This window comes from Dama dama, chromosome 21 (assembly GCF_033118175.1).
Source record: "Dama dama isolate Ldn47 chromosome 21, ASM3311817v1, whole genome shotgun sequence".
NCBI lineage: Eukaryota > Metazoa > Chordata > Mammalia > Artiodactyla > Cervidae > Dama > Dama dama.
This window is the reverse complement of record NC_083701.1, coordinates 78,116,458-78,693,173: the sequence shown is the minus strand read 5'-3', so window position 1 is coordinate 78,693,173 and position 576,716 is coordinate 78,116,458. Positions and strand designations below refer to the sequence as shown.

The following is a 576,716-nucleotide window of genomic DNA, read 5'->3' as shown; positions in this document are numbered from 1 at the left end:
TTGGGTTGAATGAGGAATGGCAGCCAAAAAGCTAAGCAAGTGGTAATTAACACCATAAATCACTTATGAGTCATGAAATAACTACTGGATGTCAGGTATTATGAGGAATAGAAGGAAAACAGACATTGAATTTGGTTTGTGGGGAGCATGTAGTCTCATTGGTGAAATAGCAGAAGTAAAACCAATAAGAGACAATTCAAGAAAACATACTCAACTTGGGTGTTACATGATACATTTCACATAGTAATGAGGTAGGGATCAGCCGTTGCTTCATTTGTCAAATATTCGTTCAGGCTCCCTGGGGAAGGTGTATAGAGGAAAGGCATCGTCCCATTCAAGGAATCCAGAGTCCGGTGGGAAGACAGACAAGAAGGTCGACAATCACAGCACAAAGTGAGACAGCTGGGATGCGGGCGTGCCTCTGGGGACCAGAGGCACAACCGACCGGCCCTGGTCCAGTTCAGTGGGAATAACCAGGCGTGGCCAGCACGCTGGGCCGACAGCCAGCCCTGGGGAGGAGGAGCGGTCTGGCAGAGCTGGCGGTCGGGATGAGTTTCGAAGTTTGAGCCTGAATAAACCAGAGGAAGGAAAAGAGTTGTGGGGAGTTGGAAGAACATGTGAAAACCCACAAAAGGTGTAAGGACAGGGCAGCACAGGAGTCAGCAGGAGGAGAGAAAGGAGCAGGCGCGGATGAGACCGCGGCGAGCGGAGGCGGCAGTCTGGCTGCCCCCTGCCCGACAGGAGAACTGCACGTCCGTCTCTCGCAGAGGACTCACACGTTTCCCCGCTCCTGGGATTTGGGCGCGGCCATGTGACTTGCTTTGATCAGTGGAGTATCAGTGACTGTGATGTGAACAAAGACTTGAGATACGATAGGTGGGTGGGTCAGCCTATTTACATCTGTCACTGCCATAAGGAGAACATACTCTGGAGCACTGCCCCTCCAGCCAGGAACCTAGCAGAGCAGAGCTGCCCTGTCCCCCACGGACATGCAGTGGGGACAGTATCTATTGCTTGTGTTCCCGAGATTTCTGTGGGTCGTCATGCAGCGAAAGCTGATAATACTGAGAGTCCTGAGCAGTCCTTCTGCTAGAACGAAGGGGACCGACGTGAAGAGCAGCTGATGGGGAAACACAGGGCTACACAGAAATCTCCTACTGAGAGGGCGTTAACATTGGCTAGTGTTCTAGCAGGATACCCGTCACCCAAGACAAGGACTGAAATCCAGGGCAAGAGTCTGCTACAACTTACTACACAGGCCTTCCAATTAAGGATTCAAAAAAAAACTTAAGCTGCAGAAACAACTATATCAGCTTTTATGGCAAAAAGAGGACAAAACACCAGTTACAGGCTTTTTGTTATTGTAATAGTCATATTACAATAGTACAAAGGTAGGGACACAATTTAACGATAATTGTCACTTGTCGGTGACTTCTTAAGGTAATTCTTTGTGTTTGACTGGCAATTGATTTTATCCTAACTACAATTAATTCTAGAAACAGATGCCCAAAAAAGTGTTAGTCTACGAAAAGAATTTTCCAATAGGTGCTATTCTTTCAAGGTGTTTAAATCTACATCTTGTATTTCCCTTTAAAAAGCTACATCTGGAATTTGAATAATTTAAAAGAGGTGGGAGAGAAAGACACCCATTTAAATGGTGGAAACAGGCAGACACAGTATGAGCCAACCCTTCACAAGAGTCCTAGAAGTCCGACTGCTTGGAAATGACTCTTACAGATGAACGCATCACCCTGGTTAAACTGCAAGGGCAGAAAACCTTGGTTTAATAGATACTTATTCCCAAATTCTGAACTACTTCTCCCTTCAAAAGGCACAGCTTAGTCCCCTTCTATCTGAGCAGGGGTATGTCTTAGTGACTCTCTGCTAACAAGAGGAAATGCGGAAAGCAACGTTGTGACTTCCCTGCTCTCTGGGAGCACCAGTTCTGAGGAAAGCAGCTGAGCGAACACCCAAGCATCCCCGTGGAGACGCATCCCTCTCACGCAGATGTAAGCAGCGTGGGCAGGGAGTGCCTGAGACCGCCATCGTCCTGGGCGGGTGAGCCAGCCACGTCGGCAGCAGGTCAGCCTGCCCCAGTGGAGCCTTCAGAAGACTGCCCTGACTGACATCTTACCTGCAGCCCCATGACAGGCCTGGGCTTCCCAGGCGGTGCCAGAGGTACAGAACCCGCCTGCCAATGCAGGAGACGTAGGAGACGCGGGTTCCATCCTTGGATGGGGAAGATCCCGTGGAGAAGGGCATGCAGCCCGCTCCAGTGTTCTTGCCTGGAGAATCCCACGGACAGAGGAGCCCAGCAGGCTATAGTCCAGAGGGTCACAGAGTCAGACGCGACTGAAGCGACTAAGCACGCACCAGAGACCCGGAGCCAGAAGCACCCAGCTAAGCCAGTTCTGAACCCCAAACCATAAATCCCATGATTATACAGGTTTCCTTGTTTGAAGTTAAGTTGTAATTGTTCATAGCTTGTTTGTTCACAGTAACAGATCAGTACCTATAGCTCTCTGCAGCCATGATGAATGCAAGGGGTTACTTTGTAACAGGAAAAAAAAAAAACTACAAAATAAAAGATGGTACAAAGATAAAAAGAAGCATTCATTGCCAACGCCTTAAGGTCACTAAACATTAGGAAAATACAATCCATCAAACTTTCAGAGAAAGGTCTTGTTCCAAAGGACATTCAAACTGGACTTTACCAGATAATTAATGGATGAGAAAGAGAAAGTTCTATTTCTCTGGAATTCATCTCTCAGGAAATGAGAAGCAGGAGATGGAGACACCAGAGAGGAAGAAGGCAAACACGTATTTCAGCAGATTTTTACCAGCAATGAAAAGATGATGTCTCATGCAACTGAGTGTCAACCATGATACAATATCACAGGGAAGACTCGTAAATATTTAGGCATCAATCAGTAAATTATTATGAGAGCTCTACTGGCCCTCTATCTTTCATCAAGTTGGTCCATCCCATAAAGAAAATTTTTCCAGGAATAAACCAGGATACAAGGGACATTAAGAAGTTTCACAGATGCTTACCATTGAGGCATTCCTGGCTCACAACTACTGTGCTTCATTTCTGAATCTGTGACCAAAGGTTTCTGCCAAATGCATCTTCTGTGCCAACAGCTCTTTTCAACAACAGGAATACTGAATGCTTCTCTCTTCCAGCTTTGAACCCATCGGGGACTTTTTTCCTCTAGACCTTTCAGCACTGTGAATGCATGGGAAACTGTGGCATAGCACAAGGGACTCAGTGTCAGCTTTAGTGTGGGCAAGTCATCTCTCGCCCTGAAAGCCATGTCTGTGTCTCTGAAAGGCAGTGGCCCTGACTCACAGCAGCCATGGATGGCTGGTACCGTCTCTGCCCGTGTCTGCTGGCGGAGCTCAGCTGTGTTTCACCTTCTCCATCTCCCAGCTCCCTCTTCTCATTTTCTGAGACATAGTCCATCTTTTTTCCAAGCTAACCACAGAATCTGACTGATGAAAACTGATCTTTAAATCTTGTCTTTCTTTACATTCAATCATTAGAAATTTGATCTTCTGTGGCAGAGAAAGCTCCAGGAGAGTCATTTCTGGACTTCAAAAGTCACTCAGGGATTTTATCCTCAAAGAACAATAACAAATTAATCCAGGGAGTCAACAGAGGGTAGAAACCACTCTGCATGCATGCATGTTCAGTCCCTTCACTCATGTCCGACTCTTTGCAACACCATGGACTGTGGCCCACCAGGCTCCTCTGTCCATGGATTCTCCAGGCAAGAACACTGGAGTGGGTTTCCATGCCCTCCTCCAGGGGATCTTCCTCACCCAGGAGTCTAACCCACATCTCCTGTGTCTCCTGCACTGGCAGGCAGGTTCTTTACTGCTGAGCCACAGGGGAAGAAACCACCCTAGCATCAAGCTTTTATGGTAGAAACCACCCTCGTATTAGTCTTCAGACAAGCATGTGATATTTTCTCTTGATTAAGGGTAGCATTCCAATATTGATATTTTTAGCCCTCAATAATAATATTGGAATGACTAGAGCACTTACAGCCAAAAGATTTGATCCCACAGAGCAGATGTAAAGTGCCAGTGAAATTTATAGAAACCAATCAGCTTCAGCAGGGCAAGTCTTTGCAATGGATACCTCCTGGTCATTTCCCATGAACTTTTTTTTCAGGTGCTGGCATGGGGAAAGACACTGACCCCAAGTAGTAGGGAAAAAAGACAGGATGAAAAATCAAGAGATGCGTTAACCAAGACGTGCCTGGAAAAGTAGGAGAAGATGATTTACGTTATTTGCATAATGCCAGTGATGCATCTGCGATCCTGGTAGATTTTCACTGTGAACACAACAGAGACATAGTAATGGAAAAAGCTCAACTACATCATCTTGATTTTGGAGCTGTTGCATTTTAATAATTCTTATATACAAGCACATTTTGACTTCTTCGTTATGTTCCCAGTGTAGTTATGCTGGAAATTTGCATGTAGGGATGAATCTCTTGACAATGATTTACTCCCCTTTTACTTCTTTATACTACCCATTAGGGCACTCTGGTTTATTTTTTTTAATTATGTGTGAATGTAAGTTATATTTATTATCTATAAGTTTCAGTTTAGAACAGTAACAGAAATGCTGCAAATTATTTGTTATAAATTAGGAGACATTATGTTTGCTAGGCTTGAGAATCAGTGCTTTACCGGTTTCAAATCCTTTCTCACCTCAGGACCTTTGCACATGCTATTGCTATCTCTGCCTGGAATACTGTCTTCTGACTTTATTCTTATTGTTATAGCAAACCCTAAATTTTCAGGTCTTAGCTAAATCATCACTGATTCAATAGACTAAGTCAAAAAGTCCCCTCTTCCATGCTCATAAAGCAGCCTATATTTTTTCATAACACATAACAAGTGAAATTGAGCTATTCAGGTATTTTTTTGTTTAATGTCTGTCTCCATGCAAGGCACTTGAAAAAGCTGACATGTAGCAGGTGCTCAGTAAGTGCAGATTAGATGAATGACTAATCAGAAAGGCTAAACTGTAAGATTAAGCACCCAAGATTACACAGCTAGTATGTGGCAAAGTTCGGATCCTAACCTATATGTGATTGATACCTCTAACTATTGATGCATGATTTCCATCACCTTATTCTGTTTCTAGCTAAAGAGGCATCACATATAGTGAGGTGAATACAGTTCTATTCTAAAATATTAGAAGCAAAACAAGATCAAATTACTTTATTCCTGGTTTCTCCTTATTTGTCCCCAAGGTGAGATATTGCAATACAGGTATACCTTCTATCCATGCATCTCAAATTGCCAAATCTGTGACTGATTTCCCTATAGGTTACTCCCCTACTGAGCCTACGCTACAATCTAGAAGAAATGTCAAGTGCCAAAATGTATAACTATAAAAAAATGTCCTTATCAAGTTCCTATGTACCTAAAACAGTTCACGTCAAAGCTGGTCATCTGCCAGGTCATGGAGGCCCCAAGGCCACCCAAACACAGCAGAACAAAATGCATAAGAAGCTTGCAAATCGTACGGCCACAACCCACTAAAACACTCCGGTCATCTAGCAGCTGACGTGCTGTGAATTACGGATATCAGGAGCAATTGTGAAACTGGGTTCACCAAACCCTGCACAGCTCTGGCCTCCGCTGGGAAACTCCCACTGCCCAGTGAGCTCACAGGCAGCTGCAGGGCACGGGGCGCACAGACGATCTGCAGCCACACAAGTCTGGGTTTGAATGCTGGTCCCTGCTGTCCAGCGGGTGGCTTTTGTGACAACTGACCGTCTCACTGGGCCTCACTTTCCTCACCTAAAACGGGGCTAGTACTCTCACAAAATTTTTATGAGCATTAATAATGTACTAAGCAACTGACAGTTTATTAAGTAATTGCTTAATAAATGATAGCACTCTTCTTTCTTTTCTTGTTATATACACATGTATCCATTCTCCTCCAAACTCCCCACCCATCCAGGCTGCCACATAGGGATGAGCAGAGTGCCATGCGGGGAGCATTGCTTCCTATCAGAGTTTATCGTCTGTTTTATCCAAGGGAGACTGTGTACATGGGACCCAGCACAACACTGGCAGACGCACTTGATGCCTAACAAGCAAAAGCCATAAATAACCGTATTATCTCACACCCTGCCCCGCCAAGAGTCTTACGCAAACCTTGCATTTCGTAAATATTTGTTGATTTATCATACAAAGTAAACCAGCTATGAATTCCAGCTGTTATGGATACACAGTCTAAAAACGAAAATCTTTAGTTGGAAGGTTCCTCTACTCTAATATTTGGAGAATCATGGAAACTGAAGGAACTGCGTGAAGACAGAAATCAGGAAATTTTCCCAGTCCTCTTCAGGGAAATAAAGAAACTACGTCTTGTGGACTATAGACCAATGAATTTAATTGTTGTCTGGGTTTCTAGATGGTTCAAGATCCCAGTGCAGTTAATGAACATTTGAATACATGGAATAAGAAAGTAAACAGAACAGTCATCTGGGAATGACATGCAGAGATCGGAATTAGACATTGAGTTGTTGTCAGGAGGATCTAGTTAGAATCATACAAGGCTGTGATTGGAGAGTGAGGTAGTCAGAACAGCCTGGACTCAACTGTCACAGTTCAGGAACCAACAGAGGAAACTCAGAGCTGACCTGACCCACTTGCTGAATTTCGAAGCCAAGTTACAGTGCCATTTACCTGGAGATGGTGCAGGGTTTAACGGGGAAAGGCAGCAAAATCTTAGCTCATGGAGGAATCGCTGTTCTTTGACATAAGGTAACAGTATAGTATAAGTGAGAACAGACAGCAAGCAAGCAACTGGGCTGCCTCATATTTTGCATCTGTGATGCAAATGGAACTCCTCCAATTCTGGATGCAGCAATTAGCCAAGTCTCAATTGGAGTTTTGTGGACTTCCCTGGTGGCTCAGCGGCAAAGAATCTGCCTGCTAGTGCAAGAGACTTGGATTCAATCCCTGGGTCAGGAAGATCCCCTGGAGAAGGAAATGGTAACCCACTCCAGTATTCTTACCTGGGAAATCCCATGGACAGAGGAGCCTGGCAGGCTACAGTCCATGGGGTCCTAAAGGGTTGGACACGACTGAGCCACTAAACCACCACCACACCTGGAGGTTAAGCTTTGGGTGGACAATGTGAGCTGCAGGCTTCATTTGAATCCTTAACCTCCGAGGATCCTCTATCTGTTAGAGTCCAAGAGAGAAGACAGCTAGAGACTGTTCCACACAATCTTATGAACAACTCTGGGTTGTCCAAAAAGTTCCTTTGGTGTTCAAGTATCAATAAAAATAAAAGACACATTTTTCTCTTTCACCGGGAACCTTACTGAATGTATTCACCATTCTGTTCCACCACCTTCTGCCATATTCCAGGCAACTTTATAATTCCATCTTCCCAAAACTTTTTTTTAACTTTCTGAGCAAAGAATTGTTCCAGGTGCCTTTTACAGTCTTCCAGGGAATTGAAATTTTTTCCATTAATAGAATCTGGTAAAGACTAAAATAAATGGAAATCCAAAAGTGCAATGTCTGGTGAACACAGCGGATGAATCAGAACTTCCCAGCCAAGCTATAATAGTTTTCGCCTGGTCATCAAAGAGACATGCAGTATTGCGATATCCTGACGGACAATCACACACATTCTTGACTCACTCTGGGGGCTTCTCGTTGAGTGCTGCTTTCAGTGGGTCTAACTGGGAGCAATACTGGTTGAAATTAATCCTCTGGTTTTTTCAGAAGGAGCTCATGGTAGATTCCTTTCCAATCCCACCATATACACAACATCATCTTTTTTGGATGAAAACCGGCCTTTGGTGTGGTTGGTAGTGGTTAGTTTCACTTGCCCCACAATTTCTTCTGTCTCATATTATTGTACAGTATTCATCTTTTACCACCCGTGATGATTTGTTTTAAAAATGGAACATTTTCACTATGTCTCAGTGGATAATCACATGCAGAAATAGGGTCAAGAAGGCTTTTTCCCTACTTATGTTTCCTACTGATGTTTGGAACCCAAACATCCAAGTGATTAACGTACCCAAGCTGATGCAAATAATTTTCAACACTTGATTTGGATATTTTGAGTATGTCGGCTATCTCTCAAGTGATATAACATTTTATCTGTGCTGTGTTGTGTCTGACTCTTTTCAGCCTCGTGGACTGTAGCCCACCAGGCTCCTCTGTCCATGGGATTTCCCAGGCAAGAACACTGGAGTGGGTTGCCGTGTCCTTCTCCAGGGGATCTTCCCAACCCAGGGACTGAACTGCATCTGTTGTGTCCCTGCGTTGGCAGGCGGGTTTTTACCACTGCATCGCCTGGGCAGCCCCAGGATAAAGCTGATTGTTCTCAGTGCATGTCTTGATTTGATCATTGTCAATTCAACTGGCCGACCCTCCGTGAAGCTGACCCAGAGACACATCTTCAGCCCGAAATTCCATCAGCCCCTTCCAGCAGCTCAGCTGGTCACAGCACCTTCTCCATACACTGCATAAACCTTATTTTGCATTTCAGTTGCATTTTTACCTTTCTTGAAATAATAAAGCATAATATGCCAAAAATGTAGCCTTTTACTTCCATCTTCAATATTAAAATGGCTACACAAAAATTCACCAATTTTGAAAACCTTTTTAAAGCACATTGAGATGACACCACCCTTGTGGCAGAAAGTGAAGAGGAACTAAAGAGCCTCCTGATGACAGTGAAAGAGGAGAGTGAAAAGCTCTCCTGGCTTAAAGCCCAACATTCAGAAAACTAAGATGGCATCTGGTCCCATCACCTCATGGGAAATAGATGGAGAGACAACGGAAACAGTGTAAGACTTTATTTTTTTGGGATCCAAAATCACTGCAGATGGTGATTGCAGCCATGAACTTAAAAGACGCTTACTCCTTGGAAGGAAAGGAGTAGATATCATATTAAAAAGCAAAGACATTACTTTGCCAACAAAGGTCCGTCTGGTCAAGGTTACAGTTTTTCCAGTGGTCATGTATGGATGTGAGAGTTGAAATGTGAAGAAAGCTGAGCACCGAAGAATGGATGCTTTTGAACTGTGGTGTTGGAGAAGACTCTTGAGAGTCCCTTGGACTGCAAGGAGATCCAACCAGTCCATCCTGAAGGAGATCAGTCCTGGGTGTTCATTGGAAGGACTGATGCTGAAGCTGAAACTCCAATACTTTGGCCACCTCATGCAAAGAGTTAACTCATTGGAAAAGACCCTGATGCTGGGAGGGATTGGGGGCAGGAGGAGAAGGGGACGACAGAGGATGAGATGGCTGGATGGCATCACCAACTCGATGGGCATGAGTTTGAGTAAACTCCGGGAGTTTGTGATGGACAGGGAGGCCTGGCGTGCTGCGATTCATGGGGTCGCAAAGAGTCGGACACGCCTGAGCGACTGACTGACTGATATGACAGCTGTCACAATACAATCTAATTGTCTCTAATGAAGTTAAAGACAATTAAGCACAACTAGGGGCTTCCCTGGTGGCTCAATGGTAAAAAATCCGCCTGCCAATGCAGGAGACAGGTTAATCCCTGGTTGGGAAGATCCCCTGGAGAAGGAAATGGCAACCCACTTTAGTATCCTTGCCTGGAAAATCCCATGGACAGAGGAGCCTGGCAGGCTGCAGTCCATGGGGTTGCAAAGAGTTGGACACGACTGAGTGACTAAAATAACAATAAAAGCGGTACTAGAGCCAGCTTACAGGAAAAAACACGAACAAACTTTTTGGCCAATCCAATATTTGGCATCTGGTCCCATCACTTCATGGCAAATAGATGGGAAAACAATGGAAACAGTGATAGACTTTATTTTCTTGGGCTCCAAAATCACTGCAGAAGGTGACTGCAGCCATGAAATTAAAAGACGATTGCTCCTTGGAAGAAAAGCTATGACCAACCTAGACAGCATATTAAAAAAGCAGAGGCATTACTTTGCTGACAAAAGTCTGTCTAGTCAAAGCTATGGTTTTTCCAGTAGTCACGTATGGATGTGAGAGTTGGACTATAAAGAAAGCTGAGAGCCAAAGAACTGATGCTTTTGAGCTGTGGTGTTGGAGAAGATTCTTGAGAGTCACTTGGACTGCAAGGAGATCCAACCAGTCCATCCTAAAGGAGATCAGTCCTGGGTGTTCATTGGAAGGACTGATGCTGAAGCTGAAACTCCAGTACTCTGGCCACCTCATGCAAAGAGCTGACTCATTGGAAAAGACCCTGATTCTGGAAGGGATTGGGGGCAGGAGGAGAAGGGGGTGACAGAGGATGAGATGGTTGGATGGCATCACCGACTCGATGGGCATGAGTCTGAGTAAACTCCGGGAGTTTGTGATGGACAGGGAGGCCTGGCGTGCTGCGGTTCATGGGGTTGCAAAGAGTCAGACACGACTGAGCGACTGAATAGCAACAATACTTTGTTTAAGGTAAAGGAGATAAAGGGTTAACAAGGTTGAGGAAGACAATCAGATGGAGTGAAAATACAGTCTTCTGTTAGGTGATAAGGAAAGTCATGAATGGTCAACACTTCATCTAGCTAATGTAGAAGGAATATTTTATAATTTCTGTTCTCTAAAAATGCATATTCTTTGTCTATAATATATCAACTGTAAAAAGAGAGTTAATCAAAGATCTTGAATCAGCACAATATGTTTCAAACTGAGGTCATAAAATCCAAAGGTGCCCTTTAATCTTTTAAAGAATTTACGTTGGCGCATAGCTGGCTTACAGTGTCGTGTTAGTTTCAGGCGTACAGCGAGTGATTTAGTTATACGAATACATATATCTATCTTCCTTGGCGGCTCAGAGGTTAAAGCATCTGCCTCCAGTGTGGGAGACCTGGGTTTGATCCCTGGGTCGGGAAGACCCCCTGGAGAAGGAAATGGCACCCCACTCCAGTATTCTTGCCTGGAGAATCCCATGGACGGAGGAGCCTGGTAGGCTACAGTCCACAGGGTCGCAAAGCGTCGGACACGACTGAGCGACTTCACTATACATTTTTCTATTCTTTTTCAGATTCATTTCCCATATAGGTTATTAGAGTGTTGAAGAGTTCTCCATGATGTCCTTCAGGAAACTAGAGTAAGGGTAAGTTTTATTTCTATTTGCCTCAGTCATGTAAGTTTGAACGCACGCATATGCACATGCATACCGTGTCATGATGTAAAATGCATTTCTTCTTGTGCATTATACTTTAAAAAACTTTTCAAAAACTTAGAATAGAGAAATCGAATGAATCAGTGCTGATGAAAAATTAGCCAAAGTCAATGGAGTCATGATTTTTTTTTTCAAACTTTAAACTTTTTATTTTGTATTAGGGTATAGCCAATTATAGCCAATTAACAGTATCATGGCGGCTTTAGGTGAACAGAGAAGGGACTGAGCCATGGGTACACATGTATCCATTCTCCCCAGCCCTGTTCCCTCCAGACTGCAGCACAACATCAAGTACAGTTCCGTGTGGTCTACAGCAGGTCCCTGTCGGTTACCCACTTTGAAGACAGCAGTGTATACCAGAGTCATGATTTTTTAACAAAGGCTCAGCAGAAAGAGGTTCCATGCAATGCTGTGCCAGTTTCAACATCCACATTTCTTTTACTCTTTCTTTTGTAGCTTGTTACTTGCCTAAGTAAACTGCCTACTAATGATACTTATTTTTACACTTTATAATATAGTGTCCTTTTAAAATTGTACTCTAGAGTATAGAGATCATCATATTTTACACAGAAAAAAAACTCAAACAGGATCCCTGTTTTTCATTTCCAGTCTTAACATTGGCTGACTTCCAGCCTCTTGTGACCTCAATATCTTCGTATGCTTCTTTTTTATATAAAAAATGCAAAGGTCAGGAGAAAAGATGGCTGAAATTTCTTTGGTTTTAAAATTTGACTGTTTTGATTTAGCGGAAAGGCAGACATTTTTCTGCATCAATCTTTCCCAGGTACTTGGACCACAAGGCTAAGATCAAAATATGAATCACTTTGCTGTACACCTCAAACTAACAAAATATGGTAAGTCAACGATACTTCAATAAATTTCCTTTTTAAATTATTGTTCTCCTTGCAACCACGAATCCCAGTTGCAATGGGATTGAAATACTTTGCTGGGCATGAAAAGTTCTCTGGATGTTGGCCTATAAACCCCAACCTTACACCCCAAAGCACACACCCCCAGCTGGTGATCAACCAAAATTAGCTTCCCGGGCTTCCCTGGAGGTCCAGTGGTGAAGAACCTGCCTCTCAGTGCAGGAGACACGGGTTTGGTCCCTGATCCAGGAAGATCCCACGTGCCACGGAGCCACAGAGCCTGTGACCCACATGGCAGAGTCTGTGCTCTGGAGCCGTGAGCCCCAACAACCATGGTGCCCCAAGCCCGCGCTCCACGACAAGAGAGCTGCGAGGAGAAGCCCACGCACCCCAACCAGAGAGAGGGCCATGCGGGAGCAAGACCTAGCGCAGCCAGAAACAAACAGAGAAGTAAATGAACGGACGAGTCCGCCCTCCCTCATACCCAAAGAGCATCTCTCACTGTCTGACTGTCCCCCCCACCCCGTGCTTGTGAAACTCAGGACTCTGCGTGTTTACCACACTCTTTAGGAATGTATGTGTCAGAAAATTACATTGCAGAAACTCACATTTCAAGGTTGTCTGGCCCACTATCCGAGGACCCCTGGCCGAGATTCCTCTGTTCCAAGCACTCAGGTGTTCTTGCAGAGTAGGAAAGACTGAGTCTGGCAAGAACAAGGACGGGACTTCCAAAAAGAACAAAGACAACCTGTGCCTTGCCGAGTGACTCAGTCCTGGCCCTGTGCGCCCTGAGTCACAGCCGATCCATCACCTGCACCCTTGGAGGGCATCCTGCTAACAGAGATGGCCACCTTCCCAGCTGCCAGATCGCTGGTATTCCATGAGGAAATTATGTCCTTCTCTGCATCTGCTGATTTAGTGCCCTGGCACAGGAAACCCTTTCAGAAAGGAAAAGCAGTACTGGGTTGCCATCACAGCAATGATGATCTAGCGAGGACCTGTTATGCAGAGCAGTTCAGACCTGACCCCTGCTTTCTGCAATCACGCTCTTCACTGACATGTGATGACAGCTGAAATGGGCGTGAGAGGCCGAGCATCAGGCACTCAGGGGGCGGCGACATGTGTGGGTCTAGAACCATCAACAGAAACTTCATGCATGTGACAGGGGTTAAGCTGAGTCTCGAACTAAGAGTAAGGAACACGTAAGACAGGAAAAAGGAAGGACATTTCCAAAAGTGGGAAGAACAAAGTGTCCATAAGTGCAGAGGCAGAAATGCACCTGGCCTGTTGGCATGAATCAAGACTCAACATGAAATATTATCTCTGTAATCTGCATTTTGCATCCCATATTTGATCAAAGGAGTATATCCAACCCATCTCATTAAAGCAATATGACTCATAGAGCAGGTTTCATTAGCTAGCTTTTCTCCGATCTGCATCGTATACAACAGTTCTAGAAAGTGTGAAACTCTTCCTATCACCTCTTTGTGGTTAATCGGGAACCCCATTCTCCCACATCTCTTTCATCTGCTTCTGGAGTGAGAGATCTTGGTCAATTACAGAACTGGGTGAAATTCGATCACAAGAGTCCATTACTACATTGCACAACACTGCTGAGACCTGGAAAGGGTAGAAGGCTAAGGAGGATCTCCATTAGAAAGAAACTTTAGTAGAAAAGATTAAACATTGACCCACAGAACTATTAAATAAAATGCTGACTCATGTTATAGGAAGATGAGCCACAAACAGATTAAACGTCTATTTCATTTGAAGTTTAGAATCAGCATGGTCTCTGTAGGCATATCTGAATCATTGAGTTGATATGACTCATGACTTACCTCGAGGCTGCTGTTGACTGTTGCCCAGTATGGGCACTGCACAAAAAAAGCACCAGACCTGGAAAGCGAGCTCTCTACTTGCCACAACACATGAGGACAGAGAATGCCGCCGGCCACATCAACAAACAATGCTGCGCCCATCAGGCCAGCAGACACCACAGCCGCCCCCAACAGTGCACGCTGGGGCGATGCAGGATGGGGAAGAACAGAATACTAGCCTTAGAGAGTCAAGGTTCACATCAAAGGAATGGTTTCAATGAGCCCAGACTCTTGCATCTTCACATTCATAGAAAAGTGCTAAATTCATTCGTTTCAGATGTCTGTTTTTCTTTAATTAACAGTCATCTTTTGATGTTCCCACTATCCAGCTTACATTGCCAAAACAAACCTGGCATGTATAACTGGCTCCTCCCTCACCTGTTTGGAGCCGTCCCTAGAGGAACCTGAGGTGCTGCGCCCGGGGCTTAAGCCCTCAGCAGATCTGCCAGATAAACACAGCTCTCATTTAAGTTGTGCTTCTATTGTTGTTTCAGTTGACACATATGTGTGATGCTACATCTGTCTAGATGTAGCATTTTCTAATTCTACCTGGCTGGGGCATATTTTTTTAATTCATCCATCTTTCTCTCATTAACTCAAAAGCTTCATAGAGGTGAATTGGGAGTTCTGATCCTCCTTCTGCATGCAAGCTTTATTAATAAACACGTTGTAGCTTACTCACTTTCTCAATTTGGGGGATAAACAAACAAGAAGCTGGAGAATAGGTGGGGTAGAATTAATTTGGGTCTGTTCTTTGGAACGCTGTCCCTGCATGAGCGCCCCTGTTGCCCCCATGTCAGCGCACCAAGCGAGAGGCACGGCCCGCTTACCTCGCTCTCCCGGCGAGCCCGGCACACCGGCATTTCCGGGGAAGCCCGGGGCCCCAGGGGGTCCTTGCTCACCAGGGGTTCCCGGGGAGCCCGGCCTCCCAGGCTCTCCAGGAGGCCCCTGGATGGTCCGCACGGACGACGAGTGGCTGGGAATCTGGTTGAGGATGGCTGTGTACCTGGCCATGTGACCTGAGACGGGAAGGACAAAGACAGCATCCGATGAACAGTCAGTCATACGTGGATTGGGAGAACTGGACGTACTATTTGTCAAGGCTCCAAACAATTCTGTTAGACACCCACCAAGGCAAGAGGCACATCCCTCTGAAATAAGTTGATTTCCAAATGAAAAGATTCTGCATTTCCCTTTGGATGATATTAACAGCTGGACTGTATTCAAATCCCATCTCATGTGTTTGGAATTCCACAGCTCACGTCAGCATCTCAGTAAGTATCACGGAGCAGAGGTCATAAATTTTATCTTTACCCCCAACATTTATCTGACCCCTAAATCCTCACCCAGCTGCCCCTTTTCTCCAGCAATTTCCACCCAAATGACTTGTCTTTTCTTCCAACCCACAAAGCCTGCCCCACCCACTTGCTCACAAATCCCCAGACAAGCGCTCTGTTTCAACTCATCTCTTCATTGCCAAGCCTTTTTGCAGAAACCTTTACTTGAGTCCCAGCTGCAGAAACTCTCACTAGCTTTATTTTTTTTTAATTTGACTTTCTCTCATTATCCCTGAACTCAGTTGAGCCTGTAAGAATAGATGTTAATAATTACAAGTAAAAACTGAGAAAATATTTGATATCATAATTCCTCATTTTCCCAGCATCATCGGTAGACAACATTTCCCTACAGAAGTGAATTTTCCAAATAACTATTATATAGTCCTTTTTAAGTATCCAATCCTAAATAAGGAATGGCAACCATTTCTAGAGGGACGATTTCTAAGACACGGTCAATGCCTTCTTAAGCCTAGGAGCAGGGCTGTCAGGACTGGCTGGCTCATCACCAGGCCCACCAGGAGGCATGTTGGTGAAAGTCTGGGTAGGAGCAGATGTTTCCGCCTCTGCTTTTTCAGCTTCCTGCTCTGATAAAGGGGCCGTCCTCCATTACTTCTCCAGCGGCCATCACGGGAGCCTCACACAGTTCAGCCTTTCCTAGCATAATCCTTCTGATGAGCTCTGGACCAAAAAGCAGATAACCAAGCAAGTGAGGAACCATAAGCCACGTGGTGACCACGCTCCGAGGCGGAGCTGAAGGGAGGACAGATGAAGCTCAGACGACAGAGACGCGGCTCTGGGGAGGCTGAGCTGTGCTCACGGGGGTGCATCCAGCATCTGCCGTGTTCTTCTCCGACAAGGACACTGACAGGCAGGCCCTCCCCGTTTTACAGGCCTGTTTCAGCTCTGGTATAACCCCACTGGTTTCGGTTTCTGAGAAACTATTCACAGGAATCTGACAATTCCTGAGGGGAAAAACTGGATTCTGAAATCTCAACTTTTAGGCCACGTTTCAAACAACCACATATCCGTATAACGCTTTTATTCCAAAGTGGAATAACACAGTAACTATTGTGATATAGTCCTTATGTTATGGTCATTGAGTCATATTAGGATTTAACCCTTAGGTTTCCTTAAAATGATTCTTTACCCATTTACATTGTATACTTGAAATGAGAAACCTACAAAATAATCCAAGATACAGGTTGGCTTCAGACATTTTCTACTTAATGTTCAGTTTCCTTTCTATAATTGTGTTTTCAGAGATTCTTATTTTAGTATTAAACTTAAATAGTTTCACTTGTAAATTCTCTATCTCGTACACGCTAGTGTACTATATAACATAAAACAGAATAAAGTTAAAACAGAGGAAGCATTTAAAATAGAGGGAAAGTTCAAGTTTAAAATGAAGAAATGGGACAGGTGTGATGTAAAGTGTGTTCCAGTGCAATTTTTGGCATGGACCCAAAGATCATGTCAAATGTCACATGAAGCTTGTACCCATGTGTGCATGTGAGTTTATGTGTTTGTATTTTATGGCATAAGTCTTAAAGAGAAGGGCCTTGGGCTAACCAAAGAAATGAATAAGAAAGAGATATTGATTTAAATCCAGAGATTGGAAGGTAAGTTCTGATGCCTTAATTTGGCAGCTTTCAAGTGCTTAGCACTTGAGAAAAAAGATTTCTTTACTTGTAGAGATGAAAAACAAATAGAAGATTTGATCTGGGCAGTCAAGTTAAACCTATGCAAGCGAACAGAGAGCTTCCAGACAAACAACAGAGAGGAATCTGGCCTCTGCACCATCGGTGGAGAACGCCAGGATAATCTGTAATGAGATTAGGCGTAAAGAGGCAGTGACCTCAGGTGGGTCAGTGATGGCCAGTTGTAAAGTGCATGTGTCTGCACCAAGACAACGCTGCGTCTATACTTGTGCAAAAGGTGAATTTCCGTTCGGCTGAGTAACAGCGAACATCGGTGAGCACGGCGCACTTACTCTGGATGAGCTGCTCGCACACCTGACGGGCCACCGCTCTCACCATGGCTTGAGACTGAAGGTCGCCCTGGAGGAGACAAAAAGCAGACTCCTGCACACCGGCCACGGCCCCGCCCGCGGCAGGACCCCCAGGACAGAGCTGGGACTTGACCCACTGTCGCCACCGGGCCCTTCGCTGCTGAGCAACAGGCGGGATGGCCCACCGTCACACAGAGACGCTGCGAGCAGCGACACGCGCGTGCAAGGCTCCTGAGAGCTCGCATTAGACTGAGACGCTCAAGTACGCACTTCCGGTCCAGATTCTAAAAAACTCAACAGTGTCTGAAACAAACACATTAACTATATATTATTTAATGCCTTCTTTATCACTCTTAAGAGCTTATAAAATACAGCACTTTCTCAAGCAGTGGCTTATTGAATACTAATAGCAATTCAGATGTTAAATCCATTTATAGAGTTTAAAACTTACTGCCCAAGTTTTCACCAAGGTCATCGGGTGAGCCCAAGGTCACCACTGCGTCTCTCAGAAGTGACTGCACGATTATCTGGGCAGCGGCACAGTGTCTCAAAGGAGAGAGAAGGCCCTGACATGGCCGGCTTTAGTCCTCGCGGGCAGTGCTCTGATCCCACGCTGACACTGTTGTCCTGGGTGCCAATAGCGGGAACACACAAGCCTCCATCTACTGCCTGGCGTTCTGCATAGAGCGTTTACTTCTCTGAAACCTTTTCACATCTGTTATATAATTTCTTCATTAAATCCACTCTGTGAGTTACATGAGTGATCCTCTCCATTTCATCCCTAAACAAATGGCTTCAAGTCATCTAGCTGGACTAGCAGAGCTGCAATGAGAAGCCAGCAGGCCTGACCTCCACCCATAGGATGGATCTGCTTGAAAAGGTGCTCACAGTTGGGTGAGCTGGGGCTGGGGGGCGGGTAGCGAAGCAATGAGTGACCCGGACAGAGAACGGCCCTCCCTCACCAGGCTCCTGGACAAAGGCAGGCAGCCAGCCCGTCAGCGGCCCAGAGATACTCACCCTCTCTCCCCTCTCTCCCTTTGCTCCAGGGACACCCTGCAAAATTGTAAATTGTCGAGTTAGGATGCTGCACTCAGCCAAGCATAATGACAGTGTATCTTTTCTGATTGTGTGAAGAGGTTTTCCTCAGCTCTCATCATTCTGCACCAAAAGTAGACACACAGCCACAGGAACAAACAAACAGCAGCCTGCCATCCCGCCAAGCAGCAACGTCTCTGGGCTGTTGTCCTGGTTTCCTCATTGGTTATCCATTTATTTAAATTTATTTATTTGCAATTGAAGGATAACTGCTTTACAATATTGTGCTGGTCTCTGCCACACATCAAGATGAAGCGGCCATAGGTAGACGTGTGTCCCCTCCCCTCTGAACCTCCCTCCCACCTCCCTCCCCACCGCACCCCTCCAGGATTTACGGAGCCGGGTTTGAGTTCCCTGGGTAACACAGCAACTTCCCACTGCGATCTGTTTAACACCTGCTAGTGTAAGTGTCCGTGTCACTCTTTCCATTTGCCCCGCTCTCTCCTTCCTTCCCGCCCCCTCGTGTCTGGAAGTCTCTTTTCTGCGTCCATGTCTACACTGCAGTCCTACAAACACTTTAAACATCTTCCTCGCCCAGTCTCTGAAGGCAAAGTCACTGTACGTTTGAATACAAAAACTGGGATCCTGCAGCAACACTGCTTTGTAACACAGTGTCATTGAATAAATTATTCACATCTTTTCACACGAAACGCCTCTCTCTCCTGATGCTGAGCAATTGATTTCACAAATTTCTGCTGAAAAGAGACATTGTTTTCATTTCTGAAAGCATATCTCTCACAGAAAGGAAAAAGATCTTCCAACCTAAGAGCTCAAGTAAAAGGTGGAATCTGTGAAATCCCAGCTCTTTACCCTGCTTTCCATGCGGGATTAACAGCACACGAGGCCTTCTCCCTGATTCTCCCTGGTAATGTGAGCCTGTATTAACACGAATTCTCAGCTCAACTATTGTTTTGTTTTGTGGCTTAGCTACTCTTTGACCCATAGGAAACCTTACCATATCTGTAAAAACTTTTGCTGAAAAACAATGGTGTTTTTTTAGTGTTTCTGCAATGAAATTACATGTATAATGCAAAACACGTGTCTTCAGAAGAATTTCTTCTTGTTTCAACTCCAAGGCAGAGTAATAGATTTACTGAACAACACTTTTTTATAACCTCTACCAGAGGATAGTAAGTACCATTTACAGATGGAATCTATCACACTGTCAGGCTATTTCCAGTTGTTACTATAATCTCAACAGGTCCCAAATCAAACTCAGTCTCTTTTCCAAAAATTTCTACTCAGTTAGTCATCCAAAATCAAAATTCTGGGTTCACTCCATTGTGTACAGGTAAACTGGCTTTCTGGGAAAACGACGTGCCCTGACCTGTACTGTTTGTGGCTGGCAGAAGTGTAAACGCTTGCACTGGGGCTGATTCCAAGCGACAAACACGCTGTGACTGAGGATGGAGTTACAGAGGGAAGAGAAGCGTAAAATCCACTCCCCTGAGCAGGTGCAGGCCAGGCCCCGCCCGCCCCTGCTTCCTCTCCTTCCTTCCCTTGCTTCTCGCACATCTGTCTCATGCACACTCGCACTTTTTCTGTTGTTTTGTTCTTGGCCGTGCCCCATGGCATGTGAGAGCTTACTTCCCTGACCAGGAGCTGAATCTGAGCCCCTGCAGTGGGAGCTCAGGGTCTTCATCACTGGACCAGCAAGGAATGCCCACCCCCCCCACTTTGGCATCTCAGCTCCTCTTATACCCACCACCCAGCTGCTACCCCAAGCATCTCATGCCAGGCATTTGCACCTCCCTTCTAGCAGGCTTCCCTAAAGAAAGACCCTCCTCTTCCAGTTCATCCTCTGCACAACCTCGAGGCTCGTCCTCCTGACATGGCCAGGCTGCAGTTTAGAAAGCTGAGTGACTTCTGGCTGATGGCGGCTCTTCCTCTATGCAGAATCACCCGGTGACTCTCAGATACCCATGTGACCAAGTCAGAGTCCTCGCTGTCAAAGACTTGTCACTGATGTGTGGCCCCAACTTCCACTATCATCTGCTCATCAAAAGTACAACTTCTCATTCCCGCAGACCTGGTCTAGTCAGTATATCAGAACACTTGTGAAAAAGGTACTAAGTGTATATCTTATATATTAATATTCTAATGCAATACTCAATTAAAATACCACCTACTTCATACTAGATCTTTATTATTGTATATATTTAACCACGTGTGTGCACAGTTGTTCAGTTGTGTCCGACTCTTTGACCCCACGGACTGCAGCCCGCCAGGCTTCTCTGTCCATGGGATTCTCCAGGCAAGAATACTGGAGTGGGTTGCCATTTTCTCCTCCAGGGACTCTTCCAGACCTAGTGAGGTCTCCTGTTTGGCAGGTGGGTTCTTTACCATTAGTGCTACCTGGGAAGACTTAACACAAAGATTTCTCTTCTCTCCATGTAGATGGTAAGATCTCTAATGCCAGGGACCATAACTTACATTACTTTATATTTCCAAAACCACCTAGCCCCTTTTTTCCCATAAAAGAGTCACTTGAATATTCAGCTGAGTCCAATGTTAAATTAAAATATTTATCATAAATCTAGGACTGCTGCCTACTTCCTTTTCAATCATTTGATGCAATGCAAAACCAAAAATCAGCAAACAAAAATTAGTACCTGTTCATCATCTTTAATATACTGCTACAATATACTAACAAACTGTAAATACTAGTAGTTTAAAACTCAAGCAGCTTTTATCATGTGTCAAGTACACCATGTGCCAAGTACACATCTCGGCACATTAACTCATTTACGCCGTCTAACACCCCTATAAGGTGAGCTCATTCAATCCTTGTCAGACTCCTGTAAGATGAGCTCATTTATTCTTTTTAAGAACCCTGTGAGAGGTTACTTCCATTTTGCTGATGTTCAGCCATTCAGTCCTGTCCGACTCTTTGTGACCCCATGGGTGGCAGTACACCAGGCCTCCCTGTCCATCACCCACTCCCAGAGTCCGTCCAAACCCATGTCCATTGAGTCGATCATGCCATCCAACCATCTCATCCTCTGCCATCCCCTTCTCCTCCTGCCTTCAATCTTTCCCAACATCAGAGTCTTTCTAATGAGTCAGCTCTTCACATCAGGTGGCCAAAGTGTTGGAGTTTCAGCTTCAACATCAGTCCTTCCAATGAACACTCAGGACTGACTTCCTTTAGGATGGACTGGATGGATCTCCTTGCAGTCCAAGGGACTCTCAAGAGTCTTTTCCAACACCACAGTTCAAAAGCATCAATTCTTTGGCGTTCAGCCTTCTTTATAATCCACCTCTCACATACATACATGACTACTGGAAAAACCATAGCTTTGACTATATGGACCTTTGTTGGCAAAGTAATGTCTCTGCTTTTTACACATAAGGAGAGTGATGTATTGAGAGGATAAATAAATTGCCCACGGTCACACAATAAGAAAATGGAAAATCTGGGGCCAGAATCCACTCAGCTGGGCTCCAGAACACTTGCTCTCCACAGTACACTCTATGGCTGCCATGAAAGGGAACACTACTAAACACATTTGCTAGCCTGAATCTCTCTATTTCAGTGAAGGTAATATTTTTCTTAATGCAATAATTTAAAAAGCAAACAAACATCTCCCAAATCTCACTCCAATCATTCAGAATTAGTCTTTGAGTCATTTCTTAAAATCTATTTCATCTTGAATATTTTTTGTTTCTGAACCAATGTATTCTTAATATTTCCATTGCTAGCTAGCATGTGTTAAATTTTCCTATTTGAAACTTGGACAAAGAAACTACAGTGCAAACCTGAGTGATAAGGTAAATGGACAGCATCAGGTGCTGGCACCTTCTGGTATACAAAGACTGATGTGTTTAATTAGGCCTGAAATTCCTCAAACTCAGCCTCCCAATGCTTGTGACTAAGTAGCTGCAAGAGACAGCAAGGTGGTCTCCAGGAAAGATACACTTAGTGAATATATCTGTATGACAAGAAATTATTTTTTATTCCAACTTCTCTGACGTCTTTCCTTTGATTTTTCTTTTTGCAAAATAAAACAAAAACAAACTCAAAATTCCTGAGTGAATGAAGGTCCATAACTCCACCAAAACATGCTTTGATGGAAAACACACAGTCCCTGTAGATGTAGGCACGAAAAAGTGGCATATTTTCCTTTGATTTCAGGAACACTTGAAATGCAAAGAAAAGAAAATACAGTAGCTACATTCATAGACTTACAGAATTTTAGTACTGAAGGAAAGAAGAATGATCTCATGGTCCAAGTCCCAAACACTAGGTGTCTGGTAACTAAAATCAAAACACACCTAGCTCAGCTCTAACAGTCTTCCATGCCTGACCCTTAATCTGTAAAAATAATCTCATACTCACCTAAGTACCAGCCTAACTAGAATGTAACCACACTTTCGCTCTTTGTTTTAACAAACGCTTATTAAGCACAAGTCCCCTACACATGAACCTTCAAGCTGTGAACTTGCAAAGACGCGAACGCGCGCTCCATCAGAGCCAGGTGCGGGTGGGGCACCCGGCCCCCAGCCCCGTGGGGGGACCCTTCAGCTGGCCCGCCCCCCACCCCCACCTCCGGTCAGTACCCCCTTCCTGCTCACGCGACGCTCGCCCCCGTGTGCCAGCTGCTGTCCTGGACGACTGCACTTTGCCAGGAACTGCACTGCAAGATTAAACATGTTTTCCTTATTTGCTGTGTTTTTCATGTACTGTTTGTGTGAGAAGTACCACAAAGCCATCACAGTGCAGCAATCCTGCTGTGCCAGCTGGGTACCTAGGCCGACTTTGCTGGATTTAGGAGCAAACTGGGTTTACAGATGCGCTCTCGGAATGGAACTCGTTTGTACGGAATGGACTTACTGTACCCTCTGAGATGCTGAACTGGGATCTAGGAATAACAAAGAACATGAGCATGATTTAAAAAAAAAATCCTGCCCTCAAAACCCCTGCTCTTTGTGGAGAGATGGACGCTGACAGTTGAAATGGAGTCTCCCAAGTGCGGAGGTGAGGCTGCGAGGGGGACCTCAGACCGGCGGTGCGCAGTTTTAGCGAGAAACAGGAGCTCCCCAGGGGGAGAGGAGAACAGCTTCCCCCAGAGCACACAGGTGTCAAACGGCAGGACGGACACTGGGAGAGCTTTCAGTAAAGCGGCGCTCAGCTCCGAGCAGGGGCACCTGGGAGCCGTGCTGGGGGGCGGCGGGCGGGGTGTGCGTGAAGCCAGGGCTCAGATAAAGGGCCACATGACCCGGCGGAACACAGGGGACCCGCCCACCGGCGCCGGGGCTCCAGTGAGGAGACGCAAGACAGGAAGTGACGCAACAGGAAGGTCTGGGCGAGGAAGGTCTTTCAACAACTGGAGGAAGGACCAGACCAGCGCCGGACAGAGGCAGGGGGCCCGCTAGGGCGTCTGGGGACAACCTTGGAGAGAAACGAAGACGGCTTGAGATTAGAGTTTTCAGAGGTGATGCTGACGGTGAAGTGGAGGCAGCGGTGATGAAGCGAGAGAGCGAGCTGAACAATACGAAAACGGACAGCACGCGGGCTTGCCTGTGTTCGTTTTCGTTTCATTACAATCCCCCTCGGAAGGAGGCCACCCTCCTGTCTTCATGGGGGAGAGCACATCCATCTTTCAAGATCCACTGAAACGCTGCCTTCTCCGGAGCTGTTCTCCCCACCCCTCCACTCAGGGGGCAGGGTAGACTCTGTATCTCTGACTCTGCCTCTCTGTCTCCCTCAGTGGAAATTTCATAGTGACTTTCTCGCCTTTCCTGTAAGGCACTTCCCACTATCTGCCTTTTTTTATATCCTGTTATATACTGAACAAAATCATCATACTCTCTAGACTGTCCGTGAATGTAAAAAGGTATCTTGGTCATCTTTTGTGTCCATCATGGACACCAACCTGTCCTTCACATCTCTTGTCCATATTGTTCAGTTCAGTCACTGAGTTGTGTCTGACTCTTTGTGACCCATGAACCGCAGCACGCCAGGTCTCCCTGTCCATCACCAACTCCCGGAGTTTACTCAAACTCATGTCCATCAAGTTGGTGATGCCATCCAGTCATCTCATCCTCTGTCATCCTCTTCTCCTCCTGCCCCCAATCCCTCCCAGCATCAGGGTCTTTTCCAATGAGTCAACTCTTCGCATGAAGTGACCAAAGTATTTGAGCTTCAGCTTCAGCGTCAGTCCTTCCAATGAACATCCAGGACTGATCTCCTTTAGGATGGACTGCTTGGATCTCCTTGCAGTCCAAGGGACTCTCAAGAGTCTTCCCCAACGGCACAGTTCAAAAGCATCCATTCTTCGGCACTCAGCTTTCTTTATAGTCCAACTCTCACATCCATACATGACCACTGGAAAAACCATAGCCTTGACTAGACGGGCCTTTGTTGGCAAAGTTAATGTCTCTGCTTTTTAATATGCTGTCTAGGTTGGTCATAACTTTCCTTCCAAGGAGTAAGCATCTTTTAATTTCATGGCTGCAGTCACCATCTGCAGTGATTTTGGAGCCCAAAAAAATAAAGTCAGACACTGTTTCCCCATCTATTTGCCATGAAGTGATGGGACTGGATGCCATGATCTTAGTTTTCTGAAGTTGGGCTTCAAACCAATTTTTTCACTCTCCTCTTTCACTTTCATCAAGAGGCTCTTTAGTTCCTCTTCACTTTCTGCCATAAGGGTGGTGTCATCTGCATATCTGAGCTTATTGATGTTTCTCCCTGCAATCTTGATTCCAGCTTGTGCTTCATCCAGCCCAGCATTTCTCATTATGTACTCTGCATATAAGTTAAATAAGCAGGGTGACAATATACAGCCTTGATGTACTCCTTTTCCTATTTGGAACCAGTCTGTTGTTCCATGTCCACTTCTAACTGTTGCTTCCTGACCTGCATACAGGTTTCTCAAGAGGCAGGTCAGGTGGTCTGGTGATTCCCATCTCTTTCAGAATTTTCCACAGGTTATTGTGATCCACACAGTCAAAGGCTTTGGCATAGTCAATAAAGCAGAAATAGATGTTTTTCTGGAACTCTCTTGCTTTTTCAATGATCCAGCGTAGCTACTCAATAAATATTTTTGAATGAATTAATTGGGAAACTGACATTCTGAGAAGGTAGATAAAGAAGCTTAAGTGCCGGGCGGGTGACATTCAGCCGGCCAGTCGGGGCGACGGGCTCTCCGTCCTAGTACCATGGCCCAGTTTGTCCGTAACCTCGCGGAGAAGGCCCCGGCGCTGGTCAACGCTGCTGTGACTTACTCGAAGCCTCGATTGGCCACGTTTTGGTACTATGCCAAGGTTGAGCTGGTTCCTCCAACCCCTGCTGAGATCCCTACAGCAATTCAGAGCTTGAAAAAAATTATCAACAGCGCTAAAACCGGTAGCTTCAAACAGCTCACTGTTAAGGAAGCTCTACTGAATGGTTTGGTGGCCACTGAGGTGTGGATGTGGTTTTATGTTGGCGAGATCATAGGCAAGCGTGGCATCATTGGCTATGATGTTTGAAGACCAATTTTTAACATGTGATTATATTTGCTTTATTATTCAAGTGTTCTTGGACCATGTGTGAACAGACTGCTATTTGAATAAAATAAGACAATGTGTCAGAAAAAAAAAAAAAAAAAGAAGCTTAAGTGATGCGGCTCACACAGCTAGTTAAGGTCACGTGAGGGCAACATCTAGAGCCCAGGTCTCCTGACTTCTGATGCAGAGCTCATTAAGTGGTGTGACACTGGCCCATCCACCGGTATTTGTTTCCAGCTAAGTTCAGGGTCCCTTCTTGCACATGCTTGCTCTCTGTCTGCCCTCCTGCAGGGGAGGCACCGTGCGCTTCAGCCTCAGGTAGGAATCACAGCAGCGCCAGCAGTAATGCACGTTCTGCCCTGGGAAGTCGGGAGCTGAAGGCAGCGTGTGTAAAAGCCAGCCTGTTCCTGGCACTGACTATAGGAAACAAACTATTTTCAGTGGGCAGTGTGTCTCTCTTGGTCTCTCTCCCTCCTGCCTTCCTAGACATCCATCCATGGGAAATCAATCAAGGCCTCACCCCATGAGACGCAGCCAGTCTGGCAGGAGGCAGGCACATGGCTGCCCAACCCAGCGCCCCGAGGAAACTCTGCGCTGGATGCTTCAGGGAGCTCCTGGCTTTGAGAAGACACCAGCGCTGCCTCTGATACAAATGCTACCATCAAGGGCCCTTTTCTGCTGATTTTCAATAACTGAAGGTAATATTAACAAGTGTTCTATTTCCAGGAAAAAATTACTGCTGTTTTTGAATTTATTTAAAGCCTATATTTGAAGTCTGTTCTAGAGCTACAAAAGGTTAGGTGGTTAGCAGGGTGGGGCCCTCCTTACTTTCTGCATTTCAGGGTCACTCTGTCTCCTCACACACACCCACCACCCTCTGCCAAGCACCCTCTAGGGCCTGTTCTTCTTTCCTATCCATCCCTCTAGGATTAGGATGAAGTCAACTTGGATTAAGGGACACTGCACAAATGCATTTGTTTATTGTCCAACCAAATTTAAACCAGTTTTGGGGTTTTTTTGTTTGTTTCTGTTGCACCTCAAGATGCCTCAAAGCGTTTGACACCTTAAATTTCTCATGACTTTCTGAGAAACAGATTTAGTACACTGTCTCTGACCCTTTCTTACCCAGAACCCTTTGCTCTCTGAGCCCTTCGGACGTCTTCTGGAAATCCTGTTCCCCGAGCACATTACGGGAAGTGGACTAAAGCAGAGATAACGAAAAAGGATGTGTAAGGAGAAAGCACTCCAGTATTCTTCTGTGTCCCATCACTAGCCTGACTTGAAAAGAGAAGGTCTAAAAAGGTTTTGAACAATGACAATGTAACTACATTCCAGTTGGAACAAGTATACAGCTTTTTAGAATGACTACTAAAGGGAGCTCTTTGGGGGTGGACAAACGAGGATGTATTTGCTAAAACCTGGAGGCATTTCTTTTATGCCCCTGTCTTGTGTTTCTCTGTGTCCCTGCATACGTGTCACGTGACTTACAGCCTAGAACAGGATCCCGAGGACAAAACAGTTTTATGGAAATGAGTTTTTTAGAATACAGAGTGACTACCTGGGTGGCTAGAGAGAGAGCGTTTCCTTCTGAATGAGAACCAGTGCTTCTGTTAGGTCTTGTTCGCTGTGGAAGGCAGAAGAAGGCCCCCGAAGGGTCTATTTCTAAACTCCAGTACCTGTGAACATGTTGTCAGTTGCTCAGACATGTCCAACTCTCTGTGACCCCCAAGGATTGTGGCCCGCCAGCCTCCCCTGTCCATGGGATTTCCCAGGCGAGAACACTGGGGTGGGCTGCCATTCCATCTCCAGGGGATCTTCCCATATTACTTTATGTGGCAAAAAGATTATGAAGTGTGATGTAGTAACCTTGAAGTAATCTGGGGAGATTACCAAGCATTACCTGGGAGGCCCAAACAGAATCACACAGGTCATTCAAAGCGAAGAAAACTTCCAGGCTGTGTTCATAGGGAGATATGGTCACAGGTAAACAGAAAGATGACATCGCTGACTTCAAAGTGGGTCACAAACCAAGGACAGTGAGAAGTCTTTAGAAGCTACGAAAGGCAAGGAAATAGATTCTCCCCTAGAACCTCCAGACAGGAAATGCTGGCACCTTGATTTTAAAACCCACTGAGACGACGTCAGGCTTCTGACCTACAGACCTGTAAGACAGATTCTGTCATTTTGAGGTTGTGGTAATTGGTATAGCAGGAGGCAGAAATCTAATTCAACAACTTCTACCCTCACCCTCCAGATTTCACTGCTCCATGAATTCTTAGCACATCTGCAGTGTACATACATGGACATGTCTCAGTTGTTTTCAGTTTATGGATACAGGTTTGGTACCTCACAGATCATATAGGAAGGCTAATACCTGCGCCCAGAGGAACAACTTGCAGGTCGCAGAAGATGCCAAGTGTGGCTTTCAAGGCTGTAGTGCAACCACCTTATATTATGGACAAGGAGACAGGCCCGCATAAGCTCATCTGCTTCTCCCCCATCCTACCCCTGGATCTCCCTCCATCCAACCTGAGAGATCAGAAGCACAAAAATGGGAGGTATTGGGTTGCCCAAAGAGCTCATTCAGGTTTTTCCATAAGATGTTATGGCAAAACAATTAGTACCATTAATAAGTATTCAGTTCAGTTCAGTTGCTCAGTTGTGTCTGACTCTTTGCGACCCCATGGACTGCAGCATGCCAGGCCTCCCTGTCCATTACCAACTCCCGGAGTTTACCCAAACTCATGTCCATTGAGTCGATGATGCCATCCAACCATCTCATCTTCTCTTGTCCCCTTCTCCTCCTGCCTTCAATCTTTCCCAGCACCAGGGTCTTTTGATATGAGTGAGCTCTTCACATCAGGCGGCCAAAGTATTGGAGTTTCAGTTTCAACGTCAGTTCTTCCAATAAACACTCAGGACTGATTTCCTTTAGGATGGACTGGTTGGATCTCCTTGCAGTCCAAGACACTCAAGAGTCTTCTCCAACACCACAGTTCAAAAGCATCAATTCTTCAGCGCTCACCTTTCTTTATAATCCAACTCTCACATCCATACATGACCACTGGAAAAACCACAGCCTTGACTAGATGGACCTTTGTTGGCAAAGTAATGTCTCTGCTTTTTAATATGCTATCTAGGTTGGTCATAACTTTCCTTGCAAGGAGTGAGCGTCTTGTAATTTCATGGCTGCAATCACCATCTACAGTGATTTTGGAGCCCCCCAAAAAAAAGTCTGACACTGTTTCCACTGTTTCCCCATCTATTTGCCATGAAGTGACGGGACCGGATGCCATGATCTCAGTTTTCTGAATGTTGAGCTTTAAGCCAACTTTTTCACTCTACTCTTTCCCTTTCATCAAGAGGCTCTTTAATTCTTCACGTAAGGGCGGTATCATCTGCATATCTGAAGTTATTGATATTTCTCCCTGCAATCTTGATTCCAGCTTGTGCTTCCTCCAGCCCAGCGTTTCTCATTATGTACTCTGCATATAAGTTAAATAAGCAAGATGACAATATACAGCCTTGATGTACTCCTTTTCCTATTTGGAACCAGTCTGTTGTTCCATGTCCACTTCTAACTGTTGCTTCCTGACCTGCATACAGGTTTCTCAAGAGGCAGGTCAGGTGGTCTGGTGATTCCCATCTCTTTCAGAATTTTCCACAGGTTATTGTGATCCACACAGTCAAAGGCTTTGGCATAGTCAATAAAGCAGAAATAGATGTTTTTCTGGAACTCTCTTGCTTCTTCAATGATCCAGCGGGTGTTGGCAATTTGATGTCTGGTTCCTCTGCCTTTTCTGAATCCAGCTTGAACATCTGGAAGTTCACAGTTCACGTATTGCTGAAGCCTGGCTTGGAGAATTTTGAGCATTACTTTACTAGTGTGTGAGATGAGTGCAATTGTGTGGTAGTTTGAGCATTCTTTGGCATTGCCTTTCTTTGGGACTGGAATGAAAACTGACCTTTTCCAGTCCTATGGCCACTGCCGAGATTTCCAAATTTGCTGGAATATTGAGTGCAGCACTTTCACAACATCATCTTTCAGGATTTGAAATAGCTCGACTGGAATTCCATCACCTCCACGAGCATTGTTTGTAGTAATACTTCCTAAGGCCCACTTGACTTCACATTCCAGGATGTCTGGCTCTAGGTGAGTGATCACACCATCGTGATTATCTGGGTCATGAAGATCATTTTTGTACAGTTCTTCTGTGTATTCTTGCCACCTCTTCTTAATATCTTCTGCTTCTGTTAGGTCCATACCATTTCTGTCCTTTATTGAGCCCATCTTTGCATGAAATGTTCCCCTGGTATCTTGAATTTTCTTGAAGAGATCTCTAGTCTTTCCTATTCTATTGTTTTCCTCTATTTCTTTGCACTGATCCCTGAGGAAGGCTTTCTTATCTCTTCTTGCTATTCTTTGGAACTCTGCATTCAAATGGGTATATCTTTCCTTTTCTCCTTTGCTTTTCACTTCTCTTCTTTTCACAGCTATTTGTAAGGCCTCCTCAGAAGCCACTTTGCTTTTTTGCATTTCTTTTTCTTGGGGATGGTCTGGATTCCTGTCTCCTGTACAGTGTCACGAACCTCCTTCCATAGTTCATCAGGCACTCTTGTCTCTCAGATCTAGTCCCTTAAATCTATTTCTCACTTCCACTGTATAGTCATAAGGGATTTGATTTAGGTCATACCTGAATGGTCTAGTGGTTTTCCCTACTTTCTTCAATTTGTCTGAATTTGGCAATAAGGAGTTCATGATCTGAACCACAGTCAGCTCCTGGTCTTGTTTTTGCTGACTGTATAGAGCTTCTCCATTTGCCTGCAAGGAGTATAATCAGTCTGATTTCAGTGTTGACCATCTAGTGATGTCCATGTGTAGAGTCTTCTCTTGTGTTGTTGGAAGAGGGTGTTTGCTATAACTAGTGCATTCTTTTAGCAAAACTGTTAGCCTTTGCCCTGCTTCATTCCGTACTCCAAGGCCAAATTTGCCTGTTACTCCAGGTGTTTCTTGACTTCCTACTTCTGCATTCCAGTGCCCTATAATGAAAAGGACATCTATTTTGGGGGTTAGTTCTAAAAGGTCTTGTAGATCTTTATAGAACCGTTCATCTTCAGCTTCTTCAGCATTACTATTTGGGGCACAGACTTGGATTACCATATTATTGAATGGTTTGCCTTTGAAATGAACAGAGATCATTCTGTCATTTTTGAGATTGCATCCAAGTACTGCATTTCGGACTCTTTTGTTGACCATGATGGCTACTCCATTTCTTCTAAGGGATTCTTTCCCACAGTAGTAGATATAATGGTCATCTGAGTTAAATTCACCCATTCCAGTCCATTTTAGTTTGATGATTCCTAAAATGTCGATGTTCACTCTTGCCATCTCCTGTTTGACCATTTCCAATTTGCCTTGATTCATGGACCTAACATTCCAGGTTCCTATGCAGTATTGCTCTTTACAGCATCAGATCTTACTTCTATCACCAGTCACATCCACAACTGGGTGTTGTTTTTGCTTTGTCTCCATCCCTTCATTCTTTCTGGAGTTATTTCTCCACTGATCTCCAGTAGCATATTGGGCACCTACTGACCTGAGGAGTTCCTCTTTCAGTATCCTATCATTTTGCCTTTTCATACTGTTCATGGTGTTCTCAAGGCAAGAATACTATATAATTAACTAATTAGAATTTATGTATAATATAATCATATAATTCATATAATTATATTATAAATACATTGTATATGATTATATAAACAAAATAATTTATATTAATAAAACAATGTATAATAGTTTAAATTAATATCAATCATTTAATTAACATATTGTTTAATGGTATTTTATTATATAATTAATTAGTTGTTTTATAATTTTTTTTATAGCTAATGACTATATAATAATTATTATAACTAGTAATTAAATAATTTGTTTCATTCACTGAGCTTTCATTTATACCACTGTTCACTTATATGTTAGTGTGTGTTTTAAGGCGAAATTCTGTCTTTCTCATACAACTCAGGGAAGAAAAACCTATTCCCATGCTCACTAATCCTTGACTTTGTCCAGACTTGTATTTTTCACTCAGGAGACAGGCCTAATTAATAAGACATCATTGTACCCAACCCCTGAATAGATGCATTGAGTTGACTTAGCCAAATACAGAATAACAAACAATGTAAATATATATAAGCGGAAGCTTAGCTGCAGATCATTTTCTGTTGGGACCATTTATCTTTAGCGCTGATATACGAACAGTCTGATCTTAATCTTTATCCTAGGAGAGTCTCTTTTCCTCACGGATTCCCCAAGAGTTCAATACTGAAAACACATTTTGACCACAGGGAGACGCTGTCAATTTAAACACATAAATAAACCAGAAGGATGCCTGGGCAGCCACCCTGACGGGCCGCGGCCACATACTTACAGGCGGTCCGAGGGCACCTTGGGGTCCCATGCTTCCTGTGACCCCGGGGACTCCAGGGGCTCCGGGAATGCCCTAGTAGACAGGAAGATGGAGCAAAGGTAAAGACGGATGCTCGCAACAACACAGCTCTCCAGAAGGAGCAGCAACAGACACCCCCCTCCCTGAAGCCAACTTCAGGACTCATTGCTTATTCCTGTTTCCAACTACCACAAAATTAAGGAAGACTCTTTTTGGAAAAGTCTCCACTGTGTTGGTTAGATGTCGTTCTTTCAAATTCAAGCCTTATCTGTGTCTAGTAAAAACAAAATCATCGCAGGTGCTCTTATGGCAAAGGGGCTCAGAGGTGGAGTAATCAAGCCCCCTGGACACATTCCTTTTAGAGGATGCTTAGGAAGAGTGCCGCACCAGAGGATGAACCATTGCACTATAGCAAAGATACTGGAAAGGGGAGGGCTTGGCAGCAGAAAAGCTCTCACAAGAAGTGAGTGGCTTTCAAGCAGTACCGCATCCCAGTAGTTCCTGGAAATACTTACAATTGGACCTGGTGGACCCGGGGGGCCAGAGGACCCGTCCTTTCCAGGAAAGCCCTGGGGGAAGAAAAACACGGCGTGTCAACTCTGTAGCTGCTTTATATGGCTTTCAGAAAAGATGCATTTAATCCCATTTCATATTTGGGGCTGCAAGTCCTGTCATTTGCTCCAAACTTCCAAGGATTCACTGCTTTTAAAGCCTTCATGGGAATTGTTCTTGGCAAAGACTTTTGTGTCTGTTGGCTCTGTGAAATCGCCCAATGTAAGAATGTTAGGTGTAAGAAATGCCACTTATAAACTTACACAGGAACTTATTTTCAGAAAGTGTTTTTTTTTTTTTTAATTAAACTCAACCTAACTAGTGAGAAGGGGGATCAATTCTGGTCATTAATGACCAGACACAAAGACGAATTCGTGTCTTTCAGGACCTAAGAGTTTGGGGACAGGGAATCCCTATCACAGGAATCTAATAGTGTATTACAGATTAGGAGTACTACAGTATCGGGCTCCCTTTTACCTCAGATAGTAAAGAATCTGCCTGCAATGCTAGAAACCCAGAGGTTAGGTTTGATGTTATTTTAAAAATATAATCAAAGCCATTTCCCTCCCCCCAAATTTCTTTCTAACTGGAAAAATGTTCATGTTTTCATCACATGGCTCTATTCTTTAACAATCACTTTTTAAATTCATCTCTGAAAGATTTTTTTTCACTTGTAAGCCTCAGGTTTGTCATATTAAACTATAGTTGCAGAATTACTGTGTGCTGGACATTTTGCTAGGTTTTGGGTAGTCAACGCTGAACAAGACAATTTGTTTTCAAGGAGGTGATGGTTTTGAGAAAAGTCAACAATTGAAAGTAAACAGCAATGAGCCTCGATGAGGGGACTAGAGGGTTCCACAGGGACACGCAGAAGGGCGTCCAGTCATGGCGTGGGGGTTCAGGGAAGGGTTCCCAGAAGAGGGGTTCAGGTCAAGGGCCCCAGGAGGCTAGTCCACCCTCCCCGCCCAGGGGCCACTCAGCTGAGGCCGACACTGGGGCCTCTCCTTGCCCTTCATCCAGGGTGAGGGGCAACGGCAGCAGCTTTTCATATCGAAGCAATAAAGCTGGCGAAAAGGAAAACCACGTAAAATGTCTGCACTTTCCAAACATCTCCAGATCTATAAATGTTCCATTTCACATCATGAAGCCAGTCTCAGTACCTGTGTGTTTGTGGGTTAAGCACCCTCATAAAAAGCAGAAACCTTTAATTAAGTAATGAGGAATGAATATTAGGGGATAGAAGATTAAACGATAAGCATAAAGCGAGAATTCACTTAAACTGACACATGTGTTTTTAAGCACATAAATCAGCCACCCACAAACAGGCGTGCTTTATAACATGAGCAGCTCCCATCACGTTTCCTTTCTGAGAGTCCCACCTCAATATGAATATGCAACCACAATGCACATTAAAAATAATTTTTGCTGTAAAAACTTGAAAGGCTTTTTATAGTTTGTTTTTGAAAACATTTGGTTCTGAGTAGCTTTATAAGTTAGGGTTGGCCACGATTTATCAGCAAAAGGAAATCTATTACAAAATACGTTTTCAAAATCACTGATATTTGAATAAATACTAAATTTAACTATGGCTGAAATTAGCAAAGTGCAATATTTTATACACTTAACTAATTTATTAATTTTAATTTTTTCAGTTTTCTTTTCCACACTCTAGAGCAAACACATATCCTTTTTTCAGGTGGCAAGAATTTTTTTGTGGGCTTTTAAAAAGTTTGCACTTTTAAGGTACTCTGTCTACAGCATCTAAAGGATGAAATGGATGTGCCCACAGAGCGTGTTGTAACTAAAGTTAAAGTCAGAGGCTAGAATATTTATGCTTATGTAGTTATCAGAGATGGGCTTCCCTCGTGGTTCAGTAGTAAAGCATTTGCCTGCCAAGCGGGAGACTCGGGTTCGATCTGTGGTCTGGGAAGATTCTCCAGAGAAGGAAGTGGCCACCCCCTCCAGTGTTCTTGCCTGGGAGATCCCACTGACAGGGGAGCCTGGTGGGCTGCAGGTCACGGGTTCGCCGAGGACACGACAGCAACTGGACAAGAGCGGCTGTCGGAATCAGCCCTCGGGACAGAGACTCAGGCACGAGGGCCGGGGTGGCGGACCGCTGACGAACTGCGGCGGGCTGAAACAGGGCCGAGCGGGGCCTTTGACAAACACCCCTCGGTACCGCGGGGCCTGTGAGCCGCCGGCATCTGACGCGCTTGCTGAGCCGGAAAGACTCGAGCCCTGAGGGCCGAAGGAACGCTGAGACTCTCGCTGCACAGCTTCCGCCCTGAGAGCGCGGGCTCGGGGCCAGGAGGCGGTCGGCGCCAGGAACAGGCTGCTGGCAGCAGCGGCGTCCGACCAGCCGCCAGGTCCAGGGGCCACGGAGCACGAAGCCGCGGCGTCCGACCAGCCGCCAGGTCCAGGGGCCACGGAGCACGAAGCCGCGGCGTCCGACCAGCCGCCAGGTCCAGGGGCCACGGAGCACGAAGCCGCGGCGTCCGACCAGCCGCCAGGTCCAGGGGCCACGGAGCACGAAGCCGCGGCGTCCGACCAGCCGCCAGGTCCAGGGGCCACGGAGCACGAAGCCGCGGCGTCCGACCAGCCGCCAGGTCCAGGGGCCACGGAGCACGAAGCCGCGGCTTCCGACCAGCCGCCAGGTCCAGGGGCCACGGAGCACGAAGCCGCGGCGTCCGACCAGCCGCCAGGTCCAGGGGCCACGGAGCACGAAGCCGCGGCGTCCTACCAGCCGCCAGGTCCAGGGGCCACGGAGCACGAAGCCGCGGCTTCCGACCAGCCGCCAGGTCCAGGGGCCACGGAGCACGAAGCCGCGGCGTCCGACCAGCCGCCAGGTCCAGGGGCCACGGAGCACGAAGCCGCGGCGTCCGACCAGCCGCCAGGTCCAGGGGCCACGGAGCACGAAGCCGCGGCGTCCGACCAGCCGCCAGGTCCAGGGGCCACGGAGCACGAAGCCGCGGCGTCCGACCAGCCGCCAGGTCCAGGGGCCACGGAGCACGAAGCCGCGGCGTCCGACCAGCCGCCAGGTCCAGGGGCCACGGAGCACGAAGCCGCGGCGTCCGACCAGCCGCCAGGTCCAGGGGCCACGGAGCACGAAGCCGCGGCGTCCTACCAGCCGCCAGGTCCAGGGGCCACGGAGCACGAAGCCGCGGCGTCCGACCAGCCGCCAGGTCCAGGGGCCACGGAGCACGAAGCCGCGGCGTCCGACCAGCCGCCAGGTCCAGGGGCCACGGAGCACGAAGCCGCGGCGTCCGACCAGCCGCCAGGTCCAGGGGCCACGGAGCACGAAGCCGCGGCGTCCGACCAGCCGCCAGGTCCAGGGGCCACGGAGCACGAAGCCGCGGCGTCCGACCAGCCGCCAGGTCCAGGGGCCACGGAGCACGAAGCCGCGGCGTCCGACCAGCCGCCAGGTCCAGGGGCCACGGAGCACGAAGCCGCGGCGTCCTACCAGCCGCCAGGTCCAGGGGCCACGGAGCACGAAGCAGCGGCGTCCGACCAGCCGCCAGGTCCAGGGGCCACGGAGCACGAAGCCGCGGCTTCCGACCAGCCGCCAGGTCCAGGGGCCACGGAGCACGAAGCCGCGGCTTCCGACCAGCCGCCAGGTCCAGGGGCCACGGAGCACGAAGCCACAGCCCCCGGAACACCGGCCGGCTCAGAGCCCGCGGTCAGCCCTGAGCGCACATCCGTGTGGAGTTACACTGGGGAATTGTCGTCAGTCGCACACACACAGACACAAACATATACATAAATGGTTTATATGTGCACAGTACACTATTTTTTTAACGTACAAGTTTATATATGTATTACATGTATAATTTAAATGCATACATAGACATGTAAACGTGTATAGTTTTAGTAACCTGCAGTGGTGATTCCAGTGAATGAAAACAAAAGCAATATTCAACCCAAGAAATTACTTTGACGTGCAAATGGTTTAACATAATGTATTATCCAGTGATTCTAAAACCTAGCTGTTTATTAGAATCATTCATCATTTTTAAACTATACATTCCTAAGTCACGCCCAAGACCATTGGTATCTGAATCTCTAGGGCTAAAGCTCAGGAATATGCATATTCAGAAAACGAAGAAAACACAAAACAACAGCTTGATCACTTATGTTGTGGGACTGCTAGTTTCCAAATATAAAAATGTCTGCCTTGGCCCCAAAGGATAGCGCTGGAATCAGAGTGCAAGATAGATATCATTTGTATGCTGTCTCCTAGTAGAAACATCTTTAAAGCCAGTAATAACAAGAAACTAATTCACTAAGTAATGGTTCTCTCCTCAAATGGGCCACTAGCCAAGTAAAAGTGAAATGTAATCAAAGAAACACAGTCTTCATGTGTGAACTATCAGTTTCTCCTTCATCAAGAAAGTAACCCAAACTGGGTTCCTTCTGCCCCCAAAACACTGGGTGAGCTGTCTTCAGTGATGGAGTCATGCTTATTAATATCTTTACTGGAAGAGTTGCCCATATTAACAAAATCTACTTTAACCTTTAATACAATTTTGTGGAAAGAATGAAAGCAGTGTTGGAGCCTGAGAGTGGATTAGAATCCTGGCTGCAATGCTTGCTAGCTGTGTGGCATTGTTTGTGTTACTTCAAGTTTCCGAGCTTCAGATTCTTTGTGTCTATAATGGGGTAACAGTGCCCAGCATTTGTGGTTACTCTGAGGACTGGAGAACACAACATTTGTAGAGCACTGCACTTAGTCGATAATCAATAATAGTGGCTGCTGCTCATTTTATTAAAATAATCTGCCAAGTCCCAATTGCATAAATTGTCATCACTGTGGTTGACTGGGAGAATGTTTTTCTGGGATTTATAAAAACCCGTCTCGATCCACGGAAAAGAAAATCAAATCATTTTCTCCACTGGCTTTGTGCTGGTTTTTTGTATTTCCTCTTCTGGAGGAGGAAGATACTCAAGGGGGTAATTATCATGAATCTTAGTATTTAACAAAATATCCCTTAGATGAATCTCTCATCAGAGGTTGACATTTATGATAGGAATTAAATCCAGATCGCTGACTCCAGTTCAGTTCTTCAAGATATTTTAAGCAAGCACAACTCGCTTTGATGAAGGGGGACATTCATCACAAACATGGCCTTTGTGGAGTCGCTGAGTCGGGTCTGACTCTTTGCAAGCCCATGGGGACCGTAGTCTGCCAGGCTCGCCTGTCCATGGAACTCTCCAGGCAAGAACACTGGAGTGGGTTCATTCCCTCCTCCAAGGAGTCTTCCCAATCCAGGGATGGAACCCAGGTCTCCTGTGTTGCAGGCAGATTCTTTACCATCTGAACCGTCAGGGAAGTCCTTGTGTACATCAAAGCCACATAAAAAGGAAACATGGTCCAAGGATCCTTTCAATATGGACTCCAAGAAAATTAAACAATAAGAAGCCGCTTGCTTTTTCTTTAGACTTTCTCTCTTTTTTTTGGAGTTCATTAAAATCTTCTAAGTTACCTTAATAATGTCAAGGACAGGCACTATAAAATACTGTACTGTCCTGACTCATTAGCTCTACACTGAAAATAATGAATACTTATACCAGCTAGAGTTGAATTTTTACATAGAAATTCCTTGTATGAAAGGCTTCCCAGGTGGCACTAGTGGTAAAGAACCTGCCTGCCAATGCAGGAGACCTGAGTTGTGGGTTCAATTCCTGGGACAGGAAGATCCCCTGGAGGAGGGCATGGCAAACCACTCCAGTATTCTTGTCTAGAGAATTCTATGGACAGAGGAGCCTGGCGAGCTACAGTCCATGGGGTCACAAAGAGTCGAACACAACTGAAGCGACTTAGCATGTCCTTATTTGAATCAACTTCCACAGTAGCTCTATGGACTCAAATATTATTTTTCCCACTCAGATGAGGAGAAGGAGCCTTGAACACTTTAAGTGACTGGCTCAGTGTCCCATGGTTAGAGTTCACACTCAGGTCTGGCTAACTCTCCAAGTCTCTGATGTTTACCACTGGGCCATCCTGTGTCTCCTAACCACAAATTCAGCAGAATTCACATGCAGAACTTTAAAAGAGTATTTCCTCTTTACAGATGGAATGGGAAGCCTGTGGTTATGGCATGAAAATGGGAGGTGTAGGGAGTGGTAACTTGGAGTAAGGGAAGCATTCCAAGTTTAGTTTTACTTGGAATTCTACGAACACCCTTGTTACAAGGAAGGAATTACTACTATCTTCCAGGTACCATAAAATATGTACCTCCCAGTCACTTTTATTTCTTGTCTCTCTGCATTTTTACAAAACCATAGTAAGAATTGGAAAATAAAAATAATTTTTAAAGTTTCTATTTGTAGCGGTTGACAGACAGCTGGTGGTCTTGGATATAAGTGAGCCTCAGAACTAGAAAAAAGGCAGTTTTTCCTTTCTTTCTTCCACTTCTTATACTTATCATCCATGTCTTGCCTATTTTTCCTGGTTTCTCTTAGGACCGCCTGGATGTCCAGGGTGGGGGCAGAGACGTCCAGCCTACATCAGAGGAGCCTAAAGACCTCGGGGTGAGCCCTGGGGTCACAGACATCAAGCAGAGAGGAGGAACAAGGCAGAAGGGACGGGGCAAGACCGACAGTGGAAAAGAAGGACGGGATGAGGGTGCTGTGGCTGGAATGACGCAGGATGAAAGCCGACGCCCGCGCCCCCCGCTGTTCAATCTGCTGGTGCGCTGCTGCTCTGCATGGCGGGTCCTGCCCTGAGCCCTCTGGGCTTCCCAGCAAGAGGCTGAGGCTGGTTCAGTGAAGGAGGCCAACTTCTGCTGGCCTTGCTTATGGCCTGAGGCCCAGGGTTGAACATGAGCCGTCTCTACGAGTCCATGATTCCCCTTGGGAAAAGCCAGCATAAGCTAGAAATTTTAGAAAGAAAATATGTTTCCTGTTTAAAGAGGAGATGCTTAATCCTCTCTTTATTCTCTGCTAAACTCCCCTCCTTGCAGACTAAGTGGAAGGTGACATCGGCCCTGGCTCCAGGTGAGGGACACTGACCTTTCCCTAAGCTAATAAGAGGGCATTGATCACAGTTTGGGGCTGTGAATTCTCAACTCTCAATAAGACAAAGATTTTTTAAAAGAAGAATGACCAGTAAGGGATAGCGCATCACTCACTGTCAGAAGAAGTGGGGCAGCGATGCGGAGAGCTGACTCATCAGAAAAGGCCCTGATGCTGGGAAAGACTGAAGGCGGGAGGGGAAGGGGACGACAGAGAAGGAGATGGTTGGATGGCATCACCGACTCAAAAGAACATGAGACCGAGCAAACTCAGGGAGATGCTGAAGGACAGGGAAGACTGGCGTGCTGCAGTTCACGGGGTCGCAGAGTCAGACACGACTGAGCGACTGAACAACAATGAATAAAGGACTGAATTCAGTGTCTGGTGGTGTGTTTAGTCGCTAAGTCACGCCCGACTCTTTGAGACCCCACAGACCATAGCCCACCAAGTCCCTCTGTCCATGGAATTTCCCAGGCAAGAATACTAGAGTGGGTTGTCATTTCTTTCTTCAGGGGGATCGTCCCAACCCAGGGATCGAACCCGTGTTGCCTGCATTGGCACACAGATTTTTTACCACTGAGCCACCAGAGAAGCCCAATGAGTGATTTCAGTGCTTGGCGTAATGACAAAACAACTGCCTTCCTGATTTCCTGAAAAATGTTTTCTAGAAGTGGCTTCTCGGGCATCTTAGCAGTAAGCCTCTTCACCCCGGGTGTCTGCTCTCAGACAGCTCTGTGCCACGGTTGCTACTGCCATCATCACCATAATCATCATTATTATGTTCCTTCTGAAGACAACTGTGCCTAAGGCAGAGCAGGAATGAAGGTGAAGTCGCTCAGTAGCCTCTGACTCTTTGCGACCCCGTGGACTGCAGCTTGCCAGGCTCCTCTATCCATGGGATTCTCCAGGCAGGAACACTGGAGGGTCACCATTTCTCCAGGGGATCTTCCTGACGGAACCCATGTCTTCTGTATCCCCTGCATTGCAGGTAGATTCTTCACCACTGAGCCACCGGGGAAGCCCATAAGACACACAGCATGCACTAAATTAAGATATGAGTTCAACTAATATCTTATTAAACAAGATATTAAGTTAATGAAATATATACATGCGGTCCCTCCCTCAAGCACAGTAGCCACTGCAGGAGATACTACTACGAATCATTCTGTGTTGATGATGCCCTTACAGTTGTCCACTGGAATAGTATTACCTTCAAATATCTGTCCTAAAGCAACAGGGATAGGGTTTGCACAATTTTTTTAACATTAAATTTTTAATGAGTTAAATTTTTCTTTAATTCGTTTAAAGAATGAGTGTCCTCTGGAAACCAGTTTAAAAAAGCAATTCCCTTCCCATCCACAAATTTTTCAAAATAGGCATTAGAGACAGACTGAGGGCAGGAGGAGAAGGGGATGACAGAGGATGAGATGGTTGGATGGCATCACCAACTCGATGGACATGAGTTTGAGTAAACTCCAGGAGTTGGTGATGGACAGGGAGGCCTGGCATGCTGCAGTCCATGGGGTCACAAAGAGTCAGACACGTCAGAGCGACTGAACTGAATTGAAAGTTTTACCTTCAAATTGAGGGAGAGAGGGAAATAAAATCTATGTGCAGATATATGGACACTTTATTAGGCCTTAAGGCTTTTTATCCTATAGAATGAAACATGTTTGGAACATATTTATAAAAAATTTGTATTGGCATAGTGGTTTTAAAAGAATCCCAGACTCAAATGATCTAGACACTAACCCAATATGTTTGCTTTGGGAGAACTTTTCCAAGACTAGACTCTGCATAGATAAATCAAGGAAATTCACTGAACCGAACCTTTAAAATTGCTGTTTTCAGAGCTTCAGGAATCACGAAGGAACCTAGGTGTGTAACCACACAGGATCTTAGTCTAAGCCCTTTGCCAAAACATATAAATACTTTTAGACACTCCTTCCACATGTACAAGAAACCTACACAAATCTCACTCCTAGAGAATGCCTCTTTTTAGATGCATTCACCTGGACGTGCTTTACCGACTAATCCCATTTGATGGATGGAGCCTAAACTGAGATTTTAAGCAAATGAAAGTTGAATGTGAAACAAACAAACAAAAAAACCCAACATGGAAGGAATTTAAATTCCCACACCTGCACCCCTGTAGAAAACATTTATTTCCTTATTCTTGAGCAGTATAGCTAAAGGCAACCTGGTCTGGGTAGAGAGTTGCGTCCTCCAGCTAATCATTTGCTAATCCAGTGGGTTAGCTGTCCCCTACGATATCAGCGAATGTCGCCGCACATGCTGTCCTTTACTGGACTGGATCTAAGTGGTAGCCGCTGTACATAATCCAGTCTTAAGAAAAACTGTGCAGCTGCCAGTGACCTTTTGAGGAAGACCAGTCTCTCTCTCTCTTGCTGAAAATGTAATAACTTTCTATTGCCTTCCTGTAAAAGCTCAAAATCCTTGGTTCGAAAAAAAAGAATAGATGATGTCAGTGAATTTGTGTTTACTCCTTCGGTTCCATCTCTTGGCAATCTCTCCACACCAAGGCATGTGCACACACGTGTACACGTGTGTGCACACATGTACACGTGTGCACACACACAGACACACATACAGACGATGCACTCTAATCTCCAGCCATACTGAACCACGTGCAGTAGTGGAAATGCCCCACCTTCTCTTCAACTCCACCCCTCTATCCACCATGCATGCTGTTCTCTCTACTTGCAATAGCTTTCCCGTCCTTGTGTATCTGGCTAATTTCTCTCTCTCAGTTCAAAACCAGTCTATATGGTGCCCGCTCTGGGACGCCTTCCTTCCCCAACCCTCCAGGTCTGGCTTGGTTATCTATTCTTGTGTCCCTATAGGGCTCTGTAAATTCTCCCATGATAGCATGTGTTTCTTATTTGGTTCTGTTTCCCCCAATAAGCTATAGACTCTTTGAAGACAAAAACCTCAAACCTGGTTCAGTGAAGACATGTTGACTAAACAAACTCTAGATGTCAACTCACCCCTCAGCCACGCTATACTTTCTTTTAATGCCGTCAACTTGAACAGGTTCCAAGAATTGACTGCGGATGTGTACTGAACAAGTGGAGACTATTACAGATAATCATCATCACTAAATTCCAATTCTTATGATTCTTTATTTCCTTTAGGTTTGTTCCTAGAGTATTTGAAACAACTGGAAAATCTGTTAGACCAACGCCCACAATTCAGTGCAAATTCCATTCAGCTTCTGGGAACATTCAGAAAGAGGTGTGGCTGATTTGAGAAGGTCTGCTAGAAGTTTCTAGGTTTTGAGGAAAGTTGTGGATACGGAAGAATACCAGTTAAGGGAAACAGATGCAGGATTAGTAGAATGTAGATATATGGGAGAAAAAATAAAGGAAACAAAACAAAACACATGGTTGACGTCCTTGCACAGAGCCTGCCAGCAGGAACGAGAGACTTGGTGAGAAATGCACTGTGCTAAAGGGCAATCTTGGGCAAATCCTTACCCTCTGGCCTGGGGAGCCATCGCGTCCTGGTGAGCCAACGCTTCCTGGGACACCCTAGATAGAGCAAGGACAGGAAGGTGTCAGAATCGTGGAAACCAACCACCTCTCACCCAGCTTCCCCGGAATAAATCAAGGCCTCCAAACAAACCTGAAACCATAAGGGTGAAGCTTTCCTGACTGAGAACACGGAACCCAGAGCTTATTCACTGGAAGGAAAGCAAACATCCCCCACCGGGGTTCACCCAGGGGAGCATCAGGAGGACCCTCAGATGGGGGCCAAAGGTCAACGAATACAGGCTGCTAGTCCTCAGTATGGAAACCGTTCACAGCCAAGATCAAAGCTGACTTCACAAGCTACAGTCTTTTTTCTTGGTAAAGCTCTGGACTGAGAGCAATGGACTGAAAAATCAAAACAGTACCTGTGGGCCCGGCAGCCCGGTCTCTCCTTTCTCTCCTTTTTCACCTGGCATTCCCTGGGCATCCGAAAGGACACGGGGGTTAAGTTCACAAAAGGAAACAGGTAAATCCTTAGTCTCTTCTTTTCCTCTGCTGACTCTTTTAACATTTTCAACATTAAATTGTTTCTACACTAACATCCAAATATAGCCACACATAAGCCACACAACTTATGTAAGCATGCTCACAGAGCGGAATGTTTATATTTCAGAATAGTTTAAACACAGTGCGTACAATCTGATTTAGTTAAGCTTATACTATAAATATATGAGCAGAGTCTTGAATATATCAGTATTATTTATAGCTTAGATTTTAAAACTTACATCTATATATACTCCTGTTTTGTTTTGGCTAGAAACTTATAAAAAGGCAAAAGCAAACACAGCACCTGACCTGCAGCAAGACCTCAACGAATTCTTAGTACTAATTGTAATTACACAAACTGGCATATTAAATAAAAACAATTCATTCATGTGTAAATGACTCTGGAAATGAAGACATCTGAGCTAGGGAGACACAATCATATGCACAGAAAGATTTGCTAAAAATGTATTTAAATCATTTACATTAAAAATGTACCTTAAAATGTATATAATGGCACAAATACTAATTACACAGACTGGTTTTATTCCTTAAATCTAGACTACTAAGTTAAATGAAAATCAGTGAATGGAATTGAATTTGCTTTCAATGGTACAAACAGCTCACATGGCTGTAAAGAGTATATTGTCTATAATGTTAAACTCAACGCAGCCCACTTTGATGGCCTGTCGAGATAAAGATCTAAATAAATGGCTTTTGTGGTTGTAGTTCCACAGTTACTACAAATACAAAGTGAAAAACTTAAGTTGTATAACATTTGTCACTTTGCAGGTTTCCTCACACCCACTGAGGACCTGGGTGAACAAGGAGGAGTCACACGTGTCAAGCCCGCGTTCTCCCTACAGACAGGCTCTGTGTGGCCACACCCGCTCCCTGGGCACGCTCGGAAACGCAAAGGCCCCTTTACCGAATGAAAAGCCGGCTTATGAAGGAGCTCTTGATCACTATGCTCGTTTCCCAGTTCTTACTTTCAGGGGCTGAAAGAGGCTGTGGATGATTACTAGGGACTGAAGACCAAAGTTCGTTCTCTATAACTCACGGGGACGTGAGAACAACAAGACCTGTCCGAACACTGACGCAACTCACAGGCATCCCTTGAATGGAAAGACCGCTCGGTCCCTGGGGTCCCGGGGGGCCCTGAGGTCCTGGAGGGCCCGTTTCACCCCGAGGGCCGTCTGGTCCCTGGAAGGCAAGAAAGCCATGTCAAAGGTAAGTTAGACCCTCTGGAACCCAGAAATACCTGCTACCCCGATGTTCCTGCTGAGCGCATTTATCTTCTATTTCATTAACTTTCCTAAGACATAAAACACTCATAGGACGAGACACCAAGCCTCACAGATTCGCCTCCCAGGCCTAGAGTCATCGGCGAGCCAGGAGAGTAAACACACAGTAGTTGCTGCAACTTTATTTATGTTTGCTTCCATGAATAAGAACGCTGTGCCAACGACGTGAGTAATTAGACCCCCCACACTGCATCACAAATCCGGAAGATGTGAGCGGTACAAGACCACCCTCTTGGCCTGCGAAGGTTCCCACCATCCAGCCAAACGACATTCCCTCCCTTCATTACTGTGAACTGTCATCTCTGGGACACTGCTCTGCGTTTATCAAAGATATTGTGGCACGTACGAGATGGATCCGAGGAAGATACATCGCCTCTGCCTGAGAAAACATGCCACAATTGCAAAAAGCAAAACAGAACAGCAAAGGCGATCTCGTGTGGTCTGAGTGTTGAGCTGGGTGGTGCCTGGTCAGTTCTCTCCAGCCTCCTTTCACTAACTCCCCCTCGGCCTCGCCCCATTCTCTTACCTTGCTCCACTTGTTTCCAATTTTCTCTAAAAAAAGCTGCAGTGTTCTCTCCTCCATGGATAAATGCTGTGCGGATTTAATAGGTGACCGTGTTGAAGCGAAAGTCAAGCAAGATGGGTGGGGACAGGCAGAGCAGCACGGTGAAGGTGGGACAGGGGACAAGCCATCGGAGGCCTGAAGCCAAGGAGCTGGGGCTGACTCTCAAGGCAGCCGCACACGACTGCGGGTTTAAGGGTGTGCTGTGATCCAGTGTAACTCTAAAGAAACGGATCTGGGGCAGACATGAAGAATCAGTCAGAACCATCAGGCCCCTGGAGCCAGAAATAGAGACGATTGGTAGGGCCTGAACACGCTTAGGCTGGGCGTCTGCCATCCCGCGGGTGCCTTTGAGCAAAGCAGGGAAACGCGGCGTGCTCCTCTGAGTCGGGGCCTCTGTATGGTGAGCAGACTGAGCACCCGCTTGGTGGCCTTGGGCAGTGAGAGTGGAAAATACAGCTGTGTGTCTGACAGAACGTGGTGAGAGGAAGGAGAGGAGTCTAAAACCTGAACAATGACCTGGAGGACGACGGCCCCACTGTAATTCGGCGCGCCCCCTAAGATGCATCTTTGTTGCAGACAGAAGAAAGAGGATATAAGAGCAAGCACCGCGTGAGCAACCAACCGCCCGGAGCACCGACACTCCGTCTCGGACCCAGAAACCTAGTCACTGAGTTACGGTGTTTCTTCTGACGAAAACACACAAGCTTTTGAGAATAAGGGGAAAGGTTTCAACACAACTTCCATAAAAACATAAGAAGCTTTACAATGTTACGTGGCAGCCTGGATGGGAAGGGAGTCTGGGGGAGAGTGGACACCTGTATATGTGTGGCTGAGTCCCTTTGCTGTCCACCGAAACTATCACAGCATTGTTATCAGCTATACTCCAGAATCGGAGAAGGCAATGGCACCCCACTCCAGTCCTCTTGCCTGGAGAATCCCATGGATGGAGGAGCCTGGTGGGCTGCAGTCCATGGGGTCGGGAAGAGTCGGACACGACTGAGAGACTTCACTTTCACTTTTCACTTTCATGCACTGGAGAAGGAAACGGCAACCCACTCCAGTGTTCTTGCCTGGAGAATCCCAGGGACGGGGGAGCCTGGTGGGCTGCCGTCTGTGGGGTCTCACAGTGTCCAACACGACTGAAGCGACTTAGCAGTAGCAGCAGCAGCATACTCCAAAATACGACTTTTAAAAATTTAAAAACTATATAAGGAGCTTTAGATTGCCAAGGGCAACTACTACGTCCTCCAAAACTGTGCCGTGCCTGGGGGTGAGAGGGAGAGAGATAGCCTTACCTTTAGGCCCGGGTCACCCCGCTGGCCCTTCGGTCCTCGGAGTCCTGGGCCCCCCTGGCAGAAAGACGTTAAGTGTTAGCACAAAGACAAATCTGAAAGCAATATAGTGTATTTGTTTCCCTTAACAATATGGATTATGTAATTCTTATTTTGTACAAAGGCCAACACATTGTGTGATGATATGTTCACTGTGTTCCTCAACCGAGGTCTGTCCCCCACACTCACCTCTTCCTGTTAAGGGTTTCAGAGTTTGAGCAAACTTTCTATGCTAACTCCCTTTAAATAAAAAAAAAAAGGCTACAGAATCTTTTGATTGCGTGTGTAAGATTACTGCTATTAATAATGCAAATAATAAAAAATATACTGTTAATCTAAAATTATATGCATGTCTTATACCACAACTTTGAGATTAAATTATTTAATTAGATTGTATTATGTTAAATTGTAAAAAGCACATAAAATAGTAATAATTTATTTCTCTTTATTTATATCATAAAAAGCTATTTAGTGCTTCTGAAATTTCAGGTATTTGCATTTTCCCCTTAAAATTTCTGTCACATTAATGCACTGCCTGTATTATCATTTAGTAGTATTTTGTTTATACATATATGTACATAATACATAATACAATAAATATGTATGTATGTGTATATACATTCTTTGCAAACATATTCTTTGTATATGTGTGCATAACATATATGTAAATATACTCTGAATATTTTTTACTTGACTCTTACTTCACTTAAATCTACTTCAAAAGCAAATATTATGTACTATAGCAGATGGAAAAACATATTACTTACTAAGAATGTGAGGCAAACTTGAAAATATACTACAAGTAACGTTACTAAACTTAGCTAGATTTTGTTCCTAGTGCCAACTGTGAGCAAAGGGCTTGCTCTTTATTAAAATGGGGTGAGTAAGGGTTAGAAGGGTCACATGGGCACTGGTCTAAGAATATTACTTTCACTAGAGTAGAAGGATGAAAAGATCATTGAAAATGGAGTGGCTTCTCACTGGATGCGTCCATTTGACCTCTGGCTGTGTCCGTGACTACTGATGATCCTTCTGTTAGCATCAGCACTCGCCTCCCTTGGGAAAAGACTGGATTGGGTAACAGTCAAGACCTCCTCCAGCTCGTCTTAAGCACTTACACTCACTCCCAGCATCAGTCAGCTGCTTAGCGTCTAGATTTTTAGCATATAGTAATCAAATCATTATTTAACTTCTATGCAGAGTACATCATGAGAAATGCTGGGTTGGATGAAGCACAAGCTGGAATCAAGGTTGCCGGGAGAAATATCAATAACCTCAGGTATGCAGATGACACCACCCTTATGGCAGAAAGTGAAGAGGAACTAAAGAGCCTCTTGATGAAAGTGAAAGAGGAGAGTGAAAAAGTTGGCTTAAAGCTCAACATTCAGAAAACTAAGATCATGGCATCTGGTCCCATCACTTCATGGCAAATAGTTGGGGAAACAGTGGAAACAGTGGCTGACTTTATTTTTTGGGGCTCCAAAATCACTGCAGATGGTGATTGCAGCCATGAAATTAAAAGACGCTTACTCCTTGGAAAGAAAGTTATGACCAACCTAGACAGCATATTGAAAGGCAGAGACATAACTTTGCCAACAAAGGTCCGTCTAGTCAAGGCTAGGGTTTTTCCAGTAGTCATGTATGGATGTGACAGTTGAACTATAAAGAAAGCTGAGCACCGAAGAATTGATGCTTTTGATCTGTGGTGTTGGAGAAGATTCTTGAGAGTTCATTGAACTGCAAAGAGATCCAACCAGTCCATCTCCTAAAGGAGATCAGTCCTGGGTGTTCATTGGAAGGAGTGATGCTAAAGCTGAAACTCTAGTACTTTGGCCACCTGATGTGAAGAACTGACTCATTTGAAAAGACCCTGATGCTGGGAAAGATTGAAGGTGGGAGAAGAAGGGGACGACAGAGGATGAGATGGCTGGATGCATCACCAACTCAATGGAGATGAGTTTGAGTAAACTCCGGGAGTTGGTGATGGACAGGGTTGCTGGGGTGCTGCAGTTCATGTGGTCACCAAGAGTCAGACACGACTGAGCGAATGAACTGAACTGAACTGAATCAAATCATACTCTACGTAAGTGCACACGTCTCTATAGAAAATATTACCTGTAGTGTCTGTGGTATTATTTGACATATTTGACATATTGACATTAATCTATTTGACATAGATTACATATATTATACAACACTTTTCATATATTTCTGAGTTAACTTAATATGTTTTTCCACACATGGCATATAGATCCAACTTACTGTAAATGAGTTGAATAGTTGTCTGAACAATGAGATAATTTGTTTAGCCATTCTTTCATTATTGGAAATGTAGGGCATTTTCCCCACAATTTGTTACTGTCTAAACAATACTACAATCACCATCATTATACATACCCTAAGTACACATTTTAATATTCAATTTTAATATTCAAATTTTAATATTTAAGATATCAACGAGGAGAATTTTAAATGAAATGTAATAGATAGGCAGATATATTGTCAAACTGTGCTCCAAAAACACTGCACCAGCTTATTCATCTGTTAGGAGTTGATGAAGAGGGTCTCTGTTTCTCTAAACTTTGGTCAGCACTTGATATTTTGAAACTTTACATTTTTATGAAGCTGGTAAAAATAATATCTTGCTCCTATTTTAACTTTTATTTCCCTTAAGATTCCTATGATTGAGCATCTTTTCATAACATTTGTCCATTTACATTTTATTTCAATACAACTACCAATTTATATTCTTCACCCAGTTTTCTATTGGGTTACATGTCTTTTTCTCTTTAATATGCAGAAATTCTTCATATATTTGGATACTACATCCTTAACTGTTACAGATGATGCAAATGTTTTTCCCAACTGTGGCAGACACTGTTGGTTGATTATCAAAGCGTCTTTTCTGACTTCCTTCTCCATTTTACTTTCCCTGCTATAAAGACAGAGACTTGTTTGCCCAGCCTCTAAGGAATGGGCATATTAACTGGTTTGAGCCAATATGATCAAGAAGCCATAAGTCTAAAGAAGGGAAATTTGGAAGCTGGAACAAGCTTGGGTCTTGATAAAGTTGTTGAGCGGCCATATTTGCTTGGGACCATCTACCTCTAGGTATTTTGCTGAGCAAATTATGAATGTTCAAGCATCCCAATGATCTACATCATTGCATTAGTCAAATTTTCTGTTCCTTGCAATAAGACTAGTGCATTCCAATTAACATACTCATTCTGGCACCTCTTTAATTGTGTTTGTTCATCTTAAATGATTGATTGTCTTTTAGTTGAACGTTTTGTCCAAATGTGGCAGTGTGGCTCACAGATATTCACACCCGAGGTTCCAGGTCTACAAAATCCAGGGACCTTTTTATACTTCTAACTTATTTTCCACCTTATACCTAACCTTCATCATGGAGTGGGTGACAGGAATTCAACAAATGTTTGTGGATGTGAACTTTCATCCTTTTAATAAGAAAGGGTTAGTCTAGGCAAAAGGAATATGGTTCTTTTACCCATGGCGTCCTATGGCTTTTATGGAGTTTTATTGGCACCTATCACTAGGTAAATTCTTGAATAAGAAAACAGTCGCAACTGTGTTAAATCACCAGGCAGGGTTTATTGCATACACTGGGGGATTTGTTTCTTTTATTGCTTAGTCACTAAGTCATGTCCAGCTCTTTGCGACCCCATGGAAGAAGCCTGCAAGGTTCTTCTGTCCATGGGATTTCCCAGGCAAGAATACTGGAGTGGGTTGCCCTTTCCTTCTCCAGGGGATCTTTCTGACCCAGGGATTAAACCCATGTCTCCTTCATTCAGGCAGATTCTTTATCACCAAGCTACCTTGGAAGCCATACTGTTTGGGACACTGTTTCTTAAATAGTTTATTATACTTGAAAATGCCAATAGCGTTTCCATGTTACCTCTTCTTCTATCTCCAGAAGTCAGAGCTCAACCCTGACTTTCCGCTTCTCTGCTGCTTCTTTCCTCATTACAGAGTTTGATTCTTAGGTCGTACATAAATATTTTATAACTTGTTCCAGCAGCATTGCAGATGAAAAAAACTTGAAAAGCCTCCAGCTAAAAAGGCTTATTAATGCTGTTTAAAATAAAATAAAGGCTATTCTAATTAGGAACTGAATCCTTAAGTACCATAAGGAAAAAGAAACAAAACACCAGAGCAGCAGGCATCACTGAGGCTGCCCCGAGGGAGGAGAGGGGAGGGGCTGAGGTTGGCTGGAAAGCGGGCATCACACAGCCCACACACGGCCGTGCAGAGGGAACCGAGCTCCATGATGAGCAGGGGTGGGCAGAATATGAAGCGTGCTTTAAAGCTGAGGAACTACAAAGACGGCAATTTGAGTGAGCTAGAACAACAAAAAAAATTGTCACTAGCAGGTGGAAAAGCAAGATTTTTTTCCACTTTAGCTATGGGAGGAGTAAATGTCTCCACTAAGAAGTACTACCCAGAAACTGATTCTCATACAATTGAGGGACCAGAATTTACTGGTTTTCAGCTGGTTTGTACAACCAGGATATTAACGGAAGCAGAAACATACACTCTCTCAAAAAATGCAGCTCAAACATGGGCTCAACATATTCCCAGAAAGTTTCAAGTGATGCAAACACAAATATACACCCCCCCAAAACCACAAAAGACATGTGGAAACAATATAGCATGAATAAAAATATCAACAAAACAAATGGCAGAATCAAGACCACATATACTACAGATATTCAAATTATCAGATAAAGAATGTAAATCATATTGAAAATATTTAAAGAAAAAAGTCTTGAAAATGTTACAAAAGAAGAAGAGGCTATACAAATGACCAGAAGGTTTGAAATGGAACCAAATATAACGTCTAGATAAACTAAATATGATAATCACAATCAGAAACACAGTGCATAGGTTAAGCAGCATATGAAACAGAGCTAAACACACAATCATGATGGTGTGATCACTCACCTAGAGCCAGACATCCTGGAATGTGAAGTCAAGTGGGCCTTAGAAAGCATCACTATGAACAAAGCTAGTGGAGGTAATGGAATTCCAGTTGAGCTATTTCAAATCCTGAAAGATGAGGCTGTGAAAGTGCTGCACTCAATATGCCAGCAAATTTGGAAAACTCACCAGTGGCCACAGGACTGGCAAAGGTCAGTTTTCATTCCAATTCCAAAGAAAGGCAAGCCAAATAATGCTCAAACTACCGCACAATTGCACTCATCTCACATGCTAGTAAAGTAATGCTCAAAATTCTCCAAGCCAGGCTTCAGCAATACGTGAACCGTGAACTTCCAGATGTTCAAGCTAGTTTTAGAAAAGGCAGAGGAACCAGAGATCAAACTGCCAACATCTGCTGGATCATCGAAAAAGTAAGGGAGTTCCAGAAAAACATCTATTTCTGCTTTATTGACTATGCCAAAGCCTTTGGCTGTGTGGATCACAATAACCTGTGGAAAATTCTGAAAGAGATGGGAATACCAGACCACCTGACCTGCCTCTTGAGAAACCTATATGCAGGTCAAGAAGCAACAGTTAGAACCGGACATGGAACAACACACTGGTTCCAAATAGGAAAAGGAGTATGTCAAGGCTGTATATTGTCACCCTGCTTATTTAACTGAAATGCAGAGTGCATCATGAGAAACGCTGGGTTGGATGAAGCACAAGCTGGAATCAAGGTTGCCGGGAGAAATATCAATAACCTCAGATATGCAGATGACACACCCTTATGGCTGAAAGTGAAGAAGAACTAAAAAGCCTCTTGATGAAAGTGAAAGCGGAGAGTGAAAAAGTTGGCTTAAAGCTCAACATTCAGAAAACTAAGATCATGGCATCTGGTCCCATCACTTCATGGGAAATAGATGGGGAAACAGTGGAAACAGTGTCAGACTTCATTTTGGGGGGTTCCAAAATCACTGCAGATGGTGATTGCAGTCATGAAATCCCTCCTTGGAAGGAAAGTTATGACCAACCTAGACAGCATATTAAAAAGCAGAGACATTACTTTGCCAACAGAGGTCCATCTAGTCAAGGCTATAGTTTTTCCAGTGGTCATGTATGGATGTGAGAGTTGGACTATAAAGAAAGCTGAGCACTGAAGAATTGATGCTTTTGAACTGTGGTGTTAGAGAAGACTCTTGAGAGTCCCTTGGACTGCAAGGAGATCTAACCAGTCCATCCTAAAGGAAATAAGTCCTGGGTGTTCACTGGAAGGACTGATGTTGAAGCTGAAACTCCAGTACTTTGGCCACCTCATGCAAAGAGTTGACTCATTGGAAAAGAACCCAATGCTGGGAGGGACTGGAGGCAGGAGGAGATGGGGACGACAGAGGATGAGATGGCTGGATGGCATCACCAACTCGATGGATGTGAGTTTGGGTAAACTCCGGGAGTTGGTGATAGACAGGGAGGCCTGGCGTGCTGCGAATCATGGGGTCGCAAAGAGTCGGACATGGCTGAGCGACTGAAGTGAACTGAAACACACAGGATATCAGAACGTAATTTTGAAGATATTACACAGAATAAAGCCTGGCAGCACAAATAGAAAATAAATTAGAGGTTAAAACGGTTAAAAAGAGAGTAAAATTAGAAAGTATAATACACATCTAGTTGGCATTTCAGAAGAATAGAGATGATTAGAGAGAGGGAATATTTAAAAAGAAAATGACTATGAAAACTCCAAAATGTATGAGAAACATTGGTGTTCAAATTCATAAAGCCCTCAACATTCCAAGACTACAAAATAGTAGCATCACAATATACTGTAGTGAGACTTCTGATCATTAATGACAAAAGAATCTTAAAAGAAACTAAGGGAGAAAATATTTCTCACAGAAAAATGACAGTTGATTCAACTGACAGCTGAATTCTCTATAGCAACAATGGAAGCGATAAGACATTGTAATAGCATCTACAAAGTGCTCAGAGGAAATAACTGTTAATCTAGAATTGCACTCCCAGTTCATTAGTTTGGAAAGCTGTCTGACTGTTTTCATGGAGGTCACTATTAACACTTATGCAAGGCAGGCGATTTATCATGCTTAGATTAAAGTCTGAGTTGTGCAGTGTCGTAGAGTCGCTTTATCACGAAAGGCAGTGTGAACCTCCGGTGCCTCCATCATATCGCTGTGCTGTGCCCAGAGCACTGCTTGTCACAGTGAATCCACTACCACACGCTCAAAGGGAGGCATTCGGTTTTCACGCAAGAGCAACGATCCAGGGTGAGTGCACACACCTCTCTCCCTGGCCGGCACTTAGTCACAAGGTCATCTTTACTTGCATAATTGCTAAGAGATCAAGTCTCAAGCTGAATGGCCGTGAACTTGGCCATGTTGTCAGAGGAGTATCCACTATTAAAAAATAAGCCGTAGGATGATTCAGGGGAAATTAGTAACCTTTGTAACAACTATCCTATAACATTTAAGGTCAAATGAGGCAAGACTGACCGGTGGGCCTGCTGGCCCCAGAGCCGCTTTGTTGATTTCCGAACAGGAGCAGCCGTGCGGGAGCTCTGGGCAGGCCTCCTCATCCCTCTGCGGAGAAAAAGACATAGCATGACTATTAACAAGATGGTCTATGAAAACGACTTTATGACTCAAAGGAAACATTTGGAGACACTTCAAAAAAAATTCTTCAGTGAGCATTAGTCTAGAAAGGCAGAGAATATTCCCTTCTGACCACAAAATCTTTTCTTTAAAGAAACAATGAATGGGTGTCTAGTAAGGCATTAATCACCATCATTATCAAAGGATGTTGACAAAACCAGCTTGGGAATCCAGGTGAAGCAAGAAAGGCAGAAGTGGAGGCAAAAAAAAAAAAAACCACCCCAAAATTCTGGTTACTATTTAATTCAGTTGGATAAGTGGTACTCTACGAACTAAAGGTCCTGAAAATTTCCTTAGTGTTACAACACTTTTTTCCATTTCAAAGGATAAAAGAAAACTTGTAGGAAGCTGCATCCACACTAAAACCAAGAACCAAAAGAAAATAAAGTGGTGGTTAATCACATCACACACACACGCCTGCAGCAACTTAACTCCTGGTCACATTCTGTGACTGAAAGTAAGATACCATCACAGCACCTATCTAAAGCTTTGGGATAAGAGGTCACTTCCTCTCGGAGAATTCTGGTGCCAGGTGACACCACAAGATAGATTATTTAAGTCAGACTGAATACGCCTGAATGAGTCACTGGGGTGTAAAGCAAGACAGAGCACCTGCTAAGAGCTACTGAATGATTCATGAATATCCCATTCGGAGGAATAGCCAAGAAAAGTCCGCCCTAGGATGAAAAACTAGAAAGGGTTCATCAGTCCCTTTGGATAGAGAAAGTGAGCTTTGTTTTCTAAGATCTTGGGGAAAGGTTAGAGCTGAATAGAGGACAGATGATAACTGAACTGTCAAGTTGAAAATAATTTCAGGCCCTGAAATAGTCACAACAGAAATCCAAAAGAGTCTGAGCAAAGAGCCTTTATATGCTTTTCTCCAAATGTTGGACAATATTCAAAAGTTTCAGCTCATTGCAGGAAAGGAAAACCCTGCTAACGTATCTATCTGGCTTGATATGTTGGGCAGCTTGAAGGAAATACAGACTTAAGAATCCTGAAAGATCCCCCCAAGCAGGCTGACAGCAGGCCTCCTGTGACCAGAGACTGCGTAATGGTTTTGCCACTGCTGTTGACCGTGTCTCCATCTGAGTCTTTCTACCACAGGACTTGCACACCTTCAGTGACAGAAAGGGAAAGAACAGCTCGGAGACAGCAGGGATCTTCTAGGAGACACGGTGATTACACTCTGCTTGACGCAGGATAGGGTTCTGGGTGCTTCCGTACAGTCTCCACTCCATCTGCCCTTATGCACAGCATCATAGTGTCTCTGCTTTAATTCCTCACCATAGTTTAATGGAAACTTATTTTGATGAAAAAAAAAGGTCGCTCCCTCCTCAGACAAAGTCACCACGCATAGATGGCCTGCAGCAGATGACGTGAGCTGGTGTAAGGTCTTAAAAAAGGAGATTTTTTTAGACTTGATGACGTCTTCCCCATGCTTGACCATGCTCCAGGTTGAATTCTTAAGACATGACTCCCGTCCAAACGTAACAGGGTCAACCTTTCAGCTCACTGATCCTAAAGATCCTTAGATATGAACAATCCATTTTTAAATATACAGTCATCAACCCTGGTGAGTTACTTTTGGTATTTATAATGAGAAAAGGTTTATTTTTCTAGCAGCTTTGCCTAAGTTAAATAGATTATAACTATGGTCCCAGATTGTGTGGAAAGAAGGCCTGGGGCATTACAGGAAATTCACAGGAGCACTCTGAGCTTTAAAAAAAAAATCAAGAGAAACGGCAAAATTCAGTACCCATTGGACTCTGTATACACAACTAGCTCAAGTGCTGCTGCTGCTAAGTCGCTCAGTCGTGTCCGACTCTGTGCGACCCCACAGACTGCAGCCCACCAGGCTCCTCCGTCCATGGGATTTTCCAGGCAAGAGTACTGGAGTGGGTTGCCATTGCCTTCTCCAACCTCAAGGGGAAAATCAGCGTGGAAAGGAAGGGAAGGTGGGCCTTCCCTGCTGGTCCAGAGGCTGAGACTCTGAGCCCCAATGCAGGGCCCAGTCAGACCCCTCACCAGGGAGCTGGGTCCCCCTTGCAACTAAAGGTCCCCCGTGCTGCAGCTAAGACCTGGCACAGACACATAAATAAATATTTTTTTTTAAAAAAGGAAGAAGTGAGGGTGGTAATGTCCAATCAGATTCCGAGATCTGAGAAACTGTGCATTCTCAACAGGCATACACATCCCATTAGTAAGTAGTTGTGGTTATTCAAAAATAAGTATATCACTTAAAAATTTTGATTTATATATTAATATATGGTTGTTTCATACAGCAGAATTTTTAAGATACAAACACTTATGAAGACGTTTGGACCTAATGACCTCATATATGGAATTATTAGATATTTCTTTGCCTCTGGGGCGCCATGAAAACCAATTACTGCGACACCAAAGAATTTGTGAACGTGGAGTTTGGGAACATCTGGACTCCATGTAAGTGGCGCCCCATGTAGCCGGGCAGTTCCCACCCTGCATGCCAGTGTGCCTGCCGATTCCAGATACACCTCCTTCGTAAGTGCTTTTTAATTTTCATCATCATCATCATAACGAATTACCTGTGACATGAGTTTTGTGAGATGGCATTTCATTTTCAGCACTGCAATTAAATGTAACTTTAGAAAATTTCAGCAAAGAACAGAAATAGTGAAAGAAGAATTCTTACCAGGGCAGGAAGCTCACAGCATTTGTCTTTATTGGCCCATGATGTGGAACAAACAATATCAAACATCTGTAACTGGAACTGCAATTTAAAAAGAATATTGTTGGTCAATAAAAGATATATACAATGTTTAATAAAAGATATATTGTGTTTATAATTTATAATGACTTCACAGCATATATTACACAGTGTTGTTAGACGCTCAGTCGTGTCTGAGTCTTTGTGACCCTATGGACTGCAGCCCGCCAGGCTCCTCTGTCCATGGGGTCCTCCAGGCAGGAATCCTGGAGTGGGTTGCCGTTCCCTTCTCCAGGGCATATTCCCGACCCAGGGATTGATCCTGGCTCTCCTACGCTGCAAGCAGACCCTTTACCATCTGAGTCACCTTACACAGTAGAACACCAACACATTTATAACATAGTATCACAATGAATAAGTGTTAAAAGTCACTCCTCAAACACACAGTGATTTAAGCCTTCTGTCAATGGTTACTCCATCCATCATCCAAACTGCCTCACTCATCACAGTTCTTCCTCCCATCACTACATAAAAACGCTTGGAGCCTCTGTGGAAATCCTCCCTTACGGCCCACCACAGTTACGCCAAGTGCCTCCGTGGCTCACCAGGCTCCAGACGTCTTTTACAGCACATCTCCCACCATCCAGTTCACTTATTTATATTTCCCCCCAGAGTGGGTGCTCATTGAAGACAGGGCACCTCTCACTCATCTTCGTGCCCCCATCATACTGAGTGACAAGCAGGGACTTCCCTGGAGGCCCAGGGTTAGGACGTGGAGCTTCCACTGCAGGGGCCACAGGTCTGATCCCTGGTTGGGGAACTAAGATCCCATATGCCTTGCAGCATGGCAAAAAAAAAAAAAAAAAGTGGCATGTAGTAGGTATTCATGAAGGCTTGCTGAATTATTTCTGACTTCCATCATTCATGCATACATTTGACCACTTCTTCTTTAGTGCATAATGCAAGCCAGATACCATATAGACCTTTAGGATATAAAAATGAGCGAAACCAGCTTTTTGCCCACAAAGAATTTACAGGGAGTAAGACACTGACACATAAATACTATTTACAACGTGGTGAGTGTCATGACAGACTCACATATGGCACTGTGAGATCCGTGCTGTGCATTTTCATTCAAGCCATCAATCATGCCATAAATATTTAGACAGCCTTGTTCTACTCATGTTTGTTGGCAACAACTTAAAGTATATTTTGAAATAGTTAGAAACATCATTATAATGTCATTAAGGGCTCACACTAGCTTCATGACCTAACCATTTCTAATACTATATTTCTTCCTACATTGTTTTCAAATATTGCATGTCATCAGGAGTTTGGAGATCCCCTGGAGGAGGAAAATGGCAACCCACTCCAGTGTTCTTGCCTGAAAAATCCTATGGACAGAGGAGCTTGGCAGGCTACAGTCCACAGGGTCGCAAAGAGTTGGACATGACTGAGGGACTAAAAATGTAGCATCACTCAGGAGTCTGGGATTAACAGATACCCACTACTATATATAAAAAAAGATAGGCAGCAAGGACCTACTGTGTAACACAGGGACCTGTGTTCAGATCTTGTAATATCCTCCGGCAGAAACAAGCTGGAAAAGAATGGGAGACACAGGAACCGCAGGCTCGGCCCCTGGAGGGGGCATGGCGTTGCCTGGAGAGCCCCATGGACAGAGGAGCCGGGCGGCTACGCCCCCGGGGCCGCAGAGGCGGGCGTGACTGAAGCGACTCAGCAGACAGCACACAGCTATCAGTCTGCAACTGAATCACTTTGCTGTAGGCCTGAAGCTAACGTGACCCTGCGAACCAGCTGTGCCGCCTTCTGAAAGCAAGTGTCCTCAGTTACAGAGCGGGCGGAGGGTGAAACCCTCTTCGTTTCCTCTTGGGCCTGTGCGCCTGTTTCTGTTGTGTAAGGTCATCTGTATCATGTCTCTTTCAACTCCACATATAAGAGACGTCATACGATGTTTCTGCTTCTCTGACTTAGTATGACAGTCCCTATGTTTACATAATCTGCAGCATGCCTTCAGCAACTGGTATTTTCAGCAAACACTGGAAACTTCTTGGTGCCTTATTTTCTCTCATCCCTGTCAAGGGTCCCCTGGGTGCAGATAAGAATACTCAAGCAGTTGGTATGACTGAAAACAGGCTGCTTACAGTGCCTTCAGCATCATGAAAGAGTCTGTCCCATCTGACAGCAAAGAAAATGAAGTCAGTGTTTCTCTCGTCACACCCATGAAGAACTGCGCCTTGCTGCAAACATCTTTTCCCAAGTGGGTTTTGCAAGATTAATAACACAAATGTTGAAAGCAGATCCATAAATCAAGACATCACGCTTTCTTTTTTCAATATAAAACCACTGCTATATTTGAAGCAATAAGTGCATGGCTAAGTACACTCTTTTTTTTTCCATATTAAAAAAATTTGTTTTCAAAGGGCATGATATTTCAGTCTGTTCAGGGCAACCACACAACTAAATTATGATCATTGAAAAATTAAAGTTTGTAATGGATGGACCTAGGGATGGTCATACTAAGTGAAGTAAGTCAGAGAAGCAGAAACACCATATGACGTCTTTTAGATGCGGAATCTAAAAAGACATGATCCAAACGAACTTACAAAACACAAGTGGACTCGCAGACTCAGAGAAGAAACCTATGGCTGCCTGGGGAAAGGACGGGGGAAGGGACAGTGAGGGAGTGTGGGGTGGGCGGTCCACACTGCTGTGTTTAAAATGCAACCAACACGGCCCCTCAGTAAGCGCAGGGAACCCTGCTCAGCGCCGTGTGGCGGCCGGGATGGAGGCGGCTTTGGGGGAGAAGGGATGCACGTCTATGTTCGGCTGAGGCCCTTTGCTGCCCACCTGAAACTATCACAACATTGTTAACTGGCTACACTCCTATACAAAACAAAAAGTTCAAAAAAAAATGAGGTTTTTAAAAGTAAAGCATTTTTAAAGAATGTGGCTGCTGATTTTCATAAGCAACAGTAGCAGCAAAGGTGTTCCAAGGAGCACAGGGATTAGGAGGCAATGGAAGGAGACCGCCTGGGTGTAACCCACTCACAAACTAAGCCACGTTAAACAAACTGCCCAGTGTGGTAGGGGCTCAGCTTCCCTTATCTGTAAAAATAGCAGAATAATAGTAGCTATTCATTAGAGCAATAATAGCAGCCGTAACAACAAAATGAACCCATAAAGGGAAATATTTAGAACAGCTCCTGAAATACAGTTATACAAAATAAACATTATTTTAAAGCAACTTTTATAGTTGACCTGTAAGCTGCAGGAGTATATAACACAGAGGCCAAAATGGTTAAATCAAAAGGATAAAAGCGATGTGATGTTCAGAGCAGAAATATAACACTAGTTTGTGTCCACAATCGTCGTATCTGTTTAAGGTTTTGGTTGAGAAAAATCTTAGCAAATAACAATACCAGCAAACATTTGCTGAGAACCTGGCTGTGGGCCAGGCACTATCCCAAGGACTTCACCTATATCATTTAATCTTTCAGTCACCACTAGGAGGTCTGATAATAGTAATGTCTACCCCATTCTGTAAATTAGGACTTGGAGTGAAAAAGCCTGAGTAATTTAAACCCATGTTGAAAGCTGAATTCCTGTTGAGAGCTTAACAGCACACCTCATTTTCTTGTGGTTTATTTTGTGAACAGATCATTAGTCTAATGTTTAAAATGCAGATACCCCAGCCTGACTTTACAATGCCATTTGACTTTATAATGACTTTTGTTAAATGAGTCCCATTATGACAGCATTAGATTCAGTTAATTCTGTAAGTCATTCATCCATTAAGAAATTTTCCATTTCTGAATAGAGCCCTCAGTGTGAAAACATTTTAGTGAATGAAAAGATTTATTTAAAGCCAAGGCCTTTCACTAGTCCCGGGATATACCAGGCTTTCTTGAAGTTTTCAAATAAACATTCACCACACGATCACCTATAACAGGACAATGTCTCCATACAAACCTTTGGCTAAACTTCTTTTGCCCTCTTGAGTTATTGGGATTCTTATGAGTTCATTTTACTTATTCAAGAGGTTGAATACCTACTAAGCGCTGAATGAGGCCAATACCATCATCTGAAGAACGCTTGTGGGCTGGCTTTTCTTTTTCAAGTTAGATGAAGTCAGAAGCCTTTTCTGTGTGAGTACAACAAATTTATTCATAATTGTTTTGCATTCGTAATAGTTTAGATTCCTCAGCCTTTATTTGGAGACTTCTTTTCCAAATCACATTTCTGGGGACTGATTTTTTAAAATCTGGCTTTTATTCCAGAAGTAATTAAACAAACACTTATACAAATTATGCAGGAAACATTACAGAGATAATATGTCAAAGATCTTAGATTTGAGTACCTAAAAATTCAAGACAGTGTGGATCAAAATAAACCATACTTTAAGCATCTAAGAGGCAGCCCTTTTTGACTTTCGCAACTTTTTTCCTTTGTAACTAACAGCATTATGAAAAAAAAAATCTGCAAAAGAAAAAGACCCTCCCACTTTCACTTGTTATAATCTCTTTCAAGGGAATACTTAGACAATTACAAATGCTCATTTTTCATTATTGGACATTTTTGTCTGGGCATAGCACAAAAGGCAAGTCATTTGGGGTCAAATGTTAGCATGAAAATAAGATTAAAATATTTTTTGGCAGTTGAGGCACTGTGTTCTGTGAATGGAAATTAAAAGGGACTTCCCACTTAGTACCATATTTCATCTTATGATTTTTTTCTAGTATATCATTTTTAAGCTTATAATTTGAAGTCAAGCTGTACCTGATCTTATACAAATATTTAGAGAGCTTTACATTCCCTGAGAACACAGGAGAAAGAGTCCTGGGGACCCAGGCCATCTTCTGCTTTCAATCTGGTGTGTAACTTTTACTGACTCCACCTTCAAACCAAGATTTATTAAGCACTTACCACTTGTCAGCTACTTAACAGGGTGTTCCTACTCGCTCTCAGTCAACTTACTGAATTTAAGGGAAACCGTAACGGCACTATTCAATTAGGAGATGAAAGAACATCCGTTGCAATTGTTGGTAGTAATTACAATGTTGAGGTGCAGAGATGCTGGGGGGGGGGTGCATTTTGATCACATTTATTTCAAGTCTGTAATTCAAATAATGGTAAGTTTTTGAACTTGCCAGTGGACAGACAGGGCATGTGGTCACTGTCACAGACCAGAGTCCTTCCTCTGCCTTCAGTTTTCTCATAATCAATCTGGCCCAATGGAAGAGAGTTCAGAATGGAAAGCAACTCGAACACAATCTCACATCTCACTCTCCTCACGTTTGAAAGGGGATCTCTCCCTCTTATTCAGGTCTCAGTTTCTGCATCTATAAAATGGGGATGATATATTTTCCTAGGGTTGTTGGAGGATTAAACGAGAACATCTTGAAACCCTCACACTGCCTAGTCCGTGCGTGTGTGTTATCGGCCAGTCATATCCGACTTTTTGTGACCCCATGGACTGCAGCTGTCCTGACAGCTTCCTCTGTCCATGGAATCCTCCAGGCAAGAATACTGGAGTGGATTGCCATTCCCTTCTCCAGGGGCCTAGTCCACATTAGGCAATACATATTAGTCACTATCATCATTTTAAGGATCAAAAGATACAATCGAGTGAAAACACAACCATTTCCTTGAGATTGGAAAACATCTGTTTCTATAGGATCATTGACTTGTCTTCTATTGATTCCTACATTAAAACTTTAACTCAGAAAATAAAATTACTAAAAATTCTATAACATAACTTGTATTTTTTTTATTTACACATCAGAGAACTAAACAAATAATATAATTATCTAGGTGTTAGAGTTGAAAAGTGGGAAAAAGATACTAAGAAACATGATCAATGCCAGAAGCTCAAAATTTTTCTTGACTCACCTCTGACTGCAGCATGATAATTTCATTAGGTATCAGAAAAAGTAGAAGAAACCTCTCAGGACAAAGAAGACCGGAAAGGAGAGGACCAGTTGTTATGTCTCCTCCCCTCTGTGCTTTGCCAGCTAGATTCAGCCTGCTTATTAGCTTACTCTCACTAGAGAATTTTTGCTGCCGGTAAAGTCTTGCATGTAAAAAAGTCAGCAAGTAAAAACTTGCTGAACACAAGTTTTTATTTCAAATATGAGTAATATCAATACAGTAGTTACTATACACCTAAATCCATTAATCTCTTCTCCACTCAACTTTGGTTTAAAAAGACTATAGCCGAGAAACAGACTCACAGACTTACAGAACGAATTTACAGTTGCCAGAGGGGGAAGATGGCGGGAAGGGATGGTTAGGGAGTTTGGGGTGGACAAGTACACGCTGCTGTATTTAAGATGGACGACCAACAAGGACCTACTGTAAGCTCAGGGAACTCTGCTCAATGTCACGCAGCAGCCTGGATGGGAGGGGATTTGAGGGAGAGGGACACGTGTGCAGGCATGGCCGGGTCCCTTTGCTGTCCGCCTGAGACTATCACAGCATTGTTAATTGTCTACACGCGAATAAAAAATAAAAACTTAAAAATAATAAAAAGACTATATTCTTTAAAAACTGGAAATTTAGAATCATTCCATCATCTGGCATTTTTGAACTCATCACTGAATTTGCCAGGGAATACTGACCTATAACTACTAGCCTCTCTGAGATGATAATCACTCCTTCTGGAATGACCCAAAACTTGTGCATTGCACATTCCCTCTTGCAGGGCATTAGAATCCACATGTATTTCAAGATTATGTTAGCAATCTGTGATTTCTAAATTGAGAACTGAAGACTGAAGCTTCTCTCTTGTCTTACACTGAAACAAGTATTGATAATAACCCAAAAAACCAAGTGAGCTTTCAGTCACATTCTTGAGATCTAATCTAATATCATCCATTCCAACACAATCAAATTCCTCAATAAGTGGGTAGACTGAAAATCTAGTAATCCTTTGTAGACTTCTATTCTAGCAAAAGCCACAACTTTTTCCTACTAGCTCTACAAAGAACTCTTTAATGATTGACTTCTATAAATTCCCTTTTGTCTACTACTGGGTGGATGTTAACCACAGAGGGTGCTCTGTTTAATTGCTCTTCTTTCATGAACAAAAGTAAAGATTTATTACTGGTAGACCCTAAACCTATAGTTGTTTTTGCTTTCCGAACTAAATTCCTTAATATTTAATTGGTCATATATTTTGGAGTAAAATTACTACATAGAGTGTAATTTGAAATACAATTAATTTGTAACTGTAATTTTAACACTGTAATTGCAAAGTATGAGCTATAATTAGGAGACAGCATGATATCTATTAGTGGACTGTTGTCCATACCACAGGTGGAATATGATATATGCAAATTATTTTAAGAAAAATTCAGATAGATGGCTTTCTATTTAATTTCTAACAAGTGTTTCTTGAGAAAATACTCTTCATACAACTTTATTAGATACTGTGATATAAGGTCAAAGGTAGTAATTGCAAACGAAGACCGTGACATGGTTTCTATTCAGTAAAGAAACTGCCTGCAATGCAGGACACGTGGGTTAGATCCCTGGGTCAGGAAGATGCCCTGCAGAAAGGAATGGTTACCCACTCCTGTAGTCTTGCCTGGAGAATCCCATGGACAGAGGAGCCTGGCAGGCTACAGTCCATGTGGTCTGAAGCATATTGCAAATAATTTTCATTTATTTGATATACTAGAAGATTTCATTTGTATTAATACTAAATGATTTCAGTTTTAAAAGACTTTGAGAATCATCAGGTCTTTCTAAAATTCCATACAGCTGGCTAGTTCTATAGGTCTCTGAAAGCACAATAAGAGTGAATCTTAATTAACTTGATTATTCTGTTACACAGAAGAGAAGTGTAGATGTGAATACTTGGAATTGCTTACAAGAATAAAATTTCCTCCAGGTTAATTGGTTCTAATTATAGAATGACTCAAATTAGAGAATGTTGCTAATTAGCTGTGAATGTGTGGTCTTAAAACAAAAGTTTGTGCACACTGCTCTTTTATGTAGGCATTAACTGAAAAGAATGTGATTTCTTTGCCAGTTCGAAGTCTCTTGGTCTTAAACTCCATGATTAAAAAAATATGATAAAAATATATCTTAAAATGATTTTTTATTTAAATATTAATGATAAAATATTATTATCCCTTATTATTAATGATAAAAAGGGTTAACTTGATATAAGTAATAGCAAGAACCTAGTTATAAAATGCCCAAATCTAACCCACATGAGAGGTTTACATCAATTTCCCGTGTATAATAATAACATGCTTTATACAGATTTGGATCTGCTCATATAAATGAGGTTCATCCACAGTTTTGATTCTCATTAACCAACCATTTATGCCACGGTATTTTATTTGAATTTTTAAAACATTTTACTATTAAAATTTTCATTTAGAAAACAAACTAGTCTAATTTCTGGAGCATTCTCCCTATAATACAGCAGAGAAGCATATTGCAAGAGCTTTGAATGTTGGTGTTTTAATTCATTTCAATAAATTCATTTCATTCACTTGAACTCCATTCATTAATTATATGTTTTCTTATCATTCATCAACTATCATTCACCATCACTCCCTCCATCTATCCCCTTACCAAGCTCTTCCCCTGGAAAATACATTATTATATTTTAGGAGAATTTTTTTCCTCAACATAACAGAGATTCATTTATTTATCCACTCACCGGTGCAGAGTTTCCATTTGGTCCTCTTGATCGAACCATTCTCCCCAGGACTTCGACACCATCCAACGTGATATTAGATGACGCGTTTATTGCCTTCTCACCCACGTGCTTGCAGTCAATAACCACTTTGGCCAAAGTCTTGCTGACAACAATATGTAGCTGATGAAAGTAAAAATGTTTTAAAAGGTAAGAAGCAGGAGAAAATATCAAACAAATTTGCATAATTGCATGACTCATCACCAAAAAATATGCAAGGGAAGAAAAGGAATTCTGTCTACTTAAGCACTTTGCTTGAGAAGAAAGGTTCTACTTTAAACCACTTCCATGACTATCCCACATTCAGATACCATCTCTATGGGTTTTTTGTAAATACTAATGAAATCTCACATGCTTTTCATTTCCTCTGTAATATTTTTTGACTACTCTGTGACTATCTAACCAAGAAAAAAATCATCTCTAGAGGAAGTTGATAAATACATGACAATAATTCCAAAGAAATGCTAATGGGACTATTTTGAACCATAAACTAATAAATCATGTGCATCTCTCGTGTTTCTAAGATACCTTATTTTAAGACACTTGTGGTTGTACAGTCCTAGTAACAAGAAAAAAATATTTTATGCAACTTTTCCTATGCAAAAATGAGAGAATTTTGTTATGCAATTGTTCTTATACGGTGATGGTATTCAAAAGCCCATAAGGTAGCAAAGTTGTGTAGATCAGACATATCTGACCACATTCTACATCAGGAAACAGAAGCCAAGATGAAGACTGCTGACAGGACGAGAAGGGTGTGGCTAAGACGCAAGGTTTTTGCAACACCGCCGAGTAAAGGCTCTGCTCTCTGGCACTCTGTGTTGCATTCTCTAACAGCCCAGATAGCAGTGGGATTATTCACTACAAGGGAAACAGTAAATTTTGGAAGGAAGCCTGTCTACTCCAGTGATCACCAAGATGAAATGTTTCATAGATGTGAAATATGAAGGAACAGATTTCTATCACATGTGCCAGGTTAAAATAAGAACAACTAACGTCATGTTTTACAAAATTCTTCCTCAGGGCAACTTATTATACAATGGCAGTGATGGGCTGTCTCAGTGCAATCTGTCTACATATTTTAACATGATTTGGCTGCTGGTACTTTAACTATATTGGTGGCCAGGTAGACCAGCAATCCTTTCTACATAACACATAATGTAGGGAATTTACAACTATCTACTTAGTAATACATTACCCTCCACTACCTGGTTCCTCAAAGTATCAACCTGGACCACTTCTACGATAGGAGACCAAAATTTGCCATCCCAAAATGTCTCTTTAGAATGCAGATTATTTCAAGTTGAAAATAACCAAGGTCCAAAAGACTCAGAAAGAAACTTTGAGCTTCATGCCTAAACTGCCTAAAAGAATTTAGACAGAAGGTCCACTCCCAGAACAGGGCTATTACCAGCAATATCTGCAAAGAATATGGCTAGTTGTGTGTGTGGAGGGAAATCTGTGTCCCATTGACTCATTTATTTACTAAATATTTGCTTTTCCATCTCCATGTGAATTTTCTTCCTTCCTTTTGAAGTTCAAACCCAAACCACTACTTGCATAATCCTCTTTTGTCTTTAGCTGAAGATGGTACTTAAGGGAAGGTTTTGGCTATTTTGGTGAGTTACTCGGTTTTACTGGGTTTCACAATGTTTATATGTTTTTAAACGTTTGTGTTTCTCCCATTAATTTGATTCTTAGACCAGCCAGAAGAACCTAGAAGATCAGTGGAAAATGTCTTCCTCCTGATACTATCAAATCTCCTGGGGTACTGGATAAAAACATACATTTTAGGATTCCATCCCAGAACTACCATATCAGAATCTCTGGACAGTTCACAAGCCCCACAGGTAATTCTTACTATAGGAGATCCAAAGCGCTATGTTTTTCTTTTATTTTTACACTTTTCTATTGCTTGGCCCGCAGTAAATAGAATAAAGAATATATATATACACATACAAGGCATTACTCACCTTGTGAAAGCTTCCATAGAAAATTTTCCTAATTTCAGGTCCTTCAAAAGTAACAGTCTGAAAATCCCCACTGTAGTCATAGTTGAAATACGTTAGGGTTTTCCCACCATCTAATCAAACAAAATAAAAGATTAACAATATTCTACAAAGTATTAAAATGGGTAATTTTTTAAAAAGTCAGCTCAAAATAGTATAACCTCTGTTCTGAGGCTGTGTTTTAAAGTGATGAGTGGGTAACGAAATGGCCTTGGAAGGCCCTAGGCTTTCAGCTGGCCAAGCTAACTGAGGGGGCCACGCGGCGACAGTGAGGCGGGCCCCATGTTGTGCTTCCTCTCCACTGCCCGGCCTGCATGCAGCCCCATCACCATTTTGGGAAAGGGCTGTCTGAAGTTGGAAGTAGAGGGCAAAAAGGAAGAAAGAAGCTAATCAAATTGTTACCAGAGATGCTCCTGATCTTTGCTCGAAACTCATCACCTCTAACCCCACCTTTCACAGGAATGTCCTTGCTCAAAACCTGCCAACTCCCCACCCTGAGCAGGAGAGAACATAAATCTTTAAGTGAAAGGGTCTAGAGACAAGAAAGGAAGCCATAGAAAATGGAAAAAGAACCAGCTAGGACCAAGATGGTGATAAATCTGACCTCCAACAGATCTTGAGTCTCATTATACTTTGATTTTACTATTAAAAAAGAAAGTGAAGTTGCTCGGTCCAGTCCCACTCTTTGTGACCCCATGGACTGTAGCCCAGCAGGCTCCTCCGTCCATGGGATTCTCCAGGCAAGAGTCCTGGAGTGGGCTGCCATTGCCCTCTCCAGGGAAATGGAGATTTTACTACATTAGCATAGTAAATGACACTCTTACTAACTGCCAGCCATTGAGGACCACTGCCTTGGAAAAAGCCCTGCCCCTTCCCCAGTAGCTGGAGGAGGGCACGGCAACCCACTCCAGTACTCTTGCCTGGAGAGTCCCATGGACAGAGGAGCCCGGCGGGCTGCAGTCCACGGGGTCGCAGAGAGTGGGACTCGACTGAGCAACTAAGCCCTGCCCCTTCCCCGCCTCCCGAGCATCAGCCTCACTTCTCTTTGTCTTTACTTTCTAGATCTCTCTGCCCAGGGCGGTGAGAAGCTGATCCGAGAACTCAGTTCCTGCTTCTCCATGCAGCTTGGGTTTCCCATTTGCCTACTTAAGCCTGAATGGAAAAAGAACCCTCCCCCGACTGGGGCAGAGAGTCTGGACTTGGGCTAGGCCCGAGCAGGGTTCATCGGACTTAATTTGGTAACAAAATGTTGAGAAATAAAAACCAGACTCTGCCTTATTTAACCACGGAAGCAACCAGTTCTCTCAGGACGTGTAACTTACACCTCTCCAAAAGTCATAATCCAATGTGTCTTTTATTATGAACATTATGAACAAACAAATAAACAAAGACCTTCTACTCTTGAGTACTTCACGTTACAAGGAACATTTTATTACAAAAAAAAAAAAAAGAATATTTTTCTCACTGATTCAGTCCCAGGTTACAATTTAATTTTTCATTTGGTTTCCAAAAGAAGCAAGTATTAATCGTTTCAAGAGACTTCTTTGTTTTCAAGTCCTGGTTGTGTATAGTTAGCAGCTTACACCTTTTAATCTACAGCTTTCCCTTAGTTTCCGTATCAAAGCAAAATGGTTTCAATGTTTAGCTGTTGACTTATTTCCATGTACTAAAAAGTCTTTTAACAAACACTACTTGGAAATAAGCTTAAAATACTTTCCTTATCCAAATGTTTGAGTCAGTACCTAATAACAGCCACCAAATTTTGGATCCCAGCTTGACTGGAATCTTACACTAAAAATATATGTAGAAAACTCAGGGACATTAACCCAAAACTTGAGAATTCTCTTAAGTGATCATCATTTGTGACTTCCAAGAACAAAGACTAAGAAATTTCCTTATTTCTGCCTCAACTTTCCAACTTCCCAACAATGGAATTTCTCATTCTTCACAACTATTCTCTCTCCTTTCTAGACTCCTCTTATGATGCTCTGATCCAGTATTAGGACTTAAATTTCACACACCCATCAATACTATTTTCAAATGTGTATCTCCATCCCAGAATTCTTCCCCAAACATACTGCTTGCCAACCTGACATTTTTTTCTCTGGTAGGAGAGAGGCACTGCAACATTGTGACTTAAAAGAAAGAAATATTTGCTATTCAGATGACCAAAATATATTTCTCACATATACCAGGTCTTTGTCTATGGTCCCGGCTCACAGTTCCTGAAACCCTTGGAATTTCCTGTGGTGAGAGCAATACATGTGCCTTTGTTATGTTAATAAGGCAGCTTTTGGAAAGCCCTCAGGTCACCTAAGGATGTGGGCTGGTTGCCTGGAAAACCAATCCTGTGCTGAGAGGGTTAGAACTCTCAGTCCAAACCCCATGCTCCCAACTCAACTTCTACGGAGGGGAGAGGCATTGGAGACGGAGTTCAATTGCCAATGGCCAGTGACTTAATCTTTCCTGTGTAATGAAGCCTCCACAAAAACCCAGAAGGATGGGGTCCGGAGAGATTCGGGTTGGTGACCACAGGAGGTGCTGGGAGGGTGGGGCAGGGTGGACCTGGAAACCTCCCACCCCTCTCCAGGCCTTACTCCGGCTTCTCTCCCATCGTTCCCGAGTTATAGCTTTTTATTAAGCGCTGGTAACCTTTGGTAACCTAGCGCTGCAGGTAAAACGGAGAAGGAAACGGCAACCCACCCCAGTACTCCTGCCTGGAAAATTCCATGGATGGAGGAACCTTAGAGGCTACAGTCCATGGGTCACAAAGAGTCGGACATGACTGAGTGACTTCGCTTTGACTTTCTTTTCCCCTTCTTTGGTAACCCAGTGCTGTAGGTAAAATGCTTTTCTGAGTTCTGTGAGCCACTTTAGCAAATTATTAAAACCTGAGGAGGAATCTGTGGGACCCTCTGATTTACAGACTGTGGGTCACAAGGAGAGAAAACAACCTGGACGTACAAATGGCATCCTGGGTTGGAGGTGGTTGCCGGCACCTCCAGTGGAGCCAGTGACGGACCAAGCCTCCAGGGACGGACTGAGCCTGCAGTGACAGGCTGAGCCTGCAGTGACGGACTGAGTCTGCAGTGACAGGCTGAGCCTGCAGTGATGGACTGAGTCTGCAGTGACAGGCTGAGCCTGCAGTGACAGACCAAGCCTGCAGTGACAGGCTGAGCCTGCAGTGACAGACCAAGCCTGCAGTGACAGACCGAGCCTCCAGGAATGGACCGAGCCTGCCGCCGACGGCTGAACCAGGGGGAAGAAGGCCATCGTGTAGGAACCATCCTCAGCTTGCGGGTCCACTAACAGCTCTGGGAAAACAGTGTCTGACTGAAGCTGAATTCTCAGATTCGCTGCTGCTGTCCAAGAACTGCCTGGTGTTGTGTGAGAAGCCTCCCGACACTCCCCAGGCCCCAGCTCGTATGTTGGAATTGGGTCGAGGAACCCAAAGGAAGCATCCGACATTTATCATTTCCTCATAGAAGAAGTGACCTCTGACCCCAGCCCTCCACTGATCCTCCTGGCACCAGCCACGCCCTCCCTACAGTCTCCCCATCACAGGACGTGTCTCTCTTCGCCTCGCTTCTGAATCCCAGAACCTGGTGTCGGCACACAGTAGGACCTCAGTGAATATTTGTTGAAAGCCTGAGTAGACAAATGAATGACTCAACTGTCAACATAGTGCATTATTAGTATTTACCAACGGTTTAAAATGAGTGAGTTACTCCATAATACATACTAAACTGGCAAGATGACACACGACATACATTACTCATATATGTGTGCAAACGTTTTACAAATAAATATACTTACTATCTAAAATGACTCCAACCAATGGGTCAGAATTTTTATTTAAAATCTCCCAAAGAGCAAAGGGCTCCTCTGGAGTATCAGGAAGAATCCGGAATAGAATACTGATTGTATAGTCAGAGGGCAATCCATCCGGATGCAAGTATCTGAAAAACGGAAAGAAAACAGCATATTTTATTGTATCACTCTTCAAGAAGCTATTTATATGATTATAAAAGCAAATACGCTTTCACTAGAAGTGAAGAAACAGAAAGGAAGGAAATAAACGTCACCATTAACCCCACTCAGAAGGGATCCTTCTTTTGGGGTCATGCATTTCCCTCCAGTCTTTAAAGAATGTCTGTAAGTATTTGTTCAGTTTATATAATTTTGCCACTTTCTTTTCTTAGCATCATTTACTACACATTCCATATTTCCTTAAATATTTTAAAGAGCATGATAGTTAATATTTGCACAACCTTCGCTGGTTTGGCTATTCCCTAATTTATCTGACCAGTCACTTCTTATTAAACAAGTAATTTCAAGTTGTAGTACTATAAATAATGTTTATCTACAGTGTTTTTTTTTTTTGGGGGGGGGTTGGGGGGCTTTCCCGGTGTCTCAGACAGTAAAGAATCCACCTGCAATTCGGGAGACTGGGTTCAGTCCCCAGGTTGGGAAGATTCCCTGGAGGAGGGCATGGCAACCCCCTCCAGTGTTCCTGCCTGGAGACTCCCATCGACAGAGGAGCCTGGCGGGCTGCAGTCCACGGAGTTGCAAAGAGTCGGACGTGACTCAGCAATCACACACGGTCTTTTTACGAAACTTGAGCCCTTGCCCCTTTCCGCCACACGCTGCAGTTGGGAGCATTCCCATCTGCTGTGCGCTGAGGCACCATCTCGATCCGCCACACCCAGTGGTGTCTACACATCGCTCCTGCTCCTGGGGGTGAGTGCTGTGTCCAGACTGTTCTGACACCGGCTCCCTCAGGAGTCTCTTCATGGATGAGAGATGCCTCTCTCAAGGCCATGCCGACTTTCTCATGGCGCCTCTTTTCAAGGACTGGTCTCTGAGCGGAGAGAGGGGCCAGAGCCTCTGACTCCAAAGGAGACGCGCCCTTCTCAGAGCGCCTGTGTGTGAGTCAGCCAGCCTCACCAAACCTGCCGCAAAGAGTTGGACACAGCGACTAAACAACAAAATTTCACTGAGAAGCTTACATCTGAAGGAAAACTCATAGGAGATGAAGACATCCGGCCAGTGCAAAGATACTAAAGTGGGGTGTGTTTGGTAGTTCTTGAGAATAGAACAAGAGGTGAAGTCAAAGAGGTCATGGCGATCCAGATAATGTAGGGCCCTGTGGCCATTCATGAGCTCTGACTTTTACTCCAAGGGGAGTGGGGAATCGCTGGCAGATTCTGGAGTGACATGATCTGATGTAAACATTTATAAACCATCACTCCGACTGCTGTTTGGAGAAGAGACTCTAGGAAGGCGAGGGAAGCAGGGGAAGACAGGAGGCCGCAGCAATGATGGAGGGAAGAGACGGTGACGGTGGCTTGTATCAGGGCGGTGACGATGCAGGCGCTAAGGACCAACGCACAAGAGGATGGCTTGGTGGACAGATGTGAGGCCTAAGAGAAGGGGAGGAGTCTGGCTTCTTTGCCTAAGAAACTCGTTAGGTGTAGTTGTCATTGAGTCAGAAAAGGTTGTAGGTGAGGCTGGCTCTGGAGAGAGGAGCAGGGATGTTGTCTAGTAAGCAGCTGCAAGCACGCTAACTCACTTTAGTCGTGTCTGACTCTTTGCCACCCCATGGACTAGCCCACCAGGCTCCCCTGTCCATGGGACTCTCCAGGCAAGAACACTGGAGTGGGCTGCCATGTCCACCTCCAGGGGATCTTCTAAACCCAGGGATCGAACCCACATCTCTTAGGTCTCCTGCATTGGCAAGCAGGTTCTTTACCACTAACACCACCTGGGAAGCAATTGAATATATAGATCTAAATTTGGGGAAGTAGGGACTTCCCTGGTGGTCTGGTGGTTAAGATTCCGAGCTTCCACTGCAGCGGGTGTGGGTTCAATACCTGGTCAGGGAACTAAGATCCCACATACTGCACAGTGTCGCCAAAACAAACTGGAGGGCAATTTGTAAAAACAAATTTAGGAGTCCTTGGCATGTACTCAGGGTTCAACACTATGATACTGAAAAGATCGCTAGGAAATAGGGATAGACAGAAAAAACAAGCAGGTCATACACAAGTCCTGGTCCCCCCGGCATCAAGAGGTGGAGAGGGAAGAGGAGCCAGCCCTGGAGACGGACAGTCTGTAAGGTAAACAGAAGCTCAAGGAGGGCAGGAAGTCCAGGAGGAGGCTGAGCTCAGCTCTGTCGAATGCTGGAGACAGACGGAGTGAGGTGGGAGCTGGGAACCCAGGACTGGACTTAGCAAGGCGGAGGACGGGACACTGCCGACTGAATGAACAGTCTAGCAGAGCAGTAGACGAGCTTCCCTCTGGAAATTCTCATTTTGGGCCAGGCCTCCAGGAATGATTTTCAAATACCTATTTAATATTCATCCCTTGACAATGTAAAAAATAAAATCTGCTGAAAGGTAATGTTTAGATGTTAGATTTATCTGAAACCATATATAGTACTGCAATAGGCCCGAATTCAACAAAGAATATTATGGAAGAAGCTAGAAAAGCAACTGGTCTATAAATTGGACCAATGGATTTAATTCTTGAATCTCATCTCCCCCCACTTTTGCATGCCTATATGCACACTATAGGGCTTCCCTAGTGACTCAGAGGTTAAAGCGTCTGCCTGCAATGTGGGAGACCTGGGTTTGATCCCTGGGTTGGGAAGATCCCCTGGAAAAAGAAATGGCAACCCACTCCAGTATTCTTGCCTGGAGAATCCCATGGACAGAGGAGCCTAGTGGGCTACAGTCCATGGGGTCACAAAGAGTCGGACACGACTGAGCGACTTCACTTCACATGCACACTATATCAAAATATCAAAATATGGACATGAAAAATGTTTCATATTAAAACACTGAAGGTATTTTGAGACAAAAACAAATATTGATTTGAAATGTAAAGAAGCAGATGATGTCTTGAGAGATGACCCCTTAAACCAGGAATTCCTACTTTGAATGGGAAAGTCAGACTATAAAAAAAATTGAAAAAAAAAAAAAATTGAGCACCAAAGAATTGATGCTTTTGAAGTGTGGTGTTGGAGAAGACTCTTGAGAGTCCCTTGGACTGCAAGGAGATCCAACCAGTCCATCCTAAAGGAGATCAGTCCTGGGTGTTCATTGGAAGGACCGATGCTGAAGCTGAAACTCCAATAATTTATCCAGCTGATGCGAAGAACTGACTCATTTGAAAAGATCCTGATGCTGAGAAAGATATAAAGCAGGAGGAGAAGGGGACGACAGAGGATGAGGTGGTTGAATGGCATCACCAACTCAATGGACATGAGTTTGAGTAAACTCCGGGAGTTGGTGATGGACAGGGAGGCCTGGCATGCTGCGGTTCACGGGATCGCAAAGAGTCAGACATGACCGAGCGACTGAACTGAACTGAAACTCAAGTACGTCTGGAGTTTGCAGAACTGCTGAAAATGACCGTAGGAATCCCTCTGTTCATCACAGACTGTGCAATGACTAGATAATGTGATTTTTACGTCAACTATACAGAGTGGCTTTTGTGACTTCTCAAGGATAAAACCCCTTGGAACTCATGCCTCTAGAGTAAGTAAAACGGTTCAGGTTGTGTGTTCCAGGGCCTGACTGCCAGGTACAAATCCCGGCATGAGCCTCAACAGACTGCACGATCCCACTCAGGTCATCTAGTGTCTTAGTGCTTTAGTTTCACTACTTGTCAAATCAAGATAACGAATGACTCTACCTCACAGAGGTGTTGGGAGGTGTAAGGGAGCTACGGTGCATAAGCATTTAGACGCCTGGTACATGGCAGTGCTATGCGAGTATTAACTATCTATATTTTTCTCAGGTCAACAGATAGGAAAGTTCAACCAGCCTTATATGTGAGTCTGATTTTTTTTTTTTTGAGTCTGATGTTTTTAACGAAATCTAAACATCATCTATCCATCATGGAAAATCCTGCTGGGAATTATCACTGAAATTATGATTTCAAGGTGATATCATTTACACACTGAGATATAATAAACAATAATTGGCTTTAGTATCTTGCAATGGAAACATACTTGGTTGGCTGGGAAACCAGGGCATCTTTATGAAGTTGATAACAAGGATACACATTGAAGGTACCAGGCTCCATAGAGACCCCTTCCACTGATGAAAACTCCTTTTCAACCAAACCAAACATTTCCATCATCTTAAATCCTTAAAGAAACAGAGAGAGAATAAATAGGCACATTAGGATTTTAAATTTCACAGTTAGTCTATTAAGGATTTAAAAAATCTGGACCCCAAAAGGGAGTTAATCAATATACTTTGTATTGGAAAATTCCTGATACTGCATACCTGCAAGATCAATGCCATCCTTATGCACCAGTGGGCAGGCTGGAAGACAAAACAAAGAAGACAAAACCCTAATTTAGGTATTTTCCAAACATATTCTTCCCTTGTCCTGAAAACAGGAAGCTAACATAATCTTTATGGAAGTCAAGTGTAGAAGGAATCCAAACCAGATGTGGCTATGGCTTTTTGTGGATTCCTAAAGACTGAAACGCTCTCACTTCTCCTGTTAAAACCCAAGTCCCAGCTTCCTTCTCCTCTCCTGGGTCTGTTGAAATCGACGGTGGTCACCTGAGAGCATGTATTGGGAAAAGTGTCCCTCCCAGTGTGTTACCCTGATGAGCAGACTTAACACATTTTTGAAAACTGTCTGCCACAGATGTTTAAGAGAGTTTCTTTCAAATACAGATTCTCATCTTTTCAGAGAAAGTCTTTATCAACCTAAATTCTGAACCTGGGAGAGTGGAGGTCACTTCCAAATGCTCTAAATCACAAAACTATGTCTACATAACAAACAGCTCTCCATTTTCCCTTCAGATCAGGACGGGACTCATCATTTAACCAGGATAAATATCTCAGCCTTTAAGCAATGTAAGGGGCAAATTCCAAAGAACTAACTTGCTGATGCGGTTTCGCAGACAAAAGTAATCAACTCATCTTCAATTTTCTTAAAGGCGTCGAAGTCATCCACAAAGAAGACGTGCCGGGCACTGGGCTTACTGCCAATGCTAACCAACTCCGAGTAATCCGCATCGGCCACGCCGACTGCAAAAATGCTGTAGCCTGTGGGGAAAGGGAAACAGATTCTGATGAGTATAAACTGCACCAAAAACAAATAATGGAATGCAAGACACGTCTGCATGTTTAAAATATGTTTATTTAGGAGGCCCAGTGGGGGTCGATAATTCACGTTCACAGTTCATCGGAAATCTGCATGCACATAATTCACCATACGCTGATTAACCCATCATTCCCCAAAGAGCTTTTCCGTTTTAGAGAGGCCTAAGAGAGCCAGTGCTTGAGACAAAATAGTTACTATTTGAGTAACATCTCTATGTTTGCATATTATTAATAATGATTTTTGTATTTACGGGATAAAGTGCAGTTGAAACAGAAGCTTTATCTCAATTTTTTTTTTTGGAAGTAGAATCTGAGACATTAACAGGCTTAGAAGACTGAGGTAGGTCACAGTTCAATGCTCGACAGATTCGTATCAGGCTAGTCTGTGCCATGTCGGTTTACACAGTGTAATCCTCACATTTTGCGTTCTCCATTTGACAGAAGAGAAAGCTGAGGCCGAACAGTTTCTGTGACTGGGTTCCCTCCCCTGGTTCTTTTCATAGTATGGCACTGAATTTTCTCTCTTTTTTCTTTTTTTGGGCCACGCTCTGCGGCCAGAATGGAACCTGTGTTCCCTGCAGGGGAAGCCTAGAGCCTTAACCACTAGTCTGCCAGTAAAGTCCTGGACTGCACTTAATTGATGGAGTTTCTCATAATACAGCATCCTGTATGTAACAAACGTATTAGAGAAAATACAGCAAGATAACAGATTTGTAACTTGGAAAATATTTTTAAAATCACATTGTCCAGATTCAGAAACACGCAGTCAGGCTGATGTAGCCTACAAACGTGCCTTCAGAAAACAGCAGGGCTAACAGTACTATTGGCGCCCCTGCTGCTGTTGAGTCCTCAGTTGCGTCGACCTTTCGCAACCCCACGGACTGCAGCCCGCCAGGCTCCTCAGTCCAGGAGATGTCCCAGGCAAGGAACACTGACGTAGTTTGCCATTTCCTTCTCCAGGGGAACTTCCCACCCCAGGGGTTGAACCCAGATCTTTGGATGGGCACGCAGATTCTTTACCACTCAGCCACCAAGGAAACCTTGGTAGCTACTACTACTTATCTCTGTAAAACTCACCGTCTGATTGCATCTCTCTGGAGATTTTGTTCACATCATCTTGTGATCGTCCATCAGTTATAACCACGATGACCTTCGGGATGCCTCTTCTGGTCCCTGACTCTGCAGTAAACAAGCTATCTCGGACATGCTTAATTGCTTTTCCTGAAACAAAGGAAGGCAACAGTTCAGTTTCATTCCCTTCCACTTTTGTGTCACTGGAGATAGAACAGAAGAAACAAAGGTCTTTCATCAATGAAAAATCTTTAAAAAACAAACAAACAAACCTATATGAGTATGCTTCAAAAAAAGTCATTTAAATAATTAGCAATAATTAATTACTTTGGGTTTTAGCTGGGCTTTTGGGGATCTTACCTGTTTTTGTATTTCCACCTTTGTATGAGATATGCTTAATTGCATCAAGAAGAGTCTCTTTGGTTTTGTAAGAGTTTAGTTTAAATTCTGTCCTGGGATCATCAGTGAACTGAACCATGGCAACCTGAAGAGAGAAGCTGTGTTTACTTTTATGTATATTGCAGCCTTCCCCTGGGCCAGATAGCATACACTATAACAGGATTATAATTATAGTTTTAATTTCTTCTTTAACCCAGTCCACAATTTCCTTGGTATAAAATTTCACACAAGCTACATACCAAATCTGATGATACATTAACAAGCATTTTTTTTCTCTAAGTGCTTTCAGGAAGTAGATTAAAAATCTCTCCCTAAAGCATGAAGGGCTTTTGCCATCTCATTTGACAGGTGGAAAAATGGCAGCCTAGGTCTTCTACCTTGACAAAGTTCACAGAATAGAAGTTGGATTCTTTAACAAGGATTTTTTTATGAAACAAGCTTATGAAATAATTACTACTATTCCACCTTTTTACAGACCAGGACACTGAGGAAAAGTCAAGTAACTTACCCAAGATTACTAGAGTGGTCCCTGGTAGAACCAACAGTGGAAGTCAGGTAATCCGACTTCAAAATCTGTTCCTAATCACTGTGATATAAATGCTTCCCAGGTGGCGCTAGTGATAATCTCCCTGTCAATGCAGGAGATGTAAGAGACGCGAGTTCGATCCCTGGGTCGGGAAGAACCACTGGAGGTGGGCACGGCAACCCACTCCAGCGTTTTTGGGCTTCCCTGGTAGCTCAGATGATAAAGAATCTGCCTGCAGTAGGGGAGACCCGCGTCCGACCCCTGGGTCGGGAAAAGGGATCAGATGCTCACACCTCAGTTCAAAAGCCACCTCCTCAAAGAAGCCTTTGTCGATCTCTCAATTTAAAATAAACCAGTAAATGGAAACCTCAGTTCACAAGTGCGTGTCCCGACCTTGTGAATGTGTGTGTTTGCCGATTTGTGTCTGGATCTCACCCTCCTCCGCTCCCCGCCGTTAAGGATGTGAGCTCCATGAAATACCCATGACGACAGTACTAACCAAAGAAGCCCTCAACAAGATGTTCGTCGGATGAATAAATTAGTCTTCTGTGTTCTGCTTGTTCTACACTCATTTGTGGCATTGACCTCTGTCCTTCAAGATTTTAAAGTCCTCGAGGGCAAGGAGAATACTGAACAGAGATTTGCGCCTCCTCCCCCCCAGTATGCAGGAGATGCATGTGCTGACCGGCCGTTCTCACGGGTCCCGGTTTGCTGGACTCACTCACTTTAAGGACAGCACCCTGCCCAGCGCTGTCAGGCACCAGTGAGTGGTTTCAAGCTCGGACCTGTCCACGCTCTCATTTAGAGTTGGGTCAAATCATTATAGCTCTTTACCCATATTCCCCGACAAGTAGCCATAACAATAGCCTGGAATAATTATTTAACGCATAGAATGAATTAATGATTGATCCGTCAGCCTTACTTGAGTTCCATCTGCGCCGATCTTGCCCAGGGCTCCGACAGTGCTATACAGGAAGTTAATGATCTTATTGAAGTTTTCATCACCAATACTCCAGGATCCATCCACCATAAACACCAGGTCAGCTTTGGCAGCTTTACACACTGGAGACCAAGCAAGAACGTGAATCAGAGAAAAGGGGAAAACAGTCGTCATCAAACCAACAAAGCAGGTAATGGTTTCCCTCTGGTAACTAGAGCGCCTTCCAGAAGGAATGGTATACATCCTATTCCAAATTCTTCCTCACTAGGTTTTCTGACCGTCATTGTTCTCCTATACTCAAGTATCCTGGTCATGACTAAGAAAGCTTCTATCACACACGCAGAATTAAAGAGAAAAAGAAAAACACCAATTTCAGCCTCAAAGAATAGAAATGAGAGAATGGAAAAATGTGGAACTAAACTGATTTAGTGACAGAGGCATCAGCAAACACCCCAGTGCCTACTGATTCGAGGGAAACCCAAGCTCTCACTCTGCACCCTGCCCTCTGCTTATCGAGTTAATAACCTGAGAAGGATTTAGCTTCCAGGAGGAAGGGATGCCTCGCAATGAAAGCAGACTCATCTAAAACTTGATATGTGTTTGGACTGAGGCCATAAGCAAACTTCAATTTCAGCCTTGCTCAAAAATTCTATGCCCTTTGGACACCCCCTGATGTCAAGAAATGTATACTACCGCTAGCTCGGGAAAACTTTCATCAATAGTAACACTGACATCAATCCTAACAAACAAGCAAAAAACAGATTAGCAAAAACCTATTCCACTGAAAGCATTTTTAAGTCTTGTATCGCATCCTGTTTCCGATTATCTATGCTTCTTTTCCCCTTGATTAATACAGATCATGGTGGTTGACTCTGTTTTATGATGAAACAAACAATTTAATCTTTAATAATCTGAATCTTTTAATCTTGGGCCATTGGCACACAAATGTTCTGCAAGATAATGAACCTTTTGCATTTCTTTAGAGAAAAAATGGCCTGATTTTTATTTTATTAACTACAACTGTAGTCCCATAAAGCTAACTACAACTTCAATGGTAAAATAAACCATCTCCAAGTGAGTCAGTACTCTAGGGACAACAAGGATTTAGTGAGGGTGTTCTCCTGACCGCCACGATTTACAAAATTTTACATACCTATGGTTTGAATTTAAAGCTGAAAGGGATCACAAGATCTGCTCATTATAAGCATGTAAAAGAAAACCTGGTGTTTGCTAGGAAGGATGAAACCCAGATTAGGTTTTACCTTCAAAATGAGAGCAAAATCTATTTGAAAATATACTCAAATTGAAAACTGTGCTTAATAAAACAAAAGAAAAAGAAAATATATCAAAATGCATGAAGGAACTATCTCCAGGATATAAAATTGTGCTTTTAATTTTCTTCTTTGTACTCTTTTCTACTTCTAAAATAGAAAAATTAAAATGGATGTTTTATAAATACTCAGTATCACCTGAATAATAAAGATTTATAGGCTTTTTAATTAAATATACTCAGGGCAAATAGAACCTAAAATGAATAATGTGTTCAAGTTGCAAAAGTCCCAATGTCCAAAACCATCATGATGAAAACTACTAATCCAAGAACAATGTTGCTACATTATCAATCCTCAGTCTCATGACCCTTCCAAATCATGTGTTTCCCATGAGCATTCACAAATATTAACCAAAGGATACTCATATTCTGCTATACATAAAATTATTCTGACCTCAGGGAATCCTGTAATGTCTGTATCAGAACTGTCTAATAAATAAACTCATCAGTTAGGATCTGTTTTCAGCTCCGATAGTGAAAATCATCATAGATAGTTAAACTAGAAAAAGCTAGATATGAAGATGGAAGAAGGAAGAGTCTGGCATCCCAAGTAGTCAGTCAGTAAGTTCAGTCACTCAGTCTTTGCGACCCCATGAATTGCAGCACGCCAGGCCTCCCTGTCCATCACCAACTCCTGGAGTTTACTCAAACTCACGTCCATCGAGTCAGTGATGCCACCCAACCATCTCATCCTCTGTCGTCCCCTTCTCCTCCTGCCCTCAATCTTTCCCAACATCAAGGTCTTTGCCAAGGAGTCAGTTCTTCACATGAGGTGGCCAAACTATTGGAGTTTCAGCTTTAGCATCAGCACTTCCAATGAATATTCAGGACTGATTTCCTTTAGGATGGACTGGTTGGATCTCCTTGCAGTCCAAAGGACTCTCAAGAGTCTTCTCCAACACCACAGTTCAAAAGCATCAATTCTGCGGTGCTCAGCTTTCTTTATGGTCCAGCTCTCACATCCATACATGACTACTGGAAAAACCATAGCTTTGACTATCCCAAGTAGAGCAAATAGCATTAAAAGATGCAGGAGAGCATAAGGCATGTATGGAGAACCTTAAGTTATGCAATTTTGCTGTTAACTAATACAGTCTGGGAAATGATGCCACAGTCTAGGTTGATCATTGAAGATTTTGCATGGTGTGCTGGGAAGGATGCTGAGTTTTATTTTTGTAGAGTTTCTTATTACCCTTTGTTTCCTTGACCCTTACACTCTCCAGCATCAGACCTCTCTTACTATGCTCCTGTCCTTTGCAGGATATTTGGTCTTGTCCAGAACAGCAATAAGACCTTTGGTCTACACCAACAGGTTCTTGAAATTTGGTCCTATCCAAAATGTCCATGGGCATATTTGGTCCATGCCAAATGACTTTGGACAGGACCAAATATCATGGCGCTTTTGACATGAACCAAACGTCTGCTAACCATTGATAAGGTGAGGACAATTATTTTTCATTGTAACTCTGGTACATAATAGCTATTCTAAAATGCATGGCAGGGCGTCGCTGGTGACTCGGTGGTAAAGAAACCATCTGCTAATGCAGGAGGCATGGGTTCAATCCCTGGACCAGGAAGAGCCCACGGCCAGGGAGCAACTAAGCCCACGCACCACAATTGAGCCTGTGTTCTGGACCCCAGGAGCCACAACTGCAGAAGCCCAAGTGCCCAGAGCCTGTGCTCCACAACAAGAGAAGCCCCCACACTGCAACTGGAGAGTAGACCCCACTTCCCTCAACTAGAGACAAGCTGGCGCAGCAGTGAAGTCCCAGCACAGACAAATAAATAAAATTGTTAAAATGCATGTACATGGAAGAAGTCTTCTAAAACAACACTCCAACTACGTGATCCACCTTTATTCTCCCTCCTATCCATTTCACCAAGGTTATCTTTCTCAAACATAGATTTCTGCAGGTCATCCTCCCCTCATAGAACTCATGCAATGCCATGTCCCATAGGATAAAGCCCAGCCTCCCTACTCAGGCACACTAACCATTTCATAACACTACATTCACTCTTTTCTATGGGTCATGCTAAAGTACTTATGGTTCCCCAAACACATTATGTACTTAGATCCCTCCATGACGTTAAGTGCTCATTTCTCCATTATTTACCTGTAAAACTCACTCTTCAAAATGTAAATCAATCCATGTAAATGAAAATCAAAAGGAAGTTGGAGTAGCACTACTCATATCAGACAAAATAGACTTTAAAATAAAGACTGTTACAAGAGATGGGGAAGAGCACTATGTGATGCTCAGAGAATCTATCCAAGAAGAGGACATAACAGTTGCAAATATTTGTGCACCCAACATAGGAGCACCTCAACGTATAAGGCAAACACTAACAGCCATAAAATGGGATATCAACAGTAACACAGTAATCATGGGGATTTTAACACTCCACTGACACATGGGCAGATCATCCAGACAGAAAGTTGATAAGGAAACACAAACTTAAATGATACATTCGACCAGACAGGCTTAACTGATATTTACAGGACATTCCATCCAAAAGCAGCAGAATACACTCCCCTTTCTAGTGCATGTGGAATATCCTTCAGAGTAGATGAGGTCTTGGGTCATAAATCAAGCCTTGGTAAGTTTGAGAAAATTGAAATCATATCAAGCATCTTTTCCGACCACAATACTATGGGTGGTGGTGGTTTAGTTGCTAAGCCATGTCCGGCTCTTGCAACCCCATGGGCTGTAGCCTGCCAGTCTCCTCTGACCATGGGATTTTCCAAGAAAGAATACTGGAGTGGGTTGCTATTTCCTTCTCCAGGGAATCTTCCGACCCAGGGATTAGAATTCAATTACAGGAAAATGTAAATCAAATTCCTCCTCCTCCTTCAGAAGTAATTAAATTGCAGCAGCGTTAACTGTTCTCAGTTCTGGGCTACTATGGTATAACCTACACCAACTCACTTCTGGGCTGGTAATTACCTAGGTAAACACTTATTTCTCTTGCAGTACTGAAAATAAGCAGAGAGCAGCAATCATAGATTGTTATGGTATCCCAAGTACTTGGCATAGGAGCTTTGAGAATGAATAGCAGAGTTAATTAATGTCCATTAATGGGATAAAAAAATAACCACCATTACTACATTTGGAAGTTTTTTAGAAAGTTACCTTAACTGATCAAGTAAGAGGTGAAGACAAACTTTTGTGATGCAGACAGAAAAACACAACAGGGAGCAGCATTTCTGCGGTTAGCGGGAACACTGTGACCCTTGTCCACAGAGTCAGAATGCACACAACTACACAACCATAACCTACACAACTACATCTACACAACTACACAACCATAACCCACACAACTACACAATCATATATAACCTACACAACTACACAATCATAACCTACACTCCCAGACTACACAAATACTCTTCCTTGGCAAACATGTACCATTCTGATATTTTCAATGAAACAACTATGAAAGAATTCTGTTTGAAAATCTACTCTGTGTGTGCAGATTCTACTTTTAGATGGTTTTTTATTGAGTATATTTGACATATGACACTGCAAAAATTTAAAGTGCAAAATATATTAATTTGATTTATATTTCTAATTTACATTTGTATATATAATTTACATTGTATATAATGTATATTAATTTACATTTATATATTGTAATTTGGTTGATGTAGTAATATTTAGCACCTCTATCTCAGCACATAATTATAGTACAATACTGTTGCCTACATTCATTACACTGCACATTAGATCTCTGTCTTACTTACTACTCATTGCAAATCTGTACCCCGTAAGGGTCTGATAAAAGCTCTTGTATTAAGGAGAAACTATCTTTTATTAATACCTTGGTTTTTAAATGAAGAAACAAACAAATCCAACAGAAATCCAAAACCCAAGATCACATCATGATCACATTATATTTTTACCTTCTTTTGCTGGTGGGATTGTTGGAGGGAACGTCGGTGGTTGAGTAGGAAGCGATTCTGAAAAGGAGAGAGCAAGCATCAGTTAACCGTCCCCTCTTGGAAGAGAGGGAGGTCATGGAGTCGTAACTCTTCAGGGGAGTCAATGATTCTGACAGCTGTCTTCTCTGAGAACTTAGTGAATTTAGGGCCCACTCTAAATCAGCCAAAGCCCATGAAAGTTGGTTCCAACCACCTCCTCAATCTCAGACTGAAGGCTTGAAATGCCATTTGCCACAGTTCAATTTACCCAGAGGGAGTCAGTGCAATCAAACTGTCAACTTCAAAGTGGTTTCAATGCTGATTTAAGGCAGGAACCCTGCCAACCTATTTCAGATTAGTCTTTGGCTGCTTTCACACATAAAGTAACTCCATTCTGCCTAAGGATGGACCATCAATCCATGTTCAATAGCACTTCCTCCCTTTTTACCCTGAATTCTCAGGATGTGGTCCCCAAGGGAGCCTGATTCACCCTTGGCCACGATCAGACTGTGCCTGGGAAACTCAGTTCTGAGAACCAAATAGCGGGACATTGGGAGGCTGCAGCGTGTCCTGATCAGCTTAACCTGGGTGAGGAGGGGTGAGAACTGTGTCAAGTATAGAAGTGCGGTTTGGTTAAAGGCCATGGATATAGTCACATAAGAGCTGTGACTTTCCCACCAATTCACATGCAAAGTACCAGCAAGTTACGGCATCATTAAGTGGATTAAACATCCCAATATTATTTTTTTGCATATTCTCTTTTTAAATTCTTATTTTACACTAAAGAAAACTTGGCAATTATTATTTTTCTTATCCCAGTATAATCCAAGGGAAAACTCTCAACTAATCACAGTCCTTCACACAGGGGGATGTTTAGCCTCTGGAGACAGTAAGCGCCAAATAGTTGGAAGGATTTGAGCTCAGGCAGACTGTTTGCTGTGAATGTTGCAAAGGGAGAGCCTTCACTGGCAGGGGGGTTGGAGGAGATGAATTTTAAGGTCTCTTCCAATTCCAGGGACCAATAAACTAACATTATTTGAGTAAAGCAATTCAACATTTAAAGGGATGAGGTAACTGTATTATTGATACAGAAAAATGTTTGAGTTATTATATGAAATGAAGCAGAATACAATAGTATGATCCCATCTGTGAAACAGAATTCTATTTAACTGATTAATACAGGTTTATCTATATATATCTATACAGTAACATATCTGACACACACACACACACACAACTACATACAACAGGCAGAATTTATTGAAAGAGATCAAGCTGGTATAAATGAGTTTTGGGGGGAAGAAAAATGAGAAAAGGGGGGCGTTCCCTGGTGGCCTAGTGGTTAGGATTTGGCACTCTCACTGAAGAGGCCCAGGTTTGATCCCTGGTCAGGAAACCACGTCACGCGGCACACAGCGTGGCCGAAACATGGAAGGAAAACAAAACAAGAACAGGATGGCCAAAAAAAAAAAAAAGGTGACAGCACACTTCGTACCTTCTGTTGCATCATTATAGACAAAATCACTGTGACTTTTTAAAGGCAATTCTTTGGCAACTAAAAATTTTCACAAGTAAAAACATTTGAGACATTTTAGTATAAAACTAGGATTGCAAAATGTTTTTGAAAGCACTATAAAATGTTTCTAAAGCCTAAAATCTGTGGAAGCAGCTGGTCGTCTTTATAATTGTGCATTTTCTTTAATGTGAAAAGCTGAGATATATCACAAGTTCAGTCAATAAATTCAAGAACCAAACCAATGAGTGCCTGTGGCAGCCAGATCAATATGTTTGGTCAGAACATCTGGCCCCAGAACCTCTCGGGTAAGAAGAACCACAATGAACTGGGAGAGTGTTTATATCCTCTACACACAGATGGTCCTTGTCCTCAAGTCTGGGAGAAGCTGTCACAGAAGAGGGAACAGTCTTGATCTGCATTTGCTCTGGGAGGTTGAACTGGAGCCAGTGGGGAGAAGCTCTACGATGACAGATGTCCCCACAGAAGGAAAACATTTACATCAAGCGGAGCTTTCCAAATGAATCCTGGACTGGTCGTTAACAGTGGTGAGGTTAAGGTTAAGGGAAGTTGAACTTGACCAGGGGCCCCAAACTCAAATATTTTTAGAGGTCAGGCACATAATGAATGGGAGCAAAGAACTCTGCCTCACCATTCAGGAATAACAAACTTCAGAGCGTGCACACTGTCCAAAGACGCGGCAGTCACTAGGTTTCTGTACGTTTAGCTGCGTGAGGATGCGCGCGCCCTGTGTTGTCAGAGCTTTCGAATTTTCTAGAATACTTTAAAACTTAAAAAAAAAAAATGGCCCAGAGAAAACATGTCTGATGGTAGCTCTAACCCCATGGCTGCCAGCTTCTTTCTGACTTTCAGGAAGACAGCAAGAGGGCCTTCCCTGATGGCCCAGAGTTAAGACCCCAACTCCCACTGCAGGGGCACAAGTTCACCCCTTGCTGGGGAGCTCCTGTCCTGCATGCCGCTCGGTGCGGCCTAAAAAAGGGAAGATGTAAGAGTGATACCAAAAATATTTGTTCAATAAAATAAAATGCAGTTGCAATGTCCTCAGCGGGATCTTTCCAGTGGATCTTTACTATCACCAAACTAAGCTAAAAGAGACGGTATTTAATTTTATTGATAAGCAAACAGCAGCTCAGAGACGTTAAACTACCCAAGGCAACAATGGAAGAAGGACCCCAACCAAGGTTTTTAGACTTTAAAAAATCTCAAGCCCTAACAGGCCCCTAATAATTTCAAAACTATATAATCCTCTAACCAAAAAACAAATTCTAATGAGCAATAAAATGCAAGAAACGACTGCTACATTCTCCAACATGGATAAACCTCAAAAACATACGCTAAGTGAAAGATATCAGACAAAAAAGACTACCTGTTACATACTTCCATTTATACGAAATGTCTAGAAAAGACAAATGTATAAGAAAAGAAAGTAGACTGCCTGGAGCTGACAGTAGGAAAGAGGACTCACTGCGAATGAGCCTGAATGATCTCCAGGTGGATGGGAGTGTCCTGACACTGAATTGCAGTGATGGCTGCACAACTCTTGAAATGTACCAAAAATCATCGAGTTGTACTCTTAAAATTAAGGGTGAATTTTATGGTATGCAAATTATACCTCAAAAATACACATGTGATGTAAAATGTTGACTATTTCAATGTTCTGAAATAAAGTCCTCGTGTTGGAAAGTAGATGATTCCATTAGCTACACTTTGGCTTTCTGTGTTTGAAGATTATATATTGATAGTGGGTTTTTTTGTACGTTCAGAGAAACTGAAAGACCTATACACCTGAGTAGTATAACTTCCTAAATGTCAGAACAGGATGGAGGGACTATCAAGAAAGCCCTCGTCCGCCACCTATTCAGACACCAGTCCCTGAGGATTTCAACTTTAAGTTCAAGACACGGAGTTGGGGACACACAGGTATCTCCCAGAATTCAGTACCATTCAAACCATTTTGATGCTTATGGCTTCTAGGTCAGGAATCTTTGGTCAAAAGGGTACCGAGCAGTTGGCGCCTTCCTCGCTCTTTAGAACATGTAGAAAGTGCTTTGTCTTCGTTTTGTACTTTGCCTTTCCCTTCAGCGCGTCAGATTTCCTGCCAACTTGGAAAAAGCGCCAGAGCCTCTTCAGGAGGCAAGGCCGGGCCGGCCAGCTGGCACGTCCTGGCTCCATTCCCACCCTGGAGGCTGGAGCACTGAGCATTGTTTCAGTGTCAGGACCCAAGCCTCACACTTCATCGCACACTCCGCCACCACAGATGTTCCCAATGGAAGCATCACAATAGGGACCATTGTTTCAAGCACTTTGCCGTCCTACGGCCTTACAGTCCCCTGTGACGGCGGGCGGAGGATGGGGAAATCCACACAGACGCCATCAGCGGGCCACAGGCAGTGGGTACAGAGGATCGGGATGGGGAACACATGTAAATCCATGGCTGATTCATGTCAATGTATGACAAAAACCACCACAATATTATAAAGTAATTAGCCTCCAACTAATAAAAATAAATGAAAAAAAAAAAAGAGCAGCGTTTGTATTACAGATATTCCAGGGCACAATGACTAATGTTTTTCTAGATGCAATACGGTTTCTGAACCAAAACCATATTCCTAAAACACTGTTTGTTCATGGATACAGAGATCACGAGAGAACAGCTTGACTTACGTGTTTTTCCCGTTACGCTCACGCTGGGTCCCTCCATCTCCTGGAGCTTTGTGTAAACACTGATCTTATATTCCGAATCAGGCTGAAGTCCATAGAAGCAATGCCTGTTTGTCCCACCACCCAAAGTGGATTCTTGCTTTTGTGTATCTATAATCAAAACAAAACATAAATGAACCAAACATACATACATGAATTTAAAAAAATAATAGCCACCAACAGATGATTTGCTTCTAAAATACTTAGTATGTATGGCCTATTCAGATAACTCCAGAATGAATTAAACTTGTTTGAGTAATTGTATCTTTTTTAAAAGAATTAATATATCCACTTTTTTTTTAATAATTGAAAATTGTATTTTATATGTTCAGAAAGGGGACTGACTAGTAAAAGGCTGTTGAGGACTTAACAAACAGAGAATTGTTCCTGCTTATAATTATATGCACACATCTGACTGATCTTTTGGACAGGTGTGGAGGTGAATATATTTATTTTTCAAAAATTAGATTTCCCAATGTGATCCTGAGAGCTTATTTTGGTACCAGGCTCTGCATGTGCGGGCTAAGTGTTTTGGTCACATCTGATGCTTTGCAGCCCCACGGACTGCAGCCCGCCAGGCTCCTCTGTCCACGGGATTCTCTGGGCAAGAATCCTGGAGGGCGCTGCCATGCCCTTCTCCAGGGGACCCTCCCGGGCCAGGGACCAAACCCTTGTCTCTAACGATGTCTCCTGCATTGACAGGCAGATTCTTCACCTCTAGTGCCACGACGGAATACCACCAGGCTCTGTGCTCGGTGTTTAACGATAAAAATAACAACAAAGGTAACAATGGCCAACATTTACTTAGCATTCACCATGCACCAGGCACTATTCTAAGGATTTTACATGTATTAATTCATTTGATCCTTATAATACTTATAATTATCCCTAAAGACAAAAAACTGAAGACCAGAAAAATTAGTTTACCCAAGTCCATATACTAAGTAGCTGAACTAAAATGCAAATTCCAAACTTAGAAGTCCAGTCTCAGAGGATGGTGCTTTAATCTCCATTAATATACCATCTGTGCTAAGTCACTTCAGTCGTGTCTGGCTCTTTGGGACCCCATGGACTGTATCCTGCCAGGCTCCTCTGTCCATGGAATTCTCCAGGCAAGAATATTGAAGTGGGCTGCTATGCCCTCCTTTAATATATCATAAAATAAGTTAAACATGTGATTTTTCAAAATGAAAGAGTTGGAGAACTGCTGAGTGCATCTGAAATTAGTGAGCACCATAATTAGGAGATCAGATGAGCGGCCTCACAGCTCAGCACTCCACCACCTCACTGGCCATGGCTGCCGACCTTGGTGCCTTTAATTACTAAAGAAATTCAAACGGGTTTTCTTCATAAGCACAGAGTATTTAATGTTTTTTTAACCACATGGAGAATTGGTTTTTAAAAAAAAGTATTACTGCTACCACTGAAAAAAACTATCATGCAAATTTCCCTCTAGAATGATTTCCCTCTGATCCATAAATTTCACCCATCTGGTCAAACTTTAAATAGCTTTATTTACAGGAATTAAAAAAACAGTGTTAAAAACTACTCTGATAAAAACATTACACTTATTAAGTGGTTAAATATAAACAAAATATAAAAAATATTAAAAAATACCAGCTGTTTTTTCAAGCATAAAATAGCAAAACTGTTGAACAGTGATTTTGGTCTATTTTGAAAGCGTAATAAACTATTAAATTTCAGTCTCCATTTTACATACATATGTGAGCAAAAATATATTTATTATAATAGACAAGTCAGAACAAACATGATATACATCATTTCAATTCAGTTCAGTCACTCAGTCGTGTCCGACTCTGCAACCCCATGGACTGCAGCATGCCAGGCCTCCCTGTCCATCACCAACTCCTGGAGTTTACTCAAACTCATATCCATCGAGTGGGTGATGTCATCCAACCATCTCATCCTCTGCTGTCCCCTTCTCCTCCCACCTTCAATCTTTCCCAGCATCATGGTCTTTTCCAGTGAGTCAGTTCTTCATATTAGGTGGCCAAATCATTGGAGTTTCGGCATCAGTCCTTCCAATGAATATTCAGGACAGATTTCCTTTAGGATAGATTGGTTGGATCTCCTTGCAGTCCAAGGGACTCTCAAGAGTCTTCTCCAACACCACAGTTTAAAAGCATTAATCCTTCAGCACTCAGCTTTCTTTTTAGTCCAACTCTCACATCCATACATGACCACTGGAAAAATCATAGCCTTGACTAGAAAGACCTTTGTCAGCAAAGTAATGTCTCTGCTTTTTAATATGCTGTCTAAGTTGGTCATAGCTTTTCTTTCAAGGAGCAAGCATCTTTTAATTTCATGGCTGCAGTCACCATCTGCAGTGATTTTGGAGCCCAACAAAATAAAGTCTGACACTGTTTCCACTGTTTCCCCATCTATTTCCCATGAAGTGATGGGACTGGATGCCATGATCTTAGTTTTTTGAAAGTTGAGTTTTAAGCCTACTTTTTCACTCTCCTCTCTCACTTTCATCAAGAGGCTCTTTAGTTCCTCTTCACTTTCTGCCATAAGGTTGGTGTTATCTGCATATCTGAGGATTTTTATATTTCTTCCAGCAATTTTGATTCCAGCTTGTGCTTCATCCATCTCAGCATTTCTCATGATGTACTCTGAATATAAGTTAAATGAGTATGGTGACAATATACAGCCTTGATGTACTCCTTTCCCAATTTGGAACTGGCTCTAACTGTTGCTTCCTGAACTGCAAACAGATTTCTCAGGAGGCAGGTAAGGTGGTCTGGCATGCCCATCTCTTGAAGAATTTTCCACAATTTGTTGTGAGCCACACAGTTAAAGGCTTTGGCATGGTCAATAAAGCAGAATTGATTTTTTCTGGAATTCTCTTGCTTTTCCTATGATCCAACAGACGTTGGCAATTTGATCTCTGGTTCCTCTGTCTTTTCTAAATCCAGTTTGAACATCTGGAAGTTCACGGTTCATGTACTGTTGAAGCCTGGCTTGGAGAATTTTGAGCATTACTTTGCTAGTGTGTGAGATGCGTGCAATTGTGCGGTAGTTTGAGCATTCTTTGGCATTGCCTCTCTTTGGGATTGGAATGAAAACGGACCTTCTCCAGTCCTGAGGCCACTGCTGAGGTTTCCCTATTTGCTGGCAGATTGAGTGCAGCACTTTCACAGCATCATCTTTTAGGATTAGAAATAGCTCAGCTGGAATTCCATCACCTCCACTAGCTTTGTTCATTGTGATGCTTCCTAAGGCCCATTTGACTTTGCATTCCAGGATGTCTGGCTCTAGGTGAGTGATCACGCTATCATGTTTACCTGGGCCATGAAGATCTTTTTTGTACAGTTCTCCTGTGTATTCTTGCCATCTCAATATCTTCTGCTTCTGTTAGGTCCATACCATTTCTGTCCTTTATTGTGCCCATCTTTGCATGAAATGTTCCCATGGTATCTCTAATTTTCTTGAAGAGATCTCTAGTCTTTCCCATTCTATTGTTTTCCTCTATTTCTTTGCATTGATCACTGAAGAAGGCTTTATCTATGGACAAATCCTGATTTTTTAAAAATCTAATTAAAGTAAGGCTATCTGTTGAATGGGATCTGAAATTTACTTTTATAATTGTCAATATTAAAGAGCTTCAAAAGTGATCTTTATAATATAATGTTTAGTAATATATTTCTTTGAAATGATAGGTCTATCTCAATATTTTCTTTATTAGATATTATACAAAATGATGAAATCAAAACTATTTAAAGTGTTTGTGAGGTTTTAAATTGCTGTGAGAGGAACTTAAGAGTAAGAAAATATCAGTAAACCCTGCCTTCTGCTTGGCTGATGTCCAAGCTCAGCCTTGGGTTTCTGGGCTCAGAACCCCATAACAGTGGTTTTATTTTGACCCTTACCACTCTGGAGCCTCCTGCAAGCTTCTGTGAGTCACGTGTAATACAAACATTTCCCAAATCCTATGCATGGATCATCTTTACCTATCTTCACAAAAACTTGTGAGACTCTCCAGGAATTAATTCTAGAAATGTACTTTTCTGTCATTTCCTCTATTTCTCATGAATACCCGTGCACTTTATAGACCCTTGACAACAGTATAAATAGGTTTCACTGCTACATAACAAAACAAAACCTACAAATCATTGGAAAACTGGAACAAGCACTGTGAAATTAACAGGCAACAGTAACAGGTTGCTCCCAAGACTAACAAAGAGGGGTTGCATGAATGGGGGTATATCCATGTTGCTTTTGGCATTTATGATTCATGGCTTTGCCTTAAAGAAAAACACTTAAACTGATCAAACGATGACTAATTTCCTTGACCCCTTGTGCCAAAAGCCAGAATTTAACTTTGTTTTTTTGGAACAAGGGGGAAAATCTGTCATTGAGCATTCATTCTCATCAAGTCATGCTAAATACATTTTTTGGATGACCGCCATGCCACCAACATGACTCTCAAGCGTCCCAGGAGTGGTTACTGAGATCTACAAACAAAGAAGGTCCCAGATCTGGTAAACTCAGTTGGAATTTCATAGAATTCACGAAAGTTCATGGTTCATGCTTTCCACTCTCTGGGTCTTTCAAATCCTGTGACCCCCAAACATGGTATCAGTCCTTCAAAACATTCAATCTTGGGAATAAGCTTCGTTTCGTATGCTCTTTTGTTTCTGGTCCCTAATAAGGTAGGCTCTCCACTATGCTGCAATTCTCTATTCTGGTTAATAGATGACGCAGAAAACTAGACATTTCAGTACCTAAAGATGGAAGACAAGGTGAGCATTTTTGAAACTTAAAAAAGAAAAATCAGGCTAAAAAGAAATTTACCAAGTTAATGGGATTAGGGAGGCAATACAGTGTGAGGTGCATCCAACCTCAGGTGCCACGTCAATTCAAAAAGAGATGGACAGGGAGACAGGAGTCTGCAGTGTCTGTAGAACTAACGGAGGCTCTCATGGGTTTCCGAGGTACTCAAAACCAACCCAAAGCCTCTGAAACTCTGCTCTGTCCTACAGTTAACCAAAAGCCTACAACTGAATTTGGAAAGTCTAATGCCTGACTCAAATGCAGATTGGATTTCACTCTCTCTTGAGAGGACTTGATCCTTCTGGTAATCTTTCTTTTTTCCTTTTCTTCTTGGCTATGAAAAAACTGTCATAATATTTACATGAGTAGAGGACAGCTGTTGTTTTTGCCTGTCTTACATCTGATCTTTCTTTCACTGAACCCATCCCTCCCCACATGGTCTTTTGACTTGGGAAGGCCTGAGTAAGAACGCCCATCTCTCCCCAGACACAGGCTGGGAAAAAGCCAGGTCTCATTTGCCGTTGATTCCATGCCTGTGAACTCAGTGATAGATTCAGGGGGATATGACCCAAACCAGGCTAACTTGACTCAAGGTCCTGGACTTTTGTGGGAATTACTGAGAAAGAAGAGCTTTCTTTTAACCAAGACGATGAAGCTGAAGCTTGGAGGATGTACGTCCGGACTTGACCGGGGCCAGCTCTCAGTCTGCTTGAGAAGGAAGGTGGAGGGCAGAGAGTGGGGGATTGGGTCCGCTGAACCCCTGAGGCTTCCACGCGCCTGAGGCAGACACTGGGGGACGTCTCGGTGTGCTAGGCACAGGGTAGGCGACCTTGCTACTCGATACCTGCTATTTGTGCTTTTTACCATTGACAAACTAAGCAGGCACCCCTGACGGCACAGCCTTGCTGCTTTATTCACAAACGCCTTGGGGATTTATAGGCATGACCACAGGTAAGGTCCTCAAAAGAAGTCATTTGGGGAAACGGAAGCCCGGAGAACAACACTGACCAGCTGTCGGGTTAGAGCAGAAACAAGCCTGCTGACTTCATCTCAGAGTAAAAGTGCACGAGATCGGACACGGGGGATTTAAAACACACACAATGAGAGAAAGAGAGAGCACGCCGCCCGGCAAACGTGGGGCTTTGGCAGTGTGGACACACGTGCCAAGTCGCTTCTGTCCTGTCTGACTCTGTGACCCCGTGGATTGCAGCCCACCGGGCCCCTCTGTCCACGGGACTCCCCAGGCAAGAACGCTGGAGCGGGTTGCCATGCCCTCCTCCAGGGATCTTTCTGCCCAGGGACTGAACCTGCCTCTCTTCCGTCTCCCACATTGCAGGAGGGTTCTTCACTACCACGCCGCCTGGGAAGCCCAGGAGTTTGCCAGAGGCATTCAGAAATAAGCCAGCCTGGGGTAAGGCTCTTCTCTATCACGTGGAGAAACTGGGTCCCAAGTCTCCTCTGGTTGAAGCGGAAGGACTGACATTTCTGCAGAGGCAGCACGTGTAGCCAGCGGGAGGTGTCTCAGAGTTGAAATAGTGGAGCCCAGGGACTCAGGCACCCGTGGAAGAAGGTACATCTGATCACATGTCCTTCAACAGCAGTGATCAGGAATCATGATCACATCACTCTGTGAGATAAAGAAACTCAACCTAATTCTTCCCCAGTGCAAAGTGGAAGACTTCAAGGCATGAATTAGAAGGTGGCGATTAACACATACACAGTAATATACATACAACAGATAATCTACAAGGACCTACTGTATAGCACTCAACACTCTGTAATAACCTATATGGGAAAGGAATCCAAATAATATATATATGCATATGTACAACTGAATCAGGTGGTTGTACACCCAACACAAACATATTATAAGTCACCTGTATTCCAGTATACAATAAAAATTAAATTAAAAAAAAGCAAAGTGGAAAGACTTCCCTGACCTAAACTGTGTAAGTTAAAATATTTAAACATTTTCCCTACATTAACTCCTCACCCCTAGCCGTCAATTAGACTCTGTTGCTGTCTAGTTGGTTAATAATATGCAACTGGACACCTGAGTGAATAAGATGTAGGCTAACTGGGCTCATAAATTGTTCAGCTATAACTGCCGATGAAAAATAAACTGAACAACATTTTTGTTCATTCTTGTTGAATTGAGACTGTTGAGGCTCAGTTGAAGAGGTTTTTGACAGCCTGAAAATAATACTGGCGAAGTACAAATTAATTTAACTGGAAGATAAGAAGGAAGTGGGGACGCGTATTTCAGTAAAAAACTTGGCTTCAGCGAGAGCTTGTGTGTGTGTGTGTGTGCGCGCGCGTGCACGCACATGCGTGTGTGCGTACATGTGTGCGTGTGTGCATATGCATATGTGTACATGTGTGTGCATGTGTGTGCATTTGTGTGAGTGTTCGTGCATACATGTGTGTGTGTGCATGTGCGTGTGTGTGTGTGTGTGTGTGTGTGCACGCTCAGTCACTCAGTTGTGTCTGACTCTTTGCAACTACATGGACTGCAACCTGCCAGGCCCCTCTGTCCATACAATTTTCCAGGCAAGAACACTGGAGTGGGCTGACATTTCCTTCTCCAGGGGATCTTCCCAAGGCAGGGATCGAACCCACATCTTCCACATCTCCAGCATTCGCAGGAGGATTCTTTAAACTGAGTCACCTGGGAAGTCCACCAAGAGCTTATTGAGGTTTTAAATGACCAGATCAATATTATCAGACACATCAATCATATTGTCTGATAAGAATCCCAATGCTAATTGTAAAAGCATTTAATAATAAAAAAAAATACTGATGGGTTTCACTAATTCCTTGATAAGACAGTTTTGATGTCTTTATGTCAATCTGTATAAATATGATTTTCAATGAAAGCTAATGAATATCTAAAGGAGCCTCTGTCCCACTCTGTCAACTTCTTAAACAGTATCATAGTTAAAAATACTCTGGGGTAATTTGAATGTGTGATCCTTATAGTTACTATTTTGTTTAAGTTTAACAAGTACCACCAAATGTGATAAATATCAACCGTTCTATATTAAAGTGAGACTCAGCTAGTCTTAAAAAGATATATGAAACATAACTCGTCGAGATTTTATAGATGTTGTCAAACAGTTGCCATGTCTTTCATCTAATTAAGTTTCAGTTCAGTTCAGTTGCTCAGTCGTGTCTGACTCTTTGCAACCCCATGAATCATAGCATGCCAGGCCTCCTTGTCCATCACCAACTCTCGGAGTTTACTCAAACCCATGTCCATTGAGTCGGTGATGCCATCCAGCCATCTCATCCTCTGTCGTCCCCTTCTCCTCCTGCCTTCAATCTTTCCCAGCATTAGGGTTTTTTCCAGTAAGTCAGTTCTTACCATCAGGTGGACAAAGTACTAGAGTTTCAGCTTTAGCATCAGTCCTTCCAACGAGCACCCAGGACTGATCTGCCTTAGGATGGAATGATTGGATCTCCTTGCAGTCCAAGGGACTCTCAAGAGTCTTCTCCAAAACCACAGTTCAAAAGCATCAATTCTTCGGTGCTCAGCTTTCTTCACAGTCCAACTCTCACATCCATACATGACCACTGGAGAAACCATAGCCTTGACTAGACGGACCTTTGTTGGCAAAGTAATGTCTCTGCTTTTTAATATGCTGTCTAGGTTGGTCATAGCTTTGCTTCCAAGCAGTAAGCGTCTTTTAATTTCATGGCTGCAATCACCATCTGCAGTGATTTTGGAGCCCAAAAAAATAAAGTCAGTCACTGTTTCCACTGTTTCCCCATCTATCTGCCATGAAGTGCTGGGACTGGATGCTATGATCTTAGTTTTCTGAATGTTGAGCTTTAAGCCAACTTTTTCACTCTCCTCCTTCACTTTCATCAAGAGGCTCTTTAGTTCCTCTTCACCTTCTCCCATAAGGGTGGTGTCATCAGCATATCTGAGGTTATTTATATTTCTCCCGGCAATCTTGATTCCAGCTTGTGCTTCTTCCAGCCCAGCATTTCTCATGATGTATTCTGCATTTAAGTTAAATAAGCAGGGTGACAATATACAGCCTTGATGTACTCCTTTTCCTATTTGGAACCAGTGTGTTGTTCCATGTCCAGTTCTAACTGTTGTTTCTTGACTTGCATACATGTTTCTCAGGAGGCAGGTCAGGTGGTCTGGTATTCCCACCTCTTGAAGAATTTTCCACACTTTGTTTTGATCTACACAGTCAAAGGCTTTGGCAAAGTCAATAAAGCAGAAATAGATGTTTTTCTGGAACTCTCTTGCTTTTTTGATGATCCAATGGATGTTGGCAATTTGATCTCTGGTTCCATTGCCTTTTCTAAATCCAGCTTGAACATCTGGAAGTTCACGGTTCACATACTGTTGAACCCTTGCTTGGAGAATTACTTGGCTAGTGTGTGAGATGAGTGCAATTGTGCGGTAGTCTGAACATTCTTTCGCATTACCTTTCTTTGGAACTGGAATGAAAACTGATCTTTTTCAGTCCTGTGACCCCTGCTGAGTTTTCCAAATTTGCTGGCATATTGAGTGTAGCACTTTCACAGCATCATCTTTTTAGGATTTGAAATAGCTCAACTGGAATTCCATCACCTCTACTAGCTTTGTTTGTGGTGATGCTTCCTAAGGCCCACTTGACTTTGCTTCCGGGATGTCTGACTCTAGGTGAGTGATCACACCATTGTGAATATCTGGGTCGTGAAGATTTTTATTGTACAGTTCTTCTGTGTATTCTTGCCACTTCTTAATATCTTCTGCTTCTGTTAGGTCCATACCATTTCTGTCCTTTATTGTGCCCATCTTTGCATGAAATGTTCCCATGGTATCTCTAATTTTCTTGAAGAGATCCCTAGTCTTTCCCATTCTATTGTTTTCCTCTATTTCTTTGCATTGATCACTGAGGAAGGCTTTCTTATCTCTGCTTGCTGTTCTTTGGAACTCTGCATTCAAATGGGTATATCTTTCCTTTTCTCCTTTGCTTTTCGCTTCCCTTCTTTTCACAGCTATTTGTAAGGCCTCCTCAGACACCCATTTTGCCTTTTTGCATTTCTTTTGCTTGGGGATAGTCTTGATCTCTGCCTCCCGTACAATGTCACGAACCTCTGTCCGTAGTTCATCAGGCAGTCTATCAAATCAAACCCTTGAATCTATTTCTCACCTCCACTGTATAGTCATAAGGGATTTGACTTAGGTCATACCTGAATGATCTAGTGGTTTTCCCTACTTTCTTCAGTTTAAGTCTGAATTTGGCAATAAGGAGTTCATGATCTGAGCCATAGTCAGCTCCTGGTCTTGTTTTTGCTGACCGTGTAGAGCTTCTCCATCTTTGGCTGCAAAGAATATAATCAATCTGATTTCAGTATTGACCGTGATGAGCCTTCTCTTGTGTTGTTGGAAGAGGGTGTTTGCTATGACCAGTGTGTTCTCTTGGTAAAACTTAGCCTTTGCCCTGCTTCATTCTGTACTTCAAGCCCAAATTTGCCTTCCTCCAGGTAGCTCTTGATTCCTAGTTTTGCATTCCAGTCCCCTATAATGAAAAGGACATCTTCTTTGGGTGTTAGTTCTAGAAGGTCTTGTAGGTCTTCATAGAACCGTTCAACTTCAGCTTCTTCAGCATTACTGGTCGGGACATAGACTTGGATTACTGTGATATTGAATGGTTTGCCTTGGAAACGAACAGAGATCATTTTGTCATTTTTGAGATTGCATTGAAGTACTGCATTTCATGTAAACTCCAGGAGTTGGTGATGGACAGGGAGGCCTGGTGTACTGCAGTTCATGAGGTTGCAAAGAGTTGGACACGACTAAGCGACTGAACTGAACTGAACTGCATTTCAGACTCTGGTTGACTATGAGGACTACTCCATTTCTTCTAAGGGATTCCAGCCCACAGTAGTAGGTATAATGGTCATCTGAGTTAAATTCACCCATTCCAGTCCATTTTAGGTCACTGACTCCTAAAATGTTGATGTTCACTCTTGCCATTTCCTGTTTGACCACTTCCAGTTTGCCTTGATTCATGGACCTAACATTCCAGGTTAAGCATCATTTAAAACCACCACAAAATCCAAGTGATTTGTCCTGACTTTTCCTTATTCAATGTTTATTGCAGATTAAAGCCACTCCCGTATGCTCAGCCAATGTCTGGTTAAAGGGACCCTTTACAGGATCACAAGCAGGGAATCAAGGAATTAGTGGCTTATTAGCACCCCTGAGGGGACAAAGCCTTGGTTGGCAGAAATCTCTTCTTGTGTTTCTATCTTGTATTTTCAGCTCATTTCCAGAACTCTACTAAACTCTTAGTACTTTACTAAACTATGCTTTCCACTTCCTGGGTTAGATTAAAAGTGAGATTTCTGCATTTCAAATATAGTCATGGCCAGGTATGTGTGCTACTAACTACACACAAGTCCCATCCAGACCTGAAAAATCAGCCCTTTCCACTACTTTTAAGAGAGGAAACTATTATCACTTATCCAGAAATAAAAAAATAATAACAATCATGAGGACTTCCCTGGTGGTCCAGCGGATGAGAATCCACCTACGGTGCAGGGGACTTGGGTTTGGTCTGGGAAGATTCCTCGTGCCACGGGGCTCCTAAGCCCATGAGCCACAACTACTGGGCCCATGCTACAACTCTGAAAGCCGGGGAGCCAAGTCTGGGCTTCACAAGAGAAGCCGCCACAACAGTGGGCCCACACGCCGCAGCTAGAGAGCGGCCTCCACCGGCAGGAGCTAGAGGAAAGCCTGCCAGCAGCGATTAATTAACCAATTACTTTAAAATTAAATGACCTTATAAGCAAATGTGAAAGATTAAAAAATGCCATCTGGAATTCTGTAATGTCGGCTCTGTCCCTGCCCCCCAAACAACAAGACGATCTTCACTACTGACAATACAAATCTGATCAAATAAATTTTCATTATTTGATCCCATCTTCTGAATATTATTCATGCTGATAATGAGAAAAGAAGATTAACAGTTCCTGGAAACTCCTTCTTGGGGAATCAGTGTCTTGTTCTTCTTGATACTTTTACTGAAAATAAGGAACATTTTAAGTGTTTCACCTTTGAAGCCAAATCCCAAACTGTAGATGAACTTGAGAGCTGTGATGCTAAAGTACTGCCCATGGATAGCATAGATACAACACTTCATCTCCTGCATGAGAGTTTGTTGCTCATCAATTATCCCCAAAAGTAAAAAAAAAAAAAATCAATGAGAGAAACATTGAAGTCAAACCTAGATCTCCATAGAGTAAAGACCAAAATAATAGCACCATACAGTTTTAAGATATGTTATCAGTCTTGCCTATGCAACTCCTACCACCAGCTACATTTCCTGGGTGTTTAATATGTACAAAGCACTGTTGCAAATATTTCACACAGATTAGCTTAATCCTCAGAGAATGCCCAAGATCCGCACTATGGTTCTACCTATTGACCATAAATGGGGAAACGGAGATTTGGAGAGACTGAATACCTGGCTTAACCAGCCATCCTGACTCCACATCCTGCACGATCGGAACATAACATTGCCTCCACAAGCAGAATGCTTCTGTCTAAAGTTCCCTGGGTGTTGTCCACAGTAACCTGCACAGAGTACGCGGGTGCGTGGCAGAAGCGTGGGCGGTGGGCCACACTCACCCTGGCGGGATTCCAGGACCACCCCGTGGGCGGTGGGCCACACTCACCTTGGCGGGATTCCAGGACCACCCTGTAGGCGGTGGCATGACGTTGCACCTTCCAATGGGCACACAGGCTGGTCGTCTGCACCGCGTCCGCCTGAAGGTCGGTCACACCCAGAAACACTGCCGAGAAACAGGAACACGGCTCGGTCAACCGCAGAAACGCCAGAGCCATCCCCAAGTCCAAAATCAACTTTGGTAAAATTCGAATTCAAGGTTCCACAGCCAGTGGTAGGAAACCCACCAAGTTACAACAAATCAGTACACAAAGGATAGCTATGTTACGACTTTAACAGAATGTGATATATGATAGGGTTTGCCTGTTTTCTGTAAACAAAAAAGAAAACATGTATCTGGAAAAAGCCAGTTGCGATGGATGGTGAAATTATGGGTGATTTTAAATCTTCCCTCTTCATTTATTTATGCTTTCAAAATATTCCTCAATTAATATATAATACTTTCATAACAAAAGTGTTAAATACAATATGTACTCATCAACCACTGAAAGAAAGTCATGCTTTAAACGAAACGGAAGATCAAACAGGACAAAATATAAATCACTCACACAGGAGCAGTTCACACATGCTGGCCTTCAAAACATGACTGAATGGGAACGAACAAATTTTTGAAAATGTAAAAAGGAAAGATTTAACACAGAAAAGAAAAAATGATTAAAAATACATGAATTCTTATTAATCTTAGAATGAACACAGTTACATATCAAAATTATTCACAGGGAGTTTATTTGAAGAAGCAGTAAAAGTACCGTTTCTCCAATTGAGGACTAAGGATTTAGTGTTTACCACTTAGATCCAAGCAGAAAAAGCAGAAAATTAATAATATTTACTTTTTATTATGACCTCTGCCTTCATCCACATCATTCTCTTGTACTTTCTCTTTCTTTCAGTCACTTCATAAAATTTAAAAATAGCTTAAAATTATTTTTCAAGATGATAAAAATAATCTGGACTAGTAACAATTTGCATCATGACATTGTTCCTTTTTGCTGATCCGCAAAGGAAGACCATTTTTCCTAAGTCAATGAAAAAACCCTCTCCCCCGACAAAAAAAGGAAACCAACAATGACTTATATACCTACACTAAATTTTAAAAATACCATGAATCAATTTATTTTCCATTTTACAGGGTTTTATTATGCTTGGGAGAAAAAGAGAAAGCAAGCCAATCTAATTTTTACCTTAAGGATAGATGATAAAACAATTCAATACTTTTGTTATTTTAAAATACTTTTGGAATACTCACCACATTTACTAAAGAAGAGAAGAGGGATGAAACGGAAGGAGGCGAGCAGAGAAACGAGGACAGAGACGAGAAAGAGGGAGGAGACAGAGCAAGAGAAGATCAGGGACAGAAGGACCTGCACGGACAGCAGGGAGACCTTGAGAGAAAAGGAGGATGAACTGGAGGGGAGGGGATGACGGTGGGAACGCACAGGGGACTCACAGGGTCTCTGAGGAAGGCCGTCGGGCGGCGATAATGGCACAACACACGGGGACACTGGAGGCTACTGCGGGCTTCCCTGGGGGCTCAGAGGGTAAAGAACTCGCCTGCAATGCAGGAGACCCGGGCTCGATCCCTGGGTTGGGAAGATCCCCTGGAGGAGCACATGGCAACCCACTGCAGTGTTCTGGCCTGAAGAATCCCATGGACAGAGGAGCCTGGAGGGCTACAGTCCATGGGGTCGCAAAGAGTCGGACACGACTGAAGTGACTAACACTTCCACCTCATAGTACCTACACTATCATTTCAATTGCCAAGTACAAGTTAAGGACCATAGGCCAAAGGCTTCCTAGCCCTGTTGAAGAGAGACACTATTTCTTTTCAGATTAAATGGATCACACATCTAGCTTTTTAATTTTAAAGATTTCCATAAAAATGAATTCAGGAAGCTTCCTCTAATGAAAGGGCAGAGAAGAGAATGACAGAGAATGAAATGGTTGGATGGCATCACCAACTTGATGGACTTGAGTTTGAGCAAGCTTCGGGAATTGGTGATAGACAGGGAGGCCTGGCGTGCTGCAATCCATGGGGTCACAAAGAGTCGGACATGACTGAGTGGCTGAACTGAACTGAGGCCCTATATAAAACACGAGAGGCCAGACAAAGGCGGCATGGGGTTTGGTCTAATATATGCCTCATCCTTATAAAATCCCTTTTGTTGGAATAATTTTTTGATTAGCAATGACAGTGAGAGATGACCCAAATTCACAAAGCACAATTACTACAATGATAAAAGTGATTATTTGTCGAATGCTTACCATAGAGTAGATCCTTTCTATATGTTATCTCTTTAGTCTTCCCAAACAGTCTATAAATAATTATTACTATTAATATTATATCTTCATTTTAGGGGTGAGAAAATGTGGGCTCAGAGAGGTGAGAGGTTATTTGCTCAAGGCCTTAGCTAATAAGAAGATTTATGGTTTATACTTCTGATTATACCATGACTAACATTCTCAAGTGTGGGCCGTGTGTTGTTGATAACACTTGGGGTAATTTCAGTCATCCGACAGCCAAACCATTTTTATTTTGATCATTTATGTATTACCTTTAATGTGTATTAAAGTGAAAGTGAAAGTTACTCAGTTGTGTCCAACTCTTTACGACCCCATGGAATATACGGTCCATAGAAATCTCCAGGCCAGAATACTGGAGTGGGTAGCCTTTCCCTCCTCCAGGGGATCTTCCCGACCCAGGAATCGAGCCCGGGTCTCCTGCATTGCAGGCAGATTCTTTCCCAGCTAAGCCACAAGGGAAGCCCACTGGAGTGGGTAGCCTTTCCCTCCTCCAGGGGATCTTCCCGACCCAGGAATCGAGCCCGGGTCTCCTGCATTGCAGGCGGATCCTTTACCAGCTGAGCCAGCAGGGAAGCAATGTGTATGAAAAAGACTGGTTTTCTGTTGAGAGTTATTATGTGGTTTTTGAAAGCATTTAAGTAAAAACAAAAAGAAACTGTAAGTTGATTTAAAGAAATATATTAAACAGATGGTGTGGAAGCATAAGAAACAGCAGGAATATGGCACATACGTGCCGGAGTTTGGAAAACACTGTATTATGCCATGGGTGTCTGTGAGTGATGTGTGCCAAGGAGAAGTCCCAGATGGTGTGCAGACAGCATGCAAACCCTTAAAAGACAGAGAAGGAAGTCTTTTGAGTGGTGCAAGTATCTTTAACGGATGGAGTGAGAGGGTGGAGAGGGGCAAAGGCTTTGACAAAAGGCAAATTTCCCCTGGCTCAGCTTGGACTGGCTTTGACTGCATCAGGTTATATGGGCTGGATGGAAAATTTCACCTAATTTGAAAAATACCAACAAAGACTTTCCAGAAGGAAATCCCATCCACCACCATCAAGTATGTTTGAACGCCAGCCTCTGACATTCTGCCTGCTGACTAGGACTCTGAACCACAGCTCTGAGTAGGGAGCACACCTTTCTTTCCATGAGGCACCATTCAGAAAGGGTCACGCTGGAGAAAAGAGACACGGACCGCCGAGCTGCCGCGGGGCTTAAGTTACAGAGAAAACAAAGCACAAAGCCACACATGGCAGTGGTCAGCCTTACGTGTTCTCACCACGCCGGTCAGAGCGTCGCTGAAGCCCGCAGCCTGGGAAGCGAATATCTTCACGTTGTAGTCCATTCCGCTGAGCAGGTTTGTGATGACGATGGTATTAATGTTAGCTCCCACGAACGTCTCCAGTGTCGGGCCAGCAACTGAAGGACAAAGAGTGTATTTCAGTTACGAGAGAATAGGGAAACTTCTGAACTAACTGCACTTATTCCGCTGTGCTTCAGACTGCCTAGGAGACACACATGGAGTGGGGCTTGGAACTCGCCCCGTTACACCCCAAGACCTACCCACCTCCCTGACTCCCAGGCTAGCGCTCTTCCAAGGCATCTAGTCCTTTTCTTAAATACAGCTCTTTCCCTAGAACTACCCAAAGAAACTGGTTCACCCCACCGTCCACCATGCACCATACTGTGAGGCCTTCACGTAGAGCCGCCAGGACGTCACGGGCTTTGGGGCACATGATAAGACAGAGGTCATGCTGAGTTACCCACCTCAGACACCCAGCTTCGTCCCCAGAGGGCATTCAGTTGCCCCAGCAGCCAATTTTATCACGGACACTACGCCACACCTTGCCACATAAGGGACAGCCATATATGCTGTCATTACGGGCTCCAAAGCTCCTCTTCTGCTGTTTAAGGTCAGACAGGACACTCTTCCTCCAAGGCCCTTGACCATCTGCTTCTTTGGGCTTTTACATTTTCACCTCTGTTTCAACCCAGTGGAATCGTTGATTGATCAGTAAAAATATTCTGTGCTATGTCCTATACAAATTGAGACTCGTAGTGCTTTTGAGGGCAGAAAGGTTTTTAATGACCCAAAGGATGATTTTTAAGTTTTCCTCAATCTGATGAGTTTTTCATCTTAACCTAGTTTTCAAAAAGCTATGACATGTGTCCCATGTCTTGTCAATGTATGGCAAAAACCACTATAATATTGTAAAGTAATTAGCCTCCAATTTAAATAAATAAATTAATATTTTTAAAAAAGCTATGACAAACCTACATACCATATTAAAAAGCAGAGACATCACTTTGCTGACAAAGGTCCATGTAGTCAAAGTTATGGTTTTCCCAGTAGTCATGTACTGATGTGAGAGGTGGGCCATAGAGAAGGCTGAGCACCGAAAAACTGATGCTTTCGAACAGAGGACAGGAGGAGAATGGGGTAACAGAGGACGAGATGGCTGGATGGCATCATCAACTCAATGGACATGAGTTTGAGCAAGCTCCAGGAGATAGTGAAGGACAGGGAAGCCTGGCATGCTGCGGTCCATGGGGTCACAAAGAGTCAGACACAACTTAGTGACTGAACAACAAATACCTTAACACAGTTTCCAGAATGAGGAGACTGAGAAGTTGGTAAATGGACTTTTTCTAACTAATCCAAGAAGTAAGAGATAGAAGAAGAATTAGAAATTGAAGAGTCTAAATGTTTAGAGCTTATAGATCCATCAAGCCATAGAAGCCTCTTATTGCTAAGGAGTCAACGTCTGCTTTGGCTGGCTCCTTGGCTGGGGTAGGGATAGGTCAATTGTAGACCAAGTATATATTCTGCTTATTAACATACCAGCTGTTTCTTAGGTGAGGTGGTAACTTCAACACATTTTTTTTTTTTTTTTCAAAAAAGGGAAGAGACTCTTCCCATTTCTTAAAACCAATGATGGAAAGTAAAAACAAAAATAGCCTATCTTTAAAGATTATATTTTTCAAAAGCATGACTTACCACTGACAGGTTTGTAGACAATCCTATAGCCCTTCACGGGGGCAGACGGGGGGTCCCACGTAATGCGCAATCTGTTATACCATTCTTCCGAGACCCGCAAGTTCTGGGGACCAGAGGGAGGCACTGTGCAGGAAGGAAAATGGAAAAAATGGTTTAAAGTGGTTCCCACCTTTACAACCTACCTTTCGGCGGACAGAGTCTAATGTATCTTCCCACAGGTTAAAAATACTTACAAGGGAAAATGCACTAAAGCAAGCAGAAAACTTAGAGAATCCATGGCAATGTTAAATATTACATAATAGAAAATAATTGCTCTTGTGGTAAAACACTTTTATCTGAAGTCAGCAGTTCACTCAATGAAATTCGGGCTGCTTTTTCTTCAGTCACTTTTAAGCAATGCTGAAGTGAGTAGTGTTTATGAAAACATTTCTGTCACACATCTCTCTGTTGCACTATCATATCCAGGATGATTAGATAACAGTAGTGATAGCAATTCTTAGAGGCAAGATTTTTCTTTTTTCTTTTGCCTCCATCTTCATATTAGGGGCTTCTCTGGTGGTTCAGACAGTAGAGAATCTGCCTGCAATACAGAAGACCCAGGTCCAATTCCTGGGTTGGGAAGATTCCCCTGGAGTAGGTAATGGCAACCCACTCCAGTATTCTTGCCTGGAGAATCCCATGGACAGAGGAGCCTGGCAGGCTACAGTCCTTGGGTCAGAAAGAGCCAGACATGACTGAGCGACTAATACTTTCACACTTTCATATTGCCTATATTCTGTGAAATTTTAATCATCATTCATCAATTTTTTATCAAAACAGGAAAGCTATTTGCATGAAGGATCTTTGTAAACTATTATGCATTAATGGATATTATCATTTTTACTCTGTTGTTGACAGAATTTAGTTGTGTTAACCACTGCTTAAAATAAGTGGACCATCCAAAATTATTTCAACCTTTGAAATAACTTTATTGTATAGATGGTATTTCCATAGTAATAGTCTTCAAAAGTTTTTGTTTGAATAAATATGTGTGTTCATCATGGAACTCTTTTATAAATTATGCGAATCAAACATTTAAACAAATTGTATACAGTTTTTAAAGGTTATTTTCCATTTACATTATGACAAAACGGTGGCTGTATTCCTCATGTTGTACAAAACATCCTTAAGCCTATTTTACACCCAAGTCTGTGCTGCAATGGGACCAAAAACAAAACAGGACAAACAAAACCCAGGATAATATGAGAGAGGATGGGAGTGCCCTGCCTGGGTGGTCAGAAAAGCCTGAGCAGGTGGCACTGAGCTGAGACCAAAATGACAAGGAGAAGTCAGAAATGCACACCTCTGGGAAAGGATATTCAGTCTGGCAGGAGTGGCTCGTGTCGATATTCTAAGGCCGAGCCAAGCTTTAGAAAGCCAGGGAAGGGCAGGGAAGGAGGGCTGGCTGGGGCCTAGAGGTCAGCGGGTCCAGGTCACCTTGGCCTGAAGGGCCCCTGCAAGGACCCTAGCGTTTATGCTGAGGACCGTGGGGAGCCACCAGGTGGCTTGAAACAGAGGGGAGACCTGAGACCGTGTGGATTTTCAAAAGCTTCTCCCTGCTGTGAGGAGAGCAGAGCATCTGGGAACAGGGCTGGAAGACGTGGGCATGCGCTCGCGTGAGCGGGTGTGACATGCTGGGCGAGCAGCGAGGTGAGGGACGTGCAGGGCCTGGAGGGCCTCTGAGAGACTCAGCAGCACTTGGGAGGAGTTAGATCTGGAGGAGGGAGATGCGGCTGTTTTTCAGGTCTTAGGTTTTACAGACGAGAAAACGGAACTCCAGAGCAGTGAAGCGATGTGCCCGAAGTCACACAGCTTGAACGTGTGAAGACAGAATCCGAGCAGATTTTCTCTCTCCAAATCCCCTTTGCTCTTCTTTGTCTCTTTTCTTTTTTATTGGAGGAGAGTTGCTTTACACTGCTGTGTCCATCTCTGCTGCATGGCGAAGTGAATCGGCCGTGTGCACACACATCCCCTTTCCCTGGATTTCCTCCCCATTTCGGTCGCCACAGAGCCTGGGCGGAGCTCCCGAGCTCTGGAGCAGGCGCTCATTACCTAAGCGTCTCACACATGGCAGTGTGTGCACATGACTCCCAGTCTCCCTGCTCATCCCACCCCTGCCTCCTCGCCCTGGTATCCGTGCGCTGGTTCTCTCAATGTCTGTGTCTCTATTTCTGCTTTTTAAATAAGATCATCTATACCATTTTCGGGGCTTCCCTGGTAGCTCAGATGGTAACGAATCCACCCACAATGCAGGGGACCCAGGTTAAGTCCCTCGGTCGTGAAGATTCCCCTGGAGAAGGGAATGGCTACCCACTCCAGGATTCTCACCTGGAGAATTCCACGGACAGAGGAGCCTAGCGGGCCACTGTCCATGGGGTGGCAAAGAGTAGGATACATGTGAGCGACTGACACTTTCAGACCATTTCCACCCCCTACCCTGCAGCTACTGGGTTGAATTACAGAGGACAGTGATTTCCACCTAACTAGTTAGCGAGCAAGCCCAGGGGGAAGCTTCACTCACAGGTTTTTCCAGGGGCAGAGACACTGACCCCTTCTCCGTCATCATAGATGGGCGTCACCGTGACCTTGTACTCAGTCTCAGAGAGCAGATTCTTCAGAAGGAGAGTGTTCTGGCTTCCAGGCACCATAATCTGAAGAGAAAAGCAAAGGATCATGGTCTTGGTCAGACTTGTGTTCCAGCTGGTCTACTAAAGAGGAGGACTTAAGGCACTTTGAGATAATCAGAAGCAGGGAGATGTGCTTGAGGGGGATGAGAGGAAGGCATCCATGCGAAAGCATTTCTCTCTGCAGCTCCCCTCAGAGCAGCCCTCAGCATCTAATCACTAAAGCAGAAGGCTTAAGTGTGAAGCTCTTGAATGCTCAGTAACAGCCTTCTCTCAACATCTTTTCAGCATTTGTAAAGCAGCCAGAAGAAAAAACGATCCTCTCTTTGGAAAGCAGGTGTTTATGGCTTAGGAGTGTTCCTTCTATAACACAGCCTCCACAGCACATTTGATTCTACTTAAATATCCTCTTGAAAAGTCAGCCTTCCACTCCTCCCTGTTCAGAGATCATCTAATCCCAGTATTTCAGGGTGGATGCTAGCCAAGAACACCACAACCACACATTAAATCCCAGATTTCCAAGTCGAAAGATATTTACCAGTGACACTAAAAAAGGTTGCAGTTTCTTTTACTTCTGAAAGGAGATGTCTTCCTCAATCTGAAATCACCATTCCTCTGACTCTAAAGGCTGCAAAAACTAAAACACAGCAGTGGGGTGGACACCACCCACACATTAGTGCAACGTTCCATGTGGCGAATCCTGCCATCCCTAAAAGAATATAAGGACCAGAAAAGCCACATGTTCTTAATACTAAGGCCACAAAACTTTCTCCACAGGCTTCAGCAATTAGATGCTGGCACATTTCTGGGCCATTTAAAAGACTTCATCATGGCTGGAAAAAAATGCTAGGATGTAAGAACTGACCCAAACAAGTTTAAGGGAGTCACAAGACTGGGACAGCTGGAGATGGTTTTGGACTCAAGAGCTGGGTAAAATGCCAGCAGGCAAAGGGCGGCTGTCTACTTCTGGATGAGGGAAGGAACCTATAAATCATGAAATAAGCCCTAGAAAGCCTCGAGCTGAACTCAGAAGCAGCTGTTGCTAAGATATTGCAAAGCTCTAAAAGCAGCCGGGGTTGGGGGGTTAATATAAAAAGAGGAAGTCTGCATTAGGTGATTTATACTAAAGCAATATGATTTTGCTCCTCATATGGAATGACACTGATTATCCAGGATGGTACCCATGCAGTCCCAGGAGGGAGATTTTACACAAGGGGCTCAAGGAGCTGGAAAACCCTGCGTTAAGACGTTAAAAAAGAATCGCGGTTGTCCTGTCTAGTCTTACCCATCCATGTAGCTTCCTTTTGGGCATTTCTTTTCAATATAACCCTCTGGAGCCCAGAGCCTGGGCTTTGATTCCAAGCTGCCTGCCTATCTAACCACCCATGCTGATGTTCCTTATATAAGGTCACCTCTCAAACTGAGCACATGGACTCGGGACCAATCAGATTTAGCCTGCAGGGTACCGGAAGCAGTGGGACCGTCCTGCAGGGCTCGTTTACCCTGCCAGGGCCCGGTTTCTGTGGTTTATAACAATAGTGCTCACTTGGCTGGCTGTTGTTATCTGCCAAGCACTGCTCTAAGTATCTGAATGCAGTAACTCACTTGCTCTTCACTACAGAAGTTTGAGGTAAGAAGTATCATTACTCTCATTTTATAGATGAGGAAACTGAGAGTTATATAGCTATTGGGTAAAAAAAAAGCCATGGGTGTCCCAGGTGGCTCAGTGGTAAAGAATCTGCCTGCAATGCAGGAGATGCAAGTTCCATCCCTGGGTCGGGAAGACCCCTGGAGAAGGCAACCCACTCCAGTATTCTTGCTTGGAGAATCCCATGGACAGAGGAGCCTGGTGGGCCACAGTCCATAGTGCTGCAAAGAACTGGACACAACTGAGCAACTGAACACCCACACACAAAAACGCCATATTGAAATCCTGAATATCTGGTCTGAGCCTTTTTTTAACCACTGCCCTCTGTTCCACCTGACTGTACTATGAAAACCTCTTTATCCTCGTGATACCCATTCCCAAGAATAAGACATAAATATTCTCTTGGGTATGCAAAGTTCCTTCTACTTAACCTCTGCTTGTTTGCACAAAGCAAGGTAAAGATGAGCACCCACTCAGAAGATCTAAATAGACATTTCTCCAAAAATGACATATGGATGGCCAAGAAGCACATAAAAAGATGCTCAACATCCCTAATTATTAGAGAAATGCAAATCAAAATGACAATTAGGTAACAACTCACACTACCGGTCAGAATGGACATCATCATAAAATCTATAAACAATAAATGCTGGAGAGGGTGCAGGGCAAAGGGAACGCTTCTGCACTGTCGATGGGAATGTAAATTTGTGCAGTAGCTACGGAGAACAGTCTGGAGTTTCCCTAACAAACTAAAATAGAACTACCATATGACCCAGCAATCCTACTCCTGAGCATACACCCGGAGCAAACCACAACTTGAAAAGACACATGGATCCCAGTGTTCACTGCAGCACTATTTACAACAGCCAGGACGTGGAAGCGACCTAATGTCCACGGACAGAGGAATGGGTAAAGAAGATACGGTACATATATGTGAAGGAATATTACTCAGTCATAAAAATAACACCATTTGCAACATTATGGATGGACCTAGAGATTATCTATCATACTGAGTGAAGCAAGTCAGACAGAGAAAGACAAATATCATATGATATCACTCATATGTGGAATCTAATTTTTAAAAATGATATATATTACCTTATTTACAAACCATAAAGGCTCACAGATTTTGAAAACAAACTTACAGTTACCAAAAGGGAAACATGGAGGGGGGGGATAAATTAGGAACTTGAGATTAATATACACACACTACTCTATATAAAATAGGTAACCAGAGTCCCTACCGCACAGCCCAGGGAGCCTCACTTAATATTCTGTAATAATCTATGTGGGAAAAGAATCTGAAAAGGAATGAATATACGCCCACGTGTAACCAAATCGCTTTGCTGTAACTGAAACTAACGCCGCCCTGTAAATCGACTACACTCCAGGAGAACTTTTTTAGAGAGATGGGCACCCATTAAAAACAGATGCTACATACATAGCAGATGATGGTTTTGTTCATGAAACAATTCTATAAAAGATACTCATGGTTAAATGGGATGCAAATCTAACCAGTAAACGTCACATTTTTAGTTTTTCAAATATGCTACTCCGTATCTAGCTCCATCATTGCTCAAAGCTCGTCAGAACTGCTCATCATCCAGCAAGCGGTTTCCACAGTAGACAGAGGATCCCCATGCCTCATTTTGCCGCTGTCTTAGAAAGTTCTGTCTCTATAAAGTGATTCTCATGCTTTCTATGGTGAAGGATTAGGTGGGGTTGGTGCTGTTGTTTTAATCCCAATCCCTGAAAATCAGTATTCTTATAAAATATAATAAAACAAAATTGCTAGAACATATGATCATATCCTTGAACATTCCAGCAATGTCAAATAGCTATAAATGTTTCTAAAAGCTTAATGTTAATATCAAGCTTATCTTGTAGGAGGCTGACCTACATTCTGACTATCCTGCTATAGAATTAAACTTAAAATTCAACTTAAAATTCAGTACACAGTTTTAGATTTTTCATGTAGGATCCAGAAAAGTCTGGAATCTTGGCCAGCCTTTCACAAATAAAGATGTGAGACCTCCCACCGCTGACAACAAAGGTCAGGGCAAGGTCATTGCCACGGCTCCATTTCTGAGCAGAGCTGAAAGTCAATCTCTATGAAATATTTGACAGGGAGCTTTACTTTCTAAGGGTTTAAAAGCTTTTTATTGGGAATATTTGGTAGATTTGATTATGCTTAGAAAATATAGAAATATTTCACTTAACCTCAATTGTAAATTTAATTCCCCTTGTTTTATATATATTAAAGCTTGAATTTGGTTTATGATATATCTATACTATTCTTCAACTTCAGTACGTTATCTTGTCATTTCCTTGCATAAATTTAATAAGGTTTTATAGTGAAAGAAAGTTTGGAAAGGTGGTAAGAGGCATTTCTCTTACCCGGACACATTTCCTTTCCCACATTTATAATATGTTTAAGCCGTCTGTCTTCCCCGGTCAGCCTCATTATTTTCAGACATTCATTTGGCTGAACTCACCTGATGTGAACAGTCTCACAGACGCAGAGAACAGACCTGTGGTTGTCAGGGGGCGAGGGCTGAGGGAGGGGTCGAGCCGAGGCTGGAGTTAGTGGACATCAGCTGTTAGATAAGGGATGGATAAACCAGGTCCGGCTGCACAGCGCAAGGGTGAGAAACCATATGGAAAACAGCGTGTGTGTGTGCACGTGTGTGTGTGCATATGCGCATGTGTGCTTGTGTGTGCATATGCGCATGTGTGCTTGTGTGTGCGCATGAGTGTGCGTGTGTGCACGCGTGTGTGCTTGTGCGTGTGCACGCGTGCGTGTGTGCGTGCGCGCATGTGAGCGCGTGTATGTGTGCGTGTGTGTGCGCACGCGCGTGTGTGTATGCGCGCACGTGTGTGTGACTGAATCACTCTGCGGCAGAGCAAAAACTAATATAACACTGTAAATCGATTATACTTTAAAAAATAAAAAAAAAAGAAAATATTTAAGATATTCATTTGGTGTGTGGGAACTATTAATAATATAGTTCGAGTGTCTGACTTACCTTTGTTTTATAATCTAAATGCACACACTTTCTGTTTCCAATAATAATATATTACATTTATATAGCAGTAATGTTTTATAAAACACAGATATAAATTCTCAACTACTACCCAGTAGAGTCCCAGAAAATATGTCTGTAAATTAAGAGTGCACAAATTCTATTTCATTGGAATTCACCAAAGGGGCTTGATAGTTAAAAAATTCTAAAATACTTTCTTTTGCATAGCAAACATACTTCTGCATAGTAAATAATTACCATCAAATTTTATCAATATTTTTCATTTTTATTACAGATTTGTTTAACTGGGGCACATATGTGTTGAAGACTTTTGATCTTTTATTCCTTCATCTAGGTGTCCAAGTGTTTCAAAATAAACAGTGTGAAATGAAAGAAACTAGCAAAGGGAAAATTATCTAGAGACAATCCAAAGTAAATATTATTATTATTTTACCTTGTATGGCTTACAAGTGCATGCATGAGATTAAACTGTAACTCATTCCAAATTAGTGGGAATATTTCGCAAGAAGCTTAATGTGTTTCTTGGAAAGAGTAGAAACAAAAAGCAAAAAACAAAAGTCTCACTTTGGGAAGTTTTTATGGGTTTCATTTTAGGAACTAGATTAAAATATGAGGACAATAACAGGAAAAAATGAAACATCCAAATTATATCTTTAGTTACCATGGTTAAGCACAATTTTAACTTTTTGGTATGTTCCAATTGTTGATCATTTGAAATCTATAATCTGAGTGAATTTATAATTCAACCTGTTTTATTCAAGTGTCCATTAACTTTCCAAAATTGCTCCCAGACCAACTCCATGGACCTTCTGGTTATTCACAGTGGACGTGGTTATTGCCCACTGTGTTATCACTGTGTATTATGGCAATTCATCCATCAGCCTGAAATTAAGTACTTTCCTGAGAGAATCTTGAGCTCAAACAATTGTTTATGTATCATAAAAATACAAATAATTTTCCATCAAAGGCTTTATAAGTGAGGAAGAGAAAGAAAGGATAATAATGTTACTCATTGTTGTAAGACAGGCTCAAAGATATAGTGTACAACACAGGGAATGTAGCCAATATTTTGTACTAACTAAATGAAAAGTAACCTATAAAAATTATATGATTTTTTAAATTTTAAAAATGAAAACACTTCATTTCTTAGTTTAAAAAGAGGGTACCCAGGTTTTCAACAGAGAAAAAAAAATTGAAATAAAACAAAGAAAACACACAAAAATCTAAATCCCTCAGGAAGACACTCACGATTAAGAATACATTAGAAACGACTATAAATCTGCTCAAGCAGAGTCAATGTCAGGGAAAAATACAATTCATTGTTAATGGAGGGCATTTTATTAGGAACACTTCAAGTACGTAAAGAAGACCTTTGAGTTATGTTTTGCTGAACCTTTTAATCAGATTCCCAACATCAAAAATTATATATGTGTATATATATGTGTTTATATATTAAAAGTTTATATATCAGAAGTATACACACACTCACACACACACATGCACAGAGACAACTGTATAATGGACTATTTATGACCCAATTTTTGTGCTCTAACAAGCTGTCAAGGCAACAGAAGCAAAGAGGTAAAGAAGGTTCAGATGCTTTATCTATTTAAAACAGGTTACAGAGATGGAGCCAGTTTCAGAGATAGAAAAGTCATCAAGTTTGGGTCAAACAGAAAGATTAGTTTCCAGAGAGATGAAGAAATGAGCGTAAAGCGTGCATTCTCAGCGCGTTGGCCTGGTTAGTCAGGGGACGCAAGCGGCTCATCAGCTGCGTGATACACACCGTTCCCAGCACTTCCTCCGCTGGGTCCCCTTGAGCAGTCAGGTAGGTCACCCTGAACTGCTGCACGCTGCTGTCTGAAATGTCCCATGCTACCCGCAGGCTAGAAGTGGTCTCATCATCTACCACCAGGTTTCTGATTCCGGTGCGGAAAACTGGAACAGACACAACCACGGATTTAAAGAACTTTTCATCCATCCTACTCCAAAATGAGCCACAGAGGTGATCTTTGGACATGGCAACAAGCATCAGTAAATACATCTCCATTATGCAGACCCAGGTGAAGCAAGAACTGCTCAGCTTCAGTGGTTAATGGGGGAGCTGGACACCGACTGATCGCAAATAAAAATGGGTTTAAAAGATGCTTTCAAGGTGAGTCCGTGGACCCCTCAAAACCACCAGCGCTTTGTGTCCACTGGTGTAGGGGACGGGGGAGCAGCTCTTAGGCCAGGAAACGCGAAGGGGAGCCCCGAGTGGGGCACGATGGTGAGAACTCATGTCAGCCTGACCCGGAGAAGCAGGGCCAGGAGCCCACGTGGCCGAGCTCCGTGTTCAAGGCAGCACCGACACACACAGCCCGTTGCCTGCTCATCTCTTTCTATTACTGGATTTCTTAAACGATGTTGGCCGCAGCATGTCCCCAACCAGGACTCAGACCCACAGCCCTGCCCTGGGAGACAGGGTCTTCAGTGCTGGAGCTCCAGGAGCGTTCCCTGGCCGTTCCTCCTATTAACACTCGTCACTCGAAGCACACCTCTCCCACCGCGGCGGCCTCGATCCGCGCAGGTCGCGGGGACGCTACCCTTCCTCAGGGTCTCTCCGCCTCCATCTGCGCTCAGCCCGCGGGGATGCTACCCTTCCTCAGGGTCTCTCCGCCTTCATCTGCACTCAACCCGCGGGGACGCTACCCTTCCTCTGGGGTCTCTCCGCCTCCATCTGCGCTCAGCCCGCGGGGATGCTACCCTTCCTCAGGGTCTCTCCGCCTTCATCTGCACTCAACCCGCGGGGATGCTACCCTTCCTCTGGGGTCTCTCCGCCTCCATCTGCGCTCAGCCCGCGGGGATGCTACCCTTCCTCCGGGATCTCTCCGCCTCCATCTGCGCTCAGCCCGCGGGGATGCTACCCTTCCTCAGGGTCTCTCCGCCTTCATCTGCACTCAACCCGCGGGGACGCTACCCTTCCTCTGGGGTCTCTCCGCCTCCATCTGCGCTCAGCCCGCGGGGATGCTACCCTTCCTCTGGGGTCTATCCGCCTCTATCTGCGCTCAGCCCGCGTGGACGCTACCTTCCTCCCTAATTTCTCTGCCTCCATCTGCGCTCAGCCCGCGTGGACTCTACCCTTCCTCAGGGTCTCTCCGCCTCCATCTGCGCTCAGCCCGCGTGGACTCTACCCTTCCTCAGGGTCTCTCCGCCTCCATCTGCGCTCAGCCCGCGTGGACTCTACCCTTCCTCAGGGTCTCTCCGCCTCCATCTGCGCTCAGCCCGCGTGGACTCTACCCTTCCTCAGGGTCTCTCCGCCTCCATCTGCGCTCAGCCCGCGTGGACTCTACCCTTCCTCTGGGGTCTCTCCGCCTCCATCTGCGCTCAGCCCGCGTGGACTCTACCCTTCCTCTGGGGTCTCTCCGCCTCCATCTGCGCTCAGCCCGCGGGGATGCTACCCTTCCTCAGGGTTTCTCCGCCTCCATCTGCGCTCAGCCCGCGTGGACTCTACCCTTCCTCAGGGTCTCTCCGCCTCCATCTGCGCTCAGCCCGCGTGGACTCTACCCTTCCTCAGGGTCTCTCCGCCTCCATCTGCGCTCAGCCCGCGTGGACTCTACCCTTCCTCCGGGATCTCTCCGCCTCCATCTGCGCTCAGCCCGCGTGGACTCTACCCTTCCTCTGGGGTCTCTCCGCCTCCATCTGCGCTCAGCCCGCGGGGATGCTACCCTTCCTCTGGGGTCTATCCGCCTCTATCTGCGCTCAGCCCGCGTGGACGCTACCTTCCTCCCTAATTTCTCTGCCTCCATCTGCGCTCAGCCCGCGTGGACTCTACCCTTCCTCAGGGTCTCTCCGCCTCCATCTGCGCTCAGCCCGCGTGGACTCTACCCTTCCTCCGGGATCTCTCCGCCTCCATCTGCGCTCAGCCCGCGTGGACTCTACCCTTCCTCAGGGTCTCTCCGCCTCCATCTGCGCTCAGCCCGCGTGGACTCTACCCTTCCTCTGGGGTCTCTCCGCCTCCATCTGCGCTCAGCCCGCGGGGACGCTACCCTTCCTCGGGGTCTCTCCGCCTCCATCTGCGCTCAGCCCGCGGGGACGCTACCCTTCCTCAGGGTCTCTCCGCCTCCATCTGCGCTCAGCCCGCGGGGACGCTACCCTTCCTCTGGGGTCTCTCCGCCTCCATCTGCGCTCAGCCCGCGGGGACGCTACCCTTCCTCAGGGTCTCTCCGCCTCCATCTGCGCTCAGCCCGCGGGGACGCTACCCTTCCTCTGGGGTCTATCCGCCTCTATCTGCGCTCAGCCCGCGTGGACGCTACCTTCCTCCCCAATTTCTCTGCCTCCATCTGCGCTCAGCCCGCGTGGACTCTACCCTTCCTCAGGGTCTCTCCGCCTCCATCTGCGCTCTCTGTTCCGCTTCCTCTCGTCTCCCACAGCGACGGCTCTCATTTGTCCCATCTCCTCTTCTCCCTCTCGTACTAACTCCCTTCCAAACTCTCCACCTCCACTGACTCCTCTCTTCACGCATTTACTGCATTCAGCCATCACTGAACTTCTCCTGTATGTTAGACGGTGTCAGGCCTCTAGACACAAATGCTTAACTCGACAGAAACAGTGACCTGTCACAGCGTGGGCAGAGGAAGGACCTTCCTGGGCAAAACTGGGGGAGGGGAGGGGGTGTGGGTACAGAGCGCAACGTCTCCCCTTCAGGAGGAGGAGCTCTAGACAGCAGGAGGATATGGGGAAGCCTGAAAGGCACTGCTATGGTTGAAGCCAGGAAGAGACACGGGGTCTGACCAGGAAGCATTCGGGATGTTATGGGAGAGATCAGGGCATATGCAGAAGGGCTCAGTAAAAAGATGAACTGAAGAATGAATCAATCAGTGAACGGATGAATTAGTGAATGATAATGGAGGTCCACTGAAAGGTTTTAAGTCAGGAAATAAATGTCATCAGACTTGTATCTAGCTGACTCTGACAGCCAGGCGGGTGCTGTATGGTAACGGAGGGGAAGTTATTGAGAGAGGAAATAACTTATGGAAACCCGTACACCAGCCAGGTCTCAGCCACCCTCGGAAATGCACAGACGCCGTGATGTGAACAATTCCCAACAGACGGCAGCAGGAGAAGCCACTGAGCTCAAAAGCAGAGGAGACTGCTGGGGCTGCTCACGCTAACATCCTCTAAACGATTAGATGGAAAGCCAAGAAGAAGATGGGAAACAGAGAGAGCGCCACAGGGACAAAGATGAGCAGACTCAGGACCGATGGGCACTCAGGGATAAGAGGAGGTGGCGAGTTCTAAGAGGACTGAAATTCGAACCTGCACGCCCCGTCCCTAACAACAATATGCATCAGAGAAAACTGGGACAGCACAGCTTCTGCTGAGAACAGACTCTGCTCACGGGGACACGGGCTTCCATTTGCTCTTACCTGATGTCACAGGCCTGGTAGGTGCTTCTTCAGTCGTAGGGGGTTCTGTCCAAAAACTGTCAACTAAAAAAGTATTCATGACTTTAAAATTCTCTAATGATGATAACTCTGTGCATTTGTGTATAGCATTTTAGAGTTTTCAAAGAAAAGGCAGAGAAGGAAACTAAAACCCAAAGAAGTTAGTTTCTAATCACAGATACCTGCCATCATATTGAATTACATCTATAAGAGTGTGAAGTCCTCTTTGAAATGGGGCATAATCATGGTGATTAAAGGAAATTAAACAGTTCTAAGGGCCTGCCAAGCAGGACCAGCAAGGCAGACAATACGAAGTGCATATGCTATTTCTGTATCCACACTGGGCAACCAGAGGATAGAAGAGCTATTTGCTCAGATTCCCTCTTTGAGGTCAACATGCTCAGCCAGCAGCTTCTAGAAGACTGGCTCAGACCTCTGGGACTTGCCTTCCCTGAGACTGCAGACTCTATCAGGGGATGGCCTACTCCAATGACATGGGGTACAAAGACCTGGCCCTTTGAATCAACCTGGGGCCACTCAGAAGGGCCATGCCAGATCCAGAATGTCAAACAGAATTCACGGAGAGCTCAGTTTTAGCTTTTCCCTATTCTCTATCCTTTCATCCTTATTTCCTTACAGATGTATCTCCCAACTACACTCTTCAACAAACCTTCTGGATGCAATTTTCTATTTCAGAATCTGGTTCCAGGGAACCCAAGCAAAGACAATTTAATGTGTGGTTAATACCTCATATTTAAAAAATGAAGGGATGAATGAATCAGCAAGCGAATTTTGTAATAGATTTTTGGAACCAAGATCAACTTGGGATTTTCCAGAAACTCTTGGACACTTTTGCCCTACATTTATCTGATTTGCTCATTTATTCAGTTATAAATTATTTCATCCATCCATCCATCCATCCATTTATTCTTCCATCCATTCACCCATTCCTCCATTCAACAAATATTAATTGCACAGTTAAAATATGCCAAGAATTGTGTTAGGTGTTGGGGATATAACAGTGAACAATACAGATATGGCCCCTGCCTTCAGATGATGATAGACCAAGAGTCTAAGGTGCTCTGCACATTGATTTCATTAAAGGTGAAGATGTATGAAGAATTCTAGGGACAAAGTTTCTGTAGCCAGGAATAAGGCTGACGGGCAGGGAACCCGGAAGGGTGAAAAGGGCGTCAGAATAAATGGTGGGAGCTTGTGAAATCCACCTTGGCCCGACGGAGACTTACGTGTGGTCCCGACAGCCGTCACCACCTCACTCTCACTTCCATCATCCAATAGAGCCAGCAGGGAGACTTCATACTCAGTGCCAGGCTCCAGGCCGTCAATAACATACGAGTCTTGGTCTTCCTGTAGGACAACCTGAAAAGTATTTGGTCCTTAGTAACTAGGTTTATTTGAATAACAGAAGAGAAAGTTAAGAAAAAAATAATAAAAAGCAAAGATGCTATCCTGAGTGCAAGCAAAAAATAACTAAGCATAAGGAACTCCAGGGTCACTGAGTTCAACTTTAAAGTCAAACCAGAGACTTTTTTCCTTTCAATTCTCTCAGCAAAGGAATGATTAACATTGCAAAAGCAGCAATTTAGAAGTTTTATTAAATGTCATTTATGAAAAATCAAAGCTACTGGAAATATATAACATATATAACTAAAGACCTAACAAAAATGCATTTTGATCTTAGAAAAATCATATGATTTGACATTTATAAAACTCCAGGTCATGCAAAGTATAGAGTCCTTCTGGATTCTCAATGTACTGTAATACAAAAACCAACTCAAATGTCAGCAGTGGGCATTCGCTTCCAAATAAAATTGTTGCTATTTAGTCGCTAAGTCATGTCCGACTCTTTGCGACCCCATGGACTGTAGCCCACCAGGCTCCTCGGTCCATGGGATTTCCCAGAAAAGAGTACTGGAGGGGGTTGCCATTTCCTTCTCTGAGGGATATTCCTGACCCAGGGATCGACCCCGTGTTTCCTGCACTGCAGGCGGATTCTTTATCGCTGAGCCGCCAGGGAATCCAGCTAAAACGCCCTGGAGTACTTTTCGACCTCAGACCACTCACTTCTTCGGTCCTGCCCCCGTAGACTGGGATCCACATCAGCTTGTGCTGCCCTTCATCCGCCGAGAGCGGGTGCCAGCTCACCCTGAAACTGTCTGTTGTCACCTCATCAATTTCCAAGTACTGCTGGGCCGGAACGTCCTCTGTAAGCCAAGGAGGGAGATTCTGTTAGGGAACTGAGAAGGTAAGAGGCCCGTAACTCAAGCAGCTCGCCGGGGGCCCCAGGTAGAGAAGGCTCTGGCAAATCCCGCGTTTCAGGAAAGCACACAGAAGTGGGGAAAGCAGAGCCAATCAGTCAGTGTGGGCTCGGGTTTCTGTCTCCAGTCTTCACCCACAGTGTAAGTTAGGGAGACCAGGGACACAGCAGACTTTTACAGCTCTCCAGTACTTTCCAGAACTCTTGGAGTCTCTATTTGGCTCTTTTCATTAATTATAAAAAAATAAGAGTGCCATATTCATTATTTTACAAAGATACTGTTTTCCAAGTATTTTGAAGAAATTAATAAAATGATGCCTCAGAAGCCTGAGAAATGACACTTCTAGCTTTATTGCTTCTTATGCCTGAATCACTCTTTAGTAATAAGTTAAATCCTAGCGAAGAACAATCATCCTTTTAATTTTGTACATATGGCTGCCATCAAACTGAAATATCATTTATCAGACATCCACTATTACACTGTTTACACGCTTCTGGGATATACAACAAAGACTGTAACATCTAATTACACCCAAAGTGAATTGTAACTCATTGATTTTTACTATTTGAAATCAGAGGTTTTAAAACTCTTTGACAGGATATCAAGAGAATTCCAACTAGAGTTAGCCTTTGGGAGATTTTGCCAAATCACTGAACTTTTTTCTGTGAACATTATTTCTCAATCCCCCTTATTTCTCATCTCTCTCCAAATTACCTTCTCACTAAATTTGTTTCCAAGTGCAATTAATAAGTCCAGAAAGCAAACAACAGAATTTTTCCACCAAGAGGCATAAAAAAATATGTTACATTTATTGAACAACTACAGGGTATATACAGAAAAGAAAAACAGTGCATTCATGCTTTATTTTTTATTTTAGTATTTTAAATATGCCATATTGTTGTATGACTATTGCCAAGCAGCATGAAAATACCTAATTGGCTATAGATTGAGGCATTAGGTTAAATGGAATGTAACTGTCATTTTTGTAGGTAGGCCAAAAACTGTTGAAGAGCTGTAATTTCAGAAGTTCAATTAATATACACATATATCAGTGGAAGAAATGTGAAAACTTTATGTCGCTAGAACAAAAGAAACTGTGAGATTAGGAAGAAAACAGTGCACTTTTATTTAGCAAAGACCTTTTAGAACTTAGGTGGTTCTATCACTCTTTGCTTTGAGAGAAAATAATTAACCAGTAGGCATTCTACTCAGCTAATATCACTCATTGGGTAATAATAGTATAAAATAAACAAAAATTAAAATGCAATCTCTTGGGACTTCCCTCATGGCCCAGTAGCTGAGACTCTGCGCTCTGCACACAGGGGGCCAGGATTCAATCTCCGGTCAGGGACCTAGACCCCACAGGCCGCAACTAAGGCTGCACATGCCGCAACTGAGGATCCCTCATGCCGCAACCAAGATCTGATGCAGCCAATAAATAAATATCTAAAATGCAATCTCTTCAAAATCACCCTTGAAGAAGCTCTCCAGCTTCTGGCTTCCACACAGTTACTCCTGGAGACTTTTCGAACCATAGTAAGACTGACCTGTGGTAAAAATTCCCGTCAGAGGTTCTGACTGCCCCTCGTCATAGATGGAGAAAATGGCAACAGTGTATTCGGTGACGGGTGTCAAGCCCTTCAGAGGGAACGTAGTAACAGGATCGACTTCAACCTGCAAGAGAGAGATGTCATAACAGCTCCATCAGACACATTCCAGTCTGCTGGCCGCTTGGGTGAGAGCAGAGCTATGATTACAGCAAAGGAGACGCCGAATTAGAAGCCACACAGAAAAGAAGATAAGAAAGAGGCATCTGTCGACGTGTGCGACTGAGTCAACACTGCAGGTCAACTATACTTCAATTAAAAACAGAGAGAGAGTGGATTTACATATTCACATTTCTAATCTCATATCCTTAAATAAAATCAGTTCGGTTCGGTTCAGTTCAGTTGCTCAGTCGTGTCCGACTCTTTGCGACCCCATGGACTGCAGCACGCCAGGCCTCCCTGTCCATCGCCAACTCCCTGAGTTTACTCAGACTCATGTCCATTGAGTCGGTGATGCCATCCAACCATCTCATCCTCTGTCATCCCCTTCTTCTCCTGCCCTCAATCTTTCTCAGCATCAGGGTCTTTTCCAATGAGTCAGCTCTTTGCATCAGGTGGCCAAAGTATTGGAGTTTCAGCTTCAGCATCAGTCCTTCCAATGAACACCCAGGACTGATTTTCTTTAGGATGGACTGGTTGGATCTCCTGAAGTCCAAGGGACTCTCAAGAGTCTTCTCCAACACCACAGTTCAAAAGCATCAATTCTTCAGTGCTCAGCTTTCTTTGTGGTCCAACTCTGACATCCATAGATGACCACTGGAAAAACCATAGCTTTGACTGGATGGATCTTTGTTGGCAAAGTAATGTCTCTGCTTTTTAATATGCTTTTTAATTATGTCATAATTTTTTTTTCAAGGAAAGTGAAGTCGCTCAGTTGTGTCCGACTCTTTGTGACCCCATGGACTGTAGCTTACCACGCTCCTCTGTCCATGGGATTTTCCAGGCAAGAGTGCTGGAGTGGGTTGCCATTTCCTTCTCCAGAGGATCTTCCCAACCCAGGGATTGAACCTGGGTCTCCTGCATTGTAGGCAGACACTTTACCGTCCAAGCCACGAGGGAAGTCAAGCACCTTCAAGGAGCAAGCACCTTTTAAGTCATAGCTGAGGTCACCATCTGCAGTGATTTTGGAGCCCAAAAATATAAAGTCTCTCACTGTTTCCACTGTTTCCCCATCTATTTCCCATGAAGGGATGGGACTGGATACCATCATCTTAGTATTCTGAATGTTGAGCTTTAAGCCAACTTTTTCACTCTCCTCTTTCACTTTCATCAAGAGGTTCTTTAGTTCCTCTTCACTCTCTGCCATAAGGGTGGTGTCATATGCATATCTGAGGTTATTGATATTTCTCCCGGCAATCTTGACTCCAGCTTGTGCTTCATCCAGCCCAACATTTCTCATGATGTACTCTGCATATAAGTTAAATAAGCAGGGTGACAATATACAGCCTTGACTTACTCCTTTTCCTATTTGGAACCAGTCTGTTGTTCCATGGCCAGTTCTAACTGCTGCTTCTTGACCTGCATACAGGTTTTTCAGGAGGCAGGTCAGGTGGTCTGGTATTCCCATCTCTTGAAGAATTTCCCACAAATTGTTGTGATCCACACAGTCAAAGGCTTTGGTGTAATCAATAAAGCAGAAGTAGATGTTTTTCTGGAATTCTCTTGCTTTTTCGATGATCCAACAGATGTTGGCAATTTGATCTCTGGTTCCTCTGCCTGTTCTAAATCCAGCTTGAACATCTGGAAGTTCACAGTTCAAGTACTGTTGAAGCCTGGCTTGGTGAATTTTGAGCATTACTTTGCTAGTGTGTGAGATGAGTGCAATTGTGCAGTAGTTTGAACATTCTTTGGCATTGCCTTTCTTTGGAATTGGAATGAAAACTGACCTTTTCCAATTAAATAAAGTGCCTAGCAGTTAATTTTCAAGACATTGTTGCAACCAATATTATTTCCATTCATTACAGCTATAGTAAGTGAAGTACACACGATTTTTGCAATGCTAATATAAATTACTGTAATGATTACAGCCAGCTTTGCTAGGAGGAGCCAGTCATTTACAATAACTTCTACAGGAGTTATGCAGATGAACAACCATGCAGGTGGAGGTGAGCACAGTTGCTGTGTTATTTCAGTTGTTCAATAAGCCAACATTTTTTAATTGGCAAGTTTCACATAAGAAGAGAAATCCCTGATCAGCCACAACAACCTTCTATCCAAGTCTTTCCCACCTCAGGGCCTGCGCACATGCAATTCATTCTGTCTGGGACCCTATTTCCTCGGCTCTTTTTAAAATAAGTCCTTCACCATCTGTTAGGATTGTGCTCATATTTCACCTCCTGGTGGGGAGGTGTTCATCTCTCCACCAGTCTCAGTAGGATGATTCTTTAACACTATCCTTGTTGTATATCTTTTTCTTTCTTGTTTTTGACCACACTTTGTGGCTTCCAGGCTCTTCGCTCCCCGATCAGGGATGGACCCTGCAGCTCCGCATGGAGTCCTAACCGCTGGACTGCTGGGCAGGTCCCTGTAATACTGCCCTTGTTTGTTCCCTCCCGGCACCAATCCCAGCATGGAATCATTTTATCTCCTAAGTACAAGATACTATTTCCTGCATACAGTGTAAGCCTGTTGAGGGCAGGACCTTGTTTAGCTTTTTTACTACTGTATATTGAATTTTATATACATATATATATAATTATATATAAATATATTGAGTGAATAGAATAAGTAAATGGAAATTGAGATGGAGGCACCAAAAATCCATTTTACAAGAGATTACACGAAGGGCTCATCTGAACAAACGGTCAACACAGAAACTGTAGGCATCTCAAAGGAACTGACTGCAGGCCATTAAGAAAGATCGCCAGCCCTGGGAAAGGAGCTTCCCTCTTCATGATTTTGGGACTCTGAGCCAGGCTGCTAAGGAGGAACAGCCAAGCCCAAGCTTCTCAGCCACCCCAGACATGGGAGTGAAGTCATCTTAGAAGTCCCAGCCCAGCCGGGCTCCCAGATGAATGTGGGAGTCACCTTAGCTGACACCGCGTGGAGCAGAGACCTGCGGACCTGCTGGGCCTGCCCAAGTCACACAAGCGTGCGCTGTTGTTTTAAGCCAGGGCACTGGCTACAGAGCCAGAGTCAACTGAAAACATGTGTTATCTTCTTCTGACTCTAAGCCTGATAATGTTATGGGTAATTCTTAGCATTTAATGTTTACTCTGGTCTGGGTATTATCTGCATGCTTTACATGCATCAGTTGTACTTACTCCTTACCACAGCCTTATAAGGTAGCTAATTATTACTCCTAATTGGAAGATGGGGAAAATGAGACTCCAAAAAGTTAAGGAACTTGCCCAAGGGAAAGTCAGCCAGTTCCTAAAACTTAAAATGTTAAGTGTTTCACACTCCAAATTCTCTGGTTGTAAATACTAGTTACAGCAGGGCTCCATTATTTAAACTCACAGAAAAGACAAATCCATATTTAAAATATGAATTCAAGTTGTTCTTCTAAACTGTACTTTCCTATTGCTTCCTGCTGTTCTGCACCATGCTGGCTAAGATGCACTGGGCACTTACACTGTGTCAGGGACCTAACATTCATTGCTTCATTTTGCCGCCTCCTCCCTCTCACTAGGTGTTTAACAACCGTTTTACAAACAAGGAACCTGAGACCCAAAGACCTTAATTAGCCTTCCTGGAGTCATAGAACTATTAACTGGAGCAGACACTTAGGTCTCGATATGCTTCTATATAAGTACATACATATGTAAAAGTATATGCATTTCAGCATTATATATTGAATATATATACACATTTATATATTTTTTCAACAGATATATCTATTAAAAAGATCTAGTTTTATTAAAAGCTTTTTATTTGATGCTGAACAGACTATGTTTCATGCATTAATTATCGATCATTTTATTTCAACGAGTGAAAACTTTTAGGTGTCACTTATTTTTGTTATCATAATATGCTTCAGACTAAGTTCTGGAACTGCTTTTATCTGGAGCACTTTTAAGATGTAGGAGAAGAATTTGGGAAAATAGCAACAAATAACTATGATCTCATTGTTACACAACTATTTCTGAGAATAATTTTTCAAACAGCCTAACTAAGAACGTCGGCCTTTTCCAGGAGGGATGAGGAGAGTCCTTGACGAGGACCGAGGGACCGGGCTCTGCTGTGGACTCTGATGTTGGGTCACTGCTGCCGGAACCTGGGCCCGTCTCTGAGAGCCCAGGGCCTGCGGCCGTTCATTTACAAAGCCAAGACGGCACCATCACGCTTGCACGCTTCCCCAAATCTGTGCGCAGGGCATGCTATCTGAGACGGCTTCTTCTTCAGTTTGACAGGTCAGGCCTTGGCAACACTTTTTCTATAAAAATTGTACAAAGTGTTCTCTGTAAAAATCTCAGAGCCTGACTCAGGGCAAGCACTCAACGTGTGTTAGCTGCCATCACCACCAACATCACCATCACCATCGCCACCATTATCATCACCATCGTCGTCAACACTTGTTTAAATGAATGCTCTGTTCTAGTTTTCTTCTTTGGTCTCCAAAAAGTTAGGGAGAGAGGTAATGCAGAAAAGACAGAAGGAAAAGTAAGTGAAGGAGGGAAGATGGAAGAGGAAGTGAAGCAGAAAAATATGGACTGAGTTGAAAACAAAGCTTTTACAATCAATTATACATTACGTAGTAAGCAGATTTTAGTTGGAACATTTTAAAGCTCATTCCAAAATATTTTGGGAATTTCCTAACAATCCAATTGCAGCATTATCTTTAAATAAAAGTTTAAATGAATAGAAGTAAAGCAAAATATGGTAGGGATATTCACCCTTAAAATCATACATTCCAAAACTAGGTAAAGTAGTATTTGACTCATATAAGACAGTTGTCCAGCAACCTTTAGTCTCAGTTGCATAAATAAAAACTAAGAATTAAGAACACATACACCAAAAAAAAAAAAAAAAAAAAAAAAACCTATCAGTCAAAATGGAAATGTTACAAAAGCCACACATTATTTATTCACTTCACTCAGAAAAGATGTTCTCAGATTTTCATGCATGGTCTAGCTACTCGTATTTTAAATTCAGTTTTATCAAACATAGTTTTCTAATTTCACAGCACAATACAAATTAGAAATAGCAAGTACCAGAGGCAATCTCCAAGGTTGAAAAACACTGCAAAAAAAGCACATGTATTTCTCAATGAACACAACTGCAATTTTTCAATGGAAAAATGTATGTTGACTAGACCTTTCATGGCCATTTCACAATGTAAACAAATATTGAGTCATCATGTCATACACCTGTGACTAATATAATGTCACATGTCAACTACACTCAATGAAAATATATAATTATATTTATATAATTCATATATGCATACATATGACAGTTCATTTTTGGTTCATGAAAAATTATTTCCAAATAAGAATGCTTTGCAGTGAACAAATATTAATGAATATGGTTATGTTATTTTGGTTGTTCAATGAGTCACCATTTTAAAATTTCACATAAAAAGAAATCCCTGGTCACATAGCCAAGGGGAACAAGATCTGGCAGCCCCTGCAGATTTCTGTGCAGCAACAACCTTCAGGAGCTAACACTGGCTGCCTCCTGATGAACATGCACAAACTCCCCAGCAACGCTGTGCCCACCGGGCCCAGCACCCCGTCATTGTCACCCACGGTCTGCCAGCACTGGTCATCAGTCTTTCAGTAGAGAATTTCTTGCCAAACATGAAACACAACCTAAGGGAGCCTCGTGTTTCAGGAAAAACAGGTGAGACTATTTCTTTGCAGATGCAGCAATTTCTGCACTCATGTACATTATCCACGTAAGTTTCCTACACACCTGAATTTGCAACCCTTGGGAAAGCAGTTTACTTATCACTGATAACAAAGACACTGATAGCTCACTGCTTTTCATTTCTTTTTTTTACTACTTCAAGTTCTCATCTTTAAAAGCAAAGCACATGGTCTAGATGACTAGCTTCATCAGAATTATTTGCCCTCAGGATTTATGAAGATTTAATAAAAGATATTGAACAGTATTTCTGTACTGTTAGCAAATGGGCAGTTTTTGTCCATTCATTACCCCATATGCTGTAGGAGGGCACATTCAGCAAAATACTGCTTAGATTTCATTGTAGGAAAAAGCTTGTCTCTGTATATGAAAATACAGGCTTTACTTGGTCAAGAAATAGAAATGATGTAATCCAACATATTTCCCTTGTTGTCTTAGCTTCTTGGACCAAGATAAGGGAAAAACATAAAAATAACTGCTATCTAGCCTGCTAAAATATATTTCCAAGGAAAGAATTTCTCAAGAGTATTAGTCACTGAGTGCAAAATACTGTATCTTCATGGGTTTCAATAAATTCTATTACTTGAAAGTTTCTTCCTACACAAAACTTGACATACTCAGTTTTCAATGTAAGCTCATTGAACTAGGGTCTTTCAAAAACTGCATTTCTAGTTTACTATTTCTGTGAAGATACACACTTCCTCATCCACACTTCCTGGAGCAGACTGTATTTCCTACAGATGGCTGTATCAACATCTGCCTCCCCGTCCACTTGCCACAGGTGGGCTCTGTGCTCCGGCCCACCTTGAACCATGCAGGGACGTGAATTCTCCTTCTAGTAGAGGTGAGGTGATATTTCTATGACTTCCGTTGCTAACTCACAAAGGCGGCACAGCTTGCAACCAGCACTCTCTCTGTGTCTCTGGATACATGTCTGGGGACTCCTGAGCCAGCATTTAAAAAGTCCGGCTCCCCTAAAGCTGCCTTGCTGAAAGGATCATGAAAACAATCAGCTTGGAAATGTACAGCCGTTCCAGCTCCCAGATGGTCCAGTCTTCCCAGACCGGCACAGACAGAAATATGGAAGCTGCTGTGACGTCACCAGTTCCAGCCACTGTTTGGCTACAATCTCAAGTCAAATCCACTTCCTGACCCACCAAAATGGTGAGAGAAAATGAATAATGAGCAATTGTTTCAAGCCACTGTGTTTGGGGATGATCAGTTACATAGCCCTAAGAAACTAAGACCCAACCACCAGAAATACACACTTCACGTTCCACAGCTTACCTCATTGATTTCAGTCCCATCAGCGTTGTTATACACAATTCGATAACCACTGATCCTTCTTGAAGTTGCATCCCAGGCTAATCGAGCACTGTTGGAGCCCACGTTGGAGATTCTCAGGTTTCTGGGGGGGCTTAAGGGTACTTCGCAGTAAATGAAATAAAAAAGAAATGAAATTTTAAATAACAAATACGTAAAAAGGACCCCCAAAACACAGCATCTTTGACTCCTAAACTACTGACATATGAAAATTTTCACTCAGATAATAACTTATAACCGAGAACATCAACAAATTAACAAAGAAAAAGTTTTCCTCATGAAGAATGAAGAGTAGCCACAGATTACACCTGCTTAGAAACAAATGAAGGGTAGGTGACTTTTCTGTGCCTTTCTTCTCCAGTCAAAGCTATTATTTCCTGCTGATATAAATGAACAACCCAATGAATCAAAACCCAGGAAATCTGAAATTAAATTTTAGCTATTGTACTCAACAACCATCTGGTCCTGGCGAAGTCACTCTGTTCCTCTGATCCACAATTTTCCATGTGGCGAGGGTTTCTTATCTGTCCTCTCCACTTGGGTGTCCATTAAGCATTTCCAACTCAGCATGTCCAAATCTGAATCACTGATTCCTGTCACCTCTCCCAATCTTCTCTCTCAACCTGTCCCTCTGAGGAAACGAAAACTCTATTTTTCCCATTGCTCAGGTCAAAAACCCTGGAGTCACCCGAGATTCAGGTTTCTAAATGTATCTCCCCTTCGCAGTGAAGTCTTCCATGATCACCTTACACAAAATAATCCTTCCACCTCAATTCTCCCTACCTCTCTCCCCTGATTCATTCTTTATTGCACATTTATCTCTCTCTTCCAATATACTGTCATCTCAAAGGATTACAGAATCGGATTTAACTCTGTTGCCATTTTTATCTCCAATAGAGTAAGTTTTCAGTAAGTATCTCTTGAATCAGGAGTGGAATCTTGCCCTGGATATAACCCACTAGCTTTGTGAGCCTAGATAAAAGTAAAGACTCCTGTGGCTTTAACAGTATAAAGAGGTATTGCTATTTCTGTACATCCTCACTACCAAGTCCATGGCTTTCTGTACTTCTTCGAGGGCCCCCTTCTGAATTAACAGGTTAAAATTTGTCAATAATCTTTGAGAGTTTTGTGAGCTTTTACAGGTTTACAATAAGCACAGTTGTTGAGATTCACTGCTTGCTTTCCAAGCGTGTGAGATGTAACACATCATCACATTAAATCCTAACATTAGACAGCAAGGATAACGTTATAATTAGCCCCATTACATGGATCATGAATCTGAGGTTACTTGGCCAAGGTCACAGTTAGTAGAAGCAGGAGAGCAGTTGGAATCTATAACACAGGCAATCGATCAATAGATTTGAGAGCCTAACCTAGGCAAGAAAGTGTGACAATAGTCAGCTGTCCCGAAAAGCACAATGCTTCCTCACTCTAAAGGCCAGCTCTGTCATTAATTCAAGGCAGACTGATTATACGGTAATAAAGAGCCTAGAGGCCTAGTGACTCTCACTACTTAAGCAGCCAGAAAGGAAGTGTAGGAGAGATGAAAGCAATGTGCTGTGCACACTTAGCTCTAAATTTTTCCAGGTTCAGTTAAACTCAGCAGTACAGTGGAACAAGGCCTAGCTTCCTCAGTGCACAAACAGGCCAGTCTCAGGCAGCCCGAACAGTATTTTTTTAGGCTTTTTTTTTTTTTTTTTTTTAATCAACTACTAATGGGAAAGAGTCATAGACACTTTTTAAAAGCACAAGGCATCTGCGTCTTGAAAATCTGCTTCAGGCACTTCACCCTTTCAGTAGCAGCCCCCGCCCTTCACAGGGACGGGTCCACAGCAGTCTTCCCGCGGACGGCGGGCCAGAAGTGGCTGTTCAGGGTGACCCTCGTCAGCGAGAACGGAGATCCTGCACCTGCAGTCAGTGGGGTTTGTGCTCCTATAAGACTAACGCCCTTGCTGATCTGCTAGGAGGCGGAGCTCAGGTGGGAATGCAAGTGATGGGCAGTGGCTGAAAATACAGATGAGGTTCACGCACTCACCTACCACTCGCCTCCTGCTGTATGGCCTGGGTGTTGGGGGCCCTTGTCTTACCAAAGACCCACATTAGTACTTAAATGAAAGCTTCATTAACTAAAAGAAACCTAAGGAGGAATTTTGCTTTTACAAAAAAAAAAAAAAACGCAAAAGGCAGAAAGAGCATTCAGTCTTTGCTTTGTAGCAAGTCATTATGGGGCCAGTGTGCACCCCAGGACCCAGGTAGCAGGAGCGGCCCCCCAAAGCTCCTTCCAGGGACTACGCTCAGCTTCTCAGCATCGGGCCACCGGAGCTTTGAACTGTGTCTCTGAGCACTTGTGCTTTATCTTGATTTGCTCTGTGCATCCATTAGCAATATGTATCCTAAAACTAACTGTTTCTTTGCTTTCTGTTATTCCAGCTTACAAAAGGTTACATAGGAGCACTCTACTTTTACATAGTGAGGGAAAACTGTAGAAAGAAATAGGTATTCTGAGTGAAAAAGAGATGGGTGGTTGGGAAAAGTTTACCTTCCAAATCAACAGAGTTCTCAAACTGACTTAAGTCAAGTGATATATTAGAGCATCCCTGATAGCTCAGCTGATAAAGAATCCGCCTGCAGTGCAAGAGATCCCGGTTTGATTCCTGGGTTGGGAAGATCCGCTAGAGAAGGGATAGGCTATCCACTCCTGCATTCTTGGGCATCCCTTGTGGCTCAGCTAGTAAAGAACCGCCCGCAATGCAGGAGACCTGGGTACGATCCCTGGGTTGGGAAGATCCCCTGGAGAAGGGAAAGGCTGCCCACTCCAGTATTCTGGCCTGGAGAATTCCGTGGACCGTATAGTCCATGGGGTCGCAAAGAGTTGGACACAACTGAGCGATTTTCACAAGTGATACATTAGATGCTTTCTGTCTTGACTTAATTTTCCTCTTTCTGTCTTGTGCTTGCCCAGTTTTGTTATTTGTTGTTTTAACTACATTGGTCTTTCTCTGAAGAGCAAGACAACACAGCCTTGGCTAATAAAAACTGGATGGAGGAGAAAACTCCCTTATCACTACATGTCTTTGCATGCTTCTCAAGTAGAATCTTCAAGACCGAAGCACTTGTAGACGCCATGCTATTCGCTTCCTCCCAGGTTCAGAGTGATGTGAGACACCCCATCTCCCTGCACTGTCTTCTTCAAACACCACGAAGAGACCCCTATTTTTAACGGTAGGTGACAAAGCATTGTGAGCTTCTCAGGGCAGCATTTTCTCTATCATATTTTCAAATAGATAAATATTTACAATTCCTAAAAAACATTATTATTACATTACCCAAATTAGGCTTGCCAATACAATTTTTTGGGCTTCCCTGGGGGCTCAGATGGTAAAGAATCCACATATAATGCAGAGACCCAGGTTTGATCGCTGGGCTGGGAAGATCCCCTGGAGAAGGGAATGGCAACCCATTCCAGTATTGTTGCCTGGAGAATCCCATGGACAGAGGAGCCTGGCGGGCTACAGTCCACGGGGTCACAAAGAGTCAGACACGACTGAGCGACTAATACTTTCATACGTTCATATCCAATTTTTACTCAATTAAAAAAGCTAATTATAATGATAATGGTCTGAGATATGAAGGACATCAAACATTTTTAGAAACAAGTATTAATTTTAATATGGGGGAAAGAACTATTGAGTAACTATGTGCTAATTACTTTCATCTGTATTATTGTGTTTAATCTTCTGTCAACCACATGCCATAAGATTACTGTTCCTCCTCTTACAGGTTCAGAAATGCTCCATCACTTGCCCGCTGTCACCCACCCACAATGTGACTTTGGCTGGGATTCGCATGTTGAAGACTCTGATCCCAAAGCCCACATTTCCCCCCACACTCTGCTCCAGCTCTGGGCTCTGACAGGGAGCCGCGGCGTCACTGAGAGCCCACCCCGCCCTGTCCCCATCTCTGCAGCCGCCTGTACCCCGCCTCCGCCAGGCCAGGAGCCCAGTCGACTCTCGGAGGAGCTCAGACCCTCCTGGGGACCGTGCACGCAAAGACTCCAGAACCCAATGCCTGCTGGCCTGACGCAGAGCTGAGGCGGCATCCAGCCCCGGGGAGCAGCTGCAAGGACAGGTGAGCCCGGCGGGGCGGCCGCACGGAGACCTCATCGGTCTGCGGGCCTGCGGGCTCGGACGCTCAGAATCCTGCCCGTGAGTGACGGGAAGCTGTGCAACTATCCCACTGTCATCACAGTGTAGTAATAACAGAAATAAAGCACAGAGTAAGTGAAATACACTTCAGCCGCCCTGAAACCATCCCCTTTCCCTGATCCACGGAAAAACTGTCTTCCATGAAACTGATCCCTGGTGCCAAAAAGTTGGGGACCACTAATCTGGAGGAGGCTAAAGTTCAATTCCAGAATCCATGTGACTCTTAGTAATGGCAAAACGGGAAGAAATGCCCCTTCCTTCCCCTAAATAAACTGTACACTGTCTCACATGACAATTAGCTCTTAAGAGGCTTCAGCCCAGACCAGTGTCTAACTCAGAACCCCACGCTCATCTGGGCTTTCACTACAGCCTTTCGTCCGGGTGGCGGAGCCGCTCACATGTTGTTTCTTGTCCTGTAACAGGGTCACTGGCTTCCTCTCCGAACATAGCGTACACTGTGACTGTGTATTCCGTGTTGGGCAACAACCCACCCAGCTCAATGTCTGTGTGGGTCTCTCCAATCTTCATCTGTAAAGAACACACATTATCAGGTCGCTTGCCAACATGCATTTTTCACACTGATCAGAGTACAACTGAATACAGGTGAGACTTTATGGACTAAGACTTCATCTCCTCACAACCCCTTCATCAAACAGGTTTCAAGTCATCCTTTTTTTTTCATTGTCTCGTGTTATTTTGTATTAGAAACAGATGCTGTGAAGCCAAATAAAACTGAATGTACTGTGCGTGCTCTTCTAGGATAACTCTTTACATCTGGACAAGTGGCAGCTGCAGCCAGAATAACAGTGTCAAATATTTGGTCCCCAGACGAGCGTGGGTGGAGATGAATCAGAAACGTCCTCTAGGAAGACGGTAAGGTCCAGGCCGCTCTGCTGGGAGCTGGACGCCCCGTGGGCATCCTTCACCGCTGCCCTAATTCTCGCCAGTCCTCTGACTGGAGGCCCAATTTTTGCTTCAAGTCCTATTAAACTGGACCAGTACTGAGGTCCCATTCAACAGAGGGGCCTGTCTATCTGGACTGCAAGCCCCTTCCAGGATTCCAAAGAGATCAACCCACTGGATCCCCAAATCGGCAATTCGCTTTTTGATTTCGGGGATATTTCTAACCCTGGGGGTCAGTCAAATAAGCCGACATTCTCAGTTGTGTGACAACTGTGTGACAAGGGTGGTTTTATTTCCGCTTTGGAAAGAAGAAAAATAACTCCATAGACTGTCCCCTCTCACACAATTGCCAGTGGTATGGTCAAATTAAAAACTTTAATTTAAAAATATCTCAGTGTATACAATATAAAGGTAGAGAAAATAACATAATCAACCCTGATGCATCCATCACTCAAATTTAATAGATATCAACATTTTGTCATATTGACTTCAGATCTTATTTGATACTAGATAGTCACATAAAACAACTTTCTCATTCTTTCTGTTCACCACTCTGCCCTAATGTTGAAGTGCATCTCACTGATACGTTTTTCTTTACTTCTACATAGGTGTGTAACATTAAAAAAAAAAAAAAAAAAGATGGTTGTACATGTTTAATGATGTGCATAAATGGACCATTCAACACAACATTTTTGGAATTTTTTTCTCTGGCAATATTAGGTTTCAAGATTTATCCATGTTGAAACACAGGGACAGAGTTGACATTATTTAATTCCCTTATGAGATTCTTTTATAAAAATATGCAGTTATTTTCCCTTCTATCAATGAACATGGCAGTTGCTTGCAATATTCTGTTCTGAGAATTGAGAAGTCCTTGAAGGACGTTTCTCTACAGTATATACCTTAAAAAGTGTGTATATCTTTAGCTTGATGAAATATTTAAGATTACTCTCCAAGGCAGCTGTACCAGTTGACACACCAGTGTATGAGAGTGATTCTGGGTCCCCACACGCTCATGGACAGGTAGCATTATCAGACTTTAAATTAAACCTGGTGAGGGCCTCTCTGGTGCTTCAGAGGTGAAGCGTCCACCTGCCAACACAGGAGACACGGGTTCGAGCCCTGATCCAGGAGGACCCCACGTGCCGCAGAGCGACTAAGCCCGCGCACCGCAACGACTGAACCTGTGCTCTGGGGCCCGCGCGCCACAACTGAACCTGTGCCGGAGAGCCCGCGTGCCACGACTGAACCTGTGCTGGAGAGCCCGCGCGCCACGACTGAACCTGTGCTGGAGAGCCCGCGCGCCACGACTGAACCTGTGCTCCGGAGCCCGCACACCGCAAACGACTGAACCTGTGCTCTGGGGCCCGCGCGCCACGACTGAACCTGTGCTCCGGAGCCCGCGCGCCACGACTGAACCTGTGCCGGAGAGCCCGCGCGCCACGACTGAACCTGTGCTCCGGAGCCCGCGCGCCACGACTGAACCTGTGCCGGAGAGCCCGCGCGCCACGACTGAACCTGTGCTGGAGAGCCCGCGCGCCACGACTGAACCTGTGCTGGAGAGCCCGCGCGCCACGACTGAACCTGTGCTCCGGGGCCCGCACACCGCAAACGACTGAACCTGTGCTCTGGGGCCCGCGCGCCACGACTGAACTGTGCTCCGGAGCCCGCGCGCCACGACTGAACCTGTGCCGGAGAGCCCGCGCGCCACGACTGAACCTGTGCTCCGGAGCCCGCGCGCCACGACTGAACCTGTGCTGGAGAGCCCGCGCGCCACGACTGAACCTGTGCTGGAGAGCCCGCGCGCCACGACTGAACCTGTGCTCCGGAGCCCGCACACCGCAAACGACTGAACCTGTGCTCTGGGGCCCGCGCGCCACGACTGAACTGTGCTCCGGAGCCCGCGCGCCGCAAACGGCCGCAGGCTGAACGCCGAGAGCCCTGCTCCACGACAGGAACCTCCTCAAGAGCAGCGCGCAGCGCCACTGGAGAGCGGCCCCCGCAGCCGTGAAGATCCACCACAACAGCAAAGAAAAGGCTGGGCTAAATCCCCACGGACAGAGAAGCCTGGCGGGCTAGCCATCGGGTTGCAAGTCGGACACGACCGAGCACAGCGCCGCACAGGCTTCCCTGTGGCTCAGACGGTAAAGAATTCGCCTGCAGGGCGGGAGACCTGGGTTCGATTCTTGGGTCAGGAAGAGCCCCTGGAGACGGGACAGGATGCCCACTCCAGTATTCCTGCCTGGAGAAGCCCATGGACAGAGGAGCCTGGCGGGCTCCAGTCCACGGGTCGCAGAGTCAGACACGACTGAGCGACCAAGTACAGCACATAACAACAACGTACTGCATGTGACCTGGTAGTCCTTTTATTTTCTTCTTTCCTGGTAAAGCGGACTGTCATTTTAGCACGATTTTTAAGTTTCCCTTCCACCAGAAAATTCAGATCAACACTAAATCCAAGTGGCCAAAACCTTCTAAGCCTCGGAAATGAAAGAATACACGTCACCCAGATTCTATTCTTGACGCTAGAATCACCATATTCTTGGCCTAAAGAATTCTGTCATGAGGCAGGTTTTAGAGAACATTAAAGCGCCGAGTTCTGCACCCCGTCTCATATACGCTCCACCTGCCTAGTCAACACTCGAGCAGTCACGGCCGTCTCCTCTCTCTTCCGTGCATAGCTACACTGCAGTGGTTGTTCCCTATAAGTTAAAAATGAGGACTAAAAGCTATGATTCAAAGAGTCAGCATTAAAAATGGGAGAAATGCAAAAAAATCTACATCCATCAGATACACTTCTCTGCTGTTTAGTTGCTAAGTCGTGTCCGACTCTGTCACAGCCCCATGGACTGTAGCCCACCAGGCTCCCCCGTCCATGGGATTCTCCAGGCAGGAACACTGGAGGGGGTTGCCATGTCCTTCTCTAAGGGATCGTCCTGACCCAGGGATCAAACACTCATCTCCTGCACTGGCAGGTGGATTCTTTATCACTGAGTCACCTGGGAAACCCATATTTCTCTATATCTCTCAAATTAGTAAAACAAATTTTTTAAAGTCAGTGTACATAAGGCTATCACAATCATTTGTGAACTGCATAGAGCAATACAAATTATATATAAAATTTCTTTAGACTAATGTGGTAATACCTAGTATAAGCCTTAATAATTTGCATAATCTTTGCAAAAAGAAACTTCACTTTTAGGAATTTATCCTAAGGGAATAATCAGATAACCATACAAATTTATATGCTAAAAGTAGTCCCAAAAGTATACTTATATAGCAAATTTTTTTTTTTTTTCCTTTTGGCCTGGATGTGGGATCTCCCAACCAGAGTTTGAACCTGGACCCTGGAAGTAAAAGCACAAGTCTTAACCACTGGACCTCCAGGGAATTCTTTTATATAGCAAATTATCCAAGTGCCCTAATTAACATGAGATTAATTAAACATGTACTGGTACAAACCAACAATGGGATAGTATAAAGTTGTTTAAATTACTTTGTAAAATATGATTTAATGGTATCAAAGATATTCACAACAAGCAAAAGAAAAATTATAAGGAAAACTACAAAACCATTCCCATTGGTTGTGTTAAAAATGCGTTGAAAAAGACTGTTAACTAAATGTTAACAATGGTTACCTCTAGGTGGTGGGCTTACAAGTGATTATTTTCTTTGGCTAATGTGACTTTTCTAAATTTTATACATTACATTTGTATATTAAAAAAAACCAAAGCAAAAAAAACCCAATGCTAAGGAAGCCAAAGATTCTAGGATTCTAGCAGGCAGCAGGCAGTTACCTCTTTTTCATCCCCGGCCAGGCCCTCCGTGAGGGGAGCGTAGAGGATCAGGTACCCGGACGCTCCGGGCACGGGGTTCCATCGCACCCTCAGACTGTCCTCAGTCACGTCGTACAGTTCAAGGTCGGAAGCTACAGGTAAAGAAACTGCAAGGGGAGACGTGTTAATGGTCAGCCATTTATCAACGTGTTTTCTCATCTCAGGGTGTCTACAGCTCAGGCTCTACAAGTGAACGTCGTCTTCAATCACATGATATCCCTTATATACAGGCTCTGCAGTTTGCAGAGCTGGAGGACAAACTGCTGGCTGCCGGTGGGGCAGGCCGGGGAAGGGCAGTCGGGGAGTGTGGGGCCCACATGCACACTCAGCTGTGTTTAAAATGGGTGACCAGTGCCGACCTCCTGGCAGCACAGGGAAGGCTGCTCAGCGTTACAGGAGCCTGGACCGGAGGGGAGTGGAAGCCAGAATGGAGAGGTTGCATGCATGGCCAAGTCCCTCTGCTGTCCTCCTGAAACTATCACAACACTATCCTTGAGTCTGTTCACACAGCCACATAAGCCCTTTGGGGAAAGGTAAATACAACGAATGTTTAAAAGCAGAAGTGACATTTTTTAGTTTCTTATGTCTTATTATAGCAATGGTCACATTCCTCTGGGGCCAGTCAAGAGCAGGGAGACTCTTCTGACCACCGTTCTACGCCCCTTACCAAGCACAGCGTCTGACCCACGGCAGCCACTAAAACTAGCTGCTGGGTCACCTCCTAAGTGACAGAATAGGCGGCTGGCTGAACAGATACATGAATGAACAAACACCCATCAACACAATCAGAGAGAGTGAGGAGAGTGATTGTCGGTAACAACAGGGTTTGAGACAAATAGAATAATCAAGAAATAAGACTGGCCATACTGGAGAAGTAGGGAGAAAGGGATTAAGGATAAACTGCAAGTGCCCAGCTTAAAAGATGACAGCAAAAACTATGAAACATTGTTTTCAAAATCAACTGCAGGTCCTGCTAGATCCCCCGCACACTGTCAGATCCGGACTCTGCCCACAGGTGCCACTGGCGTGCCTGTAGCACTTCATGGCACAAGCTGGTTTGCAAGTTCTTGGTCTGCATTCTCTCCCTGGCTAGACTAGAACTTCCTCAAGGGCTGAAATTGCTGCAAAAACATTTCTGCAAAGCAAGAGTATTACAATGCTATGTGGCAGCCTGGATGGCAGGGAAGTTTGAGGGGGTGATAGATATATGTGTGGGTTGAGAAGATCCCCTGGAGAAGGAAAGGACAACCCACTCCAGGATTCTTGCCTGGGAAATCCCAAGGACAGAGGAGCCTGGCGGGCTACAGTTCATGGGGTTGCAAAGAGTTGGGCATGACTTAGCGACTCAACCCACCACCAACCAGGATACATGTATATGTGTGGCCGAGTCCCTTTACTGTCCACCTGAATCTATCACAACATCGTTAATTGGCTACACTCCAATATAAAATAAAAAGTTAAAAAAAGCAGGACTGTTAACACTTGTCTTACTGTTTTCAGGAATAAATCCAATAATGTGTTGGACGTGGAATGTGGTTGTCACAATGCCTGGTACCTTGTTATTGGAGTTGTTTACATTGCTATGTTCTATCAGAGACAGACCAATTCTGCATACTGACTGGCATGTACTCGGAATTCAATTAATGTTGAAAATAACTAAATGAGTGTGCGATCAAGTTTCTCAAGATAATCTTTTCCCAGGATTCTCTGAATGTGTGTGCATGTGTGTATGTTTGTGATCGTGGTCTTTCCCAGGTAAGGAATGACTGACTAGTATTCATAAATTTTAATTACAGTGATATTCCAATGAAAACAGATGTAACATATTTCCCCAGTCTTCTACTGAGCAGGAGAGCTAGAGCTTCTTCTCTACTTCTGATAAACTCAAGCCCAGTGCTTAGTTTATAATAGGCATTCACTAAATATTTGTTCATTACATGAGTAAATGCATTCTGCACTCTTCATCACTAAGGTTTCTCTCTCCTAAACATACCCGAGTTTTATAATATCCCTCCCGACGTATGGCACCTGCGAACACAGCATGGCCCGGTACTCTGTAAGCACAGCCAGGCCGCCTGAACAACGCTCTGCAGAATCAGAAGAGGGTACAGAATTCAATACACACGTGTGGTTTCGGTTCCCCGCAGGCCTTCGCTAGCTGTGTGAGCATATATTGCAAAGACTGCTATCTGGTATTCAGTTAGAGACATCAGGTTTCTTAGCACCGTGGAAGATACGCGTCCGTCCACCACCACCTGTTTAAAGCACAGTTCGAGGAATGAGAAACTGGAATTTCTCACATGCAAACTGAACGTCAAAAACCAAAAATACCTCCAGCAAGAACTTTTCATTAAACATGTTCTTATCTGCACCACGTCCTTCTCCACCGTGGAGTCAGTTCTCCCTGAATTCTCACATGATGGGACCCACCTTCCATGGAATATGTCCAAGAGTCCCTTACTGGGTCACAGCTAATGAAACCTTGTCATTCCTAAGCTAATTGCTATGCTAATCACATCCACCTAGTAGCGGTCGACATGTGGTATTTTTCCATGGAGTCTTAGGCAGCATTTAAAAGGTTTGTTAGTAATGAAAAAGACAGAGTTATTGGAAGCACTGTGATTTGGGTTTTTTTTCTTTTTTCTTAGTCTGGATGATACAATCTCTAGAATCTAACACATAAATCCTGCCATAATGCAGAAGAAAACTGAAACACTCTGAGGCCAGTCAGAGGTTAGAACAACAAAAGGTTAGAACGTCAAAAAAAAGAGGGCGATTTCATCACATCTTGTAGTTCCTGTGAATTTCTGTATCACAGATTAGGAAATGGGAACCATTCAGTCATCTGGCAATAGAAGTTCTCTCCTGTGATGGCCAACTCATGAGAAGGGTCTGTCACAGATGCTTCATGATGCCTTCTCATTTGCACTGATCTCCACAAACATCCAGGAAATCCAAACCTTGAAGGACGACATGACCACATTATGTGGAACACACAGACTTCCTTAAGGCAGAAAGTTCAGACCACTCCCAAAGTAGAAGGAAAACATCAATAGCAAAGGGGGCTCTAGCCAGATAATTAACGACTGATTCCCTTGGCGTTAGAACTCAGTCATTTCTTAAATTACAAAAAAATAAAAATAAAAATTAAGTCAGTGTAAGTTGTGTTAGAAATGGATTCATGACCAGTTCTGCAGGTTCTTTGATGGAAATAAGAGGAGAAGACGTAAATACCATAAGCTCGAGACAGAAGAACAACCTGGACACATGGAAATGTATTCAGTCCGACAACTGTAAATGCTTGTGACAGAACAATCTCCTTATACATCCATTTCTGTCTTATCTTCACTACTGTACAAAACCTGAGAGCCTGAGAATAAGTGGTTTGAAAACACCGTCTCCTTATTACCTCCTCTGGTTTTCCGCCCCTGGTAGGGTAATACACGACTCTGTATTTTTCCACTTTTCCAGGGGCGTGAGTCCAATTAACCATAAAGCTCCTGGCAGTGACTTCAGAAGTCATCAGTTCTGTAGGCGGTCCAATGGTGGCAAGGGCTGAGGCTAAATCAAAAAACACAGAAAATGAACCTTTTTCCCAAAGTTAAATTTTATGAACCAAGGAAACACCACTAGTCAGAAATGATTATGCTGCTTCCAAGATTTTCATCTCTAGTAAATTAATTCAGTACTGGTGGCTGAGCTGGTAGAGTCTGCCTGCAATGTGGTAGACCTGGGCTCGATCCCTGGGTCAGGAAGATCCCCTGGAGAAGGGAACGCCAACCCACTCCAATATTTTCACCTGAGAAATCCCATGGGTGGCAGAGCCTGGCAGGCTGTAGTCCATAGGGTTGCAAAGAGTTGGACACAACTGAGCAAGTTCACTTTAGGCTTTAATTCACTACAGGCATACCTCAGAGGTACTGTGGGTTCAGTTCCAGGCCACTTCAAGAAAGCAAGTCACACAGTTTTTTTATTTCCCAATACATAAAAACGCTAGGTTTACCCTTCGTGTGTGTGCACGCAGAGTCACTTCAGTCGTGTCCAACTCTTTGCAACCTGATGAACCGTAGCCCATCAGGTTCCTCTGTCCACGGGATTATCCAGGTAAGAATACCAGCGTGGTTGCCATGCCCTCCTCCAGGGGATCTTCTCAACCCAGGGACTGAACCTGCGACTCTTACCTGTCCTGCACTGGCAGGCTGGTTCTTTACCACTAGCGCCACCTGGGAAGCTAGCGTTATGTCTAAAAAACAATACACAATACTGAATTTAAAAATAATGCTTTTGGGAAAATGGTACCAACAGACTTGCTCCACAGAAGGTTGCCACAAACTTTCAATTTTTTGAAATTTTTTGAATGTGTTTTTTAATACATACCTGCAAAGTGCAACAAGGAGAGGCACAGTAAAGCAAGTGTGCCTGGACTACGCCTCTTGACTGAAATATTTAAGCGCCTATTAGGGATCAACCACTACGCTAGGCTCTAACGATACTGACTTCAACAAGACATAGTCCTTGACTCTAAGGAACTTTCTTAAAGACACTGCTGTAGAATAGTAAAAAAAAACAAAAACAACAAAAAAACCCCAACATTGAGTTTGTGTGTATCTAAAGATACGCTTCTGATACCCTCAGAAGTATTCCCTCATTTAGTTCTCAGTAAATGCTATTATTGTTCCCATTTTTCAGGTGAGAAAACCAAGTCAGAATGATGTTACATAACTTGCCCAAGTCTCACAACTGTTAAGTATCAGAGCTGAGATTTATATGTAAGCTTCTTGACACAAGAGGTTGTGTTTTTGAGCAGTAGAGGATATATTCTCTCTACTGGAGACTTCAACTCAACAAATGGCCAACATTTAAAAGTAAAAAGAAAAGAAAGAAAAAAGCAACTAACATACACTGAATGTCCACTATGAGCTAAACATTACGTAAGCACTTTGTGTGTTATACACATGTTATAACAGTGGGTCTGAAAAAGATTTGGGACCTGTAAAGTTCAAAGTCCTTGAAATTTAGGATTTCTTATTTGCTAGGGGTCACTTATTTAAAGGGACTTTAGTAGTCATAATAATGGGGAAAAACATAGTTATTAACAATAAGTATGATCAAGTACTTTATTAAGCATGCCTTACAAGCAACCACATGTAGTTTTTTGTGGGAAAATGGGGGCTCTAAAATAGTCTCAGGCTTCCTTGGTTACTCAGTGGTAAAGAACCCTTCTGCCAATGCAGGAGATGCAGGTTTGATCCCTGGGTCAGGAAGATCCGCTGGAGAAGGAAATAGCAACTCACTCCAGTATTCTTGCCTGGAGAACCCCATGGACAGAGGAGCCTGGTGGGCTACAGTTCGTGGGGTCGCAAAAGAGTTGGACACGACTGAGTGACCAAACAGCAATGACAAAAATGGTGTCATTAAGTGGCTCAGAGAAATCTGTCCAGGAAGCCACTACTTGGCTGCTCAGCTGAGTCTGAAGAGTCCCGGTCCAGGGCGAGAGGGACGATGAAAGAGGAACAGACGTGCAGCCCGACTGAGTCGTCCCCGCCCCGGACACGGCACAGGCAGGAGCCAGGCTCTCAGAGAAGGGCCTGGATGTCTCCTGCCCAGACTGCACCCCTGGCAGTCAGACGCAACCTGCAGCCCAAGGATATCATAGGGAACAGGGGTCAAAACCTGTGATGGCCGAGCTCCCAGAAGACAGAGCACACAGCTCCTTCCTACAGTCCCCGCTACGTGCAGCCCACGTTTCTGGAAACTCTAAGCCAAGCCTAAGTTCCTGAGAAGTAAATGGCAGATGGGCAGGGGACCGTGGGACCCACAGACTGGTACAGGGGTGAGTTTCCCGAGGCTCCTTTCGCCTCATGTATCTCAAACACAGACCTAAGGAATCCAGCCACCTAGAAACACAAACAAATACAGACAAAAACAATCCAACGAAGCCTGCTCTCTCTAGGCAAAGGACCAGGAAAGGAGCAGCCCGCCAAGACAAAAAGCTTTTAGGCAACAACGGCTCTAGTCTAGAAAAACACCATAGGAAAAAAACCACTGTGGTCCCATCCCACCCGTGCCAACCCAGGTCAAGTGGGAGCCAAGACTCCACCCTTCCTGACTGTAACAGGGGCCCGTGTTTACTCTGATCCCATCACACAGCCGGGTGATGGGGGAAGATCAAGGAGGGAGGAGACAACTGTCCTTTACAGATGGTGACAAACCGTCCACCTCACCCCGCGTGTGCTATCCACAGAGACCACAAGAAGAGCCGGACCTTCAACCCCGCACGCTAACATCCAGGCACACCCCCCCTTCCCCTCCAGGCTGGTGCCAGAAAAGACCTAACAAGGTCATCAGATACGAGCACATAAAAGCATAAATAGATCTGCACACACTAGCAATAAAAATGTGAACAACACCAAAATTAAAAATACAACTAAAATTTCTCAAAATAAAATTAAATACTAAAAGTGAGCAGAACAGAATCTGTATAGAACTTATATCCTGAAAACTACAAAATGCTGATGGAACTCAAAGGATATCTAAACAAGTGGAAGATTTGACATGTTTGTAGACTAAAAGAATCAACAGATTAAAGATGTCGCTTCTTCCCAAGTTGGTATTTGATAATTGAGAATTGATTCAATGCAGTTTCCATCAAAGTCCTAACAAGATATTTTGTAGAACAAAAATGATTCTAATATTTGTATTAGATTATTATAGAATTATATACAGTATATTATATAAGTATTACTTTAATATTTATATGGAATATAAGGAAGCGTAATAGCAAAAACAATTTTGTAACAGGATAATCAAATGAGAGAACTCAGTCTATTCAATCTCAAGACTTATTATATAGCTACAGTGAATCATGACTACCTGGTACTGGAACAGGGTTAGACACATAAATAAACAGAACCATAAAGAACCCAGACTTAAACACACACAAATCTGCCAGATTTCTGCCTGACAAAGCCACAGTGTAATTCAACGGCAGAAACGCAGCCTTCTTAGCAAGAAGTGCTAGAACCTTAAACTAAACTTCAAATCCTTTACAAAGAATTAACTTTAAATGTCAAATATAAAACTTTCTAAAAAAATAAAAAAAGGAAACTCTTTGGGATTTAAGGTCAGGTAAAGAGTTTGTGACATTGTACAGGAGACAGGGATCAAGGCCAACCCCATGGAAAAGAAATGCAAAAAAGCAAAATGGCTGTCTGAGGAGGCCTTACACAAAGCTGTGAAAGGAAGAGAAGTGATAAGCAAAGGAGAAAAGGAAAGAATAGCCAGGAGAGATAAGAAAGCCTTCCTTAGCGATCAATGCAAAGAAATAGAGGAAAACAACAGAATGGGAAAGACTAGAGATCTCTTCAAGAAAATTAGAGATACCAAGGGAACATTCCATGAAAAGATGGGTTCGATAAAGGACAGAAATGGTATGGACCTAACAGAAGCAGAAGATATTAAGAAGAGGTGGCAAGAATACACAGAAGAACTGTACAAAAAAGATCTTCACGACCCAGATAATCACAATGGTGTGATCACTCACCTAGAGCCAGACATCCTGGAGTGTGAAGTTAAGTGGGCCTTAGAAAGCATCACTACAAACAAAGCTAGTGGAGATGATGGAATTCCAGTTGAGCTATTCCAAATCCTGAAAGATGATGCTGTGAAGATGCTGCACTCAATATGCCAGCAAATTTGGAAAACTCAGCAGTGGCCACAGGACTGGAAAAGGTCAGTTTTCATTCCAACCCCAAAGAAAGGCAATCCCAAAGAATGCTCAAACTACCGCACAATTGCACTCATCTCACACACTAGTAAAGTAATGCTCAAAATTCTCCAAGCCAGGCTTCAACAATACGTGAACCATGAACTCCCAGATTTTCAAGCTGGTTTTAGAAAAGGCAGAGGAACAGAGATCAAATTGCCAACATCCGCTGGATCATCGAAAAAGCAAGCGAGTTCCAGAAAAACATCTATTTCTGCTTTATTGACTATGCCAAAGCCTTTGACTATGTGGATCACAATAAACTGTAGAAAGTTCTGAAAGAGATGGGAATACCAGACCACCTGACCTGCCTCTTGAGAAACCTGTATGCAGGTCAGGAAGCAACAGTTAGAACTGGACATGGAACAACACACTGGTTCCAAATAGGAAAAGGAGTATGTCAAGGCTGTATATTGTCACCCTGCTTGTTTAACTTATATGCAGAGTACATCACGAGAAACACTGGGCTGGAAGAAGCACAAGCTGGAATCAAGATTGCCGGGAGAAATATCAATAACCTCAGATATGCAGATGACACCACCCTTATGGCAGAAAGTGAAGAGGAACTAAAAAGCCTTTGATGAAAGTGAAAGAGGAGAGTGAAAAAGTTGGCTTAAAGCTCAACATTCAGAAAACTAAGATCATGGCATCTGGTCCCATCACTTCATGGGAAATAGATGGGGAAACAGTGGAAACAGTGGCTGACTTTATTTTTTTGGGCTCCAAAATCACTGTAGATGGTGATTGCAGTCATGAAATTAAAAGACACTTACTCCTTGGAAGGAAAGTTATGACCAACCTAGACAGCATATTAAAAAGCAGAGACATTACTTTGCCAACAGAGGTCCATCTGGTCAAGGCTATGGTTTTTCCAGTGGTCATGTATGGATGTGAGAGTTGGAATATAAAGAAAGCTGAGTGCTGAAGAATTGATGCTTTTGAACTGTGGTATTGGAGAAGACTCTTGATAGGCTCTTGGACTGCAAGGAGATCCAAGCAGTCCATCCTAAAGGAGATCAGTCCTGGGTGTTCATTGGAAGGACTGATGCTGAAGCTGCAACTCCAATACTTTGGCCACCTCATGTGAAGAGCTGATTCACTGGAAAAGACCCTGATGCTGGGAGGGATTGGGGGCAGGAGGAGAAGGGGACGACAGAGGATGAGATGGCTGGATGGCATCACTGACTCGATGGACATGAGTTTGAGTAAACTCCAGGAGTTTGTGATGGACAGGGAGGCCTGGCATGTTGCGATTCACGGGGTCGCAAAGAGTCAGACACGACTGAGCAACTGACTGAACTGAACTGAAAGAGTTCTTAGACTTGACACCAAAAGCACTAATCCTAAAATGAATAATTGATAAACTGAACCTCATCAAAATTAAAAACTTTTGTTCTGCAAATGACCTTGTTAAAAAGATAAAAAAGGCAAGCTACAAATTGGCAGAAAGTATTAACAAACCACCTAAGAATGGACTATCACCTTCCCTGGTGGGTCAGACAGTAAAGAATCTGCCTGCTGGGCAGGAGACCTGGGTTTGATCCATGAGTCAGGAACATCCCCTGGAGAAGGGAATGGCTGCCCCCTCGAGTATTCTTGCCTGGAGAATCCCAGGGACAGGGAGCCTGGTGGTCTACAGGCCATGGGATCGCAAAGAGTTGGACACGACTGAGTGTCTAACACACTTATTATTAACAAACCACATATCTACACATATCTAACAACGGATTATTATCTAGAATATAAAGAATTCTCAAATCTCTAAAGTTAAAAACTAGCACAAAAAAACACACCCCAAAAGTGAGTCCAATTAGAAAGTGGGCAAAAGATATGACCAGACATTGCAGGATATGCAGAGGCAAAACAGCACGTGAAATATGTGTTAACACATGCATACAGAATGCAGAAAAATACTGATGAACCTGTTTGCAGGGAAGACATGGAGACACAGACGTAGAGAACCGACTTGTGGACACAGTGGGCAAGGGAGAGGGTGGGACCGCTGGAGATAGTAGTGGCCCCAGCACCCCTGGGGAGACAGGGCAGGGGAGGAGCTGCTGCATCAGGAGCCCCGTCTGGGCCCCGTGACGACCTGGAGGTCGGGGAGGGCAGAGGTCAGGGCGGAGACATGAGCACAGTCGTGGCTGACTTGCGCTGCTGTATGGCAGAAACCAACACAAAGTGCTACAGAAATTTTAAAAATATTTGAATCTTAAAAAATAGGGGAAAAAAGCATGGGAAAGATGTTCAACTTCATTAGCCATCAGGAAAATGAATGTTAAAAACCACAATGAGGTTGCACTCCACACCTATCAGAGTGGCCAAAATAAAAAACAGTAGCAGCAGACGTTAGTGACAGGCATAGAGACGGGACCACTTAGGCGGTGCTCGTGGGAATGCCGAGCACTACAGCCTCAGTGAGGACAGTCTGGAAGTCTCTTAGGCTAAGCTACACTAAACATGTAATGTGATGAAGCAGTTGCACTCCTGGGCCTCATCCCAGAAAAATGAAAACTTATGTTCATACAAGAACCTACACATGAATGTTCATAGCAGCTTTTTTTTTTTTTTTTTCTTGGTAACAGCCAAAAATGGAATGAACTCAGATGTCTTTCACTGTGTGAATGGTTGAGCAAACTGCGGTACATCCGTAACATGAAACGTGATGCAGCAATAAAAACAAGAGCTCCCGACACTGCCACAGCCCGGATGAACCTCCAGGAAATCACCCTGAGTGAGAAACACCAGTTCCCAAAGTTTACATACTACGTAATTCCATTTATTGAACATTTCCAAAATGACAAGCATATAGAGATGGAGAACAGATTCGTGCTGGCCAGAGGTTAGGAAGAGGTTGGGGCAGGGAGGGAATATAGCTGGAGGAGGACAATAAAAGTGACACTGCGACAGGAACACTCTGGGTCTTGACTTGACCAATGTGAATTTCCTGCCTGTGACATCAAACTGCGGCTTTGTAATGTGTCACCATTGAGAGAAACAGTAAGATATCACAATCTCTGTCTACATTATTTCTTACAACTTCATGGAAAGAAAGAAAGAAAGTGAAGTTGCTCAGTTGTGTCCGACTCTCTGCAACACCATGGACTGTAGCCTACCAGGCTCCCCGGTCCATGGAATTTTTCAGGTAAGAGTACTGGAGTGGGTTGCCATTTCCTTCTTCAGGGGATCTTCCTGACCCAGGGATCAAACCCGGGTCTTCTGCATTGTAGGCAGACGCTTTACCATCTGAGCCACCAGGGAAGTCCCTACAACTTCATGTGGATGTTCAATTATGTCAAACTCTAACATTTAATTAAAAACAACGAAACATGATGGTCATGCCAGGAGAAATATCAATAACCTCAGATATGCAGATGACACCACCCTTATGGCAGAAAGTGAAGAACTAAAGAGCCTCTTGATGAAAGTGAAAAAGGAGAGTGAAAAAGTTGGCTTAAAGCTCAACATTCAGAAAACTAAGATCATGGCATCTGGTCCCATCACTTCATAGCAGATAGATGGGGAAACAGTGGAAACAGTGGCTGACTTTATTTTTCTGGGCTCCAAAATCACTGCAGATGGTGATTGCAGCCATGAAATTAAAAGATACTTACTCCTTGGAAGGAAAGTTATGACCAACCTAGACAGCGTATTGAAAAGCAGAGACATTACTTTGCCAACAAAGGTCCATCTAGTCAAAGCTATGGTTTTTCCAGTGGTCATGTATGGATGTGAGAATTGGACTGTAAAGAAAGCTGAGCACCGAAGAATTGATGCTTTTGAACTGTGGTGTTGGAGAAGACTCTTGAGAGTCCCTTGGACTGCAAGGAGATCCAACCAGTCCATCCTAAAGGAGATCAGTCCTGGGTGTTCATTGGAAGGACTGATGCTGAAGCTGAAACTTCAATGCTTTGGCCACCTCATGCAAAGAGCTGACTTACCGGAAAAGACCCTGATGCTGGGACAGATTGAAGGCAGGAGGAGAAGGGGACAACAGAGGATGAGATGGCTGGATGGCATCACCGACTTGATGGACATGGGTTTGGGTAAACTCCGGGAGTTGGTGATGGACAGGGAGGCCTGGCGTGCCGCGGTTCATGGGGTTGCAGAGTCGGACACGACTGAGCGACTGAACTGAACATGCAACAGCGCGGGAACAACTATCCAGGGATTTAAAGTACTCCCCGCACCCCCCCACCCGCCCCCCCGTAAATCCTCTTGTCTACTCTGACGGTCCCGAGCGTGGAAGCACACAGCGCTGCTCGGAAAGTCAGCGTGAAGAAGGGACAGGCCGTTGACCGCCCGGAGGGCCGCTCTGGGGGCAGAGGCTCACCTACCCTTGATCTCGCGGTCCTGCTCCTCCACCCTGGAGCACACGGTCCTCGTGAGGCTCTCCACAACCGTGTGCATCAGGTCAAACTCGGCCACGTTGTACACGTGCGTGCTGTCCGGTTCGGAGGCGATCTCCTGCAGCTCCTTCTCGTCCGCGTTTTTCACCCCTGCCGTTGGGGACAACAGGGAGGGTCGTGACGGCCAAGACCCGCGGGAGGCGCGGCCAGGATCCTCCTAGTGATCGGTACTCTGCGCTGCGACCCGCCATTCCCACCCAACCAAAGCGCCTTTTCTCGCAAGAGGGACGTCTCCTGGCAGATTGTTTCTTAAAAGTCCCTTTCAAAATCATTTAAAAATAATTAAATCTTTTTTTTTTTTTTCATTTTTTGGACATGGACACATCGCTTTACTTACTTAGTTACTTTTGGCTGTGTTGGGCCTCCGTTGCTGCGGGCGGGCTGTCTCTGGCTGGGGAGAGAGGAGCCCAGGCCCGAGCGGTACACGGGCCCCCGGACAGCGGAGCCCAGGCCCGAGGGATACACGGGCTTCCCCTGGGGGAGAGGGGAGCCCAGGCCCGAGGGGTACACGGGCTTCCCCTGGGGGAGAGGGGAGCCCAGGCCCGAGGGGTACACGGGCTTCCCCTGGGGGAGAGGGGAGCCCAGGCCCGAGGGGTACACGGGCTTCCCCTGGGGGAGAGGGGAGCCCAGGCCCGAGGGGTACACGGGCTTCCCCTGGGGGAGAGGGGAGCCCAGGCCCGAGGGGTACACGGGCTTCCCCTGGGGGAGAGGGGGGCCCAGGCCCGAGGGGTACACGGGCTTCCCCTGGGGGAGAGGGGGGCCCAGGCCCGAGGGGTACACGGGCTTCCCCTGGGGGAGAGGGGAGCCCAGGCCCGAGGGGTACACGGGCTTCCCCTGGGGGAGAGCGGAGCCCAGGCCCGAGGGGTACACGGGCTTCCCCTGGGGGAGAGGGGGGCCCAGGCCCGAGGGGTACACGGGCTTCCCCTGGGGGGGGGGAGGGCTGCACCTGGTGCCCAGGCTCTAGGCCGAGGGCTCCAGGGTTTGCAGCGCTGGCTCAGTGCTCTGGGGCGTGCGGAATCTTCCGTGACCGGGGATCAAACCCGTGTACCCCGCAGGGCAGGTGGATTCTTATCCACTGCGCCCCCAGGGAAATCCCCAGATGACTAAATCTGAACTTTCTTCAGTCCATCTTGAGCTTCCCTGGTGGCTCAGACGGTAAAGAATCTGCCTGCAATGCAGGAGGCCCGGGTTTTGGAGGATGTATTGATGAAACTGACTTCTGTCTTTCATAAATGTTGCAGAAGCAATAGGAATTAAACCAGTACTCTACACTATCAGAACCTCAGGCTTAAATTTCTATAAACATTCGCTTACTTAAACTGAGACAGAAAATCCTTGTCCTTCATGGAACTTTCGGTCTATCACAGCTGTGGATGCTAACATTAAAGTGTGCTTCCCACGCCCCAGGCAAGGCAGTGTTTTCCCTAGAGTAACACATTTAATCCTCACGGTCAGTCCTGTGAGTTGGACGTCACTGTTTCTCCCATTTTACAGATAAGTAAGCTGACAAAAGGTTAATTCACTTGCTTAAGGAAACACAGCCAGTAAATATACAGCAAGGGTTCCACTCAGGCAATCTAGATCCTAAGTCATATGCCCTTAATGATCATCTCAAGCTGCACCTCAGAAGATGACATATATCACTGTTGAAATTAGAAAAGGGGGAGACTTCCCCTGCAGTCCTCTAGCCTTGCAGTGCCAGGGATGTCAGTTCGATCCCTGGACGGGGAAATAAGAGCCCATATTCCACGGAGTTTGCCCAAAATTTAAAATAAGTAAATAAAATAGTCAATTGATAAAAAATTTTAAATGTAAAAAAAATTTTTTTAAAAATGAAAAAGACACAAGTTTGGGTTTCATAAGTGTAAATGTAGATTTCTCTTCTCCAGGAGAAGGAACATTTCTTTAAAAATCCTTGTCACTGCAGTTATCTACGGATGTTAAAAAGAGGTAAGAGGGAAGCAAGGAAGAGAGATTACCTGAGGCAACAGTAATTACTTCTTAGATGCCTGGCTGTGTGCCACTTAATTTATCTGACAGCTTCAACAGACTGAGCAACAAAGCGTCAATTGTTTCTGAACTATTTGCTTTGGGAGGTTATAAGAAAATGAACACTACTGATTTCCAGGTAATTCCCAGAGAAAAAGAGAGAAAAAGTCCAAATCACAACTGAATGCGTTCACTTTAACTCATCCATTCATTATTCATGAGACCACAGAATGGATAAACACATAAATTAATCCCCTATTAGTGTAAGTCTTCCATAGGGATTGTTGTTGTTGAACAAAAGTACAGCAAAATTAAAAATAAACATTAAATCAAATCTCCCTGACATTCCTGGACTGAAGGACTTCTACAATAGCTTCTAAAAGGCACTGTTGGATCTGTGTCTACAATAACAAAATAACGCATGCTGAAGCAATGAGCTTAATGTAAATAACACTTTTCATGGCATTCAGTTAAAACCAAGTCTGGATTCATTTAAGAATATTCTAGAGATGATAAGCCCCAAATCCCTCTCTCTCTCACCTTTCCAAACAAAACAGTTTCACTGTTGTAAAGAGCATGGAAAAGTGAGGAAATGGTCATCATGACTTGGAAGGCATTTGTTTTGGAAGGATTTATCTTGTTCATCTGTATGCTCCATCACCCACCACAATGCCTGCCATCCAGCAAATAAGCAAATACTCCTCCAATGAAACATTCTATGGACCACACTTTGAGTGACAAATCTAGAAACGAGTCAGAGGAATTGTTTCTATTTTTTTTTCCAGTCTCTACTAAATAGAAGGCCTTCTTATCACCAAAGACAACGTAAACAATTTAATCAAGAGCAAAGCTGCAGCAACTAAATATCACGCAGTTACTCTGCGTGTATGCCATCTGTATTCTCCCCACACACCTATACTTACAAAGGGTTATTTTCAAAGAAATAATACTGCACATCTTCAACTCTGTGCTTTCTTAGCTATAAGATTCAATGCCTTGATTGCTTTCTCTCTACACTATCAGAGAAGAGATAGCTATTAAGTGATTTGAAAGAGAACAGTCTTAACTAGTTAAAGGGTAACAATTATGGACCTAACCTTTGCACTTTATGCTTTTCACAACAATTCATGTGTGGTGTCTCAACCCAGAGATTCTCACACGGTAAGATCCTTCAGTTCCAGCACTTCCATTTTCAATGTGAGGACGTCAGACTCAGATCACATGACTGGATGTGAGTAGAGCCAACGGGGTGGAGAGAGAGACGGGATGAAGTGGGAGAGTCATAGACACATATGTGCACAACAGACAGCTAACAAGGCCCTCCTGGGCACAGGGGACTCCGCTCAATACTCCGTGATAGCCTACATGGGGAAGAATCTAAACAACAGTGGACAGAGATACGTGTATAACTGGTTCACTTCACTGCACATAAGAAGCTACCACAGCCTGTAAATCAACTAAACACCATTACAGTTTTTATAAAAAGACTCGAAGGCGCTCAGGTCTCGTGGCTCTCACTGAAGTGCATCTGCATTATATATAGTTTTAAGTGGTTGTGTGTCCATGTCCGTTTTTGAAATAGGACCACAGTTAACACGTACCTATGGCAAAGAGCTCTACACCAGATTCACGCAGGTTTCTGGATGGTGGAATAATATCATCTTGGGACTTTCCGTCTGTGATTAAAATGCCAATTTTGGACACTCCAGTCCTTGCTCCTGCTTCCGGTTTAAAACTGTTTTCAAAAATGTAATTCAAAGCAAGACCTAGGAGAAAAGAAGAAAAAATAAAGACAAGCCAACCATTTCAAATAAAAAGCCTTTCAATTCTCCAAAACGTAGCCACTAGATGAGGAAGAAGAGTTTTTATTAGATGTGAACTTTCATCTTCATTTTCACAATGAACTATTCTTTGACGAATCTGATGAAACACTAAAATCACCAAAACAGAGGTAATAAAAATTCTGAATACTGCATCATTTCAGAAACTAGCATTTATAAAGAACATCAGATTCCTATACAATGAATGTTGACAGATTTGCATACAAGAAATCTACACCTTGGGACTTCCTTGGTGGTCTTCTGGTTAAGACTTCCAATGCAGGGGTTATGAGTTTGATCCCTGGTTGGGGAACTAAGACCCTACATGCCACATGACAGCCAAAAAACCAAATCAATAAAAATTAAATTAAAAAAAAAATCTAAACCTCTATAATTTACAATGAAGCAAGAATACCCTCACAGAAGCAACTGTCCCAAATATTATGGCTACACTTTCCATTTTGATCATGGTGATCTAAAGAAACCACAGATTCTCTGCCCCTATAGGGGAAGAAGGGGAGATCTAAAATGGTAATTGAACTCCTGACTTTTGAGTGTGACATTCTACACCCCTCAAAAATAAGAAATGCTGAATAATGTTATGCAATTTGTGCTTAATACATTTTTGTTGTATTAACAAAAAACTTGTTAGACTAAGCCTCAAACTGGCAAAGTAATGATCAGGATTTCAGTGGTTTATTTAAAATTCAATGACAGCATCTCTACTGTTTAAACTGAGCATCCACATTGTGGGTCTATAGAAGGAAATAGCATGTAAGGGTTAAAACCTGTGATGACGCCTTGGAGTTGAAAGTGAAAGTCGCTCAGTTGAGTCTGACTCTTTGTGACCCCATAGACTGTACAGGCCATGGAATTCTCCAGGCCAGAATATTGGAGTGGGTAGCCAGGGGAAGTGGGAAGATCCAGGGGATCTTCCCAACCCAGGGATCGAACCCAGGTCTCTGGCACTGCAGGTGGATTCTTTACCAGCTGAGCCACGAGGCAAGCCCTTGGGGTTGGGCCATGGATAATTGCAATATAAAGGCTCTTACATTATAGTCGTTCCTTGGTATCCACAGAGGGGTTGGTTCTAGGACCCCCATGACACCCAAACCCACAGATGCCCAGGTCCCTTATGTAAAATGATGTAGTATCTGCATATAACCTACGTGCATCCTCTCATTCATTCTGAGCCATCTCTAGATTACTTATAGTAACTGTTACAATATAAATGCTATGTAAATAGTTACCAGCATGTGACAAATTCAAGGTTTGCTTTTAGGAACTTTCTGGAATTTTTTACCCACACATTTCTGATCCCTGGTTGGTCAAAGCTACAGATACTAAGGGCTGACTATACTCATTTATCAAAAAAGCTGGTGAGCCAAAGCTCCATAAATATTTTCATGAAAACTATTGATTGCAGAGTAAGGGCAAAGAAATTATCTTCCTTGAAAATTTAGGTAGAAATTTGTTCTTATTTAATTGACAGGGTGACTGGAGGAGAAAACGGGTGAAAAAAGAAAGGAAAATTAATTGAAAAAGGTTAAGACAGCTGCTAAGGCTGTCAGCATCAAGGACTGCTGGGTACTCTTCCAGCTCAACCAAGCCCTTCCTGGGACATTACATTTGTAGAGCAAAAGGGATGAGGTGTCTGCATGTAACTTCTAATGTCAGTTTGAGAAAACAGCCATCTAAAACCTTTAAATGCTAGCTTGCTTTAAAAATACTATGCTAAGACACACACAGTGACGAAGTAATAAAACTGTTCTTTGGCAAGACATGCTGCCAAAAATGTGGACTGGACAAAAACATACCTGTCAGTGTATTTCCTCCCTTGTACGGTAGGTTTCGGACAGCCTCGATCACCTCCTCTTTTGTGTTAAAGGCATTCAAGTGCCATTCTATTCTGGGGTCACCGCTATACTGAGCCAGACCTGGAAAGAGAGATGAGAAAGCCCACCCAGGAATGATGGGTTACTCGAAGGTCCAGTGGACCATTCAAGAGACTAAAATGATGCAGGGCCTAATTTTTTTTGGGGGGTGGGGGGCAGGAGTGGCTAAGTTTTGCAACATTTTTTTCTCTGCCTCCCTGAGAAATTTCGAAGTGAGTTCCTGACGTCAATTTAAAGAATTTTCAATGTATCTGGAGGCTGGTGGAATGTATATATTTTCCAGACATCGAGAAGTAGGCACCCAATCAGGTACTTAGCATTTTTTAAAAGTCTGATCATGTTTGCACATAAAAGGTCTAGATTTATTTAATTTTTTTTATTGAGGTAATAGTGATACCAGCTTATACAACCTCATACAAGCTTCATGTGTGACATTATATTTTGACTTCTGTATACACTATAGTGTTTGTATTTTGTTTTTATTCCCAAAGAAAAGAGTTTCTTTAAGGGCTATTTAGAGAAGTGAAACTAGAAAACTTTACATAATAAAATGGATATATTTCTCAAAGATTTACAACTTTTTTGTTGTTTTTTATCACAGCAAGAATTTGGCAAAAATTATCTCACACAATAAAACTTTTTCCAATTGTTGATTAAACATTTCACTGGATTCAATTGCTTTTTAAATAAAAAGAAAACTTTTACCTGATAAATTCTTAAACCAATAGTAACTTTTAAATTATTATTTAAAATTATTATTACTAATAATAAAATAATAATTATTATTAGAGAAGATTTTGGCTTTCCAGAAAAATTGAAATATGGTCTAATTAATTGAGTGACATTGTGACAGCAAAAATTAGTAGAAATAAATACTTATTGATGCAAACTTGCCCTTTTGGGAACATTCCTATAGTTAAACCTAAAATTCTGAAAAACATTTGGTAGAGAATCTTTGAAATTTCTTAAGAAGCTTCCCAGTGGTTTCCCACTAGGAGCCGATGCTGTTAATTTTAAAAAAAGATGCACCAATTCGTGTTTTCTCGGAGCCCACGTCGAATGCTGTAACCAGGTTTTCCAAAAAAGATCGAACCAGTCTGAAGTTGAATCTTCCAATACTCCATGAGCCATCAACCAGGATTACAATATCCGCAATAGCCGGTGTTTGACAGAAAAATTTCACTTCTGCAAAGCATAGACCAAAAAAGCACCTATGTTACTGTTGGAACTTTTAAAAGAATGAATCTATTTTAATGTCTTTCAGGTAACTTGGTGCTAACAATACAATAAAGTTCCTATTAAAGCAACCACATTTTTATGACCCTTCTTTTAAATGCATTTTCACCAGGGGAGGAAAAAAAACATGGTAATACCTGGCAACCGAGCCAGTGTTCTGGAAATAGTTAGCAAACACTGGCAGGTTCACAACACGCTGGCAACTCGAGCCTTCTGCATATTTGAAAAAGCAGTGTCTGTGCAAAAGCATCCAGCTTTGGGTTTTAGTGTGCAGATTCTTTCCAGGAAAGATCTCAGCAACACCCATGCAGGAGGGTCAGCGGGGATGGGAAGGCGGCCAGGAAGCAGAGCGCGACTCTCCTGCTCTGATAAGTCTGAGCGAGAGGAAGCGATAAGAGAAGAAAACACTGGCTTCCTGGATTCAAGAAAAAGTCAGGGCCATTTAATCTCAGAAAGACACGCAGACTTGTGCTAAAATAGGAAGGGTTTGGGGAAGAAGAAAGTTGGAAAAGAGCCCAAGAATTTCCCCCAATTCAAATCCTTTCACATATTGTGTCCGTGTGACTGTAAGATTTTATCCCTAGAAGTCATTTCAGTAATTCATTTACTTAAATCAAGCTTCTGAATAAGGATGCAGAAAAGGATGCCCAGTGGCTGGACTGGCAGCACCCTGAGCTTTGCCCTCAGGGTGAGTCTAAGCCCACAGAGATTGTGGGCAAGATGCAAAGGGCAAACAGAAGTCTTTGCAACAAAGAAGGCGGTTGTCTGATACAAGGTAAGTCCGTGCTGGATGAGGTGAAAAACCACCTCTTACAGAGTGAAAATACCAGAATATTCTTAATGTGTTTAAGAATCCTTAAAAATGTCACAATGCTGTCAGTATCTTTAGAAGCTTTGCTTTGTACTGTAGTTTGTGTTTCCCAAGGAATGGCTTCAGTTCAGTTCAGTCGCTCAGTCGTGTCTGACTCTTTGTGACCCCATGAACCGCAGCACGCCAGGCCTCCCTGTCCATCACCAGCTCCCGGCGTTTACCCAAACTCGTGTCCATTGAGTCGGTGATGCCATCCAACCATCTCATCCTCTGTCGTCCCCTTCTCTTCCCACCCTCAATCTTTCCCAGCATCAGGGTCTTTTTCAATGAGTCAGCTCTTCGCATGAGGTAGCCAAAGTATTGGAGTTTCAGATTCAGCATCAGCCCTTCCAATGAATATTTGGGACTGATTTCCTTTAGGATGGACTGGTTGGATCGCCTTGCTGTCCAAGGGACTCTCAAGAGTCTTCTCCAACACCACAGTTCAAAAGCATCAATTCTTCGGCGCTCAGCTTTCTTTACAGTACAACTCTCACATCCATACCTGACTACTGGAAAAACCATAGCTTTGACTAGACACACCTTTGTTGGCAAAGTAATGTCTCTTATTTTGCTGAATTTTCACATTAGGACTGGAGATCACGAATATTTTGTGTAAATGTGTATGTGTGTGTATGTCCATGTCACCATTTTGAAACATTAAAATGACAATAAGACAAAAATTGAAATATATGTAATTAAAAAAATAAAGAAGTCTTCATAAATAAATTGAATATGTTTTTTTCCTGGAGGGCAAACAGTTGACCTATTATGGTTAGGGTAGGCAATTTCATATATAGCTCTGTATCTACAGGCCACATGTAGTAAAAGGATCTTGTGGGTTTTTTTTTTTTTTTTTTTCCATTTTCGTGGAGTACCTAGATCCTTTTACCAGATGGGGAAAAATTGTATTTGCCAAGGAAATACTCAGATGCTGATTAGGTAAGCTAAACAATATAGCTCAACCCAAAGTTTATATATTACAGTTTGGGGCACGAAATCTCCCTTCTTTAATAGTCAAATTCAAAATCACTACTAACTTAAGAGTCAGTCTTCTGTACCACACAGAAATATTCTAAAACAGAACAATGTAAGAAGTCATGAGATAGAAATTAGTTTGTGTTTTGGAAATAAACAGAGAAAATTAAAGTCTTGAGAAGCTTGAAGAATCTATGTCCCTCACTTTTTATGGGGAAACTTTCCTGAAATGAAAAGTAGTTTTCTTTTTATTCCAAAATTATTGGAGATATTATTTTCCTTTTTAAATAAAAAAAATGTAATTGTTTGGGTACATTATAGATAGCGTCTTAGGGAACAGTTTCTCTGCTTATTTGGAAGAGGACTATTAATACTGGTATTTTCCACTTTAAAATTGTTTCCAATAAAAATGCTCTGTTAATTTAGCTCATTCAAGTTATTTTGACTTGGAGACAAAAATTCTAGATATCTCCAAAATAAGATATAAAATTAATTGAATAGAAATTAGAAGATTGACATATCTAATGATATTAAAATGTTTAAGCTGTTCATCAAAAAAAATCTTAAATAAAATAAAAAGATAAGCTACAACTGGGAAAAGACATGTGCAATATAAAAAACTGGAAAGAATCCACATGAAGAATACATAAAAAATGAACAGATACTCAAGAGAATGGGAGATATATATGTAAGGTTAATAAATGAAAAAAGAGAATGTTTAACTACATTGGTGATCATGGTAATAAAAAAAAATCAAGATCACAATGAGGTACAATTTGTGTTCACTCAAATGCAAAAATAATAAATTTAATATTATTTATAATTACTCCAAAGATAATGAAATATTTAGGTATATACTTACAACATGTGCAAGACCTGTGTGTGAAAATTACACTATTAATAAAAGAAGTCAAAGAAGATGCAAATCAACGGAGAGGTCTACCATATTCATGGACAGGAAGGCTGAGCATAGCAGAGATGTCAACTACCCTAAACTGATCGATAGGTTTAATGCAATTCCTATCAAAATTCCAGGAAAGTTTCTTTAAGACATAGACAAGCTTATTCTAAAATTTACATAAGAAGGCACAGACCCTAGAATAGCTAAAACAATCTTGATGAAGAATTATGTGGAAAGAATCATTTTACCAGACATTAAGACTGCTTACTATATTTAAGTAGTGAGTATTTCAGATAGATAGACACATACATAAGTGAAAAAAAGAAAAGCCAAAAACAGACCCATACAAATATGCTGAACAATATGATTTTAAATCTAAATGTGATTTAAAAATCATATAGTGATTTTATACCAACGTTCAAAAGTACTTCAACAGATGGTGTTGGAACAATTAACATGCATGCAAAAGAAAGAAAAAGAAAACTTGACCTAAACTCTATACTTTATACCAAAATTAATTCAAAGCAGATCATCAATTTACAGGTAAAAAAGTGAAATCATAAAGTTTTTAGTAAAAAATTAGGACAAAGTCGTTGGGATGTATGGCTCAAGGAAGAGTTCTTAGCATTAATACCAAAAGTACAAACACATAAAAAGAAAATTTGATCAACTGAACTCCATCAATATAAAATACTTTTGCTGTGTGAAAGCTCATGTGAAGATGAACAGACAAGCTATAGGCTAGGAGAAATATTTGTAAACCACACACTCAGCAAAAGATTAGTATCTAGACTATATAAAGAAACCTCAAAACTCACTAGTAAATAAAACCAAACAATCGACTAGCAAATGGGTAAAACCTGAACAAATATTTCATCAAAGATATGCCGTTTGTATACCTTGTTCAGATGGCAAATAAGCACATGAAAAGATGTTCGACATCATTAACTATCAGGTAAATACAAATTAAAATAACAATGAAATTTCACTATACACACCTATCCAAATGGCTAAAATAAAACACAGTGATAACAACAAATGCTGGCAAGTAGGTAGAGAAACGGTACCACTCACACATTGCTCATGGGACTATAAAATGGTATAACCACTCTGAAAACAGTTTGGCAGTTTTTTTAAAATGTATACATAGAAATTTCCTGGTGGTCCCGTGGGTAAGAGGATGCCTGCCGTTACAGGAGACGTGGGTTCGACTCCTGGTCAGGGAAGATTCCACACACTGTAGGGCAACTAAGGTCGTGCGCCAGGGCTACCGCAGCCAGCTGCCCGAGGTCTGTGCTTGGCAACCAGCGGAGCCCCTACAGGGGGAGGCCTGCGAACCACGAGAGGAGCCCCCGCTCCCTGCAGCGAGAGAAAGCCACGCGGAGCAACAGCGACCCAGAGCAGCCATGAGTAAAGAAACACGTACGTAAAATTACCATGCAACCCAGCAATTACACTCAAGGATACTTATTCCAGAGCAGTGAAAACTACCGTACACACAAAAAATTGTACACGAATGTTCACGGCAATTTGATTCATGACAGCCCCAAACTGAAATTAGTTCAATTTATTATTTTAAATAAAAATAAATTCTTCTTACCTTCAATATTGTATTTAAAATTAAAGGAAAGGAGAAGAAATGAACTTGAACCGTATTTTAATTCAATTCTTGGCCTAATGTGAATTTTATCTAAAATGCAATTCTGAAAATACAGACAGTACAAAAAAAAGGTAGACTGCTGATCACAATCGAAGGAAAGCACCCAATATATGGGCTGGTAGCAGCGCTTGGTGGTTTAGTCACTAAGTCGTGTCTGACTCCTGTGACCCCAAGGACTGTAGCCCATCAGGTCCTCTGTCCATGGGATCCTCCAGGCAAGAACACTGGAGTGGTAGCCTATCCCTTCTCCAGGGGATCTTCCCAACCCAGGGATGGACCTCGGTCTCCTGCATTGCAGGTAGATTCTTTACCGACTGAGCTACAAGAGCTAACTCACAAATAAAAACAATACCTTGTTTTTAGTATTGTTATATGGGATACCTCACAAATAAAAACAATACCTTGAATGTCACCATTTGACTCGGAAGAAATAATTCCCATTATGTTCAACCCCTGCTGGAGGTGCCTGATGAGGCCAGAAGAAACTAACAATTCTGTATCTAGAAGTCATGTCCATCGTGGGCCCTCGATGCTCACCTGCTCAGTGCCCACAAGAGCTCTATAAGACATGCGTCGTTATTATCAGTCCCATTTGCAGCTGGAAAGCATGAGATACATGGGCTGTGTGACTTGCCCAGAGTGCCACCCAGGGCAGAGGCTAAGCTGTGATCTGAACCCAGGTAATACATGAATCCCAGTGGCTCAGATGGTAAAGAATCTGCCTGCAATACAGGAGACCCAGGTTCAACCCCTGGATTGGGAAGGTCCAGGGACTGAGGAGGAAACGGCAACCCCCTCCAACATCCTTGCCTGGAGAATCCCAGGGACAGAGGAGCCTGGCGGGCTATGGTCTGTGGAGTCACAAGAGTTGAAGACAACTTGGCTACCAAACCACCACCAGCACACCGGCTTCAGTGATGTACCTGTTGCATCAGCTTAGAAAGCCGGGGACAGTCTCTAAGGCGCGTCTGCGTCCCCGTACCACTCGCCCCTGCTGTGTCCACGGCTAGCACGTGCCACCGGCAAGCGTCACTCTCCAGAACTTTCTTCTCTCCCAAACGAATGTACTTAGCACTTAAGCAGTCCACATAAAAAGTGTCCCTTTTACAATAATTTTACACCAATTTTACTGTGTTACTGACATTGTGAGAAAATTTCATGTTGAGAATACAAGTTAATTCAGGGAGTTTGAATGAGTATTAAATCAGTCTACATAAAACCTATGTATATTAGTTTCATAGTAACCAATTTCCTGTATGAAATACATTTATTTATTTAAAATGTATTTATTTAATATTTACTATATCCCAAACCCTATTCTGAGCAACCAGGAATACAATTAAACTCCTACCTTCCAGCAGCTTAAATTTTTGGTGAGAGGAAACAGATTAACAGAACAAAATAATTTCATATTTTTAAAAGAGCTTTATAGAAATAAGCAGAATGATATAGAGTAGTGGAATTTGGGGGTGGAAGTGTTACTTTAGTTAGAATGGTATGAAATTACCAAATTCAAACATTTCTTTTTAGAGTGTTCCTTTTGCTCTAATGACATAAAATTAGAGATCCAGTTACGGCTAATATAGAAATATTTACAATGTTTTTACAGAGAAGGGTATTCACCAACTCTTTAATTAAAATAGAAAGGGGAGACTTAACAGAAGCAGCTTTTTTCTGCCAGGTAAACTCTTATTCATCCTTCAAACACCAGGTTACACTACATCTGCTACAAGAAGCTCTTCCAGCAGTCCTCAGATGGGATTCGTTACCTGCTCCTCTTGACTGCATCTGCATTAGCACACATGGTTTACTGTACTTAGAACACCAGGCTGCTATAATTTGTTTCCATTTCTATCTCTCTGACTACACTGAACTCTTTGAGAAGTGAGGGATTTGTGCCTTATATTTTTATGCCCTTTGTCTGGCTGACATCTTGGCACATAGTACATTAATAAATGTAAACCACACTGAATTGTCTCGTTAAAAAGAATTTCTCTTTTCACATAATTCATGCATACAGTAGAGCACTAGAAAAATAGACCATGATGGCTGAATTACATGTGGTCTTTCCTCTTGCTCTGCTCAACTGCCACACTGGAAAACGAGACTATGGTTATTTAGGGGTCAGGGCGATTGCAGCATGTTTGCTTGTCTTCCTTGATATTACTATTTTCCGATGCCAGAGGTAAAGCTAAATGAAAGGAGAGCAGGAGCTATTTTTATTCACATTATTGTAGTATGCACTCAGAAAATCTCATGATCGTTTTCACCACGACTGGTCTGATTCATTTAGTGCCTCTGAATCACTTTTCTTGATGCCACTAGTAAAATATCCTGCTAAGCCATTCATTAACCAAGACATCTGAAGAAAAACTGTGGTCACAGAGTAATTTTTCACATAAATCTCCGGTAAGGTTGAACTCAAGTTTCCAAATCAAGAGTCTGCTTTCAAGACTGACTTGAAGTTAGTTTTGTTTTTTGTTTTTTAAGAGTTAACAGCATTTTAACAAGAGTTTTGCCAAGAGAAAGCACTGGTCATAGCAAACTCCCTCTTCCAACAACATAAGAGAAGACTCTGCACACGGACATCACCAGATGGTCAGCACCGAAATCAGACTGATTATATTCTTTGCAGCCAGAGATGGAGAAGCTCTACACAGTCAGCAAAAACAAGACCAGGAGTTGACTGTGGCTCAGATCATGAACTCCTTATTGCCAAATTCAAACTTAACTTGAAGAAAGTGAGGAAAACCACTAGACCATTCAGGTATGACCTAAATCAATTCCCTTATGATTATACAGTGGAAATAAGAAATAGATTTAAGGGACTAGATCTGATAGACAGAGTGCCTGATGAACTACGGATGGAGGTTCGTGACATTGTACAGGAGACAGGGAGCAAGACCATCCCCAAGAAAAAGAAATGCAAAAAGGCAAGATGGTTGTCTGAGGAAGCCTTACAAAGAGCTGTGATAAGAAGAGAAGCAAAAAGCAAAGGAGAAAAGGAAAGATATAAACATCTGAATGCAGAGTTCCAAAGAATAGCAAAGAGAGATAAGAAAGCCTTCCTCAGTGATCAAGGCAAAGAAATAGAGGAAAACAATAGAATGGGAAAGACTAGAGATCTCTTCAAGAAAATTAGAGATACCAAGGGAACATTTCATGCAAAGATGGGTTCGATAAAGGAGAGAAATGGTATGGACCTAACAGAAGCAGGAGATATTAAGAAGAGGTGGCAAGAATACACAGAAGAACTACACAAAAAAGATCTTCATAACCCAGATAATCATGATGGTGTGATCACTCACCTAGAGCCAGACATCCTGGAATGTGAAGTCAAGTGGGCCTTAGATGTCAGGAATCCTCTGGCCCTTAATATTCAGGAATTAAGAGGAGAGGCACGCCTGCCTTTCCTGAGGCTGAGGAATCCAGGCATTTCTTTTGTTAGTTTTTCATTATAGTATAAGTACCCTCTTCTCTCTTTAATAGGGATCACCTTGTGTTTTGTAAGTCTGGAATTTTAATCTTTATCTTTGCTGAGAATAACTACCTTGTAAAACAGTATATATGCCCACGCCATGTTGATTAAAACACCTTTGCTCCATCAGAGCTTTGGTCCCCGTGTCTTTCTTTCTTTCTCTTCCTCTCTTTATCTCTCTATTTCTGGCTGATTCCCTGGAACACGAAAGCCGGCTGCATAGGCTAACCTCTTTCCTTCTTTCACTTCCTCATTGTCGACTCCAGACCACCAGGTTCCGGTCCATTAAAGGACCTACATTAGGAAGCATCACTATGAACAAAGCTAGTAGAGGTGATGGAATTCCAGTTGAGCTATTTCAAATCCTCAAAGATGATGCTGTGAAAGTGCTGCACTCAATATGCCAGTGAATTTGGGAAACTCATGGCAGAAAGCAAAGAACTAAAAAGCCTCCTGATGAAGGTGAAAAAGGAGAGTGAAAAAGTTGGCTTAAAACTCAACATTCAGAAAACTAAGATCATGGCATCTGGTCCCATCACTTCATGGCAAATAGATGGGGAAACAGTGGCAGATTTTATTTTGGGGGGCTCCAAAATCATTGCAGATGGTGACCGCAGCCATGAAATTAAAAGACGCTTTCCTTGGAAGGAAAGTTATGACCAACCTAGACAGCATATTAAAAAGCAGAGACATTACTTTGCCAACAAAGGTCCGTCTGGTCAAGGCTATGGTTTTTCCAGTGGCCATGTATGCATGTGACAGTTGAACTATAAAGAAAGCTGAGCACAGAAGAATTGATGCTTTTGAACTGTGGTATTGGAGAAGACTCTTGAGAGTCCCTTGGACTGCAAGGAGATCCAGCCAGTCCATCCTAAAGGAGATCAGTCCTGGGTGTTCATTGGAAGGACTGATGTTGACGCTGAAACTCCAATGCTCTGGCCACCTGATGTGAAGAACTGACCCACTGGAAAAGACCCTGATGCTGGGAGGGATTGGGGGCAGGAGGAGAAAGGGATGACAGAGGATGAGATGGCTGGATGGCATCATCGACTCAATGGGAACTCCGTGAGTTGGTGATGGACAGGGAGGCCTGGCGTGCTGCGGTCCATGGGGTCGCAAAGAGTTGGACACGACTGAGCAACTGAAGTGAGCAGCATTTTACATTTGCTAAGAGCTCAGTGGTTCAAAAAGAGGTTTTCAGTACATCGGCATATTCTGATTCTCACAACATTCTAGTGGGGAGCCATGAGTGTGTTCATTTTCAGAAAATGAAACTGAAGTTCAGAGAGACAAGTGGATAGCTCAGGGGTTACAGCGGCAAAGCCAGGACTAGACCCCGGGTCTAGGAAATGTTCAGTTGCCTCTTCCATCATACCAGGCTACTAGCACCACAGCAGATGTTCTCATACAATGCGACCTGAGTGGTCACTAGTTACCTGTTGTATTAACATTATACATTGTCCATCTACTGGAAGGGGAACCAGGGTTCATTTCAATCGCGTTCAGAGTCAACATTAATCAGAGTGAGCTAAGTGCTCATTTAGCCCAGTCTTACTGGAGACATTCCTTTCAAAGCATCTGTGACAGATGACTCCCCTATCTAAAATAGCACTCCCCATCACCCTCTTCCCTTATTCTGTTTTATTTCTCTTTGCAGAACTTCTTATTTCCTATAAATACACAAGTGTGATGGTTAATTTTATGTGTCAACTTGACTGGTCCATGGGGTGCCCAGACATTGGATCAAATATCATCCTGAGATTGTTAGGGAGGGTGCTTCTGGATGAGATGAACATTTCAATTCACAGACTGAGTAAAGCAGATTGCCTTCCCAAAGGTAGCTGGTCCTTGTGCAATTGACTAAAGAGCTGAATAGAACAGAAAGGAGCCTCTTCTGACTGCTTTGATTGGAACATGAGGCTCAAAACTGGCACTAGGTTTTCCTGGGTCTCGAGTCTGCAACGTCTCAGATGGGAACTGACACCATCAGTTTTCCTGGGTCTCCAGCTTGCTGACTGCAGATCTCAGGACTCCTTCCAGTTCAGTTCAGTTCAGTTCAGTCACTCAGTCATGTCCCACTCTTTGTGACCCCATGAATCGCAGCACGCAGGCCTCCCTGTCCATCACCAACTCCTGGAGTTTACTCAAACTCATGTCCATTGAGTCGGTGATGCCATCCAGCCATCTCATCCTCTGTCGTCCCCTTCTCCTCCTGCCCCAATCCCTCCCAGCATCAGGGTCTTTTCCAATGAGTCAGCTATTCGCATGAGGTGGCCAAAGTACTGGAGTTTCAACTTCAGCATCAGTCCTTCCAGTGAACACCCAGGACTGATCTCCTCTAGGATGGACTGGTTGGATCTCCTTGCAGTCCAAGGGACTCTCCAGAGTCTTCTCCAACACCACAGTTCAAAAGCATCAATTTTTCAGCGCTCAGCTTTCTTCACAGTCCAACTCTCATATCCATACATGATCACTGGAGAAACCATAGCCTTGACTCCTTAGACTCCACAATCACGTGAATCAATTCCTCATGATAAATCTTTTTCTGTGTTTATATGCATCCTATTGGCCCTGATTCTCTGGAGAGCCCTAACACATACAGTTATTGATTGACTGGCTGATTGCAGCAGATACTTTTCACTGCTCCCTTTTTTTTCCAATAATGAAAAGACCTCCCATTTAGTGACTGCTTTCCCCAGGTGATTTGCATATGTCTTTTCCATTAAAGCCTGACATTAATCCTATAAGACAGGTGTTTCTTTTCACCCCATTGAAAAGAAAGGTTAAGTAACTAGAAAGGTTAAATAACTTGCCTTTCATCACATGCGGAGCAGATAGAAAAGCTGGAATTCAAATCTAGGACTGACTCCAAAGCCTGAGAGATTTAGCTATCGTGCTACTCAACTTCTATGACAGAAGAGAAGTATTTGAAAGAAAGGAAGAACGAAATAACAGGGAGGAGGGATGGGGAAAGAGGGAGGGAGGGAGGGAGGGAGAGAAGGAAGGGAAGGAAGAGAGAAAGGAGGGAAGAAAGGATGGGAGGAGGGAGAGGCAGATGGCTAGGCTGGGCCTTTAGAGACAGCTTGAGGTCACAGTCATGCACACCTGTCCTGTGTCCAGCCCAGGGAGAATGGCACCATGACATGTTCAGGCGTGTGAAGCCCCATCCCTGACCCACAGCAAACAAACATTTCAGCTGTCACTCAACCCTCTGCATCCTAACAGTTACTGACAATCCTGTAAACACCACATTATCACATTTCTCTGCTCACAAACTGGAAGGGGCTGGGAGAAGATGTGACGGCTGTCTTAAAATATCCAAAGGGCTGTCATACAGAGGGGGTCAGGAGTGCCCTAAATGCCCACAAGACGACAGATCTCAACTCATGAAAGGACTTTCCTTTTTTGAAAATTTTATTTATCTTTGGCCGGTCGGGTCTTCCTGCTGTGCGGGCCCTTCTCCAGCCGCGGTGAGCAGGCTTCTCATCGCGGGGGCTTCTCATTGCCGAGTAAGGGCTCGAGGGGCCCGGCTTCAGGAGCTGAGGCTCGGGTCTCCGGGACAGACTCAGGAGCTGCCGTGCACCGGCCTAGTTCCTCAGGGCACGTGGGGTCTTCCTGGCCCAAGGATCGAACCCCTGTCTCCTGCACTGACAGGCAGATTCTTTACCACTGAGCCACCAGCAAAGCCCACGAAGGAACTTGCTAATAGTCGAGACTTTCGCAGATCGCTGCTTCAGAAACAGGGAGAGCTCTGTCGGCGAGGTGGGTGCTGGTCAACCCTCAACGCCCGGCTGGAGAGCCCTCCCTGTCCCCTCAACTGGAGAGCTCCAGGGAGCTCAAGGCCGCCCTCCAACTCCAAATTTTAAGATAATTTCCTTCCTTCCCTATCTACCAAATTAGGCCTGAACTGTTCACCGGGCTCTTCAAAGCTCTCCATACTGATTTCTCACCTCATCCCAATACAAATAGTCTTCTTTCCCCAACAGCATTCTCGGCTCTGAGACCTTTGACTTACTATTATCCTCTCCACTCTCTGCCGTTTCTTCCTATCTAACCTCTCCAAATGCTCCCTACCGCAAGATACCTAAAACAGGTTTTATTTTCTTCAAAAATATATATGGTCCTTTTAGATAAAATCAGTTCTCAAATTTAATTTGCACGATGACTGACCTGGTCATTTCCTGACTTTCAAATGTTAATGCTGACCCAAGAGAGGCTATTTTGTCTGATCACCTCTATTCAAACACAGAACCTATTCAGGAACTGGTGTATTACATTCACATGCATTTTCAGCTCTGTATATAATATCACGTGATTTGGCTTTATGTTTATTTTAGTTGTTCAAGGCAATTTTCTGAGAACATGCAATAACTCATTCACCCCTGTCATTCCAACTCACCAATAACAAACAGACCCTGACATTTTGCAATGTCTAAGGCTGAGACACCTGCTTTATTTGACACCATCAGCCCTGCAGGTATAGAAACAAGATATTTAATAGAAAATTCTCAGACAAGAAGGAAGGTATCAGTCAGACAAGCCCAAGCACTGCTACAGGATAAGCCTCTGCCAAAGTCTATAACGGTGCTTATAGCTGTCAAATATCTGATCTAACACAAGATGTACTACAAGCTCTTTTATAAATGAGGATATTTGAAAGCTTGGTATATTTAAGGAAGAGCTACAAAATATATTGCTGTTGTTCGGTTGCTAAGTCGTGTCCGACTCTTTGTCGGTGATGCCATCCAACCATCTCATCCTCTGTTGTCCCCTTCTCCTCCCACCTTCAATCTTTCCCAGCATCAGGGTCTTTTCCAAAGAGTCAGTTGTTCGCATCAGGTGGCCAAAGTATTGGAGCTTCAGCTTCAGTCCTTCCAATGAATATTCAGGATTGATTCATTTTAGGATGGACTGCTTGGATCTCCTTGCAGTCCAAGGGACTCTCAAGAGTCTTCCCAGCATATATATATATATATACACACTCATATAGATATATAATATATATTTTATCACTGGACAATTCACAAGTTAAGAACAATAAAATTCGCTGGAAGACAACAGAAAAAGTATCAAAAATCCTTTAAAAATGTCAAGAGTGGTTGAATTAAAAATAAATCTGAAAAAAAGGAGTGGTTGGGCGTAAGGGAACTCGGGGAAAACAAGAGCGCTATTGCTAGGAGATTCTCAGCCCCTTGCCTTCAGGGAAACCTTACAATTTTATGCACAGGTATAATGTACTTTGCAGGTATTCAATGAATATATTCTGAATGACTGATTCTATTTCATGCTTTTTTGAGTTCCTAAAAACATTAATTATAATGCTTCACAGCAAAGCAAAAAAAAATAAAAGAAATCTGCTTTCTGCTTTTTTTATGATAAAAACATTCTTTTCATGAAAACAGTCTTCCTTAATCTTCTCCAAGGGACTGTGAACCTCTCTCCTTGACTGTGAAACAAGCCAAATACAAACATTCAACAAATAGTTATTGACAATGTCAGACACTGTTATGCATTCTGTGTGCTAATATTTTCTCTTTGAAAAGAAGACATTAGAAAAAAATAAATGGACAAGGTAGTTCAAAAGCCGACCTTTGTCCAGCATCTGCTATGTTCCAGGCACATTATAAAGCTGATAGCATTTAGTCTTCCCAAGTCTGCATGCTCATTATAGCTAGCATGATCATTTTTCTAATGAGGACACTGGAGCTGAGAGGGGTTTCTCTGCCAAAGGTTGTCTGAAGTAAAAGTGTCAGCCGCTCAGTCGACTCTGCAGCCCCACAGACTGCAGCCCCCCAGGCTCCTCTGTCCATGGGATTCTCCAGCCAAGAACGCAGGAGTGGGTAGCCATTTCCTCCTCCAAGCGATCTTCCTTACCCAAGGGTAGAACTTGGGTCTCCTGCCTTGAAAGCGGATTCTTTACTGCGGAGCCACCAGGGAAGTCCAATTATTTAAAACAGTGGCTTTATTTAATATGCCAAAGAATCAAAGGACAGACAACTACCCACAACCAGATCTCCATCAGTTAGAAATGGCTTCAACAATCTATTTCAGCTTCTTCCTATTTTTGTCTGTTAAACCTTATCTTATAAATATTTATTTATTTACGTAGCTGTACTGGGTTTTAGTTGTGGCCTGAAGGATCTTTCTTTGCTGTGTGCACAAAAAATTCAGATCGTCCACTCCAGTTCAGCTGTTGCAGCACTCGGGCTTAGCTGCTCTGGGGCATGTGGAACCTTCCCAGAGCAGGGCTCAAACCTGTGCTCCCTGCATTACACGGCAGATTCTTAACCCCTGGACCACTGAGGAAGCCCCTTTTAAACCTATCTTTGACGCTGGTGTTTTAGTTTCACCAGCCTGATTCTGGGAGTGGCCAGTTTTTCATCTGTGCTCCTCAGAATGCTTCACGTTCTGTTCGTCCCTTTATGAATCTCACTTATTCTTGTCTTCACGGTCTCTCATCTTTCTCTTGACCATTTCTATGACTTCAATAACACTGTTGATTGTAGTGTTTCTGTAATCATTTCATAACTGAAAACCGTGGGATTCTGGGTCCACCACATCTGTGTCCTCTGACCCATAGTCGTGGTTTAACTCCAGTGCTTCAGACTTTCGGAATATAAACTCTTTCGGGCATGGCTTTATCTGCGGGAATCTCTCGAACTGGAACTGAGCGTGTGCGCCTCACACATGACGTTGTGCTTCCTTCTGTAGGCACTCTACTCATACCAGCTTTTCCAAAACTTCTCCTTGTGCTTATGAGCAGAGACGTTCTAGTTCACCCTAGAGTTTCCAATACACTAGTCAACTGTCTAGGCAACAATTATAAATATATGAGAACGATGAGGAAGAGAAGGAGGAGAATGAAGAAGGAGAGCATGATGACGACAGAGGAGGAGGAACATAACGGAGCGTGTTCTATGGGCCAGGCGTCCTTCTAGACCCTTCCTGCATGAATTCCAACCCATGACCAAGCCCCAAAGTCCAGCTTATGAGTGAACTCACCCCCTCCCCCTTCTCTTTAAAAGCCAAGCTCTAGCCAGCATTAACCTACGAAACACACCCACCCCCCTCTGCATTAGCTAATCTTTTGACTCCTGCATCACCAACATTAAATGTCCACCAGTTCCACCTGGTCAAACTAAAGTCAAAGTGCTGGGTTTAGAGGATTTAAGGCCCACGAAAGTTACTGGAAAAACCGGTAAACTTTCAAATTGATCTCTTAGCCACAAGCCAAGAACCATAAATGTATTATAGAAAGTAAGCAATTCCAGTAAGTAAAAATACATGTTGAGAGTAATCACGTGTTCTGGCTACAGTCAGCTGTAATTACATGTATGCTGCTCCCCGAGAGAAGGAACGGGGTACACATGCACACACAGAGTCCAGGCCAGACTCCATGCTTCATGAGGGTAGGATCCTGCCTACCATGATCACCAGTTAATGCCCATTGCTTATCTCAACGTTCAGCACTGGAGGGTAGCCAGCAAATCTCTTCCATGCATTTACTGTTAAATCACTAACACAAAAGAGGGGGTCTTTGATGCTATTAATTTATGGAAATTATGCATTCTAATATTAATAGAACATAACTATTAGCACTATGCTCGAAATACTATACTATTAACTCATTTAGTGTTAATTAGGAGCACTCACGGTTCAGTTAGGGAAAGAGACCAAACGTGAGGTTATGAGAAGTAGGAACCACACACACGAGAGTCGTATATATATGTCATAGCAGAGACATTACTTTGCTGACAAAAGTCCCTATAGTTGAAGCTATGGTTTTCCCAGTAGTCATGTGTGGATGTAAGAGTTGGACCATAAAGAAAGCTGAGCGCTGAAGAATCAACACTTTCAAACCGTGGTGTTGGAGAAGACTCTTGACAGTCCCTTGGACTGCAAGGAGATGCAACCAGTCCATCCTAAAGGAGATCAGTCCTGGGTGTTCATTGGAAGGACTGATGCTGAAGCTGAAACTCCAATACTTTGGCCACCTGATGTGAAGAGTCAACTCATTGGAAAAGACCCTGATGCTGGGAAAGATTGAAGGTGGGAGGAGAAGGGGGCATTACCGATTCAGTGGACATGACAAACTTCGGGAGATCGTGTTCGACAGAGGAGCCTGGTGCAGTGCGGTCCATGGGGTCGCAAAGAGTCGGACAGGACCTAACAACTGAACAACAAAGGAGAGCACATTCTGTGTAATTCAGGCCCGGGAGAGGAGGGCCTTTCTAAAATCTGCAGCGGGCTCCGTGAGCACTCACCCTCACAACCTCCTGGCAGCCCTGACTCTGGCCTGGATTCTCACCACTACTTACAGCTTACTTAAGACAGCTTTCTCAATTACCAGTGCCCTCCGAATCCTCACTGCCCAGGCACACACCTCCTGAGAACTAAAAGAGGAAGTCTGCTTTTGTCTACAAAACCCCTAGAGGTTGTTGCCCTAGCCCAGGTAGTCATCACTGCAACGGATACACTGAAAGAGCTCCTACTGACAGGGGCTCAGGAAAGGCCTCTCCATAGGTGTGCTTAGGGAATAAAGGAAACGAATTGCAGATGTTCACGAGGATTTACCAGAACGTCTGTTAAACATTACTCTCACTTTACACTGTTTGTTTCCCTGTGTTCAATTCATTTCACTCAATCCTAGACTTTAGAAAGGCAAGAGGAAGGCGCATCGGGGAAAAGAATGGAGAACTTAGGACATTTTAGGAATATCTGCTAAGTCACTTCAGTCGTGTCCGACTCTGTGAGACCCCGTAGACGGCAGCCCACCAGGCTCCCCCGTCCCTGGGATTCTCCAGGCAAGAATACTGGAGTGGGTTGCCATTTCCTTCTCCAATGCATGAAAGTAAAAAATGAAAGTGAAGTCGTTCAGTCATGTCCGACTCTTAGCTACGCCATAGATGGCAGCCCACCAGGCTCCTCCGTCCATGGGATTTTCCAGGCAAGAGCACTGGAATGGGGTGCCATTGCCTTCTCCGTTACGAATATCTAGCTAGAGCTAAATGCTGGGATCAAACTCTAATCCATGGATGGAAAACAGATTTAACTTTGATTGCCATTCTTTAAATACTGCCTTACAAAGAATGCTAAGCCAAAACTCAGCTGAGAACTTACACATAAAATCCCTCATAAAAATATTTAGAATTTTTTTTCAAAAAAATGCAAGGAAGATAATTCAGAAATTAATGAGTTTGGTTATTTAAAGGGGCTGAGTAAAGCTGGGTGAAAGAAACAGGGGAAGTCATCTTTAGAGTGTTACACTTTTGTACATTTTTAAACTTTTGGAACCACATTCATGTTTTATGTACTCACAAATTAACCTAACTGTATTAAAAATAAATAGCAAAACCACAGTGAAGAGGGACAAAAAGAACACAAGATCCTTTTGAACACAGGCATTTTATTATATACTCCACACTAAAGGCAAATATTGAATTCCAGTTAATAGAATTTTTTGCTGTATGTATAGATTAGCAATTCTGAAACTGTTTTTATGATTGAGTATATAAGTAGATGCATTTAAGATTTGGGGAGTCATTTATCCAACACTTTTGAAAGGGGAGTTATAAATAAGGAACGAGAAATGCTAGAATAAACCCTGTTGTATGGACATAAGATAGATACAAGATGCAAGAAGAGATGATAGATAGACAGGTAGACAATGGGGTGTGTGTGTGTGTGTGTGTGCACTCAGTAAACAGGGCCTAGAAGCAACGACAACCCAGAGGCATAAACACATCTAGCACCCACATTTTGGTGTCTAAATACCATTCTCCATAAAAGGAAACCAGAACTCCTTAAAGAAGTTGTTGATTTCAGAGCAGGGCAGAAAAACTACAAGAAGAGCCTGGAATGCAAGGTTTGTGCCAGGAAGTAGGAAAAGCTTAGAGAATAAGGGGTGATATTAAAAGGGCGGAGGAAGGACTTCCCGGGAGGTCCAGAGGCTAAGACTCCAAGCTTCTAGTACGGGGTACGGGTTCAATCCCTGCTCAGGGAATGAAGATCCCCCATCCTGTGCAGTGTGGCCGAAAGAGAAAAAGGGCATAGGAGATTGAAATAGTTCCCACCGAGTCATTCTGGAATATTCTAAGCATCAAAACTCATGATAGTAATGGACTACTATTCATCACATGTAATAAAAATTCATAAAAATTATATAAATAAATAAATATGGAAGAAGGGAAAGATCTCCCCTACAGTAGAATGCCACCTAATAAATGCAGACTAAACAACGAAACCACAAAAATTATCATTTCAGAAATATTATAGTAGTCACTGACTCAGTCAAGAATCATCAATGGATGTTAAAACAAGTGGGTAAAATGGTAATAAGAAAAAACACTGTTTACACAGTGCCATATGAATTTGTAACCACTGACAAGCTCAGAGCATCCCCCAGAGAAATTAACATAAAAGGGTTCCAATTTGGTAGCAACCAAGAGCAGCTCTCTGGAGGTGCACGCTCCTAAACCATGCTGCGAAGAACTCCCACAAATAAGCACACAAACTAAAGTGACACATCAAACAAGAAAAAAAGCACCATGAATGGAAACCGGTAAAGAAAGGAAAAGTAAAACTTACCCCTAAAATACTCTAAACATAATTATTTGGTTCAGAATATAAAATAAACATGATTAAAACATCAGAATAATTTTTTAAAAAAAACACTAAAATGGAACAAACTACCATATAAATTTCTAGCAAAATTTTTAAAGAATCGAATATAATTTCTAGAAAAAAAATTTTGCTCATTAAAAAGGACAGACTAAAAAGCAGATTTTAAAGAGACAAAAAGAGAATTAGTATTCTAATAGAAAGATAAAGGAAATCACCCAAAATGACATTGATAAAATCAGAGCGGTAGAATATATGAAAGTTAAGAGACATAGATCATCAAAACAGGCTATCTATGATAAGTATAATTTGAATACAGAGAGACAAAGAAAGAAAAGAGAAAGAAATAGATAATTAAGAAAAAGAATATTTGAAGAACTAAATGTTGAGAAATTTCCAGAATTAGTGAAAGTTATAAATCCAGATTACAGAAGCACAAATAAATCTACAACTGGACTTACTGCACTAAAACAGCCAAACACCAAAGACAAAGAACAGAAAGTCTGAAAAGCGTCTGTAGAGAAAAGAGATCACCTGAACATTAGACTGTCAACAGACTTGCCACGAACAAGCACCGAAAGAGAGTGAGATACCTTCTAAATGACCAGAAGCCACTCTCAAACTGGCACCCAGATAGACCTGCAAAATTGGGTGCGGGCTGAAGACATTTATGTGTGAATAAAATTAAGTTTACCACCACAGATCTTCCCTAAAGGAAACTGAACACATAGAGAAAACCTGAGATACAAGATGGAATAACAAGCAGAGAAATTTATAAACACGGGAGCTGGACAAATAAAGACTATTAAAATGATAACTGTTATAATACCTTTTTAAGGCAAAAAATGCTAAAATTAACGTATTTGTTAAATTATGTAAAATATAGGAGGTAGATAATTAAAGTGCTATAAAAACTTGGACTGGTTAGGGAATGGTAAATATATTTATTAGTTTTAGATTTTGGCTGTATGAATGCTAAAAATTTAATTATAATCATACAAAAATATAAAAGGATTAAATATCAGTTCAGTAAAGGGGAAACGCATTTTTCTTTAAAAGTTGATCAATTCTAATTAAGTAAGGCATACAAGGGAAAATGTAGCAAAATAGCATAAAATAAATGGCAAAATATAAGTGGACTATGGATACCAATTAAAATACAAAGATTGTAAGAGATGATTTTTAAAATCCAACTAAATTCTCTTTAAAAGATTTACTCACCTTGAACCTTAGGACACAAATAGGGTGAAAGTTAAAGTATACAGAATTAATAAATCATGGCATTACTAAACAAAATAAGTTGGTATCACTATAATAAAATATTGAATTACTAAGAATAAAGAAAATTGTTTTTTAAAAAAAGAATTATTCACCAGGAAAATAAAACAACTCGTCATGAATCTAGCCTCTAATATAAAGAAATTGCCAGAATTCACAAAAAGAAATGGACAAATCTCTCTCTGACACAGAGATTAAAATTTTTCTCAAGGATATGGGGAAAGGTAAAAAAAAAAAAAACTCAAGAATACATTGAGAATGTATTCTCAAGAATACAGGGAAAGAATAAAAACAAATTTTTTAAAACAATTCCTACCACAACGCAATTGTTAGATACCAATAGCAAATACATTATCTTTTTAAAATAACTCCATATGTTTCGAAATTAAATATTTATAAACAACCTGTGGATAAAAATAGAAAGTCTAGTAGAAATCAGAAATTATGTAGCATAATACATAAAAACAATACTAAATATCAAAACATACATGATACAGCTGAAGCAGTACTTGGGTATCTGTAGTCTTAAAATACACACAGTAAAAAGGAGAAATATCAAAAATTAGTGAGATGAGCATCCAATTCAGGAAGTAGTAAAAGAAAAATATAATAAGGAAAGAAGAAAATATTAGCTGTAAAAACATAAAATAAAAAGACACTACAGACAAGATGAACAAGATGAAGATACGCACACATAATTGAATAATTCAAAACCTAGGTGTATATTCTAGAGAAATTCTACCACGTGTGAAAAACATGACATAAGTAAGAATTTTTACATCAGTTTTGTAATAGCAAAATATTGGGAACATCAAGAGTATAAGAGTCAAATATATTGGGTTATATTTATACAATGGAGTTCTATATAACAAAGATGAATAAATTGCCTCTATATAAGTCAACATAGATAACTCAAAAAAAATTTAACATTCTGTGGAGAAAAAAAGCAAGTTGCAAAAGTATATTTTGATTAAGTGTATACAAAATTTAAACTATAAATGCATAATTAAAATATGGTTTCAGAATTCATATATTTATATAGTGAAATGAAAAAGACACATATTGAAATAATAAACGGTGAATTCAAACACTGGTAGCCTCTTAGAATGGAGGAAAAGGAATATACAGGGATATACAAGGAGCTCCAACTCTACTGTTTATACTTACTTCCTTAACTTGACAAAGTTGTTTATTACTTGTTTTTATACTTTTTATATATCTGATATGAAAAAGTGAAAGTGTTGGTCCCTCGGTCGTGTCCGACTCTGTGCGACCCCACGGACTGTAGCCCGCCAGGCTCCTCTGTCCACGGGATTCTCCAGCCAAGAACACTGGAGTGGGTAGCCATTCCCTTCTCCAGGGGATCTTCCAACCCAGGGTTTGAACCCGGGTCTCCTGCACTGCAGGCAGATTCCTTACCATCTGAGTCACCAAGGAAGCCCCATATTTACTTCTAAAATGAAGTTGCAGGGTTAAAGGATAGGCAAATTGTACATTTTTGATGGAGTTCACCAAAGAGACACAAATTTTTCAATAACTTATTCTTAAAATACACATAAATATAAAATTATTAGGAGAAAAATTTGAAACAATTTCAAATGTTGGAAAGAATGTATGTTTTAAGACTAATCATTGAAAAAACTTTGTCTGTTTGGTAGACTCTATCCAAGATGTAAAATTTACCTATCCTTTAATCCTGAAACAAGGCTATGGTTTTTCCAGTGGTCATGTACGGATGTGAGAGTTGGACTATAAAGAAAGCTGAGCGCCGAAGAATTGATGCTTTTGAACTGTGGTGTTGGAGAAGACTCTTGAGAGTCCCTTGGACTGCAAGGCGATCCAACCAATCCATCCTAAAGGAGATCAGTCCTGGGTGTTCATCGGAAGGACTGATGCTGAAGCTCAAACTCCAATACTTTGGCCACCTGATGCAAAGAACTGACTCATTTGAAAAGACCTTGATGCTGGGAAAGATTGGGGGCAGGAGGAGAAGGGGACGACAGAGGATGAGATGGTTGGATGGCATCACCGACTCAATAGACATGAGTTTGGGTGAACTCCGGGAGTTGGTGATGGACAGGGAAGCCTGGCGTGCTGCGATTCGTGGGGTCGCAAAGAGTCGGACACGACTGAGCGGCTGAACTGAACTGAATCCTGAAACTTCTTTCAATACTGAAACTAATTTTAGGAGTATTTATTTTTTGCAGTGTTTGGAAATGTTTAAAAATTAAAGAGTGAGCTGTCAGATGAAGACGGAGGCAAGGCAGGAGGTCACAGGACTGAGGCGTCCTGAAGGTCCTGTTAGGGTCTGGCCTGCATCTAGGGTCACTGAAGCTGGGAAGGGTTTCAAGGTATGTGGGCAGGGGAGGCGGTGCAGAGGCGGGCACGGCGGGGCTGGGGGTGAAATACGGAGTTGGATTTGCTTTGCAAGGATTGCTCTAACCTCTGGGCAGAGGACAAACTGAGATCTTGCTAAATACTATGCACACCGGGAAAGCAAGGGGAGCTTGGCGGCGTGTTGGCAATAGACGTGGGAAGAAATGAACAGATGCTGTCAGTATCGCAACAGAAAATGCATTCACTAGGACTGAGTGGTGTATCCAACACGGGACAGCTCGGGGGAGGCGAGTGTGACGGTTACTCCGTGCGGCGGGGAAGGAGACGGTGAGAGGGGCTGAGGGACGGCTCGCAGCAGGATCCGTGCTCCTCCGGCCTGAACCCACGGCCTGCGCCCTGACGACAGCCCGCCCTCCCCAACAGGCAAACAGACACAGATCTGACCTTCCTCGGGGACGGATGGTTTATTCTCGCTTCCTTTGTCCACAACTTTCACTCTGGCTTTTGGCTCCTTTCTTTTTTCTAAATCTTTAACTGGAAGAAAAGTAAAAATACAGCAACATCTCAGGTTAGAATCTAAAAGAAAATATCAGTGAGCTTTCACTCAACTCCTTGCAAGTATTAAGAGCTTTAAGTAGAAATTAGCTACGTGGTAGAATCTCATTCCAGAAGACTGGAGCTGCTATTCTTGTCAGTCTTGACATGGGAAAGAGTAGAAGTCACTTACAGATTTACTTTAGTCAAATATTCACTGTGGGCAGATGTATCCAGTTTAATCCTTTATAACATAAAATCGCAAGATAGCCCCATTTCAGACATGATGGAATGAAGGACCCGCAGGCTAAGGAGCTAAAACATATCTCATAAAATCAGAGTGTTGGCATAGGATTTAAGCCATGTCTTCAGATTTCTGGAAGGCCTGTGAGTGGGCCCTGTTCTAGAAAGGTCTTAGCCACATATATCCTCATTTGAAGTTGGTCTGTCTGCAATAAAAGATGGAGAAGTCCATAAAGACTTTCTTTCAAACTTAAATTAAAAAATTCCCTGCTAATAAAAAGCAGGACTTGTTCATTACATCCATTATGAAAAATTCAGGGCCCAGAATGACCCTTGGTCCTTGAACACATTCAGTCCAATCTACTCCACGACTTCACTTGTCTCTCCACCACAGCTTTCCTGCTACGGCTTGGCACCTTAAGTTGTTTCTTAGTATTAGTTGCTTGGCCATGTCTGACTTTTTACAACCCGACCGACTACAGCCCAGGCTCCTCTGTACATGGAATTCTGCAGACAAGAATACTGGAGTGGGTAGTCATTCCCTTCTCCAGGGATCTTCCCAACCCAGGGATCGAACCCAGGTCTCCCACATTGCAGGCCGATTCTTTATTGTCTGAGCCACCGGGGAAGCCCCTGAGTCACCACTAAATGGCAACAGTATGTGCACAAATTAAATACCCTGCGAAAAGGAGGAAGTGATCTCATGGCAAGATATTCCACTTAATTATTGCATTCACTTCATGGGAATCAGTAAACTTATTGGAAAATGGGCTCTGCAGGGTCAGCAATGGTTTCCTCTGAACCATCCTTCCTGCCTTCTCCAGGGTTACTCCATGAATCCTGCCTTTATCATCAGTTCCTCCTCTTCTTTCTATCGGCTTCCATCCCACTGCTAAAAAGACTTGAGACTTACCACCTGCCAAGGTCGGGTTTCTCTAGTTTTATGATTCCTTCTCTTAGAAGCCTTTCTTGGCTTTCTGGCACTTGAGATTAAATTCCACAATTAAAAATCATAATAAATACAAGCTGCCTTAATCCTTCTATTTCTGCTGATGTTCTAATTTTCTAAACCCATTTTTTAGACCTCATCTTCTTATTTCTTTATAAGGGTTAACCACTTTGGAACACCCCTTCCTTTAAATTCTTTTCTTTCTCAATTTTTACAAAAGCCCTATCCTGGGTTTTTTCATGTTCCTCTCAGCCCCCCTTTACATTCTCATTCTTTGGAACATTTTTCTGCTTCCCTTTCTGAAACAGAATCATAAACAACATTTGCCTCATCTCTCTGCATACCCCACCTACAACTTTATCTCCTCTCTCCCTGGATGATTTCCAAATCCACATCTTCAACCCCACCCAAACATAGGCCATGACCTCAGACAGCTTACATTCCCTAAAAGAAAATAAGTCTGCAACTCTGATGGGAGGAGAAATAGGTCTGGGAAAGAATAATTGCAAAAGTGGAGACTCTGGGAAATTTTACCAGGAAGATGACATTTGGGCCAAACTTTGAAAATATGAGCAAGATTTTGCAGGCAGAGATTAGCAAAATTAGTTCCAAAGAGAAAAATAGTGGCCAAAAAAAAGTTTGCCAAAATAGGCCAAAATCCATTCTACAGATGAACAAGAGGGAAAAAAGAGCAATAAGTCACTTTGAATTGGGTCATTAGGTCACATACAAGATGTCACACACGGGTCACACCAAGCTGCTGACCTGCTCGCGGAGGAGGCAAAATCAATCAGAAAACAGACTGCCATGAGCAAAGCAGTATTAATCATAACAACCACCATGTCCCTACTGTGTGCTAGTGGGCGTTACTGCACACAGCAGCAGGCGCAAGTCACCTCCCCATTTGCAGACGTCCTTCAACTGCTTTAACTACTTAAAGGCCCAAGTATGCACACCTGATTCAGAATCCTGACAGTTCAGACATGCCTCTTTGTCCTCAAAATCCAAAGGCTGTTCCTTATGTTTCCCTGGGTCTCAGAAGACGGACTTATGAAGAACTTGAATATATACATATATGTTTCATATAATTTATCTAACTAACCAATTAGACGGTTTCACTAAGATTATTTCAGCAGAGCTAAGCAAGCTGAAAGCAAATGCATTTCCTTTTAAACGTTCTGAGTAAACAGCTGTCAGCAAAGCCTTTAAGGCTGCTTATGCTTCTGCTGCTGCTAGTGAGTGGAATGTTTGCAATAATCAATCGTACTAAACCTTAAGACTAAAGTGAAATGAATCGTTTCTCTTTGTCCTTTTCCCTGCTTCTCACAAACTTTAAGAAAAGTTATTTCCCTTACTCATGTTGGAATGTCAGAGGCCAGACACTGAAGCACAGTGCCAATAAAATGAGACAGAGGCTGATTTATATTGAAAATAACATGAAACCCTTTCCCAGAGCTTTCAAATGATGTGACTCTCAAAAGAATGTAACATTTTAAAACATCTGTATGTCCTGCTGACAGGTGGATTTACCAAATCTCTTTGTTCAGAAGTTTCAAGAGGTAGCAGGTTAATAGAGTGTTTTTTTTTTTTTTTTAAGAAAAAAATCAGAAAATACAACATAAAATGCTACTCAGAAGAGAAAGAAGAAAAGGAAGGGCAGATAGAAAAATCCACATAGAACACTGCTGAACATAGAGTCCTAGAACCCATGGTCTCCCCGGTTTATGGATTAACCCTTTAAAAAGCTACTGTTATTTGAACATTCTCATTATTAGAGAAACACAAATCAAAACTACAATGAGGTATCACCTCACACTGGTCAGCACGGTCATCATTAAAAAATCTACAAACAATAAATGCTGGAGAGGAAGTGGAGAAAAGGGGATCGTCTTGCACTGTTGGTAGGAACGTAAATTGATACAGCCACTATGGAGAACAGTATGGAGACTGTCTTTAAAACTAGGAATGAGACTATTACATGACCTGGCAATCCCACAACTGATATCCTAAGGAAACCATGGTTCAAAAGGGCACACGCACCCCAGTGCTCACTGCGGCACGATTTACAACAGCTAGGACGTGGAAGCATCCTAGATGTTTATCAGCAGATGGACGGATAAAGAAGTTATGGTACGCATATATAGTGGACTATTACTCAGTCACAAAAAGGAACCCATTTGAGTCAGTTTTAGTGAGGCAGATGAACCTAGGACCTGATGTACAAAGTGAAGTAAGTCAGAAGGAGAAAAATATTGAACATCAACACATGCATGGAATCTAGAAGAATGGTACTGATGAACCTCTTCGCGGCGGCAAGCGTGGGCTGCAGACACAGCACACGCTTGTGGACACAGCAGGGGAAGGAGAGCGTGGGGCAGACTGAGAGAACAGCATCGGGACACACACATCACCACGCGCAAACAGCTGTGGGAGGCTGTGTCTGACCCGGGGAGCTCATCCTGGCGCTCCGTGACAACGCAGAGGGATAGGATGGGGTGGGGTGGGAGGGAGGGTCAGCAGTGGGAGGCGTATGTGTACTTACAGCCAATTCATGTCGCTGCATGGCAGAAACCAACACGACATCATAAAGCAATTACCCTCCAATTAAAACATAAATTTAAAAATAAGCTACTGTTGTTTGAAATGATGTCTGGGGTTTACATCAAAATAATACGAGGCGGGGGGGGGTGGTGTAGGGGTATAGATCGACAAGACTGACCATGAATGGTTAATTGTTGAAGCCACTGATGGGTATTGAGGGGTTGATTTTACAATTCTGTCGATTTTTTTAAGCTTTACAATTGTACTTAATATTGAGTTGGGGGTTTTTTAAGGAGTCTGTCTTAACAATGAAGTAACACAGAAGGTTAACCAGGACCGACCTTTCCTGTTCACATTCACGATACACAAAACTCTGCCCACAAATCAGACAGGACGCCTCCAGGAAGAGGGGGCTGCTGCGATCTCTGGTCCCTAGACTATAAGGTCCCTGGGGGCAGTGACGTGCCGTGTTGCCTAGAATAGGGCCTGGCACTTCGTAGCCATGCAATATACACTTAAGTAACACACACACACAAAAATTAGTGAACGAATGAACATCTCCCGAAAGGCAAAAGAATCAGGACCTCTGCAGATAACTTTTAAAGTCAACATAAGGAGAAGCTCCCTAAGGGAGCAGGCCAGCATGGACGGGGCCGCCTCAGAGCGCTCCCCTGCTTAGAGTGTCTCTGGATCCAAGTCCTTTGACCAGCTCAGTATCTGACTCAGATATGAAGACATCACCCATCCATTCTCTTTCCAGCCCACTCCTGCAGCAGAGACAGCACCTTCTTTCACAGAGTGCTGAAAGCATTTATTGAGCAGCTATTATGTACTGGGTAGATGACATGTCTAGATAAGGCTCAGGGGCCAGGGCCAGGGAAAGGATTTAAAAACCAACACTTAAGGAATTATGGTTCTCTCTGGGTATCTGCCCAGGAGTGGGATTGCTGAGTCATATGGTATTTCTAGTTTTAATTTTTTAAGGCACTTCCATACTGAAACCCATAACTCCAAAAGACATGTACAGCTCACTGTTTACTGCAGCACGATTTACAATAGCCAGGACATGAAAGCAACCTAAATGTCCATCAGCAGAGGAGTGGATAAAGATGTGACACATACATGCGATGGAATGTTACCCAGCCATAAAGGAGCAAAACTGTGCCATTTGCAAAGAAGTGGACAGACCTAGAGACTTATACAGAGTGAAGTAATGTAAGTCAGAAACAGAAAAAAAAACCCTGTATATTAATGCATATGTGTCAATCTAGAAAAATGGTACAAACGAACAGATTTGTGAAGCAGAAAGAGACAGAGAACAAACACATGGACACCAAGCGGGGAAAGGAAGGTGGGAGGAACTGGGAGACCGGGATTAACGTGTGTAACGGGCTTCCCAGGTGGCACGGCGGTAAAGAATCCACCTGCCAATGTAGGAGACGCAAGAGATGCGGGTGCGATCCCTGGATTGGGAAGGTCCCTGGGAGGAGGAAATGGTAACCCACTCCAGTATTCTTGCCTGGAGAATCCCACGGACAGAGGAGCCTGGCGGGCTACAGTCCATGGGGTCGCAGAGTCGGACACGACTGGGCAATTGCGGGCACAGGTCGAAAGCGGGTAACTCGTGAGCACCGACCCTGTGGCTCGGGAGCTCCGCTCATGTGCCGTGGTGTCCTGACGGGAGGGAGCCCCAAGGAAGAGGGTCTGGGTGCAGACAGCTGATGCACTGTGCCGCGGAGCAGAAACTACACAACATCATGAAGCAGCTATGTTCCAATAAAACACTGTTTAACTAAAACTGAAAGGATAAGTAGCAGTGCAGTGAAATGGGTAAAGGAAGGGACAGAAGAATATTACAGACAAAAGGAACTCATGGAAGATTAGACTGAATGTCTCTTAAGATCTTGTCAAATCTAAACAATCCAGGATTAACCCGGCATAACATTCACCACAGACTCAGACTAAGCACTGGAACAGAGTCCCACGCAGCACTGTATGATCTGTAAATACGTACTTCTGAATTGACCTTGGGCTGGCTTGCTTTCTTTGTCTTTATTGTATGCAATAATCTGAACCGTGTAATTCTGGTCTGGCATAAGACCTTGAATAATTGCTTTAGTTGCAGTGTTCTGGAGATTCAGTTGATTGGTTTTTCCACCTAAAATAAAACAGAAAGATAAATCAGTTCTAAGAAGTACATTAACTGTGTCCATTAAGAAATTCATTAACCAGAAATCTAGATTTTAAAGGTGAAGCTATTTTAAAACAGGTATAATGGTGAGTATTGCATAATACTTATTTTTCGTATACTTTCCATCCTCATTTTCAGTTATACTCTGCATTAGACAACTTAAACAGTTGTCTAAAGTAGGTGAAAACACATTCACAAACATCCTTCACATAACACACTGTTGCTTTGATACACCAGGGAAAGCCGTAGCATGAGATTAGAAGACAGTCAGACCTCAGTATCAGAGACACTCTGCAAGGAAATAAGGTCACCTGAAAGTGAAGGAAAGGAAATGGACAGGCTGAACGTAATTACCTACACTGGCATTTTTCCTACGGCCTCTCTAAAGCGAGTCAAAGCATCTGTGAAGTGTTAGCGATTTAATTACCCTGAATCTGAGCATCACTGGCTCAGAATGCTGAAGGAACCACTCATCGTCTGGCTACTTAAAAGTTAGCTTCTTTCTGGAAAAGATTCCAAACTCCCAGTGTCTCTCCATCAAACCAGACTGACCTCTAAGGTTTTGCTGAAAATGCAACTGATTTAGTATCAGCTGGAAAGCAAAGTGCCAGACATGCATTCTTCTCTATTTCTGGCAGCGGTTACTTACTGCCCGAGAAAAGGAAAATTAACTTAAGACTGCTCCTCCAGCAGTAGCAGCAAAAGGGCCAGAAATTTGCTGAATTAATTACGTATAACACAGGCTACAGTGCATTTTAATCACAGGTGGCGCTAGTGGTAAAGAACCCGCCTGCTAATGCGGGAGACATAAGAGACGCGGGTTCAATCCCTGGGTACAGAAGATCCCATGGAAGAGGGCATGGCAACCCACTCCAGGATTCTCGCCTGGAGAATCCCATGGACAGAGGAGCCTGGAGGGCCACAGTCCATAGGGTCACAAAGAGTTGGACACGACTGAAGTGACTTAGCAGTCAATAAAATTAAAATTATGTTAAGCCCGAAAAACGAGGATCCTATCACCTCTGCTGCCCACCACTAGGAGGCAGAGCTGAGCCCTTCTCCTGCAAAACCCATCGCCATACGCGCATGTACGTCCAAGAAGCTAGACTTGGTTTCAGAAAATCCATCATGTAAAACTCATCCTTGACAAAGTGCATCAGATGAGTCTTTCACAACATGTTTCACTAAAAAGAAAAAAAAATGCCTTAGAAAAACTCTGTGTACTAGAATTCCTCTCTGAGAGGCAGAGGGTATACTATTTTAAAGACTTTGAGAATCCTGTAATAAAAAACTTTTAAGTCTGTTTAGAATGGCACTCTTCAAATTTATTTGACCATTAAACCATTTGATTGTATAACAGCTATCACATCCTGCTAAATATCACAAAAAACGCTTTGGGAAAGCCTGGTATAAACAACACACAGAGCACATCTCCTACTGCTAAAACATCTACAAACATCCTGCGTCTAGATTCACTTATTACTCCTTTTATTTACTCTATTTATTTTAGGTTTGATCAAGTCGATACCGGAGTGTCAAGACTGTTTTACTGGTTTGGGTCACTGCAGTAAGGACACTGGGTCACCACGGAAAATAAACCCAGTTTTCATGGAGAAATTATCTGCTTTCATCCTCCATTTCTGTTTGCCATTGGAGTGTTTAAGCAAGTGGAGGTCTACTTTTGGAGATGCTATAGCAGAGACGACCGAGGGGTGAGGCTGAGGTTGGTTCAAAAACCACCCAAGTCATTTCTTTTTTAAAAAATTAATGTTATTTGTTTATTTATTCTTGGCTGCACTGGGTCTTCACTGCTTTTTCGGGCTTCCTCTAGTTGTGGTGAGCAGAGGTTCTTCCTCGTTGAGGTGTGCAGGCTTCTCACTGCGGTGGCTTATCTCGTTGTGGGGGCTTCCCAGGGGGCACTGCTGGGAAAGAACCTGGCCTGCCAACACAAGGGACATAAGAGACTCAGGAAGACCTGGGTTCAACCCCTGGGTCGGGAAGATCTCCTGGAGGAGGGCACAGCAACCCACTCCAGTGTTCTTGCCTGGAGAATCCCACGGACAGAGGAGCCTGGTGGGCTACAGTCTATGGGGTCGCAGAGTCGGACACAACTGAGCGACTTGGCACACGTGCACACGTTGTGCTCACACTGACTTGGCATGCATGCACACGTCATGCTTGCACACGACTGAGTAACTTGGCACGCGTGCACACGTCATGCTTGCTCATGACTGAGTGACTTGGCACGCGTGCACACGTCATGCCTGCTCATGACTGAGCGACTTGGCACACGTGCACACGTCATGCTCGCACATGACTGAGTGACTTGGCACACGTGCACACATCATGCTTGCTCATGACTGAGTGACTTGGCACGCGTGCACACATCCTGCCTGCTCATGACTGAGTGACTTGGCACGCGTGCACACGTCATGCTTTTGCTCATGACTGAGCGACCTGGCACGCATGCACACGTCATGCTCGCACATGACTGAGTGACTTGGCATGCGTGCACACGTCATGCTTGCTCATGACTGAGTGACTTGGCACGTGTGCACACATCATGGTTTTGCTCATGACTGACTTGGCACACGTGCACACGTTGTGCTCACACTGACTTGGCACGCGTGCACATGTTGTGCTCGCACACAACTCAGTGACTTGGCACGCATGCACACGTCATGTCTGCTCATGACTGAGTGACTTGGCACGTGTGCACACATCATGCTTGCTCATGACTGAGTGACTTGGCACGTGTGCACACATCATGCCTGCTCATGACTGAGCAACTTGGCACACGTGCACACGTCGTGCTCACACTGACTTGGCACGCGTGTACACGTCGTGCTCGCACACAACTCAGTGACTTGGCACACATGCACACGTCATGCTTGCTCATGACTGAGTGACTTGGCACGCGTGCACACGTCATGCTCACACTGACTTGGCACGCGTGCACACGTTGTGCTCGCACACGACTCAGTGACTTGGCACACGTGCACACGTCATGCTATGAAGCACAGGCTCTAGGCAGGCTTCAGCAGCTGCAGGACACGGGCTCCACAGTTGCGGCGCAGAGGTTTAGCTGCTCCATGGCATGTGGGATCTTCCTGACCAGGGATTGAACCCATGCCCCTGTGCTGGCAGGTGGAGTCCCATGCACCACACCCCCAGGGAAGTGCCCCAAGTCACTTCTAAGGGTCTGATCCTTCAGTCACACTTGCTTGGAGTTCTGAAGAGTTTGGTGTTACCAGCAATCAATCCAAAAAAATTAACCTACTGATTCCTTGGAGGGAAACTAATTACTTTTCAAGACATAGGGAATTCTCAGAGGTACCACAAATAAGGGACTTATATACTGACTGTTAGCATCATAATAATGTTCAAGAGCCTCTTAAATTTCCCATGATGGCTTATTTTAGAAAACAAACTGCATTTTTAGAAGTCAAAGTTTTTTAAAAATCAGGCAGTGCTCTAAAATGAAAACTCTGAATGAAGTCTTGAGAATAAAATAAAGCTGTCTGTAACTGAGTCACTTCTGCGGGTCAAGATGCGGAAAGTGTGCATCGTCTTCTGAGCCAGAGTCATTCTACGGAGTCTGTGCCTAACTTGTGTTAATAAGGAAAGGTTTCCTTTAGTGACCAAGCAAGAAGCCAAACATTCCAACTGTCTGTTTTGTTTGAGATTTTAAATCCACTATGGAGTAAGATGTCCCCACTTAGAAGTAATTGAGCATCTGTCTTCCTCTTTAAATGAGTGGGGATGAGGTCTCCAACAGAAGGGAGTCCAGCTCTATGCCACTATTTTTATCACCAACAGAAAGAACAAATGTTACATTTATATAAATATATACACATTATAAAAATAGGCTATTACTAAGTATTCATTTACTATGTGAAAATGGATTTTATGCAAGAAACCAGACTTGAGAGATACACTACAGAGCTTCTTTGTTACAATCAGGCCTAAGGCTCACTGACCCTTAAGATCTGCTGGTCACTGTTCTAAGTGCTTTGCGTTTACCGGCTCATTTAGTCCCCACGACCAGCTTCCTTCGTGAATATGCACGGGCAACTTCACGCTCAGGCGCCAATGCAAAGGGTAGGCTGGGGCCCCATATTCTATATTTGCTCTCAGGTGACGCGACGCTGCCGTTCGCAGACCATGACCTGAGTTTCAAACCTCGCAGCAGTCCCATGAGGCGGGCACCAATTCTGTTGCACTTTCCACAGAAGAGGAAACTGAGGCGCTGAGAGACTCAACAACTCCCTGGAATGAAGGAACTGGGGTTTGCACTCACGCCTCCATGACACCCATGCAGCAGAAGCATTCCTCTGCATGCTCTGTATTTTTGTGCGTTTGTTTTGTTTTTTGGCCACACTACATGGCTTGCAGGATTTTAGTCCCCTAACAGGGATTGAACGCCGGGGCCCTGGCAGCAAGAACGTCAAGTCCTAACCCCCAGGGAATTCCCAACATGCTCTGTACTGTTTCAGTCTATTATAAATCAAAAACATGAAAGGAGAAAGAAAAAACACAACCAAAATTTAATTGTTAAACGTTTTATACAACTATTTTATCCTCATGATCAGTAAGCTTAATTTTTGCCTTTCTTAATGCATCATTTATGCCCACTGTGTCTACTTAGAGTTTATAACTTAATTCATCATTGCTGAATAACAGTCTATTAAGTTAATTAACTATAGGTGGTTCAATGGTAAAGAATCTGCCTGCCAATGCAGGAGACTCAGGAGACCTAGGTTTGATTCCTGGCTGGAGAAGATTCCTTGGAGGAGGAAAAGACAACCCACTCCAGTATTTTTGCCTGGAAAGTTCCATGAACAGAGGAGACTGGCAGGCTATAACCTATGGGGTTGCAAACGAGTCGGACAACAACTTAGCAACTAAAGAACAACATAATTCATCATAATTTACTCAGCTGGCCACAACTGTTGGAGGTAACTTTCAACTGTCAATATACCAAAAGTATTCATCCATGTTGAAACAGAGGTAGTGAGGATTTTTGATAGTATGAAAATTATGGTGAGCCCAATAGCTAGTCTTTAGATTTGAGGCAATATTATTTTCTTGAGTAGAGGATAAGATTTCAAGCTCAAAAGATTAAATAAAACAAAAGTCTTTCAAATGAGATTAAAGCAACACTTAGCACTATACATTTTAGTTTCCTGTGTGCCAAAAGTTGCTAATACTCTAAAATTCAGTTGATTCTTTTACCTGAAGCTGGAGTCACAAGAAGTTTGTATCCACCAAATTTCCCTCTTGGAGCCTTCCATGAAATCTGGATACTATCATGAGATAATACATTATATCTTAACCTTGTGGGTGGAGCGACTGAAAAGGAAAAACAAAAATTGTTTAAACACTGAAGCTTTTAAACTTTCGTTGTTAAATTGAAAAGCCAAAGTAATGTCATCAGAATACTCAAGACTTCACGTTCTTTCTACAACCTCGTTAGTGAATTGATCTGTTTGCAAAATAACACAAACCCAAAAGCATTTGTTTCTGACTCAAGAGGTGAGCATTTGCCAAGTAGTACTAATCTTGTGTACTTTTTCCAGTAGTCATGTATGGATGTGAGAGTTGGACTATAAAGAAAGCTGAGCACCAAAGGATTGATGCTTTTGAACTGTGGTGTTGGAGAAGACTCTTGACAGTCCCTTGGACTGCAAGAAGATCAAACCAGTCCATCCTAAAGGGGATCAGTCCTTAATATTCTTTGGAAGGACTGATGCTGAAGTTGAAGCTCCGATACTTTAGCCACCTGATGTGAAGAACTGACTCATTGGGAAAGACTCTGATGCTGGGAAAGATTGAAGGCAGGAGAAGAAGGGGACGACAGAAGATGAGATGGTTGGATGGCATCACCGACTCAATGGACGTGAGTTTGAGCAAGCTTCGGGAGTTGGTGATGGACAGGGAGACCTGGTGTGCTGCAGTTCATGGGGTCGCAAAAAGTCGGACATGACTAAGTGACTGAACTGAACTGAACTGATCTTGTGACAGACAACTATAATTTAGGGTTAGAATGCAATACCCTAGTCTAGCTTAATTAATGAAGCCAACCTTGCAAACTAATTTTATTACATTATAAGGATGAATGTTTCTACTTTGAACACATGAACTCTTATAATCTATGTAGACCGTGATCTGTTTTATGCCTCTAGGTTTTTACTTTATTAATTCAGTAACTTTGATGTGATAATTTAAGGCTATGGCAGACATATTATAGCAATAAGATCACTCTTTTCCCAGAGCTCACTGAAGGGTCTACACTGCTTTTCTGTGTGAGTCGTTCAAGCTTCAAAACCTGCTCTTGGAACCCAACATCAAATGTTCCAGAATTTCAAAAGAAATGCTTTCGTAAGATCTTTACTGTATAATATATAAACTAGTTTGTCACAAAAGAAAATCTAATGCTTGACAGAAAAGTTAGCACTTATTACCTACTTCTGTGCCTGGCCTTTCTTTCCCACTTTACGACAGCATCCAGGGAAGGAAAGAAATACTCGTTTCAATAGGTATGTGGTATTATGTGGGGATTAGATGTTAGTCTGGTCCCCAGTTCTGTCATTTATTAGATGAATAATCTCAGCCAAGTGATTGTTTCTTTCACAGCCTTGTTTTTAGAAAAGATGGCAGCAATACTTTCTGCACAGAATAAGTGACAACATTAAAGAGAATAATGTATATAATCTGTTGCAATATGTACTCAACAAATGTCTGTTCCCATCCACCCTTACTTCTCTAATGGATGATCTCTAACGCTTATTGAATACTCACAAAAATACATACTGTCCCGGTTTTATACATAAGGGAAGCAAGGAGACGCTAAGACATTCATCCAAGTTCACATACCGGCTCATGACCATCTTTGACCCCAAACAAAATCCTCTTTTTCTTCAGGTGAAGATTTATATTAAGAAGCCACCCTTCACTGAGCTAGAAGAACGAGCAATTTACTCCTGAACAAGCTCTCCGCTCATCTGAAATCAGTAGCACCTAAAGACACAGTCTTAAGAGCAGTGTTCTCTTTCTACATGCCCTTGGGTGCATTTTAGTAAAGAATGCTAGTCAAGCAAAATAAACACACTAGCTTCCCATTCTCAGTTTGACATGAATGAATCTACATTTCTCCAGCTTATGGGAAAGTATAGATTTATCGTAAGAACTACTATTTCGAGGTACAAGAGAAGAGATAGCTGGCTAAACGCAAATTTGGATCAACAGAGAAAGTGATACTATTTTGCTTCCTCTGGAACTTGGGGAGAAAAATCTATAGATAGATTCTTATTATTTACAGAAGAAAATTAAAAATAAGAATTTTAAAATGTTAAACAGTACATGCAGTTTCTGAGCCACCTTGCCAGTGGGCTGGTAGACATCCCTGGCTGAGCTCACTGCAAGGTTTTGCATGGACGCCCACAGGAAGCGGGCATGCCTGGGAAACATCAGTGAAAAAGCACAAGCAGAGGGGATAGCTGCCGTCGGGGCAGTCTCCAAAGCTCACCCGATCCATCTGCACCCCAGGGGTCCTGACATCTCAGGAGGGCAAAGAACTAACATTAAGGATTCCTAGGTTAAATGTTAAAAATCTCTGTAGTACTTTCTACCCAGGCTATTGTTCTTTAAATGCGAGCTTTTAGCTTGCAACATCTTTTGAGTCAATAGCTGACCTGAGCCTCCAGGAGAAGTGATGAGGGCGACATGGACCATACCAGACAGCCCAGATCACACCCAGAGAACATGGATGGTGCTCCAGGGCCCAGAATGGCAATGACTTCCACTGAACTACTCCAGGAAATAAAAGTGAAGCAAAGGCAACAACCCAATCCATCAACATTCAAAAACAATTTACAAATGGTTTATATGATGACGGTCCCATTACAACTACTAGCGAAAAGCAATATCGCCATTTTCTTTTATCAACAGAACCCGTCTATTGCTTATGTATGCATAAACAGTCTCACAGTTATTAAAAGAAAATCCTGGTTAGACACAAAGTTTACATTTCCTTCAGGTTTTTGCCTTTAGGGGAAAAACACTGAAAAGAAGATATGCTAGTTAAGAAAGAAAGCAGCGTGAGGTCACAGCTTCGAGCTTCAAAGCCAGCTCCGCTTCCACATGTGGATGACGCTGGGACTTCCACCAAAGCATGGGCAGAAAGATCAACAGGAACACGGGGAGTACAGTGCGGAAGCCACTGTTCTCATCTCACGGACCAAAAACGTGTGTATATGTAATACCAGAGCTGTGATTTTTCTTTCTCCAAGCACTCAGGAGCCCCTTCAATAAATATATGTACTTAACTCCAGTAATAAATATAGATGCTTGCGTGAACTTGACTCAAAAGTTAATCTGTGTCAGTTAAACCTTTTTCTTTTAATTTCAAGGTATTTTTTCCTTTTTGATGCAGTTGTAGATGGGACTGTTTTATTTCTCTCTTTTTTTTCCTGGAATATAATTGCTTTACAATGCTGTGCTAGTTTCTGTACAACAGAAACTTGGTGCTGCAAGAAAGTGAGTCAGCTATATGTACATAGACCCACTCCCTCTAAGCCTCCGTCCAACCTCCACTCAACAATTACAATTTATTTCTCTTAAAAAAGACAAAAATTAAATGTAAAGCTTGATTTCTGGCACACGCTGAGAGCCCGGAGTAAGCCAGCAAACTCATCCTTCGTACAGTGCCATCAGGCACTCTATGTGAGACAGGGCCAGTTACAACATTTGTGCAAATACAACCTTCATTCCAAAGGGGGACTGCAAAGGGAGACTAAGGAGCATCCAGTTGTTGACGTCAGGGTTAGGCTCGTTGCTGAAACTACAGGGGTATTTTTATTTTGTTGTGCTGTATTTTTTTGAGAGGGAAGATTTTTCTTTAAAGATTTTCACCGCAATCATTCTCATAGAAATCAAAGCTCAAAGGCAGAAAAGGAATGCTTATTTCATTCTAAAAAAAGCCTCACTGTTATCAGGTACTTAGGAAATTTCATTTCATAATATGACTATTCACTAAAGGACTGATTTTCTGCCCTCCGTTCCTTCCTTCCTTTCCTTCACTTCCACTCAACTCAGCTGAAATCTTGCTGTTTTGACAAGGGACAACCTATGTTTATTTCTAATGGAATAGTCTCACTAATTTCTTGAAACACTAATTTTTACTGCCAGGGAAGTCCCTCACTGAAACAGAGCCTTTCACCAAGGAACACTGACATGAAGATCTCCTGCTCCTCCCCACTCACAGTCACCTCCCTTCTGAGTTTCCAACAGCACCTTGGTTTTCTTCCAGGAACAGCACGCCCTCCCCGCGGCACGGAGCCTTGGCCTCGCTCTCTGTCAGCCATCCTCCCTTGGCAAAGCGGGGAGAAAACGACTCAAGGCAGCCAGGCAGACTCTCCCAAGAATCTGAAACTTGTGTCCAGCCATGGGAGGATGGAAAACGGCTCTGACATTTCATTCCAAAAACATGCTCTGCAAGAAATGGTCACTAGTTCCTAGAAACTATATCCAGCGTGTTCCCGGGTTCCTACACTTCCCAAAGCTTAATTAACTATTGTATGAGCTACTTCATTATCTACCAGTAAATATACTTTTTGCTTAAACTGGCCAGAGAAAGTTTATTTTATTTGCAACCAAAAATCTCTGAGTGATAGAAATGGAGCCACGTGGGCAGTGAGAGTATTTCCCCTTTCAAAACACAGTTTAGGGTGCTATCTCAAAGAAATGACTTCGCAAAAGAGACTGAAACAGCAGGAAACTATTTGGCTTATTTTTCCGAGTGATCTTCGAAAATCCCAAACAAACAACAAAAGACCTTAGCTTTAATCTCATTTTTTAACTAAATGCATTTAGAGAACACTTGTTCTATAAGTAGGAGAAATTAAAATTTGAGGGAAATTTATCATGGGATATGCTAGAGGGTTCTTTTTATCTTGCAAAGAATCTATTCAGCATCTGTCAGGCCCTTAGACTGTACATTCAGTTTTAAATAAAGGAGCAAAAATAAGGACCAGGTATGAAGTGGCAGAAATATTTTGTAGACACTCTCTTTAAGAGACAAGGCATGATCGAGACACAGGCCCACACCTTACAGCTCCTCATTAATAGAACTGATTTTGCAAATTTGACTTTACTTATCAAATTTGCATGACATTTCAGAAGTGTATTAAAAATGAGCTATTTAACCAACTACTGCAAAATTAACATGCTCAGCCGCTGGTGAGCTATAACTTCATCAAAGTTGTGGCACATCTCTACAACGTAAACAGCCGGTAAAACTGAGAAAAAGTCAACATGTGACCCTGCCTAAAAATACAACTGAACCAGTGAAGCACTAGTAAGGTAAATAAAATAAAAAATGATCATCAGAACCAACGTGGCTAGACTCCCAGACCCCCATGAATTTCTTAAAGTTTTCCATACCTTGACCCTGGACAATGGTGCAAAAATAAGTCATCACCAAAAATGCTGGAAACACCCAGTACTGCATCTTGCAGTGAAAAATCTTCATTTTATTCCTTGTTTTTCACATGGGATGTAACAGCAGTCCTAGAAACAGAGAGCACAGGGGTATTTTGAGAAGGCTGAAAATAAAATATATGTAGTCATCTAGGACTGGCAAACAAGCCAACATGTACTGGTATTTTCAGGAAGTAATTCACTCCTTAGGGCACTGTATATTTCACTCTAAACATAAACTAATAAAAGGAAGATTTTTGACGAGATGCTGTAGATGAAGAGAATGATTGGGAATACATGGTCATCCCCCTGTTTAACTAACACGGAGTGACTCGGGATCCGATGCGGATGCTGGGGCAGCAGCCCACTTAGAGCGCCTCTGACGCGGGCAACTGCTTCCTGAATCCTTCCCTAATGAATTCTTTGCTGGTCCTTCTACCCGGCAGCTCACTGGGAAAGGAGTTGACTGGGACCTCTTTAGCGGCTTCTTAGCAGAACTCAGGTCTGCTCAGGAGGCGCTGTGAGCTGCCCACACAGGGTCCCTCTGGGGGGGTCACATAACTCACAAAGGAAGGCAGGGCAGCTGGCAAGGACTTGGAGCGCCAGTTTCACCTGGAATGCAGCCCTTTGCTGCTGCCTGACCTTCCAAAGTTCCTGTAAGACTGACACCAGTCAAGTCTTTAGAGATGAAGAGTGTCCGAGGACCTCCAAGGTTCTGTCGGTCTTGGGTCTGCGAGCAAGCCTTCAGAGTGCTCCCAGGCCTGAATTTTTGCAATCCTGGACTGTCTCTGCAACTCATTGGATTACCAAGAATCCCTTTAACATCTGCTAATCAGACACTTTTCAGACTCTAAAGAGCCCTTAGGGAACCCTCCTCCCAAGGTAACTTATCTTTCTTGTATCTGTGTTACTACTTTTGTATCATGTCAATTTTGTATAACTGTTTTCTTCTAGATCTATGTTAATGACCAAAATTGACTGAGAGTATTCTTTTCTTAAAAGGTCTGGTGTCAAGATCATTCTAGCTTGATTTTTAAAAATGTTAGGAAGTTTTCCATATTTTCATTGTTTTGCAATAGCTTAAGTAGCGTGAGAATGATATACTCTTTAAAAGCCAAAGAATAATTTGAGAGAGAAAATCATATGAGCCTATTCCCTTTTGGAAGCTATTTCCTACACAACTTTAGAATATCTTTTGTCTTATTTATAAATCTACTTAGCTTATTTACTTCTTGGTTTTCTAGTCTGGATACTTTCCCATGAAGTTGCTCTTCTAATTTTTTAAATTTTAAATGTATTTTTTAACTGAAGGATAATTGCCTCACAGAATTGTGTTGGTTCCTGGCAAACATCAACACGAACCAGCCACAGGCACACACCTGTCCCCTCCCTACCATCTCCCTCCTCATCCCGCCCCTAATCTTTTCATTTTGATTTTCACATTTATTAGCACAGGATTGTGTGATCTCTCAGCCTACATCAGATTTTCTTGTATAGCTCCACTTACTGTCGTTGTTGTTTACTTGCTAAGTCGTGTCAACTCTGTGATCCCTTGGACTGTAGCCTACCAGATTCCTCTGAATATGGGATTTACCAGGCAAGAAGACTAGAATGGGCTGCCAATTCCTTCTCCAAGGGATCTTCCAAACCCAGGGATTGAATCACATTTCCTGCATTTACAGCTGAGCCACTTGGGAAGGCTCCATTATTAGTACCAAGCTGGTGTTTTTCTAACTTTCTCTTTTCTCTCCAAAATAGACAAGCTAAATATATGTCCAGATTATAATTTTTTGAGGATAGTTTTTTTTTAACTTGCAATATTATTTTTTGATTTCTAATTTATTTAGTTCTGCACTTAATCTTTGCTTTTCTGCTCTTATCTTTTTTTTTAATTTTTGCTGTTCTTTTCGTTTATTTAGTCCTTAATGCAATATTCTTTATTTGAGGCCATTAACTTTTCTCTGGATATGCTTGGGCAGCCACATACAAGCTTTAATTGCCTTTTAACACAAGAGTTATTTCAGTGAATGTAGCTAAAGATAATTCAATGAACCTTTCAAACAACATGATTTAATATGATTCATGCACTTAAACTTAATCTGGTTTTATTCCAGAGGAACACAGTATATCCAGAGAAATAATTCTATTCCTTCAAGTAATCATTCATAGAAAATTTTCCTTGGCAACTACTTTTTATAATATCCAATGACAGTCTAGCATGCAACTCTTTCATGTTGCCAACTAAAGGAAGATACACATGCTTTAATAATCACATAAATAATCAAGTTAAGGTCCTATAATTTAAAAAAATTAAAGAATGTACTCATTTATATTTAGAGGTCCAAAACATATCTCCCCCAACCAGCCTACCAGACTTCCAAAATGCTAATTACTTAAGAATATTTTAAATTAAGACATTCACATACAGACAACAATGGCCAACATACTGAGTGGATATTTTATATATAATATATATGGCTTTCTAGCCTGGATGAATTTATTATTAATTTGTTACAGATTAGTGAACCAACTATTTGTCAGAGCACAGAAGAAACGGGACAAATGGAGAATTCAGATAAAATACAGGGAGAAAGGCCCCGAGTCATCGAGACCTCTAACTCTACTGAGGCAGGTAGAATAGGTGGGTCATCCCAGGGATCATGGGACTCCCCAGGCAGCACTAGAGGTCAAGAGTCTGCTGGCAGTGCAGGAGACGCTGGTTCAACCCCTGAGTTGGGAAGATCCCCTGAAGAAGGGAATGGCAACCCACCCCAGTATTCTGGCCTGGAGAACCCCACGGACAGAGGAGCCTGGAGGGCTACAGTTCACAGGGTCACAAAGAGTCAGACACAACTGTAGTGACTTGGCATGCACGCACTCCAAAGGGCTGTGAGTGACTTTTCTGGGGGTTTGAACAGATATAGGAGCAGGTGTCAGCTCCATCAGGATCGAGATCATGCCCCTCAAAGGAGAACTGCAGCAATGGAATCACTCAACCCAAAACAAATATTCTAAGGTTTTGTTCCCCAAATGTTATAACCACCAGGATCAATGAGACCGTGGCAAAGAGAGGAGAGGTAAGCAAACAACTTGCCTTTTTGCCCTGCCCTCTAAGAGCAGGGTTTCTCGGGCATCCCACAATACCAGGCTAACACAGGACAGGAAGTCCTTTTACAAGCTGCAGCCCAAAGCCTTTCTCTCTTCTCATCAGAGCACTGCGGTCCAGGGCAGTCCAGGCATTGTGAAGCAATACTTGACATGCCACAGTAGAAGCTGATCTGCATTTCGCACAACATAAATAAACAAACAGACCAATGAATCGGCGCTACCCTTGTCTTGGCAACCGTTTTCTGAAAACGGCTTATTATTGCTGTTGCTCAGTCACTAATCCGTGTGCGGCCCCATGGACTGCGGCACGCCAGGCTCCCCTGTCCTTCACCATCTCCTAGAGTTTGCCTAAATTCACGTTTACTGAGTCGGCGATGCCAGCCAACCATCTCAGCCTCTGCCGTCCCCTTCTCCTCTTGCCTTCAATCTTCCCCAGCATCAGGGTCTTTTCCAATGAGTCAGATCATCAGGTGGCCAAAGTACTGGAGCTTCAGCTTCAGCATCAGTCCTTCCTTGCATATTATTTATACAGAAAAAAAAAAAAATGTAGCCATAGCTTTTCTTTAAATTCTTCCTTTCTTGTTGTTTATTCTAAATGAGATTAAGTAATACCATATTGGGAGAAGTGGAATTTTCGTTTTCCCAAGGTTTTATGCCAAGTCTTTCATTTGGACAGTAAAATAGGGGCAAGAAAAAAATTCCAATTTCTGTTAAACCGCCATGAGATATTTTCAAAATGTCAAAGCCTAATTTGTTGAAACATTGCCTAAAACCTTGCACAAAACAAATAGTGCTGCCTTAATTTTTTTTTTTTTTTTTGGTTTAAAAACATCATGTTAGAAATGGCCATTTAGCTGTAGTAAGTTCAGAAGGTATAAACCCTATTTGGGAAAAGTTGATAAAGTTTAGTGCAAGTTTTCTCAAAACACTGTTACTCAATTATGCAATCAGTAACTTAAAACTATCCCCATTAGGACTAACTGACCTGTCCTCTACTTTATATGTTTATTTTATCTAATCTCATTTATACAATTAAGTTTAATAAGGTGCAGAGGCCTTATGCGAGCCAGTTTTATCAAAATCCCTTAAAATATTTATCCTAAAGTTTGTGTAAACTACTCATATAAACACACATGCACACACACACAGACTTAACACACACATGCATGCAAACCTCGGATAATGTTCTCCTCAGTCAGCGCTGACACACTTGCTGCCAGCCATCTGGGATGCCAGGCCCTGCCTGACAGAGACTGCTGTTTGTAGTTTCAGGATTTCCATTCCAGCAATCACTGCCGAGAGTCCTACCGTAACCAAAGCTCTCTGCTCATGTCAGTCCCTCAGTCGTGTCCGGCTCCTTGAGACCCTGTGGTCTGTAGCCCGCCAGGCTCCTCTGTCCATGGCATTCTCCAGGCAAGAACACTGGAGTGGGTTGCCATGCCCTCCTCCAGCAGCTTCTCCTGACCCAGGGATGGAACCCAGGTCTCCCGCATTGCAGGCGGATTCTTCACCCTCTGAGCCACCAAGCAACTCTACTCTGAGGGAGATACAAAATTTCATACTATATGATCCCTGTGTCAGCTCACTATAATTTTATTGAAAAAGAAGACCACAAGCAAATTTACAAAACTAAATGAAATAAGTGTGAAATACAACACAGGTAACACAGACTGGAACTATGAGTAGAAATCTGGGCTCGCGGAAGACATATCCACCAATAATTTGCTAGGGGCTCTCGACTAACTAGTTTAACCACTCCATGACTTGGTTTCTTTATCTGTAAAATGTGCAAGCAAACATCTACCTTATAGGATTGTGATAATGTAAATAATGTACTTAGAAACACAGGTAGCTCTCAAAAAGTTCTAACTAGCAGCATGCTAGCAACAGGTTGAAAGAATGTAAGGCAAAGGCAATTAAATCATCAATGAATTTACGACTTGGGTAGATACTTAAGGAGGAAGAGACTCAAGAAGTCTTTATCTCCCCCATCTCATGAAGGTTGTGGGGCGAACTTGGTATAAAGCTTTAGACAAAAACAGAAGATCCAGATAAGGACACAGGCACCATTATTTGCATGTGTGAACTACTTTAAACTTTTCTAAGAACATTCCTATCCATTTTTTATCCTTGTCCAGATGACAGCTCTTTACAGGTTCAAAATCATCAACCATAAGAAGACTTGGAATATTTGACTTAAGAATAATTCATAGACTTAGCAGTTCTGGTTGACAAGCCCATGCAAAGAAGATTTGAAAGAAATGGGAATGATTAAGCATGAATTAAGCCTAGGAAAAATAAGAATCAGAAGCATGTCTTCAAATATTTGAAGGGCTTTCACGTGGAAGATAAAACAAGATTATTTTGTGCAGCTTCTGCAAATAGAACTAGAATCAACAGATTCTCCAGAGCCACAGAGATGTGGATTTGGACAGAAACATTCTCTAACACTCAGAACACGTTTGTCGCTTTTACTAGCAGGTCTGAGACAGAAGCCGGCTGTGTTTTACCCATGAGAGATGTTGTAGAGGGGATTCCTGGATTCGTGGCAGGGGACCTGGACAAAATGACCTTTATGTTCTAACTCTTTCTGGACTCTGTTGTTTAGTCACTGACCCGTGTCCAGCTCATTATGACCCCATGGACTGTAGCTCGCCAAGCTCCTCTGTCCATGGAATTCTCCAGGAAAGAACACTGCAGTGGGTTGCCATTTCCTTTTCCAGGGGATTTCCTGACCTAGGCATCGTACCCACGTGTCCAGCATTGGCAGGTGGATTCTTTACCACAGAGCCACCTGGGAAGCCCTTTTCCAGATTCTACATTATTATTTAATATCCATTTCAACTCCTGGGAGACAGCAAACTCCAGGAGTAGTGGAGGACAGAGGCGCCTGGCATGCTGCTGTTTGCAGGGAGCAGGGTTGGAGCGACTTAACAACTGAATCACAACAACAGATCCATTTGTAGGAGAACCTTACAGCCAGTTGATGATCTGTGTCTACACATTTGCAGATAAGAAAGGAAAGACGAAAAACAGGGCTAATGTTACACCCCAGGGTGTTAATGTTTAGTTTTCCTAATTTCTTCTCTCCAGTGAAAGTACCATCCTCCTCACATCTAGAATAACCAAAAGGCTTTCCAGGATTGGTTAAGAAGTCTACTTAAAAACAGACCCTGGAGGAAATCAGTGTTTATCTCTTTTCGGTTAGCATCACGACACAGGAGAAAACAGCTCTAAGTCAGAAATAAAGCCGTAGTTGTGTTACTGTTAGCTTGGTGACTAGTCTTTCTTCCTCTGTGCGAACTCCCCACTGTGCAGGCATTGTGATCAGAAATCAAGTGGAAAGCCACAGTCTTATTAGCATAAAGTGTCAAAGGGTAGAAGAGTTCAGGCATGCCAGAGACTAAAATTGAGAAAGGGTGCCTCAGAAAAGAGTGAGCCACAAGTAGGGCGAACTGACAACACACATACAAAAAAAAACATGCCCCTTCAGTTCTGGACAATTCAGAATAAAGGGTCAATTAGGGCTTCCCTGATGGCTCAGCTGGTAAAGAATCCGCCTGCAATGTAGGAGACCCCGGTTCAATTCCTGGGTTGGGAAGACCCCTGGAGAAAGGAAAGGCTCCCCATTCCAGCACTCTGGCCTGGAGAATCCCACGGGCCGTACAGTCCACGGGGTCACAGAGTGGGACAGGAGCGAGTGGCACTGTCACTAGTCAAGAAAACTCAGCAATCAGAAACGAATACGCAGTTAATATAACAGAGTTTCAAAGTACACAGAGCAAAATCCGAGAGAACCAAAGGAAGCAATAACAAACAAAGCTAGAGATGTCACACTGCTCTCAGGAATGGACTGAACGACTGGACAAAACACCAATAAGGATGTAGAAGATGTGAACCACTCCGTCAACTATTAATTGATATTTACCGAACACTACATCTAATAACTACAGGACACACCTTTAAAATTTTTTTTTCTTACAAAGTAGGCATTGGGGGCCCTAAAATGAGTTGATAAACTTCAGAAGACTCAAAGTTTGCAGAGTATGTTTTCTGACAACAGAATTAAATTAGAAATTAATAATATATATTTACAAATCAAAATGGAAGTTAAGCAACATGCTTCTAATTAATCCATGGGTCAAATGAGAAATCACAACGGAAATTTTAAATTTTAAAAATAGTTGGAAGGGAATAAAAATAAAAATATTTTCCACATGAAAACCTGTGGGATGCAACCTAAGAATTAGAGATAAATATTTACATAAGGAAGAAGAAAGATTTAAAAATCAATGATCTATTTTTTCACTTAAAGGAGCCATAAAAAGAAAAGCAAATAAAATCCTAATTAAGTTGAAGGAAAGGATTAATAATGATAAGCATTAAAAACCAAAGATACCTGAAACTAATATTAGTGAAAATTAACAAGGCTAAAATTTGCTTATTTAAAATACTATTAAAAGTGAAAAATCTTTAGGAAGGGTGATCAGTCTCCAACAGATTACCTCTGCTTCTTATCCCATTGTGACTCTCCAGCTAACTTCATGGCCCCAGTAACTCTACTTTCTGAGTCTTGGGTACTAGAAGTCATGTAGGTGGGCAGTTTAACCCATACTCCACAACGTTCAAAGTGCATTACAGCCAACCGACAGATATTGACTGATTGAGCAATCAGTGCTGAATGACCAGGCCTGAGGCGCACAGCCAACGCACCCAAACCCTGCATTGGCCGAGGCTGCGGAACGCTGGAAAGCCGCAGGCCTTCTCTCCAGCCTGTGTGAAAACTGATCTCCAGGGGAAAGGGTGCCCTTTCTCCTCCCCACAGGGTCTACCCGAAGGGACTTTCTTCTAAATCACAGAAAGACCTCTTGTAGGACCAGAGCAGCCCAGCGAATGGCTCAAATGCAAAGGGTTGAGTGTGTGTGCGCGCCTCAGTCGCGTCAGATGTGTCTGATACTTTGTGACCCCATGGACCCTGCCAGGCTCCTCTATCCATGGGATTTTCCCAGCAAGAATACTGGAGCGGGTTACCATTTCCTACTCCAAGGGATCTTCCTAACCCAGGAATCGAATCCTCGCCTCCTGTGTCTCCTGTATTGCCAGCAGATTCTTCACCCATGAGCCACCAGAGAAGCCCAAATGCAAGGGATTTGACTGCAAGTCATCCTCAGAAATATAGCGGCTCAGCCTTAAAGTAGGCTGCTGTGAATCCTACGTGACAGAAGACCATCCCCAAAGCATAGCAAATTGCAGTGACAGTTCCTTGACTCAGGACTGTTCCATCACTTGGCTTTTTTTGTTGTCGTTATTTTTTAAGGACCGACAGGGCTTTGTGGTCAAAGAAATGCCAATCGCTTTTAACTGAAGTCTGTATCTGCAAGCATCACAGAGGCTAGCTGCACATCCAGGACAGACATCTCATCCTTTAGGAAGGCTTCCCTGATCTTCCAAGTCTGGCCAGATGCTGCTCCTGGGCTACCTACAGTAGCAAACTTTATTTTCCATTCTAAACCTCAATAGAACATTGTTTTTTAATATCAGTTCAGCATGTTCCCCTTTGCAAAAGCAGACAGAAAGCCAATCCAGGAGTAAATCTTCATTCAACAGAAGACCACCCCCCTCCACCCAGGAGTATTCCTAGCTACAGACTCAACCTGTGACACCTGGGTAAGCTCAGCAAAGCCTAGCCTCTCCGGATCAGTTTTCACAACTCAGCTTAGCTCTGTGTGTGTGTGGCTGGCGGGGCGGGGCGGGGCGGGGCACCAAACACAGCTACCTAAAATTAAGTCAGGGACCCTTGCCTTGAGTTTCCACAAAGGCCCGTTAGAAAAATTCATCAAGAGTACTAATTTGAAAAAATGGCCTTGAAGTATAAAATGAAAATTAGGGTTAAAGTGCAGAGTCTAGACTCTAAGCCCTGACTTAAAAAGACTCTCGGTTGTCAGAATTCCCTGTAGCCTTCCTAGTCAGAATCGCCTCAAAAAAAAGGAAGCAGAGAGAGACGAGGGAAAGCAGGAAGGAGGGGGGCAAGGTGAAGAGAAGGAGAAAGAAGCAGGAGAGCAGAGACACCAGCGCTGCCGTCCAGGCTGCACGGGGTCGGTCCAGGCCTGGAAGCAACCCTGTAGGGGCTCCCGTCACCCTGCTTCCTGGAGAAGCCGGCGAAGCTCACAGACGGCACGGAGGCGGGCAGGGGCCCGGACAGGCCACGCCCTCTGCCCCCAACCCTCCGCCTCCAGGGGCCGGACAGGCCACGCCCTCTGCCCTCAACCCTCCGCCTCCAGGGGCCGGACAGGCCACGCCCTCTGCCCTCACCCTCCGCCCCCAGGGGCCGGACAGGCCACGCCCTCTGCCCTCAACCCTCCGCCTCCAGGGGCCGGACAGGCCACGCCCTCTGCCCTCACCCTCCGCCCCCAGGGGCCCGGACAGGCCACGCCCTCTGCCCTCACCCTCCGCCCCCAGGGGCCGGACAGGCCACGCCCTCTGCCCTCACCCTCCGCCCCCAGGGGCCCGGACAGGCCACGCCCTCTGCCCTCACCCTCCGCCCCCAGGGGCCCGGACAGGCCACGCCCTCTGCCCCCACCCTCCCCTCGGCTCCCGGACCCACGCGTCCTCGGCTGGCGCCCCGGCTCCGGCCCCACCCGCCCCCCCTGCCCCCCAACAGGCAGATGCAGAAACGGGCACATCTCATGCAGACTTTCCTTTAATCCTGTATCAGCCACTTGCTGGCTTTGGGACCCCCGGCAGGCAGTTTATATCTCGGTGATCTTATCTTTAAAAGAAGGACAACATTTACGCCCACAAGGAATTGGGAGACTTACATGTGCTTTCTGAGAGAGGACGTGGCAGGGACTCTAGCAGGGACTCAAAATACACGCCAGTCTCCACCACTCACACCCACGTCCCCACGAGACCAGGATGAGGCCTGGTCTTCACAAGCCTACCTCTACCGAGAAGAGCAGCACAGTCTGCCACTGTGCGTTTGGTCAGTTATAGGAGAGGAGACGCAGAGGAGACTTCTCCCTGACATCCATCGCCAGCGGAGCAAACCTGCTCAAGAGGACGCTTATTCCTGGCCTGGCCCTCAGTTTTCCTCCCCTCTGCCCACCCCACCCCCCTCCCTCCTTCGCGGTGCCCGTTACCATTTGCTGTCTACACATGTCATAATCCCGGATAATGCTAGCCCAGCGGTGCTCAAACGCCACCCCCTCAGCCTGCAGCCATACAGGAAGGCCCTCATCTCTGAAAGGAACCTTGGGCCAGGCTCCACAGCAGTCATTTGGTTGAGCTTGGATTAAAATGACAGCAAATATGTGGCTCATAGAGTCACGAACTGCAGACTGCCAGCTTAAAACAGGCAAAAGCTCTCTATGTTTTACTAGGTGACTCGAGGAAGGCTTTAAGAGTCAAAGGGAGCATACCCCAAGGAGCCTTTTCTTGCTGGGCTGAGGCTGGCTCCAGTGCCCTGCCAATCATACCCATTTGCTCACTCCATTCTTTAAAGCCAGCCGTGGTGGACTCCCAAACCCAATATTTGCGTGGAAGGAGGCCCCAAGAGCTCTCTGAAATCCACAACTGGACCATTAGCAGCAGGATCGATGCCAAAGGACTTCTCCCATCCATCCTAAGTCTGGGACCTGCCCAAAACTGCTCCAGGAATTCTGACAGGCTCCACGGAGTCCTTCCCAGGGAGTCACCAAGAGGCCCCACCAGGGAGGCTTCTGTCCTTTCAAAGGGACCCCCAGGAGGTCAGGGATGCAGTGGAGGTCCAGGTCTCACCTGGCTCAGGGCCCCCAAGCAGAGGGAGAGACGCCCCCAAGCAGAGGGAGAGACACCCAGTGCTTAGGATAGAGCGTCCTGTGCATAATGCATAATCCTGGAAAACACTTCAGGAGGTGAAAGACGCCAGTCACGAAGGCCCACACACATTGCATGCTTCCGTGTATATGAAACGTCAGCAGAAAGTCGGTGAGCAGTTGCCAAGGATGTTGGGGGTGGGGGTATGGCGTGGTTGGGGAGAAATGAGCAGTTATACTGCTGATAGGTACAGAATTTTTTTTTTTTTTTGAGTGATACAATGTTCTAAAATTGATTGTAGGGACAGTGGTACAACTCTGTGAATATATGAAAAATCACTGAATTGCACACATGTGTGGTATATGAATTATAACTCAATAAAGTTGCTTTTATAAAATATGCTACCCTGAAGTCTGTCTTACAGTAACCACACCCTTGGGACCAGGTTCAAAGAAAATCCTTGCAAGTTGCTCTTTTGAAGCAACCCAAAGTGCAAGTGTTATCCATGCATTCCCTCACTCAGGCCACATTTCCCGGTGATAGCTGCGGGCAGAGCCGGCCACCTTGTTAGAAACACAGCATCAGCTCCCCTCCCTGTATCCAGTTTCGCCTGCGTGCTGGGTGCTGGGGCCTCCTTACCACAGGCCACAGCCAGGAAGGGCCCTTAACACTCTGTAGCTGAGAAGCTCCGGAGCCTTTAGGGGGAGAGTTTCAGCAAAACTTTCCCAATTCTGCTCCCCACGGGGCCACCAAACATCCGCATATTTTTAGGGTTTTGCCCTCCCCCACCCCCTTCTGCTGCTGCAGGCAGCTGACACTCCAGAATTTCCAGAAGGGAATCCAAAACTCGCAGAGAGAAAGAGGCTCTGAGTGCGGCGCCACACGGCGTTCCGGGGTCAGCGGAGGGTTGGGGTCCAGGTCCCCGAGAGGGGGACGCCAGACCCCCGTGAACACCTGCCCCGGGGACAGAGTCTCAGCAGAGGGGGCGACTCCGGGTCCCCGAGCTCCGCGCCACGGGGCGCGCTTCCCGGACAGGACGCAAGCCCCCAGCTCCTAGACGAGGGCGCCCGTGGCTGCAATGACGGCAGGCAGCGCTCAGACCCTTGTTGGGGGCCCTGTGCGACCCCGTGGACTGTAGCCCGCCAGCTCCTCTGTCCATGGCATTCTCCAGGCTGGAATACTGGAGTAGCCGTTCCCTCCGCCAAGGCATCTTCCCGACCCGGGGATCGAACCCAGGTCTCCCGCTTTGCGGGCAGATTCTTTACCAGCTGAGCCACCAGGGAAGCCCAAGAATACCGGAGCGGGTAGCCTATCCCTTCTCCAGGGCATCTTCCCCACCCAGGAATGGAACCAGGGTCTACCGCATCGCAGGCGGGTTCCTTAGCTGCCCGTGCGCGGGGCCCGCTAAATCCCAGCTGGCGCAGAGGTTCGCCTCCCCCCAGCCGCGCGCTCTAGAGGGCCTGAGGCAGCGAGCAGTTCCGAGGGGTGAAAGGGCGAGTGGGCGAGAAAGCCCGGGAGAAGGCCCTCCAGCGCCGCAGCCTGGCGGTGCATCTTAAAGCCGCGACCTCCTGGGTCCAGACACCGAAGCAAAACGCGCGAAGCAGCCGCGTTTCCGGGCGCAGAGACGCGGACGAGCCGCTGCCGCTGCCAACGCCCCGCGGCGCTGCGCTGCGGGCTTGCTCCTCTTTTCGACTAGCACCTGGTACCCAACGCTAATCACCCGCGGGTGTCTGGGTGAGTTTTGCACCCCGTGATGTCCATCGACGGTTCTCCCAACTGACCCCCGAGTGCCGAGTGCTTAGTCGTCAGTCGTGTCCGACTCTTTGCGATCCTTTGGACTGTAGCCCGCCAGGCTCCTCCGTCCGTGGGATTCTCCAGGCAAGAATACTGGAGTGGGTAGCCATTTCCTTCTCCAGGGGATCTTCCCGATCCAGGTATCGAGCCCATGTCTCCTGCGTTGCAGGCAGATTCTCTACCCGCTGAGCCATCGGCGCGCTTTCTGTTTGTAATACACACAGTCCTCCAAAGCAATCCCTAAGCCCCTTTCTCACCAAAACGGTAGCCTGTAGGAGGCCCTTTCTGCTTGGAAATGCTGGCGTCTACCGTCTGGAAACCAAACCCGCTCCTTCCCGCCGTTCGCTCGCCGCCCGCCAGCCCCGGGGCGAAGGCTTCGGAGAGCAGCCCGGGCGTGTGCACCGCGCGCCGCTCCGGCCCTTCAGCGCCGCGGGCAGCGCGAGCGCGCGAAGAGCAGGTCCCCGGAGCCGGCCCGCGTCCGCAGGGGGCTCGCTGCCTGCGCTTTCCCTCCTCAGGAACAGACTCTCAAGGCCGACTAGAGAGAGAAGCAGAGGTTGACACTGACCTGCGCCCGCACGATTCCAGCCCAGGCCGCGTGGCTCTCGGTGCCCGCGGACCGTCCCAGTTCCGCCGCGAGTCTGTTCTCCTGCGCGCTGCCCGCCCGGCGCCCCTTTAATTGGCCTGCCCCGCCTCCACCCCTGCTCCCCCGCCCGGAGCCGCCTCCTCTCCAGCGCTCCCTCCTGCGGGGCGCCCAGGATCAGATAAGACCGGAGGGAGGCGCGCGGGCGGCCGCTTATGAAGCTGGAGGCGGTGGCGGGGGCGGGGGCGAGGCAGGCCTCGGGGCCCCGGGCAGCGTCCCCCGTCCCCAACGACTTCCCCCTCCTCCCGCCGCCCCGGACACGCCCGGGGGCCGCCCGGCGCTGCGGTCGCGAGCGCGGGGCCAGGAAGGAGCCACTCGGGCCGTCCCCGCGCACCGAGGCCGGCGGGCGGCCTCGCCAGGTCAGTGTCCGTGTGCAGGTGCCGCGTGCCGGCCTCCGCAGCCCCAAGAAGCCCGGTCCAGGCGCCCGGGGGACCCTTCGCTGGGACGGCTCGGTGTCCCGGTGCTAAGACTCTTCTCCTGCCAGGGGCGCGGGTTCCAGCCCTGGCCCGGGAACTGAGATCGCGCGCGCTCTGCGGCACGGCCCAGAAAAACAGAACAGGGGACCCCGTCTCCCTCTCCCAGAACTGGGGCAGCGACGCTCGGACATGAGTAGGCGCACCGCCCGGGAGCGCTCCCAGGCGCTTTGGTGCGTTTGAAGTGGCTGGCGTCGGAGGGGCCCCGGGGCGCAGGCCCCCTGACCGAGATCCCGAGTCAGGAAGCCTGCGTTGAAGCCCGGGCCGAGCCCCCAAACCCCGCGGCGGTTCTGGTCCGGGCCGCCCCGAGGCCCTGCCCGCCCGTGAAGCACTCGCGGCGCCAGGGTCTCCGCCCACCCACCCCCCCACCCCCGCCCCCGGGAAAGGCATCAGCTTCACCTATTTTTTAACCGAACCAAGAGCCTCCCGCCCCTCCCGCGGCTGGTGCGCGCACATATCGGGAGGGGGTTACACAGCGGGAATCTGTCAAGACGCCCCTTCGGTGAGAAAAGCACGCTGTCGCCTCGGAAAACTGGAAAAGCAGGTGATGGCGAAGACAGCAAGGGGACGGTGCTCTGAAAGGCCCGGAGCCCGCCCCCGAGACACAGAACGGGGGCTGCGACCGCGCACCTCGCTTCCAGGAGGGCCTGCGGCTTTTCCAGCCTTCCCCCGCCCCCCGAGTCTGCCGTATCCGCCCCCTTCTCAGCGCCCACCTCTGCCCCCCACCGGCCCTACGGTTGGAGCTCAAAGCCGGGCCCAGCCCTCACGGCCGCCCCGCGTCCGTCGGTCCTTCGGCAAACCCGGCGGGGCCGGGCCGAGGCGCCGCTTGGCTCCTTCGCTAAACCCGGTTCGCAGCGCACGTGTTTATGGAGACCGTGTCTGGTCTGAACCCGGGGTTCCGTCGGCTCCGCGGCGGGGCTGCGGGCGCCACCTGCTGCCTGCGCAGGGGGTCGCGACAGAGCGGGGCTGGAAGGACAGATAGAAGGACAGACGGACGGGGCGGAACTGCTGCAACCCCACACTTACTCCACCTGAGTCCCCGAGCAGTGCCTGCAGCTTCCATACCGCGTCCCCCTTCTCACTAATAACGTCTGCTCTGGGTCGTTCATGCTCACCAAGATACAGCTCGTTGGTGTGAGTTTACCTTTACCTGTAATTCCCTTGGGGGAGGTAGCGGGGTGTTGGCAAATAATAATCACAGGAAATGAGGAATTCTCTGATGATTTTAAAATGCAAAATATATATGTGCAAAAATTCATGCAGAGGAGCAGAATAGTTTCATAAAAATCTTATAAGGTACTTAGTTTTGTAATGATGTATCAGGTTATTTTAAAAAATTCTAACTCGTCCTTCTTTCATCTTTTAACCTTTTGACATGCATTTATTTCACTTTCAATGTAACTAGATAAACTTCAGTTACTCTTGAATCAGAATGGCTGGTTTTAATCAGTTTTCCACTTAATTGCAGCCGTGTGTCAATTTCCGGCCCTTTCAAGGGAGTGCTTACTCAACATTTATCTTAAGTTCTTTTGTCAGAACCTGGAAGAATATCCAGAACTCAGAGAAACAAACCCAGAAGACCCCACTAATGGTCTCCTCTCTCAATCTACAGAAGAAGAAAAAAATGCCTCTGAAAGAATACGTGAATAGCTGAGGCCTTTTCAAAAGATATCAAAAAATTCCAGCTTCCACAGTCATTGATTCTAAACTCTTCTTAGAATCTCATCCTGGGCTTGTGTCCTGACTGTGATTCTCTCTCAAAACTCCACGCACACCCTGTTACCCCTTTCTCCCCTGTCCCCTGAAACCCTGCAGGAAGACCCTGAACTCAGACCTAAATTGAAGAGACTCTGCCCCTTGCTTGTCTCACTTTGGTGCAGTTATTTTGCCTCTCTGAGCCTAACTCCTTGTGTATAAGAAGGGAGTCATTAATTATATCTCAGGTGGTAGTCATGCAGATTAAATGACAGACACGTTTATGGACCCAATTCCCTAAATGACAAGTGGCAACTGTATCACTCAACCTGGCACTGTTTCCCTCCTGTCCAAGGCACATGGGGCTCCTCTCATTAGCAGCCCCTATGGGTGATTCCGCAGTGTTTCTCAGTAGAGGCGCTCTGACATTTTGGGTAGGTCAGTGTGACTGCCCCAGACACTGCAGAACATTTATTACTCCTAACTCCAGCACCAGATTCCAGAAGTCCTCCCATCACCTACTCATGGTGAAAAGCAAAACGACCACCACGCATTTCCTCCAGTACTCACAAACCATTAACTCTTGGTAGTTCTACTCCAACCCCTCTGTAATGGTCACCTATGATTCTTTCTTTTTTTTTTTTTCCCCAGCCCATCCATTCCCCCTTATTTTGGTTACAGAAGGATCATCCTCAGTCAGCTGGCAAGTACAAGCTGATTATATCAATAACACGCTATAAACAATAACCATGGTCCAAGCTCCTGGCCTCACACCCTCCACCCCGCACCCCACCCTCCATCCTGATATCCCACCCCTGGGACTCCTAGTATTTGCCCTGGTCTTGCAACAGCACAGCAGAGAACCTTTAGCACCCTGCCTCCTGGCCAAGGGCTGATGGACCTTCTCATTGATGGATGGCCCTGCAGTGTGCTGTGCTATGCTTAGTCACTCAGTCATGTCCAACTCTTTGCGACCCCATGGACTGTGGCACGCCAGGCCTCCCTGTCCATCACCTACTCCCGGAGTCCACCCAAACCTATGTCCATCGAGTTGGTGATGCCATCCAACCATGTCATCCTCTGTTGTCCCCTTCTCCTGCCCTCAATCTTTTGCAGCATCAGGGTCTTTTCAAATGAGTCAGCTCTTCGCATGAGGTGGCCAAAGTATTGGAGTTTCAGCTTCATCATCAGTCCTTCCAATGAACACCCAGGACTGATTTCCTTTAGGATGGACTGGTTGGATCTCCTTGCAGTCCAAGGGACTCTCAAGAGTCTTCTCCAACACCACAGTTCAAAAGCATCAATTCTTCAGTGCTCAGCTTTCTTTGTGGTCCAACTCTGACATCCATAGATGACCACTGGAAAAACCATAGCTTTGACTGGATGGATCTTTGTTGGCAAAGTAATGTCTCTGCTTTTTAATATGCTGTCTAGGTTGGTTATAACTTTCCTTCCAAGGAGTAAACATCTTGTAATTTCATGGCTGCAGTCACCATCTGCAGTGATTTTGGAGAATCTCACTGTTTCCACTGTTTCCCCATCTATTTGCCATGAAGTGATGGGACCGGATGCCATGATCGCAGTTTTCTGAATGTTGAGCTTTAAGCCAATTGTTTCACTCTCCTCTTTCACTTTCATCAAGAAGCTCTTTAGTTGTTCTTCACTCTCTGCCATAAGGGTGGTGTCATCTGCATATCTGAGGTTATTGATATTTCACCCAGCAATCTTGATTCCAGCCTATGCTTCATCCAGCCCAGCATTTCTCATGATGTACTCTGCATATAAGTTAAATAAGCAGGGTGACAATATACAGCCTTGACGTACTCCTTTTCCTATTTTCAACCAGTCTGTTGTTCCATGTCCAGTTCTAACTGTTGCTTTCTGACCTGCATACAGGTTTCTCAAGAAGTAGGTCAGGTGGTCTGGAATTCCCACCTCTTTCAGAATTTTCCACAGGTTGTGATCCACACAGTCAAAGGCTTTGTCATAGTCAATAAAGCAGAAATAGAGGGTTTTTTGGAATAGCTCCTTAACATCTAGACATCAGCAGAAACCCATCAGGACAGCTGCACTGGCTGTTAAAATGCTGAAATACTTTCCTGTCTGTTACCTCCCCACAACCATGTGACTTGCTAGGTGGCTCAGCAGTAAAGAAGGAGACGTTAGAGACCTGGGTTCGATCCCGGGTCAGGAAGATCCCCTGGAGAAGGAAATGGCAACCCACTCCAGTATTTTTGCCTGGGAAATCTCATGGATGGAGGAGCCGGGTGGGCTGCAGTGCATGGGGTCAGACCTGACCCAACTGGGTGACCAAGCACACACAAGCCTGTGTATTCTCTCTGCCACCCCCTCCAGGGTCACTGCCCCAAAGCTCCCTTCAATCCAGCAGCTGAAGAGGCGCCCCTTGTGCTACAGTCTGAACGTCTGTGTCTCCCCAAAAACCACATGTTGAAATCCTCCCAGTGGTGATCATTTTCAGAGGTGGGGCCTCGGGGGTTGCTTCCGTCACAAGGGTTTATCATGAATCGTGAATGGGATTGAGGGTCTTACCTAGAGAGATCCCTAACCCTTCTCACCGGGACCTCAGGTGAGCCTTCCCTCTTCTGTGCTGGAAACTGGAGATCTGAAACTGTGATAAAACGTGTCTGTCCTTTGTGAGCTACTCAGACTCGGGAATTTCATCACAGTAGCCCAGATGGGTTGAGACACCTGTTGGGCACCGAGCACCACTAGGTTCCTGGGTGGCTGTGAGCATCCCTTCCTGTTGGGCTGTGCCTGGGTCTCTTGTTGTCCCATCATCTGAAGATCAGCCCTGCCCAGAACTCCACAATATCTTTGGCTCCTATCCTTCCTGAAGCTTCTGTCTCAGTTCTGTGATTTACCCTAGTTGTGCCAAATCTGGTTTCTTTAACAGCTAATGGAAGAACTCCAAGTCAGTCTTCAATTTACCAAACTCGAACCTGAGAAAAAAGACAGGAGAGCTTGTCTAACTCACCCAGAGGGTTACTAGCAAAGTCAGCCCTGGAATGCGAACGTCTTCACTCCCAGGTCAGAGCTTCTCCCACTAGAGCGCGCTGACCCCTTTCCAAAGGATACCAGAGGCACAGCCTGGGCTTTCACTTTACAAAAGGTATTCAAGTACATCGAAAGCAAAAGCGAAGGTGTCTCTTGTGTCCGACTCTTTGTGACCACATGGACTGTAGCCTCTGAGGTTCTTCCAACCGTGGGATTCTCCAGGCAAGAGGACTGGAGCAGGTTGCCGTTTCCTTCTCCAGGGGCTCTTCCCGACCCAGGGATCGAACCCAGGTCTCCCGCATTGCAAGCAGACGGTTTTACCGTCTGAGCCACCAGGAAAGCTCAACAATGTCACCCCGTTTTAAATACATCAGCTCTGCAAGGTAAGAATCATCACAGAGGTCAACCTCACAGTGTCCTTCATGGCGCTGCTAACCCCCCTTCTCACAGTCACCTTTCATGGTCTTGTACCCGTGATTGAGATGGTCCTCATTCTCTCGGCTCCACCACCCAGATCAAAGTCAGGACTTTAAAAGCACCCAAGTTCCTCATGATGGACAATGACCTGTCAGTGTACGAATGTTGTATAATAGGTCCTGTTCATAATTCATAGCATAACAGGGCCGGAGCAGGCACGAGAGATCACACACACACACACACACACACACACACACACACACAGAGTAATTACATCACTTTACAGATGAAGAAACAGAGATCCAGTGAATTAAATCCCCAGAAAGAATCAGTGGCAGATACTACTAGATTCAATATCATCTAAAATAATAACACCATGGAAGGAGAAGAAGCTTTACTGAGAGTCATTTGGATACCAAGTCGTTGAGTCACTGAGAAAGCCCATGTGGACACTTCATATTTTAAATACTATTTTACTAAAATAATTTATATGTACAATTTTAAAGTCTGCATGTCTTTGTGTTTAGTCGTGTCCTACTCTTTGCAACCCCATGGACTGTAGCCCACCAGGCTCCGCTGTCCATGAGATTTTCCAAGCAAGAATACTGGAGTGGGTTGCCACTTCCTACTCCAGGGAATGTTCCCCACCCAGGGATTCAATGTCTTGCATCTCCTGCATTGGCAGGCAGATTCTTTTCCACTGAGCCACCTGGGAATTTTAAATAATACTAAAAACTTGTTAAAAAATATTGTCTTGCTCACCAGAGGTAATCACTTTTGACTCTTTTAGCAGTTTTCTTTCTGACATTTTCAAATCTCTGGATTTCTCAATATGATGCATACACTGCTGTGTGTTTAATAAACCGTATTAGACATTATTTCTATATTTCCTATTATGGTAGAAGAGGATGTAGCTCTTTCAGGCTGCCATCATCCCCTCCTCTCTTATCTTCCCAAGATGATTGGATGACACTTTTTGGTTAACTCCATTTGCAATGTTTACATTCCTACACTATGCAAGCATTCTTATAAAAGCATCATAATGTATTGCGATCGTTTTCCCTTCTACATTTAGGTCTTCTCTGAAGTTAGTAATTGTCTTGATTTTTCCTTTCTTTTATCTGCCTTTTCCTTTCTGTTAATCTTTCCAACTACTTCCAAAGCATCTCCGTGACACGTTATGTAAGTCCCTGGCATCAGGTAAAAGTCCTTTTAAACACTTCTCCAAGTGTTTCTTCTCCAAGCAGGTTTCCCATCAGACCCACGGCTCAGCTGTCACCTGGCCTTGGTTTCCTGCCCAGCTTGGAATTTCTCCTTCCTCTCTCCGAGGTTGGCTTCCCTGTTTCCTGGAGAGCATACCTTCTCTTTCTCAGTGTATTCCCTCGTTTGGGTTGACACTTTCTCCAGGAATTTTCTTTGGTTAAAAGATGGTTCAGTGCCCATCAGCAGATGAATGGATAAGGAAGCTGTGGTACATATACACCATGGAATATTACTCAGCCGTTAAAAAGAATTCATTTGAACCAGTCCTAATGAGATGGATGAAGCTGGAGCCCCTTATACAGAGTGAAGTAAGCCAGAAAGATAAAGAACATTACAGCATACTATCACATATATATGGAATTTAGAAAGATGGTAACGATAACCCTATATGCAAAACAGAAAAAGAGACACAGAAATACAGAACAGACTTTTGAACTCTGTGGGAGAATGTGAGGGTGGGATATTTCAAAAGAACAGCATGTATACTATCTATGGTGAAACAGATCACCAGCCCAGGTGGGATGCATGAGACAAGTGCTCCAGCCTGGTGCACTGGGAGGACCCGGGGGAATCGGGTGGAGAGGGAGGTGGGAGGGGGGATCGGGATGGGGAATACGTGTAAATCCATGGCTGATTCATATCAATGTATGACAAAACCCACTGGGAAAAAAAAAAAAAGAAGAGAGGAATTGAAAAAAAAATAAATAAATAAAGCTAAGCTATGATCTGTAAAAAAAAAAAAAAAAAAAAGATGGTTCAGGACTTCCCTCATGGTGCAGTGGGTAGGAACCTACCCGCCGATGCAGGGGACACGGGTTCGACCTCTGGTTGGAAAGACTCACGTGCGGCAGAGCAGCTAAGCCGGCGCCTCACTGCCGCTGATGCGCCTAACGCCCAGGCTCTGCGACCAGGCGCCTCCGCGAAGAGAAGTCCTTGCACCACGGTGGAGCGCGCCCCCGTCAGCAGTGCGGAGAAAGCCCGCACGCACCAACGGAGACCCGGCGCGGCCAGAAATCTTTTCAAATTAAAAAAAAAAAAAAAAAAAACCGAAGTGGTTCAACAGCAGCAGGCACGGTGCTGGCAGCTCCAAACAGCTCGTCTCTGAGTCCCGCTGCACCCGTCTGGTTGACTGCCCTGGACACCGGAATTGTGATTATCCCCCCCAGTTACTACTCTGGGGTCCTCTCCTCGGCTGGACATCCTGTTCACAATTCCGTCCATCTCCCGAGATTGAATTTTACTCCCTCTTTTTTGTTGTCTAGTGTTTTAATGTTTTCTTTCAGTTTTATTGAGATATAATTGACATAAAGTTGAAAGCATACAGTAAATCATTTGACTTACATGCATCATGAAATGACTCCCACAATAAGCTTAGTGAACATTCATCATCGTATATAAATGAGATGATGATAAATATTCCCTCACTGTGAAGAAGGCCACTCTCTAGTGATACCCTCATACACGTGCATGGGAAAGGTGGGCGATACATTTTTGAGACCTAGTATGTCCTTATGTTCAAATTTCTTTACTAGTTTGGCTGTGCATAGAATTCTAGCTTAGGGAGCTCCCTGGTGGGCTAGTGGTTAAGACTCGGTTAAAAATCTGCCTTGCAGTGCAAAGGTTTGCAGGCTCAATCCGTGATCAGGTGACTGAGAACCGACCTGCTGCAGGGCGACTGCGCCTGTGCCCTGCAGCTACCCAGCCTGAGTGTGCAAAGTCGATGCCACAACTAGTCTGCGCGCTGCTGAGACCACGTGTGGCAGCAAAACAAAAAGTAGACTTTTCAAAAAACTTTAAGAAAAGAATTCTAGCCTAGAAATTATTTTCTGTCAAAACTTTGAAGGTATTACACCCAAATTCCCTGCTTCCAGCATTGCTGTTGCAACAAAGAAGCCATTCTTGATTTTTCTGGTCAATTCCATCTCAGGCAGAATTGTCTTTTCCTCCTTTGGGCTCTTAAAGTAATTATTGTCTACTTTTGCCAAAAAAAAATCATATGTTACTTTGAGAAGGCTGTTTTATTGCTGTCAACTCTGATCGATATTTAATACATTTCTTTCCTCCCTGCGCAGGGTAAAATGCATGCTTCTTCGGAGGCAGCAGTATCGTGGTTAAGGGCAAGGGCTCTGGCAGAGAGTCTTGGCATGATTACTAATCTTGCACAAGTTACTGAATCTCTTTGTTCCTGGTTCCTAATTTGTGAAATGGGAATGGTGCGAGCACCTAGCTCATGGGCATGTTGTGACTATTAAGTGAATTAGTTCATCCAGTCTAATGAACCCATTAAGCCCTCAGAAGAGTGTCAGGCCCCCAGTAGTTCTCTCTGTGCCAGGCGCTGCTTTGGACCCTCCACTCTTCATTCCATCCTTTGTATAAAAAGTCCTAAAAAAAAAAAAAAAAAGTCCTAATATATGTATGTGTGTGTGCATTTAAAATATACTCACGTGAAATGACCCAGATAAAATACACCAGAAATTAACTATATAAGAATTTGCAAAAAAGTGAGTCTGAAGTGTGCAGAAAATAATGAGAAAAAGATACGATTTTTTGGCTAATGTGTAATAAGTACATTTTCCTTGTCTCCATCAGCTATGCGCCAATGAGCAGTGGGGGTGAACGACTCTGACTGAACTCTAAGAGCATCATTTATTTATTCAGACTTTTTGATGTGGACCATTTTTAAAGTGTTTTTTGAATTTGTCACAGTATTGCTTCTGTTTTTATGTTTTTGAGTGTTTTGGCCGTGAGGCATGTAGGATCTTAACTTGCCGACCAGGGACTGAAACTGTAACCCCCTGCATTGGAAAGCAAAGCCTTAACCGCTGGACCACCCGGGAAGCCCCTCTAATAGCTTGAGTATCTGTACCCCTGCAAACACTTAGGCTAATACGGCCTGCAAAGTCTATACTCTGATGCTGTATTGCTGTACTGAATTATTTTTTCCTGAGTATTAGATTTGCCATTATTTAAACGGGAAGGATCAACACCCTCATCAAGCCCATCAGTGGGATTAATTAGCAGTCTAGTGCCTTGATCGTACAATACTGGGGATTCGACAAAGGTTTGTCAGATTACATTTATTTCAACAAGGATCAGAGCCAGGGTGGGGGGTGAGGGGGGCCCACCTGGTTGAGGAAGTCTTTTTGCTCTGGTTCTTCCTGTGTAAAAATCAATTATAAGACTCCTTCAGAGAAGCAGATGTGCTAGTATTAACTGCCCACTCAGAACCTTACTCATAATGGGGGTGAGGTAAGTGTTTGCTGCGTGGAATTGAAAGCAATCCGTCTGCGAGGCCTCCTCTGTTCTTCCCGCGTGGCTGTCATCAGCTTCGAGTCGTCCAGCTGACTCCACATGGGCAGCATATGCTGGCTGTGTGATCCAGATGACAGAGCCTCTGGAGCCATCCCTTCAGTTACACGTTCCTTCAGTCACAAGCACTTACCCAGCAGGAACATCTGGGAACTTACGGAGAGGGAGGGACAGAAAACACCCAAACCAGAGAATATCTCACATCACGTCATTGGTCGGGCTTCCCTCGTGGCTCAGAGGGTAAAGAATCCGCCTGCAGTGCAGAAGACCTGGGTTCAATGCCTGGATTGGGAGGGCTCCTGGAGGAGGGAAAGGCTACCCCCTCCAGTGTTCTTGCCTGGAGAATCCCGTGGACAGAGGAGCCTGGCGGGCTACCGTCCACGGGGTCGCAAAGAGTCGGACAGGACTGAGCGTTTTCAATTCATTTCATGTCCTTGTAGGCGATGGATGGGAGGAGACCAGGAGGAGGAAGAGGAGGAGGGAGGTCAGGGAGGAGGGCCCGGGAGGACGTCTGAGCAGAGGCTGAATGGGGGCAAAGCCGGCCGGGGGACCCCCTGGAGGATGGCAGAGCACCAAAGACGACGTCTCTGAGGACACAGCACCTGCAAAGGGCCCGTGAGGTCTTAGAGGAGAGCGCGAGATGGGCACAGCTGAAGCGCAAGGTCAGAGAGGTCACTGGGTCCAACCACAGAGGGGCGTCCAGGCAGAGACTTCGGACTTTGCAAGAGAAGGGGAGCTCGAAACACGAGTGCTCTGGTCAGATTTCACTCTCAGAAGAATCTCTCAGACAGCCAAGTCTGTCTTTTTCACTTGCATCCTCATCTGAAATTATTTTTTAATGATTTTTATTTTTCACTGGAGGATAATTGCTTTACAATGCTGTGCTGGTTTCTACCATACCAACAACATGAATCGGCTGTAAGGATACACATATCCCCTTCCCGCTAGAGCAAAACTTTGTTTCTGAGAGGGAGAAGAAGAATAATTTTTAAGGGATAGTCATTGTGCTTTCAAAGCTTCCTGAAATACACTATCATGCATGATCTTCACCACAAAACTATGGTTATAGAAAGAACATACGGTATTGTCCACTTGGAAAAACCATCTTGAAGAAATTAAGTAAGAAAAAGGTTTCTTGTGGCTCATAGCAGATCCCCAGGAAGCACTACTTTTTCAGGATGGAGTTCAACATGCTGCCTATTTACTGTGCTTGATTTCCTCAAACACCGCACAACAGTTCCATATAGACACCTGGAGAAGGGTCCAGGAACATACAGGGTTAGATAACATCCCTTGCTTCCAGGAGGTATCTCCCCAGGGACTCAGCCTTAAACTGGGGGAGAAACCCTGACAAACCTTCAGCTCATTCCAAACCTCCTGTGAAGTGAACTTGCCAAGTTTGATCCGTCAGCACTTGTGATAATGAAGTAATTTGTGACAACCTGTGATGATAAAATTGAGCACGATTTCAAAATCTTTTCTTACAGCACAGGACAAAAATGCATTTTCATCTCAGAGGTTTCAAATCAATGATCAAAACAAACGTATCCATCTGACCTTTGAAAGTAGATTTATTCCTGGTGTACAATTTGTATTCCTTTGTAACATGATTTTATTTTCATGATTTTATTTAATTCTTCAACTCAGTCATGAAGAGAGGGAAGTAAAAATTCTGTTGGTGAAGCTGTGAAATTCTAATAAACTTGAAATATATCTCAGAAAGGCATTCCTTTAAATTTTTATGAATATATTTTATATGTTTGAACTTCATAATTAAAATGACTGTTGGTCCACCCCAAGTCTGCGGAACTAACTGAAAAAAACTAATTGACTTGACTGACCTTACAGTCATCCCGTTTTTCCCTCTCACTGAATGAGGCATGCGAGTGGAATTTTCCTCGAGTCTCAGGTGCGTTCCTTTTGTTTCCCCGAACACTGTCACTGCATTACAGCTGCTGCTTTTCAGCACAGTTGGTCTCGCTGGGGTGGCATCCTCCTGCGCCCTCACCCAGAAAAGGTTCTGTTATCCCTGGAGCTCACGGCATACTGATTTTCATACTGAATTTCTATGTACTTTTCTAGTCAATTCTAGAAAGACTCACTAACAAGATGGACTCTAGAAGGGTTGAACGCCGTGAGCGTCTTCATCTGGAGTTAGTTAAATGAGGTGGGGGAGAAAGAAGGGTCGGTCACTGCAGCCAGGAAACACTCACTCGAGGTGCTGGACTCGGCCGCTGGGAGGGGTCTGGGGGACTAGCTCCTCCATTTATGCTTCCAGGGACGACGTCATCTACGTCATCTACGACACCTACGTCACTTCACTCCTTCAAACCCCCTCAGGCTTCTGGAAGATTCCAGGGAAGGAGAACTACCCTCGCCTGCCCGCTTCCTGCTGACAGCCTCATTTGAGGAAAGCCTTTCACTCCTAGAAGCCAGATGGGCCCACAGACGACAAAGCCTATACCCTAGTGATTTTGCCTGCAGGCCAAAAGACCGGTAGGAAGGAGAGAGAGAGAAACGGGGAGAAAGAGACTTTAAATCAAAGCTGATAAATTATGAAAGACATGCAAATGGTTTTGAAAAAGACTAACGCCATTCCTGCTTAGCTTTGAAATGTTTCCATTCCGATTTTTATAAAAATTTAAATAGCTTTAAAAATTTTTTAGCCAAATAATTCATGTTCGTTATGAAAAACTGCAAAGGGAGAAATAAAAGAAAGGAGACTCACCCAATATTCAACCTCCTTGAAGCAGCCACTGTGTTTAAAACGATTCCTCTGTATATAGGGATCTCTAGATGTTTTTAGAGATGTGCTCATACTTTTTATAATTTGTAAACTTTTCTTCTCACTGACCATCATACCACCATTTAAATTAATTTCAATGTTTTAAAAATCACCTTAAACCCCCAAGTCCAGTAGTCCAGGTGGGACAGCCTAGATATTCTTAACAAATTCTCAAATTTGTTTTAAAAAAACAAAAAGCTATGTAAATTGTTTAAACAAAAGCTATTAAAATACATTGTTAAACCAGTAAGAAAAAATTTTTTTTCAATCCTTAGAAGGCAAAAATGAGTAAGACGCAGGAATCCAGAGGTGAGCAAGCAGGCGTCTGCCAGCCCTGGAGGCTGGTCAGCTTAGACAGCCTCTCAAGCTCACCAGCAGGGCCCCCAAGAGGGCACGCTTCCAGGAGACCCTCACATAAAGCTGGGAACCTAGACAGACATGTCGTCAAAGGAAAGGAGATCCAGAGATAAACCCACTCTCAGAAACAGACAATGTTGCTTTGGCTTATTATTCTAATCCTGGAACTGGGTGAATGAGTGGGACGCGATATTGCGCCAGAAGGTGTAGCTCTAAGACCGTCCTCACTCATGCTTGTGGTCTGCGTTCATACTGTGTGTGAATGTTAAAGCCTCAAGGCTAAGAATTGCTCTGAATGAGTCCCATGCTGATACTGTCCCGCAACATCCAGCAGAAGCAAACGGGGTCCTCCCTGGAGGAACTCACTCTGACCAACGGCGCTGTGCTTGGCCACTCAGCAATGTCCGACTCTGTGCAACCCCGTGGACTGCAGCCCGCCAGGCTCCTCTGTCCATGGGATTCTGCAGGCAAGAACCCTGGAGGGGGTTGCCATGTCCTCCTCCAGGGATCTTCCCAAACCAGGTCTCCCACACTGCAGGCGGATTCTTTATCATCTGAGCCACTAGGCAAGCCCCACTCTAACTGGAGGTCTCAAATAATTCCACAGACAGAGTTCCAAGGAATATGAATACGTGGTCAAAAAAAGTCACAAAACACATGGGAAACAATGGACCATGAGCAACGCCAGCAGAAATAATACAAATATGATAGAATTAAGTTAGATCTGCAAAAACTTTAGATAGTGCAACTAATAAGCTATTTTAAAATGCTTATAAAACAAAAGATGTAATTAAGAATATAAGTATGAACAAGAGATTATAAAAATGACTAGGGAGATTGGGAAGAAAAAAGGCATTTTTGAGAAAAGAAAAAACTAATATTTAAAAGTTAAAAACTCAGTGGCTCTAGAGACTCAATACTAGAACACATACAATTTTAAAAATCAGAAAAATAGCAAAATATAAAATTAACAAACAAAATTAATATACTTCACACACACACAATAATGTAACAGTGAATCCCATTTACAATAGCAAAAAAGAAAGAAAGAAAAATTACTTAGAAATAAGCTCAACATGAATTTTGGAAAATCTACATGAAAAAATGCTAAAACATTCCTGGAAGACATAAACTTAAATGGACAGGCATCCCTTGTTCTTCAATAAAACTACTCAGTACCATAAAGATGTAATGTTTTCATAAGTTGACCTTAAAAATGTTTTATAAAGCTTCCATAAAGATACCGAAAAGCTTTTATCTTAAAATGAGATAAATTAATATTAAAAATCACATGAAAAATAAATAAGTGAGAATACCCAAGGAAACACTGAGGGGCAGGGATTGGCAGAAATCACTGAGAGTCAGATACATCAGAAAGCCAGTTAAGGCCAAGAACATGGGCCTAATTCATGAGTAGGACATGGATCACATTAGGGTACAAATATACATATATATATATATATGGAAATATAATGTATGATAAAGTTGACACCTCCAATCATTGGACCAAAATAACTGGAAAGCCTTTAAGAAAGATAAAATCGTATCCCCAACTCACCCTGTACAAAAGGAAAAAAACAGCAAACAGGTAAGAACTCCAATGATAAAGATGAAGCCATGCAAATATTGGAAGAAAAGAGGTGCGTTCATTTGAAATCTGGAAGGAAACTCTAAAGACATCTAAAAAGTCCAGTAAAATTAAACATTCATGAATTCAACTAGATAAAACTTAAAATATTTTTAAAAGAAGCTTTACAGGGCACAAAACTCTATGAGCAAAGTCAAAAGGCAAATTAAAAAGTGGAAGAAAATATTTGTGGCATATATTGCAGATAAGAACTAATACCACCAATGTGTAAAGAACTCTTAAACGTCAAGATAAACACTGTCCAGACATGGTGTTACAAAGACTGCTTAGTTCTTGCCACTGTGTTTATCTGCTAATGGTTCTGCTTCTCTGCACCCTGACTGATACAGAAGGCTCCACTAAGAAAGTAAAATTTGAGCTAAAAGTAGAATGTGTTGGATTTCTCATGTGAAATTCGATTAAGTACGAAAATGTAAATTGCCTCTCCTATCTTGTAACTTTTTTCCCCCTGCAGTGTTGCCTTTCAGAGATACCTGTTAGAAGACAAGCTCCCCATCCGTTGATCATTTTTCTTTTCTTTTTTTCAGTTGTGCTGGGGCTTCATTGTGGCACGTAACATGCAGGCTTCTTTAGTTGTGCACGAGCTCCGTGGTTTCCCAGCATCATGTGGGATCTTAGTTCCCTGACCAGGGATCAAACCCGTGTCCCCTACATTGGAAGGCGGATTCTGAACCACTGGGCCACCAGGCAAGTCCTGCCATTGGTTATGCTTTGTCTGAAAGAGCTGAGTCTCTGTGCTTTCTGGTTATACTCACACATCTAAACTGCTGTACTCGTCAATATCAGTTCACAGTATCTGAGATGTATCAGAATTATCTCCTCAGCTCATTTTAATTATATGGCATACAAATAAAAAATATTTACATTTGGGGGTCTAGAGGATGAAATTTTTTTCTGTTGTCTATTGTAGGTTCTCCATCTAGGGCTCCAGTAAAATCTGATTAACAAGAGAAAAACAAGCCAGTTTACTAACATGTGCACTGTGCATACATATGGGAGTATCCAGTGATGAGTAATTCAAAGTGGTTAGAACCTGGGCTTGTAGAACATCTTAACAAAAGAGCAATACATTTTTAGAGAAGTGACAAAGCAAAAAAGATTGAGTTTCTAGGGATGGCAAACTGTGGGACTACAAATACATGGGGCAACTTTATAGTACATAAAAGGTTTAGTGAGCATCATAATCATGACCACCATCATCCCCATCCCCATCACCCCCATCATCACCATCATTATCACCATCATCCCCACCATCATCCCCACCATCATCCCCACCATCATCCCCACCACCCCCATCACCACCCCCATCATCCCTGCCATCAGTGTAACCTTTGATGATGAGCTCTCAGGGTGTGTTGGGCAGCTTCCTCCTCACAGCTGCCCCAGGGGAGTCACCCTCACTGACGGTGTTTTACAGAGGAGGAGCGGAGGCTCCAGGGGCTTCAGGAACCCTGGCATCACAGCAGAAAGGGGTACCTTTTGTTTTCCTCCCCCACCTTGGAAAGCCTGCTCTGCCTCGATGGGTAGGAAACACCTTCAGAAGAGGAATCAAGGTGATCCGACAGCTTAAGGACAAATCACATGTTACATATTGACGCTCCAGGGGTGCAAACCCGTCCCTCAATATTCAAGTTTGTGTTACCAGTTCCTGTGCTTTGAACTGAGAGACCGGAGCCTATATATAGGAACTGAAGATTAAACCCTGTTCAGAACAGATTAGCTACTACTTGGATACTAATATGGGTGGTTCACTCTTGTGTTCTTCTGCAAAGACTAAACTGGTTAAAAAAAATAAAAGGTCTAGTGAGGTTTGTTATGTAGATTCCTCTGATGCCATCTCATAAACTCATAAGGGACTAGAGCTGTCTCTGGTGAATAACTTCTGCCCTTTATGGAATAGAAGAGCGGGGAGGGACACCTTTGTAAGTTTGTATTCTGCTTTTAAACAAAGGGAGGGTGGAGAGTTTTTCTTGTACCTGCTTCTTCTCATTTGCCTTCAGTTCAAAAGAATCTTTATACCAAAGTGTCATATTTGGGGATGGAATATTCTGCTACCCTGCAGAAAAATGATCAGATATTGTCTTTCATAAAATAATTCAACAAAAGGGTATGTTATAGACTATAGTGGAACAACAGCAGTACCGTGAAGCTCAACATTCATCCAGGTTGCATGTAAAAGTTAGAGGGGAAACCTAACCTATGGCTAGGTTGTTGTTCAGTTGCCCAGTCATGTCCGACTCTTGGTGACCTCATGGACTGCAGCACGCCAGGCCTCCCTGTCCTTCACCATCTCTCAGAGTTTGGTGGGAGTGTATAGGAAAACTGACTCTAAGGGAGAAGACTCAAAATGTGTGTGATCTCTGACTCAGGAAATGCAGAAATGATGCTTCTAGAAATTATCCTAAGGAATGATCATCACTACATGTGAACTTTTATTTCTTTAATGATTTTATTTAATTTTCTTTGTTGGCCACACTACCGGCTGGCAGGATCTGAGTTACCTGACCAAGGATTGAACCTGTGCCCCCTGCAGTGGAAGCATGGAGTCTCTACCACTGGACTGTCAGGGAGTCTCCTACACATGAATTTTAAATGACAAGGATAATCACAAGAGCAAAACAAACAACTTGTGTCTTACCCGAATGAGAAAAATCTCTGGAAAAATATATGCCAAGGTGTAAACCACAGCTTCCCACGGGTGGTGAGATAAGGTACATTTTCTTCTTTTTGTTTCTCTCTGTTGCTAATTCTCTCTAAATTATTGTGCTTGTCTTTTCTAATTTCTACAGAAGTTTTTTTTTTTTTTTTTAATTTGTGGGTGGGTCTTTTCTGAGTCTGAAGGCATTTTAAAATGTTCTCTGCTCCAGGAGTAAAAATTAAAATTCCAGGAAAGAGGAATCTAGTTGTAAACACAAGTGTTGGGGCAACATTAAAAAGTTGGATCTCCCTCCATCCTCAGACTGTCTTGATTTTAAGCCAGGCCTTCTCCAGCCCCCACTTCTGCCATGAAATGGTTCCTACTGCGTCATGTTGACACCTGCAAGAGGCCGAGTGCATCTCTGCTTGGGCAGCGAGCCTGGAAAAAGGGAGGGTGCTTGCCAAAAGGGAGTTCAGATTCCTTCAAAGTTCAATTGTTTTCCATTTCACTAGATGACCTCCCGGTCTTCTCCTGCGCAAGAATTTCCCTAAAATTTGGATGCTTTGTTGGCCTCAGGTATGAATCATCTGGAAAGAAATGATTCTGAGAATAAACATCTTCTGGACCAAAAATAAGTCAGAGTCTGAGTCAAGTACTAGCCCAAGTCCCTGAGCAATCTTAGATCCTCATAGGTGTGGAGAGGATGAGAAAGATGCTATGATGGATGGTGTGTGAGAACCAGGTGCAGAGGTCTGTGGGGCCCCATCCATCATGTGTAAAAGCATACTTGGAGCAGAGCCTCCAAGAAATGTTAGTGATGTTTCGCAAGCATTAAGAGACAGAGTCTTCCTCACAAAAAGAAACTTCAAAAGATTCTCTAAATGTCTTCCACAAGACTCTCCCTTTGGAGAGCAACAAGTGAGCAAATGGATGAGACTAAAATTCTTACAAAACTTATCACTGGGTAAATATTTGAACGCACACATCTTTGATTTCAAAAACATTTTGTTTTTAAAAGCCATGTGATGCTGTCCCCAAGTTTGTCAGTGTTTTAAAAGCCTTTTTCATCACAATGAAAACAAACTTATATCACTGACTGTGGTAAAGAATCCACCTGCAGTGCAGGAGGCTCAAGGGACCCGGGTTTGATCCCAGGGTTGGGAAGATCCCCTGGAGAAGGGAATGGCAGCCCCCTCCAGTGTTCATGCCTGGAGAAATCCCAGAGACAGAGGAACCCGGCGGGCTCCAGTCCATGGGGTCACACAGAGTTGGACACAGCTTAGTGACCACTCCACCACCACACACATATATACTCTAACACACATTTACAAAGAAAAGCTTCACAAAAAATACACACTTTTGCTATGTATAAATAGATCATTTCTAGTATCCTATTTCTTAAGATTTTGTTTCTTCTTTTGTTTATTTTTTGAAGCTGGTTTCAACCTAAATTATTCCATAACCCAATAATGGATCAAAACCTACCTACATCATTTACATAAACTGATTCGAACAATTTTTTTTCCCCAAAATTAACTCTTAAATTTTCATGGGTTTATTTTTCACACAAAATTGTCTTTTTCCCAATACTACACCATCACTACAAAAAGACAAGCGAGTTTGTTCTATGCTCGTCTACATTTTAATAAGCTCCTCGTTCAGACAAACCTTCTCAACTTTTTACAATTAAGTATTATGTCTTTAATTTCTTGGATAGAATCCTTTTTGCATGAATCATATAGACACTGAATGTCCAAGTCCTTAATACTGTGGTGCCGTGGGAAGCAAGTTCTCCAAGAAATCCTATATACAGTGGGACAGAAGAACAGCATGTTCCTAAAACAGAGCATCTTAGAAGTTATCGAACTTCTCTGTGGGTTGATTGCCTCAGCTGCAAGATAAGGTCACTCTTCTGGACCACTGGGAGGTTTGTATAAAATAATCTGGAGAAAGTGCTTGATTCAGTGCCTGGCATGACATAGGTTCATTTTGAGACATGAGCCATCATGATTTTAAATAAATCCCTTGTCTAGGATGACATTCTCTAGGAAACAGAGCCTGAAGCAAGTACTAAGATCCTCACGGGGAGTTCCCCGGTTGGTCCAGTGGTTAAGAATCCACCTGCCAATGCAGGGAACACAGGCTCGATCCCTGGTCCGGAAACACGCCACGTGCAGTGGAGCAGCCAAGCCCATGAGCCGCACCCACTGAGCCCTCCCGCCCCGAGCAAGTGCTCCACAGCAGAGAAACCATCGCTGCAGGCAGGCAGCTCCTGGCAAAGGACAGTGCCCCGCTCACCACGAGAGCGGGCCCACACGCAGCAACCCAGGCCCAGAGCAGCCAACGAATGAACGATGCGCTGCAGAGAGAGTCTGACCTTACCGGGGTGCAAGCCCTGCTCCCTGCCCCGCACCCGCTTTCTCTCACACACACCTGTGTGTTCCGAACTTCATCCTGTTTAACCTTTCCAGACACAGCGGATGGCTCCGGCCACGGCGACGCAGTCTCGGCCATCCTCAGCTCGTCCCGCCCTGGCTCCCGTCGAGGAAACTGACAGAGAAAAGTGACGATGCCGCTAGCTGTCGGTGCGCGCCGCTGCTGAGCCCGTCAAGGTGACAGGGCAGGCATCGCTGGCATTGCTAGGCTCGCGCGACAGAGGCCACCTCACTCCCTAAGAGTCCGGGTGAGTGGAGTCGGCCTGCCCTGGCGGCGAGTCCTTGGGGGAGGCGAGGGGAAAGGTGTCCTCGGGGACAGCGGGTGGCTGCATCAGGATGACGTGCAGCTTGAAGAGACGGCCTGCTGAAATGAGGGCGTCTAGGAACCACTGTCCAAGGAAGCCGGTAGATACCTTGAAACTCCAGGCGTGATTGGATTTGCGGGCCTGAAGCCGAAGCTGCCCGGACTGGAGTGGACGAAGGAAACATCACTTCTCAGTGTCCTTCGGGGTCCTGGAGAGGACCCGGGACAGAAAAGGGACAGAAATTGAATAGCTGATGAAATTAGAACGCATTTTAGTTAACAGCATGGTAATGATTTTAATTTCCTGCTTTTGATGATCATACTATGGTTACGGAAGGTGTTCACATAACATGGTTATTCTGAGTCAGGTCTACCATTGAGAACCAACTAGAAAAGTTGGAATTAATTATTGAGGTGCAATTTGCATGCAGCAAAATGCACAAACAAGCACAGAGCTCAATGTATTGTTTTCTTCCCTTTTTTAAAAATTGGGGTATGATTGATTTACAATGTCATGCTGGCTTCAGCTGTACAGCGGAGTGATTCCGTTTTATACATAAGTATGTGCATGTATATACACGTACACATGTATACACACATATGTATTCTTTTCCAGATTCTTTCCCATGTAAGTTACTATGAAATGCTCTGGGCCATCTGTATGTCTTCTCTGGAGAAATGTCTGTTTAGGTCTTCTGCCCACCCTTTTTGGTTGGGTTGCTTGTTTATCTGATATGGAGCTGCACGAGCTGTTTATATATTTTGGAAATTAAGCCCTTGTTGGTTACATCATTTACAAATATTTTCTCCCAGTCCATGGGTTGTCGTTTTGTCTTATTTATGGTTTCCTTCTGTGCAAAAATATCTAAGTTTGATTAGGTCCCATTTGCTTATTTTTGCTTTATTTATTTTACCTTGGGAGTCTGACTGAGCTAAGAAAGTACTGTTTCGATTCATGTCAGAGAATGTTTTGCCTATATCCTCTTCTAAGAGTTTAATGGTGTCATATCTTATATTTAAGTCTTTAAGTTGTTTTGAGTTTATTCTTGTGTATGATGTCTCAGTGTATTTTTATATATGTAATATGTAAGATGTGACATCACCCTCCATCCATCCATTCATCCAACCATCCATCCATCCATCCATCCATCCTTGCTCAGTTGTGTCTGACTCTTTGCAACCCCATGGACTGTAGCCCCCAGGCTCCTCTGTCCCTGGGATTCTCCAGACAAGAACACTGGAGAGGGTTGCCATTTCCTCCTCCAGGGCATCTTCCCGACCCGGGAATCCAACCCGGGTCCTTGGATCTCCTGTATTGCAAGTGGATTCTTCCCACTAGCACCACTGGGAGGCCCACAACCCCCTGCTCTGATATGTGATGTGTAACATACATTATGTGTGATATGTACTGTATGTTATATATGCAACACATAAAATGTGGCATCACCCCCCACATTCGCCCCAGATGAAGACACACACTGCTCCCTTGCCCCCGCCTCTGGCACCTGTGGCATCAGACGCCAGCCCAGCGGGCACCTTTGTGAAGGGAGAGGGGTGCGGGGACTGGGGACCTCGGGAGCCCGGGGCCCTGATGATGTGGCAGATGACTCCTTCCTCGGCCGGGGACAGCGTGGGTGCAGGTCTTGATAATTCACTGAGCCCCACACTTCCAGTTTGCGTGTTCTCTGTACATGTGTTATACTTCTATTAAAACACTGATTTTCAAAAATACAATTTTTACTGAATCTCACTGAGGGAAGCTCACAGTGGAAATCATTTTAAGGTCCTTAAGTGCTCTTAGGCCACTGGAATTTGGGTTTAGACCATGTTTTCCACAATTTCCCCAAAACAAGGATAGCATGTGCCCAAATGACAGATGGGCTATAACAGGACTGTCCATCTGAGTGTCCTCAGCTCTCCAAATGGAGGGTGACTGGTTAAATGAAGTGGGGTTGGCAGGTACAAGGGAGTGTCTTTTATTTATTTTTTAAACCAGATATCAGTTGGCCAGGTGGGAGTTGAGCATAATAAGTTAATTTTTAAATTAAGAATTTTAATCAATTTTAAATGAAGAATTTCAAGTTTTTAAAACTAGATGAACCCCAAGGAAACACAAGGGGGCGGCATTGCACAACATTATGGATGGAGAATGCCGAAGGAGCCGGGGGGCTTCTTTGTTGCTTTGTTTTTGGGTTTTGTTTTTTAAGTAACAATATAAATACTGACAGTGATCCTTTACAAGGGCGTCTTATTGAAGGAGGAAATGGAAGGTCAGAGAGGTTATTAAGGGAGTCCTTTTAAGTTCCCTTAAAACACAGAAGGCAAAAACTAAAAAAACAAAAACAGAGGTTACGACTGGCACAAGGAAGACCGTGGCTTGTTTCCCAACTGCAGAATGAACAGCTTTTCCACTGCGTGTGTCTCAAACGGTCTCCTGGATGAAAGCTCTTGCTGTGTGCTGGAAAGGGTTAACTGCTCTCCAAAGGCCGGCGGGTAAGACCTGCATTGACTGGACTCGGATTAGGGGCACCTGGTACTGAAGAGGAACGGTTTCATCTGAGTAAATCGTGAATCAACTTTCAGCAGAAACATGCTCCCAATTGAAGTACCTGCTGCTCTTCACTACAGAGGGGGCCTTCAGGGAACGGTTACAGGGCGACAGTTTTTAAAACGTGGTTTGCAAGTGTTAGCAGGCACATTTTGCCCTTGAGTCATGTTTTATTGCATCTCTCATTTCTGAGGAGGAGCCATTGCTAAGCCTCAGGGCAAGAGATAGAGTGTATTTGCCCTCTTAGAAAGACAATAAAATCAGGCTTTATGGGGAGAGAGAATGAGAGTTTGTTGTAGCTGTTAACTGTGGAATTCTTTTTAAACTACATGAAGGTTAAGCCTGGGGGACTGATTCACAGGTTCTTTCTGTGAAAGCCACCCTTTCTGCCCATGACTGCCAGTACACAAGACCTCTCGCTCTGAGGGTCCATGCTTCAATGAGAGAGTCCACCCTGGCAGTCCAGTGGTTAAGACTCTGCATTTCCTCTGCAAGCGGCGTAAATTCGATCCCCTGTCAGGGAACTAAGGTCTTGCAGACCCACAAAGTGCAACCAAAAAAAAAAAGAAAAGCTCAACTCTTTTAACTGATGGGATTGTAGGAAGAAGAAAGTGAGAATGGACCAAATGAGGCAACTAAAATCCAGAGGCTATTTGTGAGTCACTTAGATCACAGATAGCAGACAAGGAAGGTAGAGAATGCAGGGCTCAGAGAGTCCTGATCTCCCCTCTCTAGGAGAAAGGCTAAGCCTGGAGCAGAAAGCCAGCAGGAAGAGAGACTTCTCCCCGCAGAGAGACTTCTCCCCGCCTTCTCAGTCCAGACCATGGACAGTGACGCCCACTGCTGGTGACCCAGTGGTCCATGCAGTCAGCAGAGGGGAAGGCCGGGACTTCGCAGTTCTCCGGGCAGCTCTCCCTCCAGGGGCCCAGGAGTTCCTGCAGCTCCAGGAGACCGTGGAGGGCATCAGAGAGGGGAACCTGCAGCCTGGCCCAGGCCCTCTGCAAAGGACGAGGCTGCCCGGGGCGGAGCGCGCAGGCTCTGGGCAGGCCAAGGGCTTAGGGGGGAGCTGCGGGTGGGCCGGACGGGGCCAGTCAGGCTGAGCCAGCCTGGGGAGGACTCGGGCCTGTGCCAGGCAGGGACAAGGCAGGTCACCGAGTCCAACAGCCACAGCCTGCTAAAGGGGAAGATACTGAAACGGTCCCCCACCTGGGCCACAGTCCTCTCTGACAGCACAAGCGCGACAGCTTTGCCCCCTCCCTTTCCTAGGCTGCCCAGCTCTGCTTTACTGTCAATTCACTAGTAATCCCTTTACATCCTTATTTCTCTAGGGACCTGAAGCCGAGTCCCTGGGCATTGAACTAAAAAGATCTTCTCTGTTAATTCCCAGCAGGCGCACCCCAAACATTTCCCCAAGCTCCTGTACCCCAAAACATGTCCACTCTTCAAGGGGCACGCCTTCTGTACCTGGCATGCTACCTGGGAGGTCAAAAGGAAGCCATCTGTGTCCCCAGTGTTGGAAGTTGTAGCCCCGGGGACAGCCATCCAGTCCTAACTCACTCACCGAGGATGACGCAGCAGGCTTTCCTGCTGACAGAACTTTCATCTACCCGGCCTTGCGTAACTGGGATGTTCCCTCACTTGCTCCAGTTGGCAGGAAGCATGCAGTTAGGTCCTTACTCTAAGACTTTCACCATTGCTCTGAGGAACTTCAGCAGAGATAACAATGCCCCAAGAAGAGGGAAGGGGGGTTTCCTTGCTGATCCAACGCAGGGGGTGCAGGTTCGATCCCTGGTCGGGGAACTAAGATCCCATGTGCAGCTGAGCCCACATGCCACAACTAAGACCCGACCCAGCCAAAATAAATACATTAATTAATATTTAAAAAAAGAAGAGATAGGGTTCAAGGGGCTGCAAGGAATACCCCTCATGAAAATCTCTTCTGCCAGGCTGCAGAAGTAGAGATGGCCGAAGTGTAAAGCTCTGTAGTGTCCCCTCCACTGGACGGGGCAGGACTCAAAATAAGTGGTGGAGTCCATGGATGGACAAGAGAGTTAATGTTTGTTAAGGAGTTAGATTCATGGATTGTTAGTTGGCCACACCCCCGGGTTCAAATCCCATTTCTGCCCCTTACTGTGTGGCTTTGGAAAGTTGCACAACCCCTCTGTCCTCAGAAGCATTCTTACCCGTAAAATGAAATTAACAGCAATACCTATCAATGCAAGCATTAAGTGAGATGATGAGATATTCCATGCAAAGTATATAGTATATAGAAGGATGATCAATGTTACATATTTTTATTGGCTTAATGACTTTGATAAAGTTTGCGTAACTCAGGAAACCAACACATTTCCATACGCAGATAGTAGTGGTCAGTAATACGATCTTGTTTCCTGGTGTAGAATCCACACACTAACTTAGTAAATAGCCACACCTGGATAAAATTAATATAATGAATTCTATCCTTGTCTCCAGAAAGAATTATCATCATGTTCTCGGGTAAATCATCGGAGCAAGACTGTCCCTATGAGCGGCCAGTAAGAAGAACACTGTGGGATTTCCTGGTGCTGCAGTGGTTAAGGCTTCGCTTCCAGTGCAGCGACTGTGGGTTTGGTCCTGGTCTGTGGGTTTGGTCGTGGTCTGCAGGTCTGATCCCTAGTCTGTGGATCTGATCCCTGTCTGTGAGTTTGATCCTAGTCTGTGGGTCTGATCCCTGGTCTACGGGTCTGATCCCTGGTCTGTGAGTTTGATCCTGGTCTGTGGGTTTGGTCCCCAGTCTGTGGGCTTGGTCCCTGGTGGGGAAGTTAAAACCCGACATGCCTCCCAGCCAAAAAACCAAAAGAGAAGCAATATTGTAACAAATTCAATAAAGACTTAAAATGGTCCATGTAAAAAAAAAACACAACAACTTTTAAAAGACCAGCCAGTGGCAAATTTGTGAGCTTCTTCAGAAGACACAGGCGTGGATTAATAATGTGCGGGGTTGAGACAAGCATGGGCCCACAGAGGTGTTTCATTTTGTTTGGTTTTGTTAGGCGGTGATTTTGTTGTTGTTCAGTCACTCAGCCATGTCTGACCCTGTGACCCCATGGGCTGCAGCCCGCCAGGCCCTCCATCCATGGACTCTCCAGGTGAGAACACTGGAGCGGCCGCCATTTTGCTGTTATTCAGTCGCGCAGCCATGTCTGACCCTGTGACCCCATGGGCTGCAGCCCGCCAGGCCCTCCATCCGTGGACTCTCCAGGTGAGAACACTGGAGCGGCCGCCATTTTGCTGTTATTCAGTCGCGCAGCCATGTCTGACCCTGTGACCCCATGGGCTGCAGCCCGCCAGGCCCTCCATCCGTGGACTCTCCAGGTGAGAACACTGGAGCGGCCGCCATTTTGCTGTTATTCAGTCGCTCAGCCATGTCTGACCCTGTGACCCCATGGGCTGTAGCCCCCCAGGCCCTCCATCCGTGGACTCTCCAGGCGAGAACACTGGAGCGGCCGCCATTTTGTGGTGCGTCGCTCTGAAACAGCCCCTGAGGTGAGTGGAGGCTTCGGGGGCGCGTACCCTCTAAGCCATCGGAGCCCCACCACCCGCCCCAGTGGGCAGCGCCTCTCCACACTGCCCCATCACCCACTTGTCGGTCAGGCACTCGAGGTGAGCGTTTCTTCAACAGCAGCAACAGAAGTCTCTGGACCAGGGCTCCGCCGACTTCTGTCACAGGGCTTCTCTTTGCAGAGAGCTTGGTGCATCTTCTCTCGAACACAGAACCCACGCCCAACCGGATTCCACCAGCGCCCAGGGCCGCCCTTTGCTCTCTTCACAGCTCTCCACCCAGTTTGAGGGGCTGGATTCAGCAGGAGGCTGAGACCTGTTAATTTTTCCAATGTGTCTGGCTTTTTTAGTAGGTGACACAAGCTACTTGCCTCTTTTCACATGTTTTAAATGAACTGACTCTTGGCTCGGTCTTATCCTTAAATAAACAGCAAAATGTCAGGCAGATCCCAGCATTCAGGTATCCTCTCACTGGGAAAGCTGTGAGCCCAAAGATAACCCCAAACTATGGGCTGAGTGGGAGAAGCTTCTGGATTTTAGGGTTACTTTAAGGAAAGCTGAGCACCGAAGAATTGATGCTTTTGAACTCTGGTGTTGGAGAAGACTCTTGAGAGTCCCTTTGACTGCAAGAAGATCCAACCAGTCCATCCTAAAGGAAATCAGTCCTGGGTGTTCATCGGAAGGACTGATGCTGAAGCTGGAACTCCAATACTTTGACCACCTCATGTGAAGAGTTGACTCATTGGAAAAGACCCTGATGCTGGGAGGGATTGAGGGCAGGAGGAGAAGGGGACGACAGAGGATGAGATGGTTGGATGGCATCACCTACTCGATGGACATGGGTTTGGGTGGACTCTGGGAGTTGGTGATGGACAGAGAGGCCTCGCGTGCTCGGTTCATGGGGTCGCAAGGAGTTGGACACGACTGAGCGACTGAACTAAACTCAAGTTCCTCCCTTCGTGTTTTTTTCATACAGGGCTGGAACTCTAAGTGACACCATTTTTAAATTCCTGTAAATCAGGTCGAACCAAACTGTTATATTCACAGAAAATTTAGACCTTTTTCTTTCTGTCTTTACACACGTATATTCAACTGTATTTTTCCAGTTTAAGTATTCCACTTAACGCATTGTCTCAAAGATTGTGTTTTGTTTTGTTGGGTTGTTTGACTTTTTTTTGGCCCTTCAACCAGAAGGCATGAACTGTCTTAAAGAGAAATAGAGGAGCAGACAAGAGCACTGGTCTAAATACCATAATGGCTTTATTGTGTGTGTATTTTTTGTTTGTTTTGATGTGGACCATTTTTGAAGTCTTTTACTGAATTTGTTACAATATTGCTTCTGTTTTATGTTTTGTTTTTCTGGCTATGGGGTATGTGTGATCTTAGCCCGCCTGACCAAGGATGTGTGTGGTTCAAGCACACCCCGTGCATTGGAAGCTGAAGTCTCAACCACTGAACTGTGGGGGGAGGTCCCATGACTGTCTCTCGTCAACACTTTAGTGATGTCCCCATCATGGCTTCACCAAGCCTCTTTTCCTTCATATGGAAATAGAGTCGAGCAATGTCTTTTTAACCTATCACTGATTCCTAAGAGCTTTGGTTACTTGGTACAGCCAGAGGGAAAAAGCCCTATGAGGCACATTCAATAAGGCAGACTGCTTCTCTGCCCAAGGCCACCATGTTGCACAACTCTGAGGTACAGCATTGCTCAAAGTCTGTGTGAATGGGCCCTCTGCAGTTGTCCACTGTGCAACCAGCCTGGTCTTTATGCAGTGGCCCTGTGAAAATGTGGTTTGACCTATTTTGTATCTGAATGCCTCTATTTTAAATCAGTAAGTCCTGTCCATTTTATATATCTATTTATGATCATTCTTAGAGGGTTTCTTCAGGGCTTCCCTGGTGACTCAACAGCAAACAATCCGCCTGCCAACACAGGAGACGTGGGTTCCATCCCTGGGTGGGGAAGATCCCTGGAGAAGGAAATGGCAACCCACTCCAGTGTTCTTGCCTCAGAAATCCCATGGACAGAGGAGCCTGGTGGACTGCAGTTCATGGGGTTGCAAAAGAATTGGACACACACACACACAAAAAAAAAGAATTGGACACGACTTAGTGACTAAACAACAAGAGGGTTTCTTTAACTCAGGGCTTTATGAAACAACAATAGAATTTGTTGGGACAGATTTACTTACACAAACTAATGATTTTCAGCAATTCCTTGGTGAAGAGTAATTGGTATTCTCTGGCAGAATACCGTTACACAGTAACTAGAATTCAACCCATATAATTATAGAACGTTAATTGTAAAGTGTAAATAATTATCACTCTAGAGTGTGAGTTGAGTCCCTACAAATTCAGCTGTTGTTTCATAATGCCTGAGGTACTGGAAGTTTCCTAACCATGGAACCCATAACATCCAGCATTCAAGAGGTAGCCTTTCTTTGTTTGCTAAATACTGCATCCTGACTCTGGACACCTGCTCAGTTCAGTCACTGGCAGTTTGCACATGTTCTGCCCGGTCAAAAACCTGCTCCTGCTGTATCAGTGAATGTGGTCAGAGCTGCTTCCTGTAATGAGAAGAGAGCCTGGCTAGTTGTGTTAGAATAAAGCAAGGTTCTGTTCTGTTTCCCTTTAAGCAGACACATGGACACGATGACACTTCTTGTGTAAAACTAGTAAAATAATCTCTGATTGGCTAAGATCAGAATTTACGCTTAACTGTTTCACTTCCACTTGAATGTAAGTCAGTCTTTTTGAAGTTTATAACTGCAATCCACAGGAGAGTTTGAAATCTACTTATTAGTTGTGACTAGCATTTTTAAAAATAGAATAGCAGAGGATAAAATGCAATTAAATTGAAAAAATAAACATCAGCATGCATCCTACATAGTGTGGATTCATTTATTAGTCAGGGTTCTCCAGAGTGACAGAACCAAGAGGATGCATGTACAAAATAATTCCTTAAAGGAATTAGCTCCCATGATTAAGGAGGCTAGCAAGTCCAAAATCTGCAGAATGAGTGCACAGGCTGGAGACTCAAGAAGAGCTGATGTTATATTTTAAGTCCAAAAACTGTCTGATGACAGAATTCCTTATTGCTCAGGGAATGGTCAGTTTTTTATTCTATTCAGACCCTTGACTGATTGGATGAGGCCATACGATGGAGGGCAATCTGCTTTACTTAAGTTCACTGATTTAAATGCAAATAGCATCCAAAAACCCCTTTGTAAAAGCAGCCAGAATAATGTTTGACCAAACATCTGGGCACCGTCGAGACCCAGGCACGCCAACACTTAAAATTAACCAACACAGAACATATTTGCAGGAGTCATTGACACTGCGCACCAGATATTTTTAGTTCTTTCCCCAAGCGCATATTGGAATTTCACTGGGGGTAGGTGTGACCAAGGGATTTGGTCAAAGAACTGTGAGCAGAAGTGATGCATGCCAGGCTAAGTGGAAGTTTTAAGTGCCAGTGTGGGAGGCACCATGGTCTCTTTCCCTCTGCCATTAAGACTGGTGGCCTATTTACAAGACAGAAACAGACTCAAAGAAAACAAACTCATGGTAACCAAAGGGGAAGGGTTGGTGAGCAGGACATGAAGGGACAGACTGCGAGCTTGGGGCTGACGTGTATGTGCTGCCATATTTAACCTAGATACCCAGGGCTTCCCTGGCGGCTCAGTGGTAAAGAATCTGCCTGCCAGTGCAGGAGACACAGGTTCGATCCCTGGTCGGGAGAGGTCCCACATGCCAAGAAGCAGCTAAGCCCGAGCACCACAGCTCCTGAGCCTGTGCTCTGAGCCCACACGCCCTGGAGCCCAGGCTTCCCGACAAGATAAGACGCTGCGATGAGACGTCCCCCCACACCCGAGAGGGGCCTCCGCTCGCAGGCACTGGAGAAAGGCCCATGCAGCAGCAGAGACCCAGCAAAGCCAAAAACAAATAGATGAATAAATGAAATTATGTTTAAGTAGATAACCGACAAGGACCTACTGTATAGCACAGGGAATTCTGCTCAGTACTCTGTAATAACCTAAATGGGGAAAGAATTCGAAAAAGAAGAGAAAAAAGAGGTCTTTTATCTGACCTCACAAGGTGAGCGAGGACTTAAACACAGGTTAGACCTGAAGCCAGTGCTATACCGCAAAACCCTCCTTTGGGGCTGACCTTGTGAAAGTGCTTTGAAGACTACAAAACCTCATAAGAACGTCAAGTGATGAAGTCAGCACGACGACCAGCCAAGGAAGTTGGTTAAAGGCCTCGGCTTTGTCAAACCTGGTTTCAAATGCCAGCTCTGCCACTTACGAGCTGTGTAACTTTGGAGACATTCTTTAATCTCTTTGAACCTCTGTTTCCTTAGTTGTAATGAAGATAATATTATGCATATTCTATTTTCCTGATGAGTAAATGAGATAATAAATGGAAAGGTCTTAGCATGATGCCAGTCTCATAGTTAGTGCTGCTAAGTTATTTGGAGGGAATATAATGCCAAAGAATTTGGTTTGAAATAACAACAATAAAAAAGCTACTCCTGGGCCAGGACAGGGCCAGGGTTGAGTGCAGAGCAAGGTTTCTCCACTGCAGCACTTTTAAGCTTTGGAGTCAGCTGACTTCTTACTGTGGGGGAAGGGGCTGTCCTGCACACGGCAGAATGTTTAGGAGAGACGCTGAAGTCTTGTCATATGGCTGCAGCATCCAGGCTCTTTTGTTGTTCAGCCCCCCCTGCCCCGTCACATCCGACTCTTTGTGACCCCAAGGATGGCAACACGCCAGGCTTGCCTGTCCTTCACTATCTCCCAGAGTCTGCTCAGACTCATGTCCATCAAGTCGGTGATGCCATCCAACCATCTCACCCTCTGTTGTCCCCTTCTCTTCCTGCCTTCAATCTTTCCCAGCATCAGGGGTTTTTTGTAATGAGTCAGCTCTCTGCACCAGGTGGCCAAAGTAATGGAGCTTCAGCTTCAGCATCAGCTGAATAATCAGGGTTCTAACCCTTGGCATTATTGGTATTTGAGGAAGGATGGTTCTTTATTATGGAAAGCTGTTCTGTGCACTGTAGGATGTATTTTACTTTAGTTTACTGTGTTGCCCAGCTTGTGGGATCTTAGTTCCCTGACCAGGGATTGAAACCAAGCCCTCAGCAGGGAAAGCACAGAGTCCTAATTCTGGACTGTTAAGGAATTTCTCACGACAGGATGTTTAGCAGCATCCAGGGCTGCTACCCCTAAGATGCTCAAATGTGTTTCCAGACATTTCCAAATGTCCCCCGGGGGCAAAATCAACCCCCATTGAGAACCCATGTCCTCATAACTGTGTTCAGAGTTTTTCAATGAATTCTTCATATTAAAAAACATAAACATAAAAGAAGGTTAACCACTTTGAGAGAATGGACTCTGAGCTTCCCTATTCTTATATTTTATTGATGTTACCAACTTAGAGTCTGTGTGACCTGCTGGAATAAATGCTCCATGAAGTCACTGTGTGTGTCTTGTGTCCTGCTGTGTCTCCAGGGCACACATCACCTGGAACATAATAGACGCACAATAAAAGTATCACTGACTCAATAAATGATAGTCATTTTTTTCCTGTGTCCTTATCTAATAACTAACAGGCACAGGTTCCTGCAGGATCAATAGGGTGGACTAGGCTTATGGAAAGTATCTCTTTTTTTCTATCTTTGCTCCAACTCTAAAATAAAAAGATTCCCTGAAGAGAATCTATTCTTAGCCAACCAACAAGGCCGAAACTGGGCTTTGCAGGTAGCTCAGTGGTAAAGAATCCTCCTGCCACTGCAGGAGACGTGGGTTTGATTCCTGGGTGAGGAAGATCCCCTGGAGGAAGAAATGGCAACCCACTCTAGTATCCTTGCCTGGAGAATCCCATGGACAGAGGAGCCTGGTGGGCTACAGTCCATGGGGTCACAAAGAGTCGGACACGACTTAGGACTAAACAACAAGGTCTTCACCAGAGCGTCAGTCCTCAGGTAGGGATATGGAAAAAACTGAATGGGGCCCCAGTGTTTAGGCTCAGCCACAGGCATCAACAAATCATCATGAGGAGACGAATCACATCAAGCTGATGGAAAAGCGAGACCCAGGGACTCCCCTGGGGGTCCAGGGGCTAAGACTCCTCACTGTCAATGCAGAGGCCAGTTCCATCCCAGGTAGGGGAACCGGGTCCTCTACACTGCGACTGAAGTTCCCATGTGGCACAACCAGAAAGATCCCGCATGCCACAACTAAGGCCTGGCACAGCCAAATAAGGAATTGTTTTATTTAAAAAAGAAAGAAAGAAAAGCAAGATCCAGAGTAGCTTGAGAACTCCCCGGACAGGTGAGGACTGGTCCGAGGCCGTGCAGACGGGCAGAAAGAGGACCAAAGCCCTAACAGACCCGACTCTGTCTGAGGCTGTGGTGGCCCCCAGGACCACAGCGGGGGGTGGCGCTGTTTTTGTGTCCGGGTCCCTCTGTCCTTATTATTTCTCACACGCAGGGGTTGAGTGAACCTGAAAGAAGGGTGCACCCTCTCCTGTGCTCCAGGACCATGCTCTCCACTGATGATCTCGTGACTCTGCCTGCATACACAGGACCAACAACAACCATTCGGTCTCACCCCAGCCTCTTCTTGGATGCCACCCAAGATCCACAGTCTTTTCTCACCATTCTGGCAATCGTGAAGAGCATTTCTCGTGTGTGTGGAGTCTTAGCAGTGGAATCGGTTCCCTTGATCCTCGCTGGCACCCCTCAGAGCCACACTCTGGCTTCCCTGCACCCCGCAGCTGGAGCCCATCTGTGTCCGTGGCTCCCTGGACCTTACCTCGGTTCACGCTCCCCACGTGAGTCTATGGCTTTGCTGCTGAGGGTGAATCTCATTTCTACTTCCCTTGCCCAGAAACTCTGACGCTCATGTTTGTCACCGCCTACATTCCTCCCTGCAGTCTTTGTCCTTGGACAATACCACTCTTCTTTCCCCCTACACTGAAGATGACCTCTGTAGGCTTTCCCAACAGCTAACAGTGAAGAAAGAATTGTCTTGATAACCCAACAGAAAATGGGCGAAGGCTTGAACGTTCTCAAAGGAGAATATCCAAATGGCCAAGAAACATGAAAATGGGCTGTTTCACTGGCCTCTGGGCTTCCCTTATGGCTCAGCTGGTGAAGAATCTGCCTGCAATGCAGGAGACCTGGGTTCGATCCCTGGGTTGGGAAGATCCCCTGGAGAAGGGAAAGGCTACCAACTCCAGTAGTCTGGCCTGGAGAACCCCATGGACTGTATAGCCCATAGGGTTGCAGAGAGTTGGACATGACTGAGTGACTTTCCCTTTCACTGGCCTCCAGAAAAATGCAAATTAAAACCACAATATACTCACCATCACCATAGCTCAGGATGGAAGACACAAGAATTGGTCTTAATGTTCATGGTCTGCAACTGGCAATAGAATTTAGTACAGGCACTTTGGGAAACTGTTCAGCAATATCTACTAATTAACAAAGCATTAGATTTTCCCTATAGCAGTGAGTGCTCTGCGCTCGCTCAGTCGTGCCCGACTCTGTGAACCCACGGCCTGAAGCCTGCCAAACTCCTCTGCCCATGGGGTTCTCCAGGCAAGAACACTGGGGTGGGGTGCCGTTTCCTTCTCCAGGGGATCTTCCTGACCCAGGGTCAGATCCGTGTCTCTTGCGTCTCCTACGTTGACGGGTGGATTCCCTTACCACTAGCACCACTTGGGAAGCCCCATGAGCGCTGGTGCCCACTCACAGAATTTGCAATGCTGTTCACAGCTGCCTCAAACTGAGACTACCCAGATGTTCATCAACCACAGCACAGAAAAGTAAATGCCATTATATTCTCACAGTGGAATAGTACGTAGCCCTAGGAATGCATCAAGTATGACCTCATGCAGCGGTGAATGAATGAATCTCACAACGTGTTGAGCGGGAGAACCCTGACACAAAAAGAGAACAGTTATATGACACTCTTTCAGTAAAGCCTGTAACAGACACACGCACGCTATCGGAAGCGGTAGCAGGGCCTCCCTGGCGGTCCAGCGGTGGTGTGAGCCGCTGCAGAGGACAAGCGAAGACCCCGCGTGCCTCGGGGCCGCCGCGCCTGCCGGCCACACGCTGAGCCCGCGCCCGGAGCCCGCGCGCCCCAGCGAGGGAAGCCGCGCCCCGCGACGAGGGGTGGCGCCTGCTCCCTGCAGCCGAGCGGAAGCCGCGAGGAGCCACGCGGCCGAGCAGCCGGAAGTCCATAAACAATCAAAAATCAACTGTTTAAAAAGCTGTGGTGACTCTTAGTGATGGGAAGACAGCATGTGGGGTGGCTTTTCTAAAATAACAAATTTCTTTTAATTGAATTATAGTTGATTTACAATGTTATGTTAATTTCTGCTGGACAGCAAAGTGAGTCACATATATATATATGCATATATATATGCATATATATGTGTGTGTGTGTATATATATACAATATAGAAATACAGTACTCTTGCCTGGAAAATCCCATGCACGGAGGAGCCTGGTAGGCTACAGTCTATGGGGTCACAAAGAGTTGGACAGGACTGAGCAACTTCACTTTTACTTTCATACACACACACACACACACTTTTTTATGTTCTTTTCCATTTTGGTTTATCCCGGGATATTGAATATAGCTCCCTGTGCTATGCAGTAGGACATTGTTGTCCACCCTGGCTGGATATCCCTTGATTTCGGTGCTGGTCATCCAGGAATGGGGTTTCCCAGGTGGCTCAATGGTAAAGAATCCACCTGCAATGCAGGAGACGCAAGAGACACAGGTTCGATCCCTGCTTCAGGACGATCCCCTGAAGAGGAAATGGCAACCCACTCCAGGATTCATGCCTGTAAAATTCCATGGACAGAAGAGCCTGGCGGGCTAGAGTCCATGGGTCTGCAAAGAGTCAGACACGACTGCGCACACACACACACACACACACGGGCTTCCATGAGCGATAGGTATGATCATTTTGTAAAAATTCATTGAATGCACAGCTGTGGTCAAGGCACTTGTCTGTGTCTGCATTCTACCTTACCAGGTCAGGTTATCTGGAAGCAAATTCCAAGATGGAGGCTTATTGCAACAAGTTTATTGCGGGAGCTCCCAGGAACAGCACCTATGAGAGTCAAGCTGACTTAGCAGAGGATGCAGGTGACTGGAGCCATCCTGGGAAAGGACGCGGGGAGCTCCGAGATGAACGACAGACGGTCCTTCAGAGACACCCCAGCGGTGCTGGGGAAGCAGGCTTCATACACTCAACCACATGTTCCCTTTCGACTAGAGTCTCTTCAAGTGTCTGTGAATTTTCTCTCAGTAGCTTAGTCTTTTCTTTAATGCTCTCTCTCTCCTTTTCCCTTTTAAATTGTTTTCTTTGGCGAGCGTATTTAAATGCGCTGTCTTAGCAAATTTCAACTGTACAATGCAGTGTTACCAATTGCATTCACCAGGCTGGGAATCACTTCTCCACTCTCCATTTCTCTATAGTCAACTTTCCTTTTTTTAGAGTCCACATATAAGTCACACCATGCAGTATTGTCTCTGGCCTATTTCAGGGGGCATCATGCCCTCCAGGTTCAGCTGTCTGTCACAAGCGGTAGGACTGCCTCCTCTTTTAAGGTGGAGTGATACTCCATCGTCACATACATACATCACATCGTTTGATCCATTTACCTCTTGACAGACACTGAGGCTCTTCCCATAGCCTGACTGTTGTGAATGATGCTGGGCAGCGCCTGCTAGCAGAGGGCTCGGCCCAGAAAGGGACCAGCTCAGAGCTCCTGCCCCCCAGGCCCCCAGCGGCTCAGTCTGGAAGGCGTCCACAGCAACCTCTCCAAGTTTGCATTAAAAACTGAAAAAGAGATTGCCTTGAACCGTAAGCTAAGTCAGAGGAAAGATTCGAGGGAAAAACAAACAAATGAACGAAGTGGGACGGCCAGTATGTACAGTGACCGCGGACTGCACTGCAGTGGTGATTTCTGCTGTTTCAGGACCCTGGACTCTGAACAGGGTGAGCTATGACGTGTGTCAGGAGCTCCTTCCCCGGGTGTCCAGGCTTGGTGTGCATTCACATGCGGGCCCAGGTTCTTGAGCCCAGCAGGAGAGGATGCCCTTATTAACAGCCGTGTGGGATCTCGCGATCAGAACGTGCGGCTCCACCAAGGGGCCGTGCTTCCGCCTTCTCGGCCCCCGGGCGCTTCCGAGGGCGGCGCTTGGAGGCAACGTTCCCGCGGCTCAGGCCCGGCTCCACAGGGAGCCCTCTGGCTGACGTCTCGGGAGGCGCCGAGGGCCTGGGGCTGAAGAGCCCTCTCCAGTAGGCGGTAGGCGCTGTCTCTCCAGGGTGGCCAGGGACCCGTTGTGAAGTCGTATTCCGAGGAGTCCCGCGCTCCGCCCTGCGCCTTCTTGCGGGGGAAGCCCACAGTCACCCAGGCAGCCTCCCACACATTTATGCGTTCCCTTTTCTCCCAGGGAAGGGCTCTCAGGAGGCAAAGAGACGTCGGCTGACTTTTAGACACCACGCGCTCCTCCGTCAAGTGGAGAGGACCAGCCCAGGGTGGCAGAAGATTCCAAGTTTTATCATAAATCGTGGTGCTGGGACTTCCCTGGCGGTCCACTACTTGAGACTCCACGCTCCCAATGCAGCGGGCATGGGAAAAGAAGGGCAAAAGAGAGAGAGAAAGGAAGGTACTTTCCAACAAGAGGGCTGAAACGGGAGCCAGCAGGGGCAGAATCCGGAGCTTGGCCAGGCTGGGAGCGAGGGGAGTCTGTCTCCATCATCCTCTTTCCCGGTCCTTTCACAGAAGTCCTCACTTGGCTTCCTGTTCCCCAATTTCCCATTTAAACCCAAGGTGCCCAGAGCCCTTATGCTTCTGCCAGTGATTTTTTGGGGGTAAGTTCACTTCATTTGAGCGGTTCTAGAGGCTTAGGAACTCCAAGCCTTGGGGGCTTTCCAGGTCTCTAATGGACTATTACATACTAGACTCTAAAGGGATAGAACAATGCATATTGTGAAAATGGATTGTCAAGTTTCCTGGTTTGCGGAGTTCATGGTTTAACCCATTACCAGCTCGCTCTGGCATCTGGACAGCTTAATATAACATGCATTTTATCCAACAACGCTGTTTCATGTGTTCATACTATCAGTGGGCTTGACTGCAGGCAATCTATATGAGGTGCTGTCATAATGGATATATGGGGTTTTGTCTCCCAGAATGACTCTTTTCTTTGGGGAAATGCTGCTTCAAACTTCTGGGACTCTTGATTAATGGCGCTCCTGTATCTGCAGCACAAGAAGGGCATGATGGCCCAAGCAACCGGTGATAGCAGTGCATCCGTTTGTTCATGAAGGTTGGTCCAGGGGTGGTCAGGTGACACCTTGAAATTCTGGGGCAGGATATTTCATCCTGGAGCAGCTGGAAACATCTTTTTCTGTCTTGCAATCTGTAAGGTCTGATGACTCTTGACACCCCATGGACTGCTGCCTGGCGGGCTCCTCTGTCCGTGGGATTTCCCAGGCAAGACTACTGGAGTTGGTCACCATTTCCTTCTCCAGGGGATCTTCCCAACCCAGGGATCGAACTTGGGTCTCCTGCAGTGCAGGCAGACTCTCTACCACTGAGCCGCCTGGGAAGCCGCTACTACGTATGCTTGTGCAAATGAAGCCCTCGGAAGAGAAACAGAAAGTAGAGAAAAGCATCAGCTACACAGAGAGAGAGACCCCGGCGGCCTTCAAGGCTCTTCCCTTGCACAGAGATGAGCAGACACCCAGTCCGCCCAAGGCAGCCCAGTTTACGTTTGCTCCGGCTTAGCCATTGACGTCTCCCTTTCATTCTTTTTTTTTTTTTTTTTTGAAAAAATAGCATTGCCAGCAAATACATATGAAGAGAAACACTGAAAGCAGTTTTCAGACAGAGGGAACATTATTCCAAAAAGAAGCATAGAAGTAAAAGAAGTAATGATAAATATCAGAAAAGGCAAATATGTGGATAAATCTAAATTACTATTGACTATGTAAAATAACAACAATAAATCCTTATGCCTTCTAAATATCTGAAATTCAAACACATAATAAAAATAATATAAAAAGATGGAAAAGCATAAAGATGTTAAAGTATAAGTTTCTAGGATTGTCAGGGAAGTGATTAAAATACTAATTTATATTAGACTTTAATAATAGATATTGTAATATCCACAGTAACTGCTAAAAGGATAATAAAGTAATATTTAACTGACAACCTAATAAAGAGTGCATGTAAAACACTAAAAATAATAAGTTTATTTTTTTTTCTTTTTTTTTTTTTATTTATTTTTATTATTACAGCAAGATCCTCTATGACCCACCTCCCAGAATATTGGAAATAAAAGCAAAACTAAACAAATGGGACCTAATGAAACTTAAAAGCTTTTGCACTACAAAGGAAACTATAAGTAAGGTGGAAAGACAGCCCTCAGATTGGGAGAAAATAATAGCAAATGCAGAAACAAAGGATTAATCTCAAAAATATACAAGCAACTCCTGCAGCTCAATTCCAGAAAAATAAATGACCCAATCAAAAAATGGGCCAAAGAACTAAACAGACATTTCTCCCTTTCATTCTTGAAGGGTTCCAGGTGGGAGACAATTTACATAATCACTGCTCCTATTGCAGTGTGGTTAAATAAAGCAATAAAGTCCTTTCCCCTCTTTAGTTAGTTCAAACTGGTTTTCTGTCATTTGCAACCAAAAACATCCTAGCTGACCTACCACTCTTTTCTAAGTAATCAGGAAATCTAATTTCCTCAACTTAACTGGCTTGAACTCTTTGGCAGATACCTGATTCTCCATCTGGTCCTTGGCCTCCACCTGTTTTGTGGAATTGAAACCTGGTTCTTCCAAGCTCCCCCAACCGCCTCATCCTGAACCTGCATGCCTTTACCCCACACTTCGCCACAGGTCATCAGAGCCCGCAGATTGCGTCAGAAGGCTCTGGGGCCAGGCTTAGAGAAGAAAAGATCCCGGGTAGGTTCATGAGTGTCAACTCTGTTTCCCATGCATGTTTATTCTGCTCAAAGCTCAAAGTCCTGGAAGAGGGTGTTGTTTAACCTGGATTTCTTTCATTAGGGGAAACTAGAGCACCGTAAGAGAATCTTATCATAACCACACGGGATGAGGGAGAGACTGTTCACCTCCAGAGTACAGGCATTGTTCGGGAAAAAGAGGGCCAGGAAACCAAAAGCATATTCAACATTGTGTATATGATAAGGCTGTTGGGAAGTTTTGCCAGCTCTTAGTATGTCTATCCCAATGAGAGCTGACTGAGCTCTTAAAATGCAGGTGTCTAGTACTCAGAAACATTGGAGATGAGGCAGTTGATCTTTCTTGAGAAACTATGAATTCCAGATCTGACTACCCTAAGTGATAATGGAGCCAATCTTTACGTATTGTGCATTTCCTTCATTTTTCAAAATATGTATTTATTTTTGGCTGCACTGGGTCTTAGTTGCAGCATGTGGGATCTATTACTAGTTCCCTGATCAGGGATTGCACCCGGGATCCCTGAATTGGGAGTGCGGAGTCTCAGTCACCGGACCACCAGAAGTCCTCTACATGTTGTGCATTTCTGTAACCGGTGATCATGACACGCAGTGTTGGCTGGCATCCTCAGGGATTCTGGTGGGGCTCCTCTCTGTTCTCACTCTCGTGTCTCGTGTCCACCTCACTGTCCTGTCTGTGAGGCGTCCTCTCGGCCAGCATCACAAGGACGCGCAGTCTCCAGACTGAGGCGCGCTCCCGACCCCGTCTCTGCAGCACCCTGTCCCCTGCGGGCTTCCAGGCTTGCGGTGCACTGCCCTCCGTGAGGCAGGTCCCCCCGTTCTGAACAGTCAGCGCGGCCTCTCTAGCTCTGTCCTTTGGTCCTCTCTCCGCACCATGCGTGACCTAGTAAAGCCCAGGGCTAACATCGTTCAGTCCAGGTTAACCCCTGAGACCTTGCACTTCGTCACTGACTCATGCAGGAGGCACCCTGACTTGTGGGTCCCAGACTGATGTAGGATGCAGGAGAGAAGAACACTGGCCTTGGAGTCCAGCTCACCTGATTCGTAGCCCAGGTCTGCCATTGCCGTCATCATGCAAACCGGGGACTGAACCTCCCATAGCCTAGTGCCCTGTAGTTGGGGGCCCCACCTTCTGGGATCTAATGCCAGATGATCTGAGGTGACTCTGATGTAACAATAACAGAAATAAAGTGCACAATACATGGGGCACACTTGAATCATCCTGAAACCATCCCCACCTCCACCCCATCCATGGAAAAATTGTCATCCACGAAACCCGTCTCTGGGGCCAAAAAGCTGGGACCGCTGCCCTGTAGCTTTCCTACAATTCCACACGGTTTTGCAGGTTTGTTTCGTGTGTGAATATTTACTTTTGCCTTATTTGGTAATAAATTGATTTCAGATAACTAATTTAGATAGTATTTGTTTCCCTTCCCTTCGTATCATTGTATTAGTATTAGAGTAAGATGATCTATGCTACAATAATAAGCCCTCGAGTCTCAGTGGCTCAAACACTGAAGCCTGTTTTCTGCTCATATGTGACTCGGGACGCCCTCCTCCATGGATGACTCGGGTCCAAGCTCTCTCCGTCACGTGACCCGTCTAGTGCCACATCCTTCACGTCCCGCTCCACAGAAGGGGGAGAAGGACTGCTTCACAGAATATTCTCTAGGTAGCCTTGGAAGAGGCATCTATAACTTCTTCCCACATGGCTTTGGCCAGAACTGAGTCCCACCGTCCCTCCCAGATACAAGGCCAGCTGGATAATAGACTTTCATTGTGCCCAGGAGGAGGACTCCAGTTTGGTGATCAAGCGTCTAGTGAGTCCACCACACTCACTTCCCTGCTGGTACGTGCAGAAGTGTGAGGTTACTCTATTTTTATGATGGTAACTAGAATGATATTAAGCCAGACATATAGTCAGCTCTTTACCTGGATTATCTCATTTAATTTGATTTTCACAACAACCTCATGAGTGTTTTGAGGATTTAAGAGAAGTGCTGTGGAGATGGCCAACAGTTATTCATTTCGTGTGCTGGTGCATTTCACATTCCCCAGGACAGCTGTCTGAGTGAGGGCACTAAGACAGCACCTCGTAACGTCTTTACCGTCTATGTTTGGAAATGAAGCATTTTGTTATGGAGTTGTGTGATAGGGATGGGAGATTTACCAAAAGGAGTCTGCTCATATCTTCGGTGACAAGACACAACAGTTTGGAGCGAACATGAAGCCGACAATTCAGGGCGTGAGAACAAGCCTCCCTGAGTCTGTGGTTTAACTGGGGCTGATGCGCAGAGCCACGGCCTTGGTTCTGTTGTTTGTGGTCCAGCACGCATCCACAGCAGACGCAGCCTCTCCCCACGGCTTCTCCGGGGCGACTTCTGTGGAGAGCTTTTACCTCCACACTCGTGTTGACGCTTTCCCCCTCCCAGCCAGCATCCCAGAGACAGACTTCAGCACTCAGTAACTGCTGGAAGAGCCTGCTGGAGGCTGATAAGGAGAAATAACAGATTTCAAGTCAAAATGGGGAAGGAAAAGAGTGAGAAAGTCAGTTGGTGTCAAGGAAACAAAAGGCAAGGTGGATCAAAAGGAAACAGCCTTGTACTCCAGCTCACGGTCAGCGTACATTCGTTAAAAAGGAAGCTTTCCTTGAACCTAGTCTGGACACTGCTGCTGCTAAGTCGCTTCAGTCGTGTCCGACTCTGTGCGACCCCATAGACGGCAGCCCACCAGGCTCCCCCGTCCCTGGGATTCTCCAGGCAAGAACACTGGAGTGGGTTGCCATTTCCTTCTCCAATGCACGAAAGTGAAAAGTGAAAGTGAAGTCGCTCAGTCGTGTCTGACTCTTAGTGACCCCATGGACTGCAGCCCACCAGGCTCCTCCGTCCATGGGATTCTCCAGGCAAGAGGACTGGAGTGGGGTGCCCTTGCCTCCTCCGAGTCTGGACACTAACCATGAAGAAACTCTTCACCACGAAAGGGCACTGGATGAGAAGCTGTGCAAGCACTCTTTTCATCTTCTGCAGTAGAATTCCCTCCAGGGTGGCAGGGGTCAGGGGTGGGGGAGACTCCCGCCGGCACATGAGAGGAGTCTGTGTCCCTCCAGGGGGGCCTCGGCCCCCAGAGACCCACGATTGTCCAGCCCCACCAGTCTCGCCTGGCGCACCAATGCATGCTTTGTTTCTGGACTTGCTGCTTTTCATAGACAGAGGCTGACATCACCCAGAGGCGCCACCACAGAGCTGAGGCGGACAGAAGGCATTCCAGAGGAGTGAGGACAGGGCACCCCAGACCCTCGGGCGAGCATGGCTGGGGGCAGTTCTGCTGCTTCACAGCCTGGGAGCTGCAGTCAAGCAGCCCCCTGACAATCCCGTGCGTGTGTTAAACAGCCCAGCGTCGCCGCTGGGCTTTCTCCTCCTGGGGACCAACAACCTTGCATTATTCACAGCCCCTTTCTCTCCTAAGAAAATCTATCAGAGTAACTTAGCTAGGATGTTGGGGGAGCCTTCCAGAATCAGATGACATGTTCCCATTTCTCAGTGAAAACTTCAACACATTCTTTTTTAAAACTATTTATTATTTTTCAGGTTTTCGTTGCTCCTTGGGCTTTTTTCTGGCTGGGACGAGCGGGCTGGCCCCTCTCCAGCGGCAGGCCCAGCTTCCATCCCGGGGGCGTCTCTTGTTGCCGAGCACAGGCTCGAGGGTGCTCAGGCTTCAGTAGTTGCGGTGCTCAGACTTAGTTGCTCCAAGGCATGTGGGCTCTTCCCAGACCAGGGATCAAACCTGCATCTCCTGCACTGGCAGACAGATTCTTAACCTCTGGATCACCAGGGAAGTCTGACACAGTCTTCTTGACTTCTAATTCATGTACGAAAAGCACAAGAGATCCAAGAAGGAAGAGTTTGTCAGGGATGGAGAGACAGCAGCAACTCTCACAACCTGCATCAAGATGCAGATCTCATTCACACATGTGTATGCACACTGGAGCGTGAGTGCGAAGTCCAGCTGTATCACCAAGCTCTGGCCTTGTGTTCTTGATGGAGGCTATAGGGGAGGCAGAGGATCAGAAGGAAGGGTGCAGGTGATGAGACACCGTGAGATGCATTAGAAAGCGGTTACCTGGGACGAGGTGCAGACAGGAAATAAAACAGTGACATGCATACGGTGCTTAACGTGGGCACGGCACACAGTGGACATTCAAGAGCTCCCACTGCTGTCAGGGAGAAGCTTTTCCTAGAAGCCTGGAGTTCGGAGATTTGCCTTGATTCCTTCTATGGCGGGTCTGTGACCTGAACACCCCTGTAAAAGAAGGCACTATATACATATGTACGCGATGGACTCCTACGCAGCCCTGAAAAGGAAAGGAGTTTTGCCATTTGCAGCAACACGAATGGACTTGGAAATACGTCAGATAGAGAAAGACAAATACTGTGTGATGTCACTTTCGTGTGGAGTCCAAAAGGCCCAACCAACCAGGGACGATCACAAAACAGAAGCCGACGCACAGACACAGACAGCAAACCAGAGGTGACCGGGGGCCAGGGAGGCGGGAGGTGCAAGACGGGCGGCGGGCGTGCCCAGGCATGCCCACTCCCGGTGCCCCGGGGGACTGCAGCCCGCCAGGCTCCTCTGTCCACGGGATTCTCCAGGCAAGAGCACTGGCGTGGCTGCCATGTCCTCCTCCAGGAAGGCTGGGGTAGGGGATTACCACAAGAAGAAGTTCCCTTTATCTCTCCCTGTCCTTGCTGTAAATTGACTTTCTCCTGGAAAGATGCCATATTGAAGGCCTCCTGTGCCCCAGTAGATGTCAGTCTGACCTTACAGGAGGACCCAGGGAAAACTAAGACACACACACGCCTGCTTCCAGGGGTGAGGGGTGCTCTCCATGGGCCATCTAAGAAACAGGAAGGAAAGAGGAGGCAGTATCGAGACTTCGAAACCCACTTCCGTCTCAGGACAGTACACTGTAAGTTTGAGATTTTTACAAACACACACTTTTATTTAACAAACATTAATTATCAGAAGGACTGATGTTGAAGCTGAAACTCCAATACTTTGGCCACCTGATGCGAAGAACTGACTCATTTGAAAAGACCATGATGCTGGGGAAGACTGAAGATGGGAGAAGGGGGCGACAGAGGATGAGATGGTTGGATGGCATCACCGACTCGATAGACATGAGTTTGAGCAAGCTCTGGGAGTTGGTGATGGACAGGGAGGCCTGGCATGCTGCAGTCCATGGGGTCTGAAAGAGTCAGACATGAGTAAGCGACTGTACTGGTAGTGAAACATGAGGGAAGGGGGCAGGGCACAACCTTTAAAAGAATGACATACCCATAGGATATGACAAAAGCTGGTTAGAACTAACTAGATCCAAGATGGAAGAAGATTTGACTTCCAGTAGACCCTGAGCCTCAATTATAAGCTCACTGTAATGTATTAGCATACGGAATGACACAGCCACCAGTTTGCAGCCAACCTAAAAGGCCAAAGGGTGCACGGTGGTCCAAACCCTGGAAATCCCCACCCCTTGCTTGAAATAGAATAATCCACCCATTCATTAGCCTATAAAAACTAACCATGCCACATCTAAGGCCTTTTTCCCTCGTGGCCCAGCTGGTAAAGAATCTGCTGAATCCGCGTGCAATGCGGGAGGCCTGGGTTCCATCCCTGGGTTGGGAAGATTCCCTGGAGGAGGGAAAGGCTACCCACTCCAGTGTTCTGGTCTGGAGAATTCCATGGACTGTATAGTCCCTGGGGTCGCAAAGAGTCGGACACGACTGAACTGAACGTAGCTCAGTTTTGAATATATTCTATGTGACCTCCAGCGACGCGCAGGGCCCTGTGGGCTCCTGGTCAGGGAGGGCTTTCTGTCTTCCATTTCTTTTAGGCAAGACTCCAACCTCCATGACCTTCCCTGAGTTCCAAAGGGCAGAACAGTTGCTAATCAAGGGAGGAGCAGTCAGGAAACAACCCTAGGCAAGATTACAGGGACAGGAGAAGCTGGATTAGGACCAGGTCACCTAGACCCTAATCTTATCAGCAGCTCCACCCTTTGAAACTTTGCAGAAGAAAGAAGAAAGCCAGACTGCTGATCCTCATCACACACCCTGCCTGTGTGTGTGCTGTCAGGGTCCTGCCTTTGCGACCCCATGGACGCGGCCCCCCAGGCTCCAGTGTCCATGGGATTTTCCGGGCAAGAATACTGCAGTGGGCTGCCCTGCCCTCCTCTGGGGGATCTTCCCGACCCAGGGATCCAACCGCGCCTCTCACGCCTGCATTTGCAGATGGGTTCTTTACCCCTAGAGCCTCCTGGGGAGCCTGCCTGACTATACAGCCTGTCTGTTCTCCAGCGAGGCGGGCAGAGTTCTTGAAGCGCTAGCCTACTGTGTTCCTTTGCCTGTCACAGTGAAAAAGTCACTCTTTCTTTCTCCTCTGTAACTCTGTCTCAGTATTCCTGTTTGGCATTGGTGCACAGAGAGTCAAGATTTTGACAACACCAATAATTCTTGCCTCATAATAATCAGAGCTGTAGCATGGTAAATGTTTCAGAAACATCCTGGGCGTTATGAAGACACTGATGTAATATGTTAGGATGACAAACTACTTCTCACATTTTTCGTACTTTAAACTTTATGAGCTTTGCAGCAAATCAGAATTCTCAATATCATTGACCAAATAAACATTTGACAAAAATTAAGAAGTTTCAGAATTTGGAGAAGATACTGCTCAACATCTATCACTTTTATATTTCAGATGGGCAACTACTTTGGTTCAACCACTTTGAAAGGGAGTTAAATGTGACCTCGTAAAGTCAGTATTCACATGCCCTCTGACTCTCCTAAGTGGATTCCTAAGAAAAACTCCTACACTTGTCCCCAGGAGATGGTACCAGGCTGTTCATAGTAATCCTACTTACGACAACCACAACTGCAACAATGGGAGCAACCCAAATACCCGATGACAAGAAAATAGACAAATAAACAGAAAATTCAGGAAGCCATAAACAGTGAATTATAATTATACACAAACATCTAGATGAATCTTAGTAATATAATCCTGAACAAAAACAAGCAAGTCCCAGAAGTCTATATAAAGCTGGATGTTCTTTTATTACAGTTCATTAAAAAAAAAAAAAAAAGCAACACAACCACCCAAACAATGATTAAGAACAAAAAGAACAGGGACCTCCCCGGTGTCAGTGGTTAAGACACCATGCTTCCATCACAGGGGGCACAGGTTCAATCCCTGCCTGGGGAACTAAGATCCACATGACACATGGCATGCTCCCTGCCCCCACCCCCAAAAAAATGAACAATGGGGGGAGTTCCCTGATGGTCTAGTGGTTAGGACTTAGCGCTCTAACTATTGCCTGGCCAAGAAAAAAAGAACAAGAGAACGGTAAACAATATTCACCATCACGCTCACCTTGGGTAAGGGAAAGTGGGGCAGGATCGGGACAGGACAGCACGTAAATATAAGGTTTTGTCACTGTTGCTCTGGTTCTGGGGTTGGATGGTGGTTTGTGCATCGACCCCAGGATTGCATATTCCCCCCTCTCTATAGAGAGCAGCTTTCCAGAGACGGCCTAGACGTGACTCGTGAAGCTGAATGCCGGGTCCTGTCTGCTCAGTTTTGTATTCCTAGGGCCTATGTGATGTTGTCTAGTCACTAAGTCATGTCTGACTCTTTTGTGACCCTGTGGACTGTAGCCCCCAGGCTCCTCTGTCCATGGTATTTTCCAGGCAAGGACTCTGGAGTTGGTAGTGATTTCCTTCTCCAGGGGATTTTCCTGACCCAGGGATCGAACCCCTGTCTCTTATGTGTCCTGCACTGGCGGGAGGATTCCTTACCACTGAACCACCAGGCAGCCTTATACATACTGCCCAGCGAAACACAAGCCTTCATGAGGCTTGTGAATGAACGAACAAGGGAATAAATGAATAAATGAGAGAAAGAGGTAACGTTCTTTTGGTTAATATTGAGTGTAGTCTGGATAATCACTCACTTCCTTACTTATACCCTACATGCATTGAATTGTGGAACTGATTTCCTAATTAGTTGAAAATAAAAAAATAACATTATTTCAAAATAGCAACCACATAGCATTTTCCCATATAGACTATTCCATCAGTCAGTTCAGTCGCTCAGTCGTGTCTGACTCTTTGTGACCCCATGAACCACAGCATGCCAGGCCTCCCTGTCCATCACCAACTCCCGGAGTCCACCCAAACCCATGTCCATTGAGTTGGTGATGCCATCCAACTATCTCATCCTCTGTCGTCCCCTTCTCCTCCTGCCCTCAATCTTTCCCAGCATCAAGGTCTTTTCAAATGAGTCAGCTCTTTGCAACACTCATCAATAACTGTGTAGGGAGAAAATGATTTCAAATCAAATACAGTAGAGAAAAAAACTTTTTAATGCACTTTTCTTTTTTCCCCAGGCAAAAGAGCTTCAGAAAACATCCATCATTAAGTAGTTCTACAAATGGCACTTTTGGTTACATTAGAGAATTAGATACCAGCCCCACATGTTCTCTCTGATAAATTAGCTGTAGATCAGCTTTACAATGCAACTCTTTCTTAGGATAAAAAAATGGTTAATTTGTTCTAAAGAAAAGAAAAGCTGAAATCCTAAAGGCATTGTTTTAAAAATTTAACATTTATTTCATGCTATACTGTCTATTGTTATATTATAATTTTAATTATTTTGCTATAACTTTTAAGAAACAGAAAATAAATTTCAACCTAATTTAAAAATAAACATATATTAAGTACATATATTAATGCATTCGACAATACCATATGGTGACTTTGATTATGAACTTCCTTTTGGTACATGGTAGATTTGTCCTCTTGGTATTGAGCTGAGGAAAAACATATTATACCTGAAATTCTTCTTTGAATGAGTAAAACCATGGTCAATGACACCAACAGACTCCAACCAATTTGCAAAACTGAAATGATCTTGGGCTATTCTGATCATGGAACATCAAAATGAAACACGATTAATATTCAACAGGAGAGAATACTTAACATTATCCAAACAGATCTTGAAAGCAGATTATTTTCATGACATATCTGAAAGGAATGAGTATTTGGAAAAGTGAGGCTGTATTTTGGACTGAGAGCAGTGATTTTTAAACTATTAATTGTTACCACTCCAATGCATTCACCTTTTATAAGGTAGTGTGAAGTTGGTCGTACCTAATCTACTCAAACATGGATCTCTTCTTCATGTTACCCACCATTTCTCAACCAGAAATTTATCAGTTCCTACCATTATCTGACAGAGATTAATAAGAGAACATCAGAAAGCAGAACCAACCCAAAGGGCGGCTGCATTTTTCTCTCTACAGCAGAATCAACCAACATGGCTTTCGAATCAGCGCTGACTGCACATCTTATGCTAATGACTTGACGTAAAGCGGGTTCTGTCTCCATCACTAACACGCAGCCAGCTGGAAAACCAAGCGTGTCTTCTCTGGGGACAAACTACGTCATTGCAGAGATTCTCCACGAGCGATCTCAATTCTCACACACAATTCCCCAAAACGCAGACACACACACACGTAGGACACAAAAGTTCTTTGAAATCCTGCTTCCTGCTAATTCAGAATAATTCTTGGTGTTCCGTTTAGGAATGGAGTTTCTAAATTTTAAAGCAGTTCAACTGTCAAAATACCATACAAAATATTTACTTTTTAATATGCTATGATTTAACAACTCAAGGCCTGAGTTAAAAGTACGTATCCTTCACCTTCAGGGATACAGGGCACAACCGTGTGTCATCCCCACCCCGCCCTCCACGGCGGGGGGGGCTACACGGAAGACTCGGGACTGCGGGGAGGGAGGTGCTGGACCCAGGCCCGCCCAACAAGACGGCTTCACGCCTCAGCGAAATGCAAAGGGCAAACCCGTGCTCTGCGTGGCTCCACGCCGCACTATGGTCTTAGGATTTCCTGACTCTTCAGTGTTCACTGGGTGTGGGCCTTTGTTCACAACTGTTGCACTTCTACCCAGCGGGTGGTCAGTTATTGACATCTGAGTGCTGAAGTCTTTCAACAACTAGGTAACTCCTTAGGCCTTTATTCAAAAAGTAGTTATCTACGACTCTGGGTGGATTAAAAACAGCCAGACTCTTGGCAGCTCCTCCCATCACAAGGGGGAGTCTGCTTTCTGACCTCTTGGTTCTGGGCTAGCTTTGTGACTTGCACTGGCCAAGAAAAGGCTATGGAAGGGACACTGTGTGACCTCCGAGCGTGTCCACAGAAGGGTCTGCAGTTTCTATGCTTCCTCTCTTTTATCTCATGAGACCCAACAGGGAGACTGGGTCAGCTATGGGGAAAGACCTTGTGAATCCATCAGAGGAGTCTCAGCCACAGCTCCAGGCCACAGCCAGACAGAGTCAGCCAGCCCCGAGCATCGGCCTCTCTGACCTCAGATGCGCGTGTGAACTCAGCCAGGACATCAGGCTGTGGTCGGTCCCTGAGCACAGCTCTGCCCAAAACACCAACCACAGGCTCCCGAGTGAATCAGCAGCGTCAGAAGCTACGCTGTGGGCTGATTGCTCAGACAGCAGAGGAGAGCTGACAGCCTGCTCTGTGTCAGGAAACATGCTAGGCGAAGGCAACACCTGGGGAGCGGGACTCAGTCCCGGCCTGCAGACGCTTAGAGAGAACTCAGGGAGACAGACGAGGAACAGGACCATTTCCTAGGAAATGTCAGCAGTGCTGGGATCACAGGAGGCTGGTGTATGGGGGGTCCCTGGGAATTCAAGAAGGGCATCCATCCCAGAACCAGGCTGCTGGCAAAGATTTCTCAGAGGGAATATCTAACACAACACCTCAGGGGAGTTCATAAGACAGACTGTTCCAGGCAAAGACAGAGAAAGAAGAACATTCCAGGGAGGAAAAGCCGTGTGTGCAAAAGCTGGAGAAAGCGCAACAGGGTCCTCTGGGAGGGGAGCGTTCACAGGGTGAGGATACAGCGTGGGCTGGGACCACAGCTCAGAGGACGCGCTCCTGAAGCAGAACTCGCTGGCGTCTGGGCTTTAAGCTCAGGGTGGTGGGAGCCAAAGGCTTCCCTCCCTTCACCTTAATACCCCTTCCTTCACCTGGGTCTTCATCTGAGCAAAGACATCAACGCCACTCTCTGAATCAAGGAAAACTCTCCTCTGCTGCTTAGGCTGGCTGAAGGGATGTGGAGATGTGCCAGCGTCCCAACAGTCATCAGGATGGGAGACAAGGAGCAGGAGCAGGCGAGCGGATGCCATTCCCGGAGGCCTGCCTTCTTCTCGAGGCACCCGTGAACACCCAGGCCCAGAAGGCATTTAGGACGACCTTTTAAAGAAAGCCTGATGGTTAATGCCTCCCACTTACTGTTAAGAGTCCGGCCTTGATGAGCCCGTCTCCTCAGCGGTAACACCGGAGATGACGCCGCCGCTGGCCGCCCAGGCACAGTGCGAGTGCGGCAAGGGGCCAGAAGAAGGCGTCACGGACAGTCTCCAGGGGGTACGGGCTGGGGGGACAGGGCGTCCCCATGAGACCGAGCGTGTCTGAATCCAGCCTCTGTCACCAGGAGTTCCTGCCACTGTGGGGGCTTAGAGACCACTCCTAAACTTGCTCAGACTGAGCTTCCAATCTGAAACACGAGGGCGATTCCAGCTGCCTCGCGGGTCGTGATGAGGATGAAGAGAGAGCACAGTGCCTGGCACGTGTATAAACGCACGGCAGGGCTTCCCAAGGCCGGCCGACAGGACTCACGCCAGCATCCTACGTTACTGCAAAACCCTGCTCTCGGCCTAAGGCTACAGACGAGAAGAGCTGGGTTACCAGAAACACAGACGTCTGACATCTTCAGCACGGCGTGTCCACTCCACCAGCACCACCACGTTACAACCCATCACTAAAAAAAGGCTGAGGCACAACACTCATATTTTGTTACTACGTGATAAGAAAGTAGCCTTGTCATTTAGAAAGTGTTATATGAAAATAAAAGGAATTGAGCACTCCCTGACTTCCTAATTTGGCACTCTGAAAAACTTCCTCTATACACCAAGCTCCAAAATGCATCCTCTTCAAGACAAAAAAAAAAAAAAAAAGAAGAAACATGCATATGTACAAGTGGGCGAGAAAGTTACAACACAAGAAGGTGCTTTTGGTGAAAAGCAATCCCACCAAATAAGCAGCATGTCATGTCCTTAGAATGTGTCACACTAGAAGGCTAGTGAAAATTCAGGCCAATCAGGCAATGCAGTTTCAAGTTTTATCACATATGGGCCAAGTTCTAGGATACTGCACTTCACAAGGGACAGCTTCGGAGTGAAATCTTGCCAGAGGCATGATTTTGAATTATATATGTACATACAAACTTGTCTGTTTTGACATTCAACATATTCAGAATTATTTCTAGAAAGCTGCTGTTGCTGATTGACAGAACGATTCAGGCTCAGAAAGAGAAAACAGCACATACAGTTTTAAGTAATTATCTCTCTTTCTATCCCACCCACGTCATCACAATATTTTTGCTCTTTGACCACTGCCATAATTGAAAACACACATTAAGTTAGAAGTTGATGCTAAAGGCAGGAATTAAGAAAAAGTAAAAAATGCTTCAGAACCTTCAAAATGCCAGCTAACAAGTACTATTCCTTTGGATGTTGCTTTAATTTGAAATTCAGTGAAATTGAGATCCTCTAATCAACAGATCCATGCTGGTTTTGGTGAGAGTACTACTTACTAGAAAAACTACTGCGTTGATTCCCACGAGGGCGATTTTAGCACGTTGCTGTTCTGGCGAGAGAAGCATCTCAACAACTTTTTGTGAACCAAGACCAAAATCAATGGATGAGACCTATAGATGGAAGCTGAGTAAGGCAATGCAACTATGTGGGGAAAAAAAAAAATTCTGCGTCTCAAACTTTTTCTGCAGCGACAGAAGTTGTCTTTTTAACTCTTTCCTTGTTTAGAGACGCACTCCCCGGTCCTCCCACATTCAGCAGGGAGTCTGCAGGGAACGCGATGAAGACGTGTGCGGGCGGGCGGAGCGAAGGTGCGCGGTTCGGGTCAGGGTTAGGCGAAGGTCCGCGCTCCGCCGCCAGCCCGCGCCGGCCGTCGCGCGCCCGGGGCCCTGCCCGCCCGGCCCGGCCGCGCTCAGCACTCCAGCTCCTCCATGACCTCCATGACGATGGTCCGCGGCCCGGTCAGAATCAGGTTGCTCACCGTGCGGTAGTCGACGTGCAGCACGTTCAGCCCGTTCACGGAGACGACGAACTGACAGACCTGCAGGACAGACAGAGCGCCGCCTGAGTGCGTGGGGGCCCCGGCGAGCGCGCTGCGCTTCCCGGAGACTCACACGGCGAGAAGCACGGGCGAGGCAGGCAGGGTCCGGGCCGCCCGCGCGTGCGACCTAAGAGGGTGCAGAGGAACGCATCTCCAACGCAGGGGCAGAGTCACAGACGCAGAAGACAGGCACGGTTCCCAGGGCAAGCGGCGGGGGCTACGCTGGAGACTGGACGAACAGACACACACGGCCGCGCACGGGGCCTCCCAAGCGCGCTGGTGGCAAAGAACCTGCCCGCCAGGCGGGAACCACGGGAGACTGGGCTTCCACCCCTGCGTCGGCAAGACCCCTGCAGGAGCAAACGGCACCCCACTCCAGCGCTCTTGCCTGGAGAAGCCCATGGGCAGAGGAGCCTGGCGGGCTATAGTTCATCGGGTCGCAAAGAGTCAGACACAACTGAAGCTATTTGGCACAGTAACACATATAAAATAGGCGAGTGTGTAGCACGGGGAACTCGGCTCAATTCTCTGTAGTGACTTAATATGGGGGAAGAATCTAAAAAAAGAGCTGCTATATGAATATGTACAAGGGATCCACGTTGTTGAACGGCAGAGACTACACAACATTGTAAATCAACTATACTCCAATAAAAATAAAAAAAAAACTAACATATTTATTTATTTTTGCCACACTGCACAGCATGTGGGATCTTAGTTCCCCAACCAGGGACCGAAACCAGAGCCCTCTGCAGTGACAGCAGGGAGTCTTAACCCCTGGACCATCAGGAACACCTGAGACCGAGTAATTCAACGAATTTGTTACCAGGGGCGTTAACCTCAGGCTCTAACCCCCCCTTCCTGAGGGAAGGCAAGCTGCAGCTGCTGAGAGGCGTTACCCTAAGGGGAAGGTCTAATCATGCCTACGGAGACGTCGATGGCACCCCACTCCAGCGCTCTTGCCTGGAGAGTCCCATGGACAGAGGAGCCTGGTGGGCGCAGTCCGTGGGGTCGCACAGAGTCGGACACGATCGAGCGACTTAGCAGCAGCAGCAGTCATGCCTAATTTTCGCCAAAAGCGAAAAACGAGGATTCACCAGAACTGGTTAAGCTGAAGCTGAAAGTGAAAGTCGGACAGTTATTTCCACCTCTCTGTGACCCCATGGACTGTAGCCCACCAGGCCCCTCTGCCCATGGGAGTCTCCAGGCAAGAACACTGGAGTGGGTTGCCATACCCTCCTCCAGGGGGTCTTCCCAACCCAGGGACTGAACTCATATCTCCTGCAGGTGAGCTCTTTACCACCCGTGCCACCTGGGAAGCCCATTCCGGTGCACACCTGCTCTCAATTATTTATGAATAAATTATGTCAGTGTTGATGACATGAAGAATGTGAAAATACTAAAACACCTGAAAATCACAATTTCCTTTTATTGTTTTCTGAGTGGGTAGGATCAATAGAAACTCAAACACTGTATTAACAAAGCTAACAAATATGAAATATAAATAATATAAGTTGTATGTCATATCTTAAATGTAAATATGAAATACAACATATAAAATACTGTATTGGTAAGTCTAAAGATACCCATACCTATTACTTAGATAAGTCAACTTGGAACATATTAAAAGGGCAGCTGTGAATCTGTGGAAAAGACACAGGATCTGGAATCCAGCGATATGGATTTAAGTCCTAGCTTCCTTTTCTGGATGATCTTAATAAAGTCATTTGTCCTCCTCTAGGCCTCAGTGACATCATTTATAAGACAGAGTTGGGCAAAAACACTTTTATCTTCACAGGTTCAAATGAATGAATTTAAAATTGCTTTGCAAATATCAAGCCCTATACCAATAGTGGCTCCAATTAACTTCTTTTCCTTTAAAAATATCTTTTTTTCAAGGTCATATGTAAAACCAAATGGAATGTACAGAGTGGCAAGAACAGTGTTTATTTACTCAATAGACAAGGGCTGTTGTCATAAACCTCTGTATCCTCCACTCAATTTACAAACTACAGTGTTGTTCTATACAAGAAGAATAATTGCTGTTTCTCCATTCCCATTTCCACAAACCTGTCTCGTGAATTCAGGGCACTTTTTTTTTTTCCCCAAAGCACATCTTGTACAGAATCAGCAGTTCTCAACCATGGTTGAAGTCAGAATCACCGACACGTGAGCAGGAGCAAACTACGACTAATTTGCAGGACAATTTAGTGCTATTGTAATGTAGATGCTTGCTTCTTGGAAGAAAAGCTATGACAAACCTAGACAGCATATTAAAAAGCAGAGACATCACTTTGCTGACAAAGGTCCATCTGGTCAAAGCTATGGTTTTTCCAGTAGTCATGTATGGATGTGAGAGTTGGACTATAAAGAAAGCTGAGCACCAAAGAATTGATGCTTTTGAACTGTGGTGTTGGAGAAGACTCTTGAGAGTCCCTTGGACTGCAAGGAGATCCAACCAGTGCATCCTAAAGGAAATCATTAATGGGTGTTCACTGGAAGGACTGATGTTGAAGCTGAATTTCTGATACTTTGGTCACCTGATTCAAAGAGCAGACTCATTGGAAAAGACCCTGATGCTGGGAGGGATTGAGGGCAGGAGGAGAAGGGGACGACAGAGGATGAGATGGTTGGATGGCATCACCCACTCAATGGATGTGAGTTTGAGCAAGCTCCGGGAGACAGTGAAGGACAGGGGAGCCTTTCGGGCTGCAGTTCATGGGGTCGCAGAGTCAGACACGACTCCACGACTGAGCAACAACAATGTAGACACTTGCTAGAGCTGTGTGTTTTCTGCTCCAGCATATTCAGGAGTCAAGAATGAGAACTCCATCCCCTCCCGATCCAGAGTGCTGACTTCAGAGCAAGGCGCTTCTTTCCTGCAAACGGATGAAGACTCTTTCTGTGTCATCCAAGGAGAGGGCAGAAGCTGCCGGGTGAGCCTACACTGGAGAGCCCTTCTCAGGCTCGCGACGGTGAGACGAGTCTCCCTGCCGCTCAGGGAGTCCCCGCAGCGTTTAGTCTTGGCCAGAACTGTATTCTCTGTCCCCTACGGAGTGTTTGTTTCCGTTGACCAACATTTAAAAATTAGGGAATTTTCACACAAAAATCTAGGTTTCTAGAGCACTTCGCTAGTGGTCCAGTGGCTAAGACTCCAGGCTCCCAATGCAGGGGGCCCAGGTTCGACCCCTGGTCAGGGAACTAGACACCACATTCCGCAACTAAAGACTTTGCACGCAGTAACAAAGGCTGAAGATCCTGCGTGCCATCGATGGGACTCGGTGCAGCCAAATAACTAAACAATTAAAAACAATTAAAAAAAAATTCCAGATGCTGGCCTCTTTGGAAGAGTCTGAAGATCTAACCATACCAGATGTGGATGGCCGCTGGACCACGGCTCCATAGCTGCCCCTTTTAATGGTCCATGTTCTCTCGTTTGCTGTGGTCCTCAGCACTTCCTGTTTTTCTTACACCTAGCTGAGAGGTGTTTCAGATCTGTGATCCCTGATCTGGGGCCACCAGAGAGAAAGAGATAAGGAGAGGAGGGCTTGGTGCTTCAAAACTAATGTGAAAGTGTTAGTCACTCAGTTCTGTCTGACTTGCTGTAACTGCATGGACTGTAGCCCACCAGGCTCCCTGTCCATGGGATGTTCCAGGCAAGAATACTGGGTGGGTAGCTGTGCCCTCCTCCAGGGGATCTTCCCCACCCAGGAATCAGACCAGGTCTCCTGCATTGCAGGCAGACAGGAGGACTCTTTCACCACCTGAGCCACCAAGGAAGCCCTAATTAAACAGTCTGGGTTCCCTCAAATATCTTGTGATGTTGATCTTTAGCCTCTTCCAACTCCGTAAGAAGGTTTTTACTCAGCTAAGGTTGACTTGCTTCTTGTGTCACTTAAAATCCTCAACGATACAGAAATTTAGACATTTATTTCATTTTTTCCCCTTGAATGAGTGGAAAAAAAAAAAAAAAAAGCCTTTCAAACATGTATCCTGCTTATCTTCAAGGTAGTATTTTTAGAGTCAGGCTGTTGGAAAGATGTCATCTCTCCCTAAGTGGTCCCAACAAGTGCTGTGGTTCTAGCAGTTCCAAGGTCCTGTTACTAAAAATGTGCACAATGATCTGGAAAGGCAGGTACGCTATGCGATGTATTTGGTTTTAATGAACTTCGAACCAGCATCTCTGGTACACGATGTTCTGAAAATCAACACACATTACAAGTAACAACAGCCCGGGAGAAATGATTTCCCTACTAACATGAAAAAGCACGGACACACAGACATGTGATGACCCTGAACAGACCGACTGTGGGTCTGGTCCGGCTCCCGCCTGGGGTCAGAGCGCTTCAGATGCCTCCCCAGGTGGTTATGAACAGTCAAGTGAGGCGGTGGTGTTTTTCTTCTGCTTACAATTACCTTTATCAGATCGGTTTTCAAAGACTTGATTGCAATGCCCTCATTTCCACAGTTCACTGAAAAGAGCTCATTCCTAAGCTCCCGTAGCTGCTCTGAACTCATCTCCTACAAGGAGGACACCTTCACTTTTTTTTTTTTAACCTTTTGTTTTTACTTTAAAATTCAAATATAATTGACTTATATTACTTTCAGGTGTGCCACCATGGTGATTCGATAATTTTATACATTACAAAACGATCCTCTCTAGTTACCATCTGTCACCGTACAAAGTCATTACAGTATTTTTCACTACGTTCCCTGTACTGTACACTCAGTCCTAATTTCCAGCTAGAAGTGTGTGCCTCTTAATCCTCTTCCCCTGGTTCACATGTCCCTGTTTCCATCTCAACAGTGCTTTGGTTTTCTTTCTCTTTAAAAGAAAAAAGCAGTTTACTAATTAAAAAACAAAGCAGTGGACCAGCTGTGTTAGAGAAGTTTGCAGAAATGGAGAAACTACTCATAATTCAAGTGAATAGAACCACTTACTATTTTTGCATATTACCTTCAAGTTCTTGTCTTCCCATATATATCTTTTACCTTCACTTTATAAAGAAGGGATATGGAAGACATTATCCTTAATGAGCAAGCTGCGAGAGAAGGTGAAGGACAGGGAGCCTGGCGTGCTGCAGTCCAGGGGGTCGCAGAGTCGGACACGCCTGAGCAACCGAACTACACCATCCTTAAAGAAGAGGAAGAACAAAGCCTTCCCAAGTCTTGGGTATGTGATGTCTGAGCAGCAGGGCAGTGCAGAAAGGTTCTGGAAACCGCAGTCGGTCAGGTAGGAGGTAACAAGAAGAGGGGGCAGGACTCGGACAAGGCGGGCTGCAATCAGGCTGGATAAACACCGAGGCTGCACCCCAGGCTTTCTCCTAAGAAGGAGCCAAACCAACGAAATAACCTCGCCGCTAACTGCCCCCTGCGCCCGTGCTGGCCGTCGGACGCTCACCGCTAACCCTGCGAGCAGACGCAGTGCCCTTGGGGTCGTGCATTGCACAGGAGCCCTTGTATGGCTGGGGTCCATCACAGTCATCTGAGGGTTTCATCCAAAGTGGGGTGAGGTGTAGGACGCCCACTGCACCGGGATTGCCTCGGGGCCTTCTCTCCGCCCGGAGATCTTGTCTCCACTAGGCACTTGGATCCCTGCCACGGAAATTTCCTACGGAAGCTACTCTCAGCTGTTTTTTTCTTTCTGATCTTGAAAGAGAAAGAAGGGTTGGAAGGGAAGGCTGCTCCAGGCTTTCCCTGAAAATAATAAAACACTGAGCAAGACAGAGACCAAGACAGATAACATTTCAGAGACAGAAACAGTCACAAGGAAAAAAGACAGACCCAGACAGATACAGAAAATAATCAGGGAGAGCAGGAAACGGACGCTTGTCCAATCAAAGGAGGCAGAAAGCAGAACCAAGATGTGACGGGCAAGCTAACGCTGAAATTCCCAATCAGGCAGAATTGTCAGATGTGTCTAGAGACCACCCTAATCCAGCTCCCACGAAAAGTAGAATTCCTCCCTACAAATCCCACAAGGCATCCACGCTATCCTACTAGAACGTTCCCTGTAACAGGAAATACACTGATCAGTGAAGAAGCTTATTTTGAGCCAGTTCCATGTTAGAAGTTTCAGCTACAAATTCGGTCTACATTATTTAAGCCAACGTGTAGAAAACTGTTATTTGTCTGTCTCCGGCTGTGCTGGGTCTGGGTCTGTGCGCGCTTCTCTCTGGTCCTGGGCCCGGGGTTCTCACCGGCCGCTCCAGAACTCAGGCCTCAGCAGCCTCAGCGTGCAGGCTTAGCTGCCCCGACATGGGGCGTCATGGGGTCCTCCCCGGGCGGGCAGCGAATCCACGCTCCCTGCATTGGCGAGCGATGCTCGACCGCTGGACCGCCAGGGAAGCCCCTGTCCAAGACGTGTTTGCTGTTCAGTTGCCTAAGTGAAAATCCCATCCAAGTATAAAACAGCCGCTCTCAAGCTGTACTGCAAATATAAGTCACCTTCTGAGGGCTTGTTGAAAAAGTGAATTGTCAGATCTTATCAGCAACTCAACGGACATGAGTTTGAGCAAGCTCCAGGAGTTGGTGGTGGACAGGGAGGCCTGGCGTGCTGCAGTCCATGGGGTTGCAGAGAGTTGGACATGACTGAGTGACCTCACTTTCTTTCTTTCTTAGACTTTAAAATGAATAATAACCAAGCATAAGATGCTTTAGCTGAGATCTGTTGTCAGAGATAATATCCAAGTTGCTCAAAATGCAACACCCCAAGCAGCCAAGCCCGCCACACGCACTTCCACAGCCACTGTGAGTCACGGGAGCCAGCGTCACCATGGCAGACGCACACCACGGCCAGCCCTGCTGAGGACGAAGCCTGCGGCTCTCCCACAGCCAAAGTATCCACCCCGAAAGAAGGCGGAGGGCGAGCCAGGTTACGGAAGTCATGAATAGAGTAAGAAACACCTGAAAGCTGTTGAAAGTTTAGAAAGAAAAGAAGCTGTATTCTATTGTTCCTATTTCTTTAATGATGCATGCTCAGCAGCATCCGACTTTCTGTGGCACTGTTGACTGGTACACCTGCCCCCCCATCCCTGGGATTCTCCAGGCAAGAACACTGGAGGGGGCTGCCATTTCCTTCTCCAGGGATCCTTCTGACCCAGAGACCAAACCCAGGTCTCTAACGTCTCCTGCATTAGCAGGCAGGTTCTTTACCACTAGCGCCACAAAGCTGTTTAAACTCTGCTCCAAATTATTACACCATGGCTTCTATAATCTAACATTCAAGACTGTGAAAGCAACAGCATAAATATTTAAACAGAGCGCTGTGTTTTTATGGATGATTTTAAGTTTCTTTCCTTTGTTATCCATACCTGTGAAAGTCTAGCCACTTGATCCGTTCACCAGGGTCACTTCTCAGCGTGCAGCTTGCCAGTCCGCAAGGGCAGTGTCCTAATGGCTAACAGGACCACCTAACATTTCCAAAGTTCTTTACATGCTTGTATATTGAAGCCCGGGGCTACCTTGTCCCCTGAGTGACAGATAATCAGATCGCCCCAAATGGCCACTGATACCACATGGATACACACCTCAATACAGCGTCTAAGCACCTCTCACGCACAAGTCTCTTAGGAACAATGATTCGATTTTTCCCTCCAGCATCTTTGAAAAATGGAATAATGCTCACTTCATCATCATCAGGGGAGAAACTGATGGACAATGTAAGGGGCTGCTGCTGCTGCTAAGTCGCTGTAGTTGTGTCCGACTCTGTGCGACCCCATAGACGGCAGCCCACCAGGCTCCGCCGTCCCTGGGACTCTCCAGGCAGGAACACTGGAGCGGGTTGCCGCTGCCTTCTCCGGGTAAGGGGCCAGTTTGACTCTTTAGTGTCACTCAGGTCCTGCACGGTGGTCCAGCGGCTAAGACGCTACACTCCTGGTGCAGGGCGTCAGGGTCCTGGTCAAAGAACGGATCCTACTCGGCACAGCTAAGAGCCCGCACGCTGCAAATGCAGACCCCACACGCCGCAACTGCAGACCCCACACGCCGCAATGAAAACTGAAAACCCATGTGCCACAACTAAGACCTGGCAAAGCCAAATAAATAAATAAAATAAATACTGAAATAAAAAAACATAACTCAGACTAATCTTTACAACTGGGCTAGACCTATCAGGTCTTATGATCCTCAACCAAATTTAAATAACCACATTTATTTAAGTCTTCGGCTAGAGTGAGGTGAACAGTAACGATTCCTGGATTCAGATTTTAAAGATTCCCAGAGGAAGGGCACAAGGTGAATAAAGGATTGTATAATTACCCTTGGTAACAATGCTGCATGTAACTCAGCCAGAGACCTCCCCCAAGCCACACCATTTGCCATGGCAGTTACATCAGCTAATCTGTGCCTTTAACTGGCGTTCCCTTTCTGTTACCACGACTGTTGCTCCCCAGTGGAAACGGGCCAGGCAGACCTAGGGGCCGCCCGTGTCCTGGCGGTGGCTGAGAGTGTGGGCGTCAGGCATCAACACGGCACGGACGTTGCCACGTTCAGTGTGAGGCACTCTTCAGTTGTCTGTAAAGTTCAGCTTATTCGCATAAAAGAAACACTCCTAAAACGTGTGTCTCTGGGATCTGCTGCTTCTCTCCTTCCTTCCTGCCTCCCCGGCCAGGATTCCCCCAGGGGGCTCCCAGGTGGCACAGTGGTAAAGAGTCCGCCTGCAGCGCAGGAGACCCGGGTTTGATCCCTGGGTCAGGAAGATCCCTGGGACCAGGAACGGGCAACTCACTCCACGGACAGAGGAGCCTGGAGGGCTACAGTCCATGGGGTCTCGAAGAGTCAGACACGACTGAGAGACTAACCCACATGCAAATGAAGCATGGGGCAGTGGAGAAAGCCCTGGATTAGGAGTCAGGAGATAAACTCTCATCTCAGCTGTGCACCCAGAGAGCTGAATCATTCTGAATGTGCTACTTCACTCTCCAAGCATTAGTTCTTCATTCAATCAATTGGGCTGGCTAGGAAAAAAAAAAATGTATATTTCTTAGAGACTTCACGGCACCTTTCAGCTCTAAAATAAGAAAAAATACCAACTTGGGAGTTCCCTGGTTGCCTAATGGTTAGGATTCCAGGCTTTCACTGCTGTTGCTCAGGTCCGATCCCTAGTTGGGGAACTAAGATCCTGCAAGCCATGTGGCCCAGTCAAAAAAATTAAAGAGAAAAAAACAATGACTCCTCTTAATCAGTGATCGAACAACGATTTACTATTATAACAACTGGTTTCCTGGTTGCTTAGATGCTAAGAACTAGGCCAGGAGTTTGCTCCCGTTACATTTGCAAGGGAGACACGATTTTTAGACATGAAGTGGAGCAGAGTACAAATGAAGGAGTGTAGGAGGAGGCGTTCTCACGCGCGTAAGTGTTCTCAGCAGGTAAACAGCAGCAAGGGCAGAGGTCTAAAAGACACACGACAGGGACTTCCCTTGCGGTCCAGGGCTAAGGCTGCCTTCCAGCAGGGCGCGTGGGTTCGATCTCTGGTCAGGGAACTAAGATCTGACACGCGTGACGCCAACAGCAAGAAGACGCGTTACAGGGATGGTGCAGAGTCCCCTCTTCACTTTCAGCAAAGGGCAGAAGAGTTGCTCTCGTTAAGTGTAACATATGTGCGTAACCTATGACCCAGCAGTCCACTTCTAAACACGTCCCCAATATGCAGACTGCAATACGATAAAGTTATACAAATTTCAGAAGTAGGCAACTAATCCATGATCTTAGAATTCCCGGGTAGTAGTTTCCAGTGATTTGCTTTGTAATATAGTTTGAGATGTACATGAATAATTTGTACATTTTCTATACAGTACAATCAACTTTTTAAACTCTTACTTTTTATAATTTACAAGTTCAGCCAAGCTACAAATTCTCTGAGTTATAGTTTACTCAACTGTAAAATGGGGATCGTATTTATTATGGGGATCAAACCTGATGAGGTACTAAGCCCAGTGTTTAATATCAGTGAAACTAAATAAATATATTTTTCTCTTCTGTCCCTCTTCCCATACAATCTTTCCTCCAAAAGAGCCCCGTGGATGCAGATTTTTGGAACAGAGTCAGCCCATCGCAAAGGTCCACAGGTGGGAAGCCAGCTGGGCTCTGGTTTGGGAAACAGAAATAGACGTCAAGTTGCAGTTATTCATTCAGATCAGAAATTTAAACATATTTACTTTAAATGGGTAAATTTAAGTAGGAAGGATAAATTAGGAGGCTGTGATTAATAGATAGCGTGTATAACACCACTGTCTATAAAACAGACAACCAAAAAGGACAAACCGCATAACACGTGTGACTAGACTCGATATTTTGTAATAACCTGTAAGGGGAGAGACTCTGAAGAAGAAAATTATATATATTTATTTATGCTGAGTCGCTGACTCAGTGATGATAGAGATGTGCTGTGCTGAATACCTGAACGTAACGTGCGATTGTGAACCAACTACACTTCAGTAAAAGAAAGAAAAATTTAAAAAGAAAACATAAAAAAACCCCACGGGGTGATAGGAGAAAAAGTTTCCCAATCGAACAGAACTCCATTGGTATAAAGAATCCATCAGTTCAGTTCAGTCGTGTCTGACTCTTTGCGACCCCATGAACCGCAGCACACCAAGCCTCCCTGTCCATCACCAACTCCCGGAGTCCACCCAAACTCATGTCCATCAAGTCGGTGATGCCATCTCCCATCTCATCCTCTGTCGTCCCCTTCTCCTCCTGCCCCCAATCCCTCCCAGCATCAGGGTCTTTTCCAATGAGTCAGCTCTTCGCATCAGGTGGCCAAAGTATTGGAGTTTCAGCTTCAACATCAGTGCTCCCAATGAACACCCAGGACTGATCTCCTTTAGGATGGACTGGTTGGATCTCCTTGCAGTCCAAGGGACTCTCAAGAGTCTTCCATAAGCCACAGTAAATAATCAGCATAATTTTAAAGTAAGCAGAATAGTGGGATTCAGTTAGAAGAATCTCTGCTCCTGTTCCTAAGATATTCACTTTAACAAAGTTGTTCCAGAACTGATGTAGTCACACAGTGTTTAACTAGACTCACGGATGGTCCCTGAACAAAATACTAGAGACATAAGCTGAGTCAAGATGTCAGTAACATCTATTGAATGAGTTCCTTCCATCCACAGAATGCTGCATGTTTATAAACACACAGATTCAACAAGGTGCTACTCAGGAGTTCTGAACATTCCTGGAGGAAATAAGTTGTGTGTCTGTGCTTATTGCATAACAGCTCTGACAGCAGAACACTGTTCCCGGAAAAAAAGAAAAAGAAAACTTGCAGCTGTAAGTTCAGTTCCATAAATCTCTCCACCAAGTATGCAGCTGGCTAGAGAGTGGCTGGCGTGGGAGGAGGCAGAGATCCGGTTCTCAGACAAACACAGGAGCCGCTCTCCGGAGAATTACAGCCTTCCCCGCATTTGATGCCTTTTCAGAGGCTATAGGGCTCTGCGGTGTCCCCGGAGAGCAGACTCCACAATTAGCCCTGAAGGAAAGCCAATGTGTGCAAGAACAACTTTCTTTCACAATACAACAAGGACAACAACAAAAAAGCAGCTAAAGAGCTTTTGTAGCCAACTGAAAAATGCGAAGTGCTTGCTGGATTCAAAAAGAGTCTGCTCCCTTCCAGCCCAAACCGGTCAAAGGTGTGTTTCAGACCCAGGCCCAGCCTTGGTCCACTCTGCCCGGTTGCAGGGGGCGGCGGTGGTCGTGACGCCCTGCTGGGGATCCGGCCGTGAGGAGCTCGGGGTCAGTCCAGAGAGCCTGGGCTCCCAGAGTCAGGATGAACGTGCGCGTTCCTGGGCATGCTCCGAGACACGGGCCAGGCTGACAGTTCTGTCACCCCTACGGGCAACTCACGACTGCACGGGGACCACGTCCAGGGTCTGCGTGAGCTGAAGACTGCACGCTTTTGGCCCGGTGCTTTGCCCACGTTGTAAGAAGGGTTCAGGTAACCAAAGAGAAGCAACGCGGGCGCCGATAACCCCGGGACTCCCTGGACGTCCTGCTCTGCTGGAGGAACCCGACACCCGGGAGGCTTCACACGGCAGGAGATACGCTGTGATCATGCCCCCCGCTCCTCCCACACACAGCTGGTGCCCCGTGGATGCAGGAAGCCCCCTAGAATTCCCCTCTTTGCAGACTGGGTCTTCCACCAGCTGGAGACATGCTCCGACCACAAGCATTCACTCCCACTGGAGCTGACGGCCAAAGCAAAGAGGCTCCAGGTCACGCTTCCTCACTGACCCCGAATTCTTTCCTCCACAAGAAACCTTTACTCAATTAGTAGTTTACCCTTAGAGTGTTTCTTGTTAGCCATTTGACACCCAGAAATTATTATGCTTTTTTTCTGAATTATAATTTTTTCTGAATTATGCTTTTCTGAATTTTTTTCTGAATTATAAAACGTAAAATTAATATACCCAAGATGTTCAAATTCAATGAGATACGGAACACACTAACATTATTCATAAGGTTATTCATGTTTTTATAATGCAAAAACATGCATTACAACTTTGTTTTCACAAATGCCATGTGTTTTGATTTTGATTGTTAGATCATTGCTTCACAGGGCCGTGTTGGTCTCTGCCATCCACCAGCAGGTGTCAGCCACAGGTGTGCACGTGTCCCCTCTGTCTTGAGCCTCCCTCCCACTCCCCACCCCCCAGGTGTTTTTCATATATTATTTTAATCACAAGGGGGGGGGTCTGTTGTGCATTGATGGTATTTTCTAGCATGTAAGTGTGAGTCTGATCTTCTGTCTGTTTTTAATATTTTTACTTGGCCGTGCCGCACAGCTTGCGGGCTCCCAGTCCCCCACCAGGGCTGGAGCTCAGGCCCCTGCACTGGAGCGTGGAGTCCTCACCGCTGGACGACCAGGGGTTCCTGAGTGAGGGCAGTCTTGTTCCTCTGCTCTGATGTGGGCTGAGAACAAAATGCATGTGTGCACGCGCGTGCATGTGCGCTCTGTACAGACACGCACACCCCTGTCTAGTTGGTAGGGTTCTGACGGGAAAAGTAAAAGGATTATAAACAGGACTAGGCATGGAGCAACCTCCTGTGGGGCAGGATATCCGGGACCCAGACCCTGAGACAGTCTCGGAACATCCGGGACCCAGACCCTGAGACAGTCTCAGAATAGCCGGAACCCAGACCCTGAGACAGTCTCAGAATAGCCGGGACCCAGACCCTGAGACAGTCTCAGAATAGCCGGGACCCAGACCCTGAGACAGTCTCGGAGAAGGATAGTGGAAACAGAGCTCCCAGGGAGGGGAGCGACACCCACCCTTCTGCTCTGGAGCCCCTTCCTGACTCAATCGGCGGCCGCAGCCGTACTGAGGACCAAGCGATCCATGCGCCCAGAGAAGAGGCTGCCGACCAGCCTCCTCAGACCGTCTCAGCTCAGGGGCTTGCGCCGAAGGGTCAGGAGAGCTCCACACCGATGCGGCGCTGGGCTGGGGCAGCAACGCCGGCCACCTCCCGGCTCCCACCGCACTGCCCAGCGTGTTACACTCCGGGTCACGTCCACTTCGGAAGCCTCGCACACAGACGCAGAGAATGTGTGGATATCTCCATTCCCGGGGAAATGCCTAAGCCCTGGCAGAGCTGAGAACACATTTTGCCAAGGTTAGCCACATGGACGAGCTGAAGAGCAGAAAGGAAAGCAATGTCCACTGATGCGAAGAGCACCGTGATATGATGGAAGGATTCGGGGCCCTGCAGCCAGACAGACCTGGGCTAACCTGGCTCTTGGTTCTGCCATTCAGTTGCACAACCAGAGGCTCTGAGTCACCCTTTCAGGCTCGGCTATCAGACAGAGCTAATCTGCAGCTCATAGGGCTGTGTGACGAAGAGGATGGGAGACGACACCCGTTAGGTGTAGCATGTCTGAGCCCGACAGAGACCGGCTCCTCCTTCCCACCATGCCCAGAGGACATACCAGACATAGCTGCATTAGGCAGTCTACCCTTCCGGTCAGCCTGTATGAACGTTTACTTCTAAGGCTAATCCACTGGATTCTCAGCCAGGACCAAACTCCTCTTGCTAAGCCTGTATGTAAGAAAGTGATTATAGGCTGACCCTGAAAAGCTGACTTCCAATCTGGGTATTCAACAATGCTTCCAGGAACATTTTCCAGATGGCCACATTCAGGCTGGTCGTATTGCTTCTCCCACGAAGTAGCCAAAATAAGCCAGGTCGTGTATACAACTCGGGTTTGCCAGAACCAGTTCTCTTAGAAGTTTGGAGAGAGAAGACCAAACCCAGGACTCCTGCCTTAAACACTTCATCCACTTTGGGCCCCGGCCTCAAGCAGCTAGAGGGAGCAAGACAGAGCGGGTTGCTGCTCACAGAGACAGTGGTGGAAGCAACCTCATTCCAGAACGTGCAACACAGTTCCACACGCAACAGCTGCACCAGGACCGTGTGCAGAGAAGGAGCTACCCCTTGTGTGGGCACCGCGTTATCCTTCACTGGACGGATCCGTTCACCCTCCCCGTCCCCTCCTCGTCCTTGTACCAGGAACATTCTGAGGGCCGGTTATTAGGACGGACAAACATATAAGCAAGGGAATGGAGCTACGCGGTGTCAACTCAGCCAAGCGAGAAGCCCGCTTCCCAGAGTCCCTCTCCAAGGCCGCCTTGGAGTTGCGTGGGCTCAGGAGAAGTCCACGTAGCATCTGGAAAGTGGGTGTGCAGGCAGCGTGGCTGCCCTGGTGACAGAGCCCGACAGAGACGCCATGGGGCAGAGACGCCGTGGGGCGCCGCCCGCCCCACCCTGTGAGACTCAGGACCCGGGTCCTGCCCCCGGCCGAGGAAGCGGCTTCAACCCCACTGGCCATGAGCTCAGCACGCAAGGATGCCCCGGCGTGTCCAGCTCCGCAACCCCATGGACCGTACAGTCCACAGAGTTCTCCAGGCCAGAACACTGGAGTGGGGAGCCGCTCCCTTCTCCAGGGGACCTTCCCCACCCAGGGATCGAACCCAGGGCTCCCGCATAGGCCTCCAGAGGTTTCTCCACCAGCCTCCCCAGTAATCCCATTCCAGAACCTTCAGGAAAGAAAGCTGGAGCCACCCAACCAGAAATAAAGGTTTGGGAACCATAAACAACCGAGGGACTCACTGAGAGCCCAGGGAGAGGGGAATGAGTTGTAGGAAGAAGTTATTAACACGCACGCGGCGACGCTGATGGGCTCACAGCTGGTTCTCCATCGCCCTTGAGGTGAGAGATGAACGCAGAAGGGTGGGCAGCTTCCAGCTTGCCCTGGCGCCCCAACCACCAGCCTGTATCTTCCTGCTCCTCCCCCTGCCAGTCCAACAAGGACTCCCTCGCCCACCAGCAGACCCTCTAAAAGAAGCATCAAAAAGGACCAGTCGCACAGGCTTGAGACAGAGGGTGAGAGAGTCAGAGCTCTGGCTCCGGCAGCGGAAATCTGAGAGATGGAAGCTGACTGCACAGACAGGCCTGGAAGATCTGAGAAGGGAGGCTGAGGACGGACAGAAGCAGGTGGACGGCAAAGGTGGGCAAGGACTCGGAGGCACTGCTGTGCGGATGAGACACGCTGGCCTCCAGATAAGACGGAACATGTCCCAGAGCGCTGAGCGTGTGGGGTGAGGACTCACACTGGGGGTTCCGGACACAGAGCCGGTGAATGGTGCAGTGGGGGCGGGCGTGGACTTGGGACCGCAGAACGGAATGCCCGGGACCTCCCTGATGGTCCAAGGTTAAGGCTCCGTGCTCCACGGTGGGACTGCGTTCCGTCCCTGGTCGGGGAACTAAGGGCTCGGATGTGGCAACCAGAGATCCCACGTCTGCAAAGAAGATGCTGCAAGCTGAAATAAGAGCTGGTGCAGACACATAAACAAACAAACAAAAAACCCCAAACGGAACACCTAATTATAGACACATATTTTTTCCAGCTCTCTCTGTATATATCCCATCTCCACACTATCAGAAGCTCCAAGAGAGGGTTACCTCAGACTTTCCAGAGTCTGAGAGACATCATGTCAGGCCCCACATACGGACCCGCAGCTCTGGATTCCAGCTGACACGGAAGGGGTGGCCCACGGCACCTTGGGGCTTCCCCAGTGGTGCTCATGGTAAAGAGCCCGCCTGCCAATGCAGGAGACATAAGAGATTGGGTTCGACCCCTGGGTTGGGAAGACCCCCTGGAGGAGGGCACAGCCACCCACTCCAGTGTTCTTGCTAGAGAATCCCATGGACAGAGGGGCCTGGTGCGTTACAGTCCATGGCGTCGCAAAGAGTCGGACACCACTGAGCGACTTAGCATAAGAACACTTGGTACCCCGCCCCCCACCTCTCAAGGCAGCAGGCAGTCAGGCCACCTCTGGGCCCACAAAGACATGCTCTGTGCCTGGCCCTGATTATTCTGGAACTCGACCTCATCGGCCCAGCTGTGGGTACATGCAGGCCACTGTGGCCCCACCGAGGTCCAGCAGCTGGTCACACGCGGCCCCAGACAAAGGCAGCTTTCTCTCTCGTCTGAGAGCGGGGGGCTCTGGGGGCCTCCTGGGCAGATGGCAGGCCTTCCCTGCCCCCTAGCAAGACAGCCCCATCTCAACGCCTGCCCAGGGAGCTTTTCCCCACTCAGCACAAGCTGTAGCCAAATCTGGGTGGCTGCAGGTCTAGCAGGAAGGAGGAGGGGGAAAGGAAACACTTTCTCCTCGGCAGGGAAAAATCCATGTTTTAAACCGAAATACCCGAAACATATTTGAATTCATAAGAAATCAGACTCCTTAAACCAACCTTAAACTTGCCTCAGGACAGTATATGGTACATTTTCCTTCTCTTTTAAAAAAACCTCTGCCGTTCAAAGAGAACAGGACACAGTGGGATCTGCCCAGGCTGCGGGGCCGCAGCTATGCCCTGGCAGCGCGGCGGCAGCCTCGTCATCCAAAGGGGCTGGAAGCCCGTCCCTCCTCGGGCCGTGCGGCAGAGCTGTGTCTGAGGCTGGCTCTCGGGGAGCCGGGCTTCCGGAACGCCACCAGGCCCCGCTGCAACGACTCAAAGCTGCCGAGCTGAACGCAGACGTCATGTGGGCTCGGGCACACGGTCAGGGGGCCGGGGGCTGCCGTCGGGCTTCGTGAGAAGTGTGACGTCATGAGTCAGATATGCTCGGAACCGAAACACGGCAAGGAAACACCTCCATGGGGAACGCACACCATCCACAAGCCTTTGCAGGATCTTTCAGAGAGAAGCCACGGAACCCCGCCTTCCGTCTGAACCTGAGGCATGGAACCAGCATAGCCCCTCTTCCAAGCATGGAAGGACGAGGCAGCGCTGAGCACATCCTTTCAGAGGTCTGGGTGGTGCCTCACTCGGCGGCTGCACGAGGAAACCACCTGTGAGCTTCTGAAAAGCGCTGACGTCCCAGCCTCGCCCCAGACCCGGCAGTCCCGACCTCTGGATACTGTCGTCAGGGTCTCCAGGTGATTCTGAGGGACGCTGAAGGCTGAGGAGCAGTGGCCGGGCGATCACTGAAGGGCCTGCGTGTTCCTGCTCATGCTCGTTTTAAACCAGAGGCTTAGACAGAACTCCAGCCCCCCAGCTGGAATGCACGGCAGAGAAGAGCGGGAACTCACTCTGCACTTGACCCCCAACAACTTAACTTGGGTCTCTGATTTTCTAACGTGTAAAATGGAGTTAATAGTACTTGCTCAGCTCTGTTTCAGGAAGTTGTGAGAAATGTAAAATATTCTTTGACCCATGTTTAACCAAAGCAAAGCATTTTCATTATTACTCTTAAAAACAGTTGAGCATAATATAAACTCAAGATAGGCCAGATCATATTAATTACTGAAATGACTATGATGGCAGGGGTGGAGCAGAGAAGGGATGGAAATAATACAAACTGGGTTTCCCCAGGGCAGGCCAGGCATTAAAACTGATCTCTCTCTCTCTCTCTCTCTCTCACACACACACACACACACACACACAATTTCACAGCACAGTCAGCAGTGCTCAGATCCTAGTTCTGGTTATCTTCCTTAAGCCCAAATAAGTACTTCAGTTCTGTGGACTTTACTTTCCTTACCTGTAAAATGAGGAGGTTAGACCAGGAGACTCAGATCCTGGGGTCCAGAGGTAGACGATCCACAAACAGCGTTAAACCATGTGAAACCGTAATTCTCTCACTTTCTCTGTCTCTCTCGTACACACACCCCCCTTTTCTTCTAGGAAAAATGCTCACAGCTGTCACTACCTTCTCAAAGAGGCATATGACCCCTACATAACGTTAAGAACCAGTGGAATCTTTTCAGCTCTAAGTTTCTGATTACTGGTAGTGGAAATAACACTTCTGTTGGTGTTGGAAATTCAAAAGACATTTTTATATGGGTGAACCTCCAGCACATTTATAAATCTATACTGGATGAGAGCCAATGACCACTGAATGCTGTCAACGACTTCTTTCCCCTCCCAGAAGTCAAACTAATTTGAAAGCAATGTCGCAAGACCAGCAAGGTCTACTCTGGCCCAGAGAGGCCTGCAGGGACCACAGCCGCCCGGGTCCCTGCCAATCAGAGGCCTTCTGAATATCCGCTTTCCGGTTTATGGGGAGGATGTGTGTGCACGGGGCTGAAAGGGAGCAGGAAACGGATCCTCAGGGCAGAGGCAGACAGGTCTAAAGACTGGGCGCAGCCGCGATGAGGATGCGGACCAGTGCCAGGCAGAGTGGGGGCCGCAGGTGCGGAGGGCTGGGCGGAGCACGGCTTCTGACAGCGCTTAGTTCGCATGCTGCGTGAGGCTCCCTATGATTGCATCGTCAGGATCTGTGCTTGCTATCACAGGACGCTAAGGTTCATGCTTTCAGCCTTCCAACCAGCAGAACATACCCGTTCAGGAGCCCAGATTATAATTGTCAGATTATAGCTTAAAGATGAACTGCTTTGGGCCACTCGAATCCTTGGGATCCAGAAAGCTCGGAGACATGGACACATTCTTTCTGGTTTTCAAAGCTCAAGCCTTTACTGTCAAGCCTTTTATTGATCTGAATTTCTTAACTCACAAGAATGCCGTCCATCACTGTCACGATCTTGGAGGACACAGTTTCGCAACGAGCACGGGAGCGCCAACCCAAACGCAGTATTATCCTCTGTCCACAGGATCAGCTAAATCCCTAAGACACAGTAAGGGCATTTTGGGCTTATTTTTCCTCATAATATAATCAGTTCCACACACTTACAATAACGGTTCCAAAGCACAGGGTCCAGAGCCAGGCATGTCTGAATTCATACACAAATCTTAACCTCAGGCAAAGTTCTTAACCCTCTGAACCACATTTTTTTTCCTGTCTGTAAAAATGGAGACGATACCTCTGTCCAGAATTGCTGCTAACAGTGATAAAGCAGAGATAATGCACCTAGCACGGTCCTCATCACGTGATATCACTCAACAAATGTGGCTTTAATTGATCTTAGGACTGTTCTCACTAGTTCTCCATCATATCTACTGAAAGGATGGGACAGGTGCCCCAAAGTGTTAAACAGAAAGACTGCCTTTTTATACGACTACATTCAATGCCATCTGCCTCTTTACCTGAAATAACTAATACGTTGTCTGGACATCCATTTTCAAATTCATTTAGAAGACAAACATGGGCACCAACTCTGCACCAGGCCAGATGCCAGAGATTTTCGTATGAATGATATGGCTGCCGTTGCTCTGCGGGACACCTTATATTTGTCTCTCTGTCTTAGAATATAATTACAGAGCTTTGGGAACTGACTCCCAACTATTTATTTGACACTTGAATAAATGGAATCAATTAATTGAGATTTTAAAAATAACAGTGAGCACCTGTTAAGTGTCATGTGGTGTGGTGGGTGTTAGAATGAAATTCCACTGTCTACCTGCCGCGCTAAGAAGCTTTTTCACTCTAGTAAAGCGGTGATGCTGCTTGAAGTAGAGTCTGCACTGTCTCTACCCACAGAAGTTAATTTATTGATTCAACAAACATTCAATGAGCATGTAGCAAAAAAAAAAAGGGGGGTTAGCTATTACCCCTGCCCTCATAGAGCGTGTGTCCTGGAAGGGACAGAAGGAAACACATGCGTGTCCGTGAAGGAAACAAGCAGGGAGCTGAGAGTGTCGAGGGCTCTGGCACACACCGTCGGTCTGGTTCAACTCACCTCATTCCGTCCACTCTTTCTCTCGCCCTAGGAAAGGCGGAAGATGAAACACTCAATTCCCAGCCCCCTCTGAAGTGACCGAACAGTACAATCTCAGCCAATGAGACGTGGGCAGAAAAGCCACGAAAACTTCCCTTCCTGGGACTTCCCTGGTGCCCGGTGGTTGAGACCACACGTCCCCTGCAGAGGGTGCAGGCCTGATCCCTGACTGGGTAACCTAGACCCCACGTGCCGCGTAGAGAGACAAACAAACAAAAAAAGGCTTCCCAGCGAAACCAAAGAGGAGGAAGCGTGAAAAGTGAGGTGTCAGAGACAAGGAGCCAAGAAAAGAGAATTCCAGGTGGAAGAAACAGCAAATGCAAGCTTGCCTGGTGGCTCAGCTGGTAAAGAATCTGCCTGCAATGCGGGAGACCTGGGTTCGATCTCTGGGTTGGGAAGATCCCCTGGAGAAGGGAAAGGCTGCCCACTCCAGTGTTCTGGCCTGGAGAATTCCATGGACAGTCCATGGGATCACAAAGAGTTGGACACTGAGCGACTTTCACTTTCACTTTATGGAGAGAGAGCAACCACTGGCTTGAGGAACTAACATGTGGTGATGGAGATGAGCAAAGAGGAAGGAGGCCAGGAGAGGAGGTCTGAAAGGCAAGCAGAGGTCAGATCACCTGGGCCTGGGAGGCCGAGGTAACCCTCTGAGAGTTCACCCTGATCGCAACGTGGAACCAACAAAGGCCGTCAAGCCGGGGAGCGGCAGCGCCTGGCTGCCTCGGTTGCTGGGCGGAGAATGAACGAGGCTGCAGGAGTAGGTGTAGGCGGGCCTCCCTGCTGGCCCAGGGCTTGGGAGGCTGCCTGTGCAGGGGACACAGGTGTGACCCCTGGTCCCGTGAGCCTCACCCACGGAGCCCGCCGGCCACAACTCCCGCGGCTCCACGCCCGGGGCCCTGCTGTGAGGCCAGAGCAGCCGCTGCGACGCAAAGCTCGCACACTGCAGCTACAGAGAAGCCGCAGCTCACCGCAGCCAGAGAGTCTGTGTGCAGCAACCCAGCGCAGCCAAAAATTCGGAAAAAAAATTTTTACGTGTAAAGAAAAAAATAGTAGGTGTAAGGAGACCAGTTAGAACCACAGTAGTCCTGGTGAGAGGAGATAGTGGTTTGGATTTGGGAAAATAAAGAAAAACAGAGGCATCTGAGATATATTTTGGAAGCATCTGGAATTGGAGGGAAAAGAAAAAGGCAAGCATGACTTCTAGGTTTCTGGCCTCAGCTAGGTTTCTGGCCTCAGCAACGGGGTGGACGGTAATGATGTTCACTGAGATGGAAGAGACTCGGGCAGGGACAGGAATCTGGGAAACAAAGCACTCAGTCAACTCAATCAATTCCCGTTCCAGGGGCCGACCCTCTGCCAAACGAATGTCCTCCCGACTTGGCTCCCGTCATCTCCCTCCCCCTCACAGGCTCTCCTGGGAGACCTGCAAGCGGGAACTGTCACACCAACAATAGTTGGCTTTATCTGGCAGAAAAAACTGCTGGGCAGAAGCAAGAGACTCAAATTAAAGGCAAATGGCGGGCTCAGCACACGACTTTGCAACCTTGAGCACGGAATTCTGAGAACAGAGACACGAGCACACTCACAAACGTGTGTGTGAGGCCTCAAGCCATGCTCCCAGTCATGTTCCTACCAAACAGACACACAACAGTTCGTAATTAAACATCTGAGGAATAATTACCATCTGCCTCATCTCTGGACCTGAAGCTCCATGAGGACAGGGGCTTCGCTTGTTCTGCTTCCAGTGGGCCCACAGTGCACCGTGTGCGTTAGGCACACAGATTCACCATCTCGTAGCTCTGGAGGCTGGGAGTGTGGGGTCACGGTGCTAGAGGAGACCCGTCCTTCTGGAGGCTGGCAGTGTGGGGTCACGGTGCTTGCAGGGCCACACACTGTCTCCTGGGCTATAGGAGACCCCTCCTTCTGGAGGCTGAGAGTGTGGGGTCACGGTGCTAGAGGAGACCCGTCCTTCTGGAGGCTGGGAGTGTGGGACCACGGTGCCCGCAGGGCCACGCACTGTCTCCTGGGCTATAGAAGACCCCTCCTTCTGGAGGCTGGGAGTGTGGGACCATGGTGCCCGCAGGGCCACGCACTGTCTCCTGGGCTTTACGAGACCCCTCCTTCTGGAAGCTGGGAGTGTGGGATTACGGTGCCCACCGGGCCATGCTCTTCCTCCTGCTCTATAGGAGACCCCTCCTTGCACCCTCCAGCATCCGATGCTTGCTGGCAATCCTTGGTGTGTAGATACATCCCTCGCTATCATGTGGCCATCTTCTCCACACGTCTTCACATTATCTTTCTTCTGTGTGGATCTATGTCCAAATAGCCCCTTTGAATAAGTAAACCAGTCAAACTAGATGAAGGCCTAATGAGCTCATCTTAACTTATTTACCTCTTTCAAGATCCTATGTCCAAACAAAGTCACATTCTTAGGTACTGGGAGTTAGGACTTCAATATATCTTCTCTTTCGGGACCAGGACACACTTGAATCCATCGGAATCTCCCAGAATAAACTCAACATTTCCCAGATTCCCTTGCAGCTAAGTGCGGCCGTATGTGGCTGTGTTCAAGTCGACAACAGGAGCAGTGTGTGCAACTTCTCGGGGGCATCTTAAAGGGAGGGATAGTGCCCTCTGCTTCCCTTCTTACTTTGTGGATACCTGGGATGTAAACCTAATGGCTGGAGTGACAGCAGCCATCCTAGACCCTGAGGTGGGGCTGGGAATGGAAAGTGATCAAAGCGAAAACACAGACCTCAGCGACATATCTCAGTCTTGAACTAACTTTCTTTCAACGTTTATGTGGCAAAGAAATACTAACTTAACCACTGTTTCCCAAGATTTCTCGTAGTTCATAAAGGAAGCTAACTGTCCCTGATATACCACCTTAAACTGTGGGATCTTCTGTAGGTCACGCACTTGCAGAGACAGGAAAGACACTACTATATTTATCTTTACTTCCCATGACACCTGGATTGGTCATGGGTAAATCCAGGAGTATAGCTTTGTAAAAGGATGTCCAGCTTTGGTTGGGACAGCTTCGAATTTCTAGCAGACAGAGGTCAGTCTGGGGAGGTCCCTGACTTTACACGTGGAGGCAGGCTTGGGGTTCCCTGATTTTGAAGAGACCTGCAGAGCTGGCCTCACACTATGCAGTTGGAACCCAGAAAAATTGGCTTCCCTGGTGGCTCAGCTGGTAAAGAATCCGCCTGCAATGCAGGAGATCTGGGTTTGATCCCTGAGTTGGGAGGATCCCCTGAGAAGGGCAGGGCAACCCACTTCACTATCCTTGCCTGGAGAATCCCCATGGACAGAGGAGCCTGGCGGGCTGCGGTCCACGGGGTCACAAAGAGTGGGACAGGACCGAGCGCCTGAGCACAGCCACACACACAGAAGGATTGAGTTCCCATCTGTCTGTGAAGGACTGAGGGGTTCCAGGCTGTCCATGTCTCAGCAGCTGCCCTTCTGTTTCCTGGGACAGAGTGCAAAGAAAGCCAGTGTGAGGGCTGCCCAGGTGGTGCAGTAGATAATCCATCTGCCAACGCAGAGGACGTGGGTTTGATCCCTGGTCTGGGAAGACTCCACACACCATGGAGCGTCACAGCTACTGAAGCCCGTGCACCTTGAGCCTGTTCTCCAAACAAGAGAAACCCCGCAAGGAGAAGGCTTCACACTGCCACAGAGTAACCCCACTCGCTGCAACTAGAAAAAGCTGGCATACAGCCACGAAGACCTAGCATAACCAAAAGTAAATAAAAAAGCAAAATAAAGAAGAAGCCAGCACTGGACCCCACAGCAGATCTTGGGGGGAACAGCTCAGGACTATACTGAGATACTTCTAAACTTTGCCATTCTTTGGTTTGTAAAAGACTCCTTTTTCCACAGTTTCGAATAAAAGTGCTTAGTTTCACCTCAACGTAAAACAAGCTTGTGTGTGTGTGTTAGCCGCTCAGTCGTGTCCAACTCTTTTGTGACCCCATGGACTGTGGCCCACCAGGCTCCTCTGTCCATGGGATTCTGCAGGCAGGAATATTGCAGTGGGTTACCACTCCCTTCTCCAGGGGATCTTCCCGACCCTGATTAACAAGTAACAAAAACAAAACCACTGATACAAGTATAGCCATCGGTGGGACTGGACTTTGATGTAATGCCAGTAATTGTTTATTTTTGGATGCACCTTTAATAAACTCTGAAATTGGGTCACATCTCATGTTCTATGCATCTTATGATGAAAAATATGTTAGCTGATGCTCACGAAATGACTACCATGTGACAGGCAAGGGGTTTGACACTTCATACACATTCCTTATTCATCCTCACAGCCACACCATCAAGCAATCAACACTGCCATTTTAAGATGAGAACGGAGGTTTAGAGTTTCTAAGAAAGTGACAGAATTGTAATGGTATGCTGCAATATGGCAGAAACACATGATCACATTGATTCTGTTTCCCATGATATCCTATTTTGGCTACTGTTTTGTTACTTTGTGCTCTGTGTTTGTAAACATAAACTTACTTAAGCAAGAGTCAGCCAGAAGACACAGAATAACACAAAGATCCTAACAAGCAATATAATAAATGACACCTGCAAACACTTACTGTTTACTGTGAGCCAGCTACCATGCCCCTGAGGTGTCCCCGACCCCCTGCAGTGTCCCTGACCCCCTGCGGTGTCCCCACCCCACCCTGTGGTGTCCCCGCCCACCTGCAGTGTCCCCGCCCCCTGCAGTGTCCCCGCCCCCCTGCGGTGTCCCCGCCCCCTGCAGTGCCCCCGACCCCTGCAGTGTCCCTGACCCTGCCCCTGCAGTGTCCCCGCCCCCCCCCCGCGGTGTCCCCACCCCCTACAGTGTCCCTGACCCCCTGCGGTGTCCCCGCCCCCCCTCCCGCGGTGTCCCCGCCCCCTGCAGTGTCCCCGCCCCCCCGCAGTGTCCCTGACCCCCTGCAGTGTCCCCGCCCCCCCCCCCGCGGTGTCCCTGACCCCCTGCGGTGTCCCCGCCCCCCCCCGCGGTGTCCCCGCCCCCTGCAGTGTCCCCGCCCCCTGCAGTGTCCCTGACCCCTGTGGTGTCCCCACCCCCTGCGGTGTCCCCACCCCCTGCAGTGTCCCTAACCCCCCCCACCCCCCCCCCCGCGGTGTCCCCGCCCCCTGCGGGGTCCCCACCCTCCCCCGCGGTGTCCCCGCCCCCTGCAGTGTCCCTGACCCCCTGCGGTGTCCCTGCCCCCTGCGGGGTCCCCACCCTCCCCCGCGGTGTCCCCGCCCCCTGCAGTGTCCCTAACCCCCTGCGGTGTCCCCGCCCCCTGCAGTGTCCCTGACCCCCTGCGGTGTCCCCGCCCCCCCCCCCCGCGGTGTCCCCGCCCCCTGCAGTGTCCCCGCCCCCTGCGGTGTCCCCGCCCCCACCCCGCGGTGTCCCCGCCCCCTGCAGTGTCCCCGCCCCCTGCGGTGTCCCCGCCCCCACCCCGCGGTGTCCCCGCCCCCTGCAGTGTCCCCGCCCCCTGCGGTGTCCCTGACCCCCTGCGGTGTCCCCGCCCCCTGCGGTGTCCCTGACTCCTTGCAGCGTCCTCCCCTGAGAAGCCCATGGGCAGAAGGGCCTGGCGGCTGCAGTCCACAGAATCCAAAGTCGGACACGCCTGAGTGCCTTAGCGTGCTCACATGGCTTTCTAGACGAGCTCAGAGCAGAAACACGGGGGGCGTGGAAGGAACCGGCAGAATTCTAGGGTCACAAGGAAAATGGCAACTCAGAGCAGAGGCTGGAGCCCTGGGAAGGCGGGAAGGACCCCGGACTGGAGATAGCCTCGGACCCGCCCCACGAGCTGGGGAGCCGCTCAGAGCCGGGCACAGTCAGGCCTCGGGCGGGTGCCCACCTCTGACAGACCCTGAGGAGGCTCCACACGGGCCCCAGTCAGGAGAGCAGAGGCCTAGGCGGGGGAGCCTGGATGCTGCCCGACGCTAACGCACCCTGAGGCGGCTCCACACGGGCCCAGTCAGAGCAGAGGCCTGGGCAGTCCTGGAGTCTGCCTGCCGCTAAACGCTTGCACCAGTCTCTGGAGACAGAAATGGGAACGGTGGCTGCCTCTGGCGGGAGGGGGCTGACCGCGAAGAGGCCACAGGGACCCCCGGAGCGGGAAACGCTCCGTGTGGACGTTCCACAGCTCACCAAACCCTATACTAAAGGCTGTCTTCTGTCACATGAAACTTATGACTCAATTCAAAATCCAGCTTTATAAATCTCTTAACCTCCCTCCTCCAACTCACGCATTTTCACTGGGGGTGACCTAGTTCCCAAACGGGAGAAAAACTACCTCTTGGGAGTGCAAAAAACAAGCTTCCTCTTTTTATGTATGAAGCACATGCTTACATATTCATACATACAGATAGGACTAAACAGGTCTACAGTTATCTGTGGTATCTACATTTTATGGAAAGAGATGACTAAGGGGAAAAATGTCTGTAAAATGCTCCTTAAGAGAAAGAGAATAAAAAGTAGGCTGAGAGACACTGCCCTCACTCACTGCCAGCCTTCCTCCCAAAACTCCCTTCACAGTGCAGTCAAGTCTCAGCTGTCACCCTCTGCTTCCAAGAACTATGCTCCATCCTTTAACGTTTTTACTGCACACTGGAGTAGAGCTGATTAACAACGTTGGCAGTTTCAGGCGGACAGCACAGGGCCTCAGCCATGCACATCCATGTATCCCTTCTCCCCCAAAGCCCCCCAGTCCCGGCTGCCACGGACACTGGGCAGCGGTCCCTGTGCGTACAGTAGGTCCTGTAGGTCGTCCACGTGTACACAGCATGTACACATCCACCGCAAACTCCCAAGCTGTCCTTCCCCCTGTTCTTGCCCCTGGCAACAGCTCCACCCTAGTTCCTTCTTTATGGAATAAACTCTCCATGTGTGTGTCTGTACACACACCTGAACATGTGAACACACTGTATCCATGGGCATGAGCATGTACACATGTGTGCACACAACGCACAGATATACTTAGGTCTACTTGATGTCTACCCATTTTGTGTGTGTGTGTGTGTGTGGTTTTTTTGGTCATGCCACAGTGCGCGTGGGCTCTTAGTTCCCTAAGCAGGGATTGAACCTGTGCCCCCTTCACTGGAAGCGGGCTTAACCGCTGGACCTCCACAGAGTCCCAGTTTCTATCCATCCTTTAGGTCTCAGCTCAAGCATCCTCCCCTGGGGACGTGCCCCTTGTCATGCCCCGCAGGCCCACGCAGAGGAGCAGACTGGCCCTCTGTGTCCCCCCGCACCTGTTTATAACTCTACACTCCGGAGTGGAGCTCTGGGGTAATCTCCCTCTCCAGACCATAAATCCCAGGGAGGCCTGACCTGACGGCAGGTGGGCAAGAAAGACGCACTGAACACAGAACTGCCGAGCTGCCTGTCCCCTCCAGGGCGGGCAGGGAGGACAGGGAGCAGAAAGGAGGTCAGAGCTGAGCCCCGAAAAGCAGGCCCCACAGCCAGAGCCGCCGACTCCCCCGCCCACCACGCCCGGGTGAGCAAGGACTGGCCCTTCCACTCCCCGTCAGGTGAGAACAGACACGTCCCCGAGAGGAGAGCACGGCCCAGCGCGGCCGCACGAACGGCCTTCCTGCTCCACTGGAAAGGAGCCGCTTGTAAACATCGCGGTGTGCAGCTTTTTTCACACATGTTGACTGTCGTCCCACCATTTGCTACTCCAGTGACCAAACGGTCTTGGCAAATTAATTAGGAATTTGGGAGGCCAACTTGGCCTCTCTTGGTTAGGAGGAAAATTCCATGAAACATACCAGCTTTGTGGCCACAGGGAGGAAAGATCAAAAAAGCAGGATTTTGACATTTTCCTTCTATATGAGAAATAGGAATTTTTGAAAGGAGGAAAAAAAGAACACAATGACCACTAATTCCTTACTGTGACTCAGATGGCTCTGTCTCCATATAAACACACACAGAAACAAACAAACAGTGAAAAGAGGCCCTGTGCATCCACATCCATCAATTCATAACAGCAGGAAGCAAGAGGAGAAGCCAGGAGTCTCGGAATCCCTTTGAGAGCTGGCACGAGGCTGCATGAAAACTTGAATACCATTTCTCACAGGATTTAATTATTCCCACCAGGAAAAAAGAAAAAAAACTTTCTAGAAAAGAGCAAGGATATCTTTTGTTTCTTATTTGTAAATATGGCTCACATTCCTTCACAGTCTGAAGGCTGAATGGTTTGCTCAGATAAGTGTTTGATTAAACTAGCAGACATGCATTTTTTTTTTATGTCTTTTACTTGGATGACCCCGCAAGATCTAGTCCTGACCTAGGTGAGGGGCTGGTGCCAAGAATAAGAATTATTTATTATATCTTCTCCAAGCAAAGGCAGGTGAACATGTGACCACCTCAACAACTCATCTTGAACTGAATACAAAAGGAAATATTATTAGGAGTTTGGGGCAAAGAGACCAGATTTGAAGCTAGCTCTGGCATTCACAAGCTTGGTGACCTTGAGAAAGGGACTAAGTGGGCCTTGGTTTCCTCATGTGCAAGGTGGGTAGGACATTTCCCACCCCCCTTTCAAGACTTGTAAGAGCAATAAAAGAGATAGGGGGTATGAAAGGTGTGGGAATACAATGCAGGGGTTCAACGAGTAAGCTCCTTAGTCTTTCTCCAGAAGCACCAACTCGCCAGGTCAGGCAGCCCGTGTGCTTCTAGCGCTCACTAAAGGACCGGGGATATTGAAGGCAGACAAGGCCCGTACATTTGTGGAGCTACTGGAGACAAATGATAAACTATTAAGTACTATTATCTGATTCCGATGAGTGTTTTATCTTGGAAAGACAAGACAGGGTAATATGATAAAGAGTAACTGGAGGAAGACAAGCTGTTTAAAGAAGGCTTCTCTGAAAAATTGACGTTGAATCTGCAACTTGAATGACAACTGTGGGAGCAGTCACTCAGCCCGAGGCCAAAGGAGCTTCGAGCAAAACACACTGGAGACAACGCTATGACCCAAACAGTCCAGGTAATGGACTCTGCGGGTCACAGACGGTGACTGGCATTCACTCTCGCTGTAAGAGGAAGCCAAACTTCCCAGGTGGCTCAGTGGTAAATAATCCACCTGCAATGCAGGAGACCCGGGTTTGATCCCTGGGTCAGGAAGAGCCCCTGGAGAAGGAAATGGCAACCTGCTCTAGGATTCTTGCCTGGAGAATCCCACGGACAGAGAAGCCTGGTGGGCTACGGTCCATGGGGTCCACAACTTGGTGATTAAACAAGAAAGAGCCAAAGTCATGTAATTAGATTTACTTGGCACAATCTAGGCACGTATCTAGGCACAATCATGATGTATTTGTCAGTCTTCTCTGACTCGAATGGAAGATAGCTACTAAAGGATCAAGAAAATCAAGTTATGATAGAGAATGGGACCCACACTTGGCTTTAGACTTGACAGACTTTTGTGATTAAAAAAAAAAAAAAAAGAGATGTCATTAAAGGTCGTGATATGAAACCAAGTTTAAGTGACATTATTAGACTGTAGCCTGTAGATATCTTGGGGAAGGAATTTTATCCCTTTTCAATGCAGAGGAAAAGAGACTAAAGAAATATAATTATTCCTCCTGGGACCGTTTCTTCCTTCAGGATTTTACTCTTTAGCTGCGGATGTGAAGCGGACTCAGCACACGAAGGTCAGGGACACAGAAGACACTCAGGAAGTCACTGCTCTTCTCTCCTTCCTCCGTTCCCCATCGAGCTGAAATCAGCCAGACACGACTGGAGTGGCATTCCTAAAGGATAAGAGGAGTCACTGAGGGGAAAGTGTGGGGACCAAACTCTTTGAGAGGAAAACGCATTGCATGGGGTGACTCAGCTCCTGATTGTCCCCGTGTTTCATGCTCCACTCTAGAAGTGCCATGCCAAGCAAAGGTCCTCCACGCCAGAGGTTTGCAGATTCCATTGTTTAGGTAAAAGAACTTTCAAAATAAGAACAACTCTGGGATTTCCCTGGTGGTCCAGTGGTTACTGCTGGAGACCCAGGTTCGATCCCTGGGTCGGGAAGATCCCCTGGAGGAGGAAATGGCAACCCACTCCAGTGTTCTTGCCTGGAGAATCCAGTGGACAGAGGAGTCTGGCGGGCTGCAGTTGAGGGGATCGCAAAGCATCAGACACGACTGAGCGACTAACTACACTTTCACTAAGAATCCACCTTCCAATGCAGGGGACGTAGGTTCAATCCCTGGTCGGGGAACCATGCTCCCTCGTGCTGCAGGGCAACAAGGTCTGTGTGCCACAAACAGAGAGGCCAAGCGTGGCAACTAGGGCCTGACTCGGCAAGATGAGTAAATAAATATTAAAGACAGTGCCACCAGAAAACAAAATTATCTAAAAAGTAACTTTGAATTCAAAGATGGTGGATCAAGTGAGAATTCCGATGATCCTATCACCATTATTCTCTAGGCTGGAGAGGGGAGGAAAGTAGTATGAAATAAGTATAAAAACTTTATCGGAAAAGGTGTAATGAATTGCCCTCTTTGTTCCCTGGGTCTTGATTCAGACAAAACCAAAAACAAGGTTCTATTTGGTGCCTCTGGTGACACCTGTTCCCTTTCTGGTGTCTCGGGACGAATGTGCTACGGCTGCATGAGGAGGAGGAGGAGGTAATTGGAGAGAAGAATAAAAACAGACAAGTGAAAACAAAATTCCAAACAAGCGGGAGATGCTGTAAAAGGCTTTTGACTGAAATGCCTAAGAGTCAATTCCATTTCCAACGGAACTGACGTTGGAAGCTTCCCTGGCCTTGTCTCCGCGATGCCACCACCGCAGCTCAGCTGCCTGAGCCACCCCCAGCTGCAGGGTCAGCAGCGCGGAGGCGCTGGGTGCGGGGGCAGGTCACAGACCCCTCCAATCCCATCCAGAGGAGAAGGCGGGTGAGCCTCCTCACTCTCCCTAAGGAGGCATGTGCTCTGGAGCTCCTCCAGAACTTCCAGAGAAGGAAATTCTAACACAGGCACGATGGTGTCACCTCATCATGGATTAAGCATGTGGGTTTGCCCAGTCGCTCAGTCGTGTTTGACTCTGAGACCCAATGGACTGCAGCCTGCCAGGCTCCTCTGTCCATGGGATTCTCCAAGAACACTGCAGGGGGTTGCCACGCCCTTCTCCAGGGCATCTTCCCAACCCAGGGTGGAACCCACATCTCCTGCACTGCAGGCAGATATCTTTACCACCGAGCTACCTGGGAAACCTTCATGGACTAAGGGTTCCCTTTAAGCCAGGCAAAGAGCTCCTCTCTGGGTCCGGAAAGATCAAGAAGCATCAAGAGGGGAACACAGCACCCAGGCTCTCCAGTTCACACAAAGGTGCCCCGCTGCTGACAAGTTTCCAAGCCCCAAGGCAAACTAAAAGCGAGAAATGAAAAAACGAAAACTTGGTTACAACAGGGTTTCTGTTTTGGCAAGGAAAGGAGTGAAATTAAGCAGCCACGGTAAAAGTAGGAAAATTCCGCTGAACGGAAAGGTCACAGAGGGCCAGAGGCAAAGCGCCGTCTACACTGGAGAGTAGGAGAATGCAGGCTCTGACCTCAGGGGCGAGCCTGGTCTCCTGGGAGAACGTGACGCGGGAGGCAAAGGTGGGCGCTTTGCACTGTCTTAGGTTAGCTCATGCCGGTCGGTGGGGCTAAAGGCGTCTGGCCAGAGTTTGGAGCAACTTTTACCACCCAGACCAAGTGGATAGGTCACTGCCCAGGTCACTGGCTCCTTCCCCAGGACAGGCTCTTGTAGGGTCAGTGCTGCCGCCCATATAGACAGAGGCTGCACACCCACACACACTGCCCTGAACTCAAGAGCAGTGTGACGTAACAGGTCAGTGGGAACAAGCCTCAGGACTGGGTTACACAAGCGCTTTTCATAGAACTTATTTTATAACAAATGCATATGGCAAAAATAGGAAATCATCTATTCATCATTTTCTGTAACAAAGTAACGGACTAAGCAAATAAATACACACAAGCAAATTATATGGAAGAGCATGGCATTCCCTCACTTTCATTAAAAGTATTTTTTTTTAATTGGAGTGTAACTGCTTTACAATTTTGTGTTTACTTCTGCTGTACAACAGTACAAATCACTATACACACACATACATCCCCCTCCTCGTGGGCCTCCCAGCCCTGCCGTCATCACAGAGCACCGAGCTGGGCTCCCAGCCCTGCCATCATCACAGAGCACCAAGCTGGGCTCCCAGCCCTGCCGTCATCACAGAGCACCGAGCTGGGCTCCCAGCCCTGCCGTCATCACAGAGCACCGAGCTGGGCTCCCAGCCCTGCCGTCATCACAGAGCACCGAGCTGGGCTCCCAGCCCTGCCGTCATCACAGAGCACCGAGCTGGGCTCCCAGCCCTGCCGTCATCACAGAGCACCGAGCTGGGCTCCCAGCCCTGCCGTCATCACAGAGCACCGAGCTGGGCTCCCTCTACTCACTGTTATTTTACACATCGTAGCTCCCCTGGTGGCTCAGCTGGTGAAGGATCCGCCTGTGATGAGGGAGACCTGGGTTTGATCCCTGGGTTGGGAAGATCCCCTGGAGAAGGGAAAGGCTGCCCACTCCAGTATCCTGGCCTGGAAAATTCCATGGACTGCATAGTCCATGGGGTTGCAAAGAGTCGGACATGACTGGGTGACTTTCACTTTCACTAGGGTATATGTCACCAGTGTATATGTCACTGGTGTATATGTCACTCTCACTGGTGTATATGTCACTGGTGTATATGTCACTCTCACTAGTGTATATGTCACTGGTGTACATGTCATTGGTGTATATGCCACTGGTGTATATGTCACTGGTGTATATGTCACTCTCACTAGTGTATATGCCACTGGTGTATATGTCACTCTCACTGGTGTATATGTCACTGGTGTATATGTCACTTTCACTAGGGTATATGTCACCAGTGTATATGTCACTGGTGTATATGTCACTCTCACTGGTGTATATGTCACTGGTGTATATGTCACTCTCACTAGTGTATATGCCACTGGTGTATATGTCACTGGTGTATATGTCACTCTCACTAGTGTATATGCCACTGGTGTATATGTCACTCTCACTGGTGTATATGTCACTGGTGTATATGTCATTGGTGTATATGCCACTGGTGTATATGTCACTGGTGTATATGTCACTCTCACTAGTGTATATGTCACTGGTGTATATGTCATTGGTGTATATGCCACTGGTGTATATGTCACTGGTGTATATGTCACTCTCACTAGTGTATATGCCACTGGTGTATATGTCACTCTCACTAGTGTATATGTCACTGGTGTATATGTCATTGGTGTATATGCCACTGGTGTATATGTCACTGGTGTATATGTCACTCTCACTAGTGTATATGCCACTGGTGTATATGTCACTCTCACTAGTGTATATGTCACTGGTGTATATGTCACTCTCACTAGTGTATATGTCACTGGTGTATATGTCACTCTCACTAGTGTATATGTCACTGGTGTATATGTCACTCTCACTAGTGTATATGTCACTGGTGTATATGTCACTCTCACTAGTGTATATGTCACTGGTGTATATGTCATTGGTGTATATGCCACTGGTGTATATGTCACTGGTGTATATGTCACTCTCACTAGTGTATATGCCACTGGTGTATATGTCACTCTCACTAGTGTATATGTCACTGGTGTATATGTCATTGGTGTATATGCCACTGGTGTATATGTCACTGGTGTATATGTCACTCTCACTAGTGTATATGTCACTGGTGTATATGTCACTCTCACTAGTGTATATGTCACTGGTGTATATGTCACTCTCACTAGTGTATATGTCACTGGTGTATATGTCATTGGTGTATATGCCACTGGTGTATATGTCACTGGTGTATATGTCACTCTCACTAGTGTATATGTCACTGGTGTATATGTCACTCTCACTAGTGTATATGTCACTGGTGTATATGTCATTGGTGTATATGCCACTGGTGTATATGTCACTGGTGTATATGTCACTCTCACTAGTGTATATGTCACTGGTGTATATGTCATTGGTGTATATGCCACTGGTGTATATGTCACTCTCACTAGTGTATATGTCACTGGTGTATATGTCACTCTCACTAGTGTATATGTCACTGGTGTATATGTCACTCTCACTAGTGTATATGTCACTGGTGTATATGTCATTGGTGTATATGTCACCAGTGTATATGTCACTGGTGTATATGTCACTCTCACTAGTGTATATGTCACTGGTGTATATGTCACTCTCACTGGTGTATATGTCACTGGTGTATATGTCACTCTCACTAGTGTATATGTCACTGGTGTATATGTCACTCTCACTAGTGTATATGTCACTGGTGTATATGTCATTGGTGTATATGCCACTGGTGTATATGTCACTGGTGTATATGTCACTCTCACTAGTGTATATGTCACTGGTGTATATGTCACTCTCACTAGTGTATATGTCACTGGTGTATATGTCATTGGTGTATATGCCACTGGTGTATATGTCACTAGTGTATATGTCACTCTCACTAGTGTATATGTCACTGGTGTATATGTCATTGGTGTATGTGTCACTGGTGTATATGTCACTCTCACTCGTGTATATGTCACTGGTGTACATGTCACCAGTATATGTGTCACTTTCACTGGTGTATATATGTCAGTGCTACTCTCCCAAGTCGTCCCACCCTCAACCTCCCCACCCCCTCACTCCTCTGTGCTCACAGGTCCATTCTCTACATCTGTGTTTCTACTGCTGCCCTGCAAATAGGTTCGTCTGTACCATTTTTCTAGATTCCATATAAATGCATTAATATATGACATCTGTTTTTCTCTTTCTGACTTCTTATACTCTGTATCTGTCATTTTCATTTAGCCAACAGTACAACTCAAAAATACATCTCAGTATATTCACCCCAATACAGAGTTTGATCAAAAGCAGTTTTTTAAAATAGGGCTATATCTTAGTCTTTGTTTTTTTAATCTTAGTCTTAAGATTCCATTTCAGACCTTCTATTAAATGATACATGTTGTGTTAGATAATTTAAACAGACTTTTTTTCTTTGGCTCAATTTCCCAGCATTTTTAGTATGCTAATGTGCTTTCCTGTAAATTTCCGAGACAGGAATAAAGTGTGCAGCAGTTGAAAACTGTTTTGATCACAGAACCTCAGGACAGGATATTTTGCTGGACTCAGTTGAGTTCAGCTCAGTTGCTCAGTCATGTCCAACTCTTTGTGACCCCATGAACCGCAGCACGCCATGCCTCCCTGTCCATCACCAACTCCCACAGTTTACCCAAACTCATGTCCATTGAGTCAGTGGTGCCATACAACCATCTCGTCCTCTGTCGTCCCCTTCTCCTCCTGCTTTCAGTCTTTCCCAGAATCAGGGTCTTTTCAAATGAGTCAGCTCTTCACTTTGCTGGACTAGAGAGCTGTATAATGTAAGTTCGGAAATGTAGCTCTGCTGAATTCTGTACTGCCCTACAACACACAAAAACCATTGTACACCTCCCCTGAGAAACTAAGAATATAAACCTAGAGTGTTTGCTTCTGAAACTGACAAAAATATCCCAGGTTACCCATCAATCAGTGTAGATATATCAAGCAGCTAATTATCAACCGACAACATCTAAAACAGTTATGCATATTAATTGATAACGATGAACTAAAATCAATGAAATACACCTAGCTAAGCAAACCAAGGTCTTTAGCTGCAATGTAAATCCATCGCTTTCCCCAAAGGAAATGTACTTTGAGTCAAAGCTCCACGCAAGTGAGTGTGCGCTCAGAAGTGAAGCACTCTGCCAAAAATAATTTATACAGAGGTACTTTACTGTGGAAACAAAATATGAAACTTCCCACAGCCAAGAGTCCCATTAGAAAATGAAAAAGTTCAGCCTCAGCACAGAGACAGATGCTCTCTGCCAACTTTCCTGCTCTGGGTTCCTTGATACCGTGCCCACTGTGTACAGACGGACTCGGCCAACAAGGCTCATGGAACGTGCCCAGAGCACGAGCCTGTGACAGGAAACTGCTTCTGCTCAGTCACTCAGTTGTGTCCCACTCTTTGGGACCCCATGGACTATAACCCAGCAGGCTCCCCCGTCCATGGGATTTCCCAGGCAAGAACACTGGAGTGGGTTGCCATGCCCTTCTCCAGGGGAGCTTCCCATCCCAGCAATCGAACCCAGGTCTCCTGCACTGCAGGCAGATTCTTTACCTTCTGAGTCACCAGAGAGACCCCTGTATGAAGCAGATGCTCAAACCAGGGGGCAGTCAGTCCCGAACCCGGCGTCAGTCGCCCAGACCGGCCGCAGTCCCTGCTCTGGCTCACCGGTGTGGTCCAGGCGGCCCACTCTCGTCCAGAAGGTGAATCGCTGCCAGGGGGTGAGCGCTGGGAACCAGGGCAGGGCAGACCCAAACCACGCCTGCAGCTCCACTGGTCTCCTGCTCTAGAAGAGGGACTGATGGGCGTGGATGAGTCTTGAAGACAGAAAGCCACAACCTGTGGCTTCCACATCTTCTGCATCTGCCCATGATCCCAGATAAGCAAGAGATAACATCCTCTGTGAGGCAGGACAAAACTGAGAGATAAAGGTGTCTTGAAGCAGAAAACCAATGACCTCAATATCCTCTTATACCATATTTCTTTATAAATAAAAACAATGTATATATATGTACATATACATACAAGAAATCTGGAAGAATATAAACAAAGATGTTAACAGCTATATACTTTATGTCAATTATACTTCCAAAGCACTGCTTAAAAATGTACATATCTCTCACTTAGTAAAGATGATAAGCAATTATAATTTTTTTTCCTGCTTGTGTATATTTTCCAAATTTTCTTAACTCTATACTCATTACTTGAATACAAAAAAATAGGAAAAAATTATTTTCAAAAATCTTACACAGTTCACTCAATTGTCTGATGTGTGTGTAGGTCTTTGCACTTTTTCAAGTGTTCCAACATACGTAATCCATAAAATAGCAGAATGAAATACGATGATCATTTCAGAGAGGAGGAAACAGGCAATGAGATGTTATGAAACTCATTCAAAGAGCTGGTAAAAAAAAAAAAAACGCTGTGACTTTTCTTCCAAACTCCATGAATCCTGTTCTCTTTTTCTCACTATTTGCTGTTCCTTATGGTCTTAACACGCTCTACTGGCGGCATAAACACCCCAAGTACGTACTCTGTGTAGAACAGAGCCAGTGTTCTCAGGTAAGACTTGAGCAAAAAGATGCAAGCAGCTCCTGCAGCTCAACTCCAGAAAAATAAACGACCCAATCAAAAAATGGGCCAAGATCTAAACAGACATTTCTTCAAAGAAGACATACAGATGTCTAACAAACACATGAAAAGATGCTCAACATCACTCATTATCAGAGAAATGCAAATCAAAACCTCAATGAGGTACCATTACACACTGGTCAGAATGGCTGCTATCCAAAAGTCTACAAACAAGAAATGCTGGAGAGGGTGTGGAGAAAAGGGAACCTTCTTACACTGTTGGTGGGAATGCAAACTAGTACAGCCGCTATGGAGAACAGTGTGGAGACTCCTTAAAAAACTGGAAACAGAACTGCCATATGACCCAGCAATCCCGCTGCTGGGCATACACACCAAGGAAACCAGATCTGAAAGAGACACGTGCACCCCAATGTTCATCGCAGCACTGTTTATAATAGCCAGGACATGGAAGAAACCTAGATGCCCATCAGCAGACGAATGGATAAGGAAGCTGTGGTACATATACACAATGGAATATTACTCAGCCATTAAAAAGAATACATCTGAATCAGTTCTAATGAGGTGGATGAAACTGAAGCCTCTTATATAGAGTGAAGTAAGTCAGAAAGAAAAACACCAATACAGTATACTAACGCATATATATGGAATTTAGAAAGATGGTAACAATGACCCTATATGTGAGACAGCAAAAGAGACACAGATGTATAGAACAGTCTTTTGTACTCTGTGGGAGAAGGCAAGGGTGGGATGATGTGAGAGAATAGCATTGAAACATGTATATTATTATATGTGAAATAGATCACCAGTCCAGGTTTGATGCATGAGACAGGGTGCTTGGGGCTGGTGCACTGGAATGACCCTGAGGGGTGGGGTGGGGAGGGAGGTGGGAGGGGGGATCGGGATGGGGAACACATGTACACCCATGGCTGATTCGTGTCAATGTATGGCAAAACCCACTACAATATTGTAAAGTAATTAGCCTCCAATTAAATTTAAAAAATAAAAATAAAATAAAAATGCTTCTGTAACTCAAAAAAAAAAAAAAGACTTATGCAAAAGGAAACTTTCTTTTTTCAAATTAAGTATTGGTTAAGGAGAGAAATGTAAACAACAAACAAAAACCCGTGGGAGATTTAGAAAACAAGGAGGTGGAGTCCGAGGGACAGGAAGACTCGCCCTCTTCCTTTCGACCTCACTTCCAAGCTCTTGGCTTCAACCCGGCCGCAGGCAGAAAGGGCAGAGGGGGAGGACAGAAGGGGGCAAGCGCGCAGGGCGAGGCAGGGGGACGCGCGCGGAGGCTCGGCGCATCGTACCTTCATCCCCGCCGCCGCCGCCGGGCCGCTGGGGTCCACGGCCTGGATGTGGCACGGTTTGCTCCCGCGCACCACGAAGCCCCAGCCGACCGCGTCCCCGACGATCTAGGGAGGAAAACCACAGTCAGCAACCCGCAGAAGGCGGGTTGAAATTTCCCTCCGGGTCCAGTTTCTCTTCTCCTGCATCCAAAGGATACTTTCCTCATGATCTTGCTACCTCACTGAACTCTGAAGTAATCATTTCAATTACTGAGGAGGAGAAACATCAAGAGTCTTGGCTTTCTTGAAACACAATTTAGTGTACCAAGAAAAGACAGTGAAAAAGGACACAAAGTTCTTAATTCTCAAGCTAACTCTGGTCCAAAAGTTGTTTGAAATTGGAGAGTGCTTTTTCCCGACAGAACTGTGATTAGAATTGGCAGTTACATGTGCTGGGCAGCTCCCAGACGCGTCTCCAGCACATACCCCAGCTGAAATACAGACGACAGCCGTTCACAATCAATTACTAGCAATGCTGGCATTGATACTTAAAACCAAAGAGAAATATACCTAAAAAATATACTCCACTGTTTCTTGAATGCAAGAGACGGAGGAAAAGCAGAGAAGCAAATGACATGTTTGTGACCATTCCTGAAGACTTTCAGGGCAGGTTCAGTACTCATAAACTCTGTTTTTGCTTGCCTGAGAAGTTCTTTTTTGACTTATGCACTTTGGGCTGTGCCAGCCACTGCGTGCAGGGCAGAGCGCGGGCTTCTCATTTCGCCGGCTTCCTACTTTGTGGAGCATGGGCCCCAGGGTGCTCGGGATTCAGTAACTGTGGTGCACGGGCTTAGTTGCCGCATGGCATGTGGCATCTTCCCAGACCAGGGATCAAACCCGTATCCCCAGCATTGGAAGGTGGGTTCTCAGCCACTGGACCACCAGGGCAGAGCTGAGACGCTCTTTATCAGGTACTTTGCTGGCTTTAGGGTTTGGCACTCTTAGTTCTTCATACGTGATGTCACTTCCAAACGTACGGTTTACCTTCTCCTCTGACATGGACGTGTTACCGGCACTTTTTTCATATTGACTGGCTATGAATGGACCCAACCGGCTTGAATTCCTTGGTGCTCAGAAGGTGCTCTAGTCCTTGACAAATGTTTGCAGCACTGATGCGAGTGGAAAGCTTTTCTCCCACCTTGAGGTATTAAAACAAACATTAGAAGACTAAAGAAAGGGTGAGGAGAAGTGTTTCAAAGAAGCCGTTGATGTAGATGTGAGGAGACAAGAGACAGAGGCAGGTGGATGGAAGTGGAGGAGGTGAGGTCAAGCAGGGAGCTTGGGGGCGTCCCTGGGGGTCCAGCGGCTAAGACGCCACCTTCCAGTGCAGGGGTGTGGGGTCAATCCATGGGGGTCCAGAGGCTAAGACCCCACCTTCCAATGCGGGGCTGTGGGCTTGATCCCTGGTTGGGGAGCTAAGACCCCACATGACTCATGGCCAAACAAGCAAAACATACAACAGAAGCAATACTGGAACAAATTCAATAAAGACTTTAAAAATGGTTCACATTTCAAAATTCCTAAAAAAAAAAAAAACAAACAAACACGCGAAACAGAGCACTTGGGTTCTGTTTGAAGAAAACCAGGGGGCCTCAGAAGGAGGAGGAAGGCTGAAGACCCTCCAGGACAGGGCAGGTGGTCAGGAGGTGCTCACAGGTACATAGGACATCCAAATGAGCTCCTTCTGTAATTCAAGGCACTAAAATATTGTCAAAAGCTCCACTGGTCATCACAGAACAAACTTCCTTCTCTAAAGACTCCCTCATGCCTTAAATAGGGCTTCTTCGGTGGCTCAGTGGTAAAGAATCTGCCTGCAGTGCAGGAGATATGGGTTGGATCCCTGGGTCCAGAAGATCCCCTGGAGAAGGAAAGACTACCCACTCCAGTATTCTTGCCTGGAGAATCCCATGGACAGAGGAGCCTGGTGGGCTACAGTCCACGGGGTCACAAAAGACTCTTTGGTCAACTTGGACATGACTTAGCAACTAACCAACCACATAATTTTTATAATTAACTATAATGCAGAAAGGGATTGTTGGCATTATTTGTTCTACCACCTGCCTTTAAATCTGTCATTATATAAGAATAGTTACATAATGAATTTTTTTTAGGGAAACATCAAAAGGAATTTGAAATGCTGGATTAATAATAATAAATTGTGTCAAGTCCTAATGAATTTTATTGCCAAAGGGTCAAGAAAGTCACACTGTCATAATGATGCTCAAAACCAAAGGGGAACTGGGAGAGCCTTTCCAAGTCCATCCCTAAACTCGACATGGACAAGCTGCCACACTGACGTGCTCCAATCAGACAAGCAGTCTAGGAGAAAAACCAAAGGATGAGCCTACCGTGAACGTCTTCCTCGCATACGGGGCCCCGGGAGTCAAGAGTTCCTCAGAAGTGACGGGCCTCTTCAACACTGTAAGACAGACACAGGGTCAAGGCACAAGCCCTCTCAGCCCTCTGTTCAGCCTTTCAGCACAAACTTCCTGAATGCCTCAATCTGTGACATCAGTGACCCAGAGTGGCAAAGATCCCTGCCTCCCAGTTAACAACAATTAGCAAACATCAGTTCAGTTCAGTCGCTCAGTTGTGTCCGACTCTGGGACCCCATGAATTGCAGCACGCCAGGCCTCCCTGTCCATCACCAACTCCTGGAGTTTACTCAAACTCATGCCCATCAAGTTGGTGATGCCATCCAGCCATCTCATCCTCTGTCGTCCCCTTCTCCTCCTGCCCCCAATCCCTCCCAGCATCAGGGTCTTTTCCAATGAGTCAACTCTTCGCATGAGGTGGCCAAAGTACTGGAGTTTCAGCTTCAGCATCAGTCCTTCCAATGAACACCCAGGACTAATCTCCTTTTGGATGGACTGGTTGGATCTCCTTGCAGTCCAAGAGCCTATCAAGAGTCTTCTCCAACACCACAGTTCAAAAGCATCAATTTTTCAGTGCTCAGCTTTCCTCACAGTCCAACTCTCACATCCATACATGACCACTGGAAAAACCATAGCCTTGACCAGATGGACCTCTGTTGGCAAAGTAATGTCTCTGCTTTTTAATATGCTGTCTAGGTTGGTCATAACTTTCCTTCCAAGGAGTAAGCGTCTTTTAATTTCATGGCTGCAGTCACCATCTGCAGTGATTTTGGATCCCCAAAAACTAAAGTCTGACACTGTTTCCACTGTCTCCCCATCTATTTCCCATGAGGTGATGGGACCAGATGCCATGATCTTAGTTTTCTGAATGTTGAGCTTTAAGCCAATTGTTTCACTCTCCTCTTTCACTTTCATCAACAGGCTTTTTAGTTCCTCTTCACTCTCTGCCATAAGGGTGGTGTCATCTGCATATCTGAGGTTATTGATGTTTCTCCCTGCAATCTTGATTCCAGCTTGTGCTTCATCCAGCCCAGCGTTTCTCATGATGTGCTCTGCATATAAGTTAAATAAGCAGGGTGACAATATACAGCTTTGACGTACTCTTTTCCTATTTGGAAACAGTCTGTTGTTCCATGTCCAGTTCTAACTGTTGCTTCCTGACCTGCATACAGATTTCTCAAGAGGCAGGTCAGATGGTCTGGTATTCCCATCTCTTTCAGAATTTTCCACAGTTTATTGTGATCCACACAGTTGAAGGCTTTGGCATAGTCAATAAAGCAGAAACAGATGTTTTTCTGGAACTCTCTTGCTTTTTCAATGATCCAGCGGATATTGGCAATTTGATCTCTGGTTCCTCTGCCTTTTCTAAAACCAGCTTGAACATCTGGAAGTTCTTGGTTCACGTATTGCTGAAGCCTGGCTTGGAGAATTTTGAGCATTACTTTACTAGCATGTGAGATGAGTGCAAACAACCCTAAACCTAACTTACAGAAAGCAGAGATGGGGCAGCGGGAGGGGAAGCAAGAGTGCCAAGGGACTTCTTGAATTTCTTTCTCTCAAGCCCGGATAGGCATTCAGCGGGCTTCCCTTGTGGCTCAGCTGGTAAGGAATCTGCCTGCAATGTGGGAAACCTGGGTTCAGTCCCTGGGTTGGGAAGATCGGCTGGAGAAGGGAAACAGAGGAGAAGGGGACAACAGAGGATGAGACGGTTGGATGGCATCACCAACTCAATGGACATGAGTTTGAGTAAACTCTGGGAGTTGGTGATGGACAGGGAGGCCTGGTGTGCTGCGGTTCATGGGGTCGCAGAGTTGGACACGACTGAGCTACTGAACTGAACTGAACTGAACTGAGGCATTCAATGCTTCCTAGGGGGGCAGAATCTTCCTGCAATGCAGGAGACTCGGGTTCAATCCCTGGGTCTGGAAGATCTCCTGGAGAAGGAAATGGCAACCCCACTCCAGTATTCTTGCCTGGAGAATCCCAAGGTCGGAAGAGCCTGGTGGGTTATAGTCCATGGGGTCACAAACGAGTCGGACACAACTTAGTGACTAAACAACAACAGCAAGGCATTCAAACTGTCAAAATTAAGAGGAATTCTGGCCTTGGCAGACTGCAAACCATGTTTCCAGAGCTAATGCCATACAACAACCGCCCCCCCCCCCCCCCATCCTACTGTACACATCCTGTTCACCAGAGAGCTCCGTGGAATTCGTTAACGTCCCAGATTGTGCACGTACACTGCCTTTGGCCCTGAACCCTAACACCCGGGAACTTTTCTGCATCCCTAACACGTGCTGGCTACTCTGCTCAGCACTTGATACTCTGTTTCACCATCACAAGAACTAATGGGTCATTTCATCCTTGTCCCTATTCTGCTAGGGAGGAAACAGAAGCTGAGAAAAGTTAAGGAGCTTGTGTCCAAGGCCTTAGAGTCAAATGGAACCAAGATTTAAACTCAAGCGTTGATGCCACTGCCCACCCTCAGAAGACAGGGCGCAGAAGCCCCAGTATGGCTGCGTGCGGCCCCCAAGACACCCGAACCATCAGATCACTGCTGGGCTCCAGCAGACAGCAAAGACTGCGGTCCCTTCCTGACTTGCAGCCTAAAAACCCAGCAAAGATGAACCCCGTCCACGCGGTGCTCATGCAGAATTGGAACAGAGACTGCCCTGGCGGCCCAGGGCAGCCTGTGGCCTAGGGGGTGGAGGCCGTCTGATCTCAGTTAGAGACACCATGAGCTTGAGCGCCTAGAAACTGGAGTGGCGGGGCCGGGAGCTCAACACGGTGAAGCGCAGCCTCCATCCCCTCTGCGGGGGCCTTCGGGGGCCGGAGGCCAGTCCCAGGTCAACAGGCAGCGGAGGAGAGAGGCGACGAGAGCCAGGCCGTCGAATGGGGCCTTGCCAGTCCCGGGTCAACGGGCAGCAGAGGACAGAGGCGGCAAGAGCCAGGCCGTCGGGCAGGGCCCCGCCCCGCACTTTCTCAGCCGAGGGCGACGGGGAGCTTCCTGCTAACCTGACCGGTCACTGGGATGTGCGCTTCTGCTTTCAGAAAGCTCATAAAGGAGGACATGGGTTTACGGTCTCCCCTACAGAGCGAGAAGGGTGAGATCAAGAACAGCAGCTCTCAGCAGAGGGTCAGGAGGTGGGGGAAGGGGCCCGTGGTTGAGGACTGAAGCCTTTTTACTCCCCGTCAGTCAACCCCGCCACACTCTCAGCCCTCGGATCCCTTCTGGGGTTTATGGGGGTGGATGTCGGAATCACACTGCACTGTGATATCTGACAACAGCCACCATTTATCATTACACCGTCTACTTTTATTGAGATATAATCGACACACTAGATTCATTTCAGGTTACAACATAATGATGTATGTATTACGAAATGATCACCTAATCCAGTTAAGGTCATCTCCTCATGTAGCTACAAGCTTTTTCTTCTTGAAATGAGAGCTTTTCAGATCTACCCTGGGGACTTCCCTGGTGGTTCAGTGGCTGGGACCCTCAGCGCCCAAAGCAGGGGGTCCAGGTTCAACCCCTGGTCAGCAGCCAGATCCCACCTGCTGTCGCTAAGGGTCCCTCATGCTGACTGAGACCCAGTGCACGCAAATAGACAAAAATACTAAAAAAAAGGTCTGTCCTCCTAGCAACGTTCAAACATACAGAGCAGTGTTACTAACTGCAGTCACCACGCGGTACACCGCATTCCCCAGGACATGCTTAGAAACTGGAAACGTGTGCCCTTTGACCGCCTCCGCCCATTTTGCCCACTTGACATTCCGGCCCCCCGACCAGGCCCCTCTGGCCATCACCAGCTTGCTCTCTGAACGTATGAAGTTTCTGTTACGTTCCACATACATGTGAGATCAGGTGGTGTCTGTCACTCTTTGTCTGACATTTCACTTAGAATATTGACTGCAAGGTTCACCCATTTTGTTGCAAAGAGCAGAGTTTCCTTCACTTTCATCGCTGAATAACATTCCACTGTGTATGCGTGTGTCTGTGTGATCTATCACATTTCCTTTATCCATGCATCCCTTGATGGGCATTGAGGTTGCTTCCATGTCTTGGCTATTGTAAACATGGGGGTGCAAATGAAATCTCAAATGAGGGTTCTCCTCTCCTACAGAAAACACTCAGAAGTGAGACTGCGGGGTCACAAGGTGCTTCTGCTTCTTTCAGGGATCACCACACTGCTCCCCACAGTGGCCGTACCTGTCTACATTCCCACCAGTCGTGCATGACGGCCCCCTTTCCCCTACACGCTCACCAACATGTCACGTGACTTCTTTTTAATGTCAGCCACTCTGACAGGGGTCAGGTGGCATCTCATCGTGACTTTGAATCACACTATATTGTAATGCTTGGCAACAATGCTGACCATTTACTACACTGTCGCTCTTTCCTATGTTAAAGTGTGCAGAAACTTTGAAACCTAGGGAGTCATTTCTAGCTTTCTCTTCTCATACCCTTGAGAACTTATTTACTCATCACAATGATACTGATTATATTACTTTTTATAGCACTTAATCTGGATTAGGGCATTTACATATAGTATTAAAAATACATGCTGATGGATAACTAATGATTAACTTTAAATGCCTTACCATGAAGCCTGCTTACCTACTTGAGGGAAAAAAAAATCGCAGGTGAGCTCCTTCCATCTTGGGAGTCCACTAAAGAGATGAAAGAGGAGCTTGTCAGAACGCAGAGGTAGGATTTACCAACCACAATGAAGTCCTGACAGTTCTGGTCCTTAGAGACCCAACCTTCCATTTCTGCCTGCACGTCAGTGAAATCCCCCCTTTGGGCCAAGGGAGTAAGGAGAAAGAGGAAACAATGCAACCTTTACTCCCCCAAGCAATCAGAAACCGAGCAACGGCTTTAGCACAGCTGACACTTTCCTGAAGTTGAACTCTTTTAACTTGGAGGTGCTTGGTTTCCATTAGGACTTCAAACACGATATTTCCAACTTCAAGGTTCTTCTCATACTGCCTTATAAGCAGTGCTCTAGTAACTGGAAAACTTGGTCATATATGGGTGCGCAAAGATTTCCCAGCAGGTGTGGAAGCAAGTTCCTCCATTTCCCTGCAGGTTAAAACTTTATCCTGAGAGCTAGACCTCCACTACAGAAGGCAGAAAAAAAAAGTTAAATTAAGAAAAATACTCACTTGCCTAAAGCACAGCATTAGACGACTGTTTTCTCTTAAGGCCTTTGAACAACATCTATTTGTCCTTATTCTAATGGAAGCTTTTCACTTTTTTCTCAGAGAGGCTCTGCTCACTGAAGGGGGGCCGTGGCCTCTCAGCATCGCATCTTCATCTGCTGGTGAGGACTCAGCGCAAAGAAAAGCCTGCTCCCTGAAGGTGACTCTGAATGCGGGGGGCCGGGCACTACACAAGCGGGGTGGGAGGTGTCCTCAAGGCCCCGCTGACCCCAGCGGACCACAGTCCACGCCTGGGAGGGAGGGGGTCAGGAGCAGAGAGAAGGCGGTGGTATCCCTGGGTCCAGGCGCCTGTGGGCTGAGGAAGTGATTCCATCTGAGTGCAAGTTCATTACCAATCTGTGTGCCTAGGTTGCTGGGTTGTTGTTTTTTTCTCCTGGAACATAAAGTCTATGGAGGTTGAAGAGTAGAGTTTGAAACCGCAAGGCACGGAGAGTCGTCTGCAGGGGTAGCTGGGTTGCAGAGCTCTGCGCTTCTCCTTTGCGGGTGCAGAGACCTGACAGATCCAAGCATCAGTGAGATCCGGGCAGCGGAAGCCCGCGGCCGCTCCCGGAGCTGGGGCTGCTGGCGCAGACACCCTCAGACGGCCGGGATTCGCAGCTGTCCTGGGAACCCTGTCTGCAAAGAGCCGACCTCCCCAGGCCGTGCCCCGCTCCGAGGGGCGGCCAGCATCCAACAGCCGGTCAGCGTGAGGGCCTAACAGCCTGGCCACCTCGCCCAAGAGGGGACCCCTCTCCAAGCCACGCCCCCACGCCCCCCCCCCCCCACTCCAGAGCTCCACCTGGGGGTCAGCCGCAGCCTTCACGGGGTGCGCACTGCAGCCCAGGTCTCCGTCTGCAAACCGGCGTCCTCCCTTCCTTCCCCCAGGCGCGCCTGCCTGCCTGCCTGCCCATCGTGTCCAAGTCTGAGACCCCCGGACGGCAGCCGCCGGGCCCCTCTGCCCGAGGATTCTCCAGGCAACCTCATCGGGGCGGGGTCTTCCCCACCCAGGGAGCGAGCTCCTATCCCTTACCTCTCCTGCACTGGCTGGGGGTTCTGTACCACTAGCGCCGCCGGGAAGCCCCCATCCAAGAGGAGGCGCCCCCAAACCGCACCGCGCACGGAGATCCCCCCGTTCGTCCCCCTCCGCTTAATGCGGGAATCCGCCTAACCGCGCGCCCGCGTCCCCAGAGCCTCGGGCAGACAGGCCGCGCCGCCACTCACCAGACTTGGGGTTGCAGAGCACCGGCGGGCTGCTGGAGAGCGTGGGGCTGCTGCTGAAGTAGCCGCTGCTGCCGCTGCTCATGCTGCTCCTCCGCGCGGCCGACGCGATCTTCATCTCCTTGCTGGGGCTGACTGCGGGCGAGGACACGCGGTCACGGCCGTGGGCCGGGCCCGGGACACGCGCGGTCACCCGAGGGGTGGGCCGGGCCCCGGGACACGCGCGGTCACCCGAGGGGTGGGCCGGGCCCCCGGACACATGCGGTCACCCGAGGGGTGGGCTGGGTCCCCGGACACATGCGGTCACCCGAGGGGTGGGCCGGACCCCGGGACACGCGCGGTCACTCGAGGGGTGGGCTGGGTCCCCGGGACACGCGCGGTCACGCACGGCAGTGGGGCGGGCCCCGGGACAGGCGCGGTCACCCGAGGGGTGGGCCGCGTCCCCGGGACACGCGCGGTCACCTGAGGGGTGGGCCGGGCCCCGGGACACGCACGGTCACTCGAGGGGTGGGCTGGGCCCCGGGACACGCGTGGTCACCCGAGGGGTGGGCTGCGTCCCTGGGACACGCGCGGTCACTCGAGGGGTGGGCTGCGTCCCTGGGACACGCGCGGTCACTCGAGGGGTGGGCCGGGCCCCGGGACACGCGCGGTCACCCGAGGGGTGGGCTGCGTCCCCGGGACACGCGCGGTCACCCTAGGGGTGGGCTGCGTCCCTGGGACACGCGCGGTCACTCGAGGGGTGGGCTGCGTCCCTGGGACACACGCGGTCACTCGAGGGGTGGGCCGGGCCCCGGGACACGCGTGGTCACCCGAGGGGTGGGCCGGGCCCCGGGACACGCGCGGTCACTCGAGGGGTGGGCCGGGCCCCGGGACACGCGCGGTCACTCGAGGGGTGGGCGGGGCCCCGGGACACGCGCAGTCACTCGAGGGGTGGGCCGGGCCCCGGGACACGCGCGGTCACCCGAGGGGTGGGCCGGGCCCCGGGACACGCGCGGTCACTCGAGGGGTGGGCTGGGTCCCCGGGACACGCGCGGTCACGCACGGCAGTGGGGCGGGCCCCGGGACACGCGCGGTCACCCGAGGGGTGGGCTGGGTCCCCGGGACACGTGCAGTCACCCGAGGGGTGGGCCGGGCCCCGGGACACGTGCAGTCACTCGAGGGGTGGGCTGGGTCCCCGGGACACGCGCGGTCACGCACGGCAGTGGGGCGGGCCCCGGGACACGCGCGGTCACCCGAGGGGTGGGCCGGGCCCCGGGACACCCGCGGTCACTCGAGGGGTGGGCTGGGTCCCTGGGACACGTGCAGTCACCCAAGGGGTGGGCCGGGCCCCAGGACACGTGCGGTCACTCGAGGGGTGGGCTGGGTCCCCGGGACACGCGCGGTCACGCACGGCAGTGGGGCGGGCCCCGGGACACGCGCGGTCACCCGAGGGCTGGGCTGGGTCCCTGGGACACGCACAGTCACTCGAGGGGTGGGCCGGGTGTCCAGGGACACGCGCGGTCACGCATGGTGATGGGCTGGGGCCTCGAGGACACTCATGATCACGCGCGGCGGTGGGCTGGGCTCCTGAGGTCACGCACGGTCACCCACGGTGGTGGGCCGGGTCTCCAGGGACACGCGCGGTGACGCGCAGCAGTGGGCTCAGCTCTCTAGGACATGGGCAGTGATGGGCTGGATTCCCGAGGTCACGTGCGGTGACAGGCCAGGTCCCCGAGGACACGCGCAGTCACGCGCAGCAGTGGGCTCAGTTCTCTAGGACATGCGCGGTGATGGGCTGGGTTCCCGAGGACACACACGGTCACGCGCAGTCACGCGTGGCGGTGAGCTTGGTTCTCGAGGACATGGGCGGTCACCCACGGCAGTGGGCTGGGTCCCCAAGGACACGCGCAGGTCACAGCCGTGGGCTGGGTCCCCAAGGACACGCGCGGTGACGCATGGCGGTGGGCTCGTTTCTTGAGGACAGGCGCGCCTGCAGCTGCCGGGGTCGTGGGGCAGACTCCGCGTGCCAGAATCAAGCCCTCTGGTCTTGTCATCGGAAAAGCAAGGGTCTGAGTGGCAGCTCCGCCACTTATGAATAGCACAAGCTGGGCCTAGTCCCTTGGGTTTTGTAAGCCTCAGTTTCCCCAACTGTAAAGTGGGAATAATGCTCTCCCATGGGGATTGGTGCAGGCGTGGTTATACAGGGGAAAGCACTCAGCTACATGAAGTACTATTTTAAGAACCACGGAGCTCCTGCCAAGCATCCCTGAGAGGATGTAAATTAAGTGCTGGCAAGACACTTAATGAACTAACGGTGACAATAAGTGCCTCCTGATTGAAGATTATACCATTAATCACCCAGAAGGAGATTAAAACACAGAGCATGACTTCGGGCTTTGAAGGCGTGCAGTAGTGAAGCAGTGGCTTAAGTGATCGGACCTCGATTTTCCCTCCGCGGAGCTGGCTGGCTCTCACCAGCGGGAGGAGGGCACGGTGCAGATGCGGGGAAAGGAGCCGTGGAGAGCCTCGGCGAGGGCCTGGCCCCCGGACGCCAAAAGCCAGGCTGGTCCTCACAGTCACCATGGTTACTGTATCCTTATCACAGTCACCTGTTCAGGTCTCTGGGACTCAGTGAAGAACAGGGAGGCTGTGGACGGTTCCTCTGCGTTTGCAGGAGGCTGCCGCCTTAGGGGCACACAGCTGGAGGGCATCTAAGCACAGGCTTAGGCGCTGACCCTCAGCTAGCGCTTCCTCTTCTGGCGCGGCCCCTGCTTCCTTCTCTGCCCCATCCCAGCCGTGTCTGAGAAGCCTGGGATGCAGAAGGCTGGACAGGAGCACCGGGTTAGGACAGAATTCCTGGGACAGCCAGCTCCGCCCACCACTTTCTAGCTGTGGGAGCGTGCCTAACCCACTCCACCGCTCACTGACTGCATTTCTTCACCTGTAAAGTGGGGATAAGAAAAGTCTTTCCTCGCAGAGTAACAGTGTGGGTTCAATGCGAAAATTTATGCAGGCAAGCTCGGCTCCCTGCCAGGTGCAGAAGGCTCCCAGGACTTCTAGTTCTGTGTTCTCACTGTCGCCTCCTGTGTATAACCAGTACACGTTTTCCTTTTGTTCTGGGTCTCAGGTAAAGCCCGAGGCCTTAGGCTCCAAGCCTCAGGGTAACCAGCTTCCTGGGTCAGTGTCAAGTCTTCAGAGGAGTGGAAGATGGCCCAGTAAGCACTCCATCCTCTAATACACAATGACACGTCATTAGCCTTCTCTGAGTGAATGAGGTTATTCTGTTCAGTTCAGCTTGTTTAAATGGGGTTATCACTGTGAACATCAGTCATCATTTCCGTCCAGGTTACCTGTCAACAGGAGACTGTCTGACCTTGCACATAATGCCCCAGGATACTGTGCTTTCTGAGCTCCGATGTCCACCTTCCGTAGCTTTAACTTGCTCTGTGTGACAGACTGATAATCAGTTGCCTTTTAGTTGTATATGCCCTCAAAAGTCTTATTCATCCTTATACAGATTTTCAATGCTGGACTTAGAAAATTGGATAATTAATGATATGTACGGATTGTTTCTCAGGCAGTAAAGAATCTGCCTGAAACACCAGAGACCCAGAATTGTTTGTAAATGAAAAGTAAATAAGGTATGAGTGAGAACTTGAGTGGTCTTTTGTAATTTAAATACATAAAATTATAAAACAGACTTCACAGCATGGAAGTTGATTTCCCAGGAACAATTTGGTGGTGTGTGTGTATGTTTTCTTTTGGGAGGCAAAGTAAATAAATATATAATTTTTTGGTTATAAATAAGACGTTTCCTGAGGACAGAATTCACAGAGGTGAGCTGCGCCTGCTATTCCCCAACAGACACGCGCCTGCTCCTTCAGAGCGGCCGCACACACCTGACATGAAGCTGGCAGACTTGCGGTTGTCGTGGCTCTGCTTCCGCAGGCAGAAGGGGCTGTCGTGCGTCTCCTGGGAGGACGGGGACTTCTCACTGAGCAGCTCCATCAGCCTTCGCCTCCGCCGGAAGTTCATTCTGAACTGGTAGAGAAGGTTGCTGTCCACAAACGGGTGCTTGTTGGACACTGGGGAGAAGAAACGGCAGGTGAGACCGTCTGTGTCCTGCAGACGCTGGGCACCGTGGCCGGGAAACTCCAGCCAAGAGACAGGAGCAAAAGCCTTGACAAAGACGGTACACCCAATGCTACAATACCCTTTATACCTCAGGGATTTATTGTGGGCCATATGCAACTTCAATTTTATACTCTGAGTTCATGAATCGTGGAGATGCAGAACAGGCGACATCAGGCTTCAAAAGCCACGTGCCAAGGCCATTACAGTCTCTGGGAAGTAACCAAGAATGCTGCAAACTGCCCAGCAACATGCTGAAGTGTCAAACAACTCCTCAAAAATCCAAAACACTTGAATAGACTCTATCTCCAAAAATCCAATTAGCATATGACCAGAAACTCACCCTCATTAGTTAATATGGAAATGCAAATTAAAATCACAATGAGATGCTATTTCACACTCACTAGACTCACAACACCAGAGAAGACTCTACACATGGGCATCACCAGATGGTCGACACCGAAATCTGTTTATATTCTTTGCAGCCAGAGATGGAGAAGCTCTATACGGTCAGCAAAAACAAGACCAGGAGCTGACTGTGGCTCAGATCATGAACTCCTTATTGCCAAATCCAGACTTAAATTGAAGAAAGTAGGGAAAACCACTAGACCATTCAGGTATGACCTAAATCAAGTCCCTTATGATTATACAGTGGAAGTGACAAATAGATTAAAGGGATTAGATCTGATAGACAGAGTGCCTGAAGAACTATAAACAGACGTTAGTGACATTGTACAGGAGACAGGGGTCAAGACCATTCCCAAGAAAAAGAAATGCAAAAAAGCAAAATGGTTGTCTGAGGAGGCCTTACAAATAGCTGAGAAAAGAAGAGAAATGAAAAGCAAAGGAGAAAAGGAAAGATATTCCCATTTGAATGCAGAGTTCCAAAGAATAGCAAGGAGAGATAAGAAAGCCTTCCTTAGTGATCAACGCAAAGAAATAGAGGAAAACAATAGAATGGCAAAGACTAGAGATCTCTTCAAGAAAATTAGAGATACCAAGAGAACATTTCATGCAAAGATGGGCTCAATAAAGGACAGAAATCGTATGGACCTAACAGAAGCAGAAGATAATTAAGAAGAAATGGCAAAAATTCACAGAAGAACTGTACAAAAAAGATCTTCATGACACAGATAACCACAATGGTGTGATCACTCACCTAGAGCCAGACATCCTGGAATGCAAAGTCAAGTGGGCCTTAGGAAGCGTCACTATGAACAAAGCTAGTGGAGGTGATGGAATTCCAGTTGAGCTTTTTCAAATCCTAAAAGATGATGCTGTGAAAGTGCTGCATTCAATATGCCAGCAAATTTGGAAAACTCGGCAGTGTCCCCAGGACTGGAAAAGGTCAGTTTTCACTCTAATCCAAAAGAAAGGCAATGCCAAAGAATGTTCAAACTACTGCACAACTGCACTCATCTCACACGCTAGCAAAGTAATGCTCAAAATTCTCTAAGCCAAGCTTCAACAGTACATGAACTGTGAACTTCTAGATATTCAAACTGGATTTAGAAAAGGAAGAGGAAACAGAGATCAAATTGCCAACTTCCGTTGGATCATCAAAAAAACAAGAGAGTTCCAGAAAAACATCTACTTCTGCTTTATTGACCATGCCAAAGCCTTTGACTGTGTGAAAGAAAGTAAAGTGAAAGTGAAGTCGCTCAGTCATGTCCAACTCTTTGTGACCCCATGGACTGTAGCCCACCAGGCTCCTCCATCCATGGGATTCTCTACCCAAGAATACTGGAGTGGGTTGCCATTTCCTTCTCCAGGGTATCTTCCCAACCCAGGGATCAAACCCAGGTCTCCCACATTGCAGGCAGACGCTTTAACCGCTGAGTCACCAGGGAAGCCTTTGACTGTGTGGATCACAACAAACTGTGGAAAATTCTTTTTTTTTTTTTTTCCAGCTACACTCTATTTTATTCTTATACAAGATGAAAAGTTAACAAAATAAAATCAAATATGTATATCTTCAAAAATATTATGTAATAAAGTAGCATTAAAAAAAAAAGAAACCCTCATCTCAAATATGCGAATCAGGCAAGTTGAAAGCAGAACAGAGAATTACCATCGGGAAGGGAGGGGGCTTCAGAATTGTTTCTGGTGCCGTTTCAGGCGCCGGCTCGGATGGAAAAGCCCAGGCTCCAGGCCGGCGCTTAGCAGCCCCAGTGGATGGCGGCCAACTCCTGGGGAAGGCCGTGACCATTCAGCCCCGCTCACCTCCCCAGCATGTGTCAGGGGTGCCAGGTTGGTGGGAAAGGCACGTGTGCTTCACTTCAGAGACCGGGAACCGGGGAGGAGGCCAGACTCCTGCTCAAAGGCCATTTCCCCACCGACAAGTGTGTGTCAGTCGCTCAGTCGTGTCTGACTCTTGCGACCCCATGGACTGCAGCCCACCAGGCTCCTCTGTCCATGGGATTCTCCAGGCAAGAATACTGGAGTGCGTTGCCATTTCCTTCTCCACAAACTGTGGAAAATTCTTAAAGAGATAGGAATACCAGACCACCTGGACTGCCTGTTGAGAAACCTGTATGCAGGTCAGGAAGCTACAGTTAAAACTGGACAAGGAACAATAGACTGGTTCCAAATAGGAAAAGGAGCATGTCAAGGCTGTATATTGTCACCCTGCTTATTTAACTTCTATGCAGAGTACATCATGAGAAACGCTGGGCTGGAGGAAGCACAAGCTGGAATCAAGATTGCTGGGAGAAATATCAATAACCTCAGATATGCAGATGATACCACCCTTATGACAGAAAGTGAAGAAGAACTAAAAAACCTCTTGATGACAGTGAAAGAGGAGAGTGAAAATGTTGGCTTAAAACTCAACATTCAGAAAACTAAAATCATGGCATTTGGTCCCACCACTTCAAGGCAAATAGATGGGGAAACAATGGAAACAGTGACAGACTTTTTGTGTTCCCAAATCACAGCAGATGGTGACTGCAGCCATGAAATTAAAAGACACTTAGTCCTTGGAAGAAAAACTCTGACCAACCCAGACAGCATATTAAAAAGCAGAGACATTACTTTGCTGACAAAGGTCTGTCTAGTCAAATTATGGTTTTTCCCATAGTCATGTATGGATGTGAGAATTGGACTCTCAAGAAATCTGAGCTGAAGAATTGATGCTTTTGAACTGGTGTTGGAGGAGACTCTTGAGAGTCCCTTGGACTGCAGGGAGATCCAACCAGCCCATCCTAAAGGAAATCAGTCCTGGGTGTTCATCGGAAGGACTGATGCTGAAGCTCCAATACTTTGACCAACGGATGGGAAGAACTGACTCATTGGAAAAGACCCTGATGCTGGGAGGGACTGGGGACAGGAGAAGGGGATGACAGAGGATGAGATGGTTGGATGGCATCACCGACTCGATGGACATGGGTTTGAGTAAGCTCCGGGAGTTGGTGATGGACAGGGAGGCCTGGCGTGCTTCGGTTCATGGGGTCACAAAGAGTCGGACACGACTGAGCGCCTGAATTGAACTGACTGAGCCTCCTGTGATAACAGTGACAGCTTCGAGTGTTGCCGAGGATGTGGAGGAACTGGGGGTCTCAATTTGCTAGTGGGCATAGAAAATGGTAAAACTGAGTTGGAGAAGAGTCAGAAAGATCTTAAATATTTATACGCATATACCCCCTGTGTTGTTCAGTCACTAAGTTGTGTCTGAGTCTTTGCGACCCCTGGACCGCAACACGCCAGGCTTCCCCGTCCTTCACTGTCTCCCGGAGTTCACTGAGTCAGTGATGCTCTCTAACCGTCTCATCTAGCCCATATCCCCACCACTACCAGACTCTACTCACAACAAATGAAGACAAATGCTCACTGCAGCCCTAGTCCCAGGAGCTGAAGACTGGGGACAGTGTTTCCATCAGCAGAACAGGCAGGTGACCTGTTATACTCGTGCCATGAAACACTGCTCGGTGATAAAGAGCAATGAGCTACTGACACAGAAGACAGCGTGGATTAATACCAAAAGCATTAGGCCGAGTTAGAAAGGCCAGACACAAGATACATACATACTGAGTGCAATTTATATGAGGCTCAAGAAGAGACAAAATTCACATATAATGATAGAAACTAGAAAGGGGGAGGGGTGCGGGACTGACTGGGAAAGAGCAGGAGAAGGCTTTCTGGGGCAATGAGGGCGTTCTGCATCTTATTTGTACATGAATATATATACACACACATATATATTATCAGGAACATATATATACATATATATATTATCAGGGGGCTTCCCAGGTGAAATCAAACTGCACGTTTAAGACATGTGCATTTTCTTGTAGGTGAAGTGTGCGTCTGCGAATATAAGAAATAATCAGGGCTTCCCGAGTGTCTCAGTGCCAGTGCAGGAGACACGGGCTCCATCCCTGGTCCAGGGAGACCCCACACGCCTCAGCGCGACTAAGCCCGCACCCCACGGCCACAGGGCCTGCGGCCACGGAGGCCCTCAAGGCCCCCCGCCCGCGCTCCGCAAGAGAAGGAGCCACGAGAAGCCCACGCAGGGCCGCCGGAGAGGAGCCGGCACAGCAGCGAAGGCCCAGCAGAGACAAAAGTCACGAACAAGCACAATCAGTTTTTAAGAAACAAACAGCAACAACGCGCTTTTCCAGTGGGCTGGGAGACCAGGAACAGGGTCTTCACGCCGTAAACCCAGCAGGCGTGGCAGCGCAGCCCACGCCAGGACCAGGCGCTGCAGGGCGCTGACGCCCAAACGGCCGCTGGACGCTGCTCCCCGCGCGTGGGGTCAGCTTCAGAATGCGCTCGTCCTGTTCCGCTTATCTGAGGTTTAAAATGTGGGCAGGCATCCTGTTCTGCTTACCTGAGGTTTAAAATGTGGGGCAGGCATCCTGTTCTGCTTACCTGAGGTTTAAAATGTGGGGCAGGCATCCTGTTCTGCTTACCTGAGGTTTAAAATGTGGGGCAGGCATCCTGTTCTGCTTACCTGAGGTTGAAACGTGGGGTTTTAATCCAGTATTTCTCTCTGTTCTTTTCAACTAAACTGTTATTTCTACTCTAACAGAAATTTCTCTCCGACTGCTTCATAATTAAAGGCAGTCAAAACTCCTGCAGTTTTGAAAAAAAGAAAAAAAATTGAGAGGATTTTTTTTTTTCTCCTTTTTAATTTCAGCAAGACAGGTCAAAATCTGGTTTTATTTTAGAGATTCTACATGCGTTCTGTAACAGCATCACTGAAATGTAATTTACATACAAGATAATTCGCCCACTTAATGTGCACAGTTCTTTATCTATTCAACTCTAGAATGTGCTCACAGAGGTGTGCATCCCAGCATCACAATCAATTTTAAAATATTCCCATCACCCCCAAAAAACCCCAGCTCCTGAGCTGTCACTTTCAATCTGCCCGTAACCCTCATTCACAGGCAAGCACTGATCAACATGCCATCCCCACAGCGTTGCCTGTCTTCAGCATTTCGTACGATTATAGTCACATAAGCTATGGTCCACTGTGACTCGCTTCTTCCACTTGGCATAATATTTACAAGGTTTATCCATGTAATGCCGTGTACTCGCATTTCCCTCCTTTTTTTTTTAACCTCACTCCTTTTTGTTGCCAAATAATTTCCTATAGTCATGTACAGATCTGAGAGTTGGACTATAAAGAAAGCTGAGCGCAGAAGAATTGATGGTTGAACTGTGGTGTTGGAGAAGACTCTTATGAGTCCCTTGGACTGCAAGGAGATCAAACCAGTCCATCCTAAAGGAGATCAGTCCTGAATATTCATTGGAAGGACTGATGCTGAAGCTGAAGCTCCAGTACTTTGGCCACCTGATGCAAAGAGCTGCTTCATTGGAAAAGACCCTGATGCTGGGAAAGATTGAAGGCAATTTGAGAAGAGGGTGGCAGAGGATGAGATGTTTAGATGCATCACCGACTCAATGGACGTGAATTTGAGCAAACTCCAGGAAACAGTGGAGGACAGAGGAGCCTGGTGTGCTGCAGTCCATGGGATCATAAAGAGTCAAAGAGTCAGACATGATTTAGCAACTACACAGTAACAACAAAAAACTATTCACTTCAGGTAAATGAATGATGTTGGCCATGAAGGCAAACACATCTAATTCAGAGATGGTGCTGCATGCTCTCAGTAAATAATACATTCTTGTATTCAGGAGATTATAAATACATCCTACACCAAAAGATAAGTCAATTACATTTTGATTTGGTATCTATAAATAGTGGCTCCCATGATAGTCAAGTTTTTATATAAATTTATCACTACATTCAACAATACTATAACACAGTGATACTATAATACTAATTTTATAGATAACTTATTTTTTTCTGGCAACCTTTTCTGAGTTTACTGTGATTTTTAAAATCCTCAAGGTGACTTTGGCAACAGTATCTTAAATTATAACCTGAAAACACATAGTACTGTATATACCCTTATTAACACCTACTGTTCTGTCTTTGCACAGTGAATGACAGGAACACTGGCTTTGGTATAAATAAATCCAGAACAGCATTCTAAACCTAAACCAATTCCATGACAGATAAAAATACTTTAAAAACATTTTTAATTGAAATGGAAATTTGAAGTTATCTGCAGGCTTTACCTACTGAGCCAAGGATTAATTCACTCCCATTCTCTACCTCCCAAGTTCTATACCACCTATATCTAAAATGGTAAACATATCCCCTAAGATAAGATACAAGGAGTAAGTTTAAATAGCCCTTTGTCATCACATTGTGACTCCAATAATCTACATGTTTAAACATGACCAAATCAGGGCAAACCGGGACTGTATAAGATAGTGGACTATCCATGTTAAACATAATGCCAAGATTGAAAGAACTCAATGAATTGTACATTTGTTATTTTACAACCACTAGTGGTAAAGAACCCGCCTGCCGATGCAGGAGACCTAAGAGATGCTGGTTTGATCCCTGGGTCGGGAAGGTCCCCTGAAGAAGGGCGTGGCAGCCCATTCCAGTGTTCTTGCCTCGAGAATCCCATGGACGGAGAAGCCCGCAAGGCCACAGTCCATAGTCTGGTGAAGAGCTGGACGTGACTGAAGCGACTCAGCCCGTTGTTGTTTTCACTGTGACCATCATTTGCTGAGGCTATATCGTCATTTGACTTACGGGAACTCAATTTTATGCAACACTGCATTCAAGGCCCCACTTCCATTTTCAAGGACTGATTTGGTTTTCAGGGCCTCAGGAGCAACCACATGCTGTGAAACGAAGTTCTCCATGCATTCCTCCTTCAGCTGTGTGGTTAGCACAGACGGAGTAAAAATCCTCCTCTCAGAACAGGGACGTAACAATCGCATGTGTCACTTGCCGTGTTTTCAATGAATTCTTTGGCTTTTAAAAGTGCTCTTTAATTTTTCCCTCTCATGAAAAGTTTAAAGACACAAACACTCAGTTTTATACATTTGCTTTGTTTGTGAATGCAATCCTAGGTATAACAAAGATAATCATCCTTACAAAAGCTAAGCGTGCAAGCAGCCGTATTATAGCGTCCGTCAGCCACTCGCGACACCGCTCGTGTATTCAGCCAATGAGCGCCAGGGGAGGGCCGCACCCGCCCAGCCGTCTCCCCTCAGCACGCTGGCTGGACCAGGACACTTCATCTGCTCACCCTTTCAAGCTCATCAACACCAAAGTCTTCCCAAAGAGACATCGCTTCGTCTAAGAACAAAACAGTTAAGTCAGAACTTTTCTGAAGACTCTCCTGTGCTGAATAACTTTCAGAAAACAGTTTTACACGATGAAAAGTGATGGCCCAAGTCAGAAGAACTCGGTTTTGCTCCCAGTTCTGCCACCTTTCTGAGCTGAGTGATTTGGGCAACTTACCAAATTTAAACCTCAAATTGCCTGCAGAGTTTTGCTGTGAAGAAGAAACAGGACAGCTTCCGTGAGAGGTCTGAGATGGTACCTGAGGATCATCTGCAGTGCTCTTCTGTTCAGGCTCCTGAAGGCTGACTTCAGGGTCTGCTCAGAACCGCTCCGCCTGCCTGTCCCGCCCTGCTTCCAAGGAGCACTGTGTTTGGCTCCCACGGGCAGTGCTGGCACCTTCAGCCATAAGAAATATGAAATCTTAACCAGATATCCAGTGTGGCAAGTATCCCACTGCAAGATGTTTAAATCTCAGATGCCAAAGAAAAGTAAGACATAAAGGGGTGAGTTAAGACAAAGGAAGTTTTAAGAAGGAATTAGATTAAAAAAGCCAAAGACTTCGTTTGTATAGGCACAACTTAGATATGTGGGCTCCCCAGGTGGTAAAGACTCTACCTGCCGGTGTAGACTCAAGAGACTCAGGTTCAATCCCTGGGTTCGGAAGATCCCCTCCCCTGAAGGAGGAAATGGCAACCTGCCCCAGTACTCTTGCCTGGAAAATTCCATGGACAGAGGAGCCTGGCGGCTACAGTCCATGGGGTCAGAAAGAGTCAGACACGACTGAGTGACTGACCGCACACACACACAAATTACATATGTAAAGTCTCAAGAAATAAAAATAGCTAAATGACATATAGTTTATATTCCAGAGATAGGAATGAATTGATTCTTTTCTATACTTTAACAGGACAATCTCCATATAAAATGCAAAATTCACTTGCTACATATGCAAATTGCTCTTTGTTAAACACAAAAAACAACAACAAAAAAGAAAACTCCTAAGGTCTAGGAAAAAGATATTAAAGACAAGGAAAGAAAACCAAGGAGAACAGTGATTGGTATGTCTAATCTTGAGGTCACTCCAGTTTTTCATTTCTCCAATCCTAATCTCCAATCTCCAATCCACACCAGACCTTTTCATTATGCTAAATGTTGTACACATATAATGTAATAATTTTCTCCTCTGCTCCTTGAGAACACATATTTCTTAAGATGTACACATCACCATTGTTTGCAACTACACGAATTTGGAACTAAAATTAACGTCTAGTAATTGAGGACTAGCTGACTGAATTACTCCTGGAGATTAACATCTAATCAGGACGAGGTAAGAGATGAGGTTTCACAGTGTACACGCAGAGCCTATGTGCTGGTCGTGCTTTCATCCCAGCGATAATCGAAAACCAACGATTTCTAATTCATCCTATGCATGCTTTCTGAGCCTGTCCAAGCATTCCCTTTTGCACTGGTCGAATTCTCCAGGGGCCTGACTTGGCTTAGCTTCAAGTGAGACATAAAACAGGAGGAAAAGGAGAAACAGGCAGAAAGCTGCAGCAACGTAAGCACAAGAGAGTCCTGTCCTCAGGGAAGCGCGGGCTTCAGAATGTGCTCACAGAACTGGACTCACAACGCTGACATTTGGGAAAAGAAAACAGATCCCTGCTCACTGTATGCTTTCACTTTCAGAAAGCAGGAGGGACTATCACGCAGTACATCTACCAAACGGATAAAGTGACATAGTTCAGAGACATTCTTATGGAAGATGATATAGCTACATTTTCCCCATTATAAATTATTAGGATGATTTTATCAAAGGAAAGCTGATTATCTGAAGGAAGGAGAATTGGCCTCTCTTCCACTCACACATACATTCTAAGGATGAATCTAAAAACTTCTCATCTTAAGCCCCATAAGTTCCGTTGAATATAAAAGACGTTTTAGGTTACTTATCTAGTTGGAGGGAGGAAGATCACCTACTTTCACCCAGCCTTGAAATATCTGCTGACAGATAACATAACACAACAGGCATCATGAAACAGCAATTCACACTGAACCCAGCAGTGTGATAAGAAAGTAAGAAGGTGGGGTTAAGGAGGGGAGAGGGGAAAGAACGTGGGGATATCAACTGCACCCTAGATAGCAACTCATCAGGAATTTTCACAAGTTTTAGAATTCAGAAGAGTCAAGAAGGCTTGGGAGTTGCCTGGTGGTCCAGTAGTAAGGCTTCCCTTGTCGCTCAGTTGATAAAGAATCTGCCTGCAGTGCAGGAGACCTGGGTTCGATCCCTGGATCCAAAAGATCCCCTGCAGAAGGAAATGGCAACCCACTCCAGCGTTCTTGCCTGGGAAATCCCATGGATGGAGGAGCCTGGCAGGCTACAGCCCACAGGGTTGCAAGAGTCGGACAGGACTCAGCAACTGAAGCAGCACCACCAGTGGTTAGGGTCCCACACTCCCACGGCAGGACGCACAGGTTCAATGCTTCGTGGGGAAAGTGGGATCCCACAGGCCTTGTATTACAGCCCACAGTGGTGTGGGGTGCTCACACAGACAGGGGAATAAGGATGCTGACTACTATAACGGCAGAGAACAAAGGCCAGCAAAGGATGAGGCTGAGGGGCCAGGACTGTAAGTGCAAGCAGTGTCAAATGAAAAGGTCCTCAAGGTCACCTTCCAGACAGAAGACCCTCACAAGCTGTGATCAACGTCCTTACCATCAGGACACGCCGGGCCTGCCCTGGTGGTCAGCGGTAAAGAATCCGCCTGCCAGTGCAGGAGACACGGGTTTCATCCCTGGTCTGGGAAGATCCCACACGCCTCAGGGTGACTAAGCCTGTGTGCCCCAACTACTGAGCCTGTGCTTTCGAGCCCAGGAAGTGCAACTACCGAAGCCCACGCACCCCAGAGCCCATGAAAAGCCCACCCAGCAGAGCCAGAGAACAGACCACACAGAACAAAGACCCAGCACCGACAAAGGTAAAGAAATAAAACCATTTTTAAGGACATCCCACAGCAGCAGAGGTGGGCGTGGCCTGCCACCTCACAGGTGCCCAGTCGTGGCTGCAGGGTCTTTCTGGGCATCAGGGATGTCACGCCACCTTAGCACCGGCTCCATTCCTCCTGCTTTCTTTTTCCGAGCCTACTGAACCCTGTGCTTCCTTCTGGAAGGACCACTTAGCATTCACAGGCATTGTTTAAGAGTATCGACAAACCCCAAGGAGTAAGATGTGGTAGATCTAGTCCCTAGATTTAGTGTTCCTAGAAGGCAAATCAATTCTGTCTACGAAGACGCTGCATCTTCCCTTCCAACAAAAGCTTTCAGTTGTCTCCCAAGTGGGACGGATCTGCTCCTGCTGGGTCACAGGCCTCCTACAGAGGCCAAGCATGTCACGTCACTAAGTATGCTGCACATTAAAAAAAAACAAAACACTGTCAAGACTAACAAATAGGAATATTATGCTGTTTAAATCATGTGTCTGCTGGAAAATATGAGTTGAGCATTAATGACAACAGAAGATGAAATCTATTCATTAAAGAAACTCTAGACTGCACTTCAAGCCATAACCACCCACCGCAAGCCTCCTAAAGGGACTCAGGAGTTGGAAGCTCTGCTTTTCAAAGCAGCCCAGCCCTTGATTCAAGAAGGTTAAGCAATTGTGTTCAAGTGTTTTACACCACACAGGGACGGCTAGGTGCCTGGGATACAGAACTCTTCAAAAGGCAGTAACAACAGTGCATCAGAGAACTAAAATAATTACTTCCTGAGTCCTGACAACGTTTAGAAGAGGATATGAAAGCAGGAAATTGATTTTAGGGCATAACATTTTATGAACTGACATTACTAAAACAAAACACTTCACATACACCGAGTTAGAACCCAGTTACACTCGTTTAATTGCCAGAAGGGAGGACAGGAGATGGAAAAGAGGAAGCAAGGATGGAGGCATCTTTAGTAAGACAGTAGGGAACAAGCAAATGAAAGCATCACGTTGAGATCGTGCAGGTTTCTGCTGCCGCTCTGACTGCCAGACAAGCAAAGGTAATCAGCAGATGGAAGGTCAAGTTACATTTTGTTCTTCTCTGTGCACCTTTAAATAATAGCTGGGTACCTTCCAAAGACCAGAACCTTGCACTGCTAGTGATAAAATTCAGAACAAAGCACATGTTTTTCAAAGATGAGGTTGTTTTTCAGAGACTAATTCATATCACAAGTGCAGAGAGGTCTGAAGACCAATTTACTTTGGCAAATGGAACACTTCACATACAAAATTCAAAGAAAGATATCTGCAAGTCTATTCCAGATCTTTTGGAATTACTGACATAAATCCAAGGGCCTTTAGTGTTGATTTATTTTTTACAGTATATATTCATCATAGAGTACATATAAGATATTGTTTAAGACCAGCAATGGAAAAGGCCATTAAACCTATTAATCTCTGCCCATCAAGGCATCTGATGATGAGGATATATCGATGATAAGAGTAACCATCAGCCAACATTTATAAAGTGACCTGCCGTGCCAGGCCCTGTGCTAAACACATGGCATGATTATCATTCAGTTCTCAAAGCAGCAGAGAGAGCTATCACCATTACTCATAGTTTACAGATGAGATTACACAAGGTCAACCTGCCCAAGGTCCCACAGTCATTAACCAGAAGATCCGAGAAAGAAACACTAAGTCTAAGGACCCCGTCCATTACCCCGTCCCGTCTAGACGGTCCCCCATCCCATCACAATGCCAGCTGAGTGCGAGACGGGCTCACAAACCCAGAAACACAGCCTGCTTGCCCTCCTCACTCCCGTCGCCAGGTAACGGGGGACAGTTTGGCTGAAAATGTTTCCTACGAAATGCTTCGCCAGGGTAAAACGCTGATCACCTTGCAACTGCTTATTAAAAGGGCCAAGTGGGGGCCTGGTAAACACGCTTCTTCCTACAGATGGCCCCGGCTTGAACGCTGGCTTCACTCTTCACTAAGTGACTTAATTTCCCTGAGCTTCAGTTTTGTTCATCCATGAAGACGAGCTGCGGGAGCAGTGAAACAGCGTAGGGAAACGGCTCGTCAGCGTCTCGGTCCCCAGAGGCGTGCAGTCGGCCACATGCACGCTTCCCCGCGAGGGCCCACCGGGGTCAGGGTCCCAAGGACACCTTTCCCAGGTGTGATCCCTTTCAGACTTCACCTCTGTGTGTGTCTGGAAGGAACTCTGAGCGGTCTGGGGGATCAGGAGGCGTCCCACCTACACCAAGTAAATTCAGCATGGCCAACACCACGGACAAGGACATCCAGTGCGATGCTGGAGGTATTACAACAAATGCCACCCCGGAATCACTGCGTGCGAAAGCCCACCACAACTATTCCCAGATGATGTCGCCTCACCACGCCAGGGAAGGCTACTGTGTAACCTGTGGGTGCTTTACTGTATGATAATTTATGAGGTGTTCCTTTTGCGACTGGAGAGACTAGGGCCCTTGAAGGAGGAGGAAACAGATGTTCAGCAAAGGAGGGTGTCAGTGGTGAGATTTAGTAGCTAAAAAAACCCACAAAAAAACCTGTCTCCATACATTTTCTTTTTTTTCTTAATATATACATTTTACTGAAGGACAGTCGACTTACAGCATTTCAGGCACACAACAAGGTGATCCAGTTATACATATACACATGTATTATTTTTCAGACTTTTTCCATTACAGGTTATTACAAGATGTTGACTATGGTTCCATGTGTGATAGTTCCCAGGAATATCTGTTGCTTGTTTCATATCTATTTCATTTTTAAATTAGAAATTTACCATCCTATTCATATATTTTCTATATTATTTATATTTGTCCTCACTTTTTCTTAAAAATAAGGAAGATAGAAAATATAGGAATAATTTCACCTACTTCTTTTTAACCAGTAAACTTTATGTACTAGAATGACTTTAGTTTTATACAGAAAAGGCTGTAATGCTAGTACAGACAGTCCTCCTCTACTTTTCCCCCAGAACCCCTCGACGTTAGCATAAACATGATACACTGGTAAAACAGCCTTAATATCAGGACACCCACCTGCTTCAAATCTAACTTAGAGCTCCCAGGACCTCCCTGTGTGGACGCAGGAGGCAGGCTGTTCTTTGCAAGCCCATGTTTCAGAGGGAAGGTCACTTAGTTACTTAATGAAAAAGACATTTGTCCTTGCGGCTGACACGGCTGGCTGCCTGTCCAAATCCAATCTCCCTCTCTTCCCCTCCATTATTTGCACAGGGCGGGAATGCCGGCCACAGCAGCAGGACCCACTGATTGCCTTCCAGGAAAAGAGGCCATGTGACAGAGATCCGGCCCTGGTGATGCAGGTAGAAATCTCTGGGAAAGGTGACTCTCCCTAAACAAAAAGGAAGCTCTCCCTCTGCTCCCCGCCCTGCCCGGTTCTGTTCAAGCAGGCATTGCTATGCTTTCTCCTATAGATAGTAAAACACAGTTCTGTTATTCTGGAGACTGAAATCAAAGGCTTAAAAAACCAACACTTTCTGTTTATCTACAGCCCACACCTTATAACAAACTATGCTGGACTCAGGAGCCAAGGGCAATTAGACAGCACGTCTGAGAGGCAGAAGATACGCCTTCCTACTCGGCTCTGATTCCCTGGTGACACAGCTGCTTATGGACAGTCCTGGGTCTCACTGTTTCCATCTGTGGAAGAGAAGTCACAGGAACTTCTTTAATCCAAAGCAAGTGCAATTAATACACATATGGGAAGCCATAGTGCTCTCAAAGACAGGATTGCAAATGATGCCCATGCATGAATAGATAACACTGTTCTGTTGTCAACAAAAACCCAGAGAACACAACAAAAGACCGAGAATTTAAGACAATGTTCCTGAGTTTCGGATCGTATCCTGGATAAGCCTGTTCTGAGCCTAAAGAGAACTACTGAGATCAGACTCAGTCCAAACGACTGCAGCCAACAATCTCTGACCTGTGGAAATATTAAAAAATCAGAGGAGAAAGAAAACACGACCGTGAAATCACTGTGCTAAATAGAGAACTGTGGTTTCCGTTCCAGACACCCGTGTGGTTGGCGCCCCGATTTATTAGGGTGTCCAACCTGGCACGGCAAAGGAGAGACACCAAGGGTGCGTCCTCAACACAAATTCTCAGGCATTTCAACCACTGAGGAACGAAGTTCTCTGAGCTGAGGAGCTGAAAAATGAAATACACTCTCACCAAGACACCACCAACCCCTGTGCTGGATTCAGAAAGGTCTAGAGGGCTTCCCTGGTAGGTCAGTGGTCAAGAATTGCGTGCCAGTGCAGGAGACATAGGTTTGAACGACCTGGGAAGACTTCATGTGCCGAAAAGTAAGCCCCTGCACAACTGTTAAGCCTAGGCTCTAAAGCCAGGGGCTTCTTTGGTGACTCAGACGGGAAAGAACCCACCTGCAGGGCGGGAGACCTGGGTCAGGAAGATCCCCTGGAGGAGGGCAGGGCTACCCGCTCCGTACCCTTGCCTGGAGGGTCCCATAGACAGAGGAGCCTGGTGGGCTACAGTCCATGGGTCACAAAGACCGGGACACGGCTGAGTGACAGGCTCAGCGCTAAAGCCTGGGAGACGCAAAGACCGGGACACGGCTGAGTGACAGGCTCAGCATCAAAGCCTGGGAGACGCAACTCCTGAGCCCAAGTGACCGGGAGCTTGTTCTCTGCAGGAGGAGACGTGACTAAGCGCAGCACCAAAGCTTCTGCTAACCCCAGCCAGAGAAAAGCCCATGAAGCTTCAGAGACCCACACAGCCAGAAAGAAAGAAATAAAATTATTAAAAAAAAAAAAAAAAAGGGTTCAGATCTGTGTTCTCCAGAACTGACAAGCACTTGAAGTGCGGCAAATCTGAATTGAGATGAGCTGTACACGTAACATACACCCTGGATCTTAAAGATCAAGTATTTAAAAAAAGAAGGTAAGACAGCTGACTGCTATTTTTCATACTGATTGTATTTTGAAAGAACTTCTGGAGATCGTGTGTTAAGATATATTACTAAGGGTAATTTTACCTGTTTCTAGTTTCTTTGCTGGGGCGATTTGAAAAGTTTAAATCACACAAACATGGACTGCATTTGTGGCAATCCAGTCTAGAGGCCGGCATCCCGCAGGCGCAGATCAGCTAACCAACAAAGGAGCTTATCCCTTACGTGTAGCACGTGGAGAAACACTGTCCTAGAAGATAACTCATATCCTGAGCTCCTGACAGTCACGCGGTCCAGAGCTGTTATTGCTGTCTGCTGAGGTTCTCTGACCCCTCACACTACCTGCCCCAGTACTGTTTTATTCCTTTGGGTGAGGAAGTACATTTTGTTTCCACTTGATAGGAATCCCTGCTTGAGGCTATGTGCTCAGCAGCCATGGAAAAGGGCTTCAGTGACAGGAGTGGTTTTGCCAACAGCCAAAACCAACTCACTCAGCCCCGCTCCCGGGCCTGCTGGCGTTGGTGGTTTCTGGTCGGACTGAAACGCGGGCGCCAGCTGAGGCAGTGGCTCCAGTGAAACGGGGAGACTAGGGACCCCGAAGTGCAGCGTTCCCTCGGGCGGAGGACAGAGGAGGGGGTGGGCTCCTCGTGTGAAAGGCTGTTCCTGGGACAGAGAAGAAAGAAAGTGAAGGGGAACTTTCAGGACAAAGCTAGACAGGATGCTAAAGACTTCAAAATGTTACGTCAATGTTAAAACAACATACAAACATTTTTACAAAAAATCATTCTCTAAATTAGACTAACATTGGTTATGGATATTAATAAACAAATTTTTCCAACTGTAATAAGGATGTGTGTGTGTAATCCTTCTTAAATTTTAACTTAACACGCTCACCATCACAATGATGAGAGTTTACATATGGCCAGTTTTTCTTTTTAATTGAATTATATAGCTGATTTATAATATTGTGTTAGTTTCAGGTATATAGCAAAGTGATTCAGTGATACATATTTTTTTCAGATTCGTTTCCATTATAGGTTATTATTAAGATAGTGAACATGGTTTCCTGTGCTACACAGCTAACTTTAATAGTTCATCTATTTTACATATGCATGCATGCCCAGTCACTAGTCAGGTCTGACTCTTCGCATTGGCCCAGGCCCCTGCTCTCGGGATTTCCCAGGTAAGAGTACTGGAGTGGGCTGATATTTCCTGCTCCATTTTACCTACAGTGCTGGGCATCTATTGAATACTCTGATGGGCTGCCATTTCCTGCTCCATTTTACCTACAGTGCTGGGCATCTATTATTCCTGTACTCCCGATTTATCTTCCACCCTCCCCCACCTCTTCCGCTTTTGGTAACCACAAGCCTGTTCTCTATATCTGTGACTCTGTTTCTGTTTTGTAAATAATTTCATTTGTACTATTTTTTGGATTATACATATAAGTGATGTCACATAATATTGGTCTTTGACTTATTTCACCTAGTATGATAATCTCTAGGTCTATCCATCCTCCTCTAAGTAGCAATATGTCAATCTTTTTATGGCTGAGTAACATTCCACTATACATATACCACATCATCTTTATCTACACATCTGTTAATAGGCATTTAGGTTGCTTCCATCTCTTGGCTATTATAAATACTGCTGCTATGAACATCTGCAAACTTGTATCTCTTCAAATGAGAGTTTTCATCTTCTCTGGATTTTTGCTCAGGAGTGGGATCACTGGATCACAGGCCAACTTTTTCCTTTTTGGGCAGCATCTGTACCTCGTGGGACTGAACCTGGGCCACAGCAGTGGAAGCACAGTTTCCTAACCTCTCGGCCACCGAGGAGCTGCCAGCTTTAGCTTTTCAGGAACCACACACTGCTCTCCACAGTGGCTGCACCAACTCATATCTGCCCTAGCAGTGCCAGAGGCCCCTTTTCTCCACACCCTCTCCAGCATTTATTGTTTGTGGACCTTTGGTGATGGCCGTTCTGACCAGCGGGAGTTGACACTTCACTGTAGTTTAATATACAGTCCGCTTTACACCTAGTAATCACTGCATGGCATCAACAGACTGGAGCTTGTTTTTCCATTCCTGGTGGAAGAGGGGAGAAGGGGGAGGCAGATAGAAAGAAGGAGCATTTCCAAAGAACTGCAGGCCAGAACACAAGACGACCCAGACGCAGTCTGAGAGGGTGTATCAGCTAAGAAAAACTGAATTAAAGCGAGCAGCGGAGAATCTAGAGCCTTACACGGTGGGTGGGAGACTTCCGAGAGAAGAACCACGAGATGCCGCTGTGTGGCAAAGAGAAGCGTCTCCGGGGACTCTCAGGGGAATGCCGGGGAGAGCCTGGGTCCCCCGCGACATGCCTGACCTTACTCTCCAGCTTCTCGCTGAGAGGGGAGCTTCCTGGAGCCTAAGACAGGGTCAGAGCACACAAGGCCTCTGTGACGGGCCAGAGAGCACAGGCAGTCTGCTCCTCGGTCAGAACCTCGACCTTCTGCTTCACCCCCCGGCCTCCCTGAGGGCTGTGGCCAAGCTCACGTCCATCAGTGACCAGCACTGACCGCTCACTGCCCCTCGCCCAGGAGCGGGAAAGAGAGAGCCGCATCAGCCGTCTGAGACATCCATTCCACCGAGGAGGCCCCGCCAAGCTGCTCCTTTAATGAACTTGGTACCCCAGCCTCCACATCCCTCCAAAAACGACCACGGAAACCCAGCTCAGTCCTTAAATTATATAAAGGACTGAGATCATACAGGCTGAGCACTTAATAGGAGACTGCATGCCTTCATCAACTTCACCTGCACAGAGACAGTGTCCGCCGTAAAAACGTCGCGTTTGGGGAAACTGAGGCCCACGTACTTGCAGCGGCCACTGGCCCACGAGGCGTCAGGAGCTAAAAAGAGTCAGTAGGGGCCCAGGCACCAGAGCCAAACACAGTCTGTACGTTGAGGATCAGTTTGTGGACACCCGACAAAAGCTATACAGACGTCAATGAAAGAGAGAAACGTGTTCGGGTACGACACTGCCCACAGAAGACTCCGTTCTGTGCGCGTAACGCCCTTCTTCTGGAAGGTTACGTGAGACGAGGCATCTCTCGCTTCCGTCATTCCTGCTAAAAGTCAAGGCTCAGAGCAGCCACAGACCTGTTGTCCTTTAACAAAACCAACACTGTACTGTGTGCCAAAGGACTGGCTTGTGACTTTACCAAGGAGCCTTGCCCCTTACGTGGGCGTGGCAACTTTCCTGCTGCCCTAGACTCGGCTGTAACGAAAAGTAAAGCAGAGCCACGCCTATCAGAGGGGACACAGCAGGAAAAGGCCCAGAAGTTGTACACTGAGAAAGGAAAAAGTTTTAATAGTAAATAACAACTGCTGTTAAAGATAACGCTTTAATTACTGAAGTAGTGATGAAGTATTAATTATTGAAAGCAGATTGAGAAAATATTCTACCCAATCTTTAGTTTCTTCTATTCAGAGTTTAATATTTAGGCATTAAAGATGATTATACTCATTGCAAATGACTCAGTATTGTCATCTAAAGCAACAGGGATAATAAGATCCAGTGAACTGATTTGGGGGGGTATTAAATGAACTAATAGCAGTAAAGGTCAGCCTGCCTGTTGCTTCCAACTGCCCAGCAGTCACTTCCTAGTGGTAACAGAACTTCCAAAATAACTTTTGGTTTTTTGGTGGAATAATGTCCCCTCACCAGTTGGTGCGGCCATCAGAGGGCCCTGCCCACGCAGTGTGCGGATGTGGGCCCGTGACCGGTCTCAGCCAGTCAGAGCTGTCCTCCACAAGCAGCCTCCAGAGAGAGCAAGGGCACAGGCAGAAAACACGGCCCCCGCTGTGGGGGCTCCTGGCAACCAGGCCCCCAAGATCAGCTCTGCTGCTCCTCCAGGCGGTCTGGCCTTCCGGTGTTTGACTATCCGCGAGCTTGGCCATGTGTCTGAAGCAAATGACGATGCAGCCTGCCTACAATATTCAAGGAACTCCACCTGGTGGAACACCCTCAAAGAGTGGTCACCACTGCATTCATTCACTCAATGCACGTCTTACTGAGTCGCTGATATAGAAATGCCAAGCCGTGCCCAGGGACACGGAGACAAGAAAACTGATCCTCTGTCCTCAGAGCTCCTGCATTCTAGCTAAGAGGAAAGAAAGACGAAGATGCTGGGTACCAACCGTAATGGGAAAATCTTCACTCTGGTGGTGGCAAGGAGTTACCAAAACCGTAAGCGAGAGGATGTGGGTAGGAGAGGCGTGACGCAGGGGGGGAAAGGCAGGACGGGGCCGCTGACGAAGGATCCAGGCTCCAGCCCGCTCCTCTGCGCCCTCCTTTCAACCGGCCCTAGACCTGGGCTCCTATCCCTACGGCTACAGAACTTCCAAAACAATTTTTCTTCCTTTTTGTGGAAGAATGCCCTCCCCTACATAGTGAGTCTGTCAGTCAAAGGGCCCTGATCACCCAGGATCAAGAGGGGGCCATGTGACCAACCTAGCCCAGCCTTAGCACAGAATCCTGCCATCCCCCCAAACAGTGATACCTGATCACTCCTATTATTTGCTTGAATTTATCCTCCACCTTTGATGTCCATGTCCCTGGCTTCGACCCTTGGTGCCTCCCATAATTTTCCATCTGCTCATCCCCCTGCCCTGCTCCGAGGCTGTAAATCCCCACTTGTTCTTGCTGTCCTTGGACGGGAGCCATCTCCCTCCCCCCGCTGCAATGCTCTTAAATAAAACTGTCCTTACAACTTAAGCAAGCGTCAGAATGAGTTTTTTTTCCTGTAACATCACACGGCCTTGGGCAAGCTGCAGTCTTGTCTTCAGCCTCCTCAGTCATCAGCGTCCTTTTCCTTCCCCCCTTTCTTCCGTCTTTCACGCTTCCTTCCCTCCCTCTATCTTTCCTTTTGGCTAGAATATCCTAGGCTGGGCTGAACTCATCAGTGTTCTTAATGACTGAGAAGATGGGGTTAATTCCTGTCTGGATCTGGCAGCTAGCTTCCTTTGCAGAAAACTCCAAGTTCTTTCCTCATGGCTCCCAGGGAGAACGTCTCCGTTACTGTTTCCACTGGGAAATAGGATCACCAAAACTATCCTCGAGCAGCTGGGAGGATTAAAAATATAATACATGGAAAACTGCTTTGCGCATTGCACAATGTTATATAAAATTTTTCAGACAAAGAAAGGGGGCTTGATGAAGTGTTGAAATTGTTAAAGTGCTCTGACTAAATCTTTAAAAGAGGAAATTATATCCCTGGACACAGTCTCGGTAGCCTGATTATCCAGGGTCAGCTGCTGCAGCTGTGAGCAATTTACCCACGTGACTCTCTGCTGTCTACCATCTTCCATGTAAGGACAAGATAGCTGGAGAGCAGCTCAAGCAGTTGAGGGAGATATTTATGGGAGTAAGAAATGTGTTCATCGTGTTTGCAAAGGTCACACAAAAATCTCAAGGTGCTTGGTCACTGTGTGCAGAAAGGGAATCATGTACTATTTTATGAGCTAACAACAATCACAGCTGCATTATCTGACAGCCTCGGTGAGCTGATGCAATGAAAGTTGAGAATTTTTTTCCTCCTCTAGTGAATCTTATAATTAGCACCCAATCTTCTTTAGTGATTAACAGCCAGATTGCTTTGATGTGAATCGTGAGTCTACCATTTTCCTAGCTCTTGTCTCCAGCAAGTTACTTAACCTCATTTTAAAAATGAGAATTATTATGATAACGAACTCATAGAATTATTTAAAGGGGTAGATGAGTAAATGAAGACAGTGATTGGAACAGTGTCTGGCATATAGGAGGGACTCCGTACATTTTAACAGTTATTCAGAAATGATCAGATCAAGCATAATAGCTTGCATTTGAGGGCCATAACAGGTAGACTGTGCTAAAAGCTTTCAGCCACCACTATCATTTAACTCTCCCGGCAGCTCTGTGCAGGAAAGTTACCGTGGCAGTCCTGAGACAGAACGGCCTGCTTGGGGGGGGGGGGGGGGGGGGGGGGGAGGGGGCCGTCCACGGCTGGCTTCTGGGAACCTGACTTTGGAAGGTTCCCTACGTGACCATCTGATAAGGCGACTTTGCTTACCTGGGGCCCGGCATTCTGCTGTACCAGCCTGACTAGACGGTTTGCACAAACAGTGTGACCGATGGAGAACACGTGCTTCCCTGCTGAGAGTCTGGACGGCTGGCAGGCGGCTGCCCAGGCAGGCAAAGTCCACGCCCCTGTGAGCAGCCACTGAGAAAAACCTTGCTCTCTGAGTTTCAAGCGGGCTTCCCTGGGCAGAGACGTTCTGCACATGCGACTACAGGTCCCTGCTGGAGGAAGGAGTCAGTTCCCTGGGAGGCAGAACCGAGGACGCTGCCCCTGGATGTCCCCAGACAACAACCAGGACCTCTTCTCCCCTTGCTGATCCTTCTCTGTGTCACTGCACCATAAAAAAATCTGAGCCGGAAGTCCAGTCATATATTGAGTCTTTCTAGTACATGTGGGTAGTCCTAGGATTTCAAAAAACAAAACCAAAAACCCAACCAACCAACCAACCAAAACTCTCAAAGGTACATAATGTGACCCCAGTCTCATAAACTTCACAACCTGAGGAATGGAAGAGCTGAGATGTAGACAAGGTCACACAGCAAGTGAAGGAGCTGGGATATAAATCCTGTCTGTCCTCTCCAAAGACCATGTCCATTCCACAGGCAGCCAGTCACACCCAATTCCATACACCCAGGTTGTTGTTCAGTCGCTCAGTCATGTCCGACTCGTTGCGACCCCATGGACTGCAGCATGCCAGGCCTCCCTGTCCTTCACCAACTCCCGGAGTTCACTCAAACTCATGTCCATTGAGTCAGTGATGCCACCCAGCCATCTCATTCTCTGACATCCCCTTCTCCTCCTGCCTTCAATCCATACATCCTGGACCAAGGGAAACGCCTTTCTAAGACACAAGGACTAGTAGCTACTGGTGAGCTATGCAACCTTGGAAAAATATCTTAAAGCTCTGAATTCCAGATTTCTTCACTGTAAAACTATAATAATAATAGTAATACCAATGTCATAGAATTGCTGTGAGGCTTTAATGAGATTATGTATACAATATATGTCACCTATGTGAAGCGTGTAAATATTAAATACACAATGCATTTATACATTAAAATTTGTAAAGTGTTTAGTCTAGTGCCTGGTACGTGGTAAACCTCAATAAATGAAAAATCTAGAAAAATATGTACATACTAACCAACATCCACACAGGTGTATAATCACATACATGTGAACATGTAGGAGTATTTATATATACACACATTCATATACATTTTCATGCAAGCTAATTACTCAGTTAACAAATTCTGTCTTGATTATAGAGAACCATTCATAAATGAAGCTGGTCAGGATTTCATAAGTGGGCCTGATTTTTACGCCTACTGGTTTTAAGCTAGGGAACCACTTTTATCCAGAAATCTTTTGCTCAAAGCCTACAGGTTGACTTTAATGTTTAACCAGTGAAACTAATTATTAGCTGAACAATTCAGAGCTTGGCTTAAAACACTCACTGGTATTTATCATTAACTCTAACATACACATATGTGGTTGTCAAATTTTCACAATTCAAAGTTAGAATCTGTGATCTAGCAATGAATTGCTGGGCTGAGAAATGGGAACTCCCTTGGAAACTCTGACTGCTCTATATAGAGATATTCAATCCTCCTAAAACCATGGAAAACAAATCAATAACACCCTGTTTTATCCTTTATGTCACAACACTGCAGCATTTACGTTTATAGCATTACAGAATTACACTGTAATTGAGGTGTAATTACTTACTCTTTGGAAATCATTTGGAAACAATTTGTGGCATCCTCTGTCTTCTCTCTGAAGTCGAGGTGTATAGCATCAGTCAGCAAATGGTAGTATAAAAAGCCGGTTTTCTCTAGAACTTGCTATCACCAAGTTTTCTGTCTGAAGCAAAAATGACAGTACGAACTCCAACCCAAATGGCATTTTCACCAATGGAAAGTCCCAGTCACTCCAATCAATTCTGAGTTCACGCATACTACCAATAATACCCACTTGGATGTTACTACCTAAGTGGCCTCAGAAAAATAACTTAACCTATTGATGCTCTGGCTTCCTTATCTGTTTAAATGGCGATAATAAAAATACCTGCCCTACAGTTAATGATACTAATTTGTTCACTTAAAAATGTGTTAAGAGGGTTGATCTCACGTTAGTTGTTCTTACTATAATAAGATACCCAGGCGGCTCAGTGGTAAAGAATCTCAATGCAGGAGATACAGGGGACGTGGGTTTGATCCCTGGGTCAGGAAGATCCCCTGGAGGAGGAAATGACAACCCACCCCAGTACTCTTGCCTGGAGAAGCCCACGGACAGAGGAGCCCGGCGGGCCCTGGTCCACGGGGTTGCACAGAGGTGGACACAGCTGAGCACAAGCTAGAACAACTACTGGGCTGGCCAAGATGTTCCTTCGGGTTTGTCCACATGACGTAACGAGAAAACCCAAAGAACTTCTGGGCCAACTCTATAGACAATCTGCCTCAGGGCTTCCCCGGATGGGGAGATCCCCTGGAGAAGGGGAAGGCTGCCCACTCTAGTATTCTGGCCTGGAGAATTCCATGAACTGTATAGTCCGTGGGGTCACAAAGAGTTGGACACAACTGAGAGACTTTTAGGGGGCACGTGTTCAATCCCTGGTAGGGGAACTAAGATCCCACATGCCATCTGACATGTAAAAAATATATATCTGCCTCCAAAATATATATATATCTGCCTCCAAACGTTTAAGAGGTTTCAAAAAATTAATGTGCAAAATCATTAGAAAAATGTCTGGCACACGATATAAATTAAATAAACAAATAAAATATATCATACATCTTCAATTGCTCTCTAACTGCTTCTATATCCATTTTATAATCCCTACAAGACTACAAACTGTTTAAGGCCAGGGACTGCACTGACATTTTACAATTCTATTCACCTTTCAAACCTCAATCAGTAGCCCAGTTGTAGACATATTAGACCATCAGTGAACAGTTGTGAGTGCAATTGTGGCAACATCAGAAAGGAGAAAGCACCCCCAAACCACTGAGTGGCTTGAGTGCCTTTCAAACCAATGCTTCCCGATCAATGGTTTCCAAAGTGTCTGAACCAAGCGCACAGTAAGTTTTTCTGTTACCAATCACGGCACACGTGACCATGGCCAAATGCTTATACAGCGTATTTCTAACTGAGATAAACATTTTGCACAGCAATCCTTGACATTACTATATAAAACGTGCTCTGAGATTTATTCTAGTGAAATCCAATCCACTGCCTCTCAGACTTTTAAAGTGCATTTGAATCATGTGAGGTTATGCTAAGATGTAGATCAGCTTCAGTGGGACTTGGGTAGGACCAGAGATTCTGCATTTCTGCCACATTCCAAGGTGACCCTGAGGATCCATGGACCATACCTTGAGCAGTATTATGACAGTCCAATCTAGTCTATTGAAAAAAAAATTTTTTTTTCTTTAGTGGTTCCTTTTTAAAAAAATTTCATTCAAGTACGGTTGATTTGCAACTTTCTATTAATTTCTGCTATACAGTAAAGTGACTTAGTTATACATATATTCTTTTTCATATTCTCTTCCATTATGGTTTATCACAGGATATTAAATATAGTTCCCTATGCTAAAATTTTTCTTAATATTTTAATTTAAATATTTTAAATATTTAAACCCACTGAACTGAAAGTCACTGAGTCATGTCCAACTGTTTTTGACCCCATGAACTATACAGTTCATGGAATTCTTCAGGCCACAATAATAGAATGGGTAGCCTTTCCCTTCTCCAGGGGATCTTCCCAACCCAGGGATCGAACTCAGGTCTCCTGCATTGCAGGCATATTCTTTACCAGCTGAGCTATCAGGGAAGCCCTTTTAAACCCACTAAAGGGTTACAATATGAAGTTTGTAAAACACTGCTCCAAATAATTTCAAAAGTTTCTTTCATCTCTATAATTTCACTGTTTTCTCCCTAACCTGGGACAGAAATTCTAGGCCTGTGTAGAAGTGTGGGGAGGGGAGTTTATAGCAAGAATGATTCAGGTATTTCCTTTCCTACTGACTCCTAGGCTGAAATGCTTATCTAGTTCCCGCCATTTATTCACTGTTCTAAGCCTACGATCGCTGGTGTATTAATTGATTGAGGGACTTCCCTGGTGATCCGGGGTGAAGGATTGCCTTGCAGTGCTGGGGACACAGGTTCGATCCCTGGTAAGGGAACCAAGCTCCCACAAGCCGCAGAGCAATGAAGCCCTCGTGCTCTGGAGCCACAACTAGAGTCCCTGCACCGCAGCGAAGGATCCCACAGGCCGCGACTAAGACCCGACAGAGCCAAACAGATGAACAAATAAGTGAAAATATTTCACAAAGGAAATGAATCGATCGAGCACTTACTAAGAGCAGAGCGCTGAACCAAGCACTGTGTGCCTGCCTCATTTACGCCCACAAGCACCCTACGCAAGCTCGCCCATTTTACAGATGAGAGAAGGTAAGTAGCTGGTAACCGGTGGTGCTGGGGTTCCCGTGAGAGCCAGCCTCTGAGAACTGAGGGGGCTCAGTGATCCCCGCTTCCGGCAGTCACACCCTCACGCGTCCTCTCTCATACTGAACGGGACTGACCAGCCAACCAGTAGAGGTGCAGAAACGACCCTGTATGACCCCAAGGCTCTGCTAAAGCCACCGTGGCTTCTGCTCACATTCTCTTGGATCACGGCCTTTGGAAGAAGCCTGGTCGCCATGTCATGAGAATTCCCAAGCAGCTTTACGAAGAAGTCTACAGAGCAATGGGCAGAAGTTTCCTGCCAACAGCCAGCAATGACGTGGTGCACATCCAAGCGAGCGCTGTGAAGGAGACCCTCTGGACTGTCAGGGCTTCCGAAGACTGTCACCCGGGACGTCTCGACTCCAACCTCATAAGAGACCGCCAAGCCAAACCACCCGCTATGCCTCTCCAGACTCCCCACCCACAGAAACTGTACCAGGTAATAAACACTATTATTTTATAGCATTACGTTTTAGAGGAACTCCTTACACTGCAATAGGTAACTAATATGATTCTTCAACAATATGCTACTAATCTATTGCATTATTATGATTCAGCCCTTAAAAAAAGGTGGGGGGAAATTTGACAAAGGCCTTTTGGATGCTTCTTCAGCATGGCAGCTTGAACCACGGTTCAGCAAATCTTCATTCTTCCACTGCAACCAGCTGTATGAGGGCCATCTACTTCCCATCCAGACTTGACCAGGCCCCTGCTCGCACTTGGGGCCTCATCCATCAAAACAATATATTCCAAAAGAAAAAAACAACAACCACCACCCACAATATACGCCACAGAGTGGATGCTCCTTTGGTCTGAGTCCCAGAATGAGAAGGCATGAAACGTGAACTTGACCCCCAGCTTAGAGGTGAGCTGGGCCGAGCCCAGGCGGAAGCACAGCTGGCTCAGAGAGCCGGGAGAGGGAAGAGCGTCTGGGTCGGGCCGCGGGCGCTGGGCTCAGGGAAGGCGCGCCGGGCCGCGGGCGCCGGGCTCAGGGAAGGCAAGTCGGGCCGCGGGCGCCGGGCTCAGGGAAGGCAAGTCGGGCAGCGGGCGCCAGGAGAGGGAAGAGCGTCGGGCCGCGGGCGCCGGGCTCAGGGAAGGCGCGCCGGGCCGCGGGCGCCGGGCTCAGGGAAGGCGCGTCGGGCCGCGGGCGCCGGGCTCAGGGAAGGCGCGTCGGGCCGCGGGCGCCGGGCTCAGGGAAGGCGCGTCGGGCCGCGGGCGCCGGGCTCAGGGAAGGCGCGTCGGGCCGCGGGCGCCGGGCTCAGGGAAGGCGCGTCGGGCCGCGGGCGCCGGGCTCAGGGAAGGCGCGTCGGGCCGCGGGCGCCGGGCTCAGGGAAGGCGCGTCGGGCCGCGGGCGCCGGGCTCAGGGAAGGCGCGTCGGGCCGCGGGCGCCGGGCTCAGGGAAGGCGCGTCGGGCAGCGGGCGCCGGGAGAGGGAAGAGCGTCGGGCGCGGGCGCCGGGCTCAGGGAAGGCGCGTCGGGCAGCGGGCGCCGGGAGAGGGAAGAGCGTCGGGCGCGGGCGCCGGGCTCAGGGAAGGCGCGTCGGGCCGCGGGCGCCGGGCTCAGGGAAGGCGCGTCGGGCCGCGGGCGCCGGGCTCAGGGAAGGCGCGTCGGGCAGCGGGCGCCGGGCTCAGGGAAGGCGCGTCGGGCCGCGGGCGCCGGGCTCAGGGAAGGCGCGTCGGGCCGCGGGCGCCGGGCTCAGGGAAGGCGCGTCGGGCCGCGGGCGCCGGGCTCAGGGAAGGCGCGTCGGGCAGCGGGCGCCGGGAGAGGGAAGAGCGTCGGGCGCGGGCGCCGGGCTCAGGGAAGGCGCGCCGGGCGCGGGCGCCGGGAGAGGGAAGAGCGTCGGGCGCGGGCGCCGGGCTCAGGGAAGGCGCGTCGGGCAGCGGGCGCCGGGAGAGGGAAGAGCGTCGGGCGCGGGCGCCGGGCTCAGGGAAGGCCGCTCACCGTGCTGGATGATGCCGTGCTCCAGGAGCCGCCGGCAGAGCTGCTCCGCCTCCTCCCGCGCCGTGGCCTCCCCCTCCTGCACCAGCCAGTCCAGGAACTCCGAAGCCATGAAGGTGCGGTCGTACTTGACCCCCTCCTCCTCCCGGGGCTGCAGGAGCGTGTTCTCGGGGCTCATCAACCTGGCGGAGGAGAGGAAAGGGAATGAGGCGGCCTGCGCGTACCAGTGCGGAGGAGGGCGTTAAGAGGCACAAACGACAGGCTACAGGGACATGTGGTCCTGCACGGGAAATACAGACGATATTTTATAACAACTTTAAATACAGTATAAAAGTTAAAGTGTTAGTCGCTCAGGCCTGTCCGACTCTTTGCGACCCCACGGACTGTAGCCCGCCAGGCTCCTCCATCCATGGATTCTCCAGGCAAGAATACTGGATTGTGTTGTTGCCCTTTCCTTCTCCAGCGGATCTTCCCGACCCAAGGACTGAATCTGGGTCTCCTGCATTGCAGGTGGATTCTTTACTGGCTGAGCCACCAAGGAAGCCCCGGCAGAGAATAATCTATGAAAATTTGGAATCACTATGGTGTACACCTAAAACTAATATAATACTGTAAATCAACTATACTTCAATTAAAAAAAAAGAAAAAGAAACCTACACAGAAGGAAAATCACTCAGTTGAAATCCCACATCCCAGGCCTCCAAGAAGTGTCACAGCAAGGCTCTCAGACGGACAGACGTGGCTGCCGTGTGCTGCCCCAAATGCAACCGTCAAGACAAGGAGCTGCTTCAGAAGTGAACAAGAGGCATCTTTTCCTGGTGATTAGGAAGAACACTGAAAGTGCAATCCAAAACTCTAGCTTTAGCAAACTGTAATCAGTTTGTGTGTGTGTGGTCAGCTGCTCAGCCATGTCTGCCTCTGTGACCCCACAGACTATAGCCTGCCTGTCTCCTCTGTCCATGGGATTTTCCAGGCATGAATATTGGAGTGGGTTGCCATTTCTTACTCCAGGGGAACTTCCTGGCCCAGGGATTGAACCCACATTTCTTGAGTCTCCAGTATTGGCTGGTGAATTCTTTACCTCTGTGCTACCTGGGAAGCTCGGTATTCAGTTTAGCCTTCTTGAAAGGGAGTTACTAACCCAATTGCACCCTCTCTAAAAAACATCTCATATTTCTTTCCTAAAGGCATGATTCCTTTTCCCAAATCACTGGACTACTTGCTATGGACTTAATGCTTGTCTCTTCCCAAAATGTATATATGTTGAAACACTAAAGACAAATGTGGTACAATTTAGGGACGGGGACTTTGGGAAGTGATTATTTCATGAGTGAGGAGCTCCATTAGGGAGGAAGAAAGTTTCCTGTACCCTTGTAGGTTCTTCTGGCTGGTCTGTGAATTAAACAGACATGAGACGGATTAACAGCACAAAGTTATACAAAAGTTAAATAATATGTACAGGGGGAGAGACACGGGAAACTGAGTAACTCACCAAAACGGGCAAAACTCTAACCTTAAACACCACCGAGGTCAAGAGAGGATGTTGGGGGTCGTGGTTCAGGACTTCAAAGAGGAAGAAAGAGACTTAGACAAAGACAAAAAAGCAACGTTTGGTAAACAAATGTTTGCTGTGGCGTGCGGAGCCGATGGGACACAGAGCGGAATCTGGACAGACAGACTTCCTCAGGTGCCTCCCTGTCTGCGCACGCAGCTCGGACTCGAGTCATCTACGTTGAGCGCTCCTTTCCTGGAACAAGTCCTCTATCTACATTTTTTTAGGTCAAAGGTCAAATTTTCCTCTGGAGTCCTTCTGGGCTTTGATTGTTTTTAGCTCAAAGTAATCCATGTACCAAAGAGATATCTTGGGGTGGCAAAATGTGTTCCCCTACACGCCCATGCTGCGATTACTATTTCTACAGGAACGGACCACTAGTGAGAAGACCTCTGCGCACTGAGGTGTCTTAGCACACGCCAGGTCGGCCGGCACTTTGACTTGAACTTCCCAGGCTCCAGATAGTGAGGAACGGCGTTTATTATTGAAGCCATCCAGTCTAGAGCGTTTTTGCTAACACGGCCTGAATTGAGGCAGTGACCTGCGTGATTTCTTTAGGGCCCTCTCGCCCGACAGCGCGGCTCACTGCCTGCCCGAGCCCTCCTCGCTCCCGGATTCTGTCTTTGCTCTACCTGCAGACAGCCCCCCGGGCACAGGCTTCACCCGCATCCGCACAAGGGCACCCCGGGAGTCCCTGCTCCAGCTTACTCTATCAGCATCAGAGGCCGTGAGCATTGTCCCCTCAGGGTCTGAGCCCCGGCACGGAACCAGACTCCACAGGCCACAAATGATATGCGACGCAGCCACAGGAGTGAATATTTAAAAAAATTAAAAAGTAAAAAAGTAAAAATTCAAATTCGATAATGTCTGACCCTGGGGAAGATACGATGCCATGACTTTTCACTGGTTTTAGACTAGAGACCAAAACCCTTTCTACAGCCTATAAAGCATGCATGACCCTGACCTGCCCCTGTGGAACAGTCTCACCTCTGACCCTAGCATCCAGAGGGGCTGGCCTTCTTTCAGTTCAAACATTCTGCTGTTGTTCAGGCACTAAGTCGTGTCCAACTCTTTGCGACCCATTGAACCACAACACACCAGGCCTCTCTGTCCATCACCATCTCCCGGAGCCTACTCAGACTCATGTCCATTGAATCGGTGATGCCATCCAACCATCTCATCCTCTGTCGTCCCCTTCTCCTCCTGCCCTCAATCTTTCCCAGCATTGGGGTCTTTTCAAATGAGTCATCTCTGCATCTGGTGGCCAAAGTACTGGAGTCTCAGCTTCAGCATCAGTCCTTTCAATGAACACCCAGGACTGATTTTCTTTAGGATGGACTGGTTGGCTCTCCCTGCAATCCAAGGGACTTTCAAGAGTCTTCTCCAACACCACAGTTCAAAAGCATCAATTCTTCTGCACTCAGCTTTCTTTATAGTCCAAGTCTCACATCCATACATGACCACTGGAAAAACCATAGCTTTGACTAGATGGACGTTTGTTGGCAAAGTAATGTCTCTGCTTTTTAATATGCTGTCTAGGTTGGTCATAACTTTTCTTCCAAGGAGTAAGCATCTTTTAATTTCATGGCTGCAGTCGCCATCTGCCATGATTTTGGAGCCCAAGAAAACAAAGTTTGTTGTTGTTTCCATTATTTCCCCATCTACTTGCCATAATCTTCGTTTTTTGAATGTTGAGTTTTAAGCCAGCTTTTTCACTCTCCTCTTTCACTTTCATCAAGAAGCTCTTTAGTTCCTCTTCTTTTTCTGCTATAAGGGTGGTGTCATCTGCATATCTGATGTATTGATATTTCTCCCGGCAATCTTGATTCCAGCTTGTGCTTCATCCAACCTGGCATTTCACATGATGTACTCTGCATATAAGTTAAGTAAGCAGGTTGACAATTACAGCCTTGATGTACTCCTTTCCCAATTTGGAAACAGTCCATTGTTCCATGTCCAGTGCTAACTGTTGCTTCTTGACCTGCATACAGGTTTCTCAGGAGGCAGGTAAGGTGGTCTGGTATGCCCATCTCTTGAAGAATTCTCCACAGTTGTGATCCATGCAGTCGAAGGTTTTGGCATAGTCAATAAAGCAGAAATAGATGTTTTTCTAGAACTCTCTTGCTTTTTTGATGATCCAGCAGGTGTTGGCAATTTGATCTCTGGTTCCTCTGCCTTTTCTAAATCCAGCTAGAACATCTGGAAGTTCACAGTTCACATACTGTTGAAGCCTGGCTTGCAGAATTTTGAGCATTACTTTACTAGCATATGAGATGAGTGCAATTGTGCAGTAGTTTGAGCATTCTTTGGGATTGCCTTTCTTGGGAATTGGAATGAAAATTGACCTTTTTCCAGTCCTGTGGCCACTGCTGAGTTTTCCAAATTTGCTGGCATATTGAGTGCAGCACTTTCACAGCATCATCTTTTAGGATCTGAAAGAGCTCAACTGGAATTCCATCACCTCCATTAGCTTTGTTGGTAGTGATGCTTCTTAAGGCCCAGCTGACTTCGCATTCCAGGATGTCTGGCTCTAGGTGAGTGATCACACCATCATGGTTATCTGGATCATGAAGATCTTTTTTGTATAGTTCTTCTGTGTATTCTTGCCACCTCTTCTTAATATCTTCCGCCTCTATTAAGTCCATACTGTTTCTATCCTTTATTGTGCCCACCTTTCCATGAAATGTTCCCTTGGTATCTCTAATTTTCTTGAAGAGATCTCTAGTCTTTCTCATTCTATTGTTTTCCTCTATTTCTTTGCATTGATCCTGAGGAAGACTTTCTTATCTCTCCTTGCTATTCTTTGGAACTCTGCATTCAAATGGGAATATCTTTCCTTTTCTCCTTTGCCTTTAGCTTCTCTTCTTTTCACAGCTATTTGTAAGGCCTCCTCAGACAGCCATTTTGCTTTTTTGCATTTCTTTTTCTTGGGGATGATCTTGATCCCTGTCTCATGTACAATATCACGAACCTCTGTCCATAGTTCTTCAGACACTCTATCAGATTTAATCCCTTGAATCTGTTTGTCACTTCCACTGTATAATCTTCTCAAGCTAACAATGATATACAACACAAAATGCATCATTTCACTCTAGAGCAGGAGGAAATCTTAGGGATCACTGTAAGACAATTCCCCTCCATCCATGAGAAAATGCAGTCGTTACCCAAATGGGAACACTGGATGACGGCGTGCACTGTTTATCGATGCTCACAAACCACGTCGTGCGCGGGCACCGACCCCGCGCACCCGGATGCACGCTCACACGGTGCTCACTGCCAACGCTTTCAGACTTGGAGCCCAGTTCTGCTGTGGCCAGAACAAGGACCGGGAGTCTCAAGATTTAAGTTTATTCAGAATGGTCACGTGGTAACTGTGAGATGAAAAGCAAGTCACTGTTTTCTTTTTTTAATCTTCCTTTCTCTCGAGAGTGTAATGATAGCTTCACCCATCTGTTGTGAGAACCACATGTGAGTCTGAGTAAAAGAATTTAATGATACAAAAGACAATGTATATACAGAGTGTTATACTTAACTAGTCATGGTGCCTTCCTCAGGGCTGGATGAATTTGTACCAACAGCTCTGGGGACTCCTCTGAGTCATCTCCTGTCTTCCCAGAACCTTCAGAGTTCCACTGGAAGCCATGAAAGGGCCACAGCTTTGGGAAGTAAGAGAACTGGGACTCAGACACAGTTCTGCCACAAACTAATGACATGGTTTTCTTTTCTTTTTTTTTTTTTTTTACTGCACCAGTGTCCTCAAACTCATAATAAATGAGGAAAATAATACATGTGCTATTGTCTTCACTGGATTGCCGTCATTAAAAATTTGTTAAAAAAAAGTTCTAAGCACATAGTGTATGCTTTTATATTTAAGAGTTCAGTTCAGTCGCTCAGTCGTGTCCAACTCTTTGTGACCCCATGGACTGCAGCACACCAGGCCTCCCTGTCCATCACCAACTCCCGGAGTTTGCTCAAACTCATGTCCATTGAGTCGGTGATGCCATCCACCATCTCATCCTCTGTTGTCCCCTTCTCCTCCTGCCCTCAATCTTTCCCAGCATCAGGGTCTTTTCCAATGAGTCAGTTCTTTGCATCAGGTGGCCAAAGTATTGGAGGTTCAGCATCACTCCTTCCAATGAATATTCAGGACCAATTTCCTTTAGGATGGACTGGTTTGATCTCCTTGCAGTCCAAGGGATTCTCAAGAGTCTTCTCCAACACCACAGTTCAAATGCATCAATTCTTCGGTGCTCAGCTTTCTTTATAGTCCAACTCTCACATCCATACATGACTACTGGAAAAACCATAGCCTTGACCAGACGCGCCTCTGTCTGCAAAGCAATGTCTCTGCTTTTTAATATGCTGTAAGAATAGATACCATACTGGATCTTAGCCAAAAGGCCATGAAGTGATTAAGAGTCTTTATAAATCTACTGGCCACCCAGGTGGTCCTAGTGGTAGACAACCCGCCTGCCAGTCCGAGAGACATAAGAGAGCTGCCTTCAGTCTCTGAAGTGGCAAGATCCCCAGGAGGAGGGCGTGGCAGGACACTCTAGTGCTCTTGCCTGGACAATGCCAAGGACAGAGGAGGCTGGCGGGCTACAGTCCTCAGGGTCACAAAGGCTGCAACGTGACTGAAGCAACGCAGCACTCAGGCACACGTGAAGTGTATTAGCATACAACTGAACTCACTAGAAACCTTATTTAGAACTCTTTAAAAAGAAATCTTATTGGCAGAGATTAATCAGGGTTAGTTTAGGACCAATACATACACTACCATAGACAAATAAGTAAACAAGAAGGACCTAGTGTGTAGCACAGGGAACTCCACCCAATATTGTGCAATAACCTACACTGGAAAAGAAACTGAGAAAGGATATGTATGCATGCATAACTGAATCACTTTGTTGCCGACTTGAAACCAACATAACACTGCAAATTATCTTCAAGAAAAATTACAATACTCATTTGCAGTAATTACAATATAACACTGTAGTTACACTTCAATAAAAAAATTAAATCTGCAGAAAAGAGTATTATTTAGATCTCGTCCCAAGTCAGCCCTCGTCTGTACTTCGATCCAGCCTAGAGATGAGGCTGCTCTCAGAGGGCCAGAGCAGCTGCGTACGTGTGAGCCGTAAGAATCGTGTTTAACACAACACTGGAATGGGTTGCCATGTCCTTCTCCAGGGGATCTTCCTCACCCAGGGGTCCAACTTGGGTCTTCTGCATCGCAGGCAGATTCGTTACCGTCTGAGCCACCACGGAAGCCCATAATCACGACCAGGCCCTTCTTAGAAGAAGGGACAACCACCACATATAATCAACACGAGGGGCAGAATCCTGGAGACACTTCACAGGAGACGGCCACAACAGCTCCTCACATGCTTCTTCCCAACGTGACTTCACTGCTTCTCCCATCAAGAGGCTGAGTCTACTGCCCCTTCGCTTGATCCCGGGCTACCTCTCTGAGCAGCACTAGACGCAGCAGAAGCAGCATCACCGTCTTCCAAGGCAAGGCTTTTGGAGGCCGTGCAACGTCCTTCCACCCCCCCTTGGAACGCCACACTGAGGCGGCCGGGTAAGGAAGCCAGTGCAGCCTACTGGCGGTGGAGAGGCCACAAGGCCAGGGCAGCGGCCAGCATCTCTCTCAGACGTGAGGAGGAGGCCGCCTTGGGTATTCCAGCTCCACTGACCCCCAGCAACAGTACCAATGAGCCCGGGGGACCCAGCCCAGGAATGGCCCTAAAACCCACAGAATCAGAAGAAATAACACACCATCTGTTGTTTTAAACTACTCACTGTGAAGGTGATTTGTTCTGTAGGGACAGATAACTAGAATATATTCATATCAATGTTGTTTAGTTGTTGCTTAGACGCTAAGTTGTGTCCGAGTCTTTTGCAACCCCAAACTGTAGCCCGCCAGGCTCCTCTGTCCATGGGATTTTCCAGGCAAGCATACGAGAGTGGGTTTCCATTTCCTTCTCCAGGGGATTTTGCCTACCCAGGGATCAAACCCACGTTTTCCGGCATTGCAGGCAGACTCTTTACCACTGAGCCTCCTCCTATCAGGGGGTAATGGCAAAAAACATGTGAAACCCACAAAGAGACCTGTCACATCAGTTGGAAAGTACTGAAGGGGCAGTGAATGAATCCCAGAAGGTCCTGGAAATAAACTGCATAAAGTAGAGCCACATGGAGTTAGACCTGGGAGCCCGCATTGGTAATGGGAATCTAGAAAACAGAATGCCAAGGCATGGCGTTATTTCTTCCGTTTCTTTGGCCCTCAAAGAAGGTAGAGCGAAGACGAGGGAAACTAGCTTCCTTGGTTTCCTGGTTTCAGACTTTATTCCTCGAGGAAATCTCCCATCCCACAAAGCTGGACCACGTGCCACTTTTAAGGGCTCCCTGCAAGTCCTCCTCAGATCCCTGTGGGCATGACCAGCTCACTTAATTATGAGCTTTTTGAGACCAGGCTCCTTGTCTCTGGGGTGGACAGCTGTTTCCTAGTACCACAGGTCCTAAGAAGTATTTGCTGGATGAATACATGAAACTCATTTCTCAGCATTCCCCTGCGACAGATCACTCACCTGGGAGTATGTGAAAAACGGCCCTCTTAGACCTCCCAGACAGCCCAGGGAACCAGATTCCATCCTTCCACTGCAGGGGGCGTGGGTTCGATCCCTGATTCGGGAACCAAGATCCCTCACGCCACAGGGCAGCCAGAAAAGGTGGGGGGGGGGGGGGAAGCCACCCTTAGAATGACCCCGCATGGAGACAAGGTGATTCAGAAGTTCTATCCTGACGGACACTCTCCGTTTAAGATACAGACACGGACGCCCAGCCTTCACCTGCTATCCAACCACACTGTCCCTTCCAGCTCAGCAACCTTCCTTTGGCGGGGGGGGGGGGGAGGGGGGTGGCGAGGACAGCGGGACAGAGGTTTGTCTGGGTCACTTCGTGTAACCAGAGACACAAACGGCAAGCCCTCCAGGGCTCCTGCTGAGGGGCTGGTGGCCGCTGGACAAATGGCTGGTGAGCTGCCACTGCCAACGTGAGCTTCAGCAGAGACCAGCTGGCAAGCCCGCCTGGCTGGGCTCACCTACCATTTACACATGCCCCGCAACCCTGAAGGTCTTCTGACCACATTTCCCCTTAGAATCAAGTGCTATTCCTGCCCAGATTCTTCTCTTTACCACAAAGCCTTGCCGGGGATTTGATTTTAGTGTCAACATGTAGTCATGGTGTTAAAACAATAATTTGACTCACTACTTGGTCCAATGATCTCTTACTATGCAACAAGCTGCCCCAAAGCTTGGTGACTTAAAACCACCACCACTTATGGGAATGTAAATTAGTGCAGCCAGTATGGAAAACAGTATGGAAGTTTCTCAAAAAACTAAAAACAGAGGTGCCATGAAAGTGAAAGCCGCTCTGTCGTGTCCGACTCTTTGCGACCCCATGGACTATACAGTCCATGGAATTCTCCAGATCAGAATACTGGAGTGGATAGCCTTTCCCTTCCCCAGGGGATCTTCCCAATCCAGGGGTTGAACCCAGGTGTCCCGCATTGCAGGCGGATTCTTTATCAGCTGAGCCACCAGGGAAGCTATTAAGATTCAGCAATCCCACTCCTGGGCATATATCCAGACAAAATTCTAATTCAAAAAGATACCTGCATCCCACGTTCACAGAAGCATTATTTACAATAACCAACACTTGGAAAGAACCTAAATGTCCACTGACAGATGAATGGATACAGAAGATATGGTACATGTATACGGTGGAACACTACTCAGCCATAAAAAAGAATGAAATACCATCTGCAGCACATGGACGGACTTGGAGATTATCAGACTAAGTGAGGTAAGTCAGAAAGAGAAGACAAATACCATGTGATAGCCCTTATATGTAGAATCTAAAACATGACACGAATGAACGTATTTGTGAAACAGAAACGGACTCAGAGAGAAGAGGCTCATGGTTGTCAAGGGGGAAGGTATGTGGAGGGACCAACTGGGAGCTTGGGATTAGCAGATACAGATACGTAGCACATACACCTATATGTAAACACACACATATATACATGTATACATACATACACACATGTTAATATATGTGCATAACCAAATCACTCTGCTGCATGCCAGACAGTAACACAACACTGTAAATCAACCACACTCCAGTAAAACAATCTTCTTAGGAAACCAGCACTAATCGTGTCTCAAAGCTCCACAGACTGCCTGGGACTCAGCAGGGCAGCTCCTCCGCCAGCCTTGCTCGGGGTCCATCACGCACCGCAGGTGGACGGCAGCTCGGGCTGGACGTCTGGGCTGGGTGCCCCTCTGTCAGCACAGCCTCTCCCGCGAGATGCTCTGGACACTGAGACACACAGCTCAAGAGGAAGGGAGCAGATGCTGCCAGAAATTTATTTACACTTTCATTAACACATTAAGACATTAATAATAATGACAGAATATTATTAATACATTGGGTTGGCCAAAAAGTTTGCTTAGGTTTTTTTGTAAGATGTTACAGAATATAATCCACTTGCCAGACAACTAACCCACTCAACATGCAAAATGCAATGGTTTTCAGTATATACATAGAGGTGTACATCTATCACTACAATCCATTTTAAGATACCTTATCACCCCAAAGGAAACACTGTACTATTAGCGATCATTCCCCACCTCCCCATCCCCATCCCTCATTATGTACACATAATGTACAAGTTTTTATGTGGACATGTTTTCTTTTCTCTTGGATATACACCAAGAAGCAGAATCGTTGGGTCATATAATAACTCTTCTTAATCTTTTGCGAAAATGCCAGACATTTCCCAAAGTGGCTGTGCTGCTCTGCATTCCCACCAGTCAAGTGTGAGAGCTCTAACTTCTCCACGTCCTCTCCAGCATTTGCCGTCTGTTCTTCATCAGGACCCTCCTGGTGGGTGTGAAGAGATGTCTCAGAGTGGTTTTGATCTGCATTCCCCTGATGATTACTGATACTAAGCATGGTTTTATATGCTTGTTGTCCATTTATATATCTTCTTTGGAGAAGCATCTACTCTGATGCTTTGTCCACTAGAAAATGAGGTTACTTGAATTTAAGCATCTTTTATATATTCTTTGATGCAAGTTCTTAATCAGATGATGATTTGCAGATATTTTCTCCCATTTTGATGTTGAAGCTGAAACTCCAATTCTTTGGCCACCTGATGGGAAGAGCTGACTTGTTTGAAAAGACCCTGATGCTGAGAAGATTGGGGGCAGGAGGAGAAGGGGATGACAGAGGATGAGATGGCTGGATGGCATCACCGACTCAATGGACATGGGTTTGAGTAAACTCCGGGAGTTGGTGATGGATAGGAAGGTCTGGCGTGCTGCGCTTCACGGGGTCGCAAAGAGTCGGACACAACTGAGCGACTGAACTGAACCGAACTCTCCCGTTTTATGCGTTGTTTTGTCACTTTCTTCAAGGCTATTTGCAGTCCCAAAGGCTTTAATTTTGAGGTAGTCCAATTTATCTATTTTTCTCTTTTGTGGCTTGTGCTTTGGGGGGTCACATGTCAGAAACACTGCCTGACACCAGCCCATGGAAGTTTACTCCTATGCTGTCTTCTAAGAGTTTTATAGTTTTAGCTCTTAAATTTAGTTCTATAAATCCATCTTGAGTTAATTTTTCTAGAAGGCATGAGGCGAGGGTCAAACTGCTTATTTGCATGCAGTTATCCAGTTATCTCAGCACCATTTTGTTAAAAAGACTATTTATTCTCCATTGAATTATCTTTCTGACTCTTGTTAAAAGTGAAGCAGCCATGCCAGGCCTTCTTAAACTGCTTGGGCTCAGAAGTCACAGAATGTCAACTGCCTGAGTTACACTGGTTTAAAATCATGAGATTAAAGGCAAAGGTAGCTTCAAATCCTAACTCTGCACACCTGTCAGCTACCTGATTGCTTCCCCGAGCATCGCTGGGGATGAAGACGTGCCCCCAGGGACCTGCTACGCAGCCTAAGTGTGACAATACACAAAATGCTTCACTCATGGGGCCCCATTCACCTTAAGCTCTGAATATATTTTAGCCATAATGATGATGATAAAGGTTTTCTAGATGGGGCCGTTAAGATTTAACCGCTTTCTTTATGGCAAAATGAATTAATATTCTGTGTATATTTCTACAGACAAGAACAGCAATTCTATTTTAATTAGTGGTGACAAGTGGGAACGGTGCTCCAAAAGTCTTATTTTTATGGAACAAATTCATCTTTAGTCAAAATGGTCCTGTGTGCGACTGTCCTCGTGATGTAAAGCCACACACTTCACAAGTTGCTGCTCAGTCGACCCCATGGACTGCAGCCTGCCAGGCTCCTCTGTCCACGCAATTTCCGAGGCCAGAACGCTGGAACGAGTTGCCGCTTCCTACGCCGGGACCTTCCCGACCCAGGGAGCAAAGCTGGGTCTCCGGCACCGGCAGGCAGACTCCTCACCACTGAGCCCCCGTGAGGTGCTGGCGGTGGTGGCTCAGTCGCTAAGTCTCGTCTGACTCTGGGCGACCCCACGGACTGCCGCCCACCTTGAGGTATTAGGCATTAACAAAACTCACCTCCTGAAAGTACCCACTGATTTTACTGGGCATGTGACTGCGCTCACCCTTTCCTGGATATATATCTGAGTCATATTTCCCAGGCTCACTTTAGCCCAGGGGAAAGGCAACGTCACAATAGAAGGAACTGCTGCATTTAGGGGCCAGAACAGGAATAGAAGTCAGCTGATAGTAATCTCCTTGTGCACTGAAAAAAATTCAAAAGACCCGAGAAGGCCCCTGTAACGTGGGAACGCATGTGAACCGTGCGCCAGGGCACAGCTAGCCAGGGAGCCAAAGTGACCCACGGGCCATGAGGCCCAAAGGACGCTTCAGAGTCTAGAAAGCTTCCCAAAAAGTCATGTGTTAATGTAATGATAAACCACTCTGAAAAGCAAAACATAAAATTATATACATGATAATCATTAGAAACTAAAAATTTATTCATCCAAATATTGAGTTACTTTACCCTGGGGGTAGTTTCTGGATGCTTTTTCCTTTCTTCTTAATAGAATTCTCTATCACTCAAATTATTCCCCAGACAGAATATACTATGCTTATAACTGGGGGGGGGGGGGGTGGAATTTATCAATAAAGAAGTTACATTAAGGTTAAGTTTCTTTACTTATGTTTTAATTATTTTTTCATTTATTTGTCTGCTCCAGGACTGAGTTATAGCCCGTGGGGTCTTAGCTGCAATGTGCAGGGTCTTCAGTTGTGGTGTGTGGGTCCAGCTCCCCTGACCAGGAATTGAGCCTGGGCCCCTGCATTGGGAGCCTGGAGTCTTTAAGTGCTGGACCACCAGAGAAGTCCCTAAGGTTAAGTTTATATTTAACCAGATGACTTGTCCCTGACAAAATGCTTATATTAATACTCAGTATAACACAGTTGCTCCCCATGTATAAATCACATATTTAGATGTATGCTTCCAAAATACAGTTTGAAAAAATAACACTGACTTGTGTGAGTAGGAAGAAAGTACGAATTATGGGGAAATGTTTATGTAAGCATTGATTATTTTTGAATACTATGCTTTTTTTTCTATTGAATAGATGTGATATGGATAAACAGACAAAATTTTCATAATCATTTGGTTTGGAACTAGTAAACCGAAAGCTGTTTGGCTACTATATGTCAGTAAAACACTAGTATATACTAAAAAAAGGTGAAGGAAAAGGAAGAAAAACAGCATTGTACACCCTTTTCCAACAAATACCTTTCACCTTCCTCCACTTGCTTCATATTATACACTGAACAGAACATACACTTTCTCATCATTTTTCTTTACTTGTATTGTTCCCTCACATCTTCCTCCCTCCCTTTCCCTGGAAAAATTTAAACCGTTCTTCAAAAAAAGGAAGCCCACTGCACAGTGGCGCCGGCTTTCACTGCACAAGGGAGCCTGCTCCAGTGACAGGTGAGGCCCAAGACCCAGGGCCACTCCCGAGGAGCTGCCCGGGGGGCAAGCGGGATGGTAGGGGTCTGAAGGAAAGGGCATAAGGGCATCTGCTTCTCATTTGCACAAAGGGGCTCTGAGGGCTGGAGAAACTACTGCCCTCTCTGAAAATACCCTAACTTAGAAGTAATTCACACAGATCTCTCCTTTTTTTGAACTTTAAGCCAATACCATAGTTTCATATAAAGTCTCTCAATTTTTAGCACACTATTTTTACCCCTTCAGCTCAGCTAGAAGCTTCTGAAGGACAGACACCATGCATTCAGAGCTTTTACTTCTTAGAAAACCCAGCCCGGGAGGCAGCATACACCAGGTACTGGGCAAATATTTGTTAATCAGCTGGCTGACGCCACGGTGTGCCACAAGCAGCAGTGACAGAGCGTCATTATCTCTGAAGGGTAAAATCCCTTCCTCTCTGCTCACTATTTTAAATTTTCTGGAAAAAAAGCAAGAACTTTTTAGTGCCGGTTTTGTGCTTTGACGAGGCTGATAATTCGGAACCGGCGTTGTAATGTTCACGTTCCCCGTGGCCTTTAGTGCTGCTGTGCCCAATATCACCAGCCTTTAGTATGGATGCATTAAACATCTCAGTTGTTGTTACTGAAGTTGAATCAGCTTCAGGCAGAAGCCGAGTGTGAATTCCAAGGCCACGGCTGTCCTAAAAGGCTGCATTCAGCTACGGTTTCATAACCAAAAAATTACACAAGGAGAGAAACCAAGCACTTCTACACTGAATTCAAAACGATTCAAACCTCTGTGAGGCTTTCAAACCACTGTCAAGGGCAACTGCATTCTCAAACAGATTATAAAGGCTTCTTTTAAGGGAATGGTTATTATTTATTTTGGATGCTTCCATAATTATTAGAAAATAGGATTTGCTGCCAAAAACAAAGGGGAAAAAAGGCAAAGAAAGTTAGAAAGGGTAAGATAAAGTACTTGAGAAAAAAATAGAGATAATACCAACTAGGGAAAACCAAATGAGTATGCCTTAAAGAGGTAAGGGGAATGACAGGAAACTGGACCCATAAACAGGGGCTACCTTCTGCAGGTCAGCAGGCTGTGACAGAGGCTGCTCGGTCCCGCCTATTTGCTACAGTTACACGGAAAAGAACGGGAAGCAGTCTCTTCTCTCTTCTTTCAACCAGGGTCTTCCGTTGTGCCATCACAAACCCCCTCCCAACACATGGATCACCATTTACCCCGCCCTGCATCGGTCACTGGGACACAAAGAACAAGTCAAGGTTCCTGCTCTGGAAGGACGATGACGAAGCAAGGTTCCCAAACGTCTGGAAAGCTTGAAACTGCTCTTGTCCACTTTGCTTTCAGCCACCTGCTAGAAACCAGCGGGGACCATCACAAGCAAAGGGCCAGTTGATAACCTCAGTCCAGGAGAAAAGAGATGAGAAAAAACGCCCAGTGAACTGGAGCCGCTGGTGCTCACGGGGATGCTCGTGGAGACTCAGCCACCTCTTGGCACGGATAGAGGGGAGGCTGCGCTGGGGAGGGCCACGTGCTGGCAAGGAGAGATTGCTCGGTCCCCCGCATCTCTGGCCCAGGGCAGGTGGGCGGTCTCTGCAGACAGCGATAGCCGGTCCAGCAGGAGCAGTCTGGAGCCGGGCTGGACGACACCCTTCTCTCCACGGGTCCAGGGCGGCAGCGGCAGTGGGGGCCAGCCTCCGGTGTGAACCTCTGGACCGTGACTTCCGGGCTGGGGTCGGGCTCCAGGACCCCAAGTTCCTTCTTGTGTGCCATAAAGGCAGAACGCCCAGCTCCACGGTGTGGTCAGAGTCAGAGCTAATCTCCGTGGCATCGGGCACAGCGCCTGGCGCCAAGCCGCAGTGAACAAGGGATGCACACGGGCGCACACACACACACACACACACCCCAGCACCCACCTCCCTGGAGGTTCACCCTCAGCAAGTCCTGTCCTTCCTTCCCAGGTGGGCCCACCTCCCAACCAGCCAAAGGGACCCACTCCAAGCACACTGGGGAGAGGACATACAAAATGCAGAAAAGCAAATGTTTAGCCACTTCAAAGGAAATTTTATTTCTAGAGAATGCTAACACTGAAGTAAAAGTTAAAGTCTTATTTAGGAGACTGAATCATGGTAGAATACGGAGGACAATTTTATAAAAATATCGTTCGGGTGGTTGTTCGTATGTGTGTTCAATTTGTGAACAGGGAGCTGCACACTCACGTGAAATGTATATACACTATACTTCAATAGGTTTAACTTCCTAGTTAAAGCTGGACGACACATTTGACTTCAGGAGAGTTAAAAATGCTATGTGGATTTTCTTTCCTTCTGGTCTGAAGGCCTTCCGTTAGGGGCTCTGAAATTAGTAAATGCTTCCTGACAATTTGGTGCTTCCCACTTGGTAGAATAAAGCCATGGCTGACACTCCCCAGCTCTGCATGAAGAAGTGATTAAGCAGGGATGTTTCCATTTAGCAAACAAAGCAAAGAAAACAAAAAAGCATCTACACCCCTGGAGTCATCTCTGCATTTAAAGACAACGCCACCTACCCAAGGAGCCTCCACACGAAGCCTCTAATAATGGAAGGATAAGCTCCAACCTCAACCCCACTCCCCCAGAAGCCTCCCACTGCTGCCATCCTGGAGGTCCGCTTTCAGAGCCTCTTCTCCCAGGAGGCCCTTCCTCCTCTGCTCCGTGGGTGTTCTCCGGCCTCACTGCAGCAGGCCTGGCAGCGCCTCGCCCTGCCCCACCGCCTGGATCATTCACTCCAGACTAACACTTAGAGACAGACCGAAGCCATTTCCGCTAGAAGACTCCGCGTTCTTCATCTCTTCCAGATGGAATCAACTGACACTCGGAGCGAACTAGAGTCACTGGATTCAGAGCACGCCGGACACAGGATTCCACTTCTACAGGTTCGCTCAAGGAACTGAGATTTTTAACTTTTAATGCCGTTCGTGGGAAAGGAAAGAGCTGCAGTTTCAGCCAGGGTCCCTCTTTAGCAACTGGAGGTTTAAAGCAGGTAACTTGGCCCATCTCAGATTAGCTTTCCTTCCTTCCTTCCTTCCTTCAGGAAGAACTCTGACACACGCTTCTCCAACCCCAGAAATCTTAGATGGTTTTTCCATTCCAACAAGTTGAAAAATAACTACAGAGATTGATTGGCAAAATCAAGGTTACAGAGCTTGGTTCGCTGCCGTGTGATTACACAAGATTAGGAAAACTTGGCAGAAAGGACCGGCAATGAATCTACGTCGATGAATCAAGTCTACTGTTGAAGCAGCTAGGTGCATCTACCTCTAAATCAAGTCATTTCTGAATAATCAACCAGGGCTAGAAATCTGTAGATGACGATCTAGGGCTGATGACTCCTGACAAGTGCGGCTGACCTGCTGCCTGTCTGCATGTTAACAAAGCACCAGAACCACTGCCATATATTTACCACACGAGAGGGAGAGCGCGGCGTTGCCAAGAAGCAGTCAGGAAGAAACGCAATTTCCAAATCCAGGCGCAAGGCCTTGGTAGGAACCAGGTGATGAAAGCTTCTCGCAGGCCCACTGAAAACTCTATCAGGCTGCATTCTGCTTACCATTGTTGAGTGGTGTTCGTTCCTGCCATAACCTCAGATGGAAGCTGCAGAAATGTGCAAACTCAAAGCTGAAAACTGAAAACTGGTTCCGTGTGGGCTCATGGGCCCTGGGGCTGGAAACCAGGGTTTGAAACGCTCCTCCTGGTTTTTGGCTCGAGGAGGGTAAGCAAGTTCATTCAGCCCTCTAGCCTCGATCCGTACTTGCTGAAGGGAGAGTCATGGTCCTGATCTCCTTGGTGAAGGAGGCTTTACTAAGAGAGCACACATAAAGGCCTGGTTTACACTGAGCGTCAGTGATGCCCTGGGAGCCCCTCAGCAGCATCTCCAGCGTCTTCAGACCTCCTCCAGCCTCTCCAACTCCCCTACCATCTTTTCAAGCAGGCATGCATAGTGAACAGATCTGGAGGATAAAGCTAATGTCTTCTTCTGGGATGGAAAGCAGCTCTGCTTGAAGACATTACAAGGTTACCTGAGCCTGGGGCTCCTCTTCTGTGCCCCCACCCTGGCAGGCATCCCCAGCACCTCACCGAGCTGCCCTTCGGGAGCTGAGGCTTGGAAGAACCGCTGAGAAATGACGCCGCTCTCGCTATGAGAACGATGACCTGTCCTCTGTCCCTGGACCCGGAGGCCTCCTGCCCACATCCAGGAAGTGTTGCAGGTGAACCTGTTAGCGTGCAGGATAAGACCACAAGACTCTTGACAGTCCTCCACAGAGTCACACAGCGTCCAAACCATGCCTTGTCACCCTGACCAAACAGCTACAGAAGGTAACAATGTTTAATCCACTTACACTGAAATTTTAGGATACCCTTCAAACAATCCAAGAAGGAAACATTTACTCCAAGAACCTGTGAAACCACTAATCAATATGGCAGCACCAGTGAGCTGTGAAAGGCTGTATATAACACACTAGAAGTAATTTTGTTACAGTCTGCATAATCAAGACATACTTTGAACATAAAACCTGAATCAATTTGCGGACCTCAAGATCCCAGTTTGGAAGGCACTTTTATTCAGCAAATGCAGGAAGACAGAGACAAAAACTTGAAGCCTCTTTAAAAAAAAAAAAAAACACTCTGGCTCCATGTTTTTACATCATATTAGCCATTAAACCTCTTTCAGCTCGTGCGTCCATCTCTCCAGTGGGATGAACGGTGCCTGCTGGGTATATCTGAGACAGCTGCACAGGCACCGGCTTGTTAATGGCCAGGATGCTCTGTAAGCTTGAAAGAGGCAGGGCAAGGTACACCTCCGACTCCCGGCGCTTAGCATGAGAAGCAAGCTCTCTCCAGCGTTTTCGTGGCGCCAGTTCAGCAGCTCATAGCAATCACTGCATGTTGAGTTCTTTGTTCATTCAACAAATATTTATTGTGCCAGCCACTGGGAGGGAACAGGAAAAAAAATCTCAGGGGCACAGGGTAGAGAAAGCTCTGATAAGATAAAATACACAAAAGGGCTTTTCCCCTGTGTGCACAGCTTTTCCTTCATATTTCTCTTCAGTTCTACGGAATAGAGACTATAAAGGAGGCGGAGGGGACTGGAAGACGCCTAAGGGCACACTGGGACTTTAATTCTTCAACCAGCGCGCTCCCTTACGCCGAATAAATGGACTACTGGAGACCGGAGACAGAGACTGATAATAAGAAAACTAGGACGCTCCGGATGAAAAACTAATGCCTTTATGAACCAGACCTAGAATGGATTAAACTCCATGTTAAGACTGAGCTAAATTAAAATTGAGAAGTCTCAGAAATTAGGAGATTGGGATTAACATATACGCAGCACTATATACAAAATATGTATAGGAAACCAACAGGGACACGGTATATAGCCCAGGGAACTAGCCTCAGCGTTCTATAATCACCTGTATTGGAAAGGAATCTGAAAAAGAATGGTGTGTATATGTCTAAGCTGATTCACTTAGCTACACACTTGAAACTAACACAACATTCTAAGTCAACTATACCCCAAAATAAAAACTCAGTTAAAAAAATAATAATGAAATTGAGAAGTCTCCTCTACACCTGAAGATGATATCAAGGTTAGTTTAAAAATGTGCATTTCAACTATTAGTCTTAGTAAGCATGGTCCAAACTGTACCCCAACTCACGTGCTCTGTGTAGCTGACTCTGTTTATTAGTACACAGAGCACTTGGTTATCCTGAGCTCACCCTTTTTTTCTGGACCAGATCTACAGTGCCAAGTGCTCCAAGACAATCAAGCTTTGTAGTCTGGAACATGCATTCAAAACACCTACCATCTGAAGGCAACATATAGATTCTGCGCTGTTTCTTTAAGTTACTGACACTGTTCTTCCTTTCAAAGGTGTTATTAGAAAAGTAAGAACTGCCCTGTTTGGGAATACCGGCGATCCATCCCCATGCTGTGCTTCTGTGCGTCTGTCTGTGCGTCTGTGAGTCTGTGTGTCTGTGAGTCTGTGTGTCTGTGCGTCTATGCGTGTGTGCACATGTGCGTGCGTCTCTGCATCTGTCTGTGTATCTGTGAGTCTGTGAATGTATATGTATGTGCGTCTATGTGTCTGTGAGTGTGTCTGTGTGTCCGTGAGTCCGTGTGTCCATGTGTCTGTGAGTCCGTGAGTCTATGAGTGTGTATGAATGTGCGTCTCAGTGTCTGTGAGTCCGTGAGTCTGTGAGTCCGTGTGTCCATGTGTCCATGAGTCTGTGTGTCTGTGTGTCTGTGTGACTGAGTCTATGAGTGTGTGAGTCCGTGAGTCCGTGTGTCCATGTGTCTGTGAGTCCGTGAGTCTGTGTGTCTGTGAGTCTGTGTGACTGAGTCTATGAGTGTGTGAGTGCGTGAGTCCATGAGTCCGTGTGTCCATGTGTCTGTGAGTCCGTGAGTCTGTGTGTCTGTGAGTCTGTGTGTCTGTATGACGGAGTCTATGAGTGTGTAAGTGTGTGAGTGTGTGAGTGCGTGAGTCCATGAGTCGGTGTGTCCATGTGTCTGTGAGTCTGTGAGTCCATGAGTCTGTGAGTCTGTGTGTCTGTGTGACTGAGTCTATGAGTGTGTGAGCCTGTGAGTCCGTGAGTCTGTGAGTCCATGAGTCTGTGTGTTTGTGTGACTGAGTCTATGAGTGTGTGAGTGTGTGAGTCCGTGAGTCCATGAGTCCGTGTGTCCATGTGTCTGTGAGTCCATGAGTCTGTGTGTCTGTGAGTCTGTGTGACTGAGTCTATGAGTGTGTGAGTGTGTGAGGCCATGAGTCCGTGTGTCCATGTGTCTGTGAGTCCGTGAGTATGTGTGACTGAGTCTATGAGTCCATGAGTCCATGAGTCCGTGTGTCTGTGAGTGTGTATCTGTGAATCTTTGTGTCCGTGTGTCTGTGCAGAGGTGAGTGTGGAACCGGAAGGCCCCACAGGGAGACGTGCGCCCCATCTCTGCATCCTTGGTCCACGGCTGCGTGGGAAGGCGGGGGGAAGCCTGCTGAAGCTCCGGGGCCTGTGGGGCTGAGACAAAGTCCTCCCGATGGCTCGTCTGGCCCAGGCCCGGGGCATAGCTCTCCGTCTCAGACCCCCGGGAGCTGGCAGCAGGGATGGCTCCTACTTCGGGTAGCCCTGAGCCCACACTGAAACCAACCCGTCCACGTGGACCCACAAATCCATAAGGTGGACAGCACCAGGGCTTAGAAAGGCAGAGGGCCCCCAAGCAGCACGTTTCAGCAAAACCAGCCAGAAACCCCCAAGTTACACAAAGGCCTATTAATAACACAGAACAAACAGGCCAGAGGAGAGCGCAAAGGAAATCCTGACAAGGGGCCAGGCCCTCGGGGCTGGGGCAGGCGGGGAGGCTGCACGTACCTGCCATCCGGGCTGGCGTCTCCTGCCCCCGGAGCAGCGGGAGCGACACGGAGCCGCCGCCACCGCTTCTGGGACAGTGAGGTGAGGCCCCACCCTTCCACATTACTATTCACTATGCGTGTAAAGCCCTGGAGGGCAACGCGGCCCACGCCAGTGTTCTTGCCTGGAGAATCCCACGGACAGAGGGGCCTGGCGGGCTACAGCCCACGGGGTTGCACAGAGTTGGACACGGCTGAGCACACAGCACACACAGCATATAAAGAAAGCTGAGTGCGAAGGATTGGTGCTTTTGAACTGTGGTGTTGGAGAAGACTCTTGAGAGTCCCTTGGACTGCAAGGAGATCCAACCAGTCCATCCTAAAGGAGATCAGTCCTGGGTGTTCATTGGAAGGACTGATGCTGAAGCTGAAACTCCAATACTTTGGCCACCTGATGGGAAGAGTTGACTCATTGGAAAAGACTCTGATGCTGGGAGGGATTGGGGGCAGGAGGAGAAGGGGACCACAGAGGCTGAGACGACTGGATACCATCATCGACACAATGGATATAAGTTAGCAAACCCCTGGAGATGGTGAAGGACAGGGAAGCCTGGCATGCTGCAGTCCATGGAGTTGCAGAGCCGGACACGACTAAGTGACTGAATAACAACAATGCTATCATCACTATGGTTACTATTATGATTTATTATTCTATGATCACTCTATGCAGGAGGTTCAGATAAAATAACCTAAACGCAGTGCTTTGAGAAGCTTAATGTACAAACAAAAGTCGTTGTTTTTATTATATTTACAGAACATCACAGAGATTTACCATGAATGAGAGTCATCTTACTCCTCCTTTCCTATGTCTACTTTAAAATCCTGGAATATTTTCAGTAAATTTTTATAGAAAATGCTATACTCATATACTCACAAACTCCATGTTATATTTTTGAAGTAAATACTGACTCCATTCATTTACTCTCCACTGAAGGAAACAGAAGAGATTCACTAACAGCGCAGTAACAGTAAGTTTGGACTCTGGACCCTTGGGATCATACCCAACTGGTTTTGTTTTTTACTAATGATGTGACCTTGGATAAGAGATTTAACCTCTCCCTGTGACATTTTTCTCATCTACAAAATGGGAACAATGAAAGCATTTAAGTAGGGGGTTGTTATGATGATTAAATAAAATGGATTAGTCAAGACATTTGATATACATCTATCAATCAACAGTATTATCTACTATTATCTTAAAAGGGAAACAACTAAAGGAACATATATTTTGCAAGACCTTCTTTCCCAAGTATCACAAATATCCTAAACATGGGATCTGGTGAAATAATTCAGAGGGATAAGTGAATTTTTCAGTTGCTGTTGGTTGTGGCTTGCATGTGGGATGTCAGTCCCCTGACCACGACCCCTGCCGTGGAAGCACACAGCCTTACCCGCTGGACCACCAGAGAAGTCCCAGAGTCAATTCTCAAATAATAAAAATTCTTGAAAATGAGAATCATAATAACAACCAACATTTCTTAATGTTATCTTTTTAAGTATCCACAACTTAGAAAATAATAATCCATGCTGAGATTCATGAAACAGATGGCCAGAGAAACAAAGAAAATGCATTAAAAACAGCTAAACTAAACTGATCAAAAAGGTCAACTGAACTATCAGTTCCAAAGGGCTGAGAGTTTGCTCCATACGCATTCTGGCAATTGAAAACAGTAGGAGCCAAGATTTGCGAGGTGACAGTTAGGTCATGCCAGGTTAAGGGCTGATGAAATGACTTCTCCTAGTGCTAACTTTGCAAGCAGTTTGAGAAAGGAAATTTACTTGGAACTGAGACACTCAACACTAGTGGATAAAAAGCCAACTGCGCACAAAAAAGTCCAGCAACACTGGTCAGTTCGTCCAGGGATCAAACGTCTAGTCACCCTTTCTAGCAAGTTATTTACCATCTATGCCTGGCGAGACACAGGTGAACCTGCAGGCAATAGAAAGAAGGATAAAGCAGCTCCTCTGCCTAAACCTCTTAGTCTAATGCTGCAGACGCACCAAGGTGAACGCCTCACACAGCCCTCTCACGGGGTAAACACACAGGCACATCACCCAAGTCCCTCCTAAGGGGACACGGACGGATGCCCAGGAAAGGTCATACTGAACACAAAGCCCGGAAGTCAGAGTGAGTGAGGGAGAGGCTGAGCCTGGCACAGAGTCTGCTGGACAAGGGGGCATCACATGCAAAAGCACATCGGGTCACCACCGGGGCCACCCCAGCCTCCAACGGGCTCCCGTCACACGTGAACACTTCAGTACCGTGGCAGCCTGGCCCGGTCCCTGTCCCACCGCTCACCCCCCTCCCCTCCCTGGACGCTCTGGCCTCCTTGCTGTCCTGAAATACACTGAGCGCATCCCCACCCAAGCCTTCCCCCGGCTCTGCCGTCCACCCAGGAAGCTGTCCCAGCACATCCACACTTCATTCAAACGCCGCCTCTTAGGGACGTCAGGCCCCAACACACCTCACCCGCCTCGGGAAGGCGAGCTCTCTTTCTATCACTGTGAACCCTGCACTAAACCACACTCATCCTCACACGCCATCCCTTCAACATCTGCCTCTTCAACTAGCCTGCGAGCTCCGCGGGGGCAGAGGCTTCGTCCGCCTCTGATCCAGGCGCATTTCCAGGGGCTGCAAGTGTGCCTGCCAAGTGGGGAGGGCTCACTAAGTATGTGTGGAATAATTCGTGGGTTGTAAGTGCCCAGAGGCAGGAGAGAGCCGTGGATGGCCAGAGACACACAGTTTAGGGTGAATGGAGAAGCAGGGGTGGGGCTGGGTGAGCGTTTTCTGGACGCCACGAGCAGCTTCCTTCAACTTCTCTTAGCACACCCATCCCACTAGTGGCAAAAGTTCTCTGTCAGACGTCTCAATTGTTGCTAACCCCGGCTCCCGTAAGGTGACCACTCAGGTCCCAGGAGATAATCTATAGCTAGAAAAGAGGGTTACAGAATCCCCTGGCGTCCTTCCATGGAAATGATATGTTTCTTTGTTTTTTTTCCAGGATCTCAGTCCGCGGGCCAGGGACTGAATCTGGCCACAGCAGGGTGGCCCATCATCCTAACCACTGGGCTGAAAGGGAACACCCGCCATGCATGCTTTTGACAACATAAAATCTTAACAGTTTAAACGGACCAGCAGGGTAGCCTAAATGCTAAACACCCACTAGAATTTTCCAAAAGGGACTAAGAAAGCAGCAACGGCACGCACACACACACTCCAGGACGCAGACGGAGGTGCCGACGGGGCCTCCCGTTCGGTCCCACGGGTCAGGGAGAGGAGCGCTCATAGACTTGGAGACAGAGCGCAGGCGACAGGGGCCAGGAGAACCCGCACGACGGGGCAGGAAGCGTCTGCACAGCCAGCGCCGGGCGGGAGCAGACCGCCACAGGGCGGGGCAGACAGGAGCCCGGGTGGGCGCGGCGTCAGGTCAGCGTCCGAGACGGCTGTCCCCCGCGGGATCTGACGGCACACGAGAGGGACCGAGCCAAGTCCCGAAGCGCCTGACACGAGCGGTCCCTGGAGTTCCCACGGCAGCAGCGAGCAGCGCCATCACCACCTCCACGTCGGAAAGGAGGACGCTGAGGCTCAGAGGGTGAGGCCCCACGGCCAGAACTCAAGCCGGGCCTGGCTCCTGACCATCGTGGTACTTGACAGGCGCCTCTGCCCCATGCACCCACCCACAGAGGAGGCGCTTTCATGTCATGAATGCGTCTGAGGAAGGCAGTCAGAGTTAAGCAGACGGTGCCACTGCCCCTTCGCTGCTTTCTCTAAGGGCTGCCCTGGAAAAAAACAAGGAAGGTAGGATGGGAACAGAACCACAGAAAGAGCAGCTCAGCTCAGAGACGAAGCACTGGGAGGGTCCAGGCCCACCAACCACTCGGGGCCTCTTCCAGAGAGCTGCGGGATCGTTCCTCTTCACCCACTCTGCTTTCTCAAGGTCTCTCACTGCTCATCTCTTGACCTGAACCTGGACTTCCCCCGCACTTGACAACGTTGCTCTCGCCGTTTACAAGCCCACGCTTCCAAGTCACACGCTAACCCTTAAGAGAGAGCAGGCAACTGCACCGCTGGGTGGCAAACGCCAAGGGCCGGGCTTCTGCTTCCACTTTTGGATTTTGTTAAATCGACCTAAATACAGAAAATGCTATTGAAATAAATTCCTTATGAAGAATCTTATGAAATAGACTTAATTTCTGGCAAAGAGAAAAGCAAGTGAGTGATAGTTTTCTCATATTAAAAGGAACAGTTATGCAACCACCCGTCATGGAAGAGCCGGGCTGAAGTCAAAATGATAAAAGAGGAAAGAGCCCCACAAGGTTCGAGCGGAGGGCTCCGCGCCAACCTACTTCTCATACAGCCTCTGTCCCCTCACGAAGGCCTTCACTTCATTGTCCAGGGGGAAGGTGCCGTCATCCTTTCTAAAGCGGTAGAAGAGTTTGACGTCCTTGAATTCCTTATGCTCATCACACACTGAAAGACAAGATACACAGAGAGGCAAATAAGGGGGAAAAAACCTCTTATTAATTACTCAGATGAAGGAAGATGCTAATCAAGATTTGTTTTATTACCTAATTTCTCAAGCATACTACTTTGCAATCTAATACATGTATTTAGCACAGTCCCTGGCACAGAAAGTGCTCAGTTTTATGAGCTATCATCATCATTATTTAAGAGAGTCACAAAACTCAACTCATCCTTCTTTCCACAAACTCTTCTTGAGCATGATAACAGGGCAGGCATCAGCCTTAAAGAATGTGAAATCTAGCGAGATAGAGACAGGTCGACACGTAATTAAAACATGACATGATTCGGCTACGAAAGAGCTGAGCAGACATCAAAGGAGCACCTAGAACCCCCGCCGTGGGGAAGAACACCTCTCTGAAGAGTCTGAATGCACCTGGAGACCTGAAGAAGGAGAGGAAAATGAGCAAAAGGGGAGATGTCAGCATTTCAGCCCAAGAGAGCAACAGCACGTGAAAGGTCGTGGCCAGGGTTAGACGTTTCAGGAGATACGGTCAGGAATGGCCACTGGAACACAGTAACAGCAGAACTCGGACACAGCCCAAACGTCCGCCCATGGAACGGATGACGGTATGATGGCCAAACGGTATGTGGTATGCACTGCCGTGAAAAGGAGCAAACGAGACACACTGCCAGCGTGAGTGGATCCCACAAACAGGATGCGAAGCAGAAACATGCATCTCCATAGTGACCTAAAACAGCATGTCACACTGCTAAGAGACGCAAGCACAGAAATGAAAAAGCATAAAGAAGTCCACAGAAATAGACCCAGATGCCTCTTGGAAGATGGAAGGGAATGTAACTGGGCAGAGATACACAAGAGACCAAGTAAATGCTCTGTTTCTTAAATGGGTGGGCTCACATCTGAAACAGAAGATTCAGGGCTTCCCTGGGGGTCCCGTGGGTAAGACGCTGCACTCCCAGGCACAGGTACGGGTTCAACTCCTGGTTGGGGAACCAAGATCCCACCCACTACAGCGTGCGGCCAAAAAAACCTTTTCCTTTTTTAAATTCCTTTTTAAATAAAATGAAATAGAAAGTATAGCCCTTCGTTTTGTCTCATTACTCTGTGGCCACCTCGCTCACCGTGGTGGATGATGCCCCGGTCCGCCAGCTTCTGCATGAGTTTAATAGCCGTCTCTCTGTCAGATGCCTCCTTGTGTTCGATCAGCCAGTCAATCAGTTCTTTTGCGACAAAACAGTTTGGGTAGGTTTTAAGATGATGTCGCCTGTCTTTAATCACCTTTTCTTCATGCAGCCTGAGCCTGGAAAGAAAAGTTGGCAATCACTTTAGGAATTCTGATGACAACATGCATCACTGAATCAGTCCCAGAGAGAAGTAATGAAATTCAAGCCCAAGACACATCAGAGCGCCATCCTAATACCTTTATGTCAGCGGGCCATTTCCATTGGGTCAGAGCCAGAGGCCCCAGAAAGTGACCCCACCCGCAGATCCAGAACGACATGGGAGGGAGGCAGGCCCAAGCTCTGACACACGAGCTCCGCGTCACTGTGGAGAGCGTTCTCACCCCACCCCGCCTCCCTCCCTCACTCGCTCTCCACCAGCGGGCTTAAGGTTGCAACCGACCAACTAGTAAACTTCTAGAAACCTGCGGAAACCAGGTACTTCCTCTTCATCACAGACCGCTGAGAATGCACGCCCTCTGAACTCACTCCGTGACACAGCAAACACGAATGAGCGTCTACCCAACTGGCCTGTCAGGGACGTCCAGGCAGTAGAGACTGAAGTCAGAAAATGCACGAAGATGCCTGCCCTTGCTGCTCTCGCCTTCCTAGGGGCAACAGCTAAGCGCCTTGTGAGGCTCTTTGCACAGACCAGGGCTTCCCGGTTGGGGCAAGTGGTGCGAACGCAGGAGCCACAGGGTCGCGAAGACCCCTGGAGAAGGACATGGCAACGCACTCCAGTATTCTCGCCTGGAGAGTCCCGTGGACAGGGGAGCCTGGCGGGCTACATCCCCGGCTTCACCCACGCTACTCCCAGGCGTCTTACTTCATTATCTCAATGCTGTAGAGAAATGGGGTTGACTGAGTAACCACGCAGAAACTGGGTGAGCGTCTCTTTCTTCCTCCGTCAGACGGAGGCAGCTGCACCGCCCTGTCCTCGGTGATGCTGAGACGGGGGCCCAAGGTCTGCTAAGCGCCAGCAGCTCAGCGCAGCACCCGACACAGAGCAGGCCCCGCCCCCATTCCCGCAGGAGGGGGCCAGGCCCTGCTCCTGCCCGAGGTTCCCGATGTGCCAGCGAGCTCGGTCGCGTCAGTCGTGTCAGACTCTGTGACCCCACGGACTGTACAGCCCACCAGGCTCCTCTCTCCATGGGATTCTCCAGGCCAGAACACGGGTGGGTTGCCGTGCCCTCCTGCAGGGGATCTTCCCAACCCAGGGACTGAACCCAGGTCTCCCCTGTCTCCCGCATTGCAGGCAGATTCTTTACCCACTGAGCCTGCCGGAGCGCCCTAAAGGGGATGTGACGGGTTTTGATATCCCAGGGGCTGTGACTCTGTGTTGGGAACATTCTGGGCTGGAGCTCTGAGACCAAGATGCTCTTCCTTGTTCACCACTGTCACAGGCTGAGCTGGGTTCCCCTAAAATTCATACGTTGAGGCTGCAATTCCTGGTACTTCAGAATGTGACTGCATTTGGAGGCAGGCTCTTTTAAAAGGTAATTAGAAGCAAATGAGGTCAGTAGGGCAGGCCCTGGCCTTACAGGAGTAGTGTCCTTACAAGAAGTGGGGGTCAGGATACAGACAGGCCAAGAGGGAGGACCAGTGAGGACACAGGGAGAAGGCGGCCATCTACACACCAAGGAGAGAGGCCTCAGGAGGACAGCCCCACGAGCACCGTGATCGCAGACCGTGAGCCCCGAGAACTGTAGGACAGGGAATTGCTGATGTTTAAGCCACCCAGTCGGTGAATCTTGACTGTGGCAGCTTGAGTGAAGACCGTCACCCACTGCTGTAGATGGAGGCTCCTGAGAAGTCTGGGGATGAAGTGCTCAGCCGGGGCGTCGACAGGGGGGCAGGGAGAGAGAGACATGAGAGTCCTAACAGGTACAAAGCGCACGGAGAGAAAAGAACCATTTATTCTATTTAGTATTTATCTATCTGTCTGGCTGCATTGGGATTTGGCCGCAGAACGCACCGTCTTCGCCCGGGCACGCAGGCTGAGCTGCTCAGCGCCTCGCGGGAGCCCCGCCCCCTGACCAGGGATCAAACCCACATCTCCTGCATTGCGAGGCAGACTCAGGCACCGGACCACCAGCAAGGTCCCGAAAAGAACCCTTTTAACGGAGTTCCTACCATATGCTCAGCACTGCACTAAGCATTTTCACATGAGTGACTTAACTGCTGTGGCCTGAATGCTTTCATCCTCCACAAATTCACAGGCTGAAATACTGAACCCCAAAATGTTACTTATGAGGACAGTCAGGCACCCAGGACTTGGCTCTCATCCTGATGGCCAGTAATTCCAGAGGACCAAACTCCTGAGCATCAGCATCCTTCTGGCAAAACCAGGATAATGGCATCCACCCTGATTATCTCCTCACACTGCCGCAAAGCTGGTCAGTAAGGATAAAGACAACATTTGGGCCCTTACTAAAAGCCATGCAGCTCTGACTGCTTTACTGGTATTAATCCTCATGACAGCTCCCTGAGGCTGCTAATGTTAAAGTCACAAATGATATAAAAGGAGAGCTGTAAGTATTAATAAGAAGTAAACGAGCCTTAATTTAAAAAAAAAAAAAAGCACGCTCACATTGGTGTGCTAAAGTCATCACATGAATCATTCTAATTAATTCAGTGACAATGACACTGAGTGATTTGTTTAACATGCTCAAAGTGGCAGAATGCAAAACATTAATTCTTAGACAAGATGTCTGTCAAGAATCTAAGAATAATGAGGACCAATTTATTTAGAAATTGAAATGTGGAATAAGCTGCTATATAATTTGGTGGAGGAGGAATATGTTATGAGCCAAGAGACAAGTTTCGGCTCCTGTAAACTTTCCAACTTAAAAAAAGAATGTATTAGGTAATGTTTATCTTTAAACACTACAGAACAGAGCCTTTCGGTTACTATCCCTTTGGCACTGAGCTTGGTGCTAATTCTGGAGCAGGACTGCCTCCCTCTGAACCTCACGCCGTACAGTGAAAGGCAGCTCTGGTCACTCCCCTCACAGCCCACCAGGACCGGTGCGTTTCCACGTTGAGGAAAGCGGGCAGCAATATCGAGGACAAAAAGCTTCGGATCTGGGAGGCAGCCTAGAACTTGATCTTTTCAGACATGTTACCAGGGGTTAAAAATGCTCAATAACTGTTACCATCTGTTTCTCTGTAATAGAAACACAGAATGCTAAAGATGAGCATGAAAAATTCCAGAAAAACTATCCCAATAAAGAGATAAAAGAATTTTCATACGCTAAATAACCAAGTGTTTTGCCTGGCACTGTGCGTACTTAATAAATATTTGGTGAACGAATAAGGATACAGGGACACTAACAGAAATGACACCCTTTTCTAAAAAGTAGGGAAACTTCTCACAAAAAAAAGTGGGGGTTCTCACCCCACGACTTAGTGAACATCTAATATTAAGGAATTTATCTTAAAAAAAAACACGTATATGCTTTCACTTCCGGGGCAATCCACTTCCCAAGTTTAATCCCCGTTGTGTGGGTGTATATGTGGGTTTTGTTTGTTGGTCATTCTGTGTGGCTTGTGGGAGCTTAGCTCCCTGACCAGGGACTCGGCAGTGAAAGCGCGGACTTTAACCACTGGCCACCAGGGGATTCCCCTGCATGTGTGTCTCTTTTTTTTTTGAAAAAGCATTTCCATTTCTTTGAACTCAATTTACTGCTTACAAATTTCCACAGTGTTTAATACACGAATATGCATGATCCCCAAGAAGCAGGTAGAGGAGGCAATATTTCAAAGTATTGTGGGAAAAGAGAAATTCTGCACACTCGAGCCTCTCTGGGATGGCATTCTCCAGGAAGACCCGGTGAGATGCTGAGCAGGACTGAGCCGCCCTTGCAAACACACCCATCACCCCATCTACCAGGCCCACACCCCCTGCACCTGCAGACCACCTCCCACACCTCGGCCACCCCGGGCAGCGTGCAGACCCCCCCGAGCTGGTTCTCCCCGCCCAGGGCGGAGCCTGGCTGAGAGCCCCTGACTCACCGGGGTCCCCACGCACCCACCGGCCGCTCGGCGAGGGGACCAGAGCCAGAGGATTCTCCCCACTCAAGGGACGGCCGTCGGCCAAGCCCAGCAGGACAGCTCCGTCCAACACGGGAGCAGGGCCATCGGTTTCCAGTCCTGTCTGTGTGGGGAGCCTCCCTTCGAGGCGGAGCCCACCCGGGAGCCAGTGAGGAGCCCAGAGCAGTGAGGAGGGTCCCGGTTCAGAGCAGGGGGCGGGGTGGGGGCTCGCGGCCGGACGCCCCTGGTTCCCGGTGATTCCCCCGCGCAGACCCCTGCGTCCAGGACTGTCCACCAGGCTAACCCAAATGTTCGTGTGGATTCCTCCATAGGAGGCTACGGAAAAACCCAAGTGAACTTTCTGGCCAAGCCAACACATGAGGTGTTTAGAACACAGGTTAAACATCCTCGGGATAAGAAACCCGGCAACCAGGGAAGAGGGGAGCGCGCAGGCCAGCTCCGGGAGGGCAGAGGGGAAGAGACGGCCAGAGGCCCCCGACGCGGGCCCGGGTCGGGTTCCTTCGAGCCTTTCAGTTCTTCCTTCAAGCTGCCGCACTCCAAGAATACCCAGAACAGGGTCAGCCCCTTCTGGCGGCCGCAGGAGTCTCGGCTCGGGTTCCACGAGGCCTGCACCTGCCCGGCCCAGGAGGCCTGCAGTGAGCGCGGCCCCTCCAAGCGTCCTCACTGTCTCTGCCCCGCGTGCACCGGCATGTCCATCTCATAGTCTGGACATCCTGCACTCTACCCTCAAGACAGACACCCCTTGGCTTCAAACACCCCCTCCTCCAGCCTGTAATAGCTAAAAAAATTCTACTTGCTCTTCGGCTTAAAAGCACCTCCCCTGAGAACATTTTCTCAGCCACCCCAAATCAGAAAACGAGCTTCCCTCCTCTGCTCGCCCACTAGTGAAGCACTCACCCCACTGCGTCACTGTCAGACGGGGTGAGGGATGCTGGGGGGAGGTGCCGATTTGTAATTCCAGCGCCTAGAACACAGCAGGGCACAGAGCCTCACTGATGGGAAAAATCAGCTGATGCATCTGATACCCTGGGCCTTGAGATGCATGGGGCAGAAGAGTCTTGTGAAGACAGAGTCCAAATCAATCCACACTGAACCCCTGGGAAGAAGAATCATCTCTGTTTTAACTGCATTTTCTATGCCACTGGCTGGAGTATTTAAATACAAAAGCCACCTTCCCGTCATTCATTTCAGACAGCTGGTTCACAGGCTTTAGAGTCAAGGTGATTCTGTAATATTCTATCCGCGGCCAGCGAACCAGCTGCTGAAAGTGCCATCTGACAATTTCTTCTTCCAGCTCCAGGAGAACAAACACTCCGGAGCACAGGGTGCTAATAATCCCTATGAAATTACCGTCCATCAGATAAGAAAGGCAGAAATTGTTTTTCCAAAAAAACAGCTCGTGGAAAACTGCAGCGGGTTGCAGGACTCAGAGAACAAAAGAGGGCTAGAAACCACAGTCTCATTTAAAAACAGCGTCATAAATCTCAGCCGAAGTAAACAGTTTAATTAAAACACACAGCCAGCAGAACAGTGTGGCTGACAGCACGAGCCTTGTGATCTGGGCAACAGCACTGACATTGATGTGCTTTCAACGCAAGCTATTGTCCCTTCCAGATGTCCAGGAATGGCCATTATCTGTCCTTGGGGACCAGAGAATTCAGAGGAAGTCACTCTTACTCACCCACCCTTGAAAGGTCCCAAGTCTAAAAGGATAAGAAAATAAGAGAGGAACCACTGAAAGCTAACACACTGCATTTTCTTTTCGTGTCTGGATTTATTTTATAATTAAAAATTCAAATAATCAAACAAATTCACGCCCTTGGTAGATTAAAAAATTTCAAAAGTGCATAACCTCAAGCTGGGTAACTGGTGATGCACTGATACTTGTTGAAGCCAGGAGACGTGTGTGTGGGCGTGTGCTAGACTATTGTTTTTACTTCGGGAGGGGTTTGAAATTCCTTGACCCCCATTTTTTTTTAAGATAAATATTTTTTGATGTGGACCATTTTTAAACTCTTTAGTGAATTTGTTACACTACTGCCTCTGTTTTATGACTTGGCTTTTAATTTTTTTGGTCACGAGGCATGTGGGATCACAGTGACCAGACCAGGGACGCAACCCTCACCCGCTGCATTGAGAGGTGAAGTCAACCACTGGGCCGCCAGCGAAGTTCCAACCCCCACTTCCCAAAGGAACACGGTACGAATAGTTGTTTACGTATTCTTGCAAAAAATCTATGACGTCCACATGTGCAGCTGTATACGTATGCTCTTACGGGAAATAGGGTCATAACAGACATTTCACGTAGTTTTGCTTCAAGAAGATGCTTGAATCCTCTCAGCCTGATGAGAACAAGGGGAATAATACAGATGGTGATAGAAAGAATAGAGAACTGGTTAGTGTAATGGACTTCACACTACTGAACTGCACATTTTTAAACGGTTAACATGGTAAATTGTATGTCGTGTACATTTTACTGCAATAGAAAAAGACTCTATACTTAAAAAAACAACCGGTTAATGTAAAGAGAGCATGTGTGATCTGGGGAGCCAGAGGGAATTGCTCTGAGACCACACACGTGCATGCACGCGTGCGCACGCGCACACACACACACACAAAACAGAAAGCCATGCTGGCCATCTTCTCTAGTGGACACGTCAAACGTTCCATCAGCAAGACCCCTTTTCGGGAGGGTAGTGAGCAAGGGCTCTGGGAATCAGGAACAGAGCCCTTTCTCAGCCCGTGCCAGGTCAGCCCAGAGCAGAGTCCCACGTACGCTGTGTGTCCTGTCACCTCGGTGAACTGAGAAGGTAAACGCCTGGGAAGGAAGCATGCCTGATTCGAGCCCCGTATCTCAGGGGCAGTACTTAAAATCATGATGGAGTGTTGGCAGAAATAATAACACTAACACTTTACATCTGAGCAGAACTGAGCACCATCAGAAAGAGCCCAGCAAGACCCCTTGTGAATCAGGCAGGCGTTGTCTTACTCAAGAGACAGGTAAGGAAGCAAGCTGGCAAGGTGACAGTGATGTGCTCACAGTGAACGTGAAAGTCATGTCCGACTCTTTGTGACCCTGTGGACTACACAGTCCGTGGGATTCTCCAGGCCAGAATACTGGAGTGGGCAGCCTTTCCCTTCTCCAGGGATCTTCCCGACCCAGGAATCGAACCAGGGTCTCCTGCCTTGCAGGTGGATTCTTGACCAGCTCACTTACCAGGGAGGCCCTAATGTGCTCAAGCTAGATTTCTAACAAAGAGCAGGACTTCCCTAGTGATTCAGTAGTTAAGAATCTGTCTGTCAATGAAGGGACATGGGTTCAATCCCTGGTCTAGGAAGATCCCACACGCTGCAGGGTGACTGAGCCCGCGCTCCGCGATGAGAATCTGTGCAGCGAGCGTGCAGCCCCGCTCAGCGCAGCTGGAGAACGCCTCAGCTCGGCAAGGAGACCCAGCGCGGCCCATAAATAAAAGGCTAAAAAAAAATCACACAGCAAAGCAATGAAGATGGTTTAAAAATAACGCAGATCTAATTTCTACATTTAGAGAGCTTTCCATGCCATCAAACTTTAAACAGAAGCACCTGGCTTCTGCCTATTTTATGCTCATATAGGCTAAGAAAGAGAAAACATTCCAGTCATGCTAAAATGCCAGGGAAGGTGAAAATTCATGCAATTTATACATCACACAAATACTACCTTATAACTACAGATGGGGATCACTGCTACAAAAGCAGTCATCACGCTGTCTTCATGACTGCCTTGAGCCAGTGTTGTGTAATTAACACGACATCACCCAAGGGCCAGAAGTGGACACAGTGAGTTATGCTACCCAGAGAGTCGGCATCAGCTCATTCAGGATACATAACAAAACCCGCTACTGTTTCTGGCTGTTCCAAGCACACAGCACGCGGGATCTTAGTTCCCAGACCAGGGATCAAACCCATGTCCCCTGCCCCCTGCAGTGGAAGCCCAGTCTTAACCCCTGAATTGTCAGGGAATTCCCCTAACACACACTTTGCTTTTTTAATTCTTTATTGAAGTGTAGCTGAATCACAATGCTGTGGTAGTTACAGCAAAATGACTCAGCTGTGTGTAGAACGGACAGACAAGGTCCTATTAAACACTTTTAATGATGTGTGCGTAACTGCTCCCGAGACCTTCTGAAACCCCTCATCTCATCCTTGAGATAAGATGTAAACACTAGGTCAGGGCAGGAAGGTCCCTAAGTCAGCCTCCCTCATCTCGTTAGATCTGAGATTTCTCACTGAATTCTTCCTCCATGTGAGCATTTTTCTAGGAGGTCTCCAGTTCTGAGGAATAAGAAACAACATCAGCCTCTCAAGTTCTGATCTCTTCCTCTGATGAGTCACAAGAAAGGTAACTTCTGGCTTGCAAAGTGCCTTTCCAAGAAGCTCAAAGAGTTTTCTCCAAACATGTCATTATTTGTTTACATTCCATACCCAGCAGAATCAGCCCTCCAAGTGCCATTTTACAGATGAAGAAACAAGCCCAGAATGGTTCATGGAATTCGCCGAGGACACAGAGGGACTCCCAGGACCGGCGCTGGGCCCCGAGTCCACGGGTCCTGCTCTCTTTAGAGGACAGGGCGGCGCTGGTCCTGCTCTCTTTAGAGGGCCAGGCAGCTCTCGGACTGCTCAGGGGCGGCTCTGACCCCGGCCACCTGGCCCGTGGCACCCCTGTCATGAGAGGGCACCGCATCCCGGCACTTTCCTCCTGAAACTCAGAGCTCTGCTCATTACTCAGAACAGCAGTTTGCAGCCTGGGTGAACATCACATCCCGTCCTCCATCCTGGTCCCCAAGACTTGGCACAGGCCAGTAAACGGTGCTCTTCAGGTGGCAGCGAGCAGCACTCGCCTGGTGCTCCAGCGGCTAAGGCGCCACACTTCCACTGCAGGGAGCATGGGTTCGCTCCCTGGTCAGAGAACTAAGGTCTTGCGTGCCGCGTGGTATGGCCAAAGGACAGAAAAAAGAGAGAAAGAAAACACACCTTTCAGGCAGGAATAGGGACTCAGTTGTGTTAGTCCCCAAATCCCACTCCTGCCCCCCTGACAAGTGTTCATCATCACTCAGGGGGCTGTGGAACCAGACCGACCAGGGCTCAAGTCCAGGTCACAGTCATCACCTGCCGTGTAACCGTGGGCAGAGCAGTCAACTTCTCAGCACCTCAACTTTCCCATCTATAAAATGGGAATATTAATGTACGTGTCATATTGTGAGGATGAGATGAGAGATTCTATGTTAAGGGCTGAGCACACAGTAAGCTCTCAATAAATGTCAACTCTTACTGATGTTATTATCATGTAATACATTTTGCCAGATTGTGCCAGAAGCTCCATCAAAATACCACTAAATATGCTCCTCAGTTGGTTTTTAGAACAAATGCAATCCTCAGTTGACGACCACTGTTTTCTAGCATGGATGCAGAACTTTGAACTGAAGTTGGTTCATGTCTCTGGGACTGATCTCAGGACAATCGGGCTAGGTCAGCAACGGCTGCTCTTTGTTAAGCCCGTTCTTGGTTAAAAGTGTATTCGCTCAGTTGGGTCCGACTCTTTGCGACCCCACGGACTGTAGCCCGCCAGGCTCCTCTGTCCGTGGGATTCTCCAAGCAAGGATGCTGGAGGGGGTTGGCCGTTTCTCCAGAGATCTTCCCAACCCAAGGATTGAACCCAGGTCTCCTGCACTACAGGCGGATCCTTCACCAGCTGGGCTACCCGGGAGGAGCAGAGATAACCGAAGGTGAGGAAGTATTCAGTCACTCCCTACACACACATCACGGCCATGCTTTCTGTGGGGCTTGTGAGAATCCATCCCACCTCTTCTAAGGTCTCAGCCAAACTGATAACTAAAATCACTCAACTGTTTTAACTGGTAAAAACTTCCAGCCATCTAGTTCAAGCTGTCCCCAGCATCGCTGTTTCAGAGACGGGAAGACAGACGGAGAAATGAGGTGACCCGCCTGTGTTTTCCCTGCTGCAAGTTCAGCCTAGGAGTCCTGCCTCTGACCAGGCCACCCGCTGACCTCCACAGCCGGGCAGCCGCAAATAGGCTGCCGCTAACCCAGCAGCGTGCCAAGGAGTGCTTTTTTGTTTTAACCTAACTTCCTACTCATTTTTTAAACTAATTTCTTTGTCCACTTTTGGCTGTGCTGGGTCCTCACTGCTGTTCCGGCTTTCTCTAGCTGGGGCGGGCAGGGCTGCTCTCCAGCTGCGCGTGCAGGCTTCTCACTTGCTGGCTTCGCTGGTTGTGGAGCCCGCTCTAGGGCTCTAGGGTTCGGGGGTCGGGGCGTGGGCTCTAGGGCTCTGAGGCTCAGGGGTCAGGGGCTCAGGGGTCGGGGTGTGGCCTCTAGGGTTCGGGGGTCGGGGCGTGGGCTCTAGGATTCGGGGCTCAGCAGTCAGGGCACCTGGGCTCGGGGCTCCGGGCGCGTGGGCTCAGGGCTCAGGGGCTGGGGCCTGGGCTCTAAGGCTCGGGGTCTCAGGGGTCAGGGTGCACGGGTTGCCTTGCTCTCAGGCACTCGGGATCCTCCCAGACCAGGGATCGAACCCCTGCCTCCTGCATGGGCGGGCAGACTCTCCACTGGGCCACCAGGGAAGCCCAGGGAGCACTTCTGTCACTGACGAGAGAGCTGGCCTGGGCCCTCTCTGCAAGAGCCTGCGAGTCATCTCTGCAACACCCAGACCACTGCATCCCAACAAGATATATAACGTTGCAAACCGAAATATCTTCCCTGAGGAAAAACAATGCACATAAAAATTAAGTACAAAAGATCATGACATAATAACTATTGTTCAAAATACGATTCCTGGGTTTCCCAGGTTGCACAGTGGGAAACAATCCACCTGCTAATGGAGGAGATACAAGAGATGCAGGTTCAATCCCTGGGTCAGGAAGATCCCCTGGCGTAGGAAATGGAAACACGCTCCAGAATTCTCGCTGGAAAATCCCGTGGATCGAGGAGCTGGCGGGCTATTGTCCACAGGGTTGCAGAGTCAGACACGACTGAGTGCACACGCGCGCACACACACCCACAAACCTCCGCTCCTCACTGGAATATAAAAAATACAAGACGGGCGGCGTGCAGACGGAGGCAGAGATTCATGAGAGAGAAGGTGCGCGCAGGGAGGGGCAGGGACACCCTCCGTGAAGGTCACCTGGAGGCCTCGAGTGGCCACAGGAGGCCGGGCAGCACCTGCGAGCCTCTAAGGCGGCAGGTCCGGGGGTCAGCGCGGGGGGCGGCCTCTCTGCCGAAGGCCCGCTGGCGCGGATGCGGCTTTAGAGAGCACCTCCGTGAACCCCTGGGTTGGCGGGGAACAGAACCAACACGGGGCTGGGCTTAAGAGGACAGGGTGATGGGGGCGGGGCAGGGCGTGGCCCACCAGCTGAGCCCAGACCCCGGGGGTGGGGGCGGGGTGGGGCCAGAGGCGGACACACTGTCGGGGCGTCTCCAGGCCCGGGGTGCCTTCCCCGGGGAGTCGGGAACCTGTGACCCTGTGGGCTCACACCTGTCAACACCTGAACGCTGAGCCGAGCTGCAGGGCCCCCTCCCTTTAAACGCCTCCCCACCCGCTCGCCGATGCCCACTCCTGTTTGAGGAGGATCAGGGTCTTCCACCCAGTAAGAAGGTGTGCGGGTCTCTTTTTTTCTTTAAAGATAGGTCTTTGGCTGAGAAACAGGCAACAAGCTGGCTACATGTAACCAGCTGAACAGCAAGTGTAAGTGAGAGCTGTGAGCCCGTCCCCGAGTCGATGGGCAGGACGCCTAAGAAGGAAGGCGCGCGGTGCTTTTCTTTGGTCTCGCTGCACCGCTTCTGGGATCGCAGGTCTCCCACCAGAGATCAGACCCAGGTCCATGGCGCAGAAAGGGCAAAGTCCTAACCACTGCACCGCCAGGGATCCCCGCAGACAGGTGACTTTAAGGGAAGAGGAGGAAAGGGCTGGTCCGCTAGGGAGAAGGGCGCTCAGGGCACAAGCGGGGCTCAGACGCCGGCGTCTCCTTCCAGCCGGGGGTGGATCCGCGGAAGTCAGGTGCCGTGTTGGCGTGGGGGTGTGTGAGGCCACCAGAACCCTACTGTGTGTGGTTCCCGTCCGGTAGCCTGACCTAGACAGAGGGGGACCACAGAGGACGAGATGGTTGGATGGACATGAGTCTCAGTAAACTCCTGGAGACCATGATGGACAGGGAGGCCTGGTGTGCTGCAGTCCATGGGGTCGCAGAGAATCAGACCCCGCTGAGCCACTGGACTGAACTGAACGTGACCCAGAGGAAAGCTCTAACCAACTTAGGACCTCAGTTTCCTAATCCGGAAAAGGAGGAAGCCGACCAGATTTATCTCTAAACTTCCTTTTGACTCTTAACTTCTCTGGTTTTTTTTTAATGGACATTCTGAAGAGCCTCCAGGGTAAATCCCCACTCACCAGATCAAAATAGAACAGGCCGTTTGGGGCACATTTTGTACTGAAAGGATCTGCCACAAACCACAAGGCTGAAGAGCACAAAACAGCAAATTTCATTTCCTTCCAGCTTCCAAGTGAGGATGAACATACCAGAGCGAATTCTGTGCTAAGCAGGCTGCCCAAACCCCGACTAGGGTTACCGGCGTCTATTTTCAGCTCCCAGGACAGTCACAGAAGCTGCGCAAGGGTTACAGATTTTGTGTGTGGGGGTCTACAACAGAGAACAAATAAAGCAGAGGATTCCTCAGAAATATTCCAAGAGCCCTCCAAAGTGTTGTCAGGCACATCTGTGGTTATAGTGGAGGCAGCTTTCAGCTGAGGGGCTTGTGAAAGATTCCTCAATCAATGTACATTTATGGAGCTCCAACTGCATACCAGGCATAGCTTAAACAACAGCTTGGCGTGGACTAGTTTCCGTAACTGAAACACATGTTGCTTCTTCAAATGAAAATGTTGTATCCTATGTGCTTAGGACACACACACACACACACCAGTCAGTCTCCATAATTCTCCCAATCCAGTTAAAACTAAATCTATCCAACAGGGTTTTCCTTTTCATCTGTTTCCTGTTTTAGCAAATGCATCCCCTTCCTTTCTGCCTCTGTCTCTAGATTTATGGTCTTCCTTCTTCAGGATCTGTTAAAGTCTAGCTCAACTCAGTCTTTTTCTGTAATGTCTTCTCTCCACCACTAGATGTGACCTGCTTTCCTTGACGCCTCTCTGACATCTTTTCCAGGATGCTCAGGTCTACCCGTACTGTTTTCTATTACTTTACTCTTACTTGCATGACTTCTGTCTCTCCAACTACAGCACAAATTGAATGAGGAACAAACTGTCTCCTTCCGTCACATTTCCCAAAGTGTCTAGGACAAGGCTAACGGTAAGTGATGCTCAGAGCACGAGCTGGGGTTTCATCTTTGCCTGTCATGCGGAAAAGGTGACAACGCACAGACACGAAGAAGGGGAAAACGGCCGTAAACAAATAAGTGATACAGCCCTGCTTTAAAACACCTATATTATATAGAGAACACTGATAATTCCACGTGCAGTGATGTAAACACACACACACACGCACGCGCGCTTCCCTGGTAGCTCAGCTGGTAAAGAATCTGCCCACAATGCGGAGACCTGGGTTCAGTCCCTAGGTTGGGAAGACCCCCTGGAGGAGGGAAAGGCCACACACTCCACTATTCTGGCCTGGAGAATTCCATGACTGTATATAGTCCATGGGGTCGCAAAGAGTCAGACACGATGACTTTCACTTTCACACACACAATTAGACAAAAAAAGGTCAGAAGAAAGCTGCTAAGAAACATTCAATGGGAGGGAGTTAACTGTTCCTGGGCTTCCCAAGTGGCTCAGTGGTAGAGAACCCGCCTGCCAACGCAGGAGATGCAGGAGGCTTGGGCTTCACCCCCGGGTCGGGAAGATCCCCTGGAGGAGGAGGTGGCGTCCCACTCCAGTGTCCTGCCCGGGACTGCCTTTCTCGACAGGGACCCTTGCAGGTACTCGACACCTACAGCTGAATTTTCAGGCTACTAGTGTACCACTCTGGCTGCAGAACACACTTGGTGTGTGTTACCTTCGGTGCGTACAACCTCATGTACCTAGACCCACACTTACCTGGGTTTCAGCTCACTCAGACTGTTGGCAGGTCAGAGAGAAGCAGGTGGAAGTGCAGCAGACCATCGTCAGTGGTCGAGAAGGGACCACACTGCCCCTGACACAGGCTCTTGGCGCTGACTTGAGCATACGCGTTTTCCACGTGTCTGAGTCCCAACATGGTTCTCCATGATAATAATGCCATATGCCGAGCACATCATGGCTTATCAGTGACTTCCATACTCTTCATCTTATTTGACTTTGCAAATAGCCATGGGAGGTGGCTGGGGGAGAGGTGATGAATCCCTCCCCATCTGTAGACGAGGAGAAGGTTCACTCTGGTGGCTGGAACTGGCCGCTAAGTCTCCAAGCGGCAAAGCCACATATCACATCCAGACCGTCCAACACCTCACCCACCAAGACACCACACTTGTAGAGTGCATCTAACCTCACTTGTTAGTAAGAATATTCCTGCATGGCTGTAGCTGGTTGTATCTGTGGTTGTATCTATAGTGTTATTGCATACCTATGTTTTTATTTTCTTTTTTTAAATGACAAACTCAGGAGTAATTTATTAGAAATGCCAATAAATACATAAATCATGAACTAAAACAAAACTGAGAAAACAAAGCTACACACATTACAAAAGAGATAAAACATGAGGACAAGACACCTCACACAACATTACAATAAGTGAGAGGAGCTGGTCTAAATATCCAGACTTTTAGGAAAACACAAATTATGAAACTTGTCATAAGGAAGAAGAGAAGGAAGTTATAACAATCCTCTACTTTCGTCCTCTAATTTCTTACATATATATAGTTTAATCAAACTTTATTGGTATCCAAATTAGTTCTTGTTTTAAACTATTCTATACTGGAGTACAGCTGATTAACAATCTGTGGCCGTTTCTGGTGGGCAGCAAACACATCCCTGTGTCCCTTCTCCCCCAAACCCCCTCCCGTCCCGGCTGCCACCCAGCACTTAGCAGAGGTCCCTGCCTCTTCAGGGGGACCTGTTGGTCCCCCACCCGAAACACAGCAGGGTCGATCCCAAACCCCCTCACTAGCCCTTCTCCCACCCTCCCCCACACACACATTTATGCTTTTCAAGGGTCCTCCATTACTTTGTAAGTACCCCCAAAGACTCCGTCTTCTCTCCAACTCCTTGTTTTGCTCTGGTGGATGAGCAGGTATTTAAACTCCGTTGATGACTATATAAAGAATCTGAAACCTTACCAAACTCTATTTAGAGCCCCCAATACTAACATGGTTCCAAACACCTGTGGCTGCTCGTGAACTACAGCACTCATCACACAGAGACAGTGTCTTCTAAAGATAGCCGGGTGCCTAAAGATCTTGCCAGCTCTCAGCCACATTCTCCTGACACCTGTCACTTGAACCGCAGTGGCATTTCCACAGCTAAAAAGTCACACTACTAATCAGGTGACCAGAGGCAAGGGAACGAAGCTCAGAGTGGACTCTGAACATCATTAAGATTCCAGAAGGTCTTTGAAAGGCCTTTCCTAGTTTAAACTCACTCTGCTATTGCACCTGTGTCTAGTGTCTTTCCATCCCAACGTTTGTTTACTGTGTGCGTGAGGCTAGGAAGTGAAGCCAAAAGAACAAACTCTTGTTCTAGGTCCAGTTCAGTTCAGTTGCTCAGTCGTGTCCGACTCTTTGCGATCCCATGAACCGCAGCACGCCAGGCCTCCCTGTCCATCACCAACTCCCTGAGTTCACCCAAACTCATGTCCATCGAGTCGGTGATGCCATCCAACTATCTCATCCTCTGTCGCCCCCTTCTCCTCCTGCCCTCAATCTTTCCCAGCATCAGGGTCTTTTCAAATGAGTCAGTTCTTCATATCAGGTGGCCCAAATATTGGAGTTTCAGCTTCAGCATCAGTCCTTCCAATGAATCTTCAGGACTGATTTCCTTTAGGATGGACTGGTTGGATCTCCTTGCAGTGCAAGGGACTCTCAAGAGTCTTCTCCAACACTGCAGTTCAAAAGCATCAATTCTTTGGTACTCAGCTTTCTTTATAGTCCAACTCTCACATCCATACATGACCACTGGCAAAGCCATAGCCTTGACGAGACGGACCTTTGTTGACAAAGTAATGTCTCTGCTTTTTTTTTTTTTTGTCTCTGTTTTTTAATATGCTGTCTAGGTTGGTCATAACTTTCCTTCCAAGGAGTAAGCATCTTTTAATTTCGTTCTAGGTACCAAGAAGCAAAAGATACCTGCGCTCTGTGAATTAGTGGGTTTTATGTTTATTTATTTTGGCCAAGGGGAAGGTGGGATCTTAGTTCCCCCAGTCAGGGATCACAGCTGAGCCTCCCTGCGTTGGAAGCACAGGGTCTTAACCACTGCACCACCAGCCAGTCCCAACTGAAGGCATGTGTTTAAGCCCAGAGTCTGTTCTGAAGGGACTTATTTACATCACAGTGTCTGTCCTGTGAGTGTCTGAGACATTAAATTATTTCATTTGGTCCTTGAAAAAACATACAATGTCCTGCAAACCAAGCCCCGTTCATCAGACTTGTAACTTTCTCACTGATTACATAATGATGGGATAAATAAGCAATTTGATTAGACTGCTATTTGATTCAACAGCCACTCAGGTTTTCAGATTCCTTGCTTTCAGGGAGGAGTCCCAGGCAGAAAGTGGAACCAGCCCAGAATAAGAGGGGTTCCGACTAAACAATTAAATATGCATTTTGTTTTGTTTTTAATTTATGATTTATTTTGGCTGTGCTGGGTCTTCATCGGGCTCACAAGCTTCTCTGGTGGTGGTGAGTATGCTCAGAAGCAGTATCTGGGATCTGAATTCCCCCCCAGAGATGGAAGCTGGGCCCCTTGAGTTGGGAGCACACAGTCTTACCCATGACTCACCAGGGAAATCCCTAAATATGCATTTTAATAAAGAGATCTAAATAAACCAAATAATAGGGGTTTGTGTTAGTTTAATAATAGAAAAAGAATCGTCTGGATGTAATTAATACAATGGTTGGTGAACATAATCTACTGAACACATAAGATTAAACAACACATCTGAGTTCAGAGCCGCACAATACTTCACAGCCTTTCTTGGACGATCGTGACTGTGTCCAAAACTCTTCTCCACAACAAAGAATCCTGTTTCCTCTAGTCTTTCTCCTATTTTTCATTTTTTAATTTGCTGCAATGACCACGCTACCTAGTTTCGTAAATCTTCTCTGAGCTTTTAAGACAAAGGAAGGATAAGCCCCTACCCAAACCAAACTCAACCAGTGAAACTTTCCACAGGGAGTCATGTTGTTTGGTCGCTAAGTCATGTCCAACTCTTTTGCAGCCCTATGGACTGAAGCCCACGAGGCTCCTCTCTGTCCGTGAGATTTTCCAGGCAAGAATACTAGAACGGGTTGCCTCTCCCTTTTCACGGGATCTCCCCGGCCCAGGGATCAAACCCGAGTCTCTTGCATTGGCAGAGAGACGCCTTGCCACTGAGCCACCTGGAAAGCCCTGATGACTCGTGTCACAGTGACTAAAGTCCAGGCATCACACTGGCAGTGTGGCTATCAAAACCGAGAATGAATTCCACTTGTCTTTGTAATGTACCACTACGCTTGAGCCTTACAGTAGATCACTGAACTTTTATTTAATATGATGCTTATTCTGCCATTTGTTGAAAACATGAGTTGAAGGTCAGGAGGTGACCAAAAGAACGGTGAACATCCGAGTTAAAAGTAAGGAGTGGAAACTCAAAGCCAGATAACAAAGCGCTATTTGCACTGAGGATATACATGTTTTGTGCATGTTCTACAGTCTTACTTTATATCCCATGGTACTTCCAAACTTCATAGTTGATTCCAGAATCGGCATCGATCCCTCCGATCCCTCTCTTGACTCTAGTTCAGGGGGCCCCGTGAGGACAGGGGTGTCCATCCACTGCATTCCCAGCTGCACTGTCAGAGCCTAGCGCCCCCGCTGGGTCTCCACCCAACCCAGCACATGCAGAACACGCCGGACACAAGCCACTTCACGGCTCCCCGCTTTCTCGCTCCCACCCTGCACGTGCCCACCCCTCAGCACACACGCTCTCTCATCACCTTCCCTGCCAAACCAGCTCCTCCTCTCGAACACCCGACCTCTAGGAATGACTCCCTGCCTATTCCAGCCGCCCAGGCAGTGTCTTCAGCCGGCCTGGGCTAAGAAACATGGTTTCTTTAACCATGGTTTCCCGCTGCCTGGAATCCGTCTTCCACCCTCCCACTTCCACAAAACCTGCTCATCTCCCTTCTCGTCCCACGAAGACACTGCCTCCTTTTCTAGTCATGGGGAGTTCTTCTTTTTAAAACTGTTGCTTTAATTTCCCAGGGTTCTTCACAATATTTTGTTCAATTATCCTCCATTTATTCATGGAGTCCTATTCTACTTCTCTACCTAAAAAGCTGTCTTCTTGGTGCAAGAATCGTGCTGTTTATCTCTTGATATCTTTTCCAATGCAAGCAAAAGCTGGCCCCACAGGCTCTCAATAAATATTTGTAGGCTGGTTAACTAAAGATAAAATACAATCAGCTGGCATGTGTATAAGAAATTTTTCTGGGAGGAAAAGATTTAAAAAAGGGTATATCTAGGTTCTTCTGAAACATGCAGAAGAAATCTGTATTCTATATACACACACAAGTATATAATCTTTTTTTTAAATTGAGGCATACTTGATTTAACAGGGCTGCATTAGTTTCTGGTATATTACAAAGTGATTCACTTATGCATATATATACCCGTTCTTTTTCACATTCTTTTCCATTATGGTTTATTACAAAATATTGAATATAGTCCCCTGTGCTATCGAGCAGGACCTTGTTTAATCTATACATAGTAGTCTCTGCTAATCCAAAACTCCTAATTTATCCCTCCCCTATCCTATAATTTTAACTAATCCATAATAAAATGTTAACTGTGCTTTTTAAAAAGTTCATACACTGCCTTAAGTCTTGTTTAAACTCATTTATTAGCTGCAAGGACTGTGACAGACATTCTGCTTTGGGTGCTGCCGTGTGGAAAAAAGACAGTTCTGTGGCGAGAAGATCAGACCCTTATTCTTGAAAGTCAAAACAGAAAAATACGCTTTTGATGTTGCTGTCATTACCCACAAGAGCCTTGGTGGGAGAAGAGCGGCCCTCCCCCTGCCTGCCGGCTCAGACAAGGGCTGCTTACCACTCTGACAGGCCTTTCCTGGGTGCCACGCGCTTCCAATGCCACTCTGATTAGCCACTCACCGCCAGCGCCACGGGACAGGCGGAACAGCGTCACCCCTGTTGAACAGTGCAGATGCCCTCGGGAGGCACAGAGAAATTCTGAGGGGCTTTCCCCCTAAGATAAACGGCAGGAGTCAGAGCTTGAACCTGAAGCTCTGGTGTTCTGCTTCGGTCCTGGGAAAATCCACCAAGGTCATGCCGGGGGGCATCTGTCACCAGTTCACCACTTTAGCTTACACTCCAGTGAACGTGGAGGCCCCTCAGTCGTGTCCGACTCTTTGTGACCTCACGGACTATACAGTCCATGGAGTTCTCCAGGCCAGAACACTGGAGTGGGTCGCCTATCCCTTCTCCAGCAGATCTTCCCAACCCAGGAATCGAACCGGGGTCTCCTGCACTGCAGGCGGACTCTTCACCAGCTGAGCCACAGGGGAAGCTATCGGGGAGGCTTACTCTCCAGGGACACTGAGAAATCAACAACCCAACAAGTGCCTAGTAACGCAAGAAACAGCGCCAGACGGGGGGAACAGCCGTGAGAAGAACTAAAGCCCGACTTCCCTCGTGGGGCTGAGAGTCTAGACAGCGGCTTCCACAGGAGGAACCTGAGGCCATCCTTCGGAGTATGGCTGGACAATAGCAGAACACCTGTATTTATCCCACTTTACAAGGATTCTTTTACTTTTCTATTTTGTAGGTGTGTTTATGGTGTGCATAATGCATCCATACAGCAGTCCATGGGTATCACAGGCAACATGCTGATGTTGGGGGGAATCTGTGCTCAAAACACCTGCACAGATATGGACGGGCAAGCAGGACACTTGAAAACCAGTGGACTGTGCTCGCTTCGGCAGTACATATACTAAAATTGGAATGATACAGAGATTAGCATGGCCCCTGTGCAAGGATGACTCGCAAACTCGTGAAGCGTTCCGTATTTTTAAAAACCATATGATTATCTCAATAGATGCAGAAAAGCCTTTGACAAAATTCAACATCCATTTATGATAAAAACGCTCCAGAAAGCAGGAATAGAAGGAACATACCTCAACATAATAAAAGCTATATATGACAAACCCACAGCAAACATTATCCTCAATGGTGAAAAATTGAAGGCATTTCCCTTAAAATCAGGAACAAGACAAGGGTGCCCACTCTCACCACTACTATTCAACATAGTTTTGGAAATTTGGCCACAGTAATCAGAGCAGAAAAAGAAGTAAAAGGAATCCAGATAGAAAAAGAAGTGAAAACCGATGGGACTGCAGGACAACTCGGGCTTTCCTGAACACACTATGACACGTCTCAGCTTCAGGTCTTTCTACCTGCTCTATTCTCTAAAACGCATCTCCTCCCTTCACGGTCCTGCTTCCTGAGTAAACATCTTCCAAGCCCAGCTCAGAGGGCCCTCAGAGGCAGAGTCCGTCACATCTCTCTGAGGCTCCCACGATCCCAGAGGGACCCCAGACGCCCCTCTGTCCCAGACCTCATCCTGCTGTGCCGTAACACCTACATTTCCACCCCTGGCACTAGCTGGCTGGACTCTCTGGTCTGTGAGCTCCTTGAAGACAGGAGTTCTCTGGTTTACCGTTTGTTCTCAGGGGCAGGATCATCACTGAGGCCTGGCACGTAAGGGCCTTTCACAATGCACGTGAGAAGTTTATTCACAGCTTTTTTCTCTTTAATTGCAGTCACCTTGAAGACAGACGCTTCAGGCGGGCAATCAAACAAAATCTTTTCCTTCCTCTTCTGTCCACTTGCAGAGAGGTGGCAGGGTGGGAGGGCTCCCACACCCAGCTCTCAGACACATCCCCTGAGCCCAGGTCAGGAGAGAGCTTATGGACAGGCTGTGAGAGAGTGGTGCTTCCAGAACGCTTTTAAATGTTCTTTTTATTGGACTACAGATGCTTTAGCACGCTATGTTAGCTTCTTCTGTACAGCAAAGAGAATCAGTCATATGCACACATATGTCCCCTCTTTTCTGAGTTTCCTCCCCACTGAGGTCACCACAGAAGGCTGAGGAGCGTTCCCTGTGCTGCATAGCAGGTTCTCACTCGTCATCACGTGGTATCAACAGTGAATAAACGTCAGTCCTCAGCTCTCTGTCATCCCACCCACCACGCTCCCCTGGCATCCATGTGTTTGTTCTCTGTGTCTGGATCTCTAGTTCTGCTTTGCCAACAAGATCATCTACACCATTTTTCTAGATTCCATGTATTGGCATTAAAACACGCTATCTGTTTTGATCTTTCTGACTTACTGCACTCTGTATGATAGTCACTAGGCCCATTCAGACACATTCAAAACTTACCAGTGAGGGCTGGCCAGTCTCAATCTTGACTTCAAGATGGAGACTCAGCACTGCAAAACCTGGGAAGAGCAAATCAGAAATGCAGAGACACGCTGAGCTCAGACAGTTCAGATACCAGTCCTGCGGGGATGCCTGTGGGGCTGAGAAGAGACGAACTCAGGACGGGTCACAGGCTCAGATTCTGTCTCAACCCTGCATGCACTAACTACGCTGGGGCCACCATGCTGGGGTGTGTAGCCCTGCACACACCAACTGGGGTACACAGCCCCATACACACTAACTGGGGAGCACGGCCCCACACACACTTAACCAGGGAGCACAGCCCTGCACACACTAACCGGAGTGCACGGCCCTGCACACACTAACTGGGGTACACAGCCCCCCACACACTAACCGGGGTGTGTAGCCCTGCACACACCAACTGGGGTACACAGCCCCGCACACACCAACTGGGGTGCACGGCCCCGCACACACTACTGTGGTACACGGCCCCGCACACACTACTGTGGTACACAGCCCCGCACACACCAACTGTGGCACACGGCCCCGCACACACCAACTGTGGCACACGGCCCCGCACACACTACTGTGGTACACGGCCCCGCACACACTACTGTGGTACACGGCCCCGCACACACCAACTGTGGCACACGGCCCCGCACACACCAACTGTGGCACACGGCCCCGCACACACTACTGTGGTACACGGCCCCGCACACACTAACCGGGGTACACGGCCCCGCACACACTAACCGGGGTACACGGCCCCGCACACACCAACTGTGGTACACGGCCCCGCACACACTAACCGGGGTACACGGCCCCGCACACACCAACTGTGGTACACGGCCCCGCACACACTAACCAGGGTACACGGCCCTGCACACACTACTGTGGTAGACGGCCCCACACACACTAACTGGGGTACACAGCCCTGCACACACTAACTGGGGTGTGTAGCCCTGCACACACTCACTACGTCTGGGCCACCACATTGGGGTGCATAACAACCTTGGGGCCACTTGGTCTCCAGTAGAGGGAATCATCGTGACTCCTTTTAAAAACTTTAGGGATGACATGAGGAAAGTGGGGACAGAGAGGAACCAAGGTCAGTCCATCCTCACTCTGACACCATGTCAGATGGCCAAGCAGCCATCATTTAAAAGGCTTGACTACACAGGTTATCACTAAGGTCCCACGAGCCTAAAATTCAACCCGTTGATCATGCTGATGACATGGACATGTCGTGTCAGTCAACCATGTTACGAGCAATCCTTTGGGAAGACCTTCACTAAACTGTGACTGAGAGCAACTGTGTGTGTTTGCTGGACCTTGTCCAGTCAACAAGCTTTAGCTGAACATGCATTAGGCACTGTACGTAACAAGAAACAAGGTGTACGCGGACTCCGCCTTCATGGAGCACGCGCTTCTGCAAACTTCACTTTCCTTGTCCCCACTATGTAAGTGAGTGAGTGAGTGAGAGAGGGAAAGTCGCTCAGTTGTGTCCGACTCTTTGCGACCCCATGGACTACAGAGTCCATGGAATTCTCCAAGCCAGAATACTGGAGTGGGCAGCTTTTCTTTACTCCAGGGGATCTTCCCAACCCAGGGGTCCAACCCAGGTCTCCCACATTGCAGGCAAATTCTTTACCAGCTGAGCCACAAAGGAAACCCATCACGTAATGGTACTTTTATGTCTAAAGACCCTGAAATGTGATGATTTAGTGTGAACACCAAAGTGACATGGTCCTCAAGAGCACCTCTCCAACTGACTTTTTAAAATTTCATCTGAATGCATCAGGACTTAGTATTAGCTGGAAAATAATCCCTCATTCAACTTAAGAGAGATGCATTCTAAGCTTTCAAACGTATTTCTTCACCTTACCTCTTACCACTGAACACAACTTCAGGTGCCCTTGTTGAGGCATCCGCATAAGAAAGCTGCACGTGGGATTTGGAATCAAGAACTTTAAATCTCAGTTCTGTCTCCATCACTGAATAACTGTGTGTCCTTGGCCCAAGTCACTTAATCTCCCTGAGCTGCATTTATTTTATCACTTGGCAAATTTTTTTCCATCAACCCATCTTTCTGGGGACATAACAATGAACAAGAACTTCAGTAAAGCTTCTAAATTTCTTCTAAATCAGAATAATCACTCAGATTTCTCCTAACTCACAGGTTAAGGATCAAGAAAATGTTAAGAATCAATACAATGACACATATAAAATCTCTTTCTAAAATTAAAAAAAAATGCTGTTTACATGTTAGTTGTTGTGATTTGTATCACAAATACTTATCACATAAACACAGATAAAGGAAAGAATTGTTATCATGGAACTTTTTTATATATTCATCTCACCCAGCAAGTACCCTGAATTTACAGACCAAAGGCTCACAGTATGACTTCCTCCCATTTTTTCTGAAGGCATCTGAACCATCAGTAGGTGCTGTGGATCCACAAGGCTGTAATTTATCATATGTAATAGCATCCGTGAAAGCTAAAAATACTAATATGTTTGTGTGTTATCTTGCATGCAGTTGCATGACTCTAAAGTGGGATTTTATGTTTGTACCCAAGTATCTAGCAATTTAAACAACACACTGAAGTGAGAGGCTAAAAATATAAACAGACTAAAAATGTTAACTGGTTCACGATAGAACTGCATAAATGTCCTTGTCCATAAAGAGATTTAAAACTGCACATGACCAAATGAATTAAATAAGACACCCTGCTTCTTATGCTCAATGTCAAATCTAAAGCAGAGAGAAGTCCAATTCCTAAAATCTCAGTTTCCCTATTTTTTAAGAAGGAAAGAAAAAAATGAAATTTCATGACTTCAAAACTAAAAGCAATTTCACTTTCCATAAGGGATCAGTCAACAAGCATTTATTTATATTCTGCCCTATTCCTAAACAGTGGAGATGCCATGAGTTTCAAAAATAGAATCGCATACAGCCTTCTACATAACAAATGTGGTTACAAGTCAAACACTTTTTGTATGAGTAAAGCTCAAACAAATCAGAGGGATTGTAAGATGATTATTCTATTCCAAGTAGAGTTAGTCTTTGTTGACACTTTGTAACCAACAATATTTTATATAAATATCCCTGACTCTCTGCTTTCAGCACAGAAAAAAGAAAAAAGGAAAATTTAAAAAATACATTCATGTAGTAGGTATCTGTGATTTCTGTTAGATGCCTCATTCCTGGTACTAATTTCTGTGTCAATGATGGTTATGAGAACCTAAAACTAATTCTGGCTAATTTAAGCAAAAAGGGATTTTACTGAAAGGATATACAGCCTCTTACGAATCTGGCAGAAGGCTGCAGGAGGAAGCTTAGAAAACAGGAACTGTATACAGTACTCTGAGAATATGCCTAAGACTCTCACTAAGGGAGCAGGGCCAACTGCTGGAAGGATTTCCAATCAGATAGGTAAGAAATTCCAGGTGACGTTTAGGACCTTCGAGACGGACAGACACTGCAAGGTATTTACTTATTTATTTGGTGGCGTGGGTCTCAGTTGCACCATGCGGGATCTTCCATCTTCGCTGTGGCACGCAGGATCTTTAGCTGCTGCATGCAAACTCTGAGTTGTGGCATGCAGGATCTTTAGTTGCTTCATGCAAACTCTTTGTAGCACGTGGGATCTGGTTCCCTGACCAGGGACCAAACCTGGGTCCCCTGCATTGGGAGCCCAGAGCCTCAGCCTCTGGACCAGCAGGCAAGTCCCTGCAAGATCCTGACACAGGCTAGCAAGTTTCTTTGAGCTGTGCAGAGATTCAAAGAATATAGACAATGGTTGTTTCATAACAGATTTGTTAGGTTTTTTTAAAAAGGGTTTTATAAAGCAAAAGCTATTCCAATTGCTGATGACAAAAGACTTGTCTCTGAAAATAGATACTTTATCAAATTGAGGTTCTTGACTAACAATTTAAATACGTACAGATTTCTGCATAGATGTAGAGCATTAACTTCATTAAGTTTATGGTAAGTGTCTAAATGAATGGATATGCCTTCTTTCCTATCTGACATACAACTTTTCCCACTAACAGGACACATGGAGACGAATGGAGAAAAAGCAGGTAATTCCTTCTTTATCCAGTTCCTAGATTAGGTCCTGAGACCAAGAGTAAGAATTAATAGGGGTGAGAAGAGTTGTAAGTGGTTGAAGTGCAAACCAGCTAAGTAATAACCAATTTCTAGTGTAATTTCCTGTTTAGTGCTATGAAGAATCCTGAAAACATATGTATACACTCAAGCAACTGTTCAATGAAGGACAAAAATGAAGCAAGTGTTGTATCACAGGAAAAGGAGACATTAAAGAATAATATGACCTTATAACTATAACACTATTTTGTATCTAAAGCGGCTGACAGAGGGTTGGATGAAGGAAAAAAAAAATATGTGAGAAAATAAAGTAAGGATTTCACATTTGGTTAAAACAGTAACATGTACAGTCTTGACATGGTTTTTGCCAAAAGGAATACGGGCTTTTGGGCAAGAGCACATGGAGAACATAAGTCTGTAGTCACACACTATTCGTGTCATCTTCTATAACAATGCCACAGGTCTGAGGCACACATGATGGGGAAGATAATTAGAAAACAAATAGTTTAGGATCCTATATGGCTAATTAAGTAAAGTCTTTACTTTTTTTCTCTCAGGATACTTGAAAATTCTAGCATTATGCCCAAATTTCCCGAGAGCTTAGAAAATCTTTATACTTCTTCTGTCTTGAATCCAAAATTCCCCAGCCCTGAAAGTTTTGCATTCTTCTAATCCTAAAATCAACACCTAAACCACAGGACAGATCTTCCTACAAATCTAAAGCCTTGGTGTGAAAATTCAGTTATAATCATTAATGCCTCATGCATTCCTGCAAAGGAAACCAGAGGATCCTGAACAAAATGCCCAGTGCTCATGTGGCTGTTTCAATGTATGCTCTTTGAGGACGAGTCAAAATTTCTGTATTAGTCTATTTAAAGGCTCTGCAGTTAACTAAGTAAATTTTCATTCCAGCTCTAAAGAGAAGTTGAGCAATCCCTTTGAAAAGCTCCAGAATAATATTTGGAACATCTTTTAACGTTTCTCGCATGAGATTCTACTATTAATCTCGTTCTCATGTGCAAAACACAAATCTGGGGATATGCAACTTTTATGTTGCTGAGAAGTAATAAGTATCCTTCCAGGGCCCAAAATACGACCCGCTAGACTCACATTCCAGAATTAACTTCTAATATTTTTAGTTAATTCACAGGTGAAGCGCATTTACTACTATCTTCACGTAAAACACACAAGCTAATGTGACGCAGGGCACGTACATGCACCCATCAGATGCTTCCGGGCAGTGAGCCTCACGCAGCAGTGCAAACAGCCATGCAGTCACACGACTAACCCAAGCTTTCATAGCTCTTACATGTTCTTTTAAAAAAAAAAAATTATTTTGGCCGCACTGGGTCATAGTCACAGCTCACATGATCCTCGCTGGGGCACGCGAACTCTTGGTTGAAGCCTGAGGGATGGTTTCCCAACGGGCACGGAACCCAGGTCCCTTCACTGGAGCAGCGAGCCTTACCCACTGGACCACCAGGGAAGTCCCTTCAGCTTTCAACTATTTCCTAATAAAATTTTCAGTTCATTAATGTTGCTCCTCATCTTTTTCATGTGTGTAGACATAAGTATTAGTATGTATCTAAGTTTAATTTCTGCCCAACACAGAATATTCAGAGGCAAGTCAAACTTCAAAGGTCCCAGCAAAAAGAAGCTGGGTATTAAGCAATTAAAAACAGGGCCAGAGGTTAAAAGACCTGACCAACTTTGACTTTTTAACTAAATACCCTCATTTATAAAATAAGGTAAAGTTTAAAGTCCTTGTTTCAAAACTTCAGAGTAAGTCAAAATGCACTTGGCGCACGAAACGCCTCTTCCTGCACTTCAGGCAGAGAAGTTCTGGTCTAAGGAATAAGGTCTCACGTGTTACTCAGAGAGTCCTCGGAAGGACGCAGCAGCGTGTGGACGGCACCCGAGGGGCTCACTCACCCTGCCGGCCGGGGGGCTGCCCTGGACCGGAGCCTGGTCCTCCCCAGCAGGAGAGGCTGCAACTCCACACCAGCCCTGCAGGCCTCGGGGCAGGGCATCCGGAACTCCCCAGCTCTGGCTCCCTGCCGCCCGAGTTCACATCACTTGTAGCCCAGGGACAAGGCCGTGCTGGGCCTTGCGTCACAGGAGGCTGGGAAGCGGGGGTCAGGGGCCTTCCTGTGGAGCAGAACCACGCGGCGCGTCAGGCCGCCTCACGCTCACGCCCAACTCCGGAACAATCAGGGGGTGGAGGGCCACGTGTCACCCCAGGAGAGGTTCTCTAATCCACACCAGAAACCATGGGACTCACCTTCTCCCCGCTCACTACACAAGGAGGACAAACATCACAAGGGTTGCAGACAGCCTGACGTGACACCCATTCTCCTGAGTCACGAGAACAGGCTGGCAGTGACAGCTGGACGCTCCCTTCCCGAAGCTGGTGGACTTTTCTGGTGGTCCAGCGGTGAAATCTCTGTGCTTCCAGTGCAGGGGGTCTGATCCCTGATCGGGGACCTAATACCCCACACGCCCTGTGGTATGGCCAAAAAAAAAAATGAGAAGGCGTCGCCCTTTGCTGACACCTTCCATTCCTAAGTCTAAGGGGAAGAGGAGGCAGGGAGGCAACCACCGTGACCCTCTTCCAGGAGGCCCATCAAACTGGACGCGAGGCTCCTGGAGAAGAACACATCTGCCCCGTGAGAAACACACTTGCCTTGACTAATCCTGCTGGTACTAATCCTCCTGGTGGTACTAATCCTCCTGGCGGTCCCGGCCCACAGAGAAGACGCTGTTCTCAAGGCCTCGGGGGCAAACAGTGAGTATCTGCCTTCCAGTCCATGCGGTTTTAGGCAACACACTGAGTATCTCAGATTTAACCTCTGAACACATCTCTGAATAGACCACCAAATAGCTCTAAATCAGTGTGTTTTCTTTTTTACATATTGTACTATAATCTCCATAAAGGCCTGTCTCCCAGAAAGCCCCAAGCTACATAATTTAAAATCTACTGCTCTGCTCTTATCAAGAGGAGCATTTTTGACTAAAGAGTAAAACAACAACAAAAAAAATTGGGGGGATGTTCTTTTAAGGAATGCTAGGCTAAATTTCATTAAAAAATCTTTTTTTTTTTTTTTTTTCGCATAAGCCACCACTAAGGACTGCAATGATTTCCCCAAACGTATGTCAGATTTCATAAGTATGATTGCAACGCTAATGGGGTTCACCCCTCCCCACCCGCACACTTAGACGCTTGGGAGGCACACACCGAGTCCTGGCCACGAGCAGCCTTCTCTGGCAGAGGGCAGGAGGTCAGCTAAGGAGCATTTGCTGGGTAGGCACGACATCAAAGGACTGAAAAGGTTCCGATAATCCCGAATTCTCACAGTGCTCAAACTCCACCCTGAGTAAACATTCTTCCAGAACTGCTGACAAAGAGCCAGACCAACTTCCTCTCCTTCCCTAAATCAAGTTATCTAGCAGCAAAATAACCACCCAAAGTGGCGCTGCAGAAAGACAACTGAAGCAAGCCCTCTGGCTCATTAAGCTTGGAAGTAATCAGAAGGTTTTGTCCACCGGTACGTTGGGATCGTGGTCTCTAAGGAATTCCTGGCCCTAACCACTACACCTCCACTTGAGAGGCATAACTGTAAATTATGATAAAGACCTGAGTAATCACGTTCTGCTCTTCTCGGCTTAAAGCCCTGATTCCTGCCAAGTCAGCAAACAGTGAACACGTAGCAAATTCACTGGCTCCGAGCCCAGCTTCCTAGATTCCAAGGACGCTTCTCTGGAGCGTCTCTCTTTTGCAGCCAACACAGGCATAAAAGTTCCAATTTAGATAACAGTTCCTTGTCAGGACTCGAGGGCGAAAGGTTTACTGCAACGCTGCACACGCCACCCATTCTGAAGACTAAAAAGCTAAACTCATGCAGTTATTACCTAAGAATAAAACCAGAAGAATAAATTTGGATTTATTTTTGTTAGTTATCTTTATGGTAAAATGTGGTACAAAATGGACGCCAAAGTCACTATTGTGAAGTCAATGCAATTGTGCAATGAGATATAAGCTCTTAAATCTTCCTCACAGTGGCAAAAAGCCTGCCTTCTTGATCATTGAACGTACCTCCTATTTCCAATTCCTGGAGAAGGCAGGGAAAACACTAACAATACATACTGAAATGCAAGAACTGAAAGACCTTTCTTAGTTATGTAAGTAAAGAACATTTCTGCAGCTTCCCCAGAAAGCCTGCAACTTAATTATTCCTAAAGCAGCCGTGCTGAAACAAAGAGACGACTTTTCTACAGCTTTGGCTGGGAGTCCTTCTGGGTGGAGGTGTTACTTGGAAAGAGATCAAAACCCAAGTGAGGCAACAATCATTCTCTGCAATTTGAACCTGAGCCACCTCCAATTCAGTCATCTGTTGAGAGTTCTATTTTACTTCTATTACTGAGCAAAACCCAAACACCAGAGGCATCTCTTCCAATTCAGACAGTGGTGAGGGGTGGGAGGTGAGTGCGGGAGCATATGGGTGGCGAGCAGGTGATCGTCACGACCGGGAGGTTTAGAGGGAAAAGGACTTTGGAAGCACTAGTGTCCAGGATACAGGCCAACATTTCCTGCCTGTGTGCATGCTCAGTCGTGTCCAACTCTTTGCAACCCCATGGACTGCAGCCCACCAGGCTCCTCTGTCCATGGAATTCTCCAGGCAAGAATACTAGAGCGGTTGCCATTTCCTTCCCCAGGAGGTCTTCCTGGCCCAGGGATCGAACACCCGCCTCCTGCATTGGCAGGTGGATTCTCTACCACTGAGCCACCAGGGAAGCCTCACCAGTGTCTCCTAACCTTTCCCAAATTGTATCTTCCTGTGGCTTTTCTGTGAGCAATTTTTCTTCTCTATAAGCTCCCTACCTACCAACTTTATTTCCCCTAAAATTTGGCCTTAATGACATCATACACTGTACAATTTTTTTCCAGCGTTTCCTCATCACTGAGCCTAAATAATCTTTTATGAAGGACACTGGGCTTATCCCCCGAACACTCAATGAATCCTTCACCATAGTAGGGCAGCTGTGACCCCACCTGTAACCCCAAGTGGGGGGCAGGCGTCCTGTTCAACTTAAGGCAGTCAGAGTAACACCATCCTTCTTGCTGCAACACTGCAGATGGGTAAGCCAGCGAAGGACGTTGCTCTGTCTTAAATCTTGTGAGTCAAGATGATCCGAGAACACGAGAGCTCCTCGAGACTTCCATAGATGGTTGACGGCAGGCAACCAGCTCTTCAGTCTTCTTTCTTCTTTCTGGCCACTCCTTGTGGCATGCAGAATTTCCCTGGCCAGGGAGCAGACCTGAACCCCTAAAGTGGAAGCACAGAGCCTCCCCCCTGGGCCCTCAGGAAGGCCTCTCTCCTCGATCTGGATTGGCGCTGGCGGACCCCAGAGGCTACAGAAGCAGCCTTCACGAAGGCAAAGTAAAAGCACCGAGAAAGGCAGAATCAAGAGAGATCAAGAGAAACAGACCTGGGGTTCTCACGGGAAGTCGCCTCACCTCTGAAATTCAACATCACATAAGCCAAGAAATTCCCGTCACTGTTTAAACCACTCCAACACATTACTCCTCTTACACTGCCCCCACATATTATTAAAATGCCTGTATCTTTGTCCCCTATCCACCTGGCTTAGTCTGTGACTTGAAGGCAAGACGACGGGCCTCACTTCTTATAGTTTACAGAGTTATTTCCATACTTGTTTGCATCTAACAGCAACCCCAAGGGGCCTGGATTCAACAACAAGCTCCTGTATCTACTGCCTATGTGATTTGGGTCAAAGTGCTCATTCCTTAGTTTCTTGCATTTAAAAATAGGGATAACAGAATTATCATCAGGATTCAATAACACAGTGTAAGTACATGCAAATGCACAGAACAAGGCCTGATATTGTGCCGTTGTTATTGTTTAGTGAACGCCTGAACTGTCCAACTCTCCCTCTCTTCACTATAAAAACACACGCTGTGATCACCCTGCTCAACAATGACTATCATCATCTCTAACTCTTTTGTATCAAACTTCCCTACACGCTATGAGAAGATGTCTGTACTGAACCAATCTTCCACCCCAGCCTGTTAGGGAAGAGGAGCCCATTCAGTTCAGTCGCTCAGTCCTGTCTGACTCTTTGTGACCCCATGAACCACAGCACGCCAGGCCTCCCTGTCCATCACCAACTCCCAGAGTTACCCAAACTCATGCCCATTGAGTCAGTGATGCCATCTAACCATCTCATCCTCTGTCATCCCCTTCTCCTCCTGCCCTCAATCCCTCCCAGCATCAGGGTTTTTTCCAATGAGTCAGCTCTTCGCATCAGGTGGCCAGAGTATTGGAGTTTCAGCTTCAACATCAGTCCTTCCAATGAACACCCAGGACTGATCTCCTTTAGGATGGACTGGTTGGATCTCCCTGCAGTCCAGGGGACTCTCGAGAGTCTCCTCCAACACCACAGTTCAGAAGCATCAAGTCTTCGGCGCTCAGCCTTCTCTATGGTCCAGCTCTCACCTCCACCCGTGACCACCAGGAAACCGCAGCCTTGACGACCAGGCTTCCTGTCGCCTGGTGTCATCACCTCTCAGCGCCTGGCGTCCCAGGCCCCCGGCCTCCGTCTCTCTTCGGTCGCTGCCCTCTCTTGCCCTGCAGGAGTTTCCAGGGCAGTGTCTGTCCCTTACACTACAAGTGTGGCTTCCGCTTCTGAGTGTCCTTCTCTGCCAAAATGCCCGACAGCATCTTCAAGACTCCCCATCCTTCGATTTTCAATAATTTATTTTCAGTGTCTCTCAATTTTTACATTTATTGTAAACATATGAATTTATTAAATTACAGTGTGTTCAGGTTTTAAAATAAGTTTACTATCCAAAGACACCTGAGACATTAGATTCATGTAATATATGCTACTTGTGCTTCCCCCCCGCACTGGCATCCTTGCAGATTCCACTCCCTTGGGGTATCCACCCCTTCCTGAAATTAATTCTGCTGCAGGACAAATACAAATGAACAAAGGACCCTTGCCTGAAGCAAGTCCAGAAATGCTATCTTTAAGAGTCATGTTTTTATTATTTTGCACTTGGTGTATTTCACAAATTGGAAACCATAAACCATAAAAGTGAAAAATAAAGTTTCTGATCCACAGGAGGCCAAAAGTGTGCTAGAAACGCTGAGAGATGCAAATGATCACAGAGGGAGGCCTGAGAAATGAAGGTCCTCCTCCCGTCCCCAGCACCTAACCCAGTGTCTGACATCCAGACGGGGTTTGGGAATTATTTACGGAATTAGTGACAAGATATTGCGAGGGATCCCGCATGGATATGGCAGGATAACAGAGCCTGTCATGCCGCTGCAGAAACAGCTTTTGGCTCAAAAAGTAAAGTCTAACCTTTCCTTCGGCTTTGCCCTTCTGCTGAACATTTCTGGAGAGGGAAGGGAGGTAAGGACCCCATAGATGACAAGTCTAGAGTTGAGCAGCTTAATTCGAAGGACACAGTATTGTTTCAGAAGGCACACAGTTACACACGCACATGGCATCAGCTGGTTATTCACGCCTCCTGGACTCCCAGTTATGGGGCCAACATACTGTCTGAGTTGATTTGCTGTTTCTTGCCGCCAAAAGCATTCAAAGATATCAGGATAGGGGTTTGGGTTTCACAGATGCCTGTCTTAGTCAACACTCATCAAAGGATGCATTTCATCACGTAAGTTTTATCTCAAAAAAAAAAATCTTGCATCAGAATGGATGTTACTAGAGAATATTAGAGTTAAGTGAAGTAAGTCAGACAGAGAAACATAAATATCATATGATACCACCTACATGCTCAGCTGGTAAAAAATCCGTCTGTAATGCAGGAGACTCGGTTTTACTCCTGGGTCAGGAAGATCTGCTGGAGAAGGAAAAGGCTACAAACTCCAGTATTCCTGCCTGGAGAATTCCACGGACTGTATAGTCCATGGGATCTCAAAGAGTCAGATAGGACTGAGTGACTTTCCCTTTCACTTCATATGCGGAATCTAAACAAATGGACACATGTAAGTGAAAAGTGAAAGCGTTAGTCGCTCAGTCCTGTCTGACTCTTTGCCATCCCATGGACTGTAACCCTTCAGATACAAATAAACTCATGGCTACCAAAGGGGAAGGTGGGGGAGAGGAATAAATTAGGAGTTTTGGAATTAACAGATGCACACTACTATATATAAAACAGATAAACAAGGACTTACTGTATAGCACAGGGAACTATATTCAATATCTTATAATAACCTGTGATGGAAAAGAATCTGAAAACAGAATATATACATAAATACAACTGAATCACTCGCTATACACCTGAAACTAACACAACATTGCAAATCATCTTCAATAAAAGAAGAATTAGTGAATCAGTAAAGTCCTACTCTTTTTCAAATTAAAAAAGAGAATCATAAACAAATACTACAAGCTAGTAAATTCCATGTTGAAGGCTTAGAAAAAGTGTATTATTGTCTGTAACTTATTCTGAAATGCTAAAAAAAATAAGATGAGTTGATGCCTAGACAGGATGGATATAAAGATAGTCATGTGATATAGCAAACACGGCAGAATGTTAACTGTGAAATCTGAGCAGAGGAGACAAGGATATTCACTGTGGAATTCTCTACACTTATATGTCTGAAAGTTTTCACAATAAAGTGTTGGAGGGAAAAGCTGTGATTCACTCATGTTCCTCATATTTGAATGTCCTTAAAATACTTGCCCTTGTAGCTCAGTCGGTAAGGAATCTGCCTGCAGTGCAGGAGACCTGGGTTCAATCCCTGGGTCGGGAAGATCCCCTGGAGAAGGAAATGGCAACCCACTCCAGTATCCTTGCCTGGAAAATCGCATGGACTGAGGAGCCTGGTGGGCTGCAGTCCAAGAGGTTGCAAAGAGTCAGACATGACTGAGCGACTTCACAAATACTCCATGATGACATTTGACTCTCCCAAGTATAGTAGCCGGGTAAGTGTCTTTTATTGTGGCAACCAAGGTTTATTCATTCTCTTTCATAGAGACAGGTCTTACCCACTGTTAGGTGTGACTATCAGAGTCTACAATACAGTCATTAACAAAGTAAATTCTAACAAATGTGAAGGAAAATGAATCATAGTTATGCATCAGATAACTGCCTTAAAACTTTATCTCTAAATTGAGTCTTGTTGTGTTTTTAAGAAGAAAATAGTACAAGTAGGAGCTTTGGTCAAGTCTTATTTTATCAAGCTTATTATAGCTTAACTTAAGATGATATAAGAGGCACTTGGCATCTCAACGTAAAACAGTTTATGTCACCACACAGAATAAACCTCTGGGTTTTGCAGTGAATACATTTGGTGAAAGTCATTTTCATTTATGGAAACGTTAAAGAGCAAAGGTAAGTAGAATTTCTATAAAAACACTCAATGAAAATAGGATGCAAGTTTACCCCATTCGCCTTTCCTCCTGGAGAAGAGGAAAGGAAAGTGAAAGTGAAACTCCCTCAGTCCTGTCCGACTCTTTGCAACCCCATGGACTATACAGTCCACGGAATTCTCCAGGCCAGAATACTGGAGTGGGTAGCCTTTCCCTCCTTCAGGGGATCTTCCCAACCCAGGGATCGAACCCAGGTCTCCTGCATTGCAGGTGGTTCTTTACCAGCTGAGCTGAGAGGAAAGGAATCAGGAAGGAAAACAGGATTTCTACAATTCAAAACACTCACACTTTACTGGACTCTGTATATGTGCCTGAAAACAGTGTCAGTTCAGTTCATTCAGTCAGTCGTGTCTGACTCTTTGTGACCCCATGGACTGCAGGACGCCAGGCCTCCCTGTCCATCACCAACTCCTGGAGTTCACCCAAACTCAAGCCCATTGAGACGGTGAAGCCATCCAAACATCTCATCCTCTGTCATCCCCTCCTCCTCCTGCCCTCAATCTTTCCCAGCATCAGGGTCTTTTCAAATGAGTCAGCTCTTCGCATCAGGTGGCCAAAGTACTGGAGTTTCAGCTTCAACATCAGTCTTTCCAATGAATATTCAGGACTGATTTCCTTCAGGATGGACTGGTTGGATCTCTCTGCAGCCCAAGGGACTCTCAAGAGTCTTCTCGAACACCACAGTTCAAAAGCATCAATTCTTCAGCACTCAGCTTTCTTTATAAACAGTGTACCAACCTTATAAATAGAACTGCTTTTTGATAGAAAACTAACCCAGGATCCTCAACTGAAAATGTGCTCAATCTTCTTTTAAGATGGAAAAACAGCCCTTTCTTACTATATCTTCTTTGCAAATTTGCACATTTACACCCTGGTGGTTTAGTCGGTAAGTCATGTCTGACTCGTGACCCCGTGGACTGTAGCCCGCCAGGCTCCTTTGTCCACGGGGTTCTCCAGGCAAGAATACTGGAGTGAGCTGCCATTTCCTTCTCCAGGGGATCTTCCTGATGCAGGGATCGAACCCAGGTCTCCTGCATTGCAGGCGGATTCTTTACCAACTGAGTCGGAAGCCCCCATTTATACCCTTGTTGTTCTTAAACCAGCACCTCATTATACATCTCCGCACTACCCCCTTCCCGTTCCTCCTTTTTTTTTCCTTCTTATTTTTGGGGCCACACCACTCATAGTGTATTCCTCCAGAATTTTACAACTTGTTAGAAAACAGCGAAACTTCACATATAATAAAAGCACAGGCAGTAACCTAACCATAATGAAAACAGCATAACAGGAGGCACGGGTTTACCTTAGTGAGAGGATGTTCACGCTGACGTTTTGTTTCTTATACCTTAAGTCGTGACCAGAGAAGCTTCTGAGCATTTTGAAAGAGCATCCTTCAGCAGCCTCCTTGCTCTGCCACGGAGCCCCAGGCTCGGCTCGGCGGGGCTGGAACAGTGTCAGCACCCAAGGGAGAGCTCACACAGCTGGGAGATCAGAGGAAGGCCCAGGACCCGAGTGGGCGCTGGGCACCGTCTGCCTCCACGAGAGGAACTGCGGGGTAAAGCCCAGAATCAGAGATCTGTGGGTACGAGTATGGCAGGGAGGCAGTGTCATCAAGGTTAGATGACAAGGTTAGATGATGCACCAACAGGAACAAAGCCACGAGCGACAGCTAAAGGTTCCGAGTGGAGAGAGCCGGGCCCTGCTCTGACGACGCTGGCTGCCAACACCACTGAGCCGCTGCCGTGGGCTTCCTCCGGCTGCAGGCCTCGGCGTTCGTCCGCTCGCGCTACATCCCGGCAACAGCTGTTATCAGAGAACTGCATGGATGAAAGGCCATCTTGTCCCCCACGCCCCAGCGTGTGATCGTTCTCCATCTCGCCTCTCCTCGTCACCCTTAAAAACGTCTGAAAAGGTACAGCACGGGGACTCTTCACGCAGACCCGGTAAGTCCCCGCGTCCAGTGTGGACCATCTCAGCCCGGAAGGGAGCGGCCCTGCCGTCCTCGCTGGCAGCGCCGTGGGGCACGGCCGTTTACCAGCCCAGCCCCACCGGGGCCTCCCAGCGTCTCACAATCCATAAAAGTCACAGACCTAAGCCTCCAAGTGTGGCTAAAGCTGGTAACACTGGGACAGGGATCCCAGACCTGGAACCCACCTCTCTCCTCAGTACATAATGAGGACGGTTGATACTGTGCCCCGTGTCTTCTCCTCATCACTAAACTCAGACACACCAACCATTGAAGAGTCACTGTCTAATAAAGGGATGTGAGTCCCTGATCCAAACAAATACTAGAAATTACAGGAGAGAAGAGTCATCCACCACCTCTTATTCTCTTCTTTTGAGGGGGAGGCATTTGACTTATTTTCGGGTTTACCAATTCCAAAGTTGTCAGAAGGCAGGATCTAAATACCAACACTGACCTTTTAGAAAAGTCATCACAAACATATTATTCATAAGCAACACTGCCGTCATTTCAGAAACAGGCTTACATAAGCGCGGAAAAGTGTGAAATAATTCCACATTCATTTACTAGCACACACTGTCTTCCATTTGCACTCGGGTTCCTGCAAATGACAAAGCACCTTCCCAGGCTCCCTCTCCGGGAAAGAAAGGGGCCTTCTGCTGAGCTTGCTGTGTGCCGGGTCTGTGCGAGCTGCCCCTGCATCCAAGGGGCGAAGCGGAAAAGATGCTCATGGAACAGGGTCTGTAAACGGGAAAAGCCTCCGGTTCAAAGGCAGCTCAGCTCTACATGCAGCTCCTCCGCTCGACCCCAAATAGCGACTCTCCATTTTCTGAAGCCCCCCCCCCCTTTTTTTATCTGAACAGGTGGTGATTTCCCAGACGCCAGGACATCCTCTGTGCTGTTTAGGAAAATAGAGGCATATTCCTTCCGTTTGGATCTCTACATCTCAGTAGGTGCATCTAGGCAGCAGCTCTCCTGCTGTTCCCTTGGTTGCCACGTCTAGGAGAGCTAAGTGTCCATACTGATGGACGCCGAGAGGGGCCACTCTCAAAGACGGACATCCTCTAAGCCAGAACACCCCAACCTTTCTGGCACCGGGGATCGGCTCCGTGGAGAGTAGTTTCCCTGGGGCCTGGGGAGGGTGGCACTGGAGGGTGGCTGGTTTGGGGATGATTCTAGAGCCTTCCAATCATTGTGCTCCTTTGAGAACCTAGCGCTGCTGCTGATCTACAGGAGGGAGAACTCAGTGACGTGAGTGATGGGGTGTGTATCGAGAGTGATGGGGTGTGTGTCACAGTGATGGGGTGTGCATCACAAGTGATGGGGTGTGTATAACAGTGATGGGGTGTGTATCACAAGTGATGGGGTGTGTATCACAAGTGATGGGGTGTGTATCACAGTGATGGGGTGTGTATCACCACAAGTGATGGGGTGTGTATAACAGTGATGGGGTGTGTATCACAGTGATGGGGTGTGTATCGTGACGGGTGATGGGTGTGTGTGTTCAGTCGCTCACCCGTGTCTGACTCTTGGCAACCATATGGACTGTAGCCCATCAGGCTCCTCTGTCCAAGGGATCCTCCAGGCAAGAATACTGGAGTGGGCTGCCATGTCTTCCTCCAGGGGATCTTCCCGTCTCCTGTGCTGTAGGCAGGTCCCAGCGCTGTGAGGGGCGGGGTGGCTGTAAACACAGGTGAAGCCATGCTCCTCTGCTACTGCTCACCTCCAGCTGGGCACCCCTGTCCCTAACAGGCCATAGACGGTCCTGGTCTATGGCTGGGTTGGGGACCCCTGCTCTAAGCCAATCTTCAAGTTCCTTAAGTTCAAAGGGCAATAAAATGAACTACAGTTGACCCCTTTTGAATGGCTCAGGTCCAGTTTTATTCGATTTTTTTCAGTATAAATACTTCAGTACCACACAAGTCATAGTGAGTTGAACCTATGGATGGGGAACCAGGGATACAGAGAAACTCTGACTGTAAAGTCACACTCGGATTTTCGACTGCGCAGAGGGTGGGTGCTCTAACACCCACATTGTTCAAGGGTCAACTGTATTTCTCCTTGTTCTATTCTGCATTTCTAAATTTCGTATCTCATATTTACTTCATTGTAGATTGGCCTTTGGTTCCACCAGCTGACTTTTTACCTTTAGTTTGCATACTGCATTAACACTGGCAAAGCAAATTCAGAAAAGCTACTCAATATTGATTTAATACGTTTTTATGACCAAGGCAACAGCAAGCCTGTAGGAGTCTGGAAAGGCAGTCTGTTGTAGAAAAAAGGCAACTATATCAAACAATTTGAAAGAAATGCAATTTCCTATAACTTAGCTAAAGCTCACTGCCTAGGAAATTGCTTTTAGGGACCCAGCTTTTAATGATTGGATGCGATTTTTGTAATTAGCATATTAGTCTAGGTAGATGAGTATAACTGAAAAGCTTAAAGCACTTTCCTTCTTAATTAAGCATTCCTCATTACATTCTGAATTCTCCTTCCCACCCGCCCATCCTCACAGCTGGCAAAACAGTACACTGTAATTTATCTTTGCATTAAAATGATTACAAATTCAGAATGAGTGGAGTTCAAATTAAGTTTTCACATGGCAAGGAACACCCGGTTTAAAAGTTAATGAAGAAAGTGACCATTCTATCTTGTCAAAACATAAACACTTCTAGAAATTAATTAGCTTTTTCCCAGCAGAAGGGAGAAATCATCTGTCTCCTTGCTTGTCTGCAAAAGTTATCACACCAGAATATGATAGTCTTATATACATGATTCTGTTTTGCATTGGTCTCATCCTGACACTTCCTAACCCTCTAAATTACTCATTGGAGATACCGTTAAATTGAGGTCTAGCATTTTGCTTAAGAGCAAGAACTCTCAGCTCCAGCACTTTCTTGCTGAATAATCTATGGCCAATCAGCTTACACGCTCTGCTCCTCAGTTCTCCCATCTGTAAAATGAGGATAACAAGCATATCTTCTACACAGAGTAGCTATAAAGTTAAAGGCATATATATATATAATCCATGTTAATATACATTCCTAATACATATAAGCACTTGGAAGAGTTTTTGGCAGACAATAAATGCCATACAAATAGGTGGCACCAGTGGTGAGGAACCCACCTGCCAATGCAGGATATATTAGAGATGCGGGTTCGATCCCTGGGTTGGGAAGATCCCCTGGAGGAGGGCATGGCAACCCACTCCAGTATCCTTGCCTGGAGAATCCCACGGACAGAGGAGCCCAGCAGGCTACAGTCCCTGGGGTCGCAAAGAGTTGGACACAACTGAAGCAACTTAGCACACACACAAAAGTATTATTGTAATTACTATCACACCTACCATCACCACAGAGAGAATAGGGATAGGCTATGGGATTCTTTAAATGCTCCTGTACAAACCACTTTCTTGCTAAGTATATTTGAATTAACCTATAGAAGAAACAAGGTGGATTTTGGATGTTGTCATTAGAATGTCATAATTACGGCTGCATGGCAAATGTCAAGATAAGAGATTTATACATAAACATATAAAAACAAGTAATGATTTTAAAAGTTATCGTATGAAGCCTCACTATCATGAGTGATTTACATATAGTTAATTATCTTCAAATTAAGAATGTGCTGAGACAATTTATGGCATGTTTTCTCTGTGCTCTATCAAGAATAATAGTGATAGTGTAAAAAAAAAAAAAAAAGAAGAAGAATGCTGTAAAAAGATACATGCAGGAACTTCCCTGGCAGGCCAGTGGCTACGATGTTGCACATCCAATGCAGGGGCACAAGTCTGATTCCTGGTCAGGCAACTATGACCCCACGTGCCATGTGGCCAAAAAATAAATTTAATAAAAAAAGATATATGTAAAATATCAGTCCCATCGCATCTGGTGTGACAGTCATGCTGTTATCAAGTTAATAATAAATACCACTGCATTCTTTGGCTAATCCAAAATGAAAGCAAAAAGCTTATTTGAAAAGTTTTCATGTTTTGTCGTTCATCACTCTGATGTGTCATCCAAATTCATTTGTCTAACAGTTTTACTGAGATATAATTCACACATCACATACTTCACCCACTGAATGACCACAATTCAGTGGTTTTTAAGCATATACACAGTCATGTTACCATTACCACAGTTAGGTTGAGAACGTTTCATCATCACCCGGAGAAGCTCTGCACCCATCAGCAACCACCCTCCCCTCCCCCGACTGCCGCCGGCTCCACGTTCTGCCTCCCCGGATCTGCCGGCTTGGGCCGCGTCACGTCAGAGGGTCAGAGACATGTGTCCTTCTGTGTGTTCCTTCAGTTAGCATGAGTCAAAGTTCATCCATGCTGCGGCTTTTATCAGTACTCTACTCCTTCTTACTGCCGAATAACACTTCTTGCACAGATATATCACACACAATTAACCCATTTGTCAACTCTCACACATTTGAGTTGTTCCTGGTTTTGGCTACTAGGAAAAATGCCACTCCAAAAGTCTGTGTACAAATTTTTATATAGACATGTGTTTTCATTTCTTTTGAATATATACCTAGGAGTAAAATTGCTGGGTCACATGGTAATTCTATGTTGTGTCTTTAAGGAAATGCCAGAATGATTTCCAAAGTGGCTGCATCATTTTCTCTTTCTACCAGCAGTGTCTAAGGGTGCCAATTTCCCCAAAACCTCTCCAACACTTGTTATTATCTGTCTTTCTGATCGTAGCCATCCTGGGGATATGAAGTGGTATCCAAATACATTTTTCAGATACAAAAATATGGCGCTTCCCTGGTGGTTCGGTGGTAAAGAATCTTCCTGCTAATGCAGGAGATGCAGGTTCGATCCCTGGTCAGGGAAGAGCCCACATGCCGCAGAGCAACGAAGCCCATGCACCGTAACAAGAGAAGCCCCCACAGCGAGAAGCCTGCTCACCACAACTAGAGAAAAGCTCACAGAGCAACGAGGACTTAGCAAAGCCAAAAATACATACATATGTCTAAAAAAAATTTTTATTAATAAAAAAAAAAAAAAACCCTGCTCTTGTTAAGGTCATCACTCAAAAAAAAAAAAAAAAAAGATATTAAAACATGCAAATACACTGGGCAAGGAAGTAAATCTTTTAGGACAAGGGAAAGCACAAAGAGATTAGGAAAACGATTCCACAGTCAGGCTAGAAAATAAAGCAGGATATGTCTTTAAATGTTACTCAATTTCACACCCTTATGCAATCAGCTGCCCTTACCAAAGTGTCAGGACTGTGGAGCCAGCCCCCAGTTTCACATCTGGAGCTTATAATAATCATAGCAACCACTACTCTTGATTTATTTTACAAAATTCCTTCCCACGTTATGCCCGATTTGATCCAAAACCACAAATCTTACTTGGAAAAATATTCCCATTCTGCAGGCACAGTCACTGAGGCCCAAAGCTAGTAACTCACTTGTAAACATAATTAAAAATAAATACATCATCCATATATGAAACATCCATATATACATTCATAAACAAATGTTAAATAGCATTCACAGAGCTGGACCTGGAAGCCAAATTCTGCATTTACAATACCAATCATAGTGCCTCCTTTCCTCATCACTTTTATTTGCCTCATCCTTCATGACCCAGAAAGCAATGGAAAGGAAAGAGAAGGAAGAGAGCAATTCTGTGTGTGTGTCTGTAAAGTAATCAGAGGCAGGAAGCCTGGACATCACAAAGTCCCCACAGTCAGTCTGTCCCCACAGTCAGTCTGTAAGACAGCAGTATGTGAAAACCTGTTGTGATCATGACAGCAAGGAGGTTTGCATCCCTACTCCTCTGTGGGAGGTTCCTCTGGTAACCAAGAAGCCACTGGCGTGCACGGCCACTCAAATCCCTCAATTCCAAACATTACAGTAGTAATATTTAATTACATACACTAGCCATTCAAACAGCCGAGGAACTGCTGTGTACTTGGTACTCGGCACAGTGCTAAAACGGTAGAGATTTTTAAAAAGCAACGATGACACGGTTCCAAAGCAAAATTCAACAACTAACACTTACTAAGCCTCTTACAGGTAGCATCTCCTCACTCAATCCTCACAAAATCCCTGCAAGAGACGGGAAACTGAGGCACCAAGAAGTTAAGCAAACTGTCCCCAAGTCACAGGACTAATACATGGTGGAGCCGGAATCAGAAGCCCCAGCAAACTGGTTCTAAACCGGTGTCCTTAGCCAGCAAGCAGGCCTTCCTGCTAGATCTGGCTCAGCTGGAAGGCACGTGGGGTGAGGAAAGGCGACCAATAACCTCATTAACTACGACAACCCCCAGCTGAATGCTCCTTAATACCTGAAGCCCAGAGGAAAGTCATCAACCCTGTGGGGTGCTTATCTTGCCTTTTTACAGGTGAGCAGACAAGCCCAGACAAGTGAGTTCACTTGTCCAAAGTCACAGAACCATCACATTAAGGCTGGCATGGTGCTGAGTGCGGGACAGGTACTGCTCCAAGCACCAGCTCAGCTACTGAACCCTCATCACAACACCACGAGGCAGGTTCCATTATCAGCCCTCCTTCCTAGTTAAGTAACTTGTCCAAGACCTCCGGCACCAGTAAAAGTAGCAAACCCGATACACGGGGCTTTAAAGTTTTCCTCAAAACAACTTAATGTTGACTCTTGGCAACAAAGTAGCTGCGCAGAAGTTCAAAACCAGGTCTACGTAACCGGAGCGAGAGGGAGCCCTCTGTCTTCCTACACTAAACCTGGCCTCAGTGCAGAGGGGTGCAGGGGGAAAGAGGGGAAGTGTTCCGGGGACCCCCCTAAGGATCGGGCAATCACGCCTGTGATTGAAGGAGAAAGTGCTTTCTGGAGAGAGGCACCATGCAATATTTTACTTTTCTTATTATTATTACTTTTTTTTTTTATCACTGAGATGATAGTTCGAGTATCCTTTGGAAAACAATCTTTCATAATGTGATGTATTTTTTAAATGTCTCTTATTGTGGTAAAAGTCACATAATCTAGAACATACCATTTTAACCATTTCTTAAAAGGAAGTGAAACGCACTCAATTGAGCTGATAAATTAAAATAGTGTTTCAAATTGAATCAGAAAAGTTTTACTTTGATTTTTTTTCAATTAGAAAATCTCTTGATGGAAAAGAAGCTTTTATTCTCTTGAATTTTGGCTATATATTAAAAACCACCAAGGAATAGAAAGTGCAATTTGCCTTTCGTAACATTTAACTCAATTAATTCTGACCTCCAGTATTTGCTTCCTCAATCTAAGAGCAGCCAAGCAGAGTGGTTCCCAAACCTTGAGGGATCTTTGCAAGGGTCTCTCTCCTCCGGGTTCTGAAACCAGCGTTTCACACACCAAAACGAACCTGGAGACTCAGGCCAATAAGGAGAAGGCAGAGGCGCGCATGCCGTCTGACGGGACTAGCGGCCCACAAGCAAGTGGCTCTGACGCTAAAGCCAAGGAGTTCTGTTTTCCCTGGCAAACCGATCTGAGACCACAAGCCCAGCAGCTGCGGAACCGGTCAGACCGTCAGCACAACCCTCAGAGACGCATCCAAGGACCGCGACGGGATAGGAGTGATGGGGTCTGAGCCCGAGGCCCCGCCGGTGCCCGGCGCGGGGACGCAGTCAGGGCGCAGCGGCCCGGGCCAGTGCGCTCCGCCCGAGGCGTGCGCGGGGAGCGGGCCCGGGGACGGGGCGGGACCCGAGCCTCCACGCCCCTCGCGGACCCGGGCGCCGACCCACGGGCGCCTGCGGACGCCGGCACAGGCGCGGGGTTTCCAGCCTTCCGCTGGGGTCCATAAATCCTTTCGGGGGGAGCCGTGATCAGCCCCGCTTCACGGATGATGACACCAGGGCTCAGGGCAGCGACGCGAAACCTGCACTTTAAGTGACGGCGTCGCGGGCTGGCGGCTTCCCCGCGGAGGACCGGGGCCGCGGCGGGGCCGGCTGCGGGCTGCTACGCGCCCCTCGCGCCCGGCCGGGCAAGACCCCGGCGCCCGGGCAGGGGCGCGCGCGCCCACCTCCCGAGGCCCCCGCGGCCCCCGCTCCCGCCGCCCGAGCTCCCCGCCGCCCCGCGCGCCCCCCGCGCGTCCGAGCGGCGGAGGGCTGCAGGAACCGGGCGGCGGTGAAGCCGGCTGCGGGCTGCCCACGCGCCCCTCGCCCCAGCCCAGGGGCCAGGCTGGCAAGACCCCGGAGCCTCCCGCGCGCCCACCGCCCCCCGAGACCTCCCGCCGCCCCGCGCGCCCCCAGCGCGTCCGAGTAGCGGAGGGCTGCAGGAACCGGGCTGCGGTGAGGCCGGCTGCGGGATGCCCATGCCCCCTCGCCCCGGCCCGGGGGCCAGGCTGGCAAGACCCCGGAGCCTCCCGCGCGCCCCCCGCCCGAGCCCGGCGCGCCCCGCGAGCTCGCGCCTGCCCGGCCGCAGCGAAGCCGGGGCCAGTGGAGCCGCGGGCGCGCGGGCTGGCGGCGCCCCGCGAGCCGCGGCACGGCCCCCCGCCTCACCGCAGCTGCTCGCCGGTGACCAGGACCTCCGCCATGCGCTCGAGCTCGCGCTGCCGCGCCCCGCCGTCGCCGCCGCCGCCGCCGCCCCCCTCCATGGCCCGCGCCGCGCCCTCCGTCTCCGCGGTCCGCGGTGGGCTCGGTTCCGAGCCCCAGCCTGCCCGCACTGACGCCGCCCCCGCCATGTTTGCTGGGGGCGGTGCGGAGCTCACACGCCATTGGCTGCCGCGGGGAGTCGGTGGGCGGTGCCCGGCGAGCCCGCCCACCTGGGGCGTGGCCAATCCCCGCGTGGCCGGGGGCGGGGCCGAGAGGGAAACATCAACACGCGGCGGGGCGACTCTGAGCGCTGGCTGAGCCTGTGGGTCTGGTCCGCGGGCCCCTCCTTGACGCGCACAGCTGGTCTGCGAGGTCCTGGGCACGGGCGGGGAGGCTACTACGCAAGGGTGCCGGCATTTTTATTATATCGTCCACGTCCCCGACTGCCAGGATAGAAATCATTTCCCTAAGCAGTGAACTGGGAAGGGTGTACACGTCATTGAAGGGCTTCAAGAAATTAACCATGCTTCTCGCCCAACCTTCTCACCAGAGACAGCTTACCTGCCTTTGCTGTTGCTTGTCAGTCGTTCAGGCGTGTCCGTCTCTTCGCGGCCCCATGGACTGCAGCACGCCAGGCCTCCCTGTCCATCACCAACTCCCAGAGTTCAAACTCATGTCCATCGAGTCGGTGATGTCATCCAACCATCTCATCCTCTGTCGCCCCCTTCTTCTCCTGCCTTCAATCTTTCCAGCATCAGGGTCTTTTCCGGTGAGTCAGTTCTTCGCATCAGGTGGCCAAACAATTGGAGTTTCAGCTTCAGCACCAATCCTTCCAATGAATAGTCAGAGCTGATTTCCTTTAGGATGGACTGGTTGGATCGCCTTGCAGTCCAAGGGACTCTCAAGAATTTTCTTCAGCACCATGGGGTAATCAATGAAGAATGCTGGATTGGGATCAGACGGACTTGGGATCCAGTGGCATTCCTATAATTTCCTAACTAAATATGCTTAATTCCCAGTTTCTTCCTTTACAAAATAAAAATAATCGTGGTTTCCACGTTGTTGACATCTGCTGCATTAAAGATGCTTCAGGTAGTTGTTACCTCCTTTAATCGCAACAAATGGTAAAATGAGTATTGCCCTCATTTTACTCAGGAAGCAGGCCCAGAAACATGAGGCAACTTGAGCCTCATTGTCAAAAAACTATGAGAATCATATAAAATAAGTACGGTGCCCAGGGTTAATTAGATAAACAGCTTGCTTTTGCTCCTGTTTTTATTCTAAAATAGATACAAAGACTATCAAGAGCTTGCATGGATTTCACCTTTAAACATGCAGTTTCTGTCTTGAGCCTGTCATTTACTAACTTTGCAACCTTATTCCAGTTACTTAACTTCTCTGAGACTCAATTTTCTATCAATATAGCAGGAGTAATTCCTACTTTATAGGGATGTTGTATGACTTAAGGGAAACAACATTATGTAAAGTTCCCAGGTATATGCTATGTGTTCAATAGCTGTCCTCTTTAACATCATTATTTTTTAAAGTACTTTTGTTTATTCTTTATTGTTGGCTGTGCTGGATCTTCGTTGCTGCTTGGACTCTTCTCTGGCTGTGGAGAGTGGGGGCTACTCTATTGCAGGGCCTGGACCTCCTGCTGGGGTGGCTGCTCTCACTGTGGAGCCCAGGCTTCAGGGTCCGTGGGCCTCAGCGTCCGTGGGCTTCAGCTCAGGCTTAGTTGCTCCGCAGCACAAAGAATCTTCTGGGGCAGAGATGGAACCTGTGTCTCCTGCATTGGCAGGTAGATTCTTAACCACTGGACCACCAGGGAAGTCCCTCATTATTGCTTTTAATATGAAAAAGAAGAAGATAAAGAAGGAGAAAAAGGTGAAGAAATTCTTGCCAGATACTTTCCATTGTGTTTTTGTTTCCAGACAAATCCATTTTTCTCAAGTTATCTCTAATTAATATTTGATTATTAATAGGTCTTCAATATAAAGAAAAGAGAAGGCAGACCTGGCCCCACTAAATCTCTCTTTAATGAGTAGTTTTAAGCTTTTTGAAACTGTAAAATGAAAAAAAAAATTACCTATTCCTAATTATTTGTTGTTCAAACAATATTTTGTTTTATCCAAAAGCTCTAACTACATATTGTAAATCATATCACTATTATGATTGTCTTCTGGCTTTTCTCCCTTTAAATCTAGTCATGTTTTCATTTGAATTCAGACAGCTTTCTTCATCTGAAAAATGAAAATGAAAAAAAATTATGTAAAATATTTTCCTGTTTAATAGTTTGTGATTAAAACTTCATGATAAAAACTTTTATCATAAAAGTTTATGATTAAAAAAACTATTTAAAAAACACCTTAACATAAGGGGCAGGGGGGGCAATCAAGTCAGTAGTATACCTGATACCACTAGTCCGGTGAGAGGTAGTGTAGAATTTACTTTTCATGCTCAATGAGAAGGTTCTGTGTGTGTTTGTGTGGGTAGATGTGATCAGGAGTTGGGATTCCCGTGGGCTATTATTGTTTTCATCTTTCTTTTCATGTAGGAAACACACCATGTTCCACTTGGCTAGAAAACAGACCCTTTCTCCTAACTAAGGGGAAGGTTCGTGATCTGACTCCAGAGGACCTGTGAGCACAGCTGGCCCAGAACACCATGTGAGGAGCAGGTGCCCCTGAACGAGAAGAGGGTGCGGACACGGCGATCCATCCCGGATCTCCAAAGGACGGAAAATTCCTGTAGACTGTGGTTTGATTCCTGGCTCCACTGAGACAAGTTCATTATCTTTTCTAAAATTCGTTTCCCTTTGCAAAACCAGGATAATACCACCAATCCCACAGGATTGTTGGAAGGGTTAAATAAAACTGAATGAGCCCACCTGTCACAGACAGAAATTATTAAACCTGAGCCTTCTGCTCCTGCTCTCCCTATTCACGTGCGTCATGCCTTGTGGTTTTCATGCTCTCGGACCAGTGCTCCTCAGACTTGTGGTCGATATGGATTACATGTGTGCTTGCACGGGCATATGAGTGTGTGCATTTTTAATCCATTGAAGACTGGCGCTTTGGCAAAATACAATAAAGATGAATTTTAAAACACATGCAAAGCAGAAGCCCCAATTTTTTACTGTTTGGCGAACGGACAGAAAATTGTCAAATTGCTATAAACATTTTTTTTTTTTTTTGCTATAAACATTTTTAAACAATTTCTCTCAATATCTGTGAGTCTCAGTGTCTCTCCATACAGGTAAGGGTTATCAGCTGGCAGACCACGCTTTGAATAGTTCCGGAAAAGGTGTGAACAGCAGTGTGAGAAGATGAATAAAGTCTGTGAAAATATACTGTTGACTACAAACTTAATAACATGTTAGCTATCATTACTGTTTGGAGAAGGAAATGGCAGCTCACTCCAGTATTCTTGCCTGGAGAATTCCAAGGACAGAGGAGCCTGGCGGGCTACAGTCCATGGGGTTGCAAAAGAGTCGGACACGATTAAGCAACTCACACACACATATTACTGTTACTGCCTCTTCGTATACAGCTGTATTATTGCCACTTGATCTTAAAGATGAACTGGAATCTCACCTTCTCTGTGCCATTTTCTTGCACTCCCCCAAGTGTCTTGTGGCTTCTGTCTACACATTCTCTTGGTATTCAAAGATGTACATTATTCTTAACCATTAATACAAGTCTAGAGTCTCCAGCTGCCACAATTTTTATTCTCTTTCTGGGAATGGAAGTAGATTGATGGCTTAACAATATCCTGTCCAGATCTTTCTGTTGATCCTTTAAGGAAGGGAAGTTGTCTTTAAAAGTTAAATGTAAAAACAGAAGAAAATTAAATTCTGATGTGTTCATCATTCACACTAGCTTCAATATTTTTGCCACCATTTTGTACCAATAGAAATAAAACATTACCAATAAATATGAGGTCCTCCTGTCTCAGTCCAGCTCATTCCCAAGTTCTTGACCTTGTGTGTCAGAAATACTTAACTTTGGTATATGCTGCCACCGCGTGATTTTCTTTTGCAATGACACTAAATGATACAAGACCATTCGGGTATGACCTAAATCAAATCTCTTATGATTATACAGTGGAAGTGACAACTAGATTCAAGGGATTAGATCTGATAGAGTGCCTGAAGAACTATGGACAGAGGTTCATGACATTGTACAGGAGGCAGTGATCAAGACCATCCCCAAGAAAAAGAAATGCAAAAAAGGCAAAATGGTTTTCTGAGGAGGCCTTACAAATAGCTGAGAAAAGAAGAGAAGTGAAAGGCAAAGGAGAAAAGGAAAGATATTCCCATTTGAATGCAGAGAACCAAAGAAGAGCAAAGAGAGATAAGAAAGCCTTCCTCAGCGATCAATGCAAAGAAATAGAGGAAAACAATAGAACAGGAAAGACTAGAGATCTCTTCAAGAGAATTAGAGATACCAAGGGAACATTGCATGCAAAGATGGGCTCAATAAAGGACAGAAATGGTATGAACCTAACAGAAGCAGAAGATATTAAGAGAGGTGGCAAGAATACACAAAAAAACTACACAAAAAAGATCTTCATGACACAGATAATCACGATGGTGTGATCACTCACCTAGAGCCAGACACCCTGGAATACAAAGTCAAGTGGGCCTTAGAAGGCATCATTATCAACAAAGCTAGTGGAGGTGATGGAATTCCAGTTGAGCTATTTCAAATCCTAAAAGATAATGCTGTGAAAGTGCTGCACTCAATATGCCAGCAAATTTGGAAAACTCAGCAGTGGCTACAGGACTGGAAAAGGTCAGTTTTCATTCCAATCCCAAAGAAAGGCAATCCCAAAGAAGGTTCAAACTACCACACAATTGTACTCATCTCACACAGTAGTAAAGCAATGCTCAAAATTCTCAAAGCCAGGCTTCAACAGTACATGAACCATGAACTTCCAAATGGTCAAGCTGGATTCAGAGGAACCAGAGATCAAATTGCCAACATCCACCAGATCATCAAAAAAGCAAGAGAGTTCCAGAAAAACATCTACCTCTGCTTTATTGACTATGCCAAAGCCTTTGACTGTGTGGATCACAACAAACTGGAAAATTCTTAAAGAGATGGGAATACCAGACAACCTGACCTACCTCCTGAGAAATTTGTATGCAGGTCAAGAAGCAACAGTTAGAACTGGACATGGAACAACACACTGGTTCCAAATAGGAAAAGGAGTACGTCAAGGCTGTATATTGTCACCCTGCTTATTTAACTTATATGCAGAGTACATCATGAAAAATGCTGGGCTGGATGAAGCACAAGCTGGAATCAAGATTGCAGGGAGAAATATCAATAACCTCAGATATGCAGATGATACCACCCTTATGGCAGAAAGTGAAGAAAAACTAAAGAGCCACTTGATGAAAGTGAAAGAGGAGAATGAAGCAGTTGGCTTAAAGCTCACCATTCAGAAAACTAAGATCATGGTATCCGGTCCCATCACTTCATGGCAAATAGATGGGGAAACAGTGAAAACAGTGACAGACTTTATTTTTGGGGGCTCCAAAATCACTGAAGATGGTCATTGCAGCCATGAAATTAAAAGGCGCTTACTCTTTGGAAGAAAAGTTATGACCAACCTAGACAGCATATTAAAAAGTAGAGACATTACTTTGCCAGCAAACGCCCATCTAGTCAAAACTATGGTTTTTCCAGTAGTCATGTATGGATGTGAGAGTTGGACTATAAAGAAAGCTGAGCACTGAAGAATTGATGCTTTTGAACTGTGGTGTTGGAGAAGACTCTTGAGAGACCCGTGGACTGCAAGGAGATCCAACCAGTCCACCCTAAAGGAAATCAGTTCTGCATATTCATTGGAAGTGAAGAGGAAAAGTTAAAATTTTACCTCCTTCTGCCTCTGTAACTCACCTTCCCTTTGCAAAGTCTGGATCATGTAGGTCACGTAGTCTCAGAAAGTGCGGACTTGCAGTACTAGGAACTGGAGTTTATCTCACTCAGGCTTGTCCTGCTCTTTGCAATCACCCAGCCCCTGCAAACCTGCTTAATCGTGCCTATCCAGGCCAGGCATCCCCCTCCCCATCTTGACCACTGTTCCCTGGCGAGCGAAACCCCTCAGTTTAAACCAGCCTGTTAACAGCTAGTGTTGCCCACTCCAGTCTGTCTATAAAAAACTCTGCAATCCCTTTGTTCAGGGGTCAGAGCTTGGAGCATTAACTCCTCTGGGCCCGCAGGCGTAATAACCCCGAGTTCTCCAACTCTGAGTGTGGTGCTTGGTTCTGCAACAGAAGGACTGGTGCCGAAGCTGAAACTCCAATCCTTTGGCCAGCTGACACAAAGAACTGATTCATCAGAAAAGACGCTGATGATGGAAAAGATTGAAGTTAGGAGGAGAAGGGGACAACAGAGGATGAGATGGTTGGATGGCATCACTGACTCGATGGACATGAGTTTGAGCAAGCTCTGGGAGTTGGTGATGGACAGAGAGGCCTGGCGTGCTGCAGTCCATGGGGTCACAGAGAGTCGGACTTGACTAGGTGACTGAACTGAAGTGAACTGAAATGATACTGGGTCTCTGGAGGAAAAGGGCCACTCAAGAAGGCTTTTGGGAAACTTGGGTGGAGGTGGGGAGGGGGGTGGTTTGTCTTCTTATTGGGAGTGTTCCTGGCTTTTAGTGAACATGGACTAGGGAAGCTAAATATTCCCATTTTCTTGAGACAACACCTCACCATTAGGGAAATTCTACTTTTAATTTTTTAAGGAACCTCCATATTGTTTTCCATAGGGGCTGCACCAAGTTACATTCCCACCAACAGCACAAGAGGTTCCCTTTTCAAGAATGCATATTTTAATCCCTACGACAATTACTTTAAAAATGCAAAGAGAAAGGGCTAAAAGATCAGTAGGTAAATTATAATGAGATTCTTTTTTTAAAGATTTCAAGAAATCCACAGGAGGACAGAAAAGGAAGAAAAGAAAGAGGTGAAAAATAGTGGTCACAGCTGGATCATAAAATAAGTCTGATAAAATGGTTGAAATCACATAGAGTATATTCTCCATGTATAAGCCATACCATACAACATTAAACTAAAAATGAATAAATACCTAGAAAATCACAAATACAAATACAATCTGGAATACAGTGCACTCCTAAATAATTCATAGGTCAATGAAGTAATTACAAAGAAAATTAGAAAATATTTTGAACTGTGTGATAATGAAAGTTAACCTTCCAAAATGTGTACAGTACTAAAGCTAAAGCAGAGCTTTGAGAAAAATCTATAGTTTTAACTGTGTATATTAGTAAAGGAGTCTAAAATCAATTGTAAGAAGATAGAAAAAGAAGAGCAAAGCAAACCCAAAGTAATTAGAAGTTAAAACTAAATAAATATTTATTGTCCTTTTTCCAATGGGCATAAGGAAACTTCTGGGGGTACTGAGAATGTTCTGTGCATTTTGATTGTAGTGGTGCTTTCACCAGTGTGTAAATTTGTCAAATCCTTAATTTATACACTTTAAATGGATGCAATTTATTTTACTTAAATTATATCTCAATAAAGTCAATTTCCCTGGAGAAGGAAATGGCAAACCACTCCAGTACCCTTGCCTGGAAAATCCCATGGTCCCAGGAGCCTGGTGGGCTGCAGTCCATGGCGTCGCTAAGAGTCGGGCATTACCAAGCGACTAACAGAAAGTTGATTTAAAAACAAGAGTCTTGAGGGAGGTGGGAGGGGGGATCGGGATTGGGAATACATGTAAATCCATGGCTGATTCATATCAATGTATGACAAAACCCACTGGAAAAAAAAATAATAATAATAATAAAAATTAAAACAAAAAAAAACAAGAGTCTTGAGGCAGCAGTGCTTCCTGTAAATTTAGGAAACAGCATGGCACCTGGGGGAGGGGTGGAGACTGTATAGGGTGTTATGAGCCTTGATAAGGACTTTGACGCTGTGGACACAGGATCTAGAAGACAAAGAGCATTGCTGACCATCCTGTTCTATATGGGTTAAATCTTAACCCACTGTGGTTGACCATGGCCAGGTCAACCTGAAAGGAATTCAGGATAAAAAACTCGAAGAGGCAATCTACGCTTTGGATGAGCAGGCCCTTAGATAGTCAGATGTGCATCTCGGAAGAATGTCGGTGACCCCAGACATAGAAAAGCCCTGAGATCATCTACTGGATACACCTGTTCTTTGTGATCAGCAGGAATCTTTTTTTTTTTTTGACAGGAAATAGCATTTATTGGTGAGCGTGATTGAGGAGGGAACAGAGCTGATGCTCATGAGTGCAGGGCCCGCCATTTGTCCAGGGGACCACGATTAGGGATGTATTTGACCCCACAGCTGTCAGGGATGAATCGCTTTTCTGCCACCATGTTCTGAAATTCATCCGCATTGAACTTGGTAAATCCCCACTTCTTGGAGATGTGGATCTTCTGACGGCCAGGGAACTTGAACTTGGCCTGGCGGAGGGCTTCAATCACATGCTCCTTGTTCTGCAGCTTGGTGCAGATGGACATTATGACCTGGCCAATGTGGACCCTGGCCACTGTGCCCTGGGGCTTTCCAAAGGCACCGTGCATACCTGTCTGGAGTCTAGACTGAGAAACAGCAGGCCAGTCATGAATGCCCACTAGGAAGAGTTGTCTCCAAGGTCCCTTAGGGCTACCTGTACAGGCAACAGGTTGCATACACTACCAAGGAGGTTGCTGTTTGCAGCCATTGCACAAGCAGGAATCTTTTAACAAGATGTATTCGAGACTGTAGGCTTCCCTGGGGGATCAGAATCTGGCTGACACTGCAGGAGACACGGGTTTGATTCCTGGGTTGGGAAGACTCCCTGGAGAAGAGAATGGCTACCCACTCCACCATTCTTGCTTGGAGAATTCCATGGACAGAGGAGCCTGGCAGCTATGGTCCATGGGGTCACAAAGAGTCGGACACGACTGAGCGGCTAACGCTAATGTTAACTATGCTTGACTGCGCATATTTCCTAAAATCATATATAAACTGGCTTCTCCCCCACCTCCTTTATGTTGAGTGGTTACCTCCCAGGCTCTAGTCTTCATAAAGACCCTGATAAAACTAAAATTCACAACTCTCACACTGTGTATTTTTAAGATATTTACTTTATTTTATTTAGATAGCTTCATCGACTCAGTGGACATGAATGTGAGCAAACTGCTGGAAACAGTGAAGGGCAGGGGAGCCTGATGTGCCGATGACCACTGGGAAAACCACAGCCTGGATGGGACGGGCCTTGTGGACAAAGTAATGTCTCTGCTTTTTAATATGCTCTCCAGGTTGGTCATAGCTTTCCTTCCAAGGAGTAAGCGTCTAATTCTAATTTCATGGCTGCAGTCACCATCTTCAGTGATTTTGGAGCCCCAAAATAAAGTCTGTCACTGTTTTCACTGTTTCCCCATCTATTTGCCATGAAGTGATGGGACCGGATACCATGATCTTAGTTTTCTGAATGGTGAGCTTTAAGCCAACTGCCTTCATTCTCCTCTTTCACTTTCATCAAGTGGCTCTTTAGTTTTTCTTCACTTTCTGCCATAAGGGTGGTGTCATCTGCATATCTGAGGTTATTGATATTTCTCCCTGCAATCTTGATTCCAGCTTGTGCTTCATCCAGCCCAGCGTTTTTCATGATGTACTCTGCATATAAGTTAAATAAGCAGGGTGACAATATACAGCCTTGACGTACTCCTTTTCCTATTTGGAACCAGTGTGTTGTTCCATGTCCAGTTCTAACTGTTGCTTCCTGACCTGCATACAGGTTTCTCAGGAGGTAGGTCAGGTTGTCTGGTATTCCCATCTCTTTCAGAATTTTCCACAGTTTATTGTGATCCACACAGTCAAACGCTTTGGCATATAACTTAGCACTGAACAACGACACATTCTGAAAGTGATCAGAAACCATTGGCGGATTTTGAACAGCAGAATGCCATGATCTGACTTAGATTATTGCAAGGATGAAGTAGGTGAAGTGAAGTGAAAGTTGCTCAATCGTGTCCAACTCTTTGCGACCCCATGGGCTTTACAGTCCATGGAATTCTCCAGGCCAGAATATTGGAGTGCGTAGCCTTTCCCTCTTCCAGGACAGTAGAAGGGAATGTGTATGGGATACACAGTGGAGTGCTTGACTCAGTAAATATTTAATAGATGTTTTTTTCTCTTTTCTAAAGCAAAGCAGAAGAAAATGGCAAATCAGGCTACTCTGTGTAACATGAAACACTACCTCCCTAGTGGGGAAAATCTGAACTGTTCTGCAAGCAAAGCCTAAAAAGTTTAATTAATAAAAGACGTGATGTTAAACATCTAAGCTACTGTAGTTACCATAGAATGAAATAAATCTTGCTATGAATAAGAACTTCCTTGTCTGAAGTGACTTTTAAGTAAACACAAGGTAATGTGCTTTGCAAGACCTTGCTTTATTCTGTTTCTCCTACCATGTGCAGTTCTTTCCTCCAGGGAGGCATATCTTGAAAGGCTTCCACCACAAATATTTGGTGAGGTTTCATCTTCAGTCGGGAGAAGGAAACGGCAGCCCACTCCAGTGTTCTTGCCTGGAGAATCCCAGGGACGGAGGAGCCTGGTGGGCTGCCGTCTATGGGGTCGCACAGAGTCCGACATGACTGACTCGACTTAGCAGCAGCAGCGGCATCTTCAGTTGCACATCCCACTCTCTCTGGGTGGTCTCGTTACCAAACCGAACTGCTCGCCTGACGTGTAGACGAGCCAATCCATTGGCACCAGGCCATGGTGAAGGAAGGCGAAACGGAGCAGGGCTCCGTGGAGCTCCTGGGCGGGGAGACCTTTCCAACAGGTGCTAACTGGGGATGGGAGCGGATGAAGAGACAAGAGAACAGCCAAGAAGCAACAGCGCAGCCCTGGGGCAGAGTCCAGGTTCCCCCGCAGGGGAGCACCGAATCTCTGGGCTCTTTTCAGAACGGAAACCCCCAAGCAACGGAAGATGTTCGCATTCCTCATCCCGGAGAAGGTCACGTCTGCTGTCCTCAAGGAGCGCATCGGGAGCCCACCTGAGCCCAGCACAGCAGTGTGGGCAGAGGGGCCTGGGGCCCGGCCACCGGTCACTCAGAGTCCGGCCCGGCTGGGCGGCAGCGCGCACGCGGGGAAGCTTAGGTCGGCGAGAGTCGCTCAGGTGTGTCCGACTGCACAGTCCACGGGATCCTCCAGGCCAGAATACTGGAGTGGGCAGCCTTTCCCTTCGCCAGGGGATCTTTCCAACCCAGGGATCGAACCCACATCTCTCGCAACGCACGCGGACTCTTTACCAGCTGAGCCACCAAGGAAGCTCTTCACGTGATGAAAGATTCATGCAATGATGCGGGAAAAACGCGTATGTGAAGGCCCGCCCGCCGCTGTGCCGACGGCCAGGAGAGCGGGGTCCCAGCGGAAACGGGGAGCGGGGCGCAGCGGAGAGGCCGGACCGCGGTCTCCCCCCGCCCCCGGGGTCTCGGCCCCGCCCGGGCACGCCCGGCCGCGGGGCGCGCCTGTGCCGCCGCCCCGCCCCGTCCCTGGCCCGCCCACCGAGGCCGCGCTCCTCCCGGCGGCGCGCTTTTCCCGCGCGGTTTCCCGAGTCGGTCGCCCCCCGGCCCCCGGCGGCGATGGAGAGGACCCGCGCCGAGGTGGACGCGACGCTGCAGACCGCCAAGCTGGACGCGGCCGAGCTGCTGCCCGCCGCGCACTGTCTGCGCTTCGGGCCCGCGGCCACCGGCGACGTATGCCTGCTGGAGCTGGAGCCCGCGCTGTGCGCGCAGCTGCGCGCCGGGCGCAGGTGGGGGGACACGGGGGTGCAGAGAGGGGGCCGGGGGACAGGGCCGGGGCGGGGACACAGCGAGTAGGGGGCGGGAGAAGAGACCCGGGGGCGGGGGGCGCAGAGAGGAGCCCGCGCTGCGCCGGCGGCTGCGGGCGGGCGCGAGTCCGGAAGCGGCGTCCGCGGAAGTCGGGGGCTGTTCCAGAACCGTGCTCCCAGGCCCTGCGCCGAGCGCCTGCGTCTTACCGTGACGCCCGGTGATGGTATCAGCATTGTAAATTACAGAGTTCCTCTCGCCTTCTCCTTAGGTTTATTTTACCCAGGACTTTGCGGGAAGAGGTTTAAAACTTTTTTAAAAACAGATTTGGTAATTGTGGAAGCCCCTCAAAAAAAAAAAAAAAAAAAAAAAAACCAACTTGCTTGGGGTCACTACTGATAATCTAAAGCTGTTTTCTAATTCTAGGTCCCCTACACATTTGCTGCAAGACCATGGGTTAAAAAACATGCAGGAGAAGTCCATTCTCTGTCTCAGCTTTGTGCAGCCCCTGAACACGAGGAGTTAGGGTTCTTGTTTAACTTTCTTCTGCACTGCTGTACCTCTCACACCTGTGTTTTATTGTGTAGTTGTGGCTCAGGTGGTGAAGAGCCTGCCTGCCATGCAGAAAACCCGGGTTGGGAAGATCTCCTGAAGGAGGGCTTGGCAACCCACTCCAGTACTCTTGCCTGGAGAATCCCATGCGCAGAGGAGCCTGGTGGGCTACAGACCATGGACTCTAAAAGGGTCGGACACAACTAGACTGACTCACCTTTGTTATCTTGTAGGCTTTTGAAAATTGGGGGACTTCCCTGGTGGTCCAGTGGCTAAGACTCTGTGCTCCCAAGGCAGGGGGCCGAGGTTCAATCGCTGATCAGGGATCTAGCTGCAGCTAAGACCTGGTGCAGTTAAATAAATAAATGTTTTCTTTTTAAATTATGCCGCCTTTAGGCTGTCTTTCACTTTTCTTACTTTACTCATCGAACATTATTATAGGCTAGTCTTCAGATACTAGCAGTAAAGGATCTATCGGAACTAAGGGAGAAACATCACTGTGGGTTTTCATCCCAGCTGAGTTGGCAGGACTTTGATAAAAGACTTAAGGTGTGAGCACCAGCTTTGTCCAGTTATAGTTAATCTAGCTGGCAAAAACCAGAATGAAAAGGAGTATTAAAAAGTTTTTTTTTATTTTTTGGTGAGGGAAGGGGTTGTTTTAAACAAAATATTTGAAAGAGATGGTGCAATGTGGACATATATGTTAAGAGTAGGTACTTGGGACTCTTGAATGTTGTTAGCACCAGGAAGCTTTAAAAAAAAAAAAACCCTTTATTTTCACTTAAATGAAGGATTAGTTTTTTTAATTCAGTCTTTTAGTTCACAGTTTTTATTACTTATTTAAAAGAAGTGAATTTGGTACAGGAGGATTAAATATAGACAAGGAAGACTGCTAGAATCAACTCTGTTTTTGTCATCTCCATTATCTTCGTCCTTTATTTTTCTCCTTCCCCCTTCTCACTTTTGACCTTACCCTCTTCCTTCTTCTTGCCTTTTTCTACCTGTGATCCCTTGTCAGAGACATCGTTTACTCTAGTTTGTAAACATACCCATTGCATATTTTTCTTTCAGCACTGTGGCCTTCTTTTCTCAAGGTCCCAGTTTCTTTGCAGCGTAGGTGATGATTAGGCCAGGATGTGCTTATTTGATGGTGAGGGGTTGCTCAGGCCAAAACAGGAAGGACCACTTGGGTGGGTATCATGGCCAGCAGCATAGTCCTCATCAGGGAGCTTATTAGTAATGCAGAATCCTATGTCCCATCCCAGACAAACTGCATCCTGACCTGCTTTTTAATAGGGTTCTCTAACATGCATACTCATAAGTTTGAAAAGTATTGCTTTAGCGATTTTAGAAAGCTGTGACATCTTGACTGCAGGTTACGGATACTCTTCCCAGCGGTTTACACAAAGAAGCCATGTGGTAACATTTGGCCTCTTTGGATTTGGCTTTTTTTTTTTTTTTGCCTGTATGGAGTTATTTTTCCTTAGTGAGTCAATTGGCCCAGTCCTTACCCTATGGAGCCCATCACTGGGGGGGGGCCCTGTGAGAGGAGGGGCCAGACATAGCCTCAAGACTCTGTTTTAAATTCTGGAAACCTAGAGGGTTTTGGAACTGTGTGTAATGAGGCTGGCCATTAGTGTCTCAATAAGTCATGTATTTTTTTTCCCCCATTTTCCTGCAGTCTGGTGATTCGTGGTGATAAGGATGAGCAGGCTGTTCTGTGCAGTGAAGACAAAACGTACGATTTGAAAGTAGCAGACACTTCCAATATGTTGCTTTTTATTCCTGGTTGTAAAATTCCAGAGCAGCTGAAGATGGAAGAAACACACTGTAACATTATTCACACTGAGGTACTGTCTTCTATTTCCTGACTTATTTGAAAAAGACAACATGCTTTTAATTGAAAACTCAGGGTGTGGGACTTCCCTGGTGGTCCCATGGTTAAGACTCTGTGCTCCCAATGCAGGCGGTGTGGGTTCGGTTCCTGCTTCAGGAACTAAGATCTCCCATGCAATGAGGCCAAAAAAAAAGAAAAAAAAACTGGAGGTGTGAAATGTATAATCACAGAGAATCTGAAAATTTCTCTGATGAAATTGGAAATTTCTCAGCGTTATTTTTGTTTGGAGTCATGTAAAGTTGTCTTTATTTTCCCACTGTGATGTTTAAGTCCCAGATAAGCTGACCGTTTTCTGTAATATAGAAAATTTACTATTAGGTGACTCATTCTAAAAGTTTTACCTATTTTCAGGGAGTTTTGCTGTGGATAGGTTTTGAAAGGTGATTCCCTCAAACTATAGCTAGTGCATTAGGTGACGTACGGAAATGAGAAAGTATGTTTTTGAGGGAAGTGTGTTTCTCACCTTTGAAGTTGGTTTAGTTCTTAACTGTCCATGGCCATGTATAAGAAATTCTTAATTACTTTGGAGACTACTGATGGCAAGTACCAAACAAAAGTTTCTATCCTGGCTAGATAGTTACACGTATATAGTCAAAGCACCTTAATTCTATTAGATTAACTTCAAACCAACTACTTCCTAAAAACAGAATTGGAATAGAAATAAGGGAAAATACTGGGACACTTGAGTGGTTCATATGATATTGCTAGAACAGAGAAACTGCCAGTAAATATCGTACTTTGGTTTCTGTAGAGTTATGTCTTTTATTGTAATGAGCTATAAATTTTGACTTTCATCCTTTTGGAAAAGATGTTATTTTTACCTGTCTTGTGGGTGTTTTGGAGAGGGTAGAAACATCCGTGAGTACCTTTGAGCTCTTCTTACCGGAGTTCTGTGTTCTGGGACCAAGTAAAACTTAACAGAGATCTGCTAGCCAGAGTTTCAGAATCTTTGGGTTGCACTTCAGCTTAAAAAGGCTCGGTAAGGAATGCACCTGAGCAGAGCAGACTGGCATTGATAAATGGCAGTGGGTACCCAGGCTCGGGGGTGATAAGGAATGGGGGTCTGTGACAGATTGGGGTGCACAGGCCTCAGGCAGGTAGGTTGGTGCTTCTTGGCCTTGTGGGAAAGCCGCCCAGCATTGCCAGACCTGATTTCTTTTGTCCAAGTGAAGCTTAAAATTTAGGTTTTAGGGGGCAAAATCTCCTTATTTTTCAATGTTGGCAGCTAATTAAAAGTCCATACTAAACTTCCTTTTCTTCCTCAACACGAAGGCACACACCAACATCTGTGTGCTGGGTCCAGCGGGCAGGGTGCCTCTTTGTGAACTGTGCGCGAGCTCAGTGGTCTTTCTGTTTTGGTCCTTGAGCTTTGCTCAGACCCCGCGGCATCTCCGCCAGGCTCTGGACCTTGTCTCGTCAGTCACGGCTTCTACTGGTTTGAGAGTGGATGCGTCCCCTGCCCTTCCGTCTTAGAGCTACAGTGGATCCCAGAGAGAATCCATTTCAGCCTTTTTCCATTTCTTTCATGTGAAACAATTATTGAGCACCTACTACGTGCTGATGTTGATTGGGCAAATCCTGGAGATTGAAGAGAAGGATAACAGCAATTTATCTGTCCTTTAGCCGCAATCACTTGATCTGAGTGACAGGCCTCTCACTGTTTCTCAAGTCCAGTAAGGAATTAGTTGCTGTTCTACCCAGTGGAAGCTCTTGCATTGAATAGAAGTCTTTTCTTTTTTAACATCTGCTTAATTTTAGCATCATGAGCAATACAGAGCAAGAGTGCCCCCTCTTCACTTTAATATCTATGCATAATTTGAAGACTATGATAATGTCTCTTCTTTACTTTCTGTTTTTCAGCCTAAATATATTCTTTCTCTGTTGTTTCCACCTGGTTTGCAGAATTGGCACCTTCCTGGTCATTCTTTTCTGGGCACACTCTTAAGTTTCCAGAATACACTTGAGATGTGGAAAAACAGGAGGAGGGGGTGACAGGAATAGATGGTTGGATGGCATCACCGACTCAATGGACATGCGTTTGAGCAAACTTTGGGAGATCATGAAGGACAGGGAAGCCTGGTGTGCTGCAGCCCAGGAGGTTGCAAAGAGTTGGACGTGACTTGGCCACTGAACAACAACGACAATGGAAGAAACTTAATTATCGATTCTCCTTATGTTGGCAGTGTCTTCTTGATTGAGGTTTAAACAGATGTGACCTGCAGATGTGTAGCCATCTCAAGCACACGTCTGGATGAGCACCTTCTTGGCAGAAAGCAGAATGACTTGGCTCCCTTTTCTTGCTTATAATGGAGGATAAAGGTGTTGGATGAAATTTTGTATGAAGTTTTCTTTTAGGATGGCCCCTGAAAGATTATGATGTATTTGTAATCTCTAGATCTTTGGTTTTACTAACAATTACTGGGAATTAAGAAGATGTAGACCTAAACTAAAGAAGTTAAAGAAACTTTTGATGGAAAATACCTATGAAGGACCTGACAGTGAAAAAGAAAAGGATTCCAGTCACTTAAAAGTAAGACTGTTATTTTCATTTTTTAATTGGAATTTTGATAATAGAGCTATAGTGACATTGTTTAATGGTGACATTCTTTTTAATGTTCATACTATGAAAATTTCACACATACCCCAAAGCAGAAAGACTGATAAGTTGACTCTGTTGACCATTTATCAATATTTTGTCAATCTCATTTCTTCTGTCCCCTACCACCTTCCAACATATTTGTACTAGAAGTTCAACTGATTGACATTTTTTCTTTGTCACGGCCTTATTGAGATCTGATTAATATACCAAGCAATTTGCTTATTTTAAAGTGTGTAATTCAACACTTTTAGTGCATTCACAGAGCTGTGTGATCATAAACTTGATGAAGCTTAGAATATTTTTATCACCCCTCTAAGGAAACTCTACCCCTTAGCTGTTCCCTTAGTCCTGCCTCTCTGTCTCCCCTCTGACTGACCCCTCAGTCCCGCCTTTCTCTCTCTCTCTCCCCCCTTCAGCCTTGACCTCTCAGTCCTGACTTTCTCTCTCTCTTCTCAGCCCTGACCCCTCAGTCCTGCCTTTCTCTCTCTCTCTCCCCCCTTCAGCCTTGACTTCTCAGTCCTGACTTTCTCTCTCTCTCCTCAGTCCTGACCCCTCAGTCCTGCCTTTCTCTCTCTGTCTCCCCTCAGCCCTGACCCCTCAGTCCCGCCTTTGTCTCTCTGTCTCCCCCCTTCAGCCTTGACCTCTCAGTCCTGACTTTCTCTCTCTCTTCTCAGTCCTGACCCCTCAGTCCTGCCTTTCTCTCTCTCTCTCTCTCTCTCTCCTCAGCCCTGACCCCTCAGTCCTCAGTCCTGCCTTTCTCTCTCTGTCTCCCCTCAGCCCTGACCCCTCAGTCCCGCCTTTGTCTCTCTGTCTCCCCTCAGCCCTGACCCCTCAGTCCCGCCTTTCTCTCTCTCTCTCTCTCTCTCCCTCCTCAGCCCTGACCCCTCAGTCCCGCCTTTGTCTCTCTGTCTCCCCTCAGCCCTGACCCCTCAGTCCCGCCTTTCTCTCTCTCTCTCCCCCCTTCAGCCTTGACCTCTCAGTCCTGACTTTCTCTCTCTCTTCTCAGTCCTGACCCCTCAGTCCTGCCTTTCTCTCTCTCTCTCTCTCTCTCTCCTCAGCCCTGACCCCTCAGTCCTCAGTCCTGCCTTTCTCTCTCTGTCTCCCCTCAGCCCTGACCCCTCAGTCCCGCCTTTGTCTCTCTGTCTCCCCTCAGCCCTGACCCCTCAGTCCCGCCTTTCTCTCTCTCTCTCCCCCCTTCAGCCTTGACCTCTCAGTCCTGACTTTCTCTCTCTCTTCTCAGTCCTGACCCCTCAGTCCTGCCTTTCTCTCTCTCTCTCTCTCTCTCTCCTCAGCCCTGACCCCTCAGTCCTCAGTCCCGCCTTTGTCTCTCTGTCTCCCCTCAGCCCTGACCCCTCAGTCCCGCCTTTCTCTCTCTCTCTCCCCCCCTCAGCCCTGACCCCTCAGTCCTCAGTCCTGCCTTTCTCTCTCTCTCTCTCTCTCTCCCCTCAGCCCTGACCCCTCAGTCCCGCCTTTGTCTCTCTGTCTCCCCTCAGCCCTGACCCCTCAGTCCCGCCTTTCTCTCTCTCTCTCCCCCCTCAGTCTTGACCTCTTAGTCCCGCCTTTCTCTCCTCTCTCTCTCCCACCTCAGCCCTAGGCAGCCAGTAATCTACATTCTGTCTCTTGATTTCCTTCTTCTGGGCATTTTGTATGAATAGAATCAGGTAAGTGGCCTTTTCTGGCAGGCGTCTTTAACCTAGCATGCTGTCTTCAAGGTTCATCCATTACTTTTCATTGCTGAATAATACCCCATCTTATGGATATACCATATTTTATGCATCCATTCATCAGTTGATGAACATTTGGGTAGTTTCTGCTTTTTGGTTGTTGTTGATTACTTGCTTATTAGGAATAACACTGCTGTGAACATTCATGTTCAAGTGTCTAGTGAACCTATGTTTTAATTTTTCTTGAATATGTATAGACACACATACACTAAAGAGTGAAATTGATGGGTCCTGTGGTCATTCTCTATGGGCTTTATATAAAATGTTTATACAGAAACTCCTTTGCCAATTTTCAGGTGGATTACTTTATTATTAAATTGTTGGAGGGCTTTTTATGTAATCTAAACACAAGCTCTTTTGACAGATAAAATTTGCAAATATTTTCTTCTATTTTATGAGTTATTGTTTCACTTTCTTGATTTTTTATAAAAAAAAAATTGTGGTAAATGTACAGAGATTTTCATTTTGATGAAGTCCACATAATGTGTTTACATTTTATTCCTTGTGTTTTCAGCATCATATCTAAAACAATTGCCACATTCAACATCACAAAGATTTGCTGTTTTCTTCTAAGATATTCTCTGATTTTGTCTAGTTATCATTACATATTAACTAAAGAAATTAAGCTATAAATATTGTCTGTCCTATGTATTTATTCCCTCAAAATTCAATGTTTGAAAAAAATTCTTGTCCTAAAATGCGTTTTTTGTTTGTTTGTTTGTTTGTTTCAGTATGCGACTGAAGATTTGCTTGATCAAATTCAGGCAAGTGAGGAAGAAATAATGACTCAGTTACGAGTTCTCAATGCCTGTGAAATTGGAGGTAGCGTCACTTTCAGTTACCAACAGTGGTGGAGCTGGGTATAATACGAGAGGGGTTTTGTATATCTCCCTATGTTTATTGCTGTTGCATGCTGTTTATTTAGTCCTCTTCTGGTCTTAGAGATGACGATATTTGTGTTCTGGGGTGTGGGGCAGAGACTCCATGTGATCACCTTTAATAAGGATGTCAGTCTCTGACCAGTGACTTTATTCGCTCCTTACAGGCCTTTTCCTTTGGACTGAGTGGTAATGGAAGAGCCACGTTTGATCAGGAAAGGTCTTAGATATCAGGTCGTCTGTGCCCTTCATTGTCTTTACTAGGTGAGGAAACCAAGGCCTGGGAAGGGAAACAGACTGGTCCAGGGCTCCATGTCGAGATAGTGGCAGGATGAGGCATCAAACCAGGTACTTGAACTCCTGGTTCAGAATTAACTCATTGTATTTCCAAACTGCTTGGAAGATACATTTATTCTTGTGATCACTCAACATGCTTTTTGCCTAAGTGTGAAGTAGTTTATACGATAAAGCTGTGTAAAAGCAGTAGCGGCAAGAGATTGATGGAGTAGCCCAGCAGAATCTTCTGCAACGTTCTGACTTTCTTCTGGTCCGGAGTGGTGGAGCGGGAGCCCCCCCAGCCCCTCCCCTCCCTACCCCCCACGTCTGGGCCTGCATTAATACTTGAGGAGATGTTTGTGTGCATTTCTCACCCCTCTCAAACTTGCCCAGCGAAGCAGCTTAATTCTGCACCCATGTGTTAGGAAGGAGGAAATTGGCTTTGTTTGGTGGATGTGCTTTTCAATTTACTCACAATCTTCCAAGCGAGATTAGCTTCTGTGGTCAATTCTGCTGAGTAAAGCAGCTGCACATGACTTTAGAACTAACTGGAAGCACTTAGTTCTTTGTTGTGGTTCCTTGAGTTTTTAATTGTGGATGCCTGCTTCTAATTACTATGGTATAGGGATACCATGAATATTAAGGTTAAGAATAGAAAAATGGATTTAATGCAGCCCTCTGCATTTTTTGTTTATTGCACGGGAATGGATAGTATTTTGGTGTGTGCATGGGGTGGTGGGATGCATAGATTTGTTTCCTAGTTTTCTTTTTCAATTTTGCTTCGGAACAAGCACATTTCAAAGAAACAAAGCAAAACTTTGGAATTTTGCTTTTGTTAAAAATATCGTGTTTTAGCATGGAATGTTCCATGTTTATTCAGAATAAGAGTAGGAGCATTCTCCCTTGGGAATGACGGGTGTGCTCTTGATTCGTTTCTCCAGGGGTGTTGGCAGTGCCTTCGGTCATAAGGTGGCATTTCATCATCTTTCATAGGAATTGGGAAATATATCTGGACACCCAGCCTCTGTTTTGCTGCTGGTCCACATCGTATTTGAGTCTGTTATCTCGTGAATGAACTAGACTTCCTTTTTAAAAATATATTTGTTCTTCCATTTGGCTGCCTGGCGTCTTAGTTGCTTGCGGCGTGTGGGTCTTCACTGCCTCTTAACGGGATCCTTCGCTGTGGGGCAGATTTTCCAGCTGTGCTGCTCGGCCTTCAGCAGTCGGCGCACACAGGCTCTCTCGTGGCGTGCAGGCTTAGTTGCTTCTCGGCATGTGGGGTCTTAGTTCCCCGACCAGTGATCCAGCCCACATCCCCTGCATTGCACGGCATATTCCTGACAACTGGACCACCAGGAAAGTCCTTGAACTGGACTTCTTCATGAGCACAAGACCGCCTCTCCAAGGTGGCTGGCGGGAGGGTGTAACCATGCCAGTCCCTGCTGCGGAAGTCACCATGTGGAATATCCGGCCCGAGACCTTCAGCTCATTTGTGTGACCTTCTGAGAAAATGGCCGTACCAGCTGCCAGTTTCCCCATTTCCATTTAGAACAAGATTATTATGAGATAATTGAAGATTAAAGCACTTGAAAAAAAGTCAAAATGTTGGTCATGTGGAAAGTACCCTTTAAAAACCACCTGACCTCCCTTGACAGAGTTTGCGACGATTGGGAGAAAAGCCGAAACAGAAGCATTGTTTATAAAGAAAGCTAAGGCTTACCATGTCTCTTTTTTGCAGTGGGCAAGAGTATACTGCTACTGTATCAGTCTTATCAGTCAGTTCATTTGTTTAAATTAAGTATGTTTAAATTAAAATGAATGTTCTTTGGTAAATGTAACTTTGGGAATTTATAGGTTATTGGAGGATTCTCGAATTTGATTATGAGATGAAACTTCTGAATCATATAACTCAGCTTGTGGATTCCGAATCTTGGTCTTTTAGCAAAGTTCCTTTGAATACATGCCTTCAGGAACTTGGACCATTGGAGCCAGAGTAAGTATTTATTCCCCATCCTTCCAGATTTTCTTAAAGGGAAAGAAAATTATTATCCAGGGTAGGACTAAACCCAGGGCATAAACTCTTTATATATTAATATCTCATAGAAATCTAAAAAATATACAACTGAAAAGGACTTGGGAATTTGGGTCACTGGAGTGAATAAATGTGTCACTTTTTTTCCTGCCATTAAAAATATAAATAAATAATTATATATGTTATTTTATAATAAATGTATGCTCACATGATTTGTATAAAAACGTTTAACATGGGGCCTGGCACATCGTAGCTTTCCAGTATATTTTAGTTTTTATTTTTTAAAGTTTCTTGGCTATACCACTTAGTATGTCGGATCTTAGTTTCCTGACCAGGAATCAAACCTGTGCTCCAGGGAAGTCCCAGTATTTCAGATTTATATCTTAGTTTATAGTTAGCAATAGTGTTTGAAAGTTAATGCATAAAATTGTGAAAACTTTTCAAATAAGCATTTAAAATTTTTCAGGGAAATGATTGAACACTGTCTTAAATGTTATGGAAAGAGATACACAGAGGAAGGTGAGATTGGGAGAGTATTTTAAGGGGTGTTTTAACTTGGTGTGTGAAACTTGGCATGCCTTTTGACGTGTCTTCCTGTTAAAACTCAGATCTCCACGGGGGTCTGGGAGATGAGTTGTGTGTGATTCCTTCTGGGAATTTGCAACGAGGGAAAGGGGACGGTGGTACAGCTCAGAAGACAGTGTGACGCCATCTGCTGCCCTGTCCTTAGGTGAAGTTTATTTTGAACTGAGTGCAGATAAGATATGCAGAGCTACAGCACAGATGCTACTTCAGAACGCAGTGAAATTCAATCTCGTCGAGTTTCACGAAGTATGGCAACAGAGTGTTCCCGAAGGAATGACAACCAGGCTGGATCAGCTGAAGGTAGGGGGCGACGTGACTCCCTCCATGACTCCGCAGGTTACGAGGTGAAAGGAAGCCTGTGTTGGAACCGAATATGGAGACAATTTATTTCCCTACCTTAGGAGTGCATTCCACATTCAATCCATCACAAAAATCTTTTAAAAAAACAAAACAAAAAACCCACAAACCCCACTTAATTGAAGTACAATTTACATATCACAGTCCGCCCGTTTGTAAAGAATTTGTAGTAAATTTAATGAGTTTCCACCCACCACAGTCTAGTTTTAGAACATTTGTCACCTCAGTAAGATCTTTTGGGCCCATTTACAGTTAGGTTGATGCCTAGGTTTCCCTTGTGACTAGGTTTCCCTTGGGCTTCCCTTGTGGCTCAGCTGGTAAAGAATCCACCTGCAATGCGGGAGACCTGGGTTCAGTCCCTGGGTTGGGAAGATCCCCTGGAGAAGGGAATGGCTGCACACTCCGGGGTTCTGGCCTGAAGAATTGCGTGGACTGTATAGTCCATGGCGTTGCAGAGTTGGACACGACTGGAACTTTCACTTCCTAGGATTCCTGGGATAGTGGAACTTAGAGCAGGTTTGGGCAGCAGGCACAATGAGTTCATATATAAGTTCAGCTGAAGAGGTCTGGTGCTTGGACGAAGGATTTGAGGTGGAGTTCAAATATTACAGTCATTAGCAAGTCAGTGAGTGGTGGATGGAGTCACAGGTTTAGAGGTGGTTACCGAGGGTAGTGCCAGTGAAACAGTTAGAGGGGGTGGTCTAGGGTCCCAGGGAATTAAAACATCAGGTCAGGAGAAAAGGTATGAAATCGTGATGCAGGCTTAAAGAGGAAGAGGTGATCAATACTAATGAAGTAAAGGGGGCTAGTGAGAGAAATCCAATAAAGGGCCCATGGGCTCGGCAATGACAGCTCACAGTGAGGTTTAGAACTAGAGCCTTTTCACTAGGCTGGTGGTGGTAAAAGCCAGATTCTAGAAGGGAAGGGAAGTGACTGCTCAGAGGTGCTCTCTTTATGAAAAAGGTAAGCTGCTCAGCTTCACGATGCTGAGGTTTTAAATACTTCGGGCTAAGCTCAACATAAGGTAAAAGAATGAGTCTTTTTTTTTTTTTTTTTTTAACATTAGACCATTACTTGAACTCTTCTTTTTCTCATTTCTTACAGGGTTTGGCCTTGGTGGATAGACAGTCAAGACCGGAAGTCATATTTCTGTTGAAAGCAGAAGACTTACCTGAGGGGGATCAGGAACGTTTCAATAGTCTGTTCTCTTTGAGAGAGAAGTGGACAGAAGAAGATATTGCTCCATATATTCAGTAAGTAATTTATTACAGATGGATTTTGAGGATTGTTCTTTTTCTAACAGGTAGCTAGGGTTTCAGTTCTGTTTTGTTTTGAGTCTTCCCTGATGACTGCTTCCTTCCCAGCTTTCTCAAGTTCTGGCTGGCCCTTTCTCTTGTCATTCTGCCTGAGTACTGATCTGGTTGGCAGGGTATGTGTCATCTCTCTTCCTTTCTGCTGTGTCTAGAATCACTTCTCTGCTCTTCTTGCACACTGCAGCTCTCAGAGGGTCAGTCTGCTGTGATCCCTCCTGTGACTGTAAGGCAAGCATTCCTCTCTGATGGCCACCTTTCTTTCCTGCTGCCTTAGTTTAAAACATTTTGGGAAAAGTCAGAATTCCTAAGAAGGTCACCCTGAAGTCACTGCTTGCCAGACTGACCCAAAATCCACTAACAAACCCTACCACTTCCTCACTGGGCCTCTTGGGGCCTCTCTCTTCTCTTTACCCAGCCTCAGTTTTCTTATATCTAACATGGGGTTAAGTAATACATGACTCATACTCTTACCATGAAGGTTGTTGATAATATATACGTGTAATATATCTAGTTCAGTTATGGCTTAGTAACCTCTCTCTACACCTATCTCTCCCACAAATACATACCCTTATGTTTGTTGGAAAGGTGGACTTAGGGGAGAAAGATGTAAAGAACTAGTGCTGTGAATATCATGTTATGTTCCCTAGACTATTTGTGGTGTTCATTTTTTTTTATTTTGTTCATTAATTTTTTTATTGTTCCCACAGAGATTTGTGTGGAGAGAAGCTAACCATTGGTGCACTACTCACAAAATATGCTCGATCTTCAATGCAAAATGGTGTCAAAGTTTATAACTCAAGAAGACCCATTTCTTAAAAAGAACAACAGTTTTTTCTTTGGGACTAAAGTTGCTGGATATAAGAAAGTGTTTTTTTAAGTATTTGGATAGCAGACTTTGAAAAACCTAATGCTTTGAGGCCTTTTCGCCTCACCTTAAGTATTTTAAAACTACTGCTCTTTTTTCTTAAAGGTGATAGGATATTTTATGTCTTTCAGGATATGTTTGTTTCATGTACACAGTGTAAACAAGGACAAAAGTGTTACTTTCTACATTTAGTATATCTTGGCAGTCTATATGAGTTCATTTATAGAGTGACAGGTTTGGTTTTTTATATTGAAAATTGCATTTCTTTAATTAGGATTTGACATTCTAGTCATTAATAAATTTGAAAGTTTTTAGAGAACTAAATACGAATAGTTTACTAGAAGAGAATTATTTATTTACTTAAATACCATTTCCCAAGTGAGTTCCCCTCTACTTTTGACCTTCCACCAAAATAGGAAATCACATGATGCTATCAGTTATTTAAAGTAGTTGTTTGTATTGATGATAATGGCTCTTGTTCCCCTGGCTGCTGTAGATACGATTTCAGAAAGACAACAGTGAGTGGTCCTGAGAGAGATCTTAGCTCCCTGCCCCGGAATCAAATCTGGGAGGCTGAATAAAACACAGAGAGTCCAAGCTGCTAGTCCACCAGGGGCTAGAAAGTGAAATGGAAAGTGTTAGTCGTTTTAGTCATATCCGACTCTGCGAACCCACGGACTGGAGCCCCTCCAGGCTCCTCAGTGCATGGGACTCTCAAGGCAAGAACACTGGAGTGGGTTGCCATTCCGTCTCTAGGGGATCTTCCCACCCCAGGGACTGAACTCAGGTCTCTGGCATTGCAAGTAGATTCTTCACTGTTTGAGCCACGGGGGAGGCACCAGGGGCCACAGGCAAGAAGTGAAGTGCCCCTGGCTGTGGCCTCCTTTGAAAACAAATGTTTTGAGGAGGCAAAAACTAAATACAGGTACAAAGTTTATTTTCAGAGATACAGCATAACAAGTGGGGGGGCACAGAAACAAACAGTTTAAGACAGAGGAAGGCAGAAATACACACAGAAAGAAAGGGTGTGGCCGTCCTCCCTAATGGGCAGGGGCGCAGCAAAGGTGCCTTAAATCACTTCTATAGGACAGTTCTTCCTGGTCTTTGTTTTCCTTTGGCCCATCTTCTTTCCCCACATCCGGTCTGTTCTCCGGAGATGAAGTGCTCTAAGGTCCAAGCGCAACTTTTTGCTAAAGATGGATTGCACCACAGAGACTAGTGGAGCATCACTGCCCTGCCTCCCGTGTTTACCTCCAAGGAGCCTCTTTGCACCTGTGCAGTCAGGAAGTTTCCTTGACCTCAGGAATGGTCATCTTATCTCTATTCCAGCAGAGCTCAGCTTCTGCAACTAGCTTTGTCCTTGGAGTGTGGAGAAGACAAAGCTTCAGTTTTTCTACACTTGACAGACACCAGCTGCCCAGCCCAGGGGCCTGTCTACCTCCTACCTCAGATACGCTCTTTGGGATGAAAGTCTGTGTACTACTTCACTGCTTATTTGCCTCCCATTCTTTCCTTAACCCAGTGACCTCTTTTTAACCCAATTGCATCTATCTTGCTAAATATTCTCCATCTTCCATGCAAAATGGTATTAAAAAGGTTGTAATTCAAGAAGACCCTTTGAATACTAATCCCCTGTGAAGAATACTAACAATAGTTTATAATCCTATAATGAAGGATACTGACACAGGTAATACTCAAAACCTACAAGTAATTTCTGGTTTTGGAATGCTTGATAAAGTTATTTTACATCTTTATTTTCCTAGTGTGTTTTCCTTTAGACCAAAGTTCAAATTAATTTTAGCTAATGAACTTGTCATCAGGATAGTTTGAAGGGTTAAACCTGGTCCAAAGTTAAAAAAAAAAAAAGTTAATGGATAATCCACAATTAACAAAGATTTAACTGTCACTGGAATTTACAACCGTTTTATTCTCATGCACATGAAATGCAGATGACTTCAAAATAGTCCGGTGTTTCAGTAATTCTACATCTGTATAATCCACTTATTTAATAATTTTTCAATAAATACCGAGGCAGCAATGCCTAGTGAGGACTCGAGTTCGAGTTAGACTCCTTGAGGTGAAATCTCGTCTTTTCCAGCCTAAGTCACAGCTGCGGTGAGTTAAGGGTTCTTTTTACACAGCAGGAGGGACGCCTCCTGGTTTCCTACGTCCTGGCCCCTGGCACTTTGAAAACCTCGTCCCCCTGCTTTTCAGTCTTTGCGCTACATCTTTATTCCTCTAAAATTTAATGTTTCGCCTTTCCGTCCTGCTGCGCTCGCGTCATCCACGAAATACCTGTCAAGTTTCCTCAGCTTCAACGGTTCTCATCCGCCGTCTGCACATTAAAAATCAAACGCAAAGCCCGCTGCTCGCCAAGCCCCGCCCACGGCCAACAAGACTTCCGGCTGCCGCCTCAGCGCTGCCCTACTTCCGCTGACGTCAGGGGGTCAGAGGTGACGAAAAATATGTCGTCTGGCGGGCGCCGTTGGACGCTGCTGTGGGGAGCGTCTCCGTGACAGGCGCTCGGCGGAGACGACAGACGAGCCGAGTCCCCCGAGCGAGTGTGAAGGGCGGCCGCGGTGGATCGGGCAGGGCCGGGCGTGGAGCCGAGGGCGCCCGCGCTGGGGCGTGACTGTTGGGAGCGTGCAGGAACGGGGAGCGTCGGGTGCCCAAGGCCGGTGATGCCCCGCCGCCGCCCGGAGGCCGGGAAGTCGAGCTCCGCGGGGCCCTTTCATGCCGCCAACTGGCTCTGACCCCGCCAGAATGAACAGGAAGAAAGGAGACAAGGGCTTTGAAAGCCCAAGGCCGTATAAATTATAAGTATTTTTTTCTGCATCTCCCTTTCTTCTGGGGCTTCCCGGGTGGCTCAGACGGTTAAGAATCCGCCTGCAATGCGGGAGACCTGGGTTCGATCCCTGGGTCGGGAAGATGCCCTGGAGGAGGGGAAGGCTACCCACTCCAGTTTTCTTATCTGGAGCATCCCATGGACAGAGGAGCGTGGCGGGCTACAGTCCATGGGGTCACAGAATGGACGCGGCTGAGCGACTAACACTTCTTCTAGGTTTGGTTTTCATTAGTTAAAATTAATTAGTTTCAGTGATCGCTTGAAATTGACTTAGTGGGCCTGGAAAGCCTAGTGGGAAACGAAGCTGCCCACAGTTTTGTAGGGCGAAAATGTTTTGAATGACAAGGTAATTTCAACAAATTTACTGCCCCTTGCAGTTTAACGTACCTTTTTCTTAAATTGCATTTTTGTCCAAAAAAATTTATTTTCGTGGCTGTTGCTGAATTTTAAATGAACAAGTTACCCTAATTTCTAGGGTTTTAACATGAAAAATAAGTATGATTTTGAGCTGCTTAGAACACAGTTCTTGTTTACACTGGGATTGAATTATGCATTGTTTAATAATTGAAGTATTTTCTTTATTCTTTAATGTACAACCCATCAGGTCGTCTGCATCAACAACATAAACTTCCAGAGAAAATCTGTTGTGGTAAGTATATTCTTAGCAATTATAAGCAATAACAACACCATGCTTTACAGTACGTAGAAACTTTCCGCTCCAGGTCATGGGTTTTGAGAATAGATACGAATTAGAATTCAAACGTGTATGACTTCAAGAGCCATGGCCTTACTACTATACTAGCCAACACCTCAATTCTTCCTTTCCCTTTTTCCTGTTTTCTGATTAAAATTTATTTCTTTGAATATGTTGTGGAATATGAAAGTCTACATTACCAAACATTTTAGAACTGTGTATGAAACAAGAATAAATCCACAGTGAGATTTTTTCTGTGAAAAAATTAAGGTTGATACACACACTAACTTACTAACTTGACTGTTCAGAGGCTGCTTTTGTTTTCTGATTTTTGCCTGACCTTGTTTCCCTGGCATTGCTTTGTAGTAAAGTTCTATATAAAGGTGTTTGAAACCTAGTAATTGCCCTCCCCCCAATTTAGATGTATAGATTGTTGTATCCACATGGATTGATGTACATGCATATATATATGCATATATGATCTCTATCCAGATATCCATATGGATTGATATATTCATTCTAGGAACCCCGTTGATAGCCTAAGACCCAGGGTTATGAATCTGCAGAGCTCCCGTTTCTTCTATTTTCCGTCTCCTCTCTGTGCCTCTCGTTTGACCACCCTGACCAGCAGCCGGAAGACTAGTGCCCAGTTAATGCATCTTCTTGGATACAGAGTAGGGTAGGGGGCAGATTAGGAATGGCAAAAGGAAGATATCTACAACAGTCTAACCCCTTTTGCCTCCAGATCATCCTCTCAACACTTCTGTTTAGATGACAGTGTTCCCAGCTTAAGGAAGTCCCATCAGCTATTGTAGCATTAGTTACGTGTGGCATTAGCTAACTACTTGTTTTTGTAAGTAAAGTTGTATTTGAACACAGCTACACCCATTTATTTATAAACTGTCTAAAGCTGCTTTGGAGCTACAATGGCAAAGTGGAATAGCTGTGAAACTGTGAGGCCTGTAATATCTATTTAGTCTCTGGCCCTTTAAGAAAAAGTTTGCTGATCCCTGAAGTAATCCATTTGTGTGAAGAAATGGCAGTTTCAGCATTTTTCCCACCTGAAATATTAGCTATTGCCTGTAGTGGAAGAAATATGGGTAAAAGAATGTGAAAATTAGTTACTATAGCCTTTGCTTTCTTTGGTTGATATCAAGGTCAAAGTTGATGTACACAGCTTTCTTATTCTTCTACCTATTCCATTTTTCTCTTTCTTTTTGACAGCATTTCTTTTGGTCTGTCGTAGACCTTCATTGTGCATCCTTGCTGGTTTCGACTTCATTGGGGTTGTTGCAGTTTTCCATTGATTAGGACTATTTGTCAAGAGGACCTCAGAGGCCTTCCATTGAACCCCCTGAACTGCAAACGGAATTCGTGCTTCTGTTGTGTAACAGAATCTCAGTTGCTGCTAGTCTCTCAGCCAGGACAGTGACCCCTTACTGTGCCTGTTGGTTCAATGGCATGAGGAGCCTGAAGTGGTTTAGTCTCAGCTTCCAATTTAATAAAGCCGTGGCTCTGTGCCCTGGTGGATGTGTTCCTCCTTTGGCCACTAGGCTTCTGAACGCCCCAAACCTGAGGGCTTCAAGACAGGAAGCAAAATTCTTTCAGTGGCTTTTTGAAGCAGTAGTGAACATAGTCACTCCAGCTTTTGCCCCTTGGCTCCCAGGTCTGTTTGGCAATGGAGAGGTGACCTGATGTTATAATGTCGCTCACTGGTTTAGGGTGGCCTCCTCTTGGAGGTCTCGGTGGTGCTGTAGCTGAGCCTTCATTAGTTGATCATGTTGGCCACTTCTGGATGAGAGGACAAAATTAATTTTGCATGTAAAATTTGTGTGTAAATTCTGCCACACTTTTCTATACACATGGAAGTGTGTGTGGGGTAGTATATTGACACGGATGACTTTTCGTAAGTAAGTTGTATTAATAGGGAAGGAAAATCTAGACTGTGTGTCTGTTTTTATAAGGGTAAATTCCTGTCTCCCCTCTACGGTACCAGCTGTCTAATGTAGTCATTTTACTGCTGAGTGACTAACTCATCCTTCCTGGGAGGACCCCTTGTTAGAAGCTTTGATCCTCTGCTGGGGGAGGTGGGCACTCAGCATTGATGATGGCCAGATCAGGCTTTGCTGAGGCAGAGCACGGTGTTGGGTTCGTGTGTAGCCTCCATTCTTGCCACCATGATCACTTTGTGTATTAGCAGGGTGGGGGAAAGAGTCTGGGCACATCTGCTGGATAGATGATCTTGCCAGTTGATTTTGGAGGGCCCCCTCTGCAGTCTCTGAGGATGCTTCTGTTAGTCATTTACATGATATTTTCATATTATACCTACTCTGAGAAATTCATGTGTACACTTTTCCCATCACCCTCTTATTTTCAGTGTTTTAGTCTTGTTCTTTACACATTCCTAACCAGCTGGCCAACCTAGCAACTGCCCCTGGATCAGTGCAGAAGTGTCTTGGGTCATTCCTATGTCTGTAGACGCTCTACCACCTGTTCTGTTTGCCGGCGTCCAGCCCACAGGAGGGTTTTCTCCCACTGTGTTTCAGGACTACACTTCAGTGAGTTCTGATGGCAGCTGCCATCCATGTTCAACTGTGCTAGCGTGCTTTACAGACTTATTCATAATTCAGGCTTGTGCTTTGTACTATTGTTAAACTTGGGGAACTCCCCATGAGGTCCTGGGTGTGGATTGAAGGGGGAGTGGAGATTGGATGGGAGCAGGTCTCTTTGGGCTCTGAGTCAGTGGTCACCTGTTTGCTTTTTGTGCCTTGGGAGCCTGCTGGGCCTGGTCTGGGGGTGTCGCTTCCGTTAAAAGGTGGAAGCTGCACGCACTCAGTTTGTGATGGCCATTCCAGGTTAACATAAACTCCCTGAAACTGTTGGAAGTCCCATGGTTGTGTGTTCGCTCTCTCCTGCAGGGTCTACTAGCAAAGCAGTAGTTGCTTTGCACATAGAAAATAGTTGTTGGCAGAAGAGGTCACGGGTTTCCTCTGAAACCCCGGAATGGCAGTGCGGTGTCATCCTGTTGGAGAAAGCCAGAGTCAGTGCAGCATCCCTGTCTGCTGGGCACGGCCCTGTGCTGGCGGCTCTGCTGAGTCATATGGCCTGAGGGGGGCCCGCTTGGACCACAGCCCGGACCTGCTGCAGAGCCTTTTCTTGTTCTGGACCTCTTCTTGAAGAGGACAGTCTTAATGATTGCCTAGTAAGCGATATGCCTGAATGGATAGATTGCTTTCTGAATGCAAAGAAGCCTACCAATTTTCTGCCTTCTTTTTTTTCCCCTCTTGGTGGGAAGTGCCAAGTGCAATAACTTTCACTTTAGGTTTATTTTTGTGTGCCTCAGACCACTGGTACTTTAGAAACTCTACTGATGTGACAGTCCCCTGAATGTCCATGAGATTTAACTCAGCCTCTGCCATCCATGTGTTTTCTAGTAAGGCATTATCGAGAACTTGCTTTTCCTTCCTCACCAGGTCCAGATGGTGTAGTGTTGTCAGTGTAACATACGAGTGTAATTCAGTTTGGGCTGTCCTGCAGTCAGGAGACTTTTGAACTTGGTTTTGACTGAACAGAGAGTTGATAGAGTTATTAGTTACTAGATGATAGTGATGGGGTTCTTATGTCTAGAAGACAACCTGCTTCTGGTTTTTTTTTCCTGATGGGAATTGAGGGGGGGAAATTGCTTGATAATTCACGGCAGTATTTGCTACCAGGAGCTGTGCTGATTTGCTGCGGTCAGAGTATCACTTCTGTGGTTGTGGTTGGCAAGTTTGTGATAGTTCACGATCATTCTGCAAGACCTACTTGGCTTTTGCACTGGCCAAATAGCTGAGTTAAACGAAGGTGGAGTAGGCGTCGTCCATGTCTCTGGGGGCGCTGATCTCTGCCATTCCCCAGAGGTGTCGGGTTGTGTTGATTTACTCTTGGAGAAGGGGGAAAGGTGGCCCGTTGGTGACCTCTCAGTCCTTCCTCCATAGACCTCACTCAGAGAGATCAGAGAATGACTGTGAGGGTTTGCCAATTACTAAAACGTATCCTGTATGTTTGGACTGGGTAATAAACACCAGGCCTACCATGAGATAGATGTGGGAACCCCTTAAACCCCTTTATTACTTGACCTCCAGAGGTCGCCAGTCTGGGGAATTCCCTAGCAGTTCAATGGTTAGGACTGCATTGTCGCTGCCAAGGGCCCAGGTTCAATCCCTGGTCAGGGAACTAAGACACACACACACACACACACACACACACACACACACACTGCATTGTCGCTGCCAAGGGCCCAGGTTCAATCCCTGGTCAGGGAACTAAGACAGACAGACAGACAGACACACACACACACACACACACACACAACTAAGATACACACACACACACACACACACACACACACACCTACCCACCCACCCCAGTCAGGGAACTAAGATACATAAACACACACACACACAGAACTAAGATACATAAACACACACACACAACTAAGATACACACACACACACACACACACACACACACACACACACCCCCCCGACTTCCAGTCTGCCCAGTGGACTAAGATACATAAACACACACACACACAGAACTAAGATACATAAACACACACACACAACTAAGATACACACACACACACACACACACACACACACACACACCTGACTTCCAGTCTGCCCAGTGGACTGTTGCAATGTTCTGGGACTCCAGGGATTAGTGTCAGTTCTGAACCAAAATATAGTAACTCAAGGAAAAGGGCGAAAAATAATTTATTTGAGGTGACATAGAAGTTAAGATTTAAAAGAAGAGAGAGTTGAACATGTTTGTAAGTGTGGGGGAGAGTCCTGGGAGAGGAGAGGTTGTAGTTACAGGAGAAGGTGATTAATAGACCATGATTTCTGAGAGCACTACAGAGGATGGTCTCTAGCAGAGGAGTGGAAGGAACTTTTCAAAACAGGAGGAGAAGATAGGCGTGTGTAGCAGAAGGGCAAGAGAGCTGATAGTTGACAGAAGAGTGGTTCAGGGTAAGGATCTTAGATGGACAAGGAAGATAGCCCTGAGAATAGCGGGGAGGACTGTAGAGAGAAACTGGAGCAGGCCAGGAACAGGGGAGTGCTGTGTGGTTGAGTGGGAAGTCTGGTAGGGAAGCACAGGCTTGCGGACATTTAGGTGTAAAACATCCGCGTCAGGGCAGCGCTGACCACTGATGGAGTGTCTCTCGGAGTGCAATCGTGATTGCTGTCCTGGAACAGCTGTGAAGATGGTAGGAACTGAAATGCAGGAACTTACCGCCTGGATCAGCTGGGTCCATGTTCATGTCCCAGCGTGATGGGTTAGAAAGGGAAAGTAGGAACTTTCAACGCATATTGGGGAATTTGGGAGATATTAATGAAAGGAACAGAGGATGGTGTTCTGTGTGGCATGAACGCATAGGAAAAGAAGTGGAATCTAAGAATAATAACAAAAACTTCTACTGGATGCCAGCTATGATTTTAAGTGCTTTCCTTGTTTTAAATTGCTCAGTTACAATAATACCAAAAGGTAGGGAGTGTTGCTGTTCTTACTTTGCAGATGAGGAAACTGAGGTAACGACTTCCCAGGTAGCTCAATAGTACAGAATCCTCCTGTCAATGCAGGAGACAAAAGAGCAGGATTGAGACACAGGCTCAGTCCCTGGGTCAGGAAGGTCCCGTGTAGTAGGACGTGGCGACCCACTGTAGTATTCTTGCCTGGAAAATTCCATGGACAGACGAGCCTGGCAGGCTGTATAGTCCATGGGGTTGCAGAGTCGGACATGACTAAGTACATCACCAACACCACCACCACAACCTGAGGTATAGAGAACTAGAGTAACTTAGCGCAAGCTCATACACCTACTGAGAAGTGGAGCTGGGACCTCAGGAACATGAGGACACTGTCCTACCCTTGCTGTCACAGCCTGTGCCCTGCAAAGGCCTGAAAAAGGTCTAGAAAGAGCAGAAAGAGGGTGGTTTCCTGTTTTCCCCTCCTCTAATTTATACTGAATAAAAGAATGTAGAGCTTCTTTTCAAAGGGGAATCAAGAGATGTTTCATCTGAGGCTGGGAAGTAAAGGAGCTTTAAAAAAGGTTGACTAGCAGAGGGACTCTAGGAGGGACTCTAGGAGCACGGTCAGGCTCAGGTGCTGGGGCGGGAGCGGGAGCAGGAAGAGGGAGCAGTTAGGGGCCCTGGGGGCTGCATCCTGCTCCAGCTGTGGCTGACGTGCTGGACCTATGGTTGGAGGCAAGTCGGTGGGTCTGCGCCTGGCAGGCAGGTGTAGGTTAGGGCTCTCGGTGGTGTCAGAGACCTGATGGTTCAAGGAGGCTGGGCTTTCCCTGTCGTGATGCAGTATACTGCATTCACTGTTTTATTACTGTTGCCCTTAGTTTAGAAAGCCAGAGCTTACTCTTCTGCTCATGTAACTACTTCTTGACAGCAGTTTCCATAAACTTTTCTGGTTCACTTTTGATGTTATCTTAGTTTTGCTTACAGTCTTTCGGCTGATCCAGGATCATCCATGTCGATGGGTCATTGGATTGCTGATGTGCTAGTTAAGGGAATTTAGGTCTTTCTACAATTGCTCACAGTTTAACACCTTTCAACTCAGACTTCATCAATGTTTTTGCTTCTGCTTTTTTTGTTCTTACTTGCTTCCAGGCAAATAGATCTGTTCAGATGGTCTAATTTAAAGATGTATGACTCTGTTATTTGTCAGTTGGGGGGAAGGGGGCTCTAGATGGGCTTTTGAGAGGTTGGGCTGAATGTTATCTAAAAAAAAAATTCTTGCATATTATTGAAAAGCATTGCACTGCGAGACATTGTGGCATAGTGGGGATCAGTTGTGATCATGTAGATGTGGGTTTGACTCTCAGTTCTCCACTTAGTAATGATTTGATTTTCTTAATTCTTAATCTGTATAAAGTAATACTTATCTCTTGAAGTTGTTAATGGGATTAAAATATACAAAAGTATCTAGTGTAATGTGTAACATATGGTAGTGCTTAATAATAGCCCTTAAAATTGTTGTAATGTTGTTCTCTATGGTTATTGTCTGAGTTTTATTTTAGATATTCCTGTTTCAACCCTTGAAATGTTACTGTTTCATGCCCTCCCGTATTTTGTGTTTTCAACCCAGAATATTAAACTCGCTGGACATACGTTCCATGTTTCACTGACCTGTCTTTCCCATTTGATTCAGAGCAAGAGGGTAGTGGACAGTGGATGTAACTGTCTCTTGTGTCTTTGGTCCATGCTTCAGATAGCTTGCTCACCACCAGGCTGAGGTATGGCCTTTGGGACTGCTTGGTAGAAAATCATCCAGCACTTAGATGTGTTTGCTGCTCTTGGAGGCTGCAGTAGATTTTTCCCTCCTTGCCTGAGTGTTTCTTGTAACTCTTGCTACTTCACGTGTCCTGATTTACCTCCCATGAGCAGAGGTGCATACTGGTTAGCTTTGGTGGTATAGTGTTTACCCTGTTTTGAGGGACAGTTTTCTTTCTTTTTTTAGAAACATATTTGTTTATTTTTGGCGCGTCTGGTCTTAGGGCACACAGGATCTGTCTTTGTGGTGCTGGGGCTCCTTGCTGTGTGTGGGGTCAGTCGTTGGCACTCTCGGACCTTGTTGTCCCGTGGCGTGTGGGATCTTAGTTCCCCGGTCAGGGCCTGAGCCTGAGTCCCCTGCAGTGGGAGGTGGATTCTCAACCTCCGCACCACCAGGGAGGTCCCCAGGGGCAGTTTTCTTTTACTCCCTGAACTGCTTTTGATTCTCTTTTTGCTCTTGGATTTTTTTCTCCTTCCTGGCTATTTGGGTTCCAGTCTGTCTATAAATTCTTGTATTTGAGAATTTTATATATAAAATTTTTATATTTGAGTCATTTTACTTTTTTTTCTAGCATCTGGTTTAATTTTCACTGATAGTGAATGTGAAACACCAGAATGATAAAGTGTACAGAATTCATACCCTTTTAGTCACTCAGACAACCATACTTGAGGTGAAGTTACCTGGGGAGCACTTGTATGTGTGTAGCTATTTGAGATTCTGTCTCTGGAGTGTAGTATGTGTACAAGCAGTAGAAATCAAAGAAATATGTTGTAAAGTATACCAGTATTAATCATAATGAAATTATTATTCCTTATCTTTACAGGGATTTGTGGAACTGACTATATTTCCCACAGTCGCCAACTTAAATAGAATCAAGTTGAACAGCAAACAGTGTAGAATATACCGAGTGAGGATCAATGATTTAGAAGCTGCCTTTATTTATAATGATCCAACCTTGGAAGTTTGTCACAGTGAGTCGAAACAGTAAGTTACACACTTGTAAAAGTTGATATTTCTTAATTTTTTTTCATTGATTGGATTAATATTGTCATCATATTTTTCTTAGATTATTATTAGACTCTGGTTCCCAGTTTATTTTCTGTAATTGTATAACTTCTGTTGCTTCTGCCACTTTGCCCATTTGATTCAAGAAATTTTATTGGCTCTGGTTAAACTTGGTAAGTTATTAAGTTTCCTTTATCAGAGAACTTTAAATAAATTTTCTTAGCCAGTTTTCTACTTTTGTTTTTAAGATGTTAATATGATCTTCAGTGAATTAGGGGATACTGTAATCTGTAGAGCAGAAACTACTTTATTCTATGAAATACTTGACAGCTTTATAAAATATAAAAATAGTCTGAAATACCTTATTCCTTCACTTTAAATACTGCATCTGTCTAGGCTACTTCTGATTCTATCAGTAAACACATATTTTTAATGATCAACTTTATGTTCTACATTTTTCATTTAAATACTTTGTTTTTACTTTGTTATTATTTTTATGGTCAGGCAATATTCCATTTACTCAGCATACCGTGGATTGTCTGATTATATTCTAGATTTTTTTTTTCTTTTACTTTGAATTATTTCCTTAGGAAAATAGGATTGCTTATTATTCTTATGGCTCTTTTAAACATTTTACTTGATTGTGCCCCAGTAACATTTGTGCTGATTTAAATACTGTCAAGTACATTTGAAGGCAGTTGTTTTTTCAAAGTTTTGATAGCATGCATTGATACATTGCATTATATCGTCTCTTTGATTCTCAGTATTTGGGGGTAGAGTGCCCTAAACTATAAACTCTTTTCTTGTTTTTTAGTAAGTTATAAACTCTTTTTAGTCACGGTGCTATTCTAACTAGTCTAGAGGTGTTGAGCATCCGTGTGTTAAGTTTCTTTACCCCTCGTACGGTGTTGCACAGCTTCCCCAAACCCATTGTCCCGTGTGATAGTCATCACCCCTTGTGAAGTAGAAAGGCCTCATTATATCCTTCTAATTGACCAGCTAGGAGCCTGAGCGTCATCCTGTGCTTTCCCCATCATGACGTCAGTGACAGTCTGTGCCAGTTACCAGTTAAATTGTCTGAATTCCCTGCTTTCCAGTGAGCTCCACGAGAATAAGGATCAGACTTCAGACCTGCCTTGTGCATTGCTGTTTCCTCAGAGGCTGGCACATCACCTGACATTCAACAGGGATTTGTATGAGTGAAGGAATGAATGAATTGCCCCAGGGATGCAGACCAGATGCAGACCAAGGTCCCAGGTCTCCTGTCCTCCCATCTAACCAGGGTTCTTAAAGAACGTTAAGACTGGGAGAGCATCGGAGGTCACTGAAGCAGGCCCCCTCCCGTGAGATGCTCTCTGCATCATCTCCACAGGAAGAGCGGGCTCCTCGAGTTGGCGTGCAGGGTTGTGTTTTAGGTGTACAGCAGGGTGAATCTGTTATACATGTATCCACTCTTTGAGCTTCTCTCCCCATGTAGGCTGTTACAGAGTACTGAGTAGAGTTTAGGTCTCTCTGATGACAGGGTAAGAAGCTTCTCCATCTGCTGGTCACAAAACACAGTGTTTGCACAGCCGCTTTACCAGTTGTTCCAGGTGCTCAGGTTTTAAAGAAGAAAATCTGACAGTGCAGTGATAGGAACACTGGACTCCAAATCTGTTGAGGAAGCAAGCTTTACTTGGTTAATTTTGAGGTGATGATATCCCCTAAAACTTTTCTCCAGTGATAGGGAATATGTCTCATCACTTTTAGTATTACAAAGAAAGAAAAGGGAGTCATAAAGGAGAGTGTTTTCGAAGGTTAAGTTGGGAAAGTGGAAAGGATGGAATATATTTAAACTTGTCTTTTCAGTAGCACCACCACGTTTTAGCCATGGTCACTTAATAAGTACTCAGGACAACCCCTGCTTTTCTGCCTGGCTCTAGAATCCTGTTTACTTTTTAAGAGAGATGCCAGTTGTTTTTGTTGGTGTTTGTTTATTGTCTGATTTGTTCAAAAGAGGGTTTGAGATTGGTTTTAGAATTTTATTGGACAATAGTTTTTTAAAGTAGCTAATGAAATTAGCATCAAGAGTGAAAAAAGTATAGGATGGTGTGATCACACTAAGTTACTAGAGGAAAACTCTAGGTTTGGTTTTGAGATTTCTGGTTACCATATGAAAGAGGGAAATGCTATTGTTTGTAAGATTCCTAAAACACAAGACAGAAGCATACCAGTGGTTCAGAAGAAATACTGTTTAGCAGTGAAGATGTGAAAATGACCTCTGTGATGATGATATTTATTTTTAAAGAAGACTTTGTTCACAGGTAGTTAAGGTGTGAAAATGATGTCTTGTGATGATGTTATTTATTTTTAAAGAAGACTTTGGGAAGGACAGGTAGTTAAGATCTTCAGCATGTCCCTAGATACTTATACCACCTTTCTTGTTTCCAGAGTAACTCTCATTGTTGAATGAAGCAATAAAATTTCTACTAAAGCTGAAGCCGAAATTAAATAGTAGATTTGAAATTGAAAATTAAACTTAAAATTCGGTTAAATTTGATCTTGGGTACATACTGGAATGTCCTAACGTTCAAAGAAGTAATATGCTACTTCATCACATTTTCTTCTTATTTGTTTTACAGTTAAGGTGCCAGACCCTCATATTTTTGATGGCAAGAGCATGCTTACCTCGGTTGAGATTTAGCACCTTTGAACTGCAGGGGGAATATAAGGGAGGGAAACATTTAGACAAGAGATTCAAAGGCATTTCTTCCTATTTTACCCAAGTGAACGTTAGCTGACTTGTTAAGTTACCTGCCCTAGCAATTAGAAACCCTGTTGGTGATGTAACATATGTAAGACTTCTCCCTCTCTGTCTCTCTCTGGCTTATTGTCTGCCAGGAAAATAAGCACTGGAAGTTTCTCCAAGTATATTTGATATTTGAATCTTACATTGTAGATGCAGTGTGCTTCCATAGACGCTGTGTCTCTTTGGTGGCGTTTTCTTTGTTTTTGTTAGCTGCATTCCTTTCTTCTTAGAAAAGGGAGATGCAGATTATTACCAGAGATTGTTTCTGTGCATGAGTAGCCTACAGTGGCTGACGCGTCTCCTCCCTGTTTCTTTCCCTTCCGTAGGTAGGGTTTGCTACCTTGAGAAAAGTTTTTTTATTTTACTTGAAAATTCTCCACTTTCCTAAGTTTCAGCAATCAATTTAGTTCCTGCCTCCTGTCTTCATTTCCACTGAGGAGTGGCAGTAGAAATAAAGCTAACTTAAGACAGAAATGAAGTAACTATTGAGTGATGGAAGCAGTTTTTAAAGTGATTAGAATTGATTTTTTAATTCCTTTTTTTAGATTTTCTAAGTCCTGTGTATATTTTTTCAGTCCTGTATTTTAATATAGACATCTGTGTAGAGAGATTTTAAATGTTACTGTTTTACTGATATCATGTGGTAGAAGTGGTTGATCCCTTTATTTATAGTTAGGTAATATGGATAGTTTTATATTTTAACGCATCCACAATGCCTCACAGGCAGTTGTTTTAGGAGTATTGCTTGGCATTAAGTTGTCATAATGGAGAGAACTTTGGGGTTTGTTTAGTCAAAACGTCAAGAGGAATTTTTCCCTATATTCCGCCTTCTGTTGAGCTCACTGTTTTTTAAAGCACCCTTTTCATGATTTCTGAATGTTAGAAAGTTGTTTATTACATTAAGTTAGTCTGTTTTGCTATAATGTTCAGAAACTTACCCTAATTAAAAATTGTTTTCCTGTAAGTTTTCTCTTTTCCAGTCTGTTGCATCTCAGTACTCAGTCATTCCTCATGGAAAACTGTTTCCAGATTTGCTAACGGTTCCCTCTGCTGTTCTTTGAATACTCTGGTTTGATGTTGTGTTTTCTTACATGTGGTAACCCTGTAACTAAACAGGGAACTTCTCATTTGGACTTCCTATAATCACACGTGCAGCAGGAGAGCCATTGTGTTCTTATCTGTACTCAGTGTTTCTAGTGACCTGAAACTCATTAGCCTTCTCAAAGTGGTGTTGTTCCGTTGCTAAGTTGTGTCCAACTCTTTTCGACCTAGGGGACTCCAGGCTCCTCCATGCTCTGCTATTTCCCGGATTTTGCTCAAATTCATGTCCATTGAATTGGTAATGCTATCTAACCATCTTATTCTCTGCCACCACCTTCTCGTTTTGCCTTTAGTCTTCCCCAGCATCAGTATCTTTTCCAGTGAGTCACTTCTTCGCGTCAGGTGGCCAAAGTATTGGAACTTTAGCTTCAGCAAGAGTCCTTGCAATGAATATTCAAGGTTAATTTCCTTTAGGAGTGATATATTTGCTCTCCTTGCAGTCCAAGGGAATCAAGAGTCTTCTTCAGCACCCCAGTTCGAAAACATCAGTCCTTCGGCATTCATCCTTCTGTATGGACCACTCTCACGTCTGTACGTGACTACTGGAAAAGCCATAGCGTCGACTTTACAGACCTTTGTCAGCTAAGTGATGTCTCTGCTTTTTAATATGCTGTCAAGGTTTGCCATAGCTTTCCTTCCAAGGAGCAAGCGTCTTTTAATTTCATGGCTTCAGTGATTTTAGAGCCAAAGAAAGTAAAATTTGTTACTGCTTCCACTTTTTCCCCTTCTACTTGCCATGAAGTGATGGGACCAGATGCCATGATCTTAGTTTTCTGAATGTTGAGTTTCAAGCCAGCTTTTTCATTCTTCTCTTTCACCATCATCAAGAGGCTCTTCGCTTTCTGCCATTAGAGAGGTGTCATCTGCAAATCTGAGGTTGTTCATATTTTTCCCGGCAATCTTGATTCTAGTTTGTGCTTCATCCAGCCCAACATTTCTCATGATGTACTCTGCATATAAGTTAAATACAGAGTGACAATATACAGCCTTGTCATACTCCTTTCCCAGTTTTGAACCAGTGTGCTATTCCATGTCTGGTTCTAATTTTTGCTTCTTGACCTGCATACAGGTTTCTCAGGAGATAGATGTGATAGTCTGATATTCTCATCTCTTTAAGAATTTTCCATAATTTGTTGTGATCCACACAATCAAACGCTTTCAAGTAATCAGTGAAGCAGAAGTCAATGTTTTCTGGAATTGTCTTGCTTTTTCTATGATCCATCCGATGTGAGCAATTTGATCTTTGGTTCTTCTGCCTGTTTGAAACCCAGCTTATACATCTGGAAGTTCTTGGTTCACGTACTGCTGAAGCCTAACCTGGAGGATTTTGAGCATAATCTTGCTGGCAAGTGAAATGAGCGCAACTATACAGTAGTTTGAACATCTTTGACATTGCCTTTTTTGGGGATTGGAATGAAAACTGGTCTTTTCTAGTTCTGTGGCTACTGCCGAGTTTTCCAAATTTGCAAACGTATCAAGTGCAGCACTTTAACAACATCATCTTTTAGGATTTGAAATAACAGCTGGAATCCTGTCACCTCCACTATCTTTTTTCATAGTGATGCTTCCTAAGGCCCATTTGACTTCCACTCCAGAATGTCTGGTTTTAGGTTAGTGACAACACCATCATGATTATCTGGGTCATTAAGACATTTTTTGTATAGCCACTTTAAATGCATTCAGGTTTGAACTTGTTATTAGTGAAAACCCCTAGGCTTTTTCATAGAAAAGCTTGTTAAGGTAGAGTTTTCTCTGAACAACCTTATTTCATGGCATCATATCAAATGTTTTTCTGATTATTTTTAAAAAGGCATCTTTATTTTATTTTTTGGTTGTGCCATGAAGTGTTCAGGATCTTAGTGTCCTGACCAGCGATCAAACCTGTGCCCCCTGCATGGGTAGCGTGAAGTCTTAACCACTGGACCACCAGGAATGTCCCTCATTTTTATTAATTTTGATATTGGTTCTGTTTCTGGAAAATGAATTTTTCTGTCAGCCTTTTATTTGTTTTATTTTGTATGTGAACTGTCAAAACTAAGGACAGAAGAAAACATTGAATGTTGATAAAAACATAGAGTAATTAATTCCCAGACACAGTTAATAGAAATGTGGATTGAGACCAAATGTATTTGTACTCTGTGACTGAAGAGTCTCACTCGTACATGTAAACCCAGCATGTTCACCAGGAAGAAAGCACAGTGATGTTCTCAGCAGCATCTGTAATAGTCAGGACTGTAAATAACCTGAAAACCTGTCAGCAGTAGAATGGTAGATTCTCTCACTATTGGCACTCTAAAAATAATGAGACTGAATGACCAACAGTTATGTGCAGAGATGTGGATGGATTTCACAAATTCAGTGTCGAATAGAACAAGTCACACCCAGAGGAAGGTGTGTTAGGCTGTTGACCTGCCCCAGTGCTGTCAGAACACTGGGTTCCCCCGGCAGTGAGAAGCGGGGCCCGGCCAGTGAGGACAGGAGGGCTCTGGGCGCTGGTGAAGGGCTCGGCCCTTGCCCTGCGTTGCTGTGCCGTGGGTTTTGTGAAAATTCATGGAGTTGTATCTTAGAGCACATACACTTTGCTGATGTAATGTATTTTGCTTTCATGAAGTTTTTTTTAAATGGAGATAAAGTTTACAAACAGTTGAATCTTAAGTTTTGCAGAATCTGCACATTCAGTTTTAAAAAGTACATGTTCTTGACAAAGAAGAGATTATTTTAATTGTAGATATTTATAATTGGTTCTTGGAGAAAATTCTTTTGATTTCACCTTAATGTACTTGTTTTTCAATATCCTCTATAGCATTACTCCTCTTTAAGCTTTGTTTCCATAAGGAAGCCTGGGGACTGTGGTGGTTATAGGCCAGGGGTGTGCTAATATTTTACAGTCATTATCATTCTGAAAATTGAAAACACTTACAATAATCTTGCCTTGTAATTTTTGGCTTTTATTCGGTTATTATGAAAGGAAACATGTTTGATTTGTATTATGAAAGGAAACACTAAAATCCAAGCCATGAGAAGATTGTTCCTCAAAACTGACTTTCCAATAGATTCCATTTATAATGACTCACCATTTTATTTGGACCACTTTACCTCGTCTCAGGAAATGAGGAGATTAAATGAGAATAATTTTCCATAAAAAAAAAAAAAGAAAGAAAAACAGAGTGGTTTAATATATAATGTTTAACTTTAGCTTTTTTGTAACAATGATTATTTTTAAATTTCACAAATAACTGGCTTTCAGGTTTCGTGTTTTTGATATTTTATTGAAGAGAAGTTGCAACCTGTAGATGCCCAAAGCGGTCTTTACTAGTGGAGCATGCTGACTAAGGGCTGGTTAGGTGCAGAGTCCCTGGCCCTTTCCTACATCGCTGATGGGGACACAGCGTGGCGCAGCTCTTCTAGGGAGCAGCCTAGCAGCTTCTTGCAAAGCTGAACTACAGCTGCCATATGACTCAGCAGTCCCACTCCTGCCTGTTTGTACTACAGAAACGAAAATGAAATTCACATAAAAACTGATACACGGTTGTTTGTATCAGCTTTATTCCTAATGGCCAAGAGCTGGAGAGAACCCAGCTGTCTTTCAGTGGATGAGTAAGTAAACAGTGGACAATCTGTGCTGCAGTCTCTGCAGTGGAGTACTATTCATTATAAGGGACAGACTGTTGGTACATGTGCACCTTAGATGAATTCCAAAGACATACTGAGGGAGATAAAGCCAGCCTCAAAAATACATTCTTATGATTCCATGTATTTGGCCCAAGGGACTTTGGGGGATGGTGGAACTGTTCTGTATCCCAATCGTGGTAGGGGTTACTTACACACGTTAACATTTACAGAATTACATACCAAAGGGAGAGAGTTACTTTTACTGTATGATAATTAAAAGAGAAAAGATGGTATGTGAAAAAACATATATTTCTTTTTTATTGTGGTCCTGGAGTTTTTACACTCCTTATTTCAAATGTTTATCTAACAGAAAGGCAGTGTTAAAAGTGCCGAGAACCGGCATAACTACTTTCAGAAGCTTGTGTTTCGTGGCTGAAAGCCGTGGTTGGGATCACCTCCTTTCTGGCTGGTAGAGAGCTGCAGGCGGGGCGGGGTGGCCCCTGTCGTGTGGGCGGTGTCAGTGTGGTGGTTTCTCTAGCGGCTCTTCCTGCTTTGTCTCCCTACCGTCCTTCTGCAGAGCGTATGAAAGCTGTCTCTTGGCTAGCAAGGGTTCATTCAGTTAGTGTAGTGCCGCTGATGGTGCTCTGCGGACCCGTCCAAGGGCGTGATGCCTGGCGCACAGGTCACAGCGGCCTGTCTCTCAGATCCGCGTCTGATCTTTCTTTCTTGCTCTTGCCATTCCTTGCCCTTTTTCTTTGTTCCATTTCCTCTGTGTTACTCTCACTGATTGCAGTGAGGAAATGTGATTTGTGTGTGTATGAATGTATATGTATATGAGTTACTTTATGAGAAAAAATTAGAAAATCAGATGAGAACAGTGTTTTCATATTTGCATGAGTCTTCTGTTCATGACTTTCGTCCAGCGGGAAATAAGGCCAAGTACCCATTGAACAGGTGGCTCAGTGGGAAAGAATCCACCTGCAATGCAGGAGATGTGGGTTTGATCCCTGGGTTGGGAAGATCCCCTGAAGGAGGGCATGGCCACCCACTCTAGTTGTTCTAGTCTGGAGAATCCCATGGACAGAGGAGCCTGACGGGCTGTGGGGTTGCGAAGAATGGGACACGGCTGAGCTACTAAGCCTGCCCATTAAAAGTTCCCTGCGTTCAGGGGACGTGCCAGTGAACCACACAGATGCTCCCTTCTTCACTGAGCTCGCACTGTCGTGTACTGTGAGGAATTAATTCACATCCTGACTTGTTTTAAACATCTTGAATTTCTGTCAGATTATAAAGCTTGTTGAATCCATTCAAATTTTTGCCAGATAGCTAAAGAATTAATTATTTTTTCAATTCTACCTGTATTCTTTACATTTGTGTCAGGAAATTGTAGTGGCTTTGGTATTCTAAAATTAATGAAGGATGTGATAATCATAATAAACACATAGCATCAGTGAATAGACTATATATGCCACTGCATTTGTTGTTGTTCAGTCAGTCGTGTCCAACTCTTTGTGACTGCATGCACTGCAGCATCCAGGCCTCCCTGTCCATCACCAACTCCCGGAGTCCACCCAAACTCATGACCATCGAGTCGGTGATGCCATCCAACCATCTCATCTTCTGTCATCCTCTTCTCCTGCCCTCAATCTTTCTCAGCACCAGAGTCTTTTCCAGTGAGTCACCTCTTTGCATCAGGTGGCCAAAGTGTTGGAGCTTTAGCATCAGTCCTTTCAGTGAATATTCAGGGTTGATTTCCTTTAGGATTGACTGGTTTGGCCTTCTTGCCCAAGTTTTTGTCCTGGGCAGTAAATCTACAGTTAACTTGACTAAAAGGCATTCCTGCGATTTATGTAAGATGACATAATCCTTACAAACAAGTGGTGCCAAGTATTTAAGAAAACATTTGGTGAAATATGTGTCTTACTGTTGAGACTGGCTTTCTCTATTTCCCCTCCCCAGGAGAAACCTCAACTACTTCTCCAACGCTTATGCGGCTGCAGTTAGTGCCGTGGACCCTGATGCAGGGAACGGGGAGCTGTGCATCAAGGTTCCGTCAGAGTTGTGGAAACACGTCGACGGTAAAATATCAAGAACATATTGACTGTACAGTTAAATCATGTTGGATTCAGTAACTAAAAGCTTTTCATGAAAGTTTATGGTATTTAAGTTATAGTCAGTTGAAATATACAGGAGTTGGAAGCTTTTTTTTCTTAAAGATAACTGACTAATAGGAAAACAGCAATCAGGCGCTGTGACAAAAAGCAACTCATTTCAATGTAGATTTTAAAGTGAAAGTTTAAAAAAAACAAATGGATGGAATACTTTGTCAAGATTTGAGAACCCATGTGATATTAAGTCAGTTTAGAATCACAGAGTTTTGTGAAAGGAAGGATCCTAAAGAATCATCTTACTCAGTTTCCTCCTGTCGCAGAACAGTCTGATGTCTGAAGAGCGTGAGTGACCTGCTGAATGTGTCTGATGAGGAGAGGAGCCAAGGCTAGCGCCTGGGGTTTCTAACACCCACTCCGCACACTTTTATTATTTCTAAGTCTTTCTTTGCCTGTATAAAGTTACAGCGGTTTTAATTATTATACATCTCTGCCTGCCTTTATTTTGCTGTATAAAATTAATCAAAACAAGGAAGTAAAGTACTTTGTTTTTTTTGCTTTTTTTTTTTTTGCTTTTTTTGGATAGTTTATGTGTGTGTAGTCGGGGGAGGAGTTTATGTTTTAGAGATACTGTCTAGTTTAGGGGAAAGGCATGGAAGATCATCATTGTATATTCAGGGATTGGAAAAAGTCCATATTGTTGTCATGTTCTGGGGGAAATTAAAAGAAACATTTTTTTTTAGTCTTGTGAATGATGGATATGTGTGTGTGTGTTCAGTTGTGTACGACTCTTTATAACCCATGGACTGAGGTCCACCAAGCTCCTCTGTCTATGGGATTTTCCAAGCAAGAGTACTGGAGTGAGTTGCCCATTTTCTCCTCCCGGGGATCTTCCAGACCCAAGGACTGAACCTGACTGAACTGCGTCTCCTGCACTGGCAGGCGGATTCTTTACCACTGAGCCACCTAGGAAGCCCAGTCTTGGGAATGCAGTGCATGTTTATTGCTTAGAAATAAACCATAATGAATAATGCTGCATAATGTAAATTCTTGGGTAATCCTTCCCACCTACCCCACTCCCTGCTCCTACTCCTCAGAGTCACAAGTAGGATTAACAGGATTTGTGGGAGTATAGTAAGTGAACAAACTTGAACAGTAGGTTTTGAATGGGGTCTGGAAGGCCATAAGTGTCCTAGGTGGTAGTTTTGAACTTTTTTCTTTTGGCAGTATATCATTGTCAGAAATTGAGAAGAGAATATGGTATGATCTGTGTTTTGAGAGCCCACAGCTAGCAGTGACTAGAATTGAGTGGAGATAAGGACACCAATCCCTGGTGGCTCAGCTGGTAAAGAATCCGCCTGCAATGCGGGAGACCTGGGTTCCGTCCCCGGGTGGGGAATATCACCTGGAGGAGGGAACGGCAACCCACTCCAGTATTCTGGCCTGGAGAATTCCATGGAGTATAGTCCCTGGAGTTGCAAAGAGTCAGACACGACTGAGCGACTTTCACACTTGCGCTAGGACACCAGTACAAGCAGGTTGTTGAGCTCCTGTAGGCCAAGGGATGGTAAAAACCTGCATCAGGTTAAATAGTGTGGCTTTTTTAGGTGAAACTCAACCTTTGATTCCCACTTTATGTTCAGTGTAAGTCTTTACCCTTACTATATCGACCACTGTTACCTAATATATATTTATATATCTGTGTGTTTATTTATTTGTTGCAGAGTTAAAGGTCCTAAAGATACACATCAATTTTTCTTTGGATCAGCCAAAAGGAGGTCTTCACTTTGTGGTACCCAGTGTAGAGGGAAGCATGGCTGAGAGAGGTGCTCACGTGTTCTCTTGTGGGTATCAGAACTCCACAAGGTAGATGACTCATTCTTATGTATTACAGTTGATTGCATTTTTTTCTATATATATATATATATGCAATACAGGTATTTAGTGTCAGATGAGAAGTATGAACCTCATCCCCAGCTGCTTTTCCCTCTTCGGAATCTTGTTCCTTTAATCATTCCTCCTCAGTCCTGTCCTCCCTCCTCTCCTCTTCAAATCTGCTGTTCTAAAGTCATCTCACTTCTTTTATTTTTTTAAACTTTTGTATTGAAGTAAAACAACATACAGAGAATTAATGAATTGTAAATAGCTTGGTACATTTTCAAGGTGAACAGCTTCCTGTAATTCACACTCACATCAAGAAAAAGAGCGGTAGCATTATCAGCATTGCAGAATCACCGCGTCTACCCACTTCCGTTCACTGCTTCTCCTGATAGCCTGAGAAATAACCTCCATCCTGAGCTCCGAAATGCCACAGATTAGTTGCGCCTCGTTTTGAACTTTATTAAGTGGAATCACACGTGTCATGCTCTTTATATCTGCCTTTCTCGTATAGCTGTGGTAGTGAGATATACCTTTATTGTTCCATGTAACTGTAGTTCATTCTCGTAGCTCTGTAGTTAACCACCTTACTGAAATATTTTGTTTTCTCTTCAGACTATTAACTCCTCCAAGCCAGGGATATTGTCTTATCCTTCTTTGTATTTCAGTAACAAGTACTGACCCTGGCACATAGTAAAACCTGATCTGAGTAGAACATTGAATAGAAATTTAATGTCTGGCTTTGTCGGCACTGTTTGAATTTATACAGTGCACCACGTATTCCAGAGAAGCAGTTTCCTGATGTATGGAATGGATTCTGAATATTGTATTTTTTAAAACTTTACTGTAAGCATTTTTTGTTCCTGAAAATGAATGCTACATAAAAACTGTGAATATACAAGTAAAAATTATTTTTAATTAAAAAATCAGAAACTCAGACTTGCTTACTTCTTTTCAGGGTTTAAACTGGAGGTACCACATGATATATTTTATTAATATTGCCAAGTAATGTTTGGAGACAGGGCTGTATCTTTAATCACATTCTTTCAGGTTGCTCAGTAAAAAGCATTAGTGCACAGAGAGCTAAAGAAAATTTTTTTGTATGCATTCTGTAAATGTTAAAATACCTTTTATGTGAGAGGAACAATGTAGGTTACATTTTCAACGTTTTCTGTACTGTTGATCTTTTTTCTAGATTTTGGTTCCCATGTGTTGATTCATACTCTGAATTATGTACATGGAAATTAGAGTTTACAGTGGATGCTGCCATGGTAGCAGTTTCCAATGGAGATTTGGTGGAGACCGTGTATACCCATGACATGAGGAAAAAGACCTTCCATTACATGCTTACCATTCCGACATCTGCGTCAAACATCTCCTTGGCCATTGGACCTTTTGAAATCCTTGTAGATCCATATATGCATGAGGTAAACTGTGGCTTCTTGCTCCCTCCTCTCCTACTCTTTCAAGCTTGATCAGGAGAATGAGTGAAATATCAAGTTTTTCTTAATTCTTTTTTCAGCTATGAGAACTCTCACTAGAGAGAAAGGTTTTTTATTCTGAAGTGTGTAATGATATCAACTCTTTGTAAATTTTCGTAGTTTTTTCATCAGAGGGCTTAGTGTTCCAAAAGAGCTTCAAGTAACTTGGTTAGAATATTGGTCAGTTTCTATAACTGATTCTATTAAAGAACTATTATGAGTTTATGAATGTTCTGAATCCCTCTCCAGAGCCTGAAATATTGCAGTTTCAGAATTAAAAAGCAGGATTTATTCTCACTTCAGCATGTGTAGAGAGAAGAGAAAGCGTAAGGCAGGCAGGACTGGAGCTCACTGAGGTTTCCCCCAGGCTCCTCCAAATGTCTGATCCTAAGCCAGGGACCAGTTGACAAGCCCTGTCATAGTACTGTTCGGCCTCCTTACGCATCACGTTTCTGTTGGGTATAAAGTGATTCATTGGTTATTGACCCGCATGGTCTCTGTGTTGGTTTAAAGCAACATTTGAATGAATCCCTTAATTCACAAGGTTTGTAAACTCACTCATGGAAAATAGTCAAGATATTTTATGAATGGTTTGCTTTTGGTGTCTTAACAATGAATCTTAAAAGTGTATTCACTGATAAGATGCAGTGAATTTTACCATTTTTGGTAAATGATCAACTTTAAAATCAAAATTTGATTAGTACCTGCTTCATATTTTGGAAGATTTTTTGTTTTCCCACTGAGCCATTGAATGGGAGAAAGGTAAATATCAGTCAAGAAGTATTTTTCTTAAATACTTAGGGCCTGTGACTTAGTCTTTCTCTTTCAAATAAAATTTCTCTTGTATTATCAGTAGGCTTGCTATCATGTAGTTTTGTCTAAAAAGTGAGTCTTTTTGATGAATAGTATTTTCTTTTTTGTTTGTGTACCAATAAGAGTGCTCATCACAGTGCAGTTTGGGCCCTGATCACTAGTAATCCATACATGCTCATCCTTCACTTACGGCAGTCTCTAATCTGTTCTTTCATAATGTTGTTAGAAGAGTAGTTTTTTTATTAAATGCTAAAAACTTTCCTTGCCTCCACATCCTGCAGTTATCAGATCTGTTTAGCATGGCTTTCAAGAGCATCTAGAATTTGACCCTAATATTACTTTCTAGCTTTTTCCTCATTTCTTTTCTATTTATGTTTGTTCAACATAGTTTACTTATATTTTTTCCAGCCAAACCATATCTTTTCCTGTCTTTGACTTTGTTTGCAATGTCCTCTTTTCCTGCCCATACCTTTCAAACTTTTGTCCAGTTCAAAAAGATTAGCTCAGATTTAGTCGTCTTCCTAAAACCTTTCTGGATCATTTTGGTCAGAGTACCTGCATGCTCAGTTGCTTAGTCTTGTCCAGTTGTTTGTAAGCTCATGGACTGTAGCCCACCAGGCTTCTCTGTCCTTGGGAGTCACTAGGCGAGAATCCTGGAGTGGGTTGCCATTCCCTTCTCCAGGGGATCTTTCTGATCCAGGGATCAAACCCACGTCTCCTGCATTGACAGGCGTTCTTTAGCACTGAGCCACCTGGGAAGCCTGCTGGTAGAGTGATGATGTCATTTTTGATGTTATTCTTATGGCACAGAATCACAATAAGGGACAGGGAAACAGTATGTGATGTATGCGTGTTTGTGTCCAAAATGGGATGTAGTGAAAGAAAGTCAGGATTATTATTTCTGTTGCTGGTGTTTCTTATCTCCTCACTACCAATAAGCCTTCCTGAAGCTTTCATGTTGTTCTTTGTGTGTTCTGAAGATAGGCAACTTTTAATTATACAGGACAGTACTGTGATATGCAGTGTTCACTAGGTTAGGTTTAGGAGTAAAAGGCAGGTTTATAGTAAGCCTTGGAAATTTAGATTATTTTTGTTCTGTATGCATATGCAGAAGAAACTTTTAATTTGTAACCAAAGTTATATTTTCATTGGATCTAAGCATTTCATAGACATAAAATCTACCATGAATTTAATTCTGATGCATTGACTATTTCATAAACATAATAACAGTAGTCACTAATTTCATACCAGTGTTTTATCTCAGTGCCATGGATTTGTTGGAAAAATGGGGGGAGGGGAGGGGCTTAAATGCTGCTTCATTTATAATTGAGATATTTAGGAAATTTAAGATGTAAGTTAACTCTTATTTAATGATCTTCCCTGCTTTTTGTTTTTAGGTTACTCATTTTTGTTTACCTCAGCTTCTTCCATTGCTTAAACATACCACATCATATCTTCATGAAGTTTTTGAATTTTATGAAGAAATTCTTACATGTCGATACCCATATTCCTGTTTTAAGACTGTATTCATTGATGAGGCTTATGTTGAAGTGGCTGCTTATGCTTCCATGAGCATTTTTAGGTCTGTATCCAAATTTGAAATGACTAAACTAGGTTCATGATGTGAAGGTTAATTTTATGATCATTTTTAAGATGCATTTTGAACTTTTCCCCTTCAATTTAGCTGTGAATGACTTTGTAGAAATTCTGTGTTTTCAAAATTTTTAAATGTAGAAAAGCATAAAGAAAATTTCAAAATAGCCCAAAAGACTCATATTATCTTTATCCAGAATTATCTGCTACTAATACTTTACATCTTTGTTTTAGTCTCTTTTCTGCTTATGCACTTAAACAAATATACAAAGTACTATATGGATATTTCGTGAGGTTTTTGTCCTAGCACCGTATAAAAATTTACTAATATCATCAGAAATTTGTAAGTAAAAAAATAAGGAAAAACTTTATTTTCTTTTTTCTCTTACCTACTTTATCTCCCTCCCTTCTTTTATTCCTTGAAAAGCTCCAAATTTGGAAGTTTTATGTCTCAGGATCAGTAATTTTTTTTTCTGGGTCTATTTTCTCTTCTGTAAAATGTACATAATAGTAGTGTTCCTGCATTCTTCAGAGTGGTTTGAAGATCTGATGGGTCAGTGTATTTGAAAGTAAATATTATGGGACAAAAAGTAGTATTGTTAGAAAAAGATTTTTGAAATGAGAAGACCGCCCCCCTCGTAAAAGGACTAGTCTCTGATGAACATACCAATTTCTGATTGCTGCTGCAACTGCCTAGCCCCCAAAAAGAATATTTATATTTTTCATGGAAATCAGTGGGGAGCATTACAATCCTTACTTTAAACAAAAGTTACTAAAATATGGATTTCAGCTAAAATTTGAAAAGACGTGAAAGCTCTTGGGGAAAGTATTCTGGTTTTTCTCTGTTATATTTTAATTGAATTCCATCGTTTTAAAAGTGTGATTATTTTATCTTGATTGAGTATTTATTTATTTCTTGGTTATAATTACCTGTCTGCTCTTTGAAATTCCAGCACTAATTTGCTACACAGTGCTATGATCATAGATGAGACACCTTTGACCAGAAGGTGTTTAGCCCAGTCTTTGGCCCAGCAGTTTTTTGGATGTTTCATATCCAGAATGTCTTGGTGAGTAATTTCAAAGTTTACGACTCCTAAGAAGAATCAGAAGTTTATTTTTATTTTCTTTTCCTGCAGTGTAAGTTGAACTTTGTTCTAACTGCAGATAATTAACAGACACTATTCTGTATATGTTTAAAGAAAAGTAATGAGTATAAATTTCATCCTAAATTTTTGGCCATTCCCTCAAAATATCAGTATAATCAGTTCGATAATTTTCAATGAGAATAAGGTAAACATTTTGATAGGAGCAGCTCCTTAAGAGCTGAGTAAACACTGTGGACAGAGGACTTGAATGCACAGAGAGCTGTAGTTGGGGTCCTGATGCCAGCTCTCGGTTCAGCTGGTGTTGTGTGGGGAAAACAGTGATCCTCTGCAGTGCTGATAATGGGCAGGGATTTCCTGCTAGTGCCTAGTTTTGTACTAATTTACTTGAAAAATGTGAGAAATAAAATACTTTTTGTTTTCTTTCTGGCTAACTTGAGGTAAATTTGAAGAAACAGACAAAATTCCCTTAAGATTATAATCTAGGATTATAACATATTGATAGTATGTAAGTCTTGATTTCTTTTATTTTTCTTTCTGGAGGGTGAAGGGCAGAGGGTAAGGCCTCTTAATTTATAATTTCCTAAGGCACATAGTTTCGCTAAAGAATAGTCTCTGGAACATGTAGACAAAATGTTTGAATGAATGAATAGATAAACATAAGTATATACATGAATGAATGGTGTCATTGTCTTTCCTCTTAAGAAACTAAGAAGTAAGTGGTTAAACTTCAGGTCTTAGGCTACCGCTAACAATTATGCATGGGGCTGGCAGTACTAGAGTGTGGACTTTGCAGAACTGAGCCCTGTGGTCCTGGCTTCATGCCGTGGTTCCTCAGGAGTGGATGGCGTGGATAGACTTGGACCTGAGGGAGGAGCTCAGCCAGAGGAAGCACAGAGAGGAGCCTGGAGGCGGTGCAAGGGATGGGCAAGGAGGACGCGGCCAGAGGGAGAGGGAGAACCACATAGTCTAGTGACTTTTATTTCCTTTAAAAAGGCAGAGAAGTGCCTGCTATGCTTGTTCTGTTACCCTCTTGGCCTTATCTGAAGAATTCTTATTATTAAAATAATAAAGTTTATTATGTTTTATTTCTATTAAAATAAATAATGTTATTTGGCTTTTTGCTTAGGTCCGATGAATGGGTATTGAAAGGAATTTCTGGTTATATTTATGGTCTTTGGATGAAAAAAACTTTTGGTGTTAATGAATACCGCCACTGGATTAAAGAGGTAAAAGCATCTGGATCCATTTATCTATGTAGAAGTCAATAAGACGTGTTTGTGTTCTCCAGATTTTGCTTTATTTTTAGTAACTATAAAATACTTACTGTTAATTGAAAGCCCCTGATTTCTTCTGAAAAAAATGAGAATCGTTTTATAGAGACTTATCTATTTTATCTAGTTTCTGTTGCCATTGTTGGCCTCCAAAGACTTGCTAAGAAGGAGAATATTTAAGCTCCTTAAATATCAATTCAGCTGTTAGATATATTCCTGCTCCTCATAGTAATGATATTTAGTGTAATTCTGTGACTTTAACGTAACATCTAAGGGCTTCCCAGGTGGTGCTAGTGGTAAAGAATCCTCTTGCCAGTGTGAGCGGGTTCAACCCCTGGGCCAGGAAGGTCCCCTGAGGTGGAAGATGGCAGCCCACTCCAGTGTCCTTGCCTGAAGATTCCACGGACAGAGGAGCCGTGCTGTCTAAATTTGTCTAGACTTAGAACCCAGATTCTGGAGTCAGTTTGCTTTTCATTTTGCTTTTATTCACTTGCAGGCTTTATGATTTTGGTTAACCTTTCTAGGCCTCTTGTATCAGGAGTGTAAGTAGGAGTAGCATCTACGCCGTGGACAGGAACTAGAGGCATCGTACATGTGGTGTGTGTGGTACCCAGGTCACAGGACGCACTCACTGGACATTGGCTAGTCCTGCAACACATTTACCTTCTCTGTCATTTTCGCATCTTTTCCCATTATTTAAAGATTCTGGCCAAACAGAAAAAAATCAGTTGTATTTTGCCCAACCCATTCTGTTCATGTGCATTTTATTATCATGTTTATCTTCTCCCTTCTCAGTTGGAAAAATTTTAGCCTTTAATAGCCTCATTAAATATACTGTTTTTATCCTCCCTTTTTTTTCATTTTATATACCTTGGTCCTCTAAACCTAAACTCAAGTAAGTTAAAAAGTAATTGTAAAAAATTTCAAACACTGAGAATTATGAAAGAACCCATATATCTAGAACTGCACAAGTCCATTTTTTAGTTCAAAAACTATTAAGCAAGGGGGAAATGTGGCATGCAGCATGTATGGTATTCCAGGTACTGTTAAACAAACATTTTGTAAATAATCATCTTAAACCTCCTAACTGCTCTGTCATTATTTGCATTTACAGACAAGGAAACTGAGACAAAGAGAAGTTACTTGGCTAAAGTTACACAGCTAGTGAGCAGTGGAGCCAGGCTTCAAGCTGGCCTCCCGCCGCTGCCCTGCGGCCTCCGCCACTGCCCGCACTGCCCGTGCGCCCCCTGGGCCGCCACGGGCTCCCACTGCCGCCCTGCGGCCTCTGCCACTGCCCGCACTGCCCGTGCGCCCCCTGGGCCGCCACGGGCTCCCACTGCCGCCCTGCGGCCTCCGCCACTGCCCGCACTGCCCGTGCGCCCCCTGGGCCGCCACGGGCTCCCACTGCCGCCCTGCGGCCTCCGCCACTGCCCGCACTGCCCGTGCGCCCCCTGGGCCGCCACGGGCTCCCACTGCCGCCCTGCAGCCCCCGCCACTCCCTGCACTGCCCGTGCGCCCCCTGGGCCGCCACGGGCTTACAGCGCAGCTATGGTGTCTCTCGTTTCCACTGAGACTTGGACCTGTGTCATATTAGAGAAAAGTAGAACTTTAAAATTGTGGATTCCTGACATAATTTTATCCCTAATTGTTTTTACTTGCTTAAATCCTCCCCCAGAAGCAAAATACAGAGAAGGAAGAGAGAAATTGGAGAACAGGTCAGAAAGGTTGGGAAGAACCAGCAGGAGAAGTTGCTGGGCTGCCAGCCCTCCCTGAGGCCCACAGGAGAGACGGCTGTTTGGCCCCGTCACTCAGCCAGCTGTGTAGTCTGCCTTGTTTATGAGAGCATAACTACTCTCCAAATACATTTCATTTACTTTCGGAAATTTACATTCTGATTCCAGGAAATTAGAAATCACAGTTTAGTTCTAAAATTTAATATGTAAAATAATGTTGACTGTCCTCTGTTTTTATATCCTTAGGAGCTGGACAAAATAGTGGCGTATGAACTGAAAACTGGTGGAGTTTTATTACATCCCATATTTGGTGGAGGAAAAGAGAAGGATAAGTATGTTTATTGTTCAGAGATGATATTACAAACCTTGCTTTATGAGACTAGTCTTACAATCACTTGTGTGTGTGGTGAGGCTCATATAGGCCACAGAAGTAGTCTCTCCTGAGACCACAGATACTGGTAATATTATTACTCCTTTCACTACTGTTGCATGTGGTGGCTGTAGATGGATTTAAACATTCAAAAAAAACTTTAAAAAGGCAATGCTTTTTTTCTTTTTCATGTTAATGTCCTAATGCTAATATTAATATATCATACTGCTCTCATAGAAATTTAAAAATAATGGAACAAGTATTTTGCTTATGTATCACTGATTAATTTTTTAAGTCTAAGTAGATAGTATCATCATCAACACAGCCTACCTATACCTGTTTATCTAAATGGCCAACTATCTAGACACTTATTTACTCTTCCCTTTTATCTCCTTTTCTTTTTTCTGTTTCTTAAGTCACTGTAAAGGAAATAGCCATTTATAGCAACACAGTGGTGCTGGCAGGAATTTTTATTTGTCCTAGGATCCATAAATTCCCTAATGGAATATGAACTGAATTGGATGGGAAATTGTTTCTGTGTTTCTACTAACCATTAACCGGAATTTTATGTTTCCTTTAATTATAAATGTAGATAACAGACAATGCTGTGACTTTGCCAATAGTAGAAATCATGGATGTCTTCCTATCGCGTTTTAATTGTTAGCAGATATCTTGAGATCTGTTTTACACTCATTATGTTAGAATTGCAACAGTAGACCACTACTAGATCTTGTTATTTAATGTATTAGTAAACTAGCACATATATTGGTAATGTCGTAGTTTTAAAAAATATTTTGATAGCTGTATTTCATTATAATTGGTTTCCTTTGTAAACTTGTATATTTTCTGTGCATTTAAAGGCAATTTTTCTCTTGTGGTCTGCAGGATTAATGAGGCTACCCAAGTGTCTAAAAGTACGACGAAGGTTAAGAAACTGCAATTTGTTCACCAGTAGTCTTTTCTTTTGTTGAAGCGTGGTCACTGAGACACGATTAAGTCAGTGGGACGGCATAGGAGTTTGGAGTTAGAGAAACTTGGAATTTTTGTAGTTACTGATTTTTGTGAGCTAAGAAAATTGTATAGCCTTTCTAAGTGTGTGTGTATTTTAATGTGTCAAACAGTGATGATCTGCCTTAATCATACTGGTTGCAAGGGTTACTTGAGATGAAGCTTTAAACATAGTATGCACTCATTCAAATGTTAGCTCCTTTCACTTTCTTCTCTTGACTGCCTGCCCTTTGGCAGTTTCCCGGTGTGTATTTAGAGCCTCCCATTGTGTGCAGGTATTGTTCACACTGAATGTTTTTAGGTTGTTCTGCCCATTTATTTAGGTCTTTCTGTATGTTTGATTTTCAAAATTTATGTGTAAAAGTAACAGATGAATTCATGCTCTTTGAGGAGATTCAAAACAGTACAATTTATAAGCTTGTGGAATAAAAAGGAAAAGATCCTGCTTAGCCCTCTTTTACCATGTCTCACTCCTACCACTTCCTCTCCTTGGAGATAACCGTGATTATAAATTTGGTATATTGTCCTCCAGACCTCTTTTTTTTTTTGGCTTTTATGTGTATATGGCAGTCACAAAGTATAATTTAATTATGCATATTACTATATACTTTTCTTTTTTTAAAAATTTAATCATATCTATATTTTGGCAAGCACTCCATGGGGGCTGTACATTAGCTTTTGTTGTTGTTGTTCAGTTGCTTAGTTGTGTCTGACTCTATGGATCCTGTGGACTTTAACACACCAGGCTCAGTGGAGTTCTCCAAGGCAAGAATCCTGGACTGAGTTGCCATTTCCTTCTCCAGGGGATCTTCTGGACCAGGGATTGAACCCACTTTTCCTGCATTGGCAGGTGGATTTTTTACCACTGAGCCACCTAGGAAGCCATACATGAATTTACTTTGTTCTGTTTGCATGCTGTATATAGTATTCCATGATACCTTGGAGTTTATGTAACCTTTTTCATATTGCTGTGCATAAGCTCAGAAGTACTAAGTGAAGTTTAAAAGTAATTTTTCAAATATCAATTTAGCAAATATTTAAAATTTCAATATGCTGTATTTTTTAAGGAAGTGTAATGACTATTCTTACATATTGATTGTGAGAGAATAATTTGGTAACACTAATTTTGAAGGGTAATTTGTTGGTACCAATCGAAATTCTAAGATGGGTAATTTTTAGATTCAGCTGTTCAATTTCTGCTATCATATAGAAGTTATTCTTGTAGATATTTGCCATAGAGAAGTACTTGCATATGTATTAAAAGATAGTTACTGTAGGATTATTTGAAATTGTAAAAAAGTGTAAACACTTCAAATTTTCATGTATGTCATAAATCTTTTCTGCCGACTGTGCCTTTCTTTTACTGATAATCTCTTTCATCGTGTCAGAATTTTTCATTTTTACATGGTCAATCTGGTCTTTATGTCCTCTGGATTTTATATTTTTCCTTATGAAGATTTTTCCCATCCCAAAATTATGAAAAGAAAATTTTTTCCTTTATTTTTTTCTAGTACTTCTATCATTGTTTTTGTTTTAGATATATGATCCACCTTGAGTGGTTTTTTGTGTATGCTTTAACCTGGGGATGTTGATTGGAATTGCATTGATTGTATGAATGAATTTGGAGGGCATTGAATTATTTACACTTGGTGTCTTCCTGCCTAGGAGATATTTCCATTTATTCAAATTTTCCTTTATGTCCTTTCATAAAACTTTATAATTTATTTATAGTTTATTTTTAGATGTTTCCTAGTCTTCGTTGGTCTCATACTAAGGAATTTCTCAGGTATTCCCATGAGGTTTTTGACTTAGTGTCTTGATGTAGCCATGAAATTTATTATTTACTTCATTCAGATTTGTTACACTAAGAAAATCTGTTTTCTTAGCCCAGCGTCCCATCTACACTTCTCCATAAAGCATCCACATACGCTCTCCTGGGAATACTATACTATGTTCCAGTGTAAAGCTCACCTTGTGATGAGACTGATTGAAAACAGGATCAGTATGGAGTTTATGTTGCAAGTAAGTATTAAAGAAGTGAATAATTGTAAAGAAAGATCTGTTCTATGTGCATATAGTCTGAATACTGTTCTGTAGACTAGGAATCAGGGCATCTGGCTTTATAGCTGAAGTTCAGTTACTAATTAGCTGTTTGTCTAGTAAGTAAACTGTTCTTTTTTTTTTTTTTTTTAATTTATTTACTGAAGGATAATTGCTTTACAGAATTGTGTTGTTTTCTGTCAAACCTCAACATGAATCAGCCATAGATATACACACGTCCCCTCCCTTGTGAACCTCCCTCCCCCCTCCCTCCCACCCCACGCCTCTCGGTGACGGAGCCCCTGTCTGAGTTTGCTGAGCCACACAGCGAATTCCTGTTGGCTGTCTGTTTTACACATGGTGATGTGAGTTTCCAGGTTACTCTCTCCATACATCTCACCCTCTCCTCCCCCTCCCCATGTCCATTAGTCTGTTCTCTATGTCTCTTTCTCATTGCTGTCCTGTAAATAAATTCTTCAGTACCATTTTTCTAGATTCCATACATTCGCGATAGAATCCAAAGTTTATCTTTCTCTTTCTGACTTACTTCACTCTGTTAAATAGGTTCTGGGTTTATCCATCTCATTAGAACTGACTCAAAGGCATTCCTTTTTATGACCGAGTAATATTCCATTGTGTATATGTACCACGACTTCTTTATCCATTCATCTGTTGATGGACATCTAGGTTGCTTCCATGGTCTAGCTATCGTAAATAGTGCTGCAATGAACAATGGGATACACGTGTCTCTTTCCATTTTGGTTTCCTCAGGGTGTATGCCTAGGAGTGGGATTGCTGGGTCATTTGGTGGTTTTATTCTTAGTTTTTTAAGGAATCCCCATACCATCTTCCATAGTGGCTGTATCAATTTACATTCCCACCAACACTGCAAGAGTGTGCCCTTTCGTCCAGACCCTCTGCAGCACTTACTGTTTGTAGGCTTTTTAATGAGGGCCATTCTGACCAGTGTGAGGTGATACCTCTTTGTAGTTTTGGTGTGCTTTTCTCTAATAATGAGCGATATTGCGCATCTTTTCATGTGTTTGTTAGCCATCTGTATGTCTTCTTTGGAGAAATGTCTGTTTAGGTCTTTTTCCCACTTTTTTGATTGGGTTGTTTGTTTTTCTGGTATTGAGTTGAATGAGCTGCTTGTATATTTTGGAAATTAATCCTTTGTCAGTTGTTTCATTTGCTATTAGTTTCTCCCATTCTGAGGGTTGTCTTTTCACCTTGCTTATAGTTTCCTGTGCTGTGCAAAAGCTTTTAAGTTTAATCAGGTCCCACTTGTTGACTTTTGTTTTTATTTCTACTACTCTAGGAGGTGGGTCATAGAGGATCTTGCTTTGATTTATGTCATAAAGTGTTCTGCCTATGTTTTCCTCTAAGAGTTTTATAGTTTCTGGTCTTACATATAGGTCTTTAATCCATTTTGAGTTTATCTTTGTGTATGGTGTTAGGAAGTGTTCTAATTTCACTCTTTACATGTAGCTGCCCAGTTTTCCCAGCACCACTTACTGAAGAGGCTGGCTTTGGCCCATTGTATGTTCTTGCCTCCTTTGTCAAAGATAAGGTACCCATAGGTGCATGGGTTTGTTTCTGGGCTTTCTATCTTGTTCCTTTGGTCTGAATTTCTGGTTTTGTGCCAGTTAACCTATTCTTTTTGTTTGTGTTTCCCCAGATGTAGAGTGGGTATCAATACTTGATCCATGCAGTGCAGGGTTTTTATGAAGATAAGATTAAAGTGTGAGGTTAAAAGTAAAACCTAATTATACTAGGATTTTGTGTTTGGCAGTATTTAGAATGTTAAAGAGGAAGATATTTTCAGCAGAAAAAAGCAAATTTATTCAAAAGATGTTTATTTTTCTGTTGCTAAGTTCTCCCTTATGTTTAAGCAAGTTTTGATGGAACTCATGGAGATGTTCTAGTTGAGATGATAGAAGCCACTTGTATTATAAATGCTTGGCCATTTTTTTTTTCCATTGATGATATTCTTAGAGGTAAATGAAAAATAACTTTGTAGTAATCTTTTTGAAAAAGCATTTTAAATTTGCCTCAAAATTAAGTTTCTTGAATCCTCTACCCTTCACCTTGCCTCTGAAGAACAAGTATCAAGTGAGAGGTGGTCTGTAAAGAGCCAGTCCACTTCTTAGAGTGGTGTAAATCCACATGAAGGCTCTCAGCTTCTCAAAGCTCATGGCACAGTGCACTATAGATGTATATTATTATCGTTCTAAAAACACAGTGTCATTGTCTGGCCAGGACATCATTAAAATTCAGTTATGTTTAGAAGAATAGTTTTGTAGTCTGGCTGTTTAAATCTTTTCATGCTTTACTGCTCATAGTTTTTAACTAAGACAGTCTATGAAGTAAGATGTGAAATTGTTGTCTTCTATGATTGTCTATAATAAACTTACATTGCAAAGTGGGAGTAGTACAGAATTGAAAGCAATGTATAATTGTGTTACACAGACACACTAAATGATACTTTCTTACAGGTTTTCAATAAACTGCTAAGTTTGGCTAGTACTGCTTCATCTCAGAAGTTCCAGTCACATATGTGGAGTCAAATGTTGGTTTCCACATCTGGATTTTTGAAATCCATTTCGAATGTCTCTGGCAAAGACATCCAGCCTTTAATAAAGCAGTGGGTGTATCCTTTTCAGTAGTAAAGTGAAGGAGGGAAGGTTATTTGTATGAGGGGAAGAAGGAAGAGCTCTGGGGGATAAAAGGAGGCAAATAATGGTAGATGTTACTAGGAACTGTAAATCATTTCCTCTGAGGTGCCAACTAGCCACTGAGGTGCACACATCCATGCACATCTGTATTCGTGAAGTTTAGCCTACTTTAAAGTACCTTTTAGTGTGTGAGTGCAGCAGTAGGCTTGGTGATGAGGGAGGTGAATGATCCACCAGACAGGCTTGTAGGGTCACTTGTAAGATGCAGTGGTCTGGTGGCTTGTAGATGTGACTGGGGATTGGCACAGCTTGCATGCTATCTTGGAACTTTTCGGTTGTTACATTTTTTCATTTCAAAGCACTTTATATTAATAACCCTGTAGAGTGGTTTTGCTTCTTTCAAAAAAACTTTTTTTGAAAGATCTTTTCTTTTAAATCTGGGAAAGCATTTTTCACAGGAATTTTGAATGCTTTGCCACCTGGTTTACAGTGGAGTATGCTCTTAAGCTTTGAACTGGTGGGAATGTGTTTGAAAATTATGATGACCCTAATGAATAATTTATTTTTTTTAGTACATGTTCATTCCAGTTTGCAAAGATTCCTTTACAGTTCTTCAGAGACCAGAGCGGAGTGGTAAAATTTTACGGAAGTTTTGCCTTTAATAGAAAGCGAAATGTCTTGGAATTGGAAATAAAACAAGATTATACATCTCCTGGAACCCAGAAATATGTGGTAAGTTTTTTTTCCAAAATGGCCTTTCTGCACCACTTTCTGCCCAGTTTAAATAAAGGAATGGCTTATGGGTGAGGAGCTGGTTGGAACTTTCATAAGGAGATTTCGTTTGCTAAGACTGAAATTGAGCAAACACCCAGTGTCAGTGACGGGAAGGAGGGCTTACTTATAGAGGTCTTGGGGAAACAGTGTCTCCCAGTTCCCCTCCTCTGGCACCAGCTGCCCTTCTGAGTCTGCACATGCAAGTCTTATACAGTGTTGTTTAATATCTCGGTGAATGTTCCTTACATGTAGGAGCACACATGATTTGTTTTTGTTCTTTTTTCTTTTCCTAGCACTATCTTTGAACAGTGTGTTTCTTTTTAAAGGGCCCACTTAAAGTGACAGTGCAGGAGTTAGACGGATCCTTCAATCATACATTGCAAATTGAAGAAAACAGTCTTAAGCATGATATACCTTGCCATTCCAAAAGCAGAAGGTAGGCACTGTCCACAATAAAAACCCTAATTTTTTAGGTAGAGGACATGTTATCTACTATCTTTTTCCCCCATTTTACTTCAAGTTAGTATTACCAGATTCTTTATCCACTTTCTGTTCTTGACAACATTTTTATCCTTAGAATTAAACAAGTAATTTTAAAATGAGAATCCTTATTTTGTAGGAACAGGGGGAGGTAGAATGGAAGTTTGAGTTTTGGGAGCCAGGAAAAATTCAGGACAGATTGCTTAGGGTTGTTCTTACTAATCTCATTGGATTAATAGCTATAGAAAATTTGGGGGAAATGAACATTGACTCTAAAGAAAGGAGCTGAGTACATATGTCATGAAAAAGCCCCTGTCTTCTCTTCCTGTGTCTACCCTCCCTTTTCTCCGTGTCACCGTGACCTTAGGAACAACCCAGATGTCTTTCTAAGGCACATTGCCAGCAATAGTTCATCTTTTATTTAATATGCTTTTTCTTTACCACTTTTTTTTTTTTAACTCAGCACATACTCTGACTAGTGAAAAATGAGAACATTTTTATTCTTTGCTGGAGGAGTGTGTATCAATGTCAGAATTTTAGGAATAAAAGTTTTTTATTCATGACTGCACTTAGGTCATCTCAAACAGACAAGCATGTCAGTTGATTTTGAGTCCTTTAGAGAACTTGATTCTGAAGTCTCCCTGTAATCATTCTCTGTGAAAATTCTTTCTTAGTTCAAAGGAGATCCTTCTTCTTTTTGTTCTGTTCACCTTTGACATTGGGAGCATCTGATTGCTACCCTTTTCATCACATTTCCTTAGTTTTGTTTTCTCCGTAATAACAGCAGGTCATGAGGAACACAAGAAGACTGTGCTCTCTCTTCCCATTTGTATTTGTCCTCACATGACCATGCATTTAGTGTAGTGTCCAGAAGATTTAATTATTCAGGAGTAACTTGCATGGAGGCAGTTGCTTTTGTTTTGGCTCATCATAAATCTTGTGCGTATTAACTAATTATGCATGTTAATTCATACTGTGAGGATGTTTTGTACTTAACTTCTTACTTCATTTCATATAGGGTAGCACCTTGCATGTATAGCACTTGTTCAGAATCATTCATTTCTCAGTTCAGGCCTGTGTTGTTTTTTTTTTAATAAAGCATTTCTTTATTGGTAGATCTCTTACCTTCTTGTATAAAATTTCCAGGTACTAGTTCTTTGAAATATGTATATGTTTTAAGTTGACTTTTAATTAGATATTTCTGACTTTTGTTAAACATTGATCAGGAAGACCTTTTAATATCATTTATTTCATCCTCTTCAGTTTCAAAGTAGATAGGTTTTGTTGTGTTTAAATTCCATTATATTTTCCATCTCTTCCTCTTTAGAATATCTTTCAACACTACATGCTATTCTTAATTTGAACTTCAGCTGCTCTTTACCTCTTGTCAAAATTGGAAATGTCAGAATTTTCTAACTTACTTTTCATTAAATGTAGGAATAAGAAGAAAAAAATTCCACTGATGAATGGCGAAGAAGTTGACATGGATCTTTCTGCAATGGAGTAAGTTAGTTACTTAAATTCAAAGATACAATATTTTCTGCATTCTCATTTGTCTTGTAATATACGTCTAAAAGTATGTAAATGTTCTGAAATTGGTGCCGTTAAAACTTTCAAACGGCAAAAGAAACCTTACGTTGATAACAGATCAAACATAAAATTATAATTAATCAAAGAGAGAAAAGTAAATCTAGCCTGGTCCAGATAAAATTCAGGAGAAATAGCATTGAATTAGCTTTCTTGCTTCACCTATGGACTCTAGAGAAGTGCTTCTAAGCTGAAGTGCCTGTACAGTACTTGGGGATCTCCTTAGAATTTAGTTTCTGATCCAGCATTTCACTTATTGAGTCCTGACAGCTTGCATTTCCAGTAAACTGTCAGATGATACTGGTTTTCTTGGTTTTTGGACAGAGCCTCAGGGCACTGTGAGGCCTCCTTTGTTTGCAAAAAGCAATTTAAATATCATTGTAAATTTTTTGTGGTGACGTTTACTGATTGACAGCATTTTATTTTTAAATATAATGTAGCTCAAACTTTATTTTGCCCATCCATATTGTGCCTGTGTATTTTTTTTAATGCTTACGTATTTTATAAAAATATAAATGCTTTATAAAAATATAAAATATCTGTAATTGTTTACTAACTTGGGTACCAAATATCACTGCTGTTTATTACACAGCTTATATAAGTGTTTCACCTATATTAAGTACCCAGTAGTATTTGTTGAATTGTATCAATATTTCAGGTGCTGTTCTTTTGTTGAAAGAGACTGGTTTTTTCAAAACTGTGTTTGTGACTTTGAGAACTACCTGAGGATAAATTTGTGCTGTGCCTCTGAACTATGATTTCAGGACTTTCTATTTTATAATGATCATCATGAGACTAGCATTTTTAAAAAATATTAAAAGTCAGTGAAACAAATTAATTTAGTAAATTAATAAGAAGTAAGTTCAGTCACAGATTGATTTCTAATAGAGTGGCGTTTGTAACGATTGTCAAGTGTTAAGCTTTAGGAAATAAAATGAAGAAATTTGGTCCTGTTTTCCCTTTTCACACTGTGTAGTCACTAATAAAGTCCCCAAATTATTTTTTCAGGTGGATTTTTTTGTTTCAGCAAGATTGATATAGGTTAGACATATAAAACTTGAAATTCATATTAGATATAATGAGAAAGTTGTCGGTGTGATTTTAAAAAAAAAAACAACAAATGAGTATAGTAAAACTCCAGGCAGTTTTGAATACAGCACGGAGAAGACAATCTGGTTAATAAATGCTGTGTGTTTATTTTATAAATATATGAAGTGGAAAAGAAGGAAACGAGCCTGCTCTCTGCTTTCAGTGCTGACTCTCCCCTGCTGTGGATAAGGATCGACCCGGACATGGCGGTGCTGCGGAAGGTGGAATTTGAGCAGGCGGACTTCATGTGGCAGTACCAGCTCCGCTACGAGAGGGACGTGGTCGCCCAGCAGGAGGCCATCTCGGCCTTGGAGAAGTTCCCCACTCCCGCGTCCCGGCTTGCCCTCACGGACATACTGGAGCAGGAGCAGTGTTTCTACCGAGTGAGGATGTCCGCCTGCTTCTGCCTTGCAAAGGTGACGTTATGTACAGTGGAAAGAAAATAAGATGGCTAGTGCATTTAAAAAAACAACCCTGAAGAGGAATTAAACTTCTCTGCAGTCTTTTATTTTACTTGGTGTGATTGGTCTCCTTTGCCACATTCTTTTAACAAGGCCGATTTGAAAGAAACATGTTTTGACCTGAAAATAAATTGTGCACTGAAGTTTTGTGACTGTCAAACTGAAAGATTTCAGAAGCAAAGAGTATTTTCCCCATTTTATTGAATTGCCCTGCACATTGTTAAAGCAAAAATGTAAGCAGTTCCTTGGTTTGAGGGATGTTTTACCTTATGGTACTTGAAATTCATTCATTCATTAATTTATCCCACTATGGTGGTGATTTCTTGTTGGATAGAACTTAGTATTCAGTATAGGGATATGGAATTTAAAATGATAGATTCTATCATTTAGCATTCTACAAAAGTTAATTTATTAAGAAAAGTAAATATTTTTCTTTAGATCCCCCCAAAAGAAAAGAAACATTTGATGATAGAACAAATGAAAATCAAAAAGTGCTGACAGATATTTGACCAGAAATCCTGGGTTCCAGGTCTTTAAAAGCATCTTGATGATAAGTTCATTCCCATGTATTGACTCTCTTGCTTTCCTCACTGCTATATCCACTTGTCCAGCATTTCAGCAGATGATAATGATTTATATTTGTTTCACCTTTAATGGTAAATAGTGAGTAGTTAGACCCCTTTATCTACTCAGATATATAAGGGAAAATATGACTTTCTTTGATAATCATCTGCTGAGGGTGTAATTTTATTGCTTCTGTAAAGTTCTTGTAATTCTCACATGCTAAATCCTTAGCAAATCCGTAAAATTATAGCCTGTGTTATTTAAAGTTAATTATAATTTCATTCTTTTCAGCTATGGTTTTTATACACTATTAGCTTTCTTGGTGGCTCAGATGGTAAAGAATCCACCTGTAATGCAGGAACCTGGGTTCAGTCCCTGGGTTGGGATGATCCCCTGGAGAAGGGTAAGGCTACGCACTCCAGGATTCTGGCCTGGAGAATTCCATGGACAGAGGAGCCTGGCAGGCTGCAGTCCATGGGGTCACAAAGAGTCAAATACGACTGAGCACCTTTCACTTTCAAAGTATCAATAACAAGATGTATTTTCTTTGTAATGTGTTCTTACAGATTTAAGTGGTAGGACTGTATTTGTCTTTTTTTTCAGTTAGAATAGAGTTAAAAGCCTTATTTAAAGTGCATGGTGATGTTTCTATCTGATTAAAATATTAGAACTTATCTGCCTGAATGGACAAATTTAGAAGTCTTGGCAAACAAGATTTCTTAAAACATAAAAGGAATGCTCCAATTTAGAGATTAACTAATAGAAAATAGTTACACGCGTACATAGAATTTTAGGAGGGGTGAGTTTATATATTTTCTTGGAAATGATAGTGAGACGCTGAAATATATTAAAGTTTTAAGAATTGAAATCCTTGGAAATGAATCACAGTATATTGATAACTTTCAGAAAGTTATTTTACTTATTTAAAAATACATTTGCCATGGTGACAGAAATTATTCCATTTTCTAATTATTTGCAGATTGCAAATTCAATGGTGAGCACATGGACAGGACCACCAGCCATGAAGTCGCTCTTCACTAGGATGTTTTGTTGTAAAACTTGTCCAAACATTGTGAAAACAAACAACTTTATGAGCTTTCAAAGTTACTTTCTACAGAAGGTACAGTTTCCCTTCTAGTTTTCTTATAATTATTTTATGCCAATATCAGTATGTATTCATTTACCTTGAGGACTCTTCAAATATTATTTACTTTCCTACAGATTATTTTGTCTTTTTTCTCTTTTTGCTTCTAAAATACTTTCCAAAGTTTTGATTATTCTTTGGTTTTATGAACTGTGTGCAAGTGACTCACTGTCCACATTAATACTGAAGTCAATAGAAATGGATGATTTGACTTTTTGGTTGGTTCCCTGGGGGATGGAGGTACAAGGTTACCTGGGGGATGGAGGTATAAGTAAGAAATGGATAGTTTGACATTTTGGTTGGTTCCCTGGGGAATGGAGGTACAGGGTTACCTGGGGGATGGAGGTATAAGTAAGAAATGGATGATTTGACTTTTTTGGTTGGTTCCCTGGGGGATGGAGGTATAAGGGTTACCTGGGGGATGGAGGTATAAGTAAGAAGTGGATGATTTGACTTTTTGGTTGGTTCCCTGGGGGATGGAGGTACAGGGTTACCTGGGGGATGGAGGTATAAGTAAGAAGTGGATGATTTGACTTTTTGGTTGGCTCCCTGGGGGACGGAGGTACCTGAAAGTCCTGATGGCTGTCCCTGTCGAGTGTGGACAGCATTTCTGGGTCAGAGACAGTGCAGCACACAGCTCTGGTTTAGTTCTGGCTCTGCTACTCACTAGCAGTTTGCAAGAGGACAAGTCTTTCAACTCTAAGCCTTGGTTTAGTCATTTGTAAAGTTTATCTTTTTTAGAATTAAGTAATATCAAGCATGTGAAGGGTTTTACACTATATTTTTATCACATAGTAAGTTGTTTATAAATGGTAATTTAAAAAGTGGTGGTGTGATGAAGTCACTGTTTAGGAAGCGGTGTGGGATTGGCGGGGTGGTCAGTATTTGGGCAACTTGGAAATCACTTGTAAAATATTTTGAGTAACTTAATAATAACGAAGGCAGAGGTTAGATTAACTAGATTGAACTAGAAGGAGGAGTAAAGTTGAGGAGTATGAGAAAAGGAGACATGTTAAGGATAAAGCAAGGCTGAGAAAGGGCACTTTAGGTTTTATTTTGTGTAGAGGGAGAAAAGGCTTGAGGCATGTCTGGCACAAAGTGAAGAACCAGTGGAGCAGTAAATACAAAAAAGACAAGATAGAGCAAATTCTGAAGTTGTTAGTAGTGGGCAGGACATAGTTGGAAGGTCAATTTTAGAAAAGGTAAAAACATCCCATTTTCTGAGGCAGGTAGAACCAGATTAAATGAAGTGGGAGGTGTTGAGGGGGGTGTTAAGCAAGGTGCAGTCTGTGTGTGAAGGAGGGAGGTGGGCAAGGGTCACTCAGCCGTGCTGAGACCGCGCTGAGAGTGGGAGTCATGACTCCCCTACAATGGATGTCGTCAGCAGAGCAGACTCAGAAGACCTGGGTGTGAGGAAAGCCAGTGTTGGTGCGATCAAAGAAGTCTGAGGCATCTGTTATTTTTAACAGCTGAGCCTTTCGTAGTCCTTGAACGTGTTGCTCAGCTCTTGGTTATTGCCGTTTCACTAACATGTGGCCTGGAAACAAGCTAATTTCCGTGTCTTGTCAAGCACGTCCCCTTGGCTGTGCCCTTGTTCTTCCGTGGGCCTTGGGTCATTGTGCAGAGTGGGAGTTGTGACCCGTTAGGCAGGCAGTCATGAAATCAGTTTGTAAGTTTTTTTGTTTTTGTTTTTAAACAAAATAAAATAATAGGCAGTATCAGAATGCAACACATGTAATAAGGGTAGTTATAAGTTGTTTTGGTTTTATTTTTTAGTTTGTATATGTGACTGTATGTGTGTGTTCAGTTGGGATATAAACATATTTCTTAGTGTGGTTTGCAGTCAAAAAAAAATTGGAGAAGCCAGTGCTTTCAGACCAGTTCACCTTTCACATAATACTTGCAGTGCCAGAGAAAAGAATGAAGCTTCATGCTTAAATTTAAGTCCTGTGTCTGTGAAACAGAATCTTTCCCTCAGTTCTTACAGCCTTGGTAACACCTGTTGGAACAGTGACCATCTGTTGCTTCTGCGCCTTCAACCTAGCAAAGGAGCCACGCTACGTTTCGTCTCCATCAGTTTAGAGGGTATAGTTATTTTGATCAGAAGAGAAAATAGTTCAAATGTCTGTGTACTGGGGACTGTGATGTCCATTGTCTGTGGTTCTATCTTGAGTTGGAATAGCTTTGCTCTGCTTATTGTTCTGGTAGAGGTTACCTCTGTGGGTCAGGCTTCCACCTCCTTAGAAAACTTGTCTATGAAAATTTGAAAAGGGGGAAGTTGGATTTCAGGTAATTTACTGTTTTTCCTTAGGCTGAGAACAAGGTGGTACTGGAGAGTCTGTGTGTCTTGAGACTAGTCGTTGAATTCTGCTGTCTGCCATATGCCTCTAGCCACTGTATCTGTTAACCTTGAAAGTGGTGCTCAGCAAGCAGCTAGCTGAAATAAGCCCCCTTATAGGCAGTGGGGTACAGATCTGATGATGCTAAAGCCTATGCATCCCTTTTCCTCTGTAAATCACAGAGCTGCATTTGTGTGACGTGTCCCTCTTCCTGCAGGGGGGCTACCGAGTGCCTCCAGCTCTGCGGCTCTCCCCCGGGGCTCCTGCTTAGCTCTCTTGCTCGAGCGTTTGAGGCCTGTTCCCGCGGGAGGGGTAGGAGCCAGGGGGACTGGGTGCCTGGACTCCCTCCAGATACTGTCAGCCCCAGGGCAGCCCTTTTTCAGCATGCACTGCGTTGAATTATAGTGATGAAAATTGAAAACAAAATTTTTTTTCTAGACTATGCCAGTTGCAATGGCCTTATTGAGAGATGTTCACAACCTTTGTCCCAAAGAAGTCTTAACATTTATTTTAGACTTAATCAAGTACAATGACAACAGAAAAAATAAGGTACGTTACTTTAATGTTAATAAAACTAGCCAGTGATATTTTGTTTTCAAGAGAAATATTTAGACTATGAAATCATTGTTGTGTCCATGGGACTTGAAATTTCTAGAGATAGAAACATACAAATATGATTTATTATAATAACCAGATATCCGAAAACCAAGATTGGTTGATTTTTAAATGTTCCTTATACCTGTTACAATGTGGACAGAGTAGCACATCAAATTTTGGGAACTCAGCTGATGTTTGTTTTGGTGAAGTCTGACACCGCAGTTTCATTCTGACTGCTTTTTTCTTCTATCAGAAAACAGCTCCCCTTGGATAACCCATTCGTTGATGAACTTGACTCTCTTCTTTTTTAACCATCATGTGTGTTCTATTCACAATTTAGTAAATAGCTATTGAATGCCATGCTTCAAAAGTTATTTCACCTTACTCATTATCATTCTAAGAGTCAGCAAGTGTTTTTGAGAATATATGCTATGCTAGGCAGTATACCATGTTAAATAGAAAAAGAAGTCATGGTAGTTGCCATCTCACATTTCGTTTAAACATATATTTGGTACTTCCCTGAAGGTCCAGTGGTTGATACGCCACGGTTTCACTGCAGGGGGTGCAGGTTCAGTACCTGGCTGGGGAACGAAGAACCTGCTTGCTGCACAGAGCAGCCAGAGACAAACAGGAAACTGCAGAAGAGCTGTGAGCCTGTGGCAGTCTGATTCTGGGCCTCAGGGTTCAGCAGCTAGGTTTATCACTGTCTCCCCATCTATTTGCAATGAAGTGATGGGACCAGATGCCATGATCTTAGTTTTCTGAATGTTGAGCATTAAGCCAACTTTTTCACTCTCCTCTTTCACTTTCATCAAGAGGCTCTTTTAGTTCTTCACTTTCTGCCATAAGGGTGGTGTCATCTGCATATCTGAGGTTATTGATATTTCTCCCGACAATCTTGATTCCAGCTTGTGCTTCCTCCAGCCCAGCGTTTCTCATGATGTGCTCTGCATATGAGTTAAATAAGCAGGGAGGCAATATACAGCCTTGATGTACTCCTTTTCCTATTGGGAACCAGTCTGTCGTTCCATGTCCTAGTAGCTAGTGTATTACTATTAAGTAAATCTCTTTCACTCTTTTCTTGAATATGTGAGTCTATGCCAAAGGACAGAGTTGAATACTTACCTAAAAACTTGCTTGTCTTTGCAGATAACTTATGTTTTTACAGTTACTGTATTTTATTTCATTCACTTTTGGAAAGAAGTGTAAATTTATCATCATCTCGTAACTGTCTCTTGGCCTAGTTTTCAGACAACTATTACCGCGCAGAGATGATCGATGCCCTTGCCAACTCTGTTACGCCTGCGGTCAGTGTGAATAATGAAGTTCGAACTTTGGATAACTTAAATCCGGATGTGCGACTCATTCTTGAAGAAATCACTAGGTTTTTGAATATGGAAAAACTTCTTCCAAGTTACAGGCACACCATCACTGTCAGGTATAATGATTCTTCATATTTGCTTCTTAATGTTACTTGCTTTCATAGTTATTAGAGAAATTTATTTTCATAGAAAATAGAGAAATAAAGTAAAAAAAATCTTATATGAGTCTACCATCCATAGGTAAATTATTACTCTTTTGGAGGTCTTCTAAATTTTTTCCTGTGATAACTATATCAATTTTTAACTTTTGACATATATATATATAATTTTTATATTCTACTTATATCATGAATACTTCCTCATGTCATTAGAAATTATTCATAAGCATTACATTTGATATCTGCATAAGCTTTTATCCCATTGGATATAGTTTAAACATCCCTCTATTGTTAGACTTCTTTTAAGATTTTTTGTTTCTCTCAAATTTGTTGTACATGACTATCAACAGGTTTTATCTGTTTCATTAGGAGTTTGCTAAAAAAAATTGTTGATTTACCGATTCAGCAGTATAAATAGTCTCAGCTTTCCATATATGTTAGTGAATAAAGCATATTTGTATCACTAAAACTTTTAGAAAGAGTACTTTATTTAAGTTATATCTTATGCTAAATACATTTTTCTGTAGTGTGTTCCTATTGTAAATATAATGATACCTGAAATTGGATTTCCTAAGTTTTGAAATATGTTTTCTTTTAATAGTTTTTTAGGGTCATTATAAAAACTGAGTGTTAAAAAATTAAAAAGATGATTCAGATTACATCAATTTTTCAGTTTATTGTTACAGATTATTTTATATTCCGAGGAAATAAGTTTAATTCAAAATACTTTAAGAGAAGTATTTAACTATGAATGCTATTTTCCTAGTTGTTTGAGAGCCATACGAGTGCTTCAGAAGAATGGACATGTGCCCAGTGATCCATCTCTTTTTAAATCTTACGCAGAATATGGCCACTTTGTGGACATTAGAATAGCAGCTTTGGAAGCGGTGGTTGATTACACTAAAGGTAATGCTTTAGAAATATATGCTCATATCATTTTAGAAAGAATTGTTTACCATTTACTATTTAGTCATTAGGATTTTCATAGTATGTGCAATACAGACATCTTGATTTTTAATTCTTAACTCACTGATTTAGAATTTTTGGTAAATATAGAATTCATATAAGAATTTGTAAATGGGAGAAAAGAATAAAATTATAGATAAATACCTTTGGTCTTTCCAAGAAGTCTGTATATCATTCTGTAGCCTTAATTAACATGTTATTTCAAATTATATAAGGACTCAAGAAAGCATTTTGTACCTGTCATAAGTTTTCTCCGTGAGAGTCTAAGAAGAGCTAAAAGTTGGGGACTTGCCCCATGGTCCAGAGGCTGAGACCCCATGGTCCCAATGCAGGGGCCTGGCTTCCATCCCTGCTCAGGAAGCTGAATCTCACATGCTGCAGGGAGGACCCAGCACAGCCAATAAATAAATATTGGGGGGGCAGGGAAGAGGTATAAGTGGGAACTTCAGGAGAGGGGTTAAGCATGTCTTTGTGAAGCTGGAGAAAAAAGAAGGAAAAAAGTGAATAAGCGAATATTACATATTCAGAACATTTTCAGAAATACAGAGAGGAAAGTTGAGATGAAGGTATTTTTTTTTAATTGTCATAAAGAATAATAGATGGAAGAAAATAATAGATATATTACACCCTATTATCCAAGAAATAATAGGATACTTTGAAAGAGTGTAAATGAGACTGACCTAAGCTAGAATCTGATGAAATTTAAAATTTTAAGATTAAGGAAGTCTGTAAATTTCTAACTATTCCTAGAAGTGTCAGAACCCATTTATTGTACAAGGTAAAAGAATAATGTAGCCTATCAATTCTTCAGAGTATAAAAAATTCAAAAGACAGCACAGGCCAACATAATGTTTAGGGAAAGTTATGATCTAAGATTCTCTGCTTTTTTAATTTGTTGTTCATGTATCCTTGAAGACTTAGAAGACCATCTCCTATATGTAATATTTTTAAAAACTAAAATTCCTGGAATTCCTCAGTGATCCAGTGGTCCCCATTCATGCTTTCAATGCATGGGGCACAGGTTCAACCTCTGGTTGGGGAAGTTCTGCATGCCATGGAGTGCTGAAAAATTTTTTTCCCAAAGATAATTTTCAGCTGATCTGGAGGTGAACCAAAGTAATAACTCAAGATTGATGAAAGTGTGATATGAAATTCACAGTGAAATGCCAGGCATCTGTGCCTGTAAAATAGAGAGCTAAGCTTAAATACTTGTTAACATATAAAATTTCATGCAAATTTCAAAACATAGTTCTTAAAAAATAATATGCAAAAATAAGAAATGTATAAATCTAAAGTTCCAGATTATACTAAAATGTGGGGAATAAAGAAGTTATGGTAATTTTGTATCTAACTGTGTGAAGAGAGGATTGCTTAAATTTTACATATTAAGTAGAAGAAAATACACTCAAATCCTTACATTTTTATGTAAATTTTATTAGGAATACTACTTCTCAAAAGAAATTGTAACAGGGTAAGAACAATATAGTGTGTGTCTTATATATGTTGACCCAAGTTTAACAAGGGCTGTCATTTGTTCTTCCTTTTTGTTGAGGGTTAAAATTTTCTTTCAAAGAATTCTGGTAAAGATAATGGTTTTTCATATATTTCTTAGCAAGAAAAAAATGTAATCCTGTGTCAGTTTTCAATTTTATTTTGACCTTTACCAATTTGTGAAATCTGGAAATTCTGAGATTCACTAAATAGGCCATTATTCCCAGCCAAGGTATACAAATAATGTTCACTGTCTCATAAAGAGGAAGTTTTCATGAATTAGTACTACCTGAAATCAAGTAGAATGTTAATATTATGATTTCCAAAAGAATGCTAAATTAGTAAGTATGATTTAATTGAAAGATGTTTAAAGGTGTACCATAAATCCAGTTCACTAGAAGAGGAAAAGGAAAATATTAGAAATTAAATTCTGGAAATAAAGGTTTTCAAATCATAAATATAGTAGTTTTTAAAAAGGTAAATGGAAATAGTGAATTTTTGTTAAAATTAATTATAATACTGGTTTTACAGCTGTTTTTATGTTGTATTGAAAAGTTAAGGCCGCTCTTCAATGAGAGAAACCACTTGGGCGGCAGCGTTTACTGTGTGATTTAATTAGTTACCACTGAATATCAAACTTCTGTGATTTGAGCATCTAGAAGCATAATTCTGTTTAAACACATTTCCGGTTAGAGTTATTCATCTCTGATATAGGGCTCTAATAAATTACAGTTTTGTTTTATGTTGTATTTGCCATTGATTTGAGCCTAAGTGGGAAATACGCTCTTGGTCCTGTTTTTTATGTTTTGACTGCATAGATAGCACAATACTTGTAAAATCTGCAAAGTAGCCTATTGCATTAAAAATGTAAGAAATTGCCTGCATCCTTCATTTCTGATTAGAAATCTGGCTAAGACAGAGTCCTAAATACTGTGTGAACTCCTTGTTTGTCACTTGTTTAGTTTGTTATAATTAACAGCAAATACATTTCCTTATTTTTATTTTCAGTGGACAGGAGTTATGAAGAATTGCAGTGGCTACTTAACATGATTCAGAATGACCCTGTACCCTATGTAAGGTTAGTTTTTTTGTGCTATAATATTTTGTTTTTATAAATCATGAAGTAAGTAATTTCAGAAAATTTTACATGGAGTTAAGTCTTAATTTTTGAAAATATAGGAGTACCTTATCCAGGTACTCATATTGTTTTTTATTTGGTTTGCCTTTGGAAAGAAAGATACTTTAAAAGGTATATTGTTATTAAGTTAATTCCCTGAATTTTACACATGATTTCTATTGTAATTTAAAGAAAAGCTTATGTAACCCTTTTCAATACACATGGGGAAATCCCTTATGTATCAAAAAAATCATAAAACTTCTTTATCAATTGATGCACTCTTATTTTAAAAGAGCAGTGTTTTGGTGTATCCCATTTGTTCCTTTTCTTACTCATATAAAATCCTAATTTTTAATAAACGGATTTACGATCAAAAAATGTAATACAACATTGTCAAAAATTCAGAAAATAAGGGAAAATAAAACTCCAGTCCTGATTTAGTAACTATTTTCATTTTTGTATTCTCTTCATTTTGTTCATATCTGCTGCTTTCTTTTGCAGAGTAGGATATTTATAGTGTATTTGAGCAGGATTAAAATTTTTTTACTATTTCTATCTTCCTTTCTTTACACCTAATAGACTCAAATTTGTGTTCATTTGTTGTAATAATTCAATTTCATAAAATGGAATTTGAAAGCTGGAAAATAATTTAGATTTTAGCCATTCCAACTAGAAATAAGAACGTAGACCTAGAAGCATTGTCTTGCTCGAGTTTGCACATCATTTGGCAGATATTTTCTTCTGGAAAGGCGTACAGATACACTGTGCAGATTTAACCTCACTGACATGCATCTGGATGTGAGGAACATGTAGGAGGTTCCAGCTCCCTAACGGAGAAAGCTTTGAGCAACAGTTATTTTTCAGGTTAGTTGTGGTAGGCTCCTGGTTAAGTCACCTTGCATATTTCAGTGTTTTAAGCGATGCTTATTAAAAAATATTCTTTGTACAGAGTTTTGCTGTTTTTATTTCATGGTTCTTGATCTGTGATCTGAATTGTATTTTAAATAATTTGTCCTTGGATTGATGTGTATACGAAGGATCAGGTTGACGTGGACAAAAATCTCATAATCACCCATTCTGAGGTACCTATTTACATGAAAGAGCGTCATCAGGAAGCCAGCCTTGTCTGTTCTCTGGTAGAGCTCACACATTAGAAAGTTTAAAAGATGCTCCTGATAGCAAGTAGGGACAGAAATTATAAACATAGCTTATCATGTGTTCATTTATGTTTTCAATTCACATCAAGAACTAACATTAAGGCACATACTTCTGAGATATCAAAACTGCATTCTGAAGACCATTTTATATAATATTTGAAGTTATATTTCTCACTTGGATACTATACAATCTGATTGCTTTTGAAATGTTGTGGAGTTTTTAATATTCAAGTTTCAAGAACATTTATTTATACTGTGAGCTGAAAATCTATTTAAAGATATATTCATGATTATATTTGACATGTTTACTTCATAATTGATACAGTTTATTTATATCACCAATAGGGAACCTCTTAGGCTTTACTTCATATCATCTAGCTCATAGTTACATTTAAAAAAATTCAGCACGTCTTTAAAAAGCTTTAATAGCAGTGAATGATTACAGGATAGGAGTGTTATCACATTAACGGTATTGTATGTGTGTTATTTGGTGTCTTGGGACATCAGTTGCTATATTTCTTGTGGGTGTTTTTCCCCTTCTGGTTTTTATACTCTGAATAGAAACTTTGTCCTTTTCTCTGTCATCATTGCCTTCTCTTTTCCTCCCTCCTTTCCTGTCTATCTCTATTTAGGTATAATTGACAGTTTCAGGCGTATAGCATATTGATTCTCTATTTGTATATTTTGAAAAATGATCACCATCATAAGTTTGGTTAACATCCATTACCATACATAATTGCAAGTATTTTTTCTTACAAGAACTTTCAAGATCTGTTCTCTTAGCATCTTTCAAATATGCAACACAGTGTTACTAACTATAGTCACCATACTATACATTATCCCCCCATGACTTATTTTATAAGATAAGGGAAGATTTGTACCCTTTGACCCCATTTACCCATGTCACCCCACCCCCACCCCCGCCTCTGACAACCTTCAATCTGTTCTATTATTTAAACTCATGGAGTAACCATCATATAGAACTGCTGTATTCTGCTGTAATTGGATAGGATTCTTAGTCTTAAAGATAGGCAGACATTTCTATTTCTGCTATTTCTGTCTCTCTTAACATCAGTGACATTCCTTTCTTCTGCCTCAAATATAGCATTTTATTTTCATGGCTTTTGGTTGATTTTTAAGCTCCTAATAGTAAAATGGCCTTTAATAAGAACTAATTCTTTTAAAGAATACAGATTTTTAAAATTTCTTTCTTTTAACATTAAAAATTTTTTCTTTGTTATTATATATATCAGGGTTACTGATTTAGATAGATCACTAGAGTTAGATAAAGCTCTGCAGAATTTGGGGGCTGAAACCTTAAAATTTGGAGGAAAAGAAACAAATTACTTATGATTACCCCTTTATGCTTTAGAGCTAAGTTTGAACATCATTTCTCTAAGGATACTTTCCTGATTCTCTGCTCTAGGTTAGGTTCATCAAGTAATAGTTGTCCATAAAATCCTACAGTTGTTCCCTTACCTAAGTATATGCATATTACCCATGTATATAAATATTAATTTTATAGTTCAATTTTTTTTTTTTAGTAAAAAAAAATTCCCCCATGGGAACATAAATTTTAAAAAGACAAAGACTGTGTCATTTGCCACTGCATTTAGTATGATGCTTTGTATATGGTTAATTAAATATGTGTTAAGCAAGTGGTTGTTATGTATATTATATATTTTATTATATATGTATTATTATATATTTTCCCCTTCACATATATGTTTAACTTAATTCATATGTTAAAGAAAAGTGATTTTATCTCTGTAGTGACAACTGTATGTAGAAAAAAACTTCAAGCTGTTGAATTATTTTTAAATGTTTGAGAAAGTTCTTAGTCTAAGAAGAGAGGTGATAAAATAAGATGGAGAAACTTGAGATCATTTGCAAATGTTTTTATTTCATAGCTAGCAAAAATTTAATTCTTCCTTGTCTTTCAGACATAAAATTCTAAATATGTTGACTAAAAACCCACCCTTTACTAAGAGCATGGAGTCTCCCTTATGCAATGAAGCTTTGGTAGATCAACTTTGGAAACTTATGAATTCTGGTAAGAGAGCAGTGGCTTTTTTTTTTTTTTTTTTTTTTTAAGGAGACTACTTACCGTAATACTTACCTTCACAGTGGTGGCTGCGATAACATTTGCTAAGGGCATAGCCACTCACTTTGCCCCACAGGGTAGTTGAGGAAACAAAACTACTAATTTAGTGAAAGTGTCTCAGATGTTTAAAGAGCTGTAAACATGAACTTGCACAGTATTACACTTGTTTTTATTTCAGAAGGTTACAGAGGGTTGAAAAATAAGTCTTCTTTCTCTTTCCGCTAGTCCTCCTAGTGGCCTTTCCCAGAGGTAACCAATTCCTTACGTATGCTTTTCAGGGCGGTATATAATGTTAGAATTCTGCACCTTGGAGGTCATGGTATCTCATCATCACAGTTTTAATTTACATTATCTGAGCGAAGTCAGGAGGCAGTCAGTGCTCCCAGGCATGAGCTCTGAAATCAGTTTGCTGAGGATTAAACCTCAGCTGAATGACTTGCTCTCAGTGTGATTTGTCTAAGCCTATGATTTTCTCATTTTTAAACTAGAGTTATGATGATAGCTATTTCTGCAAACTGAAAATTAAATGAGTTATTATTTGTAAAATGCAGTAACTAGTTCATATTAAGTGCTCAGAAAGGTTGTTACACTAACATACTGATGATATTATGTTGAGTACTTCTCATATATGTGAGCTATCTGTAGTTCCTGTTTTGTAAATTGTTCATATTCTCTAACATTTTTGTTTAATTGAATTGCTTATCTTTTCCTGTAGGGTTGTAACTATAATATATATGTAAAGAAAATTTGCCTTATGTCTCCGATATGTCGAAATTGTAATATTGGTTTTGATTTAAAATTCAATCTAAAGCTAGACTGAAAGTGTTTGGCTTAGAGATGAGTTGCTACAGACAGATGGAGAGGGAGCAGTGGGTATTCATTGTAATAAATATGTCACTTTACCTTCTCTCTAAAGTATTGGAAGATAACTTGTTTGCCTATCTCAGTAGTGACTGCTTCACTGAATCCCACCTAAATAACAAGTTCTGATTCTTTTTCAAAAATTATTTAATTTACTAACATTGAAATGTTAAGCAGTTGTATGACTTCTGTCCCTCAGTTTCATAATCATAGTACAATACCCCCAAGTAAAGGCACCATAGTAGATATTTGATCGAAATATAATAAAATTGAAAATAAAATGGCCCTTGTCCTCAAAATCTTTACAAAATAGCACATAACCCAGTTTATATCAATATTGCCAAATTATTATTCTCATGTTTTCCCTAGTACCTAGAAGAATGATTGCTGGTGTTTACATGATGTTCTATATTTTGCTGCTTGTGGTTACCTAAAAGGATGTTATGATTACTGTCATTTAGATCCAAGAAATGAGCACACAAGTTCATGAATTTGTAAAGGATCATTCAGCAGTTAATATGTGGCATGAACTGTACTGTGTTGAATATATTCTTAGCAAGAATGCGTGATTCCATGATTGTGATGGAGTACAACTTCACAGAAAGTCATAATGAAGTACGAAGAAGTTGCATATCACTTCTTAGGGAAGATTTCATGGGCAAAATAAATGTGTGTTTAAGATTAATGGGACAATCTCTATTAAAATGTTTGAACTCCATTGGAAGATTGTGGTTGTACAAATTGAAGCTCTGATTGATGTTTAGTATTTATTTTTGTTAGTGTTGAAAATAAAGTACAGTTACTGCTTCGGTTTGGAATTATCTGTGCTAATAATCTAAACAGAACAGATCAGTGAAGCCATCGGCATAAACAGTTTTTACTCTTGTTCTTCAGATCTATAAATAAATGGGAACAGAACAATATGAACAGTGGGAGTGGCTCAAATAATTGAGAAGGTTTTTGGTTTTCTCTTTTTCATGTTTTTGGAGAACATTGGGCATTAGACAGGGAAGATTGATTAGAGGATTGTCTGAGACAGTTCCTGGTTTTCACCCTGAGCTGCAGCATTCTGAAGGCTTATTTAATCTGCCAGCTGTCCCTCCCAACTCAGCCACGTAAATGGCAAGAACACTCATATCTGCCACCCCCACGCCAAGAAAGGAGTCGTAATCCTTTCCCCTCAGGTAGCAGTGCTGACCTTGTGTTCTCATTTGCAGTTTTGCTTTGGGACCAGCCCTGCCTCCCAGTCAGAAAGGCAGTGCTCAGGGCTGATGGTCTCTGCTCAAATCAGAAAGTATCTGAAGACAAATCCCTCAGATGACAAATCTGACTTAGAAAAGATCATTCCTTCATTATCTGAGGTGGTTGCTTTAAAGCTGATCAAGGCCATTTTCAGGGCATTTTTCTTTTCCTTGGTTGTGCTTGGAAATCTTGATTCCCTGACAAGGGTTTGAGCCCATGGCCCCTGCAGTGGAAGCTTAGAGTCCTAGCCACTGGACTGCCAGGGAAGCCCCAAGGACATTTTGCAGTAAACTCGTCTCTCCCTATCGATGACGGACACTGAGAGTGTGTACAGTTAGGCCCCACAAGCATGACTGCCGTGTGGTTGGTTCTGTCCTGATCTTCCTGTCCATCTTTTCTGACTCTGCCACTTAATGCCACTGGAAAGTGACATCCATTTTAAGATTTTATTCCATGGTTTTGAAATACAGTGTTCTCATTTTTTTTCTGTTTTATCATTTTAGCAGAAGCACCGCTTATTTTTTAGCTCTATCCTATCGACCTTAAGTTGTAATATTTATAACTTAGGTTTTTGAGGAGGGGGAAGACAGTCAAGGTCCTCTCTTAAGAATAGAATAATGCTGCTTCCTCTATCCAGATTGAAGGCCTGCTGAAACCTTTACCAATCCAAACCCAAAGCCCACACAGAAATACCAAGTAGCAGCACGCCTGCTCTGGGGACTGGGGACTTCAGCAGCCTTCATGGCCTGTGCTGCCTCGTGGTCCTTAGCGGACCTTCAGGACACAGGACACCCCAGCTCACCAAAATATACATTTCCCACCTGCTTCTTAAAGCTGAGATAATGCTTTTAAAAAAAACTTTTTAAGAGTCCATACTCAGCTGCCTGACTGGTTTTGATGTTACCTACATTATGTAAAGATTGCAGAATCATTATTTGCAGCTGACAGAATTGGGCAATACTCACCTTCAGGGTTTAGTCTTATTCCAGTTGTAAATGCACCCTGAGCCCTTCTGGTTTCTTTACTGACAGAGTGTCTGAGATGGCGTCTTTTCCTGCCCTACCCGAGTGGTAGACATGGAGGGCTCGCTGTTTCGGCAACCTTCATTCCATTCTTTAGAGGGCTGAGTCCCTCCAGCCTCTGTGATGAAGGTCCAGGAGTCCGATCCCTGTCCTCTGTGGAGCCTTTCCATGTGTGAAAAGCATTGAGGAGGAGAGTAACGAGGGCCCCCAAAACATTGGGCAGTTTCAGTCCATTAAAGTGTCCAGGTATGGATATTCCAGAGAAGGAAATGGATTTCCAGTGTAAAATCCTTACCTTCACTCTGTACTGTTCCCATTTCTGCTTTCTCTGTAGTTTTTATGATACAAAAACTCACACTTCTCAGAGCTCCTGCTGCTTCCTCTTGCTTCCAGCAGTATCGTGTATCTGTTGTTCCCTTACCACGTAGTAGCAAAATTGAAGATGTCTCAAGACTGACAGGTGTTTCATGATGCGCAAAGTGCCTAATACAGAGCAGTAGATGTAGTATGAACTCTGTAAAATTGTAATCCTCTGACAGTTGAAAATCCATGTGGATTTTCTTTGCATATAGTTCATATAACACTTACTTACCTGTTCCAGTTGTTGTTTATTTGCTAAATCACGTCCGACTGTTTTGCCATCTCACAGACTATAGCCCGCCAGGCTCCTCTTTCCATGGGACTTTCCAGGCAAGAGTACTGGAGTAGGTTGCCATTTCCTTCTCCAGGGGATCTTCCTGACCCAGGGTCTGTTAAAGTATATCTCATCAAAATCATTACTTGAGTGCATTTTATTTACTTACTGTAATATTTGTTGTTGAAAACCCACAAAACTTAATATTATTAACTGTCCTGAATTTACTGTAACAATGTCTTTCCTTTTTGTTCCTCTTTTTTAAAACATTGTGGTACTCTTCTGAAACCCTAGTTCTTGGCCAAAATTATGTATGTGGTTTATTTTTCTTGTCTCGAAGAATATTTCTTCTCACCTGTTGTAAATTTTAAATTCTGGCTAGAAACCGCAGTCATTGTCTAACCCTTGGTGATAATCTCATCTTGGCAGTTCTCTGTGGTGGCAGTGTCTACCTGGAATGTCCCACTGGGGGAATGAAAGGAAAGTGGGAAGAGTTCTGACGTTACCGTGCTCTGGTCTGCCATTGTTGTGGGTTGAGGTATACTCTGAGACCACAACCCTAATTTCGGAGGTGAAAACACGGATCCTCATCAGAGAAGCTGAGACATCTCTTAGCCGCCTTAGACTGAGTTTCTGCAGATGCAGCTTTCCTCTGGCCAATACGTGTTACATACAGCCTGTTGCCATCTCAGCGGTTTGCTGCTTTTTTTTTTTTTTTTAAACATTCCTAATAGAACAGCACAAATATGTAGGTATTGAGCAAGCACTTCTTCTACAATAAAACTAAGGTTAGAATTGTGTTAATTCAAATAGTTGTAGGGTTTCTTACCATATTTAAAATCTGAAAGTAGTAAATCTGAGCATTAGAATTTGTCTCCAGTGGCAGGGTTCAGTAGGGTTCGTGAAGGCTCTTGGTGTGCCACCTGCCTGACATGCTGTTAAAGAAGAGAATCGGGCCAGGTGGACAGAGAATGCTGTGGACCAGTTCTGACTCTTTGTGACCCCAGGGACTGTAGCCCACCAGGCTTCTCTGTCCATGGGACTCTCCAGGCCAGAATACTGGATTGGGTTGCCATTCCCTTCTCCAGGGAATCTTCCCAACCCAGGGATCGAACCCAGGTCTCCTGAATTGCAGGCAGATTCTTTATCATCTGAGCCACCAGGAAAGCCCAGTATAAGTCTAATACTCCAAGAATAGTAGTTTTTTTTTTTTCTGGCTTTAAATCTTCCTTTTAATTCTTCCTCCTCGGTTAACTGCTCCACATCCATTCATTCCCTGTTCCCTCTGTCCGATTTTCTTCTTTAATGGCATGTTGGGGAGACGGCACACCAAGAGCCTCGTGAACCCCACCCCAGAAACAAATCTGAATGCTCAAATTTATTACTTTCAGATTTTAAATATGGCAGGTGTCTAATTTTTATTTCGTAGGAGAATGGATTAGGTTTTTCAGTGTTAAGGTGCATTGTTTCCTTAGAACATTCGTGGTTTCTGCCACAGTGTGTGGGTACCTGGTGTCAGCGTAGGAAGCATCTTTACAGTAGAGGGCTTGCCCTTGGGGCCCAGGTCAGTAGGCGGCTCCTCTAGCCGTCCTGATCCTCTCTTCCCTTGCCTTTGTGCAGGCTCTGGGCGTGTGGAGATGTGCGGGTGAACATGCACTCTGACCTGTTGTCCTGTCGCTTGCCCCCTAGGCGCGGCACACGACTGGAGGCTGCGGTGTGGCGCTGTGGACTTGTACGTCACACTCTTTGGCCTCAGTAGACCTTCCTGCTTGCCCTTGCCAGAGCTTGGCTTGGTCCTTAATCTGAAAGAGAAAAAAGCTGTCTTGAATCCAACCATCATTCCAGAGGCCATAGCAGGCAACCAAGAAGCTGCAGTGAATCCAAGTAGTCACGCACAGCTAGTTGGATTCCAGAACCCTGTAAGAATCACACGTGATATGGAAAAAGTATCAATAGTTTTATTATTTAGAGCTCCGAAGAAGAGAATTGTTTCTTTAGAACTAGTGGATTTTAGATCCACTAACAGCTTCTCGCACCATTTTAAAAAAGTGCTGGCTGGCATTGTCTTAGCACTTTGCAGTTTCTGAAGTGCTTCTGACAGCGGTGTGATGGCGACGCGACTGGTGCTGAGAGGCCAGCCCACTTACTCCTCTGGGATGGCAGTGACTTTCTGCACCTGAGTGTAAAATGTCTCCTCTGAGTAGGAGAAAATTGAACATTTAACCAGTTACATATTAACTGAACTTGTCTGTACACTGTAACGGCAGGCTGTTTTGAACACAGGACCTTGACTTTTCTCTTTTTTTGCTACTTTGCATTAATAGCATCATTCCAAACCTATGAAAAGTGCCTGACAATTGCTTATTGAATCATTAGTAAATAATTAGGTAATAATGAATGGTCTGGTGAACATGTAATCTGCTGGTTGGGGGAGGAGAAATGTATTATGTTTTTTTTAGTTTATGTATATGTGTATGTATTTGCTTTTACAAGAACTTTTATTTCCAACTATGCATTGTGAAATTATGAGACTTTATTGTAGAAAGACCTTCAGGATCCATATCAATTATTTTACTGTAATTTAAAGAAAGTTTCCCAGAAGTGTCTTGCTCATTGATGACACAAGATCCCCAGTGCTTCAAGCTTCATTTTTCACCAATATTTAGACCAGATTACTTGCCTGGCAATACCCTACTGGTGTTTTGACACTTTAAAACTTATATTTCTCTTTATGCTAGTTAGTAATAGTCATTTAAAAGAGATTATTCACCTAGATTTTCTGAAATATAATCATACTTATTTGTTGTAAATTTAAGATGTATCCTAGAGTTCGGGTTATGAAGAAGTAAGACAAATCTTTTCATAGGAAAAAAAAAAGTCTCATTAAAGAGCTCTTTTATATCTGACTATTTATAAGCCAGTGGAAATGAATATGTTTATAATTCTTGTCCATATATGTTGATTTATCCACTTCCATACTTGGAGTCTTCAGGATAAGAGGAGAAAATGACACCAAAAGGTATATGCTTTGGGGAAAGTTTTAAAAGTTCCCTTTAATATCTCCCTTCTCCTCCCAGAAAGACCAGCAGATAGGAGAGGGTGAGGTTCGTCTCCAGCCCATTGCTGATAACTTTGAGGCACTGGGCCTGTTCTAATCTGCATGGTTGCTGTAGGTCTTAGTTTTCAGCTATAACGTGAGCTACTTGTCTTCAGGAATCTAATTTTGATCTTGAATATTGCCACAGGAAGATGATCACCTTGCCAAGGAAGCCTCATGTAATATGTCAGCTCATCAGCAGGGAGTGAAGAGGAAGGCTGACACACCACTGGGGTCCCCACTAGAGCCTGGTCAAATACTGGAGAAGAATGAGGATAGCAGTAAAGTCAGACTCAAAATCAGAGTAAGACATGCAGGCTCCACCTGTGTGAGCAGCGTAGGGCGCTCACCTGCCTGGTACCTCGTGACCACTCACCGTGGTCTTCCCTCAGCAGGACAGATGGGGCAGCCCCACCCATCAGAGGACGCCAGTGTCCGTCTCAGACACTCCAGCGACGCTCAGACTTCCGTTCCCACACGCCGCTTCTGTCTGTGTGCACCACCCACACAGCTCTCTGCTGCTCGCCACGCGTGGGGCAGACCCCAGCCGCTGTCACACACAGTAGCTCCCAGGGAGCTGCTTCTGGAGGCTGGGCCACATCATCTTCTCTTTCTCTTAATGCTTTTTGAGAAGAGGACTACTTTTCCTTTTAAATGTTTTGGGGCTATATCCTGTGGCTTTTCTGCTACCTTTCCTGAGAGCAAAAGTCCAGGCATAAAATGATATAATGGCTTCTTTCTTCCTTTGTTTTGTTTGTCTTACAGTTTTCAAGTTCTCAAGACGAGGAAGAGATTGATATGGATACTGTTCATGATAGCCAGGCATTCATTTCCCATCATTTAAACATGCTTGAAAGGCCGTCAACTCCAGGTGAGACGGTGTCCTGCACCCACTGGGGTGATGGGGAGTTCGCGTGATATCAGTGTTGGAAGGTGTGTTGCTTTACTGGCAAGAGAATAGCTATAAAATTTAGAGTTAGCCAGTATAGAATACTAGATTGTATCAGATAACACATATCGGCAAAGGAATAAATTTTTTTAAAGTATTTCTTTTGATTTTTTACTTTGTTTTGGTTCTTTTTAAATATTTGGCTTAGTTCTAGATTTGTTTTTTCAAAAATCCATTCATCAGATTCCTTCCAGTAGCTTTAATCTCTGGTTTTTGTTTCTTTGTTTTTTGAAGTTTAGACTTAACCTCGAAATATAAATAAGAGGTCTGTTTTTTTTAAATAATGTAACTATAATTATATATAAAACTTCCTGACTACAACTAATGCAGCCCGTAACGCAACTACTTTCTCTTCTTGACTGCTTGTTCCATGTAATATGTCATGTTATAGATTTTTAAATACACCTCTCAAACATCGTAATCTTTTCCATTGAAAATATTACCTGAGACAGTATTGAGTTGATAAACTTTAATTTACCTTATTATTTCCCTGTGGGCAGGCATTTGTTTCTGATTTTAATTTTATGCAAGTAATTCTCTCTGAGTGTCTTCATACAGAAGCTTCTGTTTCTTTTTTTGTCAAATTCTTAGGATAAATCCCTTAAAATATATTTTTGGTAAAAAGATTAATTTTAGCTTTATTTTAAGATACTTATCTTTAGAAGATTTTCATACTCTTGGTGTTACTGCCATAATGCTTTTTGAAGAGATTATGCCTAGTTCATATGATCCACAGTTTTCAGAAGTAAAGCTTTGGTGTGACTTGCTTGTAGTTGTGAAATACAGTAATAAGCAGGTCTTGGTGACCCTGCCCCCCTACCCGTAATCTGTGCAGCGTCCCCGTTCTGCGGCCGTTCTCACTGCGCTTCCCTCCCGATTCTGTCCACCTCTCTGCCTTGCAAGTGATCGGTGTCTCAGCTGTTGTTTCTTCAGCATTCTGTTGCTTTTCTTTACAGTGTGCCACACAGATACATGATCTTTATGTTTACTTTGCCTTTAGTGTTTGAATTATGTGAAAACTGTGTGATACTCAGTATGACTTGGCTTTTTTTCACTCAGCGTTATGCTGCTGAAATTCACCTGTGTTGATAAAGACGTAATTCATCAGTATTTATTATCCTGCTTTGTACTTCATATACTGTTTTATTGTCATTGTGATAACTTAAAGGATACGTAACTATAATTACCATTTAAAATGCTTATTTATTATGATTATCATAATTCAAGTTTATATTTCTTTAATTATGAATATGACTTTTTTTTGTTGTTGTCAGGAGTAGGTACTATTCCTGTTTCTTTTTACTGAAAAATCCTACTTAAAATTCATGCTCGATGTGGTTATCTTTCATGATCTTTGTGTTTGAGTGGGGTTTTTTTTAAACATGTTATATTTGCGCACCTCTCCCATACCCACCTTGGTATGCTTTTTGTTTGGCTTTTTGTTTAGTTTTGTTTGTAAGATCTAAATTACTTTTTACTATCTAGTAATCTGGGATGAACTAGTAGAATTTGAGAATTGGCATCAAAGAGAATATGAACCTAATTATATTTGAAAACTGAAAGGTCATGAATTCTTTGGCTTTCATAATCATAAGCAATCTTAACAATTATTTTTCTATTCTGTCCATTTTATGGATAAGTAAGTTTAAGCAGAGACATATGAAATAATTTGCCCTCAATGACACACCCAAGTAATAGCCACCTCAGTGCTAGATCCAAATCCTAGACTTTTCCATATGACAAATGAAAATGAGACACAAAGAAAGAAATGTCTTACCTGGACTGTGTATTTAACTTGTGGATGATTTGGCGTTAGAACCTGGGTCTCCTGGTACGACAGTGCTCTTCATGTTTTACCATTACAACGTTTCATGTTTTAAATATGTTTGTTCTGTAATCCCTAAATTATTTTGATCTGTTAGTTAAATATTGTAATGGAATTTATTAATAAATTTTGGGGAGAACAGCCATGCTTAACTGTATGCAAAGTTCCACATAAATAATAAAAAACATGACATGACATGGTTCTCCGCCAGAATATAGACTCCAGTTTATGTGTTCAGCAGTTCAGTCAGGTGAACTGTCTTTCTTGAATGTTTATTTTTCTCAGACTTAAGTATATTGGAACCATGACAAAGGATTAAATCAGATGGGATCTTCAGTGGTTTTAAAAAATAGTATTCTTTTTATCATTAGAGTTTTACTGTTGAACTGATACTGGTTTTAAGGTAGACTGTTTTCTTCTTTTGGGAAGTAAATAAATCCCCAGTTTTCCTCTTTTTGCATCTTAGGGCTCTCCAAATATCGGCCAGCTAACTCGCGATCTGCTCTGATGCCCCAGCACTCCGCAGGCTGTGACGGCACGCCCACCACGAAGCCCCAGTGGAATATGGAGCTCCCACGGAAGGGAGCAGGTAAAGTACTGTTACTGTCATTGTTGATATTTTGCTCAAGAATGAATCTATAAACTTCATAAAGTTTCTTTATCAATGTAAAGAATACATTAGAAACTATAGATCTGAGGACTTGCTTCTCATTATTATCTAACAGACTTCTTTTTTCAAATACAAGCTGCATATATATTTTTTTGAATTACTTTTGATTCATAGTGTTGTGTTAGCTTGAGAGACGTGCAGCACAGTGATTCTATTCCACATACATATGTTCTTTTTCAGATTATATGGGTTATTACAGAGGATTGAGTGTTGTTCACTGTGCTGTATATATAGTAGGTCCTTGCTGGCTACCTCTTTTCTGTATAATAGTGCGTCTGTGTTAATCCCAAGCTCCTAGTTTATGCCTTCCCCCATTTCCCCTGTGGTAACCACAGGTTTGTTTTCTATGTCTGTGGGTCTGTTTCTGTTCTGTAAATAAGTTCATTGGTGTGTATACATGTATAGCACATATAAAGAATGTCATATGATATTTGTCTTTCTCTGGCCTTCTCACTCAGTGTGATAATCTCTAGGGCCTCCATGTTGCTGCAGATGGCATTATTTTGTTCTTTTTTTATGGCTGAGTAATAGTCGATTGTAGTCCACATCTTTATCCATTCATTTGTCGCTGGATATTTAGGTTGCTTCCGTGTCTTGCCATTGTTGCTAATGAACACTGGAGTGCATGTATCTTTTGGAATTATGTTTTTCTGCAGATATATGCCCAGGAGTGGGATTGCTGAATCATATGGTAACTCTGTATTTAGTTTTCTAAGGAACGTCCATACTGTTCTCCATAGTAGTTCTACTAATTTATATTCTCATCAGTACTGTGGAAGGGTTCTTTTTTCTCCACACCCTCTCTAGCATTTAATGTATGTACACTTTTGATGATGGTTATTCCGACTGGAGTAGGGTGATAACCTCATTTTAGTTTTGATTTACATGTCTCTAATAATTAGTGATGTTGAGCATTGTTCGTGTGCCTGTTGGCCATCTGTATGTCTTTTTTGCACAGGTGTCTGTCTAGGTTTTATGCCCAGTTTTTTAATTGAATTGTTTGTTTTTTTTTGACACTGAGTTATGTGAGCTGTTTCTATATTTGGGAAATCAATCCCTTGTCAGTCACATAGTTTGCAAATATTGTCTCCCATTCTGTAGGTTGTTTCATTTGCTGTGCAAAAGCTTTTATTTTTAAGACCTATTTGTTTATTTTTGTTTTTATTTCCATTACTTGAGGAAAGGATACAGAAATATATAGCTGTGATTTATGTTATAGTGTTTTCTGTCTAGGATCATTCTGTTGTTTTCTTAGAGTTTTGTAGTATCTGGTCTTACATTTAGATCCTTAATCCATTTTGAGTTTGCTGTTGTATTTGGTGTTAGAGAATGGTTTAATTTCATTCTTTTATAGGGAGCTGCCCAGTTTTCTCAGCACCACTTATTGAAAAGACTATCTTTTCTCCATTGTATATTCTGGCCTCCTTTGTCATAGGTTAATTGACTATAGGCACAAGGGTTTATTTCTGGACTTTTATCCTGTTCCATTGATTTGTATTTCTGTCTTTGTGCCAGTACCATACTATTTTGTTTACTGTGGTTTTGGAGTATAGTCTGAAGTCACAGAGCCTGATTTCTCCAGCTTCATATTTCTTCCTTAAAATTGCTTTGACTTAAAGACTTTTTTTTTTCCTCTTTAAGAATTTTTTTTTTCATTTACTTTTATTAGTTGGAGGCTAATTACTTTACAATATTTTAAAGACTTTTAAATTACACTTTTTGCTATTTCAAAAGTAATATTCTCCTATTATATAAAACTTTGAAATCGTAGAAAAGAGGGGGGAAAAATTACCCCCTATTATGCTTTTTCAGCTCAGTTCAGTTCAGTCGCTCAGTCGTTTCCAACTCTTTGCAACCCCATGGACTGCAGCACGCCAGGCCTCCCTGTCCATCACAAACTCCCAAGAGTCTACCCAAACTCATGTCCATCGAATCAGTGATGCCATCCAACCATCTCATCCTCTGTCGTCCCCTTCTCTTCCCGCCTTCAATCTTTCCCAGCATCAGGGTCTTTTCAAATGAGTCAGCTCTTTGCATCAGGTGGCCAAAGTATTGGAGTTTCAGCTTCAACATCAGTCCTTCCAATGAACACCCAGGACTGATCTCCTTTTGGATGGACTGGTTGGATCTCTTTGCAGTCCAAGGGACTCTCAAGGGTCTTCTCCAACACCACATTTCAAAAGCATCAATTCTTCTGCACTCAGCTTTCTTCACAGTCCAATTCTCACATCCATACATGACCACTGGAAAAACCATAGCCTTGACTAGACAGACCTTTGTTGGCACAGTAGTGTCTCTGCTTTTTAATATGCTGTCTAGGTTGGTCATAACTTTCCTTCCAAGGAGTAAGCGTCTTTTAATTTCATGGCTGCAGTCACCATCTGCAGTGATTTTGGAGCCCAAAAAAATAAAGTCTGACACTGTTTCCACTGTTTCTCCATCTATTTGCCATGAAGTGATGGGACCAGATGCCATGATCTTAGTTTTCTGAATGTTGAGCTTTAAGCCAGCTTTTTCACTCTCCTCTTTCACTTTCATCAAGAGGCTCTTTAGTTCTTCACTTTCGGCCATAAGGGTGGTGTCATCTGCATATCTGAGGTTATTGATATTTCTCCCAGCAATCTTGATTCCAGCTTGTGCTTCCTCCAGCCCAGCGTTTCTCATGATGTACTCTGCATAGAAGTTAAATAAGCAGGGTGACAATATACAGCCTTGACGTACTCCTTTTACTGTTTGGAACCAGTCTGTTGTTCCATGTCCAGTTCTAACTGTTGCTTCCTGACCTGCATACAGGTTTCTCAAGAGGCCGGTCAGGTGGTCTGGTATGCCCAACTCTTTCAGAATTTTCCACAGTAATTGTGATCCACACAGTCAAAGGCTTTGGCATAGTCAATAAAGCAGAATAGATGTTTTTCTGGAACTCTTGCTTTTTCAATGATCGAGCAGATGTTGACAATTTGATCTCTGGTCCCTCTGCCTTTTCTAAATCCAGCTTGAACATCTAGAAGCTCACGGTTCACATACTGTTGAAGCCTGGCTTGGAATTTTGAGCATTACTTTACTAGCATGTGAAATGAGTGCAGTTGTGTGGTAGTTTTAGCATTCTTTGGGATTGCAGTGAAAACTGACCTTTTCCAGTCCTGTGGCCACTGCTGAGTTTTCCAAATTTGCTGGCATATTGACTGCAGCACTTTTCACAGCATCATCTTTGAGGATTTGAAATAGCTCAACTGGAATTCCATCACCTCCACTAGCTTTGTTCATAGTGATGCTTCCTAAGGCCCACTTGACTTCATGTTTGAGGATGTCTGGCTCTAGGTGAGTGATCACACCATCATGATTATCTGGGTCGTGAAGATCTTTTTTGCACAGTGCTTCTGTGTATCCTTGCCACCTCTTCTTAATATCTTCTGCTTTTGTTAGGTCCATACCATTTCCATCCTTTATTGTGCCCATCTTTGCATGAAATGTTCCCCTGGTATCTCTAATTTTCTTGAAGAGATCTCTAGTCTTTCCCATTCTGTTTTTTTTTTTTTTTTTTATCTTCCAGCTATGTTGATTTTATTTCTGTGGTTAAAAAAAGTCCCATTCTGTTTTTTTCCTCTATTTCTTTGCATTGATCACTAAGGAAGGCTTTCTTATCTCTCCTTGCTATTCTTTGGAACTCTGCATTCAAATGGGAATATCTTTCCTTTTCTCCTTTGCTTTTCGCTTCTCTTCTTTTCACAGCTATTTGTAAGACCTCCTCAGACAACCATTTTGCCTTGTTGCATTTCTTTCCCATGGGGATGGTCTTGATCCTTGTCTCTTGTACAATGTCATGAACCTCTTGTCCATAGTTCATCAGGCACTCTGTCCATCAGATCTAGTCCCTTAAATCTATTCCCCATTTCCACTGTATAGTCATAAGGGACTTGATTTAGGTCATACCTGAATGGTCTAGTGGTTTTCCCTGCTGCCTTCAATTTATGTCTGAATTTGGCAATAAGAAGTTCATGATCTGAGCCACAGTCAGCTCCTGGTCTTGTTTTTGCTGACTGTATAGAGCTTCTCCATCTTTGGCTGCAAAGAATATAATCAATCTGATTTCGGTGTTGACCATCTGGTGATGTCCATGTTTAGAGTCTTCTGTTGTGTTGTTGGAAGAGGGTGTTTGCTATAACTAGTGCATTCTTTTAGCAAAACTCTGTTAGCCTTTGCCCTGCTTCATTCTGTACTCCAAGGCCAAATTTGCCTGTTACCCCAGGTGTTTCTTGAGTTACTCCTTTTGCATTCCAGTCCCCTACAAAGAAAAGCATATCTTTTTTGGGTGTTAGTTCTAAAAGGTCTTGTAGGTCTTCATAGAACCATTCAACTTCAGCTTCTTCAGAGTTGCTGGTCGGGGCATAGACTTGGATTACAGTGATATTGAATAGTTTGCCTTGGAAACAAACAGAGATCATTCTATCATTTTTGAGATGGCATCTAAGTACTGCATTTCGGATTCTTTTGTTGACTATGATGGCTACTCCATTTCTTTTAAGGGATTCCTTCCCACAGTAGTAGATATAATGGTCATCTGAGTTAAATTCACCCATTCCAGTCTATTTTAGCTCACCAATTCCTGAAGTATCGACATTCACTCTTGCCATCTCCTGTTTGACCAGTTCCAATTTGCCTTGATTCATGGACCTAACGTTCCAGGTTCCTATGCAGTATTGCTCTTTACAGCATCAGACCTTGCTTCCATCACCAGTCACATCCACAACTGGGTGTTGTTTTTGCTTTGGCTCCATCCCTTCATTCTTTCTGGAGTTATTTCTCCACTGATCTCCAGTAGCATATTGGGCACCTCCTGACCTGAGGAGTTCATCTTTCAGGGTCCTATCTTTTTGCCTTTTCATACTGTTCATGGGGTTCTCAAGGCAGGAATACTGAAGTGGTTTTCCATTCCTTTCTCCGTGAACCAGATTCTGTCAGACCTCTCCACCATGATCCGTCCGTCTTGGGTGGCCCTACCGGGCATGGCTCATAGTTTCATTGAGTTAGACAAGCTGCGGTCCGTGTGATCAGATTGGCCTGTTGTGTGTGATTGTGGTTTCTGTCTGCCTGCCGTCTGATGCCCTCTCTCAGCGCCTACCGTCTTACTGGGGTGTCTCTGACCTCGGGCATGGGGTAGCTCCTCTCGGCCGCTTGCCACTCCAGCACTGTGTTATGCCGTTTAAAGATACCTGTTATGTAACATTTTACTCCTTCCTTGCAGTGCTTTTTCTAAGAATATTTTAATTTGAAAAATGTGAGCTTCCCTAGAAACTACCAAATCTATACCTTTATACTTTTATAAGATAGTCAACTTATTTCTCCGCTCACCCTCCCCATGGCAGTTTTTACAGTTGATCATTCGTGATCAGTCATGAAGACTTGATGCTATATATACCTAGAAGACTAACATATCTGTCTTTTGAATTATTTCATACTTATTGGACTTAGGTTTACGAAAGAATTCTGTTCAGATGTGATTGTTACCTAATTTGACTGTTTTACATTGTCTTCTATTTACTCTGTTCTTTTTCTTACAAAGTGAAGATTGTCTTCCAGATAGAGAATGAACTAGTGATGCTGAGGAACAGAGACTCAGCCTTCAAAGTCTGGAGGGACAGGGAGTGAAAGACAAGATACATAAGCAAAATCATTTTTAAAGAATAGTTTTTCCAGAAGTCATTAGTCAGGCTTTCCAATGCCAACTGATGGATTTTGCTTACATAAACCATGTTTTTATCATATAAACAGAAGAGTAACTGTTTATTGCCTCGAGGAGCTTAGGGACCAGCTGTGATGAGTAGGAGACTTTGAACAGAAGCAGCACCTCAAAATACTGTGGTGTTTGAGACCTCAGACTGCTGGCTGCTCTGTCTCTTTGTACGCTGTAGTCATTTATTGTAACAGTTTCTCAGAAAGTTTATTTCAGAAGGAAGTCAGCTGGAAAAGTTAGCACTTAACTTTAGTAAATGAATCTTGACATTTCTCGGCCCTCCCTTGCCAGTTTTGTATTCTCTGGTTTTGTTTTGGGGTTTGGAGTAATTTTGCTTTATTATTCTTATACTTATTAAGATTTTATCAGACATGAAAATTTTTCTACATCTTTTAAAATGATAACGCTTAGGGAATTTCAAACCTCAATCTGATATAATTGGAGAGTGACACGTCCACCTACCTTCCATGCCTTTAAAAAAATAAATTCTAATAAATTCTTATTCTAGTGAAAAATCCGAGTATGTTAGTTTGGTTTTTCATAGTGATATGGCATACTAGCCCATGTATAGAAGCAAATCTTAACACCGTTTTGTGTCCACCGGTGTGCCTTTGTATCATTGTTTTATATTGCTCTTAAAAATACATGTTTACTTTTTTTGGAATCTCTCTACAGCTTTTCGTTCTCATCGCATCACCTGGGAGGACTGGGGAGGAGATGTGGGCGTGGTGGTGAGGGACGGGAAGGCGTTGACGTTTGGCCGTGGCTGCTTCGGTGTAGGGTCCCTTTATGTCACCAGTGTATTATGTGGACTGATCTGTAAAACTTAATTTTGAATATATTCTTTAATTTGCCTTTGTAATTTTCCTTAAATACATTTATGCTGTAGCCTCTGACCACTGAAATGGTTAGTCGTTCAGTCATGATTGATTCTTTGCGACCCCATGGGCTGTAGCTTGCCAGGCTCCTCTGTCCATGGAATTCTTAAGGCAAGAATAATGGAGTGAGTAGCCGTTACCTCCTTCGGGGAGTCTTCTGACCCAGGATTCCAACCAGGGTCTCCTGCAATGCAGGAAGATTCTTTACCATCTGAGCCATCAGGGAAGCCCCAGTGACCGCTGAGCAAGTCTTAAAATTCATCAGTGACGTTATTAGAATTTAGAAAACGTTCATACTACAGATGATAGTCTTCCAAAAGTTTAACTCATACTTGTATTTTACTTTGGAATTCTGAAAACAGGTTTCTAGTAGACATGTTGTTGTATTTGATAGGTAACTTTCCCAAACTAGCCAACAAAAACCCTTTTTAATTTACACTATGTATGGATGTGAACGTTGAACTGTGAAGAAAGCTGAGCTCTGAAGAATTGATGCTTTTGAACTGTGGTGTTGGAGAAGACTCTTGAGAGTCCCTTGGACTGCAAGGAGATCCAACCAGTCCATCCTAAAGGAGATCAGTCCTGGGTGTTCATTGGAAGGACTGATGCTGAAGCTGAAACTCCAGTACTTTGGCCACCTGATGCAAAGAGCTGACTCATTTGAAAAGACCCTGATGCTTGGAGGGATTGGGGGCAGGAGGAGAAGGGGCCTACAGAGGATGAGATGGCTGGGTGGCATCCCCGACTCGATAGGCATGAGTTTGAGTAAACTCCAGGAGTTGGTGATGGACAGGGAGGCCTGGTGTGCTGCGATTCATGGGGTCGCAAAGAGTTGGACACGACAGAGCAACTGAACTGCCCGACAGAGAAGAATAGAAGTATCAAGCCCGGCCACTGTGTGTAACTGTTTCTAAGAGAAAGGGCACTAGAGCTCTGTATTTTGGAATGTGAGAAGCACAGCTTTAACCCAACCAAATGATGATGGCAGTAAAAGAGGAACAGAAGCTGGGGGTCTCCTGCTGTGGTAGCGACTTTGGCCTGGGGTTGAGAGTTGGGGGTTCTGGCGAGGAGGCTCAGAGTGGTGGTGAGGGGCACTGGGAGTGCTCTTAAATCTCTGGTGATTCTAGATTAAAGTTAACAAGTGGGTTTGCAGGGCCTTACTCAAGCTCATCCAACTAACACACCTTTTATCTGGCTATAGAATTCTTACAGAAATTTTTGAAGTAGTTGACTAAACATGAAGAGATTACAGGTAAAGATGGACATTTCCAGCTTCTCCTAGAAGAAGAGTTAAGGGATGCGCATTAGGTGGGGCGTGCTCTCCATCCCGTTGGCCCCTGTTGTCTCCTTGGGCTCCAGGCTTTGGCGCTTGAGACTCTGCTTGCTGTTTCTGAGATGGGTCCTCTGGGAGGGATGGACCCTGCTAGGGAGAGGAGAAGAGAGGTCACGGTTTGCTCTCCAACCCCTCCCCCAAAGCCGGTTTCCCTTCCCTTGCCTACGTTAGAGGGGGAATACTTTAGGGCAGGGATAGAGCATGTTTGGTGAGTTCAGCCATTTGGGGTAAGAGGAGAGGAGCAGGAGGAGTGTTCTTCATCATTTAACTCGACCTTCTCCCGAGCTGGAGAAGGGACTCAGAGGAGGGCTGCCTGGCTGGGTGCACTGTGTACACCTCTCCCCTGCCCTCCCCCGGCGCCCCCTCCCTCCCCTCCCCGGCCCGGCTGAGGCTGCGCGGAGCAGGGGCAGAAGTGACTGTAGGGACGGGGAGGAGCAGAGCTCCTGCCGTGCTGAGAAGGGCTTGCTGGTTACGTAAGGGCTTCTTGCACAAGTCAGAAAGGCACTGTCCTGGTACGGAAATCCTTTTTTTGAAACAAGAAAAAGAGGCTAGAGTTCTTTATTCTGAAACTAAAAAAAGAGTTGGATTTTTTTCTTTAAATTATAATGATACAATTCTACACTTTTTTAAATTTGAAGAGCCCGAAGAACAGACTTCAGATCTTTCCTAACAGAAAGTGCAGGTTTTGTGTTAAATTTAAATGTATGCCTAGTGATGAATTTAATGGCATTAGCAGGTTCCTCACTGTTGTCAGCACTTTTATCAAATGGGCTGGAAAGCTTCTACGTTAGGTTTGTCTTAAACGCCTCTTTCTGTTTGTTTTGCATTTGTTAAATTGACTGCAGCTAACCCTTATCCACAGTGAACTCGTGAGGCCTCTAGGAAAGGTTTTATGTTAGATGGAACAACAAAACTGAGCATCTGTTGTGTTCTTCTCTGTAACTTGAAATGGGCAAATTACAGTATTGTGAATTACTTTTATCTTCTTTTCCTGAAGTATCTTCTGTCTGCAATAGAGACATACGTTTTGAGTCACTAAAATGCTGTCATTAACTTTATTTTTTTTATTTTTTTTTTATGTTGGAGTTTAGTCAGTTTACAGCGTTTTGTTAGTTTCAGGTGAATAGCACAGTGGTTTAGTTTAAAGGGGCTTTCATTAGCTTTTAAATGAATGTTGCCTAACCTTGAGTGGACAAGTTCTGAGGCATCTTGTAAACCCCTAAAATGATATGATATGTGCAGTTGTACGTGTTACTGTTCATACCATGGGGACGGTAATAGATGCATTTTTTACAGTAGCGATTCTGTGGAATACATCATGATGCTAGTATGAAAGTAAGCTCAAATCTGACTGCTACGTAGGTTCACATGAGAGAGAATTTGTACTTTCGTACCTTGTTGAATTAGACCTGGTGAAAATTACTCAGAAAAGAAATTAAACAAATAAAAAATATATGTTGCCTATATAAATGAAAACTTAAGAGCCGAGGGTTACTATGATGATAGAATAATACTAGGTTTTATCTGATGTTCTATTCTAATGAGTATTTTTGTATGTATTTTTTTGCACTTATGCATGAGCACATTTGTAGGATATGTTTCTAGGAATGAACTTTCTCAATTAAAAATATGAGCATTTAACATTTTCACAGATAGTGCTAATTTGTCTTAACTTGTTCTTTTTAAAAAATTATTAGAGAGAATTGTGAAGTTGTCAGACTAGTACAAAGAACCCCCTCTAACCTTTACTTAGCTACAGAAATGATTAGTCTTGTTTAATCTATAGCCACCCCATTTCTACCCTTCTCAATAATTTTGAAACAAATCTCACACATTTTGTGCATAAATAATTCTGTGTATATCTCTAAAAGATAAGGACTTTAAAAACTCGTAACCATGATAATATTCTTGTACTTTAAAATATAAAGGTTTTTCATATCATTAAATATTCAGTCATTGTATACATTTCAGTTGAGTCATAAATGCCATTATTTTTAATGCTTTGTTTGAATCCTTGTCCACATAAGCAGTTGGTGGATACATCCTTTACATCTTTAAAATTAAAAGTTTCCAGTCCATCTTTTTTTCTTTTCCCCCCTTTACAGTGTATTTGTTGTAAACACCAGGGCTTTGATCTGTAGTTTTCAAGTCTGTGTTTTGCTAATTGTATACCTGTGGTGTAATTAAAATGTTAGAGTCCTCTACATTTCCTTTAAATGTGTAGCTGTATCTGGACGCTTAATTGGATTTGGGTTTATAGACGGTGGTGTGTTCTTCCATCTGGAAGTGTACAGTGTCTAGTTGACTTTTTTTTTTTTTTTTAATTAGTTGGAGGCTAATTACTTCACAGCATTTCAGAGGGTTTTGTCATACATTGATATGAATCAGCCATGGATTTACACGTATTCCCCATCCCGATCCCCGCTCCCACCTCCCTCTCCACCCGATTCCTCTGGGTCTTCCCAGTGCACCAGGCCCGAGCACTTGTCTCATGCATCCCACCTGGGCTGGTGATCTGTTTCACCATAGATAATATACATGCTGTTCTTCTGAAATATCCCACCCTCACATTCTCCCACAGGGTTCAAAAGTCTGTTCTGTATTTCTGTGTCTCTTTTTCTGTTTTGCATATAGGGTTATCGTTACCATCTTTCTAAATTCCATATACATGTGTTAGTATGCTGTAATGTTCTTTATCTTTCTGGCTTACTTCACTCTATAAGGGGCTCCAGCTTCATCCATCTCATTAGGACTGATTCAAATGAATTCTTTTTAATGGCTGAGTAATATTCCATGGTGTATATGTACCACAGCTTCTTTATCCATTCATCTGCTGATGGGCATCTAGGTTGCTTCCATGTCCTGGCTATTATAAACAGTGCTGCAATGAACATTGGGGTGCACGTGTCTCTTTCAGATCTGGTTTCCTCAGTGTGTATGCCCAGAAGTGGGATTGCTGGGTCATATGGCAGTTCTATTTCCAGTTTTTTAAGAAATCTCCACACTGTTTTCCATAGCGGCTGTACTAGTTTGCATTCCCACCAACAGTGTAAGAGGGTTCCCTTTTCTCCACACCCTCTCCAGCATTTATTGCTTGTAGACTTTTGGATAGCAGCCATCCTGACTGGCGTGTAATGGTACCTCATTGTGGTTTTGATTTGCATTTCTCTGATAATGAGTGATGTTGAGCATCTTTTCATGTGTTTGTTAGCCATCTGTATGTCTTCTTTGGAGAAATGTCTGTTTAGTTCTTTGGCCCATTTTTTGATTGGGTCATTTATTTTTCTGGAATTGAGCTGCAGGAGTTGCTTGTATATTTTTGAGATTAATCCTTTGTCTGTTGCTTCATTTGCTATTATTTTCTCCCAATCTGAGGGCTGTCTTTTCACCTTACTTATAGTTTCCTTTGTAGTGCAAAAGCTTTTAAGTTTCATTAGGTCCCATTTGTTTAGTTTTGCTTTTATTTCCAATATTCTGGGAAGTGGGTCATAGAGGATCTTGCTGTGATTTATGTCGGAGAGTGTTTTGCCTATGTTCTCCTCTAGGAGTTTTATAGTTTCTGGTCTTACATTTAGATCTTTAATCCATTTTGAGTTTATTTTTGTGTATGGTGTTAGAAAGTGTTCTAGTTTCATTCTTTTACAAGTGGTTGACCACTAGTTGACTTTTTTAATGAGATTAGCCACTAATACATTCAAAGCATCAGTCCATTAATTCATTAAGGATTGCAAGATTGTGATATTCTAATTCATCTTTCTGTTTTTATTTATAAGTTGATTATTTCTGTGAAGCTGGGTGATCTGTTGTTACCCATTGGTATAGCTCATATAGCCAAGGAAAGAAAAAGACTTGATTCTCTTTGTGTATTTAGTAAGTTTCAAAATAGTAAATTGGCTAACATCCTCCAGTGGTGATCAATCACTTCTAGTCATTAGAAGTTGTTATCTTTATCAACATTCAGATTTTTCCAACTTCGATTGGTGAGAACCCCTTAAGTTGACTCTTAAGTCTTTGAGTAGACTTTTAACTTCCTTTCTACTACTATACCTGATGTTTCAGGCTCATCTTGTAAATATTCTGTTCAGACCTGCAATCAACCATTGGTCCTAGGAGCCCTAGTTCCTAACACCTTTATCCTTGGATCTGGCTAATCCATTGTCTTCTTAATAGACTTCATGCTAATCAAAAGAAATGCAAGATTTATTTAATTTTTTTAACTTTTTATTTTATGTTAGAGGATAGTTGGTTAGCAGTGTTGTAATAGTTTCAGATGTCCAGCTCAGTGACTCAGTTATCCACACAGACGTATCTGTTCTTTTTCAGAGTCTTCCCCGTTTAGGTTGTCACACGGTGTTCGGCAGAGTTCCCCATGCTGCGCAGGTGGTCACTGTAACCACAGTGGTGCCGACTTACAGCCCCCGAGTCCCCAGCTGCCCTCCCCCCCACCCCAGCAACCAGAAGTGTGTTCTCTAAGTCTCTCGGCCTGTTTCTGCTTTGTAGACAAGTTCATTTTGTATCACCCCTTTTAGATTCTGCAGATAAGCTGTATCACACAGTCTTTCTCTGTCTGACTGCCTTCACTCAGGGTGATAGTCTCCAGGTCCATCGAGGTTGCTGCAGACGGCTTTCCCGCTTTCTCCTCGGCGGTTCAGTAACAGCCCGTTGTATACATGTACCGCATCTTTATTTGTTCCTCTGTCAATAGGACGTTTCGGTTGCTTCCATCGTCTTGGCTGCTGTGAGCGTTGCTGCAGTGATCGTCGGGGTGCATGTATCCTTTCAGACCATGTTTTTCTGTGGATATATGCCCAGGAGTGGGTGTGCTATGTTTTTAGATTTTTAAAGAACCTTCCTACTATTCTCCGTAGTGACTGTACCAGTGTACGTTCCCATCAGCAAGGTAGGAAGCTTCACGCACTGTGCCCATCCTGTCCAGCCTTTACTGTTTGTGGACATTTTTATGATGGCCATTTTGACTGGTATGAGATGATATCTGGTAGTTTTGATATGCAAGAAATGCAAGATTTATAGTCAGTATATCTTGAATGCAGGTTGTAAGACCTCCAAACAAGAGATTGATTTTACTTTTGAAATGGTTAATAGTATCCCCTGGGAAAGAAGACACTCAGTTGTATGCTTGGCAGTTGCCTCTACTGGGAAGTACAGTTTCCGGTATAATCATTGGCTTTTCTGCAATCCAAGTAGCTTGGCAGGTGTTAGGATTGGGTGATAAAACGTCTCTCGGTGAAGAAAAGGACCTCCGACTCCAAGCAGTGCAGACTGCCAGTTGGGAAGCTTCGCAGTCTGTTGATGTTGCTTGACTAAATAATGGATATGGATTAAAGGAATCTGTGAGGTGTTATTACTTCCCCTGCTACGTGGCTATGTGCATTCTGTTAGGTAAGGACCTATATTCCCATATTTATAGAATTGAGACTATAGTTATGTAGTTCATTTGAAATGAAACTTAAATTATATACTAGCATATTTAACTGTAAATCAGATATCTCTCACATTTTTTCTTTTTCTGGGCACCAGTTATTGCAAAAGATACCAAGTCCCCAAACTAGCTCCTGTGTGTAATCTCTTTTCTTTTTTTTTGTGTTACTGTTAGCGTTCAAAAAATCATGAATATAAAAATGTACTTTTGTGGTAGTACAGTGTGGACAGTCTGTGAGGACAGGAATGTGAACACATTCACTTGTCCCAAAATGCTGGAGTAGTACCCGACACGAAGCAAGTACCGTCGTCATTACCAGTTTAATGAACGCCCTGTGATAGTTTGTTTCTATTTATAAACTAATAGTTTTAGTTTATTCCTCTCCCTTCAAAATCAGTGACCTTTAAATTGCATTTAGTTCAGCTGAGCTCACCTGACATCCTGTTTGAAAAGAAACACAGCAGTTACTGAGTCTGTGACACTGACTCGTTCATTGAGCAAGCTGTGGGGAAGTGGAGGATGCTGGGTACTGTGCGGTACTCTGGAGGCAGAGGTGACGCCCTGTCCCCCGGGAGCTGTGAGTCTCGCAGGCGGGACCCAGAGACAGAGCACGCCGGGCGCACCTGAGCACAGTGTCCGCAGCACGGACTCTGGAGTCCAGCTGTTCGGTTTTGTGGCTCAGATTTCCCAGCACCACCTTGGGCAAGTCGCTTACTCTCTCTTGGTCTTAATTTCCTCATCTGTATTATGTTGTAGAAGCTAATTCTTCTGGGGAAGTTTGGTGAAAGCTTTCTCCCAAAATGACATTTGAGCTGTTTTAAATTGTTGAAGAACCTAAATGCTTTTTCCTCTCCTTCCTCCTCCTCCAGATTACAGTTTAGGTGTAGCTTCCTTGCAGAAGTCGTCTCTGATTCACACTGGCTGCCTTGCTAACCGAAGTCTGCAGCTGTGCTCCTGAGTCACTCTGCGTTTCGTCTGTTTACTGGCGTGACCCGGGTGTACTTACTTGTTTCTCCGTGCTAGTCTGTAAGCTGCAGGAGAGCTGAGATCGGTCCACTTGACCACGACTTTCCCAGTTCCCATGTAGTTCCTGATACTTTTTAAATGAACATGCACGTCAGACCAGAAATAAGGGAAGGGCATTCCAAGCCTAGGAATAGCATTTGCAAATAAATACACAGTTGTGAAAGGGCTAGTCTAGAGCATAGAGAAAGCAATGGTGAAAGATAAGATAAATTCAAGATTCAGATTACAGACTGTCAGTAAAATTAGTTCCAAAAGTTGATCTTTAAAAAAATTCTCTTTACCAAAAATTCTTTTGGTAAAAAAAAACAAAAACATGGCTTGGGGCTGGATCGGATCAAGAAAAGTAGCTACTGCATTAGAGTCCATTTTAGTGAAAAACTTGGTCTAGTTTGGATAAATACATATATGTGTGTGTGTATACATACGTATATACATATTAAAATAGATATATATACACATACACACAGAAATTGCTGCACTGAAGTCTTAAGGATTTTGTTCTGCCAGTAGGACTACCTGAGTTTTTAAACAAGTAATCATGGTCAGGGTTTTTAGGAACATAGCTCTGCAGCAGGGCCTCTGAACCTCAGCTCTATTTGACATTTTGGGCCCTGAGAATTATTTGCAGTTGGGGGCTGTCGCACTCTAATTGTGACAACCCAAGTGTCTCTAGACGTTGTCAAATCACCCCTGGGGAGAAAAGGTGCCCCTGGGTTAGAACCACTGCCGTGCAGCTGTGTAACGTGTGGATTCACCGGTAAGCCACTTCAGGCAAAGAAACCAGTTAATGGGAGGTTAGTGCTCTGATCCAAGTGAGATGAGGTGGTCTGAATTAGTACAGACTGGGTAGACGGGCAGATTTAAGAGATTCTGGCAAGTAAGAATAAACGAGACTTGGGAACCAACTAGGTCTTCAAGGGAGGGGCTCTGAGATGATTCTTAGGTGTTTTTTTCCTGGTGGTGGTGGTTTAGTTGCTGTCGGTGTCCTACTCTTGTGACCCCATGGGCTGGAGCCCGCCAGGCTCCTCTGTCCCTGGAGTGGTTGCCATTTTCTCCTCCAAGGGATGTCCATGACCCAGGGATCAAACCCGAATTTCCTGCATTGTGGGCAGATTCTTTACCGCTGAGCTGCCAGGGAAGCCCTTTTTCTTAGTTGTCTGCATGTAAAGTGGCGCCATTAACCTAGAGTAACACAGAGGGGCAGTTCTCTGGGTGTGGCCCAAGGATTGTAGGGTCTGGAGGAAGCAGGAAATTCTGTACACAACTCACTATAATAGATCCCTGGATCGATAGAATGTTGGAAATAGAAAGAACCTTCAAAGACATTTGCTCCATTTTTAAGTGAGAGAAAATACATGCTGAATGTTTTATCATTTCGTCTGAAAGTTACGTTTATATTATACTGTTGTCTGTACAGTGTGCAGTGGGGTTGTATCTTTCCAAGTGTACATACCTCAGTCAAAAAATGCTAACCACCATCTGAGCCCTCAACAAGTCAGTCTTTTCACTGACGGAAATATTTTGAAATATTGTAAAAATTACCAAAATGTGACAGTGACGCAAAGTGAGCGAATGCTGGTGGGAAGATGACCCCACTAGACTTGTCAAGGCAGGGTTGCCTCAGAGCCACCCTTGTGGCCATTTGTAAGCAGAGTGCTTGCAGGGTGCAGGGGGACCGCGTGTGCCTGTCCTGTCCTTCCCGCCCGGCAGCGCAGAGCGGGACTGCAGCCAAGGCGCTGTGTGTTCACGGACCAGTGTCGGCCCTAATCTGTAACACACACCTAGTCATTGTTGCTTCGTAGTACTTTAAGCTATCAAACGTTATTTTTCAGAAGATGGTTTGATAGCACACTGGTCTATGTCATAATCTGTATAGACTGCAGGGAATTGAAATGTTGACTTCTTGGTCACAGTAATTGGATGTCTCAGTCGGATACTTCTCCCATTGCTGGTTTCTCCCGTGGACGCAACAGACACTGAGGAGCCCCTTGTCTTTTCTGTCCTGCCGCCAGCTCCCTGTGACTTTGACTTCCCCTCCTTGTTATCAACAGGACTTCATTTGCGTGTCTCTCCTCTTGAAGGTAAGGAGCAGCCCCCTCTGGAGATGAGTCTGCACGCGGCCGCGGCAGCCCCGCTGTCAGCGTTCAGCAAGGAGCCCGCGTCCTCCAAGCACAGCGACCACCACCACCACCACCACCACGAGCACAAGAAGAAGAAGAAGAAGCACAAGCACAAGCACAAGCACAAGCACAAGCGGGACGGCCGGGAGAGGGGGCGCGAGCCCCTCGCCTTCCCCAGCCCCGCCGGCGGCCGCTCCGCGCGCTCCCCCTCGCTCTCCGACTGAGCGGGGCGGGCGCGCGCGCCCCTCGCCTTCCCCAGCCCCGCCCGCGGGAAGTCCGCGCGCTCCCTCCCTCTCGGACTGAGCCGGGCCGCGGGACCTTCCCTCCGTGTCCAGCCCGGTATACAGACGGAGCCGGGCGTGGGAGACCTTCCCTCTGCGTCCGGAACAGTACACAGACTGAGCCGGGCCGCGGGGACCCTCGCCTCCCCAGCCCCGCCACCGGGAGGTCCGCGCGCGCTCTGCTTCCCTCTCAGACGGAGCGGGGCCGGGGGACCTTCCCTCTGCGTCCAGAACAGTGTACAGAACCAGCACTTCGTCAGCTGGGAAGATGATAGAAAGAAAAAGTCACCTCTTGTAGAGACTCAAGTTCTAAACATTTGATTTATGTTATTTATACAACTGAAACCTAATTAGGAAAATGTGTTTTATCGTCCTGAGTAAACCATCTCATCCGGTTTCTTCCTGGAAATGCACACACAGAGCAGACCCTTCATCAGGCCCTCCACTGCAGGGCAGTCACCATTCATATCGTGGTCTCCATGTGTACTGCCAAAGCCAATTATGTTTTAAAGCCTGTGATACTATGGTATAAAGCTATGTTTTAAACAGAAGCTACTGCCAAACCTGTGGTAAAACCACTATTTCCAGTGAAATATTGAATAACACTGTTTGGAACTACTGAAGGATAGAGGCTTTTCTATAGGACTCTTCTCTATTGCATGCTTTTGTGTGTATCTGTTAACCAGAGAAACTAATGCTGAAATTTTCAGAGGCAGCTTTAAAAAAAGAAAAGGCTTTTTTGATAGCACATTTGGTCATTATGATGTTGGAATTTAACAAAACTACCAAATCCACAGTTCTCAAATCAAGATGTTTAAATTATAACTTCCTTTTTTTCATTAAGTATAAGTGAATACATTCATATGTAGAACATGTTTACCAAATGTGGACAATTAATACACCCAATACATATTCTAAAATTATTTCTCTAAGGATGGTACCTTAAAAAGGTGTTTATATGCTGTTCATAAGCGTAAATGTAGACATTTTGACCCTCAGCGTGAGTATACCAGAAGTATTTAAAAGCATACGAAACAGTTTGGTTTCATACTTGAATAGTTTGTATGTTTGTGTGTTTTTGTTTTTATTTCTAAATTTACCACGTGCTTTATCATTTGCCTAAAAATGTTACTCATACCTGTTCTATTTTTATCATTTCCCTTATCATTTAGAAGGTTTGACAGAATACATCTTCCCAGAATAGATGTTTCAAAGGGATTTGGTAATGTTGGACTTTTAAATATACTTGTTTAATAAATAATTTTTTAAATTGATCATTTTGCCCATTGTATTTTCTTGTATCTTTTGTTGCCTTTTTCTTTCTGTGTGTATAATATACCTGTTCACAACTTTGAGGGGAGCTTTTGGATAGGTAGGATTTGAGATGGTAGGATTGAGATTCCTTTTAGGAAGAATGGTTTCAGTAGGCAGAGGGGACAAAGTTCTCTCAGCAGAAGAAATGTATTTTCAGGTGATTGGAGGATACATTTCAAAGTAATTATGTGAGGTATGAAGTCACTGGTAAATAATAGCTACCTATGTAATTTAAGGACCTCTTATATATCAAGCATTGTGCTAAGAACTGTTTGTCATGTATATTTCTAAATTGGTTATCTATGTTGGATGTTTCTCATGGGGAACATTTTTTATGGTGAGCTTTCAGTTCTTTAACCTGGTGGATAGATATAAACAATGAAAAAATTCATTTTTATAGTTAACTAGACATAAATAATGAAAGTTTTAGTGTAAGTTTCTTTAGTCTTCTCCCCCAAGAGGCAGTTACTATTGCCAGTATTACATGTATAGAGCTAGTTTATACAAGTGTATAGTGTATGCATTTTTGAAATTGTTGATACTTGCAAAAATTTCTGTTTAGTTTTTATGTAGGGTTTTGTTTTTTTTTAATTTGTTTATTTGGCTACGGCAGTTCTTAGTTGCCACATGCAGGATCTTTGATCTTTGATCTTGATTGGGGCAAGTAGGACCTTGTTCCCTGGCCGGGGGTTGAACCCAGCCCCTGCATCGGGGCCCTGGGGTTCAGCCCTGCGCCACCAGGGAAGTCCCTGTAAGTCTTCAGTAGTCACTTATGACTACTGCATTTTGTGTTGTACCAACAAAGGTCTTTCTTATTCCATAATTATAAAATAATTCTCCCAGTTTTTTCTGTTGGTTTTAAAGTCTTAAATTTCAGATTTATATCCTTTATCCAAGTAGAGTCCATCTGGAATTTATTTTGATAGAAGGTAGGAGGTAAGGACCCACTTTTTATTTCCTTCCAATATGCTATACCCAACACCATGTGTTTAAAACCCCAGATTTACTCTCTAACTTGCAGGTGTTGTATGCTAAATGCCCTTATATACTTGGGTTTGCTTTTGGGCTTTGTAGCTGGTTTCATGGGTTTGTTCACTCTCTGCCTCTACCGCACTGTTCCGATTATTGTAACACTATGATATGTTTTGATGTACTGTCTCATTACTTTTCTCTTACAGAATTTCTTGGCTATTCTTGTGGGTTATACACATTTTTTTCTGGTTAATTTATTTATATACAGTAGAACTCATTACTTATAGTATACATTTCTATGGATTTTGACAAATGTTTGAAATTGTATATCCAGCCACCATGGCCCATGACTCCAAAACTACCTCACGTCACTCTTTTGTAGTCAACTCTCCCACCTGCCAACCCCTGGCTTCCACTGATTGATTTTCCATTCCTGAGACTTTGCCATTGTTGTGGATTTATGTTTCTGTGTTAATATTTGAATCTTTCTGGCCTTTCCCTGAAATTGCATTTGTAGGTTGATATTGGCTGTGTTTTAAATCAGGAGTTAACTTAGAATTGCTATCTTAGTGTTGATTATTCTTATTAGGGATATCAGTGTAACTGTCTATTAATATTAATATACTATTTCTTTTTAGCTTTATTATAAAGTACTTTTTTTCATTTGGTATTCTGTAAGTGGTTTTTTTTTTTTTTCATTATAAGATTATCTAGTCTTTAATGCTCATTTTGCGCCTTGTTACTGTATTAATCAATTCCAGAGAAACAACATATATTTGTTTAAAAAGTATTTACTCAGATGATCATGGAGGCTAAGAAGTTGTGTGACCTATTATCTTCTAGCCAGAGACCCAGGAAAGCTAGTGATGTCGTTCAAAGACTTGAACGCCAGAGGGTCCACGGTGTAGAGTGCAGTCCAGTGTGGAGGCCCGAGAACCAAGACTGCAGGGGCAGACGGTCAGTGCCAGGCCCCGTCCACGCAGGGGCAGACGGTCAGTGCCAGGCCCCGTCCACGCAGGGGCAGACGGTCAGTGCCAGACCTCGTACACGCAGGTAGAGTGGACGTTTAACCTTCCTCCCCCATTTTGTTCTCTTCAGGCCTTCACCAGATTGGATGATGCCCACTGACACTGAAGGGCCTTCTGCTTCACTTAGTCCAGCAATTCAAATACTAATCTTCCTATGACACCCCCCAGACACAGCCACAAATAATGTTTAACCAGCTATTCATGCATCTCTTGGCATCTCTCATCGAGTTGACATGTAAAATTAACCATCACAGCCACATTACTAAATAGTCAGCATTTTTTTTCTTATTTCTTTTTATTTGAAGGATAATTACAATATTGTTTTGGTTTCTGCCATACACCAACGGGTCATGCTTTAAATGCATTACTTGGGTTTTACTTGAAAATAATCCTATCTGTGAAGGATGGCTAATGGTATTACCTCTTTTCTAACTCTATGCATTAAGTTTTCTGACGTCTTCTTTTGTCTGACTTCTTTTTCTTGCCAAGTTTGCCTGAGAGCTGCAGGGGTGGGCATCTTTGTCAACATCTGCTCCACGCTTCACTCTCTCTGAATCTGGTAGTTCTTCATGTGTTGTGGATTTGTGTTCCTAATTTCTTCTAATTTCCTAGAAGTTGAAGTTTACAGTTCATTTCACGTTCTCCTTACTGCTTTTGAATGATTCTCGAGAGAATAGAGAAGCTGTTTTACTACCCAAGTCTTATAAACTCCCTAAAAAGACATTTTGATCAAAGTATCATTCTTACAGTGAAATCCTTGTCTGGTAAATAGCAGAAAGCGACTTTGTTTTCCCATCCTCTTCTAACTCTACTGTTTCTGGTTTACTGTAAATAAATGAAACTTCTCATGTCAAATATGCTCCAGTCCAAGCAGAACTGGCTTTCAAAGTTCTCGACCTCTAGCACCCCTGCCCTTGACTGTGAACTGGCCTTACTGACTCATTTCTAAAGAACAGATTATGGAAACAGAACAGTATTCGCTTTACAGCGAGGAAGGGTGACAGACACTGCCTTCACCAAGTGACTGCGGTAAACCCCAGTGATAAGTCATGTCCACATCATGTTCTGTGATGAGATACACTTCTCTGTGATCTAAAGTCTGCAATCCCAGTCTACCCAGTATAAGTATGAGGGAAAGAAAATAATCAGACAAACCCAAACTGAGAGACATGCTTATTACTCCTCAAAATGATTAAACTTATGAAAAATAATTATATGATAGACTATCACATCTGGATCATCGCTGGATTATCAAAAAAGCAAGACAGTTCCAGGAAAACATCTGATTCTGCTTTATTGACTATGCCAAAGCCTTTGACTGTGTGGATCACAATAAACTGTGGAAAATTCTGAAACAGGAATACCAGACCACCTGACCTGCCTCCTGAGAAACCTGTATGCAGGTCAGGAAGCAACAGTTAGAACTGGACATGGAACAACAGACGGGTTCCAAATAGGAAAAGGAGTACGTCAAGGCTGTATATTGTCACCCTGCTTATTTAACTTCTATGCAGTGTACATCATGAGAAACGCTGGGCTGGAGGAAGCACAAGCTGGAATCAAGATTGCTAGGAGAAATATCAATAACCTCAGATATTCAGATGACACCATCCTTATGGCAGAAAGTGAAAAAGAACTAAAGAGTCTCTTGATGAAAGTGAAAGAGGAGAGTGACAAAGTTGGCTTAAAGCTCAACATTCAGAAAACTAAGATCATGGCATCTGGTCCCATCACTTCATTGTAAATAGATGGAGAAACAGTGGAAACAGTGGCAGACTTTATTTTTGGGCTCCAAAATCACTGCAGATGGTGATTGCAGCCATGAAATTAAAAGACACTTACTCCTTGGAAGAAAAGTTATGACCAACCTAGACGGCATATTAAAAAGCAGAGATTACTTTGCCAACAAAGGTTTGTCTAGTTAAGGCTATGGTTTTTCCAGTGGTCATGTATGGATGTGAGAGTTGGACTATAAAAAAGCTGAGCACCAAAGAATTGATGGTTTTGAACTGTGGTGTTGGAGAAGACTCTTGAGAGTCCCTTGGACTGCAAGGAGATCAGTCCTGGGTGTTCACTGGAAGGACTGATGTTGAAGCTGAAACTCCAATACTTTGGCCACCTGATGGGAAGAGCTGACTCATTTGAAAAGACCCCGATGCTGAGAAAGATTGAAGGCGGGAGGAGAAGGGGACGACAGAGGATGAGATGGTTGGATGGCATCACTGACTCGATGGACATGAGTTTGGGTAAACTATGGGAGTTGGTGATGGACAGGGAGGCCTGGCGTGCTGTGGTTCATGGGGTCACAGAGAGTCGGACACGACTGAGCAACTGAACTGACTGTCAGACTATCACAGAACAGAGGAGACCAAGGAAATACGATGATGATGCAATGGAATTTCCTGGATTGGATCCTGCAACAGAAGACATTAGTGAAAAAGCTAGTGAAATTTAAATGCATCCTGGAGTTTTGTTAATGTAACTGTGATTTCTTAGTTGTGACAATGTACAATGGTAATGTAGGATGCTGACAATGGGGTAACTGAGTGAAGGATGGATGGGAATACTTGCTAAGAGGGAAAATTTACTAATCCAGTTGTAATCCTAAACTGTGAGTGTTTTTTGATCACTTCTATAACCTTAATTATTTACTTCATGAAGAGATATAAAAGTTTATTTTCCTCACCTTGTGATTTTGGAAGAAAATGCATGTACTTCATGGAGGAATATTTGAGAGTTCAGAGACTCGAAGATTGAAAACTGAAATACACGAGCAGGAATACTGTTTAAAAAAAAATTCCTCTAAAGAAGAGAAGGCTGAGGAGCTAGCCTTCGAAAAAGGTGGGTTTTTTAAGTTTATTTATGTATTTGTGTGGCCATGCTGGTCTTGCCCGCAGCACGTGGGGTCTGCAGTCTTTGTTGTGGCCTCTGGAATCGAGTTCCCTGGTCAAGGGTAGAACCAGGCCCCTTGCGTTGGCATCGTAGAGTCTTGGCCACCAGGGACATCCCAAAAAGCAAATTTTAAAGTTTCCAATTAGATGATATAAGAAAATGGAGATTTTATGATTGGGTACAGCTGAGAAACTGCTTATTTCCTCTGAGTCTCACTATGGCCCTCAGTAGCTTATCACAAGATCCAAGAAGTCTCATAGTAAAGAAATGTGTTTAACACAGTCCTTTCCCAAACTTACTGGACTGTGGATATTTTTCCTGTGAATTTTAGAAAATTTATTCCATAGGTATTTTCAGTGTTACCCTGGTATTTATACTGTGTGAACTATTTTGTCACCAAACTAGGCTTTTCACAACCAGCTATTCTAGAAAGTTTGTCAGTTAATAATCAGATTTTATTTAATGAAAAACATCATTACTGTCTAACAAAGCAAAATCTAATTATTTAGATCCTCCTCCTTTATCACACTGGAGTACTGTGACTTTTGAAGTTTCTTGGCAAACAGTGATCTTTATTTTTTACTAAGAAAGTTTTTTTTTTTTTATTAAACACTTGATTTACAGTATGCAGATGACACCACCCTTATGGCAGAAAGTGAAGAGGAACTAAAAAGCCTCTTGATGAAAGTGAAAGAGGAGAGTGAAAAAATTGGCTTAAAGCTCAACATTCAGAAAACTAAGATCATGGCATCGGGTCCCATCACTTCATGGGAAATAGATGGGAAGACAGTGGAAACAGTGTCAGACTTTATTTTTTTGGGCTCCAAAGTCACTGCAGATGGTGATTGCAGCCATGAAATTAAAAGACGCTTACTCCTTGGAAGGAAAGTTATGACCAACCTAGACAGCATATTAAAAAGCAGAGACACTACTGTGCCAACAAAGGTCCGTCTGGTCAAGGCTATGGTTTTCCCAGTGGTCATGTATGGATGTGAGAGTTGGACTATATAGAAAGCTGAGTGCCAAAGAATTGATGCTTTTGAACTGTGGTGTTGGAGAAGACTCTTGAGAGTCCCTTGGACTGCAAGGAGATCCAACCAGTCCATCCTAAAGGAGATCAGTCCTGGGTGTTCATTAAAAGGACTGATGCTGAAGCTGAAACTGCAGTACTTTGGCCACCTGATGTGAAGAGCTGACTCATTTGAAAAGACCCTGATGCTGGGAGGGATTGGGGACAGGAGGAGAAGGGGACGACAGAGGATGAGATGGATGGATGGCATCACTGACTCGATGGGCATGAGTTTGAGTAAACTCCGGGAATTTGTGATGGACAGGAGGCCTGTCGTGCTGCGATTCATGGGGTCGCAAATTGTCAGACACGACTGAGCAACTGAACTGAACTGAACTGAACAATATGTGTAAATTCCAGGTACACAGCCCAGCAATTCAGAAACACATGTTTGTTCTTGATGTTCAGTCGCTATGTCCTGTCTGACTCTTTGTGACCCCAAGCACGCCAGGCTTCCCTGTCCCTCACTGTTTCCTGGAGTTTGCTCAGACTCCTCATTGCGTCAGTGATGCCCTCCAACCAGCTCGTCCTTTGTACCCCCTTCTCCTCCTGTCCTCGCTGTGGTCTCAGCTTCTGTTCCCTTACAGGTGGCTGCGTAACCCTGAGTCTAGTTCCCTGTGCTGTCCAGCAGGTCCTCGGTGGTTATCTGTTTTATACAGAGTAGTGTGTGTGTGTTAATCCTAGCCTCCCCCAGGCTCCCCTTTCCCTTTTGGGAACCGTAAGTTTGTTTTCTGTGTCTGTGAGTCAATTCCTGTTTTGGAAGTAAGTTCATTCGTGTCTTTTTTTTCCCTTTAGGTTTCACATATAAATGATACCATATAATCTTTGTCTTTCTCTGTCTAGCTTACTTCACTTAGTATGATAATCTCTAGAGCCATCCATATTGCTGCAAATGGCATTATTTTATTCTTGTATTTTTGTTATTTAACTTAATAATTATCTATGTGACTTAAGCACAATAATTAAATGCCTATACATTCACATGTTTTTTTTTGCTAAAATGAATATATTTCTTCTGGTTTAGCCCAGAGCTCCCTAAACATTTTTGTTATTCACTCCATTATTTTATTTTATTTTTTAGAAGATATGGCTTATATACTTACAGTGCACTAGTTTGAAAAGAAATCACGTGCATATATCTAATATATGCACTTTTTTTTATATAGTAATACCTAGCATAGTTCAGTCTGGTTGGTGATTTTTTTTTTAATTCATGCTGACAGTCTTTGTCTTTTTAATAGTGTATTTATATCATTCACAAAGAAATTATATAGTTTGTATAGTAGTATTGATATCTACAATGTTCATTATAAGATGTATACAAGAATGCATAAGATAAAGATTAAATAAAATTTTTGCAGATGTCCCACAACTTGGGGTAGCCTTGTATGAACTACTTAGTATCTCAAAGCCCAATATAAACTTCGTTCAAGATTCGTTAGCGACAAGTGTTTGTTTCTCCGTTTTTCAAATTAATAATTTTTTTCTTCTCTAATCTGCTTAGGAGATAATAAAGAAACTTTCTATGTATTATGCAGTAGTCTAAGTACTTTTTGTGCATTAGTTTAATTTTAACCATATGGGGTAGGTGTTATGATTATAATGAAGAAATAGAGGCATAGAAATAGTAAGCCAGAGGTCACAGTTGGTAAGGGAAAGCATTTGGATTCTAGCCTACGTGTGTTATCTCTTAGACTTGCACTGTCCATGTAGTAGCCAGTAGGCACATGTGAGTATTTAAGTTTAAATTAGGTGTGAAAAGTTAAAATGCAGTGTCTCAGTTGCACTGGCTGCGTTTCAGGTGTTCGGCAAGTGTGTGTTGGAGACCACGGTGGGCACGCCCATCTAGAGCGTCTCCATCATCAGTCAGCTGTGCTGGACAGCCCCGACCCACACGGTCGGTCACCGCGTTTTCACCCGGTAACGTGGCTTTGGAAGAGCTCCTGCTGTGGAACACGCGTGGGCGCGGCTCTGTCTCAGTTGTTGGTGATTACGTTGCTTGTATTGTCTTCAGTCCGTCTGGTGGGAATCTTTGAAAGGCGGTTGTCTACTCTATGGTGTGTGGTTTAGTGAAGCCAGGTGATACAGCCCGTCAGTCCATTCAGCTGGACACCAACTGCAGCATGTCGAAACACAGGAATCGGCGAGGACGGGAATGCCCACCGTCCCCGGCTCCTTGCTGCTGGCACGCACCTCACGTGTCTGACTAGGATTGAGGCGAGAGTCTCGGCGCCATCGGCACGCAGATCCACAGAAGCAGAGGTTTTAAAGGGCTTCTTAGGGCTCGCATGCACCTTGCAGTAGAGGCACCCTACTTGAGAGGTCTCTGCTGTAGATCTTTGACCTCATACTTTTGACTTGTTTATCCCTCTTCTTCAGTGCTTTCCTTTTTATTTTATTAAAGATTTTTTTCATTTATCTTTAATGACATAGCATGCAAACTTCCCCAGCCAGGGGATTGAACCCATGTCCCCTGGGGGACACGGAGTCTGAGCTGCGAGCTGCGGGACCGACTGCCAGGGAAGTCCTGGTGCCTGGCTGTTTAAGTTATTGTTCCTCTGGCCTCCTCTTTGCGAAAGAACAAGCAAACCATAAAGCTGGAAGCCAGCAGGACTCTGGCTCAGCAGGGGAGCCGAAAGCTTAAGGGGACCCAGATGTTTGCTGTGTGGGGTACAGGGCCAGAAGGAGACAATAAATAAAAGGCTAAGGAGAGTTCTCCAGAGTTGCTTTCTTTGATTCTTTTCATAAAAATTGTGGTTTCTTCTTTGACAAGATAAAAATCCTTTCTTCTTAAGGTTTCTTGCAAACACATTTTCTGCTTTTAGTGCCATATTTTTTTTTTTTTTTTTTGGATGGCTAATGATATTTTAAACTTCTTTTTCACTGAAGTGTAGTTGATGTGCAACATTACATGTTATGTAATGTATGATATAGTGACTCAGTGTTTAAAGGTCACACTCCATTTATAAGGGTGTTGGCTGCATTCCCTGTATTGTACCGTATACCTTTATAACTGCTTTTGTACGTAATAGCTTGTATGGTACTTAATCCCCGACCCCATGTTGTCCCTGCCCTGCTCCTTCCCAGACTGTTGCTACTCAGCCGCCAAGATGCGTCCAACTCTGCGACCCCATGGACTGCAGCATGCCAGGCCTCCCTCTCCCTCACCATCTCCTGGAGTTTGCCCAAGTTCCTGTCCATTGAGTCGGTAATACCATCCAACCATTTCATCCTCTGTTGCCCTCTTCTTTACTCCATGATTCCTAGGGCCTGATATATCTTTGTTTTTTAACGTGGATGACACAAAATCAGTATAAATGTAATTCCTTTGCAGATACGTTTCAAACAGTCATCCGTGTCGTGTTTTAAAGTGAATCAGCCTACCTTCTTCTCTCCCTTCCGTCCTTCCTTCCTTCATTTCACTCTTTAGACAGCAGTTTTTAAATTATGTATACATCTCCCTCCCTCCTCAGCCTCCCTTCCCGTCCCCTCCCCTCGTCTCCGTTGTCACGGAACACGCGCTGAGCTCCCGGCTTACAGAGCAGCTGCCCACGAGTGGCCTGTTTTACCCTGGGTAGTGTGTGTGTGGCAGACAGGATTTTTGAATACCCACTCCCTTCCCATGTTCTAGGCTTGTGGTAATATTGTCGATAAGACGGACAGCCCTTGTCCTCAGAGATCACAGCACTCAGAACTAATCCTCACCCCCACCTTTCTCTTGGATGTAGGCCTCGTACAGTGCTTGCGGCTCATGGGCTACTACTGTACCCGTCAGCGCTTCACTATGACAGCATCTCTTTGGAACATTGATGAGAGTAACTGATGGGCATTCACTTAGGCGACTTCCTTATTTTGATTGGCGTGATCGTTACAAGCTTGCACACCTGCATATAGGCTGATGTGCAGGGTTCAGTACAAAGGAGAACTGCATAAAATATATTATTTCATTTTCTTACTTTCAAACATTGAGAAATAGGCTCTAGAGGGCTTTGTTTTTTCACCTAGTTGACTGTACAGATATTCTCTGTAACAGGCACACATTAGTTACTATGAATACAGTGGAGAGAGAAGAAAGGGCTCAGCAGATGGGATGGGTTGAAAAGGTTGAAAAAACATGGATTTCTCAAGATAAACTCTTAACCTCTAAGACGTGCTCCCTGGCCGTGTGAGGTCCCTCCTGGCGGACGGTGAGTCAGAGGGCGGAGGTCACGTCACTGTCCTGCGCATAGCGCTTGTTCCCTCTTCACCGTCTGCTGTCACGGCAAGTCGCTGTCGGCGCTGCACGGGGGCTCAGGCTGTGCTGAACTGGCCGTGAAAGCAGAAGGCGGTTTCATCATCCAGAGAGTGTGTAATATCGTGGAGACATCCTGGTTCTAGAGAACTGGAAACCTGGGTTCTCAATCCCAACTAGAGCATCTCGTGTTGGAGCCTCAAGTGTATCACCCAGCCGCAGTGGGGCCGCTTTCCTGAAAAAGGAGATGACTGGATAAGACTGTCTCCTGTCACACTCCTGTGATTATTCTGTCACTACTTCCCTAGTGGCTCAGCTGGTAAGGAATCTGCCTGAAGTGCTGGAGACCCAGGTTGAGTCCCTGGGTTGGGAAGATCCCCTGGAGAAGGGAGTGGCTACCCACACCAGTATCCTTGCTGGGGAATCCCTCGGCCAGAGGAGCCTGGCAGAGGCGGGCTACAGCCCATGGGGTCACAGACTGAGGCACTAACACACTCACCACACAGTAAACGCAGGTTTACACATTGTGTGAGCAATCTCGGTTATGAAGTCCTTATTTCCATTCTTGAAGTAAACAGCCTTGATTAGTTTTATCTGAACTTTCTAAAAAGAACTTAGGTTTCAACTTTAGACTCTCTGCATCTGCTCAGAGCGTGTGCATTAGACATTATGTAGTTAGAGGTGCGAACATGAATGTTTTCAGTCGACTGTAAGCTCTTCGGTCTCTTTGGACTGACTCATCTTTTTCCCACAACCAGCTCCCAGTGATGCTCATCAGCTGCTATGATTCATTTTTGAACTTTTACAGACCCTATAGTCACCGAGGTCTCATCAAGTCAGCAGGTATCATGGGATGCCTGCGGGGTACGAGATCCCGTGAATAAAATGAGGCCCCTGCTCTCAGGGTGGCTCGGTTCTGTAAGAAGAGTTAAAGTAAATACACAAACGGAAACACCATCATACAGTTGAAAAAAAAGGTTGAACCACTGAAAGTTGGGGACTGTCTGTATTTTAAAGCATGCCATGAGGGGACTACGGGAAGCCTTGCCAAGTTCTCTAACTACAGATCTGCTCTAAAATTTCCTGGTGAAGATTTTTGACTGCATGCTGCTAAAGCACTTGGACCTTGCCTGAAATCCTGTACCAGAGAGCTGTCTTAACCATTGAAATCCAGGGGCCAGAAAGTCTATTGGAGACCGAGAGAACAGGGCCAGGACTGACCCTGTGGCTCATCAGTGGTGATCAGAGTGTATGAGCTGAGAGTGAAATCTTAATAAAACTCACTCCTCTCAGGCTTGGAGGGTAAGTGTGTCCATCCTAGTAGCTTGGTGCTGAAAAGTCCGTTTTCAAAATGCTGTTGACCACAGTAGGTGGCTTGTTGGTTGGCCGATAGATCATTGTTATGTCTGTCCTCCTAAGATTCCTACTTGTCAGAGTCAGAGCTGACCGTCCTTCAGTTTCCCAAGTGTAGCAGCCACTGGGGCCAGCGCCTGGCGGACGGAGACCGTGCCTCCGTGGAACTCACGTCCTGCTCTCTCACCCCGTCTGAGGAGGTAAAGCCAGGGGTGCTCTGCTCGTTTTGTTTGAGCGAACAGGCGTGGACCCGTGTGTCCCACGTTTCCCGCTGATGTAAACAGGCATGTTCTGGTGTGGGTTAGCAGTCTGCCCTCCAGACACCTCTGTTCATAGTCATTTCTGCGGAGTCACCCTGTGTGAGGTCACCAGGCCCCACGTGGCCCTCACACCTTGCAGATACGGGACCAGCTCCTCCCGTGTGGTAGGGGAGGCCGCCCTTCTAAATACTGTGGTTTTAATTAGCAATGGTAAGTTTTTTTCTTAACTGAAAAAATAGAGATGTTCTATTTTCCTGGCAAAAACTTCTAACATCTTCTGACTATCTTGCTTTGCGGGGACACTTCACACATCAGGTTTTGATTCTCTTGCAGTTGTTTTCCATTCCAAGAGGAGCCAACTATTATCCTAAAAGGTCAGCATTTAGTTTCCATGCTTAATCAAACAATGGAGCTTCATGACTACTTTTCTATTAAACACAGAGGGGTTTTTTGTTAAAACAGATGTCCTTCAGTTGCCTTTTAGGTGATTGCCTGGTGATTCAGAAGACTTAACACAAGAGCTGGCTACTTCTTCACTTCTTTTTCCAATTATTCCTGCAGGGGCTCCAGCTGAGGCGTGCCTTAGCATGTCTATAAAGGGGAAAAAAAGAGATGAATCTTAAGGAGAGTACAAAACTAGTTCGGGGGCAAGGGAACCAGTTAAACACCTCTGCCCAGTCGTGCTAATGGCTCCTTGCATTGTTACTGCGCAGGCTCTGAGGTCCACAAGGCTGTCTATGAATCTTGTCACTGTGATGTATTGGGTTAGCTGAGAAATTTGTTTGAGTTTTTCTGTAAGATGCTGCAGAAAAACCCAAATAAACTTTTTGGCCGACGCAATACTATACTGTTTAGGCGCTCACCCAGTAATATTCATCCTCCTCATCTCCTGTGTACAGAATCTTAATTTTGTGTGGGTGAAACTGTTTCTCCTACATATTTTCTTTTCAGGTGTCACCTGCAGCTGGCATGGCCGTATATGACCGAGTCCTGGCCTCCCGAGCAAGGGATGCAGTGTTTGACCAGGAGGAAAGGCCCGCATGGTCTCAGCGCCCGGGGGTGCAGCCGCAGCATCGGCTCCCCCCCGGCCCGCCCCCCGCACCCCAGGAGTAAATGTGGGGTCTTTAGCCTGAGCCGCAGCCTGAGTCTATAATGCAGCACCAATTGTTGCCAGCCCAGCTAGCTCATCGGAGGAAGACTCCATGCCAGAAGAGGCAAGCTGAGGCCGGGGCTTCCACCCTTCCCGTCTCCGCTCTGAAAGCAGAGGTGTCCCTCTGAGAGCAGCAGAGCAGTCCCCATCCCACACCTAGAACAGTGCTTCAGAGATTTTGCCCAGGGGGCGAGACGCAGCAAATAAGAACAAAGAGCTCTGAGGCACTCCGATAAAAGAGTTAACTTTATTTCAAACAGAACAAGGGGAAATTCAAGCCCAAGGGCATTTTCTAAAACAATGGAGACTTAAGGAAGTAAAAACAATAACAGTATCGAGCTGTGGATGGGACTGGTGAGAGAAGCAAGGTCCCATGCTGTAAAGAGCAATATTGCATAGGACCTGGAATGTTAGGTCCATGAATCAAGGCAAATTGTAAGTGGTCAAACAGGAGATGGCAAGAGTGAATGTCAACATTCTAGGAATCAACGAACTAAAATGGACAGGAATGGGTGAATTTAACTCAGATGACCATTATATCTACTACTGTGGACAGGAATCCCTTAGAAGAAAAGTAGTAGCCATCATAGTCAACAAAAGAGTCTGAAATGCAGTACTTGGATGCAATCTCAAAAACGACAGAAGGATCTCTGTTTGTTTCCAAGGAAAACCATTCAATATCACAGTAATCCAAGCCTATACCTCAACCAGTAACGCTGACGAAGCAGAAGTTGAACAGTTCTATGAAGACCTACAAGATCTTTTAGAACTAACACCCAAAAAAGATGTCCTTTTCATTATAGGGGACTGAAATGCAAAAGTAGGAAGTCAAGAAACACCTGGAGTAACAGGCAAATTTGGCCTTGGAGTACAGAATGAAGCAGGGCAAAGGCTAATAGAGTTTTGCCAAGAGAACGCACTGGTCATAGCACACACCCTCTTCCAACAACACAAGAGAAGACTCTACACATGGACATAACCAGATGGTCAACACCGAAATCAGACTGATTATGTTCTTTGTAGCCAAAGATGGAGAAGCTATGTACAGTCAGCAAAAACAAGACCAGGAGCTGACTGTGGCTCAGATCATGAACTCCTTATTGCCAAATTCAGACTTAAACTGAAGAGAGTAAGGATAACCACTAGACCATTCAGGTATGACCTAAATCAAATCCCTTATGAATATACAGTGGAAGTGAGAAATAGATTTAAGGGACTAGATCTGATAGACAGACAGCCTGATGAACTATGGACGGAGGTTCGTGACATTGTACAGGAGACAGGGATCAAGCCCATCCCCATGGAAAAGAAATGCAACAAGGCAAAATGGTTGTCTGAGGAGGCCTTACAAATAGCTGTGAAAAGAAGAGAAGCTAAAAGCAAAGGAGAAAAGGAAAGATATTCCCATTTGAATGCAGAGAACCAAAGAATAGCAAAGAGAGATAAGAAAGCCTTCCTCAGCGATCAATGCAAAGAAATAGAGGAAAACAACAGAATGGGAAAGACTAGAGATCTCTTCAAGAAAATGGGAGATACCAAGGGAACATTTCATGCAAAAATGGGCTCAACAAAGGACGGAAATGTTATGGACCTAACAGAAGCAGAAGATATTAAGAAGGTGTGGCAAGAATACACAGAAGGACTGTACAAAAAAGATCTTCATGACCCAGATAATCATGATGGTGTGATCACTCACCTAGAGCCAGATATCCTGGAATGTGAAGTCAAGTGGGCCTTAGAAAGCATTACTACGATAAAGCCCACTTGGTCATGGTGTATGATTTTTTTAATATGTTGTTGGATTCTGTTTGCTAGAATTTTGTTAAGGATTTTTGCATCTATGTTCATCAGTGATATTGGCCTGTAGTTTTCTTTTTTTGTGGCATCTTTGTCTGGTTTTGGAATTAGGGTGATGGTGGCCTCATAGAATGAGTTTGGAAGCTTACCTTCATCTGCAATTTTCTGGAAGAGTTTGAGTAAGATAGGTGTTAGCTCGTCTCTAAATTTTTGGTAGAATTCAGCTGTGAAGCCATCTGGTCCTGGGCTTTTGTTTGCTGGAAGATTTTTGATTACAGTTTTGATTTCCTTGCTTGTGATGGGTCTGTTAAGATCTTCTATTTCTTCCTGGTTCAGTTTTGGAAAGTTATACTTTTCTAAGAATTTGTCCATTTCATCCAAGTTGTCCATTTTATTGGCATAGAGCTGCTGGTAGTAGTCTCTTATGATCCTTTGTATTTCAGTGTTGTCTGTTGTGATCTCTCCATTTTCATTTCTAATTTTGTTAATTTGGTTCTTCTCTCTTTGTTTCTTAATGAGTCTTGCTAATGGTTTGTCAATTTTGTTTATTTTTTCAAAAAGCCAGCTTTTAGCTTTGTTGATTTTTGCTATGGTCTCTTTAGTTTCTTTTTGCATTTATTTCTGCCCTGATTTTTAAGATTTCTTTCCTTCTGCTAACCCTGGGGTTCTTCATTTCTTCCTTCTCTAATTGCTTTTGGTGTAGAGTTAGGTTATTTATTTGGCTTTTTTCTTGTTTCTTGATGTAAGCCTGTAATGCTATGAACCTTCCCCTTAGCACTGCTTTTACAGTGTCCCATAGGTTTTGGGTTGTTGTGTTTTCATTTTCATTCATTTCTATACATATTGTGATTTCTTTTTTGATTTCTTCTATGATTTGTTGGTTATTCAGAAGCGTGTTATTTAGCCTCCATATGTTTGAATTTTTAACAATTTTTTTCCTGTAATTGAGATCTAATCTTACTGCACTGTGGTCAGAAAAGATGGCTGGAATGATTTCAATTTTTTTTAATTTTCCAAGACCAGATTTATGGCCCAGGATGTGATCTATTCTGGAGAAGGTTCCGTGTGCACTTGAGAAAAAGGTGAAGTTGATTGTTTTGGTGTGAAATGTCCTATAGATATCAATTAGGTCTAGCTGGTCCATTGTGTCATTTAAGGTTTGTGTTTCCTTGTTAATTTTCTGTTTAGTTGATCTATCCATAGTTGTGAGTGGGGTATTAAAGTCTCCCACTATTATTGTGTTACTATTAATTTCCTCTTTCATACTCGTTAGCGTTTGCCATACATATTGCGGTGCTCCTATGTTGGGTGCATATATATTTATAATTGTTATATCTTCTTCTTGGATTGATCCTTTGATCATTATGTAGTGTCCTTCTTTGTCTCTTTTCACATCCTTTATTTGAAAGTCTATTTTGTCTGATATGAGTATTGCGACTCCTGCTTTCTTTTGGTCTCCGTTTGCGTGAAATATTTTTTTCCAGCCCTTCACTTTCAGTCTGTATGTGTCCCTTGTTTTGAGGTGGGTCTCTTGTAGACAGCATATATAGGGGTCTTGTTTTTGTATCCATTCAGCCAGTCTTTGTCTTTTGGTTGGGGCATTCAACCCATTTACATTTAGGGTAATTATTGATAGGTGTGGTCCCGTTGCCATTTACTTTGTTGTTTTGGGTTCACGTTTATACAACCTTTCTGCATTTCCTGTCTAGAGAAGATCCTTTAGCATTTGTTGAAGAGCTGGTTTGGTGGTGCTGAATTCTCTCAGCTTTTGCTTATCTGTAAAGCTTTTGAATTCTCCTTGATATCTGAATGAGATCCTTGCTGGGTACAGTAATCTAGGTTGTAGGTTATTCTCTTTCATTACTTTCAGTACGTCCTGCCATTCCCTTCTGGCCTGGAGGGTTTCTATTGATAGATCAGCTGTTATCCTTATGGGAATCCCTTTGTGTGTTATTTGTTGTTTCTCCCTTGCTGCTTTTAAGATTTGTTCTTTGTGTTTGATCTTTGTTAATTTGATTAATATGTGTCTTGGGGTGTTTTGCCTTGGGTTTATCCTGTTTGGGACTCTCTGGGTTTCTTGGACTTGGGTGGCTATTTCCTTCCCCATTTTAGGGAAGTTTTCAGCTATTATCTCCTTGAGTATTTTCTCATGGCGTTTCTTTTTGTCTTCTTCTTCTGGGACTCCTATGATTCGAATGTTGGGACGTTTCACATTGTCCCAGAGGTCCCTGAGGTTGTCCTCATTTCTTTTGATCCTTTTTTCTTTTTTCCTCTCTGCTTCATTTATTTCCACCATTTTATCTTCTACCTCACTTATCCTATCTTCTGCCTCCGTTATTCTACTCTTGGTTCCCTCCAAAGTGTTTTTGATCTCATTTATTGCATTATTCATTTTTAATTGATTCTTTTTTATTTCTTCTAGGTCTTTATTAAACATTTCTTGTATCTTTTCAATCTTTGTTTCCAGGCTATTTATCTGTAACTCCATTTTGTTTTCAAGATTTTGAACTAGAACACTTTCTAACACCATACACAAAAATAAACTCAAAATGGATTAAAGATCTAAATGTAAGACCAGAAACTATAAAACTCCTAGAGGAGAACATAGGCAAAACACTCTCCGACATAAATCACAGCAAGATCCTCTATGACCCACCTCCCAGAATATTGGAAATAAAAGCAAAACTAAACAAATGGGACCTAATGAAACGTAAAAGCTTTTGCACTACAAAGGAAACTATAAGTAAGGTGAAAAGACAGCCCTCAGATTGGGAGAAAATAATAGCAAATGAAGCAACAGACAAAGGATTAATCTCAAAAATATACAAGCAACTCCTGCAGCTCAATTCCAGAAAAATAAATGACCCAATCAAAAAATGGGCCAAAGAACTAAACAGACATTTCTCCAAAGAAGACATACAGATGGCTAACAAACACATGAAAAGATGCTCAACATCACTCATTATCAGAGAAATGCAAATCAAAACCACAATGAGGTACCATTACACGCCAGTCAGGATGGCTGCTATCCAAAAGTCTACAAGCAATAAATGCTGGAGAGGGTGTGGAGAAAAGGGAACCCTCTTACACTGTTGGTGGGAATGCAAACTAGTACAGCCGCTATGGAAAACAGTGTGGAGATTCCTTAAAAAACTGGAAATAGAACTGCCATATGACCCAGCAATCCCACTTCTGGGCATACACACTGAGGAAACCAGATCTGAAAGAGACACGTGCACCCCAATGTTCATCGCAGCACTGTTTATAATAGCCAGGACATGGAAGCAACCTAGATGCCCATCAGCAGATGAATGGATAAAGAAGCTGTGGTACATATACACCATGGAATATTACTCAGACGCTAAAAAGAATTCATTTGAATCAGTCCTAATGAGATGGATGAAACTGGAGCCCCTTATACAGAGTGAAGTAAGCCAGAAAGATAAAGAACATTACAGCATAGTAACACATATATATGGAATTTAGAAAGATGGTAACGATAACCCTATATGCAAAACAGAAAAAGAGACACAGATGTACAGAACAGACTTTTGAACTCTGTGGGAGAATGTGAGGGTGGGATGTTTCAAAAGAACAGCATGTATACTATCTATGGTGAAACAGATTACCAGCCCAGGTGGGATGCATGAGACAAGTGCTCGGGCCTGGTGCACTGGGAGGACCCAGAGGAATCGGGTGGAGAGGGAGGTGGGAGCGGGGATCGGGATGGGGAATACGTGTAAATCCATGGCTGATTCATATCAATGTATGACAAAACCCACTGAAATGTTGTGAAGTAATTAGCCTCCAACTAATAAAAATAAATAAATAAATAAAATAAAATAAAATAAAAAAAAGAAAGCATCACTACGAACAAAGCTAGTGGAAGTGATGGAATTCCAGTTGAGCTATTTCAAATCCTGAAAGATGATGCTGTGAAAGTGCTGCACTCAATATGCCAGCAAATCTGGAAACCTTAGCAGTGACCACAGGACTGGAAAAGGTCAGTTTTCATTCCAATCCCAAAGAAAGGCAATCCCAAAGAATGCTCAAACTACTGCACAATTGCACTCATCTCACACGCTAGTAAAGTAATGCTCAAAATTCTCCAAGCCAGGCTTCAGCAATACGTGAACCGAGAACTTTTAGATGTTCAAGCTGGTTTTAGAAAAGGCAGAGGAACCAGAGATCAAATTGCCCACATCCGCTGGATCATCAAAAAAGCAAGAGAGTTCCAGAAAAACATCTATTTCTGCTTTATTGACTATGCCAAAGCCTTCGACCCTGTGGATCACAATAAACTGTGGAAAATTCTGACGGAGATGGGAATACCAGACCACCTGACCTGCCTCTTGAGAAATCTGTATGAAGGTCAGGAAGCAACAGTTAGAACTGGACATGGGACAACAGACGGGTTCCAAATAGGAAAAGGAGCACATCAAGGCTGTACATTGTCACCCTGCTTATTTAACTTCTATGCAGAGTACATCATGAGAAATGCTGGGCTGGATGAAGCACAAGCTGAAATTAAGATTGCCAGGAGAAATATCAATAACCTCAGATATGCAGATGACACCACCCTTATGGCAGAAAGTGAAGAGGAACTAAAAAGCCTCTTGATGAAAGTGAAAGAGGAGAGTGAAAAAAATTGGCTTAAAGCTCAACATTCAGAAAACTAAGATCATGGCATCTGGTCCCATCACCCCATGGGAAATAGATGGGAAGACAGCGGAAACAGTGTCAGACTTTATTTTGGGGGGCTCCAAAATCACTGTAGATGGTGATTGCAGCCATGAAATTAAAAGACGCTTACTCCTTGGAAGGAAAGTTATGACCAACCTAGATAGCATGTTAAAAAGCAGAGACATTAAAGAAAAAAAAAAAAAAGCAGAGACATTACTTTGCCAACAAAGGTCCATCTGGTCAAGGCTATGGTTTTTCCAGTGGTCATGTATGGATGTGAGAGTTGGACTGTGAAGAAAGCTGAGCGCCGAAAAATTGATGCTTTTGAACTGTGATGTTGGAGAAGACTCTTGAGAGTCCCTTGGACTGCAAGGAGATCCACCCAGTCCATCCTGAAGGAGATCAGTCCTGGGTGTTCATTGGAAGGACTGATGCTGAAGCTGAAATTCCAATACTTTGGCCACCTCATGCGAAGAGTTGACTCATTGGAAAAGACCCTGATACTGGGAGGGACTGGGGACAGGAGAAGAAGGGGACAACAGAGGATGAGATGGCTGGATGGCATCACTGATGCGATGGGCATGAGTTTGAGTAAACTCTGGGATTTTGTGATGGACAGGGAGGCCTGACCTGGCGTGCTGCGATTCATGGGGTCACAAAGAGTCAGACACGACTGAGCGATTGAACTAAGGAAGTAAAGTCTCAGTCATGTCAGACTCTTCGACTCTTTGCGACACCGTGGATGGTAGCTTACCAGGCTCCTCTGCTCATGGGATTTTCCAGGCAAAAGGACTGGAGTGTGGTGCCATGTCCTTCTCCTGGAATGGAGACTTGGTGGTAGGGAATTAAGAGGGGCTGGTAGCTCTGCGAGATCAAGTTAACCAGTGGGCCAACTGGTTTATTAGAAGGAATTGGAAAAAGAGAGCTTCTAAGAGCCTTCCTGATGTGAGGAAAAACCTCAAAGCTGTGCCTCAAACTATCCATGATTTTTAATTAGATGAAAGTGAGGAGCAGTTTCTGGCCCAGGTACTGTCAGAAAGAAGAGAGCAGTCCCATGTAATTAGTGGAGCCTAACAGCCAACGGTGATACAAAGAGACAGACAACTGCACAGAGAGATCAGAGGAAGAGAAGGCCAGAGAGAGCCCTGCTAAAACCACTGCCATCCCGGGGTGACTGCTCATGCCCAAGCCTCACATTGTGTGCGTGGGGGTGGGAAAGGAGACCCGGATTTCATTAAAGGAGTGTAGCAAACGGACAAGTTTGCTGGACAAACGGACAAGTGCGCTCACACGCACACACGAAGCCCCAGCAGGAGAGCAAAGAAATCCGCATCCAGATTTGCTGCCACGTATTACCTAGAATGTCCCCTTAAAACAAAAGACAAGCCACGGGAAGAAACGGGAAGTATGACTCGTCCACAGAAGAAAATCGGAATGCAGAGACTGTGAGCGGGCTAGAGACCAAAGTCAATCCAGTCTCCCATGCAGCCATTACAAATACGGTCAGAGAACTGAGAAACTCTACTTGAGGACACAGAGGAAGCTATGATGACAACATCTCATCAAACAATATCAATAAAGATGCAGAAATTATAAAAAATAAGCAAATGGAAACTCTGGAATTGAAAAGTGTTTTACCGAAATGAAAAATTCACTAAAGGGACCAACACATTTGAAAGAATCAGTGAAGTGGATGTTAGACTGACAGAGACTTTGCAACCCAAAGGACAAAACACAAAGCGAATGAAGAGAAGTGGACAGAGCATCAGAGAAACGTGCACCGCTGTGCATAAATGTACACACAGTGGGCGTACCAGGAGAAGAGGAGGGAAGGGAGCAGAAAATGAGCTCCAAAGAAATAACGGCTGGAAACACCCCAGGGTTGAGGACAGTAAATCTACATCTCAGGAGCTCAGTGACTCGCAAGCAGAAAACACAAAGAGACGCATCGCAGTAAAGACGTGGAAACAAAGGCAAAGGGGAAAATCTGAAAGCGGCAGGAGAGGAATCCCACTAAGACGCATACCTGATGTCCCAGAAACAACGGAGGCAAGAAGACAGTGGTATGACACAGCCGGAGTGCTGAAGAGCAGAGTAATCTGACGTCCCGCAAAGCTTTCACAAATGAAGGCAGATAAAGACAGTCTTCAATAAAAGCTGAGACGAGGTGTTGCTAGCAGACTCACCATACTAGAAACAATAGAGGGAGTTCTTAAGGCTGAAAGCAAGTGACTGCAGGCGGTAATATGAACCCCCTTCGTGAAAAAACAAAGAACACTGGTAAAAGTAATTATGTAATTATGAAAGAAAATGCAAATGCATATTTCCCCTCCTTTCTACTCTTAATTGATTTAAAAAGCAATTGTCAGGCCTAAAACGTACAGAAATGTAAACCATCTAACAGAACAGTGCAATGAAAGCAGGTGGGAATAAAGCTGTACTGAAATAAGAAAAAGACACTAGATCACAGTTTGAATCCACAGGAACAAATAAAGAGAACCAGAAGTGGTAAATAAGAATGTGACTATACCAAACTCTGTAAGTATATACTTTCTTTCATTTCTCAGTTTCTTGAATAGACATGAAATTATATTATGGCACATATATAACACTATATTGTTGGTTTTGTAATATATATGTAGATGTAATAGGTACAACAATAAAAGCCCCCAAAAGGGGAATAAGAAATAGATATGTTAAGAACAATGTTTCTATATCTCACTGAAATTAAGTTAATATCCTAGGTTTTGATAAGTTAAGATATATATGATAAACCTTAGAGAAACCACTAAGAAAATATAGTTAAAGGAAATAAAATGTTACTCTTAATGCAAAAGAAAACCTTAAAGGAGGAATAAAGAAGAAAAAAAGGATGAGAAAACAAAAATTAAAATGGCAGATGTACATCTAACTATATCAGTAACAAAAAGTATAATGAAAACTGTATCAGTAACAAATGTGAGTGAATTAAACAATCCAATCAAAAGGCAGAGATGTCAAACTGGATTAAAAAATAAAAAACAAGATTGACTACATACTGCCCAGAGGAGACACAGTTTAAATTCAAAGTTAGAAATAGGTTGAAAGTAAAAGGATGGATAAAAATACCAGGTAGGGACTTCCCTGGCAGTTCGGTGGTTAAGACTTTGCCTTTCAATGCAGGAAGCGTCGGTTCAGTTCCTGGTCAGGGAGCCAAGATCCCACAGGGCCAAAGAACCAAAACATGGAAACAGAAACAATATTGTAATAAATTCAATAAAGACTTTAAATATGGCCCATATCAAAGAATCTTTTTAAAAATACCATGCAAAACAGGAAGCTGGAGTCAATTTAAAAAGCTGAGTGGCTGTACAAATATTAGGCAAAAGAGATTTCCAAAGCAAAAGTTTCTGTTACCAGTGATAGAGACATTTTATAACGATAAAGGGCTCACTCCATCCGGAAGGTACAATGGTTATGAGTATACACGTACCTATCAGCAGAGCCCCGAGCTGCATGAGGCACCTGAGAAGTGAAGGAGAAGCGGGCAGTTCGGTGGTAACAGCCGGGGCTGCACGCATCCACTCTCAGTAACGCTCAGAGCCGTCAGGCAGAAGACCGAGAAGTGAAGACAAGACTTGAAGAGCACTGTGAACCTTCCAGATCTGATGGCCATCCACGGAGCACTCCGCTTAAAAGTAAAATGCATTTTCTCCTCAAGTGCACGGACCACATGGTCAACCATGAAACAGTCTCAATAAATTTATAGGGGTGGAATTCATACCGTTTTCTGAACACAGTGGAGTAAAGTTAGAAATGAGTAAACACAAAGAAGTTTCCACAAATAAGTGGAAATTAAATAACAGACTCATAAATAACAGAAATTAGAAAATACTGTGAGATAAATGAAAATGGAGGCTCACCTACCAAAACTTACAGGATACAGCTAAACATTGCTTACGGGATAATTTACATCTGTAAATGCCTAAGTAGAAAAGGAGAAAGATCTCAGGTTAGTATCTCACCTTCTAAACCCAAATCAAGCATAAGGAAGGAAATAGTAAACACTAGAGCATAAATAAAGTGGAAAATAGACAAAAAAAAAAAAGAGAGAAAATCAAGAAAATTAAAAGTTGGCTCTTTGAAAAGGTCAACAAAGTTAACAAGTCTTTATCTAGATTGACCAAGGGGGAAGAAACTCAAATTAGTAAAATCAGAAATAAAGAAGAGATATTACTACCAAGCTTCCAGAAACGAGAAGGATTGTGAACACTGAAAACATTATGCTAAATGGAAGAAGCCATTTACAAAATCCCAACCTCCCAATTTACCCCTCCTACCCTCTCCCCACTCGGAAACCACGAGCTTGGTTTCCACACCTGTGACTCTTACCTATGTTTTGTAAATAGGTTCACTCGTACCACTTTTTTGTTAAGATTCCACATATAGGCGGTATCGTGCATCTGTCTTTCTCCGACTTACTTCACTCAATGAGACAAGCTCTAGGTCTTTCAAATGCAAGGGACAGAGTCAACCAGAACCAGAGCAACCTGAGGCGTCAGGGTTCAGGCACCGCTGGATCCATCACCCCTCCACCTTGCGGGCTCCCCGGGTGGTTCACACGGGAAAGAGTCTGCCTGCGATGCAGGGGACACAGGAGACAGCGGGTTCCATCCCTGGGTGGGGCGGATCTCCTGGAGCAGGGAAAGGCAGCCCCCTCCAGGATTCTTGCCTGGGGAATCCCGTGGACAGAGGAGCCTGAGGGCTGCAGCCCCTGGGGTCGCAGAGAGTCGGCACGACTTGGCGACTATCACTCACTCACCCCACCCTGTGGGGCTGCTTGCCTCGGGTCAGCCTCGGTTCTGCCTGCTGCAGACGGGGCTTACAGCCAAGGTCAAGGGGCGTTGGTAGCCCTGGATTCGCCGGTCCCCGCTCAGCAACCCCAGGACCAAGAGCTTTCCTCTTCTACCAGGGGCCGAAGGGGCAGGGTGAGCGGGCTCTGCCCGCCTGGGGCACGTTTCCACGTCTGCGAAGGAAGCACCGTCTAGTCCAAATTGCCAAGGCCGAGAGAAATGCTGTAGGTGAGGACGTTTCCTAACGGTAAGGGAGGAGCTCCTTTTCCGGAAGAAGAGGGCTGGCGGAAGCAATAGCTGGGAGGAGGAAAAGGCAGCCCCCTCCAGAGCTCTTGCCTGGAGACCCGGTGGACAGAGGGGCCTGCGGGCTGCAGTCCGGGCGGCCCAAAGGCTTGGACAGGACTGAGCAGCAACACAAGCGACAGCTCCCCGGGGCAGAGACTGACGGCCCCCGAGCATCTGCTCTTCCCTTTCTCTTTATTTATTTTAAAGTAATTCTATTTATTCGGTTATGTGGCTGTGCTGGGCCTTAGTTGAGGCTCGTGGGGTTTACTTCCCTGAGCAGGGGTTGAACCCAGGACCCTGTATGGGGAGCGCGAAGTCTCAGCCCTGGACCACCAGCGCGGCGGGGGGGGGCACTTCCCTTTCTCTTTGCCCCAGTGTTTTAGCTGTAGATCTGTCTACCCAAAATAAAGGCATATTTCTCAGACTTGTTTGCAACCAGGTATGGACATTTGACTAAAGCTGGAAAATGAATGTATGATGTATGTAGAATTCTTATATGACAGCTTCTGAAAATCTTTTTTCAAAAGTGTCTGTTATGTACCGTTTCTCTCACTTAAAAAAAATTTTTTTTTTATTGACGGATAATTGCTTTACAGAATTTTTCTGTTTTCTGTCAAACCTCAACATGAGTCAGCCAAGGTCTACACACATCCCCTCCCTTTTGAACCCCATCCCCCCTCCCTCCCCATCCCACCCTCTAGGTGATACAGAGCCCGGTGTGAGTTTCCTGAGCCATAAAGCAGAGTCCCATTGGCAATCTACTTTACACACGGTAATGTAAGTTTCCTTGTTACTCTCTGCTTATCTCTCACCCTCTCCTCCCCCTCCCCAAGTCCATAAGTCTATTTTCTATGTCTGTTTCTCCACTGCTGCCCTGTAAATAAGTTCTTCAGTACCATTTTTCTAGATTCTGTATATATGTGTTAGAATACGGTATTTATCTTTCTCGTTCTGACTCACTTCACTCTGTATAATAGGTTCTAGGTTCATCTACCTCATCACAACTGACTCAAATGTGTTCCTTTTTTTTTTTTAGGCAAATGTGTTCCTTTTTATGACCAAGTAATATTCCATTGTGTACATGTACTACAACTTCTTTATCCATTCATCTGTGGATGGACATCTAGGACATCTAGGTTGCTTCCATGTTCTATTGTAAATAGTGCTGCAGTGAACAATTGGATACATGTGTCTCAATTTTGGTTTCCTTGGGGTATATGCCTAGGAGTGGGATTGCTGGGTCATTTGGTGGTTTTATTCTTAGTTTTTTAAGGAATCCCCATACTGTCTTCCATAGTGGCTGTATCAATTTACATTCCCACCAACACTGCAAGACTGTTCCCTTTCCTCCACACCCTTTTCAGTATTTATTGTTTGTAGACTTTTTGATGAGGGCCCTTCTGACTGGTGTGAGGTGATATCTCATTGTAGTTTTGATGTGCATTTCTCTAATAATGAGCGATGTTGAGCATCTTTTCATGTGTTTGTTAGCCATCTGTATGTCTTCTTTGGAGAAATGTCTGTTTAGGTCTTTTTCCCATTTTTTGATTGGGTTGTTTGTTTTTCTAGTACTGAGTTGAATGAGCAGCTTGTATATTTTGGAAATTAATCCTTTGTCAATTGTTTCATTTGCTATTAACTTTCTCCCATTCTGAGGGTTGTCTTTTCACCTTGCTTATAGTTTCCTTTGCTGTGCAAAAGCTTTTAAGTTTAATCAGGTCCCACATGTTTGCTTTTGTTTTTATTTCTATTACTCTAGGAGGTGGGTCATAGAGAATCTTGCTTTGATTTATGTCATCAAGTGTTCTGCCTATGTTTTCCTCTAAGAGTTTTATAGTTTCTGGTCTTACATTTAGGTCTTTAATTCATTTTGAGTTTATCTTTGTGTATGGTGTTAGGAAGTGTTCTAATTTCACTCTCTTACATGTAGCTGTCCAGTTTTCCCAGCACCATTTATTGGGCCAATGGCTTTGGCCCATTGTATATTCTTGCCTCCTTTGTCAAAAATAAGGTACCCATAGGTGCATGGGTTTGTTTCTGGGCTTTCTATCTTGTTCCTTTGGTCTGTATTTCTGGAATGTGCCAGTACCACACTGTGTTGATGACTGTAGCTTTGTAGTATAACCTGAAGTCAGGAAGCTTGATCCTCCAGCTCCATTCTTCTTTCTCAAGACTGCTTTGGCTATTCGGGGTCTTTTGTGTTTTCACATGAATTGTGAAATTTTTTGTTCTAGTTCTGTGAAAAATGCCATTGGTAATTTGGTAGGGATTGCATTAAATCTGTAGATTGAATTTGGTAGTATAGTCATTTTCACAGTATTGATGCTTCCTACCCAGGAACATGGAATATCTCTCCATCTGTTTATATCATCTCTCACTTTTCTTATTGGTTTTTTTCCTGCCTTTCTTTTGGAGTGAAGATGCATAGCTGGTTCTCTACCTGACATTTGGATCAGGAAGCAAGAGCCACACTGTAGAGTCCCTGAGGACCTTGGAAAGTAGAGCAGCCAGCCTCCCTGGACTCTAGGTCTAGTTTCAACATTTTAGGTGAAAGAAATAATCATCTGTCTGGCTTCAAGAACTATGTTTGACACATGCACACCACAGTTCACTTCAGGGCAATTCAATAATTTCTCCCTAATAACTTTGCTTCCTCAAATCCTAATTATGGTCTTAAGTCTAAATAAGTAGTATGATGTAGTTATTCATTTAGTTAACAAATATTCTTTGAGATCTACTATGTACCAGTTCTGAGCAACAGGGAAGGAAACTGTTCAGTAGTCTATGGAGTTTAAATTTTAGACAGAGAAGAAGAAATAAAAGAACAGACATACATTTTATAAATGGTATTAACATGCTAAGAAAATAAGTATGGTCAAGGATCGAGGGTGTGTGTGTGCTGGGGTTAGTTTATTTCGGGTGATGCGGGGGAATCCACTCTGACCACATACTATGGGAGCGGTGACCTGGTGTGAGTCTATGCATGATGGTGAGGGGGAATCCGCTTTCACCACATATTATTGGAGCGATGACCTGGTCTGAGTCTATGCAGGGTAATGCAGGGGAATCCGCTCTGACCACATAGTATGGGAGCAGTGACCTGAGAAAAGAAGGAGTCAAGGTTAATTTTATGTCAACTGGATTGGGCTACAGGCTCCGCAGGTGTTCAGTTAAACTCAAGCGTCTGTGGGGGAGTTTGGGTGAGGGAAGCAGACCGCCCTCCCTGAGACGGTGCACGTCATCCAGGTCATCGCACGGAACAGACGGCTGAGCAAGAAGGAGATCTCTCTCGGCCTGGCCCTCTTCCAGCTGAGACCGCAGTCTCCTTGTGCCTTTAGACTCAGACTGGAACGTCCACCTTCTTCTCTCCTGAGTCTCCAGACCTCACACTTCTCCGTCTCCACAATCCCGTGGGCCCATTCCCTAGAGGGGATCTCTTTTGAGCATGGGGAGGAACAGAAAGCCAACAAGTTTAGAGCAGTGATTCTCAAACATTTTAGTCTCAGGACCCTGTTGCACTCCTAAAAACTACTGAGGATTCCCAAAAGCTTTTGGTTGTATGGATTCTAGCTATATTTGTCATATTAGAAGTTAAAAATGAGGACATTTAAAAATATGTATTGTTTCATTTAAAATTGTAATAATAAGCATGTCACATATTAATATAAATAAATTTTATTTAAAATAACTATTTTTCAAAACAGCATTTTAATGAGAAGGGGAATATTGTTTTGCATTTTTTTGCAAATCTCTTGAATGTCTGGCTTGCTGAAGGACAGCTGGATTCTCATAGCTGCTTCTGTGTCCAGTTAGTTGTATTGTGTTGTTCTGGTTTTAGAATATGAAGAAAATCTGGCTTCACACAGATACACGGTTGGAAAACATGAGAGTATTTTAATAGCCTTTTTAGATGTTTGTGGTTATGCTTCTCTGATACCACATCAAAACTCAACAAGTGATAGTCTTTTAAAAGGAAGTTGCAATGTGGGATTTGGAACTATATCAACAAAATATTTATTCTCTGAGAACACAGACATGAAAACATCATCACGGTATTAGGATAAAAGCAGTCTTGGCCCCCATACTCTAAAATGGGTGTCAGGATCCAAACTTTGAGACCCACTGCTTTAGAGCAGAGTAACAGCAGACAATGGGTGAGGGTGTCACCACGGACTTCACGTGGGAGCTGTGATCAGACTTGAAAGCTTATTCCGAGTGAAACATAAAGCCATCATGGGGTCTTGAGTGGAGAAGTGAGTTGGTGTAACATTTCAGTTCAGTCTCTGCGTCCATGGAGAATAGATTATGGAGGTCAAGGGTGATGCAGAGCATCGGCTAGAAGGCAGCTGCAATCACCATGTGGGAGATGACGGCGCCTTGGACACAGAGGCAAGATGGAGGGGGTCTGGGTTGCCAGATGAACATCTCTGGAGCAACAGAAATGAGATCTATCTTTGCTGTTGTCATCTTGCCACCACGTGAAAGCTGATGAAATAAACGGCTTTAAGCAGAAGCCTTTACTCCCTTTGTGATGCTGTGGGCATCTGCCTAGTCTCTTGATGTCTCAGAAGATCAGAGGGTGTCAGAGGGTGAAGGAACGCTGGGGAGTCAGTAATCTGTCAGGGACTTCTGCATTATCCTCTGAGGAACAGGAGGGTCTCCATGAACACACTGTGTCAGTAACCGTAGAAATTCTAGGAAACCAGGAGAGCGGCACTGCAGGGGCCCATCTCTGCTTCAGCCCAAGCAGCTTCACTGTTATCTGTTTTATTAGTAAAGCCTTTAACAGCTTTTGTCCAGAGAAGGCATTCTGTGGCTGATACGAGCCTGGAAATCAGTCTTGGCCCTCTGCTGAGTCAGGTGCAGCTTCAGAATCCTCGACACTAATCCACGAGTACCAGGCCAGAACTGGCACTATAGATGGATAATATTTGTCCTGCCTCATGGAAGCCCAACTTGCGATCTTATCACACAGCCGTCAGTTTCAACACCTCCTGCTCTGACTTTACCAGTTTCTACTTTTCACCACCCTACTCTCCTGGCCTGGTAACTGCCCCCATACAGAGATCAAAGAAAGGTCAAGCTGAAGATATATTACAGAGCATAGGGGCTGAGAACAGACCTTCAGAGGACAAGGGCGCCAGGCAGAGGGGAGGCCGTGCAGGAAGGCAGATGGGTCCAGAAGTGTGGATGTCTCGGCTCAAGGCATTCGAATTCAGAATTTTTAAAAATTCCAGGAAACAATGACAGTAAGTCTAGGAAGCACACGGAAACATCCCACAGTGCCTCCTGGAGTTTTTTTTGGGGGGGTGGGGTGCCTCTCTGGAATCTCAAATTGGTCCAACTTGCCCATTTTTCAGAGGAGTCTTAGTGGAGGTGCCATGTCTTGAGAGGCTGTGTAGTTTGGGGAATTAGAGCTTGCATTTCAGAGTCCGACAGACCTGGTTTGCATCCTAGGACCACTCTTTGCTGGATGCGTGATCCTGGCAATAACGCCCTTGGTGCGCCTGCATTTCCTCACCCGCCCATCCCCAGGAAGCACACGGCCCAGGGCCTGGCACAGTTAGTGCTCAGTAGGGGCAGCTGTTTGTGTTACTCTTGGATAGGGTCCCACACGACCAGTTCGGTGCCAGTGCCGAGACTGCCGTCCTTCTGAGGCTTCACCTCCAGGAGGTCTGTCCCGGACGCTGGTCTCTGCGTGCCTGCGCTGGCACGGACGCAGCTGCGAAGACACAGACGAGGCTTGGAAAGCGGAGACCCGGGCGAAGGGAGGGTTCCGGGAGCTTCCCTGGGCCTGAGGCTGTTTCTCGGGAGCATCTGCTTTGCCTTAAGCGTGGGGTCCCTTCAGGGAATGTTTTGAAAGGAAGCGGATTTCTGTCCTGGGTTTCCCCAGCCCTGCCTTGTGATGAGCAGAGGCCGGGCCCGGGCCTCTGCGCAGCAGAACCGCCCCCGGGGAGCGCCAATTGACTCAGAGTAAACGCAGCCGCGGAGTGGCTGTCAGGAGGGAACGATTTTACATCGGCTCAAATCTAGAACAGATTTGAACTAATGCCCTGGAATTAAAACTCATCCTGTTTCTGGTTGAATACAGAATGATGTTTGCAAATGTGGTTTTAAGCATGTTGCTTGGATGGGTTTTCTGTTGCAGTATACTCTTCTCTAGAGTGTTAAACACTATGAATATCTGTTTGCTCTTTCGGTACAGTGTGGTTTTGATTAAATTATGCTCACAATTCTGGAGAAATGTTGTCTCTGACGTATCCATGCAGTGTAGTTTTTCAGAACTTAAAAAGAAAGGCTTTTATAGACGGTTCACTCTGTCAATTCAGGACTGGGGACTTGCAAGTTAATCCCTCGTAATTAAATAAATTTTAACATGCTTAAGGGAGGAGGCAGCATGGTATAATGGTGAGAATATGGCATTGGAATCACAAGGACAAATTCCAGCTCTTTCTTGTCCAGGTGTGTGCCTTCATCAAGTCACTCACATCTGTCTGAACTTCTCTTTCCTCATCTCTCAAATGAGCACAATAACATCTCCTACTCAGGACAGGGCTGTTAGGAGGTTCAAACTGCAAAATGGGTTTTGAATACTCAGCTTGGTGTGTGGGAATTAGTGGGTGCTTCTGCACACCACATTGAAACCCTGCACATCTTACCAGCCTTTGATGAGCAAAAACAGTGACTCACATCTGCACAATCCCAATGAACTAATCACGAGTTTAGGAGTCTTCGGTGCAGGGGGAGTCATCTTCAGAAGTTTTCTTGTCATACATCAAATGCTGGGGGGAAGTCAAGCACAGAGCAGAGGACACCGTCTCTTTCCCCTTTCCTGGGCTTTGCAGGGATCAGTGGTATCTGCTCCGTGACCCCCTGGGGGGCGGGGGTGGGGGTGGGGGTTCCGGAGGGAGGGGACCGCGGATGCCTGCGGCAACTCATGCTTGCGTAGGGCAGAAGCCAACGCAGAACTGGAAAGCAGTTATCCTCCAATTAGAACAACATAGAAACTGCAGGAACGTCCCTGGTGTCCAGGGGTGAGACACCACACTGCCAGCGCAGGGGGCCGGGGTTCGATCCCTGGTCGGGAAACTGACCCCACGTGCCACAGTTAAACATCCCGCAAGCCACAAGGAAGGTCGGAGACCCAGGGGAGCCACACAAAGAGCAGCTACAGAGGAAGCCCATAGCTGCTGCTGCCGAACGAGTCCAGCTCTGGCGGGCAGACCGTGAGCTGAGACGTACCTTCCATGTGGAGCAGAAGCGACTTCTCCGGAGAGACTTCGGGGCTTGAGAAAGGGAAGTCTGAGATCCCCAGACAGACAGGCAGCAATGCCCAGGGCCAGGCACAGACAGACTGCCTGGAGCGGCCTCTGGGCCCGCCTGCCTGGGGGGCTGGCCTGCCGCGACCCCCCAAGCGGAACTCCCCAACAACGTGCTCAGCCCCCACAGGCCCCCTCACCCGCTGAAATGGTCACAGCTGCCTTTCACGTGAAGGCATTTTCCTAAACCAGCGACACCTTTGTCCTCCATGAAAGTCAAGTCTTTCCAGGAGAGATTGCCGGCTCTTAGCTGCTCTGCCATGTCAGAAGGCTGGTTTCCAGGAAGACAGCCTGCCAGGGTGAGGATGAGGACGTGGGCTCGCGGATTCTGTGAGGGGAGGCCGCGATGCCTGCCACACTAGTCTGGGAAGCCTCTTCCTAAGCGTGGTCTGAGCACCTCGATCACAAATCTTACCTATATCACTTATCAAAAATTCAGATTTCTGAGCCCCACCAAATCCATCTTTTAGAGGCAAGACCTGGGAGTCTGTATGTTTAGCAAACATTTGAGTGATTTGATCACATTTTTGAGAGTCCCTGCTCTGGTGGAGGGACCTGAGTGTGAACTGCCTGAAGCTTTAAGCAGTCAAATGTATGACAGATCAGCTTACATATTGATAATTGCTCCCAGAGACTAAATCCACCTACTGTACCTCATTGTCTTTGTAGAGCTCATCCAGGAACTCTCTCCCTCCAGGCAAAGGATGCCCGCACCACCTGGCTGAGACAGGGAGAAGAGCAGCAGGAGAAATTGCCTTCCGTCCCCTTCTACACTCACTAGCAAAGTCACCACCCCCAGGTAGAAACACACAGGTCCCCTGATCCCCACTGTGTTCAGTACAGTACCACTGTGAGCGCATCTGAATTGTTTGGAGCTTCAGGTAGGAGAGAAAAAGGGTTTAGCAGCTCCCTACAAGATCATCAGTCCATGACGGAAATCTCTGGTGAGTGAGCCTTGTCACCGTCTGCTGTAACCCAGACACGCGCTAACTCACACCCCCACGTTTTAGGACTGGTTTGCGTGTTCCGTAAGTTCTGTGGAGACCTTTCGTTTTGTTTTGGCAGAGCTGAGGGAAAACAGTCATGGGGCTTATTTTCCATACTTTTACCATAAATTTTTATTTATCCAGCAGGGAAGAAAAGGAGCAATAAATTGAATGTTCTGCTCTTAAGAAAGACAGGCGGAAGGAAGGAAATTTGCAAGGCTTTTAATGACGTCACTGACAAAGGAAAGTGCCTAGAAACCTTCAGAGCTGCCAGTAGGGCCCCACTGGTTGGGGTCTGAAGGAAGTCAATGGATTCCTGTTTTTGTACACAAGTGGAAAGGGCGAGACGTGATGAATAGTGCTTTTACCTTGACGCATGTCCTCCACACATGAAAACAAAAATAAATGCCCTGAAGTACTTTCTCAGAAAACCAGTTTAACCAAGTTAGGGCACGTCTCTGGTAGTCTTCATTTCTAACTGGAAAGGAAGGATTTTTGTATCTTAGAAAAATTTTTTTTAGAAAAGTATGGAAGGAAAGATTTTTGTAACACTTTTTAAAAAAAAGTAATAATAAATGAATGCTGAGATTTGAACTGTGTGAGTCCTTGTGAGTAGTTTATATGATAATTCAATACATCATGAGCTTTCTTACAGTTTTTACCTCTACTTTTCATATTATTCAAATCAAAGTCCTAGCAAAGGCAGCGCTTAATTTCATAATAGTTTTCAATGTCTTGAGCACTTAATTTTGCCAAGGATTATAGTAATGCTTTAAAAGTCTGACCTTGTAAGAAATCAAAAGAGGTAGGTATGCTAATTTTTACTTTTCAGATAAGGAAACTGAGACTTGAAGACAACCAAAATTAAACCTCCCCCAAAATGACTTGTGACTTGAAATCAGACCATCTGATTTCGAAGGGTGTGGAGGGAATCCCAGCCTAATAAAACCCTAAGTTTCTGTAGAACTTTGCCACGGGCATGCACACTCACGTACACATACAACACACACAGAAGGATGATTTTTCCTTAGGAACAAAATTTTTCTTTATTTCATTTTATAGGGACCAGATTCAAGAGAGAGAGGATACTAGAAGCCAAAAGAAAGAACCCAGGAAGAGGTCAGGAAAACAGATCAGGGCTGTCAGCCTCCTGAGAGTGTTTCCGGTCATTTTGATATTGAATTTTAGTTTTGTTTTTTCACTGACTCTCTATGTTCCTAAGGGCTTGGCTGGTAACATCCTTGACTCTGAGTTTTCTCATCTGTAAAAGAAGAAGCTGAACCAAATAACCATTACATTCCTTGTTTCTAGCATTCTGTGAGTATGTATGGTTCTTGCCTTCAAAAAGCTTGTGGTCTCTAAGGCAGGTGTGAAAATAGAAGCAATGCATGATTCAAACAGGAGTTCAAGTGCAAGACTGAAGTACCGCTACAGGTGGTCTTGGGGTCATTGCTAAATGCGTGGTGAAGACTCTAAGGAAGGTGTGAGAAAATACAGCCCTGGGGCCATCTGAAAATATTTTCCCAAGAGGATAAATAAAACTTAAGCTGGGCTTGTAAAACATTCAAACAACTGGACTTACAAAAATTTACACGTTGAATATCTGTTCTTTGTAATAAGTCAAATACTGCAGGAGTACTGAAGTTGGTGGAGAAGGAAATGGCAGCCTACTCCAGTGTTCTTGCCTGGAGAATCCCATGGACAGAGGAGGCTGGTGGGCTACAGTCCATGAGGCCGGAAAGAGTCAGACATGCCTTGGAGATGAAACCTTCACCACCATCACCAACACTGAAGCTGAAGGGTAGCCAGGCTGGGTAGAGAAAAAGATGGGAGTCTTTATGCTGTTATAGCTCGGTTTTTCCTTTGACTGTGTTCTCATTAACAGTCACATACATTGTGACCGATGTCACATCACGTGGCTGTCATTTGCCCTGACCTCTTTCCCGTGGCCTGGAGTTCCTCGATGACCCTTCTAGCTCATCACACCTGTTTCAGTGCCTGAGCAACAATGCACTTAGCAAGTTAAGTTGTTGAATGGATATTGTTATACTTGAATAAATGTTTCTTCATCCATCAATTTTATTTTCCTTTAATGATTTTTTTTTTTTTTTTTGGTGTGGACCATTTTTTTAAGTCTTTATCAAGCTTGTTACAATCCTGCTTCTGTTTTATGTTTTGGTTTTTTGGCCTCAAGGCACGTGGAATCATAGCTCCCCAACCAGGGATCGAATCTTCCCCACCATGTTGAAAAGCCAAGTCTTCGCCATCGGACCCCCAGGGAAGTCCCAGTTCATCCATATAAACAAGAACAGCAGCTCCATTGAAACTGTGGGCCTGGCGCTACATGCAAAAGTTAAAGTCAGATTGGTCCTATTCTCATGTAGCTACATAACCCCAAGGAGATGTGCTCATAAATGCAAAGTGGGAAGGGAAGAGTTCCTCAAGAGAAGTGTTGCAAGTGAGACTCTTCCAGTTTGGACCAGAAGGAAGGAGGCCAGTGAATTTTCAGCTCAGTGAAGTCTAAAGAGAAGTAATGGGATGGCGGGATACAGCCCCAGATAACTAGGTGATTTTTCCTGTCCTGCCAGTCCCCGAAACTTGTTCCCTTGGAACTAATCCAAGGATTCATTCCCTTGGAGCTTGGATATCGATTCTTAAGCTTCCTCCACTATTCCAACATCGTGTAAGACTGCATGCAGGGGGCTCAGGTCACGTCATGACTTGTGGGTATCGTTGCTGTTTGTTCAGTCACTGAGCCGTGTCTGACTCTTTGGGACCCCATGGGCTGCAGCATGCCAGGCTTCCCTGTCCTTCACCATCTAATTCTAGACGAATCCAGAACATGTATGAAAACAATACAGTGAAAGCGTTGGTTCTCATCACAGACTGAATAAAACCCAGATGGAAATGCGAGCCTGAGACTGAGGGGGAAAAGGGGAGGATAAGAGAACAGGCCAGTTTTTTCATTTCCAGGTATCACTGCACAGAGAATTAAGCACGGGAAGTCTAGGTGAGTGGTGGTTCCATCTTTAAATTCATTCATTCATTTGACAGACATGAATGGGGTATTTCTAGTGTCCCAGGTGTTGTGCTGAGCTCTGAGAGGCTCTGGAGACTCACTGTCCCCGTAAATCTGAGTCAGAATGTTCAAAGCGTGTTAGTCTACTACCAACGCCATAACAAAGCACCGCAGACTCAGCGGCTTGAACCACAGAACTTTCTTTTTCCACCGTTTTAGAGGCTAGAAGTGCAGGATCAGTGTGGCAGAGGGCTGTCTCTCAGCAGACCTTCCTCCTTGGCTCACAGATGGCCACCTTCTCTGTTTCCACACGATCTTCCCTCTGTGTGTGGCCTGTGTCCCGACCTGTTCTTCCGATGACACCAGTCATGTTGGATCAGGGCCCACACGTCTGTCCTCGTCTGACCTTTGTCACCTCCTTTAAGGCCCCATCTCCAAATACAGTCACGTTCTGAGGCCCGGGGACTTAGGACTTGAACATGTGAATTTTAAGGGGACAAAATTCAGCCCATAATGTGACGTTTCAAACATTCGACTCAATTCAGGAAGGGGAGAAGTTTATTTTCGGAGTGTTTATTTTATTAAAGTTTACCTTTAATAGGTAAACAAATACAAGTTCTTCTACCAAAATGAAAACCAGCTTGAAGAATCCAAAGCCTTAAAACTTTCCATTCATTCAAGTTCTCATTGTTTGATAAAGACAGTGATTTTTACATTTTTGGGCACTAAATTCTGTTAACCAGCCTGTTTTGTTTACTAAGCCCTTAGTTACAGCCTAGAGTTGACGTAGAATGTCTTATTCTGGGAATGTGTACACATTGTACAAGCTCTAAAAGAGGAAAAAACACGATACTTTGCTGACTTTAGGCAGAGATTTACCATAAAGAGGATTTCAAGCATGTTAAAAGAGGGGATGGATGGTGCTGAATCTCTGTCTTCCAGTGGACATAGACAAATTGTTTGGACTCGGATAAAAGGAAACATTTGACTCGGGATCAAGGGGAACAACATGACGTTAAGCATGTTGGCTGTGCTTATCAACAGGGTCCGCCATGCTTGTTAAAGGCACTTCTGTTCTCAGAGAGGTCCTTTTCATTTATGACCTTAGGCATGACAGATAAGAGCCTGTGCAAAAAGATGAAAGATAATGCAAAATTCCTTCTCTGAGCCAATTCTTTAATTGGTAACTTAAAAAAAAATCTAATTGTTTGCATGCAATATTAGATTGGGGTTATTTTAAAATAATACATCTTATATGAATCAAATCTTATTGTTATAATTGATTAATTCATTGTTGATTAAGGGACTTATGGCCTAGGAAACTGAGGGCACAGGAAATTGAGGGGAGCTGGATCCAGAGCCCACATCTGTATTTTCAGGCCCCTGGGAGCACTCTGCCACGATCTCAGGACAGCCTGCAAGTGTGCTGTGTGCAGAGAGAAACAGGGCCCTGCCTCTGTCTCTTCCAGGAGAAGGGAGCGTGGCGCTTGTGGCTCCTCGTCTGGAATCTTTGCCTTCCTTCTGCACAGAAGGATGAAGGGATGGAGCTTAGAGATCCAATAAGACAGCAGCCAAAGTCCCACATTTCCTTCAGTGCAGTGGATCAACTGAAGACTGTATTTATCAACTGGTCAAACTGTTGAGTACCTGCAGGATGCCAGGGTAAAAAGCAAAAAAGCCCCAGAAAAAAGCACTCATTCTGTGCTTTCTCCCTCATCCATGCAGGGAACTAGATATAAACATTATAAAATATACCCAAAAATACAGTATGCATAAAACCTTTCTACTCACAGGCCAGGTTTTCCATCTGCTTTAGTCTCAGGGGCATGTCTCCTCTCCTTGTCTTCTTTTGTCTTTGCTAAATACCTTTTTGGCTGCATGCAGAGCCTGTGGGGTCTAAATTTCCTGACCAGGGATTGAACCACACCCCCTGCCCTGGAAGCTCAGAGTCCTGACCATGGACCACCGGGGAAGTCCCTCCTCCCCTCTTCTAAATGGAAGTGTCCTTGAAGTAACACTGCATCTTAGTCATTTCTTATTTTTCTTTTTTTAAAAAAAATTTTGGCCACACTAGCTGGCATGTGGGATCCTAGTTCCCTGACCAGGGATTGAACCTGCACCCCGTATCGGAAGTGTGGAGACCTAACCCCTGGATGACCAGGGAAGTCCGCTTTTGGTCATCTCTACCTACCGTATTTAGCATGCCCAATACCGGTTTAACTAGACGAACTTAATATTGAACATGTGTAACAACAATACAGGAAAGATTTCATAATACATAAGATGGCATGAGGCATCTAGATCCAACTGTGGGAAACAGGAAATAAAGGGCAGTAGCTTAGACAAGTAGAGAGGTGTTTTAACCCCGAACTCAAGGCGTCTGTAGGTGGAAGCCAGCCCTCCACGCTGCAGCCGGTCTAGATGCCTTTCTCAGTGCACTGCTGCTTACGGCTCCCATTCCAAAACGGCTGCTGAAACTATAGTGATGACATAAATTCCAGCCAGCAGACTGGAAGGCACTGATGAAGAATGATTTGCCCCCTTCTTTTTGAGAATACTTCCAAGAAATTGCATACCCCATTTCTGCTTGTATCACGTTAGTCAAAATTTAGTCATGGCCATAGCTAACTGCAAAGGAAGATGGGAACTGTAGTTTTTTTCTAGAAGACCATAAGAATTCAATTAAATATCAGGGATTCAAATTACTGGAGGAGAAGGAAGATCAGGGAGAAAGTTGGCAGAATATGACAAAACCCTGAGCTCTAAAGAGAGATGTTTCACTGCAATATTTCGGTTTTTTTTTTTTTTTCTTTTTCTATTTAGGGGAAGGACAGTGATCTCTAGTCTTATGATTAAGACCGTAGAATCAATAATAAACAGATCTGATTGTATTCTGGCTCTGCCAATAACTGCATGGTAGGACATTGATTAAGGAACATAACTCATAGGATTGTTGGAAGAAGTAAGCCACAGTCCTGGCGCACGTGCAATGTGCAATAAATGATGGTGTTTATTGTTACTTTTTTCTTACTGCTTTCCTTGTTGAGAAAATATATACCCCAAAACATGTCTAGTAAAAGATATACCATCTATCAGCTGGGGAATGCATGCCTTATAAGCTTCAGTCACCAGAGTGCCCAAACAAGGAGCTATTTTTTCCTTCTAATTGAGTTGGTCTGGGGAATCATTGCTGAGAATATTCTACATACACGGGTCTCAGTCCTGTAGCCCCATGGGAAGTGTCTTTACGTGTAGGATTCTCTGCATTTGCCGGCCAGATGCCCCGGACAGGAAATGGCACACAGGGATTCCAGATTTTTTAACTATATTCCCCTTATAAATATGTTTATTAGACATATCTTTTTCCCATATTGAGGAAAACTGTAAAGTTGCTGGTACCTGTTCTAGCCAGTTTCATTGGTTGCTTGGTTGGTATCAAATTAGTTGAACAGTCAAGTTGAGCACGAGTTACATACCCCAGCTCTGGTGTTTTTAGGCTCTTATTAACAGAGGCAAATAGGTTATAAAGCTACCTGCAGTGACCTGGGCCTGGAAAAAGCACCTCAGTAGAACAAATCTTCACTGAGTGCTCACCATGTGGCAGGCACTGCATGGAGTGCTGGACAGTGCTGGTGTCTTGTGAGAGAGAAGAATCCAAGCAAGAGATGATGCACAGAGAAAGAGCGATGATAACACGCGTTCTGGGGTCAAGAAAGTTTGCATATTCATCTGTGTACAATATAACTGAGAATGAGAATGCATACAGAACTCACATCGGAGACGTTTCTATTCAAGAATGAGCGGGTTCCACCTAAGTTGTTGCAAATGGCAGAATTTCTTTCCTTTTCATGGCTGAATAACATTCCATGGCAAACTTGAGGGTATTATGCAACTGGAAGGACTGATGCTGAAGCTGAAGCTCCAATACTTTGGCCACCTGATGTGAAGACCTGACTCATTTGAAGAGACCCTGATGCTGGGAAAGATTGAGGGCAGGAAGAGAAGGGGATGACAGAGGATGAGATGGTTGGATGGCATCACCAATTCGACGGATGAGTTTGACTAAGCTCCGGGAGTTGGTGATGGACAGGGCAGCCTGGCGTGCTGCAGTCCATGGGGTTGCAGAGAGTCGGACACGACTTAGTGGCTGAACAACAACAACAGAATCAATCAGACAGAGGAAAACAAGTACTACATAATATTCACTTATATGTAGAATCTGAAAAGGCTTACTCATACAAACAAAATGCAGGGAGCCCAGCCCACTGCTTTGTGACAACCTAAAGGGGTGGGACGGGGGTGAGTGGGAGGGGACACAGGGATACTTAGGGCTTGTTCACACTGTTGTAGGGCGGAAATCAACACGAGGCTGTAAAGCAATTACCCTCCAGGGCATTTATGTAGTTATGACTGATTCACATTATTGTACAGCAGAAATCAATACAACACTGTAAAACAATTACCGTCCAATTAATTTTTTTTTAAGAATGATCAGGGAAAATATATAAAGATATTTGCATAATCGCCTTTCTTACGGCACTAACTTTGTGACCTCTGCTAGTTTTGTTACCCTTTCCAGGACAGTTACCAAGGCCAGGAATGAGGTCCATGCTGCCTGGCCGATTTACGAGAGGAGCTGATAGAGCAATGTTACACCAACACAGTCCTGGGGACAGTGATCACATTTTGCAAGTCAGAATTTGTAAAAGGAATCGAGCACGTTTTCTGAGAAGTCACTAGGAAACTATGATCTGAAACATATTACATTTTTTTAGTTTACCGGCATTTGTTAAGTTGCTTCTAATCTGACCTGGAAATTAATATAGTGCAAACAGAATGGTGCTTTGGATGCAGGACAGATTCACGTGTAAACCTAGCTGTCTCCTGGGCTTCTCCGTGATGGTGCAAGGTTTACTTAATGTCTGTTAGCGTCTGTTTCCTCTTTTGGGGGATTTTTGTGAAGATTAACTGGAATGATATATGCAAAACACTAGTCGTCGCCTGGGTGTATCAGACACTCATTATTAGTTTGCCATCTTCCCCCCACTCTCCTTCCTTCCTCCCCAGATCGCCGTCAGCAGTTGCCAAACTCAACGGACAGCTTTATTTGGTGTTTGTTTATAACGCTTGTCAGCGCTGGACACTGCTGACTCTACACCCTCTCTCGCCTGTGGTTTTCACAACGCCACTGTCTCCTGTTTTCTTCCTGCCTTTACAATTCTTGTTTGTTTTAATATTTATTTATTTATGGGCTCCCCCAGTGGCTCAGCAGTAAAGTCTGCCTGCCAACGCAGGAGTCGAAGGTCGGGAAGAGCCTCTGCAGGAGGGCATGGCAACCACCCCAGTATTCTTGGCTGGAGGCTCCCACGGACAGAGGAGCCTGGAGGGCTACAGTCCCTGGGGTCACAGAGTCGGACAGGCCTGAGTGGGGGAGCAGGACGCTGGTCTGACTGGAGGGGGCTGAGGGCGGAATGCGAGCAGTGGGGGGGCAGCTGCCACACAGATGGAGCTTCACTTGCTCACCCCCCGCCCTGCCGTGCCGCTCAGTTCCTACCCGGCCAGGGACCAGCACTCATCTGAGGCCTGGGGTCTGAGGACCGCTGTTCTCAAACCAACTGAAAAAAAAGGAAGAAAAATTTTATCTTCAAAGAACTTGGGAAATACCCACAACCCCAAACTCTGAAGAATAACTGCTAAACACAGTAAAACTTGAATCTGATTGAGGAAGGAAAATTACAGTAAGTTCACATTTCCATAGGCGTGAATGCTCAATCACAAAGCCTTGTTTGACTCTTTGTGACCCCGTGGACTGTAGCCCACCAGGCTCCTCTGTCCACGGGATTCTCCAGGCAACTATCCTGGAGTGGGTTGCCATTTCCTGCTCCAAGGGATCTTCCTGATTCAGGGATCAAACATGAGTCTCCTGCATTGACAGGTGGATTCTTTACCACTGAGCCACCAGGGAAGCCCTCTACATCTGACACCTTATAGCAAAACAAACTCTTGATTAAAATGTAAACATAAAACAGGAAGTCCTACAAGTACGAAAGAAAAAGTGTTTGGATTTTAAAATAATATTGGAGTGGAAGAGACATTTCTAAGAACTGGCTAGAGCCCAAGAGCCATGAATGACATTGTGGTCAACTTACCTGTTTTCTTAGTATACAAAGAGTCTTATAAATCAGCAAGGAAAAGACCACAAACTAATAGAGAGTTTGGCAAGGAAAATAAAAAATTATTCACAGGAAAAGAAGTACAAATGGTTTATAAACATAAGAGTGCTTGCTCATCTTCACTCAGTTAAAGAAATGTAAGTAAAAACAAGGAAATTAAAAAAAGGTTAACTTATCAGATTGGGCAAGAGTTAGAAGTCTGATCACAGTAAAGTCAAGGGTATGTGGAAACATACAGTCATGCTCTGGCGGTGAGAGCGTAAGGAGGTACTTCCTTTCAATGGGCAAATTGAAAATAGCGCTCAGAGTTTAAAAGCACATGCCCTTTGATCCAGCAGTTGTGCTTTTAGTCATTTATTTTACCTGAATACTCCCATATATTTGCATAGATAGAAATACAAGGATGGATTGCAACTTTGTTTGTAATAATAAACAATTGAGAACAACTTAAATATTTACACACTGAGAATTATTTCAATAAAAGATGATGCAACAATCTAATGTGTGGGATACCATACAGCTATTTTTTTTTAAAGGAGGTAAAATTGCATATGCTGAAACAGAAAGATCTCTGTGATTCATTGTAAATCGAGAAAGAAGCACGTACAGAGAGCAGTATATAAATATTCATCTACAGGAGGACTTATAAGAATGTTTATATGGAAAATTTTTGGAAGAAGAGAGAATAAAGATTTAACTCAGGAGCGGGGGTAAACCCAGTGGTCTGGGATAAAGAGAAGAATTCATCTTTTATTATATCCTTTTGAATATTTAAAAAAATATGTATGTGGCTTTCATAATGAGAATTAAAAAAGCTAAATACAAAATGCAATCAAATTCAAAAGGGGAAATTTCAAATCTCTTTAATGACCCTGCCTGACTTACAGGATTAGGTCCAGAAGCCCCGCCTGGCAGAGTAACCGCCTGGCAGAGCCACCTAGGTGACCTTGCTCACCCTGTCTCCCAGCATTTCTCTTGGTCAAAAAACGAGTGAATAAATAGATAGCTGTATAAAAATGTTTTTAGAAAGCTTGCACTGGTGTTTCCAACGAACATTGCATTTTGACTAAATGAGCTCTGAGATCTTCTGACCTGCTGTCTTGTAATTGTCTTCAGGGTATTTTTTTCCTTACCTTCATTGAATCCTTCTGAAAGGGTGGCGCTCTAGGAATTGGAAACTAATCTTGGATTCTCCCAAACCCAGCTTTCCTATTTTACAGACTAAAGATGCCAGACTTCTTTCTTTGTAGTCTTTTTTTAAAAAGAGAGAGAATGGAAAGCTTGTCTCATTTCTTCTTACAGTTTTTTAATTATTCACTTTTGGTTGCTCTGAGTCTTCCTTGTCACACACGAGCTTTCCCCAATTTCGATGACAGGGGCTTCTCTTGTTGCAGAGTGGGGCTCCCGGTGCCCCGCTTCAGTAATTGCAGCTCAGTGGGGGCTCAGTAAAGAACACAGGAGACATGAGAAGTGGGCTTGATCCCTGGGTCGGGAAGATCCCCTGGAGGAGGGCATGGCACCCCACTCCCGTGTTCTTGCCTGGAGAAGCCCATGGACAGAGGAGCCTGGCGGGCCATGGTCCGTGGAGTCGCCAAGACTCAGACAGTACTGAGGCGCTTCAGCAGGCACGCGGGGGCTCAGCTGTGGCTCACGGCTTAGTTGCTTCTCACCGTGTGGAATCTTCCTGGACCAGCGGTGGAACCTGTGGCTCCTGTGTTGGCGGCTGGATTCCCATCCTCTGTACTACCAGGGAAGTCCCTTTCTTTGCAGTTTTGATGGATGTTTCCAAATGAAATGATGCTGGTCTTTTTAAGATGTCTTCACTTCCCTTGGACTGCAAGGAGATCCAGCCTGTCCATCCTAAAGGAGATCAGTCCTGGGTGTTTATTGGAAGGACTGATGTTGAAGCTGAAACTCCAATACTTTGGCCACCTGATGCGAAGAGCTGACTCATTTGAAAAGACCCTGATGCTGGGAAAGATTGAGGGCAGGAGAAGGGGATGACAGAGGATGAGATGGTTGGATGGCATCACCAACTCTATGGACATAAGTTTGAGCAAGCTCTGGGAGTTGGTGATGGACAGGGAGGCCTGGCGTGCTGCAGTCCATGGGGTCACAGAGTCGGACACGACTGAGCGACTGAACTGAACCCTCCCCTGATATTGCTGGTCCTTTAGCCATATCTACCATAGCCATACTTATGGTTTCTTGAGCTCATCATCACCTCACTGTCTTTATTTCTTTACCTGTCTCTGATTCCTTTCTGGAAAATTGTTCCTCATCCATTAAGGCCCACTTCAAAGGATGCCTCTTTTATGAGCTCTGATCTGACACTTTCAGGCAAAATAAGCTTTTCCGTCATCTTTGCTCTGGTAGGACTTTCATCTGAGGGAGGCCAGGTATGTCCTTATCCCATCTGCTCCGTGGGCCCCACGAGGACTCGAGCCCTGAGCCCTCTTCAGAGCAACTGAACACCAGACCGGTTCCCACCAGACATCAGAGGGTTAGGGTGGGGAGGGGCTCTGCTGACGACAGTCTGGGCTCCACACTGGCTCGGGCAGGTCACCCCACAGAGGAAGGGCAGGAAGGGGCCAGACAGGGGTGTAATGTCACACACATGTACGCGATGAGTTTACACATATGCATATGTGATATGTTAATGTCACACGCATGTGTGTGTTTTACACGAGTTACCTCTTTCATTCTCTACCTTTCAAAGCAAGTCATCTTATCATCATTTTGGAAATGCAGAAATCTAAGGCTCAGAGACTCAGATGGTGAAGAATCTGCCCGCGATGCAGGAGACAAGGTTTGATCCCTGGGTCGGGAAGACCCCTGGAGAAGGGCTTGGCAACCCACCCCAGTATTCCTGCCTGGAAAGTCCCATGGACAGAGGAGCCTGGCGGGCTCCATGGGGGAGCACAGAGTTGGACACGACTGAGCAACTAGCACTTTCAAGGCTCAGAGAGATTAAGTAAATTACCCGAGACGGGTGGTGGAGTTCGGTGTCAAACTTGGGACTTTCTGGTTGCCCCTGTTCCTGTTGCATTCTGGAATCTGCTTTCCGGGAGGGAGAGGTTGAGACTGAAGCAGCCGTGTTCTCCCTCGAGGGGGCGCGTCTCCAAGCTCCCCGTTCTCTCCTGCCATCGAGGGGAGCAGGGCCTGCTGAGGGGACAGGAGGGGAGCAGGGCTGAGGAGATGGGGGTGAGGGCAGCCTCCCTCTCCTCCTCTCCGTCTCCAGAGGAGCCCCGGGAAGCCTCGGAGGGGAGCAGGGCTGAGGAGATGGGGGTGAGGGCGGCCCCTCTCCCCGTGGCTTGTCCTCTCCTCTCCAGGGGAGCCCGTGTTGTGGATGCGGTTCTGACCCCAGCCCGGTCCTTCCAAAAGGCCAGCTGGAGCGGTGATGCTTTCTGGAATAACACGGAGAGGACGATGATGAATACTTGGCAAGCTCTGGAGTAGGAAATGCGAAACACGTGCCTGGTTGGGGTTCCTTCACATGTTTCTAATCAACCAACCAGATTGCGCTGGAGTCTTTTATGGCTTCTCTGAAATTTGTAGGGAAATGGAAAGCCAAGTGTGGGCCTGGACTGATTTGTGGTTGCTCTTGTAACTACCCCTTGTCCCCGACTCCTTCCACCACTTAGTGAAAACTATTATTGCAGTAAAATTTCTTAGTCATAGTTTCCAGGGGGTTGAAATTTCTTAGCTTGTCATATGGATGACATGAGAGCAGTATGGTTGGATGAGTCTGTATGGAATCTGACAAAAGACCGTTGGAAATAGATATCGAAAATTCTACAAGTAGGATGTACTGCAGCTTTGGTTCCATTCAAGAAGCATTTTAAGCACCTATTATGTATGAGGTATGACCGAAACTGTATACAGAGGTAAGTCCTACTTTTCTTAGGAAAGTCCATATCATAAACTGAATACATCTTAAAGTGAACTCACTATCTTCATAGTTCTGAACTCAGATGATGACACTGCCAGTGATCCAGTTGCTGCAGCTAGAAACCATGGGACCTTTTCTGATTCTTCTCCCTCGCTTATAACCATATTTAATCAAGTCCATGTGATTTTTCCTCTGCAATTAAAAAAAATTTGCTTCCTCATCTCCGTTGCCATGATTCAGGTCTAGACCATCATCATCTCTTGCCTGGATGTTCCTGTGGGTTTCTGAGTTTGTTCCACCTCATGTCCATTGAGTCGGTGATGCCATCCAACCATCTCATCCTCTGTCGTCCTCTTCTCCTGCCCTCAGTCTTTCCCAGCATCAGAGTCTTTTCCAATGAGTCAACTGTTCTCATCAGGTGGCCAAAGTATTGGAACTTCAGCATCAGTCCTTCCAATGAATATTCAGGATTGACTGGTTTGGGATTCCTTTAGGATTGACTGGTTTGATCTCCTTGCTGTCCAAGGGACTCTCAAGAATCTTCTCCATGCTGGGGTCTCCATATCTAATCCAAGAGGGTCAGGGAAGGTACTATTTAAGTGGAAAGAAGAAAGACTGCCCAGGTTTAGAGGAGAAGGTGGAAGAGAACGTGGGTGAAGAGTCAGAAGTGAAACAGCGGGGAATTTCGAGATTCTAAGAAGGAGGGGTTACAATGCTGAGGCCAAGAAGGAAGCAGGCAGAGGGGCTAGTAAACATGCACCGGCAGCAGGGGGCAGCAGGTCCTCGGGCGCCTCCAGCCCTTCCTGGCTCTCAGGCAGAATGGCCAGGACTGGGCTCACGGCTTGGCTTGTGCGACATGGCCCAGGATCCAGCCAACTAGAATCCTTAGCTAGAAACCTTTGTCAACAGCCAGCAACTGTGACCAGAATATCACTAAATTAGGTTAAGGAGTTGACACTTTATCTTTGCAAAGGTGGAAAACCTCACAGGGCACTAAGCAGAGTCATTCGGTCAGGTTAGAATTTTAGGATGATTTGTCCAATTGCAGTTTGGAAGGGAGATTAGAAGACTTCAAACTGGAGTCAATGGGAATGGTTGGGGGACTTTCTCAGAGGTCAGGATGAGAGGAAGCGGTGGCCTGGCCTTAAGGAGTGGCATCCATCAGAATTAGCACTGTCGTGAGTAAAGAGAAGCTAAGCAACAGCCTGAGAGGAGCCAGGCAGGAACTGGAGTCTGTTACTCTTTCTCGCCAAAAGCCCACGTTAGTCAGAGACAGAATAGTGGATTTGCTGAACCGTGATTTTGACTCAGTGAGGAAGCAGTTTTTTTATTTTGAAACACCTTTACTGAGGTAAAACTGATATTAAAAATCTGTACATATCTAATGTATATAATTTGATGAGTTTGGCCATATGCATCAGGAAAAATGGTATAGATGATCTTATTTGCCAAACAGAAATAGAGACATAGAGGTAGAGAACAAATTTATGAACTAAGGGGAAACATAGGAGGGTGGGAGGAATTGGGAGATTGGGATGGATACAGGCATGGTATCAATACTATGTGTAATTAGATAACTGTGAGAACCTCCCGGATAGCACAGGGAACCCTACTCAGTGCTCTGTGGGGACTTGAAGGGGAAGGAAGTACAAAGGGAGGACATATACGTGTATGTAAGGCTGATTGATTTCGGTATACAGTAGAGACTAACACTGGAGAAGGCAATGGCACCCCACTCCAGTACTCTTGCCTGAAAATCCCATGGACGGAGGAGCCTGGTAGGCTGCAGTCCATGGGGTCGTGAAGAGTCGGACACAACTGAGCAACTTCACTTTCACTTTTCACTTTCATGCATTGGAGAAGGAAATGGCAACCCACTCCAGTGTTCCTGCCTGGAGAATCCTAGGGACGGCGGAGCCTGGTGGGCTGCCGTCTATGGGGTCGCACAGAGTCGGACACCACTGAAGCGACTTAGCAGCATCAGCAGAGACTAACACGACATCGTAAAACAATTACAATAAAAATTAATTTAAAAAACCCAACAAAGTGACAAACATATCTATCCCCTCCAAAAGGATTCTTAACAATAGAAACTCAGCAAAGGAGCAGACAGGGAAACACCACAAGATCCTGTGAGTCCCCCACGCGGGCCCAAACGCGTGTCCCCTTCGGCCTTTTGAGGTATCATCACCTCACCCGCACCGAGGACACCAATGTTTGCGACAGCTTGCGCTGTTTGTCCTCCCCTGGAAACTTTTTCATGAGGCAATTGAAGAATCTCATTCATTATCCTGAAAATCAGCTTGAGCTTTCACGGTTGTGCAATCGCACAAAGTTAAACTTTTACAGGCCCTTGGTTGGCCTGGCGCGGGTGAAACGTGAGCATGTAGGGTGGGTGTGAGGCGGACAGGGAGTCAGACAGTGATGGGATCAGCCGCCCTGCGGATTGGCCTTGGTCTGTGCTCCTGTCCTCTGGCTCCAACTCAGCGGTGCTTGAGGGCTAGCGTTTGATCTGGAAAAACCATTAATGAACAAAATAATCGTTCATATCTTCTCTAGTTTTCTAACCTTGTTAAAAAATCTGTTGTTTTATTTTTTTAGGTCTCTTGGCTTTTATTAATTTTTTTAAAAGTTTTTATTTTATATTGGAGTATGACAGATTAACAGTGCTGTGACAGCAGGAGACAGAGAAGGGACTTGGCCACACAAATCCATCTTTCCATTCACCCTCCACACTCCCCTCCCACCCAGGCTGCCACATGACGCTGAGTGGAGTTCCCTGTGGAGGACCTTGTTGGTTATCCATGCTAAATCCAGCAGAGTGTACATATCCGACTTAGAGAATGAACTTATGGTTGCTGGGGCAAGAATGGGGGAGGAGACAGTGAGGGAATCTGGGATTGACATGGACACTCGGAAAATCTGCTATTTTAACCGAAGGGAGAAAAAATCCCTGCTGTGAAAGAGCAAGGTGTCAGGAAGAATTGGACTCTAATCCCTAATGTTTTCCTCTCAGGTTCTGGAGAAACTTGATGAGATACACCCTTCTCTGGGTCTCATTTCCTTGTCTGAAGATTCTTCTGTGTGACAATCCCAGGCTTCTATGAAATCTTTGCATTTTGAAATGTCAGCTCATAGTAGGTTCTCAATATATATCTGAAAATTGGAGGGATGAGCCTTGTATGCTAAGCCCAGAGCTGTTAATGGGAGACACAGATATGTATACCTATGGCTGATTCATGTTGATGTTTGGCAGAAATCAACAAAATTCTGTAGAACAGTTATTCTTCAATTAAAAAGTAAAAAAATTAAAAAAAAACCATTAAACACTCAAAAAAAAAAAAAAAGGCCCTTTGTGTTTCAGCTGTTCTCAGTCATCGGCACAGGTGATGACTGGACACAGGCCCACAGGCATGTACACGGGCTGTCCCGTCACAGGTGGGAGGAAGGCAAGAAAGAGACGGGCCCGCAGCATCTGGACAGAGGTTTGCCAGATGTGCAGGAAAGGCCATTCACAGCAGGGGAAGTCAGGGACGGCCCTGGTGGGCCAGAGGTTAACAACCCACGCTCCTGTGCAGGGCACACAGGTTTGATCCCCAGTCGGGGAACTAAGATCCCACATGCCGCGGGGTGACAAGCGAGCCCAATCCATCTCCACCCACCCGTCCCCCCACAACTTTCCACTCACGGTAGCTTCTGCTCCCCACCGTCCCTACTTTCATCAAGCAGAACGCACATGACCATCTGGCGGGGGATCTCTGCATGATGTGTGAAGCTTTCCTAGAATAATTTTTCCTAGAAAAATTTTGAATTACTTTTGTAAAGCAGCAGAACCCTCTTTCCATATTAAATTTTACTTAGAGAAACAGTATGAAAACAGCTGTGGTCAGACATCAACAACTACAACATCATAAATATTTATCAGGCATTTATAATCTCCCAAGCACTGTGCTATGCACTTGCAATATATCTTCTCATTTAATCTTTATTACGTTCCTATGATGTGCTGCTTATAAGCCAGGATTATTTCTATCCTCTTTTTAGAAATGAGGTAGCTGGGATAGCTGTAGAGAACCCGTCTGCCAATTCAGGAGACATAAGAGACCCGGGTTCCATCCCTGGGTTGGGAAGATCCCCTGGAGGAGGGATGGCAACCCACCCATGGTTCTTGCCTGGAAAATTGCATGGACAGAGGAGCCTGGCGGGCTACAGCCCACAGGGCTGCGAAGAATCGGACACAGCTGAGCACAGCCGGGACTGAAGGTAATAGCTAACACACACAGAGCTCGGGTAGATGCAGGCAGCCTGTCCTCGGTGCGGGTCCTCATGGCACAGGAGGTCGGGGGAGCCTGCCTGGAGTCTGGCCGCTCCCCTTCCTCCTGCGAGGGCAGGGGTAGCTAAGCCTGAGCCTCCTTGCTCCAGCTCAGGAATTCAGATGATTTACCAGGTTGCTGTGTGACATGATTTAAGAAATATTGCCCTGGTTTCTTCTCCAGAGCAAACCACTCTACAGAGTCCACGTTCTGCCACGCTGATTCAACATGAAAGGGGTCCTGTGGCCAAGTGAGTCTTCAGATGCAGAAGGAAGTGACAGTCACACACACACAAATGGGTGTTGTATGATTCTATTTACATGAAATGTCCAAGACAGGCACATCTATAGAGACAGGAAGTAGACTGGTGGTCATCTAGGATTGCGAGATTGGGGAGTCATTAATGGATGATTAATGGGATGATTAATGGCTACAATGTCTTGTAAAGTTTTTTTTTTTTGAGTGAAGAACATGTTCTAGAATTGATTGTAGTGATGATTAACTCTGTGAATACCTTAAAAACCATGACTGGTACCATTTAAATTGAGGAATTGTATGCTATGTAATTTATAGCTCAATGTGGCTGTTAAAAAACCCAAAACAAAAATAAACACAGCAACGATCTCAGAGTCAAAACGAATCACGACACAGCTGCTGGCAGCAACATGACCACTCTAACAGGGACACACGCAAGGAGCAGGGTGAGCCCTCTGGGGACACTGTGGAGGATCTGGTAGACAAAATGTCCTAAGCCCAAACCAGAGCTTCCTGGGAGTCCAGCAGCGGGGAAATGCCTCAGGCACCTGAGATGCTCAGTGGGTGATCTTGGTAGAGCTGATATTATGCTGAAGCTTAGAGCCACGAGAGTACAGGGCTTGCTTGTCTTGCACGCCCAAATAACAGATGCTGTGAGGAGGACCCAGGGGAAGCGGATGGCAAGATAAGCAGGAGCTCAATGATCCCATTCCTTGAATCGTTCATTTATCCGTTCATTTCTCTTTTCAGAAAATATTTATATGTATTTATTTGTCTGTGCAGGTCTTAGCTGCAACAGTCAGGATCTTCCATCTTCTCTGCAGCATGTCGAATCCGGCTCCCTGACTGGGGATTGAACCTGGGTCCCTTGCATTGGGAGTGCCGGGTCTTAGCCACTCGATCCTGAGGGAAGTCCCCATCCATTCATTTCTTTGCCAAGCCTCACCCATGTGTCAGGCAGACATTTTAGGTCTGTGGTCTCTGGCTTGGCTTTCACAATTGCCTGCAAAATTAACAAAAACTGGTAATAGAGTCTCACCTCAGGGAGTGCCCTGGGTGTCAGGATTTTTTTCAGAGCTCCTCAGGGAGTTCTCACTTAGTCAACATTGAAAACCAGTAGGCTGCCTAATGGAGATAAAAAATAAAACAGTAAGGCAAAAATGGTTGAGGCACTTGGGGGTTATAATTGACAAATGTTTTTTGAAAGCCTAAAAGATGGGTCCCAGCCCTCACGAAGTTTCAGGCTAGTGGAAGCAGCAGGAAATAGACAGGTAAGGGAACAAGGGACTCTCTCCTCACAACACAGGGTAAAGGATGTGACCGAAGTGAAGAAGATTGATAGCTGATAACAAGGGAGAGGACAGCTTCCTGGATCA

General features: G+C 44.8%; 5 protein-coding genes, 1 non-coding gene and 1 pseudogene across 20 annotated transcripts in view; 4 read left to right on the top strand and 3 right to left on the bottom strand.

Annotated features, from left to right (window-relative positions):
* Positions 1-211,790, bottom strand: part of COL14A1 (collagen type XIV alpha 1 chain) — a 224,796-nt gene extending 13,006 nt beyond the window's left edge. For 3 of the 6 annotated variants that reach the window (XM_061123880.1, XM_061123879.1, XM_061123883.1), the window contains exons 1-45: positions 211,637-211,790; positions 198,340-198,465; positions 193,132-193,248; positions 187,720-187,863; positions 181,883-181,972; positions 159,130-159,285; positions 158,023-158,142; positions 155,987-156,151; positions 152,325-152,486; positions 143,632-143,783; positions 142,348-142,477; positions 140,184-140,329; positions 135,882-136,011; positions 131,243-131,382; positions 124,088-124,214; positions 122,347-122,486; positions 121,509-121,641; positions 120,244-120,306; positions 116,622-116,773; positions 110,041-110,170; positions 107,481-107,603; positions 105,752-105,901; positions 102,178-102,294; positions 89,659-89,805; positions 85,443-85,499; positions 80,194-80,333; positions 78,707-78,830; positions 78,353-78,496; positions 77,054-77,218; positions 76,442-76,480; positions 76,162-76,300; positions 71,961-72,103; positions 68,109-68,218; positions 66,100-66,258; positions 57,387-57,464; positions 54,554-54,640; positions 47,073-47,126; positions 45,016-45,111; positions 43,791-43,844; positions 43,372-43,425; positions 32,827-32,880; positions 32,294-32,365; positions 18,294-18,329; positions 17,259-17,325; positions 14,762-14,950 (exon numbers count right to left, since the gene is read on the bottom strand). In XM_061123880.1, coding sequence (XP_060979863.1) covers positions 14,762-14,950; positions 17,259-17,325; positions 18,294-18,329; positions 32,294-32,365; positions 32,827-32,880; positions 43,372-43,425; positions 43,791-43,844; positions 45,016-45,111; positions 47,073-47,126; positions 54,554-54,640; positions 57,387-57,464; positions 66,100-66,258; positions 68,109-68,218; positions 71,961-72,103; positions 76,162-76,300; positions 76,442-76,480; positions 77,054-77,218; positions 78,353-78,496; positions 78,707-78,830; positions 80,194-80,333; positions 85,443-85,499; positions 89,659-89,805; positions 102,178-102,294; positions 105,752-105,901; positions 107,481-107,603; positions 110,041-110,170; positions 116,622-116,773; positions 120,244-120,306; positions 121,509-121,641; positions 122,347-122,486; positions 124,088-124,214; positions 131,243-131,382; positions 135,882-136,011; positions 140,184-140,329; positions 142,348-142,477; positions 143,632-143,783; positions 152,325-152,486; positions 155,987-156,151; positions 158,023-158,142; positions 159,130-159,285; positions 181,883-181,972; positions 187,720-187,863; positions 193,132-193,248; positions 198,340-198,427 — 5,083 coding nt within the window. In that variant the 5' untranslated portion in view covers positions 198,428-198,465; positions 211,637-211,790. Of the gene's footprint in view, positions 1-14,761; positions 14,951-17,258; positions 17,326-18,293; positions 18,330-32,293; positions 32,366-32,826; positions 32,881-43,371; positions 43,426-43,790; positions 43,845-45,015; positions 45,112-45,139; positions 45,805-47,072; positions 47,127-54,553; positions 54,641-57,386; positions 57,465-66,099; positions 66,259-68,108; positions 68,219-71,960; positions 72,104-76,161; positions 76,301-76,441; positions 76,481-77,053; positions 77,219-78,352; positions 78,497-78,706; positions 78,831-80,193; positions 80,334-85,442; positions 85,500-89,658; positions 89,806-102,177; positions 102,295-105,751; positions 105,902-107,480; positions 107,604-110,040; positions 110,171-116,621; positions 116,774-120,243; positions 120,307-121,508; positions 121,642-122,346; positions 122,487-124,087; positions 124,215-131,242; positions 131,383-135,881; positions 136,012-140,183; positions 140,330-142,347; positions 142,478-143,631; positions 143,784-152,324; positions 152,487-155,986; positions 156,152-158,022; positions 158,143-159,129; positions 159,286-181,882; positions 181,973-187,719; positions 187,864-193,131; positions 193,249-198,339; positions 198,466-201,469; positions 201,604-208,424; positions 208,444-211,636 lie in introns of those variants that run through there. The other 3 variants (XM_061123882.1, XM_061123881.1, XM_061123884.1) reach the window with 3 other exon arrangements.
* On the top strand, positions 25,463-25,969 carry LOC133042862 (ATP synthase subunit g, mitochondrial). Its single transcript, XM_061123885.1, has one exon. The coding sequence runs from the start codon at positions 25,536-25,538 to the stop codon at positions 25,845-25,847; it is 312 nt and encodes a 103-aa protein (XP_060979868.1). The 5' UTR covers positions 25,463-25,535; the 3' UTR covers positions 25,848-25,969.
* Positions 211,791-253,125: 41,335 nt separating the features above from the next.
* Positions 253,126-416,769, bottom strand: DEPTOR (DEP domain containing MTOR interacting protein). 6 transcript variants are annotated; one of them, XM_061123876.1, is made up of 10 exons: positions 416,675-416,769; positions 370,919-371,097; positions 369,658-369,781; positions 344,304-344,482; positions 315,932-316,117; positions 312,057-312,188; positions 305,604-305,674; positions 303,217-303,321; positions 264,410-264,469; positions 253,126-253,677 (listed from the first exon to the last, which is right to left on the bottom strand). In XM_061123876.1, the coding sequence occupies exons 1-10, from the start codon at positions 416,767-416,769 to the stop codon at positions 253,648-253,650; spliced, it is 1,161 nt and encodes a 386-aa protein (XP_060979859.1). In that variant the 3' UTR covers positions 253,126-253,647. The 6 variants fall into 6 exon arrangements, with proteins under 6 accessions (XP_060979859.1, XP_060979860.1, XP_060979855.1 ...); XM_061123872.1 differs by lacking the exon at positions 253,126-253,677 and adding an exon at positions 259,589-264,041; XM_061123877.1 differs by lacking the exons at positions 253,126-253,677; positions 264,410-264,469 and adding an exon at positions 255,390-255,486.
* LOC133042964 (U6 spliceosomal RNA) lies at positions 391,227-391,330 on the top strand. The gene has a single exon (XR_009689657.1). It is a non-coding gene; the product is annotated as a U6 spliceosomal RNA (small nuclear RNA).
* An 8,585-nt stretch (positions 416,770-425,354) lies between the features above and the next one.
* On the bottom strand, positions 425,355-425,468 carry LOC133042907 (small nucleolar RNA SNORA70; annotated as a pseudogene).
* A 2,825-nt stretch (positions 425,469-428,293) lies between these two features.
* On the top strand, positions 428,294-441,807 carry DSCC1 (DNA replication and sister chromatid cohesion 1). Its single transcript, XM_061123871.1, has 9 exons — positions 428,294-428,517; positions 430,767-430,935; positions 433,378-433,512; positions 436,037-436,127; positions 438,314-438,452; positions 438,958-439,010; positions 439,222-439,376; positions 440,538-440,686; positions 441,454-441,807. Exons 1-9 carry the CDS (start codon positions 428,348-428,350, stop codon positions 441,560-441,562), a joined length of 1,170 nt encoding a protein of 389 aa, XP_060979854.1. The 5' UTR covers positions 428,294-428,347; the 3' UTR covers positions 441,563-441,807.
* Positions 441,808-444,055: 2,248 nt separating this feature from the next.
* On the top strand, positions 444,056-524,791 carry TAF2 (TATA-box binding protein associated factor 2). 5 transcript variants are annotated; one of them, XM_061123860.1, is made up of 27 exons: positions 444,056-444,428; positions 445,052-445,105; positions 453,300-453,460; positions 462,942-463,060; positions 464,815-464,956; positions 466,164-466,395; positions 468,660-468,844; positions 469,809-469,922; positions 471,088-471,187; positions 473,212-473,297; positions 476,230-476,365; positions 478,879-479,033; positions 479,676-479,790; positions 480,159-480,268; positions 481,750-481,815; positions 483,152-483,404; positions 484,993-485,133; positions 487,935-488,045; positions 489,338-489,531; positions 490,340-490,479; positions 493,039-493,108; positions 496,248-496,357; positions 501,857-502,086; positions 503,413-503,568; positions 504,030-504,135; positions 506,505-506,627; positions 523,198-524,791. In XM_061123860.1, the coding sequence occupies exons 1-27, from the start codon at positions 444,345-444,347 to the stop codon at positions 523,458-523,460; spliced, it is 3,756 nt and encodes a 1,251-aa protein (XP_060979843.1). In that variant the 5' UTR covers positions 444,056-444,344; the 3' UTR covers positions 523,461-524,791. The 5 variants fall into 5 exon arrangements, with proteins under 5 accessions (XP_060979843.1, XP_060979842.1, XP_060979845.1 ...); XM_061123859.1 differs by having other exon boundaries at positions 523,168-524,791; XM_061123862.1 differs by lacking the exon at positions 503,413-503,568.
* The last annotated feature ends 51,925 nt before the right edge of the window (positions 524,792-576,716 follow it).

Excerpts from the sequence above, each read along its gene's own strand:
- LOC133042862 (XM_061123885.1), top strand. The coding sequence starts at position 25,536 with ATGGCCCAGTTTGTCCGTAACCTCGCGGAGAAGGCCCCGGCGCTGGTC.
- DSCC1 (XM_061123871.1), top strand. The coding sequence starts at position 428,348 with ATGGAGAGGACCCGCGCCGAGGTGGACGCGACGCTGCAGACCGCCAAG. Across the intron at positions 428,518-430,766 it reads CAGCTGCGCGCCGGGCGCAG|TCTGGTGATTCGTGGTGATA; the intron begins GTGGGGGGACAC and ends ATTTTCCTGCAG. Across the intron at positions 430,936-433,377 it reads GTAACATTATTCACACTGAG|ATCTTTGGTTTTACTAACAA; the intron begins GTACTGTCTTCT and ends TGTAATCTCTAG.
- DEPTOR (XM_061123872.1), bottom strand. The coding sequence starts at position 416,769 with ATGGAGGGGGGCGGCGGCGGCGGCGGCGACGGCGGGGCGCGGCAGCGC. Across the intron at positions 369,782-370,918 it reads CCGGGGCATCATCCACCACG|TGTGTGATGAGCATAAGGAA; the intron begins GTGAGCGAGGTG and ends CTTGTCTTTCAG. Across the intron at positions 344,483-369,657 it reads GGACAGAGGCTGTATGAGAA|GTTGATGAGCCCCGAGAACA; the intron begins GTAGGTTGGCGC and ends CTCCTCCGCCAG.
- TAF2 (XM_061123859.1), top strand. The coding sequence starts at position 444,345 with ATGCCGCCAACTGGCTCTGACCCCGCCAGAATGAACAGGAAGAAAGGA. Across the intron at positions 485,134-487,934 it reads AAAGTTACTTTCTACAGAAG|ACTATGCCAGTTGCAATGGC; the intron begins GTACAGTTTCCC and ends TTTTTTTTCTAG. Across the intron at positions 488,046-489,337 it reads ATGACAACAGAAAAAATAAG|TTTTCAGACAACTATTACCG; the intron begins GTACGTTACTTT and ends CTCTTGGCCTAG.